The following is a 576,716-nucleotide window of genomic DNA, read 5'->3' on the forward strand; positions in this document are numbered from 1 at the left end:
CAGTCTATAACTCACACTTCTGCCCTCACCAGCAAATCGACCTCCAAAGTCCATCCCTAATGATAGGTACAAATGAAGGTATAATAATGAAGCATGTCCCGGGTCAAGGTTTATTATAAGGGAAGGAGAACGGCGCAGAAGGAATCTGAGAATCAAATACAGATTTCTGCCTAACCAAAATCTCAAAAACATTAAGGGACCCCTTATTCTTGGAGACTGATTTATACCAAGTAAGTAAGTAATAAGGTAGACCAACTCATTCTTGAGTGCAGTGCTTAGATGTGGAGAGAAGGTATACATTTCAGAGAGTTCCCTATAGTTCCCCATGAAATGACAGCCCTATCACACATTCAATCTCTGGAACTATCTTGCAACTCAAAAACTAGAAATCAAAAACCTTATTGAAGAGTAAAAGAGCAGAAGAGAAAAGTTTCAGTCAGTGTGCCCAATTTCAGCTAGAATAGCTGTAAGGTCAGGACATTACAGACAAGGCAAACACAATCAACATCCGTGCAACAAACATTCAACCCAGAACCATTTGATAGCAAGACAAAATCTTGTGGTACTTGCATGGATCAAAATGCTAATGGTCTTTCATAGGACTCACACAAAAGGGTCCAAATACACCAAAGGTCCACTGAAAGCCAAGAGTAGATTCACTCAGACACAAGGAACCAGCCTAAGAGAGCCTGAATCTGCATACTTAGGGCTTGAATTATATCTTGACGGTATGTAGGCTCTATCGTAATGGTGCCAGAGTATACCAACAGCAAAGATAATGGTCTGCCCACCAAATTTAAATGTGGGTAGACCTTAGGATTTATCACAGTATTGACCACTCTGCCTCGGCTATGATTGAACCCCCTCTGACAACCTTGTGGAGTACGTACCGACGGAGTCTGACCTGACATTCTGCACACCTAATTTAGATGAGAGAGGACTCCCATAGCGAGGAGAGCAATGGATTTTTTATTTCCAAAAATCACATTCTGGGATTTTCTTTTTGAAAATTAAAAGGAACATATATGGTACAAGACTAATTCTTCCTGCTGATGTAGCCCTGTACTAAACAGAAGGATGCATTGACCGGAACTGCCATGACGGGGTTCCTCCCAATGCTTTAGAAATAGCAGTCAAGTTGGCGGTCATCTATAAATCTGGCAGGAAATCCTTCCATCAGGCTATGGAGTAATTATTCCGTCTTCCTGGCAGAACAATGGGTCATCTGCCAATATACAAATGAGGCCTGTAGCAACAACACAAAGGTATCTGAATAATGAGAAAGGAAATGTATTGGAGGAGAATTCCTCAAACTCCAAGGCTCAAATACTGATTGATAGATAGAATACTGATTTGAAGAACTCTGAGGGTCATCCATCTGCCAGGTTTTGCATTCTGGCAGATGGCGGATGAACCTTGTTGGCCTTCCCTCACTGCTGATCTGCCCAGTAAAGTGTTAAGCAGTTCTAGCAAGCAAATCGTTGAAAAAACCCTCACGAAACAGCTGCATGGAGCACTTTAAAATTGCTGTTTTTTTGTTGTGTAACATTGGTGCCATTGCATGGAGAGGTTTTCTCAAACCTTGTCCTGCTCCTTCTGCCTTCTAAAGGCAGGATCACATGTTTGCCTAAAGAATGAGTTTTATTATTAAAGAATTCCCTGTTACAGAAGACAAGCCTTAAATTAGAGATTAACGAACAGCTTTGACACCAAGAATGAACGGGTCATTTTACTGGTTATACTTTATGAAAAGGTTATTAGGGGAGAGTTAATTCACCATTGAGGGACTGATACATAAATTCAGGAATTATGAATCATAGGTCTGCATTTACTACATCAAGGCCCATATTTATGAAATGTTTGTGCCGCTTTAGCGTAATTTTTTTACGCTAAAGTGATGCTAACTTAACTCCATATTTATATTTTGACATTAGACCCATCTAGCTTTGAAATATCAGAGTTAGTGCTATTTTAAGGGAGCGCCAACCCACCTTGTGTCTCATTGCGCCAATGAGATGCAAGGTAGGTGTTCCTTATCTAAAAATGACGCTAGCCCCCTAGCGCCATTTTTAACTCCCAACGCTAAAACCACCCACACCTAGAAAGAAGACCCAAAAAATTACGCTAAGGCCGATTAGCGTCAACATTTATCGCCTAGTCAGACGAGGCCACTGCTATAAGCGGTAGGTTCCCACACTTGAAATGTAATGTTGATAATAAAGTTACAGATCAGGAAAGAACAAACTGAGTCTCTTGAATCCAATTCAGTGCACTTTAATCGGTAGAATGGTGATAGATTCCCAAAATTAGGTGTAAGAGTTCAGCATAGCGTGAGCTTGTAAATTGGCACACTTAGATTTGAGGAGAGTAATGTAATCCAGGGAGTAAGATACAAGTCCAGAGAGAAATACTGCCAGGGTTCAGTGGAGTATCAGCCAACACGTGTTTCGCCTCACGTTGCGAATGCGCCGGGGCTTTCTCAAGGCTGTAAGGAGATTTTTGTGATACTATGAGAATCCAGAAGGGAACTCTAAAGCAAGTAAAAGTGACACCCGGTGAGTGAATACCCTGAAAAAGAAAGGTCTGCCCTCTTCCTTTCTCACCCTACGGTTCCTACTCTGTATCGTCTACCAAAAATTCACAAAAAAGGCCATCCTCCAAAAGGCAGACCAATCATATCTGGCATTAACTCTATATGCTCTAAAATAGGCACACTTATTGATCATGTCTTACAACCTTTTATGATCAATTTACCATCCTTTGTTAGAGATACAAAAGATATAATTCAGAAACTACAAAATATTGACTGGCAACCAGACTACTTCCTAGTTACTATAGAGATTGTTAGTCTCTATACCTCTATCAAACACCAAGATGGCCTAGATGCTGTTAGAAAAAGCCTTTCGACTAAACCTGTAACATTTACTACACATAGGTGGTCATTACAACCTCAGCGGTCTTTTAACATGACCGCTGAGGGACCGCCGTGCGGAAGACCGCCAGTAGTGGCGGTTTGCCGCTCGGCGTATTATGACCGTTGGCTGCCCTCCGTCATTTTTCTGACGGAGACCCCCCAACAGCCATACTTGCGGGCGGCGGGGAAGTGGAGGTTGCTCCACCTCCACCGCCACGCCAACAGAACACCGCCCCCGTGCTAATCACGTCCTGTGATTCTGCGCGGCGGTGTTCTGATGGCGGTGTGGTGTCGGCGGAGCTGCCCCCATGGCTCCCGTCCCCTCCCAGCGGATCGACGGAACAGGTAAGTCGATCGTCCGTTAGGGGAGGGGGGTGGGGGGGGTGTTGTGTGAGTGCATGGGGGTGTGCGTCTGTAGGGGGGGGTGAGTGCGTGTATGCTTGCTGGGGTGTTGCGTGTTTTGGGAATGAGTGCGTGTATGTCTGTAGGTATGTCTGTGTGGATGTGTGCGTGAATGTGTGAATGTGGGTGTACGTGTCTGGCTGTGTGTGTGGATGTTGGCATGTGTGTCGGTGTGTGTGCGTGTATGTGTGTTGGTGGTGCCTGCGTGCGTGTCGGGTGTGTGTGTAAGGTAATGTCTGGGGTCGGGGTGGGGAGGGGGGTCCTGCCACCTTTGGGGGGTGGCAGGGGTGGTGGAAGGTGTAGGGGAGGGAGTTGGGGTGGGGGTGGGGGGTGGGAGAGACCCCTATCAGTGCCAGGGAAGGAATTCCCTGGCACTGATAGTGCTTACCGCCATGGATTTCATGGCGGTTCCTACCGCTGGAAATCCACGGCGGTAAGGCGGGTCAAAATACCAGCGGCAGTATTGTCACGGCCGCCGGGCTGGAGACCCAGGTCTCCAGCCCAGCGGTCATCTCCGCCCTGGTGGGCGGAACGGAGAAGCGGTGGATGACCATGGCGGTAACCGCCATGGTCATAATTCCAAAAAGAAGACCGCCAGCCTGTTGGCGGTCTTACCGCCGCTTTAACACCGTCTGCCAGGGTTGTAATGACCCCCATAATCTTATGATCTTAGAAATGTTGCAGTTCTGTCTTGAACACAACTATTTCCTATTCGATGGTCAGTATTATTTGCAATTACAAGGGACAACCATGGGGGCAAAATTTACAATATAGCAGTGTTATCTACTTAGGGAGGACTTGGGTCCATGTCCTCCGGTTTTTAGCTCCCACAGCACAGAATTAAGGCATTCAATACAGGAAGCTATCCTGCCTGGACCTTCCTGCCTTGCTGGATGTATCTTCCTAGTCAGACGAGGTGTTAAAGTGCAGTTAGGAACCTTTTTTTTTATGTAAACACCATGGATAATACCATGGTGCCCCTATTTGGGGCACATAGATGCCCACCCCAACCCCCAGATTCACCGCCACCCACACTACAAGGACACAACAGGTGGCAGAAGTCCATCCCAGGTAAGTTTAGGGAAGTATATATTTTTTACTATTAAGGGTCACTGGGGGCCACTTACATGTGGCCTCCAGACTGGCACTGGGTATTTTGGGGGTGGGCATTGGGGTTGTGGTAATGACCCTTGTCTACACTTAGACACGAGTGATTTTTTGGCTGGTCGTGCACAAAAAATGACACTAGGTGCACTAGCGGCAGATATTTTGCAGGAAATCTGCCTGGCACCTTTTTTTTTACTACCATCCAGCCCCGGCTAGCGTTATTTTCCATGATGCTAGCCATTCATTAGCGCCATTGTGCGTGATTTTATTAATATGGCACACAGATGACTCTAATGAATGGCGTTAGGTCACGCTACATTTTTTGACGCACAACTGAGCTAGCGTAGTTGTGCGTCATTTTTCATAAATATGGGCCCAAATGTCCTTGTGGTTTAGGATATTTTGGGAAAAGTACTCATAGCTTCAAATGTAGGTGGTCGGACGATAATAATAACATTAATTTAAAAAAACTCCATATCACCAAATTCGATATGACGAACAGATATTGGTATTAGAAATCATCAGATCATAACCTAAATTATTCAAATCAAGAAACTGACAAGTAGAGGGAAAGAATGATTATTTTCTTGCCGTAGGAAACATTCTTGATATAAAAAGATATTGTGTGATTTTTTTCACATTTCACTCATTATTCTTCCTAGCTCTTGAGAGCGGACTGCTCCTACAACGTCAGCGCAGTCAGTCCTTCCTGACATCCAGAAATTAAATAATTTTCAACACACTACGTTTGTCAATTAAGATACACAATTTAGAATAACGATCTAAAAAAAATAAAACAAACAATTAACAATAACACAAAGACACTTCAGGTTCAAAAGTGATTTTCATTTTCTGTCAATTGTTTTTTTTTAGACTGTTTTCTAAAAAACATTTTATTGCTTTTTTGATACATTATATAATATATTTTATGCCCACAGCCTTTCTATTTTTTTTTATACTTGCAGCGTGATGAGCCCACTCCCTCACTGCCAGTTTTGCGGCCTCACACTGTGTTTTTAGATGTGGGGGAAGAATAAAGGGAAGTGGAGCTGCAACCAGTGTTTTCCTTTCACCTCTTAGTGCCCCCCTACCACCACATGTGTTCGCCGTATCTAAGATACGGCTCACCATGGCGCAGAGTAGGGGGCAATAGCATCATTTTTATTGAAGCTATTGATGTACCCTGCAGGAGTGGTGGCAAAATATAGGCGCTACTCCTGCAGAGTACATAGGGGCCAATTGTATTCAATGGTCTGCCCCCTTTTAATGCCTGCTCTGAGCAGGCGTTAAAAGGGTTGAAAAAATGGCCATTCTGTTAGATTTCCTTGTGCAATTTTTTAGGCGCCCCTAATGGGGGAATGCCCTCTTTGCATACATTATGCCTGGTGCAGGCATATTGTAGCGCAAAAGGTAACAAAATGGCGGAATACATGCATTGCACCAATTTGTAAATATGACTCTGGGATTTTGACCATCTAACGAAACATTAGCATCAAAAAAATGACACTAATGTGTAGCACTAGGGGCTCTTAAATATGATCCTTTGTGTCCCAGTACCAACCAGAATACTTACAGCCTTAGTTCTTTTTTGGTGTGACATCATGCATTACCGAGTTAGCTCTCCTTCATTTACCATATATTTCCTGGAGGCGGAAGCCATCAAATTACTTCTCCCTGTCCGCTCCATATGAACAGGATCCTGTAGTGTGCATCGGAGAGCATTACACCACAACTCCAGGGGTGTGCAACCGCAGCCTTACCTCTTTACTGCAGGGTCCTTAGTATGGAGCTCCAAGATCCAACTAGACATGCGCCAGCCACCAGGGAGATGGGAGCCCACTGGGTCTCCAAATAATTCAGGGCAGGGTTCCATCCATGTCCCATCACCATAGTACCTATTGTAAGGGCCCCTGAGAGGCGAGGGCGTATGAGTCCTTCTTTCATCATGGTGAGGGGGCCTGATGATTGTCCTCTACCCAAATATTACAAAAATAGAAAATGTGCAGATCCCCTGGGTACTGGCCCATACTGGAGGGATTATAATTGAAAAAGGCTGTAGCATCTCCTTTTCTTTTTTACATTTTTGTTGCAGTTCTGTGAAACTAATACAGTACCAGGGTCTTGCAATATGCTTTTTTAATTGGCCCCAGTGGCGTCTACCTCTGACTCAAAAGCAAAGGGCCTAGGGAGTCAGGGTACCCTGCCCCTATATATTTTACTTTTTCATATTTTATTTTAGGACACAGGGACTGAGTCCATTAGTCTAAAGTGGTTGTCCAGTGTTTTTGTTGATGTGAAGCAGCCAATCAGATTTTCTCTTTTGGTCTGCCAATCCGGTGTCACAAAAAGCAGCCTGAAATATCTATTAATCTTCAACCTTAATTTGTAAAACTCAACTGAAAGGATTCACACCAATGCCTATAAAGCACACTTTTGGTGAAAAGGTCTAGCTTTCTGAGAAATTTGGGGTAATTCTAATCAGCTGTTTTGGCTGTAGCCCTCTTCACAATTCATATGGGAAATTGCATGTATTTTGAGACCCACCATTCTTCTCACCTCCCACTTGATGGATCACATTGAAACTTTCCAGGACGGAGCTGATGTGGATAAAACTTTTTGGTAAGTTTTGTGAAGATTTGTCTAGCGGCATCAAAGTCATGAGCAAACTAAACATTCTGTTTCCATGTAATGCTGTTATAGTTAGTCGTTTGTTAGAAATCTGCCCTTTTCTACAGGGAAACACTAAATTTTGGCCTTCTTCAAATGAACCTGTTTTTGTTGGCCATAGGACTCTGCACATGTTACCACTGCGAACCAGTGATAAAGTACTTGTGCTCTCCCTTTGAAACAAGTTAAATTGGAATATACTCAATTGGCATATTTAATTTACTAGTGTATGGTATTACGTGTACCCAGAGCCTGTAAATTAAATGCTACACTCATTTTGCTAGAAATTCAAGAAGCAATGTATAAGATGTCTAAACTGTGTGCAGTTTTAAACTGCCATTTCAAACTGGCAAAAGAAGCCTTCTTCCAGGCCTAAGGCTTCCTTTTCCTTTTGTACGTATTAGTTACCCCTAAGGCACGCCCTAAATGCCCATAGAGAAGGGTGCATATGAATTAAAAAGTTAACATGTATATTTAAAGTTTGTATATGTTCTGTCAGTGGAAAACCTACAAAGATATTTTTCATTGTGGGAAGGCTCAACCCACCCATGGAGAAAAATGAGATTGAAACTTACGGTGCTTAATTACAGTTTGGGAACCACTAGAATGATTAATCAATTACTCATTTTCATAGTAATTTAAATTCCAACTTAACGGTAAAGTCAGATTTAATACTGCTATTTTGGACATTACATTTTTTGAAAGTTGTATTATTCCGGCCTAAACCAACCTAGGCCCTTAAGGGCTTCCCTGAGACTGTCCAGCTGCCTCTTGACCCCTTATGGCTGCCCTGTGGTGAGATGTGCTTTTCTCCCAGACAGCGCTGACAGTAGACAAAGGGCCCTGGGATTATGGGGACTCCTCCCCTCACAGGATAGCCTGCAGAGTTGTGCCCAGCCCCTTCCTGAACTTCAAATGATGCCTACCTTATCACTGGCAGATGAAGTTCACACCTAGGTCTGACTCACTTTTGTCTATAGGGGTTAGAGGAACTGCCCAGAACTGGTTTAGGAGTTGGACAAAGACTTGCCCTCTATGCACAGGCTGGCACTGGGCATAAAAGTGGACCTCACAGACCTCTCCTCAGAGCACTTCTGGACATGTCAAGATTAGACAAAGAACTGCCCTGCTGTCTGGAACCTGAAGGAAGACTGGACCCGCATACCTTAAACCCAGGGCCCTGGAAGTAACTCTAAGGTCAGTTGGCTGACCTCCTGTTTGAGCTTCAGGGACACAACGCACTTCTAGAGTTCTCGCTTCCTGCAGCTGCTCAACTGATCAGTTCTAATAGGACCTGCACTGGACTCTGCTGCTGACCTCTTTGGATGAGTGGTAACCCTCAAGAGGTGCCCCTCATGTCTCCGACAAGGGATGTTGTTAGAGTCTACTCCTCCTGACTAAACTGCAAAAACGGAGACTTAGAAACTGTTTGCCAAATTTTCCTCCAGAGAACTGGTGGGAGACTGAGAAAGCCATCCTGCTGCAGTTGTCAATACTGATTTACTGGTTGGATTCAACTTGCTGGTTTGCCCAGCTCGAACTGATCTGACTTCCAGAAAAGTTTATATATCCAAATAGAGAGGTCTACTTTGGGACCAACAGCAAACAGCAACCTGTTCATGTCAAAGCCTTCCTAGGCATAGACTTCAGGGTTCGCTCACTATGACTGTTCTCACTGTCTTGGAAAACAGCACCATGACTCTGTTCTTCAGCAATCCACTGTTGTAAAGCCCGGCTCCAGGCTGAGCTTGCAGCTTGCCCTGCCAATGACTCATTGATGACCACTTCTTTATCCCAAAAAGTTTCCAAGTGAATAAACAAACTTTCCACTGCGATGAATCTGGCCCCTGTATCTGACCAATGTTTCAAGTAGTCAACTTTGAACTGATCTAGTGTGACCAGGTAATGCTTTGTACTTTATAGTGCAATTTTTAATTCAGACCAGCAAACGTTATATTTCTGCTCTTACTTATTGGATTTGTGTCATTTTGGGGCCACTTTATTTATTAAAATTTACTCTGTTCATCAAAATTACTTTGGGATTTTTCTTCTGTTGTGATGTCACTTAATTGCTGTTAGAGCCCCGTAGAAATACATTACACATTGCCTCTAAATCAAACCGGAATTATTTGTGTCAAGGTATCAGAGGGCTAAGCACAGGTTTATTTATTGATAACCATAGTTGTGGTTGGATTGTTATTATTGTTTGAGAAGGGTCCTCTTTAGCTAATACTCCAATTTTTAACAGAGCCATTTAACAATTCAGGAGTGATGTAATATGTGAAAACACATGCATGGCGGCAGCGCAAGTTATAGTTATCTCATAACTGCAAACTATGACTGGTGATATTCAAAGTTTTTTATTTTTTAGAATCGGTTTTTGTGTTACATCAACACCAAATTGTAATGTCACATTTATCTTTGAATTTTTCTGTGAATGTCTAGGTTTATTTTTAACATAAGCTGAAATTGTATTACTGTACCTAACTATGATGTCATTTTAACCTTGGGGCTTTTCAGTGAATTTCTGAGTATTTTTTAAGGTAAGGTAAGATCTCAATATTGTACCAAACTTTACTCTCATTTTTAATTTGAACATTTCTTTTTCAGTGAATTTCTTAAAATTATTTTCACCCAACCATCCTGCTGAGCACAGCTTTTGCCCATCAGCAGCAGTGTGTGTCTCCTGACTCTCATGGGACCATACCCTGCCCGAGTACAGACTTAAGCCATGTGTGGCATGTTGTTGGCCGAAGGGCCCAGAGGCCAACCCACTATGGGCACCAAACTCCACTGCCATGCATGACTTTCATCTGTGTATGGCAGGTGAAGACCTGTGACTAGGCTCTCTATTCATTTATGAGAGACCAACCCCACCATAGGTACCCAACCCCATGTGTCCTGTGGCCAAAACCCAAGTGCAGCCAAACCCTGTAGCCACCACCTCTCATTCTACCATGGACCTCTGTAGGACCATCTGTCCAGATATTGTTATAATTTTAACACTTCTGGTAGAATTTCAGTCAGCTGATTTTTCTGTACTGCCTCCCAAAATTTCCTATGGAGAATAATATGTGAAACCAATGTTTTGGGATACCCCGTTTGCAGTAAAGTCCTCCTTTTTGCACTGGCCACCGCCAAACTGTTTGGACAGATACTGGTGATTACTAACTCTTGGCTGTGTCCTGGATACTGCTTGCCGGTCCCAGAGCCAGTGCTCTGTGTAAAGTGGATATGCAAATTAGGCTAATTATAATTGGCAGTGTCAACTGACCTACAAGTGCCTAGTATATTGTAGGGCATGTAGGTTTAGGGACCCCAGCATAAGTAGTGCACCCCTAGGTGCACTGCTGAGGTGCCCAGTGTCATTTTAAAGGCAGGCCTGCCTTGCTGCCTGCTTTTAAACTAAAGCTATATTCAAATTCAACTTTGGAATTAAAAGTACTTTGAAAGTCTTAACTACCTTATTTTTACATATATGTCACCCCTAAGGTGTCCCATAAGTACCCCTTGGGTTGAGTGCCATGTAGCTATATGGCAGGGGCCTTATACAAACTGTTTTATGAGCCCTGGTGAGGTAAAATAGCCAAATTAATGTTCCCTCACTGTAGTAAATGGCCTCCACAGGTTAAAATGGGGAGACTTTCTTTTAATTAACAAAGTAAGAGACAGATACCTTGGGTTTGGTATCAAATTAATTGTTATAATAAATCCCACGACTTGCCATTGTTGGATTTAATATAAAGAGTTAAGAGTAAAGAGTTTTAAAACTCTACCTGAAAGTTGCTAACTTCAGCTCTGTAGTGCCCTTCTCTGATTGCCCAGCCTCAGGCAGCCTGTCCAGACTGCCTGCTGAGGTGTGAAGTGGCCTGGGGTGAACACAAAGGATGTGCCTGGGGGAGGAGTTCTGCCTCAGCAGATGATGAAACAGGATGGGGGAGAGCACCCAAATGGCCTTCAAAGGCAGGGAAGGACATTTGGAGCAGCTCAGGTCCTCTCCCATTTCCTGCAACCCCTGACAATTAAGTGCCCTATCGATTAGAATAGGTGAGGGCAGGAGAGGGATGTGCTTAGGATTGTTAGCCACAGCAGAGGGTGGGCTCACACAGATCTAACCTCTAAAAGTCTGTTTCAGCCATGTTGGATTTTTGAATAATGTTGCTCCCTGGGAATGATTTTTGCCACACTTCCCAGGAAGTGGTCATCCAAGGGGGAAGTGGCTTGCCTGTGACTGTACAGTCGGGCCCCCGGTTTTTCACCACATGAACAAGGATAAATATGGCAGAGCTGTGCCCACATCTAAGATTCCTACCAGGAGCAAGACAAGATGAAGGACCTCCCTGCTGGACCCCTGACCTGCACCTTGCACTGCATTCTGAAGAACTGCACCAGCTGCACACTTGGGCTTCACCACTAAAAGGACTTTGCCTGGCTTCAACTGGTTCAAGAAGGGACTCCCTGCTTGCTACTGGTGAAAAATAGCTAACCAGAGTCCCCGGCATCAAAACCTGAAGGAACTGACCAGCTGACCAGTGGCTAGTGGTTGTTTTTGAATTTGAAACAAGTGCATTCTGGGAATTGGAGTCCTAATCCTCAAGGAGAAACTCAGAGTTTCTGGTACCTTGGGGTCAGTTTTGGACTCCTGAAGGACCTTCTAAGAGCTTCTAAAAGAAGATCCACAAGTTTGGAGAACTTTTGGAAAAAAATCTCCATAAAGGGACCGACCCGCAGTGGTGAGTCAAGTCGGCTTACCTCAATTGCGACCCGTCCTGACTTGCAGGTTCGTCCCGCTTATAAGCTCCAGAGCCCCAGACTTCCAGGATTTCACTGGGGTCTCCTGGAAAGGTGATCCAATGACCTCACGTCGAAATTGGCTTGCTGTGGAAGGTCAACCCCATCGGAAGGAAAAAGCTCAAAAAAAGTGACGATGTTCATAGGTAAAAAGTTGACCGGGACTTCCTGCACAGCGTATTTGAGGAGGGTTCCAGGAACATCGGATCAAGATTCAGCTTTGGCCCAGATGAAGATTTTTATCCCGAAATCAAAGTGCGACAGATGACTAGATTGGCACTTTTAGTTTCTATGTGCTTGAAAACATTAGGGGGGTTATTACAACTTTGGAGGAGGTGTTAATCCGTCCCAAAAGTGACGGTAAAGTGACGGATATACCACCAGCCGTATTACGAGTTCCATAGGATATAATGGACTCGTAATACGGCTGGTGGTATATCCGTCATTTTTGGGACGGATTAACACCTTCTCCAAAGTTGTAATAACCCCCTATTTCTTTAGAAATTCATATCTCGGCTTCCCCTTATCTGATTCTATTCATTTTGGTGTCAAATTAAAGATAAACATTTACTATTTGTATAAATTGGTTTTGAATTCTAAACTGTTTCCTGTGTACCCTGCACGATGGTGCCCCATATTTCAAAACAGTACACACATGGTGGCAGTAGGGGGTGGTAAGGGAAGTAGGGAAAGTGGTGCTGCACTCGGTGCCACTTTCCATAAATCTGGCCCTTAGTTTCTATGTGCTAGCAAACATTAATTCTTTAGAAATTAATATGTCTGGTTTCCCTTATCTGATTCTATTAGTTTTGGTGTCAAATTCAAGATCCAAATATTTCCTATTGTTATAAATTGGTTTTGGGCTGTTTCCTGTGTTTTCATTTATTACTTGTTAGACTTTTCATCCTTGGCGTGGTCTCCCTTAACTTTTTGCCTCTGTTCCCCAGGTTGTTGATGTGTGCTGGACTCTGATCTTACTGTTTTTGTTACTCTGGGCACTTTACCACTGCTAACCAGTGCTAAAGTGCAAGTGCTCCTGTTTAAAATGTGTACGTAATTGGTTCTCCATGATTGGCATATTTGTCTTACTGTTAAGTCCCTAGTAAAGTGCACGAGAGGTGCCCAGGGCCTGTAAATCAAATGTTACTGGTGGGCCTGCAGCACTGGTTGTGCCACCCACACAAGTAACCCTGTAATCATGTCTCAGACCTGCCACTGCAGTGTCTGTGTGTGTATTTTTACACTGTAAATTCGACTTGGCAAGTGTACCCACTTGCCAGGCCTAAACCTTCCCTTTTCTTACATGTAAGGCACCCCTAAGGTAGGCCCTAGGTTGCAGTGTATGCATAAGGTATATAAGTATATAGTAATGTGGTTTATATGTCCTGGCAGTGAAATACTGCCAACTTCGTTTTTCACTGTTGCAAGGCCTGTCCCTCTCATAGGATAATATGGGGGCTACCTTTAAATAGGATTAAAGTGTAGATTCCCCTAGAGAGTAGATGGACATGTGGAGTTTGGGGACCCTGAACTCACAATTCAAAAATACATCTTTTAGTAAAGTTGATTTTAAGATTGTGCGTTTGAAAATGCCACTTTTAGAAAGTGAGCATTTTCTTGCTTAAACCATTCTGTGACTCTGCCTTGTTTGTGGATTCCCTGTCTGGGTCAGTTTGACAGTTGGGTTGTTTTTCACCTCGCACTAGACAGTGACACAAAGGGAGCTGGGGTGTAACCTGCATTTCCTGATTAGCCATCTCTGCTAGGAGGGAGGGGTGGAGTGGTCACTCTCATCTGAAAGGACTGTGCCTGCCTCTGACAATGCAGACTCCAACCCCCTGGTGTGTGTCTGAGGCCTTGCCTGGGCAAGGCAGGATTTCACAAGTAGGGGTGAGTCCCCTTTGAAGAAAGGTGACTTCAAAGACTAAAATGGGTATAAGAAGGGCACCCAAATCTACAGACTTTAGAAACACTTCTGGAACCAAGAGGAACCTCTGCCTAGAGAAGAGCTGATAGCTGAGGAAGAAGTGCTGCCCTGCCTGTGACTGTGCTTTGTGGAGCTTTCCTGCAGTGCTGCTTCTGCCAGAGTAAGAGGGAAAAGACTGGACTTTGTGTGCCTTCCATCTTGTGAAGAAATCTCCCAGGGCTTGATTTAGAGCTTGCCTCCTGTTGTTTTAAGTGTCAGGGACAGCAAAGACTTCTCTCTGCCAGCACCTGGAGTCTCTGGAGAGACTCCTGCTCTGACAAGTGGTGCCCTATCCAGTCCCTGGGCCCTTGAAAGGAAAGCTGGTGGAAATCCAGGGAAATCGACTTTGGACGACTCCGGACTGACGCCGCTGCTGAATCCGGTGACGCCGCCTGCACCCGACGCCGTGACCTTCGCTGGAACGCGACGCTCTTCGCAGGCCCGACGCCGCTGCAGCCCCGCTGAAGTCCGCGACTCCGTGGAAGTCGCCGCACCACGTCGTGACCGACGCCGCTCAAAGTGCACGGATTCAATGTTTCACACAGACGCTGCGATCCCCGACTTCGCTCATCGGCTTGTTTTCACTCTTCACCAAAGGTACTGTACTTGGGGGTCTAGACGACTCCGTGTCTGGCGCCGCTGGTGTCAGCTTGTTGGGAACGACTCCGTCACGACGCCGTGTTAACATATCATTGAAGCATTTTTGTTCCTAAGAGCTATTTTTGAGTTTAATCTCTAAAAATTCATAACTTGACTTGTGTATGTTGGATTTTTGTCGTTTTGGTCTTGTTTTGTTTAGATAAATATTTCCTATGTTCCTAAACTGGTGTTGTGTCATTTTGTAGTGTTTTTCTTTAAGTTACTGTGTGTGTTGGTACAAATACTTTACACCTAGCACTCTGAGGTTAAGCCTACTGCTCTGCCAAGCTACCAAGGGGGTAAGCAGGGGTTAGCTGAGGGTGATTCTCTTTTACCCTGACTAGAGTGAGGGTCCTTGCTTGAACAGGGGGTAACCTGACTGTCAACCAAAGACCCCATTTCTAACATTACTGTTTTGTGATTCTTGAATGCTTTATTCAGTTTGTCTTCTAGGTTAAGCCTTATTGAGACCTAACTGAACCTAGTGGGGGTTAGTGGCCTATTGCTAAACAACCCCGCCGCACACCAGCCCACAACCAGAACACACCCCGCAACAACACCCTCATGCACCACACCAATACCACCCACCACAACCACCTTAACTGCCTGCTCCTCAACACCCGCTCCCTTCACAAACATGCCATAGAACTCTGGGACCTCATCACATCACACTCACCTGGCATCGCCTTCCTCATGGAAACCTGGACCAACCCCTCCTCAGAACCCGACATATCCATCGCCACCCCCAAGGGATACAAATTCCAACGCAAAGACCGCCTCAACAGGCCAGGTGGTGGCATCTCCATCCTACACAGGGACACCATCAAAGTCACCACCAGCTCCCAAGACACTATCAACAACACAGAACACACGCACTTCCTGATCCACATCAACAACTCCACCCTCAGAGGTACATTAATCTACAGACCACCAGGACCATGCCCCGCCTTCTGCGACACCATCGCCGACACCATCAGCTCGCATGCCCTCACCTCCACAGACTACATCCTCCTCAGTGATTTCAACTTTCACTTGGAAAACCTACAAGACCACAACTCTACCTCCCTCATAGATAACCTCACCAACCTCGGACTCAAACAACTGGCCACCGTACCCACCCACTCAGCAGGACACACGCTCAACGCAATTTTTACCTCAAGCCAACACATAGCCTACACCCACACCACCGAACTCCCCTGGACTGACCACCACTGCGTCCACTTCTCCTTCACCAAACCCCCCACACACTACCATCAACACATCACACCCTACCGCATGTGGGACAAGATCCCCACAGAATGACTAAACTCCCAAATGGTCCACAACCACCCCCACGCCAATGACCCCAACACAGGAGCACACACCCTCTCCAAATGAATCACCACCTGCGCAGACACACTAGCCCCCCTCAGAAAACACATCGTCACTCACAACATCAAGAACGCCCCATGGTTCACCCCTGAACTCCAAGACTCCAAGCGCAAATGCCAACAAGCTTAGAAAATATGGCGACTAGAACCCTCTACAACCAACTTCTCCACCCTCAAAACCACCATTCGCACCCATCATCAACTCATACGCACTGCCAAAAGAGATCACTACAAGACACGCCTTGACAACAACTCTCAAAACAGCAAAGAACTCTTCACCATCATTAATGAACTTGCCAAACCCAAAGCCAGCAACATCGACCCCTCACACACACAGCCCCTATGTGACGCCCTTTCCAACCACTTCCCACAAAATCCTGGACATCCACAACAGCTTCATACCACACACACCCCTCACTCACCCAACCCAACCCCCACTCTTGACCCCCCACCACACACTCCACCTGGACCCCCACCACACACGAAGAAACCGAAAGAACAATGAACTCCATCCACTCCGGATCCCCCTCCGACCCCTGCCCACATTGCATCTACAACAAAGCCAGCCCAACCATCGCCCCCATACTCCACAACATAATCAACTCCTCTTTCGACGTCGCCACCTACCAGACCCCTGGAAGCACGCGGAAATCACCACTCTCCTAAAATAAAAACAAGCCGACCCGTAGATCCTCTCCAACTAACCCCCCATCTCCCTCCTCCCTTTTCACACCAAGGTTGCCGAGAAACTAGTCAACGCCCGCCTATCCCACTTCCTCGAAGCAAACAACACTCTTGACCCCTCACAATCCGCAAGAACCACAGCACGGAAACCGCCCTCATCGCATGCACTGACAACATCAGGAAAAAAGTTGACAAAGGCGAGACCGTCGCACTCATCCTCCTAGACCTCTCTTGAAGCCTTTGACACCGTCTGCCACCACACACTCCACACACACCTCCACAACATAGGAATTCGCCACAAAGCCTTAGAGTGGCTCACCTCCTTCCTCACCGACCGGACCCAGAGAATCCGCCTTCCACCCTTCCACTCAAACACTACCAAGATCACCTGCGGAGTCCCCCAAGCATTCTCCCTCAGCCCCACACTCTTCACCATCTATATGATCCCCCTAGCCAACATCCTCCGTGCAGACAGACTCACTATCCTCTCCTATGCAGATGACACCCAACTCATCCTCTCCCTCACCCGCAACCCCACCACGCCAAAACCAACTTACATGCTGCTCTCCTCGACACCGCCAACTGGATGACCACTAACCACCTGAAGCTCAACTCCAACAAAACCGAGATCATCATCTTCGCCCCCAACAAAACCACAGGGGACAACTCCTGGTGTCCCACCGCCCTAGGCCCCGCACCCACCCCTGCAAACCACGCACGCAACCTCTGCATCATCCTGGACCCCTTCCTCTCCATGACACAGGAAATCAATGCTCTAACCTCCTCCTGCTTCCACACACTCCGCACACTAAAAAATTCCTTCAAATGGATTCCCCCAGAGACCAGGAAGACAGTCACCCACGCACTCATCAGCAGCAGACTTGACTACGGTAACACCCTCTACGCCGGCACCACACTCAAACTCAAACACAAACTCCAGAGAATACAGAACACAGCCGCACACCTCGTCCTTGGCCTCCCCCGTCACGAACGAATCTCACCACACCTCAAATCCCTTCACTGGCTCCCCATAGACAAGAGAATCACATTCAAGATCCTCACCCACGCACAAATATCCCTCCACAACACCGGCCCAAACTAACTCAACAAAAGAGTGAACTTCCACACTCCCACACACAACCTCCGATCAGCCGACCTTGCCCTAGCCACAGTCCCACGCACCACCACAGGAGGCCACAGAGATGGTTTACAATCTGTGAAATAGGAACTTCAATGGGCATTTGCTTCGCCCCCAGTTATGCTGGTTTGCTGGGGTCTGGTGGGAGGAATAGGTGTTCATCGCAGAGGAGACCCAATAAAGATTTGAACATGTGGTGCTGTGGCTATGTTATATCGATGAACTTTTTGTTATTTGGGATGGTACCCGAAAGGGAAGCTGAAGCATTTGTATGATTCCTCAACAATAATGAATATAACTTAGCTTTTTCTGTAGAAATTAACAAAGAAAAGATTACTTTTCTGGAAGTTTTGGTCAGAGTAAGTGGAAAAGAACTGCAGATCAAACATTTCCATAAGTCCACTGCAGGCAATACCATTTAATTTTTTTTTTCCTGTAATGATCACCCTGAGCCCTTGAAGTGGAGTTCCCCCTTTGGGGAACTTCTCCATTCTCGTAGGAATTGTAGCACAGAGGAGTCCTTCCAGAGTGAACAAAAAAATATGATCACTGGGTTTAGAAAGACGGGATACCCAGAACATGCGTTGCAAAAAGCTACCACAAGAGCAAGTGAGAGGTCTAGACAATCTCTATTGTTTGAGAATGAAATTATAACTCCTGATGAGGGAAGAGAGGAAATCAGATTTATTACTACATTCAATGAAGCTTCCAAAGAGATCAAAAAGATCATTATTAAGACGTGGCAGAGGCTGAAGTGTGATCCCATTATACAAAATGAGATCAGAGACATTCAGAGTATTACCTATGGAAAGGGAAGGTCCCTGAGAGACTCTGGGGGTCATTACAACCTCAGCGGTCTTTTCACAAGACTGCCGAGGGACCGCCGTGCTGAAGACCGCCAGTGGTGGAGGTTTTCCGCTCAGCGTATTATGACTGTTGGGAGCTCTACGTCGTTTTTCCGATGGAGAGCCACCAACAGCCATAGTGACGGGCAACGGGGAAGTGGAGGTTGCTCCACCTCCACCGCCACACCAACAGAACACCGCCCAGCGAATCTCGTCCTGTGATTCTGCGCGGCGGTGTTCTGTTGGCGGTGTGGTGTCGCCAGAGCTGCCCCATGGCTCCCGTCCCCTCCCGGAGGATCGACGGAACAGGTAAGTCAATCGTCCGTTAGGGGAGGGGGGGGTGTTGTGTGTTGTGTGCGTGCATGGGGGTGTGCGTGGGTGTATGTAGAGGGGGTGTGTGAGTGCGTGTATGCTTGCGGGGGTGGTGAGTGTTTTGGGAATGAGTGCGTGTATGTCTGTAGGTATGTCTGTATGGATGTGCACGTGTATGTTTGAATGTGGGTGTGCCTGTCTGACTGTGTGTGTGGATGTTGGCTTGTATGTCGGTGTGTGCGTGTATGTGTGTTGGTGGTGCCTGCGTGCGTGTCGGGTGTGTATGTGTCAGGTAATGTCGGGGTCGGGGTGGGGAGGGGGGCCCTGCCACCTTTGGGGGGTGGCAGGTGTGGTGGGGGGTGTAAGAGAGGGAGTCAGGTGGGGTGTGGGGGAGACCTCTGTCAGTGCCAGGGAAGGAATTCCCTGGCACTGATAGTGCTTACCACCATGGATTTCATGGCGGTTCCTACCGCTGGAAATCCACGGCGGTAAGCCGGGTCAAAATACCGGTGGCGGTATTGTCACGCCCGCCGGGCCGGAGACCCAGGTCTCCAGCCCAGTGGTCTTCTCAGCCCTGGCGGGCGGTACGGAGAAGCGGCGGAAGACCATGGCGGTAACCGCCATGGTCATAATTCCAAAAATAAGACCGCCAGCCTGTTGGCGGTCTTACCGCCACTTTAACACCGTCCGCCAGGGTTGTAATGACCCCCTCTTTGTCTTATTGTCTTATGTATCCCTGTGAGAAGAAATACATTGGTAGTAGCATTCATCCAGTTAAGAAGCGCATCTTGGAACATATGAGAGCGATTGACAACAGGGACAGACATTACCCTGTGACACGCCACCTTGCTGAGTTCCACTACAGTAATGGAGAACTGTTACAGTTTTTTGCAGTTGATCAGACAAAATGGGATCCTAGAGGAGGGAATAGGGAACTCAAGCTTTGCAGAAGTGAATCCAGATACATTCTGGAATATGGAGGAGGAATTGAGGGTGCTTCTGGGAGATTAATGCATCAACCACTACAATTCTGCTATGCCTTGCCTGTTTCTCTTTGTCTCTTTCTTTTTATAAGTGTTGTTGATGAATAGAACATGTTATATATTGTTATTCTTCACATTTTTCTATTTTCACAGCTAGGGAATGGAGGGAGACATCTTTGACATTTGACGCATTATATTTTCTTCGTATTTTGATTTTATTTTTCTGCTATTCTTGGATCTTGTATATACCATGGTTATGATTAATTTTGTTGAGTCTGTACATAGTCCACTTTAGATTTCAAGAGATACTAGGTATTAGCATGACCTTTGCATATTCATGGGACATTGTGTGGACAGACTTTAGGTTCCCTAGTGATGCAATCATGCTTAGGTAGGCAAATTGTTGATGTAATTTTCTAATATATTAGCTTTTTATTTCTCTTTTTTTCTTAAGCCGCGATATTACTAGGCTCATTTTCTTGAGAAAATACATACATTTTGTTATGATGTTTTATAATTGTGAGTACTTACTGTTGGCTTTTGATCTTTTGTTCATTTAGTTCAAGGATGAACCACATTACAATACGGCGCTGAATCTCCTTTTCCTCCCTTTCACTTGTGCAATTTTAGTCACTTTTTGATATTCATCACAGATATAGTACTGTCACAGGATTTGACTGATATTGCTTTTTGAGAACAAGACTGTTAAATCAAGACACGTATTTTTTGATAATAAACACTTCTTATATGAACACAGGGGCATATTTATACTCCGTCTGCGCCGAATGTGCGTCAAAAAGTTTGATGCACATTCAGCGCAAACATTGCCCCGTATTTAAACTTTGACGCACGAGCCAGCGGACGACAAAATTCCACTGTGTGCGTCATTTTTTGGAGGCGGCAATCCGCCTTGCGTTAATCATATGCAAGGTAGGCGTTCCCGTCCAAAAAATTACTTAAACGGCCGTGCGTCATATTTATGCTTTCGGGCAAAAATGACACACGGCCGTGAGGCGGAGCCGGAAAAAAAAACAGCCCGATTTGCGTCCAAATTTAACGACTGGGTCAGGGTAGGCGTTAAAATGGGGCAAACACACCTGTATTTAATCAGAACACACTGAACAAACAGCAGAGCAGCAGAGCAGTAACAGAGAGCCATGGAGGTGATTCTAATCCAGCGTGCATGCAGACGCAGAGCCCAGCAGCAACAACAGCAGCTAAAACAACACCAGCAGGGACCCCAAAGGCAGCGCAGAAGGCAGGAGAGGATATTCCGCCCCAGAACCACCCTTCAGGGCCTCAGGGAACACAACATCATCCAGAGGTACCGGTTGAACTGGCAGGCCATTCAGCAGCTGCTGCGCAACATTGAACTGCAGTTGGCCCCCACTTTGCTGACACCCCACACCATCCCAACAGAAACCAAGCTGCTTGCCGTACTTCATATGCAGGCAAGTGGCTCTTTTCAAACAACTGGTGCCCTGGTTGCCGGAATATCACAACCATCATTCTCCGCCTTTTTGCCCAAAGTACTGGATGCCATCATTGGACTGACACCCCGCCACATCTGCTTCCCTAACACACTGCAGAAGCAGCAGGAAAACAAAACAGGGGATCTACCTCATCAGTGGCTTCCCACACGTCCTTGGTGCAATCGACTGCACACATGTACGCTTTGTGCCACCTGCTGCAACTGAACACCTCTACCGCAACAGGAAGCACACACATTCCATCAACGTGCAGGCCATAGTCGATCACCAAGGATTGATCACCAACATTGTGGCTAAATATCCTGGGAGTGTACATGACTCCTTCATCTTCCGTCACTGCACCATCAATGAACACTTCCAGGATGGACGGTGTGGCAATGGACTACTTGTTGGTAAGTACAAAAACCTACTTATATACACACTGCACAGCAACCCTCTAGGACACACAACACACACACCACAACAGCAACATGTGAACAGGAACACACTGAGGTCGTGACATCGCTAGCCATGGTTCTTAGGTCACCATTGAACCTGTCACACATAGGAAATTACTGTACAGCCTAATGTTAAGACGTCAAAGATCACAACGTGTGGAGTGGGTTGCACAAATGTCACCTTGCTAAATGTAAGTGTCCCAATGACCTTTACATTAATCCATTGCATAAGTCTAAAGGTATGGGATGTCCAGGGTACATTGATATGAACTTGTTAACAACACTGTCAATTTTAACCTGTGTATGGAACTATCATCTCACCCCCATTGAAGACACACGGACACCTGTATCACAAGTCACAATGCTAGGGACGGCACACTGTACTGCAAATCCCAAAACATACTGCTGACAACTGGTTAGCAGACAAACACTCGTTCAGCCAAGGAAACAACACAATGCAGATGGTACATCCTACAAGCCTAGGATGCTACATTATAACACAAAAGAATCACAGACAACACAAGACAACTACTGCTATGAAAGGTCATTTCAATAGTGCCAGCTACATCAATATGATCCCAATCTTTTTTTCTTGCAGCTGATCAGGGGTATGGCATCCAGCCATGGATTATGACACCATTTGGCAACCCGAGTACTGCTGCAGAGCGTGCCTACAACGACGCACATAGGAGGACACGCAGCATTGTCGAGAGGACCTTTGGCATCCTCAAGTCAAGGTTCCGGTGCCTCGACATCATTGGTGGTAGCCTCCTATATTCGCCGGAGACGGTCTGTAGGATCATCCTAACATGTGCAATATTGCACAACATTTGCATCAAAAGGAACATTCCCCTCCTGGAACCAGAGCCACACATGCCACTTTAGTTAACAAATTTAAATAAACACCTATAATAATCACCATATCATGGTCTGGCTATTCATTTTTGCACACCTTCATCTCCACTTATCAGAATAAGAGTGTTGCCTCATGGAGCATTGCTGAGATATTGATTAGAACACTGAAGATCCCAGAGCTAATGTGATGCCTAACATACAATGGTCAGATACACACACACTGTAAATGACATATATCATGCACATTTCTCATTTGAAGGCCAATAGCAGAGGACCACACCTATTTCACACATACATGTTGAAATCAAAGTCCAACGCAGCATATGGCACACAACTAAGACACCATCACTCAATAAGGGGAAAACAAGCCTTATACATGAGGCAGTCAATGTGCTTTTGCATCAGTAACAGGAATGTCTGACCAGACCCTTGACAGCAGTTAGTCCAACTGCATCCAATATTTGCAAGAACTATCTGTGACCAGAGTTCCATAGAAGCAGAACATAGACAGCGCAAGTGCCACACATATGAGCAGCATTGCACACATGACATTCCATGTACATGTCAGCCCATTTCATAACTCCTGACACACCCATGCACCTGGTCACAACCCACCTGTTGGAAGAGGTCCCTGGAATACTAAGATGCGCACCCTGATATTCCCTCCTCTACACACACAGACCAACATTAGCAATCCAGTGTGCTACACCTTTTCCTATGGTATGCCATTGTCATAGAACATCTGACTGCATGGACGTCAGGTCAATTAATACACTGTCTTCTAGTTTCAAAACCCTGTTAGCACCTGTAGATTGCTTCCCGTGTGAAAATGTCTGTTGGCCATTAGAATGCAAGTCTCACATACAGGACTGGTAAGAAACAGATGCAGCCCACACCTGTGATCACCTCCTTGCACACCACCCATTTAAAAAAGTACTGCCCCTGCTGATGCCTGGAACAGCATAGGAGTTGCCATTTAGTCAATTACACAGTTAAGCATTGATACTAATTAAGCTGTGTAACACAGTCCTTGGGTTAATTTGTCACCTTCAAAAGCACAGGACATACACAGTTTGACATGTCAACTCTCTAGTTTGTACTCCAAACAGTCTGAGTCAGACCACTGATTATGTAACTTGTCAAATTGCTGGATCCTGAATGACCCTGCATTCTGTCAGCCTGACTGGCATCTGTCTGTGCATCACACTAAAGTATCCCAATGTCTACATATGTACCACACTTGCATTAGCAATCCTCTCATTCATCAGGGGGTATTGGGCATGGGCTTCTTCAATGCATACACAAATACATTGGATAGCATCATCTGCCTTTTAACTGTACCATTTGAGCTAAACCCTCTGGGAAAAGCAAAATTCATGGCCCATCCCTTGTCTGGGTTGCATTTATGCATGAATGACAAAGTGTGACAGTGTCCCAGGGCCGTAGGCAGGGATTGGGTATGGGGCTTTCAGCACAACCAGCAACCTCTGATAATGTCCATGAAAAATACACACGTCAGGACCATGACAGTTCACACACAGAATCACAGTGCTCACAACATAGTGATGGGCCGTGTGTGGTGAATAGCTGCAAGAATAATCATCATAGGGGCTATGATGTTCCCAGATGCAGTGGGAATTGCAGAGGCTAACCTGTGTACACATGTTGTAATGACACCTGCCGGAACATGACACCTGAGACATTATCTCACTCAGCACACCAAGGTTGCCCTGTTGACTGTCTCATTCCACATCTTTAGTGACAGGGTGGGACCATCCCCATGTAGGTTCACATGTCCACATCCACTTTACTCACATTGATCAACCAGTAGATACAGGAATAGCTGCCACTGACTCATGATGAGTCCTGGACCGAACTGTGACAAATTACACCCCAAAAAATATACAGGATCATCATTGGACTACACACATGAACAAGACACCTATGTGCAATTGATCACTGGAAACACGTGCTGTCTTGTATGCTGGTCCACCACAGCTACTTGATAGTTGGGGCTCACTTCTATGGCCTCAACTGTGGTGTCATCATACATTTGAGATTCACCCTTGTCTGCCTGTGCAAACAACATGGTACCCACTTCCTCTATGCATGTGTATGACTCGCTGTGGGATTCACCAACTAGTGCCTAGGAAGGTGTTACCAATACTGTAGGACATAGGATGTAGAAAATGTGGACCATTGACATGAACAAGCGTCTGCCATCTATCTGGTGCATGCTATGTCACATGTAGTGTCTACGTGACCCTAAATCTTGGAAGTCCACTTTACGGATGTTGCTACATATATGACTAACACATGCCCTCTCTCATTTCCACAATGACTCGCATCTAAGGATTGGACACATGGACGTCACATTCATACAAGCATATGTACAAATATGCTTCATGTGATACACACACAATTGGTCAACAAATACATTAGTTGCCAAAGAACACACTTTGAGCCAAATGCATTTAGGTATTGTACATATGTGCATCACATTGCTATCCTCTCCTTATGCCAAACATGCACAATTTGTGCAACACATATATGTAGGCCACACTTATGACCAACTATTGCGTCAGCCAACCGTAAAAATACTGTGAAGGGAGTAGCGGATCATTGTCCGCTGCAGTATGATGTCACACATGTGAACATACACCATCAACACCATAGTGTCTTCAATCAGCATATCTCTGATGTGTCCCAAATGTAACATAACAAAAAATCAAGAAAAATTACCCAAAACCAGTTAATGCACTGAAAGGTTTACGTTCCTAGCGTAATGCTTAATTTTTTTTCTACCAAAACTGTATTTGCGTAATTTTTTTTTTACGCACAGGAGTGAAAATTAGCCCGCATCCAGCTATTTGTACAGGCCATGTACTATTATGTGGATGCGGGCTAATTTTTACTCTTGTGCTAAATGACGCAAATACAGTTTTGGTAGACAAAAAGTTACGCATAACGCGAAAAAGGCGGGACTTTTCGTAGAGGAAGTGATGTAATAGGATATACTGTTTACAGATCATGTACAGTGGGTGTACTTTCACTTTCACTTTTCAGTCTATGATCCTTCTAGACTGTGTGGCTGTGTAGAGAGTGGTGTCCTGAGATTTTGTGCTTTTTTGTCCTGTGTGCTATCTGTAAAGTCCATTTGTGAAATATTGTTGCTGTACTACTGTGTTTTGTCTACATTTGTCCATTTATCTTGTGTTTTTGTTGATTGTGGGAGTTTGATGTGGGTAGTGTTAGTTTGGGGATAGTTGGGCTCTTTTAGTGGTTATGTTTGCTTTTCATCTGTATTTGTACCCCTACTTTCCCCCTTTTCCCCTTTCTATTTCTTTTACCCCTATTCCCTTTCACTTTTCAAGTATGTCTGGTAGGCCACGTCTTGGCAGGGTGGGTGAAGAGGAGGTGGGGGGCTTCATCTGGCTTTTGTGCCATTTCTTGCCACTCATGATCCAGGCAGGGGGCAGGGTGATACAGGGGTATCCAACAGAGGCATGCAGAATCCAGTGGGGAAAGGTGCTGCATCACCTGCAGCGTGTGTATGCCAGCCAGAGGAGTCACCACCAGCTGAAGCACCAGTGGGCTGACCTCATCACCAGGGAGCAGGATCTCTTGAACCACTTGGGAATCATGATTGGTGGCACTGTTGGTGAGTACTAATCATGTAAATGTGCACAATTAAATGCTCTGTAGTGACATAAGAGGATTTGTATAATGTCTGCCAGCTAACTTGCTGACTGTGTGTAATGCTGGGGAAACATAAAGGGATAATTGATTCACTATGGCAAGGATCACAATTGCTAGCTGTCAGGTAGCACGTGCTCAGCAAACTTACAGGATACTTTTACATGAAGTAAATTGGTGCGGGCTTTTTGTCAGAAAACCAAACAAAATAGGAGCCAATCATGTCTATATAGGGTACTATTGACAGAGAAGTAAAGATGTACCAACATAATGGCTAACTGTGTTGAGGCAATAGCTAGACTGACTTTAAAATCACTACGTGATGGTGAAAATGAGTGCTGCCTTCACGTCAATTGATAATAGCAAAGTGGCTCAGACATATGCCTCATGCGAGTCTGGTGAGTGTGGAAGGAAAGCATTCACGGAAGTACTAGGAATGTTTGGGATTATTGTGTTCCTTGATCTTTTTGGATACATGTCAGATCTGGATTTGAAAACATCGTGAAAAGGTGTAAGGTGCCCTCAGCTAACATCTTAGAATGTTTGTTGGAGTTAGTTGTGCCACATTCCAAATATGGATGGCAGTCCAAGTGTATGCACATGGCTTCACATCTCCATGGTTGGTACAAATCACCATAGCTGGGCCACATCAATTGAATCAAAAGTAACAACAGGGGGGCTTTAAAAAGGTCCCTGCCCCTTCCTCTGTACATTGTACGTATGTGTCATTAATGTGTCATTGCCACAAGGCATGTTTGACTGGTAATGCAGTCCTCAAGTAACCAGGATTTGGATGTCTCTCTTGGATGCACATGATGAGACAATTACACTCCATATTTCTTTCTGCTCACCAATTACGGGGCATGTTTGCAACCACATGATAGTTAGGGCCTATGTATGTGTGCAGATATGTGTGTATCTGTCACAGGAGACCCATGCTATGTACAAGTTGGCCGTGATATATCAGATGCAATACCATCATGTCTGAATGGCTGCCATGTCCTTATTCAGCCTACACATTGAATATGTTTATGAAATGGTTGCGCTGTGCACAGATTTTGAGCACATTTCTTCCTTCCATACCTTACAGGTGGACCGGCACCCTACACTGTGGGAGAGGTGGCGACATTTGAGGACCCCGACCACTCCAGTAAGTGGTGATATGTCTCTTATGTGTTGTGTTTGCTGGTTATGGACTTGTGTGTGTTGAATGCATAGCAAGGTGTGATGCGTTGGGCAAGCTTTTCTCTTGTTCCATGAGTGGGAATTCAGTTTCTCACATGTTTTGAGTTGGCCAATGCGTATCCAATGGTATTATGTAGGGATTGTAGGCCATTCCTGTAGGCCCCACTGTGAGTACAGGGGTTAGTCATGAGGATGACACTTGTATCAACAAGAGTCGCACTGGAAGTCAGCTCCGATTTAGTCAGCCTGTCAGACCCATATTCTCCAAGATTGGTACAGCAAATTGCTTTCCAATAGACATCTGCTTCCCTATTTACCTACGTAATTATGAAACAGTAGGTAGAACCTCCTAGCAGCATGTACTTCCACATGTAGTGCTACAAGTATGTGGAACTTGAGTGCAATGGCCTAGGTCTGCATGCAATTCATGATCATGGGTGTTCTTGCAACTCTGTGTCTGATGTAAGTCAGGCCTTACTGGAAGTATATGTTGTGTACCAAGTTCTGCATTTCCTGACATGTGGCCCTATGATTGCTCTAGGGTTTGCTGACTCCTAATTGTTGATAGACCTTACCTGTGGTGTGTGTGTAGAGCCAAACATGTGTGGAGTTTTCTATACACTCCTCGGTGTACATGTTGTTGGAAATTGATAGTTGTTTATCCACCCCCCACCCTCAAACACGGGCATGGGTTTGTGAATGGGTTACCTAGTACTGATGCTACCAGTATGTTACACATACATGTGAATAGGTGACGGTTTGGTTGCAACCTAGTATACACACTCAGGTTTGTCACTTGGTACTATACTTGCAAGTCCAGTTACAACTTGCAGACCATGTGGCTTTAGTTTTGCTTTCCGTACACTGACATTTGTAGCCCAGGTCTTGGCGGAGGATATGCAGCATGATTGTTAGCTGATAACTGGCAGAACTCAGATTGCAAGTCAATACCAGTTGTTACCCATCTTGTAGGTTATGGATGTGGTATGTGTGATGTGACCTTTGTAGGCTGGCCTGCCATGTACTTCCTCAGGGACATTCAATGATATGTATTGTGATAAGAGCTGTTACAAGTACAGTAGATGCATTGTCTGATTAACTTCTTGTGCCATTTCACACAATTACTAATGTAGAATATCTGCATTTGTCTTTACAGCTGCAAACATCTCTCCAGACCAGGTCCGTGAATTCTAGCGCCGGGCCATGAGATACCAGCACATCCTGCTGATAGAGTCGGGGTTCAGGAGGATGGCCCGGCGATATCGTCATGAACGGGCCTCCGGGGCATGGAGAGCCTTCCCACAGGGTGGCCCTACTTTGCCCACCACAGCCACCCCCAGCACAGCCACCAATCCAAGCCAGGTGGCCCCACCCACAGCTGGGACTGTTGGTCCTACATCTGCTGGACTTCCAGGCCCCAGCATTGCCACCGGTGCAGGACAGCCCACTAGGCCTGGCACCACACACACACAGACCTCCTCCACCGGTACCCAGACTGGCACAGCTCCATCTGTTGACTCTGCACCTTCCACAACATGGAACATAAGATTGACTGTGTGCTGCGCAAGTTGAGCCACCTGAGCCGGGATGTGCGGCACATTAACCGGTGTGTGAAGTCTATTAAGAGGACCCTCCGGAGGGCCAACCTCTAGACATTTTTGATGGACATGATTCCCTCCCCTCCCTCCTCTTTCCTTGTTCTTATTGTTAGTGGGCTTAGGGGGCTTAGTGTTAGGTTAGTATATTCTGTTAGATTAGTTAGTGTTAGTGGGTGGGGGGTGGGAGGATCCAGATTCTTTATATTTTTACTTATTAAGTGTGTGGGTGGGTGGGTGTGTTTCTATGTTGGGGTTCTCGTGTGTTTAAATAAAAAAATATATATATATATATATATATTTGTTTAGGATAGTATAGTATGTGTTTAGGTTAGTATGTGTTGTCCTCCATGTGTCCTGTCTCATAATTGGGGTGGGGGGTAGATGTTTAGAATGTTTTGTTGCATGTGATAAGTAAGTGTAGCTTAGGTTAGTTAGGGACAGTTGTGGGTAATGAGTAGTCAAGGTAGATTAGGGTAGGTAAGAGTTTTCCCTCAGTTTCCTCTATTGTGATTAGCATCTAATAAATATTTGGTTAACCGTTAATAGTATGTGTTGAATGGTACTTGATCGTAGGTTTGGATTCAGTGCACATATATTTTGTACTATTACATTTGTGTCCTATGCTACAAACAAATCCCAACTGAGCTGTACGATTGGCAGCTAGCCCAGAGCTACCTTGCAAAGTGTCGACCCTTCGTTGCAACCACCAATCACAGTTAATATGGATGACAATGTGTTTCTGTTGATAAGTGTGTTTTGAAAGTCACAAACAGTGCTTCCAGACTTGGTATTGGGGAAACAGTTTTAGGTCTGACTGCAGTGTGATGATCAAGGACACCCTTATAAGATGAGTTCTCATTGGCACTCTTGTATTCTTGTCTTCATGACTCTCATACATCAATTGTGACACAGTTCAGCATGATTACCTATTTGTATGTAAACTCAGACACCTTCATTTATGCAGTTTTTGTAGTGTTTGCTTAAATTAGTGTGCCATGTTATTTGTGTTATATTTGCATGTTGACAACATTTTGCAGCCACCATTTGATAACTTAGTTATCCCCTGAGGAAGCATTATTCTGTCCAACACAGCATGATGGTGTATGGTTTCTCACTTCATCCGATTTGTCCCTCAGGATGGGCAGAGTATGATGCAATCATGGGCACTGTGCAGATTTCTCTGACTATGTATTATCAGGACAGTTGTATTGACAAGCTACGTAATTTGACAGTAGGCACATTTCAGTTATCTACTGCACAGTTGATATGTCACATTACCCAGAGACAGATTTGTTGTGTAAGTGCTATTTATTGAAACGTGCTGTAGTGCTATCTGTACATTGTCCATGATTGTGAGTCCAATATAGTGACATCTTACATTGTGATCCAACACAAGGGTTTAGCAAAATGCTTTTGACATGCTGGGGTTGCTGTTTCAGACAGTGCAGAGGGACAGAATTTGCCAATGAGTAGAAGAGAGACAATCACTGGGCTGGGTGACAGGATATACAGTGGTTTGCAGAACAGTGCTTGAGTACAGTTGTTGCAAGACTGGCAAGTTACAAAGCGCAGGACCTTGGTAAATGTTGGCCATGTGACAGGGACTAGTGCTTCCAGGTCATTTTCCTTGTGTATGTGATCTGTTCCATGTCTTCTTCTTCTGATGTGTGTGTTGCCTCCTCTGTCCTTGTTGTTGTTGGGTGTGAAGGGGCAACACACACCTCAGTGTTAGAAGACGTGGAGTCAGACATCCCAAGTCGCTGCTCCCTGTGAAGGTCTTAAGGGGAGTACTGAAGCAAGGAGGATCTGCTGGTTCTTGAGAATAGCAGCCACATCACAATTGTAGGCAGCCAGGTCGGCCCTGAGGGGTTCAATGTTGCATTTGTGCACGCGTTGACAGGATTGCTGTTGTAGGTGTTGGGTCAACTGTATTACAGCTGTGCTGACTTCCCTCTGGGTTTTCTGCAGTTCCTGCAAGTTAGAAGTTAGGGCTTGCATAGCTGCTGCCTGATCTGCAGATGACATCATACACGAACGCATCCCCTCAAGGCTGGCTGCCATATTTTGCATCCTCACCCGCACCTCCTTGGCCAGCTCCCGCTGTACTCCAACTACAGTTCTCTCAAAGCTGGTGCCAGTATCGTCTGAGTCCTCAGCTGTATTGGAGCTGGCAGGTGTGACAATTGGGGTGGTGGGTGGATCCTCTGCGATGGCTGCTTGTTCTGTGCTCCCCCTTGTGACTGAAAGTGGGGTCTGGAGGGTTTCAAGGACCTTTTGGATAGTCTCCTGGGGAATGTTTATCGGCTCGTCATCCATGTCATCAGGGAAATCTGGGACAGGCATGTCCGCAGGAGATCCATCTTCCTCTGCAATGAAACAGGGTACAATTAGTGTGTCTGTGTTGTGGCAATTTTGATGTGACCTGCCTGCCTTTTGATGATTTCACTTTGTGATCTTGTTTTGTGTTAATTGCTCCAGTCCTTCAGATGGGCATTCTTCCAAGCCTATGGCCCACCTGCATGTCACATGTATGTTATTGAGTTATTAGACTTGTCAGCATCATCGGCTCTAGGTGTTGGTTTAGGCCAAATAGATAATTGCCACCTTCTTGTCCTACTCAAGCCTCCGTCTACATCCATTCTCATGGTGAGACCTTTCACTGGCTGTGGGTGTTCTGATGGCCCTGGCAGAACACTTAACAATCTGGACCTGCCCCAATCTCTGATCTTCCACATCCACTTAAATGTATTTGACATGTGGCATATCCTATGCATGGCAATGTTATGATCCGATATGGATGTTAACATTGGTAATGTGTACTGCTGATGTTGGGGAATGTGTGTTACATTGGATTGCCCTGATAATCATATCAGTGTCCTATTTCCTCCTCTGACTGTGCAGGTGTATTTCAGTGACCAGTTACATGTGTCCCCCCCTCAATGCTGTTGTCTGAGCAGTATGACATTTGGGATGTTGCATTGTTACCCAGGCACAGGATGGACCCTGACATATGCAGCATGGGTGTGTCCTTAGTGCTGTGTAGCTCCTATTGTTGTTTACATTGGCTGATGTGTGCGATAACTATGGGCATTGACATTTGAGAGTATTGGGGCCTTTGTCTTGTTTCTGGGGATTGTTGAAGTTGTCATACTCACCCCCTTATTTAGGTGTGTATGATCCATGGGGAGGATACTGCCATTGGCTACTTGAGCTGCACACAGAGCGGATGTGGTAGTCGCAACTGTTGTCGCAGTTACATTCCAGTTGTCGGTATGGCTAGAGGTTGTTAAGAGGGCCCTAGTTAATGTAGGGGTATGGTGGCTGACAGTTTGGCGTTCTGGCCTTCCCTCCTGGCGTGGCTTTCCCTTTGCTCCATCGTTGGCATGACAGCATGCCCCCTTGGGACTGCTGTTGGTGTTGTGTAATGGTGTGCCCCAGGTCTTCTCAGAACGGGCCATGCCCCCCTGCCATGCCCCTTTACCCATGCCACTCCATGTATAAGATGACTTCCATGCATTTTGTGATCGGTATCCCCCCCCCGGTTGCAGTTGACATTATTGCATTTTAATTCCCTATGCGACTTACCTTGCATGTGCGTTGTCTCCTGGTAGTCTGCGCTGTCCTGTCCTTGAATCCCTGTGACGATCTCCTCAGGGATAACGGCTGCGACCATCTCCTCCATGTGGTCCAGGGCCTCCTGGTGTGCTGGACTACCCCCTCCAGTCTGCAGTGCTGCCTTCCTGTTCCTGGCCATCTTTTCCTTGGTCCTGAGCTTGCAGTCATGCCAACGTTTCTTGCACTCGATGACAGCTCTGCGTACTTCAGCCACACTGTTAATCTTGTCGACAATTTGTTGCCATATAGCCTCTCTCCTACTGATTGGCAACTTTGAGGTGACAAACAGTTGGTGCTGGTGTTCCGTCACCTCTTTAACCAGAATTTCCTGTTCCTCTGCACTAAAGCAACACTTTCTTTTCTTCTTAAAAGTGTCCTGGTTCTTGTGTTGGTCCTCCTGGCTGGTTTCTGGTCTGCTGTCATCTTCCTGGGGTCTGTAGTGGCATCTGGGATCAATTTTGGCTCTCCTCTGGTGAAATGGCAGCGTTCGCATTTTTTTTTTTACGCTATTGCATCAAAAAACGGCGCATATCCGGTCTGCGGGGTCGTAAATTGACCCACAGTCATTTCCGCTACGTTAACGTTGTTTTGCTTTACGACTTGATGCTGCAGTGTGCGTCAAAAATAATGACTCCCACCTGTGGTTTGCGCCGCTGTGCGTCAAAGTATAAATATGACGCCCGCGCGGCGCACCAAAATGGCGTTAGCCGGCGGTAATATTTTTGACGCAAAATTGCACCGGCGCAGTTTTGCGTCAAAAAGTATAAATATGGCCCTTGGTATTTTCTGATTTGTACATTTACCTAAAGAGGTGGACCAGTTAAAAGTGGTGGAGGGAAAAAGTTTCCATTTGCTAATAGGTTTGGCCCTGTGTTCTAAATATGTATGGCAGAATCTATGAAGGATTCGTTTTTTTTATAGGCATGGCACGTTTTGTCTCACTGCATAAGGGGAGTTTTAATTAAATGGGGGTTTGTCAGAAGCTGGGTTCTGGTTGCAGTACCCACAACATGCTCCCTGTTTTTTGATGCAACTTTGACTGGAGTGCACTGGGTTCCTGCTACCGAGGTGCCCAGTGCCAGTGTTCCTTACCCAAAACACAACATGTGATCATTTGATCTCCAAAAGCCCAGGCCCTTTAGCACCTCTGTAAGTCCCTTATAAATGGTACCCCTGCTAACTAGGGCATGGGTAGTGAAGAGGGCCCCTAAGAGCTGCAGCACCACCTGTGACACTCTGAGGAACGCAGCACCAACCTCATGCAGACTGCCATTGCAGGCTGAGTGACAAGGTGCTCCCTAAAAGTGAAAACACAACACAGCACTCAGCCTCGGTGCCATGTCCCATAAACACTGCATGTTATATTTGTAAGTCATCCCTACAGCAGGCCGAACAGCCTCAAAGCAAGATGCATTATATTACATGTACGGACATATCTGCAAAAGCAGATATGCCCCTGCAATGTCTATGTTGATTCTTAGACATAGTGAGTGAACAAGGAAGCCATTGTACGTACATCTGCTGGACACTCGTCAATTCAAGCTCCCCAGCTACATGATGGCTTCACTGAAAATAAGGGATGTCTGCTATCAAACATCTCGTATTAATAAACCCTGACCAATTCCAGTGATGAATTTATAAATACCTTAGAGGTCCCCCCTGAAAACCGACCTGTTCTAGCAGGCCTGCCTCTAACAGACAAGAATCTGACCCCCGAGGGTGAGAGCCTTTGCTCTCTGGAGGTCAGAAAACTAAGCCTGCTGTTGCAGGAGTGTTACACACCCCTTTCAACCGGATGACCTGAAAATCTGCATTTCAAGGCAGGAAGCTTTAAAGAAACCCCATGACTTTGGTATGTAGATCTGGCCTTCCTTAGAGGGCCCATCTGGCAGATGAACAGGTGAGAAAATTACCTATGCAGAAAGTGTGCTGCATTTCCAGGCTGGATACACCCTTTGAGGTGACCAGCCTGATATGAACACAGCCTTAGAAATTCTGCCATCTTGTGTGTGGTAGTGTTAGAAATAGGGTTTTTGGTTGGCAGTCAGGTTACCCTCTGTCCAAGCATGAACCCTCACTCTAGTCAGGGTAAGTCACACACAATCCAAATTATCCTGTGCCCACACTCTGGTAGCTTGGCACGGGCAGTCAGGCTTAACTTAGAAGGCAATGTGTAAAGTATTTGTGCAATAAATCATACAATAACACCATATAGCACCACAAAAATACACCACACGGTGTTTAGAACAATATAGAATAATTATCTCGATATTTGTAGATCAACACAATAAAAGATGCAATAAGAATTTGTAGGAATATCACTGAAAAGTGATATAAAGTGTCTTAAGTCTTTAAAAAGCAAACAAAGGCCCTCATTCTGACCCTGGCGGTCGGTGATAAAGCGGCGGCCAACCCTCCAACAGGCTGGCGGTCCAAAATATGCAATTCTGACCCTGGCGGGAACCGCCAACACAGCCCGCCACATTAACACTCCGCCCGCCACGGCGGAACAAACAAACAGCGCGGCGGTCCCCGCCAACAGCCAGGCGGCAGACAATGTACCGGCCACCCTATCACGACCCACCAATCCGCCACCTTTTCCGGGGCGGGAGCACCGCGATAAAAACACGGCGGAAACAGACTACGAACGGGAAAACGCTCACCTCCACATACTCCATGCGAGATTCCGGCAGTATGGAACCTGAGTTACAGGTCATCCCCGCACTCCTATACCTGCTCCTGTACCAGGAGCACGCCCGGCGGCGCGGAAGACATCGGTGAGTACTGCACCTACGACACAGGGGAGGGAAAAGATTACCGGCACACACCCACCCACCCACACCCACTACAACACACACATCAATGCATTCCCACAGATCACTGTCACAACCCACAAACCCCCCCCTCCGAAATAATGCAAAGACCAAAAGAAGAGATCTTAAACGGGCAGATATATTGAAAAATGGACAGCAGTAATCCAAATAAATAAATAAACTATGTACAAAATATATACATCTACTATATGTAGTCCAACCACTGTCCGTGGACCACAGGGGTCCTGAGCAAAGGGGCAAGGCCCAGTCCCACGACAAGAACTCCACGGAGAGAACACTGCAGGGGCATCAGAAAGAAAAAAGGACAGGCACCTCAGGGGGAAGGGAAGGGGGGGGCACCTCAGCCACTTGAGTACACGACGCCAGATCCACGAGGGGACTCCATGACCACTGGCCCATCCTGGGGAGAGCAAAGCCACAGCCCATACAGTCCATACAGTGGGTGGCCTGCCCACTGGGCCATCCTGGGGAGAGCAAAGCCACAGTCCATACAGTCCATACAGTGGGTGGCCTGCCCACTGGGCCATCCTGGGGAGAGCAAAGCCACAGTCCATACAGTCCATACAGTGGGTGGCCTGCCCACTGGGCCATCCTGGGGAGAGCAAAGCCACAGTCCATACAGTCCATACAGTGGGTGGCCTGCCCACTGGGCCATCCTGGGGAGTGCAAAGCCACAGTCCATACAGTCCATACAGTGGTTGGCCTGCCCACTGGGCCATCCTTGGGAGAGCAAAGCCACAGTCCATACAGTCCATACAGTGGGTGGCCTGCCCACTGGGCCATCCTGGGGAGAGCAAAGCCACAGTCCATACAGTCCATACAGTGGGTGGCCTGCCCACTGGGCCATCCTGGGGAGTGCAAAGCCACAGTCCATACAGTCCATACAGTGGTTGGCCTGCCCACTGGGCCATCCTGGGGAGTGCAAAGCCACAGTCCAAACAGTCCATAACAGACTCCACTGCCACTGGAGGAGGCATGTTGGCCAGAGGACATCCTGCAGCCCTGCCCGAGACAGATCCTGCCCTGCCACGTCTGCCAAAGGGCCAGCGGTTCTTGCCTGGAAGGGCCCAGTTCAGCGGTTCTTGCCTTGAAGGGCCCAGTTCAGCGGTTCTTGCCTTGAAGGGCCCAGTTCAGCGGTTCTTGAGACGGCGGTCCCCAGCGGAGCGGTGCTGGAGACGGCGGGGCCCAGTTCAGCGGTTCTTGCCTTGAAGGGCCCAGTTCAGCGGTTCTTGCCTGGAAGGGCCCAGTTCAGCGGTTCTTGCCTTGAAGGGCCCAGTTCAGCGGTTCCTGAGACGGCGGTCCCCAACGGAGCAGTGCTGGAGACGGCGGGGCCCAGTTCAGTGGTTCTTGAGACGGCGGTCCCCAGCGGAGCGGTGCTGGAGACGGCGGCCATTCTATGGCCAACTGCTCATTGCCTGGTGGTGCCCTCCTGGGCAGCGGGGATGGTGCTCCTTCAATGCCCACCTGGGCTGTGGGTGGTGGGGCCCTCCTGGCCAGCTGGGCTGGGTCCTCCCTGGGCAGCGGCTATGGGGGTGGTGGGCTCTCCCGGGGCAGCTGTGCCGGTTCCTCCCTGGGCAGCGGCTATGGGGGTTGCGGGCTCCTCCTGGGCAGCTGTGACGAGTCCTCCATGGGCAGCAGGCCTGCTGCCTGACTTCTCCGCCTTGCTGCCCTTGCCCTCCTTAGTCGGGAGTCTGTGGCCCTTTCCTCCCTTTGGAGCTGTGGCTGTTGACGGTGGCTGGCTAGTGTCCTGGGGGGATATAGAACCCGGGCTCCTGCGGCGCCCCTTCCGCCTTCTGCTCCTCTTCCCAGGGGGTGGGCTGGCTGTCCCCTTGCTGCTGGGCGAAGATCCAGACCTGCGGGCTGGTGGGCTCCAATACCCCTGCACCCTTGTCAAGGGGGCTGCAGGGCTGGTGGTGGCTGAGGTGCTCTTCTTACCCCGACGAGAAGGAGGGGGGGGCTCAGGGTCAGGAAAGAAGGTAGCAGTAGAGAGATAGATTTTCCTGGGACAATGGATAGTGGTAGGTACAGTGGGTATGGGAGTGGAGGGAGAGGATGTGGTTGTAGGCGAGACAAGTTTGCTGTCTTTGGGTGCAGGTGCAGGAGCGGGAGGCTGTCGTGAGGTGGATGGCTGTTGGGTGGGTGGCTGCGTTTGTGTGGTGTGGAAGAGGGGGTGACAGACACAGTGGGAGAGGACACAGGGGACGTGTAAATGGCAGTGGGGGTGGTGACTGCACGTGTGCGGACTGTACTGGAGGGTGTGCTGGTGATGGTAACACTGGCTGATGGTGAGGTGAATGAAGGTGTGAGTGTAGACGTCACAGGTAGGGAGGAGGGAGACGAGGAGGTGGGGGTCACAGAGGTGGTAGTGACTGTTGGCATGTCTGCATCGGAATGTTGCTTGTGTGAATGTCTGCGTGATCTGTGGTGCTTATGTTTGGATGAGCTGCTCTTGGGTGTTGAGGTGTGTGCAGGCTGGTCTGATGGTGTGGGTGGGACAGGCAGAGGAACAGGAGACTGGGAGGAGGGAGTTAGTAGAGGGAGGCAGGAGACAGGGACAATGGCTGCCGTCAGTGCTGAGGCCAGAGCCTGGAACGATCGCTGATGGGCAGCCTGACCCGAATGAATGCCCTCCAGGTACGCATTGCTGCGATGAACCTCCCTCTCCACCCCCTGGATGGCATTCAAAAGGGTAGTCTGCCCAACAATGAGCGTTCGGAGGAGGTCAATGACCTCCTCACTGAGGGCAGCGGGGGTAACAGGGGCAGGGCCTGAGGTGCCTGGGGCGAAGGAGATGCCCGGCTTCCTGGCAGAGCGGGCACGGGGCGAACGCTGAGGGGCTGCTGGGAGGGCGGAGATGGTTCGCTGGGTGGCGGCTGTACCTGTAATGGCGGGGGGCACGGATGGTGCCACCCCCGCAAGGGAGCTCCCTTCCGAGGACGTGTCCGTGTCGCTGCAGGGTCCAGTCGTCCCCGTTGTGGAGCTCCCCTCGCCCTCCGTCTCACTGGTCCAGTCAGACTCTGTGGCATGGCCCTCCTGGGCCATGTGAGATGCAGCTCCCTCCTGCCCCGATGCCACTTCTCCTCCGCCTGATGATGCTGATGCACACAAGCACAGAAAGACAAACAAAAAGGGGGGGGGAGAGAGAAATAAAGAGATTTTGAGTACATGGATCACCGGTACAGTTAGCGGACATGACAGACACAGATGCCCCCTGCACTAAGTTGCGCACTTGGGGTCCCCTACGCATTCCGTGGAACATGCCCTACACGCCTAGAGTTGACAACTGCACCCATGGATGACACGGCCCAGGGATGGCTGTACTGGCACACTACTGAGGGTGGTGGCTGGGGACACAGGGGCTTACGGGGGTGCCCAGCCTACAGATATCGCCCTGGCCTAGGGGGACCCACAGCCCTCCTCCCCCACCCAGACACCTCCACTGCGCGACAACAGAGTAGATTATGCTTGTACTCACCCCCTTGTGTCTGCTGTGCTGCCCTCACGCGCCCATCCAAATCAGGGTAGGCCACCGCCAGGATCCGGAACATCAGGGGGGTCAGTTGACGGCAGGCACCCCGCCTACGTTGGGAGGCCATCCCCAGCAGAGACTCGGCGGTCTTCTTGGTCCCACGGCGGATGTCCTCCCACCTCTTGCGGCAGTGGGTGCCCCGTCGATGGTGGACCCCCAGGGTCCGGACTTCCTTGGCGATGGCACGCCAAATCCCGATCTTCTCATGGGCGCGGACCTATGTGACACGTACAGGGAGGGAGAAATACCACGTTCAAGTTTGTCTGCATTATCGTTGCCAGTGGCCCAATGCCCCCCATCCCCGCCAGGCCCCCCGCCAGGCCCTCCGCCAGGCCCAACATGCCCCCCATCCCCGCCAGGCCCCCCGCCAGGCCCCCCGCCAGGCCCAACATGCCCCCCATCCCCGCCAGGCCCCCCGCCATGCCCCCCGCCAGGCTCAACATGCCCCCCATCCCCGCCAGGCCCCCCGCTATGCCCCCCGCCAGGCCCAACATGCCCCCCATCCCCGCCAGGCCCCCCGCCAGGCCCAACATGCCCCCCATCCCCGCCAGGCCCCCCGCCAGGCCCCCAAGCCAGCCAGCGGCCCCAAATCCATATTGAATTAAACTCACTTGTTGGTCTGGAGGACCATAGAGTAGCGCATACTGGGGGAGGACCCCATCCACAAGTTTCTCCAACTCTTCTCCAGTGAAGGCAGGGGCCCTTTCCCCAGGCGCAGCAGCCATTGTCCCTTCCAGACCGAGGGCACAGCAACACTTGCAGTATAAGTCCTCTCCTGTGAAAGTTCAAGTCGCAAGTGAATAAGTAGATAGAAAATGGCGGTCACGTCCGCGGCGGTGCGTACCGCGGCGGTGCGTACCACCACCGCCGGCGCCCTTCGCCATTGGCTCCTGAAACCCATAGGCTTCAATGTTAACCAATGCGGCTTCGCGCCGCGGTCTTCGACCGCCTACCGCCACGGTGTGCCACGCCAGCGCATTGACCTCACATCCCATTGTCACACTTCACAGGTCAGGCAGCCGCCATTTCGAGGGTCCACATGGCTCAATTTCAACTGCGTCACACAGGCCTAGGCCTTGCATAGCCACTCAGACACGCCATTCACTGCATAGAGAATCGTTTACTGTGCAAGCTGTGAGTACGTACCTGTGGGTTTCTTGACTGTGTGCTCCATGTTGTCCTTCCTAGGCACCGTCCGCTGGGTTTGGCGAGGAGACGGATGAATCCTCCCGTGTACAGGCCGCTGGTGGACCTGTCGACAATGGAAGCACGCCACATTATCCTGACCTACCGGCTTGACCGTGCCACTATACATGAACTGTGTGCCCAGCTGGAGCCCGACCTGATGTCCCCCATCCGCCAACCCACAGGGATTCCCCCTCTGGTGCAGGTCCTGTCAGTACTCCACTTCTTGGCAAGTGGGTCATTTCAGACAACAGTGGGAATTGCTTCTGGGATGTCTCAGCCCATGTTTTCGAAGGTGTTATCCAGAGTGTTGTCTGCCCTGATGAAATACATGAGGAGCTACATCCTTTTCCCTGAGGTGGGCGAATTGGCTGCAGTGAAGGGTGATTTCTATGCCCTTGGACATATTCCCAGCGTCATTGGTGCCATTGATGGGACCCATGTGGCTTTGGTTCCCCCAAGAGACAGGGAGCAGGTGTACAGGAACAGAAAAAGTTACCATTCCATGAACATCCAGGTGGTGTGTTTGGCTGACCAGTACATCTCGCATGTAAATGCCAAATTCCCTGGGTCAGTGCATGACGCCTACATCCTAAGGAATAGCAGCATCCCTTACGTGATGGAACAGCTAGAGAGACACCATGTATGGCTATTGGGGGACTCTGGGTACCCCAACCTGTCGTGGCTACTGACCCCAGTAAGGAATCCCCGGACCAGGGCAGAGGAACGGTACAATGAGGCCCATGGGCGTACTAGGAGGGTGATCGAACGCACCTTCGGCCTCCTAAAGGCCAGGTTTCGGTGCCTGCATATGACAGGTGGATCCCTAATGTACTCACCTAAGAAGGTGTGTCACATCATCGTGGCCTGCTGCATGCTTCACAACCTGGCTTTGCGCCGCCAGGTGCCTTTCCTGCAGGAGGATGGTCCAGATGGTGGTGTTGTGGCAGCTGTGGAACCTGTGGAGAGTGAAGAGGAGGAAGACGACGGGGATGAAACAGACAACAGGGACAGAATCATTGCACAGTACTTCCAATAGGACACAGGTAACAATTCAAACATAATTTTGTTAATGTAAACTACTCTCCTGCATCTCTGCTGCCTGTCTATTTGCCCCAGTGTATGATGACTGAGTTGTGGCTTTTCCCTCCCTATTTCAGATCTGGGGTCCCCACTACGAGTCCTGTGCTTCGTTTCCCCATGGACTACAGCTTTGTGGCAGCTGTTTGTTGACTTCACTATGTACAAGGACATATTTGCACTGTCATGTCAATTACAATATTTTGAATTCACAGCCAGACTCCAGATAGTTTTGTGCAAAATAGGTGTTTATTTCAGTGCTCAAAATGGGATGGGTGGTTTCAAGTGGGTGGGGGCTATGGTGAAGGAATGTCCATGGCAGAGTCCAGAGTAACAGTCACACAGGTGCATTGTCCATAGGCCTGTGGAGAGATGGAGCATGGGCAGTTCAAGGATGGACAGGGTGACAATGTGGGACAGTGGGATGACATCAGGTGGTATCCTTTGCTGGCGGGGGTCTTGACATCCTACTCTGTCTTCTTGCGAGATCTCAGGGCCCTCTTGCGGGGTGGTTCTTCTCCTACAGGAGGTGGGGGTCTGGTGGGCTGCTGTTGTGTGGGGGCCTCCTGTCCACTAGCGCCGGCGGAGGTGGTTGGCTGTTCTTGGTCCAGGCTAGTGGCAGGGGCCCTTTGTTGTTGTTGAGTGTCCGTCCTGGTGTTGATGAGTTCCTGCAGCAGCCCTACCATGGTAACCAGGGTGGAGGTGAGGGCTCTGATGTCCTCCCTGTACCCCCGATACTGTTCCTCCTGCAGTACCTGGATCTCCTGGAACCGGGCCAGTACCGTCGCCATCGTCTCCTGGGAGCGGTTGTATGCTCCCATGATGGTGGTGAGGGCCTCGTGGAGAGTGGGTTCCCTGGGCCCGTCCCCCCCCTGTCGCACAGCTGCCCTCCGAGTTGCCCTGTTTCCCTGGGCCTCTGCCCCCTGGCCGGTGTGCCCACTACCACAGCCCCCAGGTCCCTGTTGTTGTTGGGGTGGTGGGTTATCCTGGGTGCCCTGTAGTGGTAGACACACTGCAGATTGACGCGCCCTGGAGACAGAGGCATGGGCCCGCTGGGTGGGAGCTGTGCTGGTGTTCCCAGAGGGGTTTGGGTCTGTAGTGGCCTGTGCCTGTGTGAGGGGAAACGACTGTCCAGAGGTCCCCGATGGTCCGGGCTGGTCATCAGTGTCCAGGTCGACAGAGCTGCTGTCATCGCTGACGGCCTCTTGGGTGGGGGGTGTGGAGAATTCTGGGCCCTCCGTGGCGGTGTGTTGGCGGTCAGGTCCTGCAGGGGTATAGAGGTATGGTTATAGTTTCAATGTGTGCCATATGGGTGTATCTGTGGGTTCCCGTGTCCCCAAGTGCTGGCATTCGTGTGTGGGGGCTTTGGTGAGGGTGGCTTGTGGGGGGGATGTGTATATGCATTGGGCATGTTTTGGTGATGGGTGTCCATGCTTAGTGGACGCATGCAGGCCTAGGTTTTGGGATGTGTGGGTTGTGATGGTGAGACATTGGCAGGGAATAGGTGTGCTGGGGGTGGGGGTGAGGATGGTGGTGGGGGTGAGGATGGTGGTGGGGGTGAGGGTGGGGGTGAGGATGGGGGTGGGGGTGAGGGTGGGGTTCGAGGATGGGGGTGAGGGTTGGGGTATGATTTGGCATGCAGGTGGGGGGGAAGCAGTAGTGAAGCTTCAACTTACCAGAATCCATTCCTCCGCCGACTCCTGCGAGGCCGTCAGGATGCAGGATGTTCAAGACTTCCTCCTCCCATGTTGTAAATTGTGGGGGTTGAGGTGGGGGTCCTCCGCCAGTCTTCTGCACGGCGATGTTGTGCCTGGATACCATGGAACGCACCTTCCCCCGTAGGTCGTTCCATCGCTTCCTGATGTCTTCCCGATTTCTGGGGTGCTGTCCCACAGCGTTGACCCTGTCGACAATCCTCTGCCATAGCTCCGTCCTCCGGGCAATGCTGGTGTATTGGATCTGTGTGCCGAAGAGCTGGGGCTCTACCCGAACGATTTCCTCCACCATGACCCTGAGTTCTTCGTCTGAGAAGCGGGGGTGTCTTTGGGGTGCCATGGAGTGGTGTGTATGATGTGTGGGGTGGAGTATGTGTAGTTAAGTGTGTTGAGTGTGGTGGTGTGTGTTGTTTTGTGTGTGGATATTGTGTGGGTGATGGTGTAGTGTGCCTCTGTGTGATGGTGTTCTGTGATCGCTGCTGTGTCTCTCAGTGCTTCTTTTTGGATTTTGGTCGAAGGGGTTTGTGGGTGATGTGGGTGTGTGTTTTATATTGTATTGTGTGTGTGGGAGTGGTGTGTGTATGTGTATCAGGTGTGTGGAATTCAAATCGGCCAATGTGGCTGAGTTTTGTTCGTTTGTGTGTATTCTGACCGCGGCGGTGTGTACCGCCAATGGAAAACCGCGTTTGAAAGACCGCCGCGTGGATTCGTGGGTCGTAATGGCATGGGCGTATTTCTGTTGGCGTGACGGTGGAGGTTTTGTCACCTCCACTTTTCCGCCGACCGCTGGTCTGGCGGTCTGTTGTGGCTGTCGGATTTTCGGAGGTTTGGCTGCTGCGGGTCAGAATGACCGTGGCGGGTTACCGCGACCGTGGCGGAATTATGGAGGATTTCTGACCGGCGGTAGGCGCCTTTTACCGCCGAGGTCAGAATGACCACCAAAGTCTCTTTCAAGCACAAAGTACCTGGTTTAGAGTGCAAAATCTCCACAAAGGGCCGCAGAAGAAGAGATACGTGAAAAATGGTGTGTGCGTCGATTTCTCCCCTGCACACACGGACTTGCGTTGTTATTTTTCACGCGGGGATGTCGTGCGTCGTTTTCCGGCGTGCGGACAGTCTCTTTCTGTGGTTTACAGGATTACCAGATGTCCCGGGGTCTGTGCGTGGTTTCTTCGGCTTGTTTTCCGGCTGAGGGTCGTTCTGGGAGGCTGTGCGTGGAATTTTCATTCTCACAGCAGGCATCGCGTCGATTTCCCCTCTGGAAGTCGGGCGGCGTTGTCCTTGCGAGGCCGTGCGTCGAAGTTCCGGTCACCCCGAAGCCGTTGCGTCGATCAGCATCAGTGTGCGGCGATTTTCTCACCGCGGAGCAAGCTGTGCATTGAAATTTTCGGCGCACCAAGAGTCCAAATGAAAAAGAGAAGTCTTTTTGGTCCTGAGACTTCAGGGAACAGGAGGCAAGCTCTATCCAAGCCCTTGGAGAACACTTTTACAGCCAGACAAGAGTTCAGCAAGGCAGCAGGCCAACAGCAAGGCAGCAGTCCTTTGTAGAAAGCAGGCAGGTGAGTCCTTTGAGCAGCCAGGCAGTTGCCTGCATCCTGGTTCTGTGGGCCCTCCGCCAAGTATGAGTAAGTCCAGCACCGGACCCAACGCCAAAATACACCACTGCGCCCAAGCCCCACAGCACGAGGAGAAGTGAACCAATGGTGTCCCCACACGCCAGAGGACATTCCCCCGGACTGACGTCCCAGTCCCAACTTAAAGCAACTTCCCAACTAGACCGTTTCCCATTGAAGTGAATGGGATGCCCAAAGCCATAACACCCCTATGCAAAGCCTCCTGAGGTAACCTGGTGGTGTGGTCTGGGCCCCTGCCCCATACTCGCCTTAAGTCTCAGAGAACAGTCCCATGAGTCTCTGTGAAGTGTTTGAATGCAGTACATGTTTTCCCCCATAGGATAACATTACAGCACCCAAAAATTGCACTGTCTCAACTTTTAAAAACTGTAAAGTGTACTCACCTGATTCTGATGATCTTAGTATCAAAATATATATAAAGGTATGTGCTATTTTAATATATTGGTGTTGGATGTCTTTATTGAGTGTGTATTGAGTGTGTGTCTCACTTGCTGTATGAGTGTGTGCCTTAAATACTTAGCACTACCCTCTGATGTGCCTAAGTGCTCACCCACACTACTACAAAAGAGAGAATTTGGGATGTCATTGGTGCCTCTCTGATACCTCTGAGGTTTACCTGGACTCTCCACATGGTGCATCTCATTTTGGCCCACTAATTGAAGAGCCAGCTTCCTATAGGGTCAATAATATTTCCATTTGCTTATAACTTTGGTGCTGGTTGATCAATCTGTGTCAAGATGTTAGCATGTGATATAAAGTGCAGATATATTACATTTCATGAAGATCCAGTGGCAGGGGGAGTTAAAAGGTGCAGGCAAAACTATTTCGGATTTACTGATAAATTTAGCACTGTTTGTTAGACCTGCACGAAATTTAGCAGGAACTTAGCATGTTTAACCTTCTCTAGTATTTTTGTGTCTGTGTTGATCCACTAATTGGGAGCAGATCTATTGAGGTAAGAATTACTGATGGCACTGTGATGAATCAATACAAAATCTGGCAGATGCTTCGAAAGTTTCGATTTGAATTAATGTGACTTATTTTCTGTCAATCTATCGCTTATAACTTAGGCACTGTTTGATGCATCTGAATCACATGTGGGTAGCAGGTAGTAAATTACTCCAGGTGCAGGTATTTTAGCTTTCGTGAACATCCAAAGCGAGGAGAAGTTAATGAAGGAGTCAAAACATTTTTATTTTCTAAGAACTTTGTTACCATCTAATGGTTCTGCATGAAATGTGGCAGAATCTTAGTATATAGAGCCTATTTGTGGTTTCCTGTGTGGGTAGACATCAATGTGGGTGAATGAAGTATTCATTTGCTAATAAATGTGACACCGTTTGATCAATCCACACAAAATATGGCAGACATTTAATGGGTTTAGCTTACAGTTTGCTATGTCACGTTTTCAGCAGTCAGGGTGGGGCAATGATAAATGGGAGGGCAAGTAGAATTCATTCACTAGCAACTTTCAACCTGTTGAATTAATCTGCATGAAATTTGACAGCTGGCCCAGTGAAAGTATAGGTAAGCCCTGCACGCAACCCTCACTTCACACAGCTAAAGGTGATTGGGTACAGTGCCTGGATGAATGCTATGTACAGATAGGAATGGGTACATGGCTGGTGCTGGGTACTAGGGGTTGAGTGGCCATGGAGGGTTTGGCACAGGGCCTGCTCCTGCAGTCATCCTCCTGCAGCACACAGCCAAAGACCATGCACAGTGTGGTTTGAGCAGCCGTGGCTGATTGAGAGCAGGAACCATCAACAGACCCCAATGCACACAGCAAACATCATGATTTACATTCATTTATGATTTATTTAGCCAAGTAGGCCAAACAATCCTTCTAGAGCAATACATTAAACATTTTTCAGGAAGCCAGCAGTTTATAACATTATCATTTACAATTAACTTTTTAGAAAGCCAGTGTATCACAACCAGTGACTGTCAAATCGGTAAGATTTTCCACTTTCTCAATTCTTGGTAAGTAGAGCCATTTGATACACATTGCAGTACATTTTTAGTTTCATTTTTCTATGTTGTGTGATCAACGCTTATAGTATTTCTTTATTTTCTGTATATACAGCTGTGCAGCACATATGACTTTTCTTACTAGACCTCGTTACCATGCCTATGGTTTCTATATTGATTCCAACGTTTGTGATATTTCCGTCAACATTCTAAAACAAATTGACTGCCTTAGCATGTGTCAGTTTGCACACTCTTTCCAACACACGAGGCTCCACCTTCTTTTGGGGGAGGGTTATTGCATTCTCTTCTTCTAGTCCTTGTTCCAGACTGACATTGTGACCATGGTGCCCAGCAACTCCAGTTGCCATTCACTTTGGTGCCTGGTAAGGAAACAAAAATATAAAATGAGAAAGTTACAACAGTTTCTCTTAAGCAAGGTAAATTGGATTAAGTTTTGTAAATGATACAATATAATACAAAACAATGAGGTATGTGGTATAAATGAGATGAAATGTGAGTGCTCTCTAAAGAGGTATTGGCATATGAAAGGTATCTGCTGTACCTTTAAGGTATGTGTAAATAAAAAAAGGACAGCCCTGTTGCACCTAACCCTTTCTGCAAGGTCATCCCCAGGCATTTTGTCTTCACCCCACCTATTTTTGCTAAATTCATTTTTTTGGCCTATGGACCCTGTGTACTTTACTGCTGCTAATCAATTCTTAAGTGCAGGTGCTGCCTCTTTAAAACAAGACATCAGTGGCTCCACCCCAACTGGCATATTTAATTTACTTGTATGTTCCTAGTAAAGTGTATATGCAGAGGGCCTATAGATTAAATGCTATTAGTGGTCCTGCAGCACGGATTTTGCCACTCACTTAAGTAGCCCTTCAAACATGCCTCAGGCCTGCCATTGCAGCCTGTGTGTTCAGGTTAAACTGCCATATTGACCTGGCAAAATAAACATTTTGCTAGGCCCAAACCTTTCTTTTTAATACATATAAGTCACCCCTAATGTTAGACTATTAATCCTTGGCGTGGTCTCCCTTAACTTTTTGCCTCTGTTTCCCAGGTTGTTGATGTGTGCTGTACTCTGTTTTTGCTGTTTTTGTTACTCTGGGCATTTTACCACTGCTAAACAGTGCTAAAGTGCAAGTGCACCTATACAAAATGTGTATGTAATTGGTTCATCCATGATTGGCATATTTGATTTACTAGCAAGTCCCTATTGCAGTGCACTAGAGGTGCACAGGGCCTGTAAATCAAATACTACTACTGGACCTGCAGCACTGGTTGTGCCCCCCACATTAGTAGCCCTGTAAACATGGCTCAGACCTGCCACTGCAGTGTCTGTGTGTGCAGTTCTAAACTGTAGATTCGACTTGGCAAGTGTACCCACTTGCCAGGCCTAAACCTTCCCTTTTCTTACATGTAAGGCACCCCGAAGGTAGGCCCTAGGTAGCCCCAAGGGCAGGGTGCAGTGTATGGTTAAGGTAGGACATATAGGGACTGATTACGACTTCGGCGGAGAGGGTCAATCGGTCTCAAATGTGACGGATATCCCACCTGCATAATTACGAGTCCATTATATCCTATCGAACTCGTAATAGGGCTGGCGGGATATCCGTCACATTTGGGAAGGATTAACCCTCTCCGCCGAAGTCGTAACCAGGCCCATAGTAATGTGTTTTATGTGTCCTGACAGTGAAATACTGCTAAATTAATTTTTCGCTGTTGCAAGGCCTGTCCCTCTCATAGGTTAACATGGGGGCTACCTTTAAATATCATTAAAGTGTAGATTCCCTTTGGGAGCAGATAGACATGTGGAGATTAGGGTCTCTGAGCTCACAATTTAAAAATACATCTTTTAGCCAAGTTGATTTTAAGATTGTGTGTTTGAAAATGCCACTTTTAGAAAGTGAGCATTTTCTTGCTTAAACCATTTCTGTGACTGCCTGTTTGTGGATTCCCTGTATGGGTCAGTTTGACAGTTGGGCTGGTTGCACCTCTCACTAGACAGTGACACAAAGGGAGCTGGGGTGTAGCCTGCATTTCCTGATGAGCCATCTGGGCTAGGAGGGGGGAAAGGAGTGTTCACTTACACCTGAAAGGGCTGTGCCTCCCCTCACACAATGCAGTCTCCAACCCCCTGGTGAGTGTCTGGGGCCTGGCCTGTGCAAGCCGGATTTCATGAACAAGAGAGACTTTCCTTTGAATTAGGCCAACTTCAAAGGGCAAAATTGGTATATGAAGGGCACCCAAAACCAAGGACTTTAGAACACTTCTGGAAACCAACAGGAACATCTGCCTGGAGAAGAGCTAAAGAGCTGAGGAAGAAGAGCTGCCCTTCCTGTGCTTTGTGGAGCCCTCCTGCAGTTGCTGCTTCTGCCTGTGCTAGAGGACAAAGACTGGACTTTGTGTTGCCTTCCTTCTTGTGAAGAACTCTCCAAGGGCTTGATTAAGAGCTTGCCTCCTGTTGTTTGAAGCCTCAGGGACAGCAAAGACTTCTTTCTGCCAGCACCTGGAGCCTCTGCTGAGACTCCTCCTCTGCCAAGTGGTAACCATTCAGTACCTGGGACCCTGAAAGGAGAAGCTGGCAGCCCATGAGTGAGAAATCCACCCACCGACTGCTGTGAGGGGAAAAGATTGACGCAACTCCGATCTGTGGCTGAAAAATCGATGCTCCACCGGCTTCGTGGCTGAAAATTGACGCTCGCCTCCAACATGACGGGAAGATCTACGTCCACGGCTGGAGAAACGACACGCAGCATCGCTGATGGAGGCTGGTGAGATCGCAACCCAAACTGCATGGTTTTCGGATCATCGTGCGGCAGGATTTCTGACGCAAACATCGCTGGACGTGTAAAAACGATGCAAGACCTGCCCAGACCCAAGAGTGCGGTCAGAATCGACATATCGCTCTCCTGCGGAGAGCAGAAACAATGCACGCCGACTCGACTGAAGGAGAAGCGATGAACAGTTTCGCTCGTGAGTGATATCGACGCATCGCAAGCCCTTTTGATGCACGTGCTGGGTTATTTTTGACACGCCCAGGTAAATTTCCACGCTAACAGCGTTATTGTTGTGTTTGCAATTACATGAAGACTCTTTTTGGTTTTTAATTGATAACTTGACTTGTGTATTGTGGATTTTTGTCGTTTTGGTCTTGTTTTGTTTAGATAAATATGTTCTATTTGCCTAAACCTGTGTTGTGTAATTTTGTAGTGTTTTTATTAAGTTACTGTGTGTGTTGGTACAAATACTTTACAGCTAGCACTCTGACGTTAAGCCTGCTTCTCGTGCCGAGCTACCAAGGGGGTCAGCGGGGTTAGCTGAGGGGGGATTCTCTTTTACCCTGACTAGAGTGAGGGTTCCTGCTTGGACAGGGGGTAATCTAACTGCCAACCAAAGACCCCATTTCTAACATTGGTGATCAGCACTTGGGATTCGACTTGTATTTGTACTTGACATACAGTGATTGAGTGTACACTACTGTTTTGAGTGCAGACCACTACGTGACCACATACTACTTGTCTTGAGATTCTTGCTTTTTCTCTTTTTCTAGGATTTTTCACTACATTCATTTTTGTGGTAATCTTGGATTGACTTCTGAACTTCATTGGAACGTGTTTTCTGCCTTTTGGAACTTTGCACTTTTGTTGACTTTTCATCATGTCCCAATCTGGAGATGCATCAGTTGGAGCTGCTTTTGACCTAGAGAAATTAGAGAGCTATACAAAGGCTCAGTTGAAGCAGTTCTGTAAAAGTTTTGACTGTCCCATTAGGAGCTCATCCAAGAAGGAGGAGTTGCAAAAGGCGCTGAGGGCCTGGGTGACAGCCAAGAGCATTGAAGGGCACACAGAGGATGAGGAGGATGAGGAAGAGCACTCCAGACACAATGGTATTGTGGGTGGGCCTGTTATATCCAGTGAGAGGGTCTCCAGGGCAGGTAGCAGTGTCTCATCTAATAGTCTGACCCCTGAAGAAGTGCAGGACAGACAGACAGAGAGGGAGCACCAGAGGGAGTTGGAGAAATTGAGGATGGCCATAGAGGAGAAAAAGTTGTTGATGGCTCATGAGTTCAGCTTAAGGGAGCTGGATCAGAGGAGCCAGTCTAGTAGGGATGGTGGCAGCCACATCACAGTACAGCCTGAGAGGAGGGAGCACATTCCTAAAGATCTTGTTAAGGATTACAAGAGAGAGGATGACATATACTCGTGATTCAAGGAGTATGAGTCTGCTCTCCACATGAATCTGGTCCCTGAAGCTTATTGAGCGCTGGTCTGTGGAAGCACTTTGAGGTAGAGGGGAGGGATATACTGACATCCCTAGGGGATGCTCAGAATCTCACCTACACTATCATGAAGGATGTCCTACTCACAAGATATGGTCTTACTCCTGAGCAGTTTACGGATACATTTAGGTCCTATAAGAAGAAGGAATCCCAAACATGGTTGGAATGTGTTGGTTCTTTTTGCAGGACACTGGATGGTTGAGTGAAGGGCAGTAAGGTAACTACGAATGAGGGGCTTTACAATCTGATGGCTTGGGAGCACTTGTACAGTTAATGTTTTCCAGAGCTGCGCCAGCACCTGATTGACAGCAAGCTGACTGATCCCAGGAAGCTTGCGCAGGAGATCACCAGGGTCCAAAAGAGGTATAGGGGAGACCATTCCAAGGGTGGGCAGGGTCCCTCTCAGAAGAAAGGGGGTGAGTGTAAACAGGGGGAGTTCTCTAAAGGGACCCAAATTAGTTCCCAGGGAAAAGATTCTCCAACCCCCGTGAAAAAAAGCCATGGTTCTCCAAAGGGAAGCCAGTGGCAGGGAGACCCCCAGGTACGTGCTATGCATGTGAACAGGTGGGTCATGTGAGGGTGGACCTCAAATGCCCCAAGAGTACACCAGTACCCACTGGTGCACAGCCCCAGGGTTTGGCTAGTGTAGCGCTTGGGAAGAAGTTGGTTCCAGGTGGGTGGGAGCCAGCTGAGATAACCATTGTCTCACGAGGGGACAGTGAGATGGTCCAGAGAACCCTTGTGCCTGAAGGTTAAGGCCAGGTTTCACTCAACACGGTGGGCAGCTCCACCTGCCTCACTCAACATGCTGTGCAGCTCCATCTGCCTGCCTCCATGCCCCCGACCCCACCCTCGCTGCTGCTGCAAGTTCGAGGCCCTCCACCACCCGCAGGCACCCGCCTACCCCTCATCCCTGGTGTCTAATGGTTGCCGTAAGTATTGTGTGTCTGTCCTGTAATTGTCTGTGCGTTAGTTGTGCCGTTTTTCCTCTTGCTGTGCCTTTTTGCCTGTTTGTGCCTTCTCGTTCTCTGACTTTACTCTCTGTACCTTTAGGCACTTTTATGTGATTCTCCTCGTCTTTTTGTGCCTTTTTGTAGCTTTGTCGTCTTTTGTGCCCATTTCCAGACGATTTTGGCTTTTCCCGCTCCCCCGTTCCCACCACTGCTTCCCCTGCGGCCCCACCCCCCTCGTACCCCTATTCGCCCACAGCTCCCTGCTTCCCGCCTCCCAGCTGCTCCTCCCTCCCATCTCCCCTTTTTAATGGCGGCTGCTGCGCGGTGCTGAGAGTGACCCCTGACCTGTCTTAAGGCCAGGTTTCACTGAACACGCTGCGCAGCTCCACCTGCCTGCCTCCGTGTCCCCGACCCCACCCTCGATGCTGCTGCGAGTTCGAGGCCCTCCTCCACCCACAGTCACCCGCCTGTGCTTCATCCCTGGTGTCTAGTGGTTGCCGTAAGTACTGTGTGTCTGTCCTGTAATTGTCTGTGTGTTAGTTATGCCGTTTTTCCTCTTGTTGTGCCTTTTTGCCTGTTTGTGACTTTCCATTCTCTGCCTTAGCTCTCTGTGCCTATAGGCGCTTTTTGTTACTCTTCTCGTCTTTTGTGCCTTTTTGTGCCTTCGTCATCTTTTGTGCCCATTTCCAGCTGATTTAGGTTCTTCCCGCTCCCCCGTTCCTGTCACTGCTTCCTCTGCGGCCCCGCCCCTCTCGTGCCCCCATTCGCCCACCGCTCCCCGCCTCCCAGCTGCTCCTCCCTCCCACCTCCCCTTCTTAATGGGGGCCGCTTTGCGGGCACACCAGAGGCAAGCCCGTCTGCGCCGGTCCGCGCTTGGATCGCGCCCAGCACCAGCCCCTCTGCCCCTCGCACCTCCCACGCTGCCAGATGCCGCTACACCACAGAAGAACTCCAAGCGCTCAACCCCGGCCACCCCACCGCCTGCATCCAGATCTCCCCTAGGCACACCCACGGACCCTTCTCATGCCGAACGTGCCACTTTTCCTGCGCTCAAGCCACCAAGCACCACAACAATGGCACCCACCTCAACCACCTCAACTGCATCCTCCTCAACACCTACTCCATCCACAAGCATGCCATCGAACTCTGAGACCTGCTCACATCAACCTCCCCAGACATCGCCTTCCTCACCGAAACCTGGATGAACCCCTCATCGGAACCCGACATCGCCATAGCCATCCCTGAGGGCTACAAAATCACCCGAAGAGACCGCACCAATAAACCAGGAGGAGGAATCGCCATAGTCCACATGAGCTCCATCAGGATCTCAACCGACACCCACGACACTCTAGATGCCGCTGAAACACTGCACTTCCAGATAAACATCAACGGCAACACCACCCTGAGAGGAACCTTCGTCTACAGACCCCGGGGCCCCACCCACAATTCTAAGACGCCATCGCTGACACAATCAGCACCCACACCCTCGCCTCCATGGACTACATGCTCCTCGGCAACCTGAACTTTCACCTGGAGAACACCGGCGACAGCAACTCCTCAGCCCTACTGGACAACCTCGCCAACATCGGCCTCAAGCAACCTGTCACTACGCCCACCCACTCAGCCAGCCACACACTCAACGCTATCTTCTCCACCAGCAGCCACATCACCTTCACCCACACGACCGAACTCCACTGGACCGACCACCGCTGTGTCCATTTTCTCTTCCAGAAACCCACCGCCCACCACCAACAGCATCGGATCCCTCACCGCAAGTGGAACAAGATCTCCAAGGACCAACTGATCTCCAACCTCTCCCACGCCCACCCCCCAACACCAGCGACCCCAACATCACCGCCCTCAACCTCAAGCAATGGTTCGACGACTGCGCCAACACCCTCGCTCAACTCATGAAAATCACCAAAACCCGCACCAACGAGATAGCTCCCTAGTTCCCTGCAGACCTTCAGGCCTCCAAGCGGGAATGCCAAAAAGCCGAGAAGATCTGGCACCAAGAACAAACAGAAAGCAACCATGCTGCCCTCAAATCCGCCATCCGCAAACATCACCAGCTCATCCGGACCACCAAAAGATCTTTCTACAAAGAACAAATTGACAAAAACGCACACAAAAGCAAGTAGCTCTTCATCATCATCAAGGAACTCACCAACCCCAAGTCCTGCTCTGCTGACCCCCCTATTTGCAAGACCTCTGCGCCACCTTTTTTCACTGCAAGATCACAGACATCCATGGCAGCTTTGCACCGCCGTCCCCACCACCACCACTGCCAAGGCCGACCCCAATGCACCCATCCACACCAATATCCGGAGTGCCTGGACCCCCACCAATGAGGTGGAAACCACCAAGACCCTGAGCACAATCCACTCCGGTTCACCCGCTGACCTCTGGCCTCACCACGTCTGCAATAAAGCCAGCCAAATCATCCCTCCTAGCTCTGGACCATCATCAACAACTCCTTCGAGACCGCCATCTTCCCGGAGAGCTGGAAACAAGCCGAAGTCAACACCCTGCTCAAAAAGCCCAAAGCTGACCCTGAAGACCTCAAAAACTACCGGCCCATCTCCCTACTCCCCTTCCCTGCGAAGGTCATCGAGAAGATAGTCAACAACTAACTATCTCGCTTCTTGGATGACAACAGCCTACTCGACATCTCCCAGTCTGGCTTCCACAAGAACCACAGCACTGAGTCCGCCCTTATTGCTTGCACTGACGACATCAGGAGAAGGCTCGACAAAGGGGAAACCGTTGCCCTCATCCTCCTTGACCTTTCATCAGCCTTCGACACCGTCTGTCACCACACTCTTTGCACACGCCTCCACGACTCCGGAATCCGCCACAGAGCCCTGAATTGGCTTACATCCTTCCTCTCTGTCAGAACCCAAAGAGTCTGCCTCCCCCCATTCCTGTCAAAAACCACCAAGACCATCTGCGGAGTCCCCCAGGGATCCTCACAGAGCCCCACCCTCTTCAATGTCTACATGACACCGCTCGCCAACATCGTCCGATCCCACTGCCTCAACATCGTCTCCTACGCGGACGACACTCAGCTCATCCTCTCTCTCATGAAGGACCCCGCAACCGCCAAGACCAACCTCCACACCGGACTTCACGCCATCGCCAACTGGATGGAGGTAAGCCACCTCAAACTGAACTCGGAGAAGACCGAGACAATCATCTTCGGCTCCAACAGATCAGCATGGGATGACTTCTGGTAGCCTGCCACTCTGGGATCTGCCCCAATGCCCACCACCCACGCATGCAAACTCGGCTTCATACTGGACTCATCGCTCTTCATGACCCAGCAATTCAATGCCATCTCATCCTCATGTTTCAACACCCTTCAAATGCTTCGCAAGATATTTCAGATGGATTCCTGTTGAAACCAGAAGAACGGTCACCCACGCCCTCACTAGCAGCAGACTGGACTACGGCAATGCTCTCTAAGCGAGAACAATGGCCATGCTCCAGAGGAAACTTCAGCGCATCCAGAACGCCTCAGCACGACTCATCCTCAACCTCCCTCGCCACGAACACATCTCAGCCCACCTCAGAGACCTCCACTGGCTCCCAGTCAACAAAAGGATCATCTTCAAACTCCTGATCCACACTCACAAGGCTCTCCACAATGCCGGACCTGCCTACCTCAACGAGCGTCTCAACTTCCACATCCCGACACGCCAGCTCTGCTCTACCAACCTTGCCCTAGCGACCGTCCCCCCAGCCACCGGACCACAACAGGTGGCAGATCCTTCTCCCACCTTGCCACCAAAACCTGGAACTCCCTCCCCATCAACCTACGTCTGACCCAGGACCTCCTGACCTTCAGGAAGCACCTCAAGACCTCGCTCTTTGAGCAGTAGCACACCCCCCAGCGCCTTGAGACCCTCCCGGATGAGTAGCACACTTAACAAATTACTGATTGATTGAGAACACTAAAAAGTAGAGGCAGTGGGTGATCATCAATAGAAAGAGGGTGAGGAGTCAGCTGGTGTCTGAAGAGCAGATTGATCCCCGGGTACTCCACTAAGTAGTTGCAGTGGACAACTCAGAGCACCTGTGCAGAGTGGCGCAGGTTCCCTTTGAATGGGGGGGGTCTCAGGTTCCTTGAAGGTAGCTGTGTGTCCAACCATGCCTGTAAATTGTTTTCTAGACAATGACCTGGAGGATTTCCCTTGGAAGGATGTGGAACACAGGTCTCACTTGGGGATGTTGGGTCTGCCTGGGTGGGTATGCGTATCCACCTGGTCAATGGCAGCCAATCAGGGTGGTCAAGAGCCCCGGGAACCTGAAACAGTGGCCCAGGGGACCGCCAAGAAGAGGAAGGGCAGGGGGCATGGGAAGCCAGCCTCAGAAGTTCCTACAGTCCGGGAAGAGGTGGAGCCTGAGGGTGACGCCCTGGAACCTACAGGGAAACAGGTGGCTGAACTAGGGGAGGTCCCTGAGCTGTTGAAATGCAGCAGGAAGGGGGGCTCACCAGGGAAGCATTCTGTGCAGCACAGAGGACGTGCCCTTCTCTGGAGGGTTTGCAGCAGCAGGCTGCAGACCAGGCGGCTGGCAAGGAGCCAGGATCACACCTGATCTATTGGGAGGATGACCTCCTGTATAGAGAGCCTAAGGTTCCTCAGCCTGTGTGCTGACAGCACCCCAGTGGTTCAGGACCTCGCTACTGGGGTTGGCTCATGATGTGCCTTTTGCTGGACATTTGGGGCAGGACAAGACCTTTGAGAGGCTTGTCACCCACTTTTACTGGCCCCTAATGCGCAGGCACTCAGATGCACATTGCAGGTCTTGTCAGACTTGTCAGACAAGTGGCAAGAGTAGGAGGAAATGTAAAGCTTCCCTCTAGCCTTTGCCTGTTGTCAGTACTCTCTTTGAGAGGGTAGGCATTGACATTGTGGGGCCTCTAGATCCCAAGACAGCCATGGGCAACAGGTTTATCCTGGTCTTGGTGGACCATGCCACCCGGTACCCAGAAGCCATTCCATTGAGATCAATCACTTCCCCTGTGGTGGGTCGTGCTTTGATGGGGGTTTTTACCCGCATGGGGTTCCCCAAGGAAGTGGTATCTGATGGGGTACCAACTTCATATCCACGTATATGAAGTTTCTGTGGAAGGAGTGTGGGGTAACCTACAAGTTCACCACCCCTTACCACCCCAAAGTAATGGTCTGGTTGAGAGATTCAACCGCACCTTAAAAGGCATGATCATGGGCCTGTCAGAGCCCTTGAGGGGGAAGTGGGACGTCCTCTTGCCATGCCTTTTGTTCGCCTACAGGGAGGTGCCTCAAAAGGATCTTGGGTTTAGCCCCTTTGAGCTGATTTATGGCCACCCTGTAAGGGGACCTTTGAGTCTGGTTAAGGAAGCTTTGGAGAAAGCTCCTAGTAACACCCCCCAGGATGTATTCAGTTACATGCTGGCTCTAAGAAACCAGACTGCCCGCTTCAGGAGTCTCGCTCAGGAGAACCTAGAAGCAAGCCAGGAGGACATGATACGCTGGTATGACCAGAATGCCACTCTGGTCGAGTTTCAACCTGGACAAAAGGTGTGGGTGATGGCACCATTGGAGCCTAGGGCGCTCCAGGATAAGTAGACTGGGTCTTTTGAGGAGGTGGAGCGCAAGAGCGAAGTCACCTACCTGGTGGGCTTGTGGTCTCCAAGGAACCCTTTAAGGGTCCTGCACATCAACAGCCTTAAACCTCACTTTGAGTGGACTGAAATGTCCATGCTCCTTGTGACAGATGATGGGGTAGAAGAGGAGAGTGAGCCTCTTCCTGACCTCCTGTCTGCAGGAGAAAAAGATGGGTCAGTGGAGGGAGTGATCCTCTCCCCCTCCCTGACTGAGGAGCAGCAAAGTGACTGTCGCCACGTGTTGGGACAGTTTTGATCACTGTTTTTCCTGATCCCAGGAGTTACACACTTGTGCACACATTATGTGGACACTGGGGACAATACACCTATTAAACGGAAAGTTTACAGGGTGACTGACAGGGTCAGGGCATGCATTAAGGATGAGGTATCCAAAATACTTACCCTAGGGGTTATTGAGCACTCCAGCAGTCCTTGGGCCAGCCCAGTGGTATTGGTCCCAAAGGCTGCTGCACTTGGTGCCACCCCAGAACTCAGATTCTGTGTGGACTACCGGGGACTCAATGCGGTCAGCAAGACTGACGCACATCCCATCCCCCGAGCTGATGAGCTCATTGACTGGTTGGGAGCTGCCAAGTACCTCAGTACGTTTGATTTAACATCTGGGTACTGGCAGATTGCCTTAACTGAGGGGGCCAAGGAGTGGTCAGCATTCTCTACACCAGATGGCCACTTTCAATTTAAAGTGATGCCATTTGGGATGAAGAATGCCCCTGCCACCGTTCAGGTGTTTGAAAGGTTGATCAACCAGGTGTTGGCTGGGCTGGATGAGTTCAGTGTTGCCTACCTGGATGACATTGCTGTGTTTAGTTCCACATGGGAGGAACACCAGCAACACCTCTGGAGAGTGCTGGAGGCCCAGCAGAAGGCAGGCCTCGCTATAAAGGTGAGCAAGTGCCAAATAGGGCTGGGTTCTGTGGTGTATTTAGGGCACCAGGTGGGGAGTGGCCAGGTGGCACCCCTACAGCCTATGATTGACACGATTCTGGCTTGGGAGTCTCCCAAGACCCAGACTGAAGTGAGAGCCTTTTTAGGTCTCACCGGATATTACAGGAGGTTTTTTAAGGGATATGGTACCATTGTTACCCCCTTAAATGAGTTGACTTCTAAGAAGCAACCCAGGAAAGTGATCCAGACAAAGGCTTGCCAGAACGCTTTTGATGCCCTGAAGGCTGCCATGTGCACAGCACCCGTGCTGAAGGCACCTGACTACTCCAAGGAGTTTGTTGTGCGAACAGACGCCTCAGAGCATGGTATTGGAGCAGTACTCTCACAGCTGAATGAAGATGGCCTAGATCAACCTGTAGCCTTCATTAGCAGGAGGTTACTACCCAGGGAACGTAGGTGGAGTGCCATAAAATGTGAAGCGTTTGCTGTGGTTTGGGCACTGAAGAAGCTAAGACCCTACTTGTTTGGGACTCACGTCTGAGTTCAGACCGACCACAGGCCCCTCAGATGAGGGGTGAGAATCCAAAACTGTTGAGGTGGTTCATTTCCCTACAGGGGATGTTCTTTATGGTGGAACACCGTCCTAGTACAGAGCACGCCAATGCTGATGGTCTGTCCTGGTTCTTCCACCTTAGTGATGAGAACTCCCATGAGGTTGGGTAGTTGCTCCCCACTTTCAGCTGGGGGGGCACGTGTTAGACTTTTCATCCTTGGCGTGGTCTCCCTTAACGTTTTGCCTCTGTGCCGCAGGTTGTTGATGTGTGCTGGACTCTGATTTTACTGTTTTTGTTACTCTGGGCGGGCACTTTACCACTGCTAACCAGTGCTAAAGTGCAAGTGCTCCTTTACAAAATGTGTATGTAATTGGCTTATCCATGATTGGCATATTTGATTTATTGGTAAGTCCCTAGTACAGTGCACAAGAGGTGTCCAGGGCCTATAAATCAAATGCTACTAGTGGGCCTGCAGCACTGGTTGTGCCACCCACATAGATAGCTCTGTAATCATGTCTCAGACCTGCCACTGCAGTGTCTGTGTGTGCAGTGTTAACTGTAAATTCGACTTGGCAAGTGTACCCACTTGCCAGGCCTAAACATTCCCTTTTCTTACATGTCAGACACCCCTAAGGTAGGCCCTAGGTAGCCCCAAGGGCAGGGTGCAGTGTATGGTTAAGGTAGGACATATAGTAATGTGGTTTATATGTCCTGACACTGAAATATAGCTAAATTCGTTTTTCACTGTTGCAAGGCCTGTCCCTCTCATAGGTTAACATGGGGGCTACCTTTAAATCTGATTAAAGTGTAGATTCCCTTTGGGAGGTGATGGACATGTGGAGTTTGGGGTCCCTGAGCTCAGAATTTAAAAATACATCTTTTAGTAAAGTTGATTTTAAGATTGTGTGTTTGAAAAAACCACTTTTAGAATGTGGGCATTTTCTTGCTTATACCATTTCCGTGACTCTGCCTGTTTGTGGATTCCCTGTCTGGGTCCGTTTGACAGTTGGGATGGTTGCACCTCACACTAGACAGTGACACAAAGGGAACTGGGGTGTAGCCTGCATATCCTGATGAGCCATTTGTGCTAGGAGGGAGGGGAGGAGTGGTCACTCACATATGAAAGGGCTGTGCCTGCCCTCACACAATGCAGTCTCCAACCCCTTGGTGAGTGTCCGGGGCCTGGCTTGGGCAAGCTGGATTTCACGAACAAGAGAGACTTTCCTTTGAAGTAGGCCTACTTCAAAGGAGAAATTGGGTATAAGAAGGGCACCCAAAACCACAGACTTTAGATCACTTCTGGACACCAAGAGGAACCTCTGCCTGGAGAAGAGCTGAAGAGCTGAGGAGAAGTGCTTCCCTGTCTGTGACTGTGCTTTGTGGAACTATCCTGCAGTTGCTGCTTCTGCCAGAGTAAGAGGGCAAAGATTGGACTTTGTGTGCCTTCCATCTTGTGAAGAAATCTCCAAGGGCTTGATTTAGAGCTTGCCTCCTGTTGTTTGAAGTCTCAGGGACAGCAAAGACTTCTCTCTGCCAGCACCTGGAGTCTCTGGAAAGACTCCTACTCTAACCTGTGTGGTGCCTTTCCAGTTCCTGTGACCCTGAAAGGAGAAGCTGGCAGCATAAAGACAAGGAAATCCAAGCACAGAGCACTGTGCGGGGAAAAGATTGACGCAACTCTGATCTGCGGTTGAAGAAACGACACGCTGCCGGCTCCGCAGCGGAGAAACGATGCTTGCAGGAAACCCGACTGAAGAATCACCGCATGGAGCAGGAGAAACGACACGCAGCATCGCTGACGGAGGCTGGGAGATCACAACCCACGCTGCGGGGTTTTCAGATCATCGTAAAGCTGGATTTCCAACTCAAGTACCGCTGTGGTTGGAAAAACAACGCAAGGCCTGCCCGGACCTGAGAGTGCAGACCGGATCCATGCCTCGTTCTCCTGCGGAGTGAAGAAGCGACGCGCCCCGACCCTGCGAAAGGAGAAACGATGCACGGTCCCGCTTGTAAGTGGAATCAACGCCTCGCAATCCCCTTTTTGACGCACACTTGCCAGTGCGGGGTTATTTTTGACGTGCACCAGGTACATTTTCACGCTAGCAGTGCTCGTGTGTGTTTAAAACTACTTAAAGCCTCTTCTTGATTTTTAATTGATAACTTGACTTGGGTATTGTGGATTTTTGTCGTTTTGGTCTTGTTTTGTTTAGATAAATATCTCCTATTTTTCTAAACTGGTGTTGTGTCATTTTGTAGTGTTTTCCTTAAGATACTGTGGTGGTCATTCTGACCCTGGCGGTCTTTGACCGCCAGGGCGGAGGACCGCGGGAGCACCGCCGACAGGCCGGCGGTGCTACAATGGGGATTCCGACCGCGGCGGTAAAGCCGCGGTCGGACCGGCACCACTGGCGGGGTCCCGCCAGTGTACCGCGGCCCCATTGAATCCTCCGCGGCGGCGCAGCTTGCTGCACCGCCGCGGGGATTCCGACCCCCCCTACCGCCATCCAGATCCCGGCGGTCGGACCGCCGAGATCCGGATGGCGGTAGGGGGGGGTCGCGGGGCCCCTGGGGGCCCCTGCAGTGCCCATGCCACTGGCATGGGCATTGCAGGGGCCCCCGTAAGAGGGCCCCTACATGTATTTCACTGTCTGCTGCGCAGACAGTGAAATACGCGACGGGTGCAACTGCACCCGTCGCACAGCTTCCACTCCGCCGGCTCGATTCCGAGCCGGCTTCATCGTGGAAGCCTCTTTCCCGCTGGGCTGGCTGGCGGTCTGAAGGCGACCGCCCGCCAGCCCAGCGGGAAAGTCAGAATTACCGCCGCGGTCTTTCGACCGCGGAACGGTAACCTGACGGCGGGACTTTGGCGGTCGGCCTCCGCCGCCCGCCAAGGTCAGAATGAGGGCCTGTGTGTGTTGGTACAAATACTTTACACCTAGCACTCTGAAGTTAAGCCTACTGCTCTGCCAAGCTAACAAGGGGGTACGCAGGGGTTAGCTGAGGGTGATTCTCTTTTACTCTGACTAGAGTGAGGGTCCTTGCTTGAACAGGGGGTAACCTGACTGTCAACCAAAGACCCCATTTCTAACAGTCCGGCTGCCTGTCGGCGGTAGCCTGGTGGTGGTGGAAGGCCGCCTGTGGCAGTCCCCACTGCCTTCATTATGTGGCGGTCGAGACTGCGATGCCGGTGGCAGTAAATTCCGCTGCCACCGGCATGGTGGTCTCGACCACAAAGTTCATAATGAGGGCCATAATAATGTGTTTTATATGTCCTGACAGCAACTGCTAAAATCATTTTTCACTGTTGCAAGGCCTGTCCCTCTCATAGGGTAACATGGGGGCTACCTTTAAATATCATTGAAGTGTAAATTCCCTTTGAGGGCGGAAAAACGTGCAGTTTGGGGTCTCTGAGCTCACAATTTAAAAATACATCTTTTAGTAAAGTTGATTTTAAGATTGTGGGCCTGATTCTAACTTTGGAGGACGGTGTTAAACGGTCCCAAAAGTGGCGGATATACCACCTACCGTATTACGAGTTCCATAGGATATAATGGACTCGTAATACGGTCGGTGGTATATCCGCCACTTTTGGGACGGTTTAACACCGTCCTCCAAAGTTAGAATCAGGCCCTGTGTGTTTGAAAATGCCACTTTTAGAAAGTGAGCATTTTTTTGCTTAAACAATTTCTGTGACTGCTGTTTGTGGATTCCCTGCCTGGGTCAGTTTGACAGTTGGGCTGGTTGCACCTCTCCCTAGACCGTTACTCAAAGGGAGCTGGGGTGTATTCTGCATTTTCTGATGAGCCATCGGTTCTAGGAGGTAGGGGAGGAGTGGTCACTTACACCTGAAAGGGCTCTGCCTGCCCTCATACAATGCAGTCTCCAACCCCCTGGTGTGTGTCTGGGGCCTGGGCAAGTCAGGATTTCACAAACAAGAGAGACTTTCCTCTGAAGTAGGCCTACTTCAAAGGGCAAAATGGGTGTAAGAAGGGCACCCAAAACCACAGACTTTAGAACATTTCTGGAAACCAAGAGGAACCTCTGTCTGGAGAAGAGCTGAGGAAGAAGAGCTGCCCTGCCTGTGACTGTGCTTTGTGGAGCCCTCCTGCAGTTGCTGCTTCTACCTGTCCTAGAGGACAAAGACTGGACTTTGTGTTGCCTTTCTTCTTGTGAAGAACTCTCCAAGGGCTTGATTTAGAGCTTGCCTCCTGTTGTTTGAAGTCTCAGGGACAGCAAAGACTTCTCTCTGCCAGCACCTGGATCCTCTGCTGAGACTCCTACTCTGTCAAGTGGTGCCCATCCAGTTCCTGGGATCCTGAAAGGAGAAGCTGGCAGCTCATGAGTGTGAAATCCATCCACCGACCGCCGTGCGGGGAAAAGATCAGCGCGACTCCGATCTGCGGCTGAAAAATCGATGTGCTACTGGCTTTGCGGCTGAAAATCGTTGCTTGTCTGCAACGCAACCGGAAGATCGACACCGCGGCTGGTCAAACAACACGCAGCATCACTGACGGAGGCTGGTGAGATCACAAATCGCGCTGCGTGGTTTTCAGTTCATTGAGCGGCAGGATTTCTGACGCAAACATCGCTGGCCGTGTAAAAATGACGCAAGGCCTGTCTGGACCCGAGAGTACGGTTTGAATCGACGCATCGCTCTCCTGCAGAGAGAAGAAATGACGCACGCCGACTCAACTGAAGGAGAAACGACGCATGGTCTCGCTCGTGAGTGATATTGATGTATCGCAAGCCCGTTTTGATGCACACTCACCTGTGCGGGGTTATTTTTGACTCACCGAGGTACATTTCCCTCCTAACAGCGTTAGCGTTGTGTTTAAAATTACATGAAGACTCTTTTTGGTTTTTAATTGATAACTTGACTTGTGGATTGTGGATTGTTGTCGTTTTGGTCTTGTTTTGTTTAGATAAATATTTTCTATTTTTCTAAACCTGTGTAGTGTCGTTTTGTAGTGTTTTCATTAAGTTACTGTGTATGTTGGTACAAATACTTTACACCTAGCACTCTGAAGTTAAGCCTGCTGCTCGTGCCAAGCATCTACGGGGGAGAGCGGGGTTTAGCTGAGGGTGATTCTCTTTCACCCTGACTAGAGTGAGGGTCCTTGCTTGGACAAGGGGTAACCTGACTGCCAACCAAACACCCCATTTCTAACACTTAGGATAGACCCTGAAAAGCCCCAAAGGCAGGGTGCAATGCATTTAAAAAGAAGAACATGTCCTGGTAGTGAAAAACTCTTTAATTAGTTTTTCACTACTGTAAGGCCTATCTCTACCATAGGATAACATTGAAGTTACCTTATTACATTTTATAAGTGTAAATTGCAAATGGAAACAGGTAGTCATTTCAGGCTTGGTGTCTCCGGAATCACAATTTAAAATCCTAACTAAAAGTGAAGTCGGATTTTGAATTACAAATTTGAAAAACTGATTTGTATGCTTTGAATTATTGAATGAGGTTCAACAGCTTCTGTAACTTATTTGACCTGACAGCTTGCATTCACATCACAATTTCAACACTTTATCGCCCGGATGAATTATTACTCTCTGACTAAAGATGTTTCTGAATATAGTGACTGCTTGCAATATAGGTAAAACAATAATTCCAGATGATTTGTTTTTTTTAATTATCCTTTTCCCTGCAAAATAACACTTGAAGAGTGAGTCAATTATTTTATGACATTTCTTGCATGATGAACAAATCTCATCCAATTTTGCTACTTCATATTCGCTGTGACATGGCCATTTTTTGTTTGTTGAGCGGTCCGCCAGCCTGCACGGAGGGTCTCAACTCCATACCCCAGAGAAAGAACACCCGCTCACCTGGAGATCTCACCTGCCTGTCAAACATCTCAGTAAAAAGACACTTATTTGCTGGGACAGCAAGTACACTTTCATCACAGCTAAATGGCGAAAGGGCCACCCTGCAGATGCACGCCGACTAGAGTTCATATTTTGCTTCTTAGTAATGAACCCACAAAGTAGAGGTTTATCTGTCAAAAGCAAAGCAAAAAAACACTCCACCGAGGGTGTTTTCTCCCAGCACACGGGTATTATTGTTTTTTGCTTTCCATGCGAGGCAACTTGTCAGTTAAAATATGCATCAGGGGGAACGCATGAAGTAGGATGGACATCCTAATGCATGAAAGGAGAAGATGTTGTAGTGAATCAGTTGTGGACTTTGACCACCAACGAGCAGGTAGCAGTTCCAGTGGATGTCAATAAGCAGTTATCCCACCTTCCACTGAAACGGAGGAACCGTGAGTTTGGAAAGCAGGCGAGAGAACCACCAACATTAAGAGACAGAACAGTAGTTCTCTTGTCTCTAAGCACCTGAATCTTTACCTTTTCTCTGAAGTTTGTTTCGACTTTGAGATCATCTGACTGTACTTCTGTCTACACGGTGACCCATTCACCATACCCACTTGCATTAAGGTTATAGACTGGCTGACAAACCCACATGGAAATAAAAATAAATTATGGAAACCCCTGTCTAGCCCAGCAGACTCAAAACTAAAACCGCAATTTGTATGCCTGAGTGCAAACGCATGAATAGCAAACTCGAAAATTGTGATTCAGAAGCAGCCGCTTATTTATTTTAATTGCATAAAACATTCCCCCTCTATCTACGGCGAGCACATGTAGCCCACCACGTAGTATGGCACACAATAGAGGTTCATTAGCCAACCGTGCAAAAACAACTGCTCAGCATGTAATCTGACCAAAACCGTGCAACGGAGTTATTCCGTGAGATGTTTTGAAACGTTCATTTTGTTTGGAGATCCTTTGCATACCTGTCCTTGAAGTCTTCTCGCATGCTACACCATCAAACTGATTTGGACACTGGCATTTACAGTCGGTCCCGATAAGTATAGGTTCTCCATTATTCTGGCATGGTCCGCAGCGACACGCATTGAACTCATACAAATATTCGTCCAGAGCTCGTTTCAGATTCCGTTGTTTGGCTTCGATGTTTTCCAGGTTAGATCTTAGAAGGATTTCGTGTATGGGTTGGAGCTGTAAACAGGTGCAACATAAGTGACAGGTTAGATTGGCTGCGTATTGCTTCAGCCAGGAAAAAAGAGTTAGACTTCAGAGAATGCTTTTTCAATTGTTGTATTTATTTATGTGATTGTTAGCTGCAACATTGCCTAATGCCTTGTGCATAAAACAAAGCTGTGTCTCATTGACGAATCCCAGCAAGGTCAAATCATCTGTGTGGTTGTTTGTGTTTACATTCAAAGAAAATGTGTCCCATCGTGGATGCTGAATTTTCTTCGTGGGTAGGACTCACAATGTATGACATGTGATGATTCTCTTCTATATTGGCCCAGTAAGCACAGACATTTAAAGATAATGTTGCCGAGGTCACTTAGCAGTTAAAAATAATACACACATTTCTTTGTCGTTTTTCCCATCGGCTACTCCAGGCTTGTTATCCAACAAACTCGAGAAAACGCCAGTGATCATTGGCCCTGTCTTGCCAGTGCTTGTTGCTTGTACTGGTTTTAAAAATATGGCATAAGCATGGACACAGCCAGGAGCAGTGCCAGGCAGTTAGGAACGTTATTTTTTATTCCTCCAAGAAGGTTGCTACTGTGTGTATGGAAACAATATCGAAGCCTTGTTGCATGTATTGGAAATCATGTCAGGAAACCTTGGAACGTTAGTTTTCTATACTTATAAAATGAAATCCACATTGCATCTACATGCAACATGATGGGCACCTTCAAAATTTACACAAAAATAAAATGTCAAGGTGGCCAGGTGCAGCTATAGGCTTTTCCAGTGCTGGCTCAACTTTCCAAGCATTGGCAAAGCCAACAGCGACGAGCAGGACACTATGGGCAGAAAAAAAAGGGTGAACACTGACAAAGAGACACAAAGCTGCCATTATGTTTGGTGTCTGGGGTGGAGGGGGAGGGCAGGGGAACTGGCGATGTCTGTTGTGGTAATTGGGTGGAAAGAGACAGCACATAGTGAACATACATGGGGAGGAAGAAAGCAGGAGAGAGAGAGTGTGGAACGCCCACTGAGGACATGCAGGGGAGAAATTGTAGGAGAGAGAAAAGAGCGCAGAGAGAGGGAGAGCGCACAATAACAGAGAGAGAGAGGACATGGCACCTATCCACTGACAATTAGGGACTGTCACCCAATAAATGCGAAAAACATTCACACATGTCAGCCGTAGATATATACATAAAACCAATCGAAAACAAGGGTGAAGCCTAAATGCTCAAGGGGCGAGACTCCCGCAAAAATACGATATCATTTATCACCCTTTCAATCAACAGAGTCCATAAAACTTTTCTTTTCTATTGGTATCTCTTCTTCTTCGTTCTCGAGGCTTAGAGATACAAATTCGTCAGTCCAATCGTCATTGACTGCATATGCCCATTCTGGACCGGAATATCTCCTATTCGGTATCCTTTTCCTTTTCAATTTTGCTTCTCTTTTCGATTCTGCCTCGCTGGTACTTTCCTCTTTTGTCAAGTCTTTCCCTTCACTTGAGGTTGGTACCACGACAGACACTTCCTTTCTTTTCTCTTTCACTTTTGGCCTTCCTCCGTCGTTCAAACTTTCTTCAGTCCTTTGTTTTACTGGTGATATACTTAGTCTCCTCTTTGCACCATGTCCATTTGATGGACCTGCGACCCTTTCTGTGGAAGCTTGAACTTTTTCGTTCTGTCCTGCCTTGTCCCCTCCTTCTGGGGAATCGATCACGTTCTCCTTTTCTTTTTCTGTATCGTCTGCTTCTGGGAAAGCCCTCCTCTGATCAGGCTCTCCTGCTTTTTCACCTTTTTCGAGCCCTTCGTCACCGTTACTTTCGTCAGGCTCTGTATCACTTTCAGCTGCTTCAGGTTCCTTGTCACCCTCAGCTGCTTCAGGCTCTTTGCAACCCTCAGCTGCTTCAGGTTCTTTGTCACCTTCAGCTTCTTCGTCGCTGTCTGAACTTTCTCCTTGGTCTTCCCCAAGTGAGTTTGTCTCTTCGTCCTCCAATAATATCTCTCTCTCTCCTGCTTCTGCCTGTTCGCTTTCAGTTCGGTTTTGTTCTGTCTCAGCACTCAGCACTGTTTTATCAGGCACTGGCAGTTTCAGCGCTTCAACTTCTTCATCTGTGGGACACAACACTTTCTTTGTGTGACTGGCGTGAATCCAGTTGGGAACCCCCGCACACTTCACAGCGGTAGTTGTCGTCTGGATCACTTGGAAAGGGCCTTTCCAACGGGGTTCCAGACACGACTTCCTCACGTGCTTCTTTACCACGACCCAGTCACCTGCTTTCAGTGCGTGTCCTGGACCTTGTATCGGTGGCAAGGTGGTTGCTTCCACCTGGTGAGAGAAAGAGCGAACCACGTCAGCCAGACCCTTGCAGTAGTCTAACACCATATCATCTGTAATATTCAAAAGCGCGTTTGCGGGAACTGCAGGAAGTCTCATAGCCCTGCCCATGAGAATTTCGTGCGGAGACAATCCAGTCTTTCTATCAGGGGTGTTTCTCATTGACATTAGCACCAAGGGCAATGCGTCAGGCCATTTCAAATTTGTCGATGCACATATTTTCGCCATTCTTGATTTCAGTGTACCATTCATCTGCTCCACCAGTCCTGATGCTTCAGGGCGATAGCTACAATGCAGTTTTTGCTCAATGTTCAGCGCTTCGCAAAGTAACTTTATCACCTCGTTATTGAAGTGACTTCCCCTATCTGATTCTAAAGAGATCGGGAATCCGAAACGTGGTATCAACTCTCTCAACAGTAGCTTTGCAACTGTAAGGCTGTCATTTCTACGTGTGGGGTATGCTTCAATCCAGTGACTAAAAATGCACACAATCACCAACACATACTTCAGACCTCCATGCACAGGCATCTCAATGAAATCTATCTGCATTCGACTAAACGGGCCACTTGCTCTACCAATGTGGCTCGCGTTCACAACCGTTCCCTTCCCCGGGTTCATCTGCTGGCAAGTGACACATCGATGGGAAACTGCTTCTGCAGCTTGACGAAATCTGGGGTTAAACCAATCAGTTTTGAACAATCTTATCATGGCATCTCTCCCTAGGTGAGCTTGCCCATGATAGAACCGCGCAAGCTGTGATAAGAGACTGTTTGGCAAAACAAATTTTCCCTCATTTGAAACCCATAACTCGTCTGGTCTCTTTATACACTGTGATTTAATCCAGGAATCTCTTTCGTCCTCCCTGACGTTATTCTGTAATGCTTTTAATTCATCTATTGTATCTACGACCTTTAAAGCAAATGCTTCAGCTGGTTCGAGTTCTGGCTCACTTATCGAATTCCATTCATCCCTGAGTAATATACAGTTCAAGGCACAAAATCTTGCGACTTGATCCGCATATGCATTTCCCAGAGAAACATAATCCTGTCCTTTTGTATGAGCACTACACTTTACCACTGCAACTTCGGCTGGCATTTGAATGGCGTGTAACAATTCCCTTATTCTCTCCCCGTTTTTCACTGGGGATCCTGAAGAAGTCAGGAAACCTCTCTGTGACCATAGTTGTCCAAAGTCGTGCACAATCCCAAACCCGTACTGACTATCAGTGTAAATGGTGACTTTCATCAATGCAGGCAGTTGACATGCTCTTGTAAGGGCTACAAGTTCTGCTACTTGTGCAGAATAGACTCCTTGAAGCCAGCCCGCTTCCAAGACCCCTGTTACAGTACATACAGCATATCCTGCTTTCAAAATTCCCATCCCATCTCTTAGACATGAACCATCAACGAAAACAATTTGGTCATTTTCATCAAGCTTAGTATCCTTAATGTCAGGTCGAGGTTTTGTGCAAAATTCAGTCACCTGAAGGCAGTCATGCTCGACGTCTTCAGCGTTCTCAATTTCAGCATTTTCACCAGGAAGCAAGGTTGCTGGATTCAACGTAGTGCACCTTTTCAGCTGCACATTCGGTGAGCCCAGAATTATCGTTTCATACCTTGTGAGTCTTGCTCCGGTCATGTGTTGCGTTCGGGAGCGGGTCAAAAGTATCTCAACTGAGTGAGGGACCATGACTGTTACTGGGTGTCCCATCACTATTCCTTCACTCTGAGTGAGGCTGATACCAACTGCTGCTACGGCGCGCAAACACCCTGGAAGTGCTGCTGCGACCGGATCCAAAGTAGCTGAAAAATACGCTACTGGTCTGTTTACGCCACCATGGGCTTGAGTCAAGACAGACAAAGAACATGCATCACGTTCATGACAAAACAATGTGAAAGGCTTTGTGTAATCAGGCATACCTAAAGCTGGAGCCCTGCACATGCATTCTTTCAATTCAATAAAAGCATCCATCTCATCTCCTTTCAGCTCAATTTGATCCAAGGCATCCTTCTGGGTCAGTTTCAGTAATGGCTTTGCTAGAGTTGAGAAGTTGGGAATCCACTGGCGACAGTAGCCCACCATTCCCAAAAACTTCCTCACCTCCCTCCTTGTCTTTGGTGGACTCATTTGAAGTACACTTGTTATTCTTTCCTTCATTATTCTCCGTGACCCTTTCTCTATCTGGTGACCCAAGTATTTCACTTTCTTCTGACAAAACTGCAATTTGGAAGGAGACACCTTATGTCCATTCCTTCCTAAATGGTTCAGTAGGGCAATGGTATCGGCTGTGCAGCCACTTTCTGTCTTTGATGCAACCAGTAAGTCATCAATGTACTGTACTAGGGTTGACTCGAATGGCAATTCTAATGCCTCCAAGTCTTTCTTTAGAATCTGATTGAATATTGACGGTGACTCAGAGAACCCTTGAGGAATTCGACACCAACTGTACACTCTGTCTAGGAATTTGAAACAAAAGAGGAATTGGCTGTCCTCATGAAGAGGCACAGAAAAGAATGCTTGTGACAAGTCGATGACTGAGAACCATTCGGCATCGCAAGGGACTTGAAACATTATCACAGCTGGATTTGGTACGACAGGGCAACACTTGACTATGATGTCATTTATTTTCCTCAAGTCCTGCACTAGTCGGACCTTTCCACTTGGCTTTATTAGTCCCATTATTGGTGAATTACATGGACTGCTTAACACTTCTTTCAGTACGCCCTGTTTTACATATTCGTCAATAAGTTGGGCAACTTTCATGAGGGTATCTTGTGCCATGTGGTATTGTGGGGTCTGGGGAAAGATTGCATTGGGCTTTACAGTCACTTTCACTGGTTCCACTCCTTTCATCACTCCCACCTCTTTCCCTGTCATATCCCACACTTCCTTTCCGACTGTTTCCCGTAATTCGGCTGGAATATCTTCTTCAGTTATCATCGGGAAAAGACAAATCAGAGGATACTCTTCATCAACAGTTTCCATCTCATCCCCCTCTACACTGTCCTCTTCTTCCCCATCACTGCTCGTCTGGATTGTTATTCCCTCGTTCGAACACATGATCGAACAACCCAATTTGCACAACAGGTCTCTCCCTAACAGTGCTATCGGGCTTGAGTCACATACCACAAACTGATGCACCCCTTGATAGTTACCGATGCTGACTGGTACCGGATCTGTTATTGGGTTCGTCAGGTGCCTGTTTGCTACTCCCACCACTTGAACTGTCCTCCCTGAAAGTGGCAAATTTGGTACTTCACTGCTCTTAACAGTTGAACGTGTGGCTCCTGTGTCAACCAAGAATGAAACACGATGACCCATTACTCTTCCCTCTACGTACGGACCCTTTTGATCAACTTCCAAGGATGCTGCAAGCACACAATCTCCTTCTTCTTCTGAACTTTCACTCTCCCATACATTGTTTATTCCACTCTCACTGTGTAGTGGGAACTGTTGTACTGTGCCATTTGTACTATTACCTGACCCGAGACCTGTGGAGGAACCATCACTTGCTGCTGACTCATTGGTGCCAAAGGTATTTGCATTTGCTGATTAGGTACCATGGGTAACTGCTGTTGCATTGGCTGCATTTGCGTCATCTGCATACGGGGCATCTGCATCTGCTGCGGCTGCATAGGTTGTAATCCCTGCAACTGATTTACGGTCTGAAAATTTGGGTTTGGACCTCTCATTTTCGGTCCCCTCATTGTCTGAAATGCATTGACATCATTGTTTTGCTGACCAACACCTGCACCTGCACCTTCCTGCACCACCATCGGGCACTCGCGTTTCCAATGACCGACAATTCCGCACATGTGACACGGCATCACCTTCTTCATTGCCTGCACACCAGTCACAACAGTGTTCAAATCCGGACCATTATTCACAAAACCTCCTCTGCCTCTGCCTCTGGCCTGTGGCTGAAACATCATATTTCCCTGCAACTGCGGCTGCGGTTGCGGTACCTGCTGTTGGAACCCTTGCATCCCTTGCAAACCTTGCAGACCTGTCTGGGCTGCTTTAAGTTGCATCATCATCACCTTCTCTTTCAACCTTTTCTGTTTCACTTCAATTTCGTCGCTACAGTATTTCGCATAATTCAACACCTCATCAATCGGTTTCGACTGCCAACAAATCAAATGCGACTTTATCATCTGACTTATCTCTGGTCTCAGCCCTTCCACAAATCTAAACACGAAATGAAGCATGTCCTTCGCCTCTATTGTTTCCGTGCCGCTGTAGTTCTTAAACGCCTTCAACAACCTCTCATAGTAACTATGAATCGACTCTTTAGCCTCTTGGGCCGTTCGATCGATCTTCTGCCAATCCACATTTTTCGCAGCAACCTTCGTCTTCAAATGCTCAATCACCTTGTAGTACAAGCTCATCACCATAGGTGATGGTGCACCCGTATCCCTGTCTCTCTCTGGTTCACTTGTCGGCCAACCTACAGCTCTTTTGCAATCCTCCCACAAATCTGCCGGAACCACAATCTCAAAGAGGGTGTTCAGGTCTTCCCAGAGACATTTTGCAAGCTTCACAAACCTATCAGTCTGTTGATACCATTCAATCGGCTTCTCTCTCAGTTTGGGAAAATCATCCGTAAATGACTGAATGTCGCTTCTGTGCCATGGTACATGTATTAATTTTCCCCCTGCTGTCTCCCTCATTGGTAACATGGTTACTGCCTCGCTACTCTGTGGTCTTTTCTCATTGAGCTCTGTAGCACTGTCCCTCCTCTTTTCCTTTCTCTTTACCCATCTGCTTTCCCACTTGTCTAAGCACCTCCACACTTGTGCACTCTGCAGCAATTCTCTAAGGTGCGCCTTCATGCCTGCTGACCTCATGTGTTCAAAATCTGTGGTCCCAAAATCCAATCTATAGCTTCTGCTCAAGTGTTTTGTCTTGTCTATATCAACCCCGTTTTTGTCAGCTATTTCCTGCAAGCTTTTATGTACCTTATTCACTTCCTTCGTAATCCTGGGACATAGATACCTCAGCTCTTCTTCCGAGTAGGACTCTAACCTATTCACACCCATAGTCCCTTCCACCAACTCTTGTGCTTCCATGTTCAACCTGACCCTATTCAGATAATCTTCTCCCTTCCCACTGGCTGAACTTTGTGTGGAATTTAGACTGTTGAACCACTGTGTCAGCTGTTGCGCATTCAACCCCATCAGTGTAGCATTCACATCGACTGCCATTGATGGTTGCGGCAACTTTTCAGTATTCGATGACAGCGGTATCATCAGTGGGGGACTCGACCTCACCAGTGTTGACTGAGCACATATGGGACTAAACTCCATCAAGGATCCGGATCCAGTTGGCTGAGCCGCTATCGGAGTTATCCCTGGAGTGTTTTCTATGCACCTCCTTTCGGTCCCATTCTGCAGCATTGATCCCTGACCGCTCATACCTAAGTTAGGCTGACTGTACAAAGGTACCGGTGGACCTACAGTAATGGGTAGCGATATCGCATCTGGGTTTTGTCCATTTCCCATGTTCTGAGGCATGTTCATTCCCACACTATGGGTCATCATTGCCGGCATGCCCATCTGACTCCCCGTCATCTGAGCATGTGCATTTCCCCCCTGCATCTGCTTTTGAGGCATCAGAAACTGAGTTGATTCAACTTGTGCCAATGTCGGGTTGTGACCATTCTGTACTCCCCTTACGGTTGGATCTAGAATCATTCCTGCACCGTTGTCACTGCTGTAGTACCCTGGGATCTGCGGCTGATAATTTTCTGCTGGTTTCAACATGGGCACATCTGGATATATTCTCCTCACCTGCGGTATCTGCGGGGTGAACAGTAGACTCGGGTCCTTAGATCCCGATGAAGCCCCTGAACTCTGAGTTTCATTGTTCTGTACAGATGCCGGAGGGGCAGAACTGGTACTTGGACCTTGTCCACTCTCTGCATAAGGTGGTGGGCGGTCGTTCAGCAATTGCATGATTAACTCCTCATCCTCTAACTCCTCTTCCCTTCTCAACTTTTCCTCGTCCTCTCTATCCTTGGAACACCTCCTGTTTGTCTTACAGGTAGCTTTCTTACCTGTCTCCTCTTCTTCCTTAGTAATTGCGGGAAACAATTTTATCCCCTGCAGTACATCTGACCTCCACACCTTCTGTGCATTATCCCACCTAGCGTCCGCTAGTGTCTTTTCTACCTTTCTTATCCTGCTCTCGAACTTATTTTGCTGTTGCTGTCTAGCCATCAGTTCCCAAATTGCTAGAGCCTCAAACTGTGCTGGCCTTGGAGGTACCTTCATGTCGTACATCGTAAATCTCAAATTCTCTAGTATCCTTATATTGAATGTCCCATGGATCGGGAATGCTACGCTCCCATGCTTCTCTGTCAGCTTGTGCCATTGCTTTAGCCAAAGGCACGGAGCTACCCCTTTTTCCTCCATTACAATGTAAGCTGGTGTACCTTCGGGCGGCGTCTCCTCTCCTACGCTCGCTTTAATGTAAGACTCCCCCTTCATCGCACTCCTTAATGCTTTAAAAAAGTTCATTTTCTCGTCTTTTATTTCACTAAATTTGTAATCAATAGGTGACTTTAATTCCCGGAATACTCTTCGCTTGCCTTTCCCTTTCCAATCGAGCCCCACGGACTGCGTCCAATCCGTGCGCGACCCTTCTTTGCAACCAACCTATCCCAGCGCGGCTCCTAGTGACGTCACACTCACACACACTGCGGCTGACAAAGCCTCGCGGCTAGTCCTCCTTCACTCAGCTCCTCTCGAAACAACTTCTTGCATGTGTCGCGAGCTACCAAAAAATAAAACAGATCTGTCGGTTTACTACAGGAAGGGTAACACAATCGCTTCAGGACCTTAGGGATTTTTCACTAGCCTCGGCAGTTATTCCATCTTTCTCGGTCCCCACGTTCGCAAGCAAATCTGACCCGCAGACCTACTCTCAACTTGTCAATGATCTATTCTAGTGCACTTAGAATTTTGTCAAAGCCCGAAGTCGAAGTTTCTTTCACTCCCTTAACACACTTACCGACTCGTTGACCACGCCCGATCAACCTACTAAACCGCCCAGACCACAACATAAATCAACATACTCCGGAGTCTCTTGACCTCGCAGGGCCCGTCTCAACAACAACAACCACTTTTTATGCACAAAGCGCCACACGCACATGAAGTTCGACGACTTCCCTACTCTCACACTCGGAGTCGCACCTCCGCTATTTCTATGAAGTTCGACGACTTCCCTACTTCTACACTCGGAGTCGCACCTCCGCTATCCTCTAAAAGAAAAAAATTCCTCGCAACCTTTTCACCCAATCTGCAGCAATAAGCTGTGCAAGCGCAAAACCCTATCTTCACTCATACCATCACTAGTACCGCCAACGCTGATTCCACACCTCCGTTCTCTCCATTCGCAAGCTCCGAGATCCCGGGAAAGTCGCGGTGGACCTAGCCCATCATCATTCTGTCAATCAGTTTTACCCAAGAAAAATCTAATTCAACTTCTCGAGTGGAGTGTCAAAAGTCGAAACCGTTAATTCAACACCATGTACTTTAAGAGTACGGGGTCCCAAAAGGCGAAACCGTCCTCTGCTACCATCTACTGATAGAGCGTTCCGCATTAATAATTTACCTGTATTTGGACGCTCTTTAGGCCGATGAATCTTTTGGCTAAGTGGGACCCACGACACCCTTAATCAGTCAATTTCGTTAAATCGATAATCAATAACGAACATAAGCAATACCCTGATCAACATAACACTTAACAATTAATCCAGAATACATTTCGGCGAACCCTGACCTTTCAGTCAGGAATAACCACACCAGTTTATTCAAAGTTAGTGAATTTATTTCCCTATATTATCAAAGCTAGCACAATATAGATGTGTCTCAACACCAAATGATAAACATAAATGAACATTAATAGCTGTCCATAACGACGAAACAAGTGCAATCTATGCAGCATTTGAATAACAAGGCATTCGATAATAGCAATGCAAATCACTAATACTATGATCTGTAATGAGCTAATTGCATACATTTAGTCAGCATAACAAGGTCTCAAATTGCATCGTGCAACAGAAGGAATCCTCATCTAACCTCAAATTAGCATCGGCATGTGGGACTTCATGCAAAAACAATTTAGCAACATTAATTTAGAAAACTCCTAACTAGGGATCTTGTCAAAAATCAGCAGTTGGTTACCTAAAAGAAACACAATGCAATTGTATAATTTCCTTTCATATTTACCAATTACGATCAGCATACAAGGAAGTCTTCGTCTCACAGGTACCGTTTCTCGATCAGCATGGGTACCGTTTCGATCAGCATGGGACGGGGCAAAAGGGGCAGGGGTGGACGGGGCAATTGCCTCACGGCGACAAAATAAAACTACTACTTCATGCAAAGGGATCAAAGTTAAAGTCTCTAGGGCAAGAATCATTTAAAGTCTCTTTCTCTCGATTAGAGAAAGCATCAGAGTCTCTTTCAAAATGGCATCGCAGCAAGGTGGGCCATAATAGCTACGGTGTCCTGCAAAATGGCGGGTATCGAGCTGGTAATGGCTAATTTCTTCTCGTGCACCTGGTTTTTATAGACAACAGTTCAAGTCCAGTAGGGTCTTCCATTGGAGGGTTCATAGGTTAGCTTCAAATCATCCAATCAAAAACGACAGTTCTCAAGCTTTTACTTAAGCATACATTATCCTTGGAGATGGGTACGCAAGTTGCAACATTTTATACCAATTAACTCACTTTCAGAGCTTCCATTGTCCGCACCTGCAGATTGACCTTGGAGTACAGAGAAAAATGCCAAGCTGGCACGAAACCTTAAGATAAGCATGTGAACGATCTCAGTGGAAAAGTACAGCTTCAAGCAAAAATACACGTTTAATAGCACACTGGAAAAATACGAGCATCTAAACCGTGAGACCAGGCAACTAGGCCAAAGCCTCCACTAAAGTAATGCTAAGCTAAAGCATTTCAAGCAAGCAAATCATAGCACACGTTTACGATTATGTCGGATTAGTGCAATTCTAATACATCACGTCATATAAAGCACGCTTATAAATGTTGGCAAACTACTCTGAGGGCACATTTTGTCCCCGTACAATCTTTATTAGTTCAGTTAAAGTCACACATGATTATTTCAACACTACGTTTAAGCGCTAATAAATGTAAAACCTTCATTTCTGCTTCATCACAATGCATATCAGGTAACTCCATTTATGAAAGTCAGTGCCATGATGTGACCAATGTTATCCTCTGCCATACCGGAGGATAAAGGTAAATGGTGAAATGCTTACAAATTTCTCAGCTACTGCCCATCACCTGGGCTGTGTTTCAGTCTATCGTTTTTTTACACACAATACTACTCCAGGTCGAAACTGTACATATGCAATCAGTTAAGGGATTTGGATACGAACACAAGCAACACCAGACCAATTTCAGCCTAATATGGTACCCCTACCATATGCCACTACAAGCATGTAGTGCACCATGTGCCAGTCATTTCTCCTTTATAGTCAGCAAATGTCATGATGTGCTACAGGCACCGTCCCACATAACATGACATGACATCATCCAATGATGCAGTTAATACCAAAACACAAACATGCTAACTATTTTAGTCTAGTTGGCACTTAGTAGTTAACTATATCTTTAAGGGTTACGTGATCCGATCCCCAAAATGTATTCAGTCCTCACACAGATGGAATTCGCCTGAGGCACGAAACAATTCCCAGATTCTGGGCTTCATATAGGTCCGTTCACAAACATGCGCACACTTGAGTAGTTTCAAATACCTCTCCCCCCACACAGCAGACTTTCATTTTCAGACCACTGTTGCATGAACACTACCAAGGAGTGGCTTGATAAGAGAGAAACTCCCCAACTACATCTCTGCTAAGACAGCACATGTTTATTCATAAAGTTTTGTCAGGCTCTCACAAATTTTCTCCATGACATAGGGCTAATGCTATCAGATTCTAACCCCGCCCTAGGCCTTTTTTCAAGATTTTAAATGGGAGAAAATAAACCTAGAGGCCAACTTTCCATTTGTCGGGTCTCAAGGGAAAAAAAATGAACAAGAGGATTAAAAATATCACATCTGAACAAGGTGGAGGATGGGGCAATGTAAACTGCAATCTTTGAAGATAGAAGTTTCCACACTTAGAACAGAAACTGGTTGTCCTAGCTACAACAACATTGGTATTTGACTTCCAGTCCAAGTGATGAGAGCCCTATAAAATGTATGGCCTGATTTAAGGAAAGTGCACTGCACCAAGTGCAGCTCCACTTTCCTTGCACTCCTTAGCACCCCCCTCACACCACCATGTGTGTGCTGTGTGTAAGATACGGTGCACCATGGCCGCAGTTAGGGAAACTAGCGTCACTTTTCTTAAATAAGCCCCATAGTTTCTTGCCTCTGCTGGTGGTCAGGAAGACTAGGGCAGCCTGAAAAACTCAGACTAAATGGCAACAGAAAGTCCTTAGAGAAAAACCTTCAATCAAGGCCTTAATGTCCTTTCACACACTATGACAACAAAGTAAGAGAAGGAACCAAGCACTTGGTCGAGGCAGTCAAAAGCGCAAGATGGTAACAGGGCAGCCTGGCCACCTAAGTTGTGTATTGCTGACTCATGAATGAGGTTTGTGTCAGATATATCACCCATCATGACATGAAGCAGATGAATCCTTATCATCGTTTTAGAAGAGTGGAAATATCGGTTCTCCACAATATTTATTCTACTTCAGAACCAGGGAGAACTAGCAGCTGCCAGAAATCCACAGGACTAATTTAATGGTCTGGTGCCTCATGATAGGCGAAATCTAATAAGCGGTGACACCTAATAATAAATTGCTTTGGAACAGGAAACCCAGGCAGGAGACGGGATAAATGTCACCGATGTACAGTTAAGTGTTAGGATCATGTTTATTTCAAAGTAGCTGCTGTTCATTTGAACTATTTGGATACAACAAACTAACTTTGAGAAGGGTGAAGAGTATTTTCGCTTCCACTTTGACACTTGAATATTGAATGGTGTGTACAGCAAGTGCCTGGAAAGGTGTGGGTGCTCCGAGAGAGTTACTGCTGTTCACTGCGCCTTACAGCATTTGCAGTTTCTGAGACTTTCTGTTGCACGCTTCCACCAGAGCTTTATTGTTTTGTTGCATCTGTTGTTTCTTTCAGTGTTTTCTCCTTTTGAACATTTTTTCATGGGTGGGGGTTATCCTTCGACTGCTCTGGCATTACTGCCACTTTCCTTTAACCCCTTTCAAGAGTCTCCCTTATGGTGGACTTCCTTTATTCACTGGGGTTGACGGCTACAGATATCAAATTCCAGTCTATTTACTACAAACAAGTGTACTCTCACTAGACCCATCCAGTGGACAACACCTCTAGAAACAACACCAAGTGAGAGAACTCAACAGTGTTTGACAATACACTGCAGGCATTCATTGACTTCCTAGGCAGCATACATTCCTCTCCAGATTCAGTAACGTACATAATAGTGAAGACTGACTAACATTCTCGTTTTTCTACTAACTGCATGCACTACTAACATGACAAACTCTGTGGATTCATGTTTCTATTGTCTTGGTGTATGTAACTAATTTAATCCAGGTACCACGAATAATAAAGTCAATACCCTTTTGCGAGCCCTGCACAAGGCTGGGAAGGACGAGAATGCATTTCATTCAAACCAGTAGAGAATGTCCTTTTCCAAGCATGTCATCCTGTAGAGGTCAGTGACACTCATTTATTGACCTCAACGTATTACAGCAGTAGCCGCAATGTAAGCAGAGCAAATGGAATTCGTCCATTCCACACCTTCATGGTTATCCTGAGGGTAAGCCATACTATCATGGTCAAAGATTTCAACCTACAAGAATATCACATGCAGAGTATCAGCTACCATTATATTGGCATTGTAAGCAGCTACTTCCTTGCCATCCATTCAGTGATGGTCAGAGTTTTTGAAGGAAGAGCTTTTTATGTTTCACTAATAGTTTTGAGATGTTTAACAAATCTGCCCAAAACAATCTCAGAAAAAGTTTATCCACCTCAGCTTCTTCCATGAAAATTATATGCAAATCCATTGGTGAGGCGAAGAAAAAGTAGGAGTCATTAAAGATCGAATTCTCATGTTAATATTACTGTAGAAAAATGTGATTTCTGATACAGAAAAACAGCTTATCTGAAATACACCAAATTTAGCAGAAAGTTAGAACTTTACTCAGAAAGCATACTTTTTGTTATTTGATGTCAATCTGTTTAGCCCTTTTCAATAAGGTTGCTTTTTAAGATGTGACTTGGCGGGCATGAAGAGGTTTGACAGCTAGGTATATCTGGATGGTTGAGCATGTGAGAGTCCAGTGATACAATAAATTAAAAAGAGAGGGCCTTCTGATTGAAAGAGGGAGTTTTTTCTTATGCCATCCATTTCAGTACTGCTCTGACTGGCTGATAGCAACCAGCCATTGCCAATAGAGAACTGGGGACTCCAACCCCATGTCTTATAAATGTTTAATTGATAGTACACAAGGGGCCAAGAGAAGGACTTGTGGGGGGTCCACTAAGACCTCAAGAAGGACCGAAATCTAAAAACAAATATGGCGTGGGTACCATGGTGCTCCAGCGGAACACAGCGTGGTATACTCATACATTATTTAACTGTGAAATGTTGGAAATAAATATCAACACCTTATACACATCCTCATTACAAAAGATTTGCCTTTAGCACTGTATTACAACTAATTAATATGGGCACATGCCCAGAAGTCCACTGGTGGATAATCTATTCTCAAAAGAAGCTTGGACAGTTATCATAGACTTTTTGGAACAGGCTTTGGCTTTTACTAACTACCTGGTTTAAAACATACCTCTGCAACCCACAACAGGTATGCTCAGCCTTTACATTGTTTAACATGGAATATTCCTCCACCGAAAACTATAGTCATTTGTAAACGGTGTACCATATAACTTTCAACATGCACAATCACACTTGCGTTCAGGGCTTACTTTGTTTCCATGTTATGAACCCAAATTTTTGCAGTCAGTAACTCTATGCTGTATATACTTACGGTGTTAACACTGATGTCATCAGTGATGTCATCAATTAGGCCATTTGAGATGTCATTAGTGATGTTATCAGTTAAGTTCTTTAATATCTCATGAGAGAGGTAATATGTGCGGTCATAAGCAGTGCATGGCAGTTGCGCCAGTAAACTACAATTTGGGTTTACCGTTGGTTCTCTCATTGAAAATCTACGTGTGTGCACATATAGATATACATGGATCACCACAAAACATTCAATGTGCAAACTAGTCAAAAGCAGCACTTCTTTGGAAACTTTTGTGGAGATTCGTCAAATGGCGCCAAAGTTATTAGCTCCTCATAAAAGCATTTCATATGGCATTTTCCATCAAACGCCAATGGGACATATATATGTATATATATATATATATGTGTGTGTGTGTATGTATAAATACACATATTACCTACTGTCGGTCACCAGTAGGTAGTTATAATTAGGACCATTTTGGTCCATAGACAGAGTGTTTTTTGTTTTGCCAATAACTTTGGCACCGCTTGACGAATGTTCGCAACATTTTGAAAACTTATAATTTTGTAGCTTCAGCTGCTGTGTTGAAAGTTTCAGGGTGATCTGTCAAGTGGTAGCCGAGAAAAAGAGAATAGGTCCCAAAACACTTTTTCCTCATCCTACGTCAATGGGATATTTCAAATTTTTGAACACGACTAGAGCCCGAACTGCTGAATTGATTTACACCAAATTTGATGGAAAGTTAGCTCTTGATCTGGAAAGTGTTTTTTTTAATTTGTTGTAATTCTGTTCAGTAGTTTTAGCGAGATGAAAGAATAAGAACTAAAAATATCTGGGCACATTGCTAATCTGTAGATATTCCACAGATGACTCAGTGGATCCACAACCGAGAGCAACAATCTGATTGGCTGACCACAACTTGTCAGGGAAGTTGTAGTCACCATTTTGTTTCATTGGGGAATGGTCCCCGGGGCTGAAACGGGGGCTGCAATTGTGATATTAGGTTTAGTGTAGAGGTTCCCTGACCCCATGGGGGATTTTTAAAAGGTGATAATACATTAATTAAATGAAATTGTGTTGAAATAGTAATTGTCAATTTGCGAAATAAGCAGATTCGTCCTCAGGCCCAGTGCTGCCTCCTATGTAAGTCCTCAGGCAAATCCGCAGATTCCATGAAACATAAAATATATACATATATATATATATATATATATATATATATATATATATATAAATATATATATATATATATATACAGAAAAGAAGAGAGCACTCTTAAAAACTTTGCTATATAAACAGACATTTGAGGTGGCAAATCTAGAGTGTTGCTGGTGTTGCAGGGTGCTCTCCACCTAAACTTGGAAACTACCCAGAGTTCTCTCTTCTTTTTTGCATAATTTACGCGTCACTCTAACCCTGAAAGGGATTTGTTTTGATATATATATTTATATATATATATAAATATATATATATATATATATATATACATATATATATATATATATATATACTTACTTTCAAACTGGGTCCCACTCCCAGACACAACCTGTAACACCCACCCTCACAAGCAGAGTAATTCTCTCACACAAAGAGAGAAATACAAACACTCTCACATCTAGACAGACACTCTAACACGAACCCTCACACTTTTATCAGACACTCTCACACCTAGTATCACACCAACAGAGACGCTCTTACACCCTCTCTCACACGCAGACACTCTTACACCCAGAGAGACACTCACACAACCATTCTCACACTCAAAGAGACACTCTCACACCCATTGTTACACAAGCACAGACACTCTCACACCCACTTTAACATCCAGAGACTCTCGCCCCGAGAGACACACTCTTACACCGAGGCTGACACCCAGACACACACTGGTTGGATTAACGTCTATTCTTGACAATTACTTATGTTAAAAAAATTTACTGAAGAAAACAAAGGCTACAGGGCCATTATAGTTAGGAAATAGATTTAAAAAGCAGATAAATTCAATTAAAAAAACAAAGGTTACAGGAATGTTATGGTTAGGCTCAAATTTTAAATGTACAACACAATAGAAATTCACATGTTATAGTTATAGTTATTTCAAGTAACTATAACTCATGCCCTAAGATAACTATAACTTGCACCATCGCCATGCACTGCTAATTACCCCACAAATGACAGCACTCATGACATCTTTGATAACATAGTTGATGATATCAATGTAATATCTTCAGTAACATTTTTGATGAAAACACCTGTGCATGGCAGGGGCGTGAGTTAAATTTACCTTATAGTACAAGTTATAGTTACTTTAGATAACTCTAACAGGTGAATTTCTATGGTTTTGTATGCTTAAAATGTGAGTCTAACTATAACGCCCCTACAACCCTTGGTTTTTCAAGTGAAAATATATATATGTATCTATATGTATATATACTTGCCTATATCTTGGGCACTGTTTGATGAATCTTCTGTGAAGCGGGGTCCAAAAAAAAGGGGGCTCTAAAAACATTGTGTTTCCCATGTTAATTCCCCTAGGATCTGTCAACACGTCTACAGCCTGAACTACTGGATGGAATTGCACCAAATTTGGCAGAAAACTAGTTGTTGGTTCACAGATTGTGATTTTAGTTAATTGGTGTAAAACAGTTCAGTAGTTTTTGAGAAATTTAGGTGTTAGACCTGACAGCCTTAGGGTAGTCACCCCTAACTTTTTGCCTGCCTCCCTCCACTTTTTGGACACTGTTTTTGCTGGTTTATAGACTCTGCGCACTTTACCCCTGCTAACCAGGGCTAAAGTGCATATGCTCTCTCCCCTAAAACATGGTAACCTGGAATCATACCTGATTGGACTATTAATTTACTGATAAGTCCCTAGTAAGGTGCACTCTATGTGCATAGGGCTGGTAAATTAAATGCTACTAGTGGGCCAGCAGCACTGGTTGTGCCACCCACTTAAGTAGCCCCTTCTCCTTGTCTCAGGCCTGCCATTGCAAGGCCTGTGTGTGCAGTTTCACTGCCACATCGACTTGGCATTTAAAAGTTCTTGCCAAGCCTAGAACTACCCTTTTTCTACATATAAGTCACCCTTTATGTGTGCCCTAGGTAACCCCTAGGGCAGTGTGCTGTGTAGGTAAAAGGCGGGACATGTACCTGTGTAGTTATATGTCCTGGTAGTGTAAAAACTCCTGAATTCGTTTTCACACTACTGTGAGGCCTGCTCCCTTCATAGGCTAACATTGGGGCTGCCCTCATACCCTGTTGAAGTGGCAGCTGCTGATCTGAAAGGAGCAGGAAGGTCATATTTAGTATGGCCAGAATGGTAATACAAAATCCTACTGACTGGTGAAGTCGGATTTAATATTACTATTCTAGAAATGCCACTTTTAGAAAGTGAACATTTCTTTGCACTTGAATCCTTCTGTGCCTTACAATCCACGTCTGGCTGGGCTTGGTTGACAGCTCCTTGTGCTTTCACTCAGACACACCCCAAACACAGGGTACTCAGCCTCACTTGCATACATCTGCATATTGAATGGGTCTTCCTGGGCTGGGAGGGTGGAGGGCCTGCTCTCACACAAAGGACTGCCACACCCCCTACTGGGACCCTGGCAGACAGGATTGAACTGAAAGGGGACCTGGTGCACTTCTTAGCCACTCTTTGAAGTCTCCCCCACTTCAAAGGCACATTTGGGTATAAAACAGGGCCTCTGCCCTACCTCATCAGACACTTGCTGGAGAAGAAACCTGAACCAGAAACTACATCCTGCCAAGAAGAACTGCCTGGCTGCTCAAAGGACTCACCTGTCTGCTTTCTACAAAGGACTGCTGCCTTGCTGTTGCCCTGCTGCCTTGCTGAACTCTTGTCTGGCTGTGAAAGTGCTCTCCAAGGGCTTGGATAGAGCTTGCCTCCTGTTCCCTGAAGTCTCAGGACCAAAAAGACTTCTCTCTTTTACTTGGACGCTCCGTGCGCCGAAAAATTTGACGCACAGCTTGTTCCGTGGTGAGAAAAACGCCGCACACCGATGCTGATCGACGCGACGCTCTTGGGACGATCGAAAATCCGACGCACGGCCTCGCAAGGACAACACCGCCCGACTTCTAGAGGAGAAATCGACGCGACGCCTGCCGTGAGATCGTAATTTCGACGCGCAGCCCCGCAGATCGACATCCAGAGGAGAAATCGACGCGACGCCTGCCGTGAGATCGCAGTTTCGACGCGCAGCCCCGCAGACTGACGCGCAGCCGGAGAACAAGCAGGAAAATCCACGCACCGACCCGGGACATCTGGTAATCCCCGCGATCCACAGAAAGAGACTGTCCGAGCGCCGGAAAACGACGCCGACTTCCCCGCGTGGAAAATAACGACGCAAGTCCGTGTGTGCTGGGGAGAAATCGACGCACACACCCTTTTTCCACGCACCTCTTCTCTTGTGGCCCTCTGAGGAGATTTTTCCACTCCCAACCAGGTACTTGTGCTTGAAAGAGACTTTGTTTATATTCTAAAGACTTAAGACACTGCATATCATTTTTCAGTGATATTTCTACAATTTCCCATTGCAACTTTATTCTTTTTGACCTACAATTATCCTGATAAATATTATATATTTTTCTAAACACTGTGTGGTGTATTTTTGTGGTGCTATATGGTGGTATTGTATAATTTATTGCACAAATACTTTACACATTGCCTTCTAAGTTAAGCCTGACTGCTCATGCCAAGCTACCAGAGGGTGGGCACAGGATAATCTTGGATTGTGTGTGACTTACCCTGACTAGAGTGAGGGCTTTTGCTTGGACAGGGGGTAACCTGACTGCCAACCAAAAACCCCATTTCTAACATTAGGGAAACCTAACTTTACATATCTCTGGTCGTGACGTATTCTCAAATAAAGACAAGCTTGTGCAGGGACATGCACAGCTCTGATTGGCTGCCAACACTTCAAACTAAGAAGGCTTGAGCTGAGTCCCAGAAAAAAAAGTTTTAAGAAAATCAAAAGGGCCGGAGAGGGGACGTCCTGGACCCTTAGCACTGGTGGGAGAGGGGGGGTTCCTAAGGGACCATCCCAGAGATTATAGGCCCCTGGGTAAGCCAGGTCCCAGGGTCATTAAAAGTTTTGTGTTTGGAGGGGCTCGTGCCCCCCTTTGCCCTGGGACCACCATCTCCCTGGGGCTTAAATTTTCATATATGCGGGGGCCATGTGCCCCCCTACTGCCCTGGGGACAACCACCTTCCCAGGGCTGTGTTATTTAGCAGATGCAGGGGGCCCCACCCCCCTCTCCTGCTGCCCCAGGCACCACCACTTCGCTGGGGCATTTAAGTAATAATTTGCGGAGGAGTCTCTGTCCCCCCATCACGCAGGGACCACCACCCCCCCAGGGCAAATATTATTTTTAAACTGCACAGTTGGAGGGGGCTGCACCCCCTGTAAGAGCCACAGATGGCCTTGGGGACCACCACAGCCCAGGGATGGCTCCTAATATGTCCTGGGGTGACAAGGCTGTTTGCTGTGGCTTGGCTGCAGCTCTGCTGCTATTGCCAAGCGACAGCAAACACTTCAGGTTTTGACAGCGAGACCTGTAAAGCAGGTCCTGCTGTCAAAATCCAAAGCGTTTTTAATATTATTATTTTTAAAAAAAACATAAATAACTAAATAAATAGGGACCAAGGGGAGCCCTTGAGGGCTCCCTCACGGTCCCAGAAAGCCCATAAAGAACAAAGAAAAACATAGCTCAGTGTGAAGGTCGTAAACCTTCACGCTGAGCTTTGGGGGTTCAACTACAGCTGGACTCATTACCATTTTTTTAAATAAAAAACAAATTATAATATTTTTAAAAGAAACAAATACATTTCTTATTTTAAATTGGGGACAAATATCTCATTCTAAGCATATCAAACACCAAAGCCCAAACAAACTCTATCTCTATCCCTTTCACTTTCTTTCTCTCTTTCAATCAATTCTCCCATTTACACGCTCACTCAGACACTTACGCACCACTAACATACCTACTCAGACACTTATGCACCCATTCAAAGTCCCACTTAGACCCTCATGCACTTACTCACAGGCCCAGTCAGACCCTCACACACCCACTCAGACCCACTCAGATAGCTACACACCCACTCACACACCCACTCAGACCATCACACACCCATTCACACACCCACTGACACCCTGATGCACTCACAGACCTGTGCACATACTGATGCATCCACTAAACCACTGATGTACACAGGCAGACACTCTGACAGCCATTTTTACCCCAAATACAGCCTCTCACAGCTATTATCAGACCCAGAGAGGCCGCAGCCAACTTCTGGTGTACATGCACAAAGGGCAGTGCACAGCATCGGGATGGGTGGTTAGGGGTGTTGGCTGCATGAACTGGCTGCAGGCCAGCCCTTGTGGGCAACCCCTACTGCATGTGGGCGAAGGCTGTGCATGGTACAAGTTTGTGTGCTTATCGGGAGTTGGCCTCAGGGCCTGGCTGCGGTGGTTGGATTCACATATAGCAAAGAAAATTACTATATGTTGAAAAGAACATAGACATTCACTAAAAAAAAGCAAAGGTTACAGGGGCGTTATAGTTAAGTTCTGAATTTACTCATACAAAACCATAGAAATTCAGCAGTTATCGTTAAACTTCTTTCAAGTAACTAAAACTCAAAGACTATGGCAGCATGCGGGTCTGAGAAATGCTTTTAGATTTCTTTTTTTAAATGCTAAACCCCCACTTTTAATAGCTGGCAGATTACTTTCATAACTCCCATCCGCTTGTAACGGAGCCATATCCCTCAATTCCTGTAAAGCTCATAAAGAGTTGGTAAGTCATGGCTGTAATATATATGTGTGTGTGTGTGTGTGTGTGTGTGTGTGTGTGTGTGTGTGTGTGTGTGTGTGTGTGTGTGTGTGTGTGTGTGTGTGGCATGAACAGTCAGGTTTATCTCAGGCGATGTGTTAAGTATTTGTACCCACACACAGTAACACAGTAAAACACTACAAATGGACATCACACCAGTTTAGCAAAATAGCCAATATGTATCTGAATAAAACAAGACCAAAATGACAAAAATCCAACATACACAAGAAAAGATATGAATTTTAAAACATGAAATCCCAATATAACCACTTAGTAACACAATAGTTCAAACTGGTGCTTTCACGGCGTTTTGACGGAGTTATTCCCAACAGTCCAACGTTACTCTGAGGAAGTGAGGTGCCAATCATGGAGTCACACGGACCCCAGGTACAGTAGCTTACAAATGAGGTAGAGTGAAAGATGTGGCACAGAGTCCGGGAGGTAGGGCGTCGTGGGAGCGGATGCAGCATCAGTTCCATACTGCTACGCAGGAGGTGAGGTGTCAGTTCCTTACTGCTAGGCAGGGGAGGTGAGAAGTTGGTTCCTTACGGAGGCAGTCTAGGTGAGGCGGAGTTGGCAGCAAAGTGTCAGTTCCTTACAATTCGGGGAGGTCAATGAGTCCAGTGGGTCAAGACGTGATGAGGCGACTTCGCAGTATCATGGTCTCTCCACGTGGCACATGTGCCTCAGCGGACTCGGGAGTGATTGATGTTGGTGACATGGCACTGCAGCGCCTCACGGGTGCAGGCAGCAGTGCAGAGTCGAGCAGCGGCGCCGGTTCTGGAGACGTCCGGAGTTGGTGTGCCTGGTTCTTCTTGTTATTCTGCCAGACTTTACTCCCAAGGGTCCAGGAATTGGAGTGGGCACCTCTTGGCAAGTCAGGGTCCTCAGCAAGAGAAACCAGGGGCTGGCAGTTGAAGTCTTTGATGTCCCCGAAACTTCTTAATAGGAGGCAAGCTCAGTCCAAGCCCTTGGAGAAACTTTGCAAGCAGGATACACAGCAAAGTCTAGTGTTTGTCCTCCCAAAGCTGAATCAGCAACTGCAGGCCAGCCCAGCAAAACACACACAGCAAAGGGGCAGTACTCCTCCTCATAGCTCTTCAGCTCTTTCCTTGGCAGAGTCTCCTCCTAATCCAAAAGTGTTTTAAAAGTTGGGGGTTTTGGCTCCAATACTTATACACATGTCTGCCTTTGAAGTAGGCAAACTTCAAAGGAAGGACTTTGTAGGGCACAAGACCCTGCCTTTCCTACCCTGGTCCCAGGCACACTCTAGGGGTTTAGAGGTTGCATTGTGTAAGGACAGGGACAGCCCTATTCAGGTGCAAGTGTCTGCTCCTTCTACCACTCTAGCCCAGGAAGACCCACAGTATATGCAGAGCACACTTCAATTCCCTTTGTGTGACTGTCTAGAGTGAATTCACAACAAGCCCAACTGCCATTGTGAACCAGATGTGTATGCCGCCACCTGGCAGAGGCACAGAATTGTTAAGAACGAAAATGCTCACTTTCTAAAAGTGGCATTTTCACACACACAATTTAAAAGCTACCTTCACTAAAAGATGTATTTTTAAATTGTGAGTTCAGAGACCCCAAACTCCATATCTCCATCTGCTCCCAATGGGAAATTACACTTAAGAGATATTTCAAGGGAATCACCATGTTAACTTATGGGAAAGATAGGCCTTGCAGTAGTGAAAAACAAATTTGGCAGTATTTCACTATCAGGACATGTAAAACACACAGGTACAGATCCTACCTTTTAAATACACTGCACCCTTCCCATGGGGCTACCTTAGGGGTGCTTTACATGTAATAAAAGGGAAGATCTGGGCCCGTAAAGTGGGTACACTTGCCAGGTCTGCACACACAGATACTGCAATGGCAGGTCTGAGACATGTTTACAGGGATACTCATGTGGGTGACACAATCAGTGCTGCAGACCCACTAGTAGCATATGATTTGCAGGCCCTGGGCACTCATGGTGCACTATACTAGGGATATACTAGTAAATTAAATATGCCAATCATGTATAACCAATCATATTCACAACTTACACAGGAAGCACTTTCACTTTAGCACTGATCAGCAGTGGTAAAATGCTAAGAGTACCAAAACCAGCAAAAATGGAATCCAGCACACAGTCAAAAATAGAGGAGGCAGAGGCAAAAAAGATAGGGGAAATCACGCCAAGGATGCCAGGTCCAACAAACGTTATATATATATATAAATATAAATATATAATACCTACTGGCAGTCACCAGTAGGTAGTTATAGTTAGGACCATGTTTCCATTAAAAAGTATTTTTTTACTTACCTATATCTTTGGTGCTGTTTGACAAATCTTCACAAAATTATCAAAAAAATTGTTTCAGAGAATCTTGTTGTACATGGGAAGTTTCTGGTGATGCGTCAAATGGGGGCCGTGAAAAAGGGAGGGTCAAATAAAGTGTGTTTCCGACTATAATTTCCATTTGGATTTTAGACACAACTACAGGCCAAACTGCTGGATGGAATTACACCAAATTTGGCAGAAAGGTAGCTCTTTGTCCTGAAAGAGTCCTTTTAGTTTTTTAGTGTAAATCTGTTCAGTAGTTTTTGAGATATTAAAAGAAAAATAGATATAGATACCTAGAGGCGCCAAGGGTTCACAAATATTAACAAGCTCATGCTAGGAAAGGGAGACCTTTGATTGGCTACCAACACTTCAACCAGGAAGTGTTGGCAGCCTTCTTGGGACTCAGCTTCAGCTGAGTCCCACAAAAAAATAAATAAAAAAGGAAAGGTCCCAGGTTAGGGACACCCTGACCACTTAGGTCTGGTGCTGATGTTGCAGAGGGAAAGCCCTGAGCAAAAAAGCATTTTTATATAAATTTTCACAGGGAGTCGCAGCAGATCCACGGATCCAGTGAAAATAAAAAAATACACAAGCACGGATGCCCGCACTTGTTTAAATTAAGCCCCCAGGTGGGTCAGGACTGGGGTCATTGTTAAATGTGGGGAGGTGCTGCCCGGCTCCCCATAGCCCCTGGGACCACCACCTCCTGGAGCTAATGTATTATTCAAAATGCAGGGAGGCTGCCTGCACCCCGCAGCCCTGGGGCCTGCCACCTCTCTGGGGCTAATGTCTTTATGAAACTGCAGGGGGCCACTCGGCCCCCAGCAGCTTAAGGGACGGACACCTCCCCAGGGCTAATGTCTTAATGGAAATGTGGGTGGCTGGGTACCCTCCACAACCCCATGGACTTCCCTGGGGTTAAATTTAAATAAGGTAGTGGGTCCACTGGGGACCACCACCTCTGCTGGGCTACTTAACATTGGAGGGGGGCAGTGCGGCCCTACTCATGGAGGCAATAATGGCCCTGGGGATCGCCATTGCAGAGCAAATACTCCACTTTCTGCAAGTGGGAGCTGTCAACCAACTCCCAATTGCAGAAAGCTGAGTTTGAATCTGCTTCCCTGCACACAAATGTGGGTGCAGGGAAGCAGATTAAGATATTGCCCCTGCAAGCAGTGATCTGCTTTTTAAAGCAGCTCCTTGCTTGTGGGAGCAATGCCAGCTCCAGCAGGACAAGGGGATCTGGCTAGGACTTGGGGGTCCTTAAGGCTCCCCCCATGGTCCAGTCACTCTCTCTCACTTTCTCTCTCTCTTCCATCCCATTAAGGGAAGAGAGAGAGACAGAGAGATTGCTATTGCAATAGTCACTCCATACAATGACTCAAACCGTTAAACTAGAAAGATGTTTGGCACAAATATTACAGTTACATTTTGATGGACAGCAGACCAGGGTCACTTCTGTCCTAATGGTAAAGCTCTTGAACGTCAGTAGGTTGAAGGTTCAAATCCTAGTATCTCATGACAATATGGGGCTCATTCTGAACCCCGCGGGCGGCGGGCGCCGCCCGCCTGGAGGGAGCCGCCAAATGACCGCACCGCGGTCATAAGACCGCGGCGGCCATTCAGACATTTCCTCTGGGCCGGCGGGCGCTCTCCAAAAGAGCGCCCGCCGGCCCAGAGGAAATGCCCCTGCAACGAGGACGCCGGCTCAGAATTGAGCCGGCGTAGTTGCAGGGGTGCGACGGGTGCAGTTTGCACCCGTCGCGTATTTCAGTGTCTGCATTGCAGACACTGAAAAATACACAGTGGGGCCCTCTTACGGGGGCCCCTGCAGTGCCCATGCCATTGGCATGGGCACTGCAGGGGCCCCCAGGGGCCCCGCGGCACCCCCTACCGCCATCCTGTTCCTGGCGGGAGACCCGCCAGGAACAGGATGGTGGTAGGGGGTGTCAGAATCCCCATGGCTGCGGAGCGCGCTCCGCAGCCATGGAGGATTCCCCCGAGCAGCAGGAAGTCGGCGGGAGACCGCCGACTTTCCGCTTCTGACCGCGGCTGAACCGCCGCGGTCAGAATGCTCGTGGGAGCACCGCCAGCCTGTTGGCGGTGCTCCCGTGGTCGGTGGCCCTGGCGGCCACCGGCCGCCAGGGTCAGAATGACCCCCTATGTCTGTTTATTTTCTAGCTTTTTGACTGTTAAACATTCCTAGTGATGGAGCATTGAAGTCATTTTTCTTTTCAAAATCTGTGGGTTGAATGTCATAGCTAAGTCTGGACACTGCACAGTAAGGAGTCACCTCTGGCCTAGTGGTCAAGGTCTCAGAGATGTACAGTGAAGTTTCAGGGTTCCAGTCTAAGTGAGTCTGTGGTCATTTCCAGCTTTAGTTTCTTTACAAATGCAAATATTTAAGTTACAGATTGAAAGGTGATCTCATTTTTTTAATTGAAAAACAATGTCTTTTCAATTTGTCCAGTAATATCTTATTCTAAGTATATCATTCATCAAAGCCTAAAAAACTCTATCCCTCTGTCTCTCTCTCTCTCTCTCTCTCTTTCTCTCTCTCTCTCTCTCTCTCTCAATTTCTCTCTTTCACATCTTTCTCTAAATTGCTCTCTCTCTCTCTCTCAGTCTCTCACTTTCTCTCCCTCTCTCTCTTTCTCTCTCTCTCGGGGTTGCTTAGTTACGGGAGATAAGCCACAGGGCAACCAACCTCCACTGCCCATGGCCAAAGGCTGTGTGCAGTGCGGGGTTGGGTTGTTATAGGGGTTGGCTGCAGGGCCTGCACTTAACTCATGCAGTGCACGGGCGAAAGCCGTGCACAGCAGTGGTTGGATTAACGTATAGTAATGAAATTGACTTTACATTTAAAAAACAATAGAAATTCTGTGAAAAAAAACAAAGGTCACAGAGATGTTAAGGTTATAAAATAGAATTTAAAAAACATAGAAATTCACTTAAACCAAAGGTTACAGGGACGTTATAATTAGGTTATTAATTTATGCATATACACCCTTAGAAATTCACTAGTTATAGTTATTGTAGGAAAACTGGGCTAATTGCAGAAGCTCCCTAACTTTTTGCCCCCATATTTCACTCATACTGGTATTTCCTGACTCTGATGGTCGCCTGGCCACTGCTAAACAGTCCCAGGGCCTGTGCTCTGATTAAAATGGTATATGCAAATTAGGTTATTTATAATTGGCAACCCCAACCTACCTATAAGTCCTAAGTATACGGTAGGGCATGTAGGTTTAGGGACCCCAGCATAGAAAGTACACCCATAGGTGCACTGCTGTGAAGTCCAGTGTCATTGTAAAATCAGGCTTGCCTTGCTGGCTACTTTTAAGTTAAAGTTAACCCCAAATTGGACTTTGGAATTAAAGGTACTTCCAAAGTCCTAAGTTACCTTATTATTACATATAAGTCACACCTAATGTATGCCCTAAGTGCTCCTATGGATGGGTGCAGTGCAACTATAAGCAGGGGCTTCCTAAATGGTGTTTCATAAGCCATGTTGAGGAAACAATAGCCAGTTTTGTTTTCCCCATTGTAGTGAATAGACTCCATTGGCCAACATGAAGAGACTTTATTTTGAAATAATAAAGTCTTATTTTCCATGGGATGGAGCTAAGTATCACAAGTGTGGTATCAAATTAAAAGTTCTAATAAATCCAACAACTCTCCACTGGTGAATGTAATTTAACTTGGACAAGGACAGTGTTTTAGAAGTCTTGCTAAAAGTTAACAATTTCTGACCTGTAGTGCCCTTCTCTGATGGGTCAGCCTCTGGCCGCCTGAGCCAAGCTACCTTAATGAGGTGTGAAGTGGCCTGGACTGAAACAAAGGAAGCAACTGGTGGGTAGAGAACTGATTTAGCAGATGGCAGAGCCGGAAGGGGGTAGGGTGGCCAAACTGGCCTTCAAAGGAGAGAGAGGGACATAAACAAGACCGCCCCCATTTTCTGCTCCCCCAGCCAGGTGAGAGCCTGAGCAATTAGTTTAGGAAAGGGGCTGAAGGGAGTGTTAAGAAAACTTAGCCACACCAGTGGGTGGGATCAGCCAGATCTAACCAATCAGGAGAGAATTTTTACATCTTGGATTTTTGAAGAATGTTTCTTTCTGGGATTGAGTTTTGCCACACTTCTTAGGAAGAGGTCACCCCAGAGAGTGGCACCCTGTACCCCATTGGTCAGGGGTACCCTCCTGCTTGGCAACCCAGGAGCAAGGATAATTATGGAAGAAGAAGGACTGCGCTGCTGAACCCCTGGTCTGCAGCTGAAGGACTACACCCACAAGGATTGCAACAGCCGCACACTCTGGGCTTCACCACAAAAAGGACTTTGCCTTACTTCTGAAGAACCAGGAGTTGGCTCACTATAAGTAACAGTTAAAAAGGAGTTACAAAGAACCCCCTGCATCAAGCCCTGTAAGAAGAGCCCAGCTGACCAGCATCCAGTAGCCTTTTGAGGATTCTTACCAGGTGCATTCCGGGAATTGTAGTCCCAACTCCCCAGGTGCAGCCTAGAACCTTGGACCAAGTTTGTGGACACTTCAAGACCACACAAAGGACTTCTGAAAGAAGACCCAGAAGTTTGGAGAAGTTTGGAGCAACTTTGTTAAAAAAGCTCCATCAGGTGACAGTCCTGTCGACGAGAGTCAAGCCAGTGACGTTGAACCACAACCTGGCCTGAATTTCAGGTTCATCCCACTGATGCTCTGGAGCTTCATTTTTTTATGCTAATGTGGCGTTAAATGGCTAAAACTGGTGCACCATATTTACAAAGTGGCTCAATGCATGCAATGCGCCTCTTTGTAACCCTTTGTGCTACATTATGCCTGCGCCAGGCATAATGCATGCAAAGGGGGCGTTTTCCCTTTAGGGGGGGGGCGAAAAAATGGTGCAAAGAATTCTAAGATATTGTGTTGCACCATTTTTTCAGAACTTTTAATGCCTGCTCTGAGCAAGCATTAAATGGAGGCTCTCATTTGTTACAATCGGCCTTTGGGTGCTTTCTAGGATTAGCATCAACATTTTTTACACCAATTCTGCAAAGCGCTGAACTACTGTAAAATATTCTGAAGCTAGTTCCCTAACTACTACCATGATGCACCGTATATTAAGTACAGAGCACACATGGTGGCATTAGGGGGGCGCTAAGGGGCACAGAAAAATTGGTGCTGCACTAGGTTGCACAGTGGATCCTTTGTGGATTAGCAGGTGGTGGCCCGCTGAGCACCACAAAGGGTCTGCAGATGAACAAGTACCCTAAAAAACAGTTTTGGGCTATTTCTTGCCCATGAGGGTTCCTTCACAGACCCCTACCCGATAGTCCTATGGGGTCAGGATACCTCTAAGTTAACCCCTTATATTCTCCCATGGAACGAGTGCTGATATAGAAAATGGTGGCTGCAACTTCCCTGAAAGGTTGCAGCCAGCCAATCATTGCTGTTGGCACTTAGATCCTAGGATCTGCCACTGTGGATCCAGTGTAGATCCACATCTCTAGATATACATTATAATTTTTTTTTAATAACTCCAAAACTATTGAACATATTTACACCAAATTACAAAAAGAGATCTTTCTGTGCCACGATCTAGCTTTCTGCCACATTTGGTGTAATTCATTTCAGCGGTTCAGGCTGTCGCTGTGTCTAAAATCCCTATGGGAAATTGCAAAGGTGAAAATGCATTTTTGGACCTCCTCCTGCCTTTTTCGCAGTCTTTGCTTGACAAATCAACTTAAAACTTACCACAGAGTAGTTTTGAGCATTTCATGAAGATTCATCAACCACCGCCAAAGTTATTAGCAAAACAAAAAACGTTTTTCCTAAGGAAACTAGATCCTAACTATAACCACCTACTAGGTAATTAATTATTAATAGATATATATATCACCAGTAGGTATATATATATATATATATATACATATATATATATATATATATATATATATATATATATATATATATATATATATATATATATATATATATATAAATACACACACGTCCATCACTTAAAAAGACAAAGGTTACAGGGATGTTATAGTTAGGTTCTGAATTTACTCGCACAAAACCTTAGTTTAGTTCACCAGTTATAGTTATGACTATTTAAAGTAACTATAACTCATGTCCCAAGGTAACTATAACCCGATGTCCACACCATGCATAGTTTTTTTATGAATAATTTTACAACAAATGTTACAGTGACATTATCAATGATGTTATAAAAGATGTTGTAATTGTTGTATTATCTGGGGTAATTAGCAGTGCATGGTGAGAGCGCGAGTTACAGTTACCTTAGGGCACAAGTTACAGTTGCGTTAAATAACTGTTGGAAAGTGGATTACTGGTTAGGGCAGGTAGGTGCCTACACTTAGCAACAGGCCAAAAACCACCACTATCTTGAGACAAAGTCTCGATAAATGAATCCTGGCTCAACCCTTGGTAGCTTGGCCACGAGCAGTTAAGCCTAACTTAGGAGACTGGTGTGTAAAGCATTTAATATCAGCAAAACAGTAAATAAATAAAATGCAAAGCACAATAAAAAATAGATAATATTTTTATCTTTGAACAACAAAAATTCAATAACGGGAACCGGAGAGATACATTTTTAAAGATTAAGGACCTGATTTAAGAAAAGCGGCACTGCACCCAGTGCAGCACCACGTTTCTTGTGCCCTTTAGTGCCCCTTAACACCACCATGTGTGCGCCATACATAGGATACAGCGCACCATGGTGGTATTTAAGGAACCAGCATCAAAATTATTTAGCTAGTTCAAAGCTTTGCAGGATTAGATTAAAAAATGTTGACGCTAATCCTACAAAGTCAATTGAGGCCCATTGTAAACAATGGTGTGCCTCCTTTTAATGCCTGCTCAAAGCAGGCACTAAGTGGTAGGCCTCGGTTAAAGTTTTACCTCCACACTTAGTCGTTTTATTGAAGATTTTTCCTCAACTGGGACAAAGTCACAATTTGAGGCCGACCTCTCTCGAGCCCTCTTCAGGTACAGGTCACAGGAGGCCTAGATCAAGTTCTCTACTACGTTCAGACTTAGAAACATTTTCGGGTTGAAAGCCTTTGTCCGAGACCAAGTCGAAAGTTGAAGCCGACCTCGCTGGAGCACACTACGGGGGAGGCCTTGGTCAAACTTTTACCTTCTGACTTTTCTGGAGCTTTTATTCCCAGATGTCAGATGATCCTCCTCAACAAGTCAATTTCAAAGCAATGTCATCAGATTGTCTTTCCACAAGCCCCCAGTCAAATCATGAAAGTCTGGGGCTCTGGAGCTTTTCAGCGTGACAAACCTGCATCAGGCCAGGTCGGCCTGACTCACAACGTCGGTTCGGTCCACTTATGGAGCTTTTTTCCAAAGCTGCTCCAAACTTCTCCAAACTTCTGGGTCTTCTTCCAGAAATACTTTTAAGGTCTTTCAGGTGTCCACAACTCACCCCAAGGTTCCAGAAGCTCTGAGTTGTTCCTTGGGTGTTAGGACTTCAACTCCCAGAATGCACCTTATCCAAATCCTATAATGACCACTGGTCAGCTGGGCTATTTTTGCAGGACTTGATGCTGAGGACTCTGGTCAGCTCCTTTCTACCTGTAGCTGACAAGGAGTGCCCTTCTTGAAGTTGTAGAAGTAAGGCAGAGTCATTTTCTTGGTGAGGCCCAAAGTATGCAGCTGGTGCAGTCCTTCTGAGTGCAGTGTCCAGGTGCAGGCCAGGGGTCCAGCAGGGCAGTCCTTCTTCTTGTCTTTTTCCAGTAGGGATCTGAAGTGTGTGCCATATTTATCCTTGCTCTTGGGGTGGCAAGCAAGGTGGTGCTCCTGTCCAATCATGTGCAGGCCACCACACTCTTGAGTGACCACTTCCTGGGAAGTATGGCAAAAATCAGCCACAGGGAGCAACATTCCTCTAGAATCCAAGATGGCAAAAATTAAATCTTAGAGTTTAGATCTGGCTGAGTCCACCCACTAGTTTTGCTAAGTTTTGTTGCTAGGTTTTCCTTAACACACCCCTTTCCAGCCCTCTCTTAATCTAATCAGGGGGCACCTGGTTGTCTGGGGATGCATGAAATAGGGGAGGTACAGTTGCTGTCCCAAATGTCCTTCCCTCCTTTGAATTCATTTTGGATGCTCTCCCCCCCCATCCTGTTCTACCATCTGCTGAGGCAGATTTCCTCCTACCCGATGCTTCCTTTGTTTCAGCCCAGGCCACTTCACACCTCATCAAGTCTGAAATTGGTAACTTTTAGCAAGAGTTCTAAAACACTGTCCTTGTCCAAGTTATATTACATTCACCATGGCTAAAGGTTTGGTTGTGACCTCACCTGGGGCAACCCTCACTCACCTGGTTTCTCCTGGTACATACATGTCACTCACTATTGTGTGACTGGCACGTGTCTCTCAGGCTAGTGGTAGAGATCCCATTAACCTGAATGGAGTGGAAATGCTTACTCCCACTCTCAGGGATCACCAGCTTAACATGTGGACCTGTCTCCCAGCAGAATGCTAAAAGGGGCTCTTCATCTGAGAAGTCCTCCCCTAGGACACTACCACAGCAGTGCACCAGGGGGTGCCCTAACTTTACTGGGTCCCTAAACCTCAATGCTGCAAGTTATAGTTGCCTTAGGGCACGAGTTATAGTTACTTGAGCTAACCATAACTATAACTGCTGAATTTATATTGTTTTGTGTCAGTAAATTCAGATCCTAACTATAACATCCCTGTAACCATTGTTTTTAAAGTGAATTTCTATGTTTGTTTAAATTCTATTTCTGAAATATATAACGTCCCTGTAACCTTTGTTTTTTTCAGCAAATTTCAGTGTTTTTTGTAATGTAAAGTATTAATTTAACTACCTCTCGTTCACCCAGCCTGGGCCAATTGTGGCCCCAGGGAGCCCATCCCCTGGGGCCAGGCCATGTCTCCTGGCTGCCTACCAGGGCACCCAGTCACCAGCATAGGGGACCACGGAGGAGAGCCTGAATGCGCTTGCGGTCTCAGCCGGCTCACCGCCTCCTGTGGGAGCAAGCTCTCCTCTCACACACAGTGAGCTGATAAACATGCAGCTTCCTGTATGTGAGAGAAATTCTTTCATCTGTTTCCCTGCCTGCATGTCTGCAGACAGGGAAGCAGAAGAAAACTCTGCACTCAACAATTAAGAGCAGTTTGACAACTCTTGATTCCTGGGAGCAGTGTATGTGTTCGCTCTGACTTGATGGGAGCTGTCAAAGCTCCTGCCAAGTCAGAGCAAATAGCTATGTCCCAGGGGTGGACACTCTGGGTCATATCAGGAGCTGGCCTTTGGAATTGGTGGTCTACCTGGCCATATATGACCCTAGGAGGGGGCCACACAGCCTCCCTTTTTTCCGTTTCAAGGGCCTGCCCTGGGAAGAAATGGTTCTGGGGTCCAAGAACAGCATGTGGGGGGGGGGGGGTGCAAGCCCCCTCCTTATCAAAAATATAGAAAGTGTCTGGGAGGTGGTGGTCCCTGGGGCTCTTGCAGCCCATGGAGGGGGGTCCACGCAGCCTCCTTCTCTTTTTATCATAAAGCCCTGGAGAGGTGGTGGTCCCCAGTACTTCAATCGGCCCCAGGAGGGGAGCCTGCACCACACCCTCCCCCCCCCACATAATAAAAAATATCCAGGGGAGGTGGTGGTCCCCAGGGCTCATTTGAGCCCATGGAGGAGGTCCATGTGACACCCCTCCAATATTTAAATAGAGCCCAGGGGAGGTGGTGGTCTTGCAGGCTCTGTCTTTTAAAAACAATTAAATGAAAATGAAATGAAAGCACAATTTATAAGGTGCTCTACTATTCAAGGGTGTCGAGGCGCTGGATCTCAGAGATGAGAAAACCTGCAAATCAAGGGGAAAAAATGCTGGATACAATTTATTGGGTAAAAAACCAGGGCATAAGGGCTTTCCTGGTGGCTAACAGATCTGTGTTTTTTTTTTTTTCAATTTGCAGGGAAGGGAATTCCAGAGTCTAGAAGTGCCCACAACAATGCTTCTTCCACCCCAAAAAGATTTGATAAATCTAGGAACTATAAGATTGTAAGCAGAGACAGATGGAAGTGGTCTAGATGGAATATACAAATAAAAGCTTTGCCTGAGATAGTTGATGCCAATGCCGTGGAGTGCCCTAAAGACGATTCATAGGGCTCTAAAGTCGATGCGCCTATTGACAGGAAGCCAATGAACAATTAAGAGCAGAGAAAACAGACTCAAATTTAGAGATACCTAAATGTAGATCGGTAGTGGCATTCTGTAAGATCTAGATTTTGTTAAGGCATTTTTTCCAAATGTTGATAAACAAGACATTGCCGTAGTCAACTTTAGATAGAACCAGTGCAGAGATTACAGTTTTTTTCAAGTAGGACGGGATGAAAGGAAATATTTCCAAAGTTGCCTGAGTGTAGAAGTTAACTGAGGTCATAGTGATAACATGTCCCTCGAAGGAAAGATTGCTATCAGAATATAAGCCTAAGGCTCAGTTTTATGAAGCTCTAGTGCCACATTAGCACTATTTTTTTATGCTAGTGTAGCGTTAGGTTTCAAAACTCGCTGTGCCATATTTACAAAGTGGCACAATGCATGCATTACGCCACTTTGTAACCCTTTGGGCCACATTATGCATGTGACATGCATAATGTATGCAAAGAGGGTGTTTCCCCATTAGGGGGACCACAAAAATAGTGCAGTGGAATCTAAGAGTTTGCACTGTGTCATTTTTTATGGCTACTTTTAAAGCCTGCTCCGAGTAGGCGTTAAAAGGGGGCACACCATTGGTTACAATGGGCCACTATGTACTGTTCAGGGTTAGCCCCAAATTGTTGGTGCTAACCCTGAACAGTACATCAACAGTGTTAGACTTTTCATCCTTGGCGTGGTCTCCCTTAACTTTTTGCCTCTGTTCCCCAGGTTGTTGATATGTGCTGGACTCTGATTTTGCTGTTTTTGTTGCTCTGGGCACTTTACCACTGCTAACCAGTGCTAAAGTGCAAGTGCTCCTGTTTAAAATGTGTACGTAATTGGTTCTCCATGATTGGCATATTTGTTTTACTGTTAAGTCCCTAGTAAAGTGCACTAGAGGTGCCCAGGGCCTGTAAATCAAATGTTACTAGTGGGCCTGCAGCACTGGTTGTGCCACCCACACAAGTAACCCTGTAATCATGTCTCAGACCTGCCACTGCAGTGTCTGTGTGTGTATTTTTACACTGTAAATTCGACTTGGCAAGTGTACCCACTTGCCAGGCCTAAACCTTCCCTTTTCTTACATGTAAGGCACCCCTAAGGTAGGCCCTAGGTAGCCCCAAGGGCAGGGTGCAGTGTATGGATAAGGTAGGACATATAGTAATGTGGTTTATATGTCCTGACAGTGAAATACTGCCAACTTCGTTTTTCACTGTTGAAAGGTCTGTCTCTCTCATAGGATAATATGGGGGCTACCATTAAATATGATTAAAGTGTAGATTCCCCTAGAGATTAGATGGACATGTGGAGTTTGGGGTCCCTGAACTCACAATTTAAAAATACTTCTTTTAGTAAAGTTGATTTTAAGATTGTGCGTTTGAAAATGCCACTTTTAGAAAGTGAGCATTTTCTTGCTTAAACCATTCTGTGACTCTGCCGTGTTTGTGGATTCCCTGTCTGGGTCAGTTTGACAGTTGGGTTGTTTTTCACCTCGCACTAGACAGTGACACAAAGGGAGCTGGGGTGTAATCTTCATTTCCTGATTAGCCATCTCTGCTAGGAGGGAGGGGTGGAGTGGTCACTCTCATCTGAAAGGACTGTGCCTACCTCTGACAATGCAGGCTCCAACCCCCTGGTGTGTGTCTGAGGCCTTGTCTGGGCAAGGCAGGATTTCACAAGTAGGTGTGAGTCCCCTTTGAAGAAAGGTGACTTCAAAGACTAAAATGGGTATAAGAAGGGACCGACGCCGCTGCTGAATCCGGTGATGCCGCCTACACCCGACGCCATGACCTTCGCTGGAAGGCAACACTCTTCGCAGGCCCGACACCGCAGCAGCCCCGCTGAAGTCTGCGACTCCGTGGAAGTCGCCGCACCACGTCGTGACCGACGCCGCTCGAAGTGCACGGATCCAACGTTTCAAACAGACGCCCCAATCCCCGACTTCGCGCGTCGGCTTGTTTTCACTCTTCACCAAAGGTACTGTACTTAGGGGTCTACACGACTCCGTGTCCGGCGCCGCTGGTGTCGGCTTGTTGGGAACGACTCCTTCACGACGCCGTGTTAGCATCTCATCGAAGCCTTTGTGTTTCTAAGCGCTATTTTTGAGTTTAATCTCTAAAAAATTCATAACTTCACTTGTGTATGTCGGATTTTTGTAGTTTTGGTCTTGTTTTGTTTAGATAAATATTTCCTATTTTCTAAACCGGTGTTGTGTCATTTTGTAGTGTTTTCATTGAGTTACTGTGTGTGTTGGTACAAATACTTTACACCTAACGCTCTAAAGTTAAGCCTACTGCTCTGCCAAGCTACCAAGGGGGTAAGCAGGGGTTAGCTGAGGGTGATTCCCTTTTACCCTGACTAGAGTGAGGGTCCTTGCTTGAACAGGGGGTAACCTGACTGTCAACCAAAGACCCCATTTCTAACAAACAGCATAAAAAACGTTGATGCTATTGCCCCCTACCCTGCTCCATGGTGCACTGTGTGTTAAATACCAAGTGCATAGGCAGTGCAGGGGCCCCCAGGGGGTCCCAAGTCACTCATTCCACCAGCCATTCCCTGGCCGTATAAACCACCAGCGTAAGGCTGGTGGAATCGGACTTGTTATCCGGCAGGCAGCACTGCTTGCAGCGCTGCCCTGTCGGATCAAAAACACCACCACCGCAAAGCTACCTGGTGGCGGGAGCCTGGCGGGGGTGGCGTGTCATCCGTGGCGGTTCTGCCACATTCATTATATGATGGTCTGGACCGCCATGCCATTGGAGAAAGCTATCGCCACCGGCGGCATGGCTTTGTGCCATTTGGATGCTACAATCTGACCTTAAAATCCGAAAATCTTCACTAAGATATCTTGTGCCCTTGACAATGCAAACTTGCCTTGTCCATGACCACCTAGGTCTGTCATATGCCGGAGTGAAATAAAGTAGATGCTCAACATCCCCTGGGCAGTAACTGCAGAATGGGAAGTATGCAATCTTGGGGGCTTATATACAAGCCTTGTGCACTACCAGTAAGTGATGTACCAGTGGTGCCTACAATCCCATATCTACAAGCCACTTAGCTTGGCTTTTCATGGCCTTGTAGACATGGTGTAAGGCAATACAGCACAAGTCGATGCGTTGCCTTACACTGTGTCAGGGAGGCATTCCACTGGAGTTGCTGTGGGTTTTCCCACACAACCCCCATGGGTTTTGCGGCGTTTCCAGATTTAGAAGAATCTGTAAACCTGGGAATGTGTCAAAATCTTAAGCCACCCGAAGGGAGGTGCAAAGAGGACAAATATCTTATTTCTCCTTATATGTTCCTCTTTCTATGTGTGCTACATTCTGCAGCACAAATAGAAAGGGGGAAAAGCCTCCATGGGTTGTTTCGAGCAGGAAAGTGTCCCTTCCTGCACAAAAACAATCCTGTCTGTGATGCAGGCATCCTTGCACCATGGTGTAGGAGAGCCTGCATCAGTGCTAGTCGGCCAATTGTGCGCCAGAACTGGTCAGAATATGGACAGAAATGTGTCATATCTTGTAAATTCAGCACATTTCTGCCCTTTCCCTGTAGTGCAGGGCAGCACAGCAAGGTCAATGATTTGCTGCCCTGCGCCACAGGCTTGTAATTAAGCCCCTTGGCTTGGTGGAGCCCCAATTAAGTGTGAATTTATCCACAAGCAGAGTGTCTACTCTCAATTTTATCAGCAAGGTGTACACAAGCGGTGGTACAAAGGCATCCATATAAGGTACTAATGATGGGACTGCTTTAAAGGACAAAAATGTGTCTGTTGACCCTCCTGCCTTTGCAATGAGATGACATAAATCACTTGGGTGAGCCCAGAATTTCTATTCAACAACAGTTTTTGAGTCATTGTTAATTTGGGATGTTTTAGACCAGTACGTGCCCAAACCTAAGTTGCTCAGGTGGAGTTTGATCAAGGTAAGCCACCGTATAGCTGAACTGTTCCTAGTGTTGACAACCTCCTCCAAAGCTGATTTGTATGTAGCCAATTCTGGTGTGGACCACAATCTGACTCAAAAGAACAAAGACATTAGCTTGGCTAGATCTGCAATTCTTTTTGAGGTCAGTGTCAAAGAACAGGGGAACCATTGGGGTACTTCTCTGAAAGTTAAACAGAAGAGACTATTTTCCTTACAAACCAACACAGTAACGTTCTCTGTGCCCCACGTTTCTGTGCCATATAATTCAGCTGATTGCACCTTAGCCCTATAACTTTTGATAACTGAGGACACAGTTTTTAGTCTAGTGACTTTATAGTGCTGTACTACTTCTGAAGGACTGTGAAGAAAAGGCAATCCTTATTTTAAGATTTGGGCCCACCATCTGGTGCATTTAATCAAATCTCACATCCAGATAGTAAAAATTGTCTACCTGGTGTAGTTTTGCCCCACACATGGAGAACCACTAAGGGGGTGATTCCAACATTGGCGGGCGGCGGAGGCCGCCCGCCAATGTTCCCCCGACAAAATACCGCTCCGTGGTCACAAGACCGCTGAGGGTATTTTGAGATTTGCCCTGGGCTGGCGGGCGGCCGCCAAAAGGCCGCCCGCCAGCCCAGGGCAAATCTACCTTCCCACGAGGACGCCGGCTCAGAATGGAGCCGGCGTAGTGGGAAGGTGCGACGGGTGCAGTTGCACCTGTCGCGTATTTCAGTGTCTGCTTTGCAGACACTGAAATACTTTGTGGGGCCCTCTTACGGGGGCCCCTGCAGTGCCCATGCCATTGGCATGGGCACTGCAGGGGCCCCCAGGGGCCCTGCGGCACCCCCTACCGCCATCCTGTTCCTGGCGGGAGACCCGCCAGGAACAGGATGGCGGTAGGGGGTGTCAGAATCCCCATGGCGGCGGAGCGCGCTCCGCCGCCATGGAGGATTCTCCCGAGCAGCGGAAAGTCGGCGGGAGAACGCAGACTTTCCGTTTCTGACCGCGGCTGAACCGCAGCGGTCAGAATGCTCGACGGAGCACCGCCAGCCTGTTGGCGGTGCTCCCGTGGTCGGTGACCCCCTAAATGATTTATAGGAATTAAGAACCATAATCTTGCTTTTGGACATGTTTACTTCCAAGCCCATAATAACACTGGACTCTGCAAAACTATTTAACAAATGCAGCAGCTCAGAAGGGGGTGCAATAAAGTAGCACAGTATCCAGGGGTAGCTCCTCCATGAGGGCGGAGGAGTTTCGCCCCCCCGCTAGCAGCTGCAAAACCTTTACAAGGAAATGATAATAAACAGTATTTATTATTGTTTCCTTGCAAAGGGCCGGGGCCCCAGGGGTGACGAGTGTGAGTGCTTAGCACTTCCCCTCAGAGCGCATGTGTGTTTGGCCGACCGTCTCAGGCTGGCCAAACACACATGTGCACAGTGCTCTCTCCAGCCCAGCAACACAGTTGCTGGGCTGAAGAGAGCCTGCACAGGCTCCCAGTCTCCCTGGGAGCACCATGGCTGGGTGCTTCCAGCCAATCCTCACGCTGCTCTGAGCAGCATCAGGACTGGCCGCAGGGCAGGCTGGGAGCCTGTGCCTTCCTGCTGCCAGCAGAGGAGCGGGGCGTGGCTTTCGGGTAAGTTTATTTTATATATATTTTTTTAATGTATTAATATTTTCACCCCCGCAAACTCCCCTGCTTCTCCCCACCCCCGGGCGTGCTGCCCCACCCCCTTTAATACCACGAGTCAACAAAGTTGTTAATATACAGAGAAAACAAGGTGGGGGTGAGCGCACAGCACAGCACTGGCGCACCCCACAGGCAATTAGTATACGATCTGTAAGCACCCCTCAAATCCCCCATCTCACTGAAGAGTAATTCCTATTGTGGAGTCTAACTAGGACATCCAGTAATAAGCATGGTTCAACACCCATACTGGCCAGGGTGGACTATCTGTTGATGTATAGGTACCAGGCCAACGGCAGCTAGTCTACAGACGCTATGTAAAGGTAACTAACTTTAGGCTAAAAGGCATATTTTCTTAGCATAAGTATAGCTATAGGAATAATTGCAGACTTTCTATGGTTTTAATAAATATAATATAAGCCGCACATACGGGTCTCTCTCTGTATTTTATCTTTGTCCTGACTCGGGACACACTTCAGTGACACCAATCATTAGTGTAAAAGTTAATTTGTTTAGGACAGGATTTAAACCAGATTACATAATTTAACTTTTAATGAGTACACCCCAACTTTAACAGAGCCCCAACCCTTTAAGATTTCCTCTCTCATCTTTTTTCAGTTCCGAACCCGCATTTCGCTTCCACTCCCATAGACACTCCCCTTTTCCTTTCATACCCTATTGCTTCATGCATCCCCCATACTTTGATCCTTCACCTGCTTGTTTTTCCCTTGGAAGGGTGCCCAAGCCCGCATCTGGCTCCCTCCCCCTTCTACTGTATCACCCTTTTGTCACCACCTGCCCTAACTGACACCAACCCCGCTACCTCCCTTGACTGAGCACCTCGCGCCGCTAACTCCCCCCTCTACCTTAACCAATTGCTGGGTGGGTGGGTGGCCAAATTCCACTCCGCTTAACTGTTGGTGCGAAAAGAGGCCAATCCCTCCCCCCACAACCCTTTTAAACCTCCACCCCTAGTCCCTCCCCAACTTGCCTGCAGCCTATCCTGTCCATCTGCACCACTTTCTGTCTGCCAAAATGCGCCCACGGAGAGACTAGAGCGAGTCTCTCTCTCCACGGGCCCCTCCATTGTCGGCCAGTGCCCTGGCGCTAAGGGGAGGATGAACAGGTGTCATTGGGGAGAGCTTGTTCCTGAGGAGCAAACTCTATAGAAAAATAACAAGCCCTGGAGCAGCACAAGAAAACTATTTCTGCTCTGTGTCTTAGCTTTGTTCCTGACTTCACTGCAAGCGCCGTCGCTCTATCGTTACATTCGCTGTTAGGAGTGAAGTAAGGTGGTGCAAGTGCTCCTTGGGGCAAGCTCGTTTCTGACTGGCCATTAGTAATATCAAAACAATGTGCACTGCAGCGTGGTGAAAGACTGTCTCTCTGAATTTTACATTTGTCCTGACTTGACTGTAAGCAGCTTCGGTCCCTTGTTAAATTCGTAAATGGCAAGTGAAGTGAAGTTGGGCAAGTGTTCCTTGGGGCATGCTCCTTCCTGATTGATCAAGTGACATAAAACTAACAGACTCGGAAGGGCCACAATGGCACGTGCTTTGTGCTTGAAGTGCCCAAAGTGAGTTACTGTTGTGCTGTATGGCTGGAAGGCCAGAATGCAGGAAGCAGGCCAAGCTGCTCATTTGCTTTAAAACCACATTTAAGTTTCCTCATCACTTGCACTTTTTTGGGGCCTTAGCCACTCCCTAATCACTTAAGCTGTGAATCTAAGCAAGTGGAGCCTACCTGCTCCGCATGTAAAGAGTCTCAAAAACTTTTGCACAGCAAGCGATTAACACGATTCTGGCTACAAATAAGACTTTACAACCATCTCCTGCAGTACACTAGAAGTCAGTGTTGTCATTTAATAACTACTATGGCAAACATGGGTTACTTTAACTGTATTTCATTTATTGAGGATCGAAGAGTTACGTATTTCTGCAAACCCACACATTCAGCACAAATTCTATCATGACACAATCCCCCTCCTTAAAGCCCTTTAAAAATAATTAGACAGACATGCCGCTAGAGGTCTGTAGTGCTAGTAGCTCTCGGTTGAATACTTATCTCTCAAAAAGAAGCGTTCGAAAAAATACATTGGCTGCCGAGCTATTGGCTTTTTCAGTGCTTGTTTCCTTTGAATGTTTTTTGAGAAAGTATAACAAAAACATTTAAACATGATGGACAGTGAGTGTGACGCGTGCTCATACACATGATTTCATCTTTGCATGGTCTTAAATAGCTTATAAAATGGCTGTCACTTCTAGAGCTTGTGCAGGATGCAGCACATAGCAAGCAGCAACGAGGAGTCAGTTGCAGTGTCTGTGAGAATGTCTAGATTTTATGGATTTTTATTTTTACAAACCAGTCCTAAATATATGGAGTAATTTGGGTAGGACAATATGTAGGATGAAAAAAAATTAGGGAGGGGCTCCAAGGGTGGAGTGGTCTATGTAATCAGGGCATGGCTTTAACACATAAACTAAATTTCTGTGATTTCCATAGTATGCTACCTGGCTGGTATTTTGGTTGCTCTCTGCGACTTCTGTTATTGCACCCCAACATATTACATAATTACTGACATGCACCTAAAACCATCCAGTACTATTGGTTTTGTCAATTGTTGTTAGCTGTTTAAGTTAAATGAGTAAGAATAGTTTTGCTGCAAATAATATTGAAAGTGTTTCAATTCTGAAACTAAGACTGCTAATTACACATTACTGAGGCCTTTGGAAGGCGTTGCTGTCTTCAGTGTCTCAATCACTCTCATTATGTTCTCTCTGGTAGACATGTACACCCTTTTTTTTCCACATCTCCTCCATCTACACATCTTCCACTGCATCTCTTTCCTCCACAGTATTATCTTTCACTTCCTCTTGAATGAGCTTCCTCACATCTCCTTCTCTCATTCACTTAACCCCTAAACAGACACGCACTCAAACATCTGTAAGCACCACATTTTTCGTTACAGCGTGTCAATATTTTGACAATTGTTTATCTCCTCCACACACATTTGCATAGACTCACAATTGCAACTGGAGTACATGACCACTGCTCTTTGTGCTCTGAAGAGAGGCCAAAGATTTGAGGACCATGCCTCCCAGTGGGTCGACCTGACAGCCTTGGTGCGGTCTTCCCTCAACTTTTGTAAACCCCTCCATTGTTCTGACCTGGTTTTGCTGCTATCAGGACTTTGTGCACTTTACCACTGCTAACCAGTGCAAAAGTGCTTGTGCTGTTTTCCTTAAACATGGCAACATTGGCATGAACATATTTATTTTCCTTATAAGTCCCTAGTAAAGTGTGCTACATGTGACCAGGGCCTGTAAATTGTATGCTACTTGTAGGCCTGCAGCACTGATTGTGTCACCCAGTTGAGTAGCCCTTTAACCATTTTCTCAGGCCTGTCATTGCAGAGCCTTGTATGCAGTTTTACACTGCCATGTCGACCTGGCAAAATAGCCTTTTTGTTGGACCCAAACATTCCCTTTTTTGCACCCCTAAGGTAAGGGGACAGGGGCAATGTATTTTGCAGGAAGGACATGTGCTTTTAAGTTTTACATGTCATAGTAGTAAAACACTCCCAAAAATCATTTTTCACTACAGCAAGTCCTATAGCTCGCACACTGAAATTACCTTATTACATTTTATAAGTGTAATTCACAATCTGGAAGAGATAAACTTTTCTAGTTTGGTGTCTCTGGAATCACAATTTAAAATTACAACTTATGATGAATTTGGATTTTAAATTGCAATTCTGAAAATGCCACCTTTAGAAAGTTGGCATTTTGTTACTTTAGCAATTTAGTGCCTGCTGCCTGTCTGATAACTTGTCTGAGGTGGGTGACAGCTTAGCTTAGTGTATTTACCATAGACATCCACATACACTGGGATCTTAGGTGAGACTTGATGGGCAATCCTGGAGAATTAGAGGCAGGAGCTGGGCACATCGTCCATTACACTTGAATTGGCTGTGTCCTGTCCCCCACACAAAGGGCTCCATAGCCCCCTGTAGTGAGTCTGGTTCCAGGGCAGGAAGGGTAGGACCTCTGTGCACTTTAAAGGCCTGTCTTTGAAGTCCCTCCTGCTTTAAAGGCCCAATTGGGCATAGGTACAGGACCTCTGACACCACCAACTCAGTACACTTCTGGACCTGTAAAGACACTGCCAGGAAGAAGAAGTGATTTGCTGCTGAAGGACTGCCACTCTGCTAGGCTGCTGCTTTGCTGGACTCCTGCCTTACTGTGCTGCCCTGCTGACTGCTGCCTGCTGTTCACTCTTGCCTGGGGAAGAAAGATTGGACTTGCATCACTTTCACCCAGAGTGACTCCAAGGGCTAGCTAGCTGGCCTCCTGATCTGAAGTCTCAGGGACATAAAATACTTCCAACCACCCTGATCCTGCACCTGGACTCTGCCATCTGTGAGTCTGCCCTGCCAGGTAGCTCCTCTTTAGTCTGGGCCCTTGGAAGTGGGCCTAAAGTGTTTGCTTTAGGAGAACTGATGCACGTTGCACTGCGAAAGCAGTACCAAGGCATTGCCGCTACTGCACAGATCAGAGCCGGCACATTGTCACTACTGCGTGGGTCAAAACCTACTCTACAGACTCACATCGCCGCATCTTGGGACCAGCACATCACAATGCTTTACCCAGTACCAATTCTCTGCATCCCTCGTTGCCAGCTGCCTCGACAACAATGTTCATCGGAGCCAACACATTGTCTCATTTGTACAATACATCCCTGACACCAGCCTTTGCTTTGCAAGCCCTGGAGAAAGAATCCTTGATCATGACTCAATAGGACCTCACGCCGCAGCCCTGCCGCATCTCGTAACCAATGCATCGTCTCAGCTGCACAATGCATCTGTGTTTCAGACCCATGCAATGCTCTGCACCCAGGGTTTAAGGTACTTTGGTTCAGCAGGCCTAACTGGGTACCTGTAGCCTCCCCTTGATCTGTGGTCAGCCTGAACTTTTGACGTTGTCCTGGTCTGGCACAACCAGATATCCCCCACTGGAGCTTCTTGCTTCTAAGCACTATGCCACAGTTTATATTTAAATATTCAGAACTCAAGTTCTATTTATTGAATGTATGTTATTTTGGTCTTATTTTATTTGTGAGGATTGCACAGATACTTTATAGATTGTCTCTATGTTAAGTCTGACTGCTCTGTGCCAAGTTTTCAGAGGGTGAGCACAGGCTAATTTAGGGTTGCCTGACACCTTTAATAGGACTGTGGTTGCTGCTTTACCTCGACTCATACCTCAGTCAACCAACAACCCAATTTCTAACACAAGCATGGCAAGAAACTCTCACTGCCTTCATGCTCAACTCCAGATCTCTTAATCGTGGCCCCATATCAACACTTGGAAGTAACTTAGTTGAAAGTATGTACTGTACAGGAGTAAAATGTTACACAAATAAAATATTCAGAAACACAACAAGAACAACATCCTGGAAATAGCTTCGTAAAACCCTAAGAGTATTAAACATTTGAAATATAAACAGGAACTAAATTGCTGACATGGATTATCTTCATGTTTATTATATTAATCATTTAGAAAATTATCAGTGTTTTTGTCAGTAAAGTTAAGGACATGAAAAAAAGACCTTTAGGGGCCCGTTTCAATGTCTGTGTTTAATTACTACAGTGTCTGAGACTCAGAGGTACCTGATCCACTCAAAGCCCTGAAATTGGGTGAAGCAAAGCCAACAAATCACACCTTTTAGTATTTGAAAATGTTTCTTCATTGACTGAAGACCAAACATGAATGGATAGGTAAACTGGAAAATTATCGAATGTGTAATGGATAAATGGATAAATGCATGAGTACCTAGGTTGATAAATAGTTGATTGACTGAAAGCAAGAATGAAAGCATGGCCTTCTATTCAATAAATGAGTGAATGCATAGATGACTGAGTGAATAGCCATGATGATTGGAGAGTTACTCCTTGCCACAAAGGGTACTGCAGCAACCTCCAGCATCCTGGCCCCCATTGTTCAGGCACATACCTAGTCTATGACCCCTTTTAGAAATTGGCAAGTCGCAAGACTGCAAGGGCAGAAGACACCTAATGGAGATACCCAACCTGACTCTTTCGATATTCCCACCAAAAGTGTGAGTAGATGGAAATTAGAGCATCAATTAAAATAATGCTCCCAAAAGCCATAGCATATTGAGCCAAAAAATGAAACGTGGAAAGCAGCCACTGGTGTGCAGTCTAATATCCCATCCAAGCTCAGAAGGCATCTAGAGGCTCAGCATGTATGTGGCTCATCCCATCTCATGTCAGTCATGGCTAATGTTATTCAAGGGCAAAAAACATTGGCTGCCTATACTAACATGACCAAATCATCATTCACCTAAATCAACTGCTACTGTCAGTTAAGAAAATATTTCCTTAGGGAGATACTCCAAGTCAGCAAGCACATGCTGGGTTGCTTGTCCGCACTGAGTTTATCAATTCTAAGACTACCTTTGACAGTATAAATAGAGTCAACCTTAAAGCAAAGCTGTCTATCTGGGGCTGCCCACCCCTCTTGCTTAGAGCAATTGTGTTTACACGAGGCAACCTAGTTCCAGGTCAAAGTAGGTTAGATTATCTCATTGACCAATAAAACTTAAACAAATAAAAGTTTAAAGTAGGGGCGTTTTTTAGCAGCTCTGCTGTTTAACCTGTGTATGGCTGACATAGCCCTCACCATAAAACAAAAAGAGCTGCCTACCAAAGCCGAATGGCTGCCCTCCTTTGTTTCTACACTACGCAGAGGACACTTTGCTCTTAGATCAAACAAGAATAATTTTCAACATATCTTTAATGCCTTTGGGATATACTGAGAGAAGAACAAACCAACCCAAGTGTGATAGGTTTTAAGGGCAGACCAGTACATGTGGGAAGTTAGCTTAAATTAAATGATGAGACTAAGGCCCTCATTCTGACCTTGGCGGGCGGCGGAGGCCGCCCGCAAAAGTCCCGCCGTCAGGTTACCGTTCCGCGGTCGAAAGACCGCGGCGGTAATTCTGACTTTCCCGCTGGGCTGGCGGGCGGTCGCCTTCAGGCCGCCCGCCAGCCCAGCGGGAAAGAGGCTTCCACGATGAAGCCGGCTCGGAATCGAGCCGGCGGAGTGGAAGCTGTGCGACGGGTGCAGTTGCACCCGTCGCGTATTTCACTGTCTGCGCAGCAGACAGTGAAATACATTTAGGGGCCCTCTTACGGGGGCCCCTGCAATGCCCATGCCAGTGGCATGGGCACTGCAGGGGCCCCCAGGGGCCCCGCGACCCCCCCTACCGCCATCCGGATCCCGGCGGTCCGGATGGCGGTAGGGGGGGGTCGGAATCCCCTCGGCGGCGCAGCAAGCTGCGCCGCCTTGGAGGATTCAATGGGGTGGCGGTACACTGGCGGGAGCCCGCCAGTGTTGCCGGTCCAACCGCGGCTTTACCGCCGCGGTCGGAATCCCCATTGGAGCACCGCCGGCCTGTCGGCGGTGCTCCCGCGGTCCTCCGCCCTGGCGGTCTTTGACCGCCAGGGTCAGAATGACCGCCTAAATCTGCTAGCCTGTACACCTGGTGCTAAATGGTGAACTTTAGTGAGTCATGATTACATATAGCACATCTGACAATGCTAGCCACAAAATCCGCGCTTCCCTTTGCTATGCCATGAAAAAGCTTTTTGAACATATGTCCAGTCCCATACTTATATCACTTCTGGAAGTTGTCTGAACTAAGTTGACACTAAAATTGGTTAGGGACTTCAGGGCATATTTACAAGCCCCATAGCGCCACTGGTGTTTTTTCTTTGTGTGCTGCATTCTGTGCAGCACACATAGAAAGGAAGGGACACCTTCCTGCACATTAACAAGAAATCCCCTCAACGCAGACACCCTTGTACTATGGTGCAAGGATGCGCGCTTTGGACCTGGCAGATATATTCAGCGCTGGTGCAGGGGGAAATGCAGGGGTGTGCCGTATTCTTGTAAATACGGTGCATCCCTGCATTTCAAAACAGGAGTGACACTGCTTATTTTGGCAGAGCACCGCACTGCTGCAGTTTTTTGTAAATCTGGCCCTTCCTATGATATACTAGGCACTTGGCTGGATTGTGGGCAATATATACTTTTTGGAAAATATGTTAACCTTCTTTTAAGCACTTCCCAAGCGCACTTTCGTTTAGAATTCTGCTAAGAAAACAGTACCTAAGATTATGTATTGATTTCCTTCACTGCTAACATAGAGTGAGAATTGCTGAGGCGAGATCGCGTAGGGCTCAACCTTTTTTCAATTTCAAAAGATTTATTTGATATAAAATATAAAAATAAACACGGAGATCAACAATATTTAATTTGAAAACTATGGTTAAACAAAAAAGTAACATCTGAGATCAGGTTAAAACAACGTATGACCCAAAAATGATTTAAGTAAAACCTTGAGTAAGTTCATATTCATAAAGGATAACAGCATAAGAAGAGTTACGGAACCTTTTTTAAAATTGTATCTATATAAGCAAGTACACAATACCAAAAATACATATGTGTGCAATAATACTAAATACCTAAATAGTTAAGTAATCATTTTATGGGGATTTCTGAACTTCAACATCAATAACATTCTATTGTTAAATAGGAACTTTAAGAATTCTAGCTTTGAATAAATATTTAGACAAGGGGGACCATAAATGGTCTCTCCAAATTGCTAAGTTCTGAAAGGCACAATTTTGAGGAGAGGTAAATATAACAACCCACTGCTGGCACAACCCGACTGAGTACCTTTGATAAGGCACTTTACCAACTGGAAATGAAGGGTGAATGGGAAGCATGCCACTATCAAGTGCTGAAGAGAATTTAAACAACACATTTATTAATGACCCAATCACAACTAAAGCAAGCAAACATTACAGTTTTGTCACCCCCAGCCGTACTTACAAAATGCAATATCGTGCAAGGGAAAATTAAATTTAAGAGGTTTAATTTTGGGCTGCTCGACCTTGTGTCCAAGACTAAAACGAAATGCCAATAACTTCAGCTTGAGATGTTGTTTCTGTGATTACGTGACAGAGTCGAATGCCCATATATTCAGTTGCTGTCAGACAAATCTGTTAAGGAGATGTAGCAATTTGGTCCCATCAGTTAGGAGACTGGTGCAGTGGACATGCCACAGCACCATGCAGGCTTTCTTCAGGTTGGAGGACGGCATGCTAACGGTCAGGCTGATCAAACCTATGAGAACTGTACACAGAACCGCTTTGCAATCTACCACTCGAACGGGATTTTCAGGGACTGACACCCTGCCAAGTGACTGATATTTAATTGTATTTTCTGTATTGAGGACCAGGGCTCGGGTCCATAACTATTGCTTCTTTTAATTTATCATAACAACTTTTTAAAATACCTGTTTCTACTTTAACTCCTGGGTACTTGCTGTATTTTTGTTAATGATATGTGTTGGACTTTTTTGCTTATGCAGGGTCATCCCCAATCTTTTTGTCTCCTGCCTCCTATTTTTTCTGACCTGTTGCTGTTGGCTTTTGAACTCTGAGCACTTTACCACTGCTAACCAGTGCCAAAGTGCATATGTTCTCTGTGTAAATTGTATTGTTGATTGGTGTATCCATGATTGGCATATTTGATTTACTAGTAAGTCCCTTGTACAGTGCACTAGAGGTGCCAGGGCCTGTAAACCAAATGCTACTAGTGGGCCTGCAGCACTGGCTGTGCCACCCACATAAGTAGCTCTGTAATCATGTCTCAGACCTGCCACTGCAGTGTCTGTGTGTGCAGTTTTAACTGTAAACTCGACTTGGCAAGTGTACCCACTTGCCAGGCCTACACCTTCCCTTTTCTTACATGTAAGGCAACGCTAAGGTAGGCTCTAGGTAGCCCCAAGGGCAGGGTGCAGTGTATGGTTAAGGTAGGACATATAGTACTATGGTGTGTATGTCCTGACAGTGAAATATTGCTAAATTCGTTTTTTACTGTTGCAAGGCCTGTCCCTCTCATAGGTTAACATGGGGGCTACCTTTAAATCTGATTAAAGTGTAGATTCCCTTTGGGAGCAGATGGACATGTGGAGTTTGGGGTCTCTGAGCTCACAATTTAAAAATACATCTTTTAGTAAAGTTGATTTTGAGACTGTGTGTTTGAAAATGCCACTTTTAGAAAGTGGGCATTTTCTTGCTTATACCATTTCTGTGATTCTGCCTGTTTGTGGATTCCCTGTCTGGGGCAGTTTGACAGTTGGGCTGGTTGCACCTCACACTAGACAGTGACACAAAGGGAGCTTGGGTGTAGCCTGCATATCCTGATGAGCCATCTGTGCTAGGAGGGAGGGGAGGAATGGTCACTCACACCTGAAAGGGCTGTGCCTGCCCTCACACAATGCAGTCTCCAACCCCCTGGTGAGTGTCTGGGGCCTGGCCTGGGAAAGGCAGGATTTCACATTCACAAGAGACTTTGCTTTGAAGTAGGCCTACTTCAAAGGAGAAATTGGGTATAAGAAGGGCACCCAAAACCACAGACTTTAGAACACTTCTGGAAACAAGAGGAACCTGTGACTGTGCTTTGTGGAGCTATCCTGCAGTTGCTGCTTCTGCCACAGTAAGAGGGCAAAGCCTGCACTTTGTGTGCCTTCCATCTTGAGAAAAAATCTCCAAGGGCTTGACTTAGAGCTTGCCTACTGTTGTGGTCTCAGGGACAGCAAAGACTTCTCTCTACCAGCACCTGGAGTCTCTGGAGAGACTCCTGCTCTGACAAGTCGTGCACTATCCAGTCCCTGGGCCCTTGAAAGGAAAAGCTGGTGTAAATTCAAGGAAATCGACTTCAGACAACTCCAGACCGACGCTGCTGCTGAATCCGGTGACGCCGCCTGCAAACGACTCTGTGATCTTCGCTTGAACGCAATGACCTTTGCAGGCCCGACAGCGCTGCAGCCCTGCTGAAGTCCACGACTCCGTGGAAGTCGCCGCACCACGTCGTGACCAACACCGCTCGAAGTGCGCAGATTCAACGTTTAACACAGACGCCGCGATCCCCGACTTCGCGCATCGGCTTGTTTTCATTCTTCACCAAGGTACTGTACCTGGGGGTCTGCGTGACTCCGTGGCCAGCGACGCTGGTGTCGGATTTTTGGGAACGACTCCGTCACGACGCTGTGTTAACACCTCATCAAAGCATTTTGTGTTTCTAAGCACTATTTTTTAATTTAATCTTCAAAAATTCATATTTTTGTCGTTTTGGTCTTGTTTTGTTTAGATAAATATTTCCTATTTTCCTAACCCTGTGTTGTGTAATTTTGTAGTGTTTTCATTAAGTTACTGTGTGTGTTGGTACAAATACTTTACACCTAGCACTCTGAAGTTAAGCCTACTGCTCTGCCAAGCTACCACAGGGGTAAGCAGGGGTTAGCTGAGGGTGAATCTCTTTTACCCTGACTAGAGTGAGGGTCCTTACTTGAACAGGGGGTAACCTGACTGTCAACCAAAGACCCCATTACTAACAATATGTTTTTTATTAAACTAAATCAAGTTCAAAATTCAATTCAGTGACGCAAGTCACGTACTGCTGGTGCTTGAGCCTTCTCTGTAACTCATCTGGCAATAGGAGTAATTGTATTCTGTTTCTAGAACTAAGTGGAATGTCCCCCTGCTTGGTTATGCCTGCATTTGCCATTGATCAGTGGTTCACTTCCACTGCAGGGCAGTGGGAGCGACAACAAGAACTGAATTCCTACTGACTGTGTTGCACGCCACAACCCCTCCACTTGCCAGGCAAGAAGGCATAATGGTTACCGGTTAATTGTTTAGGTTTCCAGCATTCTTTGTTTATCACTTGAGGAACTAAAGAGTGTGGGAGAAGAGGGTAGGGCCGATGACCACCTTCTGTCATAATAACCTGCGGTTGTCTCGTTCTGACAGGCAAGATCAGAGGAGAAACACCATGGACTAAAAAGATAGGCTGTTAGAAATAGGGTCTTTGGTTGGCAGTCAGGTTACCCCTGTCCAAGCAAGGACCCCCACTCTCGTCAGGGTAAGTCACACACAATCCAAATTATCCTGTGCCCACCCTCTTGTAGCATGGCACTGAGCAGTCAGGCTTAATTTAGAAGGCAATGTGTAAAATATTTGTGCAATAAACCATGCAATAACGCAGTATAGCACCACACAAATACACCACACAGTGTTTAGAAATATATATATAATAATTATCTGGTTAAATGCAGGTCAAAACGATTAAAATGCAATAAGTATATATTGAGATATCACTGTAAAAAATGATATAAAGTTTCTTTAGTCTTTTTAAAAGCAATCAATGTCTCTTTCAAGCACAAAGTACCTGGTTTGCGTTCAAAATCTCTGCAAAGAACTGCAGAGGAGGAGATGCATGGAAAACAAGGAGGTGTGCATTAATTTCTCGGACCTCTTACAGTGATGCATTGTTTCATTTTCATGCACTGACGGCTGTGCGTCGATATCCAGTGCTCGGTCGTAGATCCTCTTCGAGTTGTGGGGTTTTCAGATGCTCCAGGGACGATGCGTGGATTTCAGGCGCTGACAGGACCAAGTCACAGGAGCTGCGTCGATCCAGTGGGTGTTGCGTGGAAATTTCTACTGCACGGCAGGCAGTGCTTCGAATCCTTTCTGGAAGTCGGGCTGTGTTGTTCCGGCTGGGCTGTGCATCAATTCACTGGGCCGTGGGTCGAATTTCCAGTCACTACGCTGGCGCTGCATTGATCTTCTCATTGCGAAGTCAGGCTGCGTCGTTCCTGTTTGGCGTGCGGTGAATTTTTCACCTCAATGCAGGTTGGGCATCGTTTCTGGCAGGCTGTGCGTCAGTTTTAGCCACACAAAGAGTCCTTCTTGTAGAGATGAAGTCTTTTTGGGACTGAGACTTCAGGGAACAGGAGGCAAGCTTTATCCAAGCCCTTGGAGAGCACTTCTCACCACAGTCAGAGAGCAGCAAGGCAGCAGGGCAACAGCAAGGCAGCAGTCCTTCACAGAAAGCAGTCAGGTGAGTCCTTTGGGCAGCCAGGCAGTTCTTCTTGACAAAATGCAGGTTCTGGTTCAGGTTCTCTTCTCCAGGAAGTGTCTTGTCAGGTAGAGTGTCTACCTCAGAAGTGTCTAAGTTGGTAGGGTCAGAGGCCCTGCTTAAATACCCAAATTTGCCTTCGAAGTGGGGGAGACTTCAAAGTGTGGCTTAGAAGTGCACAAGGTCCCCTTTCAGTTCCATCTTGTCTGCCAGGGTCCCAGTAGGGGGTATGGCAGTCCTTTGTGTGAGGGCAGGCTACTGTTCTTTGACATGTAAGCGTCAAGCCCTCCAACGTCCCTGCCCAGGAAGACCCATTCAAAATGCAGATGTATGCAAGTGAGGCTGAGTATCCTGTGTTTGGAGTGTGTCTGAGTGAATGCACAAGGGAGCTGTCAACTAAACCTAGCCAGACGTGGATAGGAAGGCACAGAAGGTTTTAAGGGTAGAGAAATGCTCACTTTCTAAAAGTAGCATTTCTAAAATAGTAGTATAAAATCCAACTTCACCATTAAGCAGGATTTTGTATCACTATTCTGACCATACTAAATATGACCTGGCTACTCCTTTCAGATCAGGATCTACTACTCAACAGTACACGAGGAAAGCCCCAATGCCACCCTATGAAAGGAGCAGGCCTCACAGCAATGTAAAAACAAATTTAGGAGTTTTACACTACCAGGACATAAAGAACACACATGTTCATGTCCTGCATTTTACCTACATAGCACCCTGCCCTATGGGCTACCTAGGGCCTACCTTAGGGGTGACTTATATGTAGGAAAAGGGGAGTTTAAGGCTTGGCAAGTACTTTTAAATGACATGTCGAAGTGGAAGTGAAACTGCACACAGGCACTGCAGAGGCAGGCCTGAGACATGGTTAGGGGGCCACTTATGTGGGTGGCACAACCAGTGCTGCAGCCTACTGGTAGCATTTAATTTACAGGCCCTGGGCACATGCAGTACACTTGACTAGGGACTTACAAGTAAATTAAATAAGCCAATTGGGTATGAGCCAATGTCACCATGTTTTAAGGAGAGAGCATGTGCACTTTAGCACTGATTAGCAATGGTAAAGTGTGCAGAGTCCTAAAGCCAGCAAAAATGAGATCAGAAAAAGAGAAGGAGGAAGGCAAAAAGTTTACGGGTGACCCTGCAGAAAGGCCAATTCCAACATAAGCAATAAATAGAAACAGAAAGCACACAAAATAGAGCTTCATAGCTAGCTGCACATGTTGTTAAAAAGGAAGCACTGTCAAAGCTAATCGGTCTGACTTGACCATGCAAGTCCTTATTCACTGGTTGTTTGCATGCTTGGTTTTGTGTATGGGTGGGTGGGTGAATGTGAGAATGAGCACGTGGATGGATGAAAGAGTGAGACAGGGCATGGATCAGTTAGTGTTTCAAGGATGAAAGTGACACAGGGGGAAGGTGTTGAGGCTCTGTGTGGCCGAAAGGGCAGTGAATAAGGTAGGGACAGTGATGGGAGAGTGAATTGGGTGGACGAGTGAGTGCATGGCTGGGTGGCTAGATTGTTGGTGAGTGCATGAATTGTTAAAGGAGGTAAGGACAGTTTTAGTTACATAGTCAGGCCACAGTCCCCTGGGGCTTACCTCATCCAACTTCCTGCAAGTGTTGCTACATCTAAAGATTCAGGGCCAGATTTACTAACACAAGGCAGCAAAGAAACTTGTTGCTCTGGGTGACATGAAGATGAGAGAGGAGAATGCGGCATATGGTGCACTTCTGCACCCTTCTAGCACTGGTGAAATAGGTGCCTGTGTTACGGGCAGGATTGTTTTTGTGCAGGAAGGCATACCTTTCTGCTCAAAAACAATCCTTAGAGGCATATTCATTTTTTAATGTGTGCTGCAGAATGATACACTGAGGAGAAAAAAATATATGTCTCTGTTTTATACCTCTTTGTGATAGATGCACCATTTTTGTGTGATCCCAGGTTTACTGACTTTAGTAAATTTGTGACTGCATCAAATTTAATGGGTGAATGCATGGGAAAGCCCATGCTCCACCGATGGAACCTCTACCACAATGAAATGTAATGCAAGCCAGTGCAAGCCACTGCAATGTGTGACATTTCTTTAATAAGTCGTATAGGGTGGTGCAAACTGCTCCTAGTGTGGTTTCGTAAATCCTAAAGACCTGCGATACCCTGTGATGACTTGCATCACACAAGGCAATACTAGTCCTTACTAAATCTGGCTCTCAGTCTTTAGTGTCAGCAGCAACAAGTTGAAATGCATCAGGCCAATGGCAGTCCTGATGGTCCCTGTTTGACAGAGAGTTGCAGTGTCCTGTGGCAAGTTGGTATTGCTGGTATTGTGCAGTACCAGAAGATGGCCATTTGTTAGCTGCACTAGAGTCCCCTGGCAAGTGGTGGCTATGCAGTGCAGGCAAGAATATCATGCAATCCTGCTCAAGCTTGCCGGATAAGCTGAGGCTGTGCAGTACAGCTCATTTGGTTACCAAACCTCCACAGGTTATCCTCAGTCATAGCTGTTGGGAGTGATCCTTATCCAAGATGCAGTAACATCTTTGGGATAAATCGGGGTCCAACTGGGTGGAGGGGACCTACAGGAAATACCATAAGCAGGGCCAAACCCTCCAAAAGCACTGCTCACCATATAGGAGCCAAAACGTAGAGTAACTGGTGGTCGCACAGTCATGTCTGCAGTCAGAACTATATCAAAACAGGCAATTCATGTGCGAGCTGAAGGTGAGCAGTGATGGAAAGTCAGGGAGAAGGACGTCATCTTGGCTGGCTCAAAGAGTGGCAGACAAGATAAACCGCTCTCCAATTACCATTGCAACTGCATTTTGTCAGAGAGGTGCAGGTCACCACGTCTGCATTCAGGGCAGCAGAACACTGCAAATTCACTGAGTCAACAGAGTGCATTTCAATGTCTGTGTTAAGAAGTGCATTACACTACTATCATGCTCACAGTAGTATAACTTCAAAGGAATAAAGATTGCAGCAACTACAACCAAAGTTTTACAACAACAGTGTACCTTTGTTCAGCCAGTCGGACCTAAGACACAAAAACTGCTTTCAAAGATGTGGAGGTCTGAATAACTTTGCAGTAAAGTCCTCAGTTGAATGTGACTTTATTGGAGATTTGTGGATGGATTTAGCTCATCCCCTGATTTGCCTGAATGTGTGAGCACTGGGTAATTCATGAATTTCCATTTATTGTGCTTTCTCTACAGAGACTCACAAAAGCTATAAATTAAGCTTTATTACCTATTTTCAAGACTATTTGGGTGTTCCTTTTACTTGTCCTGAAAAAGACTCCTCCTCTAGGTACTACTAGCAGACCAGGGCCTGTAAATCAAATGCTACTAGTGGGCATGCAGCACTGATTGTGCCACTGTAAACGTGTCTCAGACCTGCCACTGCAGTATCTGTGTGTGCAGTCTTGCACTGCCAATTCGACTTGGCAAGTGTACCCACTTGCCAGGCCTAAACCTTCCCTTTTTATGTAGGTAAAGCACCCCTAACATAGGCCCTAGGTAGCCCCATGGGCAGGGTGCAGTGTATGTTAAAGGTGGGACCTGTACTTATGTGTTTTACATGTCCTGACAATGAAATACAGCCAAATTAGTTTTTTACTGTTGCAAGGCCTATCTCTCTCATAGGTTAACATGAGGGCTGCCTTTAAATGTTATTAAAGCACAGATTGCCCTTGGGAGCAGATAGAAATATGGCGTTTAGGGTCTCTGAGCTCACAATTTAAAAATACATATTTTAGTGAAGTTGGTTTTTAGATTGTGTGTTTGAAAATGCGACTTTTAGGAAGTAGCATTTTCTTGCTGAAACTAGTCTGTGACTCTGCCTGTTTGTGGATTCCCTGTCTGGGTCAGTTTGACAGTTGAACTGTTTGCACCTCTCTCTAGACAGTGATACAAACGGGTCTGGGGTATAGCCCGCACATCCTCATGAGCCATCTAGGCTGGGGGGGAGGGGAGGAGTGGTCACTCACACCTAAATGGGCTGTGCGTGCCCTCACACAATGCAGTCTCCAACCTCCTAGTGTATGGCTGGGACCTGGCCTGGACAAGAGAGGATCTTACAGACACTTGAGACTTTTTTTTTTTAACATGTTTTTATTGATTTTTCAAAGGAACCATACATTGTACTACATACATGTGTTATCAATGACAGGATATTAGTGGTTTAAGTAAATTGTTTGGTTCTCACAAATCAAAATTAACAATCAACTAAGAACATTCGTACACTTCCAGGTCCAGGCAATCTAATCAGTATGTTTGAATGTTTGCCTACACCGTTAATTAGTGCATTCTCTTATGGGGAAGCTCCATCGAAGCCTAGGATGGGGTCTTGGCTTCCGCGCGGGTGGGGGGGGGTGGTGAGGGGAGACGCAAATTATTGGGATGCTGGTGTCTATTGGTTGGGCGTACTGGCCCGCGGGCACTGCCTGAGGTATGTGCACTTACGGTTTTAGTGTATTGTCAGTAGAATTGGGGTGCTGTCGACGGGGTGGTGCTTCCCCTAACAGGGTGCTGCATGGTAGCCAGGTCCGTGCCCGCGACCGCCCAGGTATTTGCGGTTGTTCGCGGTTCACGGGGGCCTTTCGTCGTTTTTTATCTCTAGCTTAGAAACTAACGTGTTTCAAGTTTCGCAACCCGCGTGTTGCAGTCCCCCTCACGCTAGGTTTGTTAGTACCTGGTACTCAGCACGGGTCCATCGTAGTGTGAGAGCGAGCCAGGTTTTCAGGTCAGGTGCGTTGGGGGCTTTCCAATTCATGGCTATAAGTCTTTTGTACATTACATAAGCCAGATCCACAAACCTGTGTAAATGTTTGTGTTTTTTGGATCTTGTCCTGAGGCCGAGTAGACAGGACTTGGGACTCGCGTCCAGGCCGAGACCCGTCCTTTCTGTTAATGTTTTAACCACCCCAGCCCATTCCTTTTGTATCCGTGGGCGCTCCCAGACCATGTGATAAAACTGTGCTACTGGTGTTTTGCATCTGGGGCAGGCCGGGTCCATCCCGGGGAACATGCGTTTGATCCTGGCCGGTGCTAAATATGTTTGGTGTATGTAGTTGAACTGTGTGTAACGGAATCTGGGGTTTCTTGAGTGTGGCTCAAGGCTTTTGGCCATTCTGCCCTTGAGATCGGGATAGGCAGTATGGCATTCCACCTCTCCCAAGCTTTTAGCAAATTGGGTTCCGGGGGCTTATTCAGGAGTTTATATGTGCTTGAGACTGCTTTTGCTTGGGTGTCGCAGCTCAGCATATGGTGCAGTGTAGGAGAGGTGTCTGGTTCTAGATCTCCAGACGCCCATGTTTTTCTAATTGCGTGGCATATAACGTGGTAGGCCAGGAATTGTCCCGGGCTCACTGCTGTGAGGGCTTGCATGGATTGGAAAGACATTAATTTCCCTTCCTCGAAGCAGTCTCCCACTGTGTGTATGCCCGCATCTGTCCAGATTGCGGGCGAGTGTGATCCATTCTCAGCCCACCCGGGAAGCCGTTCTAGCGGGAGAAGTGGTGAGTAGGGAAGTTCTTTTGCGTCTCTTTGGATATACCTCTTCCAGCATACATGTGCCGCTGCCATCAGTGGATTATCGCGTGAGCTTTTGGTTTGCTTATTCATGAGCCATACGAGCAGGGGGACTCCCTGAAGTCGGGACCTTAGCCAAATGGATTCCGCCGAGCTGGGCCTATGGATTCAGTTCAGTATCCATTGCAACTGTGCTTCCAGGGAGTAAAGCTCAAAGTTTGGGGCACCCAATCCTCCCGCAGCCACCGGAGGTTGTAGCGTGGTGAGTGCAACCCGCTTTCTGCCCTCTCCCCACACAAGTTGCAGTAGGATAGCATTCAGACTGTTAAAAAAACCTTTGGGAATAATGAGTGGCAAGGCCGCAAAGTGATATAACAATCTGGGTAGTATCAGCATGTTTCCTAAGGCCACCTTGCCCAAGTTGTGAAAGTGGTAATTTGTTCCAGAATCGCATTGAGCCCTTCATAGAGGCCACTGCTCTCCCCAAGTTACCATCCCTAAGGTCCTCTGTTCTGTGGTAAATGTTGACCCCATGGTATTTAAATGTGTTGAAGCACCATTTTAGATGGCCTGACAGGGCATTCTCTTGTTTCGCTGAGGGCCAACTGGCCAGCGGGAATATACAAGATTTTCCCCAGTTGACTATTAGGCCGGAGATCTTTCCAAACTCAGTTAGCAGCGACATCACCGGGGGCAACACCTCTTCCCCTCTTCGTATGTATATCAAAGCATCGTCTGCGTATAGCGATATGGCGTGGTAAATCCCACTCCTCACTACCCCCCACTTTTCTTTTTTGCACGAACGCGTGCGGCCAGTGGTTCCATCGCCAAGGCGAATAACAGGGGGGACAGGGGGCATCCCTGTCTTGTGCCCCTGCTGATCGAGAAGTTCCCTGATATGACCCCACTTGTCTTCACCCTGGCCTGTGGGTCAGTGTACAATATGTGTACCCAGCGTGTGAACTTTGGGCCAACCCCCGTGTGGCAAACAAAAAATCCCATTCTAGTGTGTCAAACGCTTTTTCGATGTCTAGTGAGATCACCGCTTCCTCGGAAGCGTTCGGGAGAGTGTCACCCATTACGGATGTTAAGAAAAGCGTTGCGTTTTGGGATGAATCCGTTTTGATCCTCATGTACCAGGGTGTGCATGTGGGGAGCTAACCTATTGGCCAGAATTTTACCAAGTATTTTACAGTCTAGATTTAGTAGTGATAAAGGTCTGTAGGATTTAACGTCAGTGGGGTCACGCCCTTGTTTGGGGAGGACCACTTTCATTGCCTCCCTCATTGTGGGGGGTAGATTCCCGTTGGTCCATGCCTCTTCGAATACTTTCAGGAGGTGTGCATTAAGGTGTATCGCAAAGGTAGAGTAGTTTTCTGATGGAAGGCCGTCTGCACCTGGAGCTTTATTCCTAGGTAGTTGTTCCAGGGCCTTATTGAGTTCTCCTATTGTCAGGGGGGCCTCAAGTGTCTCTCTATCTGTCTGTGTAAGTTGGGGCAGGGGTGAGTTCACCAGGAAGGACCCAAGCTGTTGGGTGGTGCATGATGTACGTTTAGTGTATAGTTTTGTGTAATATTCCCTGAACGCGTCGTTTATTTCTTCCTGCGAGGTTGCCAGTGTGCCTGTGCCTGTCTCTATTGCCCCGATAGGGGGGCGTTGCCGGTCTTCACGCAGGAGCCATGCGAGTAGCCTACCTGATCCGTCGCCTTCCATTTGTAGTCGGGTCAAGTGGTATTTGTAATCGTGAAGGCGAAGTGTGGTGTCGGCCGCTGCGTATTCTGCGTGTGCATCTTTTAATGTTGTGTACGGTGTTCCGTTGCAGGCTACTGCATTTTCTAGTGCCCTTAGTTTCTTTCCAGCTTGCTAACCTCTGCGTGGAGTGTACGTCTCACCCCCCATGTAGAATAGATACAGTGGCCACGAACCACTACTTTGTGTGCGTCCCACTCCACTGCTCTTAGATGTGTGGTGCCAGTGTTTAATTCCCAGTACTGTTTTAGCGCTTCCACTTGAAATCTCCATGTTGGGATCGCTTGGCGCTTCCTACCCCAGTCCAGAGTTATTTTGAGCGGTGAGTGGTCCGATAGTGTCTTAGCTAGGTATTCAATCCCACTGGTTATTGTGCAGATTTTCTGAGTGCCCCACAGTAAGTCTATCCTGGTGTGTATCTTATGCGGCATTGAGTAGAATGAATATTCCCTATGTAGTGGATGCTTCACGCGCCATATGTCATGGAGGCCCATATCACTGACCTATGCTAACAGTGGGCGTTTGGGGTATCTATTAGCTGTCGATTGTGTGGGGGGGTTAGACCTGTCCGACGCTGGGTCCGGTGTACAATTAAAGTCTCCGTCCCATATGGCAGGTGTTTCAGGATTCACCAATAATGTTGGGGTGGGCGTACTCAGGAACTCGGGCAACACGTTATTAGGAGTGTATATCCCTATTAGTGATAATTGTTTGCCGTTGAGTCTGCCCTCCACTACCACATACCTGCCTCCCTGGTCTATCCTGTATGATGTTTGGAGAAAGGGGACGCTCCCTGATATCCATATGAGAACCCCTCTTGCGAAGGTTGAGTAAGATGTGCCTACCATCTGTCCCCCCATTTACTCCGCAGTTCTTGCAGGTCTGGGTCCTGCAGGTGAGTCTCTTGTAGGATTGCGATGTGTATGCCCTGGCGTTTAAGTCGTGCATGCACCCGGGAATTTTGCTCGGGGTCCCAAGTCCCCTGACATTCCAGGTGATTATGTCATATTTGTGCATACTGTAGGCTGTGGGTTGGGCCATGTTTTATTTTGTGAAGGTGCACCTGGCTCTCTGCCCACCAACGGGACCCGGCCGGTTCCCCCCACCCCCATCGCATCAGCAATTGGCCCCCCTAGTTTCGTCAATGTTCCCTGTGTCTTGAGCAGACCTGTAGTGTACAAACTAGCAATTACCCTCTTTCCCTCCCCAACTGGATCCCATCCCCAACTGTGAACTTGCAACGAACTACACACCCCGTTGGGGTGCGAACAAAACTGTGTCCATGTGGATATCTGTGGGGGAGCAATGTTACTGTCCGGGTGCGGCTCGTTATGGGGCTCGCATCCTTCTGCAGACCCGGTCTGCAGATGATTTGGGGCGCTCCCGGGGTGAGCCGATCCCTCCCCCGCGCGCTCTCGCTGTCAGCTGCGCGTAGTTTGATTGTAGGAGCTATTTTCAAGAACAGAGAAAAGGTACATAGGTTCAGGTGTGATAACCACCCGCTGCCAATGGGGCACGCGAAGTTCAGTTCTGCTCCTCAGTTGTGGCAGCCGGTCTTAGCGGAGGGTGGGTCGGTGATACTGGTTCAGAGTGTGTCTGCGGTCCTAGGGGTGAGCTCCGGGCCCTTTAGCGCATCCGTCAATGTGGAGTCCGAGCTGATCGAGTCCGATTCCGAGCCTTCCTCCGGATGTACCCTAAGAGTCTCAAAGGAGGTCTGTGTCAACAGGGGAGTTTCTTTCAGGACCCTGGCTCTCTCCTCTGCGGCCTGTTTCTCCGTAGGTTGTCCCGTGGGGCGCCTCTTGGAGCGTTTCCGTGATGAGGTCGTTGACCAGTTCTCGTCGGTGGCAGTTGCTTCACGGGGTTGGGCGAGCCCCTTGGCATGGATCCACGTCCAAGCGTCCTCCAGTGAGGTGAACACGTGGGTGCGTTCGTCTGTTGATACTCTTAGTTTGGCGGGGAATAGTAGTGCATACTTTATGTCATGTTCACGGGGGCGTTGCTTTATTTGGGCATAGGAGTTGCGTTGTTTTTGCACCTCTTGAGTGAAGTCTGGATAGGCGTTGACAATTGAGTACTCATACTTGAATGGGCCTTTGTTGCGAAACTGCTGCAGTATGGCATCACGGTCTCTGAAGTTCAGGAACCTGGCTATCAACGGTCTTGGGGGTTGGCCCGGCAACGGGGGACGCCCTGGGATCCTGTGCGCTCTTTCTACAGAGAAGAATTTCGAGGGGGCTCCATTCAGTACCTCTTTAATTAACCAGTGTTCCAGCAAGAGTTCTGAGTTTTGATCCAGTGATTTTTCAGGGAATCAGAGGAACCGTATGTTATTACGGCGGGATCTACCCTCCGCCTCCTCTGCTCTTTTCAGCAGTGTCTTTACTTCTGCATCTAAGCTGAGAATTTGTTTTTGGTTGTCCGCTACTGTGGGGGCCAGTTCATTTAACACCTCTTCCGTTGATTTCACCTTTTCGGATAATTTGCGATGGTCTACTCTGAGGATGTTCAGATCTTGAGACACCGTGTCTATCCTACTCTCCAGGGAGGATTTAGTGTCCATTATTGCCTGTAGCACCTTCTCGAATTGTGAGGAGTGGGCCTGGAGTGTGCTTTCCAGTGACTGCAGGGTGGGTATAAGTTGCTGATCGCCGGGTACAGGTCCGTGCGTGTTCCGATCTTGGCTCTTCGCTGATTTGGACTTCCCGGCCATTTTGCCTTGTTTGTGATTGTCCTTTAGGTGGGTATACTGCTCCTCCGGATGCAACCAGGCGGGTGAATTCACTGGTAGCACACCCGCGCCTCTTTATTGTGTGTCCTCGTTCCACTTGCACCCACGCGGTCACCCACGTTCCCTGGACCGTTCAGGCAGGGGGGCTACACGTCCACATGGGTCGATGCTGGTGTGCACTCCAATTTTTGGGTTTACGGCTCTCCTGTTGGTCTCCAGGATGAACTATGGTGCGGGCGGGCAGGGGCTCCCCGTGGCTGGGCTCATCAACCGGCGTGGGCCGGAGAAAGGGGGGACGGGGGGCAAGACCGACGTTTCCCTACCGATCCCCCCGCCGATGGCAGATCCTGGGCCCGTGGGTTCACCGCAGTAGTCCGGCGCTCACACGGTGGTGGCGGCGCCGCTCGCAAAGTGCCAGGTCTGGGCCTGGTCCGGTCCAGCCATTTAATTAATCCGCAAGTTGTGGCAGCGAGTTCCTCCTGCGGCCCCCGGGTCCTCCCGGGGGGGGGGGCCGCACCTCGCCCGCGTGTGTTGAGGGGGGGCACCCCCAGAGGTCCCCGACAGCTAGGTTTCTGTTTTTTTAGTGCCCCCCAGTCCAGGTGGTGTGGGGATCCCTGGTGAGAGGGGGGGAGACGGATGAGGGGAGAGCAGGGCCCAAATGTGGGTTTACCACTTCCCTAACACGAGCCCCACCTGCTGCCGCGCACCCACCTTGCTAACCAGCGCCTTGGTCGGAGTCCGGAGCACCGCCTCAAGGAAGATGGCGGCCGCGGCTCCCTTGAAGACGCTGATTCTTCGGCGGCCGCACCTTTCGGCCGCCCGACTGCACTCGGTGCCGCTGATGGAGTACGGGGGCACACGGAGCGGATCCCTTCTCCGCCTCCAAGTATCGGCACCCCGGGAGCGCCCTGCAGTTATTTTTCGGCGAACCCGAGACAGAGCGCTTGATTAAGCGTCCTTCCCGGTCGCCATCTTGGCTCCTCCCACAGACACTTGAGACTTTACTTTGAAGTTTGCCAACTTCAAAGGCAAAAAGGGGTATAAGTAGTGGACCCAAAACCCCAGACTTCCGATTACTTCAAGGATTCAAGAGGAACCTCTGCCTGGAGAAGAGCTGAAGAGCTGAGGAGAAGTGCTGCCCTAGCTTGTGACTGTGCTGTGTTGGGCTATTCGACAGTGGTTGCTTCTGCCTGTGTAAGAGGACAGAGACTGGATTTTGTTGCATTCCTGCTTGAGAGGTAACTCCAAGGACTTGGAGTAGAGCTTACCTCCTGTTTTGAAGCCTCAGGAACAGCAAAGGCTTCACCAACCAGACCTGAGTCTACTTGCTGTGGACTCTAGCTTGCCAGAGCGTGCCATTGCAGTTCCTGGACCCCTGGAAGTGAATTTTTGGAGAAAAACAAGTCTAACGATGTCAGATGACACCATGTTACTTCGCAAAGGACGCCGCTGCCCGGAACCGTGACACTGATTGCCCACCGGCTTTGGGCTTCGCTGAGTGCGACGAATCCGACGACCCTATGAGCTGACGCTGCTACCCCAGAATTGCAATGCCACCTGCCACGAGGCCATGGACCTCGCATAAGTCTGACGACCCTGTAGGACTCGCGTCTCTGCAGCCGCTGATCCCGCCCAACTTCGCTGACACCAGAGTGTCGTAAGTCCAACGTCCGTGACGATCCAATGCCATCACAGTGACTGCTGCCCTGTGACGTCATCGCAACCTCATGAGGTTGCCCCGCAGCATTGTGACTCAGCCAGACTTCGCATCTGCTGGAACCAAGGGACCGACTTCGCATCTGACACTGCTTCACCTCCACCGCCCTGTAGTAAGGACCCGTCCTTCTGCCCTGTGGCACTGGAACCAAGGCCACATCAGACCCAGCAAAGCCGCTCTCCCCTACTCCGTGCACCAGCCTGTTTTCTACTTGTTTCTTAAGGTACTGTACCTGGGGGTAGAACGACTCCGTAAACTGCGCCATTGGCGTTGCATTGTAGGAAATGACTGTCACGATGCCGAATTGTACCGATATACAGTATTTGTGCCTCAAGGCACTGTCTTCTTGCTTTTAAGTGCTAAATTTGTGTTTTGAATTGTATATTGTGGATTATTATCGTATTTGGTCTTGTTTATTTAGATAAAATGTTTACTATTTTTCTAAACCTGTGCTCTGTCCTTTTATAGTAGTTCACTGTATTACTGTGTGTGTTTGTACAAATACTTAGCACATTGTCTCTGAGTTACGCCTGGCTGCTCAGGCCAAGCTACCAAGGGGATGAGCGGGGGTAACTGAGTGTGATTCTCCTTTACCCTGTCTAAAGTGAGGGTCCTTGCTTGGACAGGGGATAACCTGGCTGCCAACCAAAGACCCCATTTCTATCACCGACCTACACATCTAAGTTGGCAGATTGGTGGTGGGGGAATGCGGTGAAAACATACTGTTTTTCTAGAATCTATCTTTGTTTTTAACTGGACATGAATAGACAACACCTTCTGTCATTGCTGTCACTGGACCATTGAGAAACATGAAACCCCACCCGACCCCATCACCAGACTTGAAGGTAGGGAACCTACATTGCCTGTGTATGCTATGTGGGCACCGCATATGAGCTCGGGAGCACTGCGGTTATATATGTGTCACAGTAATTTTTTTTAATCACTATGACATGCATTTGTTGGTGACACCATTGGGTCAGACATTAATGGGGACACACTTTTACATGACACATACATTGCTGTGATTTTGGTATCAGTATTCATTGTCAAATGAATGCTGGCACCACAATGAATAGAGAGTCAACTGTGAACATGTGTGTACATTGCAAGGGGACCTGTACCTTTCATGATGTGCTCCCAATTGTGTATGTGAGTCAGTATGTGTATGTATGTGTGGACATTGCGATTGGCTGGTTGAGGTGGAGGAAGCTGGAGTGGGTGATGTGGTTGTGTCAGTCTGTGTGCCACTAGCATTGATGTTTGATGTTGTTGTGTTGTGGCGTTGAACATCATGTGAGTGTTGCAGTGTGGCAGTCATTGTCATGATGTGTGTAGTTGTGCCTTAATATGAGTGTGTTTGTGTACATAAGTGTGTAGTTGTGTTGGTTGTTGTGGATGTGTTGTGTGTGGTTGCAATGCCAATTGTGGTGTATTATGTGTCATGGATGGGCATCAATATGGGTTAGCAGCATGTATGTTTTGTTTTGTGATGGAATGGCAATGGATACAAGTGTGTATGAGGTGTGTTGTGTTGTTCCTTGCAGGTGTACACATAGAGGCAAGATGTGTGTGTCTGTGTGTGAGACTTATTTGTATTTTTATAGGCACTGCCGTAGTGTGATGTCCATGTGGTCCAGCAATGGTCTCCCCCTGGTGGGAATCCACCAGAAGTACACTGCCTCTAGGCCTGTAACATCTAAATATGCTCAGCGGGAACCCGCCGAATGGCAGCTAGAGAGCACTCCATCGTGGCGGTCCGCAACTAAGCTGCAAAACATCTAAATACGGTGGGTGGAGCACTGTTGAATTCAAGTTGTATGGTGATGTCGGGGCCGCAGCAGATTGGCGGTAAGACCACCAAGATCTGAATCAGGCCCATAGTCCCCACAAAGAAGGTAACATATGTATTGTATGTGTGTGTGTGTATGTCATGTCATGTCGTGACATGACGTCTTAGAAGATAGCTAAAGTTGTTTGTAGCGAAACCTGAAAAGAAGTGTGGAACTAAGGAAGACACAGAGACAGCGATAGGATGCTACAGCTTTCCAGGAGAGGTCCAAGAGAAGAACACAGGTATGCTTTATTACTTACCGCAGATACACTCCAGGGTATGAACCAGAGAGCTAAAACTCCTCAGTAGTTTACAGATGTTATATGCATGTAATTCATACGTGTTGTGACATATAGCCCAACTTACAATGTACGTTCTTGCAAACATTATTGCAATCCAAATATGGAAATTGTCCGACTTTCAGAACTACTTAGATATTCAGCTACGTCTATAAATTACAGGCAAAAATTGTATCACATGCTGGATGTAAAACCTAGCTTACTCATGTACACCATGAGAATTGTACGCAAAATGTAAATTGTGTGTGCTTTACTACTGTAAATATCAAGCCTGAAAATAGAACATAACGTTATGATAGAAAATTAACTTTCTTACATCTGAAATTAATAAAACAAAATGTTGTGCACATTGTTAAGTAGATATTTCAAGCTATATAATAACCCGACTTAAATACAGAAGTAGTGCTGTGATCTATCACAATACAGTGAATGATACTGTCTCTGGGTTACAATTAAATCTAAAATTCCACTAAAATATAAAATGTGCAACCAGCTGCTGAAGCATTAAGCTTTTAGTCACACATTTATCACCATTGCTAAGAAATTTCTGCAGTGCAGATGAATGTACAAAATGGGCTATAAAATCCATGGTCTATTATGTTTAATTTTGCCCAGTGATAGAATCGCAGTAAAAAGAAAATATGAAATTATCTGGTCTGCTTCACCTTTATTACTTACAGTTTCAAGTTTCTCGGACTGGAGAAAGTCTTACCTCAAAATCAATAACAGCGGGATTATATTTTAAAGATCTTCCCCAGAGGCGATAAGTGTTGGCATTCCAGATGTGAGAGAGTCCACCAGATGACCCGGAGTCTCCGCCTCGAACTTGGGAGATGATGTCTTCAACTGCAGCACCCTTAGTGTTATTATCTTGAAAAGAACACATTTTACAAGTCGGTGCTACTTATCATGTTCACCCATCTTGAAGCTTAGTGTGATCACGTGACATGATAGTGACAAAGCAAAATCCACACACATTTTAGCAGAATATGTACAATTACAAAGCTCTGCCGAAAGGGCTTTTCCTTCTGCCCAATGTACGTCTTAAAATGCGCTTCTGCCTCTGGGTAAATTTGCATGTTGTTCCAGAGTAGGAAACTAGCTGACAATTGCCCATCCATGGACTCTGTGAATCCTGCCCATAATCTAACACTTAGGTATTTTTTTTGGCTATACTGATGAATCGTTTCGATTCATAAGCGCACCTTCATGAAGTAAAACTCCACACATCTGACGTGCATTTTATGTTTCTGTAGTATGTATTTCGTACACCTGACTTGAACCGAGGTGTGTAAAATACGTTGTCCGTCTGGGCATTTTCTCAAGCATAAAAAACAGTGAATGGTCAGAAGGATTTCAAATTGTACGAACAATGCATTTTCGGCTGACACCCCACATAATGCTGTTCATAGTAGACCGAACTCATGTTTGGCAATTTTATGGTATTCTTCTTTCAGGTGTTTATAAGGATGTCATGCAAGAAATGAGAAACAGTAATTGCTAATGATGCTGCTATGCTAACCATCATCATATTAATATACTGAGAACACTACTGTGGCATGGTACAGCCATCCATCCATCCTATGTATCATGCACTAGGATGTTATAGAAAATAGTTGTAATGACAATATGTGGTGAGCATCTCTGGTCTACACACTGCCCTGGATTGTTTAAGTCTGGTGTGAAAAGCAACAATTCCACAAGTGATTTCTCATTTTCCAGAGGAAGACATGGAATAGGGGGAATTTGCATCACCTTTTAAAGTTGGTAGCCCACTGTGTTGGTATTTATGAGGTGCAGTAGAATGACATTCGTATGAGGAAACCAAATCAAAGAGTTGTGTCACACTTTGGTTTACAGTTCTTCCAAATCATCGATTACACCTATCTGTGTACGTTTAGTGTTATTTACGTTTTATGATCTTCTTTTAAAACACGGCCCTTACCAATTCATTTGCACATGCCATTAGCATTATGTCCATTCTTTCACATGCTTTCCATTCCTTGGCCCCAAATTTAAAAAAAATATGAAATTGATTACAAATATAGGGGGTCATTCTGACCCTGGCGGCCGGTGGCCGCCAGGGCCACCGACCACGGGAGCACCGCCAACAGGCTGGCGGTGCTCCCACGAGCATTCTGACCGCGGCGGTTCAGCCGCGGTCAGAAGCGGAAAGTCGGCGGTCTCCCGCCGACTTCCCGCTGCTCGGGGGAATCCTCCATGGCGGCGGAGCCATGGGGATTCTGACACCCCCTACCGCCATCCTGTTCCTGGCGGGTCTCCCGCCAGGAACAGGATGGCGGTAGGGGGTGCCGCGGGGCCCCTGGGGGCCCCTGCAGTGCCCATGCCAATGGCATGGGCACTGCAGGGGCCCCCGTAAGAGGGCCCCACTGTGTATTTCAGTGTCTGCAATGCAGACACTGAAATACGCGACGGGTGCAAACTGCACCCGTCGCACCCCTGCAACTACGCCGGCTCAATTCTGAGCCGGGGTCCTCGTTGCAGGGGCATTTCCTCTGGGCCGGCGGGCGCTCTTTTGGAGAGCGCCCTCCGGCCCAGAGGAAATGTTTGAATGGCCGCCGCGGTCTTTTGACCGCGGTGCGGTCATTTGGCGGCGGTACCTTGGCGGACGGCCTCTGACGTCCGCCAAGGTTAAAATCACCCCCATAGTGTTTGGAAGGGTATCCACATGTTCAGTCTGTCAAGTTGCACGTCACGTTTGCAAACTGAATAATGCGAAAATCTCCACCCACACAAAAATTAACTGCAAAGCATATCCAGAGACATATTTTAGGTTACAAGACATTTTAACAAGGGTAGGAAGTGCCACAAAATTAATAACAATGTTTAAGAAAACTTTAAAAGGAGTGTAGTGTGTTTCAATAATAAACATTCTAGTTTGAGGCCTCGTTTGTATTTTATTTTATTTCAGTTTTGTCAGCAATGCATCATCTTTGCTGTAAGTAGACAGGCATGGAAAGGAGAACTGGTGCAGTGAACTTTATCTTAAGCAAAATTAGGGAATGCTGGTTGAAGTTGAGGATAGGAGTGCCAGATGCCTCAGAGTTACAGGCTCGGAGAGCTCTTCGTCCCTGAGAGTGTGAGCTCCAGATGCCTCGGAGTTACAGGAAGAAATCCCCAAATGCCTCGGAGTTACAGGCTTGGAGGGCTCCATATTGGCACTGAGGACGTGAGGTCCAGATGCCTCGGGGTTATAAGCTAATAAGGCTATGCTTGTAGATGCCGAGTGTAGGAACATCCGGAGCTGCTGCTGAGCGCTGAAAATACCGTCTCGGTCCGCAGCATTCAAAAGACATTGATTGGCCAATATGTACCGTGCACTGGCCAGCCATGCTGTCCTGGCTGTCCCCTGCCAGAGGCACAGCTCCCACAATACAATGAGAGAAAAAAAAACATGAAAATGCCCTTGGACATGGGTTTGAGTTCTGCAGCTGTGTTCCCACAAGCTCCCTCCACAACGGGCCATTTCTGTGGGAAACAGCAACTGCAGAAGATGAGTTCTTCTGCAGATTCTGAGTACCCTGTACCTGAAACATAGAAGTGCACCTCTCCCAGCAGCTGTGGTGACCTGAGTATTGGGTCAACTAAACAGGGAAGTATTGCTACCGGTCAGGAAAATGTGGTCTGCTGCAAGCCTCAGACAGTCCAGCATGTGCCACCAAGCCAAGCAGGCCTGACCAGAACAGTTCCAGTATGCAGGACAAGTTTGAAGAGTAGTTACAATTCATTTTCCTTATGTTAGAAATGGGTTTTTTGGTTGGCAGTTAGGTTACCCTCTGTCCAAGCAAGAACCCTCACTCTAGTCAGGGTAAGTCACACACAATCCAAATTATCCTGTGCCCACCCTCTGGTAGCTTGGCACGAGCAGTCAGGCTTAACTTAGAAGGCAATGTGTAAAGTATTTGTGCAATAAATCATACAATAACACAATATAGCACCACAAAAATACACCACACAGTGTTTAGAAAAATATAGAATATTTATCTTGATATTTGTAGATCAACACAATAAAAGATACAATAAGAATTTGTAGAAATATCACTGAAAGGTGATTTAATGGGGGTCATTCTGACCTCGGCGGTAAAAGGCCTATACCGCCGGTCAGAAGTCCGCCATTCTACCGCCGCGGTAAACCGCCACGGTCATTCTGACCACCAACTGTGAAACCGCCAAAAACCTGACATCCAAGGAAGGCCACCACATCAGCGGGCCGCGGAAAACTGGAGATGACCAAACCTCCACCGCCACGCCAACACAAACACGCCCATGCCATTCTGACCCACGAATCCACGCGGCGGTCTTTCAACCGCGGTATTCCATTGGCGGTACACACCGCCGCGCTCAAAATACACACACCCATACAAAACACAGCCACATTGGACAATTTGAAATACACACACCTGACACACATACAAACAACACTCCCACACATCCAATCAACTATAAAACACACACCCACAAACCCCTACGACCGAAGATCAGAGACGAAGGAGAGAGAGACACATCACAGAATAGAGAGCTACATCACACAGAGGCACACTACACCATCACACACACCACATAGAAGCACAAAGCACCACACACCAACACACTCATCACCATATACACCACCCCACACCTCATCCACACCACCCCATGGCACCCCAAAGGCACCCACGCTTTTCGGACCAAGAACTCCGGGTCATGGTGGAGGAAATCATAAGAGTTGAACCCCAGCTCTTCGGCTCACAGGTGCAGCACACCACTATAGCCAGGAAGGCGGAGCTATGGCAGCGGATCGTGGACAGGGTCAACGCGGTGGGACAGCATCCCAGAAATCGAGACGACATCCGCAAACGCTGGAACGACTTACGGGGAAAGGTGCGCTCGATGGTCTCGCGACACAACATCGCAGTGCAGAAGACTGGCGGGGGACCCCCACCCGAATTCACAGCATGGGAGCAAGAGGTACTAAACATCCTGCATCCTGATGGCCTCGCTGGAGTACACGGAGGAATGGACTCTGGTAAGTACAATCTCAACTACTTCCCCCCCCCAGCATGCTAACCCCCACCACCACGCTCACCCCCAAGCCCCCATCACACATCCTCCCTGAGAATGTCTCTCCAGCACAACCCACCCAACACCAACCCCTGCATGCCACCACAAACTATGGACACCCATCACCTAAGCATGACCACTGCACATACCCCCCCCCCAAACACCCCCACAACACCTCCCCCAAGGGAATGACAGCACTGGGGGACAAGGGCACCCATAAATCGCACGCAATAGCACACACAGAAACAATAACCATACTCTCTTACCCCATACAGGACCCGAACGCCAACACACCGGCCAGGAGGGTCCAGAAATGTCCATCCCCCCCCCCGGAAGAGGCCCCCAGTGATGACAGCAGCTCCGTCGACCTGGAACCTGATGACCAGCCCGGACCATCGGGGACCTCTGGACAGTCGGTTCCCCACACACAGGCCACAGCAGACCCAACCCCCTCTGGGAACAACAGCACAGCTCCCACCCAGCGGGCCCATGCCTCTGTCTCTAGGACAGGTCAATCAGCGGTGTGTCTGCCACTACAGGGCACCCAGGCTAACCCACCACCCCAACAACAACAGGGACCTGGGGGCAGTGGTAGTGGGCACACCGTCCAGGGGACAGAGGCCGGGGGAAACCGGGCAACTCGGAGGGCTGCTATGCGACAGTGGGGGGAGGAGAGGCCCAGGGAACCCACTCTCCAAGAGGCCCTCACCACCATCATGGCAGCCTACCACCACTCCCAAGAGACGATGGCGACGGTACTGGCCAGGTTCCAGGAGATCCAGGCACAGCAGGAGGAACGCTACATGGGGTTCACCAATCAACTCACCAACATCTCTACCGCTATGGGGAGCATAGTCCAGGCCCTCAACCGGATAGAAGACACGTTGCGGGACCATGTGGCACCACACAGGGCCCCTGTCACTAGCCCGGACCAGGAACAGCCTACCACCTCCGCCGGCGCTAGTGGACAGGAGGCCCCACCACAACGACAGGCCACCAGAACCCCACCTCCTGCTGAAGAACAACCACCCCGCAAGAGGAGCCTGAGATCCAAAAAAAAGACAGAGTAGGATGTCAAGACCCCCGCCAGCATGAGATACCCCCTGAAGTCATCCCACTGTCCCACATTGCCACCCTGTCCAACCTTGAACTGCCCCTGCTCCATCCTTCCACAGGCATATGGACAATGCACCTGTGAGACTGAGAACTGGACTCTGCCAAGGACATTACTCCACCCCCACCCATCACCGTGTTAATATCATGTACCATTATCTAGCACAAAAAATAAATCACTCAATGCACTGAAATCAATCAGGAGTCAGGCTGTATTATTTACAAATGTATAACACATTACAGATCACTTATGTTCTGTTAACTTTGTGCTGAACACATACCGAGATCAATAAGCATTAGTCCATGGGCTAACCAAGCAGAAGTCACGCAGTGGGTCATACAGCACTGAAAAGGGAAGTGAAAATCAAACATCAGTTTAAAAGAACTGGGGGGTCATAGACAAATTTGAGAAGCAGGAGGCTTTCAGGAAAAGTAAAATGGCGTGGGTGATTCTTACCTGTGTGCTACTAAAAATACTGTTGGATAACTCTGTCCCTGTTGTCTGTGTCGTCCTCTGAGTCTTCCTCCTCTTCACTCTCCGCAGGCTCCACAGCTGCTTCAACACCACCATCTGGACCATCCTCCTGCAGGAAAGGCACCTGACGTCGCAATGCCAGATTGTGAAGCATACAGCAGGCCACGATGATCTGGCACACCTTCTTTGGTGAGTACATCAGGGATCCCCCTGTCATATGCAGGCACCTAAACCTGGCCTTCAGGAGGCCAAAGGTTCTTTCTATGATCCTCCTAGTTCGCCCATGGGCCTCATTGTACCGTTCCTCTGCCCTGGTCCGGGGATTCCTCACTGGGGTCAATAGCCAAGGCAGGTTGGGGTAACCAGAGTCACCTATTAGCCACACACGTTGTCTCTGTAGCTGTTCCATCACATAAGGGATGCTGCTATTACGCATCACATACGCGTCATGCACTGAACCAGGGAACATGGCATTCACATGGGAGATGTACTGGTCAGCCAAACAGACCACCTGGACGTTCATAGAATGGTAACTTTTCCTGTTTCTGTACACCTGCTCATCGTCTTTTGGGGGGACTAAGGCCACATGGGTCCCATCAATGGCACCAATTATGTTGGGAATATGTCCAAGGGCATAAAAATCACCCTTCACAGTGGCCAAATCAACCTCCTCAGGGAATATAATGTAACTCCGCATGTGTTTCGTCAGGGCAGACAACACTCTAGACAAAACTTTTGAAAACATGGGCTGAGACATTCCAGATGACATGGCCACTGTTGTCTGGAATGAGCCACTTGCAAGAAAATGGAGGACTGACAGCACCTGCACCAGAGGGGGAATTCCTGTGGGTTGGCGGATGGGGGACATCAGGGCTGGCTCCAGCTGGGCACACAGTTCATGGATAGTGGCTCGGTCAAGTCGGTATCGTAGTATGATGTGGCGTTCTTCCATTGTCGACAGGTCCACCAGCGGTCGGTACACACGAGGATTCATCCTTCTCCTCGCAAGTCCCAGCGGACGGTGCCTAGGAAGGACAACATTGAGTATGGAGTCAAGCAAATCACAGGTACGTTCACCACAGCTTGCATAGCACACGATTATCTATGTATTGAAAGGCGTGTATGTGTGGCAATGCAAGGCCTAGGCCTGTGTGTCGCAGTAGAAATTATGCCATGTGGGCCCTTGAAATGGCGGCTGCCTGACCTGTGAAGTGGGACAATGGGATGTGAGGTCAATGCGCTGGCGGAGCACACCGTGGCGGGAGGCGGTCGAAGACCGCTATACGCAGCCGCATTGGTTAACATTGAAGCCTATGGGTTTCAGGAGCCAATGAAGATGTGCGCCGGCGGTAGCGGTACGCACCGCCGCGGGCGTGACCGCCATTTTCTATCTGGTTAATCACTCGAGACCTGATCATCCACAGGAGAGGACCTATACTGCAAGTGCTGCTGTGACCTCGGTCTGGAAGTGACAATGGCTGCTGCGACTGGGGAAAGGGCCCCTGCCTTCACGTCTGAAGAGTTGGAGAAGCTCGTGGATGGGGTCCTCCCCCAGTATGCGTTACTCTACGGTCCTCCAGACCAACAGGTAAGTACACCGGGTGCACATGGAATGGGCGATGCCTGTGTGGAGTGGGGTGGATGTAAGTTGGTGGGGTGGGGGGCGAATGAGGAGTGCAACGCAAGACAGATGAGAGCATGTGCCATATGGCAAGGTTGGGGAGGGGGGGCCAATCACATCTAACATGCAGTAAGTTGATGAATGTTTCCTTCCCACCCTGTACATGTCACATAGGTCAGCGCCCATCAGAAAGTCGAGATTTGGCGTGCCATCGCCAAGGAAGTCCGGGCCCTGGGGGTCCACGTCAGACGGGGCACCCACTGCCGCAAGAGGTGGGAGGACATCCGCCGCGGGACCAGGAAGACTGCCGAGTCACTGCTGGGGATGGCCTCCCAACCTAGGAGGGGTGCCAGTCGTACCCTGACCCCCCTGATGTCCCGGATCCTGGCGGTGGCCTACCCTGATTTGGATGGGCGCTTGAGAGCATCACAGCAGACACAAGGGGGTGAGTATCAGCACATTCTGCTATCTTTCTGCGCAGTGGAGGCGTCTGGGTGGGGGAGGAGGGTTGCGGGTGACATTAGGCCAGGGCGCTTTCTGTAGTGTAGTCCTCTCCCTTAGACAGGGCCCTGTGCTCCCGGCCCCCACCTCTGTAGGGTGACAAGTACAGCTATTGATGGTCCAGCCTCACACATGTGCACGTTTGTCGTCTCTTGACCTGTTGTCCTAGTCATAAGTACTGAGTAGTGTACCCCGAATGCGCGGCTTAGTGCATGAGGCTCCTATGTCTGTCCTCTCCGCCAACGGTGTTGACATTGCATGCACTCAACCTGGTCTTCTTTTTTCTCCCCCCACCCTTCTTCTTCATCTTCTTGTGCATGTGTGCATTAGCATCATCAGGCTGAGGAGAATTGGCATCGGTGCACGAGGGAGCTGCAAGTCACAAGGCCCCGGTGGGCCCAGGAACAGACACCGAGGGCACCAGTGATCCGGAGGGCGAGGGGAGCACCACAACGGGGACCGGTGGTGAGACCAGCGACACAGACACGTCCTCGGATGGGTGCTCCCTAGCGGGGGCGGCAACATCCGTGCCCCCCGCCTCTACAGGTACAGCCGCCACCCAGCGCACCAGCCCCGCCCTCCCTGCAGCCCCTCAGCCTACGCTCCGTGCCCGCTCGCCCAGGAAGGCGGGCGTCTCCTTCGCCCCAGGCACCTCAGCCCCTGCCCCTGTCACCCCTGCTGCCCTCAGTGCGGAGCTCATTGACCTTGTGAGGACGCTCATTGTTGGGCAGACTACCCTTTTGAATGCCATCCAGGGGGTAGAAAGGGAGGTGCATCGGAGCAATGCCTACCTGGAGGGCATTCATTCGGGTCAGGCTGCCCATCAACGATCGTTCACTGCTCTGGCCTCAGCACTGACGGCAGCCATTGTCCCTGTTTCCAGCCTCCCTCTTCTGACTGCCTCCACCCTGTCTCTGTCTCCTGTTCCTCAGCCTATCCCATCCACACCATCTGACCAGCCTGCACACACCTCAACACCCAAGGGCAGCTCATCCAGACACAAGCACCACAGATACCACAAACACTCACCCAAGCAACACACAGATGCAGACATTCCAACAGTCACTACCACCCCTGTGTCCCCCTCCTCCTCGTCTCCCTCCTCCCTCCCTGTGACGTCTACACTCACACCTGCATGTACACCAACATCAGCCAGTGCTTCCATCACCACCACACCCTCCTGTACAGTCCGCACGCGTGCAGTCACCACCCCCACTGCCATTTACACGTCCCCTGTGTCCTCACCCACTGTGTCTGTCACCCCCTCTTCCAAGACACACAAACGCAGGCAGCCACCCACCCAACAGACATCCACCTCACGACAGCCTACAGCACCAGCACCTTCACCCAATGACAGCACACCTGACTCTCCTACAACCACATCCTCTTCCTACACTCCCATCACCACTTCTCCTACCCTTTACCTTGGCCCTAAAAAACTTTTCCTGGCTAATCTTAACCTCTTTCCCTCCGATGACCTACCCCCTCCATCTGCAAAGAGTCCCAAGAGCACCACAGCCACTACCAGCCCAGCTTCGAGTGTCACTGTTGTGCATGGGTTCTGGAGTCCACCCTTTGCCAGCAGTGACACCTCAATCAGCAGCAAGGACACATCCAGCCCCCCCCCCCGGCAAGAGGACCAGGAAACAAAAGGGCCGCCGTGCGAGGACTGACACGGCTGCCCCCAAGGAGCAAAGTTCGCCCACTTCACCAGCCACAACATCTAGGGTAGGCAAGGGCCCGAGAGCCCCATCTAAGGAGCGAAAGGGCAGCAGGGCGGAGAAGTCAGCCAGCAGGAGCGCGGAGCAGGTGGGCCCCACATGCCACATCCCAGATGTAAAGGAGGACACCAAAGGGCCCAGGACTCCGTCACCGAAGGGTCCAGAAACATCACGGTCGGAGGGCGACTGAGCAGGGAGTCCAGCCCAGGTCTGGCTCCCTTGACCTACTGGATGTGCACCGCTGAAGAGGGCCCGCCGTGCAGAAGAGCACCGCTGAACAGGGCCCCGCCGTGAAGATAGGCACCGCTGAAGAGGGCCCGCCGTGCAGAAGAGCACCGCTGAACAGGGCCCCGCCCTGAAGATAGGCACCGCTGAAGAGGGCCCGCCGTGAAGATAGGCACCGCTGAACAGGGCCCCGCCGTGAAGATAGGCACCGCTGAAGAGGGCCCGCCGTGCAGAAGAGCACCGCTGAACAGGGCCCCGCCGTGAAGATAGGCACCGCTGAACAGGGCCCCGCCGTGAAGATAGGCATCGCTGAAGAGGGCCCGCCGTGCAGAAGAGCACCACTGAACAGGGCCCCGCCGTGAAGATAGGCACCGCTGAACAGGGCCCCGCCGTGAAGATAGGCACCGCTGAAGAGGGCCCGCCGTGCAGAAGAGCACCGCTGAACAGGGCCCCGCCGTGAAGATAGGCACCGCTGAAGAGGGCCCGCCGTGCAGAAGAGCACCGCTGAACAGGGCCCCGCCGTGAAGATAGGCACCGCTGAAGAGGGCCCGCCGTGCAGAAGAGCACCGCTGAACAGGGCCCCGCCGTGAAGATAGGCACCGCTGAAGAGGGCCCGCCGTGAAGATAGGCACCGCTGAACAGGGCCCCGCCGTGAAGATAGGCACCGCTGAAGAGGGCGCGCCATGCAGAAGAGCACCGCTGAACAGGGCCCCGCCGTGAAGATAGGCACCGCTGAAGAGGGCCCGCCGTGCAGAAGAGCACCGCTGAACAGGGCCCCGCCGTGAAGATAGGCACCGCTAAGGAGGGCCCGCCGTGAAGATAAGCACCGCTGAACAGGGCCCCGCCGTGAAGATAGGCACCGCTGAAGAGGGCCCCGCCGTCTCAAGCACCGCTCCGCTGGGCCCTTCCTGTCAAGCACCGCTCCGCTGGGCCCCGCCGTCTCAAGCACCGCTCCGCTGGGCCCTTCCTGTCAAGCACCGCTCCGCTGGGCACCGCCGTCTCAAGCACCGCTCCGCTGGGCACCGCCGTCTCAAGCACCGCTCCGCTGGGCCCCGCCATCTCAAGCACCGCTCCGCTGGGCCCCACCGTCTCAAGCACCGCTCCGCTGGGCCCTTCCTGTCAAGCACCGCTCCGCTGGGCCCTTCCTGTCAAGCACCGCTCCGCTGGGCCCCGCCATCTCAAGCACCGCTCTGCTGGGCCCTTCCTGTCAAGCACCGCTCCGCTGGGCCCTTCCTGTCAAGCACCGCTCCGCTGGGCACCGCCGTCTCAAGCACCGCTCCGCTGGGCACCGCCGTCTCAAGCACCGCTCCGCTGGGCCCCGCCATCTCAAGCACCGCTCCGCTGGGCCCCGCCGTCTCAAGCACCGCTCCGCTGGGCACTTCCTGTCAAGCACCGCTCCGCTGGGCCCTTCCTGTCAAGCACCGCTCCGCTGGGCACCGCCGTCTCAAGCACCGCTCCGCTGGGCCCCGCCATCTCAAGCACCGCTCCGCTGGGCCCCGCCGTCTCAAGCACCGCTCCGCTGGGCCCTTCCTGTCAAGCACCGCTCTGCTGGGCCCTTCCTGTCAAGCACCGCTCCGCTGGGCCCCGCCGTCTCAAGCACTGCTCCACTGGGCCCTTCCTGTCAAGCACTGCTCCGCTGGGCACCGCCGTCTCAAGCACCGCTCTGCTGGGCCCCGCCATCTCAAGCTCCGCTGGGCCCCGCCGTCTCAAGCACCGCTCCGCTGGGCCCTTCCTGTCATGCACCGCTCCGCTGGGCCCTTCCTGTCAAGCACTGTTTATGGTTCACTGTGCCCACCATGCCTCCTCCTTGACCAGTGGAGACTGTCATCCACCTGATGGACTGTGGCTTTGCACTCCCCAGGATGGCACAGTGGGCAATCCACCCACTGTAGAGACTTGTGAGACTGTGGCTTTGCACTCCCCAGGATGGCACAGTGGGCAACCCACCCACTGTAGGGACTTGAGAGACTGTGGCTTTGCACTCCCCAGGATGGCACAGTGGGCAACCCACCCACTGTAGGGACTTGAGAGACTGTGGCTTTGCACTCCCCAGGATGGCACAGTGGGCAAGCCACCCACTGTAGGGACTTGAGAGACTGTGGCTTTGCACTCCCCAGGATGGCACAGTGGGCAAGCCACCCACTGTAGGGACTTGAGAGACTGTGGCTTTGCACTCCCCAGGATACATCAATGGGCATGGTGGCCCCTTCGTGGATCTGGCGTCGTGGACTCATGTGGCTGTGGTGCCCCCCCCTTCCCTTCCCCCTGAGGTGCCTGTAGTTTTTTCATCAGATGCCCCTGCAGTGTTCTCTCCAAAGGACTCAGGTCTCCTGTGTGGGCTTTGCCCTTGTGTCGCTACACTGTGGCCCACGGACTGTTCTATTTAATTTTGATGTGGAGGACTAATTGCCTCGGTTCTCCATGACAGTGTATATAGTATTATTTTGGCATGGATATTTTGCATAGTTGACCTATATTTATCAGAGTCTATTTTTTATATAAATTTTTCTTCACAATTTAATTATGTCTTTGCATTTTTCAGGGGGGTTTGGGTGGTGTCACTGTGCATTGTAGCTCTGCATTGGTGTGTACATTGTTTGGGGGGGTGGGGGTCGCATATGTGTGTTCCCGTAACCTTTCGTCCTCCCCCTTCCCGTGTGTCGTAGGTGCAGTCCTCACCGTTGTCGTATGCGCCGGCGTTCGTACTCGTGGTAGATGAGCAGGTAGACGAGAGCAGGTAGGATGTTTAATTCGGGTTCCATGCTGTCCTCCGTACTCGTGGAGTGTGTTTTGGTGAGCGTTTTCCCATTTGTAGTCTGTTTCCGCCGTGTTTTTATCGGCGGGGCTCCCGCCCCGGAAAAGGTGGCGGATTGGTGAGTTGTGATACTGTGGGCGGTACATTGTCTGCCGCCTGCCTGTTGGCGGTGACCGCCGCGCTGTTTGTCTGTACCGCCGTGGCGGGCGGAGTGTTAATGTGGCGGGCTGTGTTTGCGGTTCCCGCCAGGGTCAGAATTCCATTTTTTCGACCGCCGGCCTGTTGGCGGTTTGGCCGCCGCTTTATTACAGACCGCCAGGGTTAGAATCACCCCCAAAGTGTCTTAAGTCTTTAAAAAGCACACAAAGGGGGTCATTCTAAGTTTGGTGGGCGGCCGCCAATTGACCGCTCCACTGTCAAAAGACCGCGGGGGCCATTCAGACTTTCCCGCCAAGGGAGCGCCCGCCAGCCCAGCGGGAAAGGCCCTGCAACACAGAAGCCGGCTCCGAATGGAGCCGGCTGTGTTGCAGGGGTGCGACGGGTGCAGTTGCACCCGTCGCGATTTTCACTGTCTGCTATGCAGACAGTGAAAATCATGCTGGGGCCCTGTTAGGGGGGCCCATGCACTGCCCATGCCAGTTGCATGGGCAGTGCAGGGGCCCCCAGGGGCCCCAGGACACCCGTTCCCGCCATCCTGTTTCTGGCAGTGAAAACCGCCAGAAACAGGCTGGCGGGAAGGGGGTCGGAATCCCCATGGCAGCGCTGCTTGCAGCGCCGCCATGGAGGATTCTCCCAGCCGGGGCTGATCCGGCGGGAAACCACCGGACCCGGCTGGGCGACCGCAGCTTTACAGCCGCGGTCGGAATACCACATGAAGCACCGCCAGCCTGTTGGCGGTGCTTCCGTGGACAGCCACGGGTTGGAATGAGGGCCAAAGTCTCTTTCAAGCACAAAGTACCTGGTTTGGAGGGGAAAATTTCCGCAGAGGGCCGCAGAGGAGGAGATGCGTGGAAAAATGGTGTGTGCGTCGGTTTCGCCCCTTCACACACGGACTTGCGTCGTTATTTTTCACGCGGGGAGACGTGCGTCATTCTGCGGGAGGAAAAATGGTGTGTGCGTCGGTTTCGCCCCTTCACACACGGACTTGCATCGTTATTTTTCACTCTGGGAAGACGTGTGTCGTTTTCCAGCACGCGAGCCAACTCCTTCTGCGGGTCGCAAGATTACCAAATGTCCCAGGGTCTGTGCATGGAATCCTAGGCTTGTTAACCGGCTGCGCGTCGTTCCGGGGGGCTGTGTGTGGAATTTTCTTCCTCACGGCAAGCGTCACGTCAATTTCCTTTCTGGAAGGCGGGCGGCGTTGTCCAGGCGAGGCCGTGCGTTGAAGTTCTGGTCGCACCGTAGGCGTCGCGTCGAGACGCGTCTTTCCATATTGGCGGGCGGTGAATTTCTCACAGCGGAACAAGCTGTGCGTAAAATGTTTCGGCGCAAAGAAGTCTTTTTGGTCCTGAGACTTCAGGAAACAGGAGGCAAGCTCTATCTGAGCCCTTGGAGAGCACCTTTACAGCCAGACAATAGTTCAGCAAGGCAGCAGACCTACAGCAAGGCAGCATTCCTTTGTAGAAAGCAGACAGGTGAGTCCTTTAAGTAGCCAGGCAGTTCTTCTTGACAGGATGTAGGTTCTGGTTCAGGTTTCGTCTCCAGCAAGTGTCTGAGGTGGTAGGGCAGAGGCCCTGTTTTATACCCAAATGTGCCTTTGAAGTGGGGGAGACTTCAAAGAGTGGCTTAGAAGTGCACCAGGCCCCCTTTCAGTTCAATCCTGTCTGCCAGGGTCCCAGTAGGGGATGTGGCAGTCCTTAGTGTCAGAGCAGGCCCTCCACCCTCCCTGCCCAGGAAGACCCATTCAAAATGCAAGTGAGGCTGAGTACCCTGTGTTTGGGGTGTGTCTCAGTGAATGCACAAGGAGCTGTCAACTAAACCTAGCCAGACGTGGATTGTAAGGCACAGAAAGATTTAAGTGCAAAGAAATGCTCACTTTCTAAAAGTGTCATTTCTAAAATAGTAATATTAAATCTAAGTTCACCAGTCAGCAGGATTTTGTATTACCATTCTGGCCATACTAAATATAACCTTCCAACTCCCTTCACATCAGCAGCTGCCACTTCAACAATGTATGAGGGCAGCCCCAATATTAGCCTGTGAAGTGAGCAGGCCTCACAGTAGTGTAAAAACTAATTTTGGAGTTTTACACTACCAGGACATGTAAACTACACAGGTACATGTCCTGCCTTTTACCCACACAGCACCCTGCTCTAGGGGTTACCTAGGGCACACATTAGAGGTGACTTATGTGTAGAAAAAGGGGAGATTTAGGCTTGGCAAGTACTTTTAAATGGCAAGTCGAAGTGGCAGTGAAACTGCACACACAGGCCTTGCAATGGCAGGCCTGGGACAAGGTAAAGGGGCTACTTGAGTGGGTGGCACAACCAGTGCTGCAGGCCCACTAGTAGCATTTAATCTACAGGCCCTAGGCACATACAGTGCACATTACTAGGGACTTCTAAGTATATTAAATAGTCCAATTGCATATGATCCAAAGTTACCATGTTTAAAGGGAGAGAGCATATGCCCTTTTATCACTGGTTAGCAGTGGAAAAGTGAGCAGAGTCTAAAAGCCAGCAAAAACAGAGTCCAAAAAGTGAAGGGAGGCAGGCAAAAAGTTAGGGGTGACCACCCTAAGGCATGTCAGGTCTAACAGTGACTCTCAGTGTGTCCTTTGTACATTGAAACTTGCCAGGGGCAGCCACTTCTCAATGACGGAGTGGCGCCCCCCCTGGCTAAGCCAGCAGCTGAAAAATAAAACAATAGTGCAGGGAGGGGCAGGCTTGGTCATGGGAGAGGGGAGAAGGGAGGGAGAATGGAGTGCACTTAAGTGTGCATGTGTGTTTGACCAGCCATCTTAGGCACACTTGAGATTCGCCAGTCCGGCTCTGTTACACAGATGGGTTGGGGAATCTGCACAGACTCCCATACAGTGTCTGAGCGGCATACCAAGCCACTCAGACCAATTCTGGCTCTGCTGTCATGCTAGGTTTAGCATGAGAGCAGCACTAGGATTGCATGGGGAGCCTGTGCTGGTGTCTCAGGGACTTTTAGGACACCAGAAGAGCAGAGCAGCAAAGCGACAAGCGGCAACTTCGGGAAAGGTACTATTCTTCCAATCTTATTTTTTTTATTTCGAACCCCCCAACCAACCCTTCCTCTTGAGATTTGCAGTGGCCGCTGCTGTGACTTGTCTTTGCATTTTGTCAAATCACAGCTTTTTGCAGCAAAAAAGAACAGAACAGCAGGCCATTTGGGTTAAAGAAATATTTTAGAAGTTCAGGACTAAAAAATAAAATGAAGAATTGAAAGTGTCTGGCTTTCAGACTAATGCACATTGACAACTGGGGAAATAACTTTTTCTGGTTGTGCTACACTTATCTGGCTGATTCTAAAAATGTCTTTCCATTTTAAAAATGAAGGGCTTCCAGCCTTTCAAGTCCAGCCTCCAAGCATGCAGATGGAAGCTGTATTTTTGTAAACACCACATCGTAGCGCTCTAGCTTCCATTATGGCTGTAATCTGGGAGCAAATAAAGCTCATGACTGCACCTGCACTTTTCTTGGTACCTGAAAATGTGTCTGTCCCAGAGGGAAGCCTTTTGTGAGTTTTCAGTCTCCACATTTGAAGCTTTCTGGACTCCTTTCTCCTAGATTTTTGCAGCGACTGGATATATTGCCTCTAAAGGTCAAAGCAGAAAACTGACAAAATGTATGCAAGCCTCTGGGAGCTGGAAAGGGGCTGTGAATGATGCAGGTGATGGCTTAGTGCATTAGTTTTGCAGTTTCTGGTTGTTGGAAGAGGGAGGAGTGAGAGAAGAGTGCCTGAGGAAGAAGCAACTGGGGCAGAGTTCAAATATCTGGCATGGCTCCCATGGCTGTTGGGTTTGATTTTTCTCAGGACTGTTCCCATCACTCTGTTTCTGTCTCCAGACAATGGAAAATGATGAGGCTGATCCTGATGCAGACTATAATAGGATTACCATGGAATTTAAAATGTGGTTAATGTGCTCACTGATGGTTCTGAACCCCATATCACTGTCTCTGTTCCATGCTGAAGATGGTAAAGCCCATTCCTAGACGTGAAAAATACTGAAGATAAAGATTCAGGACGTCTGCTCTCTCAGGCTGTCAGAGCTACTCTAGCCTTCTATCTGGTAGGCCCTGGCCCCGTCCTAACTGTCCACCATGTTTTCATCCAATCTCTGCATTCCCCATCACCCATCAGCACAGGAAATGAAATCACGCGACCCAGCAATCCTCCACACTCCTTTTTAAAAAAAGATTCCCATCACCCATCAGCACAGGAAGTAACATCACTGGATCTCCCATCGTCCACCAACAGAAGAAGTGACATGACTGAATTACCTATCATTCATTGGGACAAGAAGTGTCATTACTGGTTTTCTCATAATCATCTTTAAAAGAAGAAGCCAAGCAAGAGGAATTCATTTCCCATCACCCCTCAGCACAAGGAGTGACATCACTGGACTTTCTATTATCCACCTACAAAGGAAGTGACACCACTGAATTTCCCATCATACATCTGGATAGGAAGTGATATTACTGTTTTTTCAGTCAAAACCTTCTTTAAAAAAAGAAGCCAAGCAAGAGGACTTCATTTCCCATCACTTATCATTGCAGGAAATGACATTAAGGCACCATGCACCCCTCCCCCCTCTACAGGGAGTGCAGAATTATTAGGCAAATGAGTATTTTGACCACATCATCCTCTTTATGCATGTTGTCTTACTCCAAGCTGTATAGGCTCGAAAGCCTACTACCAATTAAGCATATTAGGTGATGTGCATCTCTGTAATGAGAAGGGGTGTGGTCTAATGACATCAACACCCTATATCAGGTGTGCATAATTATTAGGCAACTTCCTTTCCTTTGGCAAAATGGGTCAAAAGAAGGACTTGACAGGCTCAGAAAAGTCAAAAATAGTGAGATATCTTGCAGAGGGATGCAGCACTCTTAAAATTGCAAAGCTTCTGAAGCGTGATCATCGAACAATCAAGCGTTTCATTCAAAATAGTCAACAGGGTCGCAAGAAGCGTGTGGAAAAACCAAGGCGCAAAATAACTGCCCATGAACTGAGAAAAGTCAAGCGTGCAGCTGCCACGATGCCACCAGTTTGGCCATATTTCAGAGCTGCAACATCACTGGAGTGCCCAAAAGCACAAGGTGTGCAATACTCAGAGACATGGCCAAGGTAAGAAAGGCTGAAAGACGACCACCACTGAACAAGACACACAAGCTGAAACGTCAAGACTGGGCCAAGAAATATCTCAAGACTGATTTTTCTAAGGTTTTATGGACTGATGAAATGAGAGTGAGTCTTGATGGGCCAGATGGATGGGCCCGTGGCTGGATTGGTAAAGGGCAGAGAGCTCCAGTCCGACTCAGACTCCAGCAAGGTGGAGGTGGAGTACTGGTTTGGGCTGGTATCATCAAAGATGAGCTTGTGGGGCCTTTTCGGGTTGAGGATGGAGTCAAGCTCAACTCCCAGTCCTACTGCCAGTTCCTGGAAGACACCTTCTTCAAGCAGTGGTACAGGAAGAAGTCTGCATCCTTCAAGAAAAACATGATTCTCATGCAGGACAATGCTCCATCACACGCGTCCAAGTACTCCACAGCGTGGCTGGCAAGAAAGGGTATAAAAGAAGGAAATCTAATGACATGGCCTCCTTGTTCACCTGATCTGAACCCCATTGAGAACCTGTGGTCCATCATCAAATGTGAGATTTACAAGGAGGGAAAACAGTACACCTCTCTGAACAGTGTCTTGGGAGGCTGTGGTTGCTGCTGCACGCAATGTTGATGGTGAACAGATCAAAACACTGACAGAATCCATGGATGGCAGGCTTTTGAGTGTCCTTGCAAAGAAAGGTGGCTATATTGGTCACTGATTTGTTTTTGTTTTGTTTTTGAATGTCAGAAATGTATATTTGTGAATGTTGAGATGTTATATTGGTTTCACTGGTAATAATAAATAATTGAAATGGGTATATATTTTTTTTTGTTAAGTTGCCTAATAATTATGCACAGTAATAGTCACCTGCACACACAGATATCCCCCTAACATAGCTAAAACTAAAAACAAACTAAAAACTACTTCCAAAAATATTCATCTTTGATATTAATGAGTTTTTTGGGTTAATTGAGAACATGGTTGTTGTTCAATAATAAAATTAATCCTCAAAAATACAACTTGCCTAATAATTCTGCACTCCCTGTAAGGACCTTCTTAATGGCAGCTGCAACATAGATGTGCAGCAGAAGCATGCAGCAGGTGTACCAAAGGCAAGGCTGTCTGCCCCTGTCCGTGTCTGGACCACGCCCAGCCCGAGGAACCATAGTTTGATCACCGTCAAGCGATACTCAGCAGCTCCCCCTTGGATGCTGGACCCTGAAAGCTTTTCCCCCAATAGCTACTGTGTCACATCTCACACCAGGGTAGGAGCTTTCACTTGCACCAACTGCTGGTTCTCCAGCAGTAACACACCCACACACACCATGCAAATACTAATAATGGCTTCTACACCTCCTCCCAACACACACGCCACACAAGTACCAACAACAGCTTCACCCCAACCCTACACCACACGCCACAGCAAACCCACACATCAACACCCACTCGCATGCATGCTTCTCAACACACAATCTCACCAAACACACAACAGAAATATGGGGCTTTGCTGAGTAGTGATGCACCTGACATTCTCTTTATCACAGAGACCAGACTCAACCCCTCATTGGCTCCCTACATTGCCACGGCAATCCCAGCGGGCTACAAGATGTCTCTACAGGACCACCTTCACTCGCCAGGAGGAGGATTCACTATCATCTATAAGGAATCCATCAAAGGCACAACATCCACAGAGAACACCACCCCATTCTCGGGGCACCTGCACTTCTAGCTGTAAATCTCAGAAAGCTTCACCCTGAAGGGAACCCTCGCCTACCGACCACCCGCACCATGACCCACCTTTACCAACCCCATCACCAACTTCATCACTCTGCTCACCATCACCTTCAGGGCCTACATTCTTCTTGGTGACCTTAAATTAAAGATTGAGCAACATAAGACTCCCCCTGCGCACCCTGGAACCAACACACACTGCAAGACACACACTGCACTCCATATTCACCATAAGCCACAACCTCAAATACAATTCCACCACACAGCTCATATGGACTGACTACTTCATCATCCACTTCCAAATCAACAAACCTCAAGTCAACACCCCTACTGGGTTCAGCATTATTCCAAGCTGAAGCTGGGGCAAAATCACAGAAGCAGACTGGCTCAACACCCTCATCACAGATCAACCTACCTCCACAGACATCCTTGACAAGGACATCAACAACTTCAACAACTGGACCAAAACCTGTGCAGACTCCCTCACACCTATCAAACTCAACAAGCATAGTAGATCAGACAAGCAGTCCAGCTGGTACATAGAAGACATCCAAGACACCAAACGACACTGTAAACATCTAGAAAGGGATTGGAGAGCTACGCACAACAACACCAACAGAACTACCTACAAGGCTGCACTCAGATGCTATCACCGGCAAATAAGGGGCACCAAGAGAAAAGCACTAGTCAAGTGCATCGAAAGAAACTCCAACAGCTGCAAGGAGATCTTCTCTATTGTCAAGGATTTCCCCTCAACCTCAGCCAGTCACCAACATCTCTGCCTCCCAGCAACTCTGTGACAACCTATCCAACTTCTTCCAAGGCAAAATCACAAACATCTACCAGAACATAGCACACCAACCCAACCCAGTCCCAGAGAACACGTTGGTAAACTACCCACCACCAGCCAATATGGCCACAACCCTCACCAGAATTGACACAACGTCACTCATGTGTACCATCTACTCAGGGGCTCCAATGGACTCATGCCACCAGCACGTCCACAAACTGCGAACACTACCAATCAGCACCACCATGACACACATCATCCACACCTCAATCACGTCTGCCACTTTCCCATATGAATGGAAACTTGCAGAAATCAACCCCCTGCTCAAGAAGCCCACAGCTGACCCAAATCAACTGTGCAACTTCCAACCCATCTACTTAATTCCTTATCCAGTCAAAGTGATTGAGAAAGCCATCAAGAAGCAACTCACAGCTCATCTCAACCTTCATCATCTGCTAGACAACACCCATATCAGATTCAGAAAGAACCACAGCACTGAAACAGCACTCATCGTGGCCACTGATGACATCCGAATCATCCTAGACCAAGGAGAAACAGCAGCCCTCATCCTGATTCACCTCTCTATGTCCTTTGACACTGTCTCCCATGTCACCCTCATCAGAAGACTCTACTAGTTTGGCAGACAAAGATCCTCTGTCAAATGGATTTGTTTATTCCTTACAAGAAGAACCCAAAAGGTCAGACTGCCACTATTCACATAAGAGATGAAAAAATTTATATGTAGAGTCCCACAGGGATCGTCCCTTAGTCCACCCTTTTCAATATATACATGACACCACTTGCAAACATCTTCCAATCAGAAGATATCACAGTCATCTCCCATGCTGATGACACCCAGCTCATCATCTCCCTGATAGACAAAACAACCACCACCAGAACCAACTCCACCAACTGTGTGACCATGGTGACAGACTAAATGCGGATCAACTGCCTACAGCTTAACTCTGACAAGATAGAAGTACTGGCCTTCAGCAACAAGATCTCCCCATGAGACTCCACCTGTTGGCATTTGTATCTATGACCAACACCCACAGACCATGCAAGAAATTTAGGGATTATCCTGGACAACAATCTCAACATTACGGCTCAAGTCAATGCAGTGTGCACCTCCTTTTTCACAACCCACAAATGCTGCAAAAAAAAATCAAATGGTTGCCTCAGAACACCAGACAGACCGTCATGCAAGCACTTATTACCAGCAAGCTGGACTATGGCAACACTCTCCATGTCGGAATCTCCAATCAAGTCCAAAACTACACCAACACCAGACCACCCAGAACACCACTGCAAAACTCATACTCAACTTCCCATGCCACACCCACATCACATCGCTCCTCAGGAAGCTTCCCTTGCACCCCATTCACAAGCGCAGCCAATTCAAAGTTTCTAATGCTCACATACAGAGCCCTACACAACACAGGACTAGAATACCTGAACAGCCGCATACAATTTGACTAACTGACCAGACACCTATATTCTGTCTCACTCTCACTCACACATTCCCCACATCCATAATATAAAAACTGGAGGTCAATCATTCTCTTATATCACACCCAACACATGGAGCAGCCTCCCTCTACACATTAAAGCCTCCTCCTCACTTCTTGAGTTCCAAAAGAAGCTAAAGACTTGGCCCTTAGTCTAAGCACCTTGGGCCCCACAAAACCACCATTATGTACCAAGCCTTGATACGCTCTTGTGTGATCAGTGTGTTATACAAATCAATATACACAAGATAACATAACACTGTATTCAGTCCTGTGGTTTAGGAGTGTGTGCACAATCTCCATCATGAACTCAGTGCACTTTGGACCACCCACAGACTCTCCCTACTACGTCTTCAACCTCAGAAGCAAGACAGCTGGCAACAAGCTCAAAAAAGTCCTGAACACATTCAACACCTCGGCCTCCTTCCTTGAGGACTGTAAATATGCGGAAGTGAGGTCCCTCCTGAAGAAACGATCTGCCAACCCAGTACGAGTGAAAAATACCAGCCCATCACCCTGATCCCCTTTCCAGTGATGATTCTCGAAAAGTCAATCAACCAGCAAATCACCAAACACCTTGAACGCAACAACTTCATGAACTCTTCTCAATCCAGATTTCAGGCCAACCACAGTACCGAGACAGCCCTGATTGTGGCCGCCGATGACACCAGGACCCTCCTGAACTGCAGCGACATAGCAGCCCTTAGCCTTGTTGATCTGTCCACTTCCTTTGACACTGTTTCCCATCACATCTTGATCAACTGACTCCACCACATTGGAATCCAGGGAGACATCCTCAAATGGATCACCTCATAGCTCTCTGGAAGAACCCAGAGAATCTGTCTCTCACTGTTTACCTTGGAACCCAAGAAGATCATTTGCTGCATCCCCCAAGGATTGTCCCTCAACCCCACCCTCTTCAACATGTATATGACCCCCCGGCCGACACCGTCAGATAGCATGGACTCAACATCATCCCCCAAACTGACAACACCCAGCTCATCCTCTCATTGTAAGAAGACCCCTCCTCCACCAGAGCCAACTTCCACAGATGTATGGTGAACGTCACCAACTGGATGAAGGACAGCTGTCTCAAACTCAACACAGACAAGATTGAAGTCCTCATTTTTGGGAACAACACCTCACCATGCAACGACTCATGGTGATCTGCTAAACTCGGCCATTCCTCGCTCAACGGACCACACTCACAACCTTAGCATCATCATGAAAAGCAAGCTATCTATGAAGAAACAGGTAAACATAGTATCATCCTCCTGTTTCCACACCCTGAGCATGCTCTGCCAGATCTTCAGGGGGCTACCAGTCAACATCAGAAGCCCCGTCTGTTAGACCTGGGATCCTTGGCATGATCTCTCCTGTCCTTTTTGCCTCTGCTTCCCATGTTTGGATGGTGTTCTGGACTCTGTTTTTGCTGTTTTTAGTACTCTGGGCACTTTACCACTGCTAACCAGTGCTAAAGTGCAGTGCTCCTGTGTAAAATGTATGTATAATTTATTTCCCTGATTGGCACATTGAAGTGCACTAGAGGTGCCCAGGGCCTGTAAATCAAGTGCTACCAGTAGGCCTGCAACACTGGTTGTGCCACCCACATAAGTAGTCCCATAATCATGGCTCAGACCTGCCACTGCAGTGTCAGTGTGTGTAGTTATAATCTGCCAATTCGATCTGGCAAGTCTACCTACTTGCCAGGCCCAAACCTTCCCTTTGTATACATGTAAGGCACCCCCAAGGTAAGCCCTAGGTAGTCCCAGGGGCAGGGTGCAGTGTGTGTTAAAGATGTGACATGTACTGATGTGTTTTGCATGTCCTAACAGTGAACTGCTAAATCCAGTTTTCACTTTTTGACAGGCATATCTCTGTCATAGGGTAACATGGGGGCTGCATTTAAATAACTTTAAAGTGCAGATTCCCTTCCTTTGGGATCAGATAGAAATGTGGAGTTTGGTGTCTCTGAACTCACAATTTAAAACTACATCTTTCAGTGAAGTTGTTTTTTTAGATTGTCAGTTTGAAAATGTCACTTTTAGAAAGTGGGCATTTTGTTGCTTTAACCATTCTGTGACTCAGTCTGTTTGTGGATCCCCTCTAGACAGTGAGGCAAAGTGTGCTGGAGTGCAGCCTGCATATCTAGATGAGCCATCTGTGCTAGAGTGGAGGGAGGAGTGGGCTGTGCCGGCCCACACACAATGCAGTGTCCAAACCCCTGCTGTATGTCTGGGGCAAGGCAGGATCTTGTGAACAACAGAGACTTTCTTTTCAGGTTTGCCTACTTCAAAGGCAGATAGGGCTATAAGTAGTGGACCCAAAACCCCTGACTTTGGATTTCTTCAAGATCACTTTGAGATTCAAGAGGAACCTCTGCCAAGGACAAGAGCTGAAGAGCTGAGGAAAAGTGCTGCCCCTGCCTGTGACTGTGCTTTGCTGGGCTATCCTGCAGTTGCTGTTTCTGCCTGTGAAAGGGGACAATGACTGGACTTTGTTATGCATTTCTGCTTGAGAAGAATCTCCAAGGGCATGAACTGAGCTTGCCTCCTGTTTTAAAGTCTCAGGGCCATCAAAGACTTCCCCTGCCAGCACCTGGACTCTCTGCTGAGACTCCTGTCCTGCCAAGTGGTGTCCTATCCAGTCCCTGGGTCCTGGAAAGGTGAAGTTGGCAGAACAAGAGCTGAAATCCACAGACAGAACGCCACGCAGGGAAGTTTTTGATGCACCATCTGCAGCGCTGGTGATAAACAGTGTGCCACCGGCTTTACAGCTGAAATTGACGCTCCATCTGCATTGCAGCTGGGAGATCAATGCATCACAGCTGGAGAAACGAAGCGTGACACCTGCTTGTGGCTGCTGATAATGACGCAAACCCCATGCAGCGCTGTTTTCTAACACCATGCGACTGGATTTCTCACGCATCGTCACTTGCCGTCAAAGTCATCCTGACCCTGTGCAGACCCGAGGTGCCCCGTCAGGAAATCAACACATCACTCTCTTGCGTGGGAAAAAAACGATGCATTGCCGACCTGACCGGAGAAGAAATGATGCATGGCCTCACGTGCAAGTAAGGAATTAACACATCACTGTGCGGCTTTATTTTTGATGCAAACCAGGTACTTTGGGTAAAATAAACATTTCCATTGTTTTCTATGGAGTAAGACTCTTTTGAAAATTCATATCTTGACTTGAGTATGTAAACATAAACTGGTATTTCCATTGGTTTGTAAAGTAAAGTAATGCAAACCACCACGAATTTCATCTTTGCACCATTCTGTGTCAAGGGGGTGTTCCCTAGTTGGTACATCAGTGTTACTGTGTAACCGCCCATTGTTGTTGATGCAAAACCCTATCTACTAAAAAACAGTAGACACTTGGAAGCAGGCATTAGGAAGAAGAAATACTTTAATTTCTCCTAACTTTTCCCAATTTGCTTACACCCTGCACTGCACAGCCCATATCAAAAAAGGGAAAAGTTTAAATGTTAGTCTAAACATAGTATTTTGTACTGGGAGCATACCTTTCCAGGACCAAACATATGCTAGATTCACACAGACACTTTTGCACTACGGTGCAAAGGTGTTAGCATTGTGCTCGGCTGCCTGATTGTGAACTGGCACTAGAGAGAGAAGAAGAGAATGCCAGATCTCTGTGCAAATGTCGTTTTCCTGCTTTCTCCCTATCACGCAATGGAATGCAGCAGCTGTGTTGCGTTCCGTGACATTTGTAAATCTGGGCCGCAGTCTCCTAGACCTGCTATTGAATGCTTCACCAATGGTAGATAGTCCTGAGCCCATGGTCCTCAGATGTAATCCTTTTACAAGTCTCCTTTCAAGACAGTATTTTGTTTTAGATAACTGGTGATCAATGTACAGTGACCTTTTGGGTTTCAGGACCTATGTAGGGAAGAATGTGCTAGTGGCTATGTGCATTCATGAGTTCGATTCTCTCTTGGCAGGTAAGCAGGTTTCTCGTTAATCTTCCTTTGAAATGTATTCTATGACACTACCAGGAGGTAAATCCCTCTAGCTCCTTTCATCCAAGAAAGGTGATTTTGTGTAGGCTCTACTAACAAGGTTACTCATTTGATTGAGCAAATGGACCGAAGACCTACTTGAGCTCTGCATATCGCACTTAAGAGTTTTGGATGTCCCGGTCTTTTTTTCGTATATGTTGGTGGCTGCATGAGTTCTTGTGCCTGGAGAGATTCCAGATAGTACAGTAAGTCACAGCAGACTCAAGGTGCAAGGAAATTGTGAGAGTGCTACTAATATTTTCTTTCTGTTCATCTGATGCAAGTGCATTTCTTTCTTCTTTTTTTTTAGGGTGTCTCAGTCAGAGACCCCCATACCTCGTAGCTGGTATTCATAGTCATTGTGCGAGGAAGCTTAGCTTCAGACATCTGTTGCGCATACATAAGTGAATTCCTTCCTAGCAGCCTCCATCTACCACAGTACTGGGAACGTGAAGGGGTAAGTACTCTTCAGTGAAGTCTGAGTGTGGAAGTTGGATCTTTGGTGGAAAGAAAACTTCTGCAGTTGCTGTATAAGAATAGACAATTTGTTTGCGGAAAGTTTTTGTCATTTATATATGTTATAGGCTTCTAGTTCCTGCTATCATCGTCATCATGGAGGGTAACCATGACTGATGTAAAAAGGGCCTAGGCTAGATCCCTTTACTGTAAGGATTTCTAACTCTGCTGAAGCGACAGGCTTGCTTTTTGAAATATGACATTTATTCTCTGGATGGGGAAGACCCTGAAGAAGTTTAAATGTACCATCCAGTCATTTGGTGGTTCATGTACTCCAGATAAAGTAGTTGTGTGTTTAAGTTTACATCAAATGGGTTGATGATGTTTCCAGGCATTTGTGTTAGGTTATGAAGTCACTCGTGGGTGTCAAGGAACTGGCTGCAAGTATTAATATGCTGAAATGGTTTCTATTTGAACAACACCTTCGATCTGTTACCTTCCTGTGGTTGCCTGCTTTTCTGATATTATAAAACACGCTTTCTCTTTCTTATCACTCCGTCTTATCACACTCTTTAATTTCCATTTTGGCTCTATAACCTACTCCACCATCATCGTTTACTGTTCTCTTTCCTTGTTCTTTCCTTCTAATATTCCTTCTGCCTCTTTTTGTCCCCATCCATTAGCCACCCTGTAGCTCACAGTCTGTAGAACATCTCCATGTGTTTGTAGGCCTGTTTCGAACATTTGTTCCTAGTAAGATCCATTGTAATTTATGTATATTTTTGTGTATGTATCACATATTTGTTACCTTGCTGTGGGCTGTATATTGAGAGACTTTGCTCAGATCCTGTTTTTAGCTGTTCTTGAAGTGAATATTGCTATATTTTCGCACACTTTTAATTTGATATTGAACTTGTAAAGCACTTTAACGCCTTTGGCTAGTCCCACGATTCATAAAACTGCTGAAATTAATAAATAACATAGTGGTTGTTTGATTATTTTAAAATTAATCCGTCCTAGTTACAGTTACTGCGATCACAAGTTACAAACTACAATTCAAATATAAACGAGAGTCAATGTAGACTCCAAAAACATTTGTGTTACACAATGTGTCTACCCTCTCATTTTCACCAGTTTGGGTGATTTGTAATACTGAATAGGCAACCTCTTGACCACTGTGGCACACATATTCTTCTTAATTTTCTAATTCATTTCCCTCAAAGTGATAGTCTTCTGCTATAATGCCCACTTTAGTAGCCCCATAAGCTTCCTGCAGTCCATTCTCTCAAGCCCAATCTCCTGTCATTAGTCACACAGTAGCTTCCTTATATTCAGCTCTGGTTTTCAGATCCGTCAGGCTGAGCTATTCGTAACAGAGGACATCTACTCTCCTACGTCATCAGCCACCACAACCCTTAGGATTTGCCCTCTTTCTTTCATCCACATTCTTCAACTCCCCAAATCTCTACCAAAAGCCTGTCAGACATTTTGACAGTAAGGTGTGGCTAGGAACCCTAATCTTCACCTGGCTCATGCACTTTGATGCCCAACCCCTAAAACCCAGCACCATTTTCTAAAATTCGAAACAGTCTAAAATCACACCTGAAACCTAACACACACTACAGAAGCTAATCCCCACCCCCCACCTCCCAAGCAGCTGTTCTCCCTCTGGCCACCGAAAGTGTAAATATAAAGCCACACATCTAAGTGTTACTCATATCTGTGTTGTATACATCCTGCCACTATTATCAATCAATCAGTCAGGGAATTTGTAAAGTGCACTACTCACCCGTGAATGTTTCAAGGCGCTGAGGGGGGGCTGCTACTGCTTGAGCTGTCTCCTGAAGGTAAGGAGGTCCTTGGTCTGACGCAGGTGAGTGGGAAGAGTGTTCCACATCTTGGCAGTGAGGTGTGAGAATGATCTGCCGCCGGTGGTTATTCTGCGGAGGCGTGGGATGGTGGCGAAGGCAAGGTCAGCAGAGTGAAGCTGTCGGGTTGTGGTGTAGAAGGAGAGCCGCCTGTTGACGTATTCTGGTCCGGTGTTGTGCAGTGCCTTGTGAGCGTCGGTGAGGAGTTTGAAGGTGATTCTCTTGCTGATGGGGAGACAAAGCAGGTCTCTTAGATGGGCTGTGATGTGGCAATGGCGGGGAATGTCCAGGATGAGGCGTGCTGAGGCGTTCTGAATGCGCTGGAGTCTTTTCTGGAGTTTGGCCGTGGTTCCCGCGAAGAGGGCATTGCCATAGTCCACTTTGCTGCTTATGACGGCTTGGGTGATTGTTCTTCTGGTTTCAGTGGGGATCCATTTGTAGATCTTCCGATGCATGCATAGGGTGTTGAAGCAGGAGGAGGAGATGGAGTTGACTTCTGGGTCATAGATAGTGAAGAGTCCAGGATGAATCCCAGGTTGCATGCGTGGTTGGAGGGTGTCAGTGCGGTTCCCAGTGTGGCAGGCCACCAGGAGTCATCCCATGCGGAGGGGGTGGAGCCGAAGATGAGGACCTCAGTCTTGTCGGAATTCAGTTTGTTTCTGTTTGAACTGTGAACTCTCCCAGTTCTTTCGGAAAATACAACTTAATTTTTTCTTTCTGGAACGTCCTGTGACATCTGGGGGCGATGACACTGGTCTAAGGAAACCGTCCACTTTTGTTCCTCCATCACACTCTCTCCCAATTGTGGTACTGGCTTTTGAGGAAGCTGTTATGGCGGATCTTGATTCAGTCCGCCCTAAGAAACCATTTATGAACTTACCGTCTACAGAGAGGAAAGCCTTGAAAGAGCTATCTTTGGATCAATCAATAGTGATTAAGCCAGCAGACAAGGGAGGTGCGATTGTAATTATGAACACCTCAGACTATAGGCAGGAGTGCCTACGGCTCCTGAGTGATACGACTCATTATGCCCCCCTTGCTCGTGATCCTACTAATGATCTCCAAACCAAAATCAGGAGTATGATCGAAGAGGCCCGTAACAACTCTTGGATCTCCCCTAAAGAAGCTGAGTTCCTCGACATGGCACATTATCGCACTCCATGCTTCTAGTGTTTGCCCAAGATACACAAAGGTACCTTGCCTCCTCCAGGACAGCCCATCGTATCAGGCATCGGTTCAGTGCTTGAACCTCTGTCTGTGTTTTGTGATTTCTTTCTCCAACCTTTGTTGAAAGATTCTAGCACTTTCCTCAAGGACACAACACAGGTCCTGAATCTTATTGAAAACATCAATTCTCATACACAAGTTCAAGCCCTCATCACTCTGGATGTAGAGGCCTTATATACCAACATTCCTCAGGAGGCCACTTTACAAGTGGTGGAGTCAGCTCTCCTTGCTAGTTCATGGTCATCTCCTACTCCGGTCCACTTTGTGATGCAATGCGCGACTCTAGCTATGAAAAGGAGTTTGTTTCAATTCGAAGATTCCCTGTTCCATCAGATTCAAGGGACATCAATGGGTAGTACGTTTGCACCTAGTTTGGCCTGTTTGTTATGTTTAACTTTGAGAAGTTGTTCATATTACAACCATCCAATCCTTTTCACGATAACATCACACTGTGACGGAGGTATATAGATGATATTCTTATTATCTGGAAAGGGTCATATGAAGATGTAGACAACTTTATTCACTTGGTCAACACCTTGGACCCATTCTTGAGATTTACTGCCCACTCTTCATCTACACAAGTCTCCTTTCTGGACCTTGTGATCAAGATAGATAACGGTAAACTTATCACCAGCACCTTCCACAAAAGTACTGATCGTAATAGTTTACTTTTGTATGATAGCCATCACCCTAAGGCCCTGCATGACAACTTACCTGTTGGCCAATTCCTAAGGTTACGTCGCAACTGCAGCTCTATCCAAGCTTTTGACATACAGTTCCTTGATCGTAAACAGAAACTCATTGATTGACACTATCCTAAAAAGATCATTAATCCTGCTTACAAAAGAGCTCGGAATAATCACAGAGACGCCCAACTGGCACCTGTACTTAGAGAACCGGGAAATCGACTGACATGTGTTTCTACGTACACCCTGTATCCAACTCTATTAAGAAACTCATTAATAAACATTGGAATATCCTACAGAGTGGCGGCATTCAGATCCTGAGGCCCCTGTTTGCTTTTAAAAGATCTCCCAATATACGACATTTAGTTGTCCACACTCGTCCTCGCCTACATCTTGACTCAGTTAAACAAACTAATCTATGGAACTTGCCTCCGGTCATTAGGCATCACCCGTGTGGCTCTTGTAATGTCTGTCCTCTCACTAAGCGCATTGACAGAGTGGACCTTGACCATTTCAGTACCTGGCATTTGAATAAACATACCAATTGTAACACACACCAATGTATTTACTTGATTTCTTGTCCTTGTGATTTGAAATATATTGGGATGACTACTCGCCCGGTAAAACAAGGTATCAATGAACACCAGAGCAATATCAGATGCTCCCGCATTACAACGAAACTTAGCTCACACTTTATAGAAACTAGACATGGTCCTGATGACATGTGGTGCATTGTGCTACAGGTGCCGAGAAACAAAAGTAACGATCCCAACTTCTTATTTAAAACTGAACAACGATGGGTGTTCAGACTCAAGACCTATAGTGAAGGTCTAAACAATGAGATTCCTTGGAATTCTTTAACACTCTAGAACGTGACTACAGTCTCAAAACAAGACTACATATACAATTTTTTGTTCACCATCTATCTTTGGGTCCTTGCTATCCTAGGTTCTCATATGACTTATGTACAGTTTTATGACTAAAGACTTAAATACCTTAATATCCTCACTCTGTGGGGACAATTGTTTTCTGAGTTTGTTTGTGGATTTGGCCCTGGTTGTGAGCTTAATATCCATATTTTTAAGTGTAGATATACGCCACCCGCTTGGTTGAGTGACTACAATTGGATTGCCTGAGCTTGTATTCCAAATTGATCCTGACATTGCAGATGTTTTTCGCTTTGGACTAAAAACCACCTTTGGTAAGATGGCCGCCACATTAATATACTAGGTGCCCATGCCTGACTTCAATGCCCGTTTATATTTGTTTATATATTTTTGACATTACTTGTACTTCATAACACTCATGCGCTCGTTCTTAAATTAACACTGATCCTACAGTGTCGAGTTTTTCACGTGGGTTTGGCATAATCTTTGCTATTTACGTGGATATTCTTGCCTCTTTAAAGATGGCCGACGGGCTAGAACAAGGGTCCTTCTTTTATTTCCACGACCCGGAGCAACCGGCTGGCTACATCCGGATCGGGACGCGAGTAGAAGCGTCTCTACTATCACATATAAAGAGCCCGAAGACGCCGCTCGAGCGTCTACAGGCACGCGGCACGGGGCAGGTGATCTGCTGGACCAGGAAACGGTAGAAGTAAGTCCTCTGGAGGCATGGGGGCTCTGAAGCCCACCCCCCTCCCCTTTTTTCATTAGGTTGCAGTTTTGCTTCCTCAATATGTAGACGGGTGAACACGCTTTTTTCTGCAGATTGTTTATACCTGACTATGCATACATAGGCTACTCTCAGCCACTTACTTAACCCCTTCTGCTTGGCTATCTCCATCCTGCTCCTTCATGAGTAAGTTCTCCTCTATATACAGGGACCTTGCACCTGCATTTAATGTTGAGATTGAACCCATATAGGAATTAGGATTTTTTTAGGCTAATAGTTCCTATTGATTGATGTGTGATTTTTTGTCATTACTAATCTTGTTTCATGAATGTTGTGACCATTTCAAATTGATGTTTTTGGCGCTTCCCCTATGACCTGCTAATTCGTATATATTGACGTGCAGTTGTTTGTCACTATGTTGTTTTCATACATAGTAATACCTCCTTGGTTGAGGCTAGCGTGGTCCTAGGAAGCTCAATCTCGAATATGGGATGGTAAGCCCTTCCATTTATTTTTATATGTGGCACTTTGGGGATGGATTTACTGTGATTGCACCGTTCTATGTGCTTATTTGCACGTTGGCACTAATTTGTACTTGTCTTCCACTTTCATGCAGGGCGACTGATTGACCAACTGACTTTGAGAATTTGTCTTCAGTTTGTAAGTGACATTCCAGCACTTCTTGATAATTTTTTGAATAGGAGAAGTAGTTTTCTGGGTCCTGACGAAGTGTCACAGGATCATTTATTGACCAAAAAAGACGCGAAACATGTTGACCACAAATAGACAGGATTAGGCATGCTACATTATTCCCGCTAAGACTCTGAATGTTTTTAATCTTGGCCTGAACCTTTCCTCTGATTCATTAAAGTGATGTTTTAGGCTCAGAGCCAATTTTATCTTAATCACACTCACCTTCACTCACACATCCTTCTCTATCTTTTTAGTCAGTTTTCGTTCCAGACCTCCACCTGGCAAATTGCCTTCGGTTGAGTACCATCCCAATTTGTGAGTGGTCCGCCGGACATTGAGCACCGGTCTGACGAGGAGATAGCCCAATGATGAAACCTGTCACCCTAGTGGGTGCTTGAGGGCTCTCCTGATATCAATTATATCTCTGACTCCCTTCGCCCCTGTTTCCCTATGCAGTAAATAGGTTTGTCGTCTTTTGGAACAGTGTACTTTTCTATATAACAGGAATTCAGTTTAAGGCAGCTGCTCTTCATCCATTCAGCGATGGCTTTCATTCCTTCATGGAAGATGGTCTTGGCGGTGTCCTTGGTGAGGGAGAGGATCAGCTGGGTGTCATCGGCGTATGAGATGATGTTGAGGTTGTGGGATCGGGCGATGTTAGCGAGCGGACCCATGTAGACGTTGAAGAGGGTCAGGCTGAGGGATGAACCCTGGAGTACGCCGCAGATGATTTTGGTGGCTTCAGAGTGGAATGGAGGGAGGCGGACTCTCTGAGTTCTGCTGGTGAGAAAGGCGGTGATCCAGTCCAGGGCTCTGTCGCAGATTCCTGCGTCGCTGAGGCGTGTGCGTAGGGTGTGGTGGCAGATGGTGTAGAACGCGGCTGAGAGGTCCAGGAGGATGAGGGCCGGGGTTTTACCATTGTCCAGTATGGTTATGATGTCGTCGGTGGTGGCGATGAGGGCAGTTTTGGTGCTGTGGTTGCTGCGGAATCTGGATTGGGTCTAGAGTGCTGTTGTCCTCGAGAAAACGGGTCAGTTGTTTGTTGACAATTTCTCTATGACTTTTGCCGGGAAAGGGAGTAGGGAGATGGGCCGGAAGTTCTTGAGGTCCTTTGGGTCCGCCTTAGGTTTCTTGAGGATGGCGTTAATCTCGGTGTGTTTCCAGCTCTCTGGGAAGGTGGCAGACTTGAAGGAACTGTTGATGATCTTCCGGAGTTGGGGTGCGATGACGGAGCTTGCTTTGTTGAAGATGTGGTGGGGGCAGGGGTCGGATGGTGAGCCAGAGTGGATGGTGTTCATGATTTCGATGGTGTCATGATCCAGGAGAGCAGGGGGCTGGTGGGTGGTTTGTCTGTGGTGTCGGTGGTTGACGGGCGTGTCTGAGTGCTGAAGACGTCATGGATGTCTGCGATCTTGTGGTGCAAGAAGGTGGCTAGGGAGTCGCAGAGGTCTTGTGTTGGCGGGATCTCTTTGATGTTGGATCTGGGGTTGGAGAGCTCCTTCACGATATTGAAGAGCTCCTTGTGGCTGTGTGCATTGTTGTTGATGCGTTCTTTGAAGGCTGTTCTCTTCGCTGTTCAGATGAGTTTGTGGTGTCTGCAGAGGGCTTTTTTGAAGGCTGTGTGGTTGTCCAGTGTCTGATCATGGCGCCACTTCTTTTCAATTCTTCTGCATGTTTGCTTAGATTCTTGGAGGTCGGCGGTGAACCAGAAGGCCTTTCTGTCGGTGCGTCTGTTGGAAGGATTTTTGATCAGGGCGAGAGTGTTGGCACAGTCATCGATCCATTGCCTGAGTTGAGGTATTGAACAAATATGCCATTCCTCTACAGATAAGGAATCCAATGACTTTGTAATTCTTTATGTACAATAATAATGGCTGCTTATAGTTTTTCTCACACAAATGCTACTTGCAGCCCACAGAAAAATATATTAAAATACATTGTCTGAACAAATCCGAATTCAAGTTACAATGAATTAGTCACATTTGTGTGAGGTTCCAGAATGATTTTCACTACACACGCTAGAGAAAAATATCTCATTTTGAAATAAACCCCCTCCTTTCAGTAATATCGTGATAGAGTAGCAGTGACATATACCAAAATTAAAGCTAACTATGGACTATGAGTGAAATTGAAATATTTATATTTTGCTTTTTTTTCATAGATACATTGTTAATAAAGCACTGGGCACTGGCTGAGGACCAGTGGGCCTATGGGATTCAGTGACTGCAGCATTTACTGCATAGCTATATATTTATTTCATATTATATATTTATTGGCATATTTTATCTCACATAATTATCAGATTTCCACAAAAAACATGTTTCAAGGTCCATGGATGAGAATACTACTGCCAGAGAATGTGCCACATAATTTAACATTTCTTGCTTCGTAATGTGGCTAAACTTAGTCCCGCACTGCCATATGATCCCAGTATCTCTGACAATGGTACACTTCTGCGGACTGGTTTGGGGCGGTCATGATGAAGATTAAAACCCATATTTCACACACCTGTGAAATATTTCACAGTTCTCTGTGAAATATGTAGTTTTCTTCACCGCACACCGTGCAATACTACATCTTTGTAGAAAATAAATATGAATATTCAATATTTGTTCTGAATTTATTCCATACCGAGGACTATGTCTTCTACATATATTTTTCAGGAAGTGATACAGGTGCCTTGTATTGTTTTCAGTTATTCATGAACTTTGCTGCCTGTCTAAATTATGGTAGCACCATTAAAGGGCCTGGAGGAGCATCTGGTACATTCTGTTTACAATTATATTTTCCAGAATCCCGAATGTCATTCTTACTAAATTTGGGTCTTAATACAGCTGGGTTAGAGAAAGCATAGGCCTCCTGTGCTCTCGTGAGCACTAAGAAGGACCGTTCTCTCCAATCCTGATGGTCCTTTCATGCTGGTTACCAGCATGAAAGCAGCACCAGGATTGGTTAGTGCAATTTCCTGAGTCTCATATCAGAGCTTCCAGGAGAGAAAGAGAGACGACAAGAGGAGAGTAGGACGCGGTAAGGTAAGTGCCATTTAAAAAAAACGATTATTTTGCCCTCACCCCCATACCCCCTATTGTACATACAAACCAGCTGCCACTGGTGCTTGCAACCTTAGAACAAACTGATGGTTGCAAGGGAGGGACATAATTTTAGCGATTGACATCCTGCCTGCTAGATATAACAGTAACCTCTGCCAAACAGCCAGGGCCTTATGCATCTTGATACCATTGTAGCAGTTTTGAGTTCTTGCCATCTTACTACTGAGTGTGTGGCATTAATCCTGAAATACTGTTATCAGTTCATCGCACATTCTAACATCAACACAGTAGGGTAATTCTGGTGCACAGTCTTAAGGATCCCGTAGTGAACAAAAACAACTTAGCTCTACTAATTTGCAATCCTGATTGTTTTCCAAAACCTTCATTAATATTTACTAGTATTTCCAGCAACTCTACCAGACATTTCAGATAAATCAACATTCACTTGTATGCCTCTTTTGTCCCTTTTTTCCCTAAATTTATATTTCTAAGGTTTTACTCCCAAATCAAATAATATTGGGCAAATTGGGCACCCCTGTCTATGCCTTAATGCCCACTCTTCCAGTACCATACTATTGGTTCTTACTGGCATCATCCTATGAAACTGTGGATCAAAATAAATATATCTTCCAGTACTTTGAAGAAGTAGCACTGTGACCCCATATCAAAGGTTTTTTGTGTTTCCAGTGACTCCAGTGTTAGCTCCTTTCCAACATGCTTTGCTTCGCCCACTACATGTATCACTTGTCTGATATTCAATGATTTTCTACATCCTGGTACAAATCCACACTGACCTCTGTGTATGAACTGGGCCACTACACAGAGCAATCTCAAAGCCAATTTGTTGCCCTTATATTATTATTTATTATTACCAGTTCTGAGCACAGATAATGGTCTTATGCTTTAACACCAGTGGATCTTTATTAAGCATTATCACTTCTCCTCTGTATTTGTTCACTGCTCTCTTTGTTATTGCATCTGTCTATACTTCCATGAGATGCTGTGTTGTCAATGTTGTAAACTTTTCTTATAGCTCAGCAGGAACTACATTGACTCCCAGGGTCTTACATGTACTTAAGGTATCTTCTGCCTTTTTTAGTTCCTCAGTTTTTATGGATACATCTAGGGCCAGATGTAGGAAGATTCCAAATTGCGAGTTGCAATTTGCGAGTCCCAGCGTCTCAGACACCTTCTGCGACTCTCTATCGCAAAGACCCACCTCATTAATATTAATGAGGTGGGTCGCAATTTGCGACCCCATAGACATTCAGGGCACTCACGGGGATGGTGGCCTGCTGGAGACAGCAGACCACCATGTCCGTGACTGCTTTTAAATAAAGCATTTTTTTTTTTCAAAGTGCAACCCGTTTTCCTTAAAGGAAAACGAGCTGCACTTTGAAAAAAAAACGAAACCTTTAGTTTCGGTATTTTTCAGGGCAGGTAGTGGTCCATTGGACCACTGCCTGCCCTGAATTTATTTTTATTTTTTCCAGACACAAAGGGGAAGGGGTCCCATGGGGACCCCTTCCCGTTTGCGCCTGGGTTACCATCCACTTCAAGTGGATGGTAACTGCGCTTTCATTTGCGACCGCAATCGCCGTCGCAAAGGAAAATGCATTGCATTGCGAGTCGCAAATAGGAAGGGAACACCCCTTCCTTTTTGCAAGTCGGAAATGCATTTTGCAAGTCGGAGCCGACTCGCAAAATGCATTTCTGCATTCCGGTGAGGCTTTTGCAACTCGCAAATGGCGTTTTTGGCCGTTTGCGAGTCGCAAAACTCTTGCTACATCTGGCCCTTAATTCCTTATGCTGCTCCATTTCTAATTTCTATCTTTTTGCCATTTTGAAGCAAGCAAAAGTCCTGTGGTTGTTGGTATGGAGTTCTTGGGTATTTGTAAAAAGGCCCATATATGACTTCCTGCCTGCACTGGACCAAGTGATTCTGACTACTGGCACATTTTATGTGTGTGGCTGGCTTTTCCTTTTATAAGCCATAAGAGTAGCCTGCCTGATTAGACCCCTTCTCTGTTTAACTGCTGCCAAAATGGTTTATTTTAAAATGACTTCAACTTTTGGATTGTGCTTGCTAAGTAGACTACAACATATTGTTTTCTGTAGTGGAATGTCTAACCTGGTTAATTTTTATTTGTTTCTACTTTACCAATTTTTGTATTCATTAATGTCAATTTGGGGCAAACATTTTTGCAAGACATTTTTCGTATACACAGTCAGCCGCAAATCATTATTTCAGCTCTAGGACCTCATCATATTTCAGCATAAGAAAGTCCATTTGCAAATGTCTCCAGACTGATGTGGACTTGTATTTCGACTTCTATTCTCAGACCAACGGTTCGACTGAGTGACTGAATCACGATCTTATACAATATCTTCTATCTTTTTGCAACTCCACTCAAAGTGGCTCGTCTTAATTTCTGGCATTATCTGAATTTTCCTATAACTCCATCCGTAGTGCTACTAAGAGTACTCCTTTCTTCTGTCTTGTCTTTGAAGGTTTCATCTTAGAACCTACCAATCTGGATTTCATGTTTTTAACCTGGTGCCAGTTGCCACCAGTTTTGTTTGACATTTATAAACCATGAGATGTAAGATTCTATCTAATCTCCAAGATTCCAAAAGAAGAATTAAATACTATGCCAATGTTGATTCAAGTCCTTCTCCTCAATGTGAAATCAGACATAAAGTTTGGTTGCCCTCAAAATATTTTCCTTCTCATCTTTCTCTGAACAAATTCAAGCCCTGATTTTATGGACCTTTCAAAGTAATTCAAATCATTAAGCTAGTGACCTTTAAACTCCAGTTGCCACTGAATTGGAAAATGCATTTGGTGTTTCCAGTGTCTTTATTCTTTGCCTCCATCAATTCAGTTTAATTACATAGCAAAAGTTGAAGTGCAAGAGATTTGTTACTCACCCATCTTTAGTAGGGGTGGGCAGAACTCACAGAATTTCACTCTGCTGAAATTCCACAGAGTTATATAATAACTCTGCACAATTCCCAGAGTTCCCCCAATGTGCAGAAAAAATGCATGTCTCACTCCTTGTGCTGCGATTTAGCGTTGGTAGTGCGTCTCGCAGTGAAGAATTAGTGCGAACATCACAACATTGTTCACAAGAGCACGCAGCCATTCAAGTTGATTTTGATGCTGTTCGAGTAGGAAATCTCCACCAGAAGGAGCCCTCTGACCGCGACTGCTCCCGCGACTGCCCACATTCGAAAATCTCACTGGAAGTCATTCCAGATGTCATCAATGATATCATAAATGATGTCTTAGAACATGCCATGAGTGATGTAATATGTGAAGTCATAAGCAATGCATGGCAGGGGCACAAGTTATAACTAGTAAATATATGCGGTTTTGTGAGTTCAAAACATTAATGTTGTCACTGACATATTCACTGAACTATAACCCCTTTTTTCAGCGATGTTCTGATGTTTTGTTTTAAATAAAAACTGATCTTTTTATCACACCTAACTATAACGTTACTTTAGTGTTTGGTTTATTCATGTTTTCAATTTAAAGTAATATTTTACTACCATACTTTAAGCCAACCCACTGCTGTACATGGTCAGGCCCTGTGCGAACCCCCACAGGCAGCCAACCACAAGCTGCACACAGCCTTTGGCCATGAGCAGCACAGGTGCCGTGCATAGCCTTTGGCTTGCATTATATTGTGCTGGCCCCCCTTCCTGAGCCTAGATAGGCCCTATGGACCACCTCACTGGGGCCAAATACAATAAAATAGGGGAGGGGGCTGCTGTTCTCCTCGTCGAGCCCTAATAGGTCCCAGGACCCAACCCCAGGTGCCAAATATAATACAAGAGGGGAGGGGAAAAAAATCCCCCCTCGCTGAGCCTCATTGGGCCCTGAGGAACCATCCCCAGGGCTGAATTACATTGAAAAGGAAGTGAGGGCACATGGCCCCCCTCCCTATTAGACCCAGGATCCCATCTGTCATGGGCCCTCCATTTGAACTGGTAATAGGTATGGAAAAATATTTATATATAATTAAAAAAAAGTTCACAGAGTACTGAGGTACCTTCTAGGAAGAACCGCCGTAGATGAACACAATTCATAGGAATATATATGTAAACAAATGTAAAAAAACACTGTAATAGACTTTATTTCACAATTATTGTGTAGTACAATGTATTTACTATGTTTTACATGTTTAAGTCTGTAAAATAAAATTGTTTGCATTACAGACGAAACACCTATAGAATACTACATACCTTAATTGTTTTTATAAAAAATATATTAAAAAAAAGGTAAAGTGGATAATACATACTGTACTTGGTAGGTACTAGCTCCATACTCTGTCATTTATTTACATTTAAAAACATGTAAAAAGAAATCACTATTCTTTGATTATTACCAATTTAATTAAGTTGTAATAGTTAGAAAACAACAATAAAACCTACTATGTACCTAAATATAAGGCCTTAACCCAAAACACAGCCAAAATATAGGAGACCTTATGTAGCTACCTTTTAATGTTGTAAAGACAGCCATTAGCCAAATCTGATACTGCCTTGTCATCGCCATGTGCCACGGTATGGCATGGAGTAACAGCAGTATACCAAGGTCCAAAATATAACTAAGACCTATCTGTATTATTGTGTTGCGTTATACTTGTGTCGTGCATGGTGTTGCACAGGCAACACAATACTTAAGTCAGATTTACAAAGCAACACAAGGCCACTGTGTGTGGCAGTGCATTGATTGGTAAATCTGGATAAATGAAAAGACAGTGTAATTCACTGCTTTGCGTTACTCTTCACATTATAATCTACATTCCTGCTAATCACCTATATCTCATCAGCACTCTACTCCACGGCATTCCACTCTACCATACTCCATTGTACACCACTCCACTTTACGTCAATCCAATCTACACAATTATATGCAACTACACTATACTCCACTCCACTGCATGGTATTCCACTCTACCCCACTCCACTGAACACCACTCCAGGCTACACTACTCCGCTGTATGAAACTCCACTGTACGCCACTTCACTATAGAGTTTTCAACTCTATGCCACTCCACAACATTCACCTCCATTCTACACTATTCCAGTGTAAGCAACTCCAGTCTATGACATTCCATTCTATTCCCACTCCACACTAGGCCACTCTGCTGTATGCCACTCCACTGTACACTACTCCACTATATGCTATTCCACTCTACGCCACTCCACTCTATGCCACTCTACTATATGCTACTCCACTCAATGCCACTCCAGTGTACACTAATCCAATCTAAATTATTCCATTGGATGCCATTCCTCTCCAGACCACTGTATTGTATGCTTTTCCACTTAAACAGACTCCACTGTATGCCACTCCAGTCTATGCCACTCCACTGTACGTCACTCCACTGTATGATACTCCACTCTGTGCTATTCCACTGTATCCCACACCACTGTATCCACTACATTCTACACCACTCTAACTTATGCTATTCCACTGTATGCTGCTCCACTCTACCGCACTGCATTGTATGCCAATCCACTCTATGCTATTCCACTACAAGCCACTCTACTGTACTACAGTCTATGCTATTTTACTGTACACCACTCCACTCTATGCCATTACACAGAACACAACTCCCCTCTATGCCACCCCACTGTATGGTATTCCACTCTACTCCACTCCAATGTACATCACTGTATTCTACATCATTACACTGTATGTCTCTTCACTCTAGGCTAATCCACTATATGATATTCCTCTCATCACCACCCCACTGTATGTCACTCCATTCTGTGCTCTTCCCCAGTATGCCACTCCACTCTACACTACTCTACTCTGTGCTATTCTAGTCTACACCACTCCATTGTACTTCACGGGACACTATCCACCCTATGCCACTCCAGTCTATCCCACTTCACTCTATGCTATTCCACTGTATGTCACTCCACTCTATGCCACTCCATTCTATGCTACATTGGACCCCACTGCACTCTATGCCACTCCATGGTATGCTATTTCACTTTAACAGACCCCACTCTGCCTCACTCCACTATATGCCACTCCACTCCATGCTATACCATTTTATGCCACTCCACCGTACTCCACTCCAACCTACACAAATCCCCTGTAAGTTTCTCTGCTGTATGTTACTCTACTCTACACCACCCCAGTCTACTCCACTCCACTCTATGCCACTCTACTTTACTATGAATAACTATACTCTACAAAGCTCTACTACACTCCATGCCGCTCTATGATACTCCACTCCACTCTAGCCCCATACATTCCACTGTCCAACTCTGTATTCCAATATATGCCGATACATGTCGTTCTACAACACTTTACTCCACTCTACCATACTTTCCAACACTCTACAACACAGTAGTACACTATACTGTATGAGACACCACTTCAATTTATGAGAGTTTCCTTGACTCTGCGCTACCCACTCCACTGTACTCCACTGTACACCACTTACTGTACAACAGGACAATACACTCGATTATACTTTACTCCACACTATGTTATGCAGCTCCACTCATTTCTACCCCACTCTACTCCAGTGTACGAGTTTTTACTTCACTGTATGCCACTGTACAACCATCATGTACGCAACTCTTTATATGCCACTCCACCCCACTTTACCCCATCCTACTCTATGACACAGGACTCCACTCTTCTCTACTTCAGTACTCCACTGAATGCCACTCAATTCTACCACACCGTATGATACTCTACTCCACTGAATGCCCATCACATCTATGCCACTGTACTGCACTTAATGAGAGTCCACTTTTCTCCATGACACGGTACTCCACTTTATGACATGGCACTCCACTCTACAACACTTTCCCCAACTGTACTCTATGACACTCCACTCTGACACTCTACCCTCCTTGACTCTATGCCACTCCACTCAAGAACGGTCTACGACACTACTCACAAACACTCAACTTGACCACACTTTACACATTACTATATGACATGGCACTGTACAACACTACACTCTACAACAGTCCACTGCAATCTACGACACTCAACTGTAATTTATGAAACAGCACTTGATTGTACGTCACTCCACTCTAGAAGACTGTACTCCACTGTATGCCCCTCTACTCTACTCTACTCCAATACATGACACTCCACTCTACTGTATAATACTGTATTGTAGTGTACAACACACCACTTTATTGTATGCCACTACACTCTAGAAGACGTTACTCCACTTTATGCCCTACCACTCTAAGCCACTCTACTCCACTCTACTCCACTTTATATCATTGCACCACAGTCCATTGTATCACACTTTACTCCACTCTATGCTATGCCAGTCCTCTCTACTCCACCGCCCTCTATTCCACTCTAAAGTACTCCACTCTACAACAATAGACTTTAGAACACTCTCCTCCACTGTACTGTATACTGTATGACACTCCACTTCACGACACTACATGTAATCACACTCAACACTACAATTTGAAACACATTTTCATTACTAAATAAAAAACATTGAAATACAATGAAAAGAAACACAAAGGTTAAAGATAAGATAGTCAGGGAAACTTTATTTATTCTTTCTATACAAGCCCAACTTAAACTAAACAATTATTAGAAATTCTAAAATTATAGTTATAACTTAAATGCTTAATTTACTCACCACCTTTAAATTAGTATACCTCTATTTATTCTTTATATACAAACCAGACAAATTACAGAAGGATTAGTATTTCTACAGTTATATCTTAAATTTATATAATTTACTTAACATCTTCAATTTATTATAACTTGCGCACCTCCATACATACTGTATTCAATTCAGTAGCCACACTACATTAACAGTAACTCACCACTGTGCTATGAACTGTATTCTCAAAAATGACTTGATGCAATGTGTTATTGTAAATGCTATTATTTTAGATGGCATACGTGTTATACCTTAAAAGTATATAAGCAGTGTATGGAGAAGGCATGACTTATAGACCAAAGAGGACCAGTACCAGGTAAACAATGGAAAGGAGGATCACAGGCAGGAGGACTAGGATCTCAGAGATCAGACCAAGGGACCAGAAGCAAATGGACCAGAAATGGTAAAACCACAACTGCTAAAGACTAGGGCTAGCAGGACCAGGAGACCATAGATGAACAGGATCAAGAACAATCAGAAGGTTCATGAGGGTCAGACTCAGGGCAACCCTAAACGAGGGAAACAAGTAATACATGAACCAAGGAGATCTGCAACATTGGAACTGAGAGGACCAATGCAAAGCAATAAATAATGCCAGGACCAATTCATGACAGATGGGACTGGAGTCAGATGGGCACAAATAAGATGGAAAAGGCAAACCAGGAGACCAGGAAGACTTGTAGGACTAGGATAGGGCAGGAGGAATTTGAGGGCTAGGGAAGCCACAGGCAGTGGGCCCAGCATGAGAGCACCTCACACAAGATGACCAGACAAGGGAGTAACATGACTGAGCAGGCGACTAGAAGCAGAAGGATTCAGAACAGGCAAACTAGACGGACTAAGTAAATCAGGATAGCAGGACCAGGAGAACCAAGAGGCAAGAATTACGATGAGAATGAAAAGGTCCAGAACTGAGATCCTGTTAAGCAGGAGACCCAGAGGGCTAAGGGTAGGAATGCATGGGAATGGCAGCTATACAGTCCAGGACCAGGGGATACAGGGTTGGGAAATTCTAAGGCTTGCATGAACTGAACATCCTACACCATTAGAACTAGGAAAGATTTGGACAATATGTGCTGGGCCAGGACAAGTTAATGCTGAATGACAAGGACATGTTGTAGGAGGACTGGCCCAGGAGGACGAGGACCAAATTAAGAGGGAAGACATGGAGGAGCCAGACCAGAAGGGCAATGGACACAAGGACCAGGAGACCAGGATAAGCAGGACAGAAGCTATGAAGGCTGGGGGAACCAGGGCCGAGGGCATCTAGAGGGCCACAGCAAGAGGACAAGATGGGAAAAAAAGATCATGGCCACAAGGACCAGAGTCAAAGGCTAATAGGGCCATGAAGATCAGTAATTTGGGGATAAGGGCACAGATTTGCCAATACAAGCCGAGCAATTATAGTGGGTAGCAGGTCCAGGGTAAGAAGGATCAGATGTAAAAAGGACAACCTCAGTCAGGAATACCCAGGGGAAAGGACAGTAGTGGCCAGGAGGACCAATACCAAAATAACCAGGCTTAGGAGGACCCCAACAAGGAATATGTAGATCGAAGAGGGCCCGGGCAAGTGGGGCAGTAGCAGTAGGACCAAGATAACAAGGAACATAAAAACAAAAATAGGATGACCATGGCCAGGAGGATCAGGGATCTGAGACTAGTGACTCGGGCAAACACAGCCAGAATGGCAAGCTCTAAGAGTGCAAGCAAACAATTGACCACGGAGACCAGATTATCAGAGCAAAGAGTATCAGGAACTTGAGTACCAGGACCAGGGTGAGGCAGAAAAGGAGGATCTGAACTGGGGAATCAGGACCATGATTAGCACAGGCAGGAGGACCAGACAACAGAGCTAGGAATAGGATGGCCAGGCAGATGATGAACAGGATGGCCAGGGTCAGAACATGAACAATTATGTCTAGTTGGTATAGAACTAGAAGGACAAGGAACAGAAGGGGCAGGCCCAGGAAGACCAGGACCAGATCCAAAACATCTAAGGCAATTAGGGGAATAGGTAATATGGCCAGCAGGACCAGGTAACCATATTAAGTAGGGAGGATGAGGGGATCATTATCAAGGATACTAGGAGCACCAGACCCAGTGTTAGAAATGGGGTTTTTGGTTGGCAGTCAGCTTGCCCCCTGTCCAAGCAAAAGCCCTCACTCTAGTCAGGGTAAGTCACACACAATCCAAGATTATCCTGTGCCCACCCTCTGGGAGCTTGGCACGAGCAGTCAGGCTTAACTTAGAAGGCAATGTGTAAAGTATTTGTGCAATAAATCATACAATACCACCATATAGCACCACAAAAATACACCACACAATGTTTAGAAAAATATATAATATTTATCAGGATAATTGTAGGTCAAAAAGAATAAAGTTGCAATTGGAAATTGTAGAGATATCACTGAAAAGTGATATAAAGTGTCTTAAGTCTTTAGAATATAAACAAAGTCTCTTTCAAGCACAAGTACCTGGTTTGAAGTGGAAAAATCTCCTCAGAGGGCCACAAAGGAAGAGGTGCGTGGAAAAAGGGTGTATGCGTCGATTTCTCCCCAGCACACATGGACTCGCGTTGTTATTTTCCACGCGGGGAAGTCGTGCGTCGTTTTCAGGCGCGCGGACAGTCTTTCTGTGGATCGCGGGGATTACCAGATGTCCCGGGTCTGTTCGTGGATTTTCCTGCTTGTTCTCCGGCTGCGCGTCGGTCTGCGGGGCTGCGTGTCGAAATTACGATCTCACGGCAGGCGTCGCGTCGATTTCTCCTCTAGAGGTCGGGCAGCGTTGTCCTTGCGAAGCCGAGTGTCGGATTTTCGGTCGCCCCAAGAGCGTTGCGTCGATCAGCGTCGGTGTGCGGCGTTTTTCTTGCCGCGGAACAAGCTGTGCGTCGAAATTTTCGGCGCACGGAGCGTCCAAGTGAAAAAGGGAAGTCTTTTTGGTCCTGAGACTTCAGGGAACAGGAGGCAAGCTCTATCCAAGCCCTTGGAGAGCACTTTCACAGCCAGACAAGAGTTCAGCAAGGCAGCAGGGCAACAGCAAGGCAGCAGTCCTTTGTAGAAAGCAGACAGGTGAGTCCTTTAAGCAGCCAGGCAGTTCTTCTTGGCAGGATGTAGTTTCTGGTTCAGGTTTCTTCTCCAGCAAGTGTCTGATGAGGTAGGGCAGAGGCCCTGTTTTATACCCAAATGTGCCTTTGAAGTGGGGGAGACTTTAAAGAGTGGCTAAGAAGTGCACCAGGTCCCCTTTCAGTTCAATCCTGTCTGCCAGGGTCCCAGTAGGGTGTGTGGCAGTCCTTTGTGTGAGAGCAGGCCCTCCACCCTCCCAGCCCAGGAAGACCCATTCAAAATGCAGATGTATGCAAGTGAGGCTGAGTACCCTGTGTTTGGGGTGTGTCTGAGTGAATGCACAAGGAGCTGTCAACCAAGCCCAGCCAGACGTGGATTGTAAGGCACAAAAGGATTTAAGTGCAAAGAAATGCTCACTTTCTAAAAGTGGCATTTCTAGAATAGTAATATTAAATCCGACTTCACCAGTCAGCAGGATTTTGTATTACCATTCTGGTCACACTAAATATGACCTTCCTGCTCCCTTCAGATCAGCAGCTGCCACTTCAACAGTGTATGAGGGCAGCCCCAATGTTAGCCTATGAAGGGAGCAGGCCTCACAGTAGTGTAAAAACGAATTTAGGAGCTTTACACTACCAGGACATATAACTACACAGGTACATGTCCTGCCTTTTACCTACACAGCACCCTGCCCTAAGGGGTTACCTAGGGCACACATTAAGGGTGACTTATATGTAGAAAAAGGGGAGTTCTAGGCTTGGCAAGTACTTTTAAATGTCAAGTCGATGTGGCAGTGAAACTGCACACACAGGCCTTGACATGGCAGGCCTGAGACAAGGAAAAGGGGCTACTTAAGTGGGTGGCACAACCAGTGCTGCTGGCCCACTAGTAGTATTTAATTTACCAGCCCTATGCACATGAAGTGCACCTTACTAGGGACTTATAAGTAAATTAATAGTCCAATCAGGTATGATTCCAGGTTACCATGTTTTAAGGGAGAGAGCACATGCACTTTAGCCCTGGTTAGCAGGGGTAAAGTGCGCAGAGTATAAAAACCAGCAAAAACAGTGTCCAAAAAGTGGAGGGAGGCAGGCAAAAAGTTAGGGGTGACTACCCTAAGGCTGTCAGGTCTAACATGTGTCCCCCCCAGCTGAAAGTGGGGAGAACTACCCGACCTCCTGGGAGCTCTCATCGCTAAGGCGGAAGTACCTGGAGAGACCATCAGCATTGGCGTGGTCAACCCCTGGGCGATGTTTCACCGTAAAGTCCATCCCCTGTAGGGAAATGGACCACCTCAAGAGTTTTGGATTCTCACCCCTCATCTGCATGAGCCATCTGAGGGGCCTGTGGTCTGTCTGAACCCGGAAGTGAGTCCCAAACAGGTAGGGTCTTAGCTTCTTCAGTGCCCAGACCACAGAAAAAGCTTCTCTCTCAATAGCACTCCACCTCTGTTCCCGTGGTAATAGCCTTCTGCTAATAAAGACTACCGATTGATCTCGGCCCTCCTCATTTAGCTGTGCTAGGACTGCCCCTATGCCATGCTCTGAAGCGTCTGTCTGCACGATAAATTCCTGGGAGAAGTCAGGGGCCTTGAGCACGGGGCCGTGCACATGGCTTCCTTCAGGGCATCAAAGGCTTTCTGGCAAGCCTCTGTCCAATTCACCAACCTAGGTTGTTTCTTGGAAGTGAGTTCTGTCAAGGGTGATACAATGGTACCATAGCCCTTGACAAATCTGCGGTAGTATCCTGTGAGGCCTAAAAAGGCTCTCACCTCAGTCTGCGTTCGTGGTGGTTGCCAGGCCTTGATAGTTTCAATCTTGGCCTGGAGTGGCTGCACCTTGCCACCACCCACTAGGTGTCCCAAGTACACCACGGAACCCTGCCCAATCTGGCACTTACTAGCCTTGATGGTCAGGCCTGCCTGTTGCAGGGCCTGAAGCACCTCCTTGAGGTGAAGCAGGTGTTCCTCCCAGCTGGAACTGTAGACAGCTATGTCATCCAGGTAGGCTGCACAGAAGGCATCCTTGCCAGCTAGGACCCCGTTAACCAACCGTTGGAAGGTAGCGGGGGCATTTTTAAATCCAAACGGCATCACCCGGAACTGGTAATGGCCATCAGGGGTTGAAAATGCGGATCTTTCCTTAGCTCCCTCAGTCAGGGCGATCTGCCAGTAACCTGAAGTAAGATCAAACGTATTCAGGAACTTGGCAGCGCCCAGCCTGTCAACAAGCTCATCAGCTCGGGGGATGGGGTGAGCATCAGTCCGGGTGACTGAGTTGAGACCCCGGTAGTCCACACAGAACCGGAGTTCTGGCTTCGCACCTGGGGCAGTAGCCTTAGGGACCAACACCACTGGGCTGGCCCAGGGACTACTGGATTTCTCGATAACCCCTAGAGTCAACATCTTGGAGACCTCCTCCTTGATGCTGGCCTTCACCTTATCCGACAACCTGTAAATTTTGTTCTTCACAGGGAGACTGTCACTGGTGTCAATATCATGAACACAGAGGTGGGTCAGTCCAGGAGTAAGGGAGAACAGGGGGGAGAACTGCTCCAACAGCTCATAGCAGTCTCCTTTCTGGTTTAGAGTCAGGGAGTCAGAAAGAATGACCCCGCTTACTGACCCATCACCTTCTTGGGCAGAGAGGAGGTCGGGGAGAGGTTCACTCTCCTCTTCCATTCCTTCATCTGTGACCAGAAGCATGTTGATCTCCGACCTCTCAAAATGAGCCTTTAGTCGGTTCACATAGAGCACCCTTAGGGGATTCCTAGGGGTTTGGAGGTCCACGAAGTAAGTGGCCTCCCCTTTCCGCTCCTTGATTTCAAATGGGCCAGACCAGCGGTCCTGGAGAGCTCTAGGCTCTACTGGCTCCATTACCCACACTTTGTCTCCAGGTTGAAACTCTACCAGGGTGGCCTTCTGGTCATACCAGTGTTTCATTACCTCTTGACTGGCCTCAAGGTTACTTTGGGCCTCTTTCCAGAAGCGGCTCATCTGGTTGCGGAGGGCCAACATGTAGCTGACCACGTCCTGAGGGGGTGTCTTTGGAGCTTTCTCCAATCCCTCCTTGACAATGCTTAAGGGTCCCCTGACAGGGTACCCATAGAGAAGCTCAAAGGGACTGAACCCTACCCCCCTCTGGGGGACCTCTCTGTAAGCAAAGAGAAGGCATGGTAAGAGGACGTCCCACTTACGCCTCAGGGCCTCAGGGAGGCCACCAATCATGCCTTTCAGGGTCTTGTTGAATCTCTCCACAAGACCACTAGACTGGGGGTGATAGGGTGTGGTGAACTTGTAGGTTACACCACACGCATCCCACAGAGACTTCATGTATGCAGGCATGAAGTTAGTGCCTCTGTCAGACACTATCTCCTTGGGGAATCCCACACGGGTAAATATCCCCATCAGAGTTCTGGTCACCACCGGTGCAGTTACGGTCCTCAGAGGGATTGCCTCTGGGTAACGGGTGGCATGGTCCACCAAAACCAGGATGAACCTGTTGCCTAAGGCAGTTTTGGGGTCCAAGGGACCAACATTGTCAATGCCCACCCTTTCAAAGGGGGTGCCAACGACAGGAAGTGGAATCAGGGGGGTTTTAACCCTTTTTCCTGCTTTACCACTGGCCTGGCAGGTAGGACAAGATCTGCAGAACTTATCTGAGTGTGTCCTCATTTTGGGCCAATAAAAGTGGGTGACAAGCCTGTTAAAGGTCTTGCCTTGCCCCAAATGTCCTGCCAGGGGAATGTCGTGAGCCAGACCCAGTAGGAAGGTTCGGTAACATTGGGGGACCACCAGCATACGTGCTGCCCCAAAGGCCGGAACCTTAAGCTCACTGTAGAGGAGATCATTCTCCCAATATAGGTGGTGATCGCCAGAGGCGTCACCTGCCGCCTGGTTTGAGGCTTGTTTCCTCAGACCTTCTAGAGTGGGACATTCTTTCTGCGCCTTGCAGAATTCCTCCCTGGTGGGTCCACCCTCAACTTACCAGCCAGCAAGCTCAGGTAAGTCACCTAGGGTGGCAATGTCTTCCCCCGTTGGCTCGGGAGCCTCCTCCTCAGGAGCCCCGTCAGCCACTGCGGGAACTTCTGGGGCCGGTTTCCCGCGTTCCGTGTCCCTCCTCTTGGCAGCTCTCTGGGCCATCGTTCCAGGCTCCAGACGCCCTTGACTTCCCTCTCGGTCAGCCATGGACCGTGTGGTCATGCAGACCCACTCAGGTAACCCTAACATCTCCAGGTGAGACTTGAGCTCCACTTCTTTCCAAGCAGTATGTTCAAGATCATTGCCTAACAGACAATCTACAGGCATGGCAGAACTCACAGCTACTTTCAGAGTACCAGAGACCCCCCCACTCAAAGGGAACCAGAGCCACCGGTAGGTGACTCTCGCGATTGTCAGCGACTATGACCTGGTGGAATGTATTAGGTACTATCTGCTCTGTGGACACCAGCTGACTCTTGATAGTAGTCATACTGGCTCCTGTGTCACGCAGAGCCTCCACCTTCTGCCCATCAATGGTGACCCACTGCTGGTACTTGGAAGTATTTTTGGGCATGTGGGCCTTGGGCACCATTTCTCCTTCTCCAAGGGACACTAGGGAAATCTCTACCTGTTCCCCAAAGCTATCTGAGGCCATCTCCCCCCGAGCGCTACACTAGTCAACCCAGGTGCCTGTCCGGTAGTGGACGGTGCCCTCTTGGGGCACTGGGGATCGCCTTTATAGTGACCATACTGGTAACACTCCATGCATTTGGGGTTAGATTTCCCTGACTTGTCATATGTCCCTGGCTTTCTCCCAAATCTGGAAAAGGAAGGGTTGCCACCCCCTCCCTGGAAATTCTTTTGGGGGCCTTTGGAGAGGTCCTTATCTGCAAGTTTATCTCCCCCCTCTTTCTTCTGTTGGGAACCCTGACCACCTTTGTGGGAGTCCCCCCCAGGTACCTTCTTGGACACTCTGGTGCTAACCCAGAGGTCCGCCTCCTCAGCAAGCTTCCTGGGATCAGTCAGCTTACTATCCACTAAGTGCTGGCGCAACTCTGTATAAGTAGTATTAAGCATATGCTCTCTCAGAATCAAGTCATATAAACCTTTAGAATCAGCTACTTTGTTGCCCCGCACCCATCCATTCAGTGCCTTACTGGAAAAGTCAAAGAAATCTACCCATCTTTGTGTGGTTTGTTTGGTGCTGTCCCTGAACCTCTGACGGTATCCCTCAGGGGTCAGCCCAAACTTGGCAAGTAAAGTGGCTTTCTGAAGTGGGTATGTGTTTTGATCAGGTTGATCCAATGTGAGGAGTGTATCCCTCCCCAATGGCGGTACATAACCCCACATAGCTACCCCCCATTGCCCTTCAGGAACCTCATGAGCCCTCAGTGCAACTTCATAAGCAGCTAACCATTTATCTATGTCATCTCCCACCACAAAACTGGGCACCACATTTTTGGGTATACGAACCTTCTTTTCTCCAGCAGGTCCTGTCAGTATGCTGCCACCATTATTGCTGGATTCAGACTGTCTCGCCTTGATCTCCAGCTCCTTGAGACTCAGTTCATGAGCCAACATTAGTTTCTTTTCAGCCAAAGCTCTCTCAGCCTCCACCTGTTTGGTTGCTCTTTCAGCTTCAGCTTGTTTGGCTTCTCTTTCAGCTTCAATTTGTTTGGCTGCTCTTTCAGCCTCAGCTTGCTTGGCTTCTCTTTCTGCCCTTCTCTCTTCCTGTTGAGCCTCAATTTTCAGTTTGGCCATTTGCAATTGGAACTCCCTTTCTTCTCTCCTTTCCTCTGCGGTCAGGCTTTGCACAGAGACACTGCTCACTGGTCTGGAAGGGGGCACAATTGCAGTGGTAACACCATCCACAGATAGTGAAAATTCCTCTGAGGGGCCATCTTCTGGCTCCTCTTCCTCATCATCCTCTAAATGGGCTTCTGCCCAGGCCCTCAGCGCCACTTGAAAGTCCTCCTTTCTGGAGGCCCCTTGGGTGGGTACCCTCAATGCCCTGCAGAATCCTCTTAGTTGTTTGACCGTATATGTATCCAAATGGACTAGGTCAAAGTCCCCTGTCTGAGACACAGTCAGAGACATGTTGAGTGAGGATTTAGTTTTTGAAAATTGTCAGGAAAAAAAAACGGTTTTGCAAAAAGAGATAAAAACCAAGTTGACCTTCAACTGTGGGTAGGTAGTGAAAAACTTAGCTACTGTATGTCACTGCACAAATACAAGTCCTATCCTCACCGCTGATCACCAATGTTAGAAATGGGGTTTTTGGTTGGCAGTCAGGTTACCCCCTGTCCAAGCAAAAGCCCTCACTCTAGTCAGGGTAAGTCACACACAATCCAAGATTATCCTGTGCCCACCCTCTGGTAGCTTGGCACGAGCAGTCAGGCTTAACTTAGAAGGCAATGTGTAAAGTATTTGTGCAATAAATCATACAATACCACCATATAGCACCACAAAAATACACCACACAGTGTTTAGAAAAATATATAATATTTATCAGGATAATTGTAGGTCAAAAAGAATAAAGTTGCAATTGGAAATTGTAGAGATATCACTGAAAAGTGATATAAAGTGTCTTAAGTCTTTAGAATATAAACAAAGTCTCTTTCAAGCACAAGTACCTGGTTTGGAGTGGAAAAATCTCCTCAGAGGGCCACAAAGGAAGAGGTGAGTGGAAAAAGGGTGTGTGCGTCGATTTCTCCCCAGCACACACGGACTTGCGTCGTTATTTTCCACGCGGGGAAGTCGTGCGTCATTTTCCGGCACGCGGACAGTCTCTTTCTGTGGATCGTGGGGATTACCAGATGTCCCGGGTCTGTGCGTGGATTTTCCTGCTTGTTCTCCGGCTGCGTGTCGGTCTGCGGGGCTGCGCGTCGAAATTACGATCTTGCGGCAGGCGTTGCGCCGATTTCTCCTCTAGACGTCGGTCTGCGGGGCTGCGCGTCGAAATTACGATCTCACGGCAGGCGTCGCGTAGATTTCTCCTCTAGAGGTCGGGCGGCGTTGTCCTTACGAAGCCGTGCGTCGGATTTTCGGTCGTCCCAAGAGCGTCGCGTCGATCAGCGTCGGTGTGCGGCGTTTTTCTCACCGCGGAACAAGCTGTGCGTCGAAATTTTCAGCGCACGGAGTGTCCAAGTGAAAAAGGGAAGTCTTTTTGGTCCTTAGACTTCAGGGAACAGGAGGCAAGCTCTATCCAAGCCCTTGGAGAGCACTTTCACAGCCAGACAAGAGTTCAGCAAGGCAGCAGAGCAACAGCAAGGCAGCAGTCCTTTGTAGAAAGCAGACAGGTGAGTCCTTTGAGCAGCCAGGCAGTTCTTCTTGGCAGGATGTAGTTTCTGGTTCAGGTTTCTTCTCCAGTAAGTGTCTGATGAGGTAGGGCAGAGGCCCTGTTTTATACCCAAATGTGCCTTTGAAGTGGGGGAGACTTCAAAGAGTGGCTAAGAAGTGCACCAGGTCCCCTTTCAGTTCAATCCTGTCTGCCAGGGTCCCAGTAGGGGGTGTGGCAGTCCTTTGTGTGAGAGCAGGCCCTCCACCCTCCCAGCCCAGGAAGACCCATTCAAAATGCAGATGTATGCAAGTGAGGCTGAGTACCCTGTGTTTGGGGTGTGTCTGAGTGAATGCACAAGGAGCTGTCAACCAAGCCCAGCCAGACGTGGATTGTAAGGCACAGAAGGATTTAAGTGCAAAGAAATGCTCACTTTCTAAAAGTGGCATTTCTAGAATAGTAATATTAAATCCGACTTCACCAGTCAGCAGGATTTTGTATTACCATTCTGGCCATACTAAATATGACCTTCCTGCTCCCTTCAGATCAGCAGCTGCCACTTCAACAGTGTATGAGGGCAGCCCCAATGTTAGCCTATGAAGGGAGCAGGCCTCACAGTAGTGTAAAAACGAATTTAGGAGCTTTACACTACCAGGACATATAACTACACAGGTACATGTCCTGCCTTTTACCTACACAGCACCCTGCCCTATGGGTTACTTAGGGCACACATTAAGGGTGACTTATATGTAGAAAAAGGGGAGTTCTAGGCTTGGCAAGTACTTTTAAATGCCAAGTCGATGTGGCAGTGAAACTGCACACACAGGCCTTGCAATGGCAGGCCTGAGACAAGGAAAAGGGGCTACTTAAGTGGGTGGCACAACCAGTGCTGCTGGCCCACTAGTAGTATTTAATTTACCAGCCCTATGCACATGAAGTGCACCTTACTAGGGACTTATAAGTAAATTAATAGTCCAATCAGGTATGATTCCAGGTTACCATGTTTTAAGGGAGAGAGCATATGCACTTTAGCCCTGGTTAGCAGGGGTAAAGTGCGCAGAGTCTAAAAACCAGCAAAAACAGTGTCCAAAAAGTGGAGGGAGGCAGGCAAAAAGTTAGGGGTGACTACCCTAAGGCTGTCAGGTCTAACACCCAGGATTAGAAGGATCAGGACCAAGTGAACCCAGAACAGGTCTAGCTTTGTCAGAGGGACCATTACTTTAGAACCATGGCCCAGAGTACAACGTGGAGCACAAAGACTAGGACATGGATGTAGCAGGACCAGGGTGAGAGAAATCATAAAAATCATAAAAGCCAGAGATAGTATGTTAGAGGGGACCGGACCTGGAAAGCCAAGAGGTTCAGGACCAATATCACCAGGCACAGAAGGACCCAAAGGAAACTACTATCAAGAGGGGCCCCACCAGTTGGTGCAGTGTCAATAGGACTATAAGGGCAAGTCGTGGGGGCAGAAGGACCAGAGTGATCCAAACCAGGAGTACAAGGGCTAAGAGTACAAGGCTAAAGAAAACCTGTACAGTAGAGGCCAGGTGAACTGAGGGCAAAAGCAGGGGCAGAAGATGGTGTACCAGACATAGGATGAACAGAAGGAGCAGAAGGACCAAGTCAATGGGATCAAAAGGTCCAGAAAACAACATGAAGAACTAGGAGAATGGGGAGGGTGGCTGGGAGGACCTGGACTAAAAGGACTAGGTGTACAAAGAACTAAAAAGGAGAACCAGAAGTAAGAGGATCAAGTCTAGTGGGCACAAAAACCAGGAAGAGAACACTGTGAGAACCATAAATAGGACGGCCAGTGCTAGGCAAACTAGACCAAGAAAGAGGAAAACTAAGAGAACAGGACCTGGACAATCAGTAGCAGATTCCTAGTCAGTCAGATACATCAGGACCATAGCTAAGAAGACCAGGTTAAAAGGACTAGTGTAAACACAACCAAGGGGACCAGAAAGATTAAGATACAGAGGCTTTGGAGGATCTATACTTGGCATACCAGGACAAGGAAGATGAGGAAGAGGAGGAAAAGGAGAACCAGAACACAAGGGGGCCAAGATGGCAGGAGCCAGGATGATCACGTGACCTGAACAAGGAGGATCAGGACTAAGTGGACGATTTAGTGCAGAATCATAATGACAAGCAAAAGCCGGACCAGGACCAAGAGTGTGATGACAAGATTGAGGAGAACCAGAAAAATAATTACATCATGATAGAAATGGGGTCTTTGGTTGTCAGTCAGGTTACCCCATGTCAAAGCAAGGACCCTCACTCTAGTCAGGGTAAGTCACACACAATCCAAATTATCCTGTGCCCACCCTCTGGTATCTTGGCACTGAGAAGTCAGGCTTAACTTAGAAGGGAATGTGTAAAGTATTTGTGTAATAAATCATGCAATAAAACAGGATAAACACCGCAAAAATACACCACATGAGTTTAGAAAAATATAGGATAGTTATCTGATTAAATCAAAATGATCAAGATTTGATAAGTACAAGTTGAAATATCACTTTAGAAAATGATAAAAAGAGTCTTAAGTTCTTAAAAGCAATAAGTGTCTCTTGCAAGCACAATGTACCTGGTTTGCGTCTAAATTGTCTGTAAGGGAACGCAGAGGAAGAGATGTGTGGAAAACTGGGAGATGTGCGTTGGTTTCTCCGGGTGCACACAGACGATGAGTCGATATTTTCCAGGCAGCAAGGGCCTTGCATCGATTTCTGGCACACAGACTTGGATCCTCTTCGGGTTGCAGGGTATTTGGATGCCCTGGGTACGATGCAAAGAAAACCTGGGCCTGCAGGATGAAGTCACAGGAGCTGCGTCGATCCGGTGGGCGATGCTGGGAAATTTCTGTCGCACAGCAGGTGCCACATCAATTCCTCTCGCAGGAAGTCAGGCTGCGTTGTTCCGGTTCAGCGCAGCATCGAACCAGGGGGCCGTCGAAGTTCCAGTTGCAACGCAGGCGCTGCGTCGATCTCCACTCACAGAGCCAGTCTGCGTCATTCCAGTTCGGCGATGCAGTGATTTTCTCACCGCAGGGTAGGCTGTGCGTCGATTCCGGAAGGCTGTGTGCCGATTTTCACCGCACAAGGAGTTCTTTGCAGAGATGAAGTCCTGTTGGCCCTGAGACTTCAGGAAACAGGAGGCAAGCTCAATCCAAGCCCTTGGGGAGCACTTCTCAGAAGAGCCAGAATGCAGCAAGGCAGCAGGGCAACAGCAAGGCAGCAGTCCTTTACAGCAAAGCAGTCAGGTGAGTCATTTGGCAGCCAGGCAGCTTCTCTTAGCAAGTTGCAGGATCTGGTTCAGAGTTCCTTTCCCAGTAGGTATCTTGTCAAGAAGTGTCTAACTTCAGAAGTGTCTGAAAAGCAGAAGTGTCTAAGTTGGTAGGGTCGGAGGCCCTATTTCAATACCCAAATGTGCCTTTGAAGTGGGGGAGACTTCAAAGAGTAGCTTAGAAGTGCACCAGGTCCCCTTTTAGTTCCATCCTGTCTACCAGGGTCCCAGTAGGAGGTTTGGCAGTCCATTGTGTGAGGGTAAGCCACTGTCCTTTGACATGTAAGTGTCAGGCCCTCCACCCTCCCAGCCGGGAAAACTCATTCAGTATGCAGATGTGTGCAGGTGTGACTGAGCATCCTGTGTTTCGGGTTGTCTCAGTGAAATGCACATGGAAGCTGTCAACCAGCCCAGCCAGACATGGATTGGAGACAGGCTGTAAGGCACAGAAGAATTTGAGTGTAGAGAAATGCTCACTTTCTAAAAGTGGCATTTCTAGAATAGCAATATTAAATTCAACTTCACCATTAAACAGGATTTTCTATTACCATTCTGACCATACTAAATATGACCTGGTTACTCCTTTCAAATCAGAATCTACCACTCAAACAGTATATCAGGGTAGCCCTAATGCTATCCTATGAAAGGAACAGGCCTCACATCAGTGTAAAATGAATTTAGGAGTTTTACACTACTGGGACATATAGAACACACATGTTCATGTCCTGCCTTTTACCTACATAGCACTCTGCCCTATGGGCTACCTAGGGCCTACCTTAAGGGTGACTTATATGTAGAAAAAGGGGAGTTTAAGGCTTGCAATTAATTTGAAATGCCAAGTCGAAGTGGCAGTGAAACACACAGGCCTTGCAGTGACATGGTTAGGGGCTACTTATGTGGGTGGCACAACCAGTGCTGCAGGCCCACTCGTAGTATTTAATTTACAGGCCCTGGGCACATGTAGTGCACTTTGCTAGGGATTTACAAGTAAATTACATTTGCCAATTGGGTATGAGCCAATGTCCCCATGTTTTAGGGAGAGACAATATGCACTTTAGCACTGATTAGCAGTGGTAAAGTGCGCAGAGTCCTAAAGCCTGCAGAAATGAGGTCAGAAAAAGAGAAGGAGTTTGGGGGTAACTCTGCAGAAAGACCATTTCCAACAGATCAGGAGTGGGTGGGCAATTCTTCTTAGGACCAAGGGCCAGATGGATGAGGATTAAGTGAACTATAAGGATCAGGATAGGCAGGATCTGGAACAGGGCTAAGAGGACTGGGGTGGCACAACCAAGAGGACTAGGACCTGAAGTGTCACCTGGGGCAGGAGAACCAGGAACTGGGGTGCAAGACCATGCTAACAGCGGTCAGGGGGACCAAGACACCTAGAGCATCAAGGATCAGTGAGACAAGACCAGGACCAAAATGACCAGGCACAGTCCAAGAGGTCCTAATAATTAAGTTTGGATGAAATTTAAATTATGGTGGCATCATTTACGTAATTTCAAGAATTTCATGTTACTCTTTTTATATGAGTTTCCTTAAATTATGCCATAATTTCACTTTGCATCGTTATACAACATTTGTGTAACAATTTACTTAAATAGAGTAATTTGCAATAAAAGAGCACTACAAACGCTCAGGAACAACATTACCTGAGCACCTGCTGTTCTATTGAAGCAAGAAGGGGATGTCATAGGAGTGTAGTGCCTCACTAAGATTTGTAGATGACATTACATTATAGTAACTGTAGTCCTATTTAAACTATGTAGAATTTTTTTTTTCTATGAGATCAAGGTACTTTTCATTTACTAAGGTAAGCACAGGGCTACAAACAGAGTTACTGTGTCTGTTAGTTGATTGTTGAGCTCTTATACTATGAATGTGTTCTCCCAGAAATAGGACTGATGTGTAATGTCTATCCACTTTAAGAAGGACTCAAATTTAAACATAAATATGCTGTTTGTGTTTGTGATTACAGTTTTAATTATCACAATAAAAGGTAAATATTTCAAAAAGTATTGGTTCCTATTTATCTGTATCTGTTCGGGACCTGATGATGATATATCTGGATATATGAATACTACATCAACTATTCTGATTCTTCCAAAGTCCTTCTTCATGACGGCAAGTTGAGTATGCTACATACAAAGACTGATACTTAGAAAGCAGTCATTAAAGAATCACACTTTTTACAGAAAGTTGTTTAAATGTTTTATTGCCTAACACTGGCTGCTGTAATAAGGGACAATTAACTGGAAACTGGGGGAGACCTTGAGTCAGTTGCTGTGAGACATGCAAGCAATGTAATTGGTTTAGAACCAGGCTACTTTACCACCCATTGTATGCGTTGTATGTCTATAATGAGCCAGAGTCATGGTGAGTGTATTAGTCAGACAGCTCCGTTGCTTTAGGAGGTGCTCTGTTTCATGACTACATTATTATATTAAAGGTATCTGGCCTATTGCAGGGTGTAAGGCTAGGTATTATTGGAGGAATTACCGTTGCTGATCCTACACAGAAGAACATGCATAGGACAGACTAGAGGGTGATGGTACATATCCACAAGTTTGACTCCACCTATCTTACACTTTTCTCACAGTATGTGCTTCTTGAAGATTATTGTCATACAATTGGATACATGATATCTAATACTTTTCACATAAGCAGCCTGTAAACCCCCAACCTACCAAATAAGCACAGCAACCAGGAAGTTGGTATTTCTCTGAAAACCCACTTTCTCTTTTATAGAACTCTCTGTTTTACTTCATGCTTAAGCACAACCCCAAGAGTGCTATGAAATGCCTAGAGAAGATTTCCGACCCTCACACATGATACCCATTGTTTTCTATATAGGCCACACAATATCGGCAATGTACAACAAACAGGTTTGCTTTGTAGCTGACGACTCAATGGGATCTGGCATCTTATCAGGGGCCAGAAGTTCTCGACAAATCAAAGTAGTACACTCTTAGAAAAGTGCTTCTTTCTTTTGGTTACATGTATTTGTTTATTGCATGCCAGACAGCCCTCTTCATCTGGGTTTCACTAGAACAGGAACAAACATAAAATGACGGAGGGGCAGTTTTGGCAGCTTTCTACTTTTTCGCCAGCTACAACATGGAGGTGGGCTTAGGAAGCAGTATGCACCCACTAGCATGTTCAACATAGAGTAAGACAGCCCACTGGTGCAGGAACACCAACCCAAGCACAAATATACCCCACCATTCACCCTTTATCAATAAAGCACACACACTGAGCTTCCATACATGACGAAGGCAAGACACTGGGGATCTGGACAGTCAATAGCCAATATGCCTACAGCTAAACAGGTTAAAAGTCTTGTGCCCATGCAGTAGTGATCTACTGCTACTAGTGCCTGTCACTGTATCACCTGGATTGATGGGCCATTAGACAGTTATGTTCAGAATGGGTGCAATATGGGTTAGAGCCTCACCAAATAGAAAAGCAAAAGGATGGAATACTTGCAGAGAACATGCACGAGTGTTTAATGAACTAGGTGGGGGAGACAAAGGGAAAGCCAGCATAACTGAGATGCAAGGTATGCAGAGTACTTTGATTTCATTAATTCAAATGCTTTGTTTTTGGGAGTGCCATGAAATAATAACACTCCTTTACTCCCATAACCTCTCATAATGATTATTCTGAGAATTTTTCAAATGGCTCATTAAGTTTTCCCAATACATTCTTTGTTAATACCACATGTACCACAACACTGTCATCAAGATGGGAGAATCATTTCATTGTCGATCAATAAGACACAGAAAACAGCGTTTCGGAAGGCACCATCTGATTTACTTGCAGAAAATAGTAGCAGTGCTAATACCGAACAGCAGTGCATTTGTGTGGTTATAACTGTTGACTCTGTAGCCTGAGTACTGGCTGTATGAAATTGGTGCTGCACTGTTTGTTAAAAGAACGATTAAGATTTCAACAAGGGAATGATCAATACCCACAAGTAAGGACCATTCACTACTTTTTGGAATCACATGTTTTGAGATTAGATTTTCTAGTACATATCCTTGATCATTGTCACTGTCTCTTCTTCTAAAGGAATCAGTCTTGAATAACAATGATACTACCAAACATGCAGTCATGTAGTCATATTTAATAATAATTACTTGTAAAACCTAGCTACAAAGGCATTTGACAAAAGATCACTGAAACACTGACTGATATTTAGCTAGATACATAGATCATATGCTTTAAAGATGTAACTTTTTTTTTCCTTCTATCATAAGAGTGGAATGATGCCTTTCAATTACTCTGTGGTGGTGACTTGCATAAGGGGCCCTATGGAATTGTTTCAATTTTGATAAGATCACCCTTAATATAAGATTGCAAAATGTGACTGGGATACAGCTTATCCAGTTTTGGCATTTGCTTTTACAAACCATTGTTTTCAGGTGTTTTAGTCTAGTCTGATTTGTTTCATTGAACTGTACTAGAATTGCACTGATTTGCTGCAGAAAAAAGAGGTGGTCTGATAACTTGGAGCATTTATGTAATCTTATATCTGGCCACAGTACATTCCCATGGCTTTTGAGTAAGAGCGAGTGCATAGCTGTAGAAGAGTAAACAGTTCCACCTCGTATTGGAAAGGTTCTAGTTCATCTTTACCATTAGCACACATCTGGAGGTAACCTTAAAGGAGTATGAGCTTTAGCGCACCACAAGATAGCTCAGTAAAGGGCCTCCCACATCGCTCTGTTTTGAGTCATGTGCTATGTCTGTCGAAATAACATGGAAACATTCACACATTTGGGACATTTAGACCTGTGAATTAGTGATTAGGGTGCAAATAGCATTTAAGCAAGTTTAAGCACTAAAGGCCTCATGTCCAAAAATTGCAAGGCTTGTGACTATTGAACAAGTTACTTACCTTTTGTAATGCTTTATCTGGTAGAGACACAGACTAGCTGCAGATTCCTTACCTTAGAATTCTCCCCAGGTGCCAGACTGGATCCGAAACAATTCTTTCAGCAGTACCTCTGTATGTCGGTATAGGGCACAGTGTGACTCCGTATCGACCACGTCTACCAGATATGACGTCAACAGAGTCTATATATTACTCTCCTCTAACACATTGAAGTCAGTTTCTTCTGTGACCCGAATCTGCGCAACAACGTGGAGCCACCATAGAAACTGACAATGGAACAGTGTGCCAAAAAAGAAAAAGATGTAATAGTAAATCACCACCACTGAATGGAAGTGCTTGGTAGGATGAGACCAAGCAAGGGATAGTGAGGTAAAATAAAGTAGTTTGCAGAACTGGAAGGATGGGTGGGTCGGTAAGGAATCTGTGCCTAGTCTGTAAGGTGTTACGAAAGGTAAGTAACTTGTCCATCTCATAGAGACAACTAGCCACAGATTCCTTACCTTAGAATACATACCAAAGCAATATAAACCCAGGAGGTGGGTCTGCGAACTCATCCCAGCCAGTCTTACAAACAAGTTACCGACCTAACGGAAGGTGGAGAAGACCGGCACAATTAGAGATAAAGGTGAGAAAGAACATTTGTCCCACCAGAAGAATAGTGGAAGACCACAAAACATTGCAAGAAGACATGGAATGCCATGGGGAGAGGAGTACATGGAAATGAAAAAGGAATCTATTGTAGACAACATTCAAGAGGAAAATAAACATGTATAGCCCTAGGGTAGGAACTGTACTGGTAAAAGAGTTAAGGACCAAGATGCAAGGCTACCACAAAAATCACTGAGACAATTGGGAGGGAACACCCAATGCATACATGCTGCATCAGCAGGATGCATAGGCAAAACCAGCACCAAATAGAAAGTCAACCCTGGTTGAAAGAGTAAGTAAAAAAACAGATAGCATTTTTCCAGGAACACCAACGGAGGAGCTGTTGAGAAGTGTAACGTAACAATAATGCATATAAAAAGGGACAAAAAGAGATACAAGGTGTACCATGTCCCCGAAAGCTGATGAAACAAAGAGATCGTAATAGAGACATGTGGAAACACCAATCTGTGCACATATAGAAGTAATGATGAAGTGTTCGTGCAAAGATATTACATAGATAGAGTCCAGGTAGACACGGACATAGATAACGATATAAAGACGTAGATGTAGAACTTAATATATGTAGACATACATATGTGGATACATAGGTCCTCATTACAAGTTTGGCGGGTGGCGGAGGCGGCCCGCCAAACTCTTTCCACATTCAGATCGCCTGTGCGGCCCGAACACCGCCGGCCCCATTAAGAGTTCCGGTGAACAGGGCCTTAATATTGACACCGGCTCCTAATGAAGCCGGTGCCAATGTAACGGTGCAGTGGGTGCAGCAGCACCAGTCATGCATTCCACTGCCCGTAATACGGGCAGTGGAATGCACGACGGGGCTGCGCATGGTGGCCCCTGACCTGCCCATGCCAAGTGCATGGGCTGTGCAGGGGTCCCCCAGGGGCTCCCAACACCCCCATTCGGCCAGCCTTTCCATGGTGGTATGGGGACTCATAATCAGCAGCCCTGCCCTGGTGGATTATAACCTCCGAGAACGCCAGGCTGCAGGCTGTCGGCGGTCAGTCCATGGCAGCTCTGCCACAGTCCTAATAGGGTCGGACCACCCTATCTGCAGCAGTCTGACCGCCATCACGAAGGCAATAGTATATGGAAATAGAGAAAGAAAGGGGCTGAACAAACAGCAACCCCGTATCAAAAGAAAAGAGGGGAGAGAGAGAAAAAATCAACCCCCTCTGGGAACCAAAAAGCCAGTTGAGCAGAAAAAGGAACGCTAAGGGCCTAAAACACAAAAGAAGCTGGCAGAACAACCTGCCTATAGGAACAAAAGAAACCTTGTGGAATATGAAACAAGGTTGACAGTAGGCGGTAAATCATCACAGGAGACAACCAGAACCATAGAAGGCCAAGATAATGGCAACAAGTAGTCCAGCCGATGGAAAAGAGTCACTGAAAGATGAACTAAAGGAAAAAGTAAAGGTGACGTTGACTCCCAGAATGGGATCTGAACAGCAGACCTCAACGTCAACGTCAAAGCAAATGTATATACCAGGGACTACCACTCTGAGCACCAGAACAAAATATGGCCAAAGAGGAACAATGGCCACCAAAAAGAGGAGACATAACTACTGTTGTGTAGCCAACAGGGAAGGATTAAGCAGGTACTAGGACAGGATGAAGCAACTGCTAGGACAGGATTAAGCAAGTGCTAGGACAGGAATCTTACACACTTAATGCTGGAACATAGTGGAGAAAAGACGACCAAGGTACACAAAAAGAAAGGGAAGGGACAGAAACAACCTGAGAGGGCAGAGCTAACAGTCTTTAATAAAGACAAGAACACATACTCAGAGGCAGGGGAAGAAAGGAATAAGCGTGCGGCCATCGCTACACAAGAAAAATCCCTTTAAAAATATATAAATATCTATATATATGTACAAAGGATGTTCCATATATAAATATATATATTTTGGGCTGGTCTGTATCTATGTGAAATAGAGTGTTCCAGAGGGGGGCCAGATGCTGTCTGGGCCAAACCCCCCAACAGGATATCATGAAGAACCTCACAATAAGGAAGGACTGTCCGGATGTAAGCATCAAGTAAAGGGTCCGTGGAAAAGTAAACAGAAGGAAGTTGTAAGTGCAGCATTTCCGAAGCACGCTTTAACATGTCTGCTAGAGCAGAACTTGCTTCTGACACCAACCCAGGGGTTGACAGGAGGCTGGAAGCCAGGGAGTCCAGGCCACTAGCATTGCCCACGTCAAATAACCAATCTGAATGTGGAAACGGAATGGTGTTGGAAATGGGAGGCATACAATCCAAACCATTCTCCTCCAATTGAGGATCTGGAGGGTGGGTCCCAGAAGACATAGGGCAAGACCGATGTTGAGAAGGTGAGACCACAACATCGGAAGGTTTGTAAATTGACTCTGATGAGATGACAATGGGGGCATTGAGCAAAGACGAGGGCACCACCGGAGTCGGCAAGGCAGAACTCAGCGGAAACAATTAAGCCAGTGGAGAAGATTCAGGCGAAGAAGGTGGAAGCCCTAAGAGGCTGTATACCGGTGCCGAAACGAATCCGAAGATGGAGTCAATGGGCATGACAGGCACTAAGGATGAAGCAGCCGGTTAATATCCCGTCAGGGCACCCTCCACCTCATAAGGGCCCAAAGGTGCTCCGCAGGGAGGGGTAGGCCCAAAAATGGCATGCAGGGACGAGTAACAGTCCTGCTTCAGGGCCAGAATGACCCCAGTACCAGGACTAGCCAGGAGACACGGGGCAGACTCCTGTGCAAACTCGTCCTCACAAGTACAGGAGGTGGTGAAGCTGGAAGAGGAAGCAGACAATGCTTACCTTGAGACGTCAAAGGAGCCACACACAAAGGACTCCTAGAGCATTTGCACAGATCAGTCTTGGAAGAAGGACACGGACGCTTTGGAAAGACTGCGACAACCATGTTGCCAGGAGCTTCATCCGCTGCTCCCTCAATGCTATCGGCCTCAAATGTTGATAGGGGATGCAATAGTCGGTGTTGTGATGGGTGTCTAAGCACCATTTCCAGACAGAATGGGGTCTGTGAACGACATCTGTCGAGCACAGGACCCACAGGGTTTAAAGCAAGAAGGCATACACATTGTTCCATTCGACTGAATCATCAAAAAAGGGAGGCTAAATGGCAAGAGGAACCACTTCTCTGTATCTGGGTAGTAGCGCAGAACAGATGAAACTGACATCAGCGTGTCGGAGGAGGGATTATATGGACTCCGTCAACGTCATATCTGGTGGACGATGTCGATAGGGAATCCCAGGGTGCCCTCTACCAACATGCAGAGGTACTGCTGAAAGAATTGTTCTGGATCTAATCTGGTGTCTGGAGAGAATTCTAAGGTAAGCAATCTGCAGCTAGTTGCCCTTATCAGATATTAAGTACAAAAGCCCTTTCATGAATTGGAAAATTGTTCCCGATTCTGAAAGGAATTTCTTGATAATTTACTATTGCAAATACCATCACAAACTATTAATGAGTGACTGATCCCAGAGTAGGGGTAGTTACTGATTTACAAAGTGAAAGGAAGTTCCCAAGCACCCCTTTGACCTTGGGAACAGCATTGGCATATTTAGGGGGAGAAGGTAGAGACCCAAAGGGTGACTATTTTCTCTCCCTGATTCTTTCCAAAACATATTTTTTTCTAAAAGCAGCACTAGTTCCCTTAAGGAACACAGGATGCTTAATAACATCCATTTTAGAATGCAGGTATATGGATGGCGGTGTGCTGTCATTTTGAGATTCCCTGCAATTCAGTATTATGTCAGTTGACCACATAGGACATTTGGTTGGATTGCAAAAATACTGCTTCCTTCACATAAAGCCTATGTGTAATTTGCAACCACTTTTTGTGAATGGACTAATAATACTGAATAATAATACATCAGGACAGTAACTTGCAGAAGGAGATGGTTGTCGATTGTGCTAAGTCCTTGTTTGCAGTCCTGTCTGGTGGTAAGTGCCTGTAGAAATCTACATAAGGCATAATAATAACATTATAAACTGTTTAGAAAGCAGCTAGGTAAATAGTGATGTTTCTCTGGCAGATACATAGCTTCAGCTTATGGTCAAGTTGTGCATAGTCAAGTCATTACTATTACTGGACGATATAATCGAGAAATGGATAACTGGATTTAAGTGCCCTGAAGAAGTCGTTTGGGATGTGAGAAAACAATGTGCCTTGACGAAACACGTGTTGGCTTGAATTGTAATATCATGGACGGGCTACAAGCTTAAATTATAATATGTTGGACGGCTTGAATTGTAATATCATGGACGGGCTACAAGCTTAAATTATAATATGTTGGACGGGCTACAATGAATGCTTGAACTGGATGTAACAAATTGAAATTATACCAAAATTGGTTTGAATTATATTACCACTAATGAACTACAATAAATGTTTGGACTATACCAAAATAGATTTTCCTGTATAGTTGTACGTGCTAATATTGAATTCTAATATTATTTGAGAGGTACCGCACATTGTTGTGATTAGTTTTGAGGTTCATTCGAACCTTTTTGAGGGTTGGGTGATTACCCTTGTGCAGGCACCCCTTCTTTGTTGAGATCCTTTGCCTATTCGAATCCTGAGCGCCTTGTGAACCCTAACATTTCACCCCATTAGTAAGTTCAAGTTGTGCATACTGTCTACTACTTAGCCAGCCTCCAGTAGCAAAATGAAGGTTCTTTTGTGTTTGTAGCGCTGTCTTCCAAAAAGTATATCATTTCTGCTATTTAGTCAGTGGTCAGATAAACAATGATTGTTTTTTGCTATTTGAAAGATCTCTTGCCAAATGGTCCATGTCTGCTATTTAGCCAGCAGCTAGGTAAATAATTCAATGTATTTGCTGTTTGCAAGGCCACTAGCCAAATAGTACATTATCTTTTCTATTTACCCAGCAGCCAGATAAATAAAGTCTGTTTGCTATTTGCATTGATACTGAGCAAATTGTACATAATGTCTGCTACTTTGCCAGCGGCTGGGTAAATAGTGAAGTGTCTTTGCTATCTGTTTGGACCGAGGCCAAATTATACACAATGGCCCTCATTAAGACCCTTGCGGTCTTTTGACCGTCAGGGTAAATGCGGCAGTATCACCGCCAACAGGCTGGTGATGTATACTGCCACAATATGAATGTGGCGGGTTGGGCGCTACCAACTCGCCACATCTCCACTCATACCAACACTGGGCCAGAGATGCACATCTCCGACTGGGCGGTCCACAGCAGACCGCCAGCGGCATTATGAGCTGGCCTACTGCCATGGTATCTGCGGCAGTATTACCGCCACGAAAACCATGGCGGGAGTACTACCAGTGACAGGGAATTCCTTCCCTGTCACTGGTAGGCGGCTCTCCCGCAAGCACCTGACCCCTGCGCCCCTCCTGAGGTCACAGCGCCCCCACTCCCCCTACTAACATGACGCTCCCCTATTACATGACACCCCCACCACCTGCATACATGCATACAGAAACCCACACACACCACGCATTCATCCATTCACCTACACTTCCAGATACGCATCCACTCACACTTATCCATACATGCATTCACTCACACATACTCACAAGCATTAAGGCACGCATGCACACAAACATCCAAACACACATCCTCACATGCATAGACACTGACATGCAGACACACATTCACTTCAACATTCATACATGCATTCACTCACACGCATACAACCACGGATACACCACAACACTCACAGTCGTATTTAAACACACACATTCATAAACACATGCAGACACCACACACTAACATACAACAGCCCCCACCTCCCACCCCCCTCGCCTGTCAGACGTCCGACTTACCTTGTCTGGCCAGGAAGTCGTCCGGCAGAGAACGGGAAGGGGCGCTGCCACCGCCTGCAGCACCCCACCAGCAGGACACCGCCAGGCTGTAGTAATGGTCTTAATACAGCTGGCAGCATTTTACTGGCGGAGCGGTGCAGGTGGTAGCAACGCCAGAGCGCCACCGCCTGCCAGCATAGCTATTGCTGGATATCCACTCAGTGTGGCGGAAATCTGGTAGTACCCATTATATGGCGGGCAGAAGACTGCCAGCACTGGCGGTCTTCTGGCGCCCGTGACTTCGGCTGTCTTAGGAAAAGACCGCCGATCTCATAAGGAGGGCCAATGTCTCTTAGTTAGCTACAGGCCAGGTAAATCGTAAAGTTACTTTTCGATTTGCATGGATGATGGCCAAATAGTATATCTTTACTTTTTAGCCAAGTAAATAGGAAAGACAATTCACTATTTACCCAGCAGCCGGCTATATAGCTGCAATCAATATAGCTATACAGTATATAATATTCTTATATGATAGATAGAAAAATAGATAGATAGATAGATAGATAGATAGATAGATAGATAGATAGATAGATAGATAGATAGATAGATAATCAGAAGCTGCCAACTTGACATTTTATGATTAACATGCTTACCTTTGGAATAGGTTCCAGATTTTTCACACCCTTTATATGAAACACTTAATGTCCCTTCAAGGGTTTCATCTTCATTGGTTGCTGAAAGTCCGAGGGATGCACCTGCACAATAACTCATTGTTGTAGAAGACACATCTACAGGGGAAAGATGAGAGGCAAAAGAAAATGAAACAAGGGAAATTATGGCTGGTATTTATAAACTGACAGTGAGGCCCTCATTATGATTGGCCCATTTATTCTGCTGTGGATAAAAACAGAGAAGATTGTGGTTTAGGCAGGCGTGGCGTTCGTGGTGTTACATCCCCCCTACAAAATTTATTTTGATGTATATAGTTGGGTACAAATGATTTCAGTTGGGTGAGGTGTGGTGCCAGTAGGATTTCACCTATTTTTACATGCAAATAGACAAATACACACATACACACACACACATAGGCTCACTCTCTAGCTGTTTTGAAGGTCTTAAAAACATTGGTTAGTTTGAAAACTATTGTTTTTAACACTACACATTGTCCCGTAAGCCCCTCGTCATGCTCAGCTTGATTGTAGGGAAATCTGAAGTTCACGCCTTCCCCCAATCTTACTGACCAAGTTAAATCCCTGATTATAGGTGGTGCAGTGTTGACACACAGGGCCTGATTACAACTTTGGCGGAGGGTGTTAATCCGTCCCAAATGTGACAGATATCCCACCTACCTTATTACAAGTTCCATAGGATATAGTGGACTCGTAATACGGCAGGCAGGATATCCGTCACATTTGGGACGGATTAACACCCTCCGCCAAAGTTGTAATGAGGCCCACAGTGTTTATGGATGCAGGAGTACTGCATACTCTACCAGGTACAAATCCACCAGTTCACACCTGGAGGACCCTCTCCTCAATACACAATTGCAAATATGAGTATGTATATGAGAACCAGGTGGGATACACCAATTCCCACATATAATTCCCCACTGTATAGAGGACAAAAGAGCAGTTCTTAATTTGAGCCAGTGGTTGTCGGTGGTGGGCCATTGGAACTCATTTTTTGAAGACCAGCACCTATTTTTCCTCATCAGACATTTACAGAGTGCAAGCAAGGGTGAAACGCACAACGCTGAAAGTCAGAAAATGAAAAATATGGAAAGATGGGAAAAACATCAGTAAGGTAGAAAGTAAGAACCAGAAGAGTGAGATAAAGGGGCATGAGTTGGATTTAGGACTATGCAGCCTTGGTATTCGGCTGTGGATCTTCAATTGCACACACTGCAGCTTCAAAATAGAGATCTTTGGGCACTGGTGCCCATTCTTTTATAAAGTAAGCACTGCTAGTGGGGATATACCCTAGTAATACTGGGTCCCTTTGCTACAGGTACCATGCGTACCAGTAACACGAGGAGCATTATTACCAACCCTAAATTTCAGGCCACTATTAATGAGAGCCAAACGGTTAGTAGTCAGTTGAGGCTGTATATGTGAGTAAAGACGGCTAGCAATTCTTACAATTGTCACAGCTTATTTTAGATATTATGACACAGGGACCTACTTGTTTTACTTTCTCAATAAGACCTATGTAATTTCCAATATGTCTATTTTTTCTAAAGACAGAGAGCATACGTTTCATATCAAAGTGGGCAGCTCTGTCGTCTGTATGCGCAGGCGTGCAAGGTGGCGTGCCCACTTTGCAAGTTGTTTTTTTTCCACCGTGAAGATTGCCCAGACATCTGAATAACCTCTGCAGTTCCCTGTCACCACTGATAACCACTTGAACTGCCGATCAGTTCCAGGTGAGCATATCGACGCCTTCTCAATGCCATATTAACAGTTGACCTTACATTCTTATAGGTCCCTGTGAGTACTTTTGTCACTTAATTTGCACCACTGAGCCTAGGAAGACAGAGTCACATATCTCACGAATTCCCTGGGTGAGTTATGTGTTTTGCACCATGTTCACGTGCTACAGGCTGAGTGAAAATGTTCTTATCCCTTGCACTGTGTATTTCTTGAATAGAAATCCTCTTCATTTCCGATCCCACCAGGAGTTTAGCCTTGCTCTCCATCCTGTTATTAGTCCCTCCATAGATCTTTGACCAGAATCTATTTTCATAATTCCTTATTTGTAATTCCTTTTTTACAACTGCATTACTAATTGCCCACAATTCTTCAGTTCCCCAAGTAATTCCCAGTTTTGACGAGACCCTCACATCCGATACAATGTCGAAACGCCGTTGACACCATCTAAAGACAAACCTATGACCTTAAAACATACCGGCCCTTCCCCCTGGTGTCTCTATTTGTACATAATATAGTTGGCTGTCTTTTGATTCATACCAATATACCGTCTGATTCACATATTGTCACTCGTTTCATATTACTTGGTTATGGTTTTTTCACTTGATGTTCTGTTGAATCACTCTATCACTGATCACTTGACAGTGGATATTTTTCTAATGTATTCACTTAGTTTTGACTTTTGGAATAAATTCATTTTGGGCAAATTGAATAAATACTGGTTGACTGCACGAGTAATTCATGTTGAGATTTATTCATAACAGAACGTTTCTGTCTAAACTAAAGAACTTACTATTTTGATTGATACAACACAGGATTTCCCTGCCTTTTCATGATTTATGACTTAAATGAGTTCCAAATGAATGCTTGTCACTTCTGGTGAGGTCATGTGTCATGATGTCACTTCTGGTGATGCCACGTACAATGTCACACACCGTGATATCATGCACCATGATGTCACTTGCATGATGTCACTTGAATACTGCCTAACTTGGTTAGTCCCCACTTCCTTTTTTAAGACCTTTGCCCTGCCAGTTCCGTACAAGTGCTGTCAGAATATTCTTGGACACGTAATAATGAGTGAAAAATTGAAATCAAGAAATACACGTTTGCCACACGTACATAAAAGAAACACCAAATGTAGTAACCAAAAACCATCAGTAATATTGTTTAACTAATTAACTGAAAAGTATTTCCAGCATTTAATTACTTACAAAAGACCAATATTAACCTCAGTCAATATTCTTGTTGATCACCTAGGAATGGTTCATAACAATTCCAAAATTATTATTAGTAACATTCTTTAACAAATAATGTAGGCTTTGTTACATTGTTAATTATATGTTATTGTAAATCCTACCATGCATTCCAGTATTTCAGTATTGCTTTCCTCTGTACTATAGGCACATTGTGTAACTATCTCATATTATTATTCTGACCATCACAGCACCTACAGATGCAGTATTCAGGGTTGTATTTCCACTGTCACTAATTCAGAAATTAAAAGACCACGCTCTTCAATTCCAAGTACAATCCAAACATTCAAGTTCTGCAGGAGGCAAACTGACTTTCTAGCTTAGGCTTCACTTACTTGATAGTCACCTGAGTCACCTAAGAGAGTTAAAATCACCTCACACATGCAACACATAAAAGACAGTAACAATTGCTAGTTGCCTGGGTAACGACAGAGTGGCCAGGGTGTTTCACATACATACCGCAGTAAAAAGGTCAGTTTATTCTTGTGGTCTTATTCAACCTATATATCACCATGTGGAGAGTCCAACATCAATGACAACCCTGCTGAGGATGAGACAGAAAATGAGGGACTGGCAGTACGACCTGACTCATAGAACCAATCAGAAAAAACTTTCCCAGTCAACAGAATAGGGCAGGTAATTTCAGGTGATCTTAAGTAGTGGCAGCGGGAACCAGTCTAAGCCGTGTACCTTTCTGTGCTTGTAATGTTCCTGCAGCACTCAGTTCATTTAGCATTAGTGTTTCCCACACTAATGCTGTTTTTCCACTTTCCTTTTTGTGTTTCCTATCTCTATCCTGTAGTTTTTTCTATGTCACTAAGCCATTACCAATTCCACCTTGTCATACTGCATCCCGTGCTCCTGAACTTGACAAGGGTTTCTTGGTACTGACTGCATTGTGACAACGGCCCATCAGATGGAGTATGGGTTAAGTCTGTGCCCTGATTGAGATCAATGCTTTGTCAGTGTGGTAATTAAAATATGCTGTCAGAACCTCGTTAGGAGGGCCATGGGGCAAGCAGGAGCAACTGGGCCCAACCATGGATCTTGAGCAACTGGGCCAAGTACCCCATCAGTACTTGATTCTCAGATGCTCAGTGGAAGTGCGGATCAAGCAGTCCAAGGCTTCTTGGGGGAGGTGGGGAGGTACACACAGAGGGGTGAATAGAGGAACACAACTCAAAATATACTCAGCAGCAGCAATACATTTTTGCCTAGTCAAATTTATGAAAAAAAATAATTGGTTCATACAAACACAAAGTAAAACATGACGTTCACAAACAATACACACAGTTCCCTGAGGTGAGGTTTCTAGTGTTTCATAGGCGGGCCCTTGAGTCCCATTCCCCTCTCTGTAGCAGTAGTGTGTATTCCCCATTCACTATAGGCGACATTGAGGTTAAGCACCTATTAGTAGTATGAGTCTCAAAAGTGTCACTCCAGCTTTTTTTTAAAGTCAAAAGTGTTCCATCGCTAGAGCGTAGGCAAGTTCCATCTGGCCTGTAAATCAATCTTACCGGCATCAGCAGGATCTGAGTGTCTGAAGTCTCATAGCATGCCCCCATGCGGGCACTAAAGCTGCAGTGGATGCCTCCATTAAGTTTTTCAAATGTGTGCCACGAGGGCTTTGATTGGGTGTCCTTGAGATCCTCACACGTGGTCCTGCACTGGGGGTTCTCAATGCTCCTCCAGTGCTAATATGCTTCTTGGGATCTTTCTCACATGTGGTGATGGGGTTGACATTTCTGGTAATGGTCCTCCGTCATGGTCTAGGTCCACCTGGGTCACCACGGTTACTTCCACCCTCATCCACTGGTCTCAACCAGACCAACCTCCTTGCCATGTACTGGTGGCCCCCTCTGGCATACATGGTCACAGCCCTCGTTTTGTACAAGGGCTCCAGCCTGATTGGCATAAAATTAATCTTCCCAGTGTCCCCACCTGGCACATGGAGTCATTGATTCAGCTCCACACATGGTTTATGACCCAATCTGTACAAAAGCTATCTTCATGGTGGCTACACCTGGCATACGGGGTCACGGACTTACAACCTTCAACCTATTTAATGAGCCAATCGGTGTAGCAGTCTTCACAGCTCCCTTTACTGTGGCCCTCCTCTGGCATACAGCGGTCTCCGACTTTCCGCTGTACATGAGCAATGACCAGATCAGTGCAGCAGCTGTCTCGTAATTCCTCACTACAGGGATCCAATCGCCAGGACCCCCTACTAGACCTCACTCCCTCCAATGGTTTCCTCTCCCTAACAGGGCACACTGGTCTTGGCAAACAGGCAGGTGATGGTTTTCGAGGCTCCAGGGGCAAGTGGTCTTGAAGTTCCTGGGTGATGTCCCTTCACCCAGGTAGAAGACTAATAGGCCTTGGTCCCCAGTCCTGATCACAGACAGAATTATTGCAGAACTTCTCTTCCTCGCACAGACTAACTTGCTGATTGACAGCTGACAATTTTTGAGGTCTCAAGCTTCTCTTCTTATACTCCATTTCCAGACAACAAATGTTATTTAGAGTCTGAGTCTGAGTCTTTGAAGTTTATGTTGGGGGGGTCTGTTTCCATTTGAGCTTCCCTCTCCTCAGCCTTGTCCTTCTCCCAGAAAAAAACAGATTGTCACAGCAGAAGCAACCTTACAACACAGACAATGGGAGTCACTAGTTGTATCCAAAGGTAATCCTAGGGTTTCAGCCCTACTCTTTATAATTCTGTTATCAGGCCCATCTCCTTCCTGAGATGTGCTCATGCCCCTTTCCAATGACCTGTCTATGAATCAAAGAGCATCCTTTGAAGTGTACTGAAGTATTGTTCTCTCTCCCTCCAGTGAATCCCACCCACCTTACAGGAATGCACCAATCCACAAAACAATCTGGGAAGATTGCTCTATCTTCTCTCCTCATGTTCCTCCAGTCAGCATCTGGTCTTCAAAATATAACCCAGAGTTGTCAATATATTGTACCATTTCCAGGCATGCATGCAAACAGCACATGCATATAACATACACACACTGCACAGCGCTACATCTTTCATGTACTGTACCACTCACAGGCACACATTTATCCAGCACATGCATATAATATACACACACTGCACACAACTGCATTATCCCTCTATTCTACCAGTACCATGCATACATACACCCAGCACATGTATTCCACACATTCACTACACAGCAAACTGATGTAGGCCAAAACTGAGTTAAATGAGTGAAGCAGACAGCACAGAACTTTAAATGAGTGTGTCTGCAGGCCTTGCTCCAGTGACACCAGTAAAAAGGATCTCTTCACTCCTACTTACCACTACAAAGTATGCTGCCACCACCGTGCTTGTGCTGCTTAACTCCTGGCAAAGACAGTTGCCTTTCTCAACTATGAGAGTGGGCTTTGTGAGCCCCTCCTGGTCCAAAAAGACTGCCATCTGTGAGATACACCTCTTTTATTGCCCATACGCATGATCTGTAATCACCCTTTACAACAAAAATCAGCATTAAGGACCCAGACATCATTACAGCTGGGGTGCTCAAGGCAGGGGTGCACGTCCATCACCATGTGAGGGACTTTTCTGTTTCAACAGGTACATAACGGCTTGCTGTTGCTTTAAAGATTCCACTTTTCTGCTGTGTTATGTTACAACAATAACCTGAGCTAACTTCCATTCTAATCAAGTAGAGAAGGTGCTGCAGTCGTGTCTTGTCTTCTTTCTCTTTTCAATTCCTTACACCCTTTTTCCCCTGATGAGGTCCTAGCAGTGAGCCTCTCTTTAAGTGTTTATTAGCCTACCCTCAGAGGAGGAGATTGGTGGAATGCTACCAGATTTTGGGCAAGTCCTGATATTCTTCTGGAGATGGAGAATCTGACCAAAGCAGAAACTCCCTTCTTGGCTCTCACAATAAAAGCTCAAAAATGGACTAAATTATTGCATGCTTTTAGTTTCATATAGCTTTGCTCTAAACCTCAAGTTCTCATTTAACATTTTCAGCCAAAGGAGGAATACATCCAGTATATATACATGTATATATTTGTTTGAACGAAGGTGGGTCATTAGTTGTGTGGCCTGCACAAGTAATGGGTCTGCACACGACCACCACTAAGAGCCAAACACCCAATTGTAGCGTTTGACTCTCATAGGATAGCTTGCAGAGCAGTCCCAGGCTTACTCAAGGGAGATGGTGTGGGCTAGTAATCCCCATTCACGAGCAGACAAGCATGACACTCAATAAATGATTGTCCAGTCTGTGCTTTTTCTTTTGATAAAGTAAAAGTACAATTATTACACACACTACTCAATACCATGCAACAATTTACATTGACATTGTGTAATTACTCCTGTCTCCCCCGAGGGGAAATAGAATCCAACAACCCCCATGGCACAACAATACCAGGTATCTCAATGCAATATTTGACTGTACTTTAGAGTCAGAGCACCCGAATCTGGCAAATAATTACATCTACTTTGCGAAAAGGTGGCTATCAGTCTCATTACTCAAATCAGCATTAACAAGAACCATGTAGAGACATGTTTAAATAAAGTAAAGGTTAGAATTGCTTTTGAATTACTTTTAGATTACTCTCAGATTACTTCCTGGTTACCTTTGATTAACGTGGTGTAACACTATCTTACACCCCTATAGGGTACAGTCCCACAAACATTTCCAAGAAGCTTGTGCTTAACATTTGCTTGGAACCCTTGGTGGGTTATGATTCCTTTGTCCCACCCAGCCTAGGCTGGGGACACAAACTTTGCTGTGGGGGGCTGCTGCACTGTTCCTTCAGCTCCCCCTGGCAAGGGGTGCTTGGTTAATGTGACCCCATCTTTCTTGAGCCACCACGAGCAGAACACAAAGCTCAGAAATATCGCAAGGCCTTGTGGGGCACATGCATACATAATGAGTGGCTCTCTCGCTGTGCTATGGAGAGCCGTGATTCCCCTCGGTTGGAGCCCTACACCTAGGGGTGTTCCCTCATTGAAGGGCAGTGTGAGGAGCCCACCCCCAGCAGCCTTCGTGTTTTGGAAGAGTGTCCGGTCCCACCTGGACACCCCTATCATGTGGTCTCCTTGATGGAGGGCGACGCAGGGAGCCTACACCCGACTGTTTTGTTGGGGAGTGACTCAGGAAGCCCACTCCAGATGCTCCTGTATAAAGATTTTCTATCCTTAATACGTGAGCCTGTCTAGGATCCTGTGGCTAACAGGAATTAATAGTGGCTTTTGTGATAGATAGGGCATTTTATCTTTTTGTGTTTTGTGAGTAGATATGATAAATAGATCTATTCTTGAAAAAACACTTTGTATTTTCGTAGAAATTAAATATATTTATCTGGATTTCTTTTTTGGTTAAAACAGACACACGTTTTAGAGTGATCCTAAACAAAAAACATTCCTGAGTAGACAAGGTCATTTCTTTGCACTGGCAGTCCGTTAAGGTTGCATGATGATGTGAGCTGAGTGATCACTTGGTCTGGCCCGAGACACTGTAAAAAGGGCCCTAGTCATAAACGTACATCTACACATGTTTATTCACCACAAGAAAATATACTCTTACACTTTTGAGTAACTTTACTACTTTTGGCTATTCACAATTTATCAGAGTAAACTCTCTAAACAGTGTAGACTTACATGCCCTCACTCACTGAAATAGGGTTTGAAACCAGTAAAAACAACAAATATGACCATAAAGTTACTACTTGTGGTAACTTCACAAGTAATTTTGATGTTCCGCTATCAAAGATGTATGGTAAAGTATAACAAAAACTTTTTAAGTTTATTAAACTTACAAAAGAATTAGGACAAATATTTTATGTTGATGTCAATTTTTTGGTACCATTATTTTAAACATAGAAGAATATGATATGTTAGAGCATTAATGGCTCATTAAATAACTTTAAATAAAAAAAATATTTTGAATAAAATAAATGAAAACAAAATATTTCTTTAGCAGTCTAAGTTAAGAACGAAATTCCCACCTGAATTAAAAAATATATATTTTGTATTATGAACACACGCAGTGACCCTGTTTCACTGGAACAGCCACGGCAAAGTGGAATACATCAGTTCATGAAGACCAGGCAGAGCGGGATATTGGAATCTTCTTTATTGAATCATATGCAGGTACCAAACAAGAGCAGCACACCAACTCGTTTTGGCTTAAACCTTGAACTGTTTATTATGTATTAAAATCAAGAAGTATAGAATTAATTGAAAGTAATTTAAATATTTTATAAAAAACATTTTTTACATGAATTGTCAAAACGAAAAATAGTTAATAAAACATTTTGAATAAAATAATTAATATGTTTTATTTATAGATATTTTTTAACATTAAGTGAAATGTATTTATAGTTTTAAATAGTTTAAATAATGTCATATATTTTTACATAAATTCCCAATGGGGTATTTGCCTCCATTGACCGTGATTCTCCGTCCTTCAACTGGACTTACTCCAACTCTGATCAGAAGCACATTTACAACTGTTTTGGGCCCTTTTCAGCTGTAGTAATTAAAAAAGGGCAGAGTTTGAATAGCAATGGGCTTACCCTTATGTGGGTAGGTATATAGCACTCCCTAGCCCTCTCCTTTAGTAGTAAGTACAATCCTTTTTCTAGCCTCTGCCCTCTGTCCCTTCCACATCTCCTATTGATACATATATTCATGTGCACATAAATCTCAACATTCGGGGTAGGGATCTCTGTGTATAACAGATAGGAGTGGTGGGGGCATAGACCTCTGCACATAGGTATATAAATAGCATTTTGTAGTATGTTAGTAGTACTACTGTAGTCTTAATAAACGTACTACAAGGAGTAGTTTGTGAATAGGCCCCAAACAGTTTATGTAAGCCAGGTGACTGTATTAGTGACAAAATTAGGAGGGCCAAGAATTCTAATTAAGCCTTTCTTATGCTTATGCGACCTTCTGGCTGGGAGAATGTATTAAATATCACAAAGGAGTGGAGTGGAGGCTATTTACTGATGACCATTTCTAAAGTACACAAAACAAAATGAATCATTAGCCAATCATAAAGTGTTCACATTTTATGTAAATCTGTAAATTATATACTGCTGATATATTTGGCTGTGATTATGTTATGCATGCTACCTTCAGCCAGCCCAGGCTTTGTATCCAAAATCACGTTGTATTTTGGGACTTTTCATTTATTTGAACATTGAAAGTATTGGGTCAAATCATGGTGGGCAACTTGGCATCTAAGTATACTAATGTGAGCAAATAAAAGATAACAATGAACAACATTTTTTACAATTACTTGGTCATCCCTAGTTAGCAATTTTGAATCACTTGCTTAATATTCATTTTTAATTTCACATCCAGAATAGTTTTAAAACATAAACAACACAGATAATGCTTATGGACTATTATTTTATATTCCTACAATCCGCCACTGATTCTTTTGAAATAACATGACTTAGGGCCTCATTATGGCTTTGGCGGGCGGACCATCGGACCGACATGGCAGTGGCTCTTCGAACAGCACCAGGCCACCAGTCCTAGGACTGCCATATTAAGTGTTCTGCAGGGAGCTGGCATGAATTGCTGATGAAGGCAGTAGGATGGAGCCACTGCCAGCCATGCTCCCCTAACTGTCAGAAACAACTGGTGGACTGTGTCCATGCATCATGCTGTGCACGGGACATAGTGCGCCCTTGCACCCTAAATTTTTTGGGGGGCTCACATGGTCCCTGCCTCCCCCTTCATAGGGCTGAACCCCTGCATGCCATCTATTTTGGCTTCTTTACCTGCCTGACCACCAAGCTTTCCATGGTGGTGGGGTCGTCATTGAAATGTTGGGGGTCTGGCAGGTTGTAATGGCCATGGCAGTCCCAATGCCAGAATCTCCATCATTGGCCACAACGGTCCACACCCTACTGAATATGGCGGGCTGGCAGACCACTGGGGGTTTTTGGCGGTCCGACTGCCAAACTCATAATCCGGCAGTCCACAGGCCGCCAAACTGGTAATGAGGCCCTTAATTGTTTTACATTGCACAGGTTTATTTTGATCAACTGAAAACTATTGCATATTGCTTTTGCATGTGTTAGGTAATGTTTCAGCTGGCTTACAAATTTATCATCAAACGTTTTAGAAACAAAAATCATTTTAGGGGTGGGGTCTGCATTAAAAGAATTGAAGAATACTGTGGAAAGACATTTCCAAATTCTAATTTAGTCAAGAAACACAACTAAAAAAATACTTGGAATGAATTAGGCCGCTTAATAGCGAACTATCATCAGCATTTAATGACTGCATTACTGCAGATGTGATGGTGGCAATTTCCACTAGTTTGAATACATTAGCTTTATGTAGCCACTTAAAACTCTGTACACGTAATAACAGGACATAGATTATTACATGGTTGACTGCTGAATCAACTTTCTGTAAAAAGGAAAAAACTAAAGTAGCCAGAGACAGGATGCTGAGAGTAGAGGTGAGGGGGGGGCTGCAGCACCCCCGGATATCCTTGATAACATCTGCAATATGAGTAGTAAAGAGGACCTAATATTGTTTCTTCAAGCATTTATTGCATATTTACAGAAAGTATGTCAAACAAAAAAAAATGTGTTACCAAATGCTGATTCTTTTTAGGTCAGGCCTACCTGGTAGTGCTAGCTGTCTGGTTGCAAAAGAACTACTGCCAGCTTACCAAGAACTTACAGGAGGCTCAAAGCTCACCCATTGCTTACTATCCTCTGTCTTTTTTGCCACTCTCATTTGATTGTTTCTTATTGGATGGCCTGAGTTGTCCATGTTGTCTTTATCCCGCCTCCTTTACTAGTGTCTTTAAATGGCTCAATAAAAAAGAACACATTCTCCCACTCTGAGTTACTCTCAATTGTCCATGTACTTTTCTCCTACCTCCCGGCATGCTCCTCTTTCTAATTTCATTTTGCTTAAGCAGTGCACAAGTGCATATGTTTTCCCACTGCCCCCTTCTGTGCTCTCCCTGACTAGCACTCTATGTTGCTCTCTCTCACATGTGTGTTTCTGTGTGTTTTTTCTGCCCCTTGTCCTTCTTCCCCCACAGTCCTCCCTGTGCTGCTTTTGGCCTCCCCTTTAACTTACTCGCCTGTTACCACTCACCATCAAACACCTGCAGTCTTTTTTTTAATTGCCATTTTTTCAATAAAACAATTTTTATATTTTATTTTACTGATCCAAAGGGCGTCCACAACCTTTTAATATAAAATTAAAGAAAATGTCACCTGCATAACTCACCTGGTGGGGCATGTTTTCCAAAGTTGCAGGAGTGAGAAAGTTGGTCATTAGATCAGGGGGATGGTAGTCCATCTCAAGTAATAAAGTCACTATCCTTGTTAGATCAAGTAAAGGTTTCAATAATTTCAACCTGCTTAAAAACCTTGGCAGCCATGGCACAGAGCAGACAGGCTTAACTTTAGAAAATGAGTAATTCATTTAGAGGTGTCAACAAAGTTGCTAACACAACACAATAAAAACCCCAGTGTAATTAAAAAAATAGGAAATACTTTTATGAACAAAATTACACCAAACCAACAAAAAAATCTAGTAAGGAGTACCAGAGATTAAATTTGTAAAGTTTATATTTAGTGAGAAGCACCAACCACAGTCATTTGGTTGTGCATGACCAGGAGCTAGACGCAATTGAAGGCAGACCGTGATAGAACATGGGTTAGATGCAGAAACCAGGTTCATCCCAGTAGGGAATTTTACCTCTCTGAAGTGGAAGTCAGACCTCCTCAGTGGGGCAAGGCAACAACAAGCAGCCTAGAAGGGCTCCACAAGGTCGGACAGCATTGAATGAAGTCTTGGTGAAGTTGTTGACTTTTATCAGAAATGCTCAGAGTGGGAGGAATTCAAAGTTCATGTCCATGGAATGTCTCTCCAAGCCAGATAATCTTGGTGCAGCTCTCTGGTGCACATTTTTACCTAAGCTCTTTTTTGGAGCTTGGATTCTTCCAGCAATAAAAGGCTGAAAGCTGTAGCTGACAGGATTCCACAAGGCTGGACAGGCTCTCTGCAACATCCTGCTGTAGTGGTTTTGCTGCTGCAGAAAAACTCTAAGATCATGAAACCTGAGTCTTTAAACCAGTGACAACCCGCCTTCATCTGATTGACCTGTCATGCTTATCCCGTTCCTTCTGAAGTCTTTGGAGACAAACAGATTTTAAGTCCCAGTTTTTTCAGGATGTTAGGCGTAGTACACTTTGACACAGCAAAGGGTCCAAGGACTTCAGGAACAGCACTTGGAATCCAGCAGAAGCAATCAACAGAGTCCACAGCAGGTCTAGTTGTAACTGGGCAATGGGGCTCTGCAAGAAAGGGGATTCTAGCATCTTGTGGTTTCACTGTAGCCTAACAGGAGGTCAGCCAACTGAACTTTGGAGTCAACTTCTTTGCTATAGGTAAAAGAGGAAGCAGGTCAACCCTTCAGGTCTCCTCACAAGTCTCAACAGCAGGTGAAGTCCTTCTTCTGTCTTCCACAGATCTGGTAGTGTTCTGAAGAAGGCGTCCCAGGGTGCCACATTGATTCCTGGCACTAGCCTATAGCTAAAAGTGACTCCTGGCCCCTCCTTAACCAATAGGGAAAAAAGCTTCCAAAGGCAGTTGAACCCACTTTCACAGCAGTTCCTGTGTGTCCTTCTGCAAACAATCCAACAGTGCCCCTCTCCAACTAAAACCAACATGGTAGAACCTTTCTTTCCCTGTGCCCACACTAGAGCTGTAGCTGGGAAATGAGCAACCCCTCCTCTGTGGTCACAAATTGGGGTTGGGGCATTAGGCAGCTAAAAGGTGACTTTTTAAAGGTGCCTTTTCTAAAATATCTAATGCAAATCTAACTTTACCAGTAACTTGGCCTGGTTATAAGTATTTTAAAAAGTACAAGAATGACATTTGTAGCCATCTCCTAAGTGGAGAGAACATTATTTAATTTTAATATTTTATCACAATGCTTCCTTATTGAACAGTTAACCCTGCTGAAGAGAAAATAGCTTTTGGGGCTTTATCATGGTAAGAATCTTAACTTAAACTTCTGCATGCCTTTCTTTTAAATATAATGTGCTCTGCCTTATTGTGCATTAAGGACTACTTAGGGGTAACTTAATAATAGGACTGGCTACCGTAGTAGGTCTGCAGTCATGATTTGCACAGTCACTCTAGTGGTGGTACAATGTTTGCTGCAGTCCACAAGTGACATTTATCTTACAGGCTTTGGTACACTTTGTACTATACAATAGGGACTGATAGATAAGTTAAACATGCTGTTAGAAATGGGGTCTCTGGTTGACAGTCAGGTTACCCCCTGTTCAAGCAAGGACCCTCACTCTAGTTAGGATAAAAGAGAATCACCCTCAGCTAACCCCTGCTTACCCCCTTGGTAGCTTGGCAGAGCAGTAGGCTTAACCTCAGAGTGCTGGGCGTAAAGTATTTGTACCAACACACACAGTAACTTAATGAAAACACTACAAAATGACACAACACCAGTTTAGAAAAATAGGAAATATTTATCTAGACAAAACAAGACCAAAACGACAAAAATCCAACATACACAAGTCAAGTTATGATTTTTTAAAGGTTTAAAAATAAAAAGAGTCTTTAGGTAGTTGTAACAACACACTAGCGCTGCTAGCGTGTAAATGTACCTGGTTTGCGTCAAAAATAACCCCGCACGGGCGGTGTGCGTCGAAAGTAACCCTGCACGGCTGTGTGCGTCGAAAACCACTCGGCACGGCGGTGCGTGTTGAAAAAGCCAGCCACACGACGATCCGAAAGTCCCGCGGCGCAGGGTGCGATCTCTCAGCCTCCGTCAGCGATGCTGCGCGTCGTTTCTCCTGCTCCGGGCGTCGGTTTTTCGGTCGCGTTTCCTGCGGCGTCGTTTCTCAGCTGCGGAACCGGCGTCGCGTCGTTTTCTCAGCCGCGATCGGATTCGCGTCGATCTTTTCTCCGCACGGCGCTCGGTGCGTGTATTTTTGTCCTTAGGCTGCCAGCCTCTCCTTTCAGGGTCCCAGGAACTGGAAGGGCACCACAGAGCAGAGTAGGGGTCTCTCCAGAGACTCCAGGTGCTGGCAGGAAGAAGTCTTTGCTATCCCTGAGACTTCAACAACAGGAGGCAAGCTCTACATCAAGCCCTTGGAGATTTCTTCTTCAAGATGGAAGGCACACAAAGTCCAGTCTTTGCCCTCTTACTCTGGCAGAAGCAGCACTGCAGGAAAGCTCCACAAAGCACAGTCACAGGCAGGGCAGCACGTTTTCCTCAGCTATCAGCTCTTCTCCAGGCAGAGGTTCCTCTTGGTTCCAGAAGTGTTTCTGAAGTTTGTAAGTTTGGGTGCCCTTCTTATACCCATTTTAGTCTTTGAAGTCACCTTCCTTCAAAGGGGACTCACACCTTCTTGTGAAATCCTGCCTTGCCCAGGCAAGGCCTCAGACACACACCAGGGGGTTGGAGACAAGATTGTCAGAGGCAGGCACAGTCCTTTCAGATGAGAGTGACCACTCCACCCCTCCCTCCTAGCAGAGATGGCTAATCAGGAAATGCAGATTACACCCCAGCTCCCTTTGTGTCACTGTCTGGTGTGAGGTGAAAAACAACCCAACTGTCAAACTGACCCAGACAGGGAATCCACAAACAAGGCAGAGTCACAGAATGGTTTAAGCAAGAAAATGCTCACTTTCTAAAAGTGGCATTTCCAAACTCACAATCTTAAAATCAACTTTACTAAAAGATGTATTTTTAAATTGTGAGTTCAGGGATCCCAAACTCCACATGTCCATCTACTCTCTAGGGGAATTTACACTTTAATCATATTTAAAGGTAGCCCCCATATTATCCTATGAGAGAGACAGACCTTGCAACAGTGAAAACGAAATTGGCAGTATTTCACTGTTAGGACATATAAACCACATTACTATATGTCCTACCTTATCCATACACTGCACCCTGCCCTTGGGGCTACCTAGGGCCTACCTTAGGGGTGCCTTACATGTAAGGAAAGGGAAGGTTTAGACCTGGCAAGTGGGTACACTTGCCAAGTCGAATTTACAGTGTAAAATTACACATACAGACACTGCAGTGGCAGGTCTGAGACATGATTACAGAGCTACTTATGTGGGTGGCACAACCAGTGCTGCAGGCCCACTAGTAGCATTTGATTTACAGGCCCTGGCACCTCTAGTGCACCTTACTAGGGACTTACTAGTAATTCAAATATGCCAATCATGGATAAACCACTTACATACAATTTAAACAGGAGCACTTGCACTTTAGCACTGGTTAGCAGTGGTAAAGTGCCCAGAGTAACAAAAACAGTAAAATCAGAGTCCAGCACACATCAACAACCTGGGGAACAGAGGCAAAAAGTTAAGGGAGACCACGCCAAGGATGAAAAGTCTAACACGTGTCCCCCCCAGCTAAAAGTGGGGAGCAACTACCCAACCTCATGGGAGTTCTCATCACTAAGGCGGAAGAACCTGGACAGACCATCAGCATTGGCGTGCTCTGTACCGGGTCGATGTTCCACCGTAAAGTCCATCCCCTGTAGGGAAATGGACCACCTCAACAGTTTTGGATTCTCACCCCTCATCTGCATTAACCATCTGAGGAGTCTGTGGTCGGTCTGAACTCGGAAGTGAGTCCCAAACAAGTAGGGTCTTAGCTTCTTCAGTGCCCAGACCACAGCAAACGCTTCACGTTCTATGGCACTCCACCTACGTTCCCTGGGTAGTAACCTCCTGCTAATGAAGGCTACGGGTTGATCTAGGCCCTCTTCATTCAGCTGTGAGAGTACTGCTCCAATACCATGCTCTGAGGCGTCTGTTTGCACAACAAACTCCGTGGAGTAGTCAGGTGCCTTCAGCACAGGTGCTGTGCACATGGCAGCCTTCAGGGCATCAAAAGCGTTCTGGCAAGCCTCTGTCCAGATCACTTTCTTGGGTTGCTTCTTAGAAGTCAACTCAGTTAAGGGGGTAACAATGGTACCATATCCCTTAACAAACCTCCGGTAGTATCCTGTGAGACCTAAAAAGGCTCTCACTTCAGTCTGGGTCTTGGGAGGCTCCCAAGCCAGAATCGTGTCAATCTTAGGCTGTAGGGGTGCCACCTGGCCACTCCCCACCTGGTGTCCTAAGTACACAACAGAACCCTGCCCTATTTGGCACTTGCTCGCCTTAATAGTGAGGCCTGCCTTCTGCAGGGCCTCTAACACTCTCCAGAGGTGTTGCAGGTGTTCCTCCCATGTGGAACTAAACACAGCAATGTCATCCAGGTAGGCGGCACTGAACTCATCCAGTCCTGCCAACACCTGGTTGACCAACCTCTGAAAGGTGGCAGGGGCATTCTTCATCCCAAAGGGCATCACATTGAAGTGGAAGTGCCCATCTGGGGTAGAGAATGCTGACCTCTCCTTTGCCCCTTCAGTTAAGGCAATCTGCCAGTACCCAGATGTTAAATCAAACGTACTGAGGTACTTGGCAGCTCCTAACCGATCAATGAGCTCATCAGCTCGGGGGATGGGGTGTGCGTCAGTCTTGCTGACCGCATTGAGACCCCGGTAGTCCACACAGAACCTAAGTTCTGGAGTGGCACCAGGAGCAGCAGCCTTTGGGACCAAGACCACTGGGCTGGCCCAAGGACTGTTGGAGTGCTCAATAACCCTTAGGTTTAACATTTTGGAGACTTCCTCCTTAATGCAAGCCCTCACCCTGTCAGTCACCCTGTAAACCTTATGTTTAACAGGTGTACTGTCCCCAGTGTCCACATCATGTGTGCACAGGTGTGTGACTCCTGGGATCAGGGAAAACAGCGAGGCGAACTGTCCCAGCACGTGGCGACAGTCCCTCTGCTGTTCCTCAGTCAGGGAGGGGGAGAGGATCACTCCCTCCACAGACCCATCTTTCTCTCCTGCAGACAGGAGGTCAGGAAGAGGCTCACTCTCTTCCTCCACCCCGTCATCTGTCGCTAGAAGCATGGATAGCTCAGTTCGCTCAAAGTGTGGTTTGAGGCGGTTGACATGTAGGACCCTTAAGGGGTTCCTGGGGGATTGCAAGTCTACCAGATAGGTGACTTCACTCTTTCTTTCCACCACCTCAAAAGGCCCAGTCCACTTATCTTGGAGAGCCCTAGGCTCCACTGGTGCCATGACCCACACTTTTTGCCCAGGCTGAAACTCAACCAGAGTGGCATTCTGGTCGTACCACCGTTTCATATCCTCCTGGCTTGCTTCCAGGTTCTCCTGAGCGAGACTCCTGAAGCGGGCAGTCTGGTTTCTTAGTGCCAGCATGTAGCTAAATACATCCTGGGGTGGTTTACTAGGAGCTTCCTCCAAAGCCTCCTTCACCAGACTGAGCGGTCCCCTCACAGGGTGGCCATAGATGAGCTCAAAGGGGCTAAAGCCAAGTCCCTTTTGAGGCACCTCCCTGTAAGCGAACAGAAGGCATGGCAAGAGGACGTCCCACTTACGCCTCAAGGGCTCTGACAGGCCCTGAATCATGCCTTTCAAGGTGCGGTTGAATCTCTCAACCAGACCATTACTTTGGGGGTGGTAAGGGGTGGTGAACTTGTAGGTTACCCCACACACCTTCCACAGAGACTTCATATAAGTGGATATGAAGTTTGTACCTCTATCAGATACGACCTCCTTGGGGAACCCCATGCGGGTAAAAACCCCCATCAGGGCACGTCCCACCACGGGGGCAGTGACCGTCCTTAGAGGAATAGCTTCTGGGTACCGTGTGGCGTGGTCCACCAAGACCAGGATGAACCTGTTGCCCATGGCTGTCTTGGGATCCAGAGGCCCCACAATGTCAATTCCTACCCTTTCAAAGGGAGTACTGACTACCGGTAAAGGTTGGAGGGGAGCTTTGCATTTCCCCCCACTCTTGCCACTTGCCTGACAAGTCTGACAAGATCTACAATAAGCAGCCGACTGCTTGTTCATCAAGGGCCAGTAAAAGTGGGAGACAAGCCTCTTATAGGTCTTGTCCTGCCCTAGATGTCCTGCCAAAGGCACATCATGAGCCAAACCCAGTAGGAAGGTCCTGAAGTCCTGGGGTACCACCAGCATACGAGCTGACCCCGGCTCAGGAACCTTAGGCTCACTATACAGGAGGCCATCCTCCCAATAAATCAGGTGAGTACCTGGCGCCTTGCCAGCCGCCTGGGCTGCAGCCTGCTGCCGCAGTCCCTCAAGAGTAGGGCACTCCTTCTGCGCTGTGCAGAATACTTCCCTGGTGGGTCCCCCTTCCTGCTGCCACTGCGACAGCTCAGGGACCTCCCCCAGTTCAGCCACCTGTTCCCCTGTAGGTTCCGGGGCATCACCCTCAGGCTCTGCCTCCTCCCGGACCGTGGGAACTTCTGGGGCGGGTTTCCCGCGCCTCCTGCCTTTCCTCTTCTTGGCGGTCCCCTGGGCCACTGTTTCAGGCTCCAGGGGCTCTTGACTACCCTGATTGGCTGCCATAGACCGGGTGGATACGCATACCCACCCAGGCAGACCCAACATCTCCAAGTGAGACCTGTGTTCCACCTCCTTCCAAGGGGAATCTTCCAGGTCGTTGCCTAGCAAACAATCAACAGGCATGGTTGGACTCACAGCTACTTTCCAGGAACCTGAGACCCCCCCCCCCATTCAAAGGGAACCTGCGCCACTCTGCAGAGGCGCTCAGAATTGTCTACTGCAACTACTTGGTGAAGTACCCGGGGATCAATCTGCTCTTCAGACACCAGGTGACTCCTCACTGTAGTCACACTGGCTCCTGTGTCTCTTAGAGCCTCCACCCTCTGTCCATTGATGGTCACCCATTGCCTGTACTTCTTAGTGTTATCAGGCACTAGGTTTCTCTGGACCATCTCACTGTCCCCTAGTGAGACAAGGGTCATTTCTGCTGGTTCCCACCCACCTGAAACCAACTCCTCCCCAAGCGCTACACTGGCCAAACCCTGGGACGGTGCACCAGTGGGTGCCGGTGTACTTTTGGGGCATTTGGGGTCCCCCCTCACATGACCCACCTGGTCACATGAATAGCACTTACGTAGGGGACCACCTGTCACTGGCTTCCCTTTGGAAAACCATGACTTCTTTTCACTGGGGGGTTGGGAATCCTTACCCTGGGAATCAGTTTGGGGCCCTTTAGAGAACTCATCCTGTTTGCCCTTACCCCCCCCTTTCTTCTGAGAGGGACCCTGCCCACCCTTGGCGTGGTCTCCCCCATACCTCTTCTGGACCCTGGTGCTCTCCCAGCGGTCCGCTTCCTGTGAAAGCTTCCTGGGGTCAGTCAGCTTGCTGTCAATGAGGTGCTGGCGCAGCTCTGGAAAACATAAACTGTACAAGTGCTCCCAAGCAATTAAATTGTAAAGCCCCTCATATGTGTTTACCTTACTGCCCTTCACCCAACCATCCAGTGACCTGCAACAAGAATCAACACATTCCAACCAGGTTTGGGATTCCTTTCTCTTGTAGGACCTAAACTTCTCCTTGTACTGCTCAGGGGTGAGACCATACCTGGTAAGTAAGGCCTCCTTCATGGCAGGGTAGGTGAGACTCTGAGCATCCCCTAAGGCCGTCAGTGTGTCCCTCCCCTCTGCCTCAAAATGCTTCCACAGGGCTGCCCCCCAATGAGCTTCAGGGACCAGGTTCATGTGGAGAGCTGACTCATAACCCTTGAACCACAAGTAGATATCATCCTCCCTCTTATAATCCCTTACAAGGTCTTTTGGGATGTGTACCCTTCTCTCAGGCTGCACTGTAGAATTGCTGCCACCATCCTTACTGGACTGACTCCTCTGATCAATCTCTTTTAAACTGAGCTCATGAGCCATGTTTATCTTCCTTTCCTCAAGGGCCAGCTTCCTCTGTTCCACCTCTAGACTGAGCTTTTTCAGCTCCAATTGGTACTCCCTCTCTGCCTGTCTGTCCTGTAACTCTCCAGGTGTCAGACTCTTGGAGGACACACTGCTACCTGCCCTGGAGATTCTCCCCTGAGACATAGCAGGCCCACCCACTACATCAGTGTGAGTGACTTGCAACTCCTCTTCCCCCTCTGGCTCCTCATCTGTGTGCCCCTCAGCTGCTTTGGCTGTCACCCAGGCCCTCAGCGCCTTTTGCAGCTCATCCTTCTTGGATGAGCTCTTAATGGGACAGCCAACATTACTACAAAACTGCTTCAACTGAGCCACTTTGTAGCTCTCCAATTTCTCCAAGTCAAAAGCAGCTTCAGCTAGGGCATCTCCAGACTGAGACATGATGAGAGGTTAAAAAAATATGCACAGTTCCAAAAACAGAAAAGCAAGTTCTCAAATGAAGTTCCAGAAAAGTCAATCACGGGATCAGCGAAAAAAAAAAAAGAAACTGAATGCAGAGAAAAAACAGTCCAAGTAAAAAACAAAAAAAATCACAAGACTAGTAGTATGTGGTCACGTAGTGGTCTGAGATCAAAACCGTAGTGTACACTTAATTACTGTATGTCAAGTACAAATACAAGTCCAATCCCGACCGCTGGTCACCAATGTTAGAAATGGGGTCTCTGGTTGACAGTCAGGTTACCCCCTGTTCAAGCAAGGACCCTCACTCTAGTTAGGATAAAAGAGAATCACCCTCAGCTAACCCCTGCTTACCCCCTTGGTAGCTTGGCAGAGCAGTAGGCTTAACCTCAGAGTGCTGGGCGTAAAGTATTTGTACCAACACACACAGTAACTTAATGAAAACACTACAAAATGACACAACACCAGTTTAGAAAAATAGGAAATATTTATCTAGACAAAACAAGACCAAAACGACAAAAATCCAACATACACAAGTCAAGTTATGATTTTTTAAAGGTTTAAAAATAAAAAGAGTCTTTAGGTAGTTGTAACAACACACTAGCGCTGCTAGCGTGTAAATGTACCTGGTTTGCGTCAAAAATAACCCCGCACGGGCGGTGTGCGTCGAAAGTAACCCTGCACGGCTGTGTGCGTCGAAAACCACTCGGCACGGCGGTGCGTGTTGAAAAAGCCAGCCACACGACGATCCGAAAGTCCCGCGGCGCAGGGTGCGATCTCTCAGCCTCCGTCAGCGATGCTGCGCGTCGTTTCTCCTGCTCCGGGCGTCGGTTTTTCGGTCGCGTTTCCTGCGGCGTCGTTTCTCAGCTGCGGAACCGGCGTCGCGTCGTTTTCTCAGCCGCGATCGGATTCGCGTCGATCTTTTCTCCGCACGGCGCTCGGTGCGTGTATTTTTGTCCTTAGGCTGCCAGCCTCTCCTTTCAGGGTCCCAGGAACTGGAAGGGCACCACAGAGCAGAGTAGGGGTCTCTCCAGAGACTCCAGGTGCTGGCAGGAAGAAGTCTTTGCTATCCCTGAGACTTCAACAACAGGAGGCAAGCTCTACATCAAGCCCTTGGAGATTTCTTCTTCAAGATGGAAGGCACACAAAGTCCAGTCTTTGCCCTCTTACTCTGGCAGAAGCAGCACTGCAGGAAAGCTCCACAAAGCACAGTCACAGGCAGGGCAGCACGTTTTCCTCAGCTATCAGCTCTTCTCCAGGCAGAGGTTCCTCTTGGTTCCAGAAGTGTTTCTGAAGTTTGTAAGTTTGGGTGCCCTTCTTATACCCATTTTAGTCTTTGAAGTCACCTTCCTTCAAAGGGGACTCACACCTTCTTGTGAAATCCTGCCTTGCCCAGGCAAGGCCTCAGACACACACCAGGGGGTTGGAGACAGCATTGTCAGAGGCAGGCACAGTCCTTTCAGATGAGAGTGACCACTCCACCCCTCCCTCCTAGCAGAGATGGCTAATCAGGAAATGCAGATTACACCCCAGCTCCCTTTGTGTCACTGTCTGGTGTGAGGTGAAAAACAACCCAACTGTCAAACTGACCCAGACAGGGAATCCACAAACAAGGCAGAGTCACAGAATGGTTTAAGCAAGAAAATGCTCACTTTCTAAAAGTGGCATTTCCAAACTCACAATCTTAAAATCAACTTTACTAAAAGATGTATTTTTAAATTGTGAGTTCAGGGATCCCAAACTCCACATGTCCATCTACTCTCTAGGGGAATCTACACTTTAATCATATTTAAAGGTAGCCCCCATATTATCCTATGAGAGAGACAGACCTTGCAACAGTGAAAACGAAATTGGCAGTATTTCACTGTTAGGACATATAAACCACATTACTATATGTCCTACCTTATCCATACACTGCACCCAGCCCTTGGGGCTAGCTAGGGCCTACCTTATGGGTGCCTTACATGTAAGGAAAGGGAAGGTTTAGACCTGGCAAGTGGGTACACTTGCCAAGTCGAATTTACAGTGTAAAATTACACATACAGACACTGCAGTGGCAGGTCTGAGACATGATTACAGAGCTACTTATGTGGGTGGCACAACCAGTGCTGCAGGCCCACTAGTAGCATTTGATTTACAGGCCCTGGCACCTCTAGTGCACCTTACTAGGGACTTACTAGTAATTCAAATATGCCAATCATGGATAAACCACTTACATACAATTTAAACAGGAGCACTTGCACTTTAGCACTGGTTAGCAGTGGTAAAGTGCCCAGAGTAACAAAAACAGTAAAATCAGAGTCCAGCACACATCAACAACCTGGGGAACAGAGGCAAAAAGTTAAGGGAGACCACGCCAAGGATGAAAAGTCTAACACATGCCAATTAAGATTATAGCAAATTCAACATGATTTAGTGGGCCAGTGCACATATACTGGGGCCTGGCTAGCAGAGTCTGAAACATCAGCAGCACTGTCCAAAAACATGGGGGTGATCATGCAAGAAGCAACATTTTCCTACAGTGATCATATGATAACTGTATTACTTTACATACTGGAGCTTTAGGAGGAAAAACATTTTTACAGAAGTAATCAAGCCCCTTGTGGAAAGCAGACATTTGCCCATTTTGACAGTATCAGTTATTACATGAATAATGTTGTCATCATAGAAGTTCTTTTCACAGTGTCTGATGTTGATTCTCCAAATATAGAAACTCATTCTATGCCCAGCAAAGTTGTGTCTGACATCAGGGGCAATATATATTATACATTGTGCCCCAGGGTTAAGTGTGTCTGCTTTGTGTGCCCTGGGGCACAATGGTATTACAAAGGGTGTGCAGAAGCTTGTGCGCCCCTTCTGTAATACTGAGAGCGCTGGCACTCATGATACAACTGTGTTATCATAACATGGCATTCCATCATTTGCTTGGGGTCTTGGCCCCATGCAAATGAGGTAATCACTTTTACTCTGTGACTGTGTTGTATAATGGACATGGATGCAGAGGCAAACATGCTTTTAGGAGAAGCAATGAAAGTGTGCCACAAAAAGGTGGATCACTTTGAGTGTGCCCCTGTGGAGAGGGAAAAGGAGGGGTCCAATGGACCCCTCAGCCATCACCCTGTGGATGGATGCAGTCACTCCCTGCACTTGCCTGCAAGGAGATATCCCACCCCTCTTGAAAGTGCAGATGGATTGCTGCCTGCACTGTGAAACATGAAGCAGCTTTTAAACTTCTGCTCCATATTTCACTTGAATGTGCTGCCCTCAGGGCAGTGCGAGTTTGTGGCTACCCTGAGGGCAGCGCATTCTTTGTAATACAGTGGACTGTCCCTGTTTGCACCCGACTCACCTTTTGAAAGGTGCGCCATAGTGCACACAGGAAAACTGTGTTCTATTCATAATACAGCTCCTTGTATGAAAATCCCCAACCAACCAAAGAAATTATCTTGAACTTTAAACCCAATAGTTGTGAGAAAATTGCAAACTGTTTTCAGTATCTCAAGGACAAACTTCTTTGACTGGATTGCAATTAACAGAACATAATTTCCAGACTACTGATACTACCATTCCTGATACTGCAGTTCTCAAGTCGTGACAGGCATAATATACTGAACGGTTCAGTGCCTAAAGTAAGTAACATGGGTGAGAGTAGACAAACATGCCTCATACCCGTGTTTAAAGAGAAGATTGAAGATGTATTACCTCAAGACCTAATATAAGACCTGTCGGTAGGATGAAAGTAATATGCTAAAGGACTTTGTGCAGCCAATTCCAACTGAGTGAGTTGAAGGCCTTCGTATTCAGGAAATCAAAGTCTTCTTCTCATTCCACAAGCATAGGTCCATTCTGAGCTGGATGGACTAGTGTTTGGCAAGGATCTTAATATCACATTTAATCAGGATTAAAGAGTGGCCTGCAAGAGGTACACCTGTTAAGGTCCTGACCCCTTATGATAGCTGCTTTTAGTGATGGTGACAAGCACCCTAGCGCCAGAATCTCACCAAATAAATACGTGATAAATACATCTATGTACCTAAGCCATCACATTCAGAGCTGTTCAGTTTATCTCTACCCTTCAGTAAGTAAATGCAACCAATGAAGGAATGGTGCAATATGATTGTATTGTCATTTCAAATGTCAAACACCCTTCATCTTGAGTACCTCAGCACCAACAGCAAGCCAATATCCTCAGACGGGGGCCATTAATATAGGAACAGAAGGAATACACCACTCATGAGGGATAACATAGCTCCAGATATCTACCAGATCATAATCATAGAAAAGCAATTGTAAGTCTAAGGCAAACAAATGAAGTAAACAATTGATGTAATTATGATGCCCTACACTGAAATGGGACTAAATGCTCTTTTGAGCTCCTTACAGTATGGTGTCAGAGAGAAATCATTGGTCAACAACTCACCAAAGCCTGAAGCGAGGAACATGGGAGCCAAGTACACTCCCAAAGACCCCTTCCAGTTAGATGGTGAATTACTGGAGGAAGATAGTTGTTTTGGGTGTCTGGATATTCAATTTTTACATCAGATTATTGATACCCAGTAGTACTCAAAAGCAAACTGGCGCATAAAAGAACTAACTTCCTCCTTAAACGTGAGTGGTACTCAAAGGGCAGAATTAATTACCTGGAGAACACAAATGGTAGACCAAAAGAAAACACTTTGACTCTTCTCCTGGGGGACTAAAACCCAGAAACACGAAGACATTTGCAGGATTTCTCAACACTGTAGGGAAAATTTAAAAACCCTATGCCTCTCTGCCTGCCTCACGAGTCATGAAGAATACAGGAGGCTTTAACAAAGGTGCAACACGAGAACACAGTCTCGAGTAAGACAAGAAGTCTGGCACAATAAATCAGGACCATGATAACCCCCCTCAACACTCCCTAGCATGAGAACACCTGTGCCATTCTTCCATTCCTCAGTTGCGAACCATCAGTCATAGGATGTCAGAAGAGGTGCACAAACAAGAATTAACAAACATGGACTTTCACTGTATGGGACCCTTTCACCCCAACTGTCACATAAGCACACTCTGTTCCGTTCCTTTGGACAACGCCTAAAGACGTATCCAACCATAAGCTGCCAAGGCCAGATGAAATCAATCTAAACATAATTCTGCATGTGGTTTAATATCCACCACACTCACATGTGATGGCCTTCACACCTCCCTTCAATTTCAAGGCATGTGGCACTCATTTCCCCTCCCCCAATGGATCCTCCCATCCCACTCCCCTCCTCAGTTACACTCCTTATTAAATGTTTGTAATGTTTGTATGCAAAGGTCAGAATGATCAAATGAGAAATATAAAGTAAAGTAAAGAAACTATCTTTGAAGAGCATTGGGAAATGCTGAAACTGTTACTCTTTGAGCCAGGCTTTGATCTGATCTACTTGCTGTAGTTTATAAAGTGCATTCAGCTGAGATAATTTTTCACATATCCATATCTGCCCACTCCTGACATCAGCACATTGAGATAATTTCCCAGACCTGGACTTGAACTGTCTGTGGGCTGACCCAGAATTCATACTAAGCAGAGATCATGACATCTTGTAGTCTGTTTAAAAGGATAAGGAGAGATATATTGGTATAAGCAGGTATTCTCTGCACCATAGGCCAAAAGTACCTCATTTAAAATATTTGCCTAAAAAGGATATTACATGGGCATTACACCTCTGATGAAGTTGTTTCTTTTAATCCAGTTGGTGGAATTGTCAATTGTGACTCTGATAGCCCAATGATACATATCTAGTAATCCTGTCTCAGATGCCTTCTGCATTTGTAATGACATCACAAAACACACTGCTGCTTTTTTCAGCTCTATCCACGCTTTGCTCTTCTGTCTGTGTAATGGCTGAAATCTATTGTTAATAATTTTAATAACAGGAGGGTTGATGAAGTCTGAATCTTTTTAGGTGGTACTCACAAAAAGTACATTTCAATTTAAAGTTACATTTTGGTAGGTTTGACCTGCCAAACTTTAACAAATATTGAGTTGTAAAATGCATCCAATAAAACTAAACTTATGATTCCGAGCCATGCGTAAAGAGGGGTTTACACATCAGTTGGAATTTAAAGTGCAACCCCTTATCAGGGCCTTTAAATTCAAAAGCATTTTTTTATGCAAGAGCTGGTGAATGAAGTGTTTTCCACCATAAAAGGCCTCACTGAGCCCAAGGGGATTTCATTCCATTCAGGCTCCTTTGGGCCTTTGTTTTATTTATTAGAACCTCAAGTAGCAGAATGTTCAAATAACCTTGTAGCCCTTTGTAGTTGGGCTATACCGGACATTAAAGTACCGCTCCCTTGTAAAAACCCTCGTCTTCGCCTCGGGCCTTTAACACTTGGAGAGAGTGTAAACTTTTCCAATATGTTTATTAATGATTTTATACTAAAACGTCTGATGTATTAACATGAAAGAACGAATAATGTTTAAACGAAAAGGTAGCAATGTTGATCTTTCTGTCTTAAACAAAGCAAAAATTCTCGACTAGTGCTGTGGTTATGTTCCATAATTCAGAGCTCATATAAGGGTAATTTTGAATCTTCTGTAGATGTGTCCACAGCTACCCCTAGTGGGTTGCTGCATTATGTCCTACAAGGTCATGCTTTAACCGAGCATTGCATAAGTTGAAATGTTCTATTGTTTGAAAATGTTACTAATATCTGGTCTTTTCTCGAGGATGGGATTAAGATGGCAACAGTAAATGTTTCTTCCTGAGAAGCGGTGACTGAACCGAGATGAGACAATGGAACCTGAGACGAGTCGGAAGAGGAACAGATTTGAGTCGAGGAAAATGTTTCAGCTAATGTTGAATTGTTGTATTTTAGGTTAGCAATTTAGTTGTTGATTGGCTAGAAAATAAACACCCCAAGGACTGACCAATCATAAGCTTTTTAGAATTTAGTATAACAAATCAGGGGAGTAGTAGAAGGGAGTTGGAGTTTTTGTTGGGATTGTCGTTGCTGTTAGAGATTCAGAGTTTGCAGCGAGGAGGGTTTAGCTGTAACTGATGGTGTCCACTGGCTGAAGTAGACTGCATGTTGATGTTTCTAATAATTGGGTAAAATATAATATTGCAATGTTATGTGTCATGTTTTGTTTTCAGGTACCAGCTGCAATAAGTGATATTAACTGCTGCACAATATAATAATATTGATTTTTACATTAAGTTAGAATAAGAGTTTTTCTAAATTTGTGTTACTAAATTCTTTTCACATGAAGTCCAATCTGTGTTCAGTGAGAGATTAATTTGAAATACGTATGACATGTTTGAGATCATTTGAATGCTGAACTAATGTATACGTTGCCAATATTACTGATATTTACACTATTAAAGTGATTCTTTTGGAATTAATTTGCTTGATTGCCTTAATCCGATTGAGATTCGTGAGAAGATATAACCAACCATTATTGATCTTAAAGGTTTACCATTTTTGTTTAAGAGGTATCTTTGTGATATTAGCTTTGCTAATATAGGGAATAAAATTCATAATACTTCTTAATAAACTGGTGTGGTCATTGAGTATAGTTGTTACAAATTGTTGTTATAAATTGTTTATTGTTGATGATCACCTCACTCATTGATGACATCCCCTCAAACCTATGTCGCTTCGATCCATCGTCCTCTAGCACAGGATCCACTATTTAGGGTGAATAACAGCTAGGATTCCAAGGCGCTGCAGCACGCTGCAGCAGGCATGTAATGGCTGGTATTGCCCGCTACTGCGGCTCTAAAGCTATATTATTATTTCTCAAGTATTTTGCGAATGTTATGCAGTCCTCCTAGTTATGCTTTTAAGTGTAATTTTCCCCTGTTTGAGACTGGTTTGAGCAGAAAATGTATTATGGGAATTGTTGAATTGATGTGTGCCATGTCTAAAATACGTCTTTTGTGCAAATAAGTTTTCAGTCCGCATCCTCTATGACATTGTGTACGCAAAAACGTATTTGGAATAATACTTATATTTTTGCAAACATACATTTACTATGCGAGGATGTTTATCAATTTTGCCAACTCCTACTTTTACCATAATTTTCTGTGCCATTCCTCAATTGAGATTAAGTTACACATGATATGCTGAATTTGAGTCATTCAAATGAAGTGGGATACCATAACATGGATCAATAAAATAGCATAACTTTTACTCACCCAAACTTCTCATGAGAGCTTTGTTAACAACCAGGATATGTTCAAAGATGCCGCCCATTGTCCCAGATGTTACATAATGTGTACCATAATCATTAAGGAATTTAGCATACATTCCATAGATGTATTGGTCTGGAAGGTCCATGAGTGACTGCAAAAAGTCTTCATCGAGAACTATATTTGTTTTCCTCATGGTGAAATGAGCTGTCTGCACCTCTGTGCGCACCCTGATAAAACCAAATTGCTGTGAAAAAATAAATAACAACCTTTAATTAAAAAACATATCTCCTCAATGGCACTTCAGATAACAGAATACATGTGTACACTTTTGATTGCAAGCGTTTGCAACATTCTGGCACCCATTTAATTTTCTCTAAACAATGACCTTGTTTATTTTTCTATAACCAATTAGTATTGACACAAAAATCTACCACAAGATTTGAAATGCAGATACACTTTAGAATTTAATTTTATTGCAAGTTCCTACCTGAAAACAATAGTAAATGCCATTTGCATTTCATTGAAGTGAACCAATAAACTATTACTCACTACAGTATTGTCCTTCATAGACAACTGAACTTGTTGACATGAGATCTAAACTTTCTACTAACTGCCACAAAATTGGCAATACACAAAATTGAAATCGCACTTATGAGCTTTACAATTTCCCGAGAGACACGTGCTCCTGTACTACCAGTTTTTTGTCTCTGTGCTTAAAAGATACTTTTTGCCATCGATAATGGGGACATATACATTAGAGAAAGGTTTTGTATGAGTTTATGTTCAATTATGAAACTATTGAAAGCCCTAGAACAAAAAAAGCATACACGAGTCATGGGGAGGTTTTGCAGAAACGTGGTAAAGGCGCATAAAACATGGAGGTGAAACCATCTGCACAATGGTATGTTGTGTAGGGTGATGATGGATCAAACTTATGTTTACACAGCTGGCTGTGTTTACAATATAAGAAATTGAAAAACATTTTCCAAGTTTTCAAATGTGAAAGGCGAGTCCGAGTTTGAGGTGAAAGAAAATGCTAAGTTTGAGGGAAACATTATTACTTTATTTATATTTTATAGGTATTTTTAAATCGCTCCTCTACCAGACCCGTGTAGAGTCGTAGAGCATCTTACATTGATACAAGGGTGGTCAGTTAAAAGCAGAGCAAAATATAAGGAAGGCAAGTAGAAATCAGCAACAATAAGTAGGAAACAGGTATGGGGGCGGACGGGTGGGAAAACAAGTCAGCTAAATAACTGTAAGGTAAGGTGAGGAGTCAAGTGGTCTTTTTTGAACATATGCATTTTACGAAGGAGGTTTTCTGAGCTCTTAGGGCACTAGGATCCACCTGAGATTGCAAGATTAGACCCCGGGTGGTGAGGCGTTCTACAGCGTTACTTTTATATCAATACAGATCATGGACATCACATGTAATTTGACCTTTACTTTCAGTCACAAACAAATGCTTACACATACACATTTACACCCTGTCTCTCACATAAAATCGCAAGGACGGGTGCAACATACATTAAAGCAAATTGTACTTACCTGTGTTTTCAGATAGGGCTATATTCCAGCTAATTGTACTCCATTTTTAGCACAGAAATAGTGAATAGTATTAGTCGTTATCTGTCTAATAAAAATAATTGACATACAACCAATTTTAAATGATGGCTAGATATCCAACATTGGGTGATCATTAATAGCAGTTCCATGGAGGCAATGTGCCCATTATACACCACTAGGCAGTTCATGTCTCAGTTATTGCAGGTAGAAGCTGCCGGAATTTGGGGTAGAGGAGATGCAGTATAATTATCATGTTTCTGGATCCGAGATGATGGATGGCTTTAAATTGTCCTGTCACTCATCTTAGTTCATGTTCCTACCCAAAATATCAGTTAAACCCTTTTGTGAATTTGTGATCATGTGAGAGTCAATGAAAATTTTACTGGGGGCCGCCATCTTGTCTGTAGTATGAAAAGAAATAGCTGATAGTGCTTCCCAAATTCATACAAGCCAATTCTTTTACTACTTCAGACTTCGTCTATGGAAGTGTTGTGATGCTCCAAACTCAGGCTTTAGGTACTTGGTGAGCGACTACTACTTGTTCTTGGACTCTTTTGTAATCTTCAGCTCAGGCATTACCATTCAGATTGAGTTGTGTCAGAATTTACCACCAAATACAGGCTATTGTTCTTTGGTTCCTATTTTCTTCATTTCCGCTAATTATTGTGGAATACAATGTAACATATTCACAATATTCTACTCTGCATAACGCCCAGGATCTAGGAACTAATTATTCATAAAATTATACATTTTATAAGGTCTGGTTTATTCCTCCCCAATCCATGCCAATTGTTCCCTTGTATGTTGACTTGGCTCTAAAGAGGATTGGTGATTTTGCAGCCTTGATACCCTTGGTTTACTGGGTCAGGGTATGGTCATGTCCTAAGCTAGAGCCATATAGACAAGGCCTTTGGGAACTTATTTTTATGGAAAAGAACATGGCTGTTCTTCAGCTGACTCATATTAAAAAAATGGCTGTTTAGGTTGGGCTAGGAAGCTCTGTAGACCAATCCCACTGCTAATGACTTTTCAAAAAAGGCACTTGTGAAGAAGGCGCTCCCCCCGAGGGCCTTTCCCCCAGCCCCCAGGGCAGGGCTGGAAGGGGAATTACTTCCCCTTACACCCCTGACCCCCCACACCCCACCAGTGACGTCTAATGACGTCAGTGCACCAACGCGGCCTGACCTCATCAGAGGTCAACTCCCGTTGTGCTGGAAGCAAAGCTTCCAGCTCGACAGAGGAGAAACTAATTAGTTTCTCCTCAGTACGGGGGGCAGGGGAGGCAGGGAGGCATGAAAAGGGAAGGAAAGGCTTTTCCCATTTCATGTCTATCTGTGCATTCCTGAAGCACAATCGCATAGTGATCGTGCTGCAGTTGGCCACTACATACCAGGGAATTTTTCTTTTTTTCTGTAAATTGTCATAAGGGGAGTGGCCCCTTGGGCAAGGGCCGCTCCCTGAGGGGGCCATTTTATTTAAGGCCATTTCTGCCCTCCCTGGGGACAGATCGGCCTATATTATTTAGCCTGATCTGCCCCGGGGTGGTAGAAGCCATTAGGCACCAGGGATGTTTTTTTTTAAATTTATATTGATAAGGGGAGCGACCCCTTAGGCAAGGGTCGCTCCCCTGGGGCCAATTTTTTATTCTGCCTTTTCTGCCACCCTGGGGGCAGATTGGCCTATATTAATTAGGCCGATCTGCCCCTGGGTGGGCAGAAGCCACTAGACACCAGGGATTTTTTTATTTTCATTTATATTGATAAGGGGGGCGACCCCTTAGGCAAGGGTCGCTCCCTGGGGGGGGGGGGCAAATTGTTTTTAGGCCAGTTCTGCCCCCCTTGGAGGCAGATGGGCCTATTTCTATTTGGCCAATCTGCCCCTGGGGGGGAGGGGCAAAAACTACTTAGGCACCAGGGATTGGTTTGTGTGTATATGTGTGTTTTGTTTGGGGGGCAGCCCCTTGGGCAAGGGTCGCTCCCCATGGGGGCACATTACTGTTGGACATATCTGCCCCCCTTGGGTGCAGATTGGCCTATTTTTTGAAAGGCCCATCCACCCCCAAAGGGGGCAGAAAACCCATCAGAGACCAGGGAAGAATTTTTTTCAAAATAAGATGGTGGGGGTATGGCCATACCCCTACCACCAAATAAATGGGGTCAAAGTTGTTCTGCCCACCAGTGGCAAGATTGGGCAATTACCCTCGATCCACACCCCGGGGGGCAGAAAGTCTATTAGATTCCAGGGAATAAAAGAAAAAAAATAGTGTGGTGGTAGCTACCAACAAGTATGGCATGGTTATGCCCCCACCCCAACCGAAGGGGGTAACAGTCTTTCAGCTCTCCCCCGGCACACTAAAACAAATTATCCCACGGCAGGCAAGAGGACCTTTGATTATTTTGGGTTTTGGTTTTACATTTGGGCCCTGAGAGCTTGGTTAACTCCCAAAATCGTCCCACTTGGAATGGTGAAGGCTGCACTTTTTGGACTTTGGGACGCTGCCATGTAGCAAAATCCACAAGACCTAGACACATCTGAAAACTAGATATCTAGTGAGTTCAGGGTAATGTGCTTCACATGCGCTTCACATGCACCCCCCACCATTTTCTTACCCACAATGCCCTGCAAACCTCCAACTTCTTTGGAAATCACACATATTTTCCAAATTTTTGTGATGGAACCTTCCGGAATCTTCAGGAATCCACAAAATTCCTACCACCCAGCATTGTCTCATCTATACCGATAATAATTCTGCCCCACTTGTCCGCCAAAAAAAACTGCCCTTTTGGACCCTCTTCGGTTCCCCCTCCATTTCAGCATGTTTTTGGCTCTTCCCTGTCACAGGCACTTGACTCACCTACATAAGTGAGGTATCATTTCTACCAGGAGACTATGGGGAACGTTGGGTGGTAGGAAATTTGTTCTGGTGAGGTGATCCCACACAGAAATGTGAGAAAAATTAGATTTTTTAGCTAAATGTGAGGTTTGCTGAGGATTCTGGGTAAGAAAACACTGGGGGATCCACGCAAGTCACACCTCCCTGGACTACCTTGGGTGTCAAGTTTTCAGAAATGTCTGGGTTTTGTAGGTTTTCCTGTATGGCTGCTGAGCCCAGGACCAAAAACGCAGGTGCCCCCACCCCACAAAAACAGGTAGTTTTGTATTTGTTCATTTTTATGTGCTCAGATAGTGTTTTGGGGCATTTCCTTTCGCGGGCAGTAGGCCTACCCACACAAGTGAGGTACCATTTTTATCGGGAGACTTGGGAAAACACTGGGTGGAAGGAAATGTGTGGCTCCCCTCACATTCCAGAACTTTCTGTCACTGAAATGTGAGGAAAAAGTGTTTTTTGGTCACATTTTGAGGTTTGCAAAGGATTCTGGGTAACAGAACCTAGTGAGAGCCCCACAAGTCATCCCATTTTGGATTCCCCTAGTTGTCTAGTTTTCAAAAAAACACAGGTGTGGTAGGTTTCCTTAGGCGCTTGCTGAGCTAGAGGCCAAAATCCACAGCTAGGCACTTTCCAAAAACCAGTTCTGTATTCTTTGGGAAAATGTGATGTGTCCACGTTGTGTTTTTGGGCATTTTCTGTAGCGGGCGCTAGGCCTACACAGTGAGGTAACATTTTTATCCGGAGACTTGGGGGAATGCTGGGTGGAAGGAAATTTGTGGCTCCTCTCAGAATCCAGAGCTTTCTGTCACCAAAATGTGAGGAAAAGGTGTTTTTTGGCCAAATTTTGAGGTTTGCCAAGGATTCTGGGTAACAGAACCTGGTGTCACAAGTCATCCCATCCTGGATTCCCCTAGGTGTCTCATTTTCAAAAATGCACAGGTTTGGTAGGTTTCCCTTGTTGCCGGCTGAGCTAGAGGCCAAAATCTACAGCTAGGCACTTTGCAAAAAACACGTCAGATTTCAATGTAAAAATGTGATATGTCCATGTTGCGTTTCATGTCATGAGCATTAGGCCTACCCACGTAAGTGAAGTACCATTTTTATTGGGAAACTTGGGGAAACACAGAATAGCAGAACAAGTTTTATTGCCCCTTGTCTTTCTCTCCATTTTTTCCATCCAAATGTAAGTGTGGAAAAAAGACAACTATTTGAGAAATGCCCTGTAATTCACATGCTAGTATGGGGACCCCGGAATTCAGAGATGAGCAAATGACCACTGCTTCTCAACACCTTATCTTGTGCCCATTTTGGAAATACAAAGGTTTCCTTGATACTTATTTTGCACTCTTTATATTTCAGCAAATGAATTGCTGTATACCCCGTATAGAATGAAAACACATTGCAAGGTACAGCTCATTTATTGGCTCTGGGTACCTAGGGTTCTTGATGAACTTACAAGCCCTATATATCCCCAATACCAGAAGAGTCCATCAGACGTAACGGTATATTGCTTTTACAAATTTGACATTGCAGGAAAAAGTTACAGAGTAAAACGTGGAGAGGAATGTCTGTTTTTTTACCTCAAAGAGCAGTTTCTGGCTGAAGAACCTTCTAAAGTCTGGTTCTAATTGCAGAAGATACCACCATTGGTAAATTGTGCATTTAATGACCTCAGACTTAGTGGAGAATTTAATGACAAATACTTCACTTGAGGGTTTTTGTTTCTAGGCTTGTTTAAGTAATACTTCCCGGTTCATCAAGTGTGTGCATTGTAAAGCTGAGTCCACTATTTTTTCTGAGTAACCTCTTTGTTTAAACTGAGAATTACATGTAAGGTGCGATCACATATGTCCTGATCTTTGGAATTCTTTTAATCCTGATGAACTGGGTAAGAGGAAGATAATTCTTCAGTGATGGAGGATGAAAACTGCTGTAAAGCAGAGTATTATTTCTGTCTGTAGATAGTTTGAACAATCAAGTGAAAAAACCTGAGGCTGACAATTCAAGATGAACATCCAAGACAGCAATCTGCACATCACTAATGGTATGTGTAAACAGTATTCATGGATTGTGAGTGTTTGAAATGCATATGTTCTGTTCCAAATGGGTTTTTCTGCCCTTCCAAACTAAGAAGATGTTGTCTATATAACATACATACATGCACCATTTTTTTTTTTGCCCCCCTCTGTTGGACCTGGCCCTTTTTACAGGGTCATTCCCCAAACATTTAGCCTTTTCCGCCTTATTTTTCTGACCCTTGTTGGTTGACGTTATGACTCTGGACACTTTACCACTGCTAATCAGTGCTAAAGTGCACGTGCTCTCCCTTGTAAACTTGGTATGATTGGCTTATACCTAATTGACATATTTAATTTACCTGTAGGTCTCTTGTAAAGTGGTATCTCTATACCCAGGGCCTGTAATTTAAATGCTACTAGTGGGCCTGCAGCACTGCTTGCCTCGTCCACTGAAGTAGCCTTTCAAACCAGGTGCAGAGCAACCCCCTAGATCTGGAAGTAGAGACTGCTGTCCCAAGCATCCATACTGTTTTGTTCCTTAGGAATACCATTTCAGAGGGGAAGAGTTTGAGGGATAGGAAGGACTCTCCCCTAACTCATTACCAGCCCAGGGGTACAGACCCTAGGGTGGAGAACCAGGTCCAGGGCAACCCCCTTGACCTGGAGGTAGAGAGAACTTCCCCCAGACTCTCTACCGATACTTCTAGGGGTATCACTCCTGGCGGGAGGGCGCTCAACTCTAGAAGAAGGGTCAGGAGCAGGAAAGGCTCTTTCCTGACCCGAGCTCAGCCAGAGGGGAAGGGCCCGGGGTCGGGAACCCAGTTACAGAGGGGCTCCACTAAAGTGGTGGGAGAGCTGACCAGGACGACTGACACCAGTGCCCTGGCAGCTCTGGATTCTGGGGGTACCATTCCTACACGGAGGGTGCGGAACCCTAGAAGAAGAAGCAATGGGAGGAAGGACTCTCCCCTGACCGCTATTCAGGCTATGGGACCAGTCCCTAGGCTAGAGGACTAGTGGCAGGGTGTAACCCCTAAACTGGTGGGAAGTAGAGTGGAGAGAGGCTGCTATGCACTTGGGGCTACCTCCCCCCACTCAGAGAGGTTTCAGAGACCAGAGGCCCCGGGATGGCCTGGGACCTGGCTCTGGCTACAGACAACTAGGACGCCTTCATGAGTTAGCTTAGATTGTCTGGGGAGCTTAGACAGAAGAATCGAACTGGGTTCAGATTGGCGTAGACCTGGATAAGGCCCCTGCATTTGCGGGCCAGGGTCCTGGTTCTATCGCCTGAAGCAGAGAAGTCCATCAAGGTATTGATTGGTCCTCCTTGGCTTTAGGTTGGTAGGGGGTCATGCTGGTGCTGGCCCTTTTTACAGGGTCATTCCCCAAACTTTTTGCTTTTTCCTCCTTATTTTTCTGACCCTTTTTGGTTGACGTTATGACTCTGAGCACTTTACCACTGCTAATCAGTGCTAAAGTGCATGTGCTCTCCCTTGTAAACTTGGAATGATTGGCTTATACCTAGTTGGCATATTTAATTTACCTGTAAGTTCCTTGTAAATTGGTATCTCCATCCCAGTGCCTGTAAATTAAATGCTGCTAGTGGACCTGCAGCACTGCTTCGGCCACCCACCGAAGTAGCCTTTCAAACCTGTCTGAGGCCTGTAAGCCCAGGGCTTGTGTGTGCAGTCTCCTGCACAGGGACCTGGCATCTAAATATACTTGCCAGGCCCAGAACTCCCCTTTTACTACATGTACGTCACCCCTAAGGTAGGCCCTAGCTAGCCCTGTGGGTAGGGTGCTATGTATATAGAATAAAGGACATGTGCCTAGTAGCGTGACCTGTCCTGGTAGTGACAAACAGCCTATTTGGTTTCTGTTGGACCTGGCCCTTTTTGCAGGGTCATCCCTAAATTTTTTGCCTCCTTCCTCCTATTTTTCCTGACCTGTTTTTGTTGGCTTTTGAACTCTGAGCACTTTACCACTGCTAGCCAGTGCTAAAGTGGATATGCTGTCTGTGTAAATTGTACTGTTAATTGGTTTATCCATGATTGGCATATTTGATTTACTGGTAAGCCCTTAGTAAAGTGCACTAGAGGTGCCCAAGGCCTGTAAATCAAATGCTACTATTGGGCCTGCAGCACTGATTATGCCACCCACATAGGTAGCCCCATAATCATGTCGTAGACCTGCCACTGCAGTTTTAAACTGTAAATTCGACTTGGCAAGTGTCCCCACTTGCCAGGCCTAACCCTTCCCTTTTCCTACATATAAGACACCCAAAGGTAGGCCCTAGGTAGCCCCTTGGGCAGGGTGCAGTGTATGGGTAAAATAGGACATATACTAATGTGTTTTATATGTCCTGACAGTGAAATACTGCAAAATTTGTTTTTCACTGTTGCAAGGCCTATCTCTCTCATAGGTTAACCTGGGGGCTGCCTTTAAACATGATTAAAGTGTAGCTTCCCTTTGGGAGCAGATAGAAATGTGGAGTTTGGGACCTCTGAACTCACAATTTGAAAATACATATTTTATTAAAGTTGATTTTGAGATTGTATGTTTGAAAATGCCACTTTTAGAAAGTGGGCATTTTCTTGCTTGAACCATTTTTGTGACTATGCCTGTTTGTGGATTCCCTGTCTGGGTTAGTTTGACAGTAGGGTTGTTTGCACCTCTCTCCACACAGTTGCACAAAGGGGGCTAGGGTGTAGCCTGCATATTCTGATGAGCCATCTGTGCTAGGAGGGAGGGGAGGAGTGGTCACTCGCACCTGAAAGGGCTGTGCCTGCCCTCACACAATGAAGACTCCAACCCCCTGGTGTGTGTCTGAGGCCTTGCGTGGGCAAGGCAGGATTTCACAAACAAGTGAGACTTTCCTTTGAAGGAAGCCTACTTCAAAGGCCAAAATGGGTATAAGAAGAGCACCCAAACCCACAGACTTTAGACACTTATTGGGGTAAACCACCAGACAGACACTTTTGGACAAGCAACCTGCTGGTGAAGAATCCCTGAACAAGAGGAACTGCCTAGCTGCCCAAAGTACTCACTGGGACTGCTTTTCCGACAAGGACTGCTGCCTTGCTGTTGCCCTGGCTGTGCTGAGAAGTGCTCTCCAAGGGCTTGGATAGAGCTTGCATCCTATTCCCTGAAGTCTCAGGACCAAAAAGACTTCACTCCTGCAACTGGACTCCTTGTGCGGTGAAAATTCAACGTACAGTCTGCTAAAAACGACACACAGCCTGCCCCACAGTGAGAAATTCACTGCAGGCCAAACCGAAACGACGCAGCCCGACTTCGCAAGGGGAAGATCGACGTGGCGCCTGTGTTGCAACCGGAACTTCAATGCATGGCCCACCCGATCGACGCACAGCTGACCTGGGACGATGCAGCCCGACTCCCAGAGAGGAATTGACGCAGCGGCTGCTGTGCGGGAGACATTTCCACCCAACACCCACTGGATCGAAGCAACGCTTGTGACTTCATTCCACAAGCCCAGGATTCCACGCACAGTCCCCGGGGCACCAGAAAACCCTGCAACCTGAAGAGGAACTAAGTCCGCGCACCGGAAATCGACGCAAAGCTTTCCCCTGCATGGAAAATAATGACGCAAGTCGGTGTGCGAAGGGGCGAAACCGATGCACACCTCCCCGTTTTCCACACATCCTCATGCATTGTACCACTCTGTAAACATGGGATGGTGTTTTTGGCCTTCTAACGCCACATTAGCCTAAAAAATGATGCTGATGTGGCAATGGAATGGAGCTAGGGGCTGTTAAATATGCCCCTATGTTTTAACTAACATTTTCATCTATGAACGGTCCTTTAACCTTTGTTTTTATCAGTGAACTTCTAAGGCTTATTTTTAATATAAGATATTCCTAACCTTTTTTTTATGAATTTCTATGTTTTTTAACATACACTAAGATGTCCATTGCTGTGCATGGTGTAGGGTTGGCTGCATAGGAACCAAACCCCTGCGTCCAATCCACTGTGGACACCCAACCCCCCCACTGTGCACACCCTAGCAGATGTAACTGTAACTCAGGCCATAGCCATGCACTGCACATGACCTTACACATTACTTCACTCTTGTTGATATGTTATATGGCTTCATCAATAACATCGCTGATAACATCGGAAATTACATTGATGATAACACTGTGTATGTAAGTTACTTCAATTCACTGTAACTGGTGGGTTTCAGTGGTTTCCGGAGTTTAGAGTGTTACATCTTAAGGCTGAGATTTTCATTTAACTATAACATCAGTTTAATCTTTGTTTCTGACAATGAATTTTTGAGTTTTTTCAATGTAAATTAAGATGGTATTCCGATAACTAATTCTAAAATCACTTTAAGCTTTGTTTTTTTTTTGGGTGAAAATATATAAATGTATTCCAAATAACTACGTTATTAGTTGTGCAGGATGTGAAGCCAATAAAAGTTCCAAGGCTTACTCAAGGGACATAGGGGGTGATTCTAACATTGGCAATGTTCCCCCTCCAAAATACCGCTCCGCGGTCAAAAGACCGCTGAGGGTATTTTGGGATTTGCCCTGGGCTGGCGGGCGGCCGCCAAAAGGCCGCCCGCCAGCCCAGGGCAAATCGACCTTCCCACGAGGACGCCGGCTCCGAATGGAGCCGGCATAGTGGGAAGGTGCGACGGGTGCAGTTGCACCCGTCGCGTATTTCAGTGTCTGCTTTGCAGACACTGAAATACTTTGCGGGGCCCTCTTACGGGGGCCCCTGCACCCCGCGGCACCCCCTACCGCCATCCTGTTCCTGGCGGGAGACCCGCCAGGAACAGGATGGCGGTAGGGGGTGTCAGAATCCCCATGGCTGCGGAGCGTGCTCCGCAGCCATGGAGGATTCTGTAGGGCAGTGGTAAACCGGCGGGAGACCGCCGGTTTACCCTTTCTGGCCGCGGCTGAACCGCCGCGGTCAGAATGCCCTTGGGAGCACCGCCAGCCTGTTGGCGGTGCTCCCGTGGTCGGTGACCCTGGCGGTCACCGGCCACCAGGGTCAGAATGACCCCCATAGTGTGGGCTAGTAATCACCATTCTCTCGTACCCAATAATAACACTCTGTTGTATCTGTCCCTCTCTGCAGGGTCACTGCCAAACTTTATGCCTTCACCCTTCTGTTTTCTGATCCCTTTTTTTGTTGGCTTTAGAACTCTGCACACTTTAATACTGGTAATCAGTGCTAAAGTGCTTTCAACTAAACATGGTTAAACTGGCTTACACCCAATTGGCCCATTTAATTTACTTATATGTCCAGAGTAATGTGGTACTACAGGAACCCAGAGCCTGTAAATTAAATGCTACTAGTCAGCTTGCAACACTGATTGTGCTACCCACTTAAGTAGACTTTTAAACATGTCTTAGGCCTGCCATTGCAGTCTGTGTGTGCAGTTTTAAACTTTCCTGCCAACCTGGAAAAATAAACATTGTGCCGGGCCTAAACGTTTACCTTTTAATACATATTAGTTACCCTGAGGGGAGGCCCTAACTACCCATGGTGCAGAGTACATTGTATTTAAAAGGTTGTACATGTACGTTTTAGTTTTACATGTTCTGGTAATGAAAAACTTTCAAATTTGTTTTTCACTACTGTTAGACCTACCACTCCTATAGGATACCATTGGATTTGCGTAGTACATGAAATAAATGATAACTTTCAATTGGGGAAAATTGAGTTTGGTATCTGACGAATTTTACATTAAAATCCTCTTTAATGGTAAAGTCGGATTTTAAGATGCAATACTGAAAATGCCACTTTTAGAAAGTTGGCATTTTCTTGTCCTAACCATTTGGTGCCTGTATCCTAGGTCACATGACTAGGTGTAGCTGGCAGGTGGTTTTTGTGTATTGCTCCCAAACAAAGGGAAAATAAGTGTTGGCAGGCACAGAAAGGGACACCTCTGAGGGTGGAAACCACCAGAACCTTCTCTGTCTTCATATTTGGCACAAGGTATAAATATTGAACCCTTAGGCTCAACTCTTCAGCACATCTTTGGACCTTTAAAGTTAGTTAAGTTCCTGGACACTGCCCAGTTGGTCATCTTGTCAGAAGAACAAAATATCTCCCCAAGTTTAACGCCTTTGTCCTTGCTCTGGGAGCAAGCTTGCACCTCATAAAAGAATTACAGTTTACATCTCATGCAAATGGGCTTCTAGTGGCTTGAGGAAGGAAAGACTTTTTAAAAGCACCCATTATAAAATATTTAGAACAAATCTTGTAAAAAATATTTTAAAAAGTACAGGAATTAATGTTGTTTTTGTTTCCTCAGCAGAGATAATATTTTTGTAATGTTAACATTGTATCCCAATGCTTTTCTGTGGAACAGCTAGCCCAGTTACAGTGAAAATAGCTTGTGGGGCCTTCTCACTGTATTGATTTGTTTTACATTCAACTTTTACATGTCTTACTTTTAAATTCCATGCACCCTGCCTTATTGAGAATTAAAGACTGCCTACTGGTGACTTACTAATACTTAAAAAGAGAGCTTAGGCCTGTCAAAAGGTGGTATTTTGACAGGTTAAAATTGTAGTTTTGAAACTGCACAGATACGCTACAGCAGTAGGCCTACAGTTATGTTTTGCACTCTCACTCTCTCACTCTAGTGGTGACACAGTATATAATGCAGACCACTAGTGACATTTAACTTAGAGACCCTGGGTACACTTTGAACCAATTATTAGGGACTTACGAGTAAGTTAATTATGCAGATTAGTAGTATAGTCACTTTTGACAGCTTTAGGTGGTCAGAGTGCCTGTATACTAGGGCCAGGTTAGCCGGGTCACAGTGCACAGCATCGAACAACCAGCAGCGTCAGTCCAATAAAATGGGAGTGATCATGCCAGCTTCACTACAGAAAATATGTGCACTTAGGGCTATAACGTGTGCTCACAAGTTAAATATTACAAATACATTATTGTGATCTGTCACTTATTTATAATAGCTCCAAAACGGTTTGAATTAACTTGGGAAAAGCAAGGCCGGGATGGGAAACTGTATTGTTCTTCCCTTTGAACGTGTCTGCATTGCAACATCTATTTTTACTTCCTTCATGATAATTGAATCAAAAATGTTCTATTGGCATTTTTTATATTGCATTTCCAACCGTTATATTACCTTAAAGTGTTTCCTTCAGAGTGTGGGTGCTGTCTCTGTATAGTTATAACATTTCTCATTGATTGCTGTCCTGCTTGTTTGTTGAGATTTCCTCTCATTGGAGAAGAGGGATTTGTCCAATTTTTATTGATTAGTAGTCTGTTGAGAGGTATAATGTCAAGAATTAAGTTATAGGGACCTTTGTAGTGCTTTGTATGTAAGTAAGTATGCATGCATGTATATGGCATTTCTATACAGCAAACCGAACCAAGAGGCAGGGCAGCACAGTATAGGGCTAAAAACAAGCATAGTATCAAAGAGTGACAGGAGAGGTATCAGGTTTGTGGACTATCAATGCGTCTGGATGTAGCCTTTTTTAAAGAGGTGAGTCTTCATCTCTTTCCTAAATTATATCAGCATTGGGGTGGTCCCAATGGATACAGGGATTATGCTCCAAGTCCAGGGGCCAGGGATGATAAAGGCCTTGCTGCCATGTTTTTTTTTTTTTTTTTTTTTTAACAGGTGTTAGTCTGAAGCGTGTGTGTGTGTGTGTGTGTGCGCGCGCGCATGTGCCCCACGTAGTAGGGGCATGGGTCAACGGTTGTGAAAAGTGATAGGCTGCATAAGATTTCAGAAAATGTCCAGAATTCTTTCTTGATTTTGCTGTAAAGTTATTCGTAGAAGGGCATAATGATCCACAAAGCACCATCTGTTTTTGGGTCAATGTGTGTATGACTTTCACACCATAGAGTACATTAAATGAAAGAACACTTTTACATACCCCGGCTAAATAATGAGATAAGGTTTCACCTATAAAAACGGTGCCGTATTTATGGGGTGTTCATAAACGAGATTGTCCTTGCTTAATGTCATTCAGTTACCTGAAAACACCTTGTAAATGAGTATAGCATCTGTTTTCAATCACAGGATGCTGTAGAAGCAACTCGTGCTGCAACATTGTACATTTTAAAACAGAACCAACCTGCAATCTGTATCAATTTTCTATCGTGCGAATCTCAATATTATTCATACTTCATTAGGGCTAAATGAGGTGGAATTACCTAATGGAAACTTACTTCTTGAAAAGGAATTGCTTAATTATAAAGCACTTTAGGCTATTTGAAACTGCTTTATTTGCTATATGCTCCAGTAAGAAGGTCCTCGAATTGAGAGGTTCTGAGTAATGCATCGGAATGCCTCAACCAAAATATGTCTGGTTGGACGCTGTATCATTTATATTGTTGGATATTGCCACAGTATGGAACCTGATCATAGCTGTCAAGTGGCCATGTCATGAACGACAGCTTCAGTTGATCCTGGCTTTTAATTTTTAGCTAATATAAATTTGCCTGCAGGGACCTGTCGGCTGACGTTTATCATACGGAAAAAACTGCAGACAAGAATGTCTTACAGGGGAAATCGGGTGAATGATGTCAGGGTACAGCTCAAAACTCCAGCTGACATCACCGAACACATCAACATTCTAGAACCCTTATTGCTGGGGATTGTTAGAAATGAAAAACCTAAGAAAAGAGAATCGTTCTTTTTCAAAACAGTAGATAGCCCCTTTAAAAGTTGCATACATGGCCAGAACAGTTGGATGACCTTAAAACAAAAATCGTGCGTATACATAGATAACTCTGTCCTACTGGGTAAGCTGAAAGAAGTTGTTTTTCGGCACAATTAATTTGTTCAATTTAAGATACATATATATATATATATATATATATATATATATATATATATATATATATATATATAGTTATTCATGGCAGGTGAAATGACATTGTAAACTCAGTCCAAGACTTCTAGTGCTTTTTATCAGTCCAGTAGTGGTCATTGGCGCATTCCATGAACAATTCGTTCGTGGCTTCTGGTGTTTTATCAGCCCTTAGTATACATTCAGAAGCCATGGCAAGACATTGTGAGTTGCTGGTATGTTGCATGCTCTGGCATAAGTGGCAAATTCCTGTTACACGTGAAGTTGAGAAGTATCCCTTTCAAACCAAAGAGGTTATCGAGGAGAAGACTCGCTTTAGAGAACATATTCCTTTATGGTTTTTAACCAAAGGGAGTGGTAGCAGACTTTCTGCCTTTTCTAAGTGAAAAAAAACGTTCTGCAATATTGCTCAAATTTCTAATAACCGGAATTTCGCAGGGGGCCAAAGGAGGTGCCATATTACCTTTACACAACCCAGATTTGCATTTAAAATAACTCCCGATAAAATTCAAAATCAAGCAAACCCCTAAAACGCAAGAAAACTGAAGCAGCATTTTCAGTGCTTTAAATAAGCCGGTACTGTCCGGTACTGAGTACCGGCACTTTTTTATTTTGAGAGGGAGAGTACGGGCGAATTTCAAGAAAAACGGTATACTTTTAACTGGAGAGTACCGGCACTTCTCAGAAACAAGCAGGTACTCTGGCACAGAGTACCTGCACTTTAATTTTTCCATTTCAAGCACTGCTTTAAAATAGTTATATATTGAAACCTTTTGCCAACAATGGCACACACATAGATCAATAGAAAAATAGCCTGACAAAAATGAACACACCACTATTCACCACTATCACCATTATTTTTCCAATTACAAAGCTATTAATTAGCAAAATGACAGTAAACCTGTATACGAATCATACACGTAGAAACAATCCTGTTCATTTCTAATTTGCCAAATTTATACATATTAAATAGGTTTCCTTTAATGCCCTCCACCCAGTGCTACCCTTAACCCAGGAGTAGCCCTCCCTTTACTCTGAGGCATATTTCACATGCCTTTCAGGATTTCCCTGATAGGATGGATCAACTCAACAGGCATTGCTGTATGGTAATAATGTATGGTAATGTGAAGTATTACACGTTAAATGGCATGGGAATGAATATGTATTTTTGTGAAAGAAAAGTACTGTAGAATAATATTGGTGTACTTTACAATATTAGGTGGCAGTTGCACTGTGAAGCCAGATGTAAAAATCGATGTAGGTTCATGATTGCCATCCTCCCATCTGTACTGCTTCCAGTGAAAGACAAACAGAATAAATTATCTAGTTATCTAAGAAACTTTTACAGGTTACATGTCATGTGCATGCAGCTGAAAGCTCGACCTCAGCCAGCTAGATAAATACAATGATCACAGCTGCCATGGAGGGCAAGCACTTTTTGGTGGAAGCACACAACTTCTGCCCAATCAAAACATGTACGCCTGACTCCCAACAAGTGGCAAGAGCCAAAGGGCCTGTCTAGTGATGCTCTCATAATTGTCTGGCTGTCAGGCCAGGCCAAAAAAAAAATCTTGTAATGAGTACTCTTTATATATTCTTCCATGTCTCTTACTGAAGTATAGGCCATATGTTGCAGCCTTAATCTGTTTAATCAGTTCATTCACCTATTTTGCTTTTTGAAGTTAAACATTTAATTTATCCACATTACTTTTAACAAGGCTCGAAATTTTAGTTGGACCTTTGCTCCAATTTCTGTGGGTCCTCTATTTTGTTTCCCAACTCCCATTGGCATTATGCTGTCTTCCTGACAATGTTTGAACTTTTCAGATAAGTTAAATTATCAGTTTTTTTGTAATGTTGTTCATAGAATCTGCTCTCTACAGTATAGCTAAGGCAATTTAGTAATGTTTTCCTTGGGGAGTATTGTTTTAGGTTGTATATGAAAGGATCCCTGCGGACACTCTGGATTTCTATTTTAGATTGACCTTGGAAATTGCATTCAGAACCATTTCATTTGAAAACTTGATTACAAAACTTTTCACACCACTACCCTCAGCTCCTTCTGGTACATTCCAGATGCTTAAAACGGTTCCACCTGGAGTGATTTTCTAATCTCTCAAAGTCCTCAGTCACAGTCTTATTCTGTATTTTGAATTTCTCACTCTCTTGAATTTGTTTTTTTGGAAATCAAAATGTATCTTTTCATGTTTTTTTCTAGTTTTTTGGTTCTCTGTGCTAGTTCAAGCAATGTACTCTCTTTTGGTGTCTCAAATCTCGCTTTCCATTAAAAAATTGTTGAGTGGATTCCAAGGAGACTTGCTTGTGCTGGTTTCTCTCCAGGGCTGAATTTCCAGGCATTAATTCCAAGATGTTTGGTTCACCCTTATTAACAGGAAACCCTTCATTTGCTATTTCCATGGTAGACTCTCTCTCTCTAAGGTCTAACTTTGGAGAAACCTATTTGCAGTGGAATTGTTTTGATCTGACATGTCCCTGCATTCTTCTACATTTGACTCCTGTTGATATTCTTCTAATTGTAGTTCGGTGATTGATAATATTCAGCACCTCTTCCTGAGGCTCTCTTAGTCCCAAAAAAGCTCCTTGAGTTCCTCATCTTGTGATTTTAAAGCAGTGACTGATCCCTTCTTTTGCTCCATTATTCTAAAACAGGGGTTCAAGGAGGGAGTGGGTCCTAAAGGGGTCCCACTAAACATGGGCTTTCTTTCTAAATATTTCTTCTTTGAAGGTCTGGATTGTGCTTTAGGCGGCAATCAGGGTTGTTTTATTCCAGAATGGAAGTCTTTGCCCCGGGGTACAAACATTTCTTCATTACTTGTAGAACCCCTTCACGGGTTGCTTAACTCTTGAAATTAGCAGGTCCTGGTGTGTTCTTATCTTTATCTGATAATATAGGGAGATGAAGGGAGACGGTAACCCACCAGTTACGTCAGCTTGGAGCTCAGGTCGAGTGCTACCTGTCATTCTTCTGTTACTTTGCCTCTGGTGTGAGGGACTGAAATCTATTTTCTCTAGTTTGTATTTACACCTTCTGTGATTAATAAAAATGTATTTCATTACTTGAAGTGCAGGGGATTTAATCTGTGCCATCCGCTTTCCCCTGTGTTCTGGATACGTTTACTCTGCGAAGAACCATTCATCCTCTGATGCATGGCCCAAGGTACTGCCAGTACTGTTTCTTCCTCTGCTGTCTTGGAGGGGAAACTTAGAATTGATGTCCCTGCTTTATCAGAGAAAGAGACACAGGAAGGCCCAGCAGGGGAGCAAGTCAAGAGCAGACAGGTTAGCAATGCCGCTGGCTTCAATCAATATCTCAGAGGTAATGTACTAATTTACTTTGTTATTTTTCATCTCTTCAGAATAATTTAATTTCCTAAGGTTTTCATGAAGTACATATAACATTAATGCAACTTCTGTAGCCTGGAGCCTCCCATAATGATTCCTCATCTGGTTCCTAGCCCGTAATCATGTTCCCCCATGGCTGGATATCCAGGGCACATGTGATTATTGGCCAAGGAGTGTAGCAATCTTAAATAAACTGAAAAAAGGTAGTCATAGAATGAAGAAGAAAACAGGTCATCTATAAAAATATCTGTTGAATTACAAGATAAATAAAAGTATCAGCAAGTTCAATTAGCTGCCTATGAATAATTTTGTTCAAATAAAGAAAGGCAAGGAAGTTAACCATACATAAGTCACCATTTTGATATCTCTTTTGGACATTTTTCCAATCTGTCTTTATTCTCAAGAGACCAAGGGGTCTTTTTACAAACTGCATTTTGAAATACGTTAACAAGTAGTACTATTCATGTACCTCAAAATGCTATTTGCAAACCTCAAAGGAAGGTCAAGGAAGGTGCTGGAAAACGGGATCTACTTACCCCTAAATTGGCAAATTTTTAGGAATGGTAAGAAGTAGTTTTGGAAGAAACATGACAATACAAACATCCAGTTGGAAAAGAATAAGACATTTGCTATTCAAAAATTGCATTTCTGAAGTTACTACAGTCAAATATTTGCGTAAGCTCAGCACAAAGGTGAGTTTAAAGGTCAAAATCAAGTTGTGATAAGGTGAGTAAAAAATAACACAGTGATAAAAAGCTAGAGAAAACTAGAGAAATGTAAAATGGAGGGAATGAGTACCTGTAGAGATAAGCAGTTTGGCTACAAATAAGTTGCATATAAACAAAAATGTACAAAAGCAACAAAAATATGTTATTTTTTGATAGTAATTCTCTAACAATATATTTGTTGGTTGAAAGATGAGGGTATAAATTCAGCACCATAAATATGTCCTTATCAAAACTTTTTATGAACTTCTCCATGCAAGGTGTGTTCTCTGTCTGAGGAGTGTGAGAAATCGGGTTCCTAGTTGACTGGGGTGTGGGCCATTGTCAAGCCACAGTCACAATACCTTGCAGGGTAAACCACAAAGGTCACTAATTTAACCCATGCATGAGCCTGGTTAACTTGGCACAAAAATAGCATAGAGGTTAATCTTAGAGGCAATGTGTTAGGTATTTATGCCGCACACAAACAGCAATACAGTGAAAACACAACACAATAAAAATCCAAAACCAATTTAGACAAATAGAGGAAATTGCAATAAATTATTTGACACCAAAACCTTCCAAATCCAATTAAGATAACTAGAGTCATGAATTTTTAAAGTTTAAGTTTCAAAATAGCAAGTCCTCATTTTTGGAAAATGTTAGAAATGGGGTTTCTGGTTGGCTAGGGTATGCACCTAAGCCAGGCAGAACCCACCCACTCTAGTCAGGGCAAGGGAGTTAATCGTCCAAGATAACCTCTGCTCACCCCCTTGGCAGCTTGGCACGAGCAGTCAGGCCTATCCCAGAGGCAATGCGTAAAGTGTTTGCACAACACACACAACACATATGATGCAATATGTACACCACAAGGAAACACAACATTGAGCTATGTAAGAATAAACTGTATTGCACAAAACGTAATTAGACCCAACATTACATGTCAGAAATACCCTGCTACCTTAGCAGTTTTTAGAAGTTACACAGGTTACTAATACACTGCATGAATAAGCAGTTGTCACATTAGAACACATAACTACTCAGGATTCTGCAACATAAGCAGTAGTCAGTAATCACAGTAAAGAAATATATGTACTTGTCAGACAACACATCATAAATATCCATAAAAGGAACATTTTAGAACATATGGCAAGTCATAAAAACATATATCTGCATGTCACGCCCGTAAAAGGAAAATCAGCACACGTGTAACATCATAAAAGTAGGCAGGTACATATAAAACAATAATGTCCATCCCAGGACCATCAGAAATATATACGTCTTTTATAGAGTACCTGTTTTATGATGAAAGGGCACTCTTAGTGCCAAGAAGATGAACGTGGGGGCCCCCGACGCTCCTGTGCGGGAAATGGGGGCCACGTGTTGCTCTTGGGAGAGAGAGATGGTCTGCACCCTCTCTAATATTTTATAACAGCCCCCCCCTGGGGCCTGTGATCTCTGGGGGCCCCCCTGGGCCTTCTCTGGCCCTCCAATGGGGGGGCAAGGCAGGCCAAACAAAGCACCAAGGGCCACAGTGGGGGCCGAAACAGGGGACCTGAGGTGCGGGGTCCTCTGTCGAGACTTCGGTCCCACCTGCGATCTCCAAAAAAAAAAGAAATCAGGGCTTAAAAGGGGCAGGGGAAGCCTCCGATGAGGCATCCTTTCCCACTGCACAGGCACAGAACCACAGGGGCTCTGGTGGGGGAGCCTGGGACCAGGCTTCCATCCCCTCCCAACCTCTCCCTCGTTACTTTGGGCCCGCTTGGGCTGCCGCGGTGTGCAGGCACCAAAGCAGGTGCCTACTTGTGCCTCAGGGGGCTTCTTAGAGTGCGCTTCAACCCGGGGGCACGGTTGCAGTGCGCTCGCTCCTTTCTTTACTTTGTTGGTGCCCTGGAGGCACTTGTCGGATGGCAAGGGCGACGCACTTTTAAAAAGGAACACCCGGGCTGCGGCAGTGATTTCAATTTTATGGCAACAATGCACTTTTCAAAGCGCAGGCGGAATTCTGTGGAGCCTGGGTGGCAGTAGTGAACGGGCACAGTGACGCACTTCCCAAAGCAACAGGAGGACAAGGAAAAGGAGATGCAGCACTCCTCATGCTGTAGATGAATATAGGGGTCAGGGGCCATGGAACCCTGACCCTGGAGACAAGAAAAAGGGAGAGCACAGGGCTAGCAGGCCCAGCAACAGGCCAGCACAATGGATGCAGATGGTGGCAGTTCCTCCTAGTGACCTAACAGGTCACAGGTCAGCACACAGGAGTAGTCCAAGTTGGATCCTGATGAGTCTATTCAATAGCGTTCTGTGTCCTGAAGTTGTCCCAAGAATGTCTAAATAGCGGGGAAAAATCTCCTGTACTTATCTTCAGTTTACAGTGTGTTTCACAAAGAGAGTGGAGAGGAAGTTCCAACCAGTTACAACTGGTTCTGGGACTGCACTGTCTCTCCTCCAGCACAGGCTCCAAACATCAGTTGGGGGTAAATGCCCTATTGTGTGAGGCCAGGGCACAGCCTTTACAAATGCAGGAGTGCCCCGCCTCTCCCTTCTCTCAGCCCAGGAAGACTATTCAGTATAAAGATGCACCTCTGTGACACCTCCACCCTCCCTGTGTACAGGCTGCCTGAAAAGTATGCACAAAGCCCAACTGTCATTCTGCCCAGACGTGGATTGGAGTCAAGCTGCAAAACACCAGAGTCAAAAGCACAGAGAAATGCTCACTTTCTAGAAGTGTTATTTCTGTAATGATAATAAAAAATCCACCTACACCAGTAAGCAGCATTTCTTACTACCATTACAACCATACCAAACATACCTACACTACCCCTCGAAAATCAGATAATACCCCTTACACTTAAGGCAGGGCATTTCCAATGCAATCCTATGAGAAGGCAGCACTCACAGCAGTGAGAAACCAAATAGGTTGTTTGTCACTATCATGACAGGCCCCATTACAAGGCACATGCCCTGCCTTCAACATTCATGGCACCTTGCCCATAGGGTTAGCTGGGGTATATGTTAGGGGTGACTTACATGTAGAAAAAGGGGAGTTCTGGGCCTGGCAAGTAAGTTTAGATGCCAGGTCCCTGTGGCAGAAAACTGTGCACACAGGCCATGCGCTAGCAGGCCTGAGACAGGTTTGAAAGGCTATGTCAGTAGGTGGTGCAAGCAGCACTGCAGGCCCACTAGTAGCATTTAATTTACAGAGCCTGGGTACAGGGATACCACTTTACAAGGGACTTATAGGTAAATTAAATATGCCAATTAGGTATCAGCCAATCATACCAAGTTTACAAGGGAGAGCACATGCACTTTAGCACTGATTAGCAGTGAAAAAGTGCTCAGAGTCATAACGTCAGCTAACAAGGGTCAGAAAAATAAGGAGAAAAAAGGCAAAACGTTTGGGGAATGACCTTGTAAAAGGACCAGGTCCAACAAAAAGTTTCCACCTGGACACCTCTAGCACTACAACCAAGGATCCAGGAGTAATTGGAGACCTCTTGGAGGTTAAAGACTCATTCAGGCTGAGTTCAAGAAGGTGGGAGCCTGTTAGGGTCCTGTGACTCTGAACAGGAGGCCAGCGAAACCAGCAGTTGGAGTCCCTTATCAAGTCATGGCTGCAGGAGAAGATGCAGGGCTCTGCAGCTGGATTAGCCTCTGAAGCTTTAACACAGACTTTGACAGCAAAGCAGTCCTTCCAGGTACAGCAGCAGTCTAGCAGAATGTACAACAAGTCACAGCAGATTGCAGTCCTCTGTGAGTTCTTCCACAGGCCCACTAGTGAACTGAAGAGAGAATCTGAGATCCCTATTTCTAAACCGCCATCATGTCAGTTAACAGCACATTCAGACTCTGCTAAACACACTAGTGTCTGTGGTGAATTCACGAAGTCTCAACTGTCAGTGACACCCAGCCATGTGACCTAAGAAAGGCTGCAGGCAAAGAGGGTTGAGGGCAGGAAAATGCCAGCTTTCTAAAAGTAGCATTTTCAAACTTGTGACAATAAATCCGACTTTACATGTAAAGAGGGTTTATCATTACAAGTTCATAGACACCAAGCATGATATATCTACTACCTCTGGTTTAGGAATTATAGCTTATTAAATATAATAAAGAATCCCCAATGTAATCCAATGGGAGGGGTAGGCCTCACAGCAGTAAAAAACACATTTGGGAGTTTTTCACTACTAGGACATGTAAAACTTAAAAGTGCATGTCCTACCTTTTCATTACACAGCAGCCTGCCTTGTGGACTACCCAGGGCCTACTTTAGGTGTGAATTACATGTAATTAAAGGGACGTTTAAGGCTTAGTAAGGGGTTTTAAATGCCAAGTCGACATGGCAGTGGGACATTGCTTTCAGGCTGCAATGGCAGGCCTGGGACATGTTTTAAAGTGCTGCTTCAGTGGGTGGCATAATAAGTGTTGCATGACCACTGGTAGCATTTAACTTACAGGCCCTAGGTATATGGAACATGACTCTACAAGGGACTTACATGCATATTAAATGTGCAAATTTGGTATATGCCAATCAAATCATGTTTTAGAGCTACAGCACAAACACTTTTGCAGCTGTGGTTAAGTGCACAGAGTCCTGACACCAGAAAACAACCATCCAGCAAAAAGTAGGAGGAGAAAGGGAAAAGGTTTGGGTGCGACCCTGTAGAGAGAGCCATTTCAAACAAGGAACTAAAGTGAGGTTTGTGGCACTGAAGAGACATCACTTACCTTTGTGGCTTTGTTGTGCTTCTCTGGGTGAATTTGCAGCTTTCAAGTACATACGCTTATTTTGCAGGAGTGGGTACCACTGAGCACTGTTCACTTATAGCTTCAGTGAGTTCCTCGCAAGCAGCTGCACTGGACCCAAAGCCCTTCTGGTCCCCCAGCAAGAGAGATAGCATAATCTTCCTGCTTTGGATTCCAGCATCTTTTGTCAGGTTCTCAGTGAATTCTAGGCTTATAAAGCAGAATGGAGAATGCAGAATGGAGGGCAACGCGAACCACAGACTTCATTGGACCTGTATGTCTCTTAGACTGCTAGCTTTCTTTACCCTTTTATCAAGTCCAAAGTAAGGCAGGCAACAGGAAGCGACCAAGACATGACTATGTGTTCCAACAGCATGTGAAGTAGGTATGTAAAGGACATGTTCCTTATTCTCTCTTCTCAAGGTCTAAAAAAGCTTTTAAAATGGATGGCATAGGCTAGCACCTGAAACCATCCCGAGCTCTCTCATGTGTTCCACACAAAACATGCACCTCATCATCTAAGCATTCACTTGAGAGATTTGACTGCTGGTCAAAGAAACCTCAGAAGTCAAATTATATCCAGGGCAAAAGCAAACAATCCCTGGGAAGACTGACTCTCTGTCGCTCATGGAGGCAAATAATACATCAAACACTGCAGTGGACAAAAAGGTCAAGTGACTGTGACAACCTTAGACCCTTTGTAAACAGGAAGAACAAACAGTTTGCAACAAAACTCATCTGTATTCAATGGTAATTTTCCTCTGTATCTCAGATTTATAATTAAGCAAGTCATCCCTCGTTGGCTGGATAATGTACACAAACGTAACCTCTTACATCACTTAATCAAATACAATTTTTTTTTTTATTGTTCTTAAATTAGAAGTTTCAGACGAAAATGCACAAACTGTCCAAAGTATTCTTAATAGTCTATATTTGATAATTTATTTGAGGAGAGAAAAACCCTGCATGACACTTATTTACTTACCGGGAGAAAACTGTTCTATACTACTCCGCAGCTGTGCAGCCTAACTATGACTACAGCTCGAGCCTTTTCTCCTGCAACACTTTAATTTGTACTGGCAATTAATATTTTACAATTCAGAGCTTCAGCCTTGTGACATGTCAAAATGAGGTATCGTTGCCATTTCTACAGTACTGCACTGGTGAAGGAATAGCTGTTTTGGGGTATACAAATCTTATTGCCAGTTTAGCAGGCCTCCAGCTCGAGCAGATTTAGAACAAAAAAACAGTGCAGTGAATAAGGAAAGTGCTTGGAGTCTGATGAGAGCAGATGGTGAATTTTAAAGGATAAAAGTTATTTCACCAAATTTTATTGGTTATAACTGTGTATTTCTGTAGTATACTGGCGAACACAATGTGCTCAGGGAGCTGTGGAATGACTAGGGAGCTGTACATGGTTTCTTTAAGTCACAAAAGAGTTAGACGAAGAACATGCATTAAATTAAATCTCATCTTACCTGTATTGATATTATGTATCTCTAGCAAGTCTAGATTCATTACCAAGTCCAAGGTTACACCTCTTTTTCGTCAGGATGGCCTATGCCAATGAAGATTAACTTTCACCTCTTATCTTCCCCCAAAGCGCAGGTTCAATCTTTCTAACTACATAAATGAATTATTATAACAAAGGAAAAACTGGCAGCTTTGTATATTTTTGAACCAGGAGTAGCATGCTCTGGTACTGCGTTAAAGAACAACATGATGTATTGCCCTTCATTTGATGGGAGAGTCTCTCCTGTTCAGTTCTGCTAGTACAGTAACCGTGTGAGTGGCACACAGGCAATGTCAATTGAATATCAGATCAGTTTTAACAATTGTTCGTTGTGAGGAATTCGAATCTAGCCCGTGAGCAATCCCAGTTTATTGCTTATAGACCTCTAGTCCATTTACAATAAAAACATGAATTCAAAACAGGAAGTCAATGTTATATTCAGGGTAGAATTGAACCATTTGTTTATATTACTACTACAGCCCATGCTCTTTATTCAGCCTTTCTCAGTGGCAACAGTGTAGTTTGTACAAAAGAAGTAGCGAGCATTACATTATAATGATACACAAATAACAATAATTTAAAATAGTTTGATAATTGAAGAAATGCTCTAAATTAGAATAAAGTGAAGGAGTAAAAAATGCACAAATAAAATTCCATTAAAGTACATATATTTTATATCATTCGGGTCCTGCATCAGGGAGAGGATTCATTCTTGTAAGGATGTGTGTTCTAAATCTCATTATTTTTTTGCTTACAGATCTCTGGTATTTGGACCTTTGCTCCAGCGTAAGATGCACCCATGCCTTCTCCACTGTTAGCTCTTTATACAAAAAATGATTTGTGCTGTTACCTATAAAGTCTACCTTTTGAAATAGACTGGAGTAAAAAGCTCTGCAAACGTTATGAATTATCACATTCAGGTTGACTGAGGAAAACTGCTTATTTGACTCAGTCTGGCATATGCACACAAGTAGCACTGTGACAGATGAAGCCTCCATTAAATTGGTCATGAGGAGTACTTTTCTATCAATTCGTGGGTCCCAAATTCATATCAAGTGTCTGTTGTGCTCTAGATGGTTTTGTCCACATGTTTATATAATTGCCATATTTCCCTGGATATCTCTTAGTTGTATTGGTGCATTGTGCTACCTTGCCAGGAAAGTTAATTGCTTTCCTGCCCAGCTGGCAGATCCAAGCTCTCTGCACACAACAGGCTCATCCCAGAGTTTGATTTCTCCTGTTAGAAGAAGGGAGCACTGTGAAATCATCATGAATTGATCAACAGCAAACTCTTGCCTAAAGTCCTGCAGGATGTTGCAACATAGGTCAAAGACAGGATATGCAGGAGTCTTGGGTCCAGTAACAATAGGATGTCTCTTTGAAGTTGTCAAGAGAATAACCAGTCCTGATTGGATAGTACTTGCCTCAGAGGAGAGATGGGGTTCGATTTTGCTCTATAGTGACTGAAATGGCCTATAAGGGGATTATGTAAAAGTTTACTAGGGAGTTATTTTCTAAAAGTTTTTGTTAGGCCTGGGTGCAAAATTCCATTCCACCGTGGCAGTTTTTGGAATTTGGGCACTTCAAGCTACACAGAGTAGCATGGAGTTCCTGAATCCCGTCATCGGGTGCAGACCAGAGATCGTTAGCATGCGCATGATTTATTTTTGGTGCTCACTTGCAAGAACCACGATACTCTCAAGCTGCTAGCACGCATGCGCAACACTAAACATTTGCTCGCACTATTTCCGGCCATAACAGCTGCCAAAACACTGCCGCTTGCGAATGCATTTGGAGTAGATTTAATACTCGAGATGCTTCTAAATCTAGTCAAAAACTGTTTTTTGACTGGATTCTCTTCTCCAATGTACAATTCAAGTTGTTTTTTAGTGTGAGAAGCCTTTTTTTTCAAACCGGAAGGACGTGCACTGGAGACTCCAACTTCCTGTTCCTGTACAGCAGGCTCCTCCCAGTGCTTTGTCCATCTCCTAGTCACCATTCACTTGGATTTTGAAGTGGAAGGATCACTTTCTTTGTCTCCGGGATATACCTTTGGATTTAAGGACTCTGTTTTTGTAAAATTACACAAGTATAAAAACTATTGTACAAGAGTATTGTTGTTTGATTGCTGCATAGGCATACACCATTATTTCTTTGTACTTTAATTTGATTTTTAAATTTTATAGTGGTGGATGGACTGGAGTTTAAGCATGGGCTTTGTATTATTTATTTTGCATTTCACTGATTTTTCATCTTTTGTAAAGGAAAATAGTTGCACAGCTCAGTACCTTTTCTACATGTTTGTAACATCTGCAATAATATTTTACTATTAGCCTAGATTTCCACAGGACCATCTAGCCAGTAGGCCCAGTACTAGTAGTCAACAGTGCATGAAATAAATGTTTCAGTGGTATATGTTTTTAAAACTTCATTTAGGGCAGGGATGGCATCGGATTCAAATAAAAATGTTGGCTATTGTTTGCTCTTAATTTTTTGTGCAAAAAGTGTATATGCTGTGGGGTAATATTTGATATAATAGGAGGATGTGTGCTGTAGTGGAATTTGCATAGCTCAGTTAATTTTTGTGTTTTGAATTGCTGAATTAATGTTAGTGTTTTCCTCAGTGTTACAACCATGCCTGCTTAATTGCTGTGTGTGTGTGGGCGTGTGCGTGTGTGTGTATCATCGTCCGCCATTTGTCTTTGTTCTCCATGCCATGTAGCCAGGGGCCATTTTGTGTAGTCAATGTCCATTGGCTTGCATGTGTTCTTTGTTCTTCATGCCTCCTTGTTTGCAGTTGTTGCTTGACCATATGGCTGGTGGACATTCTGTGCATCCAGCTAGTGTGTCTTTCCCATAGGCTTGCTTGTGTTCTTTGTTTGCCATGCCTTCTTGCTTCTTCTTGTTCTTTGACCATATGGCTAACGGCCATTTTGTGCACCCAGCCAGTGTGCCTTTGCCATAGGCTTGCATGTGTTCTTTGTTCCCCATTCCTCCTTGCTCCTTCTTGTCGTTTGACCACGTGGCTGGCAGCCATTGTGTGCATCCAGCCAGTGTGCTTTTGCCACAGGATTCCATGGTTTGGTGTGAAACATGTTTAATATTGATATGCTTGGGGCTGATCATAGTATATGTATACTAAAAAATATGATTCTGATGAGCATTGCTTATATTATGTCCTTCCTTTTTTTACATTTTTTTATTTTACGCTTCATTTGTCCTTTCTTCACAATAGAGTTTTTCTTCTTTTCCTCCTATACACACATCAGCAATTATTGAACATTCATTTATTTTAAGTTTATATTTTAAGTTTTTATTTTAATTTGTATTTTTTTAATGTAATTTCATGTTTTTTATTTTATTTTTTATTTAAAACAAATGTTTATTCTTTCAACATATTGAATTCTGCATTTTACCTTTACCCATCAATCCATACATCCATCATAGGTGCACAGCCGCTGTACAGCATTCCGCTCCTTATTTACAAGAAAATGACAGAGCACAATGCCGCACCAAATTTGGCAGCGCCGCGCTCCATGATTTTCAAAATGCAGGAATGCTCTGTATTACCATGAACAAGGTGCACCCCTGTGTTTCCCCCTGCGCTGGCGCTAAATTTTCTGCTGAGCACCAATGCAGCCACCCATGCACCATGGTGCAAGGATGGCATTGCTGTGGGGGAAATTGTTTTTGTGTAAGAAGGCACAACTTCCTGTACGAAAACAATCTTCAATGGTGATTTGCTCTTGCTATGTGTGCTGCACACATAGAAAGAGCAAAAAACAAGGAGAAATGAAAGCATTTCTCATTGTTGCGCCATGCTAATGCCACCCCTTGGGTGGCGTTAGCATGGGGCACGGCCTTAGGTTTATGAAACCTCGTTAATCTGGGGCAGTGTCAAAATGCAATGGGTGTTGTTGTGGAATGCCCAGAGCAACACCCATTGCACGCCCCTTCCAGGCAAAGTGCTGCATGTGAAGGGGCACTATTTACAAGGCAGTGTTAAGCCACAAAAAATTGCTTAGCGCCAACTTGTTAATAAGGCACAGTGCACAGAGCCACCAGAGAGTTACAAAAAGTGACGCTCCGGTGGCACTAGGGGCTCGTAAATGAGCCCCTTAGTTTCTTTAGATGCATAATAATTCCTTTTCCTCCAGGAAACCCTGGCTGTAGTGCACTGCAGACACAGCAGCAGCATAATTCATTTTTTTAAGGATTATTTCATTTCCCCTGGACCAGCTTGCTGCCATAGGTTTTTAAGGATTATTCCATTTACCCGTGCAGCTCTCTCTGACTACCACAAGTGTCCCCCTTAAAACAGATGGAGATGAAGCAAAGAGCTATATCTGCAAACTGATTTGAAATGAAATGTTATGGTGTGGTGGTGTGGTTTGACTTTACAATGTTTGATTAAATTTATATTTATTACATAAGTAACCAACCACACCAATTTTGCAATTGTCTGCATTATTTCAACCTCCAACAATGCCATGTTTCACTAATTACATGTTTTTTCTTGCTTGGTTTCTTTTAGGTGCACAAGAGAACAGATGTCACATCACCTGCAGTCCTGCCATAGAGAAGGCCTGTACAGTTATTTCGGACCTTCAATCTCTTCCACTTGTGCAGCTTAGTGACACTGCCAACTGAGAGCTATAAGATGGCCCCAAAGAAAGTTGTACCCAAGAAAGTGGTCAGTGAGGAGAAGAAGCAGCTTTCCACCAGTGGTGTGCCGACCGCAACCTTTTCTGGGAGATTTGGCTGCCATAACTGCCTCCAGGGAGTAACCTGGGAGCAGCACTCCTGCATCAACAGCACCACCCCAACCTAAGCCCAAGACCATGTCTGTTAGTGAGGCTGCCACTGCAATCATGGCAATGCTGACAAGCAGTGACATTGAATTGGATTTGTCCCTCTCGCAACCCTTTGAAGAAACAGAGCAAAGTGGACAGCAGCCACAGCCAGTAACAGTAGATCTTTCCAAATATGGAGCAGAACAGGAGGTCAACCTTCCTGCCGAGCAAGAACTTCCTCTTTTAGAATCAACATCTCCCAGATCTCGAGCAAGAAAAAGGAAGGGTACTTCTCCAAGCACCACTTCCGATGACGATGATAGGGACATGGAGTGGGCCTCAGCAGAGTCAGGGAGATGCCAGGAGAGGCAAGGGAAAACAAAAGTTCCAGAAAGCCTTAGAATCATGGAATAGTATGATGATTAGCAGGATGACGACCACAAGCCAGTCATTGTGGAAGCTGGCACAGACAGGTCGGATATTACTATCCAATCTACCCCAAGGGATGTGGCACAGGCAGCACTACCAGCTCACATATTTGTGAGGCCCCAGCTGAGAACTGCACCAATCCCTACCTCAGTAGAAGTATGCACTGCAGAGAGGCAATAGACACACCCATCTACCTCCAGTTCTTCTTCAGGCATTTGCAGTTGCCCACTAAGTAAGTACTCCTCCCCAGTTTGGGACTTTTTTATGCTTTTAGCAAACAGGAGGAGAAAATCACAATATGCTCCATTTGCCACGCAACTGTTCGTCGAGGTAAACCAGGTTCACATTATGGTACTGGAGGCCAGACGACCCATATGAGAAACCATCACACAAGTCGATGGAAGGAGCACCTTAAAAAAATTGCTGAACGTGGTTGTGGTGGTGAAGGTGAGGAGATCTGGGAAACATCAGCCACAACTGGTCCAATCAAGGTGGAAGGTGAGGAAGAAGAGGGTGAGATCCTCACGCAAAGCAGCCCTGTCACCAGCAGTGCGCCAGAATCACCCGCCTCACTAACCTCAAGATAGCAAAGGAAAAATCAGAGTCAGATGGAAAGTGAGACACCGTGGATTACGGTGACTGAACCATGATGCACATTGAGTCTGCCACCGCCTAATTCTCGAAAGTCACCTGCATCAGTGACACCAGAAAAGAAGAAAATACAGGCTCCTCCTGTGGGCATGTTTAGGCAGGAGCGGCCCTATGACCACAACCAACCAATGCCACGTTTGTACAATGGGAATCTAGCAAAAATATTAGCACTGGACCGCCTCCATTTTTCTTTTGTGGAAGGAGTGGTATTTTTAGAATTTGTGGCAGCCATCTGCCTGAAATGGAAGGTTAAAAGTTGGACCTATTTTGCTAGAGCAGCTGTGCCAGGGCTGCATGACAATGTTCTGCAATTGGTTGGACAAGCTTTGTAGCAAAGTGTTGTCCATACTATCCATCTGATGACAGACATATGGACCGGCGACTGATTCCATGTGCATCACTGCACACTGGATCTCTTTTGCAGGGGTAAAGCAAATGCTGTCAACAGGTCTTGGCCCTGAAGACATTTTTAAGGGCATTCATCCGCATGCAACAGTAGCCATGCTCCCCATGGAGAAATCACATACAGCTGCAAACATCTTGGATGAATTTAGTAGCAAGGCGTCTGAATCGCCGCAACCCAGAGGTCTCTGAATTGGATTTGTTGCCATACACAATGACAGTAACATAGTCAAGGCCATGTCAGATGATGCCTATTTCAGGGTCCTGTTTGGCAGACTTCATCAGCCTGATTGTTCAAGAGTTTCTCAAGTAAGAAGACATAGTCAGCAACATACTGACCACCTGCAGACAAATCTGCACTCATTTTGCCATTCTTTAACGGTCGGAAGCAGTTGTGAATTATTCAGTGTGCTACTAGAGTAGCAATTAAAGCCCTGACACAGAAGGTGCCAACAGGCTAGAACTCAACCTATTATGTGTTGTAACATCTGTGTGAGCAGTACCTACAGATCAATGACTATTTTATTCTAGGAGGAGGGGATGCAATTGGAAAAGCTATGACCATGGATGTGAACAAATGGGGCCTAGTCAAATACCTGACTCAGATGCTGCTCCCTTTTGAGGTTTTCACACTGGAGGTTAGCAAGGACGACATTATGATGGGCCAAGTTATCCTGTTGTTGCATCTGCTACAGGAGCAGCTAAAGTCTGAAAGGTTTGTATTCATAGGTGTGAACAAAAACCCAGAAGTGCATACCTTGGTTGGAAGCCTAAGCTATTGCTTGACTTGTAATGTAAGGCTGCAAAATTACTTCTACTATCTTGTCCAAAGAGTACATCTGTGCCACCCTACTTGATCCACGCTACAAGAAAGTTCTTCCCACTTTCATTCCTTTTTCTGAGGGGGATGTTTCAAAATACAAGAGGTGAATTGATGAGCAAGGCAGAGAACTGGAAGAAGAATTGCTAGAACTTAGAGACCCACTCTGCAGTTCTGGGGTGCCACCTTCAACTTCCAGAGAGGGCAGTCTTGTCTCACAGCAGCCAACACCAGCAAAAAGAACACCAACAACTTCACCAACTGAAGAATCTGACTCAACCTCTCCATTGGCTTGGTTTCAAGTGTTAGGGCTTAAGTCCAGTGCAAAGGTGAAGGCAAAAGAGGTTGAGCAAGTGTCAGCAATAATGACCGTTCAGAAGATATTCGAGGAGCCAAAAGAGGTATATGTGGATTAAAACCCATTGGTGTAGTGGTATGGAAAGGTGCTCCAATGGCCAGAGCTCAGCAAGCTGGCCATAAAGTATCTGGCTTATCCTATTGACAGCGTGTCTGCTGAACGTGTTTTTATTGCAGATGGAGCTGTCGTTACAGTCAGAAGGACCAGTCTCTTGCCTCAAAACAAGGGGGGATTAACCATGATCAAAATGAACCAACTTTTTATACTACATGATTACACCATTCCGGAAACACCACAGGAGGAGGAAGAGGATGATTGGTCAGAACCAAGTTGGCTGACCAACTTCTGGATGAACCATGTGAGCTTGAGGATGAACTCTGCTTTCCGGACTGAATATGCCAGTGCCACCATAGATCTTTTAAACTATTTCTCATTGAACTTCTTTCTTTCTTCCTTTGCAAAAAAGTAGCTAGTGGAACAGTATGTTTGTGTCAGAATTATGCTGCCCCACCATTTTTTTGTCACATATATTACCGGATTGCAGTAGGACCAGTATGCAGTGAAGAAGTATCCACAATACCTTCATGAAATTGGAGACAATGCCGGCCTCCCTCGCATTCCTATACTTTTTTGCATCACTTAGCAGGGCTGCCCCAAAAGACTGTTCATTTACAAGAATGCCAATGCCAAATTCCAATGTGTTTTCTGCGTCAAAGATACAATTGTATACCTACTACCTAAACTACCCATGCTTGGATTGAAAGAGGTAACTACAACTATAGCAACAGTGAGTGAATCATTGTGATTGGTGATTGATGATTTGTGTGGTGGCAGACAGAGAGGAGGGTGATCAACTGTAATTTGTGAGCTTGATTGAGGTGATTTGCAATGTTTGGGGCCTGGTGGTGGTTGATCATTTTTCCTGGAGGGGATTGGCCCTTTCACATTTAGCCAGATTTGCTTGCAGAGTCCACTGTTTTTTCTGGTTTTTCAGAGACCAGACCAGTCACCTTAGTTAACAAATAAAAACCTATACAAAATACTGCAATTGTGTTACTCTACTTGATCTTCAACAGCAGTGCACTACATGTCTATCTTGCTCGGGTCGGGACTGGGATGGGGTTGCTCAGAGTCAGGAGGAGGATGGAAGAACACAGGGAGGGGCCTCATCAATATTTAGAAGAAATAAAATATCAACTTCAAAGGGAAACCATGACTCTGAGGCCTAGTACTCAGCTATGTGGAATGGAGAGAGGTGTGTTGATTTGAGAACTGCTGCTGAGTGTGTGTGTTGCACTGGTGGCAAAAGTGAAACTCCAAGTCCTCTTGTTTATTGCTCTGATTCTTCTTGGTATACTCCTCAAGAACCTTACATTCCTTCTCTCTTTCTCCCTGACTCTACAATACAGTTTCTATTTCACAATCTGCAGGCCTTCTCATCGCCTGCATGAACAAAAGGACAAAGCTGAGCTCATCACTCCCTTTTCCCAGACCAGCCCAGATGGGCACCCAAGAGTAATGAACATTCCCAAGAAGAATGCAGATGCACCACCCAATTTGGCAATACAGTATCCCCATTGCTCAGAAGAAGTTACTATTGCTATTTTTGGTATTTTATCACTAACAGGTATTCTGTATTGTGTCATGTAGTAGTCTGGTCTTGATTCTTTTGAAAGCTATGATATATCACCCACTAAGTCAGTGTTTTTATTTCCATTTAGGTTGTTGTTGGCAACATAGGTCGTGGGAGTATCCCCCCTAATGATCAAGATAGTTGTAGAGGGTAATACGACAAGGGTATATAACTAGCTATAACTAACAGTTTATAAATAGATTAACGCTGTGATGTACTTTTTGTCCCTGGTGGGACACCGAGTACCTTGTCAGGCTGAGATCGGGGTGCTACATGGAGCGCTCATAATGCCATCATCCTCCCTGTGGCGTGAGACACTGTGGTGTACTTTTTCTCCCTGGTGGAACTTGCAGTCCTAGGGAGTACCCTGCCGCGCTGAGACTGGGCTGCTGCGGGGGGCAGAGTCTGCCTTATCACTTATAGTGCCATCGTCCTCCCCACAGAGTGGGACACTGAGGTGTACTTTTTCTCCCTGGTGGGACTCGCGGTCCCAGGGAACACCTTGTCAGGCTGAGACTGGGCTGTTGCAGGGGGGCGGAGTTTGCCTTAACGCTTATACCACCATCATCCTCCCTGCAGTGTAGGACACTGTGGTGTATTTTTTCTCCCTAGTGAGAATCGTGGTCAGAGGGAGTACCTTGCCAGGCTGAGACTGGGCTGCTGCAGGGGAGGCAGAGTCTGCTTTAGAGTTTAAAGTGCCATCATCCTCCCAGCGGTGTGGGACACTGTGGGCTCACAGTCCCAGGGAGTGCCTTGCCAGGCTGAGGTTAGACTGCTGCAGGTAGGCAGTGACCACCTTAGCTCTTATAGCACCATCATCGTTCCTGCAGCATGGGAAGTGCATGGGCCATGCCCGGGCTAAGTCAGGGCCAAGGGCAGTCCCACCCGCTCCTGTCAAAAATCAGAAGAGGCTGGGCTGGTCCCTCCCTCTTAGATTTTGGACCTTAACATAGTGGGAATTTATGTTGGTCTTTTTCCTTGTGATCAGCAAGCATTTTTTATGTTATCTATGTGTCTGTGCTGCATCTGCAGGGAGTTTCTGGTTGGTGGGACCTTATTGGCTCTTACCTGCTTGTTAGTTCTGTTTATTGCTGTACGAGGTGTTTGTGCAAGCTTTTTATCCTGGGGTCACGGACGCTGGGGTTAGCCAACCATCCTACAAGTTAGTGCTCATATGTGAGTGGCTGCGGTTCAAGTGTCACATATAACCTGCGTTGTTTAATCAACGGTGCCATATTAACTCAACATTTGGAGCAGCAGTCTCCAACCTTTTTGGTAAGAAGAACTACTTCTGTTCAATGAAAATCATCCAGAGCTACTAATATTAAAGTTGGAATAGTGACTGCATCAGATAAGATTACATTAGGGGCCGCCAAATGCAAAATTACCAGCTGTGATCATATCATAGAATTAGACATTTTGCCAGCAGTAATTTTCAAAATAATGTGGAATCCTTCTACGTGGGAAAAAAAATAATAGCTGTAGCTGCAATACCCCTGGCACCAAGTTAATAATGTTAATAATAATTCTGTCCAAAGCTGCATGATTTACCACTCAAGTATCAAATTTTAATATATTTTGAAAATGCAACAATGTTTTGATATATTAATACAACCAAACAGAAGTGTCTAACTTAGTGGACTTTATTGCACAGGAGAGCTACTTGCAGGTAGCTGGGGAGCTACTAGTAGCTCACACGCTACTTGTTAGAGAAGACTGGTTTAGAGTGTGATGGGGAAAAATAATACTCCTATGTGTTCTTCTAAATCCCAACCCAAGACCACATGCAAGCTGTGGATGTAATAGATAAGGAAATTCAACTGGCGGAATGCCATTTATCACTCTCATCCCTGGGCTTTTTGATGTATGTCCGATTGGTGACCCACCTTCTGTTATAGGGGAAGGAGGAATGTTGTTGTTAGAAGGCATACAAGAAGGCCAGTCCTTGATTATTTCCCCCACGGTGGCATCTCCAGCCCTTGGGTCCAGTATTACCATCATCCTGCTGGAACTAATAGTTGTGATAGCACCTTCAAAAGAACTGGGGGCAGTAGGGAAAAGAAAGGGACAAGAGGTTGGAAGCAAATCCAAATGACCCAGGGTCACTAACATGCAGTATCCTATGGTTAAGGATAAGATGGAAATCATGTTGGACTCCCTTTGTGCTACCTTTATTGCTGCTTTGGACTCTCGCTTGGGCTCGATCCAACAGCGGCTGTCTGCCAGTGACTATTAGGAAACCAAGCAGTTTGATCGAGTGTACATCATTGGTGACTGTTTACCCACCTCAGCTTCACCCATCCCCTCAGCCACGATTACTAGAGGTTCACCTCCACCTATAATATGTGATGGGTTGATGAAGGGGTGCAGGGACGAGGGATCATTTTCAGCCTCCACACTTCTTTCAGCTGTGCCTACCAGTGAGAGGACTGGGAGGGAAGGGAGGAGTAAGGGGGACAGGTCATCTATTAAGGATGGTCAGGGCGTTGCTGTGGAATATATTCACTCCCAGGGTTTGGTGTGTGGCCCTAGGGTAGAGGGCTTGTTTCATGCAGGTGGGGAGGAGACATTGCCCCAATATACTGCCAACCCAAACTTTCCCCCAGAAGCTCTCCCCTATGTAGTTGTTTTGGGCAATGTGCCTTCCCTGAAGCTGGGTACCACGGAAAGCTTTTACCAGCTGAAAAATAATGTTTTGCCCTGGATGGATCATAACTCGCCCATGGGGACTCAGAATGGTAGGTGGATGACAGATAGTCAACTGGGTTGTTAGAGGCAAGAAGTGTTTGGAAGATGATTGCAGAATTATTAACTTTAATAAGCCTTTTATTGCTGACAGGGTGGTTGCTACCTCAAGCATCCTAATGCAAATGCTGTCCTGTCTTCTTTGTTGTGGCTCTTCCCCAGGGTTTCTTTTTTAGGCCTGTGTCTGTGGCAGGGTGAACGGTATTGAGCTCCCAGCATAATTTGGGGTCTCTTTCTTCTGCAGAAGGTGGCCCGGTTGCAGCCTCTAGTGAATTGGCTTCTGTTAATAGATTTACCGCTCTGGCCACGTTGGATGACTCTGATTGACATGAAGGGAATGCTAGTGGGGGAGGGCTGAGGTCAGATTTGTTAATCCATCATGAGGAGGTTCTACCAGTTAACGAAGTTAGAGCTCATAAATTCATTAGCCGGAACATTAGAGGCCTTGTGGGTTAATGTAATGACCCTAAGTGGCAGGACTTCATTAGGGGCTTCAGAGTTTTTTGCCTTCAGGAAACTTGGGCAACCACTAATCAGTTTTACTTAGAGGAATATAAAACTTTTTTACCCCAGCTTTGGAATCACAGCTGGGAGCTTGATAGTCTTTGCTTCACTAGTGATTAGGGGAAGGATACATTTGTTATCTACAGAGGTTACAATGATACAGGGTTTGTCCTTTACCTCTAGGGGATGCACCAAGTTGATCCTGCTGAATGTTTAAAATGCTAGGCTGTAATGGATGTAAGTAACATTCAAGCTCTGGCCACATACTTATAGAAACTGCCATCCCCTGCCTCATCTGCAGCTAATTTTATGGTGGCACGAGATTTTAATGTGCACTTGTTTCGGGACCCCAGTCAGACCCTGACTGTATGTTATCACCAGGTCTTCACCTGGATCACTCTATGCGGGGCTCTTTTTTGAATTCGTTGATGAGTGAATTATTTTTGCATTTTTCCCGGAAAGGTCTTCCCTGGCTGCAAGGAACTTTAAGCCCACTTTCATTGGGAGAGGTTGTAGGACATTTATTGATTATATTCGCATTTCAGCACCCACCTTTCCCTGCACTGTTAAGTCTGGTATATCTATGAGCACAATCTGGTGTGCTTGTCCCTGTCTTAGGCTCTTTAGGTTCAGCAGATCCCAGTCGGTGTTGGGGTGGTTTGTAGGCCTCCGTCTCTAGGTAGGAGGCTGCGATTGTCACATATTGAGCCAGAGGCCTTCTTTAGGACTTTATATTTGCAGTGTGGGAAAGAGACAGGACATGCCTAGGTAATAGTTGTCCGCGACATGTTGTTATGGGGGCCTTTGATTGAATTTCCAGATGCACTTCCAGTCTTCTGAAAGCCCCAGGGTCTCGTGGATAGATGGATATACCTAGATGGTTCAACAAGGGCTGCATCTTGGCTCGAAGTCAACTTATGTGCACATTAAACTCCAAGCCTAGGGTCCCCGTTCAGGTGAAGGCCTGTCACATGAGGTATAAAAAAGAGCTGGGGTGGCGCAACAATGATTTAAGACTTGAGATTTGGGAAGAACTGCTTGTAGGTAGTATACTGAAGTGTGGTTCCGAATTCTGGGGTCTCATGAATTGCCCTTTTCTGGCTGCAGACACAGCAGCTTTCGTGAGTGCCCATATTACAGAGGACTGCTAGGTTACCTTTATTGAGGACTCTTTGAAAACAGTGGGCACTGCTGTTGAAGATGGCGAGAGGGTGTTACCTGGTTCCTCCAATCGGGTTTTTACTCCTGATGAAGTGTAGCAGGTTTGGCCGGGAGCAAAGCCCCAGGACCCTATGGTATCTCCCCTGATATGTATATTATTGAAGTGATATTGAGGTCTCGACAACTGTTCTGACCTCGATTATGAATGCAACAGTGAGGGAATGCTACCACAATCATGGGCATCCTCCATTATTGTTCTGGTCTTTAAAACGGGGGACCGGGACAATCTGTCTTGTTATACACCCATCCCCCTTCTAGACTCTTGGTTGTAAAGGTTGGAGGGCATATGCTTGTGGACAGACAGGGGGAAGTGGGCTGATAATAATGCTTAACTTTCAGGGGTGCAGCATGGCTTTGGTTTATGGAGGTCAACTGTGGACCAGTGCTTTAACCACTATATGGACTTAAGCAAGTATACAATCGCCACCCTGGGTCAATAGACCTAGGGTTTATGGATCTCTCTTCAGCATTTGATTGGCAGCTCATGGGGGGGCCCGGAGTTTGCCAGTGGTCCTTTATGCTGATGATGCTGTCATCATGGCTAAAACAGAAAGGGGCTTGCAGGTCCTGTTGAACACCTTTGTCAACTTTATGGAGGTCTTGGATTTAACAGTTAATCTTAAAAATATCTTACCTAATGGTGGTAGACCCTCTTAGGACTAAAACATATAGGTTCACCCTGGGTAATAGTGTTCTCCCTAGAACTACGGATTTCTCCTACCTGGGACTGCTATTTGACTCTTTTCTGTGTTGGCATCCCTTGGTGTCTAAGTGGAAGGAGGATTTTGCTAGGTCTAACGCAGCTGTGTTTGCCTTCACCACACGACTAGGGAGAAGACCAATTAAGGACATTTTGCAGATATATCAGGCAAAATGTGCCTCTAAGGCAGTCTATGGGAGTGGGGTGTGGGGTATGTCAATCCAAAAGATTTGCAAGCAGCTGAAAACACCTTCCTCAGATGCCTACTTTGTGTCCCTCATAGTACGCTGATATTCTCTGTTCATGTGGAGTTGTGCATTGGCTATGTAACGGATGTAACAGCTTTTTATCCTCTCACTTTATGATTAGATATCTGGGCACGGCCCACTGCTACCCTGAACAGGGAAGTTTTAAAAGATTGCATGGCACTGGATCAGTCACTTAACATCCCCTAGCTTAAGTACATCAAGGACCTAACTGCAGAGTCTAGGAAGTTGTGAGTTATTTAACACTCCAGAGGGAATTATTAGAGCAGACCGGAAGTCGACAAAGGAAAATGTCCTCCAGATGAGGACCAGCTCTAGGGAGGAAACCTCTTAAAACTCCGTCTGCATGCCCATTACCTATTACAGACTATTCCGTTTACTGAACCATATCTTTTGTTGGTAAAAAGCACTTATGAGTGTTTCCTTTTAACCAGATTCAGGCTTGACGTTTTTCAACTCAAGTTAGCTTTTCCAAGGGGGAGACACTTGTGTCATGTACTCAGCCCGTGTGGCAGTGATCATTCATCCCTGCAGGCCGCCCTGCACTTTTGAATGTTTTGCAAATTCTTTGAGGGCCCTAGGAAGGTGTACCTTGTTTCGTTAATGAAAAAGATGAATTTCTCTCAAGTATGCCCTGCCCTCATGTTTTTTTCCAGTTGCTATCAGAAAATATCATTTTTTTCTGTGGGGTGTTTTTTAAAAGCTGCTATCAGTGAGAGGAACGTCCTTGAATAAATTGTATTATTTATTTACTGGATGATTATGTTTGATATTGTAATTTTAAGATCTGTAATTTTTTTAAACATGAACATATTTTAATCTTGGATATTTTGATGGATTTTAGGATGTTTGCTTTTATGGTTTACACACTGAGCCGAGTAAAGCTTAATTTGAAACAGATTTAACAAAACAAGCTGCACGAAGAGGCAGCAGTAGAAAGTAAATGTAAATCACAAATAAACTACTTCAGGCATAAAGTGTGATTAAATAATTTTGCCTTCAATATTTTATTTTAAAAAACACCCTTTCCACCCACAACAGGACCACCCCTTTCTCCGGACAAATTGACCCATCCCTAACCAATGTCCAAGCAAACGTCCAAGGGGAAAAAAAACACTTTGTCTCAACTCCCTTCCCACCCTCTCCACCCACAAGTAAACAAAATTAAAAAAAGGGCTCAGAAGAGGGCATTGTTTATAAGGGTCTGGAGCTGGTCCAGGCTAAGCTTCATGCTTCGTAGCCAGCTTTCAATGCAGTCAAGCCACTGCAGGATGCAAACCTGGAAATGTCTGTCTGAGAAGGAGGGGGTGGCAGCAGTGGCAGTCAGGGCCCCTGACAGGTGACGATGGCATGGCCAATGTAATGGCCAGGAGGCTGGGGCCGGCTTGCTGAACAGGGGCCGGGTCAGAGGTAGCTACTTCCGCCTTTTCATCCATCAGGCCCACCAGCCACCGGTATTCTGACTAGATGGTCTCCAGCCTCTGCCACTGCAGACGGGCCTATGTCTCCTACCTGGTGGGTGGTGCTGGTGGACCAGCAGGAGTACCTATATCGAGAAAATCTAAAAGATAAAAGGCAAATAATAAACATTGCTCTGTGCAAACACTTGTTTAAAATTAAGTAGTAGGTGGCACAGTAGCAGTACACAGCTGGTCCCCTAGGATCATTGGAATTTGATGTGATTACAAATCAGGAGAGTCAGTTTATTTAGTACCCACACATGCCTCACATAGAAATCACTGACTGTCTGGCAGAAAGGAATTAAGGCAGAATAACACCAGATTGAAAAAAACAATGGTTTGATTTTTTTCTCTTTTAAAGGTTTTTCTTGTAACTAAACAGACAATTTGAGTGGAAAATAAAAATAAATTACCTCTCTTTAATGGATAAGGCATTATGCACTATGGAGTACAAGTTGCTGTGCTAAATAAATTAAGGAATGCAGGCCAGTGCTATAGGTACTTTGCTACTGTCTACAGCTGGGGCATCTGTAGTTGGCAATTATCTATCTTTAATTCCAATGGCACTGCTCTTCTCCATATGCCTTTCACCTTCTACCCTGTGTTCAAAGAGGCAGATGAATAATAAATAAGATACTACGTCACACACTTCACATATAAAGTGCTGATATTATTATCCTGTCTGCCATAAGGAGACGGTGGGGAAAATGATGCACTGCACTACAGGGAAAGGAATGGGTATATAGATTGTATTTGAGACATTCGTCACAGAGTATCCCTCATGCCAAACTTGAAATTAAATCAGGCACTTAGACCTACTTTACTCATTGGTCTTGTCCACCACCACAAATTATTTCCAACAAATATATTCACTGAGCACTAAGAAAAATAAACTTGATTTACTCTACTGCACGGTAAGGTAGAGGGATTAGGTGGGTAGGTAGAGCTTTTACTATAGAATAGAGGGGTGTCACTTAGCATTGATTTGTCATGTGCCTATGTTTTGGCTTATTCAGTTACTGTCATAGACCAAAGTCTTAAGGTAAAAATCTGAACAGGTATAAAATAAATCTGTTATGAAAAACTATGAATTGCTGCATTGCAGCTAGAAGAGGTCATAACTCAAACACCAATGTAGCTGCTAAAGTGGGGGAGTTACAATCATCAGTCACAACGACATACTTGTAGCTAGTAAGTATAATAATAGTAATTGTCAATAAGCAAGCAATGTGATTTACCACTGCCCATCCCTGCCACCACTCTTTCCCCTCCGAATGAATCTCCTTCTCCTCCTACAGCAGCACTTGAGATGGTGGCACTCTGTGTGTCTAGAAAAAAAACTTATAAACTTTTTAGATACCAGCTACACCTCCCCTTAAATTTTTAATAAAAAAAATACAACCACAATACTTCACTACAGTTCGGTTAGCACTGCAGTATCTTCTATCAAAAATATCACTGTGGGCATTTTGTTGGCTCACAATTGTACAAAATCCAGATAGTCAAGCCAATCAAAACCTTTTCATAATAGAGGGGCAGAGCTATAGGCTAATAAAGGGGTAAAATAATAATGGTCAATGAAAGATGTATGATGTTGAATGGCAAAGGCAATGGGACCTCATAATTTCCAGCCATGCTGCACTGCCATGGGAACTGCTGGTGTCTGTATAAATGAATAACACAACACAACATTGTGGTGTGGTAGGAGTGGTCCCTGACCATGGCCACTCTCTTGTTAACTGCTAGAGTATGACCAAGAAAAAGAAAGCCTTCTCAACAAACATACTTGGAGAATAATATTTATAATTCTAGCTTACATGGGCCTACAATCTTCACATTAGACAGCAGAGTACCAAAAATCTATTCTTAGTCTTACAGTACCACAAGATATATAGGGGAGAGGGAAAGATTGCCAAAAAAGCAGAAGAAAACTACCGACTAGCAGAGACCGGAAAAAGTCAGCTACCAAAAAAAAAAAAAAATGAAATAAGGAAAAAAAAGATAATGCAAGGATAACAGAATTAAACAAAAACTGGATAGGGGAGCTGGAACAAAACGAGACAGTATAAACAATATTAACAAGGCAAAATTTAAAGTAGTATAATAGTGGGCAGAGGTAAAAGTTAGGGAAATAATAATAATAATAATAAATAACAGGATTTACTGGGCTGATCAGAGCCCTCAGCAGTGGCGCTGATGGTTACAGCTCTTCCTGGACCCACCTCTGCACTGCCCCTCTTCCTGCCCTTGGGTGCTGATGTAAGGAATAAAGAAGACGAAAAAATAGACTAGTGGTACAGTTAATCTCCACAACATTATTATTATGACAGGCAAACACAGTAACATTGTACTTATCTAGATCAGATTGCCTATGGTAATAGTATCGACTATTGTTCAGTTGGCCATACTAATCATAAAATCCCTATTCCAAATTTCCTTTACAAAAACTACATTTGGAACTTATGCATTGCAATGAATGATCTTTGATTCTATTCTCATTTCTCGACCTCCTTGATGGACCAACTCAGTTTCCCTTTTTTGCACTGCATAGATGCATTCTAGCACTACACATCACAGTGGAATTGCTTAAGCTACATAAAGAAATTCACAGAGAATGTTAACCTACTGATTCACTATGGTGACAGAGGGCAGAGAAGTCTGCAACGGCTTCTTAAATAATCAGCCAAAGGGAGTGCCCACAAGCATAATTAGGTAGCTCCGAGCACCTGCCTAGCTCAAACTGGATCATATAATAATATTCTTAACATGTACTAAATGTAACAAACACAACAAATAATATAAATAATACTCACCAAGCCCCAGAATCTTGACACCTAGTAGGTCAAGCAGGTCCTGCTCCTGGTCTAGGATATCCCCCCAGTGGTACGTCACCCCCTGGGTGGAGCACTGGACTTGGATGGTGTGCCGCACACACCTGCGCACCCTCCCCCAATGCAGCTGATGTTACAACAGAGGGGACCCACTGCCAGGCCCAGCACCTGCTGCCAGCATGGAGGGGAGGTGGCGCTGCACACACAAAAACAGTGCTGCCATCGCCCCCTCACAAAAGATTGACCAGGCTGCACCCCTCGGTGGTGCCGCTGTCCACAAGGTAGGCAGCTGCTGCTAGCTGTTTCGGTCTGGGGAGTGGGCTAGCTCCACCGCTCCCCTAGTCTCTCTGCTCTGTCATGGTGCTTGGTGGAGTAAAGAAAAGAAACAGGAAAGGGAAGGATGGAAGGGTGGAAGGAAGGATGGAAGGAAGCAAGGAAGGAAGGAAGGATAAAATAAAGAAGTAACATGAAAAATAAACAAAAATACAAAGTAATGAAAAAAACTTAAAATACACAAACAAAAAAACATACATTACTACAATAAATAAAAAATGAGGGATAGATTAATCAGGAGGGTGCAGGCTTGAAAGGATTAAGAAGGGATTCAAAAACAGGCCCAGAATCATGAACAGAGTACGAATACAAGATGGCCGTGCCCATGCAAACTACATGGTGCCGTTCTTGCACAATTTTGAATGCAAAGACATATTCCGCATTGGTTCGAAGTAAAATGCAATAGGAACAGGCGCACCACTGAAACTCTGCTCACCTGCTCACATAGCTCGGCGGAGTATTTGAACCACTTTGCGTAGCTTCGCTGAGCTATGTGGAGCACAACTCCACATACTCTGCCCAGGCCTAGTTTTTGTGTGTCTACATATTTAAATATATAGAATGAATCAATTGATCAATAAATGTTTGAACAAACGAAAATTAGAGCAATAGGTATAATTCTACAATAAGCTGTAGAATTGAATCAAAACAAACAACAAATAAATGAATATGTAGTAAACTCACTATCAAAGATCATACACTAGTCATACATAAATATTTGTATAGTGTTAACACAGTGAATGTCGATTGCTAAATTTCTACCTCAATTTAGGCACGCAAAATATAGTAAGATGAAGAAGTATATAATATTTAGGCCCGCACTACTTGGTGAAAGAATTAATAATGGCATACCAAACTGAATTTGGAATATGTGGTTCACTCTGTTGAATGTATGGGACTTATTCTTTAAAGGATTTATGCAGTTATAGCAAGAAAAAATGCATGATGGTAAGTGAACTAATCCATTGTTGTGCAGAATACTTAGGGCCTGATTTAGAACTTTGAGGAGATGAATACTCTTTCACAAACATGACGGATATCCCATCCACTGTATTACTATCCCATTTTATCATGTGGGCTTTGTAATACGGCAGACGGGATGTCTGTCACATTTATGATGGAGTATTCCACCTGCAAAGTTCTAAATCAGGCCCTTACACTGAGTGCACCAGAGAAAGTAAACACTGATGAAGGGAAATAGGAATATATTTTATAGACATATACACAAATGTAAAATCCCAATACAAACATTTCAGGTGAGCGATATTTTTAAAACCTATGTAAGTAGTGAACTGGCCTAAGCCTAATGAATGGATGTGCTGAAAAAAATAACTGTGGGTTCTGCAGCAATGTATAGGTCATACTGCACATTAGTTTTAAGAAACACACCAAAAAGCTGACAGAAGAAAATGGTTTTGCATCGTAATTGAGCATTAAGCACAGGTGCAAACAAGGGTGACTTACTGTTGAGAATATGTTAGGCTGGGCTGGGCCCAATGATGTCAAACAAGAGATAATCACTTGCTGTGCAGAAAACCAAACTTTTTGAGGTTATCTTGCCCTTATTCAGAAAATTACAGGCTTCTGCTAAACATGAACACCTACAACATTCTTGGAAATACTCACGTATATTGAGAGTATCTTATTTGCCCAACTTGCTATTTATGTCATATATGAATTTGTACCTTATTTTTTTTGTGGCTTTTACAGTATATATACCACCGCTGGTAATCCAGAACTTTGGTCTCTTTTTGAGACTGTCTGATTTTCTCAATTGATTAAAACCATATTATTTTGTAAAATTGTTCTGTCTTACTTTTTTGATAGATTTTTCTCCAACAACACTGACTAGGGACCTTAATTTGGAAAGTTCTACAGTACAGATACGGGACAACAGCTGTTGCTACTATTACAGTTAACTAGAGAAGTTACACCTTGACAGTAATAAGGGAATTAGAGAAAGACTATTATAGAGGGATTGCAGGCTGCCATATATTATAAAGGAAATACTACAGACGAAGGCTGTTCAATCTATATTGGGCAACATATTGTAGAGTGTATCTTTGCAGTCTGTTCTCACTTCCCTATTACATTCAGGCAGTTTCGTTACATACTTTTAAAAATGAAATGGCGGACATTAAATTCCTCTCCAGGAGCTTGTTTGATGAATCATGAAGAGGCTGATGTCACAAATCACCACTTTGGAACCCTTTTGTTTTTATAAAACCTGGAGCAATGCTTCAACCAATCATGAATACGCTACATCAGTGTTTCCCAAACTGTGGTCTGTGGACCCCCAGGGGTCTATGACACATTCCCAGGGGGTCCACAAGCGTGGGATGACAGAAAGATACTTTTCCAGCTGAGGCCTGACAAAAACAGGTGCAAGTTTTTATTGTTACAGCAGTTGTAAAAGCACTTCAAAGTTCCTTGTACAACCAGCAACTTTCGGGTGAAAATAAAAGTGTCAAGAGAACTCTGGTGATTAATGTACCTGCTGGAGACAGAATTTTGTCTAGTGGTAGTTTCTAGGATAGGCAGATGGTTAATATGCCTAATGCAGAGAATGCATTTCATGCAAAGAAAATAATTTTATGTGCATAGCACAGTGGGTTACTGCTTTTGTCACAGAGATTATTTTGTTACTGTGCAGTACATAAGTTACAATCGTATTCACAGTGAGCTATGAATTGCCATCAAAGAGTTGCTTGCAAACTGCATAGCACAAATTAGAAAGTTTATTTTCTTTTCCCGTCTTTCATTATCCTTATGCTGCTAGAAAAAAGGTTTGCTTGCATAGAAATACATTCTTATTAAAGTCAATGCTAACCACTGTGTTATGTTCTCAATCCTGAGTTGGTGCTTTTTCAGACCATGCACTCTTAGAAAAAGCCTACCATTGTGAATGACATGAGAATTCTAACACCTTGCAGTCCTCGGAAAAGGGCTCCAAAACCCTACACTGGTATGCGAGGTGCTATAAAACAAATGAATTACATGTGACAGAGAGGCTATGGAAATTTGAGAGATCCTTATGGACTTACTTCCTTTTTTTCCCACCACATATTTATGTGAAAAAGCTTTCTCAGATCTTATGTACCCAAATAATAAAAACAGAAATCTCTTGGGGAAATGTAGAATCCGACCGAGGAGTCAGCTTTCCTAAATAAAACCAAATAATGAAAAGTAGTCACCAAGATGCAGAAGCAAACTTCTCATTAAATTGTTTTGATTTCTGCATATGTTTTCAATATAAAATAATTATATTACTGTTTTAATGTTTGAATTTCAAATTGTACAAATTGTTTGGGGGTCCCCGGCTTCCAGTAGTGATTCAATGGGGGTCCCCAGGAGTCAAAAGGTTGGGAACCACTGAGCAAAATGATTCTGTTTTTAATGCCTTCAATCCATCTGTATTTCTATTTCGATCCATGTCATTAAAGCAGACACCATTACTTTTGACCATGTTTCCTAGCAGTTAAGACCCAATTCACTATTTAATTTCAAAGGACAGAAAGTGAGGTTCATAAAGAATTTCAAGTAGAACTTAATTTACAGTTATTTTTGAAGCGCCTACATAATTTCTGTACCTTGCTGTCATATTTGGTTATGTTCCTTAGAGAGCTGCGTGCATTTTCAGTGTTGACTCCAACCTTGACACCGACGGGTGACTCAGCAGCACTTATTCCAAAAGTAAATCCTAGATTGGAGGAACTGTCATGCTTAATTGCTCTTAGTATCTCATTTGCATCGTCATAGAACTCGGAGGAAAATCCGGAGTCAGCATGTGCCTGGAAAAATATACGTAGACAATAACTAAACATACCACCTCTTGAAATATAACTTCAGAAAACATTTTGGTGGACTGTACTGTCCTAGGAGTACATAATAGTGCTATGTGTAACAGCAAGTAATGATTGACAGTGATTTGTAGTTGCAAAATACGGAGCTTCTTTATTCTAGAAATACATTATATAGGTAAATGATTCTTCCTAAAACTAACAGCCAGATTTAGAAAGCATGTTTGTAGTTGCAAACACTCTAATTTGGAGTTTATTGCCACAAAAATATTTATTTTTAATATACTAACCCCAATGTAGGACAATTCAAATTTTACTGACTTTTAAAATGGGACTGTATCCCCACATGGCATTTTGAAAGGCTGTGTTGTTGCTATCCCTTAGAAATACTGAATAATTTGCTATCGAAATTCAGTTACAAAACATGAAAGAAATATCAATTGTAGGAAACTTGCTCTGTATGTACTTCAAAGTAAGAAACAGCATGCACAGAGTCCAAGGGTTCCCCTTAGAGGTAAGCTATTGGCAAAAAGAGATAATTCTAATGCTCTATGTTGTGGTAGTATGGTCGAGCAGTAGGCTTACCAGAGGGTAGTGTTAAGCATTTGTTGTACACATACAGTCAATAAATGAGGAACACACACTCAAAGACAATTCCAGGCCAATAGGTTTTTGTATAGAAAAATATGTTTTCTTAGTTTATTTTAAGAACCACAGGTTCAAGATTTACAAACAATACTTTAAATGAAAGGTATTTCACTCAGGTATCTTAGGAACTTTGAATCATCACAATAGCATGTACAATTTTGGCAAAAATGGCAATAAGCTATTTTAAAAAAGGACACTACAAAAATCAACACTTCCAGGGGGAGGTAAGTAAATGTTAGTTTCACAGGTAAGTACAACAATTACAGGGTTCAAAGTTGGGTCCAAGGTAGCCCACCATTGGGGGTTTAAGGCAACCCTAAAGTTACCACACCAGCAGCTCAGGGCCGGTCAGGTGCAGAGGTCAAAGTGGAGCCCAAAACGCATAGGCTTCAATGGAAATAGGGGTGCCCCGGTTCCAGTCTGCCAGCAGGTAAGTACAAGCAACTTCAGAGGGCAGACCAGGGAGGTTTTGTAGGGCACCGGGGGGGACACAAGCAGGCACAGAAAGTAAACCCTCAGAGGCACAGGGCGGCCGGGTGCAGAGTGCAAACAGGCGTCGGGTTTGTAATAGGATTCGATGGGGACACCCGGGGGTCTCTTCAGCGATGCAGGCAGGCAAGGGGGGGGGGCTCCTCGGGGTAGCCACCACCTAGGCAAGGAAGAGGGCTGTCTGGGGGTCGGTCCTGCACTGGAGTTCGGTTCCTTCAGGTCCTCGGGCTGCGGGTGCAGTGTGTTTCCCAGGCGTCGGGTTCTTTGAAGCAGGCAGTCGCGGTCAGGGGGAGCCTCTGGATTCCCTCTGCAGGCGTCGCTGTGGGGACTCAGGGGGGTCAACTCTGGCTACTCACGGGCTCGCAGTCGCCGGGGAGTCCTCCCTGTAGAGTTAGTTTTCCGCAGGTCGAGCCAGGGGCATCGGGTGCAAAGTGGAAAGTCTCACGCTTACGGCGGGAAAAGTGTGGTCTTTAAAAAGTTGTTTCTTTGTTGCAAAGTTGCAAGTTGGTTGAACAGGGCCGCTGTCCTCAGGAGTTTCTAGGTCCTTTTAGATGCAGGGTAGTCCTCTGAGGCTTCAGAGGTCGCTGGACCCTGGGGGATGCGTCGCTGTTGCAGTTTTTCTCGAAGTGGGGAGACAGGCCGGTAGGGCTGGGGCCAAAGCAGTTGGTGTCTCCGTCTTCTCTGCAGGGCTTCAGGTCAGCAGTCTTTCTTCATCTTCAGGTTGCAGGAATCTGTCTTCCTTGGTTCTGGGGGCCCCTAAATACTCAATTTAGGGGTGTGTTTAGGTCTGGGGGGTTAGTAGCCAATGGCTACTAGCCCTGAGGGTGGCTACACCCTCTTTGTGCCTCCTCCCTGAGGGGAGGGGGGCACATCCCTAATCCTATTAGGGGAATCCTCCATCTGAAAGATGGAGGATTTCTAAAAGTTAGAGTCACCTCACCTCAGGACACCTTAGGGGCTGTCCTGACTGGCCAGTGACTCCTCCTTGTTTTTCTCATTATCTCCTCCGGCCTTGCCGCCAAAAGTGGGGCAGTGGCCGGAGGGGGCGGGCATCTCCAATAGCTGGGATGCCCTGTGGTGCTGTAACAAAGGGGGAGGAGCCTTTGAGGCTCACCGCCAGGTGTTACAGTTCCTGCAGCGGGAGGTGAGAAGCACCTCCACCCAGTACAGGCTTTGTTACTGGCCACAGAGTGACCAAGGCACTCTCCCCATGTGGCCAGAAACATGTCTGGTGTGTGGCAAGCTGGCAAAACTAGTCAACCCACACTGGAAATTGGGTATGTTTTCAGGGGGCATCTCTAAGATGCCCTCTGGGTGTAGTTTTACAATAAAGTGCACAATGGCATCAGTGTGCATTTATTGTGCTGAGAAGTTTGATACCAAACTTCCCAGTTTTCAGTGTAGCCATTATGGTGCTGTGGAGTCCGTGTTTGACAGACTCCCAGACCACATACTCTTATGGCTACCCTGCACTTACAATGTCTAAGGTTTTGCTTAGACACTGTAGGGGCATAGTGCTCATGCACTTATGCCCTCACATGTGGTATAGTGCACCCTGCCTTAGGGCTGTAAGGCCTGCTAGAGGGGTGACTTACCTATGCCATAGGCAGTGTGAGGGTGGCATGGCACTCTGAGGGGAGTGCCATGTCGACTTAGTCATTTTCTCCCCACCAGCACACACAAGCTGGCAAGCAGTGTGCATGTGCTGAGTGCGGGGTCCCCAGGGTGGCATAAGGCATGCTGCAGCCCTTAGGTACCTTCCATGGCATCAGGGCCCTTGGTACCAGGGGTACCAGTTACAAGGGACTTACCTGGATTCCAGGGTGTGCCAATTGTGCAGACAAAAGTACAGTTTAGGGAAAGAACACTGGTGCGGGGTCCTGGTTAGCAGGCCTCAGCACACTTTCAAATCATAACTTGGCATCAGCAAAGTCAAAAAGTCAGGGGGTAACCATGCAAAGGAGGCATTTCCTTACATCAATTGAATGTTAAAAACAAATGTTGGGGACTAGGCAGTTGTCCAGGGGACCACTGGAAACTCTCAAACTAGTTAAATAAACACATCTAAACTGTTCTTTTTTCTTTAAGGAAAACTGTTGCATTTAAAAATATATATACTTTAATATTTAATACAAGAAAATTACAGATATGGTGCCCTGCGTACCCTAGCACACAAACATCCCTTTGATACCCATCAATCCGAATGAATTGCAAGTTGTGATCTATCTCATTAATATTCATTAGGAAGGAGATATGTCAGATGACGACAAACTCTGATCCTTTTACAAACCAACCTATTAGTACGTAGGTCAGTTCGTGAAATTATTTACTGTTTGCACAAATACTGATTCAAATAATGACCAGTTTTTTTAGAAGAGTAATTTGTACATCTGGCCCCAAATATTTTAATTCAAACCCATACATACCAACTAAGGGAACATAGCATTCCAACAAGGGACTGTGGGTGCATAGAATTATACAAAGAACATGTTTCCCCTTTGATTCATTTGAACCAAAGACAATTCTATTTTTTTTTTAATGTAGCACAGAACCAGTAAAGTACCTCTTGCATGTGTGCTAAGGTTACATTACAGTTAGTTAATTACAGTTAGTTATTATCAAAGAGAACCTAGTATTCTAAAGACTACATTTTCACCCTAGTTGTGTGTTGTGGGGAAAGATCAGATCTATGAGTAAATGGGAGTTTGTACAGGAATCGAAATTCTGAGTTGTGTGATAACTACGCACCCTCAATGTTCATCTGAGAGATTTAGCCAGCAAAAATCTGGCAAATGTTTCACAGAGGAATGCTCAATACAAAATGTGAGAGATGCAGAAATAGGTTTGGTAAACATTGCCTTTATCAGTAAATCCCCACTTTTGCCTGCAAAACGTGGATTAGAGGGATAACCTCTTGTATTATGAGGTCTAGTTAATAACCTTGGTTTTCACAGGACTCATAATTAGAAACTTGCTTAAATGAATATTGCAAAGGTAGCAGTATTTATCGCGAATTCAAATAGTAATACAAATCTTTAAAAGTGGCAATGTCAATAAAAACAAAAGTGATCAAAGAGTTATTTTCTAGTGAGCCTGCTGAATATCAAATCAACAATAACGATTGGATAGAATATCCAGGACAGAATATCGAAAATAAAATAATGACTGCTAAATAAGTCTAGATTTTACATACCTTACACACACATATATTTACATTAGTGATACATATATTTTTAAGGTATTCAGATGACAAGTTAGGAATAGCATATCTATACTTTCCTACATTACCTTATGATATTTTGTCCCTCGATAGTCTGTCCTCGATATTACTCTGCACGATATTGTTGGTGTCAATATTAAGTAGTACAGTCTTATTTCATCAGAGACATATCACCCCTCAACAACTCATTGAACCAATGAAACCAATTAAATTAAACAATCAGGATATCAAGGATCTACTGGTATTGAGCAAAACTCAAACAGAACTGACACACAGAAAAATGTTTGATTTCTGGATCCCTTATTATTTATGGTATAGTATACTCTATTATGTGGCTAACCTTCTATTGAAGTGGGTTAATTTTAGTACCATGCTCTTGCACATATATTTTAGCTTAGCTTCGGCCTGCCACCTGTGGCCTTTTACTGAGATAATGTGCTCTATTCTCATTTATTAATTTTAGAATAGCTTGCTATTCAGTGGGTTTGTTTTATTTTTCCTAATCAACTGCTCTTCTGCAAGAGCATTGTTATTTCTATTATACACAACATTTCTCAGCATGTTCCTGACCCAAGGTGGACAAGAAACAGTACAAGACCAACACAAGATAATGTTTGGCATTGCCACCACAAGATGGCTGTCTAACACTTAGGCACATGCCCACGTCAGGCCTATTTGTCAGAACAAAAACATGCTTTTCTATAAAACACCATGTAGGTCAAAAGGGGGTTGACAGGGGTCCTTCCGATCAAGATTTCCATCTATGCTGAATGCCATTTTTTAGCAGTACCTCAGCCTTGTCTCTGCAAGCCAAATAAGGGGAAGAACGGCAGACCTTCATTCTAAGGTAATAGGGGGTGGGTGCTCCACCCATGGACTAAGTATAGACAGATTGGGCTATCACCACTGTGCTCTTGCTAGAATTCTAAATACATGATTATTGCAATATGTTGGGACTGTTTCTCACTATACATCACCATTCTAATTTTGTTATGCTTCATTATCCTAATAATTGCAGCCGACATATTTTATAATAAATATATTGAAAACCACAACGTATCCTTTTATTGCCTGTGTGTGTGTACGAGACCTTTTGCTAAGGAGAGAAATGGGTGAGATCTGTTCACTGAGATTTCCCTGAGAAGGTACTAGAGTGTCATGCGATAGGCCGCCACAAGTTTCCCTTCCTTCTTGGGTTGGGTGAGGTGCTGCCAGCAAGCTGGGAGGGTTAAGCCGGCAGCCACTAATTAATGTGATAATGGTAAGTCACCCACAAGCAGTGGTGGTGCTGCCCCAAATCCAGCAGTCTCATTCGAATAGCGAGAGTCATACGACATGGTGCCACCAATATCGGTTAGATACTAATTATACAGGACCCCGGAGTATCTCTGTCTCACACACACTAAAGTTAACCTAAGTACCATTATTCAGCTACTTCAGTGGTCTTAGGAAAAATCCTTGACAGGGAGCACCTATCTTGGCTGTAGGTTGTTCAAGATTGAACCTTAAAACTATTTCCCCTGTTGGTGGTCCTATCTCTGATGCTCACTGTTTAAAATGGCACAACCGGTAAATATCTGAGAAAACTGTAGACAACTAGCCACACAGTTTCTTTTAGCTAATGACTTAACAAATAAGGGCAGGAAAGTTATTTTTGTTATAGAAGCTCACGGTGCATACAAAACAGAAATATCTTATTCCTGGGTTGCCTTTCCTGAAGTAAATGCAGTAAATTTTACACATACATAGTTGCAAACGTGCCACAATAGTACAGAGCATACCAATACTTGGAAATACCCCTCAACTATCAAGTATACCATAATTGGTTCGATGGCCCCCTCCCACATGGTATATTAGGTACTTTAAGCAATGATGAACCAACTAGGCCTACATTTCCCACTTATATACCACATCACAATGTGCAGGACTATGTAAACAGCTGATGTACGCACATTATAACATGAGCTAGTAGCAATACATAGATGCTTAATACAATTTGTAATGTCAACCTTAAAAACCGTCCCAGCGAGGCCTGCTCCAGCTGTTAACCAATTGGACGTTACTGGAATAAATCCACAGTTCGCTCCATTATGGGTAAAGCACCCACTGGGCGGGAGAATATTCCATTCTGGGTTGCACAAAAAACAAACCAGCTGAAAGCAGTGTTTCCCCGTACAGGACCCCAAGATAAACATAGAATTCTCACAATGTGCTTCTCAGTTGGAATGGTTCCTTCAAAAGAGGGTTGTGCTACTTGGGGCACAGTCTTTGCCACCATATATATACCACCACGCTTGGTACCCTGACACTTGCAAACTACAAAAGTGTTAAAACAAATTCAAAATGAGCATGGAGCAGCCACAGTCCTGGATTTGGGGGTGAAATTGATGCACACATTTGACACAATGTCCTCAATAATATTAAGTGACATTAAAGGTGAAGCGGAAGCACTGGTGATTCGCCATTGTCTCCGGGAGGTTCCTAAGCGAGACGAGGAGAGTAAGCTGCCAAAGATTATTTCCGAAACTATACCAGTATAGGCCTGGTTAATCTGGGAGCCAGACCAATTAAACCTCAATTACAGAGTACTTCCATTAAGTACTAAGCAAGCTCAAGGTGCTGGAATAAACAAAAACTAAATATAGATAGAGAAAGTCAAAGAAGTCAATCTCCGTAACCAGCCACGTCAGAAAAAAGACATAGGGCCTGATTACAACTTTGGAAGAGGTGTTAATCCATCCCAAATGTGACGGATATACCATAGGATATAATGGACTCGTAATACGGCTGGTGGTATATCCGTCACATTTGGGACGGATTAACACCTTCCTCCAAAGTTGTAATCAGGCCCATAATCTTAAAAATAGCGACACTATAAAAACTCCTGATAGATATCTGTTAGAACTGAGTTGGCAATCACTTTATATCCTGTCCAAATAGGGACCCTCACTCTAATTAGAGTAAGGGTGTCACACACCTAAGATAACACCTTCTCACCCCCTTGGTAGCTTGGCACAAGCAGTCAGGCTTCTCCCAGAGGCAATGTGTAAAGTATTTGTACACACACGCAGTAACAGTAAAAACACCACAAATGTACTCCGCACCAGTTTAGAAAAATAGCCAATATTTATCTAACTTAAACAAGATCAAAACAACAAAAGTTCATAATACACAAGAAAAGATAAAAAAAATTAAAGTTAAAAGAGTCTTATTCCATGGGAGTCAATGGATGTGTTGTTTTAGCACAAAGTACTTGGTATCCATCAAAAATAAGGCTGCAGGAGAGGTGATGCATCTGAAAAGCAAGCAATGTGTTGATTCCTTACTGGCAAGTGAGACTGTGCGCCGATTCTTTCCCCACTGGGAAGATGATGCGTCGATTCTTTCCTCAATACGTCGATTTCCACCCACGCTACCTTGGTTCCTTGCGCTGATGTTAAAGATTTGATGCCCGGGGATGATGCTTGGAAAATGCAGATGCACCACAATGATGGATCCACACCGAAGCTGGTGATACATTGATTTCACCGAAGCAGAGTAGATTTTTCAGCTTCGTTGGCATTTTCTTCCGCAACAGCTGTGGTGTGTGGATTTTTCTTTAGGTCACCAACTTACACTTCCAATGGCCCAGGGACTGGATTTGGCAACACTTGGCACGTCAAGACTCTCAGCTGACAAGCATAGGCACTGGCAGAAAAGTCTGTAATGTCCCTAAGACTTCACAACAGGAGGCAAGCTCAGTTCAAGCCCTTGGAGAACCTTGGAAAGCAGGCTATAGAAAGCAAAGTCCAATCCTTTCAATCCAGGGCAGAATTAGCAGTAGCAGTACAGCACAGCACAGCAAAGCAACAGGCAGAGAGGAAGGTCCTCCTCAAGCATCCATCTCTTCTCCCTGGCAGAATTTCCTCAGTCCAGAAGTGTTCTGAAGTCGTGGGGTCAGTAGTCCAATACTTATACCCATTTCTGCCTTTGGTGTAGGCAAACGTCAAAGGAAAGTCTTTATAGTGCACAGGACCCTCCCCTCCCCGACACACACTAAGGGGTTGGATAATGTAATGTGTGAGGTCAGGCATAGCCCTATTCAGGTGCAGATGTCAGATCCTCCCACCACTCTAACCCAGAAACACCCATCAGGATATGTGGGACACACCTCAGTTCCCTTTGTATGACTGTCTAGAGTGAATTCACAAACAGCCTAGCTGTCAGTCGGATCCGGAGATGTATTCAGCAGCCAGGCAGAGGCACAGAATGGCTAAGCAAGAAAATTCCCACTTTCAGAAGGTGGCATTTTCGAACTTACAATCTAAAAAAACAACTTTAACGAAAGATGTATATTTAAATTGTGAGTTCAGAGACCCCAAACTCCACATATTTATCTGCTCGAAATAGGAAACTGCACTTAAAATATATTTCAAGGCAATCCCCATGCTACTCTATGGGAGAGACAGGCCTTGCAATAGTGAAAAACACATTTGCAGGGTTTCAATATTAGGACATGTAAAACGCACCAGTACATGTCCTACCTTTTAAATACACTGCATCCTGTACAATAGGCTGTCTTTGGCCTATCGTAGGGGTGACTTACATGTACTAAAAGGGAAGGTTTGGGCCAGGCAAGTGGGTGCAGTTGCCAGGTCGAAATAGCAGTTTAAAACTACATACACAGATGCTGCAATAGCAGGTCTGTGGCAGGTTTACAGGGCCATTCATGTGGGTGGGACAATAAGTGCTGCATGCCCACTAGTAGCATTTGATTTACAGGCCATGGGAACCTCTAGTTCACCTTACTAGGGAATTACTAGCAAATCAAATTTGCCAATTGTTGGACTTTTTTGCTTATGCAGTGGCATCCCCAATCTTTTCTCCTCCTCCTGCCTCCCATTTTTTCTGACCTGTTGCTGTTGGCTTTTGACCTCTGAGCACTTTACCACTACTAACCAGTGCTAAAGTGAATATGCTCTCTGTGTAAATTGTATGGTTGATTGGTTTATCCATGACTGGCATATTTGATTTGCTAGTAAGTCCCTAGTAAAGTGCACTAGAGGTGCCCGGGCCTATAAATCAAATGTAACTACTGGGCCTGCAGCACTGGTTGTGTCACCCACATTAGTAGCTCTGTAATCATGTATCAGACCTGCCACTGCAGTGCCTGTGTGTGCAGTTTTAAAACTGTAAATTCTACTTGGCAAGTGTACCCACTTGCCAGGTCTAGACCTTCCCTTTTCTTACATGTAAGACACCCCTAAGGTAGGCCCTAGGTAGCCCCAAGGGCAGAGTGCAGTGTATGGTTAAGGTAGGACATATAGGGCCTCATTACAACGCTGGCGGTCAAAGACCGCCAGGGCTGTTTTGGCGATTGCACTGCCAACAGGTTGGCGGTGCAATCTTGCCTATTACTACCGCGGTGGAAGTGCTGCGGTCGCACCGCCGGGACCGGCGGTTTTCCGCCACGGTGGTCCAGGCAGTTTACCGCCACGGTGGTCCTGACGGTTTTCCGCTACGAAGGTCCCGGCGGTTTTCCACCACAGTGGTCCCGGCGGTTTTAATCCTCCGGGGCAGCGCTGCTTGCAGCGCTGCCCAGGGGATTACGAGTCCCCTTCCTGCCAGCCTGTCCATGGTGGTAGGAACTGCCATGGAAAGGTTGGCGGGAAGTGGAGTTGCTGAGCCCCTGGGGGCCCCTGCACTGCCCATGCACTTGGCATGGGCAGTGCAGGGGCCCCCAGGCACAGCCCCACACTGCTTTTCACTGTCTGCGCAGCAGACAGTGAAAAGTGCGACAGGTGCAGCTGCACCCATCTCACAGCCGCAACACTGCCGGCTCCATTAGGAGCCAGCTCCCATGTTGCGGCCAACATCCCTGCTGGGCCAGCTGGCAGAAACTCTGTTTCCACCCGCTGGCCCAGCAGGGATGTCTGAATGGGTACGGCGGGAATGCGGCTACATTGGCAGCCGCACGGCGGTTACATCTTGGCGGGCGGAAAGGTTGTAATGAGGCCCATAGTAATGTGTTTTATGTGTCCTGACAGGGAAATACTGCTAAATTTGATTTTCACTGTTGCAAGTTGTCCCTCTCATAGGTTATCATCGGGGCTACCTTTAAATATGATTAAAGTGTAGATTCCCTTTGGGAGCAGACAGACATATGGAGTTTGGGTTCTCTGAGCTCACAATTTTAAAATACATATTTTAGTTAAGTTGATTTTAAGATTGTGTGTTTGAAAATGCCGCTTTTAGAAAGTGAACATTTTCTTGCTTACACCATTTCTGTGACTCTGCCTGTTTGTGGATTCCCTGTCTGGGTCAGTTTGACAGTTGGGCTGGTTGCACCTCTCACTAGACAGTGACACAAAGGGAGCTGGGGTGTAGTCTGCATTTCCTGCTGAGCCATCTGTGCTAGGAGGGAGTGGAGGAGTGGTCACCCACACCTGAAAGGGCTGTGGAATGCAGTGAGATGTGCAGGGTTTTCTGGCATTTTGGGGGTGTAGAGGGATCGATAGAAGTAAGCAAACTCGTGGACAATATGTTGGGGACGGGAGAGGATGGCTCAGTGGGAGGATTGGATGGCTGGAATGGCTAAGGCCCCTTCCTGCTGGTGCAGTTGTGCTGCCAAAAGATGGCCTGCCTTTTCACTGTGTTCGCAATGACGCCCTTTCAACTTCTGGGTAGCTTATTCAACTTTGGAGGTAAAGAGGATATTTAGGTCCATTATAGCCTGCTCCAGCTTGCGGCGATTGATTTGGGAGGGGTCCACGGTGTATAGTCATGTGAGGTTCAATACCTACACTTCCAGGTCACTCTGCTGGGAGCGTCAGTGTGCAATGGCAAGAGCTGCGTCCCTCTTCAAATGGCCGGTAGTGTCACTTTTGCGGCTACCCACAGTGTTCTTTGGGACAAGACCGAGCCCTTGTTATTTTCGAGATAGGTGGCGATGTGTGATCACAGCTGGCCTTTGACTTGAGGCATACAGTAACCTTAGGTATTCAATCTCCATTGTTCATGTCCTGGGGAGGGAAGCTCTAGGTCCATGGTGAGGATGATGGGGGAGTGGTTCAAAAGTGCAGCTGCAAGGAGTTGCAGAGCTGTGTTACTGACTTCTGGGAGGGCAAGAGATAATTTATCCTGGATTGGGTGCCGTGAAGGTATATTCCCTGTCCCTCAGATGAGCAAGGTTCCAGGGATAGATTAAGCCATGCTCAGCCAGGATATTATTCAGGAGGGCCCTGTCGGCTTGATTGTGGTGGTCTAAGGAGCTAGTTCGATCGAGCACAGGGTCGGGGCAAAATTCCAGTCTCCTCCCAGGAGGAAATGTGAAGCTGCAATTTCAGTTAGAAGACGATTAAGGTGGAGAAAAAATGGGCATTTGGTGTCCGTAGGGCCAGAGACCAAATCGAGGCATGGCACACAGTCTCTGATCCTAACTTTGGTAAAGACGTAGCAACCATGGGTATCTGACTATGTTTTCAGGATAGTAAGAGGTAAAGACTGCTAGAAAAAGATGGCGATGCCGCATTTCCTAGTCAGGCCTGTGACGTCGGAGCTGAGGGGCAGCTGCTGTGGATCGTCCTACTCACCCAATCGCGGTGCAGTTTGTGAGGTTCACATTGGGACGTGTGCATCTTGCAGCAGCTCAATCTCTGTCCTCTGGGATTGTAGGTAGGCCAGTATTTTCTTCTGCTTGATATAATGGGTGAGGCCGTTAATATTCCATGAGATGACGTCCAGGGTAGGGGGTTGTCATGCAGGGTCAGCATGGGAAATCAGGACAGCGGTCTCAATAGGCTGTAGCAAAGGGGGGGTTCTGGGGTAGGTGGCTGAGTCAGGGGATCGGGAGGGTGTAGGATAGTGGAGAGAGAGGGCATGGAGGGGATGCCCCTCAGTCACTGGGGGGATGGAAGTTTATTGCTTCCGGCAGTGAAGGATGGTACAGGGGGTCACTAGGGTTATAGGAAGGGCGGGGTGGTCCAAACGAGGAGTAGGGTGGGCAAAAATATAGAAAATATATACATGTATATATATATATATCTATATATGTGCATTTGGGGTGAGGACTGGAAGAGAAATCACTAAGGTAATTTTGGAGTAAGGGATAAACCCCAGTACAAGCTGATAGCTTCTAACAGCAGGCCTAGACTTCTGTGACCCACGTGCCGGAGGCCCCCAACGTGGGGTGGAGGGGCAGAGGCAGAACTGAGAGTATAAACAGTACCAGTGCATCAAGGGTGCTGCAGATGGCTGCATGAGGTTGAGGACGGTCTGGGTGGAGGGGAAGCAGCCGGCGCAATGTTCGATGAATGGGGTAGTGCCTGCAGTGCCTGTGTTGGCCAGGTCGGGAGGTAAGCAATGAGGGTCCTCTGCCCCAGCAGGCAGGAGATTTCCAGTGTGAGGTCATCATGCCCCTGCATCCACTCCACTACGTGGTAGTATCTTCTGTGAGAAGAGGATGGGGGAGAATGTAGAGAGGAATACGAGAATGTACATTATCAACAGGGACTGTAGATATGCAGTTCAGGGCACAGTCACAACAGGGGCAGCGAAGTAGTGCAGGAGTCCCACACGGCCAGCAGATGCTCGCAGGGGAGCCTACTCTCACCACGAGGCTCCATATTGGATCCAGGAAGCGCTGTGATGGGGGAGTACAGCATGGGTGATGAGTTTGGAGGGGGTAGCGTACTGAGCATACCTCAGTAATCCGGCAGAATGGGATGGTGTGATTTATGGTATGGGATGTGTGATACGCAATGGGTGCCTGGGGCATATCCGATGAGACGCCTAAATGGGGGGTGGGATTGGGTAGGGGGGTTGCTGGCCTCCAGGTGATCAACAGTGTAAGCAGCAGACAGTGTCATATCAGTACGCGGTGCATGACCACAGGGCCGCGTGTCAAGCATGAGGACTCCATTGCCTGACACATAGGCAGGGGCTGAGATACCACATTGAGGGAGGTAATCACAAGCCGTAGAACAGTGGCAGCCTGTGTCCCAATAAAGTGAGTCCGGACTGTGGAGGCTAAGGGGAGAAGGAGTTTGCGTGACTAGACCTGTGGAGGAACCTAAGTATGTGGAGGACACATCCTGTCCCCGTATAGGCCTAGGTCTTGCAATATAGGGTAAAGGGGCTCTGCGCCCTCTAGGGCTTCTGTGGCAGTGTCGTCTGTTATGGGGATCTGAGGATACGTGTATCTAACCAGTGAGGTCATAAAGAATCAATAACAACAATTAACAATTTGTTGTGTGGGAGAGAGCAGGTGCCATGGTCCACAATCCGTAAGCATGCCATGGTGATCAAAGACAGTGCATAGAAAGCCACGCTGTCAATAGGTGAGGGAGAATCATGGGTTCAGTAAACATCAGCACTGTGCATATGTCAGCAGTATACTGATCCGGTCAGGGGTGTGCTTCAGGCAGACGGAACCCCATCTTGGCCGTAGCTGCAGCAGTGTAGTCTGTTCCTGGAAGGGGTGCTCCTCAGTCCCCTGCAAGCAGGGGTTTCAGTGGGGACCTGGATTTGTCCCTGCCATGATCTTGGGTGAGGGCTGCACTGCCTGGAGCATCATTTCTCTGTCTTCATGCGATCTGGGAGGTCGGTCAGCGGGTCTTCCTCATTTTTTGTTCTGATTCCCGCCAGAGCTGCGTCGGTCCCCGAGGGACTGCGGGTGAGAAGATGAATCTTGCGGACATGGAGTTGTTGGGGCGATGTTGGGGAAGATTTCCATGGGTTGTAGCAGGAGGAGGTCATCTTGGAACTGGTGTAGGGCTAGAGGGTCAAAAAAGTCTCTGGAATTGCCATCCTTTGTAATCCACATACGTGCAGGCTCAAACAGGCCAAACTCAGTGCCTCATTATGACTGCCTGCATATGACCACCGGCGTTGGCAGTCTGAAGACCACCATATTATGACTGCTGGCTGCTCTCCATCACTATTTGGCAGGGAAGCCGACAGCAGCCATACTGGCGGTCGGCGGTCGCGTGGAGCTTGCTCCACTGCCACCGACAGGTCACCACAACACTGCTTGCCGTATTACAACATTGTAAACGGCGTGGTGGTGTTGTGGTAGTGGGGCGCTGGCAGCAGAGCAAGCGCCATGGACCCTGTTCCCTCCCAGAAGACCACCACAACCACCAGGTAAGGTGATCGTCCAACAGGGAAGGGGGGTGAGGGTGGGGTGTTGTGTGTGTTTGTGTGCGTGTGTGTGCAAGTGTCTGTGTGCTTGTGTGAATGCCTGTATGCAGGGGCGGGGGTGTCATGGCCTTGTGTGTGTGTGTGTGAGAATGAGTGAGCATGGTTATGTGCATGTATGTATGTAAGTGCAGTGTGTACGTGCGTGGAGCCTGTGGGGTAAGTACGGGAATCAGAGGCAGGGGGGTCAGTAAGTGGATCGGGGGCTTCGCTGCTTTGGGGGGGCTTCTGATGGGGTGGGGGCTGGGGGTGCCTCCTACAAGGAGGGGTGAGGTTTGGGGAGTCCTCTGGTGGTGACAGCCATGGATTTTGTGGTGGGGCTTCTGCCACGGAATTCCTGGCAGAAAGGATACTCATAATACCGCGGGTGGTGTTAGGTGGACCGTTGGGTCGAAGGTGGTCAACCTTCGGCCAGGTGGTCCCAAATCCCTGGCAGTATAGGCAGTGAACTGGCTGTGATGCTTCCAGTTTACTGCCGCAGTCATAATGTGGCAGTCCTGCCCCACCATGCTGTTGACGGTCTGACTGCCACCGCTGGTGTGGCAGGGCAGGACAGCCAAAGCCATAATGACCACCTTGATGTCAATTTACCGTAGTTGGGGCCTCAGTGCCAGAAATGCTCTCCGTTTGTCATTGGTGTTGCGTGAGAAGTCAGGGCAATCCGCAATTCCCGACCCTCAAAGTCATAGGGCCCATGGGCGTGGGCAGCAGTCAGCAACTGTCATACTTGTTCATGGTGCTGGAAACAAGCAATGATGGGATGCAGTCTATCATCATGAACTTTACTTACAGGGCCCATCCAGTGCGCACGTTGGAGCTCCAGTGGGGGGAGAATGTGTGGCCTATGAGGGTAGGAAAGATGTCTACGAGGAATTCTTTGACATCCGTGCCTTCCGCCCACCCCAGAAACCCAAAGAAGCGGACGTTGCCCCTGCAGCTCCAATCCTTGAGGTCTAGGTCCCTGTTAGGCGTTGTGTTGAGTTTGTCTTCCATGAGTGAGAGACGGTCTCCATACCAGTCATCTTATCCCAGGATCCAGCCATGTCATTAGGGATGGACCTGAATTCTGCTGCGATGTCTGAGATCTTAGTATCCATGCCGTCCAACTTCCTACTGACCGCCGCGATTTCTTGTAGAATGCATTCCATTGAGCCATCCGTTTTTGGTGTCTGGGTGGCATCCGGCAGGTCGGAGGCAGGTGGCGCTGGAGACGTTGATGCAGGCTGGTGATGGGTGAGGGCTTCTGAAAAGAGCTATTGGTGGGCCGGTTTCCTGGTGAACTTATCCCCGGGTATGGTTATCCTGGGGCGATGTTGCCAAGTAGGGGAGGGCGTCCCTCTGAGCGGTTATTGGTGATGTGTCAAATGGTATGGTGAGCCAGTCAGTTTCCCAGATGTTGCAAAGCAGCACCGGAAAGCAGGTGGCCAAAGTTCTGGGGTGTATTCTGCTGGGAGTCGTGCCTGGAGGATCGGAAAGCTCTTGGTTTCATTGGGGCCTGGTTCTGAGCTTGTCGGGTGGGCATGTGTAGACGGCGGTCCACCCTGGGTAGACCCCAATCGTAAAAAAGGGGGGGACCCTCTCTCCGTTCTACAGCGAATGACTGCTGGGCCTCCCCATGGTGTGAGTAAGGAAGGGACAGTCAGTCTCTTGGTCTCGGCTCTCCAGTTGGGGCAGCAGGGGAGGACAACAGGCTCACCTCACTCCATCGTCTGCAGTACAGGACCTAGAAGTCACGGCTGCGGGCGGCACCTTGGTGCAAAGGTGGCGAAAAGGCAAGGGGCCCACAGAACTCAAAACTCAAAAGATCACAGCACCGGGAGGCAAGTAAGGACGGCCTCAATCGATGAAGCAGCCCTGCGTGAGACTTATGTGGATGCTTGATACTTTGTTACAATCAGTTTTAATGTTTGTTACCGTTTGAGGGGGATGATTGGCATCCCACATGTCTCTGTCTCTTCGCAGTCATGCAGGGCCCTCCGACCTCTCCAGGTGTTGCTGCAGGGGTCAAGGACCTTGCCTGCCGGTCTGTCCTCAGAAGAACCAGGCACCCAGGGCTCAACCGCTGCATCAGATGTAGTCAGCAGGCCACATGGATGCCATCTCTCAACTTGATTACCATCAGGTAGTGTCAGAACCACAGCAGCCCAGGGTGTACTGGCATGTAGCGCCTCCTGGACAGTGTGAGTTTGTTCAGTGGGGGAGCCAGGGGATGCCCTTGTTGATTCTTTAGCCCCAGGCGCTTCAGGCATCCCCCCCGGACAGCGTAAGCATGGTCCCAGGCACCCCTATCCACGTCCCCTGGCAGGAGGTGCCAGGCAGCAGCTCCAGTCTCCCGGACCCAGGTGAGAATCGAGCCTGGGGCTCCTCATGTGGCTCTAAGCTCGGGTTCAGCACCTTGAGTGGCAGGCCTCCCCAGGGGCTCCAAGGGTGGCACCAGCTGAAGATCAAGGCTCAGAATGCCGCCAGCACCATGTGGGGGTAAGGGAATGTGGGTTGAGTCACCCCTCCACTCCTCGGGCTCTGCCGCCACCTTCTCTGTCCCCTGGCGCACTGGGCGCATCTAGCAGGCAGCCATCTTGATTTGTGGCCAGGCCATGCCCCCCTGTTAATGTTCTCTATGAGGGTTCATTCACAGACATGCCCACTGAGACTGTGGTTGATACGCAAGACATCTTATGAGATGCCACTTATGGATTTGCTGTCTCCATCAACAGATGAACGTAAATGCATTTTTATAAGCATATGATTGCACCAGTGTCTTCTCTCATGTTTGTTGTTGTATTTACATTGTTTTTAGGTAGTGTTTTTTTTGTTTATGTCACAGTTGTTTGTTTATGTCGTAGTTCTGTGTAAATGTATTTTAAAAAACATCTTGTGTGTTTATATGGTAAACGGAGCTGCGTAGTAACAAAATAAGCAGATAAACAAACAAAAGGTTGCTTTTAAAAATACATTACCGTGGAACTAGACATCATATAAAATATAATGTTATAATGTAGCAACTGGAATAAAGCACTATAATGAAGCAGCACTTTCGTTTGTGATTGCCTTTGCACACAAAAGTAAGCTCTGCTGCATTATAGCGCTTTATGCGCTTTTCACATGTGCTACCACCTGGAATATAGCCACTGTTTTTATCTAATAACATAAGTGCCCACCATAGACGAGAACATGTTCCAAAGACAATCTCAAAAGAAAGTGCTGCTTTATCATAGCACTTTATTACAGTTGCACACTATAAAATTATAATATTACAGTTGCACACTATAAAATTATAATATAACATATAGCAACTATAATAAAGCATAATAATGTAGCAGCTCTTTCTTTTGAGGTTAGTTTGGAACATGTACTTGTCCATTGTTGGAAAATGGGTTATTGGTAAGGGCAGGTAAGTACATACACTTAGCAATAGGCCACTAACTTCCACTTAGGTCCAGTTAGGTCTCAATAAATTAAACCCAGCTCAACCATTGGTAGCTTGGCAAAGAGCGACAATGCTTAACTTAGGAGACGTATGTGTAAAGCATGTAGAATTATTTACAAATTAAGCAGTCCGCTAAAGGGCTTAAAAGTGCCTAAGATGGCTTTAGAATAACAGTGACTTGGAATTCACACTGAACTGCAACAGCCGCATGTTGCAAAGGAAAGCTTTAGTCACTGGCACGTGATTATTTACAAATTATGCACTGCCCAGAGGGGACCCAAAGTGTTACCTTCACTGGGATTTAAGCAGCACAACTGTGGTAGTGGCAGCATACTAGGTTTTCAAGTAATAGTAATCAGTGCTGTGAAAAGACATTCTTATCTGCGTCACTGGACTATTGCCTCTTGCCCACTCATATAAAGGTCCATTGACGTGTGCTTAACTCAACCTTGGCTTGCACTGGATTGTATGTCGAGCCGGGCAACACACACGATTGTGGTGTGTCTTTCAAGTGATGCAGTATAAGAGAGCCAGTGTGTGTCATTGTTTTTGCATTCTGGATTATATGTGTGCTTATGAAGAGCACAATACATAGAGTCCTCTGGGTTCCATTTGGGAGACCCATGTCTTGCTGGAGGAACACGTGGGGCTAGAGGAGCCCCCAAGACAGATTTGTGGATTGATTTATTCCTGAGAGCTGGTGTGAACACAAACTAGAGGAAGGAAGAGCCAGGCTCTTCTGTACACTTCAAAAGGGGCTCTTTGATTCTAAAGAGCAGCCACTGGTCAAAGGGGTCTGGGCACATCTCAGGAAGGATACTGTGAAGAAGAGGTACTGAAGCACTCAGAGAAGTCCCACTGCTGTCAAAAATATCATGATATTTCATCAGTACAATAAGACACAATTTTAGCACAGTTGTTGACTATTCTTCTTTCAATCTTCTTAATTCAATGCAATGTACCATTCAAAGCCAGCCTTTGAAGGATACTTTGTATTGACTTATCAATAGTTGCTCTTTTCTGAGTGCTTCTGTACCTCTTCTTCACAGTATTCACTATGCTGTGGTTTGTCTCAGAATTAAATTTTTCTGCCCTTGGTGGTAGAGTGTTTGGTACCAGATGAGCACCATCTTTAGGATCTTCCTCAAATCCTTTGATGGACATTATTCACCCCAATAGTCATACATAAAATAGATGTGCGAACATTATGGCATAACCACCCAACTTTGTAATCAGTTATACATCTCAGGAAGGAAGGAGATGGAGCCGATAAGGGAATCTCAAAGGGTAGGACTGGGGCCTTTTTGTCTTTTCTAAAAATATCACTGAGGTTGACATCCAGGGGTAATCCTCTGGTCACTCCTATGGTTGGTGTTTCTGGCTGTCAAGTATAAAGACACTCTTGCTGTCATAGATGACTGTCTGGAGGAAGAGATGAGTGGGTCCTTCAAAGTGAGCAACCACCGAACATGAACTTCAAAGACAGAAACACTAAATCACATTTGTTTCTAGAGAATGATTGTAAACTGGGTAGCACGAGACTCCCAAATTGTACATCAGTGTGGAGAATCTCAGCATGAGTTCTGCCGGTTGTGACCAGGACAGGGGACTGACGGACTGCCAGTCTTCCATTCTGGGTGAGGGGATATCACCCAGGAGAATCAAGCATACTCACACTTGATCCTTGAGCACCAGCTTCCACCTGAGGCAAGACTAGAGGACGCTCTGAGGAGAAGAAAATTGCCTGGAGGGAGTGAGGTCCAGTGGAGGATCTTGCAGAGTGAATACCGGGAACAGAGTGTGAGATGGTGCATGGCTCGTGACTCCCATATGGCCGGGGGGATCTTGTGGTGGTCCAAAGCGGGATGTCACCTTAAGTGTGTGACTCATGACCCCTTGATGCCAGGTGGAGGTCACAGTGAGTCCAAAGGGCCATTGCCCTGGTGCAGGGCTCTGGTGAAGATAGGGCCATCAGCCTGTACATTGTTGTGACCGAAAGCAGACTCCGCCTTGAGGTGTAAGACTCACAACCTCTGCATGCCAGGTTGGAGCTGAGAAGGGGCAATGTGTACTCAGAGCTGCAATCAGAACTCAAGTAGAACCCCAGGCCTGTCATTAGAGACAGACAGAACTTCCCATGCCATGGAAGAGCAGCATGGATGTGAAGATCCCGTGCCGGAAGCAACAAGGCCACCTCTCATCACTGACACCAGCAAAGTCAACCTCTACCCAAGGATGCTCTTGGGCCTTCTGTCTCATCTCTAGCAGGAGCAGGTAAGAATGCACCTCGAGTCACAGAGCCTTAGCAGTGTTTCTTTGCTCTGACTGCAGAGCTAAAGGCGCTGGGACACCTTTGACTTTGAATAGCCACTGAAGGACTTATAAGATTGTATTCTCAAGTGGGCCTTAACCTGGACGTTGCCTTAAGTACATGAAGAATAACCTAAGTCTGTAGCTCTGCTAGAATGCAGACTTTATGAAAAAGGTGTTATTCTGTAATTTGTACCATATTTTGCTTTGAGGGTGTACATAAATACCACGTTTCTTTTATAAAAGCGATTATTTAGCTGGATATTCTTTTTTTGAGGTTGTTACTCATACATTGAAGTGTGAGCCTGTGTTTGTCCTACACCTACTTCCTCCCTGAGAAGTCTTGAACTGCTCAACTTACGCAGCCTAAATCAGGCCAGGGTCTGGAACATGAAGGAGTCAAAGTCCTTAACCACCACAGTTGGTTTCAGTAGCTCATGCTTGCTCAATGGCCATCTAAAGGTGTTTCAGACAATTCTATTATAGCCTTAGAACCTGCCGTAGCGGGCTCTACCGTCTATTAAAGGCCCGCTCCCCGCGATAAATGCCCGAGCCGAAGGCGAGTGCATTTAACAAGGGAGAGGGACTTTAATAGCCGGTAGAGCCCGCTACGGCGGGTTCTAAGGCTATTAGAACATTCTGCCACACAGAGCAGAATGTCCTATTAAAAAAAAAAGGTTCACGGAGCCCGAGGGGATTAAAATCCCCTCGGGCTCCATGAGGCTTTGTTCACAGCTGTTGCTGTGAACAAAGCAAACATTGGAATGTTGGCGCTGCGGGCTTTTACCGGCCAGTAAAAGCCAGCAGCACTCCATTGTTTTCAATGGAGCCCCCAGCATTCCAATGTTCTAATACTATTTAATATATTTTCTGCCATGAAATATCTATTTTCTATTGCTGCCTTTTCCTTTACTTGTGCTTTACAACTAAATATTTCTTTTGATATGAATATATATGTTTGTGAGACGTGGTTCCTTCTATACACAACAAAAGGCTTGATGTCTTTTGGGATTCAATAACAGCTTAATGATGTGGTACCGAATAATGTAAATAAAAATGAGGACCAGTCCTTTACAAAGTTGCCCCTTAAAGATTGTATTTAATTCATTTGGTGTAAGTTGCTCACAAAGGGACATTTTTATTCAAAGCCTGTCCTTCTACCCAGAGCAATGTTCACAGGAGCTAAAACTAAAACTGTTGACATCTCCTATTCCATTCATACAGAAATCAGTTGAATCTCCTATCACATTCCTGGCTCACTACAGCATGCCACCAACCAGTAAATACTGATCCAATTTATTTTCAGTTGTACCACCATACTAAACTTAATTTTGTCCAGAGTTAGACAACTGCATTATCCTTCTCCTAAATGCGACATGTTACCTCTGCCATCCACTCAGTCCCCAAACTTCCCAGAACCATTTCCATCTTTACCTGCTGAGAACAGACAGGTTAAATAATATTAAACAATATAGATCATCCTACACCCACACCACGCACAAACCATCTGCTTGTGCACTGTTAGACCTGCTTTGCTCTTTTGACCTCAGTGCCATTTAACTTTTAGACAGCTATCTTCCATCACTCCACATTATTTTCCTCTATCACCTGCCACCCATTAACAGTAAAACATTGTCTTGTGTACTTTAAGACTGGAACGGGACGGGACGTAGCCTAAGCCAACTTGACAATTTCCCACAGTTTCAATATAATTGCTTAGATACCAAACCGGAACTTTAGATCGACATGTTCAGTATAAATATACCGCCACAAGACAAATAGATTGTCAACTGCATACAGGAGTTCAGGCTCCCTTGTAGAGAAAATGAGGATGCCTAACCCATTGTCCACTGAAAATGTATTTAACTTTAGGAAAACTCAACTGTTAAATGTTGTAGTCACAATTTGATTGTATGTCAAACATATTTATAAATACTTACTAGGAAACGATACACATGAAAATTGAATGGCTTCCGAAAATATTTTTCATCATCTCCGTAGTACAATCGTTCACATGTAGGATCATATTTCAGGTCTCGCCACTCCCCATTGTAGACATACTCGCATCGACCACCAAAATATTTGGGATCAAATACATTTTGGGTTTCTTCTTGTGTTAGTGCATTGAATCTGAATGTGATAAACATACATGAAGAGATGTATTGATAATTTTAAATATTTGTACATTTTAAAACATAACTCGTAATCATAAAAAAGGAAAAATTGCAAGAATTGCTATGTGTCCTGCATTCAGCTAGAACACTTCAAAACTCTTCCTAGAATTATTCAAATCTGAAAAGCAAATCAACACTAATCTGTTATTCCAAATTAACGTTTAATAACACTTTGCTAAATATAATAAATCAAGTCTTACTTTGTAAGAGGAAAAATGAAAAAGTCTGTATGTAAGAATCATGTTCATGTTTGTTGCCTCTATATAGTCTCATTAGTTTGGTCTACATATATGTAATGCAACATTATTCTTAAGCTGTATTTGTCAAGTAGATATCAGTGCATGTGCTCTCTCTACTAAACTTGGTATGATTGGCTTACACCTGATTGGCATCTTTAATTTATCTGTAAGTCCCTTGTACACCGGTATCCCTTATACCCACGGTCTGTAAATTAAATCCTATCAGTGGGCCTGCAATGCAGCTTGTGCCACCCACAGAAGTAGCCTTCCAAACCTGCCTCAGGCCTGCCACTCATGCGTAATTTACTGCAACATTGATTTGGCACCTAAATTTACTTTTCAGGTCTGGAACTCCCCTTTCACTACATAGAGGTCATCCCCAAGGCATGCCCTCGGCAGCCCTATGGGCAGGGTGCTATGTATGTAAAAGGTAGCACATGTGCCTATTGTGTGGCCTGTCCTGCTAGTTTGATTTCTCACTGCAGAGTGCTGCCCCTCTCATAGGTTTCCATTAGGAATGTCCTTGCATGTGTCTAAGTGGTATTTTCTGATCTAGGAGGAGTAGCGTGGCCATGTTGGGTATGTTTGGAATGTAGTGGGAAATCCTGCCTATTGGTGTAAGTCGACTTTTATTACCATTATGGAAATGCCACTTTTAGAAATTGGGCATTTCACTGTGATTATCACTCTTGTGCTTTGCAGCCTGACTCAAGTCCATGTCTGGGGTAGAGTGACAGCTGGGCATTGTGCTTACTTTCCAGACAGCCATTACGCAGGGAGGGTGGGGGTGTAACAGGATTACATCTGCATACTGACTGGCCTTCCTGGGCTGGGAGAGGTGGGGTGCACTTATATTTGTATAGGTTGTGTTCCGTCCTCACACAAAGGGTTTGATTACCCCCTGCTGATGCCTGGAGCTGGGCTGAAGGGGGGTGTTGTGCACTTCTAAATGTCCTTTGAAGTGCCCCCTGAAATCAAAGACAAAATGAGGATAAGTACAGGGGTTGGTCCCCATGTTTGTAGACACTGTGTGGACTTGTACCCAGATGCTGCTGGAAGGGACTGTGAGTCTAGGTATCATCATGAGGTCTGACCTGCTGTTGAGTTGACCTGTAGCCTGCTAGGCCCCAAGAAAGACTGCCATTTTGCTCACAAGGGTCCTGAAGTGCTGGCCTGCTTCTAGCCCCATATATCTGCCTGCTCCCCATTTGTTCTCCAGGGATTGGGTGCTGTGTGTTTCTCCCACTCCAACTGTTCTGCTGCAAGCTGCTTTCAATGGAGCGCTTGGTGAGCGCTACAACCAGCTTCATTGTGCCTGTGGTGAGTGAAGCAAATTGTTTTCACATAGCACCTGGTGAGCGCCACTGTTTCCTCCTGGCTGCACCACCAAGAGTGCCAAGTGTTTCACCCCTGCGAGGTGGGGCCAAAAAGGACGAGGTATTGGTGCTGGCAAGTGCGAACAAAGCACACACTATCAGGTGCCCCTAGGGGAAAAACAGGCACTTACTATTGGTGTCATCACCACTGTGGCCCAGCTGAGAAGAAAAGGAGCTGGCTCTCATCTCAAGATGCCAGGAGGATTTCCCAGACTGACACACCCAGGAAGGAGAAGGGTAGTAGTCTGGGAGGCCCTGGAGGGCTCTGGACACACTGTCCATTGATGACGGCCCTCCAGACAGCCACAGGAGTCATCAGCTGCACTGCGAGGACATGGCTGCAGCTTGCTGATCTCCTGCCACAGAAAGGGACCCAGTGAGGTCCCTCCACTTGCAAGGAAGGTGCATTTGCCCTCCTTCTTTCCCAACCTTCACAGTACAGCTCGCAGGATGGGAAGGGGATCCTCGATGGTGGTCCTGTTCCTGCAGGGCCAGTTTATTACTGTAATAGGAGCACAAGAGCTCCTGTGTCCAAAGGAGTGAACTTTACTTACCACCCACCAGGTAGAAAGGATGCAGGAGACTCTACCCTATGTGGTGGACATCCAGTTGCCGTAGAACTTCTAAAGAAAAGGCAGACACGCTGCAGCCTTTGTATAGAAGGTCTTGTTGGTGATTCCTGTAGTAGTTGCATTTCACCATGGTATTTCTGCCCTCATTGTGTATGCTGCATTTTTCATGACCTGACTATGTTATATGTTGTGCTTGCCATGTTGGAGTGACATGCATATTTTCAGGATCTACCCTGCATGTAGTGGGAGGGTGTGTTTTATGACATAGTCAATATGGGAATATTTCTTGTATTTGCATTCATGAAAATAATGGTCCTGACAATTGCCAGTTTGGCAAAGCATCACAGATTTATGTTGTTTTGATCTGTTTATGCAATACAGTTTTATTTTTATATACCTTTTTGCGAAGACTCATTTGTGGTGTATTTATTGTGTCACTGGGTTGTGTGGGTTGTGCAAACGCTTAACACCTTGCCTCTGGGATAAGCCTGACTGCTCGTGCCAAGCTACAAAGTGGTGAGCAGGGGTTATATTAGGTGTGTAGCTCCCTTGCCCTGACTAGAGTGGTGGTTACTGCCTGGCCTAGGTGCCTACCTTAGCCAACCAGGAACCCATTTTCTAACAGGCACATATATCAAAATCTCATGCAGGGCAGCACAGCGCAGCAAGTTACCTTGCTGCATTGCGTGACAGGGAAAGGGCAGGATTGCACTGTATCTAACATTATACTGAACATTCCTGCCTTTTCCCACCACTGGTGCACAATGTGCTTCCTTGCACCAACCTTCAGCACCCTTACATCATGGTGCAACAGTGCCTGCATTGCAAGCAGGATTGTTTTGTGCAGAAGGGGGCATTTAGTGCCTCCAAAAAATCCCCTGAAGCATTTTTATCTTTCTATGAGTGCTGCATCTTCATTTTCATCTTACAAAGTAAGACTTGATTTATTATATATAGTAAGGTGTTATTAAATGTTATTTTGGAATAATATATTAGTGTTGTTTTGCTTTTCAGATTGTAATAATTCTAGGAAGAGTTTTGAAGTGTTCTATTTGAATGCAGCACACATGGAAAGGGGAACAAAAGAGGAGAAATAAACATATTTCTCCTCGTTATTCCCCACCTGGGGCGGTGTAGCAGTTTTGGTGCATTCCCAGGTCTTCCACTTATGGTTAATCTGGGAAGCATCAAAATCCAGGGGTGCTGCATGGGAACACTCTTGCAACATCCATTGAACACCTCCCTGGAGCCGAGAAATGCAATGCGGTGATTCACACTACGTTGCGTTATTCTGGATTTATCAATCCACTCAGTGCAATGAAAGAAGTCCTTGCATGGCTTCACAATTCACACGTCATGCTTGCACCCCATTGCACGGTGAAAAAGCGACAAAGCACTTTAATAAATCTGCCCCTGTGTCTTCTGAAACTTTGAATACCGTCTTTTTCCAGAGTGTAGAAATGTGACAAAATGACTGTTGCCAAAATAGGCAGAGTCAAATGTAATGAGGGGATCAGTAACATTAACAATTGACAAAATGTGAATGTAACTGTATTATTTGTTAATTTTTTTATGTATTTGCCCATGTATGAGTAAAAAGTAACATTTGCATACCATATTGGGTTTAAGATGTTAATGAGATAAAGAGAACGCTTCTCTCAGGCATGATTCGTTTAAGCTGCAGTCAGCACATCACTTTGGCTCAGATGAAAATCTTGCATTTGGTCAAGCTATATGCTATATTTTGATCTCTAAACACTCATGCCAGATTTTGCATAGTATTACATATCATTAAAATGACTAAAGCTGATGTTTAACTAAGTAATTGGCACATGCCAGTTTAGTTACAAGATATGGATACAAGAACTATCAGTTGCACCAAACAGAGGCAAATTTCAGTTGTGAGAATTACTATTCCCAAACTCTACATAAAATGTTCCTGTCACTGCGTTGGAGAGCACACTAGTCCATTTAAGGGAAATATACACTTCATCAGCTCTTGACCCTTTTTACACCATTAATTATTTCCTTAGAGGCCAACTGTGCTAGTCACTGTAAAGCTATTTTACCTGGGATGAGGGGAATAATTACAGTATTTGGGCTTGGGGGATATGTACAATATACAGGTTCTGATCTAGTTACATTTTTCCTTCTCTAGTACGTGAAATGTACATCCAGAACAATAATCAATAGTTGATTGACTAGAACCATGATTGCTCACACAGGCAACACTCAAAGAGAACTTCACTATGCTATTATGATACAACTCAGCTTAATTAACACACAAACCACATAGAAGATGTTGGCACTTGCAGAAAGTGAAGTGTTTGCTCTGACTTGGTGGGAGCTGTCAAACACTTGGGAACTACCCAGGGTTCTCTCCTTGTTTTTGCATATATATATATATATATATATATATATATATATATATATATATATATATGTACGTATGTATATATATATATATACATATATGTATATATATATATATATATGTATATATATATATATATATATATATATATATATACAGTGAATGAAATGGCACTGTGCTGTTCATTCCTATATTCCAGACTTTTGAGGTAAGCAGATTTAGAGTGTGTCTGGTGTTGTGCAGTGCTCTATAAGAAGCTCCTCTCCACCTAAACCTGGGAACTACCCAGAGCTCTCTCTAAGCCTGAAAAGGTATTGTTCTGATATGAGATGTACACAAATTACTTTTCCCATTCTAGTCTTTGCAACAGTAGGGAAAGCGTTGGACTTTAGATGTCTAAAATTTACTTTTTCCACTTCAGTTTGTGTAACAGTAGGGAAAGCATTGGACTTTGGGGGGTAAAATTAACTTTTCCCAGTTTAGTCTGTGTAACAGTGGGGAAAGAGTTGGACTTTGGAAGGATGAAGTTTACTTTCCCCACTCTAGTTTGTGCAAAGGTAGGGAAAGTGTTGGTTTTCGGGGGCGGTTAAATGCACTATTCCCACTCTAGTCTGTGCAACAGTACGGAAAGCATTAGACTTCAGAGGGGTCATACTTATTACTCCCACTCCAATCTATGCAACAGTAGGAAAAGTGTTAGAATTCAGAGGGGTAAAATGTTCCATTCCCACTCCAGTTTGTGCAATATTAGGGACAGCGTTGGACTTCAGAGGGATAAGATTTACTATTCCCACTCCATTCTAAGCAATAGTAGATAAACTACTTCCCTTCAAACGCATTCAATATTTGCATAGCCATATTAATTTAGAGAAAATATAAAAGTTCTAATCAAAACATTATTACTTAACATTATATATATATATATATATATATATATATATATATATATATATATACATATATAGACATATGTATGTATCGATATGTCTACTGTAATAATTCATTTTCAATTTTAAAGTAGTGGTTATTTAATTATTACTTAGTTAACTTGCCACCCTATACGCCTACAAGCCCAGTAGCCCCCATGTAAAATAAGAAAGTATAACACAATTTACATAATTGATAAACAAATAACTTATTAACAATTATTAATTCATATTTACTAATTAACAAACTACCCTATACCCTACATACCTAGTAGCCCACAACTAAAATATATCTAAAATAATACAGTATTACATAATGCACATATTTAATAAGCATTCCAATTGTTGACAATACACAATTACATAAATAATTTTTACAGAATTTACAGAATTAACAATCAGGTAAATAATTATTAATAACATACAAATTAATTGTTAAATAATTATTACCTAATTACTTCCACCCTATATGCCTACAAACATAGCAACCCACAGCTAAAACATAATAATTTAAATCAATATTACATAATATACAATATTAATATCAATTACTTACTTATTTTTTTAAAATTGTTTAATAACTAACTAATAATCAATTATTTCTTATGGACTCACTACGAGGCTGGCGGTCGCAAGATTGCTAGCCTCACGGTGGCAGTTAGACCACTGCAGCTGTTGCGGTCTGACCACCACACTACTAGTTTGGTGGACAGACCTGCCTAAAGACTGCTGTCCTTGCCAGGATTCAAGATTATATTGGGCTGATGGCGATACTGGTTGTAATCAGCCAGGGCGGCGCTTAACTCAGCCACACACTGCTGATTACAACCTTGTTCTCCGCCAGCCTTTTCATGGTGGTTTCCCCACCATGAAAAGGCTGGTGGAGTACAAGTGCAGGCGGCCACAGGGGGGGGCCTGGACTGCCCATGCATGGGCAGTGCAAGCCCCCCCCCCCCGCCCAGCACCATCAGAATGTGCACTGTCTGCTCTGCAGACAGTGGGCCTGATGACCACTTTGGCAGAGGGGGTTAATCCGTCCCTTTTAAGGAGAGTTTAGTTAATTGATGGTGGTACCTTGGCACTTCTTGCATTTATGACATTTTAGCATCAGACAACATTATGCAATTGAAGACAAGAATGTGACTCACCCTCGCACTGCCTTCTCAGAACCAGGAATTCGAAATAGGTCTCTGCAGAAGCTGTCATTAAAAGCATCCTCACAGCCTTCCTCATCAGAGGAGTCTCTGCAATCCGGTTCTCCATTACAAACTAGGTTGCGGTTGATGCAGCGACCTAGCATTATAAATTAATGGTCTTGAGGCTTCAAAATGTACACTAGCATATACGAAAGCTTGAAAAATTCACTATCTCCGTTGTGATCTCTAAACAAACACTGCTAACATGTTCGGACACATATGATAATCACTGTATAATTAAGGTGCAATTACATAGTGAAAATAAATATGAGCAAATAAATATGAACAATGTGTGTTCTATGTAAAGTGATCAAGAAGCAACATACACAATTCAAGTTAAGATGAATTCATGATCCAGACTATGAGACTCATTCAGTAACTGAAGTAACTATTACTCATGCCCTGCCATGCAGTCATCAATGATGTAATTTGAGATGTCAGCGATATTGTCAATGATGTCACAGAACATGTCATGAGTAATGTACTAAGTTTACATCATAAGCAGTGCATGGCACGAGTGCAAGTAATATTTCCTTCAGTTAACTTTAGCTGGTAAATTTCAGTGTTTTTTAGTTTAAAACTTTACATTTTACCTGACATTTTCCCTTAACTACAACACCACTTTACCCTTTTGAATGTTCAGTGAATATCTGTGTTGTTTCAGAGTGAAGCAATAATATAAATAGATTTCATTTTAAGTAACACCGACCTAATGTCTTTGTCAAAGGATCAGAACACCAAAATATAAAAGGAGGACCTCTTTGCTCTAGCAAGGGGTCAGCACATCAACCAATAAAAAGCAGATTAAAAAAGTCACCACAATAATTTATCAAAAACCATATTCCAAAGAAATCCTTATAAATACACACTGCAATGCATAATAAATATTGCCACAAAAATATTTAAAATTTTATTCCAAACAACCATAAATGTGTATTTGAACCAACCACAAGAGATCAGCGCACTCATGCTTAAAAGCATACAGCTGCAGATGGCAAAGCCAGCTCCCTGCCTGGCTAGCACAGTCAATTCTAGAAGGGAGTGCAAGAGTAGGAGGGCACACCTCAATAGGGTGCCCCCTGCAGTCTTCTTCATTGGATTCCCTGGATGGGATCCCAGGATCCTTGCATACAACGGCACATACAGGCGAGATAGGGTCCCTGGGAGCAGATGAAGTTCAGTGAGAGGGCTCCACACACGCCCCTCAAAATTAATATATGCTTTGAGATCCTGAGACCCCTTAATATACATACCACCTCTGGGAGCAGGGGACCTAAATGTGATTTGAATTTTTTTTAAACTTCACCACTGTACTGCCATTAAAAAACAAAAAATGATTTGGTTGGGGTCTGGGACTCCCCTTCCAGGCCTAGTGGGTCAGGGTATTCCTACCCTGACCTACTATATTTTTTTTTAAGGACACAGCAACTGAGTTCCCAAGTACTAAAACAGCTGGCAGATATTTTCTTTGATGTGAGTCAGCCAATCAAATCTTATCTTTTTATCTGCCAACTACTAAGTCTCTATATTTACATACATTTTGAACCTTATTTTCGCAAAAACCGACTGAACGTATTTACACCAAACATACAAAAAAGATCTAGCTTTCTGCCAAATATGGTGTCATTTCACTCAGTAGTTTCCTGTCTTGCTGTTCAACTTTCCTATGGAAAATTGCATGAGGAAAATGTGTTTTGGGACCACATGTTTTTTCTCAGCCTGCTCGTCAGATCACCCGAAACTTTCCAGGACTGAGCTGAGTCAAGTAAATTACTACTGAGTAATACTTGGATACCTAGATATAAACATATATACACATACACAGAGTCAGATTTAAATATATTAAGCAAACAGCATTGCTTTGCAATGAATGGTGATTTGACAAACTAAAGTGTGTATGAGAAGATGCAGTGTGTGTCTTTTACTAAACATACAATAAACATTATTAAAAGAAATGTAAACATACAAACATTTAATATACATTATGAATAAAAGAATTAATAAATTAATGCTATGAAATGTTTAACTAAGACTAATATATATATTTTACACATATACAATAAAACCATAAATATATAACCAATTCAATAAGAAAAAAGAAATATATTAACTCATGTAGACAATAAATAAAATATTAAAAATGTAAAACCCCAAAAACATGTGTACTAAACATACAATAAACATTAAAATAAATGTAAAAATACAAACATATAATATAATTTAGGAATACAAATTAATGCTACTAAATACATTTAACTAATATTATGAAAACTATTGGAGTTTGAAAATATTTCAGAAGAAAGTGTTGGACTTCGGAAAGGTTAGATTTACTATTAGTACTTCAGTCACCACAACAGTAGGGAAAGAGGTGGACATCAGAGGAGTCAAATTATAATTTTTACTATTCTAGTCAGTGCAACAGTAGGGACAATTCTGGACTTCGGAGAGGTTGTATTCACTATTTCCACTCCAGAATAAGGAACAGAAGGGAAAGCGTTGGACTTTGCAGGGGTTACATTTACTAATTCCACTCCAATCTCAACAACAGCAAGAAATGCATTGGACTTTGAAGAGGTTAAATTTACTATTCCCACTCCAAACAGCAAAACAGTAGGGAAATTGTTGGACTTCAGAGGGATAAAGTTTATTATTCCCACTCCTGTCTATGCAAGAGTAGGAAAAGCTTTTGATTTTTGATGGTTTAAATGTAATATTCCCTCCACAAACAGTGCAATAGTAGAGAAAGTGTTGGATTTCGGGGGTAAACTGCACTATTTCCACTTTAAACAGCACAACAGTAGGGAAAGCGTTGTACTTCAGAGGAATAAAATGTACTGTTCTCACTCCAGTCTGTGCAACGGTAGGGAATGCGGTGAATTTCAGAGGGGGTTATAGTCTTGTGAATGATATTCTTGCAACACAATATGTATGGATCATTTCCAATATCACTATCTCCCAATATTTACAACTCACTATTATGTCCAAACACCCAAAACACTGATCGTAATACATTCAGCAACTGGTGGCAGGGCGCAAAGGGGCCCAGGACAAATAGAACAGAGGCATGGGCACCATCTCGCCCACCTCTAGACACCACTGGCCTCCACACTCTTGTACAATACTCCCACTGTCATAGGGAATTTTGTGTTATTTTTCAGAAACAAACCCTTGCTTTGGGAATTTGGTTATAAAAAAAACATTAGTTTGAATAGTGGGATCAAAACAAAATGGAGCTGCTTGGCATACTTTTCTTCAGTGCCCATTTTCTGCCCTTAGTGCAACCACCAAATTAGTACATGCATAGAGGACAGTTAAATCCTCCTTAGTAAAATCAGGATATATTTTGGCCCACGTATTTAGAAAATGGCTCTCCTAATGAATTTTCCCAGTTGGTCAGTTAGCAACAAGATACTATACCAGGCGCTGGCTCCAAACTCCCAAAGTTTTTTTTTTTTTTAAACTGTGACTGAAAGGGTTGATTGGGGAGAATAAGCTTCACAGGGGTCTTCTCATGTTAGGATAGACTGGCATCATTAGAGAACCATGCATGATGATTTTAGTTTTGCCTGCTTTGAACTTTATTGAATTGAATAATGTTAAATACTTTGTTTGCTTCTGAAATTGTGCATGAATCACTATTCTAGCAGTTATTCTCCTTTTATTGGCTGGACTTTAGTTCAAAACCTTGATAGGCTAGTTGGTACTATTGTTAAGATTTTTTTATTTCAAAACCTGCTGCTGTTTGTGAGTACTTTTGAGGTAAAAAAAAAGTTGTGTATAAGCTCCGGTAGTCTCTTCTTTTTGCATAGCAGACAATTTTTAATCTGTCCAACATATTCTGGCACTTTTGAGGAGAGAGCATATTAAAAAGAATGAAGTTCTGCATTCTGTTTTGAGACTTTATTTGCTAATTACATATGAATCACTATTTTCTCTGATGTTAACAATCTAAAGCAATATCTTTCAAGCACTTTCTGGCACTTTGGATGATTAGAAGTGTACTGGACCTGCTGTCTGTGGCCTCAGAGGAGCTCTGAAGGATGTGCACTCCAAGGGGAAGTTGGCTGATCTTCTGTGGACTACAGTGACGAAAAGCTGCAAGAGGCCTTTTGAAGTACCCAGCTGACCAGTGGCCACTAGTCGTGGACTGAACTTTGCTGTTGACCACTACTAAACACTGAGACATAGGTGCCTGTGCCTCCAAACAATGAACAAAGTCGCATTCTGCATTGGGACATAGAAAATTGTCAGCAAGAAATCTCCAAAGCTCTAGAATTCCAGGAGGACCAATCATTTTTAGGTATACAGCATTTGGTTTCATGGCATTGGCTACAATGCAAACAGCAGCCTGCACAAGGAGGGCTTTCCTTCTCAAAACGTGACAATGTCTCATTCTGCGTGGAGACGTAAAAGACATATCAATACTTTTTTTCCAATAAATTGACAGTCACTAACTGAAGTGGGACTCAGAAACTTTTTAAATCATTTTAACTTGCAGAATCTCATTGAGACCAATCCCCTTGATGTTTCCGACCAGGGATCCACCTTGCTCAGCCTCAGACTATGCTTAAGTCTCAGTCTTCCATGACTATTGTCTAATAACGGTGCTTTTTGCTTTTTGGTTCTATTTTTACTTAAAACTTTACAAATTCATATTGTTGGTTCCCTTTATTGGAATTTTGTTGTTTCGGTGTCAAATTGTTTATAAGATTTTACTCTATTTCTCTAATTCAGTTGTTTTAGATTTGTATTGCTTGGTGATTTTCCTTTATTACTGTTTTAGTTTAGTGCTGTATAAATACTTCACACATTGTCATAAGTAAAGTTCTGTGCAATACCTACGGGGGATTGAGCTCAGGTTAATTTAGTGACCTTAAGGGTTCACCTTTAATGGTTCACCTTGACAAGGAGTGTGATTATTTCTTCCTCAAAATAATAATCCACTTTCTTCTAAATACCAACATACTTTGGTAATAGAGTGCTGTAAGGAATAGGAGTATTATTTTAGATGGTTGATCTCCCTGTCAGAGTGAACCACTAATATCAAGTAATAAATATGTGCCTAACCCTCTGGTAGCTTGGTACAAAGCAGTCAAGCTTAAATTAAAAGCAATGTGTGAAATATTTATGGATCACTCAAAGTGAAAATACAACACAAGGAAATGCCCAATATAGAAAAGTAGAGTACATTTCAATAATTAAAATTATACCAAACTAACAAAAATCTAATGAGTAGAGCCAGATACATACATTTTTAAAGCTTAAATTACAAATAGTGCTATAAAGTACAAAGCATCGACTGGTCATACTAGATCAAGTCAAAATCAAAGTTAACACAATGGAGCGCGCATCAGACACAGGGACCAAGTTCATCTCAGTGGTAAGTTAACCTATGAACTTTAATAATTGTATGGAGAAAAAGAGTTTGTTGAAGAGTTGTTGGCAGGGAAAGCTGCAAGCTGAATCCAAGGCAGGGCTTAACAACAGTGGGTTGCTGAAGAGCGGGGTCTCGGTGCGGTCATTGGTGAAAGCAGGAAAGCTCTAAATCTGTGCCTAGGAAGCCCCTTATGTTGACAGACTTCAGTTCAGAATCCATCCTGATGAAGACCTCTACTTTCAGATGCAGAAAACTTTCCCGAAGTTAGATATAATTCAGTGAAGCAAACCAGCAAGCTGAGGCCAACTAGTTATTCAATGCCGACAGTTGAGGCCTCAACAGCAGTCTTGGTCCCAAAGGTACTCCAGGCAAAAACGTTTTTAGCCCCTGATCGCGAAGTTTAGGAAGAGGAGGAGTACAATTAATATCAGCCATGGACCCACGACCTGTGGGCACCACTTGGGGTTTAGGACTCACTCCAGTAGAGGCCAGCAGCTGGGTCAATGGAAGGTCCAGTTGGTACCAGTCAACTGGGCAATTGCAGGCTCATGGTCTCTGGACATTTGTTGTGCCCCTATAGCTTACAAGCCAACTGACCCATGGAGTCACTTCTTGGGTCTTGGGTTCAATACAAGCAGGTCGTCTTCCTTCACGTCTCAGACACCAGGACAGTCCTTCTTCTCATCTTCACTGGTCCAGAAGTTGTCTAGGAGAGGTGTGCAGGTTCCACTTTTATTCCCAGTGGCTGCCTGTGGGTGGAGGGCAAGTCTTTGCCGACCCGCTGAAACAGTTCTGCTCAGCTGTTTTATACTCACCGTGGCCCTCATTATGAGTAATGATTGCAGCTCTGACTCTGGTGGGTTGGGGGGGTGACACATGTGCCCATGACTGAGGTAGTCACAATGTACAGGTCAGGCCTATGGTCAGGCAGGTGTTGTGCTGGAGCACTAGGGCTATCAATGTGTAGGTGGAACGTTGCCTGAGTTGCCAGTTCGAGTGCTATGTGTGTGCCACACAGGCTTGTTGCATTTGTGCGCATCCAACCTGGGAGTCGACATTGGGTGGCAGTGCAACCTTGTTGTCAGAGGCAGTGGGTATTGGGCCAGGTCTGGAGCTGGGCAATGTGACCCAATGCCCCTTGTTCATTCCTCCTGGATGGCACCAGGTCAATGTGGGTGCCGTCAATGGCACCAATGACAAGTGGGATGTGTGCCATAGTGTAGAAAGCAGTCTTGAAAGCGGGCAAATCGCACATCGGGGGAACCGAATGTAGGTGGCCATATGTTTTACCAGGGCACACAGTACATCCCTCAGGACGTTGCTGAACATGGGCTGTGACATCCCACTTGTGAGGCCCACTGTGACCTGGAAGGAGCCTGAGGCAAGGTAGTGGAGGAATGACAACACCTGCACTAGGAGGGATGGCATTGGGTTTACTTATGGTAGGCAACAGATCTGGCTCCAACTGGGCCCCTAGTTCCATTATGGTCACACGGTTCAGGCAATAGGTCTGGATGATGTGACCCTCCTCGAGGGTGGCAAGGTCTACTAGGGGCCTGTACACTGGTGCATTCCTCATCCTCAATGGTGCATAGTACCTGGGAACAAAGGAGAGGTGGTAACATGTCGTGCAGCATAGACGTTTGATGCACTACATTTCAAACACATCACACATTCTAAATGTGAAATGGTTGCCGCCTGTTTGCATGCATGGGACAGGTGGAAGTGAGATCATCCCACCGGCGTAATGCGTCATGGCTGTAGGTGGTCACGGCCGCCGTGCTACTCACCATTGGCTCCCACTGTTGCCAACGGGAGGCAGGAGCCAATGGTGATTGCCGCCGGCAGTGGCGGTGATGTCCACGGCAGCCGCGACTGCCATTTCATGCGCTTATACTCACTTGACTCCTGAACTTCGTGCACTGAAGACCTCCACTGCGTGTGCTCCTGTGTACTGGCTCTGGTAGCCAAGATGCTGCGTCCTGCAGGAGAGAGGGCCCCCGCCTTCACCCAGGAAGAGTTGGTACGGCTTGTGGACGGGGTCCTGTCCCTCTATGGACAGATGTATGGGGCAACAGAGCAGCAGGTGAGTCCATTGTCATTGTCCTGTATGTGAGATGTGTGCATGGGGATGGGGGCCTTGGTAGGTGGCAGTGTGAATGGAGCATGGACATGGGTGAGGGGCAGAGGGCTACATTGCCTGACGAACTGTGGGTGTGGAAGTGTGATGTGTGCTGTCCACTACTGTCCCAGGAATACCACCCTACATGACTGTTCCTCTGTCTGTGTCATCCATGCAGGTCAGTGCCCATCAGAGGAAGGGGATTTGGCATGCCATCGCCAAGCAAGCGTGGACCCTGGAGGTCCATGCCTATCTGAGCACCCACTGCAGAAAGCAGTAGGAGGACCTTAGATGCTGGGACTGAAAGACCGCGAAGGACCAGCTGGGGACATCCTCCCAATGAGGGAGAGGTGCCCATTGGACCCTGACGCCCGCTAATGGCCCGCATATTGGAGGTGGCCTACCCTGAGGTGGATGGACGCTTGAGGGCAGCACAGCAGCCACATGGGGGTGAGTACTCACTCTCACTTGTGACATGTGCTGACATGGTGGCTCTATGTGGGCACCATTGGGTAGCTGTAGCGTAGATGCTAGGTACACTGATGTCCACTATGGGTTGTGTCCATCTGGACAGGATTAATATCACAGGTGTAAGTAATGCCATGCAGTCAGTGGTAGCAGGCAGACTCCTTCAATGAAAAACTGTGTGGCCACCTACTTGCTTGTGTTGCTTGCCAGCACATGGCAACTGGATCTTCAGAGCAGGGGTGTCAGGGCATTGTGATTGGTCCTGACCAACCACTGTGGCATCTGTGATCTCAATCAGCTTGCAGGTACTGCATGTATGGTGTGGTGGGTGCACAAAGTGGTGACAGTGCTCCTTGACAATAGCCAATGGGGCCAGCAAACTAGCCAAGCAGGATCCACTTGTGTGTCCAGTCCTCTGCATGCTTGTCTCAACGGCCAAGTGTAGTGGGCAGGTACTGGACAGGTATGGCGAGTATAACACTCCTTATGTAGAGATATGCCACAGTCAGACCATCAGCAGTTGACATGTGCCTTGTTGCGGTTTTCCCCATAGTGTCACTAAGTAGTAGGTTGTTCAGAGGTGGGCATAATGTATAATGGCATGGCATCAAATGCTGATGTTCTACCCTGTGTGACCATTTTGCTGTCATTGATTGATTGCACCCTGCTCTCTCTCTATTCCTTCCTGTCCTCCTCTGTCTTTGTGTGCATCAGCATCATCTGGTGAAGGAGAAGGGGCACCGGCGAGTGGGGAAACTGCAGCTCACGTGACCCAGGAGGCTGACACCAGCGAAGCTGAGGGGACCAGCGGGACAGAGGGTGAGGGGAGTGACACAGGGGAGACTGGATCGACCAGTACATCTTCAGGTTCCTCCTCCGATGGCGGCTCCCTGGTGGTGGCGGACCCATCTGGGTCCACCCCAGCACCATACTTGTCCGCCACCCCTCATACCAGCAGCACACTCCATGAAGATTCCCACTCAGTTGCCCATGCCCACTCACCCAAGAAGGTGGGTATCTCCTTTGCCCCTCTGCCCCTACCCAGTCAGCCCTGCTACCCTCAGTGAGGAGGTTATTGACCTCCTGAGATCGATCTCTGTGGTGCAGACAACTATTGTCAATGCCATCCAGAGACTGGCATCCCAGATGCAACAGTGCAATGCGTTCCTGGAAGGCATTCACGGTGCCTTGTCTGGCCTACAGAGATCGTTTCAGGCTCTGGCCTCCTCCTTGACGGCAGCCAGTGTCCCTTTTTCTTCCGCCCCACCTCCAGCTACCTGTTCCCAATCCCACATCTCTCTCCCCATCCAAGGCACACCTACTGACCCACATGCATCTACATCAACAGACACGGTACGCAAGGACAAACATAGGCACCACAGACACCACCACTGCCATACACACACTCAACACACACATGCAGACATGTCAACATCCACACCCTGGACCAACTCCCCAACCACCTCCCCCTCACAGTTGACACAACTCTCACACCTGCAGTCAGCAGCACATCAGTCACTGTTCCTGCCACATGTGCCCTCACTGCCACCATCACCACATCTTCTGACCCACATTCATGCACCCCATACACCACTGGCGCAGACACCACAACTATCAACACACCCACATGCAGCCCTTCCACCCCAACATACATTCACACTTTCCCCCTGCCATATCCCTGCATCTCCTCCTCACCTCCTCCCAGCACATCTAAACAGACACAATCACCCCCCTAACAGTCCCCCAGCACACACATTTCATCCACCCACGCACCTGCACCCATGGACCCGTGGCACATCCATGACACACCTCAATAAACATACCCACTCCCGAACGTCTTTCCAGTGACCGCGCATGTGTTTCCAAAAAAACATTCCTACAAGAGTTTTCTCTGTTCCCCACTACTGACCCAGTCCCTGTTCCCCCCAAGCGCCCTGCTACCCTTCCTCTGTCCCAGCCTTCCACATCCCAGTCTGCCTCGGCCCCAGCCCATGCCCCTCCACCACCTGTCACTTCCGCCTCTGTCACGTCCACTGCTCCTGCTGCCAAAACCCAAACTAACTCCCTCCTCTTTCCAGGCTAAGCCCACTCCTTCCACTTCCAAGGCCAAGCCCATACCCACCCCCTTGCTAAGACCACCATCTAAGGGCAAGCCCAACTCCCCCTTGCTAAACCTCCTCCATCCAAAGGCAAGCCCAGGGACCCCCCCATCTAAGGGCACCCATAAGGGGCCCTCCTTCAGGCCCAAAAAGAAGGACCCCCCCATGCCAAAGGACCCCCTATTGTCCCCACCCGCCTCACTCCTGAGGTGCCTGCATTCCCCATTGATGCCCCTGCCCTGTGGAAGTCTGCACTTTGCAGTCAGGAGTCAAGGTGGGGTGTCATCTTGTGCCCAGTGTGCTCGGGGCCCAATGGATTTTGGACTGGCCCTTGGGCCTGTATGTACATTTGTTGTTGCACATTTTTGCAATATATATTTATCAGGCAACACTACACCGTTGCTGTCATTGTTACCTACCTAGTCCTGGCTTTCAATCACCATGTATGTGTGGTGGTTGTGGGTACTGGTGTGTGTGTGTGTGTTGGTACAGGTGTTTTTTTGAGTGTGTGTGTGGGCATGGCTTCCGTTGTTGTGTGTGTGTTGAGTGTGCGTACTAATGTTGTTCCCTCCAGTGTGTGCTAGGCTGGTGTACTTAGGGTTGGCATCGTGGTTGCCATCGCTGGTCCAGGAGTTGCAGGGCCAGGTAGAGGATTGGAAGGAATTGCAATTTGCGTGCTATGGTGCCTACGAATGTGCCTGTGTTCCTAAAGGTAGGTGTTACCTTTATATTTTTCGTTTCCGCCAGGCTTTTGGTGGCGTAGGTTCCGCCCAGAAATCCTGCTGGTGTGCAAGCTCGTAATATGGTCGTGGGATGCTGCCTGACAGTGAGGCTGGAGATGGCTGCTGCCTGGCGCGCCAGCACTTCCGCTGTGGTGGGCCAAATGGTGACTTGGCTGTGTTCTGCAGGTACCTTTCCAGAACTTGTAATTTGGCGGTCTCCACCACTGGGCCCACAGCGGTGCAGCCACCAACTCCACCGCGGCTGTACGCTGACTGCCAAGCTCGTAATGAGGGCCTGTGTTTCTTGCCATCTTCACTAGCGAGACATACAGGAGTCAGGCCTAGATGTGAGCTTTGTCTGCCTGTGACAAGGTAGGCATCCCTTGACCCTCAGGAAAGGGATAGGTACAGCCACCAGGCCATCCTGTCAAAAGAGAAGTATGAGCCCCCACTATCAGGGCCCTTTGTCCACTGCTGGGAGCAATACACTTTTCACCACAAGGGAGCCATTGGGGGTCAGGTGATAGCTGGGCACTGATAGGAAAGCCTTTTATTTTTAGGCAGGAAATTACATCTTTACAAAAGTGTAATTTCCAAAATAGTCATATAAAATCGGACTTGACCATTAATCTGGATTTGAAATTAATGTTAGAATGAGTCATTTAATGAATATTCTAGCTACTTTTAACTGAATTTAGCACTTATTAAAGGTAATAGGGTAAACCAATGTTTTATTTTTGAAGAGCCTGCCTTGTCACAGTGAAAAAAGGCTTTGGAGTGTTTCACTTTCAGGACATATGAAGATTTGCATGCCCTACTTCTTAAATGCCATGCATCTTGCCCTGTGTGCATTCAGGGCCTGACTTGGGATGCATTATAACCAATAAAAAGAGATGTTTAGGCTTGACAAAGCTTTATTTGCCAAGTCAAAATGACAGTTTTGAAACTGCACACCCAGGCTGCAGGGACAGGCCTTAAGACATATTTGATAGTACTACTTCAGTGGGTGGACCAATCAACACTGAAGTACCACTAGTAGCATTTAAATTACAGGCTCTGGGTACAGGTAGTAAGATGTATAAATAAATTAAATATGCACGGCTTAAAAGGGAAAATACAAGCACTTTACCACTGGTTAGCAGGAGTAAAGTATGCAGAGTCCTGTGGCCAACAAAAACGAGTTCATGGAAAACCATGCAAAAGATGGTCATTTACAACAAGCACCATATAAATATCTGCTCATAAATCATAGTTCATAGAACTGGAGACAGTGAACCTCCATTCAGGCATTGCAGTTGACTAACAGTTTGAAGCACCTCATTTCTACTGGCCCACAATCTATTTCCAAATATATTTGGATAAAAATGGTTAAGCAGCCCATAAAAATAAGATCAGATATTATATGGTGCCAAAATATATTGTAGACACATAAAATTAAATGTCATCTGAGGACTGCAGCACTCAATGTGCCATTCACTTGGGTGACAGAGAAACATGGCTTCAGGCCCACCAGTGTTGCCTTACTGCTACAGTTTAAACTTGCAGGCCAACACACTCTCCATTTTAAATATTAAGTCAACCTCATGTTGGCCTGTAGAACAAAAAGATGGGTGCATCATATTAATAATTAAAAAATTAAGAAATGTACAGGTACCATGTTCCTAGAGTGGGAAGGCCCCAAAAGCTATTTTTTCCTTCAAAGGCTCGGGCTGTCCCATTAAGAAAACCAAGTATTGATTAAAATATGTATTCTGCCATCTGTGGTTTCAGACCAGCTAGGAAATAGTCAAGCTCTATGTTCAATATTTAATAAAAGCACAATCCAATGATATAATTGGGTTTTTAACAAATAGTAAATTTTAGGAAGTTACTTTGTCCCTGTTTGAAGCTCTTGAAGAATCGTTTCTTTAGATTTTTGCAGCTGCCCAGCCAGTCCTTGGCCCTATTGAGGTGAGAAACATTAATTGACTGAATGTAGGGAGGTTTTCTTCTTCCCCTTAAAGGAAGAGCGGTTGGGTTGGAATCAATAACTTCATTAATTTGTAAAAGGGCCTGCTCTTTCGCACGTAAATGTAAGGTGAAACCCGGAGAAGGCAAATGTTTGTTCCCCGAGCCATGCTGGCAAATATATTGGGAGGAGAGATACCATCAAAATTAATTTTGACTGAACACAGAGAAGGGAAGTGCTCATTACCCCGGGCCACACCTCTGGGTGGGCACATAGACATTGCACAAGGAAGGGCTCACCCATTTTGGATTTAGGAGAGTGCACTGTAGGAATGTTTACAGGAGTGCAAAGAAGAAGTACTGCAAAAGTGAGAAGTGTTCCCTGGGAACTTCTATCTCATTTGTTATGAAAGAACCAAGAGTCACTCCTAGCCGCTGGAAGGTCTCATTCTTAAATGTGGCACCCTAAGATATCCTCCTCAGAACGCTGTCTGATCCTGTAGAAGAACAGAGAAAGGACTGTACCTGCTTTTTGTCTGCTCCCACTTGTACCTAGGATAAGGAAGCTGACTCCAAGGGGACCTACCTCCAGTGTAGCTATGGGCACACAAGCTGCAAGAGGCCTTTTTTCTAAAGTGATCAGCTGACCTTTTGTAACTGGATCTGAACTAGACTATGCTGGTGACTTCTTCTGGATTGGAACTTGCCCCCCTAGTGTTGTTCCTCTGGTCCTGAGACCCTTGGCTACATCTAATTAGTTGGTAAACTGTTTAGACTTTCAGATCTCCTGAGGATTGGAACCAACCACCCAATCTAATCTGCCCAATTGCTGAATTGAAGAAATAAGATTTTCCCACTTTAAGTTTTGTTGTAGCAACAAATTGCTTCACCTGACCCTTAGCGAAAAGGTAACCAGCCTTGTGGACATTACCGCATTACCGGACATTGGTTGCGCAGGTGTGCTTTAGTTAAGACATGTGGCTCTTTGTACATATCCCGACTGCCAACAGAATTAGAGGTAAATATTACTTTCTCTTTGTTAGGTGTGGCAGCATGTGTTAGTAATGCATGGGTTACAGTTAAAGAAAGCATGTTCCTCACTTTAAGTAGGGTGCATATGCCCCCTTTTTTCCTATTGGTATAAATTGAACTGGTGTCAATCCTTTTGGCAACACAGTGGTGTCAGCGACATGTGTGACTGCATGATGGTATCCACTAGCTTTGGGTGATATTGACTGACATGACGTTGATACTCTAATTCCTTTGTTACCGCTCTTAATGATACTAGTTCACGTGTGTTGTTGATTTTTGTAGAGGCGGTGCTGACCTCCTCGAGTCCTGATGAGGCCAATTTTGGATAGGCCGAAACGAGTCGACCCAATATATGCGAGACTGAGGGCTTACAAATCAATGTACTAAGAAATGTGATATGCACCATACAATACCGTTTGCAATAAATAGACAGGTATTTGACAGCTGGGTGCAGCTTAGGTCCTCAGCCATTGTCTTTCAGTGGATCACAACTTGATTTTCTTGATAGTGACCACAAGATAAAGAATGAACGAGGGGCACATACCCTTTTTTGTGTAACCGGCATAACCCAATGAGTTGTTTTTGTTCATATTGTTTGTAATGTGAAAAAAAAAATTGTCTTGTTTTGTGTTAATATTTATTGAATGTTTATCGAATTACCATTGCTTACCTTTACTAACAAAATGATTTAAAATAAATAAGGGAAAAAAATTGTCCCCAGATATCAGGATTCATCTCTGATTTCTTTAAATTAATAATCGTATTTATCTCTTTCTGCTAATTTTGTTTGTTCATGATTACCGTCAGGTGCAGCATACAACCTTGTCCCACTTGACAATGCTGAGCTCTGAAAAAAGCACTAAGTACAAAGATAAAAACTGTGACCAGACAAAGATGCTAAAAGTATCTGTCCAACATGAAAACTTTCTTGGTCACAAAATTTGACCTCATCCACCAGCTATCCAACTTCAAGAGGACTTTCTTGCATACAGCCTGCAACCTCGCCCCACTGGAGGATTTAAACTCCCATTTCAGAGACTAAAAGCAAAGCTAAAATCTCTGCTCCAACGCAATTGGTCTGAAATTGATCCTAGATTCTGGCCTACCACGGCCATAGACTATCACTAGCTCTATTTGGTAGTATGCTTCCTTGAAATCCTCTTAAATTCATATCCCTGGTTCCCCTTATTGGATTTGTGGCATTTGGGTGTCATTTTCTTTATTTAAATTTTACTCTATTTGTTTAAATTGAAGTGGGAGTGTTTTTACTTTATAACCATTTTGGTACTTCTGAATGGTTTGCGCATTTTTTCAAGTTAAGCCTGTCTGCTCTTTGGCCCAGATACCATGGGTTAAGCTTAGGTTTAAATTTCTGAGACCTTTGACTGGACCTAACAGGTTATTGACTTTATTACTCATGGTCAACTTATATTCACCCAAATTAATAATTAACTTTCTTACAGTGCCAGAAGCTACTAGCGAGTAAGGTTACTCAATCTCATTTCATCTCTTGGATTCATTTGCCACCACTCTCTGGTCCACATGTTCCCTTCACTTTTCTGGGCCTTACAATTTACCAATGGGGCATGGTTGGTAGCTTTAGCTGAGCAAGATCCCACAATGTTAAACATCTTTAATGTAAGGTCTCACTGAACCATATTTCAGCAAAGAGAAAAGCTCTGAGGGTAGATAACTTGTTCTTTTTTTACTACTGAGGGAGCACCCTCACTGGGCAAACACCAGCACTGTGACGCAGTTCTAAATCAGTTGACAAAAAATTGTTAAGTCCCACATGCTGGAAACTTTGCTAGTGTTCACACATGAAGTGCTAGGCTTTTCTCTAGCCAAGGCTCCTGCAGAGTCTATTCCTCAGTGATCAGAAGGACTTTCTTTGAGTCAGAACTGTGTCATGTGGCTGAGCGCAGAGGAGGACAGAAAGAGCCCAGGAGCAGATCAATGCAGGGCACGCAGCCTCGGGTTCCCGGTAGCCGTCCCTGGCAGTCAGCGGGGGCAGCTGCGTTTGGACCTGCATTTGGAACCGTTTGGTGTTGTTGCTTGCCGTGTTCCACCCTTCATCAGAGCCAGAGCCTGAATGGCAGCTGAACTGCAGCCTGGCTAGTGGGGAAGAGAGATCAGTGGAGAAAGTGCTACAGGAGGAAAGCATCCTCAGCGGTTACACATTAATGGAGGCTGCAGGGCATGCATACAGCTCATGGATGTGACCAGGCCATGTCTGTTGCGGCTTGCAGCTTGTGACTGCCTGGGTGGCCTCTCATTTACCTTATCCATTTCAGCTCCAGCTGGTGAGAGTGACCTGCGCGAAACAAAGGCTCAGGCAGCTGAACCGAGCAGAGCTGCAGGAGTGGTGAGGCAGTTGCCTGACCACATATGTGGTTGCCTGATCTGGCTTGTTCTGGCAGTGAGTTGTCTTCCCTGGTAGGCTGTGCGTGAGCCCACTAGTCGTGGGCACCATCAAGGGTGAAGGCACTGGGAGTAGGAAAGCCTGCTGCTTCCTGCACATCTGGAGGAGCCAGAAAGTTCACACAACATGCTCTATACTTGGGGAGTCCTGCAGACCCAAAGCCCTGTCATGAGGTACTGTGGGAGGCACTGCCAGAGGTGAAGGTAGGAGGAGAAGTGAGAAAGGCCTGCCACTCCCTGAATTACTAGAAAACTACTAACACTGCCCAGGCACAGGCTCACGCCCATAGCTACTGTTATCATCTTGTGGAATCAGGACCCAGCATCCTCCAGATGCCAGGGGGGAAGCACCAGTAGAAAGGAGGAGGTGGTCTCTGCAGGAGTGGACATTTTTAACAATGATTTTTATTAATCAATAATTTACTGACCGTTGTTGAACTAATATGTGAAAAACAGGTGACTTTTGTAAATGGTCACCACCATTCATTTCTGTTCAAACTTCAGCTAAAATTGCAGTTATTTTTCATTGCTCAATGTTTATTTTAAAAGAGTGTGATTAAATAGTTTATATATGTGTAGACAGCTATCTCTGGCAGTCTTTGTGTTATGTCTTACAAGGTCAGATTTATTAGGTCATTGCTCGAGTTTGACTGTTCTATTGTTTAAAGTTGTCACTAAGGTGTGGTTTCTTCCTCGCGGATGGAAGTAGAAGTTACATAATAAGACGTTTCTTCCTGAGAAGTGAAGCTTTGATGAGATGGAACAATGGATCCACAGACAAGACGGAAGAGAAGAAGAAATTGTTATAATTTTGTTTAGTTAATGTCATCAGTGAACTTTTAGTTATCTACCAGTAGTTTTATTGGCAGAATCGTATAACACCCCATGTACTGACCAATTGCAAGCTTTTAAAAAAACAATATAATGATCTGTCACCTATTCTTTCTACTGCAATCTTCCCGTGTTCCTTTTCTGAGTACTTCTGTTGGAGTTTTGGATTGAGGTAATTTTTTGTGGAGGTTCACGCCATATTAGTGATGTGGGTTTAGCTGTCGATGTAGACTAGACCCTATGAAAACTTTCCTGATGGTGTCTCCTTGCTGAAGTAGACTGCATGTTGTTGTTCTATGGGTAATGAATGAAATTGTTATGTTTTATATGTCTCTTGTTTTACAGGTACCAGCTGCAAATTATAAATTAATTGATGCATAATGATAGTAATTTTTACTAAAACCCGAGTTAGTATGTTTTTCAAAATTTGTAGTTTCTAAATTATTTTCACATTTAACCCAACATGTTAATGCTAATTAGTGGTTAGTGAGGGAAAATTACATTACATGCTCATGATTTATATTGGCAATCTTTAATCTTTTGCTGACAATCTCTGATTCTTTGCTCCAATGTATATCATATTTCTGTTGCAAATATTGATGTTATTAATTAGCGTTATGATACTTGAGATAATTTTTTTACTCGCTTTGATTAAACTCAGATATATAAGACGTTCTAATCAGCAACTATTGATCCTATATGCTTATCATTTTTGTTTAAGAGTTATTTTCATTAGCGTTGTTAACATAGGGAAATACATTTATAATCATTCTTAATAAATTGGTGTGGTTATTGCGTAATGATCAGATTATTGATTACTGGACTGTTGGTGTTTATTAAAACATTCATCATTGACATCTCCTCAAGTCTATTGCGCTGATCCATTGGCCTATATTGTGAAATCCACTATTTAGTTTGAAGTCATAGCTAGGATTTCTTGGCGCTGCAGCACCTTTTAGGGTACACAACGGACTCCTGTGGCACCAAGATTAGTAGAGTTCAGACTGGGCTACCCCGTGATTATTAATCCTGTTTGTTGTTACTAATACCCCAACTATGGGCCTTTATCTAATTCTTCTCTGAACGGTTTTAGGAAACACACAGTAGGTGTAATTAACTAAGAAATAAAAATGGTTGAACGTCAGTTGTCTGCTAAACCTGGGACTGCGGACCAATTACAAAACTTGGCGGAGGACCTTCCAACAACTGGATCACTTTATTACTTTACCCTTATGTAATGGTTTCAACTTCTGTGCCTGCTGTACAATCCTAACACTTGACATGGGAACCCTTATGAACCGGGGCACTTCACAATAAAAAATTAACAGTATTACCATATAATTCACCCAATCATATTTTGGCACATGACTCTAATTTTCTCCCTAATATAGAGCTACCTGTGAAGCATTAAAGGCGTACAATTGCCCTGAGAACAAAAACTATAGCTTCATTGACCCACTCAATGCAACAGGCAGATACTTAATGACACGAGGACAACAATACACTGTATACCAAATTTATGGACAAATTCATGGACAGATTTGTGGTTACCTTAAAGTCACACTTGCTACTGAGTCAAAAAATGTTTGTGGGCTATTGAATGTAAATTTTCATCATTTAATGTACATATACCCTCGAGACACACTCAGGTGGCCATTCATCTGCTACCAGTGGCTCAAAGAGAGAGCCTGGTGATGCCAGAACCTCCAAACCTGTAGATAGAGCACACTTGGGTGTGAGGAATTAGGGACTCTGCACCCAGGCAAATCTTGCCACCCATCAACTTCCTTGAGACCAAACGGATGGGGCAATTAGCTTGGGAGCTGATAAATGTGGGGCCATCATATCTTCTGTCCATCTTGGTCTACTTTGCAACTCACCTGTACTTACACCTGGGAGGGCAGGTGGGCATGAAGGTGGCATCTGGGGCAATGACCCATGTAATCCCCATGTAATCTCGTACTTAATCTCCCACTAGTGGCCACCCTGTATGTGTTAGTAATGAAGAATCTTCCTCCTTTCTCCCCAAACACCACCAAGTTTTTCCATCCCCAATTCCATCTGGGAATCATTATGTGATCTTGTGCCACTGACCAAGCCAAACACGTATATGGAGCCCTATGTTAATGTCCCATAATGTCCGGTGGTATCTTCAGGAGGTGCCTCCTCTTCCTCTCTACTAGGTATATGTACACCACCGCTCAAACACTCTCGCATATCTTTGAAACATTTCATCTTTCCCCAATCAGATGCCAATACCCACAATAGAATTTAGTTTCAAAACCAGAGTCATAGTCACAATCCTTTGCTCTGTAATGACCATCAGTCACAGAGTGACCCCTGCTGTTGGTTTAAACCAATAGCAAAGTTGCAACACATATACTAGTGCAGCACACTGTGACATCATTCTGGCTCCTGGCAGCAGTTCTCCCTCCTTTACAACCTGCATGCACTGACTATCTTCAACCTAGCACACATATAACAAAATACAACAAAGTACAAAAACCTTTTGCCTGCTCTACTAAAGAATCTGCAGCTTCCAATCACACAATAATTTTCCCAAACATTTTGAATGAAACCTCAACCAGGGGGTATCATCCAAATCAGTACAGGTTCATTTGGCGCATTAAGCTCCCCTTATATCAATTGCCTCACAATCATACAAAGATAAAATTAACGGTGCTGTTGATGACATCTCACAACGAACACCACTACTTAACAGGCAACAACAATATGGTGTCTTCTACACCTTTTAATATATTGCAACATCTTAGCCCATGTAGGGCCCTATAACCTCTTCAACTCCTTTCACAAATCTCCACACACACAGCAAGCAAACATCTCCACAAGACACCATACAAACTCAAGACCACCGCAAATTGTGCATGAACTGCTGCAATTCGCAATACTATTAATACTCACACCTTCTTCACCAATACGACTCTCTTCTGAAACTCCACAACTTTGGGTGCTAACTAATCTAAAAGAGAGGATTCAAGCTCTCCTTAATTCAGATTCCTAACCATTATCACTCTGCTACCATCTGATCCGGCGTTGACTCCTCTGTAGCCTTCTGTGTTTAATTAAGCTTTTTAGGAGTCTTGAGGTGCAAGGTGAAACACATTTACTCAATTAAATAAGAGTGTAACCCATTTGATCACACATTAAATCGCGGAGACAAACCTAAAGTTAAAAAAGGTTTTATTACAGACTTAAGGCCAAACTTATATAAAAGAGTCTCAAAAACAGTCTTAAAACCTGATGTACAACAGTGTCTCAGACGGTTGTATGACGGAACCATGCATGCTGAAACCACGCATGCCTTAACAACGTGATCAGAATATGACTTTTGTTTCCATGCATGCCTTTATCACGCATGCTTTTACAAAGAATTTTCATTGTAAAAGAATGCCTAGTAAAGGCATGTGTGGAAACGGCATGCAAAATGGCATACATGGTTCTGTCATACCATGAGGCCCAAAACTACCCACACCCCTAATACCTAAGTTACCCTGACCACCCCACCCGCCCTAACATAAACTATCCCAACCCCACACCCTTGCCCCTATAAACTAAAGTACCCTGACCACCCCACCAGCCCTAAATCTAAAAGAAAACTATCCTTATCCCCACCCCCTTCCCATACATGTAAACTACCCCAACCCCTGAACCCACCCTGAGCCCTAAAAAAAGGAAACTACACTGACCCCCACCCCTAAAAACTAAACTACCACAACATCCCCACCCTCCCTGAGCCCTAAAACCTTCCCCCTAAAACGTAAACAACCCAAAACCACCCACCCACCATAAGCTCTTAAAACAAAACTAAACTGACCCCCCCGCCCCACCCCTAAAAACTAAGGCCCTCATTACGAGTCTGGCAGTTACATGACCACCAGACTCGCGGTGGCGGTCCCACCCCCAGAGTTGCCACAGTCAGACCACCGAAATCGCCAGGCTGCCGCAAGCTGGCCGCCCAACGGTCCCAGTGGTTTTACATCCTCCAGGGCAGTGCTGCTTGCAGCAACACCCTGAGGATTAGGAGTCCCCATCTGCCAGCCTTTCCATGGTGGTTCACACTGCCATGGAAAGGCTAGCGGAATGGGGGACTTGGCATGGGCAGTGCAGAGGCCCCCATGCACAGCCCCATCGCGCATTTCACTGCCCGAATTACGGACAGTGGAATACACGACGGGTGCTGCTGCAACCACTGCACCGCAACATTGGCGCCTACTCCATTAGGAGCCGGCACCAATGTTAAGGCCCAGTTCCCCACAGGGCCAACAGGCGAAACACTGTTTCCACCCATCGGCCCTGCGGTGAAGTCCTATTAGGGCTGGCGGGGTTCAGGCCGCACAGGTGGTCTGCGGGCGGGAAGAGTTCGCCAAACTCTTCATGAGGGCCTAAATTACCCTGATCCTCCCACCCACCCTGAGCCAAAAAAAAACAAATACCCCGATCCCGCACCCCTATAAACTAAAGCTAAAGTATCCTGCCACCACCCATCCACCCTAAGCCCTAAATCCACCCCCACCGCTAAAGACTAGCCACCAACCCTACTCCAACCCCATATACCTCACCACGTCCTCTCTCGATCCTTCCTCCTCTTCTCTCTTCCCTCCTTTCCATCAACCTTCCCCCACCACTTTTAAAATAAACTACCCATCCCCAACCCTAAATAAAAAATATACCCACCCGCTTCCACCCCTAAAATAAATAGCCAAACCCCCATCCTAAGCCCTTAAAAAATACCCAAACCCCTCCACCCCAACCCCCCCAAAAAAACCTCCTTCAGCCCCCCACCCACCCCAATCCCTTAATCTACCCGTTACCCCGCCCCACTTACCTCACTGCGTCAATCCTGCCCTTAAAAAAAAATAGCCCAACCCCCACCCTAAGCCCTTAAAAAATACCCAAATCCCCCACCCCCGCGCTTAAAAAAAATAGCCCACCCTGCGCCCCCACTTACCCAAACCCTAAATCCACCTCCACCCCAGCCCCACTTACCTCACAGCATCACTCCCGCCCCTAAAAAATGTTTTTGCCCAACACCTCACCCTAAGCACTCAAAAGAAATACTCAAACCCTCCACCCCACCCTTTAAAAAATAAATAGCCCAGCCTCCCACCCACCCCAATCCCTTACTCCTCCACCCACCCCAGCCCCACTTACCTGACCGCGACCTCCGTGTCCTCTCCCGAACAAAGCATAGCTTTTTCTGTGCCTTAACAATGTATATGCGCAGTTCAGCGCAAGCGTGGTTAAGGCACAGAAACAGCCATGCATTATTTAGGCAAGTGTGGTTATGCTTGCATGGGAAATGTCTGCATTGTTTACAATGCGTGGTTGAGGACGTTTCCCATCTCAGACACTGTTTGCAAATCACAAATGGGTTGCAAGGGACCTGCTTCATTAATATTCATGAGGCAGATTGCAATTTGGGACCCATTTGGGAATGCTCGAACTCACAGGGATGGTGGCTTGCTGGGGTCGGCTGACCACCATATCTGCAACTGGCTTTTTAAATGCAGCAGTTTGTTTTTTTAATGCAGTCCGTTTTCCTTAAAGGAAAATAGGCTGCATTACAAAAAAAATGAAAAGTTCCCTTTTTGTTTTTTCAGAGTAGGCAAAGGTCAGTGGGACCACTTCCTGCTCTAAAATAATATTAGCACCCCCATTCACAAAGGGAAAGGGGCCCCTTGCGGACCCCTTCCTATTTGCGAATGACTTACCACCAATTTGAAATTGGTGGTAACTGCGATTGTTTTCCAACTGCATTCCCGGTCGCAAAACAATCATACATCCCCCTTCGAGTTGCAATTAGAAAGGGAAGCCATTGGCACGCCCCTTCATACCTATTTTGCAACTCAGTAATAGGTTACCGAATCACAAAATAGGATTTTGTAAATAGGAAAAATCTTTTTGAGACTGAAAAAAAGCTATATACATGTGGCTCTAAAGTCTCTAAGGGCCCGCTCTAGTGAAAGGGTAAAAGGAATCTTAGGGGGTGATTCTAAGCTTGGCGGGCGGCGGGAGCCGCCCGCCAAGCGGGAACCGCCAGAAGACCGTACCGCGGTCAAAAGACCGCAGCGGTCATTCTGGGTTTCCCGCTGGGCTGGCGGGCGACCGCCAAAAGGCCGCCCGCCAGCCCAGCGGGAAACACCCTTCCACGAGGAAGCCGGCTCCGAATGGAGCCGGCGGAGTGGAAGGGGTGCGACGGGTGCAGTAGCACCCGTCGCAAATTTCAGTGTCTGCTAAGCAGACACTGAAATTCTAAGTGGGGCCCTCTTACGGGGGCCCCTGCAGTGCCCATGCCATTCGCATGGGCACTGCAGGGGCCCCCAGGGGCCCCACGACACCCCATACCGCCATCCTGTTCCTGGCGGCCGAAACCGCCAGGAACAGGATGGCGGTATGGGGGTCGGAATCCCCATGGCGGCGCAGCAAGCTGCGCCGCCATGGAGGATTCCCCTGGGCAGCGGAAAGCCGGCGGTGCACCGCCGACTTTCCGTTTCTGGCCGCGGCTGTACCGCCGCGGTCAGAATGCCCAAAGGAGCACCGCCAGCCTGGGTCGTAATCAGGCCCTTAATCTCCAACTAACTGAACAACACTTAAATCCCTCACAGAACCTTTGAGTGGATGACATCACAGCTAGTAACTTTCTATTGATAAGGCACAGTTATAAATCACAACCCTCATTAGCCTTTCATCCTTTCAGACCACATCTGAATGACCTTGGATCACTTCTGTACTCAGGAATCTAGAGGGGAGTTCTTCTTCAGGGTTCCTCATTTATCCTTTCCTCCTTGGCAACCCATCTTCCCATACCACCTAATCTAAAACTAAGCCTATCATTAACTGGAGACTGGTACTGATGCACCTGCACATTAGAGAAATATGCAACAAGAACAAGCTACACCTTGAAGGTTAAACACAGTAAACATTTCAGGCCTTAAATCTGGGCAACTTAACATAGGAGTTAATGAACATTTGAATATATTACTGTCTCATAGCACAATAAATGAAGAATGGTTATGAAAATACATCATTCTGAAAACATCAAAACACTCACACACTTGAATAACATTCCATAAATGTGATTTGCATTTGACATTTCTTTCCTACAAGTGCACTTTGAAGTCATTTATTTTCAGTGCACCACGTTTACATGAATGCAATTTACACGCGATAGGTGCATAGATGATTAATTTCTCCTTCTCTTTCTGAAAAGCTTAATGGCACAGCCAAGTTATGCTCTTTCACTCCCAATCACTTGGCTCCATTAACAGACAGCTAAAAGTTTCCCAGGAACTCCACAGGCCCAAAACTGGTAGGGGATTTTTCAGGTCGTTTTGATCCTCCTTTTTTAGATCCTGTTAATCAGCACTCTAGCAGCTAGTTTTGGACAAAACTCAAATGCAACAGTAAATATCCCCAATCATGATTATATTCACAGGCTCCAAATTGATAATCTTATACAGATGTTTTCTTGGAATGCTGCTGGATTTATGAGTAACCATCTTCTCCTGATTGACGCAATTTATCAACATCTGCACAAAGAATTTACATACAGGAAACGTGAGCCCAGGATGATATTCATCTCGAGGGATTTTCCTCAATTGTTTCTGCGGAACAACTTCAAGTTCTGGATGCAAAAGGGGGTCTAGGTATTTCACTTTCAATATTACCTGTAGTGGATATTAACATGACATATACAGGTTCTCCTTACTACCAATTTGTCTTCCTGTCTGTGAGGAAATATTTGTTTATTGTTCATTTTCATAATAACATCTTTGATTCCACACGAAGTGAGGTAGTCACCAAGTTAGAGAAAGACCTGGCTTCATTTATCCCCATAAAAGTGACCCATTACACACACCTTTGGGATGGAGATTGTAATACCCTTAAATGCCTCTTGCTGCCAAAGGAAGTGTGTGGTGTCGCTGACGCATTTGGGGTAGATCATTTACACTACCCCCACTACACATATGCTAATGCCTTGAATAGTATAAAAGTATCTATTGGGGAAGTTGTCCCTGAAACAAGATGTACTGGGGGTATAATCTCCACATGTACCTGAGCCTTCTCCTTTTTAACCGTTGATACTCACTTTGTGTGGCGCATCGATTGTATACATGTTTTTTAAGTCTCATTTCGTTTGTAATAGGTATTACCGAAGTAACGGTCTTTTTAATGACATTTAGGGCCATATTTATACTTTTTGACGCAAAACTGCGCTAACGCAGTTTTGCGTCAAAAAAATTAGCGCCATCTAACGCCATTTTGAAGCGCTGTGCGGGCGTCAAATTTATACTTTGACGTACGGCGGCGCAACCAACAGGTGGGAGTCATTATTTTGTGACGCACACAGCGGCGTTCCGTCGTAAACGAAACCAACGTAAAGGCGACGCACATCACTGTGGGTGGATTTACGACAGCGCAATCCGGAAAGCGCTGTTTTTTTTCACGCTATTGCGTTAAATTTTTGCGCGAAAACTGCCCTCTCAGCAGAGGAGAGCCAAAATGGATCCCAGATGCCACTACAGACCCCAAGAGGATGACAGCAGACCAGGAACCAGCCAGGAGGATCCATAGAGGAACCAGGACATGTTTAGAAAAAAAAGAAAGTGTCGCTTCAGTGAAGAGGAGCAGGAAATCCTGGTGAAAGAGGTGACGGAACACCAGCACCAACTTTTCATCTCCTCTAAATTGCCACTCAGTAGGAGAGAGGCCATATGGAAACAAATAGTGGACAAGATCAACAGTGTGGCTGAAGAACGCCGCACAGTCACTGAGTGTAAGAAACGCTGGCATGACTGCAAACGTAGGACAAAGGAAAAAATGGCCAGGAACAGGAAGGCAGCAATGCAGACTGGAGGGGGGAGTCCAGCACAACAGGAGGCCCTGGACCACATGGAGGAGATGGTCGCAGCCGTCATCCCGGAGGAGATCGTCACAGGGATTCAAGGACAGGACAGCGCAGACTACCACGACACAACGCACATGCAGGGTAAGTCGCATGGGGAATTAAAATGCAATAATGGGGACTGTAAGCAGGGGGGGGGGATACCTACTACACAATGCATGTAAGTCAGCACATATATGAAGTGGCATGGGTAAAGGGGCACGGCAGGGGGGCATGCCCAGCACAGACTGAATCTGGGGCACGACAAAATACAGCAACAACAACAGTCCCATGGGGACATCCTGTAATTACAACAATAGAGCCAAGGGAAAGCAGCGACAGGTGGGAAGGCCACTATGTCAAACTCACATCCAGGCACTTGTCTTGCAAAATCTCTCCTACATCAACTAGGTCCCTATCAGTAATCCAGTAGCCAAACCAACAACTGCAATGTAACTGCCACAACAGTTGACAATAACACCTCTCATCTCTGTGCAGCTATAGTACCAAATGTCAGGAACCTCCCCATGGAACATACATACCCAAATTAGGGGGTGAGGATGACATCCAGAACTATTCATAGAAATAAGACAAAGGCACCAGTACACTCAAATGCCGAATGTCCATACTTGACACATACATAAGCCAAAGTAAACAGCACTAGGAGCCACACAGCACTAACGACACACACATGCTGCATACGTCAGGGTCCCTCACGTGCCTGGCTAACAAGGCTACATCACTAATGTCATACTGCTCAGACAACACCTGAGGAGGGGACACAGGCAACTGGTCACTGAAACACACCTGCAAAGTCTGACAACCAAATAGGACCTTCATACGATAAACAGGCCAATCCAATTAAACACACATGACCCAACATCATCTTCAAACATCAACAATGTTTACATCCATACCACATCCTAACATTAACATGCATAGGTAATGCCACGTAACATGTACAGTTCATGCAATGTGAATAAAAAGTGTATGGGGCAGGTCCTGAGAGGCAAGTGTGCTGGCAGGGCAGTCACAACACCCACAGTCAGTCAAAGTGTATTGTGGCAAGTGTAACGTATACTTTGCGCATTAGCCTCAGGCTGTAGGCCTTTGTGCACTTTACCCTGAATGTACTTTTACTCATTTGCTCACATCTAAGAGCCTCAGAGCACTTTGCAATAAATGCTTCTCATTGCCCTTCCTATCAGTGAATATAGCAAATAGCCAGTCCTAGGGTGTTGTTAATTAGTCAAATCACACTGTTTTGCCTACTTCTGCACTGGAGTTTGCCAGAACATATACACTCTGTGCCCCAGTCAAGGATACAGTCTGGTACTTTGCTGATAGACGTGGTAGGGGTTAAGATTTGGCATTCCTGCGTAGGGAAACTTTGTCATCACGATGACATATGACTTATAAATTCACTTCCTTGTCCCAAGACACGCAAGAGGGAGTTTCCAAACAGAGAAACACAACTAGATGCTGTCTGCCTTGCTGCTGATGCACAACCTGATCACAGGCCATTCCTCTGATATGAGGGATGATGTCTCCCCAGTGATTCAGACAGGCAAGCTCCAAACTTAACATGCTGTGCTATACATAGAACAAGCAGAGGGAGAGTAGAAACTGTTAGGCACCATGATAGCTGTGTACTAATGTATTACTCTCCTGCGGACTGTTTCAATTCTAACAGTTTGTATTGTTTGGGTTATTGTGGCTCACACCTAAATATCTACAAGTCAGTTGTACAATGAAACCTCATATTAAACAAATACTGTCTTTGTCATTTGTGTATGGGAACATACCGGAAAAGAGAGAATTGTGTAGGAACTGAGTGACCACGACTTCCCTGAGAAGTTTCAAAGATGTCATGCGCTCGGATGTCTAAACATTCCTTTGCTGTGGGAGACCAGAGGCACTGCTAGTTAGTCTGAGCAAAAATAAATATCAGGGTGACAGAGTGTAGGAGGCTGGACTGGCTTGTAGTGAGTACCAAGGGGTACTTGCACCTTGCACCAGGCCCAGTTATCCCTTATTAGTGTATAGGGTGTCTAGCAGCTTAGGCTGATAGATAATGGTAGCTTAGCAGAGCAGCTTAGGCTGAACTAGGAGACGTGTGAAGCTACTACAGTACCACTTAGTGTCATATGCACAATATCATAAGAAAACACAATACACAGTTATACTAAAAATAAAGGTACTTTATTTTTATGACAATATGCCAAAGTATCTTAGAGTGTACCCTCAGTGAGAGGATAGGAAATATACACAAGATATATATACACAATAGCACAAATATGCAGTATAGTCTTAGAAAACAGTGCACACAATGTATAGTTACAATAGGATGCAATGGGGAAACATAGGGATAGGGGCAACACAAACCATATACTCCAAAAGTGGAATGCGAACCACGAATGGACCCCAAACCTATGTGACCTTGTAGAGGGTCGCTGGGACTATTAGAAAATAGTGAGAGTTAGCAAAATAACCCTCCCCAAGACCCTGAAAAGTGAGTGCAAAGTACACTAAAGTTCCCCTAAGAACAAAAGAGTAGTGTTAGAGGAATAATGCAGGAAAGACACAAACCAGCAATGCAACAACTGTGGATTTCCAATCTAGGGTACCTGTGGAACAAGGGGACCAAGTCCAAAAGTCATAAGCAAGTCGGAGATGGGCAGATGCCCAGGAAATGCCAGCTGCGGGTGCAAAGAAGCTTCGACTGGACAGAAGAAGCTGAGGTTTCTGCAGGAACGAAAAGGGCTAGAGACTTCCCCTTTGGTGGACGGATCCCTCTCGCCTTGGAGAGTCGTGCAGAAGTGTTTTCCAGCCGGAAGGACGCCAACAAGCCTTGCTACACGCAAATCGTGCGTTTGGCGTTTTTGGACGCTGCTGGGGCCCAGGAGAGACCAGGAGGTCGCAAATTGGACCTGCGGAGAGAGGGGATGTCGAGCAAGACAAAGAGCTCTCACTGAAGCAGGTAGCACCCAGAGAAGTGCCAGAAATAGGCACTACAAGGATGCGTGAAACGGTGCTCGCCGAAGTTGCACAAAGGAGTCCCACGTCGCCGGAGACCAACTTAGAAAGTCGTGCAATGCAGGTTAGAGTGCCGTGGACCCAGGCTTGGCTGTGCACGAAGGATTTCCGCCGGAAGTGCACAGGGGCCGGAGTAGCTGCAAAGTCGCGGTTCCCAGCAATGCAGCCCAGCGAGGTGAGGCAAGGACTTACCTCCACCAAACTTGGGCTGAAGAGTCACTGGACTGTGGGGGTCACTTGGACAGTGTCACTGGATTCGAGGGACCTCGCTCGTCGTGCTGAGAGGAGACCCAAGGGACCGGTAATGCAGCTTTTTGGTGCCTGCGGTTGCAGGGGGAAGATTCCGTCGACCCACTGGAGATTTCTTCGGAGCTTCTGGTGCAGAGAGGAGGCAGGCTACCCCCACAGCATGCACAAGCAGGAAAACAGTCGAGAAGGCGGCAGGATCAGCGTTACAGAGTTGCAGTAGTCGTCTTTGCTACTATGTTGCAGGTTTGCAGGCTTCCAGCGCGGTCAGCGGTCGTTTCCTTATCAGAAGGTGAAGAGGGAGATGCAGAGGAACTCGGATGAGCTCTTGCATTCGTTATCTAAAGTTTCCCCAGAGACAGAGACCCTAAATAGCCAGAAAAGAGGGTTTGGCTACCTAGGAGAGAGGAAAGGCTACTAACACCTGAAGGAGCCTATCAGCAGGAGTCTCTGACGTCACCTGGTGGCACTGGCCACTCAGAGCAGTCCAGTGTGCCAGCAGCACCTCTGTTTCCAAGATGGCAGAGGTCTGGAGCACACTGGAGGAGCTCTGGACACCTCCCAGGGGAGGTGCAGGTCAGGGGAGTGGTCACTCCCCTTTCCTTTGTCCAGTTTCGCGCCAGAGCAGGGGCTAAGGGGTCCCTGAACCGGTGTAGACTGGCTTATGCAGAATTGGGCACATCTGTGCCCAACAAAGCATTTCCAGAGGCTGGGGGAGGCTACTCCTCCCCTGCCTTCACACCATTTTCCAAAGGGAGAGGGTGTCACACCCTCTCTCAGAGGAAGTTCTTTGTTCTGCCATCCTGGGCCAGGCCTGGCTGGACCCCAGGAGGGCAGCTGCCTGTCTGAGGGGTTGGCAGCAGCAGCAGCTGCAGTGAAACCCCAGGAAGGGCAGTCTGGCAGTACCAGGGTCTGTGCTACAGACCACTGGGATCATGGAATTGTCCCAACAATGCCAGGATGGCATAGAGGGGGCAATTCCATGATCATAGACATGTTACATGGCCATATTCGGAGTTACCATGGTGAAGCTACATATAGGTAGTGACCTATATGTAGTGCACGCGTGTAATGGTGTCCCCGCACTCACAAAGTTCAGTGAATTGGCTCTGAACAATGTGGGGGCACCTTGGCTAGTGCCAGGGTGCCCTCACACTAAGTAACTTTGCACCTAACCGTTACCAGGTAAAGGTTAGACATATAGGTGACTTATAAGTTACTTAAGTGCAGTGTAAAATGGCTGTGAAATAACGTGGACGTTATTTCACTCAGGCTGCAGTGGCAGGCCTGTGTAAGAATTGTCAGAGCTCCCTATGGGTGGCAAAAGAAATGCTGCAGCCCATAGGGATCTCCTGGAACCCCAATACCCTGGGTACCTCAGTACCATATACTAGGGAATTATAAGGGTGTTCCAGTAAGCCAATGTAAATTGGTAAAAATGGTCACTAGCCTGTCAGTGACAATTTGGAAAGAAATGAGAGAGCATAACCACTGAGGTTCTGATTAGCAGAGCCTCAGTGAGACAGTTAGTCACTACACAGGTAACACATTCAGGCACACTTATGAGCACTGGGGCCCTGGGTTACCAGGGTCCCAGTGACACATACAACTAAAACAACATATATACAGTGAAAAATGGGGGTAACATGCCAGGCAAGATGGTACTTTCCTACACAACCCCCCCCCCAAACGAAGGACAATAAGACTAGCCATGACCTGATGAGTCTTCATTGTCTAAGTGGAAATATCTGGAGAGTCCATCTGCATTGGAGTGGCTACTCCCAGGTCTATGTTCCACTGTATAGTCCATTCCCTGTAGGGATATGGACCACCTCAACAATTTAGGATTTTCACCTTTCATTTGTTTTAGCCAAAGTAGAGGTTTGTGTCTGTCTGAACAATGAAGTGAGTGCCAAACAGGTATGGCCTCAACTTCTTCAGAGCCCAGACCACAGCAAAGGCCTCCCTCTCAATGGCAGACCAACGCTTTTCTCTAGGGGTCAACCTCCTACTAATAAAAGCAACAGGTTGATCCTGGCCCTCAGAATTAAGTTGTGATAGGACTGCCCCTACTCCTAATTCAGATGCATCAGTTTGGACATAGAATTTTTTAGAGTAACAAGGGCTTTTCAGGACAGGTGCAGAGCACATGGCCTGCTTCAGCTCCTCAAAAGCTTTCTGACAGCTTGCTGTCCATAATACCTTTTTAGGCATTTTCTTGGATGTGAGGTCATTAAGAGGGGCTGCAATGGAGCCATAGTTCTTAATGAACCTCCTGTAATACCCAGTGAGGCCTAGGAAGGCTCTCACCTGAGTCTGAGTGGTAGGGGGAACCCAATCAATAATAGTTTGGATTTTCCCCTGAAGTGGTGCAATCTGTTCCCCACCAACAAGGTGTCCCAGATAAACCACCTTACCCTGCCCTATCTGGCACTTTGAAGCCTTGATAGTGAGGCCTGCCTTTTGCAGGGCCTCCAAAACTTTCCAAAGGTGGACCAGGTGATCATCCCAGCTGGAGCTAAAGACAGCTATATCATCCAAATATGCTGCACTAAAAGCTTCCAGCCCTTGCAGGACTGTGTTCACCAACCTCTGAAAAGTGGCAGGTGCATTTTTCAAACCAAAAGGCATTACAGTAAACTGGTAATGTCCTCCAATGGTAGAAAATGCAGTCTTAGGTTTAGCATCTTCTGACAATTTGATCTGCCAATACCCTGCAGTCAAATCAAAAGTGCTTAGATACTTGGCAGATGGCAGTGTATCTATAAGCTCATCTGCCCTGGGTATAGGGTGAGCATCAGTTTTGGTTACCAAGTTGAGACCTCTATAGTCTACACAAAACCTCATTTCCTTCTTTCCATCTTTAGAATTGGGTTTTGGTACCAGTACCACACGAGAAGCCCATGGACTGTCAGAGTGTTCAACCACTCCTAGTTCCAACATTTTCTGAACTTCTTGCTTTATGCAGTCCCTGACATGGTCAGGCTGCCTATAGATCTTACTTTTGACAGGTAAACTGTCTCCAGTATCTATAGTGTGCTCACACCAAGAAGTGGTGCCTGGCACAGTAGAGAAGAGTTCTGAAAATTGTCCTAGGAGATTTATGCAATTATCTTTCTGCTCAGCAGTAAGACAATCAGCCAAAACTACACCTTCCACAAGAGCATCTTGTTCTGTGGAAGAGAAGAGATCAGGTAGAGGATCACTGTCTTCTTCCTGTCCCTCATCTGTTGCCATGAGCAGGGTGAGATCAGCCCTGTCATAGTAGGGTTTCAGGCGGTTGACATGGAGCACCCTAAGGGGACTCCTGGCAGTGCCTAAGTCAACCAAGTAGGTGACTTCACCCTTCTTTTCAACAATTGTGTGGGGTCCACTCCATTTATCTTGGAGTGCTCTTGGGGCCACAGGCTCCAAGACCCACACTTTCTGCCCTGGTTGGTACTGAACCAAAACAGCCTTCTGATCATGCCATTGCTTCTGGAGCTCTTGGCTGGCCTGAAGGTTTTTACTGGCCTTTTTCATGTACTCAGCCATCCTTGATCTGAGGCCAAGTACATAATCCACAATATCCTGCTTAGGAGCTTTTAAAGGTTGTTCCCAACCCTCCTTTACAAGTGTGAGTGGACCCCTAACAGGGTGTCCAAAAAGAAGTTCAAAGGGGCTGAAGCCCACTCCTTTCTGGGGTACCTCCCTGTAGGCAAAAAGGAGGCATGGTAGAAGGATATCCCATCTCCTGCGGAGTTTTTCAGGGAGTCCCATAATCATGCCTTTGAGAGTTTTATTAAATCTCTCCACCAGTCCATTTGTTTGTGGATGATAGGGTGTTGTGAACTTGTAAGTTACACCACACTCCTTCCACATGGCCTTTAAGTATGCAGACATGAAATTGCTTCCTCTGTCTGATACTACTTCCTTTGGGAAGCCCACCCTGGAAAATATTCCCAGGAGGGCCTTTGCCACTGCAGGAGCTGTAGTGGTCCTTAAAGGAATAGCTTCAGGATATCTTGTGGCATGGTCCACTACCACTAAGATAAACCTATTGCCTGAAGCAGTAGGAGGGTCAAGGGGGCCAACTATGTCAACCCCTACCCTTTCAAAGGGAACCCCAACCACAGGCAGTGGGATAAGGGGTGCCTTTGGAGTGCCACCTGTTTTGCCACTGGCTTGACAGGTTTCACAGGACTTACAAAATTCCTTTGTGTCCTCAGACATCCTAGGCCAATGAAACAATGGTACCAATCTGTCCCAAGTTTTCATTTGACCCAGGTGCCCAGCTAAGGGAATGTCATGTGCCAGTGTTAGGAGGAACTTTCTGTACTCCTGAGGAATCACTAATCTCCTGGCAGCTCCAGGTTTAGGATCCCTATGCTCAGTGTACAAGAGGTTGTCCTCCCAGTAAACTCTGTGAGAGTCACTGACATCCCCATTAGCCTGTTTGACAGCTTGCTGTCTGAGACCCTCTAATGTGGGACAGGTTTGCTGTGCCACACTCAGCTCCTCCCTGGCAGGCCCCCCTTCACCAATAAGCTCAGCAGTGTCTGCTTCCAGCTCCTCTGGTGTAGGTTCTGCACAGGGAGGGAATTCTTCTTCCTCAGAAGTAGAATCCACTGTAGAGGGAGGGATAGTAGGAAGTGGTTTGCTTCTACTAGCCCTAGCTTTAGGGAGTACTTGGTCCATTGTTCCAGGATCCAAGCTTCCCTGTCCTTTTTGCTTTTTGGCCTGAGCCCTTGTCAAAGCAAAAATATGCCCTGGGATGCCCAGCATTGCTGCATGGGCCTCCAACTCCACATCTGACCAAGCTGATGTCTCCAAATCATTCCCTAATAGACAGTCTACAGGTAAATCTGAAGCTACCACAACTTTCTTTGGACCAGTTACCCCCCCCCAGTTGAGATTTACAACAGCTATGGGGTGGCTTTGTGTTATGTTGTGAGCATCGGTTACTTGGTACTGGTGTCCAAGTATGTGTTGTTCAGGGTGCACCAGTTTCTCAATCACCATTGTGACACTGGCACCTGTGTCCCTGTAGGCCTGGACCTCAACACCATTTATTAGGGTTAGTTGCTTGTACTTCTCCAAGTTATGGGGGCAAGCAACTAAAGTGGCTAAATCAATAGCCCCTTCAGAGACTAAAGTAGCCTCTGTGGTCTCCCTAATCAGACCAACCCCAACTAAATTACCAAAAGTGAGCCCAGCTACTCCCTTGGATTGGCTATTAGTAGGTTTGCTCCCACCACCACTGCTATTAGTAGGGACACTAGGTGTAGCAGTAGGGGTTGTAGTGGTAGGAGCTGTGGTGCCTTTCTTTGGACAACTGGGATCTGTTGTCCAATGGCCTTTTATTTTACATAAATAGCACCATGGTTTCTTTTCCTTGTTCTGATTAAAGGAGGATTTGGGCCCACCACCCCCACCAGAGTGTTTTTGTGGGCCTGATGAAGACTCATTTTTAGATTTGTCCCCACCCTTGTCTGAAGACTTACCATCCTTCTTTTTGTTGCCATCTTTGTCACCCCCTGTATGAACTTTTCTGTTCACTCTTGTTCTGACCCATTTGTCTGCCTTCTTTCCCAATTCTTGGGGAGAGGTCAGATCAGAGTCCACCAAGTACTGGTGCAACAAATCAGACACACAATTATTAAGAATATGCTCTCTCAGGATTAAGTTATACAGGCTGTCATAATCAGTAACTTTACTGCCATGTAACCACCCCTCCAAGGCCTTCACTGCCTGGTCAATGAAATCAACCCAGTCTTGTGAAGACTCCTTTTTGGTCTCTCTGAACTTTATCCTGTACTGTTCAGTGGTTAAGCCATAACCATCCAGGAGTGCATTCTTAAGAACTTGGAAATTATTGGCATCATTTTCTTTCACTGTAAGGAGCCTATCCCTACCTTTTCCACTAAATGATAGCCATAGGATAGCAGCCCACTGCTTTTGAGGGACATCCTGTACAGCACAGGCCCTCTCAAGTGCAGCAAACCACTTGTTAATGTCATCCCCCTCCTTATAAGGGGGAACTATCTTGTGCAGATTCCTGGAATCATGCTCTTTTGCAGGATGACTATGGGGAATACTGCTGCTGCCACCATGGGTATCTAAACCCAACTTCTGTCTTTCCCTCTCTATTTCTAAAGACTGTCTATCCAAATCCAGCTGTTGCTTCTTGAGCTTCAGTCTGGTTTGTTCCACTCTCAATCTATTGAGCTCCCTTTCTAACAATCTGTCATCAGGGTGGGTGGGAGGGACATTTCTAGATACAGAGGTATGATGGGAATGAACAGAAGGAGACCTGTCCCTTACAGAGGGCACCCTAACAGCTTGGCAACCAGCATAATGTGAGAGCACACCATCAGTATGGTGTGATTCAACCTCTGTACCAACTATGCTAGACTGTCTAGTAATGGGCAGGCTGAGAAGTTTCTTTCCTGAACCTTTTCCTGGGGGAGTCCCTGGATCAGATTGAGAACCATTAGCTACTTTTTCTACAGATTGGGCACTTATGGCCTTATCCTGTACTCTAAGCATATTAATTAACAGTTCTAAGGAAGGATTCTTCCCTACACTCAAACCTCTCTCTATGCAGAGACTCCTTGCTCCTTTCCAGCTAAGGTGATCATATGCAAGTTTGGACAGTTCAACATTTTTTCCTGTGCCAGACATTTTTTAGAGAGAGTTAAAGTGATAGACAAAGAGAAAAAAAGTTTTCAGAACTTTTTGGAAAGACAGAAAAAAACTTTTTAAACTTTTAAGAACTTTTTGAAAGTTTAGAAGTACTTTTCAGCACTTAGAAAAGAGTGAAAAGAGGAAATGCAAAACTTTTTGGATATGTGTATATACACTGACCTTGTTTTGTATATTTTTCTCTTATGAAAAGTACAATGACAAGAGTGGTAAGTAGTCTCAAGCACTTATCCCACCACTGCACAACCAATGTAGGAGGCTGGACTGGCTTGTAGTGAGTACCAAGGGGTACTTGCACCTTGCACCAGGCCCAGTTATCCCTTATTAGTGTATAGGGTGTCTAGCAGCTTAGGCTGATAGATAATGGTAGCTTAGCAGAGCAGCTTAGGCTGAACTAGGAGACGTGTGAAGCTACTACAGTACCACTTAGTGTCATATGCACAATATCATAAGAAAACACAATACACAGTTATACTAAAAATAAAGGTACTTTATTTTTATGACAATATGCCAAAGTATCTTAGAGTGTACCCTCAGTGAGAGGATAGGAAATATACACAAGATATATATACACAATAGCAAAAATATGCAGTATAGTCTTAGAAAACAGTGCACACAATGTATAGTTACAATAGGATGCAATGGGGAAACATAGGGATAGGGGCAACACAAACCATATACTCCAAAAGTGGAATGCGAACCACGAATGGACCCCAAACCTATGTGACCTTGTAGAGGGTCGCTGGGACTATTAGAAAATAGTGAGAGTTAGCAAAATAACCCTCCCCAAGATCCTGAAAAGTGAGTGCAAAGTACACTAAAGTTCCCCTAAGAACAAAAGAGTAGTGTTAGAGGAATAATGCAGGAAAGACACAAACCAGCAATGCAACAACTGTGGATTTCCAATCTAGGGTACCTGTGGAACAAGGGGACCAAGTCCAAAAGTCACAAGCAAGTCGGAGATGGGCAGATGCCCAGGAAATGCCAGCTGCGGGTGCAAAGAAGCTTCGACTGGACAGAAGAAGCTGAGGTTTCTGCAGGAACGAAAAGGGCTAGAGACTTTCCCTTTGGTGGACGGATCCCTCTCGCCTTGGAGAGTCGTGCAGAAGTGTTTTCCCGCCGGAAGGATGCCAACAAGCCTTGCTACACGCAAATCGTGCGTTTGGCGTTTTTGGACGCTGCTGGGGCCCAGGAGGGACCAGGAGGTCGCAAATTGGACCTGCAGAGAGAGGGAACGTCGAGCAAGACAAAGAGCTCTCACTGAAGCAGGTAGCACCCGGAGAAGTGCCAGAAACAGGCACTACGAGGATGCGTGAAACGGTGCTCGCCGAAGTTGCACAAAGGAGTCCCACATCGCCGGAGACCAACTTAGAAAGTCGTGCAATGCAGGTTAGAGTGCCGTGGACCCAGGCTTGGCTGTGCATGAAGGATTTCCGCCGGAAGTGCACAGGGGCCGGAGTAGCTGCAAAGTCGCGGTTCCCAGCAATGCAGCCCAACGAGGTGAGGCAAGGACTTACCTCCACCAAACTTGGGCTGAAGAGTCACTGGACTGTGGGGGTCACTTGGACAGCGTCGCTGGATTCGAGGGACCTCGCTCGTCGTGCTGAGAGGAGACCCAAGGGACGGGTAATGCAGCTTTTTGGTGCCTGCGGTTGCAGGGGGAAGATTCCGTCGACCCACGGGAGATTTCTTCGGAGCTTCTGGTGCAGAGAGGAGGCAGGCTACCCCCAAAGCATGCACAAGCAGGAAAACAGTCGAGAAGGCGGCAGGATCAGCGTTACAGAGTTGCAGTAGTCATCTTTGCTACTATGTTGCAGGTTTGCAGGCTTCCAGCGTGGTCAGCGGTCGTTTCCTTATCAGAAGGTGAAGAGGGAGATGCAGAGGAACTTGCATTCGTTATCTAAAGTTTCCCCAGAGACAGAGACCCTAAATAGCCAGAAAAGAGGGTTTGGCTACCTAGGAGAGAGGAAAGGCTACTAACACCTGAAGGAGCCTATCAGCAGGAGTCTCTGACGTCACCTGGTGGCACTGGCCACTCAGAGCAGTCCAGTGTGCCAGCAGCACCTCTGTTTCCAAGATGGCAGAGGTCTGGAGCACACTGGAGGAGCTCTGGACAACTCCCAGGGGAGGTGCAGGTCAGGGGAGTGGTCACTCCCCTTTCCTTTGTCCAGTTTCGCGCCAGAGCAGGGGCTAAGGGGTCCCTGAACCGGTGTAGACTGGCTTATGCAGAATTGGGCACATCTGTGCCCAACAAAGCATTTCCAGAGGCTGGGGGAGGCTACTCCTCCCCTGCCTTCACACCATTTTCCAAAGGAAGAGGCTGTCACACCCTCTCTCAGAGGAAGTTCTTTGTTCTGCCATCCTGGGCCAGGCCTGGCTGGACCCCAGGAGGGCAGCTGCCTGTCTGAGGGGTTGGCAGCAGCAGCAGCTGCAGTGAAACCCCAGGAAGGGCAGTCTGGCAGTACCAGGGTCTGTGCTACAGACCACTGGGATCATGGAATTGTCCCAACAATGCCAGGATGGCATAGAGGGGGCAATTCCATGATCATAGACATGTTACATGGCCATATTCGGAGTTACCATGGTGAAGCTACATATAGGTAGTGACCTATATGTAGTGCACGCGTGTAATGGTGTCCCTGCACTCACAAAGTTCAGTGAATTGGCTCTGAACAAAGTGGGGGCACCTTGGCTAGTGCCAGGGTGCCCTCACACTAAGTAACTTTGCACCTAACCTTTACCAGGTAAAGGTTAGACATATAGGTGACTTATAAGTTACTTAAGTGCAGTGTAAAATGGCTGTGAAATAACGTGGACGTTATTTCACTCAGGCTGCAGTGGCAGGCCTGTGTAAGAATTGTCAGAGCTCCCTATGGGTGGCAAAAGAAATGCTGCAGCCCATAGGGATCTCCTGGAACCCCAATACCCTGGGTACCTCAGTACCATATACTAGGGAATTATAAGGGTGTTCCAGTAAGCCAATGTAAATTGGTAAAAATGGTCACTAGCCTGTCAGTGACAATTTGGAAAGAAATGAGAGAGCATAACCACTGAGGTTCTGATTAGCAGAGCCTCAGTGAGACAGTTAGTCACTACACAGGTAACACATTCAGGCACACTTATGAGCACTGGGGCCCTGGGTTACCAGGGTCCCAGTGACACATACAACTAAAACAACATATATACAGTGAAAAATGGGGGTAACATGCCAGGCAAGATGGTACTTTCCTACACAGAGTTATTTACAAGTGGGTCAGACTTAGTCCCCCACACCATTAGCTATCCTGCTGCCTAGAAAGCCAGTAATCACATGTAGGATAATGAGAGCCCACCCAACAAACTGTCCCTCCATAACAATAGTTAAACACCGAGGGAGGAGTAGGACAAAAACACGCCTATCCCTAAATAATTACAAAGCAACACCTAGAGGCGATCTGGCAGACATGTCTGATAACTCCATATCATACATGTGACACACAGGTGGGCCATAGGCCTACAACAATGCCCTATGATGGAATCAGATACCAAGACAAACACAGAGCACAAAGTTAAGGCATCCAAAGGCTTGTATCTTAGTGCAAAATTTTCACAACACAGACACACTAATTGTACCCTGTTTCATTGCAGGGGAACACGGATCTCCTGCCGATATGCCTGTGCCTGAGTTCCCTGATGACATGGATGACGAGCCCATAAACATCCCACAGGAGACCATTCAAATGGTCCTTGAAAGCCTCCAAACCCCACCTTCAGTCACAAGGAGGAGCACAGAAGAAGCAGCCACCACAGGAGAACCACCCGCCACCCCAATTGTAAGACCTGCCAGCTCCAACACAGCTGAGGACTCTGACGACACTGGCACCAGCTTCGAAAGAACCGTCGTTGGGATCCAGCGGGAGCTGGCCAAGGAGGTGTGGGTGGGGATGCAAACTATGGCAGCCAGCCTTGAGGGGGTGCGTTCGTGCATGATGTCTACTGCTGATCAGGCAGCTGCTATGCAAGCCCGAACATCACTCTTGCAGGAACTTTTAAAAACACAGAAGGAAATCTGCACAGCTGTCATCCAGTTGACACAACAACTCCAACTGCAAGCCAGTCAACGTGTGCACGAATGCAACATAGAACCCCTCAGGGCCGACCTGGCTGCCATTCTGAAAAACCAGCAGGCCCTCCTTGCTGCAGTACTGCCCTTCATAACTCCAAAGGGAGCAGCCCCCGGGATGTCTGCCTCCATGTCTTCTAACACTGAGGTGTGTGTTGCCCCTTCACAACCAACAACAACAAGGACACACCAGGCAACACACACATCAGAAGAAGAAGACATGGAACAGATAACATTCACACGCAAGAGTACCCGGAAGCACTAGTCCCTGCACCATGGCCTACTTTGACCAAGGTCCTACGTTGTGTCAAATGCCAGTCTACCTACAACTACACTCAATGACTGTTCGGCAATCCACTGTATGACTTGTCCCCATTGCCAGTGAATGTCTCTCTCCCACTATTTGGCAATTCCTGTCCCTCTGCACTGTCTGTGACATCACCCCAGCATGTCAGGAGCATCATCCACACCCCTTCTGTAGGATCACCATGTAAGAATGCACCAGAACGGACTCAGCAAACATGGTGAATGGACATTTTGCACTACACCACCTATAAATAAATAGCACTTGCACACCTATTGTGTCTCTGTGTCATTTCACACTTCAACTGTGCAGTACATAACTCCAAAGTGGCTGTGTGGCAACCATGTAGATTCTCTATACTACTGTCCTGATTTCATGTATACTGAAACATCTGTGCATTGGCCAGGATTGCATCATAGCCTTACCATACTGCGGAAAATAACTGATGAAGGGACTAAGCACACACAATCATGCTGTGTTGGACAGAATGATGCACCATCTATAGCTATTCTAGGCAACTAACGGTGGCTGAGAAATGTAGGCACCATGCAATACTTAAATAAGAAATAATGCCGCTAAATGTAAGGAATGATTAACAAATTACACTGCATCAATCACCCTTACGGAGTATACTTCCATGAAGGAAAGTCATGCTGAATCAGTACACACATGATGTAGGTCAGCAATGAAAGCAACAAGACAAGAGTGTGAACAACTCCTCATCTACAAAGATCTCCCTGAACTTCACACTGCTGTCCGACCTATCAATTTACCCACAATAAAAAGTCTGGAAGCACTCTTTGTGAAGTAGGATACATACCGAAACAAAACCTTGGTGATCAATGCACACTACCAATGGTGGCTCTCCCACATGGTGGATACTTACGAAGTTAGCACACGGGTAGCTGGGGTGTGAAACCTCAGTTTCCTGGGGATGGCGAGCATAGGACACAAATGTCATACTGAAACATTCTGCTACACTGATGTCAAGGCCATGATAATGTAGCACCTAACGCATCATGTAAAGGGTTAACTAAATATTTATTTCAATTGAGTAATACAAGAGGCAACTAAGGGAAAGGTAAACCTACACTAATCTAACCTGACTACTACTAACCCACAACTGTCCCTAACTAACCTAAGCTAAACTTACTCTACACATGTAACAAAACGATTTAAACATCAACCCCCCACCCACCATTATGAGACAAGACACATGCAGGACAACACTTACTAATCTACACACATACTATACTATCCTAAACAAACATATATTTTTTTGTAGTTTTCTGTTTTTTGTTTTTTTTTTGGTTTTTTTAAACAGGAATCCCAACATTCGCCCCCACCCACCCACCCACACAAAAATATAAGATAGAAAGAATAAGGACCCCCCACCCTCTTCCCTAACACTAACTAAGCTAATTACCTATACTTATCCTATAACTAATCCCCAAAACCCAACTAACAGTATAAAATAGGAAAGAGGTGAGAGGGGAGGGGCAAAAGTTCAAGAGGGCAAAAGTGCTACAGATTTGCCCTCCGTAGTGTGCGCCTGATGGAGCGGACCCTCCTTTTGACGTAACTCATGTCCTCCCTCAGGTCGTCTACCTTTTTCACTAACTTGTCCAATTTTCGGGTCAATGCCAGGAAGGCAGCTGGGTCCACAGGAGGGTCTGTGCTGGTTTGCGTGCCGGCGGAGGTTGATGTTGTGGCAGGAGTTGGTTGGCCACGGGAAAGTCCTGCAACCACCACACGGCTGGGTCCAGGTCTGGAGGAAGATGCAGGGTCCATTGCTGCAGACGTTGATGGGTCCACTTGGGCAGACCTGGTGGATGTGTTGTTGGTGGTTGTTGGTGGCACTGTAGGGGGAGCCTGTGGTGTGGCCCACCACGCCCCGGAGGCCCGATCAGAATGGTACTTGCGGCCCATCCTCCGATACCCACACTGCACCTGCAGGATGTGCCTGTATCTCATGGCACGGCGCTCAAAATGGTTGCGATCTGCGGCACTCATGTTTGCAGCTGTGAAGAGAAAAGGCAAATATTTACCTTTGGTTTTGCATTGGGTGGAATAGCACAATGGGTTATTTGTCCATCACTAGAAATGTATTGGTTGCAGCAATTGTCACAACATAGTTCACGGAAAGGCTCAGAGGAAGTACATGTGAAGCATGCATACATAAGGGCATATCACACCTAGCATATCCATGTCTCTACATGATGGATGACATCACCCTAAACTACTCATCCAAATCATACCTAAGGCATTTGACATCATGGCAGCACCTCTTCCGCATACTGACTTCACTACATATGTCACTCTATGTGATAACAATCACACTCCTCACTCAATGCCATTTGGAATTAGTTGTGGGCTAAGATTGAACCCATGGGCCATAACCAAATGTCTACACTAGAGGCCAGATGTAGGAATTTGGAAAATGCAACTAGCAATTTGCAATGCAGAACGGTGTCTCTGACACCGTCTGCGAGTCGCTATGGGGTCGCTAAGACCCACCTCATGAACATCAATGATGTGGGTTCCAAGTTGCGCCGCATTAGCGACTATGGGCACTCACGGGGATGGAGGCCTGCTGGGAACAGCAGACCTCCATGGCCGTGACTGTTTTTAAATAAATCAGGTTATTTTTCCCCAAGTGTAGGCCGTTTACCTGAAAGGAAAATGAGCTGCACTTAGAAATAAATTACAACAACTTCAATCTTGGATAATTTCACGGTAGTTAGTGGTCCCTTGGACCACTGGCTGTTTTGTACAGGATTATTTAGGTCCACTCACAAAGGTGAAGGGTTACAATGGGGACCCCTTCCAGTTAGCAAGTGGGTTACCATCCACTTCAAGTGGATGATAACTGCAACTCACTTTGCAACCACGTACTCGGTTGCAAATGGAATTGCATACCACTGTGAGTTGCAAATAGGTCTGGAAAACCCGTTCATATTTTGGATTTGGAAAAGCATTTTGCAAATATGTTCATAATCACCAAATACATTTCGGAATAGGAAACAGACGTTTGCAACTCACAAACAGAAATGTATGACATTTGCAACTTGTAAACAGTTTGCTACATCTGGCCCTAGGTACTAACTCAAGTCACAAAAGGTGTCAAGTACGTGTAACATACTGGTTGCTACAGTCCTAGGTACCCTGTTTCACATTAACATCCCAGTCTTTGAGGGTGGTGTGGGAAGAACAACCAACAATCCCATGTTCAATGCACACCCAGGAGTGTATAGAAAGTTCAACAAGTATGTGCCTTCACACACAACACCTATGAATGGCTAGCAACACGTTGTAGTCAGCCAAACATTGTCACATCCAAGGTCCACACATGTCAAAATGATATGACTTAGGCCAACATGACATACTATCAGTGAGGCATGTTTTACAACACACACAGAGGAGCTAGAACACCCATTCTCATGATTCGACAGAACACCTAGGCCATTGCACTCAAGTCACACACACTTCTAATTCACCTTGTGGAAGTACATGCCCCCGGAAGATCCAACCTACAGTGTACACAGTCCATCCTCAACTAGGAAGAAGCACTTGTCATCAAAGCCATGTGCCTAAGCTATCTGGGAGACTGTCAGTCTGATATGCAGACTCAGTTCATGCCAAGTCCCCGACCAAGTCTTACATTGACCAGTGTATTCCAAATGACTCATCCCATTCCCCATTGCGGCCCAACTGTAATGACCTACAGCCCCTCAATCTCAGAGATGGCTAGGTATTGCTTTACAGAAACAGAAGTCCTATTTGATATCACACTAAAACAACAATGCCAATGAACGGCCAGCGCATCAAATCATGAATTCTCCTGAACACACAGTAGTCCATCATGCTTCATTACCAAACAATGAAAATAGCACTCAGGCAACACTCACTGTAGGTATCGGGGTCCTCAAAATGTGCCACCTCTCCCACGGTGTACGGGGCTGGTCCACCTGTAAAGCATGAAAGGAAGAATATACTCAGACTGGGTGAACAGACAAATAATTTCAGTTAGAATGACACTGTGTGAATATGACATGGTAATGATACACTTTCCCACATGCTCATACTGCATGGATGACTTTGTATTCAACATTAACATTGGATGAGTCTCCTGCTACAGTTACACACCCTACTACACACATGCAGTGGCCAGGACAGTCAGGTGTTGTCCAAGTTAACCCTCCATTAGTATGCCCCAACAATAATGTTATCCATACATCTCAGCATGTGCATCCCAGAGAGACATCCCAAAACTGGTTCCATGAGGACTGCATGACCACTCACAATCAAACAGGCTAGGTGGACATGTTCAACACACAGCAACCACACACATGTGACATTTCTGTGGACAACATATCTAAGTTCATGTGACGTGAAGGCAACACACATGTATAGCATCATCATGGGATTCAAATTTTCTGTCTAGCTATGGCGTCTACATATGTAGGTATGTTGTTTCTACATTACTTACTCACTGGCCATTATGACCTGTAGAGTACAAATAGAGCCGTTAACGTGTTGCTTGTCCGACACAAATGCAACACTACATTACATACAGCTACAGGCATCTGGTATGTGTTGAAAACATGAGCCATCTGACTGCAAGCATTGGTCTTCATATACATTGTGCAACAAATACACATTCGTGCACATATGTATAACTTTGTAGCACAGCATTTGCATCATTTTGTCACGCAGAGAGGGGGCAAACTTGCTAAATACAGATATGTGTTGTAAGTTGCTGCTGTTATTGCGTGAAAATGTGGTGCAAAAATGTGGATATATGTGTATAAACATGGGCCTAGGTTTCCCTAGCATTACACACAGTCAGCTACTTATCTAGCAGATTGGGTAACAATCATCACATGTTCCCACACAGATTTCTATTATTCCCATGTAATTGATTTGTACTCACCAACATGGCCACCAATCCTGATTCCCAGGTGGTCCAGCAGGTCCTGTTCCCTGGTTATCAGATCTGCCCAGCGGTGCTTCAATTGATGGACATTGCGCATGCTCCCGTAGACCCGGACCAGGTGATGGCGCACCTTCTCCCACCGGATTTTCCTTGCCTCCGTGTGATACCCCTGTATCACACGGCCCCCAGCCTCCAGCATCAGTGGGAGGAAATGGCAAACTAGTCATATGAATTCCCCCAATTCATCTTCACCCATCCTGGACAGGCGAGGCCTACCTGACATATTGACAGCAAGAGTAAATGACAAATGAAATGACAAATGAAATAAGAAAGTAAAAGTGGGAAATGGGGAAAGGTAGAGGTGTGAAGGAAAAAGAAAAAGGAGTAAAATAGCCCAACTAACCCCAAAAACTATGCTACCCACAACAGACTCCCACAGACAATACAAACAAAAACAGGAATAGACAAAACTAGACTAAACAGACTGAGACAATGTTATGCAACAAGAAAAGATTCACAAAAAGACAAAATACAAGGTACACAGGACACAAAAGCAGTAAAACACAGGACAACACCTTTCACACAACCACACAGTCTAGATAAATCTGAGACTGCAAAGTGAAAGTGAAAGTTCACTCCCAGTACAGATTTTGTAAACAGGATATCCTATTACATCACTTCCTGCATAAAATGGCCGCCGTTTTTATTTCCCCGTTATGCGTCATATTTTCACGCATACACAATTGTGCGTCATTTTTTTTGACGCATTACATTGCACATGATGCTGAGTCAAAAAATATGATTTGAATATGAATAATTTTTTAATGTACATGAGATGACCAACATATTGTCCATGTTGCGTCAATTTTACCATGCATACATCATGGGCGTCATTTTTTTCCACGTACAGTAGTGCACATGATGCTGAGTCAAAAAATATGATATGAATATTAATAATTTTTAATGTACATGAGAGGACCAACATATTGTCCATGTTGCGTCAATTTTACCACGCATACATCATGGGCGTCATATTTTTTCCACGTACAAGAGTGCACATGATGCTAAGTCAAATAAATATATGATGTAAAATATACTTTGATGGCTAAATAGGTGAAACTTTTGGATACATTTATATTTGACTCTGCATTCTGTGCACTCATGTATGTGAACTAATTATGACGCCCATGCTGTATGCGTAGAATTTTGTGCACATTTTTTTCTTATGTCTTCATGTTTTTAACTTGGGGAAGGTGATTTGTCATGGTCAAACGGTGCTATGTGATACACATTTGTGGTTGGATATGACACATGTCCGTTGTTGTATGTATAGAAGGCATTCACACTGTAATGTTTTGGATACGTTAACTAATGTATTGACCATATTTGACAACATATTTTGGGTAATTGCTGATGGCTATTTTGAAATGATGGATGGGATACCATGATGGATTCCTTCTCCAAAATGTGTCCACAATTATGATGGTGATGCTTTTATCTGTAGTCCTAACAGGGAGTGCAATAGTCACTTACAGTTTTTATGGGGCTAACCATGTCCCATTATGATTTTGTGTTTCTGATTTGTGTTTGACTTTTGACATGTAGCCCACACATGTGCCTTATGCATGTGTTTAGTTCACAAGTACAAGATTCTTGTATGTTTGGGGGGCGGTAGAGGTGGACTTAGGCCCCCAGCACCCTGGATTTGACCATCCTGAATAGCTACTGTATCCATGGGTTTTCTTTATTATATCATGGCAAACCTGCAGCAGCAGGCTAATGTAAGGCCATATGGTATGAATGACTGTTGACCATTCATTCATCTCATTAGCCAATTTGACGTTTGCAGTAATGATGAATTGGAGCAAACTTGCATACCATTTTCCAATGACTATGTTTGCAAGACTCTCAGCGTTCCTGATGTGCTGATGAATTTTTTTTAGTTGTTGTCTGTGTCCCTTTCTGCATAAACTGGTTTAGTGGCATGTTACATCCTTCCTGCTAGGTTCAAACTGGGACACAACTGTGATGGTCTACTTTCAAATATTAGGTTGATTGTATGACATATGTGTACATGTGTGTTGGAATGTGGATCCACTATCACATGTCTGGGTGTATGTTGTCACTGTGACTTCAAGGTCTCCTCCTGAGTTAGTGGCAGCTAATGTTGTTCCAATTGTGTATTGCTCATATCACACACTTGAGAGAAGCCATTGATGACATGGTCACGTACACATGGATGGTCCCACCCTGTCTCTGAACACGTGTGATGTGACTTTCAAATGATCAACATTTTTGGGCTGGGTGAGAGACTGTCTCAGGTGTTTGGATCCGGCATGTGTAATTGCCACATTTGTACTTCTGTTGGCCTCTGTGTATGGTAATGTATCATGTCACATCCTACCCTCTGTGCATACATTTGTGATGTTAATTTTGGTTGTGATGATTATTATAGCATTCTTGCTCAATGAGACGACATTCTTCTTCAGCAATTTTAAACTAAAGGTGGTCAGAAATGCATAGGCCAAAGCATGATGTGGTGTTTGTTATCTGTGTTTATTTACAAGTGTGGATTACAAGTTATTCTGATACATTAAGAAAAAAAATTATTGACAAGCTTTTGGCGCCTACGCACTCCTGCTGCCGTGTTAGGTTGTTCCCCCTCCTGTTGCAGGCCAGCATCCTCCTCTTCGTCATCCTCAGGCATGTCTGGGTCCAGTTCAAGGAGGGGAATATTCCTTTTTACACAAATATTGTGCAATATGGCACAAGTGAGTATGATCTTACAGACCATCTCTGGGGAATAGAGTAGGCTACCGCCAGTGATGTCAAGGCAGCAGAACCTTGACTTTAGGATCCCAAAGGTCCGCTCCACAATGCGGCGTGTCCTCTTGTGGGCGTCATTGTATGCCCGCTCAGCAGCAGTATTTGGGTTCCCAAATGGTGTCATTATCCAAGGCTGGATGCCATACTCCTGATCAGCTGAAAGAGAAACACAGAATGGGATCAATTAGATGTAGGAGGCACTGTTGTACGGATCTTTGATGGCAGTAGTTGTCTTGTGTTGTCTGTGACTCTTTTGTGTACTAATGTGACAACCTATGGTTGTTGGTGAAAACTTTTGCTTGAGTTTTTTTCCTTGGCTGTGCAAGTGTTTGTTGGCTAGCTGTTTGTCAGCAGGATGTATTGGTTTTTCCAGTACAGTGTGCCCTCCCTAACATTGTGACTTGTGATACAGGTGTCCGTGTGTCCTCACTGGGGGTGTGAAGATAGTTCCATGCAGAGTTGAAACATGAAAGTGTAGTTGAAACGTTCATATGAACATACCCAGGCCATCCCATACCTTTAAACTTATGCATTGTATTAGTGTACAGGTTATTGTGAGACTTCCAATTTGCAAGGTGACATTTGGGCAACCACACTCATTAATGTCTTCACATTAAGCTGTAGAGTAAATTCCAATGTGTGACAGGTTCAATGGTGACTTCTGAAACATGGCTAGTGATGTGAGTACCTCAGTGTGTTCCTGGCTAGGTGTTGCTATTGTGGTGTATGTGTTGTTTGTCCTAGAGGGTTTCTGTGCAGTGTGTATATGAGTTTGGTTTTTGTCCTTACCAACAAGTAGTCCATTGCCATATCGTCCATCCTGGAAGTGTTGGTTGATGGTGGAGTGACGGAAGATGAATGCGTCATGTACACTCCCAGGATATTTTGCCACAATGTTGCTGATCAGTCCTTGGTGATCGACTATGGCCTGCACGTTGATTGAATGTGTGTGCTTCCTGTTGCGGTAGAGGTGTTCTGTTGCAGCAGGTGGCACAAGGCGTACATGTGTGCAGTCGATTGCACCAAGGACGTGCGGGAAGCCACTGATGGCGTAGAACCCCTGTTTAGTTTCCTGCTGCTTCTGCAGTGTGTTAGGGAAGCAGATGTGGCGGGGTGTCAGGCGAATGATGGCATCCAGTACTTTAGGCAGGAATGTGGAGAATGATGGTTGTGATATTCCACCAACCAGGGCACCAGTTGTCTGAAACGAGCCACTTGCCAGCAGGTGAAGTACGGCAAGCAGCTTTGTTTCTGTTGGGATAGTGCGGGGAGTCACTAGAGTGGGTGCCAACTGCTGTTCAATATTTCTCAGCAGCTGCTGAATGGCCTGCCAGTTCAACCGGTACCTCTGGATGATGTCCCGTTCCCTGAGGCCATGCAGGGTTGTTCTTGGGCGGAATATCCTCTCCTGCCTTCTGCGCTGTCTTTGGGGTCCCTGCTGTTGTTGTTGTAGCTGCTGTTGTTGCTGCAGGGCTCTGCGTCTACATGCACGCTGAAGAAAAATCACCTCCATGTCTCCCTGTTGCTGCTCTGCTGCTCTGCTGCTCTGTTGTTTGTTCTGTGTGTTCTGATTAAGTACAGGTGTGTTTGCCCCATTTTAACGCCTGCCCTGACCCAGGTGTTAAAATTTCACGCTATTCGTGCTTTGCGTCATTTTTTGCGCCGCCTACCGCGCGGGAGTCATTTTTGCCCGGAAGCATAAATACGACGCACCGCTGTGTGCGTGGTTTTTTGGACGGGAACGCCTACCCTGCATGTCATTAACGGAGGGCGGGGTGCCGCTTCCAGAAACTGACGCACATAGCGCCATTTTCCTTTGGCGCCGGCTCGGGCGTCAGGGTTTAAATATGGGGCAACGTTTGCGCTGAATGTGCGTCAATATTTTTGACGCACATTCGGCGCAAACGGAGTATAAATATGCCCCTTAATCTCGGAGTAGCTTCCTCTATTTTAACAGTTTTTAATATTTAATTCATGGAAAATGTAAATATTGTCATACATATTCATTTATGTGCCTTTATGTTTTTTTTATCTAAAGCCGAATAAAGATTATTACTACTACTATTCAAATACAACTTAATCCTGTTGGAAGACAAAAGTAATGCTAACTCTGGACTACATTACACTTTTATTGGTAGGGAATCTGAAACTACCATAGCTCATATAATACTATCAATAAATGGCAATTCTAGTCTGGATAACCCTGTGATCAAACTTAATTCTGTCAGTGACCACAATCTGCTGGTTCACAACGTAAGCCTTCAAATTGTTGAGCCTCCCTATCTCAACATCTTAAGCAATATTGAAAGAACAAGTTCAAATGGGCCAAGTCAAATGGACTGGCATTAAGCTTTGCCAGTTTACTAAAAGACTAATTGATACTAATAAATGGGACTTTCAGCCCTGTTTATCTGGGACAGATAATCATAGGGCTTTTCAAATAGCTTTAGGGAATATCACAAACTCTATTAATGCCATACTCTGACAGAGACCTAGATACAGTAAGTCGGACTGGTGGGGCTGGTTTGACCAGTCCTGCTCATCAGCATCAAAAAATCCACAGTAAGCCCTAAATGTATCCCTAGAGACTGACCCTGGTTATGAATCTCAGAAAACAGTATAATGAGGCATTACCTTCCAGGAAAAAAGTGCAATATGAGGAGGCTTTGTCCAAGTTAGAAGAAGCCCCTGCAACAAATAGCTGTGTTTCATTCTGGCATTATGATTAAACTTTCTTTTCTGAAAGACAACACAGTTCCTGAATTAGACTCGCTAATGTAAGTGTGGTTTAACCATTTTCCTAGTATTTTAATACATTGTCCAACTTAGATCTTACAGATAGGATCAAACCCAAATGTATCCAATTTATAGCGAAAACCTGCAAATGGTGTTCACTTTAGGTAAATTTATAAGGGCGATCAAGAAAAGTACCAGTAGTAAAGCTGCTAGACCAGATGGCTTTCTTGGTGATATGTACAGCCATGTGCCAGATCTATGGGCTCCAACATTACTCTAGAGCTGAATCGGGCTGTACGTGACTACATTCCACCCACTTTGGCAAAGTTGCTGGTAATTCCAATCTTCAAAAGGGGTTATAAAAGTGACCCTAAATGCTACTGCCACATTTGCCTTATGGACCCACCTGCCAACATGTTGGGCAGTGTAATCTTGGAAAGATAAGAACACTGGGCTAAGGCTACCAGTGTGCTCACAGAGTCATAATATGGGTTCAGGAGGTGCTTGGTCATGGTAAAAGAGTGTGTAAATTTGGACCTTCTCATAGGGAAATACATAAGGGCTACGCCTGGTCATCTCCCTCTATGTTTTGATGATCTGTCCAGTGCTTTTGATCAGGTAAATCATTCAATTTTGTGGTGAACTCTTTTGTCTATGGGCACTTCGCCAGAAATAGTGTTATTACTTATCTCCATTATACATGACCTTATTAGGCAGGGTGTGCTATATGCCTAATAGGGAGTGCTCTCCACCCTTTAAAATTCCGAGAGGAGTTAGGCATGGGTGCATATAGTCTCCCTTTTTGTTTTCCATGTTCATAAACGGTGTGGCTAGCTTGCTCCTGGTTGTGTCATCCAACTCTCCACGAGTGGATGGACAGATAGTCTCTGTCTTTCTCTGCCGATGATGCTGTCCTACTGATCAGGACTGCTAATGGCCTGCAACAACTAATGGATTGCTTCGCGCAGTTCATTGAGGGCAGGGAACTTAAAATAAATCTAAAGAAAACCTGCACAACGATCTGTGGAGTGGGGGTACATAAATCATGAGTGAACCACATTAATGGAACAGCTATTTGAAGGGTCACATCATTCTCTAAACTTGGTATTCTCTTTACCTCTAGCAGATGCCTCCAAACTGGGATGCAAACCAATTCCGGAGATGGTCACAATCTATAGAGTCAAGTGGGTATCCACAGCTTCCTACATTGATGGGCTATGGAGTCATGCAAAATCTGCCATCTTAAAAGCACCAGAGAATGTTATTCTTTGGCTACTGCTTGCCATGCAACAATCTACATCAATCTATATTATACATAGGGAATTGGGGATGCAACACTTGGAAGAGTTACTAGTGGTGACACCGATCCATTTGTAGCACTCCATTTGGAGAAAAGAGGATACATAAAAAGAGAAATGGCCCAGTTTAATAATCGATTATTGTTAGAAAAACCAGACAGTACTGCAGACCTTAGCAAGAGGGAACTAAAGCTCTTACTCCTTAATAATAAGGTAAGTGTCAGATGTGCCCAAGACACTTCTAGGCCCTCAGTTATAAGACACCTTTCTATAGCCCAAAATGGGGGCCTACAGAGTCTTCTAATTCCATCAAATACCCAACATTGCTTTGTCCTGACACATTGCGTCCGGGTACAGTCACATATTGGTGGCTTTCCCAAAGATGAAGCAATGGCCAGAGGCAGCAGAAAAATGCATGTGATGGAAGACTGACTCAAGGCACAATGCACTTTTATTTTGTAGCTTCTATACTGAAATTAGGAAATTATATGTAAAACTATTTTTTTAGCAAAAACAGTAGAATCCGTAATGAAGGTTGTGTGTATTTATGTTCTCTGGAGGACCCAAATATGTGTTTTAGAGTTGCCACCCATATATGGAAAGCCATCCGTATTTGGAAACATAATTGTATGCACCAAGCCTTGACTCAGCCATTATACCAGACCACTTGATGCCTAAAAAAAATATTATTTATATTCTGGATTTAGCACCCTATTTTTAAGAGGTAGAGACCGGTTAGTCAAGTTTCAATGTCTCATTAACATAAAGGTTTCAAGGTGGACTTGATTTTTATTTATTTTTTAAATGTTCGTATTGGTCATTTTTTAAAGTTGTGCAATAAGAAGGTCTATCACTATCATAGAGGACCCGAGCTATATGTTTTTGTATTATAGAATCTGGAGGTAAGCCTGCTTGATCTGTACCCCTTTGTCTATAGGAAAATGTAATAACCCAATTCTTCTTCATTCTAATCGATAGGCCCATTTCAGTACAACAATCGCACATATTGATTGTACCTCCCAACTGGGCTTGTTTGTTCAATCTTATAAAATTGCAATAAAACTTTAGCACTTTATTATGATTTTGATGAAACGACAGTGTACCTTTGTAGTTATTACACCGTTACTATTATACACTTTTTTATGATGAGCCCTAAATGTTTTTTATGAGTTGTGATATATTTTATATTTACTGCTAGTGTCTTAGTATGTCAGATGTAATACTGTTATGATGATGTATGTTATATACTACAGAAATCTATTTGCACTTGTATGGTTTTATTTTAAACTGAAAAAAGATTTGGAATGAATGCATGAATCAATCAATCAGGTGTCCGTCAGCTTTATATATCCCTGGAGAAGGAAACTTAGATGTCAACCACCTCACCTTTACAGAGCAGTTCCAGTCCCTGGGTGCCATCTAGAATCAGAAGTCCTTGAGACTTCTTTCAGCAAGGCTTTTTTCTTTAATTTTAGTGATCCAAGGTCCAGGAATATTTTGAGGAGCTGTCAACTTTCAAGTGCACAAGCCTGCTGGAAACACTAGAAAACTAGCCAGTGGAAAGAATAGAAACACTAGACCACTAACCAGAGAGCAGTCACTCATTTCATGGACTTGGGGTAATGTCTGGGTGAAAGGTGATAGTGCCACTCACTTGGGTCTTGGTCCTTGCCTGGCAAAGAGTTGCTTCACTTTCCGTATCAGTGTGCACCCATAGTGCATCCATCACATTTCTTGTTTATCGAAATCTTGGTTCCCTCATTTATTCATTTAATCAATCTTTAAATTGTCCTGTGAAGTGTGCTCTCTCTCTCTGTCTCTCTCTGTCTGTCTCGCTCTCTCGCTGTCTCTCTCTTCTGTCCACTCACAGTTTCTAAGAGGTGTGTGTTCACAGCAGAATACTGGGGGCTTCAATTGGATTCCTGGTTGGTTTTTACTGCCCATTGTAGCCCCAACCTGCTGCTGAAACCAGTAAGCTTGGATGCACTACTGGGACATTATTGGCCCAACCGGCTGGAATTATATGCTTACCTGCAATACTATCTTCGAGCCAGTTGAGAACTACCTCCATATATAATAGCAAGATAGAGCGGGCTGTCACTTTAGTCAGAAGAATATGTGATTGTGAATAGGTTCCAGTCCAGCATAATATTCTGTTATTCTCTCTCCTGCCCGTTTCTCTGTTTTTCCCAAGATCCTTATGACTTTCCTCTCTGCTTACCGGCATAGATATTCAGGGATGACATAGACTTTAAGCGGATCTAAAACTCTGGATCCTGAAAGAAGTAGGAGGTGAGGTGCCAGTCTGATCCTAGGCTTTAGTCACCAAATGATTTTCTCCCTATGAATCCTGTCTACTTTCTCACCATATACCCACCTCCATTTGTAGCACTTCCTATTCACTTTACTTTTAAAAATTCTCACAAGCCCTAAGTTCAAAATGGCTAACTCATTCTTTCATCAGAAAGGCCTATAGCTCTCCCCAAACTACACCCATATTTAGATGAGATACCTATGCCCTATTAGGAGAAAAACTCCTTTTTCCCCTTGCCAGTGTTGGAGGCCACAGAGTCTTGAAGGATAAAGGGAATGAACAAAAGGAGGTCCTGTCAGCCCCATTTAGCATCTGAATCAAAACAAGTACTTGAGAGCCTTCCCTTGTTCTGCCAATGGTTTCTGCACCCTTCCCAAAATGCTAATCACTGGTAAGTGGCCAGCTGTTGATAACACCCCTGTTTTCCAGGCCCAGAGACCAGGATAATGTGTTCTGGAGAACAGGGTCAATAACTCCAGCTAACAATGTGTATTGAACTTCTGAAGGTGAGATGAGTGGCAAAACGGGTTACAATTTTGGATCAGGCAGTTCAAAGATATTATAATCTACTTACTTTGCTACTAAAGGTATACAAAATCGGACTTCACAATTAAGTTTAATGTTTAAAACTGAGTGGAAAATAGCAAATTATTTTGTTGCAATTTTCTCAGGCAGTGATACATTAAGGGCCTCATTACGACCCTGGCGGCCGGCGGAACACTGGCGGTAATACCGCCAACAGGCTGGTGGTGTTCTACCAGTGTATTATGACTGTGGCGCATTAGCCATGGCCATACCACCGGCCTCTCCACTATACCGCCAGGCTTCCGCCGGGTGGTCATAATCCCCAGGGCATTATGAGTCCCCAACTGCCAGCCTGTCTATGGCGGTAAACACCACCATGGAAAGGCTGGCAGTAAGGGGGACTCGGGGTGCCGCTATTTATGGAAAACAACGCAGTGCAGTTGTGCATCCAAAAAATTGGAGCAAGCTAACTCCATTCCTTAGCATCATCCATGCGCCATATTTAAAAAAAGACGCACAATGGCACTAAAGACTGGCTTGCATCTGAACAAATGATGCTAGACAGTGATGGATGGCGTTAATGACAATGGCGCTAGTGGACCATAAATGATGCTAGACTGATTAGCGGTAAAAAATCTGCTGCTACTCAGCGTAGCGTAATTTTTTGATGCACAAGCAACCAAAAAATGACTCCTGTCTAAGTATAGACAGGAGTCATTACCACGATCTCAGTGCCCACCACAGGGCCCAAGTGTCCTCAGGACAACCACAACAGACCCAGTGCCAGCAAGGGGGCCCCTTGTAAGGGGGCTCCGGTGGCACTCAACACACATACACGTACACTTACCTGAGATGGGCTCTCTCCTTCAGCAATGTCCCTGTGGTGTGGGTGGTGGTGATGCTGAGGGTTGGGGTGGGCATCTATGTGCCCATTCCATGGTGTTTCCCCATGGAAATGGGCCTACTAGCACTTTAACACCAGGTCTGACCAGGCATTACGTTTGGACACTAATTGGCCTTATTGTCATTCTTTAGGTCCGCCTCCTTAGTGTGCGTTGTTTTAGCATCCAGAGGTAAATATGCCACAGGGGGCTACTGTAATTTTTAGGAGGGGAATACCCACCTTGCATATCAGTGTCGCAAAGTGGGTTTGCACTTCTTAAAAATTTAGCTAACTCCTATATTTTGATGCTAGATGGGTTTAGCGTCAAAATATGAATATAGAGTTACGTTAGCACTGCATTAGCGTAAAAATAAATTACGTTAAGGCAGCGCTAACTTTTCATAAATATGGGCCTTAGTCACTCTAGGGGCACACTATTGCAAATATGTAGTGCACCACATTTTATTTATATTATACATCAAGCCATATGGGCTTACAAGGCACACTTCAGGTGAATTAATAACATATATAAATTAGGGTTTCCAACATGGCAAACGCACACTTCCTTTTCATGTGCCACTGTAGTGCTTTCAAACTGCAGCCGAACCATGGCACAATCGTGCTTCTATTTTGTTTTACATGTGGAAAGTGTAAATATACACTGCAGATCACACAGGGCACATAACTGCCATGCCATTGGTCTATTTTCTATGCCATCTACTGTGGTCCTACCAGAACAGTTAAATAAGCCAACTGGTTAAACTGACTACATACTGTGTGTTTTAGTGGGGAAGGACAGGCACTATGCTACCATTAGAAGCAGTATAGCGCACAAAGGCCTACAGAGAGAAAAACCCAATAGAAACAAATGACAATCTTTCTTTCGCTATCCAAAACAGTTTGTGTTAGACCTTTCATCCTTGGCGTGGTCTCCCTTAACTTTTTGCCTCTGTTTCCAGGTTCGTTGATGTGTGCTTGACTTTGATTTTGCTGTTTTTGTTACTCTGGGCACTTTACTACTGCTAGCCAGTGCTAAAGTGAAAGTGCGCCTTTACAAAATGTGTATGTAATTGGCTCATCCATGATTGGCATATTTGATTTATTAGTAAGTCCCTAGTACAGTGCCCTAGAGGTACCCAGGGCCTGTAAATCAAATGCTACTAGTGGGCCTGCAGCACTGGTTGTGCCACCACATAAGTAGCTCTGTAATCATTTCTCACACCTGCCACTGCAGTGTCTGTGTGTGTAGTTTTAACTGTAAATTCACTTGGCAAGTGTACCAATTTGCCAGGCTTAAACCTTCCCTTTTCTTACATGTCAGACACCCCTAAGGTAGGCCCTAGGTAGCCACAAGGGCAGGGTGCAGTGTATGGTTAAGGTAGGACATATAGTAATGTGTTTCTATATGTCCTGACAGTGAAATATTGCTAAATTCATTTTTCACTGTTGCGAGGCCTGTCCTTCTCGTAGGTTCACATGGGGGCTACCTTTAAATCTGATTAAAGTGTAGATTCCCATTTGGAGCAGAAGGACGTGTGGAGTTTGGGGTCTCTGAGCTCTCAATTTAAAAATACATCTTTTAGTAACGTTGATTTTGAGATTTGCCACTTTTAGAAAGTGAGCATTTTCTTGCTTATACCATTTCTGTGACTCTGCCTTTTTGTGGATTCCCTGTCTGGGTCACTTTGCCAGTTGGGCTGGTTGCACCTCACACTAGACAGTGGCACAAAGGGAGCTGGGGTGTAGTCTGCATATCCTAATGAGCCATCTGTGCTAGGACGGAGGGGAGGAGTTGTCACTCACACCTGAAAGGACTGTGCCTGCCCTCACACAATGCAGTCTCCAACCCCCTGGTGAGTGTCAGGGGCCTGGCCTGGGCAAGGCAGGATTTCACATTCAAGAGAGACTTTGCTTTGAAGTAGGCCTACTTCAAAGGAGAAAATAGTTGTAAGAAGGGCACCCAAAACCACAGACTTTAGATCACTTCTGGAAACCAAGAGGAACCTCTGCCTGGAGAAGAGCTGAAGAGCTGAGGAAGAAGAGCTGCCCTGCTTTGTGGAGCTAACCTGCAGTTGCTGCTTCTGCCAGAATAAGAGGGCAAAGACTAGACTTTGTGTGCCTTCCATCTTGTGAAGATCTCCAAGGGCTTGATTTAGAGCTTGCCTCCTGTTGTTTGAAGTCTCAGGGACAGCAAAGACTTCTCTCTGCAAGCACCGGAAGTCTCTGGAGAGACTCCTACTCTGCCAAGTGATGCCCATCCAGTTCCTGGGACCCTGAAAGGAGAAGCTGGCAGCCTAAAAGGAAGAAATCCACACACATAATGCGTGCAGGGAAAAGATTGACGCGACTCCGCGATGCGCTGCCAGCTTCGCAGCTGAAAATCGACGCTCTCCTGCAACGCGGAGCTGGAGAAACAATGCGCAGCATCGCTGACGGAGGCTGGGAGATTGTCACCTGCGCTGCGTGGTTTTCGGTTCATCGTGCGGCTGGTTTTCCGACGCAAACACCGCTGGGCGTGTAAAAACAGTGCAAGGCCTGCCCGGGCCCAAGAGTGCTGACCGGATCGACGCATTATTCTCCTGCGGGGAGAAAAAACGACACGCCCCGACCTGACAAAAGGAGAAACGACACAAGGTCTCACTTGTGAGTGAAATTGACGCATTGCAAGCCCTTTTTGATGCGCACACGCCTGTGCGGGGTTATTTTTGACGCACCCAAGGTACCTTTTCATGCTAACACTGTTAGTGTGTGTTTAAAACTACATGAAGACTCTTTTTGCTATTTAATTGATAACTTGACTTGTGTATTGTGGATTTTTGTCGTTTTGGTCTTGTTCTGTTTAGAGAAATATTTTCTATTTTTCTATACCTGTGTTGGGTCATTTTGTAGTGTTTTCATTAAGTTACTGTGTGTGTTGGTACAAATACTTTACACCTAGCACTCTGAAGTTAAGCCTACTGCTCATGCCATGCTACCAAGGGGGTAAGCAGGGGTTAGCTGAGGGTGGTTCTCTTTTACCCTGACTAGAGTGAGGGTACTTGCTTGGACAGGGGGTAACCTGACTGCCAACCAAAGACCCCATTTCTAACAGTATGGAATGTAGTTTTGGCTTAAATATAATGATATAAATAGAGCTATAAATTAACTAGCTCATACCCAATGCAAGCTTGCATCTGTACTTATATTAGGATAACCCAAACGTTTCCTTTGAACTGATGTATGATTATAGCAATCACCAAGGCTGACTCTACATCATATTCATACAGGACAAGCTAACCAAGTCAAATATATTGGATACATAATATTTTGTCTGTACCAGAAAGAAGATTTGGTATGTTTTCAGCACGCTGGTCCAACTACCTAGAGAACAAATTGCAGATTCTTATAAATGATGAATGCTGTCATTTAAGTGTCCACTCTTTTCCTCTTCTATGCAGATACACAGCCACGCTTTGATATCATAATCTTTGCTTGCATTCCTCTATAGATAACATCCAAATTTTGCTGAAGTTTGAGAAAATCAATCAGCTGGACCGAATACACAACAATGCCTGTAAATTCATTTGAAGTTGGCCAAGTATTTACATTCATTACTCACACTTCAGTCATAGGCCCATTATTATATATATATATATAATACTCCAAGCACATGAAATGCAAGGCAAATAATCATAATACAAAGAGCTATTCTTTTCCTAGACATGAAACAGTAATATTTCTTACCTGTTTCTACACATCGAAAATCTTCTCCACATCGGTTTTCTGATCCACATTTTTCAGTTGGTATACAAGTTTCTTCACTCCAAGAATACCCAGAACATATCCTTCCTGAGTACTTGGAAGGCTGCAGTAGACTTCGGTACCTGTACTAAACCATAAAACAACAATATGTCTCTTCTAGCAAACATTACATATTGTATCTGTCATAATCTATAGACCCAAGCAACCTGATAAAAAGAAGCATTTGCATTCAAGAACTATCAATTTAAAACGAGGCAGGAAGTTATGCTTGCACTACAAAATACCCAAAAATAGAACACTATTTAAATGAGTTTATTTTTTTATCCTTTAAAATTGCCAGGATACATTTAATATCCTTAATTTGGAAAATGTTTATAAGGTTTTCAAAAACTGATGACTGGTTTGGTATCTCTGGAAAGCCAATGGTATTTGCCAGGTCTTGTCGAAGTTCATATTGTGAAGGCTTGGAAAAAACATGTTGAATTAGTTATCGAGTGATTATAATATTCCACAATAGGTCAATGTTGGCTTGAGGTGGAGGACATAAAAGGGTGGGAAAAATTGATCTTAACAGGTTACCCTTTGTTCTTCACATTCTGCCAATGTTGTATCTAATTTTGTATGTCCTATTGACATCTTTGGGATGTGAATAAAATTGCTACGTCATGCAGTTAACATAGTAACCACCTGTGCGATTTAAAACTAGATCACATATAAAAGAAAATGATAGAGTGGGCTTTGGTTCATCCACTTTCTCATGACTGGGTGACTTTTTTGACTGATCCAACCCTTCCTCTTAATTCAGTTGCTTTCCTCTCTAATCCCCGATTTGTATCGCCCATCCTTATTTTGACTTATTAATAGTATTCTTTTAGTGGTGATGTCAGGAAGCTATTTTCTACTTGTTTTCTCAGATCATGTATTTTTTCTTCGGGTCCTGCTACTTCCTCTGATCATAGGTCCTTCAACTCACTACGAACAATAGTGGGAGTTGGACTAGCAGCTGCCTTGTGAGCTCACCTCAATACAAAAAGAATTAAATAGTTTTTCATCAGTTTTCTGAGACCCATTCAATTCTATCTTCGCAGTTTACTCTCAGATATGCACTGGCCAAGGTCACAGATCACAAGAAGGAAAAAGAGAAAAGATGGTGACTGATGTGACAAGTATTTCTCCTTTACATGCAGTACCATTTGTGGTAAAATTCCTTCCCTGCAAGGCTAACAGGAAGAAAGTGAAGCACACTGTGATGTAGGTGCCTGTCCCCCCACCATAGGGCTTTAAATAATGTGACATATGGTTCTGCGTCACCTGAATGACAGGCCCTCAAATGGAGACAAAGCTTGAGGGCCCATTAACTCCATTAATAAATGATTCATCCAAACTTCTGCTAATTCAGGTTTATCATGGTTTGCCTGAGACTCCTATGGATGTTAATCCTATTAAACTTCCTCCAAACATTTTGCCTTGCTCCTCCATACTTTTCTGATTTAATTTTTGTTGGCCTTTGGACTCTGTTTACTTTAGCACTGCTAACCCCATTGGCATATTTAATTTACTAATAAGTCCTTAGTAAAATGGTACTACTTGTATCCTGGCTTGTAAATTAAATGCTACCAGGGGTCTGCAGCACTTGTTATGCCACCCGCCTAAGCAGCCTTGCAAACCTGCCTAAGATTGCAGCCTGTCTGTTCAGTTATAAACTGACATTTCAATCTGGCAAAACAAACCTTTAGCCAGACCCAAACATTCCTTTTTAGTACATATAAGTCACCCCTAGGGGACCTCAAACAGTCCAGAGGACAGGGTGCAATGTATTCTGAAAGTAGGACATGTACCATTAAGTTGTACATGTCCTGAGAGTGAAAATCACTTACATTTGTTTTTTTTTCACTGTTGCAAGTACTACCTTTCCAATAGGATAACATTTGAGTTACCTTATTACACTTTATAAGGATATCCACCAACTAGGATCAGGTGAAGAGTTCATGTTTGGTGTCTTTGAAATTGTAATCAAAAGTCCTCTTTTATGGTAAAGTCGGATTTTGAATTGCAATCTTGAAAATGCCACTTTTAGAAAGATGGCAAAATCCTGCCTTAGCCGTTTAGTGCTTGCAGCCTGTCTCTGGGTCACCCAACTAGGTGTAGTTAGTCTTTGTGTATTCCTCCTAGACAGCCACACACAGTAGAGAGTTTAGGTGTGCCTGGATGGGCCATCACCAGAAGGATTGAATGGAGGAGCTATACGCAGCTCCACTTACACCTGAATAGGGAGTGTTCTGCCTTCACACCAAGGATTGCATGCCCCCTGTAGTTATTCTGGAGCCAAAGAAGGGGAGGCAGGAAATATGAGCACCTTGAAAGGAATATTCTAGAAGCTTATCTCACTTAAAGGAAAGCACCAGGTATAAATTCTGGACCTCAGACCCCAACTCTTCAGTACACCTCTGGACTGGTGGAAGTCTCTGCGAGAAAAAAGGACTGCTGTTCTGCTGGAAGGACTGCTGCTCTGCTGGACTGCTGACCTCAAGGACTGCTGCCCTGCTGTGCTGCCCTCTTGCATGGGTGAAAAGGACTGGACCTGCAACCTGTACCCAGGACCACCAGAGTGACCTCAAGGGCAGGATTCTTGTAACCAGTACCTGGGTGCTACACCTGTAAGTACCACCTTGTTGAGTGGGGCCACCCCAGTCCTGAACCCTTGTAGGTGGGCCTGAAGGTGCTCCACCAGCCCATCTGTGGACCCAGCAGCATCTCCTCTGCTGTGCAGTGCAACCCAGAGCATAATCAACACATCACCTCTGCTGGTTTGCCTTTCCTGTTGCAAGGACGTCACATCGCTGACAAAGCCTGCAGCCTTATCAAACTGCCGCTGTGCAATGCATCTTTGACACAGGCACTCACATCGCATGCCCTTCATGGACGGCATCCTCGGCAAAGACACAGGACTCCGCATTGCAAGCCGCACAGCTTCTTCGGAAAGCCAGTGAGCAGCGTTCCCTCAAAACAGGAATTCACATCGCAAGCCCTCTTATCGACAGCCTCCTCGACAGCGATGTGGGATCTCACATCACAGCCTCACAGCTCCCCAGAACTGATGCTGTGGGATGCATCTCCAACCCAGACCTTCAGTCACCTCGGCTGCACAGCACATCCTCGAATCGGGACCTCACAACACTCTGCAAAAGGATTTAAGGTACTCCTGTTCAGAGCGCCTACCTTGGTCACTGTAGTCAGCCCATGCTCCATCATGGTCAGCTTGAACTTTTGACTTTGTCCTGGTCCAGCAAGACTGAATATCCACGGTTGGCACTTTTTGCTTTTTGGCACTATTTTCACTAAAACATTCAAAATTGCATACCTCCGGTGCTACTGATTGGATTTTTGTCATTTGAGTCTTGATGTATTTATTAAAACGTAATCTATATTTCTAAACTGATGTGGGATTTTCCTTGTTTTTTCACTTTATTACTACTTGAAGTACAGCTTAAAATACTTTACATGTTGACTCTAAGTTAAGCCTGTCTACTCTGTGCCAAGCTACTAGATGATAGAGTACAGGTTAATTTGGGGTATGCTTGTGACTTCACCCTGACATTTTATTGTTGTTTTTGCTTGAGTAGGGCTTCAACCCCCCCTCAACCAGTAACTAAATATCTTCAATTCCTGAACCCAGCAAATCAGATACAATATACTGAGACAACTGAAGGTATTTTTTGGGTGTTTCCTATGGCCCAAGCTAATAACTCAGGTCTTGCTGTAATCGTTTCACAGGATTCTAAGGCTCTTTACAACAATTTGAAAACTCACTCTTCGTAGGCTGGAAGGGTCAAACAGCTATTTTCTACGAACCCCAGGTAGAAGTTACTGAAACATGCCTTTTCACTGCTTGTTCAAGATGAGTCAACCTTTTGTCCAATAAGTATGTAACTATTTAAAATAATTTGCTAGGATACATTCTGTTACAGTGCGTTTATACTGCCCTTCATATGTTTTAACTAGTCAAGGGCAAAATTTTAACTACGTAGGTGTAATTTGCTAAAATTTGGTAATTTCTCATTACACTTGTTCTACTAAAATCCAACAATTACAGCATTATGCCACGTCACATAAATACATGCTGTTTGCTGTCAAAGTTTACTTACTATAAGTGTGCAGGAACAATGCAAACTGCTAAAACACAAGCAGCTATTACTTGCAACATGTCAAAAATTTATACTAGGATGTATTTCACAGTAAAATGTCAGATTTGCATTTTCACAGGATTATGTAATTTTGCATAATTTTCCTAAAATTGTGTTTAATTACAGAAAGCATATTACACAAATTTTGAACACCCCTAGTTCCAACGCTGCTTTAATGACTCAAAAGCATTCTCAAAGCTTATAACCAAGCCTACCATGTTTTTTCTTAGTGTTGACCCTAACATTCTTCAATTACTGCATTGGGGGGCCTAACTAAATAGTCCTTAAAATAGCTTCACTAATATGGTCATAGATGGTATCCACTTTGGCTTGAAATATAAAATTGTGTTACTTCCCTAGATAGTCAACCTGCTTATGAACAAATTCTCTACAGACATTGTTAAATATTCATTATGTACCTGAGTTCTATGGTGAAACATCTACGCCACAAAATTGCTAAAATTTTGTTTAAGAATTCAAGGCCTGTGTTTGGCCAAGATGTGAATGCCACTCCCATCCTTCTCAACTGACTGCTACCAGCAGAGTTTGTGGGATTCACTCTCACGGTTTACACAATGACATTTCTGAGTTCCTTCCCATTGGCCATTTTGTCAAGAATCTGTCTCTACTTTCTTTACTGTCTTTTCTCCTTTAAGGGGCAGGCAATAACTTATCTTCCTTTCACAATGGCAAACTTCTCATTCTTCATCTCTCTTCTCATCCGCTGGAGGTCTATTTTCTGATGTTCCTTTGTTTTCTGGAAGCAGTTACACTTTTGCCTGGGTTAGAGCTTCTTTGCCTGCCTTTCCTGCTTCCAGACTCTATGACCCTGAATACAGTTGGCCCAATTATTATATGTGCTCTAGCTACAGTGAAAACACAGATCAAAATTACAAGTTGTATGAAAACCACCACACACCATATGAATTTCAGTTGCTAAAGCTTGCTGAAATTTACCGGGGAAATATGCCTAATGAATAATGGGACATGTGGAATGAAACTGGACACCAAGCTCTGCAAATCATGGCACATTTCCAGGCAATAAGTGCAACTGGGTGCCATTATTGCACAGGATAAATTTTGATTCTTGCAGTGTCGCAATATCTCAGGTCTGGGCTACCCATAATCGAGCCTTTACTCTTAGGGCCTCATTATGCCAGGGTCTCAGTGGCAGTCTGACCGCTGCTACAGCGGTCATCCGACCGTTTTGGCAGCAGTCTGACTGCCACATTACAACCGTGGTGGTTGCACCACGGTCAGACTGCCAGTTTACCTCCACAGGAGGGATTGGCGGTGCTGGTGGTCCTAATCCTCCAGGGCAGCACTGAAAGCAGCGTCACCCTGGGGATTACGACCCCGCTCTCTGCCAGCTTTTACAAGGTGGTAGCACCGCCATGTGAAGGCTGGAGGACACAGGATGCAGGGGGCTGTTCACTGTCTGCATTGTAGACATTTAACAGCTCGACAGGTGCTGGTGCACACTACGCACTGTAACATTGCTGCTGGCTCAATTATGAGCCGGCGTCAACGTTGTAGGCTGTTCCCCACTGGGCCAGTGGGCGGAAACACTGTTTCCACCTGCTGACCCAGTGGAGAACTCGTAATGGGGCCTGCAGGAAGGTGGCTGCACTGGTGGCAACTTGACCACAGGAGTTTGGCAGATGGCCTTTTGCATCCGTCAAACTCATAATGATCCTCCTAGTCTCTTGTGCATAGCTCCCTGAAAGTAGGGCCATAGAATCCAGTCAAATAACCAAACATGCCTGCATTTGAGAAAAAATCTATCACCTCTAACATTATGTTTGAAGTTAATTTTTCTATTGCTGAGGCCAAAATAAAACAAAGGTGCACAAATATCCAACTTTCGACTTATCAATTTGGGGTACCTGGTTACCAGGGTATAAATGAGAAAGAGAACAAAAGCTTAACTCTCCTTAACCACACTGCTACAAGAGCCTCATCAGAGTCGGCTTTAGCACTGGTGATGCCCTGTGAAACAATTTATTTTGGCGCCCCCATGACCTCCTCTTCGGTATCCCGTACTACCACCCAGCAAAGGTGGCGCTCTTTTTTCACTAGCCCCTCCCTCACATACATTTCATTTTAAAAGCTCTGGTAAAACCTAGCTTCACTTAACCCACTCAGCTATTCACATAAAATACAGATCTGGTCTTTGCAGCAGGCATATTAATCCTCTGCCCTACATTATGACGAGTTAAAACTGACACTGGACAAAACTCTAATCTCTCTCTGTCAGGAACATTAATCACAAGAGTTACCTTGACATTTTTATTTGTTGCCTGAGAGCTGGTGCACATGGAACTTTGCTCTTAAATTGCAAGCTGTTAGTAAACATAGCTCCCCCTCTCCTGTGGTCAGCGCCCCCTTCAGGTCAGCGTCCAGTGTGGCCGCATCAGTCGCACCCCCCTAAAGCCGGGCCTGAGCCTAATGAATCTGTCTAAAAATCACACCTGTGATAAACTGCTTTCATTTACATTGCAAATTTCTACTTTTGAACGTTTTTTTCAGGCAGATGGCTACTCAAAATGATTTTGTTTCTGTTTGCCTACACATAACTGTGTGTTTTAGATAGCATGCCCATTGCCAAGTAACATATTTAAGAATTTGTGACATTAAAATAACAAAGAATGAGCTAGCTCAGCAGGAACAATAGGAAAATATTGAGATGTCCAATTACTTCATAGCGCTCCCTTCAGTTGAGGCTTTCATTCTTCAAAAGTAGAGCTTTTTAATCAGCAGCAGCCTGCTGCCCTATATTTATAGGAATGTTATTTATTCTGCGAATATTTATTGTTGCATACTCAGATTCTTGAGAATCATGTTAAAGGATAAGTGTGAATTGTATTTATTTATTTGCTTACTAGGAGGTTCATAAAGTTTTGTGTGTATCACTGACTTCATGGCACTAACAGGAAAAGAAAGACCAAATCAATAAACTCAAGGAATGCTAGAGTACAATTAGGTAGGGTAGATAATGAGTTTGGTGTTGCTCATTTGTGATCACTGTTCTGTAATGACATCAGTTGAAGGCAAGTCTAAAAAGATCAGTTTTGAAGGTGAGTTTCTTAACTTTTTGTTCAGCACTCAAGTTTAGTGAAGGACATTCCATAGTCACATGTGCTCCACCACTGATCGCTACATCTTTTCCTAGTATTGTTGGTTAATCTGATGGAGTGACTTAGATTGAAATTCTCTGGTTGGGAGTTGTCAGTTCCTCCAGGTACTCAGGCCCTTCCCCCCAGTAAGCTTTGTTGATGGCATCTAGAAACTTCAGAATAAACCTGGCATCTACTGAGTGCCAGTGGATTGGTTTGAGGGCAAGATTGATGTGGTCCCTCCTGCAAAGCTTAAGGTAGAATGTGTGGACCAGTGGAGCACATAGTCCACCGAGGGTGTTATAATTGATGGAATCTATGGACGTGGAGGTGGATTTCTGTATCATTGACATACACTTAGAGGTTCATGTGTCAGAGTTCAAGGAGGAGTTTCACAGGGTATATGGAGACAATGAAAAGAAAGCATGAGAGAGGCAATTTTTAAGGAATGCCAGAGATAGCTAAGGGTGTGTTATTCACTTGATTAATGTTCACTGTCTGACTAAGGCCACTCACCAAAGACTGAACCCATTGCAATACACGCCTGTCATTTTTAAAAGCATTCACATGAACCGCGATCACAGTGGTAGATGCGTTTTGCAGTTTGTTACAGGGCTCCATCAACATGACAGAGCCCTGGACCAAATTGTTACCTTTTTTTATTTTCAAGAAGAAAATCGCAGGTGCGCTTTTCATTTAAAAAAAAAAAAAAGAAAATGCTCCCTTTAAGATGGAAGTCCTCTCCTATTACAAGGGACGTATTTAGCAGTTTTCACTGGTGGTGGCTGGCAGTGAAAACTGACCACTAATTCCACCCATCTAACTTAAGTGGACAGAATGAGACCTTCCTCTGACAGCCCTTGCTCAGCACGGCCGTCAAAGGGGTTTAATCACAGTGGAGATGGAGTAGTCTTAGTCTCATGTTCTCATGAAACCAAAGGTCCACCCACATCTAAATTCAGCGGGAGGATTGCATTCTTGGTGATAAGGATGCCCTGTCACCATTGCGATTAGATATCCTTACTGCTAAGAATTTTAATCAGGCCATAGGTGGGATTTGGTTTCCTTCACAGGTCAGAATCTGGACTGATGGTCATGGGGGAGGCAGATTAGTTCTATTTTGCTATGAAAATGAAGCAGAAAACAGGCCTGTAGTTGGCCAGTATGTAGAGGTTTGAAGATGGTTTTCTAAAGACAGGTGTACTGAAAGCAAATTCCATAGGGCCAGAAACATTTCCTGTCAGATGGCTTGAGGATGCCCACTGCATCTGATACACGAGGGGTGTAAATTTGTTTGTGGCAGATAACTCACTGAGGAGTGTAGAGCATTTAACACTTTAGTTTTGCCAGCCAGTAATAGAACCTCAGTAGGTTTTATGGATTTGTGTGAGGAGAAGGTGGAGTATAGTTGACAAGGTAGGAGGGGAGGCTAACAATCACATGAATCATAAAAGTGGTCAGATGATATACTTATATCAAAAAGACTGAAAGGAAATCCTAATATGTTAGTGACTAAATCAAAATTCAATATGTGATGTCTAAACGTTCACAGATCTGTAGGTAAACAATCCAGAAAGGATTTATCAAATGTATTGAGAATGGTCCACGTATGCCATTCAATCAAAGATTGTATATCTCTGTCTAATGGCATACCCCACTGGTTACCCAACTTATGACATTAGTCATCAACCTAACCTGTTTTATTTTATATCATCCTGAATAGATGTGACAACTGTAAGAAATGAAACATATGGATGTAAATACATTTTAAAAGACCATGGTGATGTAAGTTCTTACCTTTTGCTCTTGGCAAGCAAAACATGTAGACCATTGAGACCACTGACTGAGCTGGCAATCCAAAGAAGAAGGGGTCTGGGAATTTGATGTGGCTCGGCTGACCCTCCTTGCAAAGAAAACAATACATTTTAGCTTCTATTTTAAAATTGATTCAGGGCACGAAGAACACAATTGGAATAACAGTATATGTAAAAAAAAATCAGCTTTGCTATTAAGCACCTCATGTCCAGTAATCCTTGACAAACAACACACGACATAAAGTTAATAATTTAGAGTTCCAGAAAAAGTTAAGACAGAAATTCAAATATTTCCTTGACCCACTTAATAAAACGACCTTGCCATTCCTTAATCACTAACCCATTGCTAGCACTGATGTCCAACCATCATATTTAAGGAAACCCACTAAAAAATTAACACTTTTCTTGGTTCTTCAAAGATGCAAGCTTTAAGGTCCGGCATTTCATTGATATGGTAGAACCCACTACAGACTACGCCACAGATCGCAAGACTATCCAAGATAAATGGTTTACATATGCCTTGTACGCCAATATTTCAAATACAATAACCAGTGGATACACAATGTAACAACATATCTCATCCTACTTTTGTAAATTATATTGTAAGTTATATTTTCTCTAGTGTGAACAAGGCCCTCTTTCTATGTATGGAACAAAATTCAGTAAGTACCTCTAGACAAGCAGAGGAGAAAGCTTAGAGTGAGTGTTCCTCTTTGTATTCCACTGATGGGAAGGCAGAAAGGGTCTTTATTAAGATACAGCCACGATTGGCTTGACCGCATAAGGGTTGTACGCTACGTTTGGTTGTGGCAAGATTAAATGTGGCCAGTGTTGATGATTCATGTTTACTAAATATTTCCTAACTAGAGCGAGTCCGGGGCAGAACTCAATACAGTGAGCTGCAGTGTCAAGGTGCTTCTTATGTTTGCTGTCTAGATAGGACAAATACAATGATTCCAGTGATGCTCGCTCTAGACAAGGCGAGGGATCATAAGCACAAGAAGATGTAGAAATGACTACACACCACCCTAGGTAGCACTCTGGCATCTTCTGATTATGCACTAACAGAAAATCAAAAGTGCATCTTCCAGCTCTTGGAATTATATACTAAACGCCCACTGGAATCTACACAAACTTCTATTATCCATAACCAGCATCAATCCAGTCATGACACTCGTGCACGTACACAATGAGTGTAAGTGCATACATATGATTTTTGACATTGGCACTTCAAGGTAGACACCAGCAGGTGCATACTTTATTACACAACAAAGTGTCTCAGGTCTAAAAATGGAAAAGAACAGTTAAGGGGTGCACTTCTTAAAGTTGGGAGCACACAAAGTAAATGTTCCATTAATCTAGCCCACAAATGTGGAAGGATGTACCCTAATTTAAGAGTCCAGTGAAATCCAGGGTTAGGGAATGTATTTTCTACTATTAAATTTCAATTTAAAAATCACTCTTTAGTATTAGGCACAATTATTTACAAAAAATCCCTGCATTCCAGGAGTCAAGTAAGAAACAAGGAACCCGAATCCTGTTTTCTTTTAGAAAATTACAACGAACCTTTGTAACGTTGCCCCACCTCTGAGTGTGCGGGTTTTCATATTATTTAATTAATGTATATAGCACAGCTCTCAATAGAAAGTAGCTGGGCACTGGACAACCTTAATAGTTTCTATAAACCTTGTTACACACATTGACAACTATGAACACAAATACAACTTGATTAATTTATGGCTTCTGAACACACTTTCATCTGCAATAATGTACACGAGAAACGCTTCTCCTCTGGGGATGCAAAAAGCAAAACTCATTATTTTCTGCTTTGGAAAATAGATTTTGCCAATGTTGAATGAGTGTACCTTTTCTTTCCATCAGACACCACTATATTACTCCTCAAAGCACACTTCATTGCAGCCCATTCTTCCAACTAATTTAAAACGTATTGTAATAGGGCTAAATTAAAATAGCATATTCTGAGAAACATCGTCTAACTTTCAACCATTTTAAATATATCAATAAAGTTTCAGGGAGGAATCGGTAGAAATAGAGGCAGATTAAGGGGGTCATTCCGACCCTGGCGGTCATAGACCGCCAGGGCCGGGGACCGCGGATGCACCGCCAACAGGCTGGCGGTGCATCCAGGCCTCGTGGAAGGGGGTTTCCCGCTGGGCGGGCGGGCGGCCTTCTGGCGGTTGCCCGCCGGCCCAGCAGGAAACTCAGAATTACCGCGGCAGTCTTTTGACCGCGCTACGGTATTCTGTCGGGGGAACTTTGGCGGGCGGCCTCCGCCACCCGCCGAAGTCAGAATGACCCCCTAAGTGTCCACACGACCTGAAAATTCAACTTCATATCATGAGATAATTTATTATCCAATATCTTTTCTTACATACACGACAATCAGATCATTTAGATACACAAACCTGAAATTCTAACAAAATATTTGCACAGATAGTACAAAATATGCATTCCATCAACCAATTTATGGCATCTGTGTTGGATATCACATAATAAGGAGTCAGATCTCAACTATAGCCTCCAGTTCCGATGTTAATAGGCAGTTTAAATATTAACATCTAATCTCGAACTAAACACCCAACAGATGTTTGGTGGGTAACCCCGTTTCTTCAGGGCTGTGGATTAACAAAAAAGCTCCTTGATTATTTTTCAGTAGGGTCACATAATAATAATAATATCTGGACTCCCTCTTCGATAAAGGATCTGCCTGCTGTCCAACCTTAGCCCCCTTCTGATAGAACAACCGGTCCCTCTATATTGAGAGATGGACTGGTTGTTTTAAATCTTCAGTCCATCTTTCAATGCAGTGCTGTCCTACTGCAGCTGTGAGTTCACATCTCTACTTGGCAGGGCACGTTTTTGTCCATAGTTGTGCATACTGTTTCAATTTGACCCAGAGGCACCTAAAGAGGTTGTACAGCACCACAGCCCATGACAGAGCACCCGATCTGTAATTCTGCACCTGGCAAGTTTGTGTACTTGAAACTTTACATTATGATACAACCTGTTTGTGATTTTGAATAAAGTAACCTAAGTGTACCTGCAATGCGTGGTCTATCTGCATTGCAACATTGTTTAGGAAAATGAAAAAAGAAGCAACTGAAACTTAAGGCATAGAATACATGACTCTTCATCGGTGTGGATCACCAGGCAACCTCATAGAGAAGTTCCATCTGCGATCATGATGGAAAAAAGGTGTCAGAAACTCCGACTCTGTATGCAGAGTAGAAATCTAAGAGTGAGTGTTCATCTTTGTATTCCACTGATGAGAAGGCGGAAAGGGTATTTATTAAGATACGGCCATGATTTGCTTGACAGCATAAGGGTTGTATGCTACATCTGGTTGTGGCAAGATTAAATGTGGACAGTGTTGACGATTCATATTTACCAAATATTTTATAACTAGAGCGAGTCCAGGGCAGAACTCAATACAGTGAACTGCTGTGGCAAGGTGTTTCTGAAGTTTGATGTCCAGGTGGGACAAATACAATGAGTCCAGTGTTCCACGCATAGCTGATGAATTTCCATTATCAGTGTGTTCAATGTGGGCATGAAAATGAAGAATTGCAGTAGCTGAAAGTAACAATGTGCCTAGTGATGGATGGTAATCTTGGGATGTTACCTCACCATGTGTAAGGTTAGTTGTTCATCTAATACCAAGGTTGTGGTTTAGGAATGAGAGCCGCTGGCAGTAGTTTGGTGGTAGTGAACTACTTCAAAGGCAGTTGAAAAGTCCAAATTAATAGGCAACCAACCTCATTACTTTCAAAGGTAGACTTCGGGTCAGTTCAGATGGGGGATCAGTGGAAGATTCAATTTGTGTCTTGTTGACATTACCAACATTTTACATGTGTAGCCCCCTGGCTTAAACTCTCCATACCTTTCTTCAAAGTGACAATATTTCTGCAGGACAGATGTTTGAGCTGTGTGAAATGCATCTGTCATTTGTGTGGGATACATGAATCAAAGTAGATGTGAGTGTTCTCTATTAAAAGTATTTAACACATTACATACGGAGTGTCTCAGCTGAGTTGCTGAAATGACTAGAAATTTACTTATGATGTAGTCTGTAACTGAACTTGAGCAATATGTTAATTGAAGTGCACCTGCAATAAATGAACAATATACCTGCAGAACATGGACAATCACTATAACACATTGTAAGAAACTGTGTGATTGGTTGGGGGGTACAAACCCTTCTCATGCAACAACCACAATCCTTGTCAGTGTGAACCACAAAAGTCACAAGCTGAACCTGTGCTTAACCGTCTGGTAGCTTGGAACAAATATAATCAGGCTTCACTTAGGGGCACTGTGTTAAGTATTTATGCAGCACACAAACATTAATAAAGTGAAAATAAAACACAAGAAAATCCCACACCAATTTAGAAAATAGAGTAAAATTTAATAAATACAATGACACCAAAATAAATGAAATTAATCAGTAGAACCAGAATTATGGATTTTGTTAAGTTTTTAGAGTAAAATAGAACCTAAAAGCTAAAAACTGAAACCACAGGTATCTAGTCACACAAGACTGGGACGAAGTGAAAAGTTCATGCCAACCGCAATGGGGCACCGGTCAGATACACATCGTATGTTAGGCCCAGTTTCAGCTTACCTTCGGACTTAAAAGAAATTTTCTGAGAAGGCAAATATCAGCGTGACAATGCAGCCAGCGGTGTCCACAGAGGAGGCATCATTGTTTAGGAGCCATTGGCTGAAGTTGTGGTGAAGGCTTCAACCTGCAGACTTTGTGACTTTTTAGGAATTGAAAATCTCGAGCAAGACAAAGCTGCAGTCTATAGGTGACGAGGGCTCCATGAGATTGGATACGTTCACTGAGGGGACCCTGCTGAACAGGATTTGCTGCAGTGAAGAAAGTAGCTGGAGCTTCCGCAAAGTCAGACTGACCAGAGCTGCATCTTGGGAGGATCAACAAGCAGGTAGGTCCCAGTCTTCTCTCGGTTCTCATGCCACTTGTTGAAAAATGTTTCAAGCCTCATCTGTTAGGGTTAGTCAGGAGCAGCACCATTAGCACCATTGCCAAGGGTTCAGGACTGGAGGGGCACCACTTGGGGAGTCAAGACTCATTCCAGCAGAGGCCAGATGCAGGGGTCAAGGCCTCTGGTGCTTGCTGTGTCCCTATAGCTCACACAGGACAGCTAACCATTGGCATTACTTTGGAATCCCTGGGTTCAAGTAGCAAGGTATGCCTCAAGTAGATGGGTAATCCTCTGGGCAGCAAGGCAAGCCATAAGCAACAGGGAAAACCTCTGGCAGCAGCAAGGCAGTCCTCAGATATACAAGTCTGCAGGACAGTCCTTTGAGTGCCTAAGGAGGTCCTTGTGATGTCCTCCACAGGTCCAGGAATGTACTGAAGAGCTGGTCTGAGGGTCTAATATTTAAACCTATTGCCAGCCTTTGAAGAGAAGGGAAATTCCTAGACTACCCCCACATCCTGCTGTGGAAAGTTCCATCCTTCCCCTGCCAAGGCTCCAAAAAGTCTAAAGTCTCAAAAGACTAGAGTTAGATGATAGGTTCCTTTGTGTATGCTGGAGGCAGCCCTATTAAAGTGCAAGAGGAGAACAGCTCTGCCCCACCCATCCTGTTAGGATGGCCCATCCTGCCCATACCTAAGCCCACTGTCTGGGAGGAAGTCACAAAGCCTGACAACAGGGTCATGTGACCCAGGACACAAAGCAGGCACTTTTCTAAAAGTGTAATTTGTAGAATTGTGACTTACAATCCAACTTTACCATTAAAGAGGATTTTAAATTATAATTTGAGACCAAAAATGAAATGTCTACATGCTACCAATCTAAAATTAGCAATTATTAGATGTATTACAAGGTAATCTAATGTTATCCTATGGGAGAGGTAGGCCTTACAGTAGTGATAAACAAATGTAGGAGTTTTTCACTGCCAGAACATGTTAAACCTAAAACACATGTCCTACTTTTGAAATTCAATGCACCATACCCCGTGGGCCTGTTTAGGGCCTATCTTGGGGTGACTTCTATGTGTTAGAAAGAAAGGTTTAGAGCTGGCAAAAGGTTTTTTGCCAGCGCATATTTTCAGTTTAAAACTGCACTACAGGCTGGATGGAATGACAGGCTTGAGAAATGTTTTCCAGTGCTACTTCAGTGGGTGTCACAATGAGTGCCGCAGGTCCACTAGTAGAATTTAATGTACAGATCCTTTGCCACAAAATTGGACAAGCCTACATGGGAACCGTGGAACCATAAACCCTTTAACAGTTGTCCTTAACTTTTAGATGCTTTATGTTAAATATTGAACCCTACTTTTGCAAGCAATTCCTTGGGGATAAACCAGGCATCCCTGGACTTCCTCTTTATAAACAGATTTTATATAAGATGTCTTATTTGTTACACATTTTTCTTTAAATTCTTTGGGGAGAGTAATAACATAGTCAACAAAATATGAAGGAAATACATTGTTTGCTTTGGAATTTCACTAAAATCACACATCTGTCACAAAATGTAAAGAGATAAAATAGTCTCCCCTTTGCTCTTGCCTCATACTTCTATTCTCAAGTTGTCATCACTGGGGTGCATGCCCCACAAAACAAACAGACCTAACAATGCAAGGTGTGCATGTTTGTGTTTCTGCTGGAGCAAGTGAAGGAAGATGGGTCACAGGTGATTCCTTCATTCATTTTCACCTCCTGTCTCCTGAAGAGACTCCAGACAATACAGAACTCAGCAGCAAGACTCTTAGTAGACCTCCCTTTAAGGGTTGACATCTCCCCCCATCTCAAAAACCTACACTGGCTCCAGATTTAGAAGAGATGCTAGTTCAAGATGCTGACCCACGTTTACAAGGCCCTGCACAACGAAGGGCCAGCATACATCAACAAATGCCTGACCTTCCACCAACCGACCAGACACTTTTGATCAGCTTCGCTCTGCCTCGCAGATACCTCACGGATCAGTCAAGTCAACAGTGGAGGACACTGTTTCTTGCACCTGGCAGCCAAGGCTAGAAACAACCTTCCCCTGCACCTCAGGACCACACCGTCACTCCAGCGATTCAGAAGAGAACTAAAGACCTGGATGTTCAAATGATCATTCTTCCATGCAGCAGCATACAGCTTTAGAGCCTTGTTGGACCTGGCTTTTTGACAGGGTCATCCCCAAACTTTTTGCCTCCTTCCTCCTATTTTTTTCTGACCTGTTGTTGTTGGCTTTTGACCTCTGGGCACTTTACCACTGCTAACCATTGCTAAAGTGCATATGCTCTCTGTGTAAATTGTACTATTGATTGGTTTATCCATGATTGGCTATTTAATTTACTTATAAGTCCCTAGTAGAGTGCACTATATGTGCCTAGGGCCTGTAGATTAAATGCTGCTAGTGGGCCTGCAGCACTGGTTGTGCCACCCACTTCAGTAGCCCCTTAACCTTGTCTCAGGCCTGCCATTGCAAGGCCTGTGTGTGCAGTTTCACTGCCACTTCGACTTGGCATTTAAAAGTACTTGCCAAGCCTAGAACTCCCCTTTTTCTACATATAAGTCACCCGTAATGTGCGCCCTAGGTAACCCCTGGAGCAGGGTGCTGTGTGGGTAAAAGGCAAGACATGTACCTGTGTAGTTATATGTCCTGGTAGTGTAAAACTCCTAAATTCGTTTTTACACTACTGTGAGGCCTGCTCCCTTCATAGGCTAACATTGGGGCTGCCCTCATACACTGTTAAAGTGGCAGCTGCTGATCTGAAAGGAGCAGGAAGGTCATATTTAGTATGGCAAGAATGGAAATACAAAATCCTGCTGACTGGTGAAGTCGGATTTAATAGTACTATTCTAGAAATGCCACTTTTAGAAAGTGAGCATTTCTTTGCACTTAAATCTTTCTGTGCCCTTCAATCCACGTCTGGCTAGGTTTAGTTGACAGCTCCTTGTGCATTCACTCAGACACACCCCAAACACAGGGTACTCAGCCTCACTTGCATACATCTGCATTTTGAATGGGTCTTCCTGGGCTGGGAGGGTGGAGGGCCTGCCCTCACACAAATGACTGCCACACCCCCTACTGGGACTCTGGCAGACAGGATTGAACTGAAAGGGGGCTTGGTGCATTTCTTAGACACTCTTTGAAGTCACCCCCACTTCAAAGGCACAACTTAGTATAAAGCAGGGCCTCTGCCCTACCTCATCAGACACTTGGTGGAGAAGAAACCTGAACCAGAAACTACATCCTGCCAAGAAGAACTGCCTGGCTGCTCAAAGGACTCACCTGTCTGCTTTTCTACAAAGGACTGCTGCCTTGCTGTTGGCCTGCTGCCTTGCTGAACTGCCTGGCTGCTTAAAGGACTCACCTGTCTGCTTTTCTACGAACGACTGCTGCCGTGCTGTTGGCCTGCTGCCTTGCTGAACTCTTGTTTGGCTATAAAAATTCTCTCCAAGGGCTTGGATAGAGCTTGCCTCCTGTTCCCTGAAGTCTCAGGACCAAAAAGACTTCTCTTTTTCACTTGGACGCTTCGTGCGCCTAAATTTTCGACGCACAGCTTGTTCCGCGGCGAGAAAAATGCCGCACACCGACGCTGATCAACACGACATCTTCGGGACGACCGGAACTTTGACGCACGGCCTCGCACGGACAACGCCGCCCGACTTCCAAGGAGAAATCGACGCAACGCCTGCCGTGAGAGCGAAATTTCGACGCACAGCCCCGCGGAACGACGCGCAGCCGGAAAACAAGCAGGAGAATCCATGCACAGACCCGGTACATCTGGTAATCCCCGCGATCCACGGAAAGAGACTGTCGGCCCGCCGGAAAACGACGCACGACTTCCCCGCGTGAAAAATAATAATGCAAGTCCGTGTGTGCTGGGGAGAAATCGACGCACACACCATTTTTCCACGTATCTCTTCTTCTGCGGCCCTTTGCAGAGATTTTCCACCAGAAACCAGGTACTTTGTGCTTGAAAGAGACTTTGTTTGCTGTTTAAAGACTTAAGACACTTTATATCACTTTTCAGTGATATCTTTACAAATTCATATTACATCTTTGATCGTTTTGACCTGCAAATACCCAGATAAATATTATATATTTTTCTAAACACTGTGTGGTGTATATTTGTGGTGTTATATTATGGTATTGTATGATTTATTGCACAAATGCTTTACACATTGCCTTCTAAATTAAGCCTGACTGCTCGTGCCAAGCTACCAGAGGGCGGGCACAGGCTAATTTTGGATTGTGTGTGACTTACCCTGACTAGAGTGAGGGTTCTTGCTTGGACAGAGGGTAACCTGACTGCCAACCAAAAACCCCATTTCTACCAAGCCTCAAGACACTCACAGGGTATTTACTGTGGTCTATAAATGTTTGATTGATATAAAATGTTCCTCTGCGTTGATGCTGTGTGCACCTAACTTTGTGCGCTGCAGACAACCTGCACAGGGTGGGAAGAACAAATGAAGATCCCCATAAAGAGAAGGGAAATTAAATCACAAGCTAAAAGGTTTGAATGATACAAGATGAATGCACTGTCATTGATTGCCCTGTCTATAGCGTAAAAATACCAACAACACCACACAGTGATACATGTAATACATGTGTTCAATAGAGGTATTACATCTGTTTACATCAGGTCCTTTTGAATGCTTTTCAAGACAGAGTGTAAAATGTTGTTAAGTTCAAAGACAAAATGTATGTACATTACCCACATTTTGCGCATACGGTAATTCATTGCCCTTGGTAGATGGAGTGACTGCAGCCTTTAGTCATCAGCAGGCCATCTTCAGTGTACCCATATGGCTTCTGACAACCATGCACAACAGAGCAGTGAGATATGCTCCCTGCAAATTTACGCACGGAAGAGCGTCAGAACTTACGAGTGCAGCTAAACCTGCGCTCGTGGCCTGGTCCTCCCCCAGCTCTGAGGCCTGGATTTGAATTGCTGCTTAGGCTAAACAGCTTTCGGCCAAATATGCAGGGGCATTTTCCCTCAAAAATGTGTCCCAGATTTTCTGGAATCAAACGAAACAAAACTACAAACAGAACAAATCACTCCAGGAGGCTGTTATATAATCATGCTGTAGCTCATAATGGTTGCTATACTTCTGTTACCCATTTCAAACACTAGTAAAGTTCAAACTTTGGGGGGGCCTCAGTTCTACAAACTGCATTTTCTATGTACATGTTGACCTTAATACGAGTGGCAGAGTCTATATTTTAAAAATCAGCTTTCCCCAAAAAAAGTACACTTTAATTTGTGCTTCATCAGCTAATGAGGATCTGGATCGTGTACTGATGCACTTATGGGTATTTTGCCTTTTCCTTAGGGGACATGAACCTTTGTGAATAAGGAAAGAGTCATGGGGGAAATATGGAATGGGTAAGTAGCAAGGTTAATATTTGCCTCCAGAATGTTTGAGTTCTGTCATGACCTGCGTACCTCCGCTTCAGTCTGTGTGCCCAGCTAAAGATATGGGGCCAGCTGAGTTAAAGTCTTGCACACAAACCCCTGCTATTCTGTAGGATTTTGCCTGCTCATAGTGGAAAGAAATACAAACCCACCCTATAGGTACTTACTGCAGTTTATGTACCACCTTCAAGATGCATGGGCTTAACTCGCTAATATCAGACAAAATGTGTGTGTTTCAAGGAAAAGAACATTGTTATGCATCCTGTAAAAAATGTTGTGCCTGTGTAGGAGGCTGATCCTCTATGTAGTATGCAACCCAGACGTTGTTTTCCAGAGGTAAAATTTGGATCACCTAATGCTCCATTTTGTTAGGTACCTGGTCGAGCAGTTAGGCTAATCCAGGAGATGTGCTAAGCATTTGTTGTACTCACAGTATCAATCATGCATCCACGAAAACTCAATGAATAACTTGAGACCAAATTTGTAAAAATACTTAAGATTTTGATATAATTTGTAAGACCAAAATGGTTAAGATATGTTAAGTACTTTTTGAGTGATGATTTTCCAAAGCGTTAATAAAGTTAGTCTTTTTGTGCGTAATTACACACCATAGGAATCAACGGAATTCCACCTATAAGAATGTATATAAAATCACACAGGTGAATTACCAGACTCTTCTTTTGCAGGATAGTCGATGAGATTGGTGAGCACATCATTATAGCTGGAGAGTCTAGGTGGCTCCTGGTTCCAGCGGGAGCAGTGCTGAAAAGTCTCTGGGCACAGGCACAGGGCCACTTGGAGGGGCCACCTGGAAAAGGAGCTGGTTTGCAGGTTTAAAGGTGATGCCTTTGGTCCCCTTGGGCTGTCGAGGTTGCAAGGGGTTAGGGACCAATGGCACACAGCAGGTTCCGCAATGCAGGGCTCAGGGTGGCCAGATGCAGGGTGAGTTGGAGGTGTTGGAGGCTGTGTGCAATGGAACCCTTTGGAGCTGGAGGTATGTCTTCTTCTGGGGACCTTGCAGGATGACGAGGGTACTCTGGTGTGAGGTCTAGGATGTTCCTGAAATCCCTTGACTGGTGCTTCCTCCTGGTCCAGCTGCAGCTCTGGGTGAGTTGTTTTTGTTATTGTCTGATGTGCACTGACCCGAGCCTGGGGTATTGGCACAACTCGGCAACTGGAGGGGTTCAGTGCCATCAAAGTTAGCACACTTGTGTCCCTCACCAGTTTGCTGGTTCTTGCAGGTTTCTTTGGTTTCTTGTGTGGTGCCTCCACTCATGAGGGAGATCTCAGGGTATTTGCAAAGCTTGGAGGTCCTCTGTGTGTTTTAAGGGCAGTCCAGTGGTCAGCTCCTCCACAGAGGTTATGGGCGGGTCTCTGGTGCAACAAGCAGGGGTCTTAGAGACTCTTCTGGTACAGCAGGTCATCTGTTCTCCTGCTGTTGGGTTCTTTTGTGCTATCTTCTTTTCTTCCTGATGAATCTGGTTCCTTGGTCTAGGGGAGCCCATTAAATACTGAATTTAGTGGGCATTTAGGGGGAACCTGGTAGTGTCCAATGGGACACTTACCCTTGGGTGGCTACATCCACTACAGTGACCGCTTCCTGTGGGAAGGGTCACTATCCCAAACCTTATTGGCTATTTTTCTACCATCCAACATGGAGGAAAATGAAATGGAGGGTCCACTTTGCCTGCAAGCCCCTAGGGGTGGTGCATGCTCAGTGAGACCCCTCCTCCTACCCTTTGTGTGGTTTCCTGCCTTTGCTCCCATCAACAGTGGGGGTTGACAAAGGGGGAAGCCATCTACTGCTAGCAGCAGGCCTGGGGGCTCGAGTTTCAACTGCAGTAGCCCTTTGAAGCTCACCACCAGGAGGGTGCACATTCATGAGGGAGAGGGTGTTAGCTCCTCCACCCAGGAAGGGGATTGTTTCACAAACCGGAGAGACAGGGCTCTCCCCCAAGTTTTGTGTATTGGCTATCTAGCAGTGGCATGCTGGATGGAACCAGTCAGCAACCAAGCCAGTTAGGTTAGCTTTTGCAGGGAGCACCTCTAAGGTAACCCCTGGTTACATTTAGGGATACATCCAATATTGGTACCAGTTTGGATGTATCTTCCTGAGTTATTTGATACCAAACAACACAGGGTGTGGAGTGGCTATAATGTGGCTGGGGAACTCATGTTTGACCAGTGTCCAGTAGATGTACTTAAAATGGCTGCTCTGTTCACTCACTATGTCCAAGGGTTTTGCAAGGACACAGTGGGGGCATATTGCTCATGAAACTATGCCCTCACAAGTAGTATGGTGCACCTTGTCTTAGGGCTGAAAGACCTGCCAGTGGGGTGACTTAACCATAATGTATGCAGTGTATGGTAGACAGGGCACATAGGGACTGTGCCATATCGAATTTGTCTTTTTAGGTTTTCCCCAGAACACTCAGACTGCAGTGGCAGTACTGGGTGTATCTGGATTCATGGCCCTAGAGGGTGGCGCAATCAGTGCTGCTGCTCTCAGGGGCCTACTCCTAATATCCCATGCCCTGGGTACTGGTGTACCCCTTTACTAGGGGCTTACAGTGATGTTTAAGAGTGTATCCAATTGTGCCAAGCATCACAACAGATTTAGGGAAAGAGCTCTGGGCCAGGGATCCTGGTTAGCAGGGGCCCTGGGCATCTCAAGTTCTAGGACGCATCAACATCAGGCAAAAAGTGTGGGGCTTAACCATACAAAAGGAGGCCTCCTCTCATAGCCTGCTTTTTGTTACACATCCCATAGGACCTCAAATGCCCCATGGACCACGGCCTGCTCCTAAAAATGTCCTTGTCAACATTCACAAAGGGGAGGATGACCCCTTTGTGGATGGGTTCGGCATCCCATTTGTGAATGCGTTACCACTACCTTTGAGTGATCTGTAAAATATGGATATTTTGTAACTGGATTTCAGTCTCAAAACATTAATACACACCATAAGGAATTATCATTTGGGAGGGACGCCAGAAAACATGCTCCTTTCAAATACCGATTGGGTGTGGTTTCCTAAACCCAGTTAACCATTCAGAAAACTTTTTCTGAATCATCGTTAAATGGACTTAGTACATTTCAAAAAGAGTTTTAGTGTCTGCAATCTCTCTGATGTATCTAATCAGAAAGTTCGCTAAAGTTAAAACCCTTAGACCCATGTTTATACTTTTTTAGCGCCGCATTTGCGCCGCTTTTTGACGCAAAAGCGGCGCATACTTACAAAACACAATTGTATTTTGTAAGTTTGCCCGGCTTTTGCGTCAAAAAGCGGCGCAAATGCGGCGCTAAAAAGGTATAAATATGGGCCTTAGTTCATTTGGCACTATATTGACTTTTAAATTAATTTCCATGTAGCATGGATGTTACAACAAGGACACGATAGTCCATGAACTTAGCAAACCCATCCCACATTGTTACTACACTTATGTAAGATAGGAAATGGAGCACACTGACTTTATCTAAAAGGGCACATTCTCTAGATCTTACGGAAACATTGTAAAAAATTGTGAAATCTGTTTGTGCCATGTTTGCCGTGGTGCAATTACGTTTATTCCATTACTTTTTGCACACTTCTACACAAAATTTATATGGGCATGCCCCATTTGTCTTGCACCAGCTCAAAGTTCCTGTTTTACGGCCCTACAATTTTTTTTAAAGCTATGGTATTTTAAGTGAGTGTAGCCATTTTATGTATTAATAGTAACGTTTTAGTAAAGCGTTAACTGCTGCTCTTTGACCTTTCAACAAAATTAACAAAAACATTATCTTACAAGCTTTCTGATGTCGACCCCTCTGATATTACTTGCGTTATGCCTTTCAAAGTCAAATTATCTGATGTGGTTATGTGCAAAAACGGTTGCATGTGCCTACTTTAAGCCAATGTGCTCTTGTCTAAAGCCTAAAAAAGTAAACAAAAATTCGACAGACTTTACAAGAAAACGTTAAAAAGTCATAAACTTTCTAAACTATGCAATTTTTCAATCCAGAAAATGTAATTTCTAAAACTGACTTTTGTGCAAGAAGAAACAAACCTTCAAAAAACAAAATCGTGATACTAGATGCAGTCAGTCACACCGATTATAATCTTATTTAGTCGCTAAACTTTCTATTGTTTTTTTCCAATTAGTAACTTTGTGAGACCACCTCTAATTTAGAATTTCTCAAGAAGCTTTTTCTCTGAGAAACATAATTTAAATTGCAGGCTAAATATATTGCTTGCATTAAAGAGCTCTAATTTAAGAAAATTAATACAATTGTGTGGGGGAAACTCACCGGAATCCTACATACCAAGATTTGTGTTTTAAATGACAAATCTTAGTATGTAGGATTCCGGTGAGTTTCCCCCACACAATGAAATAGCTATGGTCCTTTTTCCCTAGCCAACAATTATTGTAAAATATCAGTTCATATGGCAATATCGCAGACATACTACCCTAGCAATGGAGAAGTGCTCTTTTGAACCTGCACTTGAGTAGCACGTAATTTCCGGCGCAGGACCTCCATTTTAGTTGCATGGGCTTACCTTTGGAACGGGATCGTCTCTCCTTCATTGCCAAGACATGTTGCTATTTGCACTTTCAGTAGTAAAAGGGCACACGCTAAATGAAACACCCACATCTTTGCTTCCACAGATCCAATGCTTTTCTGTAAGACCGAGCTGATTTCTAAGGTTAAAAGTGCATCTCTTCCTTGCTTGGCCCTACTCTGACATGTGACAACAAACGTCTGCTTTCCGTGCAATAGAAGCGCGACAAATCATTGACCAGGGCTCAAGGCTGCCCGCTGAGAGTTTCGGAATACGCCGACTGGAATTTCCAAATCCAACTAGAGCCGGGAATCCTCATTGTATTGCAACAGGGTTCCAGAGTCTTTATTTACCAAGTTAACAAATCGCATCACATACGTTGTCCCACTGAGCAAACTCAGAAATAAGGTTACAATGGAAGAGTGTGCTCACTGCAAAGTAGAAGTTACTTTTGCAAATAACACATCAAAATAATCAGATTTTCGTTTGGTTTACTTGCACAGCGCAACAATGCCAGGGGTGTAACTATCGTTGGGGCAGCAGGTGCAGTGGCGCCGAGTCCAAGAGCTCTCTGCTGCCTAAGTGAGAGTCTTTTTTCCTTCCCCATCAGGCCCGTGGTGGGCTTCTATGCCACCATACCACGCAGTACATTTTATTGTTGGGATATTGTGCCTGTCTGGCAGCTTGTGTTAATCAACATTTACGAGTTATTTAAATAAAGGTTTATAGTGGCTTTACAGAATTGCCGGTTCCGATAAATACAGACATCTATGATGTACCCAAGATCACACAATATAGTCAAAGAGAAGGGGTTAAGGGTTAGCTCCACTGCCACCCAGCTGACAGTTTCTTAATTGGGCAGGGTCTCGACCCCTGTTTGATGACTCATTTCATAGTCTGTAAATAGCAGTACGAGTCAAATATGCATACCACACCAATAGTTTGCCTTACTCTATCATCTAATTGTAGGCAAAAAGGGTATTTCGATTTTTGACTTATGTTTTCTATTTTGTATTTATATCAAATCTCTGCAACTGGTATATATAAACAAAGTTGTATTATTTTTCCATTGTCTGACTTTCTTTAAAGTCTCTTTATTCACGAGTAGTGGTATGCAACACAAAGCGCCGAGTTCACCACAACTTTTTGCCGAAGATGTGAAATAATGAGATGTCGTGCTAATAGTAACAAGCATTTGCAATGCAATGGGTCTTGTGTTTGCTCGAGTTAGAGCTATTAGTGTTGTAAATTCTTAACTGGACTTTTCTTTCCACATAAATTGAAAATGAAAAGCGAAGCTGTTCACATAAGCGAGCCAATTCAAAGTGCCACTGCCGCCATGAGCGTGAGCGCGAAGGAGAGACACAAAAGGAAAAAAGAAGTTCCCTGGCACTCAAATGTATCCGAAAACGTGCAATTATCCACATAACAGGGTGGATGACCAAGGCAGTAACAAAATTGCTCTGAAGAGGGACAAACGTAAAACATTTACCAATAATAACAAAGGATTTTTGAAAGGCAAGCTCATTAATGAGTGATAGTGATGGGTGTGAGGTGGTACTGGTTAAAAGCCCACCCATAGATTACAACAGGCCAGAGGCTTGCGCCGTTCAACCTAAAAAATGACAGGAAGTGTCATTAAGTGTAAGTTATGGAGTTGTGCCTTGAATACCATTACAGATTAATGTAAGTTTTATGTTTGTTTGCTGGATCACAATTGACTATTAACTGTTTTTTTCAGCATGACATTTTTTGATAATAGACTTCATTAATCCTCGATGTACCTATTCTGCACTTTGCACAGCCTGGTTTCGATGCAGATCTCTGCGGCCATCCAACCATATATACTAACAAGGTCTGAACTAATAGCCTTGACATTGTTACCCTTTTTCTTTATTAAAATTAATGAATTTCTTGAAACTATAGAATTCCCCAATTCGCAAGTTCTTTGAAACTCATAAATTCGAGCAAATGGAGCCTGCTTCTGAATACAAAATGGCGACTGCATGCTCACAATTTTCAGACACTTTACAAATTTACCATACGTTATGTGTATTTTTAAGTACTTTCATACACATTTTCCACATCTATGTGATTGCGCATATCCTCTTCTGATGCGTAAACCAGTCATAATATCTTCCCTCCTCTCTGTGATGTTTTTTTCCCAATGGAGCTGAATTGGCAACTTTTGCTGCACTCACGAATTTCAACATGGCAGACAATCATTATTGAAATAAGTGATCAGCTGATAACGTTCTTGAAAAACTGAATGGATAAATTATGAAATTGAACAAAGAGTGCATGGGTGTATGGAGTTACGATGCTGGTTAGGAATGTTTGTGTTGTTTATGTGCATGGTTTGCAACAAATAGAGAAAGATGGAAGGATCCTCCGTTCATCAATCCATGAACTAGTGTGTTCCTCAATCGATAAAGCCAAAATGTAACTTGTGTGTGAATGGATGCCTCAAAATATACCAAGAACTGCCATCATGATGCCACAAGCTGCATTATTCCTGGAAGTTGGTGCCATCATCATATGCATGTCAGGGCCAGGATGAAGTCAGGCATGTTCACCATCATGCTAAAGGTGCCCAAGAATTGGAATTAGACCATTATCGCAGGGCTACCATTAACCAGAAGCCGGTATCATCACGGCTGCCAATATCATTCAAACATTTAACAATTTATTCTAGTGCCAGCCCTGCACCAGGTGTCAAGCACCATGATGCACCGTCAGGCTAGGCCCAGCAATATATATCGAGAGAAAAGCCATTATATACCAGATGGTGAACACAAGATAATAATAATCATTATAACACAAGTTAAAATTAAAAAATGAAAATTCTCGAAAATAGGTACAAGTAACAGTCCAATAGTCAGAAAAGAGAGTTAGGAAGAGTCGAGCCAGAGCCTGGCAGCAGTTCTGAAAAACTTACAACTTTTCTGTTTAAAATGTCAGTTACAAAACTAATTTACTGTTGGTGTTTTATATGGTGTAAGTATCTAAACCATGACTTCAATGAGGTGTTGCTACTTGTTCTGAAAGATCTCCGAGATGTTGCATCAGTTCCTGCGTCATGGTTGCCTGGGGGTTCAGTACCTGTTCCATGGCCCTTGTGAGGAGGAACTGCACCCCATTTCATTAGGGGACTGGTGAGACAGACATGTTTCGTCAGAACCTGTCCACTCACACAGTGAAGAGTTAATACTGTTACTATGCCATCCATGAGGTGTTAGTACCTGTATAAGTAATGGTTGTATCCATGTTATATATCAATAATAGTTCTGTTGGTGTGTGGCTTTACCTGCAGCATTCTTCCAGAATTAGACTGGAGCTGCTGAGAGTGTTAGGATCAGTATCACACCCTAGCTGTGAGGTAGGATCTCTATCACACCCTAGCTGTGAGGTGTCAATATCAGTAATATTGTCTCTCACACATGCCAGTAGCTGTACCAAGGCTCTAGACCAGGTGTCTCCAACCAGTAAATCACAAATTACTAGTATGCAGCCCTGAGTCCATTTTTAAATAAGCACAGAGTCACATTTTCCTTTAGCAGGGCATAATACTGAGCAATGCTCAGTCAGATTTATGACCCAGACTGGGGCACAGAGGTGAAGAACGGAAGCACTGAGGTATTTAGCTCTTGAATAAAAGTCCTTGTCAACTCAATGTGGGAGGGAGAGACAAAATTTAGTTTCTGAATGTTTTTAAATGGGCGATAATTAAAATGAAAAGCTACCTTAATGATTAAGCTAACTCTTCATTTGAATTTTCTCCCATTTCAAAGTGTTGCATTTACAAACATTATGGGCCTCATTACGAACCTGGTGGTCACTAAACCGGCAGGTTCGTGGGTGGAATTTGGACATTTCAACCCTGGTAGCTGGAGATCCCAGCAGTCTGAAGGTGGTGGCGGTCCTAATCCACCAGGGAAGCGCTGCTCTGGGGATTACGATCCCCTTCTCTGCCAGCGGTTTCATGGCAGTACAACTGCCATGAAAATGCTGGCAGAGAACGGGTGCAGGGGGCATGGGCAATGCAGGGGCTCCCCTGGATTGCTTTGCAGCCAGTTAACATTGCGAGGTTGCTGGTGCACTCTGCAGGCTACAGCATTGCCGCTGACTCGATTAGAATCCGGAAACAATGCTGTAGCCTGTTTCCCACGAGGCCAGCAGGTGGAAACTTAGGTTTCTGCCCACTGACCTAGAGGGAAACTCTTATTAACTCTGGCGGGGAAGTTGCCACGTAGGCAAGTTTTCCGTCCGCCAAACCCGAAATCGGGCCCCATGTCTCTTGCTCCCAGTGGCCATTAGACACTGCACCAAATTTATGACTAAAAAATACAGTGACTTTTTTACATGGAAGAAAATTAAACTGAAGAAAAATATTTTTATGAAACACTAAGGGCCTGATTTAGATATTCGCAGATGGGTTACTCCTTCACAACGGTGACGGATACCCAGTCTGCTGAAATCTAAATTCAATTATTTCCTATGGGATTTAGATTTTGGTGGAGGGATATCCATCACTGTTGTGATGGAGAGACCCATCCTCCAATATCTAAATTAGGCCCTAAGTCTAAATGTTTTTCTCCACTTTCAATTAGGCCAATTATGTCTTAACGAATTTTGAGGCATGTTTCTTCACTTTAAATTCATCCCATTTAAACATATGGCTGTATTTTTCTGCTATTATAATGGCACCGTGTCTACAGGCCAATGGATGGGACCAAGAGGCCTGTTGTTTCCAAATGTGACACTTTAAAATAGGAGAAACTTTAAGCGATGAGTTTTATGGAATCCACATAAACATAAAGTTAACTTCAGATTAATTTTCTCCCATTTCAAAGCGTCGCCTTTACACATAGCAGGCAACTTGGTTCCAGTGTCATACTTAACACTGAAAAATACAGCCATTAGAGTGGAGAAATTTAAAGTGCAGAAAAAAGTTCCATATTATGAACATTTTTGCTGGACATTTTTCTGCACTTTATATTTCACCTATTTAAAACAAGCTTTTGCAATGCAATAAGCTTCGCATTTGGAAGAGTTTGAGCTATTAGCAATGTAAATTACAATGTCTTTTACCTATGTGTTTGTGTTTGGAATGGAGTGGATATATGTGGTGTGGAGTGGAATTACTGAAAGTCTAGTGCTGACACGGCATTTATTGTAGTACTTGTTTTTAATGTATCATGTTGGATTGTTTATAACCCACAGTAATCAATCGATCAATCATAGCATTTCTAAGGTGCACATCATCCACAAGCAGATTTCTTGGCACGGGTCTTTGGAATGATCATAGACTAGATGCAGTGTCAGTCCTGGTCTGAAGTAGGAAAAAAGGATAATTGTCCTAAATATTTCAACAGGGAAGACCACAGAAGTGAACCCACCACCTGGAAAATACTGCCACCTACTCTAGATTTCAGGTTAACTGTTGGGGTGCACACAACATTTTCATCCTGAATTTACAGCTGAGTACATCATAATGAGATTAGTCACGTATGCTGGAATCTAAATTATGGGACCGTTTGCACATTCAACCCCCCACCAGTTCGAATCGTAAATTCTCCCTAGCTAGGAGCAAGTAAGGGGGATTTATCACCATATGAGACATGCTATTTCAGGCGAGTTCTAGTCAAACTGCTGCATTTTGTGTTATTTGCACGAGGGTGATTTGGTGAGAAAAAAAGTATTTGTATAACCCATTACAATAATCTAATTTGATTTTAATTGAAGCCCCAAGCATAACTTTTTTGTTCGCTTGAACGTCGGCAGGAAATGGTTTGTTTATTCTAGAGATGGAAACAACTCCGACCATTTTCCCCAACTGGGTATTAAGTCTCACGTCCTCATCAAATATGAAGCCCAAATTGTTCACTTTAATTAAGAGTGCTAGTTCTTGATTAAAAAGGGTTATCACAGGTGGTGAATTAAGATGAGCATGGCCCCCGACTCCAAACAGGAAACCTAATTCTTGGCACTCTTTTACTGTTATTGAAAGGCTCACTTTCAATTTACAAAATCTTTAAACACATTTTTCCAATTCGAGATTAGAAAAGGAATCATAGTAAAATTGTACATTCATTTGTGTATCATCTGAGCAAAACAGCACCCAGACCCGCATGCCAACATGGAAGTCAGACCTGGGTACTGTGTATTTGTTAAATAATAAGGTGGTAATTAGGAAACCTCTGGCACTCCACAGTCAGGACAAGCTGGGATTGACATGAATGAGCCCAGTTTAACACTCTGTGAGCGATAACTTAATCTGTGGGCGGACAGGGAAGCAGGTGAACTATGCCTGCCCCACATGAACTCTTATTACCTGGCATTCCAACTCTCCCAAGTGGCGGCACACTTGAGCCCACCACGGTACGTCCCTCTATGGACATGGATGGAACATAATCTACTGGTGTCCCACCCCCTTCGCCGTGTCACCATACCTGTCTTCCTTACACAGTGTAATGACCTCTAACCCCGTTCTGGTGATGACAGCAGTAGGTTGGAGGGAAACGCACAGATTAATGGCCTGGCCCCCGTTGTTACACCTGAAGGTGCCATTATGGCACAATTCCACCCTGAGCATTGTAGGAGCGCTAATATATTCGGAGTCCTGGAGCACTAGGGGACTGTGCTTGGTGGACCAAATGAATGATGGTAACCTATTCAAGACTTTTACAGCCCTCTGAATGGAATTCAGACTCCAGTCCCTGGACCACTGGCACTACCAACAGTTGACTCACTGCCTACAGGCTGCATTGGGGTTGGCGTCGCCAGAATTTCCCACATCGCCTGTCCTGCAATACCTCTCCACCCTCAGCCATTACCATGGAGTAGTGTCGGGCCTCTATGGGGTCCTCATTAAATCATTCCACTTTGGTCCCTTGAGCATTATGACATAGTTGATGTGGCAGGCAATCCTCAACAAATTCTACTTGCTGGGGGCCTGGGCGTCCTTACTGGCTGGGCACTAAAGAGCCATTCAGGATTCAGGATTTAAATTGTACTTGAAAATACTAAATGATTGGTACTGGTTGATGTGGAAACGTGAGCAGCCCAAGTTGTTTCACCATGATAGATGCTGGAGATGTGATGCCAACTGCTGTGATCTGTTACTGCCCCTTCCTGATTTCCCCCACCTCCCACCTTGCTCTCCTTCGTGACACCCCTGACCTTCCAGACCTACCCAATCATGAACAAAGGTGAGTGGTGACTGCCCTTGCTGTGGAAAAGCTCTGCATCCATCGGCACTAGAGGAGACCCTTGGTACCCACCTCAAATGAATTAAGTATAGAACTCCAAAGAGTAGCCTCTCACAAATGTACAACTTATAAGCTCAACGACAACCTGGATGCCTTCAAGGTGATCTGGGGCCCCTTTCTTAATGTTGAACGAACAGTCATCTTGATATGACCTCCACCAGACCGCACGTGGTGTCCCATCCACCTCTACCACACCCTGACATGTCTCTACTACATTTAGGAGCCTGAACCAATGCCCAGTACCTCCCCTCACTCAAGGGTGCCTACCCCAGAGTAACTCACAGGCTTCCCCCCCTTTCCCCACAGCCCCCTAGTGATACCTTCCTCTAGGGCATGAGGCCCACCATTGCTCACCCCCTCCAGATTCCTGCTGCTTGGTACCATCTGCACCTGGCTCACCACAATGTGAAAGGGCTGGCCCCTATGCTCTTGGTACTGGGGCTTGATCCCGGGCTCCATTTTCCTGGGCACCAGGTGTGCGGCGTTTCCCCCCTGTTGAGCTTTATATGTGACCAGTCGCTCCTCCAAATGTTACTTGTGCACTGCTTGTGTAATGCTACTTCGGTTTGCGCTCAGAAAACCTCAGTAAATAAATGCTACACTGTAACGATAGTTTTACTTGTTGCCCCATCCCCAAACCCAAGGGGACCCAAATTCAACAATGCAACAATGGAACTGGCCTTAAAATGTGCATCCTAGCAATGGTAAAGCATCAAAAAAGCATGAAAGAAAACAGGGTAAAGGGGTTAACCCAATAGTGGACATTTATGATTAAAATAGTGCAAGTAATACAAAGAGTGTCAGAGGGTACAGTTGACTTACCTGCACATAGGTGGCATCTCCAGCATCGTGAGTCCTGTGCACCTTCTGTGAACGGAAAGAACTGGTCAGTTTACTGAGAAGTAGAGAGAGAAGAGAGACTAGAAAGTGAATGGACAAAAAAGGTAGGGAGACTGGGCAGAGGGAGCAGTAGACTAGAGAAAAAAGAAGGATGAGAGAAAGAGAGAACACAAAAAAGGAGATAGACTGGGTGGAGGGACCCATTGAAAACGAAGGGTAGAGGGACTAATGATGAACTCCAAGTACAAGATGTGGAAGGAGGACACCATTGCGGATAACATGTTGAGGAACCCTGCAGCCTATAGTGAAATTGAGCTCAAAAAGATTCTGGATATGAAATCACCAGATATAAAAGACCCAGGGAGACAGAAATCAAATAGGATGGACAACAGACCACAAGTTGGTGACAAGGGAACTCAAACTCTGAGGAAGAAGAGTGACAGTAGGAGGGGTTATGCAATTACTTGACGATGGGTTTTGGCAATGCTAGGCTCATTCTATGGTCACCGTGGGGTGGGAGAAAACAGGATGAGAAAAACACTATTATAAGGTCAACAAAAGTAAGATTAGGACACGAATAGTGAAAGGAGATGAAGGAAGCCAAAGAGGCAGACCATATTAAGAAAATAAGAAGGGAAAAAGAAAGGGAAGGAACCAAGACAAACAAGAGTGGATACCTATAAAATAAGAAAGAGGATAAAAGAGGGTAGCCCTAACACCCACATTGGCAGGATTGCATTTGAATGTATTTTTCTTCCAATTGTAACCTTTACCTGTTGTCTTCTCTGAGGAGCACAGGAGCGCCGTTGAGGGGAGAAGTCATATGTACACATGAAACTGAGAAGAACAATCGCTTTAAAGAGAACAGAACTACCAGCAAACTGCAAGACTGCAAAAGACCAGAATTTAGCTTTGATTGTTAATTTGAGGGAGAGCAGGTGGACTTCTGGAGACTGAGAGACTTTAGTTTAATTTCATATAATGATACATTCTTGCTATAATTTAGCCATTTAGATTGGGCAAGGGAAAAACATGTTCCAGCATTTCAACAGGATAGAGACCTAGCACAGCAATCTCTGCAAACTCCAGCAGAGGAGATACATCAGTTTACTATAACACAAAGCACTACTCTGGGCAAGCTAACTGATGCTTTGTCTTACCAAAAGGGGAACCTCTGGTGCCATCCATTGTATTACAAAAAACATGTACCGAAAGGCCTAGGATTTCTCTTTTTCTAACATTGGATCTATTGCACAGACCACACAATATCCTAAAGAGAGATTGGGTCATACTTACTAGCTAGTGACCAGCAGGATAATACCAAGTCACAAACTTGATGGGTGAGGCCCTGTGTTAAGAAAAGTATGTCAGAATAAATAGGAATAAATGTGCAAACATATCAAAAGAAGTTTAGGAAAGAGAAGGGTCTCAATGGAGATACTTCTGATGCCTTGTTCTATAGTCTAAAACAGCTTGGCGACATATGGCAGACAGAGGCGTGCGCAAAAGAGGAGATTATGGAGAAAATATATTAGGAGAAGTTTATGAATTCTTTGAACTCCAGTATACATCAAAGAGTTCGTAAACAAAGAGTTACACCTGTCAGTCACAAAGGTACTAGACACACTCAAAATATAAATTCAACTTAAGTTTGTTGATCCAAACAGTAAGAATGCGTAGAAACTAGATGGAATCCAAATCTTTTATTGGCATGTGGTGAAATCAGTTCTTCCGAATATACACATTATTTCTGTTATAGTAGACTTGTGTGTTGCCACCCCTGTGACTTTTTTCAAGACTGTGAAAGTATATTAAAAGAAAAACATACAATGTAATATCTCCTAGATGACAGGGGTCACTAAAGATTATGTCCACACAGCCCCTCTGAAGAAAAACAATACCTTTGTCAGAGAACCAAGTAATCCCAAGACAAAGCATGAAAAAATAAAAGTCCAGATCACCAGTGTAATGCCCTAAATTTCAACCAAAAAAGCACCTGAACACCGTCATGCAAGGTCATGAGAAGCTTATCAGCCTCTACTTTCAATAAAGTCAGTTCAAGTACCAAGAAGAAAGTAAGATTCCCCCGAAAGAAGAAGACATGGCAAAAAGAAGAAAGAAGGGGTACAGGAGAGAGAGGACTGACCGAATGAGATTTTGAGAAGCATAATAGCCTTACAAGACAATGGGTATGCATCTGGAACCACAAGAGTACAACATAATACATAATCATTATGTAGGAGACGTGAAGTGACTCAAATCCTTTATATTCTCATTTACAACATCGGTAAGCAACCTACCAATAAGTCAGCCATAAAATGTGGGGGTAATGTATCTGCTGAATTCGAAATTTGGGCAATATGTTTGCAAATATATTAACAGTAAAGTCAGTGATCCTAATCACACAATGAATTCTGTAAGTGTAAACAACTGAATAGAAGACCTACCAAGGAGGTCGTTTTGAGAATAGGCAATGTGTTTCCAGAATTTTGTGAGATTTATGTGTAAGGCCCAAAGATAGAACTGGCTGGTGTAGTGTTGGGGGCCGTAGGCCCTCATGCTACTAAAAATGACCACACAGACACATACTTAGGGTGGTGGCAAGTGGCCCAGGGCATGTGCACCTCTTCTTAACTTTTTAATCATATTTTTACTTAACGGCAGTCCCTGGCCTACAAACACTAGGCGCATGAATCATGACTGCTTTTGGTCCCAGGCTTTCTTTGTCAATAATTTGCTTGCATGCTGGTGCCTTATGCTGTTGAGGTGAGTGATATAACTGGTAACATGGGTTATAAAAGGCTGATTTTATTCCATGTAATACTTGGTTTGCCATGCTATTTTGTAGACTCGGTTGGTTCCCATGGGGACATCCGGTAACTTGTTTTGCCCTAAGGTCAGTTGGTACCTCGCATGCTGCACAATTGGTTCTATTACTTATAATTTGGAAGTAATTTGACTCCACATGGCAGCACTTTGCAGGGGGGCTGTTAGAAATGGGGTTTCTAGTTGGCAGAGGTATACATCCTTGTTCAAATAGGGACCACTATCCTAGTCAGGGTAAGTCACACACAATCCTGTGCCCACCCTCTGGTAGCTGGACACTGAGCAGTTAGGCTTAACTTAGATCGCAATGTGTAAAGTATTTTTGCCATAAATCATACAGTAAGACAGTGAAAACACCACAAAAAACACCACACAGGTTTAGAAAAATATATAGGATGTTTATCTGGTTAAAATAAGGTCAAAACGATAAAGATTCAATAAGCACAATTTGAAATATCACTTTTGCAAGATTAAAAATAGTCTTAAATCTTAGAAATCAACAGCTGTCTCTTGTTTGCACAAAGTACCTGGTTTGTGTACAAAATAACACGTGCGGAGACCGCAGGCGAGGAGATGCGTGGGAAAATAGGGTGTGAGTTGGATTTTCCGATGCGGAACAGACGATGTATTGTTTCTTTCGACGCTGCAAGAGGCTTTACGTCAATGGCCAGTGTGCAGTCTTTGTTCCTCACTGTGATGCGAAAATCTTTTTGACACCCAGGGATGATGCAGGGAAATCCTGGGCGTGCAGGAAGAAGTCACAGGCATTGCATCAATCTGGTAGGGTGATGCGTCAAATTTTCTGTCGCACAGCAGGCGCTGTCAGTTTCCACTCGGAGAATCGGACTGTGTCATTCCGGTTCGGCTGTATGTCGATCCGATATGGCTGTGCGGTGAATTTTCTGTAGCAAGGCAGGCGCTGTGTCGAATCTTCACTCTAAAAGTTGGGCTGGTTGTTCCGGTTCGGCTGTGCGGTGATTTCTCTGTCTCAAAACGGCTGTGCGGCGTTTCCGGCAGGCTGTGGGTTGATTTTTGGCTCTCAAGGAGTTTCCTGAAGAGATGAAGCCTTTTTGGCCCAGAGACTTCAGAAAAAAGAAGGCAAGCTCAATCCAAGCCCTTAGTCAGAGGGCAGCAGGGCAGCAGTCCTTCTCTGCAAACCAGTCCAGTTGAGTCCTTTGGGCAGCCAGGCAGTTCCTCCTGACAGGTTGCAGGTTCAGGTCCAGAACTGTCTGAGTTGGTGGGGTCATGGACCCAGTTTATATACCCAAAAATGCCTTTGAAGTGGGGGAGACTTCAAAGAGTAGTTTTGAGTGCACAAGTCCCTCTTTCAGTACAGGTCTGTCTGCCAGGATCACAGCAGGGGGTTTGGCAGTCAATTGTGTGAGGGCAGGCTACTAGCCTTTGAAACGTAAGTTTCAGGCCCTCCACCCTTCGAGCCCAGGAAGACCCATTCAGTATGCAGATGAGTGCAGGAGTGACTGAGTGTCCTGTGTTCATGGTTGTCTGGGTGAAATGCACAAGGAGGCTGTCAACCAGCGCAGCCCAGACGTTGATTGGAGACAGGCTGTAAGGCACAGGTGGATTTTAAGTGTAGAGAAATGCTCACTTTCTAAAAGTGGTATTTCTAAAATAGTAATATAAAATCCAACCTCACCAATAAGCAAGATGTTCTTTTACTATTCTGGACCTACGAAATATGACCTGTTTATCTCTTTCTGATCAGAATCTACCACTCAAACAGTCTATGATGGTGGCACTAATGCTATCCTATGAAAGGAGCAGGCCTCACAGTAGTGGAAAATGAATTTAGGAGTTTTCCCCTAGCAGGACACTAAAGCACACAGGTACATGCCCTGCCTTTAACCTAAATAGCACCCTGCCCTATGGGTTACCTAGGACCTACTTTAAGGGTGACATATGTTGAGAACGGGGAGCTTAAGGCTTGGCAAGTACTTTGAAATGCCAAGTTGAAGTGGCAGTGAAACTGCACACACAGGGCTTGCAAAGGCAGGCCTGAGACATGGTTCAGGTGCCACTTTTGTGGGTGGAGCAACCCGTGCTGCAGGCCACTAGTAGCATTCAATTTACTGGCCCCAGGCACATGAAGTGCAGTTTACTAGGGACTTGCAAGTAAATTAAATATGCCAATTTGGGTTTGAGCCAATGTTAGCATGTTTTAGGGCGAGAGCACATGCACGTTAGCACTAGTTAGCAGTGGTAAAGTGTCCAGAGTCCTAAAGCCAGCAGAAATTAGGTAAGAAAAAGAAGAGGAGGAAGGCAAAAAATTTGGAGTTGACCTGACTGAGGGGCCATTTTCAACAGGGGCTGACAATGTTTAGACGTGCATTAGCCTGCCTTCCTTCCTCCAGCTGTGGAAGACAATTGCAGGAAGGTCTGGCGCTTTCTTTCCCAGCCGGTTGACCTCCTACTTTGTAGGGCCGGAACTTGCTTCTCTCTCGGGGAATAAACCAGCGTTTTGCTTCGCCACGGGCTGCATGGCTAGCTCCTTCTATAGTAGTTCATTGGGCTGCCACTTGGTGGCCCTGCAGCCGATTTCCTTACCCTGTGGGCAGGCCATGACTCGCTACCAGCCTGGCTGTTGCGGGGGTTTCTTTCTTACCCCCACTGTGACAGTGTCTCAGCAATATTGGCCCGCTCGGGGTCAGAAACTGCAGATGCAGGGTAAGCGAGGCTCGCACTGCATGTGCTTCAGGGAGGTAAGTCTCCTCATGCCACTAGGCCTGGTTGATGCCCCTGCTTACACGCCCTGTAATTTTAACTTTTAACTGTAGCCACGGCAGCCTTATGAATTCTGCAGGCCGTGCCTTTCCTCACTGGCTTGATTCAGAATATTGCGGGGGGGGATGCACATAGGTATGTCTTCAGCGGTCAGGGCATTCTCTCACTGTGCCTGTCAGCAGCGTGCAAAAACCTCACACATGGTACTGGCTGCAACCCTATACCTCCTTTCAACAATCTTGTCCACACACAGTTGCACCCTGATGCATACAGGGCTTACCTCACATTTAGCGGGTAAGCAAGCATTTCTCTTGGTCCACCACGGCCTTACTAGGGTCGCGACAGTGGTACATTTGGCCAGTTCTCTGCTCTTAGGAACAACCCAGTCAATGTGCTGGCACTGGGCACGGCAGACTGGCTACTGCAGGGGAATGAACAGGTGGCTGGCAGGCACAGGTGCCTTGGTCAATTTCTCCATGAGGGGCCACCGAGTTGCAGCCAGCTCACACGTGGGGCAGACCCACTCATCGCTATTGTAGTGTTGAAGGCCCTAAGCTCTTATGCTACTAAAAATGACCACACAGACACATACTTGGCAACTGGCCCAGGGTGTGTACGCCCAGCCTCTTTTATTAGCAGGGTCACCTGACTGGCGACACCTGTGATGGATGGATATTGGATGAGTGTGGAAGCCAGCCCGCTAGGACTGGCAGGTGGAAACATGTCATTAGGGAAACACTAGTATGAGTCCAGCTAGACTCTACAGCTGGAAAGGAAATCAAAGTAAAATTAGTAAATATACTGTGCTGGAAAAGAGGTAGCACCAGTGTTGTATGCGTACCCCCCAAAAATCAAAGGTATAACATTGAACCTACCCTAAAGCCGTACATTAATAGAGCACGTTCCCAGACAGTAGTGGCTCACTCAGCGTGTAGACCATGATAAGTCCCCATCTAAGTAAAAGCGAAGACATTGCTTAGAAACTCCAGAATAACAATTACTAAACAAACCAGTCACTCCATACAGAAGTCAAAAGCTCTCATAAATCCATATTTTCTACACAATATCCCTTGGTTACAAAATACAAGATAGTGGGCAACAAACTACAACAAGCCCTGACCTGAAATGCTGAGCTGTTGTCCAAATGCAGCATTCCCAACAAGATCAGCCCAAAGCCATAGAAAAGACGCGCTTAAATAAGACTTCCACAATTGTCACATAGTAGGAAATAGAAAATGGACTCTTGAAGGGGCTTGAAGGAGCCTGGTAAAAAGCTGTACTGCCTTCTTAATGTGTACTTCGTACTGTCCCTACTAATACATTAGATGAGTGTTCTACACAAATATTATTATTCAAAAGTATATTGGCCCTGCTGATATATTCAGTAAGTAGTTGCTAAACAGGTATTACACAGGTATATAATACAAAAGCAAAATTACTGTAACTATGAAAGCGTCATATGAAGACTGGTAAATTGACTCTTTCTCATCCACACAATAGTATTAAAAACAAGACAAGCTCACCCACTCAGAAAATATAGCACCGTCTGGATGGCCTGGGCATGTAAATAATGGACAAAATACAGTATCAAACGTATAATGTACGGGCCCGTCAAGCAACGCAAATGTGTGCGCCCATCTAACGAATGTAGTGATGTGATCTGCTGGTCAAGAATATTCTTTGTAATTCATGTCAGGCCCCTGCAAAGCACATGTCCCCTACCGATTCCGAGTTCTATCAAAAGACCCAGTCCACACAAAATACTCACAATTGCAATGAGAGAAATGAAAAAGAATAATTTTTTAAAAGAAATGATTAGGTGAGTATATGCATCCAGACGTTTCAACAGTGATAACAAAGGGGAAAAGGCAGGCAATGTAAATTAGTGGCAAAACAGTCAATTGATTACAGAATAAAAGATAATATCTGGACATTGAGCTAATGAACATAAAGCAGACAACAGCACTAAGACATACTATGTTACAAATGGCACTAATTAATGTTCAAAACTCTACCAAAGTCACACCCTGTTTAAATATACAGAAATATAGACAAATTATGCTTTTTCGGTTTCTGCACAACAAAGTCTACTGGAATGATGTAATGCAATTGTTAGAAATGGGGTCTTTGGTTGGCAGTTAGGTTACCCCCTGTCTAGGCAAGGACCCTCACTCTAGTCAGGGTAAAGCAGAATCACACTCAGTTAACCCCTTCACCCCCTTGATAGCTTGGAACGAGCACAGGCTTAACCTCAGAAGCAATGTGTAAAGTATTTGCACCAACACCCACAGTAACTCAGTGAAAAGACTACAAAATGACACACCTCAGGTTTAGAAAAACAGGTAATATTTATCTAAACAAAACAAGACCAAAACAACAAAAAATCCAACATACTCAAGTCAAGATATGAATTTTTATAAGAATAAAAGTGTTAATCCTTAGAAAACAGTAAGAACATTGTTAGCGCACAAAAGTACCTGGGTAGCGTCAAAATAAAACCACACAGGTGAGTCTGTGTCGAAAAAGTCTAGCGATGCATTGATTTCTCACCAACAATCGAGAACGTGGGTCGTTCCTCCTTCGGTCGGGTCAGCGTGTGTTGTTTCTTCTCTCCCGCAAGAGAGGAATGCATCGATCCGGAAGGGCACCTCGGGTCCAGGAAGCCTTTGCGTTGATTTTCCGTGCTCAGCGGTGTTGCATTGAAAACCGGTCGGACGGTGTCCGTAAACCGTGCCGTGTGGGGTTTGCGTCGTTATCAGCCTCCGTTAGCGGGTGTTGCGCATCATTTCTCCAACAGTGTTGCGCCGATCTTTCAGCAGCGATGCAGGTGGATCGTTGATTTCAGCCATGAAGCCAGTGGCGTGTCATTTAGCAGCTACGTCACAGAAAGTGCGTCTAAAATTTCACTGCGCAGCAGTCATTGCGTGGATTTTTAGTCATGTCTGCCAACTTCATTTCAAGGGCCCAGGAACTGGATAGGGCACCACTTGGGAAGGCAGGAGTCTCAGCAGAGAGTCCAGTTGCTGGCAGGGGAAGTCTTTGATGGCCATGAGACTTTAACAACAGGAGGCAAGCTCGGTTCAAGCAGGAATGCACAGCAAAGTCCAGTCTTTGACCCCTTTTCACAGGCAGACACAGCAGCAGCAGGATAGCTCTACTAATTTTCAGGGGTTTTGGGTGCTCTTCTTATACCCCTTTTTGCCTTTGAAGTAGGCAAACTTTAAAGGAAAGCAAGCCTCTCTTGTTTGTAAGATCCTGCCTTGCCCAGGCTAGGCCCCAGACACACACCAGGGGGGTGGAGACTGAATTGTGTGAGGGCAGGTACAGTCCTTTCAGGTGTAAGTGTCCACTCCTCCCCTCCCCTCAGTCCAGATGGCTCCTCAGGAAATGCAGGTTAACCTCAGCTCCCTTTGTGTCACTGTCTAGAGGAGAGGTGCAATCAGCCCAACTGTCAAACTGACCCAGACAGGGAATCTACAAACAAGCAGAGTCACAGAATGGTTTAAGCAAGAAAATGCTTTCTAAAAGTGGCATTTTCAAACACACAATCTAAAAACCAACTTCACTAAAAGATGTATTTTTAAATTGTGAGTTCAGAGACCCCAAACTCTACGTCCAACTGCTCTCAAAGGGAATCTGTGCATCAATAATATTCAAAGGCAGCCCCAATGTTAACCTATGAGAGAGATAGGCCTTGCAACAGTGAAAAAAGAATTTGGCAGTATTTCACTGTCAAGACATGTAAAACACATAAGTACATGTCCCACCTTTAACATACACTGCCAATGGGTGCCTTACATGAATAAAAGGGAAAGGTTTAGGCCTGGCAAGTGGTCACACTTGCCAAGTCGAACTTGCAGTTTAAAAATGTACTCACAGACACTGCAGTGGCAGTCTGAGCCACGTTAACAGGGCTACTAATGTGGGTGGCACAACCAGTGCTGCAGGTCCATTAGTAGCATTTGATTTACAGGCACCTCTAGTGCACTGTACTAAGGGCTCACTAGTAAATCCAATATGCCAGTAATGGAAAACCAATTACACATACATTTTACATAGGAGCACTTGCACTTTAGCACTGGATAGCAGTGGTAAAGTGCCCAGAGTATCAAAAACAGAGTCTAGCACACATCAACAACCTGTGAAACAGAGACAAAAGGTTAGGGGAGACCACACCAAGGATGCCAAGTCTAATAGCAATATATCAAGAAAACATAATATACTTGTCACATTGGCAGGCCACTCCTCCTGTTTGAATTGTATAGGATAATCTGGGGAAAATGGGCCATCATGCTGAATATAGTTAGCCAAACAACGTTCTCAGAACCCACAAATATTCAAACACATTCTTCACTCTGTACTGGGTCATACTGAGCCCAAAACTCAAGACTTCATCATTATTCCTTTAGGAACATGTGGAGCTCCTTGTCCACATTAAGTCCTACTTCAACGGCACGTAATCTTGTAATCTATTGGCACTCTAGTTTTCTTAGAGTTTTGACCCTGTTACCACCCCTAGGGTTAACATCTACCTGTGCTATTCCATGAAACCTAATATTGAGCACCTCCATACCCTTATGAGCTGTATTAGAATGTACAGCCTATGGGTAGATAGGGTTATTGCTCTTTATCGCCCTAATGTGCTCCTGGATTCTTCCTTTTAAAGGTTGAATTGTACTTCCAATATAAATTTGATCACAGATACAGATAATGCAGTAAACAACAAATTTGGAGTTACAGTTCGTGAAGTGTTGTATAGCATGTACTCTCCCGCTGTTATATTTGAAATCAGTTTTTTTTTATTAACCGCATATCAGCACATACTACAATGTGTACATTTATAAAAACCCTTAGGTTTTTCTGGTGACCAAGCATTAGTATTCTTCCGTGGATCAGATGGAATATACCTCACACATAGCATGTTTCTCAAGGTTTTACCCCTACTGTAATAGCAGGCTTATTTTATAACCAGTTTGAACAATGTATTATCCAGTTTAAGCAGATGGCAATGTTTGCTGAGAATACGGTATAGCAAATGACTTATTGAACTGTGCCTGGTAATGAATGTTAACTGTTTATCCCTTCTCTTTCTACAATTCTTATGGGTGAGAAGAGAACTACGTGGTATGCTGGAAATTTTATCCCTAGCTTTACAAAGTACATGTTCAAGTAGCCTCTCAGTGTAAACCGATTATTCAAAAGACCCAGTTCATACTCAAAAACCTGATTGTCACTACAACTGCATCTTAGTCGTGTCATCCCCCTTAGAGGTATAGCATTAATCGATGCACTGAGGTGTCCACTCTGTGCATGTAGTATTGAATTGCAAGCAGATGGCTTTGTATAAATTCTGGACAAAATGTTGGAACCTTCCACATATATGATTACATTGAAAAAATTTATTTGTTTTGAATCAATGTGGTGAGTGAAGCTGACATTATGCCTGCTGTTGTTTAAATGAGTCAAAAGTATCTCCAATTCTGGCTGCCTCCCTGTCCAGATGACAAAAATATCATAAAAGTACCTCCCCAAAAATAGAATATTCTATGAGATTTCAGGTGGGTAGGCTAGCCAAAGATGATTCCTCTCAAATTCCGCCATGTAAAGGGAGAAAATGTGGCCGCCATGGCAACTCCAAGTGTTTGTCTATAGCAGTTGCCATTGTGTAAAAACACATTGTTCTCTAGTACCAGTCTAGTAAGATTCAGTAGCATTACTGGGTATTCGAAAAGTACAGCATCTTGAGATGAAAGAGTTGAGAAAAGAGCCTCTAGGCCTTTCTCTAATAGAATGCATGTGTGAAAGGAGTTAACATTAAAAGTAACAAATGTTCAAGTCTCTGTCCACTCAACATCATCCAGTTTGTTCAACATGTCTTTTGTATCTTGTATGTAAGATGGCAGATTTTGTACCAGGGGCTGTAGAAAGACATCAATATACTGCGATATGTGTTCCATGGGGCAGCCAATTCCAGACACAATCGGTCTACCTGGTGGGACTAATATTTTGTTGTGCATTACTTTACCCACCTCTATTGTTTCTCAGAGAATCTGAGGTGCAATAGTTATACCACTACTACCCGTAAATATATTTGACAGTGTTACACCTGTCAGCCTCAGGATGGTCCTCCCCCAAACCTTTAGCCTTACTCCTACAATTTTTGCTGATCTCATTTTTGTTGGCTTTAGGACTTTGTGCACTTTACCACTGCTGACCAGTGCTAAAGTCTGTGTGCTCCTTCCTTAAACATTAGTAACAATGGTCTACAGCTGATTGGCGTATTTAATTTACTTTTAAGACCATTTTAAAGTGGTTCTATATGATCCAGGAACCTGTAAATGAATACTTCTAGTGGGCCTGCAGCACCGATTGTGCACCAACTTAAGTAGCCATTTCAAACATAACTCACACCTGCCATTGCCACCTGTGTGTGCAGTTTTAAACTGCCATTTCACCTTGACAAAATACACTTGTTACCAGGCCTAACTTTTCTCTTTTAATACATATAGGTCACCTCTAGGGGAGGCCCTGGCAACCCATAGGTCAGGGTGCAGTGTATTTAAAATGTTGGGTATGCACTTTAAATTTGTACATGTCCTGGTAGTGAAAAACTCGTAAATGTTGTTTCACTACCATAAGGACTACCTCTCCCATAGGATAACATTGGGTTACCTTATTACATTTAATAAGTGCTAACTTTCAATTGGCAGCAGGTAGGAATATTGAGTTTGGTGTCAAACCAATTGTAATTTAAACCATTCTTTAATTGTAAAGTCAGTTTAAGTCAAAACTATGAAAATTGTGATAGTTGGCATTTTCTTGCCCTAACAATTTCATACCTGTGCCCTGTGTCCTGGGTCACTTCATTAAGTGTAGCTTGCAGTTGGTCTTTAAGTATTGTTCTCAGAAAATGAGTGGATTAGGTGTGGGAAGGATGGGCCATCTCTGACTTGATGAGTGGAAGGAGCTGTCACCTACCAGACTTGCACATAGGCTGTACCCAGCACACTCACAAGGGGTTTGACATGACTGTTTTGTGCAGGGGGGTTTTGAGACTAGCTAAAGCCAGGGCAGGAAGGCAAGAAATGCCAAACACCTCGGAGGGAGGAAACCTCCAGAACCTTCTATTGCTTCAAAGCTGACACCAAGTATAAATATTGGACCCTCAGACCAAACTCACATCCGGACCTGTGGAAGCATCAGAAGAAGGAGTGCTGTGCTTCTCCCCAGCAAGAAGGGATGCTAGTCTCCTGCCCTGCTGCCTGACTAAAAAGGACTTATCCTGCATCTTGAATGCGTGACTCCAAGGGCTAGTTGACTAGCCTCCTGATCAGAGCCCTGGGGACAGAAAGGGCCCCCACAACTTAGAATTCGGCATCTGGCCTCTGCCTGCTATAGGCCCTGCACCCAAAGGGGTATCACCTCAGTCAGGAACCATTGGAAGTGGACCTGAAGGTGCTATGCCAGCACACCCGTGGAACAAGCAAAACCGACACAGTGTGCCTCATCACCTCACAGTCCTGCATCGGACCCTCCCATGTGTGATGCATACTTGATGCAGGACCCTGCAGCTCTTCCAAATCGCCGCTCTGCAATGCCTCCTCGACGCAGTACCTCGCATCGCAGTTCAGCAACTCCTGAGAACCACCTCTGCTCAACGCATCCTCAAAGCAGGTCCTCGCATCAGAGCCCACAGCTCTACAAAATCACCACTGCGAGACACATACTCAGGGCAAGACTTAGCACCACACTCCGCAGCCCATCTGCACCACCACTGTGCAATGCATCCTCTGTGTGAGATCACGCAGAGCTCCCCAATGAGGATTTATAAGGTACTTTGTTCAGCAGGTCGAACTTGGTCCCTTTATCCAGCCAGTGCTCCATCAGGGTCTGTCTGAACTTGTGACTTTGTCCTAGTCTGGCACAGCTGGATAACCACAGTTGGCAGCTTGTGCTTTTATGCACTATTTTCACTACTGATTGGATTTTTGTTCTTTTGGTCTCAAATAATTTAGCTCTATTTTCTACATTGGTGTGGGATTTTTATTGTGTTGTGTTTTCACTGCATTACTGTTTGAAGTGTTACATAAATACTTCATACATTCCTTCAAAGGTAACCAGGGCTGTTCCTAACCTTTAACGCAATTGCTAGGACTCTTCGCAGACAATGGGGCACAGGACTAGAAGAACCCCCCAGACATAATACCTGTGACCAAATATGCACTATAGGAGACCAAGGGAAGTTGATATCAGGGATATATACATCTCTACTAACCAGCATATGTCTTCCCTTAAATAAACTTAAGACCAAATGGCAGGGGGAACTAGATGTTACAATAGATGACGCACAGTGGACCAGAATAACCAGACACATATATACAGTTTCCAGAAATACCAGGTTTAAATGAATAAACATATATGTTTATCACAGAGCTTACTTAACCCCATATATGATATCAAAGATTTATGGTGTAGAAAATGCCAGCTGCCCTCGGTGTGCAGAACTAGCAGCAGAGTTGCTGCACATGCTCTGGAGTTGCCCACTAATCGGGGACTACTGGACGGGGATATTTGAGGCACTCTCCACTTGCACGGGCAGAACATTGTCCCGATCAGGGATATATACATCTCTACTAACCAGCATATGTCTTCCCTTAAATAAACTTAAGACCAAATGGCAGGGGGAACTAGATGTTACAATAGATGACGCACAGTGGACCAGAATAACCAGACACATATATACAGTTTCCAGAAATGCCAGGTTTAAATTAATAAACATATATGTTTATCACAGAGCTTACTTAACCCCATATATGATATCAAAGATTTATGGTGTAGAAAATGCCAGCTGCCCTCGGTGTGCAGAACTAGCAGCAGAGTTGCTGCACATGCTCTGGAGTTGCCCACTAATCGAGGACTACTGGACGGGGATATTTGAGGCACTCTCCACTTGCACGGGCAGAACATTGTCCCGATCAGCCATGGTGGCGGTTTTGGGAGATTTCCCCCGCCCCAGCAAGCATAAAATCACAAACCGATTCATAGACCTGGCTCTGATACTAGCAAGGAGAGAAATAACTTCACACTGGAAAGATCCGAAGGGCCCACAGATAAATTGTTGGAAAAATGCATTAATCAAGTGGGCGGAAACTGAAGGGACAGTATTACTAAGGGAAACACTCAGGGGCCTAGGAACTAGAGACAATGCTCAGCATTGGAACACGATACTGGACAATTTTAGAACACCTGACACTTCTAACTTTGATGCAGAGGCAAATTTATAAGAATCAGATCATGTATAGTTGACCAAGATATTCCAGTTGAAGATCGTACAAGAGACCAAATAAGTGACTCATTTGTGAACCGAACAAACACCTCTGTATAGTTGATGGGAAGTGCGAAAAGGGAGAGGGAAGGGGAGGGGGGGTTACAAAAAGATGGGAAGTTATTTTGTTCTGTATGCGTTTTCATGCAGTTATAAAGCAATAAAAGAGATCTTAAAAAAAGATATTCCTTCAAAGGTAGGCCTGGCTGCTTTTGTGCCAAGCTACTGAAGGGTTAAGCACAGGTTAATTCAAGGTTGTGCATGACTTCGCCTTGACAGGAATTGTGATTGATGCTTGAGTAGGATTTCACCGCCCCATTCAGTAGCCAATTTCCTACACACAGTGACCGGAATTTGAACTCTGTGATTGAAATGGTTTATGCCTATTCAAGAGCATAAAAAAGAAGGAATAGAGTAGAAAAAATAACTTCTTATGAACAAGGGGGGCTTCTGCAGAGTTATAATGCCTCAGGATAGCAGTTTATCAACAGGTCTAGGTACCAAGGCAACCCCATAAGCCTTCCTGGAACCCCAATACTTTGACTGAGGGGAGGAGGGGCACATCAAATGAGACTGTCTGAAAACAAAAGAAGAAGAGTCTATGGAAATAGCCCTGGTAAATAGTCCCATGTACCACTGAGTCACATATCCTTCTATCTTTGATGGCCAATACAAGTGAATGGGCAAGAAACATGGCTTTCTTGATACAAGTTCCTGATATCTGTTATGCTTAGTTGACTTGTCACTCCAAAGCAGATACTATTCAAGCAAAAATCAGTCATAAAATGTATCCATGGATATAAAAAGACTTACTCAGTGGCCAACCAGCACCTTCAGAAGAGATCATTCATAGATCACGCCAATAGGTTTGAGTAAGTGACAAATCTATCAGACGTTTGATAACTGTAACAAACAGTCCCCGTCACTATCCTGCTAGATCCATTCAAAGGTTTCAGTAATTTAAACCTGAGCTCAACCATGGTACCTGTGGCATAAAGCTGACAGTCTTACCTCAGAGAAAATGTAAAAAGCATTTAGATGTATCGAAACAATTAAAAAGTGAAAAACACAACAAAATAAAAATGGCACTCTAATTTAGAAAAATAGAGTAAAATGTAATAAACAACATGATATCAAAATAACCACAGTGTAGTAAAGGTGACTGATTATATATATTTTTTAAATATCTGAGTGAAACTGGCGCCAAAATTTGCAAAGCTCCAGTGATAGTCAATGGTCAAAGTGTACCGGGACGTGTGCGATGTAAGTCCAACAGTGATGGAGCGCAGGTAGACCAATGATACACCAATTAGATTGATCAAGCCAAGGCCTGGAAGTAGGGAAGTTTGGACATTTTTCTAAGTCCTAATCTGAAAAGGGACCTTGTCATTTTTCTGAAAAAATAATTCTTCTTTGCACAGGGCAAACTGAAATTCAGTGTGATGCCATGGAATTGCCAGTCACATACCTTTTGTGGCTGGTGCAAAAATTCTGAAGAAGCTCCCAAACTTTCTTTAGTTCCCAAACAACCAAAGGAGTACACTTACAGTGCCTGAAGGACCTCTATGGGAGCGTTTACAGCCTATTAGCGTTTTTGGCAGAGGACAACAGCAAAGTTTACTTCAGGTCCAGTTGTCCCTACTCAGTTGGGATATTTCACAGCAATGTCCTCCTCACCTATTTTATGTTCAGAGAGCCACCCAGAGGATCAGCCTTTTGATCATTGCCAATCCTTTTGTCCTTTGGATTTTGAGTGGAAAGGGGTCGACCCTACTCAGGCCCTTCTCACAGATGCCAAGTGGAGCATGTTTGGTCTTCCTAATTATCCTTCTCGAAGTCCAACAGTGTTAAATAGAAGGTTCAGCTTTGTATGGTTGTGAGAAACAGCCTAATTTTGCATAGTTACCCCATTTTCTGTGGACTGATACATCTAGGTAATTGACTGTGTACTTTTACTCTGCTAGCCAGGCTCCAGTGCACGTGCTCCGATCCCTAAAACATGTTGAATTGGCTAACACCTTACTGGCATATATAACTTTCCCATAAGTCCATAGCATGTGGTGTCCAAAGTGCACCTATGGACTGCAGCACCAATGTGCCAACCACTTGTGTGAATAGGTTCACATGACACCTGGCATACCACTGCAGGATGGCACTTTCGATATGTTACCCAACCTGTCAAAGTAAAGCCTGTTTACAGGAGAAAATCTTCCTTTTAAATATTAATGTCATCCCTATGTAGGCTTCACAACTCACAAGTCAAGGTGCATAGTGTAGTGTCTTCCCCAGCCTTGGTACCCACTAATGACTCGGCCACACATGGAGCTGTAAATCACATGTCTTTATTCCTCCACATGTACCTGTAAACTCCAACACTCTAAACCAAGCTTTCATTACATAACAGACACAGAATCTGCTGGGAGCCAGAAAGGTTCTGTTCTAAATTATGCAAGACACAATATCTCCCCCTCTGCTAAATGAAGAATTACAGATTTTTAGAAAACAAGTAGTCATGCACATATATAAAGAAACATAAAAAATGATATCAATCTTCTTGGTGCTTTGACCTTCTGACCCGATCTGGTTACTAGAAGCTGCAGACTGTCATCTTCAGGGTCAGAGATAATAAGAAATGGTAAGGAGTAAGCAACAGTCACCGGGGTTTTCAGAATCAGTCTTTCTTTCACCATCTCAGGTTGAAGAAAGATGAAACACAGGCCTGAAGTGAGAAGAGTCTCTGCTAGTAGACTTCCCAGGGTGCTGGGCAGTCACCATATGTCCTTTGGTAGACACCAGTAGAAAAGGTTCAGCATCATAGGAAGCATCAGAGTTTCTTTTGCGTATCTGACAAGCAATCACCACATCTTTTCTGAATGAGATGTCTTTTGCATGTTACCTCTTGTCAGCACAAACTTTTATTATCTGTTTGCCCCTTGTACAAAGAATGTTTTCATTTTTATCTCTTATGAAGGTCCACTGGGGTAGCTTGGTTGTCTTTGCTCTTCAAAACATCAGTCGCAGGACTTTCACCTGTGGTCAAATGAAGTGCAAGCAATAAGCTCATAGAGTAGAATTCAAAAGTGTTTTCAAATTGAGCTTCTCTCGAGATGCACACAACACTGCTTTCTTTAATGTGCTTATAAAACACTCAGCAAGTCAATCGGCCTGTGGCCATGAAGGTATGAGCTTTTGATGCTTTATGTTCAAATGCACCCGTAATTCTTTGTTGAAGGGAGGACCTTTGTTGGACTTTACAACGGTTGGTATACTGATGCTGCAAAGATGCCATTAAGTTTTTCATTTACTTATTCATGAGTCATGGATGAGAGATCTTCAACCAAAGGAAATCTTGACTATTCATCTACAATCACCATTAAATGATGTCCATTATCAAGTGGACAAATTAGATCAATGGCTATTCTCTCCTAAGCATGTTTCGAGAGTTCTAACATGTTCAGAGTATGTTGAGTAACTTTAGTTGACAGACAGTGGCATATGTAAAATGCCTTGAATTCCTTTTCAATTCTCGTCTAGGTATGGAAACTAAACTCCATCTCGGAGAGCCCCCTTTGTGGCAACAATATTGTAATGTCTTTTGTGGGCCACTTCAATCAGTTTTTGCTGCACACTCTCCGGAATCAGAATCCTCGATCCTCACTGAGTTATGGACAATTCATCTTTGACATTTTTGTATTTTTGATATTCACCATCATTAATGAGAATTTGAATGTGTTTGTTTCCTGAATGATGTGTCAGCAGGTTACTAATATTACTTGTGGCAGTGAGAGTCTGAGATAACGATACAGCAGCAAGTGCACTTGACAATGCCTTGGACAGAGTACTCTGACCTTGTATGGGTTCTATAGAAAAGTAGTCAGCAGGATTCTGATCCTTTATTGGAGTATGCACAATTGTACAATCATACTCTTGCAATTTTAATCCCCATATCTTTGCTTTTGGAGTGCCTAAGATGGTCAGCAAAGCTTGATGATCAGTCCCTAGCAGGAACACACTGAAATGTTCACAAGCCCATACCACAGCCAAACTTTCTTCTTCAGGCTGTGAGTAAGCACATTCTGTTTGAGACGAAGGTCTACTAGCATAGACCACAATATGCCATATAGCATTTGGGCGTCCACTATAGTGTACAATTATAGCACCTAACTAGATCGGGCTGGTGTCATTCACAATCTCTATATGAAGCTTTGGATAAAAAGAACGCCATATCTGTAGCATTTTCAATGGCATGTTTGATACTCTTAAAATGTTTCTCACATTGTTTTGACCATTTAAACAACAACAAAATTATTCGGCATCTTTCGTAATGGACACTAGCAGTGGCAAAGTCTTGTATGTATATTGAACAGTAACTGGCCATTCCAAGAAACAAACATACCACTGAAACATCTTGTGGGGGCTCAACATTTGTTAAAGCTTGTACTTTTGCAGTAGCAGGTGTCATGCCCCATTGGAAAAGATATGGCCAAAAAATTTCAATTTTGTTTTATTGAACTCACAGTTGTTGGCATTCAACGTCAAACCGGCATCACTGAGTGATTGAGATACTTGTGTAAGAGCTTTATCATGTTCCTAATATGTCATTGCTACAATCTAATGCATTCACAACAGGTTATATGGAACTTTGAATGACATCTTGGAAATGTTCTGCAGCCGATGACACACAAAACTAAGTCTCTGACATCTAAACCAACCAACGTGTGTAGAAAAGGTTGTAATATTCATGAAATTTTCTTCAAGTTCCAACTGATGATGAACTTTATTCAAATAAAGTCATGAGAAGATCTTGGCACCATTTAATTGCATTATCATGTCAGCAATGTGCGGACCTGGATGTTGTTTTCATTCAATTTGTTTGCTTGCCTGACACATGTCAACGCATATGCGCTAGCTCCTTCACGGTCCTTTTTGGGCAATACTATTATGGGAGAAACCCATAGCATTGGAGCAGTGGAACGTTCAATAATATCATAACTATTCAAGTTATTTTTCAACAGCGTCTTGTAAATGAAAAGCAACTCATCTATGTCTCCAAGCAATAGGACGGACATCCTCATTATTACGCAGCTTTACTTTCATAATCTTTAACTTCCCTAAACCATGAAATAATGAAGGGAATTGACTTACTGTTTCATGACGAGCATTCATGTTGTAATTCACTGAAATCCATCTCATGTCAGCAGCAGTGATGGAACTAAGTAAGAAGACACCAGCCGCTGTACCTTTAAGCACATGGATCAGCACTTGTACTTTCTTTTCTCATGTTTTACTGTTGCTACATATGAACCTTTACTCTTCATAAGTGTTAATGCAGCCCAAGTATATACTTTGGTCTTTGATGGCATAAGCTGTGGTAACTGAGACAGTTCATTGTACTTTTCTTCAGGCATGATATTTATCAGTGCATCGCTGTCAATAATGGAAGGTATTGAACATCCATTTATTTTCAGAGGACACTGTATGGTTTTGCTGCTTTGTCATGTCAACTTTTCTTTGACTGACTTTTTTCTTCTAATGCAGCCTGTTTTCCTAAGGCAAACATCGATATGGCACAGTATCTTTCTTCACTTTCACTTATTATTGAGGCAGAAGAACTGTGGAATGATGATTGAGATGACAATAGACTTCGTTTAGTATCTATTTGCCTCAGCTGATGTCGCTGCTTGGCCTTGCGGATATGCTTCAAACATTGCTTCCGGAACATTCTGGTGACCATTTTGTCTTTGTGCTGTGACGCACGTATTTTGTCCTTCACTTCACACATCGTCACAAAATGATTCTCTTTACCACAGCCATTCTATATCTGTCCAATGGCGATACACTTTCCTTTGTGTGAAAACGAAATTCCACATCTGAAACACAACTTCTTTTTATGTGTAGACAGCACTTTGTGTTCTTCAATCTTTTGTTTCCAATTAAGTTTCACACTTATAACTGACTCGCACTGGCTACCTCCAGCCTACATGTCAGCAGCTTGTTTCTCAGCACGTTCCTCAGCTCTCGCAGCCATCAACACTTGCTCGAGAATAAGAGTTTCTCTCAGCATTCACAGTCTAAATGAACACGAGAAGCACCCATCAATAACTCCAAGGTGCATGGCTTCTTCATTAATAAATTAATTGAACTTACAGTGTCTGACGAGTGTGTCAAACCTTTCCACAAATTCATCAATTGTTTCACTAACTCTTTGATGTTCTTGTCTAAAACATATCATTCATAATCAACATTTGGCACTGGATTGAACTTGAGATTCAACGCATTCTTTATCTGATGGTACGTGACTTTTTCATCAGTTCTCTTCATTTTCTGTATGACTACTTTCACACCATCACCAGCAAGATCTTTTGATAATCTTTCTGTTATCCGTCTCCTCAAGTGCATCAATGAAGTCCTCAAATTTCTCTATCCAGGCAGTTCATTTATCGCCAATAGTTTGCTTTTTGGCGCTATCCAAAGGTGGTTTCAGGAATGCGGCAGCATTGTAGACCACTGACGTTGAGAGAAGCATGCTCTCTGATGCTGTAGGATGATCAGGTTTGTGCAAACTCTCTTTTAAATCTATGGACGTGTGAGCTTCAGGGTCATCCTTACTATTAGTTGTAATGATATCTACTGCCATCTTCACACTTCACAGACCCAACTGTTGCCTTCAGCGAATAACTCTTAGAAGACCTATCAAGTTGTTCTGAGCCCCACTCAGTAGCTTGATGATCAACTGATTCTGGTATGGACAGCTCTGTAAGCACAAACTCTCTAGAAGAGCACTTTTCTCTTTGGCTTACTTATCCAATATCTCGTCACCAGTTGTAGCGTCTTCCCCAGCCTGGACACCTGCCAATGAGTAGGCCACACATAGATCTGTAAATCACACTACTTTATTCCTCTGCATGTACCTGTGAACTCCAACATTCTAAACCAAGCTTTAGTTAAATCCATTCTAGTGATTACATCATTTTGATACAGAGTGTGCTGTGAGCCAGAAAGTGTACATTTTAAATCATGCAAAACACTACACATGGGCCCTCATTACAACCCAGGCGGTTGGTAATAAAGCAGCGATAATACCGCCAACAGGCCAGCGGTAATAAATATGAAATTATGATCACGGTGGAAACCGCTCAGACAGACAGACACTTTAACACACCGACTGCCAGGGCGAAATCAACAGGCACCATGGCGGTAAGACAATGTTCTGCCCACTGTATTATGAGACACAAATCCGCCACCTTTTCCAGGGCGGTACCAATGACATCAAAAGCCTGACGGAAACACTGCACAGAAGGGAAACAACTCACCTCTTGACACTCAATGAAGAACCACGCCGCCATGGAGCCCGAGTTCCATGTGTTCCCCATGATCTTCTACCTTCAGCTCCACTACAAATACCAACGCCGACGAAGACGACTACAGTGAGTACTGCCACGTAGCACACAGAGGAGGGGGGAGGAACAAGATAGTGACACACGCAACACACAACACCCCCAACACCATATACGCAAACAGATGCACAAACATTATATATTCACCCATTACCCCTCAGGAATAATGCAATGACAAAATGAATTGATTAAAGTGAGTGTAATAAGGTAAATATAGTAGTAAATACGTGCATCCAAATCAACAAGTATATAAATATTTACAAATGTAGGGACACTGCCCAGTCCTCAATGCCCATGGGCCACAGGGCCACATTACATAGTCCAAGGCCCCACCTCACTCCTTCAACAACACAGAGAGAACACTGCAGGGGCATCAGGTCAAAAATAGCCAGGCACCTCAGGGGTGCGGAATGGGGGGCACCTCAGCCAGAAGATGGTACAACGCCACTTTCTCTAGAGGGGGCAGCATGCCCTGTGCTTGGTCCTTGGGGATTGCAAGGCCACAATCTCTCAAGTGGGTGACTTGCCAACTGGCTATGAAGGGGGCCACATGCCCATTGCTCTTTGTCCTGGGGAGTGCAAGGCCACAGTCTCTCAAGTGGGTGACTTGCCTGCTGGTTCTGGAGGGGACATTGTGCCCAGTGAGCTTCATCCTGTGGAGGATGGGGTGAGTGGATGGCTTCTTCCACTGGTTCTGGAGGGGGCATTGTGCCCAGTGAGCTTCATCCTGTGGAGGATGGGGTGAGTGGATGGCTTCTCCACTGGTTCTTGAGGGGGCATTGTGCCCAGTGAGCTTCATCCTGTGGAGGATGGGGTGAGTGGATGGCTTCTTCCACTGGTTCAGGTGGGGGCATTGTGCGCAGTGAGCTTCATCCTGTGGAGGATGGGGTGAGTGGATGGCTTCTTCCACTGGTTCTGGAGGGGGCATTGTGCCCAGTGAGCTTCATCCTGTGGAGGATGGGGTGAGTGGATGGCTTCTCCACTGGTTCTTGAGGGGGCATTGTGCCCAGTGAGCTTCATCCTGTGGAGGATGGGGTGAGTGGATGGCTTCTTCCACTGGTTCAGGTGGGGGCATTGTGCGCAGTGAGCTTCATCCTGTGGAGGATGGGGTGAGTGGATGACTTCTCCACTGGTTCTTAAGGGGGCATTGTGCACAGTGAGCTTCATCCTGGGGATGATGGGGTAGGTGGATGGCTTCTTCCACTGGTTCTGGAGGGGGCATTGTGCCCAATGAGCTTCATCCTGGGGAGGATGGGGTGAGTGGATGGCTGCTTCCACTGGTTCTGGAGGGGGCATTGTGCCTAGTGATGCAGATCTTGGGTAGTGCAAGGTCACAGTCTCTCAGCTGGGTGTCAGAACCACAGAATGTGGTGCGGATAGATGGCACAACAGCCCATGGATGTAGGACTACACACTGTCCACCAGCGGTGAAGGCTGCCCAATGGTGGTAGTGATGGTGCTGCTGGTGGAACTGGCAGTGTTGGGTGGAGGCTCCAGCCCTTCCCCTGCAGCCTCGGACGGCTGCCCACTGGGGCTGCTGCTGCTGGCAGTGGTGCTAGTGGCGGTGCTGGCAATGGTGGGGGGAGGCTCCAGCCCTTCGCCTGCAGCCTCAGACGGCTGCCCACTGGGGCTGCTGCTGCTGGCAGTGGTGCTGGTGGCAGTGCTGGTCACGGTGCTGGTTGCGGTGCTGGTTGCGGTGCTGGCAGTGGTGGGGGGAGGCTCCAGCCCTTCCCCTGCAGCCTCAGACGGCTGCCCACTGGGGCTGTTGCTGCTGGCAGTGGTGCTGGAGGTGGTGCTTGCAGTGGTGGGGGGAGGCTGCAGCCCTTCCCCTGCAGCCTCGGATGGCTGCCCACTGGGGCTGCTGCTGGCTGTGGTGCTGGTGGTGGTGCTTGCAGTGGTAGGGTGAGGCTCCAGCTCTTCCTCTGCAGCCTCAGATGGCTTCCCACTGGGGCTGCTGGCAGTGGTACTGGTGGCGGTGCTGGTGGTGGTGCTGGTGGCGGTGCTGGCAGTGGTCAGGGAAGGCTCCAGCCCTTCCCCTGTAGCCTCGGATGGCTGCAGGGCTCCGACTGAGTCCCTGCACCAGGCCCCTTGTCCTTCCTGCCTGCTGTTGCAGGCCCCTTGCCCCTTCTTTCTGCAGCTGGGGTTGCCTCCTTGCACTTTCTTCCTGCAGCTGCGGCTGCCTTTTTGCCCTTCTGTCCTGCAGCTGGGGCTGCCTCCTTGCCCTTCTGTCCTGCAGCTGGGGCTGCCTCCTTGCCCTTCCTCAACGCACTTGGGGCTGGCACCCTGTCCGTCTGCCTGGCTGGTGGCCGGGATCCTTTCACACCTGGAGTAGTTGGGGACACTACTGTGCCCATGGACTGGGTGGCTGAGGTGCTTGCCTGGCTTTTGACCGCCCTGCCCTGATGTGAGGGACGGGGGGAAAGGTAGGGAAGAGGTCAATGGTGGAGAGGAAAAGCTTCTTAGGGACATTGGGGCAGGAAGAAGGAGATGGTTTGGGAGTGGAGGAAGAGGGAGTGGTGGCAGGAGGTGTCTGCCTGCTGTGTTTGGGTGCAGGTGCATGGGCTAGATGCTGTTGTGAGGTGGATGGCTGTTGGGTGTCTGAGTGTTTGTGTACTTTGCGAGGAGGGGGCACAGACACAGTGGGAAAGGACACAGGGGATGTGTGCATGGAAGTGGGGGTGGTGACTGCCAGTGAGGGGTGTGTGCTGTTAGGTGTGCTGGTGATGGGGGTAGTGGATGAGGATGTAGTGCATGCAGGTGTGAGTGGAGACAAAACTGGGAGGGAGGTTGATTACGAGGAGGAGGGGGCCACAGTGGAGGCAGTGGATGTTGGTATGTCTGATTCTGGATGGTGTTTGTGTGAGTGCCTGTGGATGAAGTGTGGTGCTTGTGTTTGCCATGTCCACTCTTATGTGTTTTCCTGGGTGCATGCTGGTCTGACTGTGTGCTTGGGATAGGTTGGGGTTGAGGGGAATGGGACTGGGAAGAGGAGGTTGGAGGGGGAGGCTGGAAACAGGGACAATGGCTGCCATCAGAGAGGAGGCCAGAGCCTGGATTGATCTTTGTTGGGCCGGCCTGCCAGTGTGAATGCCCTCCAGGAATGCATTTGTCTATTGCATTTGGGCTGCCAGCCCCTGGATGGCATTCACAATGGTTGACTGCCCAATAGAGATGGATCGCAGGAGGTCAATAGCCTCCTCACTCAGGGCAGCAGGGCTAACTGGGGCCGGGCCTGAGGTGCCTGGGGCGAAGGAGATGCCCACCCTCCTGGGTGAGCGAGCACGGGCAACTCGCTGAGGTGCAATCACCGTTGGTGGATTCAGCCTCCTTGGTCCTGTGGGATGCAGCTCCTTCCGTCGCCGGTGCCTCTGCTCCTCCACCAGATGATGCAAATGCACATAAGGACAGGGTGACAAAACAAAAAGGGGGGGACACAAAGGATACACTTAGTCAATGGTGCCAACAACACACTGTTGGCGTACACGACACACTCACACACAGGGAACAGCCCTACCCACTAGGCAATGCACTACCAGTCACAATGCTAGTCACCAGGCCATGGATAGGGACACCTAACACCAATTGCAGCATACCTGAGACCCACAGACCCCTGCCCAGTAGTGGATGCCTACTAGCTTGGTTGGAGTACTTTCACATAGAAAAGCTGCCCAACATGGGACCAACCCTGCAATGCCAGGCCTGGCCTAGGGGCACCCACAGGGCCCCCACACCCTCACCCAGATCCCACCCCACCAGGTGCAAGTTGTATATTGGGGCACTGTACTCACCCCCTTGTGGCTGCTGTGATGCCCCCAAGCGCCCATCCAGCTCCAGATAGGACACCGCCAGTATGCAGGCCATCAGGGGGGTCAGGGTTTGACGGGCAGCCCTTCCTCGTTGGGAGGCCATCCCAAGCTGGGCCTCCGCAGTTTTACGTACCCAGCGTCTCAGGTCCTCCCACCGTTTCTGACAGTGGGTGCTCTGCCTGCCAAAGACCCCCAGGATCCGCACGTCCTTAGCGATGGTACACCATATACCCTTCTTTTGATGGGCGCTGACCTGCAGGAAAATGGACACAGGGAAAGGTATTAGTCCGACCGTCCTGCTTGTTACACTCATGGCCCACTATGCCCTTTCCCATCCCCGGTAGCACAGACATGGCCCACCATACATGCTGCACGCTGCCCAGGGTCCATCCACCACCCACCCCCTACATGAGGCCTTCATATACAGCACTCCATGCATTCATGCACCATGCATTATACTCATGGTGTACTCACCTGTTGGTATGGAGGCAGATACAGCATTCAGTACTGGGGTAGGACCCCATCCACCAGTCTCTCCAACTCTCCCGAGGTGAAGGCAGGGGCCCTTTCCCCAGTCACACGAGCCATGGTAAGTTCCAGACGCAGGTCACAGCAGCACATGCAGTGTAGGTCTTCTACTGTTGAAGGTCTGGTAGCAAGTGAGCGAACAGGTAGAAAATGGTGGTGACGTCCGCGGTGGTGCATACCGTCAACGCCGGCGTACATCACCATTTGCCAATATACCCCATAGGGCCGAATGTTAACCAATGAGGAGTTGCATCGCGGTTTTCTACCGCCTCACGCAATGGCGCACAACGTCAGCAGAATTACCTTATTTCCACCTGTCCCTCCATACAGGACAGGCGGACGCCACTTGGGGGTGGGGGGGGGCAGGCCATGGATCCTAACTGCGTCACAGTACACAAATGCACCATTTGGACATCTCCAAAAAAATACTGTTACGAGCACAACATGCATTGAACTCTAGTGTTCGGAATTAAGAGATAATGACCAGCTGCTCACTTTTTTTACCCCATAGTTTGCAACGGCTGCAAAAGAATAGGAGATGGAGACATTCCCCCGTGTACAGACCCCTGGTGGACATGGCAACAATGGAGGACAGGCACATTATCCTCACCTATAGACTTGACAGGACCACAATCACGGAGCTAGCTATGTGCCCAATTGGAGCCTGATCTAATCTCTGCTATCCCCCCTCTTGTGCAAGTGCTATCAGTGCTCCATTTTCTGGCAACTGGCTCCTTCCAAGTGACAGTGGGCTTGGCAGCAGGAATGTCTCAGCCAATGTTCTCAATAGTGCTGACCAGAGTGTTGTCTGCCCTGATTAAACACATGTGCAGCTACATCGTTTTACCCCAGGTTGATGGTTTGGCCACAGTGAAAGCTGATTTCTATGCAATGGGACATATCCCTGTGCTACTCACCCAAGAAGGTCTGCCAGATCATCGTGGCATGCTGTATGTTGCACAACCTTGCCTTGCATTGCCAGGTGCCTTTTCTGCAGGAGGAGGCTGGAGATGGCCATGTGGCAGCAGTGGACCCTGTGGACAGTCAAGATGAGAAGGCAGAGGATGAGGATGAGGACAACAGAAGTGCAATATTCATCAATACGTCCAATGACACACAGAAAAGACAGTGTGACTTCACATTTAATTGACAGTTTTGTGCTTGACATTGTCACTGGCAGGCTGTTTTTGCCACTTCTATGGCCGCTCACTGTACCCTTTGGCATCTCTATTTGCAGACATTTGTGGTACTACAGGTCTGTCCTATGTATACATTGCTGTGCAGTTGAATTGCAATGTTTAAACCTTGATAAACGAATACATACTTAAATCATTTGACATTTTCCATATTTGTATTTTTTCAAAGGGTGTTTATTTAAGTGCTAAGAAGTAGAAGGGGTAGTGGAATGGGCTGGGTTGATGATGGAGGAAAGTCCAGGATAGAGTCCACTCTATTTGTATCACAGGTGCATTGCCCAAGGGGGCATAGGAGAGAGAGCAATGGCAGTTCAAGGTGGACAGGGTGACAGAGTGGGACACAAGGGTGACAATCAGTCTTATTTCCTGGCAGCGGTTTTGGTAATAGTCTTTGGCTTCTCCCTGGATCACAGGGAATGTTTGCGGGGTGATTCTCCTTCTGCAGGGGGAGGGGTGCTGGTGGCCTGTTGGTCCTGTGAAGGGGCCTCCTGTACACTAGCGGCAGCAGAGGTGGAGGGCTGTTCATCGGTTTGGCTAGTGTCAGGGGCCCGGTGGTGTGCTACTGCTTCCCTCATAGTGTTGGCCATGTCTGCCAGCATCCCTGCAATGGAGACCAGGGTGGTGTTGATGTCCTTCAAGTCCTCCCTGATCCCCAGATACTGTCCCTTCTGCAGCCACATGTTCTACTGCAACGTATCCAGTATCTAGCCCAGTGTATCCTGAGAATGTTGGTATGCTTCCAGGATCACAGTGAGTGCCTCCTGGAGAGTTGGTTCCCTGGGCCTGTCCTCCCCCGTCACATAGCAGTCTTCCCAGCTTCCCTGTTGTCCTGTGCCTCTGTCCCCTGAACCATGGGCCCACTGCCACTGACCCCAGGTCACTGATCGTCCTGTGTTTGTGGGGTGGCCTGGGGTCCCTGCAGTGGTGGACACACTGCTGATTGACGTGTCCTGGGGTCAGAGGTATGGGCCCGCTGGGTGGGTGCTGTGGTGGTGTTTCCTGAGGGGGGAGACTCTCTGGCGGTGTGTGACTGTGCCTGGGTAACCGACTGTCTGTAGATCCCAGATGGGCCAGGTTGGTGATCCAGATCCGTGTGAGCAGAGCTGCTGTCACCATTGTGGGCCTCTTCTGTGGGGGGGGACTGGATGTTGCTGGCACCTCTTCTCCGTTGATATTGGCTGGGGTACCTGTGGGGATGTGAATGCAGTGTTATTGTTTCTGCATGTGACATATTGTGCATGGGTGTGTTGCCCTCTATGGTTGTTGTTGCCCTGGCAGATGTGCCTTTGTGTGAGTTGCTATTTGGTGGGCTAGGTGATTCTCTCCAGTGTGCATGCAGTGGTGATAGGTGTCCATGCAGGTCTGTGAGCGGCATCTATGCATTGGTGTTGCATGAAGGGCTTGGTATTGGGATGAGTGGGATGAGTGGGTTGTGATGGCGGGGTATGTGGAAGGTGGTGAAGTTATGGAAGTGAGGGTGGGGGTTTGTGATGGCATGCAGGCGCGGGGGTGATAGTAATAGAGATTTGACTTATCAGAGTCCAGTCCTCCTCCTACTCCTGCCAGGCCCTCAGGATGCATAATTGCCAAGACTTGCTCCTCCCATGTTGTTAGTTGTGGGGGAGGAGGTGTGGGTCCACCGCCAGTCCTCTGTACAGCTAGTTGGTGTCTTGCTGCCACGGAATGCACCTTCCCCCGTAGGTTGTTCCACCTCTTCCTGATGTCATCCCTTGTTCTGGAATGCTGTCCCACGGCATTGACCCTGTCCACGATTCTCCGCCATAGCTCCATCTTCCTAGTAAAGGATGTCTGCTGCACTTGTGCTCCAAATAGCTGTCGCTCTACCCGGGTGATTTCCTCCACCATGACCCTTAGCTCCTCCTCTGAGAACCTGGGGTGTTGTTGTGTTGCCATGGGTGTAGTGTGAGTGGTGTGGGTGAGGGTATGTGGGGTGATGTGTTGGAGTGTGTGATGTAAGGTGCATGAATGGTGTGTAGGTGATGATGTTATGTGGCTCTGGTTGTGTGGGTGCACTTGCTGTATCTCTCTCTTGTGGCAATTCTTTCTAGTCGTAAAGGGATGTTGGTAGTGTGGGTGGGTGTTTTATAGTGGTGTGGGTGTGGTGTGTGTATGGGTGTCAGGTGTGTGTAGCTTGAATTGTCCAATGTGTTTTGAGTGTATGCATTTTGAGCGCAGCGGTATGTTCTGCCAATGGTTTACCGACATTGAATGTCCGCTGTGGTGATTCATGGGTCATAATGTTGTGGGTGTTGCACTGTTGGCCTAACGGTGTTGTTTTGGATACCGCCAGTTTATCACTGACCTTTGGGCTGGCGGACTTGTGTGTGTGGCTGTATAGTGATGGAATGGGATGTGTGTGTCATAATATGCTTGGCGGTTATCCGCCGCAGCGGTGTTATGTTTTTGGCAGTCGGCATGGCGGTAAGTGGGATTTACCGCCAATGTCATAATGAGGACCATAGTATTTATTTAAAAGTAGGAAATATAGAAATGTAAAGTTAGCATGCAACCAAAAGCTGTTTTCACTGTGTTAAGGCCCTTCAAGAAGCACTGGGAAGCAATATTAAATATTAACTTTTTCTACTTCTGGCTAGGAACCAGCTAAACTATAATTCAAGGTCTATTATAATAATTATTAAAAGCCCAACTCAATGGCAAAGAAGGGCTTTTAATAAATATTAAGGGAAATGCCCTTTTTCCCTGCCTGAAGCTCCAGTAGGATACTTTGCATTAGCCTTCAACTATCACCCAGATGGCGAATAGCCCTGATGAGGTGTGAAATCTGTGAGCAGAGCCAAGTCATAGGCCTAGGTGTTGGGAGGTGTTTTGTTTCTCTGGTGCAAAGACCAGTTGAGCTGTGTCCAGGAAGTGAATTTACTTCTCAGGGGCCTCCCCCATCACACACACAGATGTAGTTCACACCTGCACAGGCCCTTTCTTTTGTCTTCCCTGTCAAGCAGGCACCAAACTCAGCTTTGGGAGAGATGTCCCCAGAACTGGTTTGAAGTAACCAAGGAGGATAGGGCTGCTAATTACCCTGGACACATCTGTAAGTCGGTGCACAGGCTCTGCACCACGAGGGAAGAGTGTCTCCATCTTGGAGTCAGTAAGGGGGAACGGTGAGATTGTTTGCAGTACAGCTGTTGGGCCTGACCCTTTTTGCAGGGTCATTCCCAAATGTTTTACCTTCCTCCTCCTATTTTTCTGATCTCTTTTTGTTGGCTCTAGGACTCCAGGCACTTTATCACTGCTGCTCAGTACTGAAGTGCATGTGCTCTCCCTTCGAAACTTGGTATGATTGCCTTACACCTGATCGGCACAGTTAATTTACCTGTAAGTCCCTTGTTCAATATTATCCCTTGTACCCAGGGTCTGGAAATCAAATGCTGCTTGTGGGCCTGCAGTGCAACTTGCGACACCCACAGAAGAAGCCTTGCAAACCTGTCTCAGGTCTGCCATTTCAGGGCCTGCGTGCGCAATTTAGTGCCACAGTAGCTTGGCATCTAAATTTACTTGCCAGGCCTAGAACTCCCTTTTTACTACATATAGGTCACCCCTAAGGCAGGCCCTAGGTAGCCCAATGGGCAGGGTTCTGTGTATGTAAGAGGTAGGATATGTGCCTTATTGTGTGGCCTGTCCTTGTAGTGACAAACAGCCTATTTGGTTTCTCATATGCTATGAGTGCTGCTTCTCTCATAGGTTTTCAGGGGAAATGCCCTTTCACATGTCCAAGTGGTATTTTCTGATCTACGAGATGTAGCATGGGCATGTTTGATATAGTTGGAATGGTGGTGAGAAATGCTGCTTTTTGGTGTAAGTGGATTTGTTATTACCATTATTGAAATGCCACTTTTAAAAAGTTGGCATTTCTCTGTCCTTATAACTCTGGTGCTTTTGCAGCTTAACTCCAATTCACATCTGGGGTAGAGCGACAGCTAGGCTTTGTGCATAAATTCCAGACAGACATCACACAGGGAGGCTGGAGGTGTGATAGGAGTACCTCTACATACTGAGTGGTCTTCCTGGGCAGGGAGAGGTAGAGGCTGGGTGCACTTACATTTATATAGGCTGTGTCCTGCTCTGACACAAAGGGCTTTTTTACCCTCTACTAATGTCTGGAACCAGTGTGGAGGAGAAGGAGCATTGCTGGAACTAGTTAGAGCTGGTTGGAGCCGTCTTCCTACTTCTAGGAGCTGGGCAAACTAGGTATAAGTCAAGGGGTTGTTCCCTATGTTGACAGACACTGCGTGGACCTGCCAGAGGAACCTGTTATGCTTCTAAAAGGAACTGCCATTAGGACTGCCCTGCTGATGGGCTGACCTGTGACCTCCTAGGTCACCAAAGGGACTGCAACTTGACTGCCAGGACCCTCAGGAGCTGGCCTTCTGCTGTTCCCTGTGCTGTGCCCCAGTTGATCTCCTGGGGTCTGAGTGGTGTGCCCCTCCTTCCACCCTGTTTCCTACACTCAGCGTGAAGGGAGCGCTGTTCTTGGTCAGTGGGAGCATGAGGAGAGTGCTCCTTTTGTTCCTGCAGCTGTGGGCTTTTCAGGAGGACCATGGGGAAAGTGGAGTGCACCGGAGCCCACGGTAGCCTTTGATAAAGCACAGATGAGGTGAGCACAAGTTGGTGCCCCTGGGGCACAAGCATGCACTCACACAGGTTGTCGGAGCCCAGAGGGAGACCACGCTCTGTTTGTCTGGTGGGGCTCTCACAGCCCAGATCAACTAGGCAGGGCCCTGTGAGGAGCAAAGAGGAGCTGCATTTCCTGCCCAGGCCTCGTGAGGCCATCAATGCCCGTGAAGGGCAGAGGAGTGTTGTGGCCTCCCCCACGGGGTCCCGGGTGAGTTGCAGGTGAAGACCGCAGTGAAGGAAGTCCTGAGAACAGCCCTCAGCCTTCCACGGCACATTGTACTGGAGAACAGAACCTCCCTGAAGTCGGCATGCTTGCTCCGCCTGTGCTGCAGGAAGTACACATTGCAAGGGAGCTTGGGCCTCAGGCATCTGGAGAAGCCTGATCAACAGGCCCCAGGTTGAAAGCAAGCACCATACCCAGTTGCTCCAGTCCCCGGCGTCTTTCCCTGTGGTGCACTGCTGGTTGGGTGCAACCCCGGAGCCAGGAGGCTCACCTGAAGACTTCCATATACCCTTTAGTGAGTGCACCCACAATGGCCACAGCCGCCTTTCAGGATTCCATGCACAGGTGACCTGGCGATGTATCCCCGTCGATGTGGGAGGTGTGTGGGCCTCCTCCCCTTCCCTAGTGTGCATACCATTTATAGAGGCATTCACCATGACTTGTGGCCAAACCAGAAGGAATCCACAATGGAGGTCCCTGTCTTACCGCCTCAGTTCCATTACCGTATTCACCCTAATAGGCGTGCAGTTGTGTCTGCTCCCTATGTGATGGACAGCGCAGGAGGGCTGGGTCTCATGGGGAGGTGGCTGATGTTTATAGGTATATGGTGATGTGATGGTGAATCATTTACATACTATCACTGCATTTTATACCCTCAGCGTTCACTCTAATGCATGATTTATGTCTTGCTTTGTCAGGATAGTAATAGAATATGGTGAGACGGTGTAGTCTGCTCAGTGATGGCGTTTTCATGTGTGTAATGTAGAATTTTTTTTTTGTAGTTGCACTAATAGTGATGTTTTACAAGTGCCTATTTGGCACAATATTACTGATTCATGTTGTTTTGGTCCAAGTTTTTATGCAATACAGTTTATTTTTATACAGCTTATTAGGGAGTCTCTTATGTGGTATATTTAATATGTCACTGGGTTGTGCGTGTTGTGCAAGCATTTTACACATTGCTTCTGGGATAAGCCTGACTGCTTGTGCCAAGCTTCCAAGGGAGTGAGCAGGGGTTGTCTTAGGTGTGTAGCTCCCTTGCCCTGATTTGAGTAGTGGTTACTAGCTGGCTCAGGTGCCTACCCTAGTCAGCCAGGATCCCCATTTCTAACAGGAGCAAACTGGTACTGCTGCAAAATTAAGTAGGGGTACCCCTGAGAGCTTTTTACCTCTTGGTTAGGAAGAGGTGGAAGTTACCTCTACCTACAATCTGATGCCAGGCAAATATGTGTCATCTACTGGCACCCTCCTCATAACACTGTTCAACTGAGGAAGAACAGAAGGTCTGCATCTGCTGTTTGAGACCAATGTAGAGACATTAATGGCTGGTTGTGCTCCCTCTTGTACCAAGGACAAAGAAGTGGAGTCCTAGGATCAGTTGGCTGACCTCCTGTGTAAGCCCCAGAGTCACAACAAGCTGCAAGAGGCCTTTTCTCAGTAGAGAACAGCTGGCCAGTAATAACTGAGCTTGATCTGTACCCTGCGGGTGGCCCTGGGGTGAGTCCTGACCCCAAAGTGGTGTTCCCAGGACACTTGGTTTTGCTGAAGTGTACTCCCCCTAACAACTCCAGAAAGACCTAGGACTTTAAAACGTTTTGGACAAAATACTTTTGGTGGACTGGGACAAACCTGCCAGGCTGATCTGACCAAGATGTATTGCTGCTGGGCTAAAAATTCATGTTTTCCCACAATCGGAGCATCTCAACAGCAGCAAATCGGCTAGGACATCACCCAGAATGTATCTGGCCACATGGAGACCTCTTCGATACAACCCACAGCTGTGCCCCACTGGAAGATACTGAGGTCTGGCAAAAATACTAAGGGCGTGATGTAGAGTTTGACGGAAGAGTTTACTCCATCACAAACATGACGGATATCCCGTCCACCGTATTACGATCCCATTATATCCTATGGGAATCGCAATACAGTCGACAGGATATCCATCACATTTATGATGGAGCAACCCATCTGCCAAACTCTAAATAAGGCCCACAAAGATAGAAATCTTGACCAGACAAAGGTGTCAAAGGTATCTGGCTGACAAAATGACTTCCCTGGGCCCGAAATTTGAATTTCACCCACTTGGAGAAATTCTCCCTAAAACCAACAGCTTCACTGGGACCTGCCCAATGCCTATCGGATATCATGAAGCCCTCTTTGGATGGGGCTTATTGCTTGCCCCACTGAAGGATTTTGACTTCCAGAAAAGACTTAGGCCCTGATTTGGAAATTGGTGGAGGGGGTTACTCCATCAAACATGTGACGGATATCCCATCTGCCGTATTACAATTCCATTATATTCAACGGCCATCGTAATACTGAGGACTGGATATCCGTCATGTTTGTGACAGAGTAGCCCATCCACCAAACTCTAAATCAGCCCTTAGTCCAAAAGGTAAAATCTCCAACCAGCTCAAACCTGGTTGGTGTATCTGGTCCATGCTCCATTGCAGTCATCTTGAATAACAAATGGTTACCGGGCTACCACAGCCATTGACTACTTTTGTCGCTTTTAGCTTTTTGGTACTATTTTTACTTAAAGCTTTTAAAATTGATCTCTCTGGCTCCCCTTATTAGATTTCCACTGTTTTGGTGTAGTTTTACTCATTAAAATATTCTCTTTATTTACAAAGTGATGATTGGGATCAATATTGTGTTATGTTGTTGACTTTTTAACTGTTTTACTACTTCTAAGTAATTTTCACATTTTCTCAGGTTAAACCTGTCTGCTCTGTGCCATAGCTACCAGGGGTTGAGCTCAGGTTTAAATTACTGAAACCTTTAACTGGACCTAACAAGATAACATCCACTCCTACTTAATAATTCACATTCTCACAAGTGGTCACCAGCCTGTGGGGTCCTCTTTGACCTATGGAATTAAGGTTCTAGGCCATGACCAACCTGCTTGTTCAGTAGTTCCTCTTCTCTTTAATGCAAACTGGCTCATAATGCAACGTGTTATGGCATTTTGAAGATGGCAGGTTCTTCGGCCACACTAAACTTAGGCTCCGAGGACTGGTGGCGTGTTGGGGGTGTAGTCTGGTAATCCTAGTGTCGCCCACATCTAACCTTAAATCTAGTTTGAAGCATGCACTGTGCCTACAACAAACCCATAGAAATAAGTCTGGTAGGACAAAAGCAGTGCCCCTCAGTAGCCAGACAGGCTATACACGATAACTGTCTTATCATCCTGCTTCTCCATTTGAAGGGAGAACAACTTTAACATGTTCTCAAACAGACCTGTCATGCAGGATTTGACACTGGGGTGTAGCAACAGGTAGGCACAGCCCCAACCTTCCATAATCTATTGAGCTCAGAGGAGCCATCTCTGCCCATTCAGGTTAACCTATTTTCTGCTCTGAAGAGTGGTTTCACTGCCTTTAAAGGCCGAGCACTGAGCAAGAGTAGCTGGATAGCTAATGCAAATACACCTTCTGACAGTTATATCCAACTCCACAACTAATTTGGACTTTTGATAAATACTAAAAATAGTGGTTTAATGATCTGTGTAGATGGTCTCTTTCCCGAGTTATCAATATTAATATTTTAATCTGAAATCCAGTTTTCTACATAGGATAGCTAGGCTTGCCCCAGTAAAAATGTATTTTTCTTCCTTGTCATTGTATAGACATGTTAACATTAATTTCCTATGTCCCACTTTTAAATACCATGCACCAACTTTGTGGGACACAAGGCCTACATAGGGGTGATTTCCTAACAATGAAAAGGGAAGATTTTACCTGAAGAAATAGTTATTTGCATGGTTCAACCTGCAGGTTCAAACTGCAGCAGTCAGGCTACAATGGTAGGGCTGAAAAGAAGTTTCCTTACCACACCACTTGGTGACGCAATAAGCGCTGCTGTCTACAGGTAAGATTGCATTTTCTGGGCCGTGAGTGAAATTTCTGCACCATATATTATGGCATTATAGGAGAGTTAAATATGCCAATCAGCATATTTAACTCTGACTCCTAACTTTGTAGAGGTCAGAGGACATCCACTGGGCACTGGATAGCAGTGCCTCACTGTTCAGGGTTTAATAACGAGCAATCAGACTTGATTTTTAGGTTAGGTTTGTTTCTAGTGGTAAACTTTACTGCTTGTCTTCTCTGTGGAGAAGCGGAACCCTGCTGAGTGGGGAATACTTTGGTGGTCATAACAACCCTGGCGGATGGTGTTAAAGCGGTGGTAAGACCGCCAACAGGCCGGCGGAAAAAAATTGGAATTTACGACTATGGCAGAAACCGCCAACAAAGACAGCCACTTTAACACTCCTACCGCCACGGCGGTACAAACAAACAGCGTTGCGGTCACCGGCAACAGACAGGCGGAGGACAATGTACCGCCCACACTATTATGACAGGCCAATCCGCCACCTTTTCCGGGGCGGATTCACCGCGGATAAAAACACGGTGGAAACAGGAATTTCGAAGGGAAAACGCTCAACTCTACACACTCCACGAGGAAGGAGGACACCATGGACCCGGAACTCCAAATCCTACCTGTGATAGTCTTCCTGCTCTTCTACCAGGAGCACCAACGCCGGCGGTGAAGACAACGGTGAGTACTGCACCTACGACACAGGGGGAGGGGGTAGGGAAAAAACAGGGACATACACACGCAACACCCCCCACCCTCACCCACTACAACACACACACTAATACATATCTATACATTATAGTTACACCCCCCAACCTCCCCGGAAGAATGCAAAGACAAAACAAAATTAGTGTAACCATTGTAATATATCAAAATGCAGTACGCACAAATATACATATGTACACTATTAACAAAATTAACACCAAGAATAGTAGTCCAGGTATTGCACCATTCATAGTCCGTGGACCACTGGGCCCAAAATGCATGGGCGAGGCCCACACAAGATACCCAATCAAAATGGAGAGAACACTGCAGGGGCATCAGATAGAAATACAACAGGCACCTCAGGGGGAAGGGAAGGGGGGGCACCTCAGCCGGATGAGTGCACGACGCCAGATCAACGAGGGGGCTCCATGCCCACTGCTGCATCCTAGGGAGTGCAAAGCCACAGTCTCTCAAGTCTTTACAGTGGGTGGTTTGCCCACTGCTGCATCCTGGGGAGTGCAAAGCCACAGTCTCTCAAGTATATACAGTGGGTGGGTTACCAACTGCTGCATCCTGGGGAGTGCAAAGCCACAGTCTCTCAAGTCTATACAGTGGGTGGTTTACCCACTGCTGCATCCTGGGGAGTGCAAAGCCACAGTCTCTCAAGTGGATGACAGTCTCCACTGGTTCTAGAGGGGGACTGGTGCCCAGAGTGCTTCATCCTGTGAAGGACAGAGGTAGTGGATGGATCTCTCCGCTGGTTCTGGAGGGGGACTGGTGCTCAGAGTGTTTCATCCTGTGAAGGACAGAGGTAGTGGATGCATGTCTCCACTGGTTCTGGAGGGGGACTGGTGCCCAGAGTGCTTTATCCTGTGAAGGACAGAGGTAGTGGATGCATGTCTCCACTGGTTCTGGAGGGGGGCTGGTGCCCAGAGTGCATCACTCACCCCGTGACGGTCCCAGTTGCGGTGCTTGAGTTGGCGGTGCCCTGTTCAGCGGTGCTTGAGTTGGCGGTGCCTTGTTCAGCGGTGCTTGAGTTGGCGGTGCCCTGTTCAGCGGTGCTTGAGTTGGCGGTGCCCTGTTCAGCGGTGCTTGCCCTGTTCAGCGGTGCTTGAGTTGGCGGTGCCCTGTTCAGTGGTGCTTGAGTTGGCAGTGCCCTGCTCAGCGGTGCTTGAGTTGGCGGTGCCCGGCCCAGCGGTGCTTGATTTGGCGGTTCCCAGTTCAGCTGTGCTTGCCCTGTTCAACGGTGCTTGCCCAGTTCAGTGGTGCTTGCCCTGTTCAGCGGTGCTTGCCCTGTTCAGCGGTGCTTGCCTAGTTCAGCGGTGCTTGCCCTGTTCAGGGGTGCTTGAGTTGGCGGTCCTTCATTGCCCAGCTGGGCTGGGGCTGGCGGTCCTTCATTGGGCAGCTGGGCTGTGGCTGGCGGGCCCTCCTGGGCAGCTGGGCTGTGGCTGGCGGGGCCCTCCTGGACAGTGAGTATGGGGCTGGCGGTGGCCTCCTGTGCAGCGAGGATGGGGCTGACGGTGGCCTCCTGGCCGGCGAGGATGGGGCTGGCGGTGGCCTCCTGTGCAGCGAGGATGGGGCTGGCGGTGGCCTCCTGGCCGGCGAGGATGGGGCTGGCGTTGGCCTTCTGGGCAGAGGGGATGATGGCGGTCTCCTCCGCTGTGTTGCTCCTCCCAGACTTGCCGGGTTTCTTGTGGCCCTTCCCCACCTTGGGAGGAGTCACAGCTGAGTCCACACTCCCACCGGGACCCCTGGGAGAGGCTTGGGTGGCTGGAGTCTTCCCCCTCTCCCTCCGGGCACTGGCCAACTTCTGGTGCTCCACAAGGGGGGGACTGGCTGTGCTGTGGCTCCGTGCCACACTGGCTGTCCTGGTGGCCGGTGCACTCCACATACCTGTGACAACAGGCACCACTGGTCCCGGAGATGTTGTGGCTGAGGTGCTAGTTCGGGACCTATGAGTTGGACGGGGGGGAATAGGTCAAGGCTGGACAGGAAAAGTTTTTGGGACACACTGGGACGGGTAGCTGGAGGGGGTCTGGGAGTGGAGGAAGAGGTGGTGGTAGTAGGAGGTGTACGTTTGGTGACTTTGGGTGCAGGTACATGCGCTGGAGGCTGTCGTGAGGTGGATGGCTGTTGGGTGGGTGTGTGCCTGCGTTTGTGTATCTTCGGAGGGGGCGTCACAGACACACTGGGAGAGGACACAGGGGACGTGTGTATGGTAGTGGGGGTGGTAACTGCACGTGAGCGGGGTGTGCTGGTGGGTGTGCTGGTGAGGGACGTAGTGGCTGTAGAGGTAGTGCATGCAGGTGTGAGTGTAGATGAGACTGGGAGGGAGGAGGAAGATGACGAGCAGGGTGTAGGAGGCTGGACTGGCTTGTAGTGAGTACCAAGGGGTACTTGCACCTTGCACCAGGCCCAGTTATCCCTTATTAGTGTATAGGGTGTCTAGCAGCTTAGGCTGATAGATAATGGTAGCTTAGCAGAGCAGCTTAGGCTGAACTAGGAGACGTGTGAAGCTACTACAGTACCACAAGTGTCACTTGCACAATATCATAAGAAAACACAATACACAGTTATACTAAAAATAAAGGTATATGACAATATGCCAAAGTATCTTAGAGTGTACCCTCAGTGAGAGGATAGGAAATATACACAAGCTATATATACACAATAGCAAAAATATGCAGTATAGTCTTAGAAAACAGTGCAAACAATGTATAGTTACAATAGGATGCAATGGGGACACATAGGGATAGGGGCAACACAAACCATATACTCCAAAAGTGGAATGCGAACCACGAATGGACCCCAAACCTATGTGACCTTTAAGAGGGTCACTGGGACTATTAGAAAATAGTGAGAGTTAGAAAAATAACCCTCCCCAAGACCCTGAAAAGTGAGTGCAAAGTGCACTAAAGTTCCCCTAAGGACAAAGAAGTCCTGTTAGAGGAATAATGCAGGAAAGACACAAACCAACAATGCAACAACGATGGATTTCTAATCTAGGGTACCTGTGGAACAAGGGGACCAAGTCCAAAAGTCACAAGCAAGTCGGAGATGGGCAAATGCCCAGGAAATGCCAGCTGTGGGTGCAAAGAAGCTTCTACTGGACAGAAGAAGCAGAGGTTTCTGCAGGAACAAAAAGGGCTAGAGACTTCCCCTTTGGTGGACGGATCCCTCTTGCCGTGGAGAGTCGTGCAGAAGTGTTTCCCCCCGAAAGAACGCCAACAAGCCTTGCTAGCTGCAAATTGTGCGGTTAGCGTTTTTGGATGCTGCTGTGGCCCAGGAGGGACCAGGAGGTCGCAAATTGGACCAGAAGGTAGAGGGGATGTCGAGCAAGACAAGGAGCCCTCTTAGCAGCAGGTAGCACCCGGAGAAGTGCCAGAAATAGGCACAACAAGGATGCGTGAAACGGTGCTTGCCCGAAGTTACACAAAGGAGTCCCACGTCGCCGGAGACCAACTTAGAAAGTCGTGCAATGCAGGTTAGAGTGCCGTGGACCCAGGCTTGGCTGTGCACAAAGGATTTCCGCCGGAAGTGCACAGGGGCCGGAGTAGCTGCAAAAGTCGCGGTTCCCAGCAATGCAGTCTAGCGAGGTGAGGCAAGGACTTACCTCCACCAAACTTGGACTGAAGAGTCACTGGACTGTGGGGGTCACTTGGACAGAGTTGCTGGATTCGAGGGACCTCGCTCGTCGTGCTGAGAGGAGACCCAAGGGACCGGTAATGCAGCTTTTTGGTGCCTGCGGTTGCAGGGGGAAGATTCCGTCGACCCACGGGAGATTTCTTCGGAGCTTCTAGTGCAGAGAGGAGGCAGACTACCCCCACAGCATGCACCACCAGGAAAACAGTCGAGAAGGCGGCAGGATCAGCGTTACAGAGTTGCAGTAGTCGTCTTTGCTACTATGTTGCAGGTTTGCAGGCTTCCAGCGCGGTCAGCAGTCGATTCCTTGGCAGAAGGTGAAGAGAGAGATGCAGAGGAACTCGGCTGAGCTCTTGCATTCGTTATCTAAAGTTTCCCCAGAGACAGAGACCCTAAATAGCCAGAAAAGAGGGTTTGGCTACTTAGGAGAGAGGATAGGCTAGCAACACCTGAAGGAGCCTATCAGAAGGAGTCTCTGACGTCACCTGGTGGCACTGGCCACTCAGAGCAGTCCAGTGTGCCAGCAGCACCTCTGTTTCCAAGATGGCAGAGGTCTGGAGCACACTGGAGGAGCTCTGGACACCTCCCAGGGGAGGTGCAGGTCAGGGGAGTGGTCACTCCCCTTTCCTTTGTCCAGTTTCGCGCCAGAGCAGGGCTAAGGGGTCCCCTGAACCGGTGTAGACTGGCTTATGCAGAATTGGGCACATCTGTGCCCAAGAAAGCATTTCCAGAGGCTGGGGGAGGCTACTCCTCCCCTGCCTTCACACCATTTTCCAAAGGGAGAGGGTGTAACACCCTCTCTCAGAGGAAGTCCTTTGTTCTGCCATCCTGGGCCAGGCCTGGCTGGACCCCAGGAGGGCAGATGCCTGTCTGAGGGGTTGGCAGCAGCAGCAGCTGCAGTGAAACCCCAGGAAGGGCAGTTTGGCAGTACCAGGGTCTGTGCTACAGACCACTGGGATCATGGGATTGTGCCAACTATGGCAGCATGGCATAGAGGGGGCAATTCCATGATCATAGACATGTTACATGGCCATATTCGGAGTTACCATTGTGAAGCTACATATAGGTAGTGACCTATATGTAGTGCACGCGTGTAATGGTGTCCCCGCACTCACAAAGTCCGGGGAATTGGCCCTGAACAATGTGGGGGCACCTTGGCTAGTGCCAGGGTGCCCTCACACTAAGTAACTTTGCACCTAACCTTTACCAGGTAAAGGTTAGACATATAGGTGACTTATAAGTTACTTAAGTGCAGTGTAAAATGGCTGTGAAATAACGTGGACGTTATTTCACTCAGGCTGCAGTGGCAGGCCTGTGTAAGAATTGTCAGAGCTCCCTATGGGTGGCAAAAGAAATGCTGCAGCCCATAGGGATCTCCTGGAACCCCAATACCCTGGGTACCTCAGTACCATATACTAGGGAATTATAAGGGTGTTCCAGTAAGCCAATGTAAATTGGTAAAAATAGTCACTAGCCTGTTAGTGACAATTTGGAAAGAAATGAGAGAGCATAACCACTGAGGTTCTGATTAGCAGAGCCTCAGTGAGACAGTAAGGGCCGTATTTATACTCTGGTTGCGCCGAATTTGCGTCGTTTTTTTCGACGCAAATTCGACGCTAAACACACGCCAACTAACGCCATATTTATACTATGGCGTTAGACGCTTCGGGCGCCAAAGTGCCCGGAGTGTGCGTCATTTTTTAGCGTGAACCCCTTCCTTGCGTTAATGAGATGCAAGGGAGGCGTTCCCGTCTAAAAAAATGACTCCCAGGCCTTTACGTGGAATTTATACTCCCGGGCAAAAGTGACGCCCGGGAGTGGGCGTGGCCAAAAACGGCGCATTTGCGCCGCTTTTTAACGCCTGGGTCAGGGATGGCGTTAAGGGACAAGTGGGCTCAAAATGAGCCCAGAGTGCCCTCCCCTGCCCCCAGGGACCCCCCCTGCCACCCTTGCCCACCCCAGGAGGACACCCAAGGACGGAGGGACCCATCCCATGGGCATTAAGGTAAGTTCAGGTAAGTATTTTTTAATTTATTTTTTGTGGCATAGGGGGGCCTGATTTGTGCCCCCCTACATGCCACTATGCCCAATGACCATGCCCAGGGGACAGAAGTCCCCTGGGCATGGCCATTGGGCAAGGGGGCATGACTCCTATCTTTACAATGATAGGAGTCATGTTGATGGGGGATGGGCGTCGAAAAAAAATGGCGCAAGTCGGGTTAAGACGATTTTTTTGACTCAACCTGACTTGCCCCATTTTAAGACGCCCATACGCCATTTTCCCCCTACGCCGGCGCTGCCTGGTGTACGTGGTTTTTTTCCACGCACACCAGGCAGCGCCGGTCTGCTAGCGCCGGCTAACGCCATTCAATAAATACGGCGCCCGCATGGTGCTTCAGAATGGCGTTAGCCGGCGCTAATTTTTTTGACGCAAAACTGCGTTAGCGCAGTTTTGCGTCAAAAAGTATAAATATGGCCCTTAGTCACTACACAGGTAACACATTCAGGCACACTTATGAGCACTGGGGCCCTGGTGAACAGGGTCCCAGTGACACATACAACTAAAACAACATATATACAGTGAAAAATGGGGGTAACATGCCAGGCAAGATGGTACTTTCCTACACAACCGCCCCCCCCCCCCAAACGAAGGACAATAAGACTAGCCATGACCTGATGAGTCTTCATTGTCTAAGTGGAAATATCTGGAGAGTCCATCTGCATTGGAGTGGCTACTCCCAGGTCTATGTTCCACTGTATAGTCCATTCCCTGTAGGGATATGGACCACCTCAACAATTTAGGATTTTCACATTTCATTTGTTTTAGCCAAAGTAGAGGTTTGTGGTCTGTCTGAAAATGAAGTGAGTGCCAAACAGGTATGGCCTCAACTTCTTCAGTGCCCAGACCACAGCAAAGGCCTCCCTCTCAATGGCAGACCAATGCTTTTCTCTAGGGGTCAACCTCCTACTAATAAAAGCAACAGGTTGATCCTGGCCCTCAGAATTAAGTCGTGATAGGACTGCCCCTACTCCTAATTCAGATGCATCAGTTTGGACATAGAATTTTTTAGAGTAACAAGGGCTTTTCAGGACAGGTGCAGAGCACATTGCCTGCTTCAGCTCCTCAAAAGCTTTCTGACAGTTTGCTGTCCATAATACCTTTTTAGGCATTTTCTTGGATGTGAGGTCATTAAGAGGGGCTGCAATGGAGCCATAGTTCTTAATGAACCTCCTGTAATACCCAGTGAGGCCTAGGAAGGCTCTCACCTGAGTCTGAGTGGTAGGGGGAACCCAATCAATAATTGTTTGGATTTTCCCCTGAAGTGGTGCAATCTGTTCCCCACCAACAAGGTGTCCCAGATAAACCACCTTACCCTGCCCTATCTGGCACTTTGAAGCCTTGATAGTGAGGCCTGCCTTTTGCAGGGCCTCCATAACTTTCCATAGGTGGACCAGGTGATCATCCCAGCTGGAGCTAAAGACAGTTATATCGTCCAAATATGCTGCACTGAAAGCTTCCAGCCCTTGCAGGACTGTGTTCACCAACCTTTGAAAAGTGGCAGGTGCATTTTTCAAACCAAAAGGCATTACAGTAAACTGGTAATGTCCTCCAATGGTTGAAAATGCAGTTTTAGGTTTAGCATCTTCTGACAATTTGATCTGCCAATACCCTGCAGTCAAATCAAAAGTGCTTAGATACTTGGCAGATGCCAGTGTATCTATGAGCTCATCTGCCCTGGGTATAGGGTGAGCATCAGTTTTGGTTACCAAGTTGAGACCTCTATAGTCTACACAAAACCGCATTTCCTTCTTTCCATCTTTGGAATGGGGTTTTGGTACAAGTACCACATGAGAAGCCCATGGACTTTCAGAGTGCTCAACCACTCCTAGTTCTAACATTTTCTGGACCTCTTGCTTTATGCAGTCCCTGACATGGTCAGGCTGCCTATAGATCTTACTTTTGACAGGTAAACTGTCTCCAGTATCTATAGTGTGCTCACACCAAGAAGTGGTACCTGGCACAGTAGAGAAGAGTTCAGAGAATTGATCTAGGAGATTTATGCAATGGTCTTTCTGCTCAGCAGTAAGACAATCAGCCAAAACTACACCTTCCACAAGAGCATCTTGTTCTGTGGAAGAGAAGAGATCAGGTAGAGGATCACTGTCTTCTTCCTGTCCCTCATCAGTTGCCATGAGCAGGGTGAGATCAGCCCTGTCATAGTAGGGTTTCAGGCGGTTGACATGGAGCACCCTAAGGGGACTCCTGGCAGTGCCTAAGTCAACTAAATAGGTGACTTCTCCCTTCTTTTCAACAATTGTGTGGGGTCCACTCCATTTATCTTGGAGTGCTCTTGGGGCCACAGGCTCCAAGACCCACACTTTCTGCCCTGGTTGGTACTGAACCAAAACAGCCTTCTGATCATGCCATTGCTTCTGGAGCTCTTGGATGGCCTGAAGGTTTATGCTGGCCTTTTTCATGTACTCAGCCATCCTTGATCTGAGGCCAAGTACATAATCCACAATATCCTGCTTAGGAGCTTTTAAAGGTTGTTCCCAACACTCCTTTACAAGTGTGAGTGGACCCCTAACAGGGTGTCCAAAAAGAAGTTCAAAGGGGCTGAAGCCACTCCTTTCTGGGGTACCTCCCTGTAGGCAAAAAGGAGGCATGGTAGAAGGATATCCCATCTCCTTCGGAGTTTTTCAGGGAGACCCATAATCATGCCTTTGAGAGTTTTGTTAAATCTCTCCACCAGTCCATTTGTTTGTGGATGATAGGGTGTAGTGAACTTGTAAGTTACACCACACTCCTTCCACATGGCCTTTAAGTATGCAGACATGAAATTGCTTCCCCTGTCTGATACTACTTCCTTTGGGAAGCCCACCCTGGAAAATATTCCCAGGAGGGCCTTTGCCACTGCAGGAGCTGTAGTGGTCCTTAAAGGAATAGCTTCAGGATATCTTGTGGCATGGTCCACTACCACCAAGATAAACCTATTGCCTGAAGCAGTAGGAGGGTCAAGGGGGCCAACTATGTCAACCCCTACCCTTTCAAAGGGAACCCCAACCACAGGCAGTGGAATAAGGGGTGCCTTTGGTGTGCCACCTGTTTTGCCACTGGCTTGACAGGTTTCACAGGACTTACAAAAATCTTTTGTGTCCTCAGACATCCTAGGCCAATGAAACAAGGGAACAAGTCTGTCCCAAGTTTTCATTTGACCCAGGTGCCCAGGTAGGGGAATGTCGTGGGCAAGAGTTAGGAGGAACTTTCTGTACTCCTGAGGAATCACTAATCTCCTGGCAGCTCCAGGTTTAGGATCCCTATGCTCAGTGTACAAGAGGTTGTCCTCCCAGTAAACTCTGTGAGAGTCAATGACATCCCCATTAGCTTGTTTGACAGCTTGCTGTCTTAGACCCTCTAATGTGGGACAGGTTTGCTGTGCCACACTTAGCTCCTCCCTGGCAGGCCCCCCTTCACCCAAAAGCTCAGCAGTGTCTGCTTCAAGCTCCTCTGGTGTAGGTTCTGCACATGGAGGGAATTCTTCTTCCTCAGAAGTAGAATCCACTGTAGAGGGAGGGATAGTAGGAAGTGGTTTGCTTCTACTAGCCCTAGCTTTAGGGAGCACTTGGTCCATTGTTCCAGGATCCAAGCTTCCCTGTCCTTTTTGCTTTTTGGCCTGATCCCTGGTTAAAGCAAAAATATGCCCTGGAATGCCCAGCATTGCTGCATGGGCCTCCAACTCCACATCTGCCCAAGCTGATGTCTCCAAATCATTTCCTAGTAGACAGTCTACAGGTAAATCTGTGGCTACCACAACTTTCTTTGGACCAGTAACCCCCCCCCCAGTTGAGATTAACAACAGCCATGGGGTGGCTAAGTGTGTTGTTGTGAGCATCGGTTACTTGGTACTGGTGACCAAGTAGGTTTTGTTCAGGGTGGACCAGTTTCTCTATGACCATAGTCACACTGGCACCAGTGTCCCTGTAGGCCTGAACCTCAACACCATTTATTAGGGGTAGCTGCTTGTACTTATCCATATTAAGGGGACAAGCAACTAAGGTGGCTAAATCAATAGCCCCCTCAGAGACTAACACAGCCTCTGTGGCCTCCCTAACAAGGCCAACCCCAACTAAGTTACCAATAGTGAGCCCAGCTACTCCCTTGGATTGGCTATTAGTAGGTTTGCTCCCACCACCACTGCTATTAGTAGGGACACTAGGGGTAGCAGTAGGGGTTGTAGTGGTAGGAGGCTTGGTGCTTTTCTTTGGACAACTGGGATCTGTTGTCCAGTGGCCTTTTACTTTACATAAATAGCACCATGGTTTCTTTTCTTTGTTTTGATTAAAGGAGGATTTGGACCCACCACCCCCACCAGAGTGTTTTTGTGGGCCCGATGAAGACTCATTTTTAGATTTGTCCCCACCCTTGTCAGAAGACTTACCATCCTTCTTTTTGTTGCCATCTTTGTCACCCCCTGTATGAACTTTTCTGTTCACCCTTGTTCTGACCCATTTGTCTGCCTTCTTTCCCAATTCTTGGCGAGAGGTCAGATCAGAGTCCACCAAGTACTGGTGCAACAAATCAGACACACAATTATTAAGAATATGCTCTCTCAGGATCAAGTTATACAGGCTGTCATAATCAGTAACTTTACTGCCATGTAACCACCCCTCCAAGGCCTTCACTGAATGGTCAATGAAATCAACCCAGTCTTGTGAAGACTCCTTTTTGGTCTCTCTGAACCTTATCCTGTATTGTTCAGTGGTTAAGCCATAACCATCCAGGAGTGCATTCTTAAGAACTGTAAAATTATTGGCATCACTTTCTTTCACAGTAAGGAGCCTATCCCTACCTTTTCCACTAAATGATAGCCATAGGATAGCAGCCCACTGCCTTTGAGGGACATCTTGTACAACACAGGCCCTCTCAAGTGCAGCAAACCACTTGTTAATGTCATCCCCCTCCTTATAAGGGGGAACTATCTTATGCAGATTCCTGGAATCATGCTCTTTTGCAGGATGACTATGGGGAATACTGCTGCTGCCACCATGGGTTTCTAAACCCAGTTTCTGTCTCTCCTTCTCTACTTCTAAAGTCTGTCTATCCAAATCCAGCTGTTGCTTCTTGAGCTTCAGTCTGGTTTGTTCCACTCTCAATCTATTGAGTTCCCTTTCTAACAATCTGTCATCAGGGTGGGTGGGAGGGACATGCCTTGAAACAGAAGTATGGTGAGAATGGACAGAAGGAGACCTGTCCCTTACAGAGGGCACCCTAACAGCTTGGCTAACAGAAACATCAGTACCACTGTGGTGTGAATAAATGCTTTTGCTATGATGTGAGACAACACTATTTGTATGGTGTGGCTCTTCATCATTACCAACTATGCTAGACTGTCTAGTAATGGGCAGGCTAGGGAGTTTCTTTCCTGAATCTTTTCCTGGGGGAGTCCCTGGATCAGATTGGGAACCATTAGCTACTTTTTCTACAGATGGGGCACTTCTAGCCTTATCCTGTTCTCTAAGCATGTTAAGTAACAGTTCCAAGGAAGGATTCTTCCCTACACTCAAACCTCTCTCTACACAGAGACTCCTTGCTCCTTTCCAGCTAAGGTGGTCATATGCAAGTTTGGACAGATCAACATTTTGGCCTGTGCCAGACATTTTTAGAGAGAGTTAAAGTGATAGAAAAAGAGAAAAAAGTTTGTCAGAGCTTTTAGAAAGACAGAGAAAAAAACTTTTTAAACTTTTTAGAACTTTTTAGAAAGTTAGAAGTACTTTTCAGCACTTACAAAAGAGTGAAAAGAGGAAATGCAAAACTTTTTGGCTATGTGTATATACACTGAACTTGTTTTGTATATTTTTCTCTTATGAAAAGTACAATGACAAGAGTGGTAAGTAGTCTCAAAGCACTTATCCCACCGCTGCACAACCAATGTAGGAGGCTGGACTGGCTTGTAGTGAGTACCAAGGGGTACTTGCACCTTGCACCAGGCCCAGTTATCCCTTATTAGTGTATAGGGTGTCTAGCAGCTTAGGCTGATAGATAATGGTAGCTTAGCAGAGCAGCTTAGGCTGAACTAGGAGACGTGTGAAGCTACTACAGTACCACAAGTGTCACTTGCACAATATCATAAGAAAACACAATACACAGTTATACTAAAAATAAAGGTACTTTATTTTTATGACAATATGCCAAAGTATCTTAGAGTGTACCCTCAGTGAGAGGACAGGAAATATACACAAGATATATATACACAATAGCAAAACTATGCAGTATAGTCTTAGAAAACAGTGCAAACAATGTATAGTTACAATAGGATGCAATCGGGACACATAGGGATAGGGGCAACACAAACCATATACTCCAAAAGTGGAATGCGAACCACGAATGGACCCCAAACCTATGTGACCTTGTAGAGGGTCGCTGGGACTATTAGAAAATAGTGAGAGTTAGAAAAATAACCCTCCCCAAGACCCTGAAAAGTGAGTGCAAAGTGCACTAAAGTTCCCCTAAGGACAAAGAAGTCGTGTTAGAGGAATAATGCAGGAAAGACACAAACCAACAATGCAACAACGATGGATTTCCAATCTAGGGTACCTGTGGAACAAGGGGACCAAGTCCAAAAGTCACAAGCAAGTCGGAGATGGGCATATGCCCAGGAAATGCCAGCTGTGGGTGCAAAGAAGCTTCTACTGGACAGAAGAAGCAGAGGTTTCTGCAGGAACGAAAAGGGCTAGAGACTTCCCCTTTGGTGGACGAATCCCTCTTGCCGTGGAGAGTCGTGCAGAAGTGTTTTCCCGCCGAAAGAACGCCAACAAGCCTTGCTAGCTGCAAATCATGCGGTTAGCGTTTTTGGATGCTGCTGTGGCCCAGGAGGGACCAGGAGGTCGCAAATTGGACCAGGAGGTAGAGGGGATGTCGAGTAAGACAAGGAGCCCTCTTAGCAGCAGGTAGCACCCGGAGAAGTGCCAGAAACAGGCACTACAAGGATGCGTGAAACAGTGCTCACCCGAAGTTACACAAAGGAGTCCCACGTCGCCGGAGATCAACTTAGAAAGTCGTGCAATGCAGGTTAGAGTGCCGTGGACCCAGGCTTGGCTGTGCACAAAGTATTTCTGCCGGAAGTGCACAGGGGCCGGAGTAGCTGCAAAAGTCGCGGTTCCCAGCAATGCAGTCTAGCGAGGTGAGGCAAGGACTTACCTCCACCAAACTTGGACTGAAGAGTCACTGGACTGTGGGGGTCACTTGGACAGAGTTGCTGGATTCGAGGGACCTCGCTCGTCGTGCTGAGAGGAGACCCAAGGGACCGGTAATGCAGCTTTTTGGTGCCTGCGGTTGCAGGGGGAAGATTCCGTCAACCCATGGGAGATTTCTTCGGAGCTTCTAGTGCAGAGAGGAGGCAGACTACCCCCACAGCATGCACCACCAGGAAAACAGTCGAGAAGGCGGCAGGATCAGCGTTACAGAGTTGCAGTAGTCGTCTTTGCTACTATGTTGCAGGTTTGCAGGCTTCCAGCGCGGTCAGCAGTCGATTCCTTGGCAGAAGGTGAAGAGAGAGATGCAGAGGAACTCGGCTGAGCTCTTGCATTCGTTATCTAACGTTTCCCCAGAGACAGAGACAGTAAATAGCCAGAAAAGAGGGTTTGGCTACTTAGGAGAGAGGATAGGCTAGCAACACCTGAAGGAGCCTATCAGAAGGAGTCTCTGACATCACCTGGTGGCACTGGCCACTCAGAGCAGTCCAGTGTGCCAGCAGCACCTCTGTTTCCAAGATGGCAGAGGTCTGGAGCACACTGGAGGAGCTCTGGACACCTCCCAGGGGAGGTGCAGGTCAGGGGAGTGGTCACTCCCCTTTCCTTTGTCCAGTTTCGCGCCAGGGCAGGGCTAAGGGGTCCCCTGAACCGGTGTAGACTGGCTTATGCAGAATTGGGCACATCTGTGCCCAAGAAAGCATTTCCAGAGGCTGGGGGAGGCTACTCCTCCCCTGCCTTCACACCATTTTCCAAAGGGAGAGGGTGTAACACCCTCTCTCAGAGGAAGTCCTTTGTTCTGCCATCCTGGGCCAGGCCTGGCTGGACCCCAGGAGGGCAGATGCCTGTCTGAGGGGTTGGCAGCAGCAGCAGCTGCAGTGAAACCCCAGGAAGGGCAGTTTGGCAGTACCAGGGTCTGTGCTACAGACCACTGGGATCATGGGATTGTGCCAACTATGCCAGCATGGCATAGAGGGGGCAATTCCATGATCATAGACATGTTACATGGCCATATTCGGAGTTACCATTGTGAAGCTACATATAGGTAGTGACCTATATGTAGTGCACGCGTGTAATGGTGTCCCCGCACTCACAAAGTCCGGGGAATTGGCCCTGAACAATGTGGGGGCACCTTGGCTAGTGCCAGGGTGCCCTCACACTAAGTAACTTTGCACCTAACCTTTACCAGGTAAAGGTTAGACATATAGGTGACTTATAAGTTACTTAAGTGCAGTGTAAAATGGCTGTGAAATAACGTGGACGTTATTTCAATCAGGCTTCAGTGGCAGGCCTGTGTAAGAATTGTCAGAGCTCCCTATGGGTGGCAAAAGAAATGCTGCAGCCCATAGGGATCTCCTGGAACCCCAATACCCTGGGTACCTCAGTACCATATACTAGGGAATTATAAGGGTGTTCCAGTAAGCCAATGTAAATTGGTAAAAATAGTCACTAGCCTGTTAGTGACAATTTGGAAAGAAATGAGAGAGCATAACCACTGAGGTTCTGATTAGCAGAGCCTCAGTGAGACAGTTAGTCACTACACAGGTAACACATTCAGGCACACTTATGAGCACTGGGGCCCTGGTGAACAGGGTCCCAGTGACACATACAACTAAAACAACATACATACAGTGAAAAATGGGGGTAACATGCCAGGCAAGATGGTACTTTCCTACACAGGGGGACACAGTGGAGGCAGTGGATGTTGTTGTGTCTGTATGTGTGTGATGCTTGCGTGAGTGCCTGCGGGATGTGTGGTGCTTATGTTGCCCTAGCTTCCCTTGTGTGGTGAGGTGTGTGCAGGCTGGTCTGATGGTGTACTTGGGATAGGCAGAGGTAGAGGGGATTGGGTCTGGGTGGAGGAAGTTGGAGGGGGGAGGCTAGACAATGGCTGCCATCAGTGCTGAGGCCAGAGTTTGAAAGGCTCGGTGAAGGGCCACCTGACCAGAATGAATGCCCTCCAGGAATGCATTTGTTTGTTGCAACTGCCTTTCTACACCCTGGATGGCATTCAAAATGGTAGACTGCCCAACAGTGAGGGACCTGAGGAGGTCAATGGCCTCCTCACTGAGGGCAGCAGGGGTTACTGGGGCAGGGCCTGAGGTGCCTGGGGCGAAGGTGATGCCCACCCTCCTGGGTGAGCGGGCACAGGGCGAAGGCTGAGGGGCTGCTGGGAGGGCGGTGCTGGTAGGGGGGGTGGCGGCTGTACCTGTAGATGCGGGGGCACAGATGTTGCCGCCACCACAAGGGAGCTCCCATCAGAGGACGAGTCCGTGTCGCTGGTCTCAGCTCCTATCCCTGCCGTGGTTCTCCCCTCGCCCTCCGTCCCACTGGTGAATTCTGAGTCCGTAGTGTGGCCCTCCATGGCCAGGTGGGATGCAGCTCCCTCGTGCTCCGCTGCCACTGCTCCTCCGCCTGATGATGCTAATGCACACAAGAACAGGGAGACCACAAAAAAGGGGGGGCGGACAGAAAAAAGACATGTTGAGTGCATGGATTACCACTACCGTTGGCGGACAAGACAGACACATTAGCCCCCTGCACTACGTCGCGCTCTTGGACTCTACAGTGCAATTCATGGGAAATGGCCTACAAGGCTATGGACGACATCTGCACACATAGATGACACAGGTGCATGAATAGCTGTACTTGCCACTCTACAGAGGTGGGGTGGGGGGCCACAGGGCCATGCCTTACGGAGGGGCCTAGCCTATGGAACTCGCCCTGGCCTAGGGAAACCCATAGCCCTCCTCCCCCACCCAGACACCTCCACTGCGCGCAAAGTCAGCTGAATGAGAGTGTACTCACCCCCTTGTGTCTGCTGTGATGCCCTCAAGTGCCCATCCAACTCCAGGTAGGCCACTGCCAGGATCCTGAACATCAGGTGGGTCATGGTTCGACGGGCACCCCTCCCACGTTGGGAGGCCATCCCCAGCTGAGCCTCCGCCGTCTTCTTGCTCCAGCTGCGAATGTCCTCCCATCTTTACCGGCAGTGGGTGCTCTGTCTGTGGTGGACCCCCAGGGTCCGGACGTCCTTGGCGATGGCACGTCAGATATCCTTCTTCTGGTAGGCGCTGACCTACATGAAATGTACAGGGGAAGAAGAGAAGTCATTACCAACTGCGCCGTCAAAGTGAGTGGCCCCCATCCCTACCCTTGCTATGTGGCACATGCACCCACCGTCTTTCATGCACGCAGAACTCTGCCCCCTTCCTTCTTACAACCAGCCCTCTCCACACAGGCATAGCCCATACAACATGCTCCCTGTGTACTTACCTGTTGGTCTGGAGGACCGTAGAGTAGCGTGTACTGGGGAGGACCCCATCGACGAGCTTCTCCAACTCCTCCGATGTGAAGGCAGGGGCCCTTTCCCCAGACGCACGAGCCATTGTCTCTTCCAGACCGAGGTCACAGCAGCACTTGCAGTGTAGGTCCTCTCCTGTCGAAGATCAAGTATCGAGTGATTATACAGATAGAAAATGGCGGTCACGTCCGCGGCGGTGCGTACCATCACCACCGGCGTACATCGTCATTGGCTCCTGGGACCCATAGGGTCCAATGTTAACCAATGCAGCATTGCGCCGCGGTCTTCGACCACCTACTGTGACGGTGTACAACGCCAGCGCAGTTACCTCATATCCCATTGTCCCACTTTAGAGGTCAGACAGCCGCCATTTCAGGGGCCCACATGGCCTAATTTCCAAATGCGTCACACATACCTAGGCCTAGTCTCAACACACATACAGGCCACATTTTTTGTATGATTGGTGTTCTGTGTAGACTGTGGGTACATACCTCTGAGTCGTTTGACTCTGTGCTCACTGTTGTCCTTCATAGTCACCGTCCACTGGGACATGTGAGGACATGGTGGAATCCTCCGTTGTACCGACCGCTGGTGGACCTGTCGTCAATGGAGGAAAGAAATGTGATTATCACCTACAGGTTTGACCGTGCCACAATCCAGGAACTGTGTACCCAGTTGGAGCCTGACCTAATGTCAGCAATCCGCCATCCCACAGGAATCCCCCCTGAATGCTCCATTTCCTTGCAAGTGGGTCTTTTCAAACAACTGTGGCCATGGCATCAGGGATGTCCCAGCCTATGTTTTCCAACGTATTGTCCAGAGTGTTGTCTGCCCTGCTGAAACACATGCGGAGCTACATTGTTTTCCCTCAGGTGGAGGATTTGCCTACAGTGAAAGGTGACTTCTATGCCCTTGGACATATCCCCAACATCATAGGTGCCATTGATGGGACCCATGTGGCTTTGGTCCCCCCCCCCACAGGAGTGAACAGGTGTACAGAAACCGGAAGAGTTATTATTCCATGAATGTACAGATGGTATGTTTGGCTGACCAGTACATCTCCCATGTGAATGCCATGTTCCCTGGCTCAGTGCATGACGCCTACATCCTGAGGAATAGCAGCATACCTTATGTGATGGGTCAACTCCAGAGGCACCGTGTGTGGCTATTAGGTGAGCCCCTGGAAGCAAGACAGTGGGAATGGTTGTCTGGGGTTATCCCTACAGGTTAGTGTGTGTCTAACAGTTGTCCCTCTCCATTTGCAGGTGACTCTGGGTACCCCAACCTGTCATGGCTACTGACCCCAGTGAGGAATCCCAGGACCAGGGCAGAGGAATGCTACAATGAGGCCCATCGGCGAACTAGGAGGGTGATCGAGCGGACCTTCGGCCTCCTGAAGGCCAGGTTCAGGTATCTGCATATGACAGGTGGATCCCTATTCTACTCACCAAAGAAGGTGTGCCAGATCATCGTGGCATGCTGTATGCTTCACAACTTGGCTTTGCGACGCCAGGTGCCTTTTCTGCAGGAGGATGGTCCAGATGGTGGTGTTGTGGCAGCTGTGGAGCCTGTGGACAGTGATGAGGATGAAGCAGAGGAAGAAGACATACAGTACAGGGACTCAGTGATCCAGCAATATTTCCAGTGAAACACAGGTGAGAATACATTCCTGCCTAATACATGTACTTTTACACTTCGACCTCTATCCTGTCTGTCGTTTTCACCCAGTGTATGTTCACTGAGTTGTCACTTTCCCTTACGGTTTCACAGGTGTGGGTCCCAGCGTGTCTCATCTGCTTAGATTCCTCATGGACTAGAGCTGGGTGACATAGGTATGTTGACATTACTATTTCAAGAACATTTTGTCACTGTAATTGCAAATACACTATTTCGAAATCACAGACAGACTCCAGATCTTTTGGTGCTTTAGGTGTGTTTATTTAAATGCAAAATATTGGAGGGGGAATTTAAATGGTGAGGGGTGATGGCGGAGGAGTGTCCATGGCAGAGCCCAGTCTATTAGTCTCACTGGTGCATTGCCCATATGGGCATAGGAAGTTGAGCTGGGGCAGTTTCAATATGGACAGGGTGACAAAGTGGGACAGTGGGATGACAATCAGGGTGGTCTCATTTCTTGGGGGGGGTCTTGGCATTGTGCTCTGTCTTGTTCCTGGATCTCAGGGACCGTTTGTGGGGTGGTTCTCCGTCTGCAGGGGGTGGGGTGCTGCTGTGGTGGTGCCTCCTGTCAACTAGCGCTGGCGGAGGTGGTGGGCAGTTCATCGTCCATGCTAGTGTCAGGGGACCCTTGTAGTGCCACAGTGTCCCTCCTGGTGTTGAGTACTTCCTTCAGCACCCCTACGATGGTGCCCAGGGTGGAGCGGATGGTTCTGAGTTCCTCCCTGAACCCGAAATACTGTTCCTCCTGCATCCGCTGGGTCTCCTGAAACTTGGCCAGTACTGTTGCCATCGTCTCCTGGGAGTGGTGGTAGGCTCCCATGATGGAGGACAGGGCCTCGTGGAGAGTGGGTTCCCTTGGCCTGTCCGCCCCCTGTCGCACAGCAGCCCTCCCAGTTCCCCTGTGTTCCTGTGCCTCCGTTCCCTGGACCGTGTGCCCACTGCCACTGCCCCCAGGTCCCTGTTGTTGTTGGGGTGATGGGTTATCCTGGGTTCCCTGTAGTGGTGGACACACAGCTGATTGACGTGTCCTGGGGACGGAGGTATGGGCCCACTGGGTGGGTGCTGTGCTGGTGTTTCCTGAGGGGGGAAGGTCTGTGGTGGCCTGTGCCTGTGTGAGGGGAACCAACTGTCCCAAGGCCCCTGATGGTCCGGGCTGGTCATCTAGATCCAGGTGGACAGAGGTGCTGTCATCACTGTGGGCCTCTTCTGTGGGTGGAGTGGACATGTCTGGACCCTCCTGTCTGGTGGCGTTGGGTAGTGGTCCTGCAGGGGTGGAAAGGCATGATTATTGCATCTGTGTGTGTCATGGTGTGCAATGGGTGGGTGACCGTGTACCCCAGTGCTTGCATTCCTGTGAGGGACCTTGTGTGATGATGGTTTAGGGGGTTGTATGGGTATGTGCAGTGGTCATGCTTTAGTGACGGGTGTCCATGCTTTGTTGTTGCATGCAGGGCTTGGTGTTTGGATGGGTGGTTTGTGATGTTGGGACATATGTGAGGAGTTGGCGTGCTGGGGGTGAGGGTGGCATGCAGGTAGGGTGGGGGATGTAATAGTTAAGATTTGACTTACCAGAGTCCATTACTCCACCGACTCCTGCGAGGCCCTCAGGATGCAGAATCGCCAAGACCTGCTCCTCCCATGTTGTTAGTTGTGGGTGGGGACGTGGGGGTCCGCTGCCAGTCCGCTGAACCACCTGGTGGTGTTTTGAGACCACGGAACGCACTTTCCCCCGTAGGTCGTTCCACCTTTTCCTGATGTCCTCCCGATTTCTTGGGTATTGTCCCACTGCGTTGACCCTGTCGACTATGCTTCGCCATAGCTCCATCTTCCTTTCAATTGAGGTGTGCTGCACCTGGGATCCAAATAGCTGTGGCTCTACCCGGACGATTTCCTCCACCATGACCCTGAGCTCCTCCTCCGAGAACCTGGGCTGTCTTTGCCGTGCCATGGGGTGGTGTAGGTGTTGTGTGGGGTGGTGTGTGTGGTGATAAGTGTGGTGATATGTAGTGTTGTGTTGTGTGAGGTGCGTGGAAGTTGTGTGGGTGATGGTGTTGTGTGCCTGTGGATGCTAGTTTGTTGATGGTAGTGTCTCTCTCTGGCCTTCGGTCGTGAATTGTGGTCGTAGGGGTTTGTGGGTGATGTGGGTGTGTGTTTTATATTGTACTGGGTGTGTGGGAGTGGTGTGTGTATGTGTATCAGGTGTGTGTATTTCAAATTGTCCAATGTGGCTGTGTTTTGTAAGAGTGTGTGTATTTTGAGCGCGGCGGTGTGTACCGCCAATGGAATACCACGGTTCAAAGACCGCCGCATGGATTCGTGTGTCGTGATAGTGTGGGAGTATTTCTGTTGGCGTGATAGTGGAGGTTTTGTTTTCGCCAGTTTATCACTGACCTTTGGTGCGGCGGACTTGTGTGGGTGTCTGACTTTTGGCGGATTCCGAGATGTGGGTCATAATAACTGTGGCGGAATTCCGCGGCCGTGGCGGTGTGTTGGCGGTCTTCTGCATGGCAGTAAGCTGCTTTTACCGTCAATGTTGTAATGACCGCCTATGTCTGTGACTAGGTGGGCTTGAGGGCCTCTGCATGAATGCTGGCTGGAAAGGATGATCGTCTCAGGGAGAAAAGAATGACCAGCAAACTGTGAGACTATGAAATAATAGATTTTTGCCATGTCTGTCCATTTTGACTTTTGCTTTGTTTGATTATTTTGAGGAAGTGCAGGGGGCTTTCTAGAGATTGAGGGTAGGTTCGCAATTCCCTAATAGCAAATTTTAGCGATTCACTATTAGGAATTTGCATACAATGATGTACTTCAGTGTGTTTCACACTGTTTGTGATTCCCAGTGGGTCGCAATTGACCTACCTCAGTAATATTCATGAGGTAGGTTGCAATTGATTCCCAGTGGGTCGCAATTGACCTACCTCAGTAATATTCATGAGGTAGGTTGCAATTTGCAACCCATTGGGAATCGTTAAAAAACAGGGATTATGGCCTGCTGCAGACAGCAGACTACAATGTCTGTCTTTGCTTTTAAATAAAGCAATAGTTTTTTTTTTGTAATGCAGCCCTTTTTCCTTAAAGGAAAATGGGATGCGTTTCAAAAAAGAAAATGAAAAGTTTTCTTTTCATTTTTTAAGAGTAGGCAGTGGTCCGTGAGACCACTGCCTGCTCTTAAAAAACATTTTCACAAACATCTACAAAGGGGAAGGGGTCCCTTGGGGACCCCTTCCTGTTTGCGAATGGGTTACCACCTAATTGAAGTAGGTGGTAAAATGTGAATGTTTTGCAGCTGCATTCCAGTCGTAAAACATTCACACATACCACTGCGAGCCACTATTGTTCAGCCACTCTCATAATGTCCTCTAGGCGAGATCATAAAGAGAACACATTAGAAGTCATGGCGCATCTCACAGAGTGGGCCCCAAACTGAGTGACATCAATGCCCTCATAAGCCACTGCGTCAATCTAGCCAGGGTGGCCGAAGATACTGGGTGAAAAGGCTTTAACAAAGCAATTAATAACAGACCGCCCATATCAGAGCGAAATTCGGCTGTACTTACATCATAAGCCTTTAAACATTGCACAACACACAACTTAGAATTATCCGGGAAACTAGGATAAAATACAAACCTAGCATTACATTTGGTATGGCAAGAAATATTAAAGGATACTCCTCCAGGAGAAAAGACTCTGCCTGACAGGTCTAAAGCCCTTACGTCAGAAACTTGTTACCATGATACCAAACTCAACAACATAGTAAGTTTAGCAGATAACTGCTACCTAGACAGGTATTTGTTGGCCGGCCAAGATTCTAAAAAACATAATACAATGCTAACATCACAAAAGGTAGAATAATGTGGTTGAGGAGGATTAGAAAAACAAATCACTCAAAGAAGTTTACACACAATCGGATGCTCACCAATAGGCTTCTCTTCTATAGGAACATGACCTGCTAAGATGGCCGATCTGCAATGGTTAACAGTTTTTTAGGCCATACTCGAAGCAGCCAAATGAGATAAAAAATTGAGCATCAAAGAACAATCGGATGAGAATGGATCAACACATCGTTCACTGCACCAAGAAAGTCAATGCTTCCAAGCAGATGCTTAACGCTTGTGAGTGCTAGGGGCCCAGGATCTCGTAATGAAATTAGTAGGTTCGCGCGAAAGGCCTGGGAGAGACCATCATTCCCTGAAATTCTCCACACCACTAGAGTCAGGGTGTGCAATTGTACTAGAGGATGGGGAAGATCCTGTGGGCCTAGTAATAGTTTCCAACGATGCACAAGAATAACTGGAGGGGAGCAGGCCATCTCCAGAACTACAGGGAACCAGGCTTGAGCTCTCCAGAGGGGAGTCACAAGCACCAGTTCTGCTCTCAGACGACGAACCTGAGTCAGAACTCTTGATATCATCATGAATTGAGGAAAAGTGTATCTCAGAAACTGGGACCAGGTCTGCAGAAATGTATTGGTTGCCTGAGCCTCCAGATTCGGGTGCCAACTGAAAAACTGGTCCAACTGCCGGTTGAGGCGAGACGCAAAGAGGTCTATTGCAAACGGCCCACACAGACGTTGGAGAGAACAAAATATTCTCTGGTAAAGTCTCCAATCGCTGAAGTCTTGAAGGTAACAAGACTGCCAATCGGCCACTGTATTGCTCTGATCCGGGAGATACTCCGCTATTACCGAAATCCGATGTTGAAGGCAAAAGTGCTAAAAATCCTTGCCAATCTCCTCTAGAAGGCGTGACCTTGTCCCGTCCAGCGTGCTGACATAACGGACTGATGAAATGTTGTCCATCCGGAGAAGAATTTGACTTCTCCAGAGAGAGACTGCGAATCGCAAACAAACCCACCAAGAGTTCCATGCAATTTATATGAAGGTCCAACTCCTCCCTCGACCACGACCCCCTGTGACTATCGAGCCACAGCGAGCTCCCCAGCCCCAGCGGCTGGCATTGGATTTGATTGCGCTCTCTGGAGACAAGCCAAATATTGCTCTCCCATTCCAAGCATCCATATGATTATACCACCAACGGATCTTGGTCCTGGCCTCAAATGAGAGGGGGACTAGGGCAGAATAGCTGAGGCTCTTTTGGAGATGGGAGATCTACAGACGCTGAAGGGCCCTGTAATGAAGGGGACCCGGAAATATAGCCTTAATGGACGAGGAAAGGAGGCCCACCATCCGAGCTAGGCATCTCAAAGATACCATCTGTTTGGACAGCAATCTTCTCAATTCCCGCTTTATGTTGCAGACTTTGGAAGGAGGAAGGATCAATTGAGCTAGGACTAAGTCTACACGAAAGCCCTCAAACTCCAATCTCTGGGAAGGAACCAAGATGGACTTCTAACTATTGAGGACAAAGCCCAAATTCTGAAGGAGGGAAATCGCCCACTCCAGATGGGTCATCAGAAGAAGAGGGCACTGAGACATGATGACACGGTCGTCGAGATATATGATCAGACGAACCCTTTTGGCCCAAAGATATTCCGCTACTGGGCGCATCACCTTTGTGAAGGTCCAAGGTGCTGGCAACAGGCCGAAAGGAAGAACCTTGTATTCGTAACAACGGCCTTGCCATAGGAATTACAAAAATCTCCGATGAGGAAGAAATATAGGAATGGTCAAGTAAGCATCTTTTAAGTATATGCGGACCATCCAATCTTTTTCTCTTAGGATGTCCCTTAGTAAGTGTATGCCCTCCATCTTGAAGTGGCGATAAATTATCCAGCCATTGAAATCTTTTAGATTTAGGACCAGACGGAAACCGCCGCCCTTCTTTTCTACCCGAAAAATCAGACTGAGAAAACCATGAGGATGAGGAGAGGAGGCCGCTATGGCCCCTTTGGATAGAAGAGCCATGACTTCCAGTGAGACGAACTGCTGATCTTGTAGGGCAAAAAAACTTTTCCGGGGAAACAAACCCTGAATAGGAGAATCGTAAAATTCTAGTTTGAAACCCTGGATAGACTCTAGAACCCAGAGGTCCTGCATGATCTTTTGCCAATTGTGAACAAACAAAGCTGTCCTGCCCTCCAGAATTACGTCTGAAAACGAAATGAGTCTCACCTGTAGTACTGGGCTCCTGATAGGTGGTGTAGGATCCCTTATATCTTCCTCTCCTGAATCGACTGCGACCTCCACAAGACCTGGTGGGGTAGAAGATGGAGGAGGAATCCTGATATCCCCCCCTGGGGTGTTGGTAGGAACCTCGCAGGGGCCTTGATAATATTTACGGCCTAAGGCTCGCCCTCTGAAGCGTCCGGCCCTTGAAAAAAGTGGGCGAAGAACCTTGTTTATGAAGCCTTGGGCCTTGTCAAGGTTGCCATAAGTGGAGGCGAACTTAAAAAGTTCTTTGAGAAAAGGAGATCCAAAAAGCAGACCCTGCGCCAAAGGACCTGATTCAGACGAGGCCAGATCAGTCAGTTTGGGATCCATCTTGATTAAAATGGAGCGCCACCACTCACTGGGCCAAAGGACCTGATTCAGACGAGGCCAGATCAGTCAGTTTGGGATCCATCTTGATTAAAATGGAGCGCCACCACTCACTGGATATGGCACAGTTTGCGTTTCCCAGAAAGCATAAGGCCCTCTGGTCCCAACCAACCAGAACTTCAGGATTAACAGGAGCACCTGATGCCTTAGCCTGAAAACCCAGCTCCAAAATCTTGGTGAGGGGGCCTGAGACATCCAGGTGTTTGTCCTGACAACCTCGCCAGGCATGATCAATGCCCTTTTTATGGTCTTTAGAGAATTTCTTAAGGTAGGTTACCAGGGTGGGGTCTATCTCCAGAGTCTTAGTAACTTTTGAGGGAAAATCAGGCCTAGGACATTCAGATCTCAACCGAGACCTGACATCTTTATGAAAACAATGGCGAATGTGTGCCCGAACATACTCGGCCACCTCTGAAAGCGGAGTCCAGGAGGAAGATCTAGGATGAACAATATCTTCCATTTCAAAAGTAAGTACTTTCAAAGGCTGAGAAGACGCTTGAGTATGCCAGGATTTGGCTTTACGCTTACAAGGAGGAGAATCAGAGTCCCTCTCCGGGTTGTTAGAGGAAGACGAGGAATCTGAATCCCCCTTATTCTCATCTCTTAGATGAAGCGATTGTGAGGATGAGTAACCATGGTCTTTATTCAAGGATTGTACAAGTTCTTCAAAATCAGCTTGGTGAGGGTTTGCAACAGAACTTGAGCCGGTAGGATCTTGCGAAAACAACATCTCTTCCTGGCTGCTACACTGTGGGACCCAGCCCTGCTGCTCAGCGAAACCCAATAAGTGATGCTTAATCGGCTGAATAACTTGGACCAAGGCCACGTTGACAGTGTGCCGAACACCAGCATCGAGGGCATAGACAAGGTCTTGCTCAAACGACCCCACAGAATCATCATAAAAGGTACCTTACCCAGATTCTCCTACATAGCCAGCCATGGCTTAAAATGTCAGGTCATTAAAGGTGAGAGTTTTAAAACAGGCAGAGGAACTGCCAATAGGAACTTCAAATGAAGTGGGGAGGCAAGCTGATAACTTTAAAGCAGGCTATTATGCTCAGGGAAGGCCCCAAGCCAATAGTAAAAAGTGGAGGGAGGCCTGCTTACATAGAGGGTATTCCACTAATAAAGTGGCATTCCAAAAAGGCAAAGCCTAATAATTGTTATTGCAGCCCAAAAGCGACAGACAATCGGGCGTATGATGGACAGCAGAGGTGAAAACCTGTAAGAAACGAAACACGCTTTTATCTCGTGTTCTTAGCCCCAGGGGAATGAGCTGACAGAGTCATACTCAAGCATGCATGCGCACAATGCAGGCACACCAAGAATAGAAAGAGGACAGCACGTCAAGCAAGATGCGCTGTCCTCGCTCTTCTCCTCCCGCTCCACAGATAATGAAAGGCAAGGGTCAAGGAATCCCTCGCGGGCAGGTAAATGCTCCCAACCAGGATGCACGCAAGGAACGCGCAATAAAGATCGGAAGCGTCTGATCGTAAATCACAAAGTCGGAACAGGAGCGTGTCACAGGAGAGCGGTATTTGAAACACACAAAAGCACTCAAACATGATGCGTGTCCTGTAGCAAAAAGAAACACATAAATAGTATAGGACACACTTAACTGGCTGCGACGCAGCAAAGAAAGAGGAGGAGTTGTATCCCTGAGGGGTTTGTATAGGGCTAGGCTCTACGGGTACTCGCAAACATTTTCACGGGGGCCACAGAGTTTGGTCTTTGATGTGACCGAAGATCGCACTGATGGCAGTAGGGTGGCAGTCGGGGGCTGGTAGTAAAGTGGGTGTAAGGGACGCAAAGCTATACTTCTAGTGTCTGAAAAGCACAACGTGAAACCATACACTTGGGAATAATCACGGCTTCTCCACTTAACCAAACTGTGTGATTTCACTTTCCCTCCTTTTTGTTCATTATCACATATGAGGACCTTGCATGACTTTAGGATGTGTGCTGCACAAAACCTTTTTGTGTTTGATTTAATAAACTATAATGTTTTTGTATAATTGAAACCTACGCCACGAAAGAGTGTACATAGCTGACTTGCCTCTTAGCTCACCAAAGGCATTGTTGTTGGGGTAGGAGATGGGGGAGTGAATGTTTCTAAATTCTGGTTAGAAAATTATCACTTTGAAAAAATATATTTCTTCAATGCACTGATATAATCTGGTGAACTAAGGTGAAGTTTCTGCGTGTTAATGAAATACACTTTTTGAAGTTTGAGCAGACTTGATCGTGCTTTTACATTTTTGCTTCAAATATGTCTTTAAAAATTAAGGTGTTTCTGATGTTACATTGTACAGAACCCCTCTCTTATCTATTTTCTTAACCTTCAACTCACCTTAAATAAATGCTTTCCTGTTTATTTACACTTTTTTAATGCTAGTGCTGAGTCTAGCTAAGAGCAGCCCAGTGCTGCTGGGCCGCATGCGGCCCCCGGGCCGTACTATGAGTATCACTGCTCTACGGGGTCATGTGATACTGTCTCACAGGATATGATGTTTTGTTTTGTTTTCTAATTGGCTGCTAAAAATTAAAAGCATAGAAAGAGAAGCATAATCGGAACCTCAGGTCCTGACAAAGAATCAACACCCATGAGTGAAGCGTGGAACAGCTCTTAAAGAGACAAAACATGGTAATTCATGCACAAAACTCCACACGTAGTTCTTCATTCCAAGCAGGAAAACTCTGATCAGGAATACAAAATACACATCGGGCCCTATCATGATCCTCCTTTCTCTACTGAGCGGGAACAAAAGGGGCCTGGGGGCTTATTTTTCTCCAACTTGGTGCTGCCTTTAGCTCACAAAATCTCCCAGCTTCTGCTTATTTTGTTGACAGACAAACTCTGCATGCAGCCCATCTATTAACTCCGAGATTTTCAAGTTAATGGATGCGATGAGGACGAGACAAACAAAAGAACTGGTCCATGAAACAGCTGCTAAATGCTAAACTCTGCTATCATTATTAACCCGGTTTACTTCTACCTCCAGGAGCGTAGCCTGGGGGGGCTGGTTAGGGGTGGAGTTCTGGGGTCGGAGTATGGCAGGTGTTTGGGGCGTTACACCCCTACTACATGTATTTTGCAGTAAATTGTTGGGTACAGGTGCTTTAAGTTGGGTATGGAGAGGTGTTAGTCAGATTTCACTTGGGCATTTTACACACACCTACAGGCAAAAGCACACACACACACACACACACACTTGCCCTTGTTTTACATGGTTTAAAAAATGGTTATTTTACAATACATTGAGTTATAAGTGCCCCTCACAATCCGCACTCCTTTCCCTTCCTAATGCTTCTCCTGTCTTGCTTATCAGACAAGGGCCCATAATTATACCTTTTAAGCACCGCATTTGCACCGCTTTTTGACACAAAAATGGCGCAAACTTACAAAATACAATTGGGGCATATTTATACTCCATCTGCGCTGAATGTGCATCAAAAATTTTGACGCACATTCAGCACAAACCTTGCCCCATATTTAAACTTTGACGTCCGAGCCTGCGGACGTCAAAATGCCACCGTGTGCGTCATTTTCTGGATGCGGGAAACCACCTTGCGTTAATCATATGCAAGGTAGGCGTTCCCGTCCAGAAAAAGACTTAAACTCCTGTGCGTCGTATTTATGCTTTCGGGCAAAAATCCCGCACGGCTGGGGGGCGGAGTTGGAAAATGACACACAGCCTGATTTGCATAAAAAAATAACGCCTGGGTCAGGGCAGGTGTTAAAATGGGGCAAACACACCTGTATATAATCAGAACACACAGAAGCAACAGCAGAGCAGCAAAAGGGAGACATGGAGGTGCTTCTCATCCAGCGTGCACTCGGACACAGAGACCAGCAACAACAACAGCAGCTACCACAACCCCATCAGGGACCCCAAAGGCAACGCAGAAGGCAGGAGAGGATATTCCGCACCAGGACAACCCTTCATGGCCTCAGGGAACATGACATCATCCAGAGGTACAGGTTGAATTGGCAAGCCATTCAGCAGCTGCTGCGCAACATAGAGCCACAGTTGGCACCCACCTTGGTGACACCCCGCACCATCCCAACAGAAACCAAGCTACTAGCTGTACTTCACATGTTGGCAAGTGGCTACTTTCAAACTACTGGCGCCCTGGTTGCCGGGATATCACAGCCATCATTCTCTGCCTTCTTGCCCAAAGTACTGGATGACATCATTGGACTCACACCCCGCCACATCCGCTTCCCAAACACACAGCAGAAGCAGCCGGAGACAAAACAGGGGTTTTACCTCATTAATGAATTCCCACACATCCTTGGTGCAATTGACTGCACACATGTACTCCTTGTGCCACCTGCTGCAACTGAACACCTATACCGTAACAGGAAATACACATATTCCATCAATGTGCAGGCCATTGTGGATCACCAAGGATTGATCACCAATATTGTGGCACAGTATCCTGGGAGTGTCCATGACTCATTCATCTTCCGTCACTGTACTATCAATTAACACTTCCAGGATGGACGATATGGCAATGGACTACTTGTTGGTAAGTACAGAAACCTATTTATATGCACACTGCACAGCAACCCTCTAGGACACAAAACACATACACCACAATAGCAACATGTGGACAGGAACACACTGAGGTTGTGACACTGCTAGCCATGTTTGATAGGTCTGCAGTGAACGTGTCACACATCGGAAATTAGTGTACAGTCTAATGTCAATACGTCAATGAACACAACGTATGGAGAGGTTTGGCTAATTGTCACCTTGCAAAATGTAAGCGTCTCACTGATGTTTAAATTAATCGATTGCATATGTCTAAAGGTATGGGATGTCCAGGGTACATAGATGCTAACGTGTTACCACCACTGTCAAATTGAATCTGTGTATGGAACTATCATCTCACCCCCAGTGAAGACACAGGGACACCTTTATCACAAGTCACAATGCTAGGGAGTGCACACTGTACTGCAAATCCCAAAACATACTGCTGACAACCGGTCAGCAGGCAAACACTCGTTCAGCCAAGGAAACAACCCAATGCAGATGGTACATCCTAGAAGCCTAGGAAACCACACAATAACACAAAAGAGACACAGACAACGCAAGACAACTACTGCCATGTAAGGTGATATGAATGGGGCAAGATACGTCAACATGATCCCAATAATTTTCTCTTTCAGCTGATCAGGGGTATGGGATCCAGCCATGGATTATGACACCATTTGTCCAACCAAGCACTGCAGCAGAGCGTACCTACAATGAGGCACATAGGAGGACACGCACCATAGTCGAGAGGACCTTCGGCATCCTCAAGTCGAGATTCAGGTGCCTCGACATCACTGGTGGCAGCCTCCTATATTCACCAGAAATGGTCTGTAAGATCATTTTAACATGTGCCATCCTGCACAACATTTGTATACGAAGGAACATTCCCCTATTAGAACCAGAGCCACAAATGCCTGAAGAGGAGGAAGAGGAGGATGCTGGCCTGCAATATGAGGGGGAACAACAAAACACAGCTGCTGGATTGTGTAGGCACCAACATATTGTGAACAATTTCTTTTAAAACAACTCACCATCACCACTGTATCAACATATGTAAATAAACACCGATAATAATACCATATCATGGTCTGGGTAATCATTTTTCTCACCTTTATCTCTAACTATCAGAATAAGAGTGCAGCCTTATGGAGCATTGCTGATATACCGATCAGGACACAGAAACTTCCAAAGCAATTGTGATGCGTATTATTCAACAGTCACATTCACACACACTTTAAATGACATATATTCTGTACATTTTACCTGTGAAAGACAGTAGCAGAGGAGCACACCTATTTCACACATACATCTTGGCAACATGGTTCATCGCAGCATATGGCACACAACTAAGACACCATCAGTCTATAAGGGAAAAATATGCCTCATACATGAGGCAGTGGATGTGCTATTGCATTGGTAACAGGAATGTATGACCAGACCCTTGACAGCAGTAAGTCGTACAGCACCTATCTTTGCAAGGACTAACTGTGACTAGAGTTCCATATAAGCAGAATATAGACAGCACAAGTGACACACCTATGACAAGCATTGCGCACATGACATTCCATTTACATGTCAGCCCATGTCCTAACTCCTGACACCCATGCTCCTGGTCTCACCCCACCTGTCTGAAGAGGTCCCTGGAATGGTAATATGTGTACCCAGATATTCCCTCCTCTACACACACAGACTAACAATAGTAATCCAGTGTGCTTCACCCTTTCATATGGTATGCCATTGTCATAGTACATCTGACTGCATGGACGTCAGGTTAATTAATACACTGGCTTGTAGTTTCTAAGCTCTGTTATCAGCTGTAGATTGCTTCCCATGTGAAATGTACTGTTGGCCATTTGAACTAGAATCTCACCTACAGGATTTGTGAGAAAATTATGCAGCACACACCTGTGAGCACCTTCATGCAGACCACCCATTTGAACATGCACTGCCCTTGCAGATTCGGGGAACAGCATAGAAGCTGCTATTTAATCCATTACACTGTTATGCATTGCTAGAAAAATAAGCTGTGTAACACAGCCCTGGGGTTTATGTGTCACCTTCGAAAACACAGGACAAACACAGTCTTCCATGTCAACTGTCTTGTTCTTCCTCCAACCAATGTAAGTCAGACCACTGAGTATGTATCTTGCGAAATTGCTGGAACCTGATTGACCCTGCATCCTGTCAGCCTGACTGGCACCTGTCTGTGCGTTACCCTAAAGGTTCCTTGTGTCTACATATGTACCACACTTGCTTTTCCAAACCTCACATTCCTCAGGGGGTATTTCGTCAGGTGCTTCCTCAATGCATACTCAAATACATTGTAGAGCATCATCTGCTTTTTTGTTGTACAATAATTGTAAATTTGTCTCCAAATACCAAAATCATGGCCTATCCCTTGTCTGGGTCTCATGTATGCATGAACGACAAAGTGTGACAGTGTACCAGGGCCGTATGTAGGGATTGGGTATGGTGCCTCCAGCAGAACCAGCTAAATCTGATAATGTACATGAAAATTCCATACATGTTAGGACCATGACAGTTCACACGCTGCATCAGATTGCTCACAACATATTGATGGCCTGTGCGTGCTGAATAGCTGCAAGATTAATCAACACAAAGGCTATGATGTTCCCAGATGCAGTGGGAACTTTACAGGCCAACCTGTGTACAAATGTTGTAATGACACGTGCCGGAACATGACTCCTGAGATATGATCTCACTCAGCACACCAAGGTTGCCCTGTTGACAGTCTCCTAACACGTCTGCAGTGACAGGGTGGGACCATCCCCATGTAGGTTCGTAAGTCCTCATCGTCTTTACTTCCATTGATCTCCGAAGGATACTCAGTAGATACAGGAATAGCCGCCACTGACTCATGATGAGACCTGGACATAACTGTGACAACATAGACCCCTAAAAATATACAGGATCAGCATTGAACCACACACATGAACCAGACACCTCTGTGCAATTGATCACTGGAAATATGAGGCCACGTGCTGCCTCGTCTGCTGGTCCACCACTGCCACAGGAGAGTTGTGGCTCAGTCATATGACCACAACTGTGGGGTGATATTACATTTGTGGGTCACCTTTGGCTTTCCGTGTCAATAACATGGTACCCACTTAGTCTGTACATGTGCCTGACTCACGGTGGGTTCACCAACAAGAGCCTAGGAAGCAGTTTCCAAATTTCCAGGACATGTGATGGGCAACTTTTGGACCATTGACATGAACAAGCGTCTGCCATCTATCCGGTGCATGCTTTGTCATTTGTGGTGTCTACGTTACCCAAAATCTTGGAAGTGCACAAAACAGATGTTGCTACATGTATTACTAACACCTGTCCTCTCTCATTTCCACACTGACTTGCATCTAAGGTTTGGACACATTGACTTCACATTCATACAAGCATATTTTCAATAATGCATCTTGTGATGCACACACACTCGGTCCGCAGCAGTATGATGTCTCACATGTGCACATACACCGTCAAGCCCAAAGTGGGTGCAATCAGCCTATCTCAGTTGTGTCACTAATGTTACATAACAATAAAATGGTAAAATGACTCAAACCCAGTTAATGCCCTGAAATTTTGACGCATACGCGTCCAAAAATGACGCACAAGTGTCAAAAAATGACGCTTATGCCCGAAAAACGACCATAATGCCCTGAAAACACCATTGACTCTTCCACAATACCTCAGAAAATTGGTTAAGTGTTAGACTATTTCCAAATATATGGATGCAGGCTCATTTTTACTCCTGTGCGTCGAACAAAATGACGCCAGACTGTAAGCGTCAAAAAATGTTGACGTATAACGATAAAAACGGCTGCCATTTTAGGCAGGAAGTGATGTAATAGGATATCCTGTTTACAGATTATGTACAGTGGGTGTACTTTCAGTTTCACTTCGCAGTCGGTGATTCTTCTAGACTGTATGGCTGTGTTGAGAGTTTTGTCTGGTCAAATTGTGCTTTTGTCTCCTGTGTGGTACATTAATTGTCATTTTGTGAATAAAATATTGTTGTTGTATCCTGTCTGAGTGTTTATTGTGTACAATTGTCTAGTATTGTATTGTCTTTGTTGTTTTTGGGAGTCTGTTGTGGGTAGTGATAATTTGGGGATAGTTGGGCTGTTTTAGTTGTTCAGTTTACGTTTTTCTTATTCTACTTTCCCCCTATTCTCCTTTTTCTCCTTTATCCCCTATTAGCCTTTTTTCTGCTAAGATGTTGGGTAGGCCACGTCTTGGCAAGATGGGTGAGGAGGAGCTTGGGGGTTTCATATAGCTGGTGTGCCATTTCCTCCCTCTTCTGATTGAGGCAGGTGGTTGGGTGATACACGGGTATCACACCGAGGCACGGAGGCTCCTGTAGGGAAAGGTATTGCATCACTTGCAACGTGTATGGGAGGACCCCAAGGAATGACCACCAGCTGAAGCACCGCTGGGCTGACCTCATCTCCAGGGAGCAAGATCTGCTGGACCACCTGGGAATTGTGATTGGTGGCCCTGTTGGTGAGTACAAATCATGTAAATGTGCACGATTAAATGCTCTGTAGTGATATCAGATGATTTGTACAATATCTGCCGGCAATGTTGTTGAGTGTGTGGAATGCTTTGGAAACATACAGGGTCATTCATGGACTATGTTAAGAACCACAATTGCTAGCTGTTAGGAAGCAAGTGCTCTGCAAACTTACTGAATACTTCGGCTTAATGTAAGTTGGGGCCGCCTTTGTGTCAAACAGCAACACAAATCAGGAGCCAATTATTTATAGATATAGGTCACATTTGCCTGTGAGGTATAGATTTTCAAAATCATTACCAACATTTGTTGACGCAACAGCTAGACTGACTTTTGAAACACTACATGAGGCTGAAAATGAGTGCAGGCTTCACGTCAATTGATGACAGCAATGTGGCCCAATCATATGTCTCATGTGTGTCTGGTGAGTGTGTAAGGAAAGCGATCACGGAAATTAAAAAATTCTTAGGGATTATTGTGGCCCTTCGTCTTTTTGGACACATGTCAGATCTGGATTTGGAGACATAGGGAAAAAGTTCAAGGTGCCCTCACCTAACATCTTTGACTGGTATTTGGTGTTTGTTGTTCCACCCTTCGTTTACGGATGGCTCGCCAAAAGGTATGCACATGGGTTCATATCTCCATGGTTAGTGTAACTCATCATAGCTGGGCCACATCAAATGAAGAACAGGTAACAACATCAGGGCTTACAACTGTCCCTGCCCCTCTGTACATTGTACCTGTGTGTCATAAATTTGTCATGGGCACAATGGCTGTTTGACTGGTAATGCACTCCTCAAGGAAAGTGACTTTGGATGTCTCTCTTGGGTACACATGATGAGATTAATACACTCCATTATTATGTCTGCTCACTAATGAAGGAGCATGTTTGCACCACATGATAGTTAGGGCCACTGCATGTGTGCACATATGTGGGTAAAGTTCACAGGAGACCCATGGTATGTACATGTTAGCCGTGCTATATCGGATGCAGTATCATCATGTCTGAGTGGCTTTACCTAATTATGTAATCTTACACATAGTGTTTGTTTTTGTAATTGCTGGACAGTGCACAGAATTTGAGCACATTTCTCCCTTCCATGCCTTACAGGTGGACCCGCATCCTACACTGTGGGCGAGGACCCAGACAACTCCAGTAAGTGTTGATATGTCTGTTATGTGTTGTGTTTGCTGGTGATGTGTGATGGACTCCTGTGTGTTGAGCACATAGCAAGGTGTGATGCACTGGCCCATCATTTGTCTTGTTCCATGAGTGGGATTTCATTTTATCACCGTTTTAGAGTTGGCCAATGCTTATCCTATGGTCTTATTTAGGGAATCTAGGTCAGTCCTGTAGGCCCCACAATGTGAATGGGGATGAGTCATGTGGATAACACTTGTATCAGCAAGAGTTGCACTGGACCTAATCTGTGATTTAGTCAGCCTGTCAGACCCACATTCTCCCAGAATGGGGCTGCTAAATGCTTACCCACATACTTTGGCTTCCCAATTCACTAATGTACGTATTAAACTGTAGGTTGAACTTCCTAGCAGCGTGTAGCTCCACATGTAGTGCTACGAGTATGTGGCACTTGAGTGCAATGGCCTAGGTGTGCATGCAAATCATGGCCAGGGGTGTTCTTGCATCTCTGTGTTTGTTGTAAGTCATGGCTTACTGGAAGTATATGATGTGGACAAAGGTCTGCATTTCCAGACATGTGTGGCGCTGGGATTGGTCAAGGAATTGCTGTCTCCTATTTGTAGATACACCGTGTGTGTGTAGAGCCAAACACATGTCCAGTTTTCATAAGCTTCCTGGGTGTCCATGTTGTTTGAAATTGTTAGTTGTTACTCCACCCCCCCACCCTCAAACACAGGCATGCGTTTGTGAATAGTGTACCTAGGACTGATGATACAAGTTTGGTACACACACATGAAAATCAGTGAATCTTTTGTCTGAGCATTGGCCGAGGATGTGCTGCATGATTGTTAGCTGACAACTGTCAGAACTCTGATGCCAAAACATGCCAGTTGTTACCCATCTTGTAGAGTTTGGATGTGCTATGTGTGCTAGAGCCTTTGTAGGCTGGCCTGGCATGTACTTCCTCAGAGACATTCAATGATCTGTATCAAGATATGAGCTGTTACAAGTATAGTAGATGTATTGTCTGATTTACTTCTTGTGCCATTTCACACATTGCATTTCCTAATGTTATTTTTTCGATTTGTCTTCACAGCTGCAAATATGACACCCATCCAGGTGTGGGAATTCCAAAGGCGGGCAATGAGGTACCAGCATATACTTCAGGTAGAGTCTGAGTACTGAAGAATGGCCTGCAGATACCGGAACGAACGGGCCTCCGGAGCCTGGAGGGCATTCCCACTATGCTACAAACAAATCCCAAATTAGCTGTAACATTGGCAGTTACCCCAAAGAAATCTTGCAAAGATTAGACCATTCATTGTAACCACCAATCACAGTTTCTATGGATCCCAACGTGTTTTTTTCAATAAGTATGTTTTCAAAATCACATACAGTAATTCCAGATTTGGTATTGGGGACACTGTGTCATGTCTGACTGCAGTCTGATGTTCAAGGAAACCCTTATTAGGTGAGTGGTAGTAAGCACTCTTGTAGTATCGTGTTCATGACTCACATAGATCATTTGTCACACTGTTCAGCATGATTACTTATTTGGATGTAAACTCAGACACCTGCATTCATGCAGTTTGGTGACTGTTCACTTAGATTTGTGGGAAATGTTATATATGTTAGTTTTGCATGGAGGCAACATTTTGCAGGCACTATTAATGGCTTAGATATCCCTTGAGGAAGCATTATTCTGTCCAACACAGCATTATGGTGTATAGTTTCGCTTTTCATCAGATATTACCCTCAGGAAGGGCAGAGTATGGTAGAATCCAGGCCACTGTGCATAGTTAGCAGACTACATTATTTCAGGACAGTTGTATTGACAAGCTATGTAATTTGACAGGAGGCAAAATTCAGTGGTGTACTGCACGGTTGATGTGTCACATTACACAAAGACAAAGTGGTTGTGGAAGTGCTATTTATTGAAAAGTGCTGTAGTGCTATATGTACATTGTTCATGATTGTGAGTCCATTATAGTGACATCTTTCATTGTGATCCTACACATGTGCTAAAGGACAATTCATTGGACATGCTGGGGTGATGTGTCATACAGCGCAGAGGGACAGGATTTGCCAATGAGTAAGTGAGAGACAATCACAAGGCAGGCTGACAAGGTATATAGTGGTTTGCAGAACAGTCGTTGAGTACAGTTGTTGCAAGACTCGCATGTTACAAAGCGCAGGACCTTGGTAATAGGTGGCCATGTGGCACGGACTAGTGCTTCCAGGTACTTTTACGTGTGAAGGTGATCTGTTCCATGTCTTCCTCTTCTGATGTGTGTGTTGCCTCCTCTGTCCTAGGTGGTGGTGGTTGTGAAGTGGCAACACACACATCAGTGTTTGAAGATGTGGAGTCAGACATCCCGGTACCTGCTACCTGTGAGGGTCTAAAGGGCAGTACTGCTGCAAGGAGGATCTGCTGGTTCTTCAGAATAGTAGCCACATCACGATGGTAGGCAGCCAGGTCGGCCTTGAGGGGGTCATGATTGCATTCATGCATGCAGTGGAAGGTTTGGGGTGCGAGGTGTTGTGGCAACTACCTTACTACAGTGGTGAATTCCTTTACAGTTTGTTGTATTCCTTGCAGGATGGTTGTTAGTGCTTGCATGGCTGCTGCCTGATCTGCAGATGACATGCACGAACGCATCCCCTCAAGGCTGGCTACCATATTTTGCATCCCCACCCGCACCTCCTTGGCCAGCTCCCGCTGTACTCCGACTACAGTTCTCTCAAAGCTGGTGCCTGTGTCATCTGAATCGTCAGCTGTATTGGAGCTGGCACATCTTACAATTGGGGTGGTGGGTGGGTCCTCTGTGATGGCTGCTGGTTCTGTGCTCCTCCTTGTGACTGAAGGTGGGGTCTGGAGGGTTACAAGGACATCTTGGAGGGTCTGGTGGCTGATGTTTGTCAGCTCATCATCCATGTCATCAGGGTAGTCCTGGACAGGCATATCCACAGGAGATCCATCGTCCTATGCAATGAAATAGGGTACAATTAGTGTGTGTCTGTGTTGTGGCATTGGTGATGTGACACGCCTGCCTTGTGATGATTTTCCCATTGTGATCTTGTTTCCTGTTCATTGCTCCAGTCTTTCAGATGGGCATTCTCCCAGGCCTATGCCCCACCTGCACGTCAAATGTATTGTGATAAGTTATTTGACTTGTCAGCATCATCTCCTCTAGGTGTTGGTTCAGGCCAATTTGTGAAGTGCCACCTTCTTGTCCTACTCAACCCTCCGTCTACATCCATTCTTATGGTGAGACCCTTCACTGGCTGTGGGTGCTCTGATGGCACTAGCAGCACACTTAACAATCTGGACCTGCCCTAGTCTCTGATCTTTCACATCCACTTATATGTTGTTGAAATGTAGCGTATACAATGCATAGCATTGTGATGGCAGGATGTGGATGTCAGCATGGGTAATGTGTACAGCTGATGTTGGGGAATGTGTGGTAGATTGGATTGCCCTGATAGTCGTAGCAGTGTCCTATTTCCTCCTCTAACTGTGCAGGTGTATGTCAGTGACCAGTTACATGTGTCCTCCCCCTCAATGCTGTTGTTCATGTTGATGACATTGGCTGATGTTTGCGGCAACTATGGGCATTCACAATTGACAGGACTGGAACATTTTTCTTGTTTCAGGGGATTTTTTATGTTGTCATCCTCAACCCTCTAATTTAGGTGTGTATGATCCATGGGGACGTTACTGCCATTGGCTACTTGAGCTGCACACACATCGGAGGTGGTAGTGGCAACTGTTGTCACTGTTACATTCCAGTTGTCGGTATGGCTAGAGGTTGTTAATTGGGCCCTAGTTAATGTAGGGGGTATAGTGGCTGACATGTGACAGGATGTCAGTTTGACGTTGAGCTCTTCCCTCCTGGCGTGGCTTTACCTTTGCTACATCGTTGGCATGGCAGCATACCCCCATGGAACTGTTGTTGGTGTTGTGTTATGGTGTGCCCCAGCTTTTCTCTGTACAGGCCATGCCCCCATGCCATACCCCTTTACCCATGCCACTCCATGTATATGATGACTTCCATCCATTTTGTGGTCGGTATCCCCCCCCCTGATTGTAGTTGACATTAGTGCATTTTAATTCCCCATGCGACTTACCCTGCATGTGCGTTGTCTCCTGGTAGTCTGCGCTGTCTTGTCCTTGAATCCCTGTGACAATCTCCTCAGGGATGACGGCTGTGACCATCTCCTCCATGTGGTCCAGGGGCTCCTGGTGTGCTGGACTCCCACCTCCAATCTGCAGTGCTGTCTTCCTGTTCCTGGCCATCTTTTCCTTGGTCCTGCACTTGCGGTCATGCCAGCGTTTCTTGCACTCGATGACTGTTCTGCGTACTTCTGCCACACTGTTAATCTTGTCAACAATTTGTTGCCATATTGCCTCTCTCCTACTGATTGGCAACTTTGAGGTGACAAACAGTTGGTGCTGGTGTTCCGTCACCTCTTTAACCAGAATTTCCTGCTCCTCTGCACTGAAGCGACACTTTCTTTTCTTCTTCTCCCTGTCCTGGTTCTTGTGTGGGTCCTCCTGGCTGGTTCGGCTGTTGTCATCTTCCTGGGGTCTGTACAGGCATCTGGAATCGATTTTGGTTCTCCTCTGCTGAAATGGCTGTGTTTGCGGGGAATTTTGACATTATTGCATCAAAAAACGCCACATATTTGGTTTCCGGTGTCGTAAAGCGGCTCACAGTCATTTCCGACATGTTAACGTTGTTTTCCTTTACGACGTGACGATGAGGTGTGCGCAAAAAAAAAAGACTTACACCTGTGGTTTGCGCCGCCGTGCGTCAAAGTGTAAATTTGACACCAGCATGGTGCAAAGAAATGGCGTTAGCCGGCGGTAATATTTTTGACACAAAACTGCGTCTGTGCAGTTTTGCGTCAAAAAGTATAAATATGGGCCAAGGTATTTTAACCAACGTGATTGTTGGGATATCTGAAGCTCACCTAACTCCCCTCCTCCACCCTCAATGTTACTGCTCAAGCTACACCCCTGACTACCTTCCAAAAAATCCTTGAGGTGAGGTTTTGAGAGTCTTTGAAAACAGACATTTGGACTCTGCAGTTTGGCTGAAGGAAATCATGGGCTAGTGATCAAACTCTGCTACACAGCAACCCCTATCTGAGCACTTTACATGTGCCTTTCAACTCTGATAGCGCTGTCAGGAGCTTCTAACTTCACTATCATTGTAACAGGAACAACATTCAGAGCCTTACTTTGTTGCAATAGTAGTTGTCAATAGGTTTTGATTGTTCTTGTTTGTAATTCACTCAGGAAATGTCAGCAGTCCTGCATGTCTCAATTTACGCTTTTACATGCTAATTATTTTTAATGATTTCCAATGCAATCAATCCACATCTTTGAGGCGTTCTTTCCCGCTGAAGGCTTCGTCGACAAGGAGGCCAGTGACTTGGTTTAAAAGTAACTGATCTAACGTCTCCATCTAGTGGCTGATATAAGGATGGCACGAGGAGGAGCATTTTGTAAACATTCTAAAAATCATGGTTTAGAACTATACTTGTCGTGTAAAAAAATAAAAAAACTGTTACAAATAGAAAAATAAAAAAGATGAATCTGCATATAAAAGGGTTGAATACATTGTATTAAAATAGGTTTAAGGAAAGAGGGCATCTCCACGTAAAGTTCATACGTACATTCTTTTGAGACAATATAACATCATCCAAAAGTTCCGCTACAAAAGAACCTTTAAGTAATAAAATACATATTTTTTGGTGGATGTGGGCTCGGGCAGGAGCCAGTTCGACTTTTTCGATTGTCCCATACACTTTTCTCCTTTTTATTAATATGCAGGACAGCTGTTATAAATGCACAATGTCGTCTTCCAAGTTGGTTCAGAAATTACAGGGGTCTCTGTTCAGCCCTGAGAAAAAGGGTAGGTCGTTACACTGTTTGACTAGTTGGGCATGAAAATGCTGGCAATAAGCTGTGGCACGACAAAAGAGGGGAATTTCAAAGGGACAGACGAATATCTTAAACGACGACAATTTGTTGTTTTTCAGTCCAAATCTCTCTCCCAAGCACAACAAAATTCCAAGCACAATTTAGGTGACCTGCTGGCAGTATTGCTCAGTTAGGCCAAGCCCCCGCATAGAGATCTGAAGGTTGCAATTATATATTCCTTCAAGGTAGACTTACGCCCTCATTACATGTTGGGTGGAATAAGATGGGATATTCATCAAGCCTAGTAATGCCAGTAACCCAAGGTACTGTGGTGAATGCGTCCCGTTCGAAGTTTTCAACCTGAAAATGAAGGCAAAGCGCCAAATTGTTTTTAATATACTAAGGGACATATTTATACTTTTTGATGCAAAACTGCACCAAAAACGTTCTAAACATCAACCCCCCACCCCCCTTATGAGACGGGACACATGGAGGACAACACATACTAACCTAAACACATGCTATATTATCCTAAACAAATATATATTTTTTTGTATTTTTTTTAATTACATATATATATTTTTTTAATTAAACACACAAGATCCCCAACGTAGACGTAGTAATAATTACTTTGGTGAATAGGGAAGCAGAAGTCTGTTGGAAAGCGATTTGCAGTACCAATCTGGGAGAATGTGGGTCTCACAGGCTGACTAAATCTGAGCTGACTTCCAGTGCGACTCTTGTTGATACAAGTGTCATCCACATGACTCACCCCAGTACTCATTATGGGGCCTACAGGAATGACCTACAACCCCTAGATAATACAATAGGATAAGCATTGGCAAACTCAAAACTTTTGAGAAACTGAAATCCCACTCATGGAACAAGACAAATGATTTGCCAGCACATCACACCTTGCTATGTGTTCAACACACACGGGTCCATCACACATCACCAGCAAACACAACACATTACAGACATATCAACACTTACTGGAGTGGTCGGGTCCTTAAATGTAGCCACCTCTCCCACAGTGTAGGGTGCCGGTCCACCAGTAAGGCATGGAAGGGAGAAATGTACTCAAAATGTGCACTGACCAACAATTTCAAAGACGTATACAATGTGTAAGCTGAATATCGAAATGACAGCCTTTCAGACATGATGACACTGCATCTGATATATCAAGGCCAACATGTACATAGCATGGGCCTCCTGTGACAGTTACACACATATCTGCACACATGCATTGGCCCTAACAATCATGTGGTGGCAAACATGCTCCGTCATTAGTGATCAGAAATTATAATGGAGTGTTATCGTCTTATCATGTGCATCCAAGAGAGACATCCAAAGCCTGGTTACCTGAGGACTGCATTACCAGTCAAAAAGCCTATGTGGCCATGACACATTTCTTACACATAGGTACAATGTACAGAGGGGCAGTGACTTTTGTAAGCCCTCTTGTTGTTACAGTTTCTTCATTTGATGTGGCCCTGCAATGGTGATTTGCACCAACCATGGAGATATGAAGCCCTGTGCATACCTTTGGACTGCCACCCCTAATTGGAATGTGGCACAACTAACGCCAAATACCAGTCTAAGATGTTAGCTGAGGGCACCTTACACCTTTTCACAATGTTTTCAAATCCAGATCTGACATGTATCCAAAAAGATGAAGGACCACAATAATTCCTAACATTCATAGAACTTCCGTGAACGCTTTCCTTCCACACTCACCAGACTCACATGAGACATATGTCTGGGCCACTTTGCTATCATCAATTGACGTAAAGCTAGCACTCGTTTTCTGCATCATGTAGTGTTTCTAAAGTCTGTCTAGCTATTGCGTCAACAAAGTTAGTCAATATTGTAGTACATCTTTACTTCTCTGGCAAATGTGGCCTATATAGACCGGATTGGCTCCTATTTTGTTTGGTTGTCTGAGACAAAGGCAGCACCAATTTACTTAACGGAAAAGTATCCTGTGCGTTTGCAGAGCACGTGCTTCCTGACAGCTAGCAATTGTGATCCTTCACAGAGTGCATCAAGTACCCTGTATCTTTCCACAGCATTACACACAGTCAGCAAGTTAGCTGGCGGATATTGTACAAATCATCTGATGTCACTACAGAGCATTTAATTGTGCATATTTACATGATTAGTACTCACCAACAGGGCCACCAATCATGATTCCCAGGTGGTCCAAGAGATCCTGCTCCCTTGTGATGAGGTCAGTCCACCAGTGCTTCAGCTGGTGGTCACTCCTCTGGCTGGCATACTCGCGCTGCAGGTGATGCAGCACCTTTCCCCACCGGATCCTGCGTACCTCAGTGGGATACCCCTATATCACCCTGCCCCCTGCCTTGATCATCAGTGGTAGGAAATGGAACACAAGCCATATAAAGCCCCCCAACTCCTCTTCACCCATCCTGCCAAGACGTGGCCTACCAGACATCTTGCAAATGAAAAGGGGAATAGGGGTAAAAGAAGTAGAAAGGGGAAAAGGGGGAAAGTAGGGGTACAAAAACAGATGAAAAGTAAACTTAAACACTAAAAGAGCCCAAATATCCCCAAACTACCACTACCCACAACAGACTCCCACAAACAACAAAAACACTAGAATACTGAACAAATTTAAACAAAACACAGTAGGACACTATACACCAACAATATTTATTTCACAAAATGACAATTTAGATAGCACATAGGACACAGAAGCACAAAATCATTGGACACCACTCAGAAAACAGCCACACAGACTAGAAGATTTACAGACTGCAAAGTGAAAGTACACCCACTGTACATAATCTGGAAACAGGATATCCTATTACATCACTTCCTGCATAAAATGGCTGCCGATTTTCACGTTATGCTTCACATTTTTTCATGCTTACAGTTTGTGCGTCATATTTTTAGACGCACAGGAGTGAAAATTAGCCCGCATCCAAATAATAGTAAATAGTCTGTACAATTATTTGGATGCGGCCTAATTTTCACTCCTGTGAGTCCAAAAATATGACGCACAATCTGTATTGGTGGAAAAATAATGACGCATAACGCTAGCAACGTCAAAATTTCAGTGCATAAACTGGTTTTGGGCATTTTTTCTGTTTTTCTGTTATGTTACATTTGGGACACATCAGAGATAGGCTGATGGCACCCACTATGGTGTTGATGGTGTATGTTCACATGTGAGACATCATACTGCAGCGGACCATGACCCGCTACTTCCTTAACATGATTTTGACGGTTGGCTGACGCACTAGATGGCCATATGTGTAACCTACATATATGTATTGCACAATTTGGGCATGTTTGGCATCGCGAGAGGATAGCAATGTGACGCACATATGTACAATACCTCAATGCCTATGGCTCAATGTGTGTGCAGTGGAAACTAATGTAGTTGTTGACCGAGTGTGTGTGCATCACATGATGCATTATTGAACATATGCTTGTAAGAATGTGAAGTCAATGGGGGTCATTACAACCCTGGCGGACGGTGTTAAAGTTGCGGTAATACCGCAAACAGGCCGGCGGACAAAAAAAGGGAATTATGACCCTGGCGGAAACCGCCAACAAAGAAAGCCACTTTAACACACCGCCCACCACGGCGGTACAGACAAGCAGTGCGGCGGTCACCGCCAACAGACAGCCGGAGGACAAAGTACCGCCCATAGTATCACAACCCACCATTCCGCCACCTTTTCCGGGGCGGATTCACCGTGGTTAAAAACACGGCAGAAACAGCTTTTGCAATGGGAAAACGCTCACCTGAACACATCCCATGAGGAACGAGGACTCCATGGACCCGGAACTCCAAATACTCCCTGCCCTTGTGTTTCTGCTCCTCTACGACCAACAGCTACGTAGGCGCCGAAGACAACGATGAGTACTGCACCTACGACACGGGGGAGGGGGGAGGCAAAAGTTAGGGGGACACCCACCAAACACCCCCACCCTCGCATATTACAACATACACACCAACGCATTCACAAAAATCACAGTAACAACCCACAATCTCCCCGGAAGAATGAAAAGACAAAGCGAAATTTGGTCAAACATTGTAATGTGGCAATATACATGTCATACAAAAATATACAGATATATATATGAAAATCAGTCATAATTATATACAATACGAGAAGTAGTGCAGATATGTACATAACAATGTCCGTGCACCAACAGTCTAAAAATGCATGGGCGAGGCCCACAAAGGATACCTGACCACAATCGGAGAGAACACTGCCGGGGCATCAGATAGAAATACTACTGTACCATCCTGGGGAGTGCAAAGCCACAGTCTCTCAAGTCTATACAGTGGGTGGCTTGCCCACTGTGCCATCCTGGGGAGTGCAAAGCCACAGTCTCTCAAGTAGATGCAGGTCTCCACTGGTACTGGGGGGGACTGGTGCCCAGACTGGATGAGTCTACCAGTGAAAGTTCCGGTCCGGTCACTGTCCCAGCTGCACATGGGATAAGGATGCCTGATGTGGCCGTCCATTCATTCCTACCCGGTGCTTGCCCTGTTTAGCGGTGTTTAGCTATGGCGTTTCTGGACTGTTCAGCGGTCTTTAGCCATGGCGGTTCTGGACTGTTCAGCGGTGCTTTGCCATGGCGGTCTTTGCCCTGTTCAGCGGTGTTTAGCCATGGCATTTCTGGACTGTTCAGCAGTGCTTTGCCATGGCGGTCTTTGCCCTGTTCAGCGGTGTTTAGCCATGGCGGTTCTGGACTGTTCAGCTGTGCTTTGCCATGGCGGTTCTGATACGGACATTGGTGTGTGGCATGACGTTCCCTACACTGGGCATTGGTGTGTGGCATGACGTTCTCTACACTTGGCATTGGTGTGTGGCATGACGTTCCATCATTGCCCAGCGGGGCTGTGGCAGCCGGGGCCCTCCAGGGCACTGACTCCGGCGGTGGCGGTAGTCTCCTGACCAGTGACAATACTTGGGCCCTCCTGGGCTGTGACTCTGGCGGTGGTCTCCGGACCAGTCACGATACTTGGGCCCTCCTGGGCTGTGACTCCGGCAGTGGTCTCCTGACCAGTGACGATACTTGGGCCCTCCTGGGCTGTGACTCTGGCGGTGGTCTCCTGACCAGTGACGATACTTGGGCCCTCCTGGGCTGTGACTCTGACGGTGGTCTCCTGACCAGTCACAATACTTGGGCCCTCCTGGGCTGTGACTCCGGCGGTGGTCTCCTGACCAGTGATGATACTTGGGCCCTCCTGGGGTGTGACTCTGGCAGTGGTCTCCTGACCAGTGACGATACTTGGGCCCTCCTGGGCTGTGACTCCGGCGGTGGTCTCCTGACCAGTGACGATACTTGGGCCCTCCTGGGCTGTGACTCCGGCGGTGGTCCCCTGACCAGTGACGATACTTGGGCCCTCCTGGGCTGTGACTCCAGCGGTGGTCTCCTGACCAGTGACGATACTTGGGCCCTCTTGTGCTGTGAATCCGGCGGTGGTCTCCTGACCAGTGACGATACTTGGGCCCTCCTGGGCAATGACTCCGGCGGTGGTCTCTGGACCAGTGACGACGGTGCTGGCGGTTGTGTCCCGACCGCCGGAAATGATGGCGCACTTCTCCGCCGTGACACTCCCAACAGGCTGGCCAGACTTCCTCTGGCCCTTCCCCACCTTTGGTGGAGTCACAGGTGACTCTCCAATCCCCTTGGAACCCATCTGAGTTGTTTTCCCACCAGGAGTCTTCACACGGTCCCGTCGTCCACTCTCCAATTTTAGAGCCTTTACAGGGGGTGGGCTGCCAGTGCCTTGGCTCCGGGGCACACTGCCTGCCCTGGTGGCCGGTGCACTCCACAAGCCTTGAACACGCACCACTGGTATTGGAGGCTTTTTGGCTGAGGCGCTACGACAGGACTGATGAATTGGGGGGTGTGGGGGCAAAAAGGTCAACTTTACAGAGGGACAGTTTCTGACGAACACTGGGATGGGTAGCTGGAGAGGGTCTGGGAGTGGAGGAAGAGGAGGTGGTTGTCGGAGGTGTCACTTTAGCTGTTTTGGGTGCAGGTACAGGAGGCTGTCGTGAGGTGGATGGATGTTGGGTGAGTGATTGCCGGCGTTTGTGTACTTTGGGAGGGGGCGTCACAGACACACTGGGAGAGGACACAGGGGACGTGTAAATGGCAGTGGAGGTGGTGAGTGCAAGTGAGCGGCTTGTGGTGCTGGGTTTCCTTGTGCGATTCCTGGTGTCTGTAGATGTGGTGCATGCAGGTGTGTGTGTATACGACACTGGGAGGGAGGAGGGAGAAGAGGAGGAGGGGGACACAGTGGAGGCAGTGGATGTTGCTGTGTCTGTACGTGGGTGAGGCTTGCGTGAGTGCCTGTGGTGTGTGTGGTGCCTATATTTGCTCGAGCTACTTGTGTGTGCTGACTTGTGTGCATGCTGGTCTGTAGGTGTGCTTGGGATGGGCTGGGGTACAGGAGATTGGGTCTGGGTGGAGGAAGTTGGAGGGGGGAGGCTAGACACACGGACAATGGCTGCCATCAGTGCTGAGGCCAGAGATTGCAGGGTTCGCTGAAGGACAGCCTGACCAGAATGAATGCCCTCCAGGAACGCATTACCGTGTTGCAACTCTCGTTCTACACCCTGGATGGCATTCACAATGGTAGACTGCCCAACAGTGAGCGGCCTGAGGAGGTCAATGGCCTCCTCACTGACGGCAGCAGGGGTGACTGGGGCAGGGCCTGAGGTGCCTGGGGCGAAGATGATGCCCACCCTCCTCGGTGAGTGGGCACGGGGCGAACGCTGAGGGGCTGCTGGGAGGGCGGGGCTGGTAGGGAAGGTGGCGGCTGTATCTGGTGAAGTGTGGGGCACAGATGGTACCGCCACCACAAGGGAGCTCCCATCGGCGGACGAGTCCGTGTCGCTGGTTGGTGATCCGGTGGCCGACGTGAAGCTCCCCTCACCTTCCGTCCCACTGGTGCATTCAGAGTCCGTGGTGTGGCCCTCCATGGACATGTGGGATGCAGCTCCCTTGTGCTCCAGAGCCACTGTAGCTCCGCCTGATGATGCCGATGTACAAAAGGACAGGGAGAGCACAAAAAGGGGGGGAGACAGAAGAAAGAGAGTTTTAGTGCATGGCATACCGCTTCCGTTGGCGGACAAGACAGACACAGCAGCCCCCTGCATTACGCCGTGCTCCTGCCCTCTGCACATGCAATTTCTGGGATATGGCCTACATGGCAATGGTGGACATCTGCGCACATGGATGCCACAGGGGCAACTATACCTCGACTTGCCACTCTGCTGAGGTGGGGTAGAGTGCCACATGGCCTACATTACGGAGGGGCCTTGCCTACCGAATTCGCTCTGGCCTAGGGACACCCACAGCCCACCTCCCCCACCCAGAAAGCTCCACTGCACGCAAAGTCCGCAGAATGAGAGTGTACTCACCACCTTGTGTCTGCTGTGATGCCCTCAAGCGCCCATCCAACTCCGGGTAGGCCATCGCCAGGATCCGGAACATCAGGGGGGTCATCGTGCGACGGGCACCCCTCCCACGTTAGGAGGGCATCCCCAGCTGAGCCTCCGCCGTCTTCTTGCTGCAGCAGGCGAATGTCCTTCCATCTTTTCCGGCAGTGGGTGCCCGTCTCTGGTGGGCCTCCAGGGTCTTGGACCTCCTTGGCGATGGCACGCCAAATGTCCCTCTTCTGGTGGGTGCTGACCTATATGACATGCACAAGGAAAGAGGAACAGTCATTACCAACTGCACTGTCGTTGTGAGTGGCCCCCTCCCTACTCTGGCCATGTGGCCCATTCATTCCCATGCATTAATGTTCTATGAACTCTGCCCCCTTCCCTCTTCCAACCAGCCCTCTCTACCCAGGCATAGCCCATACAACGTGCTCCCTTGGTACTAACCTGTTGGTCTGGAGGACCGTAGAGTAGCGTGTACTGGGGGAGGACCCCGTCTACCAGTTTCTCCAACTCCTGAGCAGTGAAGGCAGGGGCCCTTTCCCCAGACGCAGCAGCCATCGTCACTTCCAGACCGAGGTCACAGCAGCACTTGCAGTGTAGGTCCTCTCCTGTCAAAGGTCAGGTATCTAGTGATTGGCGCACCTGTTCATTGGCTCCTGGGACCCATAGGGTCCAATGTTAACCAATGCAGCATTGCGCCGCGGTCTACGACCGCCTACCGCGACGGTGTACAACGCCAGCGCAGTTACCCCACAATCCCATTGTCCCAGTTTAGAGGTCAGGCAGCCGCCATTTCAGGGGCCCACATGGCTTAATTTACCTCTGCGTCACACATAGCTAGGCCTACACTCAACACACATACAGGAAGGGTTTTGTGAGTGGTGTAGTCTTCTGTGTAACTGTGGGTACATACCTGGAGGGATAATGACTGATTCTTCGCTGTTGTCCTTCGTAGGCACCGTCAGCTGGGACATGTGAGAAGATGGCAGAATCCTCCGGTGTACCGACCGCTGGTGGACCTGTTGACAATGGAAGAGAGACATGTCATTGTCACCTACCGGTTTGACCGTGCCACTATCCAGGAACTATGTACCCAGTTGGAGCCAGACCTGATGTCACCAATCCGACATCCGACTGGAATCCCCCCTGACGTGCAGGTGCTATCAGTGCTCCATTTCCTTGCAAGTGGGTCTTTTCAGACAACAGTGGCCATGGCATCAGGGATGTCCCAGCCTATGTTTTCCAACGTCTTGTCCAGAGTGTTGGCTGCCCTGCTGAAACACGTAAGGAGATGCATCATTTTCCCTGAGGTGGCAGATTTGCCTACAGTGAAAGGTGACTTCTATGCCCTTGGACATATCCTCAACATCATAGGTGCCAATGATGGGACCCATGTAGCTCTGGTCCCCCACCACAGGAGTGAACAGGTGTACAGGAACAGGAAGAGTTATCATTCCATGAATGTACAGATGGTCTGTTTGGCAGACCAGTACATCTCGCAGGTAAATGCTATGTTCCCTGGCTCAGTGCATGACGCCTACATCCTGTGGAATAGCAGCATCCCTGATATGATGGGTCAACTCCAGAGGCACCGTGTATGGCTATTGGGGGACTCTGGTTACCCCAACCTTTCCTGGCTATTGACCCCAGTGAGGAATCCCAGGACCAGGGCAGAGGAACGCTACAATGAGGCCCATGGGCAGACTAGGAGGGTGATAGAACGCACCTTCGGCCTCCTGAAGACCAGGTTCAGGTGCCTCCATATGACAGGTGAATCCCTATTCTACTCACTGAAGAAGGTGTGCAAGATCATCATCGCCTGCTCCATGCTCCATAATTTGGCTTTGCAACACCAGGTGCCTTTTCTGCAGGAGGATGATCCAGATGACGGTGTTGTAGCAGCTGTGGAGTCTGTGTAGCCTGTGGACAGTGATGAGGAGGAAGCTGAGGAAGAAGAAAACGACAACAGGGAGTGAGTCATACAGCAATATTTCCAGTGACACACAGGTGAGAACATTTTCATGTTTAACTTTACATTAACTTTCACACGTCTACCTCTATCCTGTTTCTCGAATTCAATCACTATTTGGTAACTGAGTTGTACCCTTCCATTACGGTTTCACAGGTGTGGTTACCAACGTGTCATCTGCTTGCATCCTTCAAGGACTTGTGATGTGTGACATAGGTATGTTAGCCTTACAATGGGAAACCCATTATGACACTGTCATTGATAATACATATTTACTAAATCACAGACTGACTCCAGATTGTTTTGTGTTTCAAGGGTGTTTATTGAAGTGCTCAGAAATGTGAGGGGTTTGTTAAATGAGGATGGGTGATGGGTGATGGTGGAGGAATGTCCATGGCAGAGTCCAGTCTATTAGTCTCACAGGTGCACTGCCCATCTGGGCATAGGAAGTGGAGCTGGGCCAGTTTAAGTATGGACAGGGGAACAAGGTGGTACAGTGGGAGAACAAACAGGGTGGTCTCATTTCCTGGCGGGGGTCTTGCCATCTTGCTCTGTCCTGTTCCTGGATCTCAGGGACCGCTTGCATGGTGGTTGTCTGTCTGCAGGGGTTGGGGTGCTGGTGAGGTGGTCCTATGGCAGGGCATCCTGTCCACTAGCGCCGGCGGAGGTGGTGGGCAGTTCATCATCCTGGCTAGTGTCAGGGGCCTCTTGGAGTGCCACGGTGTCCCTCATGGTGTGCTGTATGTCTTTCAGCAACCCTACGATGGTGCCCAGGGCAGAGCTGATGGTCCTGAGCTCCTCCCTGAACCCCAAATACTGTTCCTCCTGCAGGCGCAGGGTCTCCTGCAACTACTCCAGGACTGTCGCCATCGTCTCCTGAGAGTGGTGGTACGCTCCCATGATGGAGGATAGGGCCACCTGGAGAGTGGGTTCCCTTGGCCTGTCTGCCCCCTGTCGCACAGCAGCCCTCCCAGTTCCCCTGTGTTCTTGTGCCTCCGTCCCCTGAACTGTGTGCCCACTACCACTGCCCCCAGGTCCCTGTTGTTGTTGGGGTGGTGGGTGATCCTGGGTTCCCTGTAGTGGTGGACACACCGCTGATTGACCTGTCCTGGGTAGGGAGGTTTGGGCCCGCTGGGTGGGTGCTGTGCTGGTGTTACCAGAGGGTGGAAGGTCAGTGTTGGGCTGTGCCTGTGCAAGGGGAACCGACTGCCCCGAGGCCCACGATGGTCCGGGCTGGTCATCAGGATCCAGTAGGGCAGAGCTGCTCTCGTCGCTGTGGGCCTCTTCTGGGGGTGGAGTGGTGTTGTCTGGACCCTCTGGTGTGGTGACGGTCCTTCGGGTTCCTGCAGGGGCATAAGAGCATGATTATTGCATGTGTGTGTGTAATGGTGTGCAATGGGTGGGTGAGCGTGTACCCCAGTGCAAGCATTCCTGTGTGTGGGTTTGTGTGATGATGGTTGGGGGGTGTTCTGGGTATGTGCAGTGGGCATGCTTTAGTGAGGGGTGCCCATGCTTAGTTGTGTCATGCAGGGCTTGGTGTTGAGAAGGGTGGTTTGTGTTATGGGTACATTAGTGAAGATTTTGAGTGATAGGGGAGGGTGTGAGGGTGGGGGTGGGGGTGTGTGATAGCATGCAGGTAGGGTGGGGGATATGATAGTTAAGATTAGACTTACCAGTGTCTCCACCGACTCCTCCTAGGCCCTCAGGGTGCATGATGGTCAAGACTTGCTCCTTCCATGTTGTTAGTTGTGGGGGAGGAGGTGGGGGTCTGCCGCCAGTCCGCTGCACTGCGAATGCTGTGCCTGGAGACCGTTGAACGCACCTTCCCCCGTAGGTCGTTCCACCTCTTCCTGATGTCCTCTCTATTTCTTGGGTGCTGTCCCACGGCGTTCACCCTGTCCACTATTCTGCACCATAACTCCATCTTCCTGGCTATTGATGTGTGCTGTACCTGTGAGCCAAATAGCTGTGGCTCTACCCGGAATTTTTTCCTCCACCATGACCCTGGGCTCCTCCTCGGAGAAGCGGGGTGTCTTTGGCGTGACATGGGGTGGTGTGTGTGATGTGTGGGGTGGTGTTTGTGGTGATGAGTGTGGTGAGTGTAGTGGTGTGTGGTGTTTTGTGCGTGGATGTTGTGTGGGTGATGGTGTGGTGTGCCTCTGTGTGATGGGGTTGTCTATTCTGTGCTCTCTCTCTCGCCTTCGTTCGTGACTTTTTGGTCGTAGGGGTTTGTGGGTGATGTTGGTGTGTGTTTTATATAGTATTGGGTGTGGTGTTTGTATGTGTATCAGGTGTGTGTATTTTGAATTGTTCAATGTGGCGGTGTTTTGGAGATGTGTGTGTATTTTGTGCGCGGCGGTGTGTACCGCCAATGGAATACCGCGGTTGAAAGACCGCCGTGTGGATTCGTGGGTTGTAATAGCATGGGCGTGTTTCTGTTGGCGTGGAGGTGGAGGATTTGTTTCTGCCAGTTTATCACTGACCTTTGGTGTGGCGGAGTTATGTGGGTGTCTGAATTTCGGCGGATTCCGAGATGTGTGTCATAATAGCTGTGGCGGAATTCCGCGGCGGCAGCGGTGTATTGGCGGTCTTCTGCACGGCGGTAAGCGCCTTTACCGCCAATGTTGTAATGACCCCCAATGTGTCCAAACTTCAGATGCAAGTCATTGTGGAAATGAGAGAGGACATGTGTTAGTTATACATGTAGCAACATCTGTTATGTGCACTTCCAAGATTTTGGGTAACGTAGACACCACAGATGACAAAGCATGCACCAGATAGATGGCAGACGCTTGTTCGTGCAATGGTCCACAATTTCACCATCCTATGTCTTAGATTTTTGGTAACAGCTTCCTAGGCACTTGTTGGTGAATACCATAGTGAGTCAGATACATGCATTGAGGAAGTGGGTACCATGTAGTTGGCCCAGACAGCCAAAGGTGAACCACAAATGTATGATGACGCCACAATTGAGGTCATATAACTGAGCCACAACTCTCCAGTGGCTGTGGTGGACCAGCAGACGAGGCAGCACGTGTCCACATATTTCCAGTGATAAATTGCACAGAGGTGTCTTGTTCATGTGTGTGGTCCAATGTTGACCCTGTATATTTTTAGGGGTGTAATTTGTCACAGTTAGGTCCAGGTCTCATCATGAGTCAGTGGCAGCTATTCCTGTATCCACTGAATATCCTTTGTTGATCAATGTGAGTAAAGTGGATGAGGACATGAGAACCTACATGGGGATGGTCCCACCCTGTCACTGAAGACGTGTAATGAGACTTTCAACAGGGCAACCTTGGTGTGCTGAGTGAGATCATGTCTCAGGTGTCATGTTCCGGCAGGTGTCATTACAACATTTGTACACAGGTTAGCCTCTGCAATTCCCACTGCATCTGGGAACATCATAGCCTCTGTGCTGATTATTCTCACAGCTATTCACCACACACAGCCCATCAAAATGTTGTGAGCAATGTAATTCTGTGTGTGAACTGTCAGGGTCCTGGCATGTGTGGATTTTTCATTGACATTATCAGAGGTTGCTGGTTCTGCTGAAGGCCCAATACCCAATCCCTGCAAACTGCCCTGGGACACTGTCACACTTTGTCGTTCATGCATAAATGAGACCCAGACAAGGGATGGGCCATGCATTTTGGTATTCACAGAGGATTTAACTCATATGGTACAGTTAAAAGGCAGATGATGCTATACAATGTATTTGGGTATGCATTGATGAAGCACATGCCCAAATACCCTCTGAGGAATGTGAGGTTTGCTAACGCAAGTGTGGTACATATGTAGCCACAGAGAAACTTTAGAGTGACGCACAGACAGATGCCAGTCAGGCTGACAGGATGCAGGGTGAATCACGATCAAGCAATTTCCCAAGTTACATAATCAGTGGTCTGACTAAGACTGTTTGGAGGATGAACTAGGCAGTTGACATGTAAAACTGTGTATGTCCTGTGTTTTTGAAGGTGACAAATGAACCCAAGGGCTGTGTTACACAGCTTAATTAGTAGCAATGCTTATTGGTGTATTTGACAAAATGGCAACTCCTATTCTGTTCCAGGCATCAGCAGGGGCAGTTCTTGTTAAAATGGGTGGTGTGCATGGAGGTGATCACAGGTGTGAGCTGTATCAGTTTCTCACAAGTCCTGTAGGTGAGATTTGCATTCTAATGGCCAACAGACATTTTCACACGGGAAGCAATCTACAGGTGCTAACAGGGCTTGGAAACTAGAAGCCAGTGTATTAATTGACCTGATGTCCATGCAGTCAGATGTTCTATGACAATGGTCCTAGGCTTGTAGGATGTACCATCTACATTGTGTTGTTTCCTTGGCTGAACAAGTGTTTGGCTGCTAACCAGTTGTCAGCAGTATGTTTTGGGATTTGCAGTACAGTGTGCCCTCCTTAGCATTGTGACTTGTGATACAGGTCTCCCTGTGTCTTCCCTGGGGGTGAGATGATAGTTCCATACACAGGTTAAAATTGGCAGTGTTGTTAACACATTAATATCAATGTACCCTGGACATCCCATACCTTTAGACTTATGCAATGGATTAATGTAAACATAATTGAGACGCTTACATTTTGCAAGGTGACAATTAGGCAACCCACTCCAAACGTTGTGATCATTGACATCTTAACATTAGGCTGTACAGTAATTTCAGATGTGTGACAGGTTCAGTGGTAACCTAAGAAACATGGCTAGCGGTGTCACGACCTCAGGGTGTTCCTGCTGACATGTTGCTGTTGTGGTGTATGTGTTGTGTGTCCTAGAGGGTTGCTGTGCAGTGTGTATATAAGTAGGTTTTTGTACTTACCAACAAGTAGTCCATTGCCATACCGTCCATCCTGGAAGTGCTGATTGACGGTGCTGTGACGGAAGATGAATAAGTCATGGACACTCCCAGGATATTTTGCCACGATGTTGGTGATCAATCCTTGGTGATCGACAATGACCTGCTCATTGATGGAATGTGTGTCCTTCCTGTTGCGGTAGAGGTGTTCAGTTGCAGCAGGTGGCACAAGGCGCACATGTGTGCAGTCGATTGCACCAAGGACGTGTGGGAAGCCACTAATGAGGTAGAACCCCTGTTTTGTTTTCTGCTGCTTCTGCAGTGTGTTAGGGAAGCAGATGTGGCAGGGTGTGAGTCCAATGATGGCATCCAGTACTTTGAGCAAAAAGGCAGAGAATGACGGCTGTGATATTCCGGCAACCAGGGCACCAGTTGTTTGAAAAGAGCCACTTGCCAGCATGTGAAGTACGGCAAGCAGCTTGATTTCTGTGGGGATGGTGCGGGGTGTCAGCAAGGTGGGTGCCAACTGTGGCTCAATGTTTTGCAGCAGCTGCTGAATGGCCTGCCAGTTCAACCTGTACCTCTGGATGATATCATGTTCCCTGAGGCCATGAAGGGTTGTTCTGGGGTGGAATATCCTCTCCTGCCTTCTGCGCTGCCTTTGGGGTCCCTGCTGGTGTTGTGGTAGCTGCTGTGGTTGCTGCTGGGCTCTGCGTCTGCGTGCACGCTGGATGAGAAGCACCTCCATGTCTCCCTTTTGCTGCTCTGCTGCTCTGCTGTTGCTTCTCTGTGTTCTGATTAAATACAGGTGTGTTTGCCCCATTTTAACACCTGCCCTGACCCAGGCGTTAATTTTTGACGCAAATCAGGCTGTGCATAATTTTCCGGCTCCGCCTCCCAGCCCTGCGTCATTTTTGCCCGAAAGCATAAATACGACGCACGGCCGTTTAAGTCATTTTTTGGACAGGAACGCCTACCTTGCATATAATTAATGCAAGGCGGGCTGCTGCATCCAAAAAATCACGCACACGGCGGAATTTTGTAGCTCGCGGGCTCGGGCATCAGAGTTTAAATATGGGGCAAGGTTTGTGCTGAATGTGCATCAAACTTTTTGACGCACATTCGGCGCAGACGGAGTATTAATATGCCCCTAAATTGCATGTTTTGCCAATTGGGTTGTTGGTTGACTGGGGTATGAGCCCTGGTCAAGCAGCTCTCAGCCTCTGGTACCTTGGCAGAGAGCATTAAGGCTTACCTTAGACGAAATGTGCAAAGTATTTGTGCAACACTTCAGACAGTAAAACAGTGAAAACACCACATAAAAAGATTCCAATAAATAGAACCTGAATTAGGAATTTTTAAAAATTAAACTGTAAATAGTGCTTAGAAGCAAGAAGCACCACCCGGGGATATCTGGCGTTGCTGGAACAGGACGAAGTCAAAACTTCAGTCTGACCACAATGGAATGGGGGCCTGCTACAGGGATCCAGTTGGGTCCAATGAACCAAAGTATCTTGGAGCCTGGCTGCAGAGTATGGCATTGGTTCCAAACCATGCAGTGATGCTTCAGTTTTCTCCATGCAACAGCGGTGATGCTTGGGTTCCAAGATGCAAAGGAGTTAGGGTGGGGATTCCTGATGCGTCAATGTCGAGGACCCAATTGCCAGATGAAGCGACGTTCAAGTCGGTGTGAAGGATGTATTAAGCAGTTGAGGCGATGCATTGGTTCCAATGAGTGCAGAGGCTGTGAGGCAGAGATTTGGCGGCAGCCAGAGCTGGGGATGCAAGGACCTTGCACCAAGAAAATCAGCGCAATGGTGGTTCCAAAGGCGATACGCCAGTTCTGTTCCATACAAAAGCAGTGATACGCCCATTCTGCTCCCACAGCAGATGATGCATCAGTTCCTGTGGAGCAAACAATGTGGGCCCATTTCCAAGCACCCAGGACTACAGTGGCACAACTTAGCAGGGCAGACTCCCAGATGGCAGAGTCCAGGTGCAGGTGCAGGGTGGTTGGAAGTCTTTGATGTCCCTGAAACTTCAAATCAGGAGGCCAGCCAGCTAGCCCTTAGACTCAGGGGGTCATTATGAACACGGCGGAAACAACCGCTGTGTTCATGCTGGTGGTCAAAACACTGACCGCCAGCAACCCCGGAACACCGCCAGCCAGATACTGAGCCTTTCTGACAGCCAGCGGGCGGAAACATTGTTTCTGTCCACCGGCTCACAGAAAGGCTCGGCCAGGACATTGACGGTGGCTCCACATGGAGCCGCAGTCAATGCCTCTGTGCGTCAGGTGCAGTTGCACCCGTAGCGCAGATCACTGCCTGAAAATCACGCAGTGACCTGCGCGACGGGGCTCTGCACTGGGGCCCCTGCACTGCCCATGCATAGTGCATGGGCAGTGGGCAGTGCAGGGGCACCCCTTCCACCAGACATTTCCTGGAAGGGACATCCCGCCAGGAAAAGGCTGGCGGGAAATGAAACATTATCCGCAGGGTAGCGCAGCTACTCTGGCGGATGGTGTCTCAACCCGCCGCCAGGCTGCCTGAAGGCGGGAGCCTGGCGGTGGGTGAAGGCTGCCGCTGGCAGTCGTCACCATGTCCATAATATGGCAGTTCGGCTTGCAGCTTCAGCCGCCACTGCTGTTCCGGCGGTGGCGGTAGAAACCGCCAACACAGGAACCCGCCAAGTAATGAACGAAACACACGCATCCCGCACACCACCCATCGCCAGGAAAGGAGTCCCGCTGACAACGGCAGAGTCCGCCCACAGGCCATCGGAAAGGCCCAACCCGCCCATAAAATTATGAACCACCATTCCGCCACCAGTTCCGGGGCGGGAACCACCACCAGACAAAGCCAGGTGGAAAAGAAATAAATAGAAGGAAAGACTCACCGGAGTTCCACAAAACGTGCAGCGGCAGCCATGGACAGAGAGCTGCTGATCATGCCAGCCTTGCTCCTTTCCATATATCTACACGACCGAGACCGCCGACGAAGACAGTAAGTACTGCAACCTACGACACAAGGAAGGAAAGGGCAAAGTTACATACCCACCCACTCCGCAATGCCCGCAACCCTTCCCAGCAGCACAAGTCAGACACCCCACACCAAGAGGGACGTACCCAACCGAATGCCACTGCAACTTGATCATAGTACATACACTAGCCCCACACCCATAAAATAATTATGCGCGTGGTGCGTGGATGGTGTCCCACTGCATTGACCCTGCTGACTCCACCTTCAGGATCTCGTCCACCATGGTCCTTAGCTCCCTTTTGGTGAAGTGTGGATTTTTGGGGGGGGACATGGTGAGGGTGGTGGATGGCGTCGGGACTGGGGACGGTGTATGGGTGCTCCTGTGTGGGTCGATATGCATGTCCTGTCTGCTGGCGTTCTCTGTCTGGCTCTGGTGCTCTCCGTCTTCTGATCCTGGTTTCATTGCAAGGGATTGTGGGGTGTGTCTTGGGGTGTTTTATGGTGTTCTGGATGTGTGTCAGGTGTGTAGGTGATAGGCCTAGCCAATGTGTGCACTTGTTGCTGTGGGGCCCACTTGCCGCACGTGGCGGTCGCTGCCGCCAATGGTCATCCTGCCTCCACTGTCCGCCGAGATGATTTGTGCATCATTATTTGGAGGGTGGGATGTGGGTGTGCTTGGCTGTGGCGGGGTGGGGTGGGCTGGGATTTCCACCAACAGGGCTCTGGCGGGAGTGGTGGTCTGGGAATTTTTGGCGGGGTTGGGTTTTTCTATCATCATATGGCGGGTTTCCATTTGCCACCGCAGGCAGGATTCTGTTCACCGCCGACACGGCGGTCGGCGGTCTTTCCGGCCATGTTCAGAATGACCGCCTAAGTCTCTCCTGGTTCAAGTGATGCAGGTCCAGGCCTTCTCGCCCATGGGAATAGCAGGCAGCAGGACAGTACAGCAACGCTGGAGCCCAGCAAAGCAGCAGTCCAGCGGAGTGGCAGTATTTCAGCAGCATAGCAGTCCATCTTCCTGAAGAGTGTTCATAAATCCAGAAGTGTACTGAGTTGATGCTGTCAGAGGTCCAGTACTTATACCGAGTTGGGGAGGCTTCAAAGACACGCATTTGAAGTACCCAGAGGTCCTGCCCTTCCTGCTCTGGCTCCAGACTCACTACAGGAGTTATGCAGCCCTTTGTGTGGGGGTAAACACAGCCTATTCAGGTGCAAGTGAAGCTGTGGTCAGCTCTCCCTCCCATCCTGCCAGGAGAGCCCAGCAAGGCCCATCAAGTCCCACCTAAGCTCCCATTGTGTGTGGCTGTCTAAGGGGAATACACAAAGCCCACTTGTTACCCACACCGGTCAAACGAACAGAGACAGGCAGCAGGCACCAAGTGGCTAAAGTTAGAAAATGCCAACTTTCTAAAAGAGCATTTTCAGAATTGCAATTTTAAATCTGACAACAACATAAGTTGTGATTTTAAATTGTGAATCCAAGGACACCAAACTCGAAAAGTGTATTTCTTCCAGATTCTGAATTACATTTATAAGCTGTAATAGGGTAATCCCAATGTTTTTTTATGGGAGAGATACGCCTTGTAGTAGTGCAAAATGACTTTGGGAGGTTTTTTTTCACTACCAGGACATGTAAAACTTAAAAGTACACGTTCTGCCTTTTAAATCCTTTGCACCCTACCCTCTGGGTTGTCCAGGGCCTACTTTACGGGTGATATATGTATAAAAAGGGAAAGTTTGGGCCTAGTATAAGGGTTACTTTGCCAGTTGGACATGGCAGTGTACAACTGACCAGGAAGGCTCTGAAATGGCAGACCTGAGACATGGTTAAAGAGCTACTAACATAGGTAGCTCAATCAGTGCTGCAGGCCCATAAGCAGCATTTAATTTACAGGCCCTGGATACATGTAGTGCACTTTACATGGGACTTATTAGTAAATTAAATATGCCAATTGGAGATAAGCCAATGTTACCATGTTTAGGGGAGAGAGCACAAGCACTTTAGCACTGGTTAGCGGTGGCAAAGTGCACAGAGTCCCAAAGCCAGCAAAAACAAGGTCAGAAAAGTGGAGATGGTAGGCAAAAAGTAGAGTGGAAGACCACCCTAAAGCTATTAGGTCTAACACGTGTCTTCCCCAGCAAAGTGGACAGGGCTACCCTACTCCTTGGGAGTTCTCTTCACTAAGGCAGAAGAACCTGGAGAGACCATCATCATTAGCGTGGTCTGACACCGGGCGATGCTTCACCGTAAAGTCCATTCCAGGTTGAGAGTTTTACCCCTCCTCTGCATCAGCCATCTGAGGGGCCTGTGGTCTGTCTGGACCTGGAAGTGAGTCCCAAACAGGTATAGTTTCAGCTTCTTCAGTGTCCAGACCACAGCAAAACCTTCTCTTTCAATCACAATCCACCTCTGTTCCAGCGGAAGTAGCCTCAGGCTAATGAAGGCTAGCGGTTGGTCTAGGCCCTCTTCATTCAACTTGGTGATGACCGCCTGTCAGAAACTGGGTTTCTGGTTGGCAGAGGTTTGCACCCTGCTCAAGCAGGAACCACAGTCCCCGTCAGGGAAAGTCAGATATACACCATAAGTTAACCTATGCACACCCCCTGGTACCTTGGCCCAGAGCAGGTAGGCTTCACTTAAGAGGCAGTATGTAAAGTATTTGTGCAACACTTAAAACCGTAAAACAGTGAAAACACCACACAAAAAGATACCACACTGAGATACAAAAATAGAGCTTAATTTGATAACCAAAACAGGACCAAAACAACAAAAATTCAATAAGTAGAAGTCGAGATAAACTTAGTTGTAGTGCTTAAAAGTATAAAGTGCCAACCAGAGCTATCTCGTTGCACTAGACTGAGCAAAATGTGAAAGGTCAGGCTGCTGTGATCAAGGGAGGTTTGGAAATAGGGATTAATCTTATCCAGCTGAAAAAGTACCTTGTTGGACCATCACCTGTGTGCTCCCCAAAGCTAAATAGAACTACCGCCTCCCAAGCCCTACACTCACAAATCCAGGTGCCTAGACACTGGTGGGGGCCTGTGCCCTCTTGGGATATTTACACTCAGAGTGCTAATACTTACAGAAGCCAGTACATTGGGGTACACACCTCCCTGTCTGCTTATAAAAGAAACTCTTTTTCTTAGATTCAGTCTGGGACTGGTTACTATTTCTCTGTTGGGAATTATTATGTGGGCCTTTTGAGAACTCCTAATCTTTACGTTTTTCTCCCCACTCTTTTTTCTTTTTGAAACTCTGACCACCTTTGTGGGAGTCCCCCCGAGATACCTTCTTGGATACTATGGTTCTGGCCCAGAGTTCTGCCTCCTCAGCCAGTTCCCTGGGGTCAGTCTCCTTATTGTCAACTAAGTGATGGTGCAACTCTGTAAAACAAACACTGAGCATGTGTACTCTCATGATTAAATTGTGCAGGCCAACATAATTATTTACTTTGCTGCCCCGCATCCAAACATTCAATGCCTTACTGGAGTGAGCCACAAACTCTAAACCAGGACTGGTTGGGGAGCCTCCGAGTGTCCCTGAACCTTTAGCAATACTTTTCTGGTGCCAGAGCAAAGTCTACAAGCAGAATGGCCTTCTTTGGGGGTGTACTTAGTTTGGCCCCCAACCTCTAGTGTTAGATGTTTATCCCTCCCCACAAAACGCATGTGTTTTCACAGACCACCCCCAATGCTCCTCAGGTATCTTGTGAAACCTCAGTGCAACTTCATAGGCCGAAAACCATTTGTCTATCCCATCTCTCACCACATAACTGGGCACCAAATCCTTGGGTAGGCGAACCCTTTCCTCTCCTTCAACTACTGCAGGTATGTTGCCACCATCACTGCTGGAATCCACCTGTCTGGCCTTGATATTTTAGGGTTCTCTCATGAGCCAACAACAACTTTTTCTCTTCCTTGCCCTTTCAGCCTTCTTCTTCTCCATGACCAGTTTCCTTTCATCCATTTTTAATTTGGACGGCTGAAGTTTGAATTCTCTCTCCTCCCTCCTCTTTGCCAGTTCCTCTGGGGATAGGCCATGGGAAGAGACACTGATCCCTGCCCTGCCAGGGTGCTCCAATTCAAGGATTTCACACTCAGTCGCTGCAGGTTGTCCTTCAGTAGAGACAGTTCCAGGCTCTGCTTGTTCATCATCCTCAGCTATGTTGTCATCCTGTCCGGAGTGTGCTTCTGCATAGGCCCTCAGCGCCTTTTTGTAACTCCACCTTCCTAGTGGTGCGTTTGACAGTAAGCCCCAACTCCTTGTAGGAGTCTCTGAGGTGGGCCACAGTATAGGTTTCTAGTTTAGCCAGGTTAAGTTCCATGTTTTCAGTTTTAGAGCCAGCAGCCATGGACATGATTTTGGAGAAAAATCAAAAAATAATTATGGAGAATTCAAAATAAATTTGAATTGGTCTTGGATGTCGAATGGTAGTGTATATGAAGGCACTGTATGGCACGGCACAATCACAACTCCTGTCCTCACTGCTGGTCAGCAATGTTCGAATTTGGGTTTTTGGTTGTCTCGAGTATGAGGCCTAGTCAAGCAACAATCACAATCCTAGTCAGGGCAAGTGTCAGGAAAATCCTAAATTAGCCTGTGCTCACCCTGCAGCTTGGCACAGAGAAGTTAGGCTTAACTCAGAGCCAATGTGTAAAGTATTTGTGTAACACTTCAGACAGTAAAATGGTAAAAAAAAAACAACCCCAAAAGATTCCACACCAGGTTAGAAAAATAAAGCAAAATGTAATAAATAAAATGACCAAAATGACAAAAATCCAAAAAGTAGAAATTGTCTTGTGATTTTTAAAGATTAAACTGTAAAATAACGCTTAGAAGCAAGAAGCGCCAACTGGGAATACCCGGTCATGCCAGACTGGGCAAAGTCAAAAGTTTGGGACAACCACAATGGAGCAGATACTGGCTACAAGGACTTTGTTGGGTTTGCTGTAGCGAAGTACCTTAATTCCTGGGTGTGGAGCGTTGTGTAGTTTCCGACCCACCCGATAGAGGTGATGCATCGATTTTCTCCACAGCGGCTTTGGGTTGGTTCCGAGATGCAGCAGAGTTAGAGTTTCTACTTGTGTTGAGGACCCAAGCACCGGGGCTTGCAAGGAAAAGACCAGTGATGAGGATGCATTGCGAGGCGATGCGTCAGTTCCGATAAGTGTAGAGGCTGCGATATAGAGATTTGTGGTGGCCTTGAGTCTGCCATTGATGACGATGTGAGGACCAACCCTTGGAAAAACAGTGCAGTGGCAGTTCTGAAGATGAATCTCTAGTTCTGTTCCACGCAACAGCGACAATGCATCGATTCTACTCCCGCAAAAGAGGATGCATCAGTTCCACTGGAGCAAACAACTTAGGCCCGAGACTGGGGTGGAAGACGCACATATTGCAGAGTTCCGGTACAGGAGCAGGGTGGTTGAAAGTCTTTTATGTCTGCCCGACTGGTGATCAGGAGACCAGCCAGCTAGCCCTTTGAGTCACTCTGGATTCAAGTGATTTAGGTCCAGTCCTTCTCACCCAGGCACGGGAACAGCAGGCATCAAGGCAGCACAGCAAGGCAGGAGTCCAGCAAAACAGCAGTCGTGCAGTCCTTCCTGGTATTCACAGATCCGGAAATGTACTGAGCTGGTGATATCAGAGGTCCAGGACTTATCCCCAGTTGGGTCTTTGAAGTGGGGGGGGACTTCCAAGATAGGCCTTTGAAGTGCACAGAGGTCCTGTCCTTCCTGCACTGGCTCCAGACTCGCTACAGGGGGTTATGCATTCCTTTGGTTGGGGACAGGAAACAGCCTAGGCAGATGTAAGTGAGACTGTGGCCTGTTCCTCCCTCCGATTCTGCCTGGATGGACCATCAGGGCCCATCAAGTAACACCTAAGTTCCCATTGTGTGTGGCTGTATAGTGGGGATACACAAAGCCCAGCTGTCACCCACCCCAGACAAGTGATAAGCAAAAGACAGCAGACACTAAATGGATATAGTAAGAAAAAGCCAACTTTCAAAAAGAGGCCTTTTCAGAATTGCAATTTAAAACCCGTCTTCACATGAATTTTGATTTTCAACTGTGATTCCAGAGACACCAAAATCGAAACGTTTATTTCTTCCAGATAGTGAATTACACTTACAAACTGTAACAGGGTAATCCCAATGTTATCCTATGGGAGATATAGGCCTTGCCCTGTAATAAAAAACTTTTCATTTTTAAAGGAAAGCCATGACTGAGCATTGATTTAGTAGTTGTTTTTAGTTCTGGTGTTGAAGCCTGAAAGTCTAGCTCACAGCATCTTTCTCAGTAAAACTTTAACTGCTCTGCTTCCCTGCCAAGACGTGCTAAAAGGGGTACTTCTTTTATAATTAGAGTACATGAAGTACAGGAGCCACAGGGCACTAAACCCTTCAAGCTCCAGTTGTAATAACTAGGGCTGTGTAACATCTTGCTCTGGGGTCCTCCAAACTGGATTTCACACACTTGGCACTACAGATTCCTTGTCTGCTTGATGAATTTCTGGCATCAGATTTGCTTCCTATTGTTTTCAGCATCTGATGCCGAAGTCTTCTTGTGCTGATTCCTACGTGGCAATAGCTCACAATTTTTTTTAAATTCTTCTTAGTAGAATAGGCTTAGGCCTTATTTCAAGGCTGTGACTGACACTTAGGGGCATATTTATCGAGGGTTTCTCGTCACCCTTGCGCCATTCAAGGTGGCCCAAGGGTGACACAAAGCCTAAGTGAAATTTATCAAACCATGTAAGGCCACCTTGCATGGCCCTAAATGGCTTCGTAAGGCTAGAATAACGCAAGGCAGCACAAATTGCTGTGTTGTGTTACTCTGCCCCAGGAAGGTGTTCCATGGGTGGAGCGTGGGTGTTCCCAAGCATCCACCTGTGGATTATGGCACATTTCCAGATTTACCAACACTGGCATCACAATGCTACGCCTTCCTAGGGGAGGAGCAACAAGGAGAAATATCTCAATTTCTCTCTGTTGTTTTCTCTTTCTAAGTGTGCTGCATTCTACAGCACATTTAGAAAGAGGAAAATGCAGTAGAGGATTGGTTTTGTGCAGGAAGGTGGCCCTTCCTTCATAAAAACAATCCTGCCACCAACACAGGAATGACTGCACCATGGCGCAAGGGTGCCTGGGTTGTTGCTAGGCAGCAAAAAGGGCACCAGCACAAGGAAAAGATAGGACTGCATTGTATGATGTTAAATACAGCACATTCCTGCTCTTTCCCTTTGAAACAGCTCAGCACGGCAAGGTGGCTTGCTGGGCCCTGCTGCGCTGCACTGCGCTGCGTAAATGGTTGATAAATGTGGCCTTTGCGATTGTAAAGTTTCTATTGTTATAATTCTTCATTCCAAAAAAGTTGTTTAACTGCATTCCTTTTTTCCTGCTTATCCCTCTCTTGGATATTGCTTGTTTCATTGCCTCGTAAGGTATTCAATACTCCTGTGAATTTTATGTTTACCATTCCTAATTGTTATTTCAGCCGGAAGGCCTTCAATCTGAGACAGCTTTTGGCCATATGCCCTTTTCCTCCTGCTTTTCCAGACGTGCCCTTCAGTGATATCGTAGAGTTTACATTCTCTAGGCACAATGCACCTGGAACTTCTGTGATTATTGCTCAGGCCTGCCAAGACTCATGTAAATGTGCAGGTAGGGGTTTGCAGACGTAAATTTCACAAAACGACAAGAATCTAGAAGGCACCTATCTTTCAGTCTTTAGTGAACATAGAAAGGGATCGGTACAGGAAATATATGTCAGGATTCCTGGGCCTGCAGTTACAAGGGACACTAAACATTCAAGTATTGAGAATATTTGGGGTCTCTCCAACCTGCACTACAGATATTGGGTCTCACAAAGGCTCATTGTCTCTTAGAGTAGATGTTTACAAGCAGAAAAGACCACACTAAACAGGGTGATCATTGTAAGAATCGGGTTATTAGTAGCAAAGGATGTGAGCCCTTCACAAGTAATAAGTAGCAAGTGCCCATTGTAGTACGTAGTGAAGCAGAGCAGCCCCAGGCCTACACAGGGGAGGTGGTGTGGACTAGTAACCCCAGCTCGCTGGTATGCAACAACACTCTATAAATCATTATTCTGTCATTGCTTTTTCTTTTAAAAATCAAAAGTATTTTTATTACACACACACTACAAAATTCTATCTAGTAAATTACAAATATGTACATCAGGTAGATGGAAGTATCTTTGGTGACACCCTCATAGTGGGTCATTAACCCAATAACCACTATATCCCATACCGAAGCCAGAGGCAACATCACATTATAATAGGGTGTCATTATCAATAAGGCCTACTAGCTTTGTCAGGGTGTCACAACATTAGTAAAAGCATCCACATGTCACAAGCCAACTTGCCATTACACAACAAAATAGATACAGTGGGGTCAACGCATTATTAAAAGACACTCATTGTAATGTTAAATGTTGCATTAGCGATATCAACATTCTTAAAGCATTATAGGTCAGGCACTTATTATAATGGGAAATGTTGCACTGTCAATAGCAACATGTTTGAATGAAGCAGTATGAGTCAAAACATGTGTCTTTGAGTCTTTCTTTAAAAATTATCAGACTGCTATTACACTCCAGAGCCCAAGAATAAAATCCTCCAGCCCTGAAAGAGTTTTAAATGAATGATACATGTATCCTAAAGTGATTGATGTAATGCCCCAGGATACCTGAGGGGAAGCTGTTGCATCTCCTGCAAAACATTGGTGATGCCCCGTCGCTCCTTGGGTAACACAAAGAGAGATATTCAATATTAGCTCCCTTAAGGGATAATGTGGGGGCTCTCTTCTCCTGGAACAGTGTACAAACATATGGTGGGGTTCGCCCACTCTCTTCTTTTTGCTTTGTGGTCTCGAGTGACTTTTTTTCTTTTGTTTTGTCTCTGTTTGTTGGTGAGCTTGGGGTCTTGCTGGAGGCTTGAGGGGGGAGCCCCAAACCTCCCAAGGCCCTACTGGCTCCCAGTAGGAAGGTCCCATCCATTTTGACCATGTGGGAACTGGCAACCTTTCTTTGTTCTCCCGCAGCATGGGAGCAGTATAGCAAGACACACTCCCCTGCCACTGAGAAGAGTGCACAGGGGGGCACAAAGTAGGTGTGACACATCTCCTCAGACACAGGACACATGGGTGGGCAACACACCTTGCCCAAGAATCCCTTGCAGTCCCAGGGGATGGGGTCTCTGGGATCCATTGTTATTGCACCAGCCCGCATGGAGATGCCCCCCCCAAGGGGAATTTGGGGATGGAGCCCATGCACGCCTCCTCCCTATGGAAATGTAATCTAAATATCTTTGCAGCAACTCCTGAGCCCTGACCCCACAGGGGTAATTTTCAGGAATACGGCAGAGGGCTAGGCGCCTTTTTTTGCAGTCTCTTTTCTGCAGGGGCCAGAATTTTCAGGCCCATTTCTCCAGCCCCTCTGGGCCAATTTTATCATTTTTGGGCTTGTTGTGCTCCTAGAGGCCAGCCCTAGCAACCAGGAGGAGCATTTTCTTCAGGCCTCCTGGCCTCCACAGAGAGTACTTTTCATGGCAAGCAGAAGTCCTTTGCCTGGCTTCTCAGGCTCTTCTCCTGCTAAAAGGGGCACATTCTGCAGTCCCTCTGCAACCAGGCAGAAAAACATGCTTCAGTCCACACTTGAGCCTCCTGGCTTCTTGAAGGGCACAGGTGAGACAGCATAGCCAGGATCAGTTCACACAAAACTATCCTCATAGAACAAAAGGGGGCCAGCACCACTGACCCTGGAGAAACCCACCTTAGTCTTGAGGGTCAGTTAGAGTGAACGTCCGGAAGTCCATCATTGCAAGGCATCTCCCAGTATTTTTACATGTCTGCCAATAAAAACGGTATCACGCTTGTGTGGATGGGCCTTTTACCTGCAACAGGAAAGGGCTTAAACTGTAACATGGGCAAGCCAAAGTTTTCCACTCAAAAACAACCCTTTTTTTAAGGGAGTAGCTGTGGATATTGAAACTGCACTGGGCAACACAACAGAAACCTGTTATCTAACATTTCTCAAACTTAGACAACAGGGAGAGTCCAGGGTGCTGTGACTCGGATGGATCTCATTAGGTTTTTTACCCAGATGCTCTTCTGCACATCACACTTTATCTGAAAATGCACATTTTACTCACTTTTCTGTGAGGCAAAGGTGCATAATATGTGGGACCCATGAATTTCCTATCACCTCGCTTTTCTACATATCCCCTGATAAAAACGATACCCAACTGGCGTGGGTGGGTCTAGCACCTGCCACTGAAAAGTAACTGTAACAGATCTAATTTTTCCACTCAATACTGACCTGTTTCTCAATGAGGGTATGTAGTGCTTTTGGACTTGGGATCACCTGTCACCCACATAGACCTACTGTTAGACTTTTCATCCTTGGCGTGGTCTCCCTTAACTTTTTGCCTCTCTTTCCCAGGTTCTTGATGTGTGATGGACTCTGATTTTGCTGTTTTTGTTACTCAGGGCACTTTAACACTGCTAACCAGTGCTAAAGTGCAAGTGCTCCTTTATAAAATGTGTATGTACTTGGCTTATCTATGATTGGCATATTTGATTTACTAGTAAGTCCCTAGTAAAGTGCACTAGAGGTGCCCCGGGCCTGTAAACCAATTGCTGCTAGTGGGCCTGCAGCACTGGTTGTGCCACCCACATTAGTAGCTCTGTAATCATGTCTCAGACCTGCAACTGCAGTGTCTGTGTGTGTAGTTTTAACTGTAAATTGGAGTTGGCAAGTGTACCCACTTGCCAGGCCTAAACCTTCCCTTTTCTTACATGTAAGGCACCACTAAGGTAGGCCCTAGGTAACCCCGAGTGCAGGGTGCAGTGTATGGTTAAGATAGGACATTTAGTAAAGTGTTTTATATGTCCTGACAGTGAAATATTGCCAAATTCGTTTTTCACTGTTGCAAGGCCTGTCCCCCTCATAGGTTAACATGGGGGCTACCTTTAAATCTGATTAAAGTGTAGATTTCCTTTGGGACCAGATGGACATGTGGAGTTTAGTGTCTCTGAGCTCACAATTTAAAAATACATCTTTTAATAAAGTTGATTTTAAGATTGTGTGTTTGAAAATGGCACTTTTAGAAAGTGTGCATTTTCTTGCTTATACCATTTCTGTGACTCTGCCTGTTTGTGGATTCCCTGTCTGGGTCAGTTTGACAGTTGGGCTGGCTGCACCTCACACTAGACAGTGACACAATGGGAGCTGGGGTGTAGTCTGCTTTTCCTGATCAGCCATCTGTGCTAGGAGGGAGGGGTGGAGTGGTCACTCACACCTCAAAGGGCTGTGCCTGCCCTCACACAATGCAGTCTCCAACCCTCTGGTGAGTGTCTGGGTCCTGGCCTGGTCAAGGCGGGATTTCACATTCAAGAGAGACTCTGCTTTGAAGTAGGCCTACTTCAAAGAAGAAATTGGGTGTAAGAAGGGCACCCAAACCCACAGACTTGAGAACATTTCTAGAAACCTCAAAATGGTCTTGGGTTTAGTCCCTTTGAGCTGATGTATGGCCACCCTGTGAGGGGACCTTTGAGTCTAGTAAAGGAAGCTTTGAAGAAAGCTCCTAGTAAACCCTTCCCCCAGGATGTATTTAGCTACATGCTGGCTTTGAGAAATCAAACTGCCCGCTTCAGGAGTCTCGCACAGGAGATCCTAGAAGCAAGCCAGGAGGATATGTAACGGTGGTATGACCAGAATGCCACTCTGGTCGAGTTTCAACCTGGACAAAAAGTGTAGGTGATGGCACCGGTGGAGCCTAGGGCGCTCCAGGATAAGTGGACTGGGCCATTTGAGGTGGTGGCGCGCAAGAGCCAAGTCACCTACCTGGTGGACTTGCAGTCTCCCAGGAATCCATTAAGGGTCCTGCAAGTCAACCGCCTCAAACCTCACTTTGAGCTGACTGAACTGTCCATGCTCCTTGCGACAGATGACGGGGCGGAGGAGGTGAGTGAGCCTCTTCCTGACCTTCTGTCTGCAGGAGAAAAAGATGGGTCAGTGGAGGGAGTGATCCTCTCCCCCTCCCTGACTGAGGAGCAGCAAGGTGACTGTCGCCACGTGTTGGGACAGTTTACCTCACTGTTTTCCCTGATCCCAGGAGTCACACACTTATGCACACATGATGTGGACACTGGGGACAGTACACCCATTAAACATAAAGTAAACAGGGTGACTGACAGGGTCAGATCATGCATTAAGGATGAGGTATCCAACATGCTTACCCTAGGGGTTATTGAGCACTTCAGCAGTCCTTGGGCCAGCCCAATGGTGTTGGTTCCAAAGGCTGCTGCACCTGATGCCACTTCAGAACTCAGGTTCTGTGTTCACTACCGGGGACTCAATGCGGTCAGCAAGACTGACACACACCCCATCCCCCGAGCTGATGAGCTCATTGATCGGTTAGGAGCTGCCAAGTACCTCAGTATGTTTGACTTAACATCTGGGTACTGGCAGATTTCCTTAACTGAAGGGGCAAAGGAGAGGTCAGCGTTCTCTACCCCAGATGGACTCTTTCAGATTAAAGTAATGGCATTTGGGATGAAGAATGCCCCAGCCACCTTTCAGAGGTTGGCCAACCAGGTGTTGGCTGGGCTAGATGAGTTCAGTGCTGCCTACCTGGATGACATTGCAGTGTTTAGTTCCACATGGGAGGAACATCTGCAACACCTCTGGAGAGTGTTACAGGCCCTGCAGAAGGCAGGCCTCACTATTAAGGCAAGCAAGTGCCAAAAAGGGCAGGGTTCTGTGGTGTACTTAGGACGCCAGGTGGGTAGTGGCCAGGTGGCACCCTACAGCCTACGATTGATAGAATTCTGGCTTGGGAGCCTCCCAAGACCCAGACTGAAGTGAGATCCTTCTTAGGTCTCACGGGATACTACAGGAGGTTTGTCAAGGTTTATGGTACCATTGTTACCCCCTTGACTGAGTTGACTTCTAAGAAGCAACCCAGGAAGGTGATCTGGACATAGGCTTGCCAGACTGCTTTTGATGCCCTGAAGGCTGCCATTTGCACAGCACCTGTGCTGAAGGCACCTGACTACTCCTAGGAGTCTGTTGTGTAAACAGACGCCTCAGAGCATGGTATTGGAGCAGTACTCTCACAGCTTAATGAAGAGGGCCTAGATCAGGGTTCTGCAAAGTCGGTCCTGGAGAGCCGGGTCCATGCCAGATTTTTAGCATATCCACATTTAGAAAAATGTAGATTTCTGAAACATCTTTTTTTTCTAAATGTGAATATGCTAAAAATCTGCCATGGACCCGGCTCTCCAGGACCAACTTTCCAGAACCCTGGCCTAGATCAACCCGTAGCCTTTATTAGCAGGATGTTACTTCCCAGGGAACGTAGGTGGAGTGCCATAGAATGTGAAGCGTTTGCCGTGGTCTGGGAACCTGAAGAAGATAAGACCCTACTTGTTTGGGACTCACTTCTGAGTTCAGACCAACCACAGGCCCCTCAGATGGCTAATGCAGGTGAGGGGTGAGAATCCAAAACTGTTGAGGTGGTCCATTTCCCTACAGGGAGATGGACTTTATGGTGGAACACCGTCCTGGCACAGAGCACGCCAATGCTGATGGTCTGTACAGGTTCTTCCGCCTTAGTGATAAGAACTCCCATGAGGTTGGGTAGTTGCTCCCCACTTTCAGTTGGCGGGGACATGTGTTAGATTTTTCATCCTTGGTGTGGTCTCCCTTAACTTTTTGCCTATGTTTCCCAGGTTGTTGATGTGTGATGGACTCTGATTTTGCTGTTTATGTTACTCTGGGCACTTTACCATTGCCAACCAGTGCTAAAGTGCAAGTGCTGCCTTACAAAATGTGTATGTACTTGGCTTATCCATGATTGGCATATTTGATTTACTAGTAAGTCCCTAGTAAAGTGCACTTGAGGTGCCCAGGGCCTGTAAACCAATTGCTACTAGTGGCTTGCAGCACTGGTTGTGCCACCCACATAAGCAGCTCTGTAATCATGTCTCAGACCTGCATTGCAGTGTCTGTGTGTGCAGTTTTAAATGTAAATTTGAGTTGGCAAGTGTACCTGCTTGCCAGGCCTAAGCCTTTTCTTACATGTAAGCCACCCCTGAGGTAGGCCCAAGGTAGCCCCAAGGGCAGGGTGCAGTGTATGGTTAAGGTAGGACATTTAGGCCCTCATTACAACCCTGGCGGACGGTGCTAAAGCGGCGGTAAGACCGCCAACAGGCCGGCGGTAAAAAATTTGCAATTACGACTGTGGCGAAAACTGCCAACAAAGACAGCCACTTTAACACTCAGACCGCCACGGCGGTACAAACAAACAGCGCAGCGGTCACCAGCAACAGACAGGCGGGAGACAATGTACTGCCCACACTATTATGACAGGCCAATCCGCCACCTTTTCCAGGGCGGATTCACCGCGGATAAAAACACGGCGGAAACAGGGATTTCGAAGGGAAAACGCTCACCTCATCACACTCCACGAGGAATGAGGACACCATGGACCCGGAACTCCAAATTCTACCTGCGATAGACTTCCTGCTCCTGTACCAGGAGCACGAACGCCAGTGGCGAAGACCACAGTGAGTACTGCACCTACGACACAGGGGATGGGGGAGGGAAAAAACAGGGACACACACATGCAACACGCAACACCCCCACTCCCACCCTCACCCACGACAACACACACACTAATACAGCATGATACATTACAGTTACACCCACCTAGCCCCCCGGAAGAATGCAGAGACAAAAGGAAATGATTGTAACCATTGTAATCTATTAAAATACAGTACTCCAAAATATATATACACTATAAACAAATATATACACCAATAATACAAGTCCAGGTATTGCACCATTTATAGTCCGTGGACCACTGGGCCCAAAATGCATGGGCGAGGCCCACACTCGATACCAGATCAAAACAGAGAGAATACTGCAGGGGCATCAGATAGAAATACAACAGGCACCTCAGGGGGAAGGGAAGGGGGGCACCTCAGCCGGATGAGTGCACAACACCAGATCCACGAGGGGGCTCAATGCCCACTGTTCAATCCTGGGGAGTGCAAAGCCACAGTCTCTCAAGTCTCTACAGTGGGTGGTTTGCCCACTGTTCAATCCTGGGGAGTGCAAAGCCACAGTCTCTCAAGTCTCTACAGGGGGTGGGTTGCCCACTGTTCAATCCTGGGGAGTGCAAAGCCACAGTCTCTCAAGTGGATAACAGTCTCCACTGGTTCTGGAGGGGGACTGGTGCCCAGAGTGCTTCATCCTGTGAAGGACAGAGGTAGTGGATGGATCTCTCCGCTTGTTCTGGAGGGGGACTGGTACCCAGAGTGCTTCATCCTGTGAAGGACAGAGGTAGTGGATGGATCTCTCCACTGGTTCTGAGGGGGGACTGGTGCCCAGAGTGCTTCATCCTGTGAAGGACAGAGGTAGTGGATGGATCTCTCCACTGGTTCTGGAGGGGGACTGGTGCCCAGAGTGCATCACTCACCCCGTGACGGACCCAGTTGCGTCAGTACCCCTGCCACTCATGTGCTAGCGGTGCTTGAGTTGGCGGTGCCGTGTTTAGCGGTGCTTGAGTTGGCGGTGCCCTGTTCAGCGGTGCTTGAGTTGGCGGTGCCCTGTTCAGCGGTGCTTGATTTGGCGGTGCCCTGTTCAGCGGTGCTTGTGCTGGTGGTCCTTCATGGCCCAGCGGGGCTTGAGTTGGCGGTGCCCTGTTCAGCGGGGCTTGTGCTGGCGGTCCTTCATGTCCCAGCGGGGCTTGTGCTTGTGGTCCTTCATGGCCCAGCGGGGCTAGAGTTGGCGGTGCCCTGTTCAGCGGGGCTTGTGCTGGCGGTGGCCTCCTTGGCAGCTGGGCTTGTGCTGGCGTGGCCCTCCTGGGCAGCTGGGCTGGGGCTGGCGGGGCCCTCCTGGGCAGCTGGGATGGGGCTGGCAGGGCCCTCCTGGGCAGCTGGGATGGGGCTGGCGGGGCCCTCCTGGGCAGCTGGGCTGAGGCTGGCGGGGCCCTCCTGGGCAGCTGGGCTGGGGCTGGCGGGCCCTCCTGGGCAGCTGGGATGGGGCTGGCGGGGCCCTCCTGGGCAGCTGGGCTGGGGCTGGCGGGCCCTCCTGGGCAGCTGGGATGGGGCTGGCGGGGCCCTCCTGGGCAGCTGGGTTGGGGCTGGTGGTGGCCTCCTTGGCAGCTGGGAAGGGGTTGGCGGTGGCCTCCTTGGCAGCTGGGATGGGGCTGGCGGTGGCCTCCTGGGCAGCGGGGATGATGGCGGTCTTCTCCGCCATGCTGCTCTTCCCAGACTTGCCGGATTTCTTGTGGCCCTTCCCCACCTTGGGAGGTGTCACAGCTGACTCCACACTCCCAACTGGACCCCTGGGAGCGGCTTTGGTGGCTGGAATCTTCCCCCTCTCCAGTTGGGCACTGGCCAACTTCTGATGCTTCACAAGGGGGGGACTGGCTGTGCTGTGGCTCCGTGCCACACTGGCTATCCTGGTGGCCGGTGCACTCCACATACCTGTGACTACAGGCACCACTGGTCCTGGAGATGTTGTGGCTGAGGTGCTACTTCGGGACCTATGAGATGGACGGGGTGGGGGAGGTGTGGGAAAAAGGTCAAGGCTGGACAGGAAAATTCTTTTGGACACACTGGGACGGGTAGCTGGAGGGGGTTTGGGAGTGGAGGAAGAGGTGGTGGTAGTAGGAGGTGTAAGTTTGGTGACTTTGGGTGCAGGTGTATGCGCTAGAGGCTGCCGTGAGGTGGATGACTGTTGGGTGGGTGTGTGCCTGCGTTTGTGTATCTTCGGAGGGGGCGTCACAGACACACTGGGAGAGGACACAGGGGACGTGTGAATGGTAGTGGGGGTGGTGACTGCACATGAGCGGGGTGTGCTGGTGGGTGTGCTTCTGAGGGACGTAGTAGCTGTAGAGGTAGTGTATGCAGGTGTGTGTTTAGATGAGACTGGGAGGGAGGAGGGAGACGACGAGGAGGGGGACACAGTGGAGGCAGTGGATGTTGGTGTGTCTGCATGTGTGTGATGCTTGCCTAAGTGACTGTGGGATGTGTGGTGCTTATGTTTGCCTGAGCTTCCCTTGTGTGGTGAGGTGTCTGCAGGCTGGACTGATGGTGTGCTTGGGATATGCAGAGGTACAGGGGATTGGGTCTGGGTGGAGGAAGTTGGAGGGGGGAGGCTAGACACAGGGACAATGGCTGCCATCAGTGCTGAGGCCAGAGTTTGAAAAGCTCGGTGAAGGGCCGCCTGACCAGAATGAATGCCCTCCAGGAATGCATTAGTTTGTTGCAACTGCCTTTCTACAACCTGGATGGCATTCAAAATAGTAGACTGCCCAACAGTGAGTGACCTGAGGAGGTCAATGGCCTCCTCACTGAGGGCAGCAGGGGTGACTGGGGCAGGGCCTGAGGTGCCTGGGGTGAAGGTGATGCCCACCCTCCTGGGTGAGCGGGCACGTGTGAGGGCTGAGGGGCTGCTGGGAGGGCGGTGCTGGTAGGGGGGGTGGCGGCTGTACCTGTAGATGCGGGGGGCACAGATGTTGCCGCCACCACAAGGGAGGTCCCATCAGAGGACGAGTCCGTGGCGCTGGTCTCAACTCCTGTCCCCGCCGTGGAGCTCCCCTCGCCCTCCGTCCCACTGGTGAATTCAGAGTCCATAGTGTGGCCCTCCAGGGCTATGTGGGATGCAGCCCCCTCGTGCTCTGGTGCCACTTCTCCTCCGCCTGATGATGCTAATGCACACAAGAACAGGTAGACCACAAAAAGGGGGGGGAGACAGAATAAGGACCTGTTGAGTGCATGGATTACCGCTACAGTTGGCGGACAAGACAGACACAGAAGCCCCCTGCACTATGCCACGCTCTTGAGCTCTACAGTGCAATTCCTGGGAAATGGCCTACAAGGCAATGGATGACATCTGCACACATAGATGACACAGGGGCATGAATAGCTGTACTTGGCACTCTACAGAGGTGGGGATGGGGGGCCACAGGGCCATGCCTTACGGAGGGGCCTAGCCTGCGGAACTCGCCCGGGCCTAGGGAAACCCACAGCCCTCCTCCCCCACCCAGACACCTCCACTGCGTGCAAAGTCAGCTGAATGAGAGTGTACTTACCCCCTTGTGTCTGCTGTGATGCCCTCAAGCGCCCATCAAACTCCGGGTAGGCCACCGCCAGGATCCTGAACATCAGGGGGGTCATGGTTCGACAGGCACCCCTCCCACGTTGGGAGGCCATCCCCAGCTGAGCCTCCGCCATCTTCTTGCTCCAGCGGCGAATGTCCTCCCATCTTTTCCAGCAGTGGGTGCTCCGTCTGTTGTAGACCCCCAGGGTCCGGACGTCCTTGGCGATGGCACGCCAAATATCTTTCTCCTGGTGGGTGCTGACCTAAACGAAATGTACAGGGGAAGAAGAGAAGTCATTACCAACTGCACCGTCAAAGTGATTGGCCCCAATCCCTACCCTTGCCATGTGGCACATGCACCCACCGTCTTTCATGCACGCAGCACTCTGCCCCCTTCCTTCTTACATCCAGCCCTCTCCACACAGGCATAGCCCATATAACATGCTCCCTGTGTAGTTACCTCTTTGTCTGGAGGACCGTAGAGTAGCGTGTACTGGGGGAGGACCCCATCAATGAGCTTCTCCAACTCCTCCGATGTGAAGGCAGGGGCTCTTTCCCCAGACGCACAAGCCATTGTCTCTTCCAGACTGAGGTCACAGCAGCACTTGCAGTGTAGGTCCTCTCCTGTCGAAGATCAGGTATCGAGTGATTGAACAGATAGAAATTGGTGGTCACGTCCGCGGCGGTCATGTCCGCGGCAGTGCGTACCATCACCACCGGCGTACATCGTCATTGGCTCCTGGTACCCATAGGGTCCAATGTTAACCAATGCAGCATTGCGCCGCGGTCTCCGACCGCCTACTGTAAAGGGGGACAACGCTAGCGCAGTTACCTCACATCCCATTGTCCCACTTTAGAGGTCAGGCAGCCGCCATTTCAGGGGCCCACATGGACTCGTTTTATACTGCGTCACACATACCTAGGCCTAGTCTCAACACACATACAGGCCACCTTTTGTGTATGATTAGTGTTCTGTGTAAACTGTGGGTATGTACCTCTGAGTTGTTTGACTCTGTGCTCGCTGTTGACCTTCATAGGCATGAGGAGATGGCGGCATCCTCCGATGTACCGACCGTTGGTGGACCTGTCGACAATGGAGGAGCGACATTTGATAATCACCTACAGGTTTGCCTATGTTTTCCAACGTATTGTCCAGAGTGTTGTCTGCCCTTCTGAAACAAATGCAGAGCTACATCATTTTCCCTCAGGTGGAGGATTTGCCTACAGTGAAAGGTGATTTCTATGCCCTGGGACATATCCCCAACATCATAGGTGCCATTGATGTGACCCATGTGGCTTTGGTCGCCCCCCCCCCACAGGAGTGAACAGGTGTACAGAAACTGGAAGAGTTATCATTCGATGAATGTACAGATGGTATGTTTGGCAGACCAGTACATCTCCCATGTGAATGCCATGTTCCCTGGCTCAGTGCATGACGCCTACATCCTGCGGAATAGCAGCATCCCTTATGTGATGGGTCAACTCCAGAGGCACCGTGTGTGGCTATTGGGTGAGCCCCTGGAAGCAAGACAGTAGGAATGGTTGTCTGGGGTTATCCCTACAGGTTAGTGTGTGTCTAACAGTTACCCCTCGCCATTTGCAGGTGGCTCTGGGTACCCCAACCTGTCATGGCTACTGACCCCAGTGAGGAATCCCAGGACCAGGGCAGAGGAACGCTACAATGAGGCCTGTTAGAAATGGGGTCTTTGGTTGACAGTCAGGTTACCCCCTGTTCAAGCAAGGACCCTCACTCTAGTTAGGATAAAAGAGAATCACCCTCAGCTAACCCCTGCTTACCCCCTTGGTAGCTTGGCAGAGCAGTAGGCTTAACCTCAGAGTGCTGGGCGTAAAGTATTTGTACCAACACACACAGTAACTTAATGAAAACACTACAAAATGACACAACACCAGTTTTAGAAAAATAGGAAATATTTATCTAGACAAAACAAGACCAAAACGACAAAAATCCAACATACACAAGTCAAGTTATGATTTTTTAAAGGTTTAAAATAAAAAGAGTCTTTAGGTAGTTGTAACACCACACTAGCGCTGCTAGCGTGAAAATGTACCTGGTTTGCGGCAAAAATAACCCCGCACGGGCGGTGTGCGTCGAAAATAACCCTGCACGGGTATATGCGTCGAAAACAGCTCGGCTCGGCGAGGCGCGTCGAAAAAGCCAGCCACGCGACGGTCCGAAGTCCCGCGGCGCTGGTTGCGATCTCTCAGCCTTCGTCAGCGATGCTGCGCGTCGTTTCTCCTGCTCCGGGCGTCGATTCTCCGGTCGCGTTTCCAGCGGCGTCGTTTCTCAGCTGCGGAGCCGGCGTCGCGTCGTTTTCTCAGCCGCGATCGGATTCGCGTCGATCTTTTCTCCGCACGGTGCTCGGTGCGTGTATTTTTGTCCTTAGGCTGCCAGCCTCTCCTTTCAGGGTCCCAGGAACTGGAAGGGCACCACAGAGCAGAGTAGGGGTCTCTCCAGAGACTCCAGGTGCTGGCAGGAAGAAGTCTTTGCTATCCCTGAGACTTCAACAACAGGAGGCAAGCTCTACATCAAGCCCTTGGAGATTTCTTCTTCAAGATGGAAGGCACACAAAGTCCAGTCTTTGCCCTCTTACTCTGGCAGAAGCAGCACTGCAGGAAAGCTCCACAAAGCACAGTCACAGGCAGGGCAGCACTTGTTCCTCAGCGATCAGCTCTTCTCCAGGCAGAGGTTCCCCTTGATTCCAGAAGTGTTTCTAAAGTTTGTAAGTTTGGGTGCCCTTCTTATACCCATTTTAGTCTTTGAAGTCACCTTCCTTCAAAGGGGACTCACACCTTCTTGTGAAATCCTGCCTTGCCCAGGCAAGGCCTCAGACACACACCAGGGGGCTGGAGACAGCATTGTCAGAGGCAGGCACAGTCCTTTCAGATGAGAGTGACCACTCCACCCCTCCCTCCTAGCAGAGATGGCTAATCAGGAATGCAGATCACACCCCAGCTCCCTTTGTGTCACTGTCTGGTGTGAGGTGAAAAACAACCCAACTGTCAACTGACCCAGACAGGGAATCCACAAACAAGGCAGAGTCACAGAATGGTTTAAGCAAGAAAATGCCCACTTTCTAAAAGTGGCATTTTCAAACGCACAATCTCAAAATCAACTTTACTAAAAGATGTATTTTTAAATTGTGAGTTCAGGGATCCCAAACTCCACCTGTCCATCTACTCTCTAGGGGAATCTACACTTTAATCATATTTAAAGGTAGCCCCCATATTATCCTATGAGAGAGAGACAGACCTTGCAACAGTGAAAACGAAATTGGCAGTATTTCACTGTCAGGACATATAAACCACATTACTATATGTCCTACCTTATCCATACACTGCACCCTGCCCTTGGGGCTACCTAGGGCCTACCTTAGGGGTGCCTTACATGTAAGGAAAGGGAAGGTTTAGGCCTGGCAAGTGGGTACACTTGCCAAGTCGAATTTACAGTGTAAAAATACACACACAGACACTGCAGTGGCAGGTCTGAGACATGATTACAGAGCTACTTATGTGGGTGGCACAACCAGTGCTGCAGGCCCACTAGTAGCATTTGATTTACAGGCCCTGGCACCTCTAGTGCACCTTACTAGGGACTTACTAGTAAATCAAATATGCCAATCATGGATAAACCACTTACATACAATTCAAACAGGAGAGCATATGCACTTTAGCACTGGTTAGCAGTGGTAAAGTGCTCAGAGTTGAAAAGCCAACAGCAACATGTCAGAAAAATATAGGAGGCAGGAGGCAAAAAAGTCTGGGGATGACCCTGCAAAAGCAAAAGTCCAACACGACCCCCTACCAGCCTAAAGCCAGGGGAGAACAATCAATACCTTGATGTACTTCCCTGATTGGGGCGATAGAACAGGGACCCAGGCCCACAACAGCAGGGGCATGCTCCAGTTCTACGCCTTCCTGACTCCAGTTGGATCCCTCTGTCCATACTCTCAGGGCCCACTAAGCTAACCCATGGGGAACCCTTCTCCACATCTACAGACACCATCTGTGCAACACCTAACTTTACTTTGCTCACAGATGTATTGCAATGGGCAGATAGTACCACCAGGGCCAACACAATGGTGTTGCCCACTCCACCCCTGGGGTGTGACTCTCGTCCTTCCCCCCCCAGGGGCAACTCTGTCCACCAGGACAGCCAGCCACAGTGGCCCCAGACAACTGTCAGGGATGAGAGCCCGACCTCAGGCCTCTCTAACCACTGTGACTGTGGAGAGTGGGGGGTGGTAGCCCCAGGTGCCTGGCACCCTTTGACCACTCTCTCTTCCACCAGGTCAGGGATGACAACCTGACCCTGGTCCTCCCCTCTGGGGCTCTGTACCCTCCCTGCAGAAGCGGCACCCCCAGAGTCAAAAACTGTCAGGGTGCTTGTAGAAGCAGTCCTGCACAATTCTTCCATCAGTGCAGGGATGTTAACCTGCAACTGATCCTCCAACCTGGGGTCTGTACCTTCAGGTTGGACCAGGGCCAGGGGTGAGGCTTCCCTCCCCCTGCCCTCTCTTCTGGGGTCCTGAACCACCCAACTAGGAGCGGCCCCCCCAGAAGACAACATGGTAGGGGCACTGTTAGCAGTAGCCCCTTCCTCCAGGTCAGGGGGGACACCCTTAACCTGGCCTCCCAATCCAGGGCCTGTACCCACAGACTGGATCACTGCCTGGCAAACCAGGACTTCTTGGGGGGCATACCTACCCCCTACCAGGTCAGAGTTTACCCTCTGAACCTGGTCATCCAACCCAGGGTCACCACCCTGCGGTTGAACCACTGCCTGGCACACCAGGACTTCCTGGGGAGCACACTTACCCCCCATCAGGTCAGAGTTTACCCCCTGAACCTGATTATTCAACCCAGAGTCACCACCCTGCGGTTGAACCACTGCCTGGCACACCAGGACTTCCAGGGGGGCACACTTACCCCCCTCAAGGGACACACTGTCCCGAAGGGCCACACAAGAGTCTGGCTGGCGCAGGTCTCCTGACCTCTGCCCATCTGACAGAGTCTGGATTCCCCCCAACCCAGAAATGGTCTCACCAAGGTCATTCATGGGGGGCTCTGCTCTCAGAGCTGACCCCTGACCCTCCAGGTTCTCCACTGGGGTCCGCAACCCCCTCTCAACCCTCTGTCTGGACTTCTGCACCCCCTCACTAGGAGTGGTACTGCCAGACACCAGAACTGGTGGGACGCTGGCTACAGCGGCCCCCCCAAGTTCTCCTGACACTGTGGGGTCTCCCTCAACAGATGGCCCTATGGTACAGGCTAGGCTCCCCTCCTGGTGTTCCCGCAGGGAACCCTCCAGGACCTGGGACCGGATCTCGGGCACCTTGGGCCTCAACCCATCCCCATTCCCTCTCCTCTGAGACTGGACATGGGGTCCCTCACCCATCCCACTACACTGGGACCTACCTGGGACACTACAATCCTTCCCTACCTCACCTGGTTGGGAACTACCTAGACCACTCCTCTCAGGAGCACCCCCAAATGCCTCTTCAGACTCTCTGGTACTCACCCAGAAGTCTGCCTCCATTGTAAGCTCCCTGGGGTCAGAGAACTCACACTCCACCTGGTGTTGGCATAGCTCTGGAAAATAAGGACTAGACATATGCTCTCCAGCAATTACATCACTCAGCCCCTCACATGAATTAACCAAAGTACCCTTCACCCAACCATCCAGTGACTCTGCTTTGAAAAAGCACCCCACATCACCCTCCTGAGACTGGTGAGACAGTACCTGACTGTCCCTGACACTCAACCCACACTCTTCTGGGATGTTTTCACACTCCATAACCAGGACTTCTACCTGGGGGGAACCCCTCTCCCTGTCACTCTCACCTAGAGTCAGTAGAGTGTCCCTCCCACCAGTAGGAATATGACTCCCCATGCCAGTTCCCCAATCCACCTCAGGGACCCTGTGCATCACTGGAGCTACCTCATACCCCTGAACCTCCTGGCGTGTGTTAACTCCCTCCTTCAAGTAGGGCACCACCTCTCTGGGCATGTGCACTTCTGCAGCATCACTGGATATACAATTGTTGCTGCCACCATTCCAGCTGGACTCAGCCCTCATGACTTCCAGCTCTTTCAATTTAAGCTCGTAAGCATAAATCATTTTTTTAATCTCTAAGTCCCTCCTCCTTTCTGCCAGGACTAAGGCCCTCTTCTCCTCGGCCCTCTTAAGCTCTTCCAGACTCCGGATTCGAGCTAGGAGCCTATCATCTCTTTCTGTTCCCTCCTCAGGGCCACTGCCCTCCTCTTTGGAGTAGTCCTCCTCCTCAGAGTAGTTATCCTCCTCAGACTCATTTGGTGGTGTTGCCTGACAACGTTTCAATTCATCCTGAAACAGGGCTGACTCAAGATCCTCCCTTCTGGATTCCTTGTTCACAGCCAGTCCCCTTTCCATGCAGAATGCTTTAAGCTGCCACTTTTTATACATAGATAGGTGCCAGAAATTGACTTCCATTTCTGCAAAGGCTTCACAACCAAAAAACAAAGTCCAAAAATATCATCAATACTTCCAGGAGGACATCAGAGAACAAAAAGCAGAATCACAAGACAAGTAGTATGTGGTCACGTAGTGGTCTGAGATCAAAACAGTAGTGTACACTTAATTACTGTATGTCAAGTACAAATACAAGTCCAATCCCGACCGCTGGTCACCAATGTTAGAAATGGGGTCTTTGGTTGACAGTCAGGTTACCCCCTGTTCAAGCAAGGACCCTCACTCTAGTTAGGATAAAAGAGAATCACCCTCAGCTAACCCCTGCTTACCCCCTTGGTAGCTTGGCAGAGCAGTAGGCTTAACCTCAGAGTGCTGGGCGTAAAGTATTTGTACCAACACACACAGTAACTTAATGAAAACACTACAAAATGACACAACACCAGTTTTAGAAAAATAGGAAATATTTATCTAGACAAAACAAGACCAAAACGACAAAAATCCAACATACACAAGTCAAGTTATGATTTTTTAAAGGTTTAAAATAAAAAGAGTCTTTAGGTAGTTGTAACACCACACTAGCGCTGCTAGCGTGAAAATGTACCTGGTTTGCGGCAAAAATAACCCCGCACGGGCGGTGTGCGTCGAAAATAACCCTGCACGGGTATATGCGTCGAAAACAGCTCGGCTCGGCGAGGCGCGTCGAAAAAGCCAGCCACGCGACGGTCCGAAGTCCCGCGGCGCTGGTTGCGATCTCTCAGCCTTCGTCAGCGATGCTGCGCGTCGTTTCTCCTGCTCCGGGCGTCGATTCTCCGGTCGCGTTTCCAGCGGCGTCGTTTCTCAGCTGCGGAGCCGGCGTCGCGTCGTTTTCTCAGCCGCGATCGGATTCGCGTCGATCTTTTCTCCGCACGGTGCTCGGTGCGTGTATTTTTGTCCTTAGGCTGCCAGCCTCTCCTTTCAGGGTCCCAGGAACTGGAAGGGCACCACAGAGCAGAGTAGGGGTCTCTCCAGAGACTCCAGGTGCTGGCAGGAAGAAGTCTTTGCTATCCCTGAGACTTCAACAACAGGAGGCAAGCTCTACATCAAGCCCTTGGAGATTTCTTCTTCAAGATGGAAGGCACACAAAGTCCAGTCTTTGCCCTCTTACTCTGGCAGAAGCAGCACTGCAGGAAAGCTCCACAAAGCACAGTCACAGGCAGGGCAGCACTTGTTCCTCAGCGATCAGCTCTTCTCCAGGCAGAGGTTCCCCTTGATTCCAGAAGTGTTTCTAAAGTTTGTAAGTTTGGGTGCCCTTCTTATACCCATTTTAGTCTTTGAAGTCACCTTCCTTCAAAGGGGACTCACACCTTCTTGTGAAATCCTGCCTTGCCCAGGCAAGGCCTCAGACACACACCAGGGGGCTGGAGACAGCATTGTCAGAGGCAGGCACAGTCCTTTCAGATGAGAGTGACCACTCCACCCCTCCCTCCTAGCAGAGATGGCTAATCAGGAATGCAGATCACACCCCAGCTCCCTTTGTGTCACTGTCTGGTGTGAGGTGAAAAACAACCCAACTGTCAACTGACCCAGACAGGGAATCCACAAACAAGGCAGAGTCACAGAATGGTTTAAGCAAGAAAATGCCCACTTTCTAAAAGTGGCATTTTCAAACGCACAATCTCAAAATCAACTTTACTAAAAGATGTATTTTTAAATTGTGAGTTCAGGGATCCCAAACTCCACCTGTCCATCTACTCTCTAGGGGAATCTACACTTTAATCATATTTAAAGGTAGCCCCCATATTATCCTATGAGAGAGAGACAGACCTTGCAACAGTGAAAACGAAATTGGCAGTATTTCACTGTCAGGACATATAAACCACATTACTATATGTCCTACCTTATCCATACACTGCACCCTGCCCTTGGGGCTACCTAGGGCCTACCTTAGGGGTGCCTTACATGTAAGGAAAGGGAAGGTTTAGGCCTGGCAAGTGGGTACACTTGCCAAGTCGAATTTACAGTGTAAAAATACACACACAGACACTGCAGTGGCAGGTCTGAGACATGATTACAGAGCTACTTATGTGGGTGGCACAACCAGTGCTGCAGGCCCACTAGTAGCATTTGATTTACAGGCCCTGGCACCTCTAGTGCACCTTACTAGGGACTTACTAGTAAATCAAATATGCCAATCATGGATAAACCACTTACATACAATTCAAACAGGAGAGCATATGCACTTTAGCACTGGTTAGCAGTGGTAAAGTGCTCAGAGTTGAAAAGCCAACAGCAACATGTCAGAAAAATATAGGAGGCAGGAGGCAAAAAAGTCTGGGGATGACCCTGCAAAAGCAAAAGTCCAACAAGGCCCATGGGCGAACTAGGAGGGTGATCGAGCAGACCTTCGGCCTCCTGAAGGCCAGGTTCAGGTGCCTGCATATGACAGGTGGATCCCTATTCTACTCACCCAAGAAGGTGTGCCAGATTATCGTGACCTGCTGTATGCTTCACAACTTGGCTTTGCGACGCCAGGTGCCTTTTCTGCAGGAGGATGGTCCAGATGGCGGTGTTGTGGCAGCTGTGGAGCCTGTGGACAGTGATGAGGATGAAGCAGAGGAAGAAGACATGCAGAACAGGGACTCAGTGATCCAGCAATATTTCCAGTGAAACACAGGTGAGAATACATTCCTGCCTACTACATGTACTTTTACACTACTACCTCTATCCTGTCTGTCGTTTTCACCCAGTGTATGGTCACTGAGTTTTCACTTTCCCTTACGGTTTCACAGATGTGGGTCCCAACGTGTGTCATCTGCTTACATTCCTCATGGACTAGAGCTGTGTGACATAGGTATGTTGACATTACTATTTCAAGAACATTTTGTCACTGTAATTGCAAATACACTATTTTGAAATCACAGACATACTCCAGATAATTTTGTGCTTTAGGTGTGTTTATTTAAATACAAATTATTGGAGGCGGAAGTTAAATGGTGAGGGGTGATGGCGGAGGAGTGTCCATGGCAGAGTCCAGTCTATTAGTCTCAAAGGTGCATTGCCCATATGGGCATAGGAAGTGGAGCTGGGGCAGTTTAATTATGGGCAGGGTGACAAAGTGGGACAGTGGGATGACAATCAGGGTGGTCTCATTTCTTGGCGGGGGTCTTGGCATCGTGCTCTGTCTTGTTCCTGGATCTCAAGGACCGTTTGCAGGGTGGTTCTCCGTCTGCATGGGGTGGGGTGCTGGTGTGGTGGTCCTGTGGCGGGGCGTCCTGTCCACTGGCGCCGGCGGAGGTGGTGGGCAGTTCATCGTCCATGCTAGTGTCAGGGGCCCCTTGGAGTGCCACAGTGTCCCTCCTGGTGTTGAGTACTTCCTTCAGCACCCCTACGATGGTGCCCAGGGTGGAGCTGATGGTTCTGAGTTCCTCCCTGAAGCCCATATACTGTTCCTCCTGCATGCGCTGGGTCTCCTGAAACTTGGCCAGTACCGTTGCCATCGTCTCCTGGGAGTGGTGGCATGCTCCCTTGATGGAGGAGAGGGCCTCATGGAGAGTGGGTTCCCTTGGCCTGTTTGCCCCCTGTTGCACGGCAGCCCTCCCAGTTCCCATGTGTTCCTGGGCCTCCGTCCCCTGGACCGTGTGCCCACTGCCACTGCCCCCAGGTCAGTGTTGTTGTTTGGGTTGTGGGTTATCCTGGGTTCCCTGTAGTGGTGGACACACAGCTGATTGACGTGTCCTGGGGACGGAGGTATGGGCCCGCTGGGTGGGTGCTGTGCTGGTGTTTCCAGAGGGGGAAAGGTCTGTGGTGGCCTGTGCCTGTGTGAGGGGAACCGACTGCCCCGAGGCCCCCAATGGGCCGGGCTGGTCATCTAGATCCAGTTGGACAGAGGTGCTGTCATCACTGTGGGCCTCTTCTGTGGGTGGAGTGGACATGTCTGGACCCTCCTGTCTGGTAACGTTGGGTAGGGGTCCTGCAGGGGTGGAAAGGCATGATTATTGCATCTGTGTGTGGCATGGTGTGCAATGGTTGGGTGGCCGTGTACCCCAGTGCTGGCATTCCTGTGTGGGACCTTGTGTGATGATGGTTTAAGGGGGTGTATGGCTATGTGCAGTGTGCATGCTTTGGTGATGGGTGTCCATGCTTTGTTGTTGCATGCAGGGCTTGGTGTTGGGATGGCTGGTTTGTGATATTGGGACATTTGTGAGGAGTTAGAGTGATAGGGTGAGGGTGAGGGTGGGGGTATGTGATAGCATGCAGGTAGGGTGGGGGATGTAATAGTTAAGATTTGACTTACCAGAGTCCATTCCTCCACCTACTCCTGCGAGGCCCTCAGGATGCAGAATCGCCAAGACCTGCTCCTCCCATGTTGTTAGTTGTGGGTGAGGAGGTGGGGGTCCGCCGCCAGTCCGCTGAACCGCAAGGTGGTGTCTTGAGACCACGGAACGCAGCTTCCCCTGTAGGTCGTTCCACCTTTTCCTGATGTCCTCCCGATTTCTTGGGTGCTGTCCCACTGAGTTGACCCTGTCCACTATTCTTCGCCATAGCTCCATCTTCCTTGCAATTGAGGTGTGCTGCACCTGTGATCCAAATAGCTGTGGCTCTACCCGGACGATTTCCTCCACCATGACCCTGAGCTCCTCCTCCGAGAACCTGGGGTGTCTTTGCCGTGCCATGGGGTGGGGTAGGTGATGTGTGAGGTGGTGTGTGTGGGGATAAGTGTGGTGATATGTAGTGGTGTGTTGTGTGAGGTGCGTGGAAATTGTGTGGGTGAAGGTGTTATGTGCCTGTGGATGCTGTTGTACTTGCTGGTGGTGTCTCTCTCTGTGCTTCGTTCTCAATTGTTGTCATAGGGGTTTGTGGGTGATGTGGGTGTGTGTTTTATATTGTATTGGGTGTGTGGGAGTGGTGTGTGTATGTGTCTCAGGTGTGTGTATTTGAAATTGTCCAATGTGGTTGTGTTTTGTAAATGTGTGTGTATTTTGAGCGCAGCGGTGTGTACCGCCAATGGAATACCGCGGTTGAGAGACCGCTGCGTGGATTCGTGTGTCGTGATAGTGTGGGCGTATTTCTGTTGGCGTGACGGTGGAGGTTTTGTTTTCGCCAGTTTATCACTGACCTTTGGTGTGGGGACCTGTGTGGGTGTCTGAATTTTGGCGGGTTCCCAGATGTGGGTCATAATAGCTGTGGCGGAATTCCGCAGCCATGGCGGTCTGTTGGCGGTCTTCTGCACGGCAGAAAGCGGCTTTTACCACCAATGTTGTAATGACCCCCTTAGTAATGTGTTAAATATGTTCTGACAGTGAAATATTGCTAAATTTGTTTTTCACTGTTGCAAGGCCTGTCCCTCTCATAGGTTAACATGGGGGATACCTTTAAATCTAATTAAAGTGTAGATTCCCTTTGGGAGTGGATGGACATGTGGAGTTTGGGGTCTCTGAGCTCACAATTTAAAAATACATCTTTTAGTAAAGTTGATTTTAAAATTGTGTGTTTGAAAATGCCACTTTTAGAAAGTGTGCATTTTCTTTCTTCTACCATTTCTGTGACTCTGCCTGTTTGTGGATTCCGTGTCTGGGTCAGTTTGACAGTTGGGCTGGTTGCACATCACACTAGAAAGTGACACAAAGGGAGCTGGGGTGTAGTCTGCATTTCCTGATGAGCCATCTGTGCTAGGAGGGAGTGGAGGAGTGGTCACTCACACCTGAAATGTCTGTGCCTGCCCTCACACAATGCAGTCTCCAACCACCTGGTGAGCGTCTGGGGCCTGGCCTGGGCAAGGCAGGATTTCACATTCAAGAAAGACTCTGCTTTGAAGTAGGCCTACTTCAAAGGAGAAATTGGGTATAAGAAGAGCACCCAAAACCACAGACTGGAGAACACTTCTGGAAACCAAGAGGAACCTCTGCCTGGAGAAGAGCTGAAGAGCTGAGGAAGAAGAGCTGCCCTGCCTGTGACTGTGCTTTGTGGAGCTATCCTGCAGTTGCTGCTTCTGCCAGAGTAAGCGGGCAAAGACTGGACTTTGTGTGCCTTCCATCTTGTGAAGATCTCCAAGGGCTTGATTTAGAGCTTGCCTCCTGCTTTTTTGAAGTCTCAGGGACAGCAAAGACTTCTCTCTGCCAGCACCTGGAGTCTCTGGAGAGGGTCCTACTCTGCCCTGTGGTGCACATCTAGTTCCTGGGACTCTGAAAGGAGAAGCTGGCAGCCTAAGAGGAAGAAATCCACGCACAGAACGCGTGCAGGGAAAAGATCAACGCAACTCTGATCTGCGGCTGAAAAATCTATGCGCCGCCGGCTTCGCTGGTGAAAATCAACACTTGCCTGCAATGCGACCGAAGAATCGACACACGAAGCTGGGGAAACAATGCACAGCATCGCTGACGGAGGCTGGTGAGATCGCATCCTGGGCTGCATGGTTTTCAGATCATTGTGCGGCTGGATTACCGACGCAAACACCGCTGGGCGTGTAAAATAAACACTAGGCCTGCCCGGACCCGAGAGTGCTGACCGGATCGAGGCATCGCTCTCCTGCAGAGATAAGAAACGGCGCACCCCGACCCAATGAAAGGAGAAACGATGCAAGGTCTCGCTCGTTAGTGAATCGACGCATCACAAGCCCATTTTCATGGTGGATAAGTGTGGCACAATGGTTAGAGCAGCAGACCCTGATGCAGAGATCTGGCCCTGGACCAGGGTTCAATCCCCACCTCGGCAGGTCTTGGGCTCAATTCCCTTGGATCAGATAATTCTTGCCTCAGTGCCTAATCTAATTAATGGGTCCCACTCTGTAACTCTGGGCAATAGCTTGCTTAATCTCCACAATGGCCCTCACAGCGCTTGGATGCCTGGCTTCACCCTGGGGCTGTCCAGGAGTGGCCGCCTCACAGGGAAAAGCCAGGAGGGGTTCCACAGCGGTATGCATACAGTGCCTTGAGACTCTAACGGGTGAGTAGTGCGCTATACAAGTGCGAAGATTACAGTTTACAGTTTTACAGTTTTGACTCACCCATGCAGGATTATTTTTGATGCTCCCAAGGTACATTTTCACGCTAAGCGTGTTAGTGTGTGTTCAAAACTACATGAAGACTCTTTTTGCTTTTTTAATTGATAACTTGACTTATGTATTGTGGATTTTTGTCGTTTTGGTCTTGTTTTGTTTAGATAAATATTTTCTGTTTTTCAAACCTGTGTTGTGTCATTTTGTAGTGTTTTCATTAAATTACTGTGTGCGTTCGTACAAATACTTTACACCTAGCACTCCGAAGTTAAGCCTACTGTTCGTGCCAAGCTACCAAGGGGGTAAGCAGGGGTTAGATGAGGGTGATTCTCTTTTACCCTGACTAGAGTGAGGGTCCTTGCTTGAACAGGGGGTAACCTGACTGCCAACCAAAGACCCCATTTCTAACACCTACCAAGCCCAGACATTTCTGCAGAGACATCAACATTTCCTGACAAAACAATCCCTGATTTGGCAATTGTAGCTGCAGCCACCAAAAGAAACCCACCAGACCTAGAAAACTGGACACCCATGGGAGCATAGGGGTGTGTGCCTTGGGTGGATCCCATGACAAAGTCCTACCCACTATGCCATACAAACTGAAACTTTGTAAAATATTGTGCGCTTAACTAATATTTTATATAACTGTCCCTAATTTTATCAGTTTCTGTCACAGGCACTGGACTCAGCCAGCCACACAAGAGTTTTTTCGGAACTAATGTGTGAAGGCAGGACAGTAGGATTTTTTTTTATTCCTGCAGATTCTGGAACCTTTTGTCACAGAAATGTAGGGAAATTGCATGATTTTAGGGAAAATTAACGCAGAGTTGGATGTAGTATCACCTTTCCCAAATGTAGTTGCATCTGCTGCCACCCTGAGCTCGCCCTTATCTAAGGTTCTCTCTCCAGTTCTCTCTTTCTATTTTTCCAGCCTTTGCTTTTACCTTTCCTTCTGCTCAAATCCTTCTTTTTCTTTTCTTTTGGGTCATTTCCTCTAATCACTCTCACCTTCTTTCTTCTTGTTCCTGGAGAGCTAATCCCAACTTCTCCCTCTCACACTATCTGGCTTTTTCCTCTTCCTCCGCCTTAGCCATCTACCGAGGCAACTGCAAGTTCAGGGTCTCAGACAGACTCAACCCATCCAAGGGAATGACTTCTGTGATAGTGTAACCTTGAAATCACTGTGTGTGTGAGGGGGGTGTTTCTGGGAAACTATGGACAACAAATGATGGGACACACGCATAGAGTGTCATGGGAAAACCTATGTCAAGGGGTTAAGAGAGCCTGATACCACAGAATTCTCTCCCTGTGATCCTAAGGTAGAACCCTCTCCAGAGTACATCATAGTTTCTTCCCTATCCCCCAGTTTCTCTAACTTGTCCCTAACAAAACCTACAAGGACTTCCCAGCATGGGTTTCTTTTTACAAACACAGATCCCTTCATTATCTAAGAACAAGATGTCAAGGTCTACTCGACTGAACCTTCTATGTGCCACTTTACTCTGCAGGAAATTATTTCCTCGAGTTGAACTTATTCTGTCCAAGGCACTTGGAACTGGAACTTGCAGATCTCAAGCCTCTTGCTGCCATTTGGCGGACAGCAGGGCAGAGAGTGGCTGTTAGTCCCCAACGTTGGTGGTTGAGATCGTCTGTCATTCATGCCCTAGTCAGTGTCCTACTATGACAAACTGGGCGAAATACATCCTTTTCCACGCTTGACTTTCATGTTAGCTAAGGAGAGCAGTTGCAGGCTTCTCAGGGAGGAAGTTTGAGGGGCAAGGGCTCAGGAATCAACAGTCAACCACCAGACATAATAATGCAATGTCCAGCTAATTGCTTATCCTTTTTTTGTGAAAATAAAGTACTTTAATCACACAGCAGAACTGAACACAACACAATTCAATTGAACTGACATACAGCTTTGCAAATTAAATTGCATTCAACAGCAAGGTGCTACAACCCCTTCTTCATAATATCCTCCCAATATCACTTCTTCCTTCCCCTATGGTGAAGGTTCCAAATCTACACTTCCTGAACACTTCCGGTGGTGCGTTGTTGATGCTCAGAAGCACAAGGACATCTCCACAAAGACGCACTAGTAACAATCACATTGCCAAAGGCACACAAGGTTGCTGGAGACGTTTACCCCGTGGCCCATCACGTACCCTTAGTGTACAATATAAACGGGGCGTATAAAACATGCTAGGTAACGCTTACTGACATACTCGTAGAAAATACTCCGGTTGGGTAGGCCACGATGCTCATTTTACAGAAACTAAACCAATAACAATAAAATACACACACACTCTTTTAAACCTGTCTGACTAAGTATTTTTTACCCATGATTCTAATTATGTATTGTATGTGCATATGTGTGTGTATTCATGTGTGTGTGTGTATAAATATATATATATATGTGTATGTATGTGTATATGTTGTTTCTGTGCCTGGCATGTTTGTGGATCATTGCATGGCTCCTGGTTTTTTTGGGTTGTTATACTTGATATCTATGAATTTCTGCTCTCTTTTTATCACACTTATCTACTCATCACTCTTATGTCATGTCTCTATCAAACTATCCTCCATTCTCACTCGGACTCATCCCAAATCCCTTCGACCACTTTCATCTTCTAAATATCTCTGCATAAGCTCTTCCCTCCACCTCCACATCTAACTCACCAAACCTCACTCTACCTCTGTGACCTCCCACACAACCCTACTAAATTTTCCTGCATTCATCTCACCCTGCTACTATGCTCTCCCTAACCCTTCCACATCCTCTTTCCCCTCCGCTCCCCTTTTATTCATCTCAAGCCTTTGGATTGAGTAAATGAAGGATAAACTCCCAATTAACACTTCTGGATTTCTTTCCTCCTCCACCCCTCCATTACTCCAGTCAATCTAACTAACAAACTCTCATATCCGCAACTCAAATTAACTCATAATAATACTAAAACTGTACTCCTTATTAAATTATACTAATCCATCACTAATTCTTGTTGGGTACCGGAGTAGCGTGCTACTCATCGAAAAGCGCTTCGACGCCTCGTCAGGGGTAGTAAGCGCAATATAAATACGATTACAATTACAATTACAACTACAACATACTTCAGGCTTAAGGCAGGATTATACTGTGGAAAAGGGGGAGGTAAGAGACTTTTTTTTCCTGAGGTCCCGTCCTTCTAATTGCTAACACATCAGAACAAAGGGATCTCTGCTGCATACCTAATACTGGTATAGCCTCATTTATTAACTTTTTCTAATGCAAGGACACAATATGAATCATTTGCTATTTATATTTGATCATGTCAAATATGGGACATGTAGGTAATTATGCCCTGTATCGGCTTAACAGTACCAAACTGGTAAGTAGTGAACCAAAGTAGCAGGGAAACTGCATTTTGCCAGTCCTGATCTTATTCTTTTTTTTATGCCAGAACAATTCCCACGTCTTTGTTATATGGACTGCAGTAGTACACAAGGAACTAAGAAACAGTCCAGCGTACAGCTGCCGTGTTGAATTGGTGTGCGGACTAGTCTACCGACACCAGTAAGTAAGGACGCAGGTAGCACGCTCAGCCGGCGAGTGCGGGACCTTTTCTCCTTTGTTCAGGGGTAAGAGGTTACACATTAAGATGCGGACCCAGGTGTATTGTTATAGGTGATTTAACTCAGAAGAGACCTTGTTGTTGTGAGTACGGTATAGCCAAAGTAATGGACATGATAGAGGATGAACATAATTCCATTTTCCAATGAATGATTGCATTTAAATATAACCCTTAGAGTGTGACTACAGGCTCATCTGGCCACTGGAGAACCCATGGGGCAAAGCCTATATTTTTTTACATGTATATATCTGTCCGTGATTACACGTTGTGTTGTACACATATGTGTTGTGTTTGTCTGTTGCCACAGATTTTTTTCAAACTCACGGTTTGCTCACTATTTTGTGCTTATAAGTGTTCTCTATAAACACTATGACAACCCGGTGTTTATTACCACTAGGGTTACACACAGAGTGGGGTGTTGTGTGGAATAGGGGTTACCTCTAGCACAGATCTTTCTGATTTATTTCTCCCCGTTATTGATTAAGTTTCATTATGTATGAAAACATTCCCTCCTACTAGGTATAACTTTTCTTTACCGACTGGGTGAGATGTCTTGCAGCATGCAGAATGTGTGCAGTGTCTACATGCAGTTATTAAGTAATTTCACTTTTTAAGATCGGTATTAGGGATTTATTCCCTCGGTCCTGATGAAAGCCACAGAGAAGAGTGGCCAGAAATATGTCAACCAATAGAAACAGGAGCCATTGAAACCATCAGTTTCTTAACAATATCTTCCCCCTTTTTTAATCATGCTGCCTGAAGACTCGACTAATACTAGTAGCGTCTTAGCCAGTGCCTCTCATTGGTAGCAGCACACCCTGTTCTGTAACAGAATGGGAAGAAACCCTATGATGAAGCATGCCACCAAGGGGTAACCCTGGTGAGTGAGTATTTACATATAAAAAAGTCAAGTGTTTTTTTCCCTTTACTGCAGAATTAGACACAGGTGCAGATGACTTAAGTACTATCACAGGTTAAATGGGCACCTTCAGTTCAATGTTTCTTTTAACCCCATTAATAAAACATCCCATCTGCATTCACTTAGTCTCAGGTCTCCAGTACAAGGTAGTCCTTGTTTTACCTAACAGATGCAGTGATGGTCCTGGCTTGTGCAGTGGAAACTGAGTAGGTCCCACTGTTATGGCAGTAACACCTCTCTTGCGCATCCTGTGCCAGTAGCCTAGCTCGGGACAATGTTTGTGGGAGCGATCATTAGGCTGTCCTGTGCAGCAACTCCCATCCCCAGCAGAGGCAGCCTTCCCATCTGGTTACAGACAGGAGTCGTGTGGCAGCTGCAGCCTGAATCCCTTGCAGTGGTGTCTTCTGGCAGTTATGGTCTTTAGGCTGGTATAGCCTTTTAATGGCGATACAGCCCTCTCTCACAGCAGCAGCAGCAGCATTAGGCTGTCAGTCAACAGTAAATTCCGGGCAATACAGAGTACATGTTCTGGCACAGTCTTCTTGCAACTTACACAGAAACTTCTCAAAGCAACAGAGTGGACCCCTTCACAACATGGACCACTCTGGGGGTTGCTTTGTGGTCACATCAGCTTTCTTTGGGTGCTTCTCAGGCTGAGAGCATGTTTAGCTTCTTCTCCTAGACAGCCTCTCCACCTCTGGAGCTCAGCATTATCGTTCCCTCTCTCAGCAGGCAGGTAGGTGTCTAGGCACTTGAAGCAGATCCTCAGCGGCTGCTGCAGTATATGCAGGCCTCAGGTGTTGGCCACTCACCTTTAGACGACGAGCTGTCAGGAAGACACCAACCCTACTTGCACAGCACCTCTTTGAGTACTCTTGAAGTGGTCCTTTCCTTGGTCAAGATGAACCTGGGACTGGAACAACGTGGGTTGCTTTTGATCCCTCTTTCATATGACTTTTCAGGCAGAGGATATTATTCCACTGTCTAGGGCTTCAGACTGATTTGGATTGGTTCTCTTTCAAATATTTTTTTTTCAGAATGCTCTTCAGGCACACCTTTGTGCAAAGTCATAGCTCTCACTGCAGGTAGCAATGGGCCTGGCTCCAAACAGAAGTATCCAAAACAAGGGCACAATGCCATGTGAGATCGCTGCATGTGATTTTCATGAGCCTTTCCTAAACAGTACTCAGAGGCAGACCAAATGGCATGCCTCACCTAGAAACATCTTCAACTTGAACAACAAAAAGTGCAGTTTCACCCCTACTATCTACCAGATGTCCATGCTCTGCAAAACCTAATCAGCAGTCAGTCGCTAACAAGGACCTCATGGGACTTCCAAAGGCAGTCCTCGATTTACACTTGCCCCAAATATGTTTTATTGTGCTTTTAAGTACAGTACAAAGGTATTTTGCCATTTTATGCTTATACTCCAGCCTAAGTAATTTGAAATCTCACTAAAAGTGCTGTGGTTAACTCAAAGCAGCAAAACCATCAGTAAGAATAAACAGCATGTTAATCCTCCTATTGGATTGTCTCAACAGGTCATGAATCTTCCTGGATTTCCACCTTAAAGAACAGTCAACTGCTTCCAAAACAATGAATTAATATGAGCCAGAAATAGAAGCTTTACTTGATTCATTTAGATTGGAAATAAAACAATGTAGAAGAAATAGTTTCAACGAATGGCGGCCCATATGTAGTAAAACTGAGGTCACGCACATGGGACCGCTGCCTGCTCTTAAAAAACGTTTTCACATGCATTCACAAAGGGGAAAGGGTCCTTTGAGGACACCAGACCCTTTGCGAATGGGATACCACCTACTAGAAGTAGGTGGTAACTGTGATTGTTTCACGGTCACAAAACAATCATACATACTTCTGCGATTCGGTATTTGGAAGGGACGCCCTTGACACGGCCCTTCCTAATACCGAATAGGTATGTAGTCGCAAATGTAGACTTGTTACATACCAAAATGCATTTTTGCAATCGCCCGTTGGGCTGTTTGCGAACGCAAAAATGTTTGATACATCTGGCCCCTAGTGTCTTCAGGCATGAGTGTGTGTCATACTCGTGGTGAAGCTGCAGGCGGGGATGTCTCTGCAACTGGTAATATTGGAATATAGAAAAGGGAGATGTTGGGGAAGGGAGAAGAAAGGTTTATAATTTTTGTGGAAATTTGGAAATCTTTCTTTACCCTTGAAAAAAAACTGAAAATGTAACCAAGGTCGACTTTGTTAACACATTGGTGCAATATTTCCTACAAAAATTGATAATAATCAAAAGTCTGAAATAAAGGTATCATTTATTTTCTGTAAGAGCAAAAATGTTGTCTTGTAATTTGTACAAAGTGTTCTTTAAAGGATTACCTCAAATATAATGAGTAGGTCTGTATGCATGTCATGCTCTTCCTTCAGTAGCTCTTCAAGCATTTGGCAGTATATGGGGTAGTAATAATGATACTTCAGATTTCGCTGAATCAGTATCTTTTCTAGTACCTACAGTAAACGGTATAGCACAGATTGTACTGATTTTACAGCACATCAGGCTATATTACAGTTCCCCAGCACTCATTTGGAGAGAGAAAAATCTTCCTTTGAGAAGTCCAAGGGGGTCATTATAACCCTGGCGGATGGTGTTAAAGCGGCGCTAAGACCGTCAACAGGCTGGCGGTCTTGTTTTTGGAATTATGACCATGGCGGTGTCATCCGCTGCTTCTCCGTTCCGCCCGCTGGGCTGGAGACCTGGGTCTCCAGCCCGGCGGCCGTGACAATACACCGCCGGGATTGTGACCCGGCTTACCGCCGTGGATTTCCAGCGGTAGGAACTGCCATGAAATCCATGGCGGTAAGCACTATCAGTGCCAGGGAATTCCTTCCCTGGCACTGATAGGGGTCTCCCCAACCCCACCCCGACTCCCTCTCCTACACCCACCACCACCCCTGCCACCCCCAAGGGTGGCAGGACCCCCCTACCCACCCCGACCCCCAACATTACCTTACACATACACACCCGACACGCACGCAGGCACCACCAACATACATACACGCACACACACCGACACACATGCCAACATCCACACACACAGTCAGACACGCACACCCACATTCACACATACACGCATACATCCATACAGACATACCTACAGACATACACGCACTCATTCCCAAAACATGCAACACCCCCGCAAGCATACACACACTTACACACCCCCTCTACATACACCCACCCACACCCCCATGCACACACACAACACACAACACCCCCTCATCCCCCTCCCCTAACGGATGATCGACTTACCTGTTCCGGGAGGGGATGGGAGCCATGGGGGCAGCTCCGCCGACACCACACCGCCAACAGAACACCGCCGCGCAGAATCACTGGACGTGATTCGCTGGGTGGTGTTCTGTTGGCATGGCTGTGGAGCAACCTCCACTTCCCCGCCGCCCGTCGCTTTGGCTGTTGGCGGCTCTCCATTGGAAAAACGACGTAGAGCTGCCAAGAGTCATAATACGCCGAGCGGAAAACCGCCACCACTGGCAGTCTTCAGCACGGTGGTCCCTTGGCGGTCTTGTAAAAAGACCGCCGAGGTTGTAATGACCCCCCAAATGTTTTTCTACTACAGAGCTTGTTCATTTTTGAGCAGTGTTGTATGGCTGCTCACTTAAGGTGTTTGGGTTATGATCCAAGGGCGTAAAGCAGAAGCTCTGCCAACTAAAACAAAACATTTTTATATTACTAGTTATGAAAATGAACCCATGCTTGATATTTGTTAAGATTGATCAAACCACTTACCAAATAAATTCCTATCATCAGTGTCTCCTCTAGACAGGCAACTGTAAATCACGCTGTCTCGAAACATTTAGGAGTTGTACGTGCTGCCTGGGAAACATGCTTACAAGGTATGTGATAATAACGGATCCATCACACACAACCTGGTGCTTAAAGAGTATTTTTTTTTTTATTACGAAAAAAGTATTCCTTTGTAAATGTTGGGCATATTGTTACATGAATTTATTCTACGCAGCCAGTTACAAGTCCGAAATATGCAATGCAATAAAATAGTAATTTTGCCTACTGTGATGCATCCAAAGTTCAAACACCTAAGATCACAGTAGGTCAACGCAGACAATACAAAAATGGTTATATGCAATCTGCTCCAAAAAGCGTTGATGGCGTTTCGACCCCTAGCTGTTCACAGGGTCATCATCAGGACACATTGAAAATGGAGCACATACAATAGTATTCAGTCCTAAGTGTCAATCAAACATTGAATCTTGCTATCCCAAATATGATCCCAAATAAATATTAAGGACTCAATAGAACTAAACAACTCCGGCAATCAGAATGAGGCCATTTTGAACCAGAAATCTAAAAACAATTCAACACATAAGCAAGAATAAATCAGGCTGCACACACGGGCAGGCTCAATTTACTCAACTGCCCCATACCAGTTCCCCTCTGGAATCTAATCAATGTTTCCTGATGATGACCCTGTCAACAGCTAATGGTTGAAATGTCGACACTTTTTTAAACTGATTGGATATAACCACTTTTGTATTGTCTGCGCTGACCTAGGGTGGTCTTAGTTGTTTGAACCTTGGATGCATCACCTTTCTGTCTAAATACTGTTTATTATGCGTATTTGTAAGTCAGTCAGGTTTGAGGAGCCATTTTATTAGTGGGTGTTAGAAATGGGGTTTTTGGTTGGCAGTCAGGTTACCCTCTGTCCAAGCAAAATCCCTCACTCTAGTCAGGGTAAGTCACACACTATCCAAGATTATCCTGTGCCCACCCTCTGGTAGCTTGGCACGAGCAGTCAGGCTTAACTTAGAAGGCAATGTGTAAAGTATTTGTGCAATAAATCATACAATACCACCATATAGCACCACAAAAATACACCACACAGTGTTTAGAAAAATATATAATATTTATCAGGATAATTGTAGGTCAAAAAGAATAAAGTTGCAATGGAAAATTGTAGAAATATCACAGGGAAGTGGTATAAAGTGTCTTAAGTCTTTAAAAAGCAATAAAGTGTCTTTCAAGCACAGAGTACCTGGTTTCTGGTGGGAAATCTCCTCAGAGGGCCACAGGAGAAGAGATGCGCGGAAAAAGGGGTGTGTGCGTCGATTTCTCCTCAGCACACACAGACTTGCGTCGTTCTTTTCCACGCGGGGAAGTCGGGCGTCGTTTTCCGGCGCGCAGACAGTCTCTTTTTGTGGGTCGCGGGGATTACCAGATGTCCCGGGTCTGTGCGTGGATTCTCCTGCTTGTTTTCCGGCTGCGCGTCGTTCTGCGGGGCTGCGCGTCGAAGTTTCGATCTCACGGTAGGCGTCGCGTCGATTTCTCCTTGGAAGTCGGGCGGCGTTGTCCTTGCGAGGCCGTGCGTCGGAATTTTGGTCTCACGGCATGCGTCGCGTCGATTTCTCCTTGGAAGTCGGGCGGCGTTGTCCTTGCGAGGCCGTGCGTCAAAGTTTCGCGCTCACGGTAGGCGTCGCGTCGATTTCTCCTGGAAAGTCGGGCGGCTTTGTCCTTGCAAGGTTGTGCGTCGAAGTCTCGATCGTCCCGAGGGCGTCGCGTCGATCAGCGTCGGTGTGCGGCGTTTTTCTCGCCGCGAAACAAGCTGTGCGTCGAAATTTTCGGCGCACGGAGCGTCCAAGTGAAAGGAAGAAGTCTTTTTGGTCCTGAGACTTCAAGGAACAGGAGGCAAGCTCTATCCAAGCCCTTGGAGAGCACTTTCACAGCCAGACAAGAGTTCAGCAAGACAGCAGGGCAACAGCAAGGCAGCAGTCCTTTGTAGAAAGCAGACAGGTGAGTCCTTTGAGCAGCCAGGCAGTTCTTCTGGGCAGGATGTAGTTTCTGGTTCAGGTTTCTTCTCCAGCAAGTGTCTGATGAGGTAGGGCAGAGGCCCTGTTTTATACCCAAATGTGCCTTTGAAGTGGGGGAGACTTCAAAGAGTGGCTAAGAAGTGCACCAGGTCCCCTTTCAGTTTACTCCTGTCTGCCAGGGTCCCAGTAGGGGGTGTGGCAGTCCTTTGTGTGAGAGCAGGCCCTCCACCCTCCCAGCCCAGGAAGACCCATTCAAAATGCAGATGTATGCAAGTGAGGCTGAGTACCCTGTGTTTGGGGTGTGTCTGAGTGAATGCACAAGGAGCTGTCAACCAAGCCCAGCCAGACGTGGATTGTAAGGCACAGAAGGATTTAAGTGCAAAGAAATGCTCACTTTCTAAAAGTGGCATTTCTAGAATAGTAATATTAAATCCGACTTCACCAGTCAGTAGGACTTTGTATTACCATTCTGGCCATACTAAATATGACCTCCCTGCTCCTTTCAGATCAGCAGCTGCCACTTCAACAGTGTATGAGGGCAGCCCTAATGTTAGCCTATGAAGGGAGCAGGACTCTCAGTAGTGTGAAAACGAATTTAGGGGTTTTACACTACCAGGACATATAACTACACAGGTACATGTCCTGCCTTTTACCTACACAGCACCCTGCCCTAGGGGTTACCTAGGGCACACCTTAGGGGTGACTTATATGTAGAAAAAGGGGAGTTCTAGGCTTGGCAAGTACTTTTAAATGCCAAGTTGAGGTGGCAGTGAAACTGCACACACAGGCCTTGCAATGGCAGGCCTGAGACAAGGAAAAAGGGGCTACTTAAGTGGGTGGCACAACCAGTGCTGCAGGCCCACTAGTAGCTTTTAATTTACCAGCCCTATGCACATAAAGTGCACCTTACTAGGGACTTATAAGTATATTAATAGTCCAATCAGGTATGATTCCAGGTTACCATGTTTTAAGGGAGAGAGCATATGCACTTTAGCACTGGTTAGCAGTGGTAAAGTGCGCAGAGTCTATAAACCAGCAAAAACAGTGTCCAAAAAATGGAGGGAGGCAGGCAAAAAGTTAGGGGTGACTACCCTAAGGCTGTCAGGTCTAACATGTGTCCCCCCCAGCTGAAAGTGGGGAGAGCTACCCGACCTCCTGGGAGCTCTCATCGCTAAGGCGGAAGTACCTGGAGAGACCATCAGCATTGGCGTGGTCAACCCCTGGGCGATGTTCCACCGTAAAGTCCATCCCCTGTAGGGAAATGGACCACCTCAAGAGTTTTGGATTCTCACCCCTCATCTGCATGAGCCATCTGAGGGGCCTGTGGTCTGTCTGAACCCGGAAGTGAGTCCCAAACAGGTAGGGTCTTAGCTTCTTCAGTGCCCAGACCACAGCAAAAGCTTCTCGTTCAATAGCACTCCACCTCTGTTCCCGTGGTAATAGCCTTCTGCTAATAAAGACTACCGGTTGATCTCTGCCCTCCTCATTCAGCTGTGCCAGGACTGCCCCTATGCCATGCTCTGAAGCGTCTGTCTGCACGATAAATTCCTGGGAGTAGTCAGGGGCCATGAGTACGGGGGCCGTGCACATGGCTTCCTTCAGGGCGTCAAAGGCTTTCTGACAAGCCTCTGTCCAATTCACCAACCTAGGTTGCTTCTTGGAAGTGAGTTCTGTCAAGGGTGTTACAATGGTACCATAGCCCTTGACAAATCGGCGGTAGTATCCCGTGAGGCCTAGAAAGGCTCTCACCTCCGTCTGTGTTCGGGGTGGTTGCCAGGCCTTGATAGTTTCAATCTTGGCCTGGAGTGGCTGCACCTTGCCACCACCCACTAGGTGTCCTAAGTACACCACGGAACCCTGCCCAATCTGGCACTTACTGGCCTTGATGGTCAGGCCTGCCTGTTGCAGGGCCTGAAGCACCTCCTTGAGGTGAAGCAGGTGTTCCTCCCAGCTGGAACTGTAGACAGCTATGTCATCCAGGTAGGCTGCACAGAAGGCATCCTTGCCAGCTAGGACCCCGTTAACCAACCGTTGGAAGGTAGCGGGGGCATTTTTCAACCCAAACGGCATCACCCGGAACTGGTAATGGCCATCCGGGGTTGAAAATGCAGATCTTTCCTTGGCCCCCTCAGTTAGGCCGATCTGCCAGTACCCTGAAGTAAGATCAAACGTACTCAGGAACTTGGCAGCGCCTAGCCTGTCCACGAGCTCATCAGCTCGGGGGATGGGGTGAGCATCAGTCCGTGTGACTGAGTTGAGACCCCGGTAGTCCACACAGAACCGGAGTTCTGGCTTCGCACCTGGGGCAGTAGCCTTAGGGACCAATACCACTGGGCTGGCCCAGGGACTACTGGATTTCTCAATGACCCCTAGAGTCAACATCTTGGAGACCTCCTCCTTGATGCTGGCCTTCACCTTATCCGACAACCTGTAAATTTTGTTTTTCACAGGGAGACTGTCACCTGTGTCAATATCATGAACACAGAGGTGGGTCAGCCCAGGAGTAAGGGAGAACAGGGGGGAGAACTGCTCCAACAGCTCATAACAGTCTCCTTTCTGATTTAGAGTCAGGGAGTCAGACAGAATGACCCCGCTTACTGACCCATCACCTTCTTGGGCAGAGAGGAGGTCGGGGAGAGGTTCACTCTCCTCTTCCGTTCCTTCATCTGTGACCAGAAGCATGTTGATCTCCGACCTCTCAAAATGAGCTTTTAGTCGGTTCACATGGAGCACCCTTAGGGGATTCCTAGGGGTTTTGAGGTCCACTAGGTAAGTGGCCTCCCCTTTCCGCTCCTTTATTTCAAATGGGCCAGACCAGCGGTCCTGGAGAGCTCTGGGCTCTACTGGCTCCATTACCCACACTTTGTCTCCAGGTTGAAACTCTACCAGGGTGGCCTTCTGGTCATACCATTGTTTCATCACCTCTTGACTGGCCTCAAGGTTATCTTGGGCTTCTTTCCAGAAGCGGGTCATCTGGTTGCGGAGGGCCAACATATAGCTGACCACATCCTGAGGGGGTGTCTTTGGAGCTTTCTCCAATCCCTCCTGGACAATGCTTAAGGGTCCCCTGACAGGGTACCCATAGAGAAGTTCAAAGGGACTGAACCCTACCCCTCTCTGGGGGACCTCTCTATAAGCAAAGAGAAGGCATGGTAAGAGGACGTCCCACTTACGCCTCATGGCCTCAGGGAGGCCACCAATCATGCCTTTCAGGGTCTTGTTGAATCTCTCCACAAGACCATTCGTCTGGGGGTGATAGGGTGTGGTGAACTTGTAAGTTACACCACACGCATCCCACAGAGACTTCATGTATGCAGACATGAAGTTAGTGCCTCTGTCAGACACTATTTCCTTGGGGAATCCCACACGGGTAAATATCCCCATCAGGGTTCTGGCCACCACCGGTGCAGTTACTGTCCTTAGAGGGATTGCCTCTGGGTAACGGGTGGCATGGCCCACCAAAACCAGGATGAACCTGTTGCCTAAGGCAGTTTTGGGGTCCAAGGGACCAACAATGTCGATGCCCACCCTTTCAAAGGGGGTGCCAACGACAGGAAGTGGAATCAGGGGGGTTTTAACCCTTTTTCCTGCTTTACCACTGGCCTGGCAGGTAGGACAGGATCTGCAGAACTTGTCTGAGTGTGTCCTCATTTTGGGCCAATAAAAGTGGGTGACAAGCCTGTTAAAGGTCTTGCCCTGCCCCAAATGTCCTGCCAGGGGAATGTCGTGAGCCAGACCCAGTAGGAAGGTTCGGTAACATTGGGGGACCACCAGCACACGTGCTGCCCCAAAGCCCGGACCCTTAGGCTCACTGTAGAGGAGATCATTCTCCCAATATAGGTGGTGATCGCCAGAGGCGTCGCCGGCTGCCTGGTTTGAGGCTTGTTTCCTCAAACCTTCTAGAGTGGGACATTCTTTCTGCGCCTTGCAGAATTCCTCCCTGGTGGGTCCACCCTCAACTTGCCAGCCAGCAAGCTCAGGTAAGTCACCTAGGGCGGCAATGTCTTCCCCAGTTGGCTCGGAAGCCTCCTCCTCGGGAGCCCCGTCAGCCACTGTGGGAACAGCTGGGGCCGGTTTCCCGCACCCCTGGTCCCTCCTCCTGGCAGCTCTCTGGGCCATCGTTCCAGGCTCCAGATGCCCTTGACTTCCCTCTCGGTCAGCCATGGACCGTGTGGTCATGCAGACCCACTCAGGTAACCCTAACATCTCCAGGTGAGACCTGAGCTCCACTTCTTTCCAAGCAGTGTGCTCAAGGTCATTGCCTAACAGACAATCTACAGGCATGGCAGGACTCACAGCTACTTTCAGAGTACCAGAGACCCCCCCCCACTTAAAGGGAACCAGAGCCACCGGTAGGTGACTCTCGCGATTGTCAGCTACTCTGACCTGGTGGAATGTACTAGGTATTATCTGCTCTGCTGACACCAGCTGACTCTTGATAGTAGTCATACTGGCTCCTGTGTCCCGCAGAGCCTCCACCCTCTGCCCATCAATGGTGACCCACTGCCGGTACTTGGAAGTATTTCTGGGCATGTGGGCCTTGGGCACCATTTCTCCTTCTCCCAGGGACACTAGGGAAATCTCTACCTGCTCCCCAAAGCTAGTTGGGTCCATCTCCCCCCGAGTGCTACACTAGTCAACCCAGGTGCCTGTCCGGTAGTGGACGGTGCCCTCTTGGGGCACTGTGGATCGCCTTTGTAGTGACCATATTGGTAACACTCCATGCATTTGGGGCTAGATTTTCCTGACTTGTCAAATGTCCCTGGCTTTTTCCCAAATCTGGAAAAGGAAGGGTTGCCACCCCCTCCCTGGGAATTCTTTTGGGGGCCTTTAGAGAGTTCCTTATCTGTAAGTTTATCTCCCCCCTCTTTCTTCTGTTGGGAACCCTGACCACCTTTGTGGGAGTCCCCCCCAGGTACCTTTTTGGACACTCTGGTGCTAACCCAGAGGTCCGCCTCCTCAGCAAGCTTCCTGGGATCAGTCAGCTTACTATCCACTAGGTGCTGGCGCAAATCTGTATAAGTAACATTAAGCATATGCTCTCTCAGGATCAAGTCATATAAACCTTTATAATCTGCTACTTTGTTGCCCCGCACCCATCCATTCAGTGCCTTACTAGAGAAATCAAAGAAATCTACCCATGTTTGTGTGGTTTGTTTGGTGCTGTCCCTGAACCTCTGACGGTATCCCTCAGGGGTCAGCCCAAACTTGGCAAGTAAAGTGGCTTTCTGGAGTGGGTAGGTGTTTTGATCCGGTGGATCCAATGTGAGAAGTGTGTCCCTCCCCAATGGCGGCACATAACCCCACATAGCTACCCCCCATTGCCCTTCAGGAACCTCATGAGCCCTTAGTGCAACTTCATAAGCAGCTAACCATTTATCTATGTCATCTCCCACCACAAAACTGGGCACCACATTTTTGGGTATACGAACCTTCTTTTCTCCAGCAGGTCCTGTCTGTATGCTGCCACCATTATTGCTGGATTCAGACTGTCTTGCCTTGATCTCCAGCTCCTTGAGACTCAGTTCATGAGCCAACAATAGTTTCTTTTCAGCCAAAGCTCTTTCAGCTTCCACTTGTTTGGCTGCTCTTTCAGCTTCTGCTTGTTTGGCTGCCCTTTCAGCTTCTGCTTGAATCTGTTTGGCTGTCCTTTCAGCTTCAATCTGTTTGGCTGCTCTTTCAGCCTCAGCTTGTTTGGCTTCTCTTTCTGCCCTCCTTTCCTCCTGTTGCGCCTCAATTTTCAGTTTTGCCATTTGCAATTGGAACTCCCTTTTCTCTCTCCTTTCCTCTGCGGTCAGGCTTTGCATGGAGACACTGCTCCCTGGTCTGGAAGGGTGCACAATTGCAGTGGTAACACCATCCATAGATAGTGAAAATCCTTCTGAGGGGCCATTTTCTGGCTCCTCTTCCTCATCATCCTCTAAATGGGCTTCTGCCCAGGCCCTCAGCGTCACTTGAAAGTCCTCCTTTCTGGAGGCCCCTTGGGTGGGTACCCTTAATGCCCTGCAGAATCCTCTTAGTTGTTTGACCGTGTATGTATCCAACTGGACTAGGTCAAAGTCCCCTGTCTGAGACCCAGTCAGAGACATGTTGAGTGAGGATTTAGTTTTTGAAAATTGTCAGGAAAAAAAACGGATTTTCAAAAAGAGAAAAAACCAAGTTGACCTTCAACTGTGGGTAGGTAGTGAAATACTTAGCTACTGTATGTCACTGCACAAATACAAGTCCTATCCTCACCGCTGATCACCAATGTTAGAAATGGGGTTTTTGGTTGGCAGTCAGGTTACCCTCTGTCCAAGCAAAAGCCCTCACTCTAGTCAGGGTAAGTCACACACTATCCAAGATTATCCTGTGCCCACCCTCTGGTAGCTTGGCACGAGCAGTCAGGCTTAACTTAGAAGGCAATGTGTAAAGTATTTGTGCAATAAATCATACAATACCACCATATAGCACCACAAAAATACACCACACAGTGTTTAGAAAAATATATAATATTTATCAGGATAATTGTAGGTCAAAAAGAATAAAGTTGCAATGGAAAATTGTAGAAATATCACAGGGAAGTGATATAAAGTGTCTTAAGTCTTTAAAAAGCAATAAAGTGTCTTTCAAGCACAGAGTACCTGGTTTCTGGTGGGAAATCTCCTCAGAGGGCCACAGGAGAAGAGATGCGCGGAAAAAGGGGTGTGTGCGTCGATTTCTCCTCAGCACACACAGACTTGCGTCGTTCTTTTCCACGCGGGGAAGTCGGGCGTCGTTTTCCGGCGCGCAGACAGTCTCTTTTTGTGGGTCGCGGGGATTACCAGATGTCCCGGGTCTGTGCGTGGATTCTCCTGCTTGTTTTCCGGCTGCGCGTCGTTCTGCGGGGCTGCGCGTCGAAGTTTCGATCTCACGGTAGGCGTCGCGTCGATTTCTCCTTGGAAGTCGGGCGGCGTTGTCCTTGCGAGGCCGTGCGTCGGAATTTTGGTCTCACGGCAGGCGTCGCGTCGATTTCTCCTTGGAAGTCGGGCGGCGTTGTCCTTGCGAGGCCGTGCGTCAAAGTTTCGCACTCACGGTAGGCGTCGCGTCGATTTCTCCTGGAAAGTCGGGCGGCTTTGTCCTTGCGAGGTTGTGCGTCGAAGTCTCGATCGTCCCGAGGGCGTCGCGTCGATCAGCGTCGGTGTGCGGCGTTTTTCTCGCCGCGAAACAAGCTGTGCGTCGAAATTTTCGGCGCACGGAGCGTCCAAGTGAAAGGAAAAAGTCTTTTTGGTCCTGAGAATTCAAGGAACAGGAGGCAAGCTCTATCCAAGCCCTTGGAGAGCACTTTCACAGCCAGACAAGAGTTCAGCAAGACAGCAGGGCAACAGCAAGGCAGCAGTCCTTTGTAGAAAGCAGACAGGTGAGTCCTTTGAGCAGCCAGGCAGTTCTTCTGGGCAGGATGTAGTTTCTGGTTCAGGTTTCTTCTCCAGCAAGTGTCTGATGAGGTAGGGCAGAGGCCCTGTTTTATACCCAAATGTGCCTTTGAAGTGGGGGAGACTTCAAAGAGTGGCTAAGAAGTGCACCAGGTCCCCTTTCAGTTTACTCCTGTCTGCCAGGGTCCCAGTAGGGGGTGTGGCAGTCCTTTGTGTGAGAGCAGGCCCTCCACCCTCCCAGCCCAGGAAGACCCATTCAAAATGCAGATGTATGCAAGTGAGGCTGAGTACCCTGTGTTTGGGGTGTGTCTGAGTGAATGCACAAGGAGCCGTCAACCAAGCCCAGCCAGACGTGGATTGTAAGGCACAGAAGGATTTAAGTGCAAAGAAATGCTCACTTTCTAAAAGTGGCATTTCTAGAATAGTAATATTAAATCCGACTTCACCAGTCAGTAGGACTTTGTATTACCATTCTGGCCATACTAAATATGACCTCCCTGCTCCTTTCAGATCAGCAGCTGCCACTTCAACAGTGTATGAGGGCAGCCCTAATGTTAGCCTATGAAGGGAGCAGGACTCTCAGTAGTGTGAAAACGAATTTAGGGGTTTTACACTACCAGGACATATAACTACACAGGTACATGTCCTGCCTTTTACCTACACAGCACCCTGCCCTAGGGGTTACCTAGGGCACACCTTAGGGGTGACTTATATGTAGAAAAAGGGGAGTTCTAGGCTTGGCAAGTACTTTTAAATGCCAAGTTGAGGTGGCAGTGAAACTGCACACACAGGCCTTGCAATGGCAGGCCTGAGACAAGGAAAAAGGGGCTACTTAAGTGGGTGGCACAACCAGTGCTGCAGGCCCACTAGTAGCTTTTAATTTACCAGCCCTATGCACATAAAGTGCACCTTACTAGGGACTTATAAGTATATTAATAGTCCAATCAGGTATGATTCCAGGTTACCATGTTTTAAGGGAGAGAGCATATGCACTTTAGCACTGGTTAGCAGTGGTAAAGTGCGCAGAGTCTATAAACCAGCAAAAACAGTGTCCAAAAAATGGAGGGAGGGAGGCAGGCAAAAAGTTAGGGGTGACTACCCTAAGGCTGTCAGGTCTAACAGTGGGTCAAAAATAATTTTTAATAATTATATTTGTTTTCAAATTCTACTGTGTGTCGGAACACTTTTAGAAGGTAGGCACTTACTGCTTTCTGTGCATTACAACTTGTTGACAGCTCCCCTTGTGCATTCCACTCAGACAGCCATTATAATAGGAGACTCAGCTGCATCTGCATTCATCTGCATACTGATGGGTCTTTGTAGACAGGAAGGGTGGAGGGGCTCTCAATGACACTTCAAAGGGTAGTGGCGTGACCCCACACAAGGGAATGATAAGCCCACACAGATCTCCTGGCAGACAGGACTGGGTTGAAAGGGGAACTGGTGCACTTCAAAACCACTGTTTGAAGACTCACGCACTTCAAAGGCACATTTGGGTATAAATACTGGATCTGTGACCCCCTAAAATCAGACACCTCTGGACTTACAACTGGACTCTGTCAGAAGGACTACAGTGCTGCCTAAAGGACTCAAATTGAATGCTTTTCTGGAAGGACTGCTCTTCTGCTTGTTGTCCTGCTACCTGCTGCTCCCTGACTCTGTTGGAAGGACTTTGCCTTCCCATCACAAGTGATCTCCAAGGGCTTGTCAGCTTGCCTCCTATTAAGAAGTTTCAGGGCCATCAAAGACCTCACCTAAAAGGAAAAAATCCACGCCCCAACACGCCGCACCGGAAAAACTGACGAAACACCTGTCTCACAGCTGAAAAATTGATGCATAGCCTGCAGAATCGATGCAGTGTCTGTTTCACTGCAGTCCCATCATCACAGCGTGACTGGATTTTCCACGCATTGTCCTTGGGGGTCAATTTGTTGACAATCCCACACCTCAGTAAGGAACCAAAGCTGCATGCCCATAAATCAGTGCATTACCTTTTCTGCGAGAAAAGGATTGACACATCACCTCTATTGTCAGTAAGGAACCAACACATAATCTCACCTGTGAGGAAACAATCAACGCATCACCTCCCCTATGTCTCGCATCATCTTTGTTTTTGACACATCCCAGGTACTTTGTGCTAAAAAGATACATCCAGATTAAGACTTACGTAAACCTCTAAAAAGTGGTATTTTCACCTGGGAATATTGGATCGTTGTCATTTTGGTCATGTTTTATTCAGATAAATATTAACTATTTATTTTCTAAAGTGGGTGGGGTACTTTTTGTGGTGTTTTCACTGTGTTACTGTATGAGTTATTGCACAAATACTTTACACATTGCCTTCTAAGTTAAGCCTGCCTCCTCTATGTAAAGCTACTGGAGGGTGAGCACAGGACAATTTAGGTTGTGTTGTGACTTACTCTGTCTAGGATTGTGGTCCCCACTTGGACAGGGTGAATACCTCCACCAACTAGACACCCAATTTCTAAAATTGGTGATCAGTGGTGAGGATAGGACTTGTATTTGTGCAGTGCCATAGAATAGATAAGGGTACATGACCTACCCACATTTTTGGTTTTTATAATTCTTCTGCAATTTTCCCTGCTTTGCATTTGTAATATATCCTATACATCATGTCTTTGGCTAGTTCTACAAGTGGAGGCATGGAGGTTGTGCTTACCAAGCTGGAGGAGTACACAGTTAACCAGTTGAAAACCATTTGCAAAGGGATGAGGGTACCTGCCCGAGGAGCCACCAAGAAGATGGACTTTCAAATGGTGCTGAGGGCTTGGGCAGAGTCCCACTCCCAAGAGGATGATGAGTTTGGGGAGCATGTGGATTGCTCTTCCGAGGGGCTACCTGCAGCAATTGAGGAGGACACCCCTGGATATGTGCTACTTGTGTGGGCAGGAAGCAATTTCTCTAGTCATAGCCTGACTCCAGAGGAAAGGAGAGAGGAGAGGGAATTTCAGCTGCAGTTGGCAAAATCAAAAAGGGAGGCAGAGGAGAGGAAGGCTGAAAGAGAATCTGAAAGAGTCTTAGCAGAAAAGAAACTACTTCTGGCTCATGAACTGATTCTAAAAGAGCTGGACCTCAAGGTTAGGCAGTCTGAGTCCTACAATGATGGTGGCAGCATAAATACAGCACATGAGGGAGACAAGAAGGTTTGTATACCCAAGGAGTTTACGTCCAGTTATGTGGTGGGAGATGATATTGATAAGTGGTTTTCTGCTTATAAAGTTGCACTAATGGTACAGGGTTCCTGAAGAACACTGGGGTGGTGGGTCTGTGGAAACACATGGCAACACTTGAAAGGGGCACACTTAAAACAGAGGTTGGAGACCAGACTAAGAAGAGAACCATTTTGATTGCCAAATTTAGACAGCCCCTGAGAAGTATCAAAAAAGATTCAGGGACAGCCAGAAACTTCCCAACCATTCCTGGGTAGATTTCATGTATTACTCCAGTAAGGCACTGAATGGCTGGGTGCCCGACAACAAAGTCAATGATTATGTAGGGTTCTACAATTTAATCTTGAGAGAGCACATGCTCAGTACCTGTTTTACAGACTTGTGCCAGCCCCTAGTATACAGTAAGCTTACTTATCCCAGGAAGCTTGCTGAGGAGGTGGACCTCTGGGCTAGTACCAGAGTGTCCAAAGAGGCATCTAGGGGGGACACCCACAAAGGAGGTCAGGGTTACCACCAGAAGAAAGAGGGGGAGAAAAACATAAAAATAACGAGTTCCCCAAATGCCTCTAAAACAATTCCCAGGGAGTAGTGGTAACGACTCCAAGTCTGATCCTAAAAAGAAAGGGTTCTCTGGCATAAGACTGGGAGGTTTGTATCCCAATGTACAGAGTGCTCCACGTATGGTCACTCTAAGGGCAACTCCAAATGTCTCAAGAGGGGACAGCCCCTCCACTAATGGGCAGACACCTGGGTTGGCCAGTGTAGTGCTCAGGAAGGAGGTAGTCCTAGCTATTTGGGGGAACAGACAGAGGTAACCTTAGTGTCCATGGGGGATAAAGACATGGTGCTAAAAGCCCACATGTCTGCCAACACTTCCAAGTATAGGCAGTGGGTCACCATTAATGGGCAACGGGTGGAGGCTCTACGTGACACTGGAGCTAGCATGACAACTATCAAGTGTCAGCTGGTGTCAGCAGAGCAGGTCCTATCAAACACATTGTACCAAGTGGCTCTGGTTCTCTTTGAGTTGGGGGGGCTCTGGTACTCTGGAAGTTGCTGTCTGCCCTGCCATGCCTGTAGATTGTCTGTTAGGCAATGACCTGGAGCATACTACCTGGAGGGATGGTGGCAGGTAGAGCTCAGGTCTCACTTGGAGATGATAGGATTGTCTGAGTGAGTCTGCATGACCATACTGTCGTTGGCTGCCCGGGAAGGGCGTCAAGGGCGTATGGAGCCTGGAACAATGGCACAGACAGCTGTATATGACAGGGAAAGAGGTGCAGGAAATAGAACCCTGAAGTTTCTGCGGTGAAGGATGACGGGGTCACTGAGGAGGAGGCCTCTGAGCCATCCAGGAAGGACATTGCCGCCCTAGGTGACATGCCTGAGCTTGCTGGCTGGCAAGTTGAGGGTAGACTCACCAGGGAGAGATTCTGCCAAGCGCAGAGAGAGTGTCACACTCTTGAGGACTTGAGGCAACAGGCCTTAGACCGTGCAGCAGGTGAAGCCTCTGGGGCTCACCTAATCTACTGAGAGAATGATCTCCTCTACAGTGAGGCTAAGGCTCCAGGTATTGGGGTAGCCTGTGTGCTGGTGATCCCCCAGTGCTACTGGGCCTTCTTACTGGCTTTAGCTCATGACATGCTCCTGGCAGGACCTTTAGGGCAAGACAAGGCTTGCCTCCCACATTTATTGGCCTAGAATGAAGACAGTCTCAAATACATTCTGCAGACCCTGTCCCACCTGCCAGGCCAGTGGGAAGTCAGAGAAAAAGCTGAAAGCTCCCCTAATCCCACTCCCCATCACTGGCACCCCTTTGAAAGGGTGGGCATCAACGTCATTGGTCCATTGGGCACCAAGACAGCCCTATGCAACAGGTTCATCCTGGTCTTGGTGGGCCATGCCACACGCTACCCAGAAGCAATCCCTCTGAGGATTGTGACTGCACCTTTGGTGACCAGAACTCTGATAGGGATATTTACCCATGTGGGATTCCCCAAAGAGATAGTATCTGACCAAGGCACTAACTTCAAGTCTGCATATATGAAATCCATGTGGGATGTGTGTGGTGTAACTTATACGTTTACCACACCCTACCACATCCAAACCAAAGGTCTAGTTGAACGGTTCAACAAGACCTTGAAGGGCATGATTGCAGGTCTACCTGATGCCATGTGGCATACATGGGACATCCTCTTGCCATGCCTTCTCTTTGCCTACAGGGAGGTGCAGCAGAAAGGTACAGAGTTCAGTCCTTTCGCACTCCTCTATGGCTACCCTGTTAGGGGACCTCTGATCATTTTCAAGGAGGGGTGGGAGAAAGCTCCAGATGTGGTCAGCTACATGTTGGCCCACCAGAACCAGATGCACCACTTCTGGTAAAAGGTTAAGAGCCCACCTGATGGCCAGCCAGGAGGTGATGACATGCTGACATGACTAGAAGACCACTCTGGTAGAGTTTCAGTCTGGACAGAAAGTATGAGTCATGGAGACAGTAGAGCCCAGAGCTTTCAGGACTGCTGGACTGGCCCAAACTAAATCAAGGAGCATAAGTGTGAGGCCACTTAGTGGATGAGAGTGTGGAGGAGTAGATTGAACCTCTCCCTGACCTCCTCTCTGCATGGGAACATGATGGGTCAGTGGAGGTGTCACCCTTTCTGCCACCCTGATACCAGAGCAGCAAGTTGACTGTTACCAGTCGCTGGGAGAGTTTGCCTCACTGTTCTCACTCACTCCTGGACTCACATTGACACAGAAGACAGTCCCACTGTAAAGAACAACATTTACAGGTTGTCACACAGGATGAGAGCCAGCATCCAGGAGGAAGTCTCCATGATGCTAGCTCTAGGAGTGATTGAACCCCCTAGCAGTCCTTGGTCTGGCCCAGTATTGTTAGTACCAAAGGCTGCCATACCAGGAGCCAAACCAGAACTTCAGTTCTGCGTGGACTACAGAGGCTTCCATTCTACCACCAAGAATAATGCACACCCCCATGCCCAGAGCTGATGAGCTAATTGACAGGTTAGGCACTGCCACATTCCTCAGTATCTATGATTTAACATCGGGGTACAGGCAGATCATCTTAATTGAAGGAGCAAAATAGAGGTCAGCATTCTGAACCCCTGAGGGCCATTACCAACTATGGGTGATGCCCTTTGGCTTGAACAATGCCCCTGCTACCTTCCCACTGTTGGTTAAGAGGGTCCTGGCTGGCAAGGAAGCTTTTTGTACTGCCTACTTAGATGACATTCCCATGTACAGTGCCAACAGGGAGGAACACCAGCATCACCTCCAAGAGGTGCTTCAAGCCCTGCAACAGGAATGCCTGACAATCAAGGGCAGCATGTCCGGGCAGGGTTCTGTGGTGTATTTGGGACACCTGGTAGGTGGTGGCAAGGTGCAGGCCCTAGAGGCCAAGATTGAAACCATCATGGCCGGCAACCACCTAAAACTGAAACCAAAGTGAGAGCCTTACTAGGCCTCACAATCTACTAGAGAAGATTCATTAAGGACTATGGCACCATTGTTGGCCACTTAAATGATGCCTTGGACAGTCCAGAGTTCAACGTGCAATTTTGTTAAAAAGAAGAAATGTACTTGTAAGTTTTACATGTCCTGGTGATGAAAATTTAAATTAATTTTTACTACTGCAAGGTCTACCTCTCCCATAGGACAACATCAGAGTTACTTTCTGACATTTAATAAGCTGTGATGTCCAAATGGGAGCAGGTAACCAGTTCATATTTGGTGTCTTTGGAATTGTAATAAAAAATCCTAACTTTCTTGTCTTACTCATTTGGTACCTACAGTCTGTCTCTGGGTTGCATGACTGGGTGTGGCTGACAGTTGGGCTTCATGTATTCCTCCTAGACAGCCCCACACAATAGGAAGCTTAGGTGTGCCCAGATCAGCCTTCACTGGCAGGATGGGAGGGAGAAGCTGGGCAGAACACACTTATAGGGAGCTTAGGTGTGCCCAGATCAGCCTTCACTGGCACGATGGGAGGGAGAAGCTGGGCAGAACACACTTACACTTTAATAGGGTGTGTCCTGGCTCCAGACAAAGGGCCTTTATTTAACTTGGAGCCAAGGTCAGGAGGGCAGGGCACCTGTGCACTTCCAAGGCATGCCTCTAAAATTGTCTCCCCACTTCAAAAGCACTACTGGGTATAAATACTGGACCTCAGACACCAACTCTTTGGTACACTTCTGCCTGGACCTGTGGATACTCAGCCAGGAAGAAGGACTGCTGTGGTGCTGAAAAAAACTGCCACTTGGCTGCCCTGCTGTGCTGACCTGCTGCCCTCTTGTCTGGGTGAGAAGGAGTGACTTCAAGGGCTAGTTGGCTGGCCTCCTAACTTGAGCCTTAGGTATAGAATGCTCCAACAATCTCGACCCCTGCACTTGGACTCTGCAATTTGTGAGTTTGCCCTGCCAAGTGGTGCCACCTCAGTCTCAAACAATTAGAAGTCTGCTTAAGGTGCTCTGCTAGTCTCTGTGGATCCAGCTGAACTGACACATCTCCTCTGCTGCGCTGCACAACCCAGAGCAGAACTGAAGCACCTTTGCTGCTGTGTTGATTGGGCCGATTGCAAAAACCTGCATCACCTGCACAGCCTGCAGCCACTTCGAACGGCCGCTGTGCAATGCATCTACAGCGCAGGCCCTAACATCCCTTATGGGTGGCAGCCTCGACAATGGGCTCCGCATCGCAGTCTCACAGTTCCTCACAATCAGTGCATCACCCTGACTGCAGGACACATCCTCGATGCTGGACTTCGCATCACAGGCCTATATCGACAGGATCTTCAACAACAATGCAGGACCTCACATCGCAGCTGTGCAGCACCTCTGAACCGAAGCAACTATTTGGCTGCCTGATGCATCTTTGATGCAGATCCTCGAAACACTTCACAAAGCAGGATTTGAGGTACTTTGTTCAGCAGGCCACTCAGAATTTGTCAGAACACTGCCTTCACCTGGAGTTAAGCAGCATGAGTGTGGTGAAGGGACCATACCTTGTTTTTAGTCCCTGTAGCTGGCCCACACTCCATTGCAGTCAGATTCAACTTGTGACTTTGGGGCTCATTTAGATCTTGGCGGTGTTACCTACCCCACCGCTGCGGAAGACCTAAGAAAACCATCAAGTCAATGGTGTAACACCTGCCATATTTAGATGTTACAGTCCTGCAGGCAGTGTACTGGTTTGCTGACGTAGGGAGGACATCGCTGGACCCAATGGATCACACACAACACCACACACTACATATACATTATCATCCATTGCCATTCCACCACAACACAAGTACATGCTGCAAACACACATTGAAGTTCATCTATGACACAACATACACACACTGTTAACACTGCACCCACACCTGACACAGCCACAACATCCAACACAATGACACACTCATCCGCACAACTCACACATAAACTGTAAACTTCGTACTTGTATAGCGCACTACTCACCCGTTAGGGTATCAAGGCGCTGTACGCATACTGCTGTGGAGCCCCTCCTGGCTTTTCCCTGTGAGGTGCCCACTCCTGGGCAACCTCCAAGGTGAAGCCAGCCATCCCAGCGCTGTTGGGGCCGTTGTGGAGATTAAGCAAGCTATTGCCCAGAGTTACAGAGTGGGACCCATGAATTAGATTAGGCACTGATGCGAGAATTATCAGGTCCGAGGAAATTGAGCCCAAGACCCGCCAAGGCAGGAATTGAACCCTAGTCCCGGGCCAGATTTCTGCATCAGGGTCTGCCGCTCTAACCATTGAGCCACACTTCTCCACATCACAACAATGACCACCACATGGCAACACTCACCTGAATGGTGCACGCAGCAACACAAGACACAAATCAACATACACAGCAACATCATTGCAATATGCAAGTGGCATACATACTCACAAAACCACATCACCCACTCCACTCCTTCCACCTCACCCAGGCAATCGCATTGTGATTGTCCCATCAATAGGGTACCAGCATTCATTTGGAAATGAATACTGACACCAAAATTACAGCTATATATATCTGCGACATGTGTTGTGTACCTTTGTGTCCCTATCCTTGTCTGACCCACTTGTGTCCCCGACATATGCATGTCACAGTCATTTTTAAAAATTACTATGACGTTTATATGTCTGTCATGATCCTGAGCTCATGTGTAGTGACCCCACAACATACACAGCCAATACATGTTCCCTACTTTCGTGTCCAGTGACGGGAGGGGGAGCATGTTTTCTCTGTAGTCCAGTGGAAGCAGTAATAGAGGGTGTTCTCCAGCTGTGTTCATATGGAAACAGAAGTTGAATCGGGAAAAAAGGTGAGTTTTCACCCCGCGCAAGCCACCATCTCAGAAATGGAGGTTGGACTGCCACATTTTGCTTGGTGATAAGGCACATCCAAATCTTCACGGCAGTAAGTGTGGTTGGGGTCCCTCCACCAGCCACCAGTTCCTATGGTGCCATTGCGGAGGATGGAAATCCTTGGCAAAGTTGGCAGGACTCGGCTGGGTTAAAGTCTATGGTACCTCCAACATCTAAATCTGGCGGGCAGACCACCAAGCCAGCGGACATGGTTTCCTCGGAAAAAGTGGCGGCGGACCCATTACCCCCAACATCTAGATCAGGCCCTTTGTCCTGATCTTCCTCACAATGACGCATACTGTGTTTTAGTGAACAGATCTGTATTACCTGTATTACTAGAGTGGTACCTCTTGGCCCACTCCAATAATTTTCTGCTGCTGTGTGCCTAACTCAGTCCTTGGCTTGCAGTGGACTGTGGCAGCACAACGGTATGCATGTGCCTGGGGGATGGTACAGTGCAGGAAAAATAGCGCAATAAATTGCATGTGCACACCAGGATGTACATGTGCCTAAGAGATGGTACAGTGCAGAATGAATAGTGCAAGCAGTTTTGTGTGCATGCTAGGATGTGCCTGCATTAAGGTACATGTCATAGGTCAGGGGATTAGCCAGAAAATTAAAATACCCCCCAACTTTTAACCAAAGCTCTTATGGTACTGTGACAGATCGAACAGTATAAAGGCAACAGAGAGGCGTTAGTGTTGCTCAGGTAAGTGGTTTATTCAAATTAAATGGAAAAAATGTTTATAGTTTAGGTAGGGTAGGTTTCCCGAAATTATGGTCTTGTTCGTCTTCTTCCCTGACTGGTGGTTTCCTCTGTTTCTCTTGTTTTCTCTTTCAGGTGGTTGCTCGGCTGTTCTCTTGGATGGTTCCAGGGGCGATACCGGAAACAGAAGGACAGAAAACGCTACGGTAAGTATGGTGGTCTATGACGTCTTTCTCTCTCTCTGCTATCACCGACTGGGGAAAAGGTAAGAAAAGGATGGGGTTTGTGCCAGTGAGGAGTTGGGGAATGACCTGACCCTAATCTAGGGTTGTGGGAAAATAAAGTGTCTCACACGTGGTTGTCGCTGTGCCCCTTTTAAATTCCTCCCACGCCACCCCTCCTTTCCTCTATATCCCCTCCCCAGTCCCCTTTAGATTCGTGCCCCCTCTCTGAGTCCAAAAGGACCGTACCTAGATTAGCCACGACCCTCCAGGGTCGTGGCTGGCGTTATGGTCGTCCTCCTGTCGATCTCTCCCTGCAGGGTTATCGGGTTCCGGTCCCTCGTTGCGCCCAGGATCTCCTCGGCCTTCCGTTCTCGTCGGACCTTCTCTGTAGTTTGTCTCCTCCTTGGGTGTTTCCTCTCTTGTCTCCGCGCTCCTGGTCTCTCCTCTCTCCACCGGCTTCTCCCCCTGTTGCGGCGCGCCTCTCCTCTTCACTTTGCCGTACCGGAAAACCTCATAGGTTTCCCCGGCAACGGCATCTCGCCAGCCTCGCTCTGGTCGCGTTTCCCCGACAACGGGGAAACGCGGAAGTGACGTATCGGAGGGTTCCGATACGTCACCCGTAGCACTCTGTGCCGGAGTGAACGGGAACACCCGGTCACACACCTCTCCCCATGAACGGTCCTGTTCGAGGACCGTGGTAGAGTCCGGGGACCGGGACAAATAATCAGGCGGGGCCTGCTGGGGTCCGGGAATGTGGCGGACCTGAAAGGAAAATGGTTGCAGTTCAAGGAACCATCTCAGAATCTGGGAATTTGTATCTTTATGAGCGGACAACCAAGTGAGGGGAGCATGATCCGTAAAAAGAATAAAAGGTCGACCTAAAAGGTAATACTGTAAAGTGTCCACGGCCCATTTTATGGCCAAACATTCCCTTTCGATGGTGGGATAGTGACGTTCCTGGGGAAACAGTTTCCTACTGACATATACTACCGGGTGATCCCTACCTTCCCCGTCGGGTTGGGCCAGAACCCCCCCCAATCCTACGTCGGAGGCATCTGTATATAGATGGAAGGGTTTCGAGAAATCCGGGCACTGTAGTATGGGTTCTTTGGTCAGATAGGATTTCAGTTGCTCAAAGCTAGCCTTCTGGTGATCCGAAAAAGGTGCTAATCGGTTAGGGTGAGATTTAGACAAGAGATCCGTGAGGAGTGCGGCAAGGGTGGAATATTCAGGTATGAACCTTCGATAGTAGCCTATTAATCCCAGGAACGAGCGTAAATCTTTTTTTGTTTTAGGGTGAGGTGCGTTTCGAATGGCTTCTACTTTCTTAGTTTGTGGTTGTAGAGTCCCTTGACCAATTTTGTATCCTAGGTATGATATGTCGGGTTTTCCTATAACGCACTTTTTGGGGTTGGCAGTTAAACCCGCTTTTGCAAGAGTGCGGAATATCTGTTGTAAATGGATTAGATGATCATCCCAGGTTTCGCTAAAGATAACTACGTCGTCTAAGTAGGCTGCTGCAAAAGTTTGAAATGGTTTTAAAAGCCTATCCATTAACCGTTGGAACGTAGCTGGTGCTCCATGAAGTCCAAATGGTAGCACGGTGAAATGATAAAGTCCTGACTGAGTGGCAAAAGCCGTTTTTTCTTTGTCCTCCGGGGCTAATGGAATCTGCCAATACCCTTTAGTCAAGTCTAATGTGGACATATATTTTGCCTTTCCAAGTTTTTCTAGGACGTCATCTACTCTAGGGATTGGATACGTGTCAAACATTGAACTTTCGTTAAGCTTCCGGAAGTCAATACAGAATCTAATAGTACCGTCAGGTTTTGGCACCAGGACTACCGGGGAGCACCAGGGACTATTCGAAGGTTCCACCACCCCTAGTTCTAGCATTTTCTGTATTTCGTCCTCCATAATCTGTTTCCTTGCCTCGGGGATACAATACGGACGTAATCTAACAATTTTACCTGGTGTAGTCCTTATTTTATGGTATATCAAAGTGGTTTTACCCGGCACTACTGAAAAGAAATTTCGGAAGTGCTCTAGTAAGCTATATACCTGCCCCTTTTCTAGTGTCGTTAAGGCTTCATTGACTGCGGGTAGCCCTTCCCCATCGTTGTGTTCGGTGGGACAAAACTCAATCTGCAAGTTTTTACTAGGACATAGGAATCGACCCATTTCTCCGGAAGCGTCGGAGTTGTCTGGTTCTTCCCATTTTTTTAAGAGATTTATATGATAAATCTGAGTTTTCTTAGGATTGACCGAGATTTCAATCAGATAGGTGATAGGAGAAACGGCTCGCAGTACCCTCTATGGACCCTGCCATCTTGCAATCAGTTTTTGCTCGGACGTGGGACGCATTATTAGTACCTGGTCTCCTGGTAGTAACACCCTTAACTTACTCCCTCTGTCATAATACTGTTTTTGGGTTTTTTGGGCTTGTTCCATATTTACTCTAACCGTTTCCCATAAACTTTGTAGTTGAGACCGTAAGTTGTGGGCATATTCTAATAATGGTCTTCCTCCTTCTTCCACCTCCTCTTCCCATGTTTCAATGGCCATGTCTAAAAGGGAACGGGGCTGTCTGCCGAACACCAACTCAAAGGGGCTATGGCCGGTTGAGGCCTGTTCATGGGTTCGAATAGCGTATAATACTAGTGGTAATTTCTGATCCCAGTCTCTCCCTGAGTCCTGCACTACTTTTCTCAATAGGGTTTTTATTGTTCGGTTGTACCGTTCCACCAATCCATCCGTCTGTGGATGGTACACCGAAGTTCTGATTTGGGAAATACCTAATGTCTTACACACCTGTTTCATGAGAGTAGACATAAAGGGGGTCCCCTGGTCAGTGAGTATTTCATGAGTAAACCCAACTAGAGAGAAAACGTTTATCATTGCTTGGGCAACTGTTTTGGTAGTCATACTTTTCAGAGGAATAGCCTCGGGATATCGGGTGGCATAATCAACCATAACTAGGATATATGTGTGACCTTTCGTTGAGGGTACTACAGGTCCAATCAGATCCATCCCCATCCTACTATTAAAGGGATGTCTATGATGGGTAGGGGCATTAGAGGGGCTTTCTTAGGTCTACCCGGTTCCGTAAGCTGGCACCTGGGACATTGAGAACAATATTTTCGTATGTGGGCGAAAACACCTGGCCAATGAAACCGCCTGAGGAGGTACTCTTCGGTTTTTTCCCTTCCATAATGACCCCCACCTGGTTGATTATGAGCCAGAGTTAGGACGTGATCTCTATAATGCTCTGGTACCAATAATTGTTGTTTATGTTCCCCCGTACGAGTAGTGGTTATCCTGTATAAAAGGTTTTTCTTAATTAGGAAGTAAGGACCCACCTCCTCGGTTTCTTCTGATTTTGCGGACTTCCAAGCTTGTGCGAGAGAAGGATCTTCTCTCTGTTGTTGAGGAAAACTGACTGGTGCCTCATGGGTTTCTGCTATAAGACCTTGGCCTTGTCCTGGCGCCTCTTGCTCCTGATAATACTCTTTTCCTGCCCGTTTTTCTCGACGTGATAATTTCCTACGGGTTATAGGGCATTCAATAGCACTGTCAGAAACGGGGGCTTCCCTCCACCATTCCTGTGTCAGCTTGGGGTTTCTAACATGATCCAGGATCTCTTGAAAATGTTCATAATCTGTCCCGATGATACATTCTTCAATCAGTTCTGTCATTATCCCCATAGGCAGGACATCCCGGTAATTTCCCCACTCTACTGTTAGTCTCTGCAAAGGGTATTGTTCTTTGTCTCCGTGAATACAGCAAATATTCACCCACTGCTCTACTTCCTTGTCTGCTAGGTTTACTATGTCTTTCCTAACTACGGACTGGCTGCAACCTGAATCAATGAGAGCCCATACCGCCCGTCCATTGATGCTCAAGGTCTGTTTGAACTTCATGTTACCTCTTCCTGTACACAGAACCCTTCGCCAAGTTACTCCGATCTCCATCGGCTCACTGCTATCATGTTTCCTCGGACACATGCGGGCTATGTGTCCCCATTCTCCACAGTTATAACATTGGGGTCCTGGTACCGGTGGACTGTCGGTTAGTCTACGAGGAACTGGCTCGTCGGGAAGGACTCTGGGAGCGATTTTGGGGTTGGATACACCCGGTTTTATGCTAGGTCGGGGTGGTACACTCCTTACATCCACCGAGCGATGATAGGCACATGCTAAATCAATCGCCATGTCGGTATTCACTTTTGGATGTTGGCGGATCCAGTTTTTGGTAGCAGTAGGTAAAGCATCTAAGTATTGTTCGAGGACGATCGTTTGTATCACTTCCTCTCGGCTATTCCCGGAAGGGCCCAACCATTTCAAAGCCAAATCCTTTACACGATAATAAAAGGTTCGGGGGTCCTCCTGCGGTCCCCATTTGATTTTCCGGAATTTGACCCTATAGTATTCGGTGTCATGTCCCACCCGTTCTAAGATACTAGTCTTTATCTCTTGGTATGGGGGGGTTCCCCCCGGGTTGGCTGCTTGATAGGCTGCTTGTAATACCCCCGTAAGTAAGGGTGCAACATACTGACCCCATCTGTCCTCAGGCCATTGGGCTGACGAAGCCACTCTCTCAAAGTTAGTGAAAAAAGATTCTGGGTCTTCGCCTTCTTGATATTTCTGCAACACGGAACTTGGGACATTGGGGTGGACCTTACTGACGGCAATGGTCTCGGTTAATTTCTTCATGGCCGTCTCGTGGACCAGTTGATTGTTTGCGAGGATTGTCGCCTGGCTTTTTAAAGCCGACTGTAAGGCTTCCCTGTCCTCTTTTGCTTCTCGTTGATGTGCCTCCCACACCAACTGCAGATGTCGCTGGCCTTCTGCCAGTTGTTTTATCATGTCTTCCAACGAGGGGTTATCACTCATTATTTATACTGTTCGCTTGTCTGGGAGGAGTCCCACAGAAATCCCACTTCTGCCACCACTGTGACAGATCGAACAGTATAAAGGCAACGGAGAGGCGTTAGTGTTGCTCAGGTAAGTGGTTTATTCAAATTAAATGGAAAAAATGTTTATAGTTTAGGTAGGGTAGGTTTCCCGAAATTATGGTCTTGTTCGTCTTCTTCCCTGACTGGTGGTTTCCTCTGTTTCTCTTGTTTTCTCTTTCAGGTGGTTGCTCGGCTGTTCTCTCGGATGGTTCCAGGGGTGATACCGGAAACAGAAGGACAGAAAACGCTACAGTAAGTATGGTGGTCTATGACGTCTTTCTCTCTCTCTGCTATCACCGACTGGGGAAAAGGTAAGAAAAGGATGGGGTTTGTGCCAGTGAGGAGTTGGGGAATGACCTGACCCTAATCTAGGGTTGTGGGAAAATAAAGTGTCTCACACGTGGTTGTCGCTGTGCCCCTTTTAAATTCCTCCCACGCCACCCCTCCTTTCCTCTATATCCCCTCCCCAGGCCCCTTTAGATTTGTGCCCCCTCTCTGAGTCCAAAAGGACCGTACCTTGTTTAGCCACGACCCTCCAGGGTCGTGGCTGGCGTTATGGCGGTCCTCCTGTCGATCTCTCCCTGCAGGGTTATCGGGTTCCGGTCCCTCGTTGCGCACAGGATCTCCTCGGCCTTCCGTTCTCGTCGGACCTTCTCTGTAGTTTGTCTCCTCCTTGGGTGTTTCCTCTCTTGTCTCCACGCTCCTGGTCTCTCCTCTCTCCACCGGCTTCTCCCCCTGTTGCGGCGCGCCTCTCCTCTTCACTTTGCCGTACCGGAAAACCTCATAGGTTTCTCCGGCAACGGCATCTCGCCAGCCTCGCTCTGGTCACGTTTCCCCGACAACGGGGAAACGCGGAAGTGACGTATCGGAGGGTTCCGATACGTCACCCATAGCACTCTGTGCCGGAGTGAACAGGAACACCCGGTCACAGGTACCAAGCAAGTGAAGTGAAGCAAGTCAATGCGACCCTCCCCAGAGTCTCTTGCATCCAAGCATCTATCCATTCATCTTTTCATCTTTCCATCCACTATTTCACCTTTACATTCTTCATCCATTCAGTCTGTCATCATTCCGTCCGTTCGTTCTCCCATCCCTATCCAAATCTATCCATCTATCTTCAAACACATCCATCCTTTCACTCAGTCATCCATCCTTTCATCTAGTCATCCCGCTTTTAAACATTCATCCACCCATCCTTTGTCATCCATCCACCCATCCTTTTGGTCACCCATCAACATTTTTACTCATCCATCCATCCTTATACTCCATACAGTCATTCATCCATCCTCCCTTTCATGCTTTCATCCATCCACCATTTCACTCAGCCATGCATCCTTTCACTTATCTGTCCTCCCTTTGACACATCCATCTAGCCATTCATCTACCCATTTAACCTTTCACTCACTCATCAATCTACCCTTTCACTCATTCGCCCATGAATTCACCCTTTCATGCATCCATCCGTACAACCTTTCATATAGCCATCCATCTACCCTTCCTTTAACTCATTAACCCATTCTTTCACTTAGCCATACCTACATCCATTATTACATCCATCCTTTCACTCATCCATTCATCCATCCATCCATGCATTCATCCATCATCCATTCACCATCCACTCAGTACATCCATCCACTCATTGATCGATCCATTTACCCTTTCACTCATTGATCCACCTTTTCACTCATGCATACATCCACCATTTCACTCACACATTCATCCATCCATTTAACCTTTCATTCATCCATCCTTTCACTCACTCATCCATCCACCCTTTCATTCATCCATTAATCCACCCTTTCATCCAGCCATCCTCCCTTTCACTCATTTATCAATTTGTTCACTCATCCGTCCTTATATCCTTCTTTTCACTCACTCATCCATCCATCCATCCTTTCAGTCATCCACCCATTCACCCTTTCAACCCATCCATCTAGCCTTTCACTCCATCCATCCATCCACCATCCATTTACCCCTTCATTCATCATCTATCCTTTCACTCACTCATCCATCCATCCTTTCTCCAATCATCCATCCATCCACCCTTTCACACATCTGTCCATCCAGTCATGCATTCTTCCTCCCTTTCACTCATCCATCATTACATCCAGACTTTCATTCATACAGCCATGCAGATATCCACCTACCCCATCGATCACACATCCATCAATCAGCCCACCCATCCACTCACATTCCCACCCTTTTCAATTAATTATGAGCCTTTGTCTGCCGGGTTGCAGACAGAAGAGGCCCATCAAAAACCCCAACCCTGCTGTAGTTGCTAAAGTGGGGATGGGGGGGGGTGAATTGATGATGACCCTGCCATGGGAGCAAGTTTGTTTTGTTGAATAAGTGATCTAAATGTGCATGTCCCAGGGAGTGTGTCTATGTGTGAGTGTGTGTGTGTGTGTGTGTGCAGGTATATGTGGGCACTTGTGAAGGACACAATACACAGAAGACATTGGGCTCCATTTTGGAAGAACCAGGCCTGAAGCAGGAGGTCCATGGAAAGGTGAAGGTTTCCTCCAGACAGATTTGTGGATTGCTGCTTTTCTGAAAGCTGGGTGGGACACACACTATAGGAACGAAGAGACAGGCTCTTCAGTGCACTTCAATAGCAGCTCTTTGATTCCAGAAGGACATCACTAGTCAAAGGGGCTTAGTAACATCTGAGGAGGGTGATAGGACTGATAAGAGATTCATAAAGTGTATAGCTGAGGCCCTTTGGTATCCTTTTGAAGCACATTTCAGTGGGGTTGACATCCAGTTATGAACCTCTGATCACTCCCTTGGCCTTTGTTCAGGGCTATCAAGATTGGAGACTGTCCTGCTGTGATATATTGCTCTCTGGTGGAAGAGAAGCGGGGACTTCAAAGTCAGCAATCCCCAGAATACAAACTTCACATACAAAGACACTAATTCAAACGTATGTCTAGAAATGGATTATGAAAAGGGTTGCCTGACACTCCTAAATTGTCAAGCTGAAGCTGTAGAGTAGATTAGCATGGAGAAGCTCAGCACAAATGCTGCCTGTTGTGACCAGGTTGTAGTGGCCTAACAGTTTTGGGTGAGGGGAATTCACCTGGGAGGATTAAGAACATTCACCTAGAGCCCGTAGCATCAGCTTCTGCATAAGCCATGACCAGTGGGCCCTATGTGATGAATGAGATCGCTTTAAGGCCGTGATGTCTAGTCTGGATCCAGTTGATGGATCCCGGGACCGAACTGGGAGATTTTGATCCTTCAGAACTGCTGCACCAATTGGGCTGCCAGCCTGTGTGCCAAAGTACATTGTTCGCAGTGTGTTGTATTATACTTTGTGTTAGTAGATAAACACCACTTTTTACATAAAAGCCAGTATTTGACTAGACAATCGTTTATTGGGGTTGCACGATGTGTTTTGAGTTATGTGCCTGCGCTCACCTTACACCCAACTCCTACCTAAGGAGCCTTAGACTGCTTCACCTACACTACCACTGACAGCCAAGTGCTGAAGGGGTACTTGGCTCAGCAACTCAGAACCATAATAGGCCAAGCCAGGGACATCAGGAGTAAAAGGATGCGACCATAAAGATTGGCATCCAGCAATTCCTGCTTGTCCCATGGCTCTCTGAATAAGGTTGTAACAATTGGTGGCAAGAAGTTGAATGCTTAACGATTAGGAGTCAAGGGTGTTGGTGTGGCATTGGCCATTTCCAATTTATGCCAGTAACACAAGTCCAGTTTTATGCACAAAATCTGCAAACTGGAATAATGGAAAACAGAGGGTTGGGAATAGACCTCAGTACCATATCTGCCAATCAGATGAAGTGTCTATGTAGGAACAGAGGATGGAGGGTTCCCAGGAGCAGAGACAGAGAGGTCCTTGCTGGTTTGATTAAGGACCAATTTGATTTGGGTGAATGGGAAGAGGCTCTGGCCGACTCATTGGAGGGAACTCATGAGGGAAGTGCTGTGGAGTTAGGATTTCATGCCTCTTGAGAACAGATCTATCCAAGACACACACACAGTATGTACCCAAATGTACTTTCCAGAGTTTCCCCAATATACTTACCTCTTTTAGTTTCTAGAATGTCTGAGGTGTATACACTATACCATATTTCTAGGACACCACTGTCACCAATACCAGGAATACATCCCTTGGGTAGGTTGAGTCTAGCAGAGACCTTGAGCTTTCAGTTGGCTCTCCAGAATGCTAAAGCTGAACAAGAGGAGAAGACCAGGACGTTTGAGTTTGAGAGGGAGTGCTCAGACTAGCTTACCAGGAACAAGAGGAGACGAGGCAGTATAAATAGTAGGAATGTGTCTGGGAACAGAAGTTGCAGGAGAGAGAAGAGAAGCAAAGGGAAAAGGATGAAAAACAGAAGGAAAAGGAAAGAGAGATGGAGAGGAAAGAGATAGCCCCTGAGTAAGAGGAGCTGAAGATGGCAGCCATGACAACTCTATCTGGGATGAGTGACTCTATCACCCGATCAGGTCAATTTGTGGCCAAGGTTTCAAGAGATCTTGTGTGTGTTTACGTGTAATGTATTTTGAGGTAGCTTATAAGGTTCAGGACATGAATCAGGTGGCTATGGAACCAGATTTATTGGGGTTATTGCCATTGGAAGAGACAACAGTCATTGGAAAGATATCTCTGGCAGACCAGATTGACTATGAGCAGACGATGAAAGCTCTGATTAGGAGGTTTGGCTGAAGCCAGCTCAGTATCTTTAAAGGTTCAAAGATTGCAAGAGAATGGATAATGTTCCATGTAAAACATTGCTTCATATTGCATGATTTGAATGAGTAAGTGTGTCTTTTGGAGCCCAATGATTTCCAGTCCCTTAGCCAATTGATGGTGACAAAGCAATTCAAGGAGGAGTGCTCTACCCTACTCGAGCAGTAACTGTCTGAACAGAGAAAGATCCAGGGAAGCAAGCAGTGTTGGCTAACAAGTGGTTAGCTAACAGGGTGAACAAGGGGCTGGAACAAGGGGAGCAAGGGGCTGGAACTACACAGTTTGAAGCCAAAAGGGGAGAAGAGATCTCCCCAGACTGATGCCCAAGTGTGAGGGCTACAGTAATTTGCACGGGACCTCAGTAGGGCAGAAGAAAAATGAGAATAGCAATGGTAATGGTGTGCTCATTAAGGAGCATCATGAGGAGGGAGGACAGGCAAGTCCTTCCAAGTCCACGGTGATGACTTGCTACAAGTCCCACCAGGTCGGACATTTTAAAATAGACTGTACCAGTTTCAGCCATGATTGCAAGTATGTTTTATGTGGGTGAGGAGACCTGGGAGGGACTGGGTATGCTCAATGTAGAGGTTATTAAGAGGGACCCAGATGGGCTGAGGCACATTCATTCCAACCTGATGGGCTTTGTGTATCAAGGGAAGAAGGTGCTTCCTCTGAGGAATACTGGTTTAGAGGAAGTACCTTATGTCTAAGGTGCTTTTTCCTGGTACCAAGGAAACAGGTATGTTAGCCAGTGGAGAGGGCATTGAGAACCCACTTCCCACAGTTGAGACTGAGCTCCAGTGGGGATCCTGTTTTATCAATCCCAGCAAAAGAGTGTGATATTCTGGACCTTTGAGACCGCTGCACTCATCAGGCTGCTGGCCCTGTGTGGCAAAGTCTGCAACTCCATTGTCAGGTGGGGGCAGTGGTGAAGAATAAGGGTTACCACCCTTGGTGGTGCTCTGTGAGATACAGTACAGTGACCCAAATAGGGTTGTCACCATGTTCATGCCAATGATGACCCTAATATCCAAGGCAGGGGGCACAGTGAAGAGAAATAGCTGTCACCCTGTATGTGCTACAGTGGCCCTACCTGCATTTCAGGAGGAAGGGGCTGTGAAGGAGTATCCAGGCTGTCAACCTGGCCCCACATGCAGTGGAAAAGGTGTGAGCTGTGGAAAGTAAGAGCAATGATTTCAACTCCCCTGTCCAGGAACATTGAAGACCTACCGCCACACCCTAGGAAAGACTTACCATATCAGAGGAGCACCAAGGACAGCAGGTGCTGAAATCGCAGCGTGCCGCCTGCCGGACACCACAAGGTGGCCGAGAGGTGTCAGGCCCTGGGGAAATGTGCTCTGAATTGACATGTCCCTGTGACTCAGGGACCTTGTCAAAGAGCCCCCACAGAACTTGAACACATTAGTAGGGCTTACCTTGGATGTTGCTACACTTGAATGGGGAATACCCATCAGCCACAAACAGGAAAGTGGGACAAGAAAGCAGCAGATATTGTTTGTAGTGCGTTGTACTGTACTTTGTGTTAGTAGATAAACACTCCTTTTTTCATAAAAGCAAGCATTTGACTGGACGTTATTGGGTAACCCTATGTATTTTGAGTTGTGAGTCTGTTCTCACCTTACACCTATCTCCTCCCTGAGAATCCTTGGACTGTTCAACATGTGTTACCACAGAGAGTCAAGTGCTGAAGGGTTACGTGGCCAAGTTGTTCAGAACCCATAGTAGGCTGGGCCAAGGGATATCAGGATTAAAGGGTTCAACAACCATGGCTGGTGCATAGTAATTCCTGCTTGTCCCGTGGTCCTCTGAACAGAGTTCTAACAGACTAATTAGTCACAAAGTCAGATAGGCATTAGACAAGATCCTGACAAAGCAGTTGGTTTTCACAGGAAAATCTCTAAGTGGGAGAAAAAATCAAATTTCAAAACTAGGGAAATCCTCTTACAAGTTAGATAGTTTTTCCCCGCTCACCCGGTCAACATTTTTGTCTTCAGACTTGCTCTGTTTTTGGTGCTCAGATTCTTTCAGCAGGGCAAAGCTAAAGCTATATTTGTCATAGTGTTCCATGAGGCCAGATACCTTCTCTCCGATGGTCCGCTGAATCCGATTTGCTGCTGTGAAGAAGCTCCAAGCTAGAGACGTCCGTTTTTTTTAAGTCCAGTAAGGTTGTGCAAAGTTTTAGAAAGTTTGTGTGGAATGTAGTTTATTATAAGGTGTTGTTGTGTAACATCATCATTTATTAAAGGCACAATTCCATATCTGGTGGAGACAGATTTGTTTGTAAAGCCCTGGGTATCTGTCAGGCTCAGAGTAGTCAGGCTCTATCAATTGAACAAGTGTAAACCATTAAGAAGTTCCAAACTAGATGAATAGGAAAAAACAAAATAAAAATGTGACACCAATTTATAAAAAAATGATTGTATGTTTATCTTCAAATAGACACCTCAATGACTAAAATTCACTGGAGGTTTCTGGAAATTTGAATTTTCAAGGAAACAATAACACTGCTTTTAAGGAATTCGAGAACATTTTTGTAATTTACAGTGACTCGCTCTTTTGGGTTAGCCACTGCAAGTAACTTGGGAAAAACTATAAAGGCACTCTTCTGATGGCCAGCGTCTCTGAGAAGCCAGTCACAGGGACCAGTCAGGTAAATTTGAACAATTACCTCAGAGAGTCCAGTTCTGGGTCCTATAGGTGAACTGACATGAAAGTCAATGGAGTGGTCCTGATGCAAGAGATACAGGATGCTGAAGACTTTTCTTTGAGTGGGACACAACAGACAGTCTGTTTTTTACTAGCCCACACTGCAGGAGGTGTAGTCCAGTCTTTGGTGCAGTCTTTTTGCTGGAACCAGGAAAAAGCAGGGTGGTCCTTCTTCAGTCCTCCCTCCAGTACAGATGTGGTCTTAGGTCTGGGTGCCAGGTGTGCTATTTTTCGGCCTACTACATGCCTAGAGGGATATGGTGACTAATTAGCCAATGGGCTACCAGGTCCACTCCTGCCTGATGGCTACTTCCTGTAATCATATAGCAGTCCCAGAATGCACTATTCAGCCCACTGCCAAAATGGCAGAGCCCTTCTCCCGGTGTGTGGAGCTCCCTAGCCCAATCCAGAGGTGTGGCTACTAGGGGGCTACATGATTTGACAATGGCTTTTCCCTCTCTGCCCGAGATGCCAGCCTGTGTGCTAAAACAAAAGAGAAAAGAGCAGCCCTTTCCATGTGAGAAGAGGTGGAGGCATGGAGAATGAGTGTGAGCTGATTGGTTGCAGTCCTCTGGAGTAGGTGTGGTGGGGGTCCAATGTGGTCACTGAGTGGATGAACTGTTTCTCCGTGGTGATGAGAAACCATGAGGTTCACATTATTTTTTTTAGATAAGATCAGAGGACATATAATGCGAGGTCCGTTGGGCCCGGTTGTTGTCTGAAGTTGCTGTAAAAGGTGGTGATTTTATTGCTGAGAGAGATTAATGCAGATGTCCTGCAAAGGAGTGATCGAGTGGGAGGCAGCAGATGAGATGTGAAATCTTTCACAATGGCAAAGATTTATTTGCTTTTGTTCGTGCTGGCATAAATGAGGTCAACCAAAGCGACACATTTCATTTGGTGATAGGGTCTCCTGTCTGCATTGTCCTGTCTCATTCTTCAGTTTCACTCCAGTTGTTTGCAATGGCATTTCATCAGCCTGAGTTCATCCATGTACCACCTGGCCTGGGATCTGGATCTTGTTGTATTGTTATGTTTGAGGGGGAAAGTAGGTGATCCAATTGCTGAAATTTGTGATGCCTTTGGGGAGGCTGTGTTTGGGTCAGTCGATGTTGAAATTGGTTTTTCAGTCCTTGGCAGTGATGCTGCTCCTGTTTTGATGGGCTAGTCTGGTGGTGGTGCATGTGCATTGGACCAGGACAGGGATGCTAAACTTGACAAGGGAGTGATCTCACCAAGAAAATGGTGTGGGCAACTTGGATGTTGCCAAATTTGGTGAAAATAGAGTCCAGAGGTGTCCAGCTACATGGGTAGGTCCGGTAATAGTCGGATGAGACCTAGGCTAACAAAGTCACAATGAGTGTTCTTGAGCTGGAATCATTGTGTTATTCCAGGTGGAAGTTTAGGTCTCCAAGTAGGATGCAATTGCTAACATCAAAGCCAAATAATACAAGGAAGTCTATGATGATGTATTTGAAGTTGGTGCATGGTCTGTAGAAGAGAATGTCACTTAGGGTGAAGTTGACTGTGATGTGGACCTAGAATAAACAGGTGTTCCATGTTGGATATGGCCATAGATGTGGTGCAGCTTATGGTGTTCTTGTGTATGATGATGATTCTGCCTCTGGACTTGTGAATTCTGTCTTGCATGGCAGTCTTGTAGCCAGGAGAGATGGCTGTGGAGACAATAGGTGCTGATACAGGGTTCTGCAAGATTTCTGTGACAAAAAGTAGGAAGGGGCAGTGTCGTGGAGCAATTGCCAGGTCTCTGTGGCTTGTTTGGTAAGTGAGCAGGTATTGAGGAACAAGCATGTGAGTGTGGATGGTGGCATGGGTGGATGCAGGACTGTGTGAGTACAAGAGAGTGGGGTGATGGGCGCTGTCAGTGAAGTGAGTGCTGGCTGGGTAAGTGCATGAAAACTTGCGGAAGCACACGAGAATGCTCCCTCAGTGTTGTGTTATGCAGCGATGTAGCAGCAGCTGGGGTGGGAGTTGTGGAGGGTCGGAGCATGGTAGCAGCGGTGGGGAGGGAGGACCAGGGTTCCTGATGCTGAGCATGTTCCAAGTTTGGCAGGCATGCCCCTGCACACACCTGCTACATGCCCACGCTGTGGCAGCCATTAAGTAGGTCCTTGCAGGCTAGAGGAGTTATGCAACTTCATGTGGAATTGGATGAACTGAAATCCTGTGATGTCACTTCATGTGCATATGAATGACAGGATATCCAGTGATGTCACTTCCTGTGCAGATGAATGCTGGGAATGACTCCTCCTACTTGGCTTTTTGCTTTAAAAAATGTTTTGACGGGAAACCAAGTGATGTCTCTTCCTGTGCAGATGAATTATGGGAAATCCAGTGATGCTAAATCCTGTGCAGATGGATGATGGAAATTAGTTCTCTTGCTTGTGTTCTTCTTTTAAAGACAGTTTTGCGGTAAACCAGTGATGTCACTTTCTGTGAAGATGGTTGATGGGCAACTCAGTGATGTCATTTCCTGTGCAGAGTTATTTCCCGTGCAGATGAATAATGGAAATCTAGTGATGTCACTTCCTGTGCAGATGGACAACAGATGATTGGAGTGGAAAATCAGCAACATCAGTCCAAACATTTCAGGTGATCATGCAAAAAGAGTCATTTCTTTACAGATAAGCTAGGGTAATTTGTCCCAGTCCTCCAGAGACTGGAATACCAAAAGTGTATTAAGTTCCAGGTTTTCAGGAGTGTTGGGAGATACATAACAGGAGTCCCATAACTTTAGGAACAGCTCTTGGGCGTCAAGTCTCACTCTGACAGAGGACCCTAGCAGGGTTCTGGTCAGGTACAGCTTGGCACTTCAGGAAAAAGGCCTCTTTGAGTTTTTTGTAGCCCTGTAGCCACCCAGGAGGTCAGCCATTAGGCCACTGGAGTGCAGGGTTCATTACTTCATGGCTCCTCTCAGGTCACATACAGCAGGTCTGATCCTATTCTGATCCTCCACAGGTCCAGAATGTAATCTGAGAAAGGCTGAGTGAGGGTCCAGCTTTGTAGAGTTCAGAAGCCTGAAAGTGTGGACACTCTAAGACACACCTAGATCCTCTCTGATCAATGGGTAAAAGTTCTCAGGCCCTGAACTACCTACATTTGCAGTAGTTCCTGTTGGCCTTACAGCAAACTGGCCAAAAAGGGGCGAGGCCACAGCACCAGGCTTTCCTGCACATTTATCTGGCTCACCCCTCTTCCTGGAAGCGTGACCTACTCCTGGGCCCCTGCTCATCCTGGGCAAGCCACACCAGAGGTCCCAACATCCAACTCAGTTGAAGGTAGCACCATCACAGCATCCCGGCTTCTCTGCTGCAGAGCACCAAACGTGCCCTGCATACTGTGCAGACCACTGGTGAACTGCTCCACCTATGGATGACTAGTGTGCACCTCACAGGTGAACACTACACTCAGCCATGGGATCACTCATTCACCCCTCCCCTTGATGAGTGATGCTGACACCCCTATGAACCCTAAGACATTGGTCATGGGTCAGCCTGCCATGATTTGGCCACCTCATCAGTTGACAATCCTCTGACAATGTGCATCTTCATCTTGTCAACCCCTACTGCCTTAGCAATGGGAGCAGATGAGCAAGTCCAGGTCCCCCAGGTGGAGACTATTGACCAATATCTGGACTGCAGTGCAGTTGTTGCAGGCTGTCGACTACACCGCTGTCCCCCAATTTAGACTCCTGGATATATGAATTCACAAGTTCTGTCTCCACCTCTTCCTTCCTACATGTAGACTCTTTGCCCACCAGCCAGCCAACTACTTTTTTAGAAGCAGTGCAACACTCCCTACTACTTCTGAAACAGCCTCCTGCAGCAACCCCTGTGCCCACAGGCTCAGACATGAAGGCACTCCTTAAAGAAATCTTGTCCTTGGGGCCACCTTCACACCCATAGATAGGAAAATGCCTGACCCCGGGTAAAATCTATCAGGCAAGGCTTGTCGATGATCAGTAAACACCTGTATGGGATTGATGACAGACTGGATTCTGTTGAAGCCCAGTATAAGAGTCTCCCAGACTGGTCGCAGCATTCACGCTCTCCACTGGAAAGTGACTGAGCTGAAGGACAGGGGGAGAAGGGATAATTTCAGAAGTACCAGAGGACGAGAAGAAATCAGACATGATTGCCTACTTAATGACCATGATCATGGATCTCCTTCACTCATGGCTCCCGGAAGCTATTTAACTCCAGCAGGCATACCAAACTGAATCCTGTCATGCCTCTGACATCAATTCCCCTCACCCATTCATTGCCTGAGCTCTGCCTAACTGTTAAAAATTGGGTCTCTAATTGGCAGAGGTATACACTCTTTAGGGACCACAATCTAGTCAGGGTAAGCCAGATACACACCCTAAATTGACCTGTGTTCTCCCTCTGGTAGCTTGGCACAGAGCAGGGAGGCTTAAACTAAGAGGCACTGTGTAAAGTATTTTTGAGGAGCTTAATTACAGTAACCCAGTGAAATACACCACAAAGAGATTTCACACCAGTTTAGGAAAATAGAGAATATTTATCTGAGTAAAACAAGACCAAAACTACAAAAATCTAGTAAGTAGAAGTCAAGATATGAATTTGTAATTTTCAATGTGAAAATAATGCTTAGAAGTTGGTAGCAGTCAAAAGGTTACTTGAGGTTGCAAGGGGTTGGTTCAAATCTAAAATACAGGTCGACCCCGAAGGAGGGTAGGCCAGCTACAGAACCCATGTACGGTCCGCTGAATCAATACCTTTGATCAAGCAATGTGTTGACCGCAAGGACACAATGTGTCGATATTTTTACCACACTCTGGACACTGCGTCATCATTGGGCTCAGGCCGCGTAAAGCGTGGTTGTCACTGGGCCACGCAGTTTGTAAATCCGTTGTCGCCAGGCAGCTGCTGCCTCCCTGTCGATGGATCGATACACTGATTTTTCTACTGCACTTGGGGCAATGCATCACTTTTTGCAGGTTTTAGCTGCAGAACCCACTTCTGAGGCCAAGGAATGGAGGGGGCACCTCCAGCGAGGGTAGGACTTACAGACAGTAGAGTCGTTGATGTCTCTGAGACTGCAGAAGAACAGGGGGCAATCCAGCAAGCCCTTAGAGATTTCTTGGGTTCAGGGATCTAGAGTGCAAGTCTATTCATTCTCATTGCAGTCAAGAAGCAGCAAGAAGCAGGCCAACACAGCAAAGTAAGTAGCAAAGTGGCAGTCCATCCTACAGCACAGCAAGCAGTAGGCCTACACAGCAATGCAGTGCAGAGTGGCAGTCCCTGCTAATTTACACTGCAGTCCTTCTTCCTGTCAGAGTGTACTGATTTGCTTTACTGATTTAAAGATCTGATTTGCTGAGGTCTGGGGTCCAGTACTTATACTCAAATGTGTCTTTGAATTGGGGGAGACTTCAAAGAGGCCTTTAAAGATCACAAGGCCCCCACCCTTCCATTCCCTGGATCCAGACGTGCAACAGGGGTTATGCAGCCCTTTGTGTGAGGAGAGGCACAGCTCTATTAAGGTATAAGTGTCAGCTCCTCCCATCCATACAGCCCAGGAAGACCCACCAGCCTGATGAAGGGCCATCAGGATGCAAATGACACACCCAAGGTCCCATTGTGTGCGACTGGCTTGAGGGAATGCACAAAGACCAGCTGTCAACAACCCCAGACGTGTATTCAGAGACAAGCAGGGTCACAGAATGGGTAAAGTAAGAAAATGCCAACTTTCTAAATGTGCCATTTTCAGTCTTACAATTTAAAATCTGACTCCACCTTAAGTTGTGACTTTCAATTGTGTGTCAAGAGACACCAAACTCTAAATTACTATCCTTTCCCATTTGGAAATTACACTCAAAAGATGTTTTAAGGTAATCCCAATGCTATCCTATGGGAGAGATAGGCCTTGCAATAGTGAAAAATTAATTTAAAATGTTTTGCTAACTGGACAGGTTAAACTTAAAAGTACATGCCCAGTATTTTAAGTACTCTGAACCCTGCCCTTGGGGCTCACTAGGGCCTACCTTAGGGGTGACGTTCATGTAATAAAAAGGGAGGTTTGGCCCTGGCAAGTGTGTACACTTACCGAGTCAAAATGGCACTTTAAAACTGCACACAGGCTCTGCAGTGGCAGGGCTGAGACATGTTTGAAAGGCTACCGTAGTGGGTGGCAAATACAAGTAGTATTTAATTTACAGGCCCTGGGCACATATAGTGCACTTTACTAGGGACTTTACAAGCAAATTAAACATGCAACTTGTGGAGAAGCCAATGTTACCATGTTTAGAGTACAAAGCACCTGCACTTTAGCACTGGTCAGCAGTGGTAAAATGCAGAGAATCCTAAAAGTCAGCAAAAAATAACTCAGAAAACAGGAGGTTAGAGGGCAAAACGTTAGGGGAAGCCATGCCAAGGATGCCAGGCCTAACTGCAACCAACACACCTGGTGATCCTCCAGGTGGCCAGGCTGGCTCTGCAGCCTCTCGTCTTCGGTGGTAACAGGATTCTTTTTGCACCAGATTACTCAGCGGCCACCAATGCCTGACATAGGGGGTTCCTAGAGCTCTGGCCAGGCTGAACAGCCAACAGTTAAATTATGGACTTCGACCCAGCCAGAATCAAGGTGACTTTTGACGGGCAGACCCTGGAATTCCATGATCCTGGTGGATTGGACATGCTGGAGGGCTCTACAATGGACATGACCTTATCAGCCCTAAAGGACGATACTGGCCTTAATCGTTCTGGTCGGTAATGCCCACCAGGAAGCCTCCTCGCCATCAGTCATTAGGGGGCCAATGGAAATCCCAGTCATGAAACCACTGTGCCATTAGTGCCAACATCTGCGAGTGGGTGGGACAACCAAAGAGAGTCCTACGGGGTTGGACTCCATCACGTGGTGTAAGTGCTCTGAAAGGACAGAGACAGGGACAAATTGCACTGTCCACAGAAATGCTCGGCCGGAACGGAGGGCGAGAACACTGGGGACTGATTGTAGACTTCACTATCAGCTGTGATGCCCATTTGTATGGTGTGTCCCTGCATTCAAAAGTTATGACATTATGTAATATGTGAATCTGTTCCCTTGGTCACCGGGAACTCCCGGGGCACACGACCAAAGCAGACAGGCAGCATGTGGAGAACAGATTATATCACTACTCATCATCTGTGTTGTTCTTTTGTCCTACTCCATTTACTGTTTTGAAGCCCCATACCGCTAAGCCTGGTGCCATGGATAGCAGCATGGCGGGGCATATATACCCATACTCATCCTCTGTTTACATCCTTTCCTCTGACTTACGCATACCACAGAATATACAACATCGATCTAATGCCCTCCCTTGGTCATGGGTGTCCACTCTCCTCCTCCGGTCCTAGCCATGAGACCACGCTCTGGAAACTGATGTGCAGTCTCTTACAACCCAGTACATGGAGACCTCTACTGAGGCCCTGTGGATCCAGTTGGATTGGGCAAAGATTCAAGTGAACTCCTTCTTTAATACAGGAGGGTAGAGAGCACTAGTTAAATTTCACTCCCCATAGTGGTGATTCAGGTCTCCACTAGCCTACTGCTGGTGCATCCCAAGGGCATTGTGGATTGCTTTGAGGCCTATTATGTGACTCTTTACTTGCCGGAATGGTCACCAGTCCTAACTGATTTAAGCACT

The 576,716-nt window shown here is 46.4% G+C and overlaps 1 protein-coding gene across 2 annotated transcripts; it reads right to left on the reverse strand.

The window, feature by feature from the left end:
- Positions 1-45,844: 45,844 nt before the first annotated feature.
- C8A (complement C8 alpha chain) lies at positions 45,845-394,029 on the reverse strand. 2 transcript variants are annotated; one of them, XM_069232592.1, is made up of 11 exons: positions 393,736-394,029; positions 378,768-378,873; positions 369,653-369,797; positions 310,068-310,212; positions 303,199-303,388; positions 280,779-280,979; positions 232,415-232,655; positions 202,970-203,104; positions 133,979-134,136; positions 65,803-66,025; positions 45,845-47,022 (listed from the first exon to the last, which is right to left on the reverse strand). In XM_069232592.1, the coding sequence occupies exons 1-11, from the start codon at positions 393,828-393,830 to the stop codon at positions 46,871-46,873; spliced, it is 1,791 nt and encodes a 596-aa protein (XP_069088693.1). In that variant the 5' UTR covers positions 393,831-394,029; the 3' UTR covers positions 45,845-46,870. The 2 variants fall into 2 exon arrangements, with proteins under 2 accessions (XP_069088693.1, XP_069088694.1); XM_069232593.1 differs by lacking the exon at positions 202,970-203,104.
- Positions 394,030-576,716: the final 182,687 nt, after the last annotated feature.

The sequence above is a fragment of the Pleurodeles waltl genome, chromosome 4_2 (assembly GCF_031143425.1).
Source record: "Pleurodeles waltl isolate 20211129_DDA chromosome 4_2, aPleWal1.hap1.20221129, whole genome shotgun sequence".
NCBI lineage: Eukaryota > Metazoa > Chordata > Amphibia > Caudata > Salamandridae > Pleurodeles > Pleurodeles waltl.

What these genes read in the sequence shown, in the direction of transcription:
- C8A (XM_069232592.1), bottom strand. Translation starts at nt 393,830, where the DNA reads ATGTGGGTGTTTCATTTAGCGTGTGCCCTTTTACTACTGAAAGTGCAA. An exon ending in TTGCTTGCCAAGAGCAAAAG is followed by an intron (nt 369,798 to 378,767) that starts GTAAGAACTTAC and finishes TTTATGGTTTAG; the next exon opens with TACAGGTACCGAAGTCTACT. An exon ending in TAACCAAATATGACAGCAAG is followed by an intron (nt 232,656 to 280,778) that starts GTACAGAAATTA and finishes ATTTTTTCACAG; the next exon opens with CAATTTGGTTTTATCAGGGT.